The sequence below is a fragment of the Stenella coeruleoalba genome (genome assembly GCF_951394435.1).
Source record: "Stenella coeruleoalba genome assembly, chromosome: 3".
NCBI classification, from domain to species: domain Eukaryota; kingdom Metazoa; phylum Chordata; class Mammalia; order Artiodactyla; family Delphinidae; genus Stenella; species Stenella coeruleoalba.
The window spans coordinates 100517914-101047401 of NC_137148.1; the positions used below are offsets into that span (position 1 = coordinate 100517914).

General features: G+C 38.9%; 5 protein-coding genes and 1 long non-coding RNA gene across 7 annotated transcripts; 3 read left to right on the forward strand and 3 right to left on the reverse strand.

Annotated features, from left to right (window-relative positions):
* Positions 1-24215: 24215 nt before the first annotated feature.
* LOC307183871 lies at positions 24216-83337 on the forward strand. Its single transcript, XR_013827629.1, has 3 exons — positions 24216-24320; positions 27286-27421; positions 83107-83337. It is a non-coding gene; the product is annotated as an uncharacterized lncRNA (long non-coding RNA).
* A 125436-nt stretch (positions 83338-208773) lies between these two features.
* SNX2 (sorting nexin 2) lies at positions 208774-264395 on the forward strand. The gene is made up of 15 exons (XM_079916642.1): positions 208774-208975; positions 230739-230856; positions 235545-235708; positions 237077-237143; positions 237479-237522; positions 239216-239357; positions 243340-243418; positions 249104-249179; positions 250107-250220; positions 250477-250570; positions 251906-252111; positions 258580-258723; positions 259930-260010; positions 260135-260206; positions 261948-264395. Exons 1-15 carry the CDS (start codon positions 208868-208870, stop codon positions 261996-261998), a joined length of 1560 nt encoding a protein of 519 aa, XP_079772768.1. The 5' UTR covers positions 208774-208867; the 3' UTR covers positions 261999-264395.
* Positions 264396-288150: 23755 nt separating this feature from the next.
* SNX24 (sorting nexin 24) lies at positions 288151-451421 on the forward strand. Its single transcript, XM_079916027.1, has 7 exons — positions 288151-288707; positions 374262-374345; positions 388821-388925; positions 442437-442531; positions 443941-443973; positions 444497-444561; positions 449901-451421. Exons 1-7 carry the CDS (start codon positions 288648-288650, stop codon positions 449966-449968), a joined length of 510 nt encoding a protein of 169 aa, XP_079772153.1. The 5' UTR covers positions 288151-288647; the 3' UTR covers positions 449969-451421.
* On the reverse strand, positions 310092-313632 carry LOC307184150 (SNW domain-containing protein 1-like). The gene is given in 3 exon segments (XM_079917446.1): positions 310092-310482; positions 310484-311277; positions 311280-313632. Coding segments are annotated over 3 exon segments (1629 nt in total). The 5' UTR covers positions 312049-313632; the 3' UTR covers positions 310092-310416.
* On the reverse strand, positions 402180-404402 carry LOC307184211 (coiled-coil-helix-coiled-coil-helix domain-containing protein 2-like). The gene has a single exon (XM_079917534.1). The coding sequence runs from the start codon at positions 403482-403484 to the stop codon at positions 403023-403025; it is 462 nt and encodes a 153-aa protein (XP_079773660.1). The 5' UTR covers positions 403485-404402; the 3' UTR covers positions 402180-403022.
* A 6572-nt stretch (positions 451422-457993) lies between the features above and the next one.
* On the reverse strand, positions 457994-476002 carry PPIC (peptidylprolyl isomerase C). 2 transcript variants are annotated; one of them, XM_079916026.1, is made up of 6 exons: positions 475822-476002; positions 469376-469489; positions 468821-468914; positions 465780-465964; positions 463954-464123; positions 457994-459566 (listed from the first exon to the last, which is right to left on the reverse strand). In XM_079916026.1, the coding sequence occupies exons 1-5, from the start codon at positions 475936-475938 to the stop codon at positions 463995-463997; spliced, it is 639 nt and encodes a 212-aa protein (XP_079772152.1). In that variant the 5' UTR covers positions 475939-476002; the 3' UTR covers positions 457994-459566; positions 463954-463994. The 2 variants fall into 2 exon arrangements, with proteins under 2 accessions (XP_079772152.1, XP_079772151.1); XM_079916025.1 differs by lacking the exon at positions 457994-459566 and having other exon boundaries at positions 463519-464123.
* Between the last annotated feature and the right edge of the window lie 53486 nt (positions 476003-529488).

Below are 529488 nucleotides of genomic sequence, written 5' to 3' on the forward strand. Positions count from 1 at the left end.
AGGAAACAATCAACAGAGTGAAAATACAACCAGTGGAGTGGGAGATAATATTTGCAAACCATGTATTTGATAAGGGGTTAATATTCAATATATATAAGGAATTCCTACATCACAAAGGCAAGATAAATAAATTAATTAAAATTGATTAATTAATTAATTTTTTAAAAAGACAAACAAATCAAATAACCTAATTTAAAAATGGGCAAAGCGGGCTTCCCTGGTGGCACAGTGATTGAGAGCCCGCCTGCCAATTCAGGGGACGTGGGTTCGAGCCCTGGTCCAGGAAGATCCCACATGCCGCGGAGCAGCTAAGCCCATGTGCCACAGCTGCTGAGCCCGTGCTCTGGAGCCTGCGAGCCACAACTACTGAGCCCATGTACCACAGCTATGGAAGCCTGTGTGCCTAGAACCCATACTCCACAACAAGAGAAGCCACCGCAATGAGAGGCCTGTGCACCACAATGAACAGTAGCCCCTTCTTGCTGCAACTAAAGAAAACCCGCGAGCAGCAATGAAGACCCAGTGCAGCCAAAAATAAATAAAATAAATAAATTTTTAAAAAATGGGCAAAGAATTTTAACAGACATTTCTTGAAAGAAGATGCGCAGATAGCCAACACGTATATGAAAAAATGCTCAACATCAGTAATCATTAGTGAAATGCAAATCAAAACCACAATGAGATATCATCTCATGTCTGTTAGGATGTCCATTACCAAAAAAAAAGGAGGTGTTGACAAGAATGTGGAGAAATTGGAATCCTTGTACTCTGTTAATTGGAATGTAAAATGGTGCAGCTGCTATGGAAAACAATGTGGAGGCTCTTCAAAGAATTAAAAATAGAAGTACCATATGATCCAGCAAGCCCACTTTGGGGTATTTATCCAAAAAATTGAAACCAGAGTCTCAATAATATGTATGCACTCTCATGTTCATTGCATTATTATTCACAATAGTCAAGATGTGGAAACAACCTCAATGTCCATTGACCAATTAATGGATAAAGAAAATGTGAAATATACATACAATGGAATATCATTCAACCATAAAGAAGGAAGAAACACTGCCTTATATGACAACATGGATGAACCTTGAGAATATTATGCTAAGGGAAATAAACTAGTTACAGAAGGAAAAATACTGCATGATTCCATTTATATGAGGTAGATAAACTAGTCAAATTCACAGAAGCAGAAAGTGGAATGGTGGTTTCCAGGGGCTGAGGGAAGGGGAAATTGGGGAGTTGCTGTTCAATGGATATAAAGTTTTGGTTATACAAGATGAAAAAGCTCTAGAGATCTGCCATACAATATTGTGCTTACAGTTAACATTACTGCACTGTACACTTTTTAAATTGTTGAGGGTAGATCTCATGATATCTGTTCTTATCACAATAAAAACAAAGTAGACTGCAATATTGAGAACTGAACAACAATCAAATACTACATATCAAAACTTGTTAGATGCAGCTAATATGGAACCGAGGAGTTAATTTACAGTCTTAAATGCACTGATGAAAGAATATATTCTGGTAAAGGGTGGTTCATGGTAAAATTCTCATCATTTTCAGATAAATTAATTGCCTCTATAAAACAACTCAGAAAATAAATTTTATTTTATTTTTTAAACATATTTATTGGAGTATAATTGATTTACAATAGTGTTAGTTTCTGCTGTATAACAAAGTAAATCAGCTATACGTAAATATATATCCCCATATCTCCTCCCTCTTGCATCTCCCTCCCACCCTCCCAATCCCACCCCTCTAGGTGGACACAAAGCATCGAGCTATTCTCCCTGTGCTATGCGGCTGCTTCCCACTAGCTATCTATTTTACATTTGGTAGTGTATATGTCCATGCCACTCTCTCACTTCGTCCCAGCTTAACATTCCCCCTTCCTGTGTCTTCAATTCCACTCTCTACATCTGCATCTTTATTCCTCTCCTGCTCCTAGGTTCTTCAGAACCATTTTCTATTTTTTTAGATTCCATATATGCGTGTTAGCATGCGGTATTTGTTTTTCTCTTTCTGACTTACTTCACTCTGTATGACAGTCTCTAGGTCCATCCACCTCACTACAAATAACTCAATTTTGTTTCTTTTTATGGCTGAGTAATATTCCATTGTATGTATGTGCCACATCTTCTTTATCTATTCGTCTATCAATGGACACTTAGGTTGCTTCCATGTCCTGGCAACTGTAAATAGAGATGCAGTGAATATTATGGTACATGACTCTTTTTGAATTATGGTTTTCTCAGGGTATATGCCCAGTAATGGGATTGCTGGGTCATATAGTAGTTTATTTTTAGTTTTTTAAGGAACCTCCATACTGTTCTCCATAGTGGCTGTATCAATTTACCTTCCCACCAACAGTGCAAGAGGGCTCCCTTTTCTCCACACCCTCTCCAGCATTTATTGTTTGCAGATTTTTTGATAATGGCCATTCTGACCAGTGTGAGGTCATACCTCATTGTAGTTGTGATTTGCATTTCTCTAATGATTAGTGATGCTGAGCATCCTTTCATATGTTTGTTGGCAATCTGTATACCTTCTTTGAAGAAATGTCTATTTAGGTCTTCTGCACATTGTTGGATTGGGTTGTTTGATTTTTTAATATTGAACTGCATGAGCAGCCTGTGTATTTTGGAGATTAACCTTTGTCAGTTGCTTCATTTGCAAATATTTTCTCCCAGTCTGAGGGTTGTCTTTTCATCTGGTTTATGGTTTCCTTTGCTGTGCAAAAGCTTTCACATTTCATTAGGCCCCATTTGTTTATTTTTGCTTTTATTTCCAATGCTCTAGGAGGTGGGTCGAAAAGGATCTTGCTGTGATTTATGTCATAGAGTGTTATGCCTATGTTTTACTCTAAGAGTTTGGTAGTTTCTGGCCTTACATTTAGGTCTTTAATCCATTTTGAGTTTATTATTGTGTATGGTGTTAGGGAGTGTTCCAATTTCATTCTTTTACATGTAGCTGTCCAGTCTTCCCAGCACCATTTATTGAAGAGGCTGTCTTTTCTCCATTGTATATTCTTGCCTCCTTTATAAAATATAAGGTGACCATATGTGTGTGGGTTTATCTCCAGGCTCTCTATCCTGTTGCATTGATCTATATTTCTGTCCTTGTGCCAGTACCATACTGTCTTGATTACTGTAGCTTTCTAGTATGGTCTGAAGTCTGGGAGCCTGATTCCTCCAGCTCTGTTTTTCTTTCCCAAGATTGCTTTTGCTATTCGGGGTCTTTTGTGTTTCCATACAAATTGTGAAATTTTTTGTTCTGTGAAAAATTCCATTGGTAGTTTGATAGGGATTGCATTGAATCTGTAGATTGCTTTGGGTAGGATAGTCATTTTCACAATGTTGATTCTTCCAATCCAAGAACATGTCATATCTCCCCATCTGTTTGTATCATTGTTAATTTCTTTCATCAGTGTCTTCTAGTTTTCTGCATACAGGTCTTTTATCTCCTTAGGTAGGTTTATTCCTAGGTATTTTTATTCTTTTTGTTGCAATGGTAAATGGGAGTGTTTCCTTATTTTCTCTTTCAGCTTTATCATCATTAGTGTATAGGAATGAAAGAGATTTCTGTGCATTAAATTTATATCCTGCTACTTTACCAAAGTCATTGATTAGCTCTAGTAGTTTTCTGGTAACATCTTTGGGATTCTCTATGTATAGTATCATGTCATCTGCAAACAGTGACAGTTTTACTTCTTTTCCAATTTGGATTCCTTTTATTTCTTTTTCTTCTCTGATTGCTGTGGCTAAAACTTCCAAACCTATGTTGAATAACAGTGGTGAGAGTGGGCAACCTTATATTGTTTCTGATCTTAGAGGAAAAAGTTTTAGTTTTCTACCATTGAAAATGATGTTGGCTGTGGGTTTGTTATATATGAGCTTTACTATGTTGAGGTAAGTTCCTTCTATGCCTACTTTCTGGAGAGTTTTTATCATAAATCGGTGTTGAATTTTGTCAAAAGCCTTTTCTGCATCTATTGAGATGATCATATGGTTTTTCTCCTTTAATTTGTTAATATGGTTTATCACATTGATTGATTTGAGTATATTGAAGAATCCTTTTATTCCTGGGAGATACCCCACTTGATCATGGTGTATGATCCTTTTAATGTGCTGTTGGATTCTGTTTCCTAGTATTTTGTTGAGGAGTTTTGCATCTATGTTCATCAGTGATATTGGCCTGTAGATTTCTTTCTTTCTGACAACTTTGGTTTTGGTATCAGGGTGATGGTGGCCTTGTAGAATGAGTTTGGGAGTGTTCCACACTCTGCTATGTTTTGGAAGAGTTGAGAAGGATAGGTGTTAGCTCTTCTCTAAATGTTTGATAGAATTCAACTGTGAAGCCATCTGGTCCTGCTCTTTTGTTTGTTGGAAGATTTTTAATCACAGTCTCAATTTCAGTGCTTGTGACTGGTCTGTTTATATTTTCTGTTTCTTCCTGGTTCAGTCTCGGAAGGTTATTCTTTTCTAAGAATTTGTCCATTTCTTCCACGTTGTCCATTTTAATGGCATAGAATTGCTTCTAGTAATCTCGCATGATCCTTTGTATTTCTGCAGTGTCAGTTATTACTTCTCCTTTTTCATATCAAATTCTATTTATTTGAGTCTTCTCCCTTTTTTTCTTGACGAGTCTGACTAGTAGTTTGTCAATTTTGTTTATCTTTTCAAAGAACCAGCTTTTAGTTTTTTTGATCTTAGCTATTGTTTCCTTCAATTTTTTTCATTTATTTCTAATCTGATCTTTATGGTTTCTTTCCTTCTGCTAACTTTGGGGGTGTCTTTGTTCTTCTTTCTCTAATTGCTTTAGGTATCAAGTTAGGTTGTTTACTTGAGATTTTTTTTGTTTCTTGAGGTAGCATTTTATTGCTATAAACTTCCCTCTTTTTTTGTTTTTTTTGTTTTTTTGTGGTACGCGGGCCTCTCACTGTTGTGGCCTCTCCTGTTGCGGAGCACAGACTTCAGACACGCAGGCTCAGTGGCCATGTCTCACGGGCCCAGCCGCTCCATGGCATGTGGGATCTTCCCAGAATGGGGCACGAACCTGTGTCCCCTGCATCAGCAGGTGGACTCTCAACCACTGTGCCACCAGGGAAGCCCTAAACTTCCCTCTTAGAACTGCTTTTGCTGCATCCCATAGGTTTTGGGTTGTCAGGCATTCACTGTCATTTATTTCTAGGTATTTTTTGATTTCCTCTTTGATTTCTTCAGTGATCTCTTGGTTATTTAGTCATATATTGTTTAGCTTCCATGTGTTTGTACTTTTTAAAGTTTTTTCCTGTAATTGATATCTAGTCTCATACTGTTGTGCTCAGAAAAGATACTTGATACAGTTTCAATTTTCTTAACATTACCGACGCTTGATTTGTGACCCAAGATATGATCTATCCTGGACAGTGTTCCATGAGCATTTGAGAAGAATGTGTATTCTGTTGTTTTTGGATGCAATGTCCTATAAATATCAATTAACTCCATTTTGTTTAATGTATGATTTAAAGCTTGTGTTTCCTTATTGATTTTCATTTTGGATGATGTGTCCATTGCTGAAAGTGGGGTGATAAAGTCCCCTACTGTGATTGTGTTACTGTCGATTTTCCCTCTCTTGGCTGTTAGCATTTGCCTTATGTATTGAGGTGATCCTATGTTGGGTGCATAAATATTTACAATTGTTTTATCTTCTTCTTGGATTAATCCCTTGATCATTATGTAGTGTTCTTCTTTGTCTCCTGTAATAGTCTTTATTTTAAACTCTAATTTTTCTGATAGGAGAATTGCTACTCCAGCTTTCCTTTGATTTCCATTTGCATGGAATATCTTTTTCCATCCCCTCGCTTTCAGTCTGTATCTGTCCCTAGGCCTGAAGTGGGTTTTTTGTAGACAGCATCTATACAGGTCTTGTTTTTGTATTCATTCAGCCAGTCTATGTCTTTTGGTTGGAGCATTTAATCCATTTACATTTAAGGTAATTATCAACATGTATGCTCCTATTACTATTTTTTTAATTGTCTTGGGTTTGTTATTGTAGGTGTTTTCCTTCTCTTGTGTTTACTGACTAGAAAAGTTCCTTTATCTTCTGTTGTAAAGCTGGTTTGGTGGTACTGAATTCTCTTAGCTTTTTCTTGTCTGTAAAGGTTTTAATTTTTCTGCCGAATCTGACTGAAATCCTTGTTGGGTAGAGTAATCTTGGTTGTAGTTTTTTCTCTTTCATCAGTTTAAATATGTCCTGCCACTCCCTTCTGGCTTGCAGAGTTTCTGCTGAATGATCAGCTGTTAACTGTTTGGGGCTTCCCTTGTATGTTATTCATTGCTTTTCCCTCACTGCTTTTAATACTTTTTCTTTGTATTTAACTTTTTATAGTTTGATTAATATGTGTCTTGGCATGTTTCTCCTTGGATTTATCCTGTATGGGACTCTCTGCACTTCCTGGAGTTGATTGACTATTTCCATTCCCATATTAGGGAAGTTGTGAACTATAATCCTTCAAATATTTTCTCAGTCCCTTTCTTTTTCTCTTCTTCTTCTGGGACCCCTATTATTCAATCATTGGTGTGTTTAATGTTGTCCCAGAGGTCTTTGAGACTGTCCTCCATTCCTCTCATTCTTTTTTCTTTATTCTACTCTGCAGTAGTTATTTCCACTGTTTTATCTTACAGGTCACTTATCTGTTCTTCTGCCTCAGTTATGCTGCTATTGATTCCTCCTAGAGAACTTTTAATTTCTTTTATTATGTTAGTCATCATTGTTTGTTTGCTCTTTAGTTTTCTAGGTCCTTCTTAAACATTTCTTGTATTTTCTCTATTCTATTTCCAAGATTTTGGATCATGTTTTCTATCATTACTTTGAAATCTTTTTCAGGTAGATTGCTTATTTCCTCTTCATTTTTTTTCATCTGGTGGGTTTTTACCTTGCTCCTTCATCTGCTGTGTATTTCTTTGTCTTCTCATTTTGCATAACTTAATGTGTTTGGTGTCTCTTTTTTGCAGGCTGCAGTTTCTTAGTTGCCATTGTGTTTGGTGTCTGCCCCCAGTGGGTAAAGTTGGCTCAGTGGGTTGTGTAGTCTTCCTGGTGGAGGGGACTGGTGCCTGTATTCTGGTGGATGATGCCGGATCTTGTCTTTCTGGTGGGCAGGACTGCATCCGGTGGTGTGTTTTGAGGTGTCTGTGGACTTATTATATTTTAGGCAGCTTCTCTGCTAATGGGTGGGGTTGTGTTCCTGTCTTGCTAGTTGTTTGGCATAGTCTGTCCAGCACTGTAGCTTGCTGGTAATTGAGTGGAGCTGGGTTTTAGCATTGAGATGGAGATCTCTGAGAGAGCTTTCGCCGTTTGATATTATGTGGGGCCGGGAGGTCTCTGGTGGACCAATTTCCTGAACTCGGCTCTCCCACCTCAGAGGCTCAGTCCTGACAGCTGGCTGGAGCACCAAGACTCTCAACCATCTGGCTGGTCTTGCTAAAGCTGGGCCGCTTGCAGCAGCCTGACCAATGGAAGATTCAAATTGGAAATGTTGCCTTAGCACTGGGTGCTAGAGGAGATCTCCATCACTCCATACCAGAAGTAAAAAAGGATGGACAGCTCTCTCTATGTTCTAAAGACTTCTGACAAAGGCAAAAAATCAATTCAATTGGGAAAAGGAAAGTCTTTTCAACAAATAGCAGAGAAATAATTGGCTATTTATATGGAGAATATTGACTTTTACTTCTTATCCATGTTGCAAAGTTAAATTCTGTTCCTCCAGGGAAAATTTCAGGGCACTGCCCTCACCCCCAGTGATAGAGATGGCTTGGGAAACATTAGAACCACCTGAACACATCAGTTCCCTGCTGTAAAAGGCATCTGAATGTCTCCACCTCCTCTGAGAGCTCTAAGCTTGGGTTTTTATGAATCTGAAGTGGCTCCTCCACTGTCTCTTTCACTTTCTGCCAACTGAAGCAGAAGACTCTGAGCCTTTAGAACAGGGCATTAGTCTTCAGCATTGTCGAGGCCATCAAAAATGAGGAAAGTATGAGAAAGTATGAGAAATTGTCACAGCCAAGAGGAGCCTACGGAGACATGAAGATTAAATATAATGCTGTATCCTTGGCTTCCCATGGCTGCCCAGGTGTGCGTCCCCAGCAAGAATTGACTCCCGGGCCCGAGGTTTCCAGGTACCCAAGAAAATAAATTTTAACATTTAGAACCTACAGAATTCATCAAGATGGCTAGATACTGGAACAATGCACACACAAAAATCAATAGCTTTCCTGCAATTCAGTAATAATTCATTAGAAAATGCAATAGAAAAAAATAATTACATTCACCATGTCAACGACGACAAAAAAACCCCATAAAATATAGCTAACCAAAAAGTCTTCAAAGAAAAGAAAACATGTAAAACTTTACTGATGTCCTTAAAATGAGAGCTAAAATAAATGGAACAATAAACCATGTTGCAGGATAGGAAGACTAAATATTGTAAAGACATTAATGTCACTGAGGGAACTCATTTCTAACCCCAAAGTGATTACTAAAATCCCAAAGGATTTGTTAAAAAAAAGAAAAAAAGAAAAAAAAGAAAGGAAAACCACAAACCAAACTATACTTCTTTAACTACATATAAATGTATGTGAGCACATTAAAAACAAAAAATAGTAAAAGTCAAGGGAAAGAGGAAGAGGGAGGATGGGTAAGCAGCTCCTGCCTTCTCTGCAGCTCAGTAGCCAGGGGTGGAAGGAAGCCACAGATGAAACCCCAAGTCAGCCTTCCCTATGCACTGTCCCACCTTCTCAACTCTCCCCCCTCTCCGTGTGGCTGACACAGTCTTGTGTTACGACTGGGTGTCAGGCCAGTGCCTCTGAGGTGGGAGAGCCGAGTTCAGGACATTGGTCCAGCAGAGATCTCCCAGCGCCACGTAATATCAAACGGTGAAAGATCTCCCAGAGATCACCATCTCAACGCTAAGACCCAGATCCATTCAACAAGCAGCAAGCGCCAGTGCTGGACACCCTGAGCCAAACAACTAGCAAGACAGGAACACAACCCCACCCATTAGCAGAGAGGCTGCCTAAAATCATAATGTCACAGAAACCCCAAAACACACCACCAGATATGGTCCAGCCCACAAGAAAGACAAGATCCAGCCTCATCCACCAGAACACAGGCACTACTCCCCTCCACCAGGAAGACTACACAGCCCACTGAACCAACCTTAGCCACTGGGGGTAGACACCGAAAACAAAAAGAACTATGAACCTGCAGCCTGGGACAATAAGACCACAAACACAGTGTGTTAAGCAAAATGAGAAGACAGAGAAACACACAGCAGATGAAGGAGAGAGGTAAAAACCCACCAGACCAAACAAATGAAGAGGAAATAGGCAGTCTACCTGAAAAAGAATTCAGAATAATGATAGTAAAGATGATCCAAAGTCATGGCAGTAGAATGGAGAAAATACAAGAAATGTTTAACAAGGACGCAGAAGAACTAAAAAGCAAACAAACAATGATGAACAACATAATAAATGAAATTAAAAGTTCTCTAGAAGGAATCAATAGCAGCATAACTGAGGCATAAGTGACCTGGAAGATAAAATAGTGGAAATAACTACCACAGAGCAGAATAAAGAAAAAAGAATGAAAAGAACTGAGGACAGTTCCAGAGACTTCTGGGACAACATTAAACACACCAACATTCAAATAACAGGGGTCGCAGAAGAAGAAGAGAGAAAGAATGGGACTGAGAAAATATTTGAAGAGATTAGAGTTGACAGCTTCCCGAATATGGGAAAGGAAATAGTCAATCAATTCCAGGAAGTGCAGAGTCCTATGCAGGATAAATCCAAGGAGAAACACGCCAAGACGCGTATTAATCAAGGTATCAAAAGTTAAATACAAAGAAATAATATTAAAAGCAGCAAGGGAAAAGCAACGAATAACATACAAGGGAAGCCCCAAACAGTTAACAGCTGATCATTCAGCAGAAACTCTGCAAGCAAGAAGGGAGTGGCAGGACATATTTAAACTGAAGAAAGAGAAAAACCTACAACCAAGATTACTCTACCCAGCAAGGATCTCAGTCAAATTTGGCGGAAAAATTAAAACCTTTACAGACAAGCAAATCTAAGAGAATTCAGCACCACCAAACCAGCTTTACAACAAATCCTAAAGAAACTTCTCTAGGCAGGAAACATAAGAGAAGGAAAAGGCCTACATACAAACCTAAATCAATTAAGAAAATGGTAATAGGAGTATACATATCAATAACTACCTTAAATGTAAATGGATTAAATGCTCCAACCAAAAGACATAGACTGGCTGAATGGATACAAAAATAAGACCCGTATAGATGCTGTCTACAAAAGACCCACTTCAGAACTAGGGACAGATACAGACTGAAAGTGAGGGGATGGAAAAAGAAATTCCTTGCAAATGGAAATCAAAAGAAAGCTGGAGTGGCAATTCTCATATCAGGCAAAATAGACTTTAAAATAAAGACTATTACAAGAGACAAAGAAGGACACTACATAATGATCAAGGGATTAATCCAAGAAGAAGATAAAACAATTGTAAATATTTATGCACCCAACATAGGATCACCTCAATACATAAGGCAAATGCTAACAGCCAAAAGAGGGAAAATCGACAGTAACACAATCACAGTAGGGGACTTTATCACCCCACTTTCAGCAATGGACACATCATCCAAAATGAAAATAAATAAGGAAACACAAGCTTTAAATCATACATTAAACAAGATGGACTTGATTGATATTTATAGGACATTCCATCCAAAAACAACAGAATACACTTTCTTCTCAAGTGCACACGGAACATTCTCCAGTATAGATCATATCTTGGGTCACAAATCAAGCCTTGGTAAATTTAAGACAATTGAAATCATATCAAGTATCTTTTCCAGCCGAAACACTATGAGACTAGATATCAATTACAGGAAAAAAATCTGTAAAAAATACAAACACATGGAGGCTAAACAATACACTACTAAATAACCAAGCGATCTCTGAGGAAATCAAAAAATACCTAGAAACAAATGACAATGAAAACACGATGACCAGAAACCAATGGGATGCAACCAAAGCAGTTCTAAGAGAGAAGTTTATAGCAATACAATCCTACCTCAAGAAACAAGAAACAACCCAAATAAACAACCTAACCTTACACCTAAAGCAGTTAGAGAAAGAAGAACAAAAAAAAAAAAAACCCAAAGTTAGCAAAAGGAAAGATATCATAAAGACACAATCAGAAATAAATGAAAAAGAAATGAAGGAAACGATAGCACAGATCAGTAAAACTAAAAGTTGGTTCTTTGAGAAGATAAACAAAATTGATAAACCATTAGCCAGACTCATCAAGAAAAAAAGAGAGAAGACTCAAATCAATAGAATTAGAAATGAAAAAGGAGAAGTAAAAACTGACACTGCAGAAATACAAAGGATCATGAGAGATTACTACCAGCAACTATATGCCATTAAAATGGACAACGTGGAAGAAATGGACAAATTCTTAGAAAAGAACAACCTTCCGAAACTGAACCAGAAAGAAATTGAAAATATAAATCTAAGGCCAGACACTATCAAACTCTTAGAGGAAAACATAGGCATGACACTCTATGACATACATCACAGCAAGATCCTTTTTGACCCACCTCTTAGAGAAATGGAAATAAAAACAAAAATAAACAAATGGAACTTAATGAAACGTAAAAGCTTTTGCACAGCAAAGGAAACCATAAACAAGATGAGAAGACAGTCCTCAGAATGGGAGAAAATATTTGCAAATGAAGCAACTGACAAAGGATTAATCTCCAAAATATACAAGCAGCTCATGCAGCTCAATATCAAAAAAACAAACAACACAATCCAAAAATGGGCAGAAGACCTAAACAGACATTTCTCCAAAGAAGATATACAGCTTGCCAACAAACACATGAAAGAATGCTCGACATCATTCATCATTGGAGAAATACAAATCAAAACTACAATGAGATGTCACGTCACACCAGTCAGAATGGCCATCATCAGAACATCTACAAACAATAAATGCTGGAGAGGGTGTGGAGAAAAGGGTACCCTCTTTCACTGTTGGTGGGAATGTAAATTGATACAGCCACTATGGAGAACAGTATGGAGGTTCCTTAAAAAACTAAAAATAGAACTACCATACAACCTAACAATCCCACTAGTGGGCATATACCCTGAGAAAACCATAATTCAAAAATTATTATGTACCACAATGTTCATTGCAGCTCTATTTACAATAGCCAGGACATGGAAGCAACCTAAGTGTCCATCAACAGATGAATGGATAGAGAAGACGTGGCACATATATACAATGGAATATCATTCAGCCATAAAAAGAAATGAAATTGAGTTATTTGTAGTGAAGTGGATGGACCTAGAGACTGTCATACAGAGTCAAGTAAGTCAGAAAGAGAAAAATAAATACCTTATGCTAACACATATGTATGGAATCTAAAAAAGAAACAAATGGTTTCAAAGAACTTAGGGGCAGGACAGGAATAAAGACACAGATGTAAAGAATACACTTGAGGACACGGGGAGGAGGAAGGGTAAGCTGGGACAATGTGAGAGAGTGGCATGGACTTATATATACTACCAAATGTAAAATAGATAGCTAGTGGGAAGCAGCCACATAGCTCAGGGAGATCAGCTCAGTACTTTGTGACCACATAGAGGGGTGGGATAGGGAGGGTGGGAGGGAGATGCAAGAGGGACAGATATAGGGATATATGTATATGTATAGCTGATTCAATTTGTTATAAAACAGAAACTAACACACCATTGTAAAGCAATTATACTCCAATAAAGATGTTAAAAAAAAAGAAAGGAAAAAAAGTAAAAGTTATAAACTAAATGAGCAACAGTGGTTAATTCTGAGATGACTGGATGGGAGGAGAAAGTGAAGAAATTTAGATTTATCTAGTCTTTAAATACATAAATGTATTTCCATATTATAGTACAAAGTTATATTTATTTTACTTTAAAAAATAATAAAACATTGTCAACACTCCATGCTAAAGTGAAAGACAGAGGCAGGGCAGTTGGAGTCAGAGATGCCAAGATGCTACACAGCAGGCTTTGAAGATGGAGGAGGGGGCCATGAGCCAAGAAATCAGGAAGCCTCTAGAAGATTGAATAATCAAGGGAACAGATTCTCCCCCTAGAGTCTTCAGAAAGAATGGCATCCCGAGCTACAGGCTTGATCTTAGGCAAGTGAAACCATTTCAGAATTCTGCCTTCTTGAATTGTAAAATAACAAATTTGTGTCATTTTAAGCCATCAGATTTGTGTAATTTGTTAAAGCAGCAATAGGAAACTAGTATAAGTCCTTTGTAACTGCTGAGTTGCTTCTGAAACCTGCTCAGGCAGGTTTATGATGGCAGATTTTGTATTACATATGCCAGTATCACCTGAGGGTTAATTCCCGCTCTTTGGGGTTACTATAAGATAGTGTAAAAAAAAAAGCAAGCCCCAAGTATTTTATTCTGTTTGGGTTAAAATTGTATGTAAAACCATATTCCCCAAGCCACCACATATTTAATGAACAACTTTGGAAGACTTAACATATTTTAACAATGCAAAGCATTGGTCTAGTCATTAACCTATTTTGTAAATGTGAGACCAAAGGTTGGTAATTATTTATAAATCAACTACCATAAAAGCGTAAAGATCAAAAATTGTTAGCCAGGTGGGAAGAAAGTCCTGTTTAAGTTATTTCTAAACATTTTCTATATTTTGTCACCACAAATTTGGTCTTTAGTCTGCTGAAAAGGATGACAAGCTTTCCTGTGTTTTCTGCTTTTTTGAAATAGGAAGAGTTAATTTTATCTACTATGGATAGTAACCTTAAACTCAGGCCTTATGTTATCCTTTGAAGCATAAAATTATGTTAATGCACTACATGTTTGTAGGAAATTATATTTGTTTTAACGTGCTTCTAGTAGGAAATTGAGTTTAGTGAACTGAGCTTTAATAGGCTCTCCAGCACCATGATGATTATTTCACTCCACCTTCACTAATTTTATTGTACAAATCTACCAGTGTATAACTGACACAAACTCATTGTGTCTTTTTTTTACACATCATTAAAAAAAAAATCACACAAAATTTTGTGACTTATGACTCAAGTCAATTTGTTTTTGAAAAAAAATACAAAGCCTTTTCTTTAAAAATAGCACCTGTTTCTTTATTCACATGTAAATCATATCTATAGCCTACTATATGGCTCTGAGTGAGGACAAGCAGGGTGACTCTTACTGGGACAGGAGTGACCCCAGCCAGAAGCAAAGAAAAAGGGGGTATGTGTTTAAAATCTTGGAGATAAAACATTCAGTTTGTTTATTGCTCTGTATATCTGTAGCTCTTGGATATGCTTATTAAAAATATCAGATATTTTTAAGTTTGATAAAGCACACATTTGGCTAATTATCATTTTCAACCTTACCTTTATGGTAAATAATGATGAAAGTAATCCTTCAGAAATGCTGAAATCACAACTACAAAATGAAAAAGACTTCCAAAAAATTAGAATTAAAAGTTGACTTCAATTTTAATGAAAAATAACTATTTTAAAAGTTATGTGTTCATATATTGTACTTTTATAGGCAAACAATCACACACAGGCTATATGTATGCATACAGAACCCCCTTCTTCTTTGCTTTAAGTCACACTTTCCATGGCAGTTCTCAGCCTTTTTATTTTTTATTGTTTTTATTTTTTAACATCTTTTTTTTACATCTTTATTGGAGTATAATTGCTTTACAATGGTGTGTTAGTTTCTGCTTTATAACAAAGTGAATCAGTTATACATATACATATGTTCCCGTAGCTCTTCCCTCTTGCATCTCCCTCCCTCCTACCCTCCCTATCCCACCCCTCTAGCCTTTTTAAAAAATTTTCCTAGGAGGTCTACTTTCCCCTCCCTAAAGAGGGAAGCCCTGCAGGGGAAGAGAGTATAACATGTCAGATTCTTACGAGCTAGAAAGAGAAGTCTCAGCTGAGGAAATTGATTTGCTGATGAATTAATATAGTATCAGATTTCCCCACAAATTGCTGTGGGGCAGTTTGGCCTCATACCATCAGCCATCAGATGACCACTTCATGCTGCTCTTCTTTGCTGTGAACTGTTAACACATCAACCTTTTTGGACCGCCCTGTATCTATGAGAAGGAAATGTGGCTACCATGAGGTGAATAACCAGTACAAGATCTCAGGTTTGGAATTCTAGCTTCAACCCTATCCCTGTCTCATTATGTGAGTAGCTCACCAGTACTTATTCCCCAAATCACATTTAGCTCCTGTCTCCTTAATGCTACTTATACTTAAAATTAACAGAGGTGGGAGGTACGAGTCTATAGATCAAAGACATAGTTAGTTAATGGATATTCTAGGCCTAATTCCTCTGGCACCAAATTCCTATTGCTTATTTCATCAGCAAGGTCAAATGCTGCAGGTACGTAACAGTATAAGCCCAGTACTCTTCACTTAGGGAAATGATTCTGAAAATGTTAGTCCTTGTATGTGGTACCTAAATTAGAGACCAATAAGTATTTTCAGATTTTTGAGTTTCAAATAATTTCAAAGGAGGCTGAAACATAAATAATTTGACAAGTTTCTGAGGTCCTGATTTTCCTAATATCTACCCAGATGCCAATAAGTGTGCATGCAAATCCCAATCTAAACAAGAATAATGCTAAATGTTGTCATGAACTGAAACTTTCCAAACTACGACATACTGTGGCATCTGACCAATATGTTGTCACCAACTAATCTCTACAATTCTTTACTTTGAATCTTGGAAATTCTGCAACTAATTCTCACTCATTAATTTCTTGTTTTGGCTTAATAAAACTGTTACCAAGGACTTCTTGTTAAGTTTTATTTTCTAAGTCAGTGCTGTGCTTTCTTTTTTACACAATAAACATCTTCCTCTATTACTAGTAAGCTAAGCCTCTGAATTTTAATTATATTTGTCCTAATCTTACCCTATTAACACTGTGACTATATATAAATTTCCAAATTGGCCAGTAAAACAATAAATCTTACCCCTTTGAAAGTTACAAACCCTGTGAGAATCCGATAAAAGCCAAAGACCCTAGTCCTAGGAAAATACACACACACACACACACAAAGCTGCATTTATTATAGCCATATAACAGAATAGTTTAGAGTTTAGGCTTTGGAGAAGTTCATGCTTCATCCCTTACAAGCTGTAATGTTCTCATTTGCTAAATCAGGATCTTAAACTTATAAAAATCTGTATGGGCCTATGCACTGGTTAAATTTTTTATAAATAAGATCTTTTGCATTACATTTTGCCCCCCATACAAATATGTTTTAGAGTCAAAAATCCTCATAACTAAGACCTAATCCTGGAATGACATAGGAGGAAAGAGGTATTTTTATGTGTAAGTTGCTTGTGAATGTTTTACTAAATAATTTGTTCATGATTTTTCTATAATTCTTGTCTAATTTCTTTTATATAATTCTAGGCAAAATTTTAGAAACATCTATCAATCTAGTCTCTAGACACTGATTATCTCTAATGAGGGATGGAATTATCAAATGCCTAATTGAATGCACTCCCCGAACATTATGAAGATTGTTACCCATCCTTAGCTTGGGAAGTTAGCAATATGTCACCTTCTACATGACATATTATTAGGTTTTTCAAATACATTTATGCCATAGAGTTTCTTTATTTTGCTGCTGGACTTTTCCTGGTTCTTTGTCTGTATCTGTACATACACAGCTTTAAAATTCAGTATCAAAGCTTGGACAAATGTGAATTTTTGGTAATTTTCTTTTTAAACATAGTTTAGATCACAGTAACACAAATACGTTTCTAAGAACAAACTCATTAAAACTAAAACATTACCAAGTCTCAGCTAATGGCTGAGTTAAGGTGACTTCATTATTAAAAATGTCAGTCTTTACCCAAATAGTGTTGTCTATGGCAGTGATTTTCAACCTAGTAGGACCCCAACACACCTGAGGAACATGGTACATACCCAAATCACAGCAGTGCAGCTCATCTGGCTGGAAGATGGGGGAGAACAGAGGAGGAGAGCCAGAGTTGAGAACCACTACTCTAGGAAAATGATATTTTCTCATGGTCCATACCATGTTTTAAGAATGAACTGAAGGTATTGGCTAATCATGAAAGGAATTGCACTCTATCACCATGTAAAAAAAGAAATGAATCAGGGTATTGCCTCAGTTATTGTAGGCCATGATATACATGTGGTAGGGGGATAAAAGTGTTTCTTCCTTAAAAAAAGGTCTTTGGTTTACATATCAGAAAGCTTAGTTGATCATACTTCACCTAGGAATACATCATGTCTTTGTAATTATTAAGTGATGTATTAGTACATAGGGCTCTGTTTCCAAGTAGGACACATTTTACAGAGTTTAGAACTAATCTTAAGAAACAAACACCGGGGCTTCCCTGGTGGCGCAGTGGTTGAGAGTCCGCCTGCCGATGCAGGGAACACGGGTTTGTGCCCCAGTCCGGGAAGATCCCACATGCCGCAGAGCCTGCGCGTCCTGAGCCTGTGCTCCGCAACGGGAGAGGCCACAACGGTGAGAGGCCCGCGTACCAAAAGAAACAAACACCCTCTGAACTGAAGTTGGGATTAAGTCATCCATGTGTAGAAGAACCTTCCCAAGGAGATGATATGTAAACATGTACCTAGAAAAACTAGCTAGTCTTCCAATCCAATGCACTCTCCCAAACCAGGATATACCTTAATTAGTCAGTTATTTGGTAATATGTCAGGCATGAGGAGATTATAAATGGGAACTGGAGAGGAAGAATCGATCAGTGTTTTTTCTCCATCCTGGCTACTGGAAAGCTCAGGCTAAAATTTAAAACCCACCTCTGTCAAGCATACAGGATTTAACAGACCTGAATTTTCCATGCAAACATCAAGTCCTCCCCACCTTTTTATCTTTATTGGATCCCACTTTCTTATTCTTTTTAATTGAAGTATGGTTGATTTACAATATTTCAGGTTTACAGCAAAATGATTCAGTAATACATATATATGTATGTATATATTCTTTTTCAGATTCTTTTCCATTATAGGTTATTACAAGATATTGAATATAGTTCCTTGTGCTATACAGTAAGTCCTTGTTGTTTATTTTATATACAGTAGTGTGTATTTATTAATCCCAAACTCCTGATTTATCCCTCCCCCTGCCTTTCCCCTTTGATAAGCATACCACTTTCTTATTTAAAATGTTAAAAATCTTACAATAGTTTATTGTGTGTATTATTACAAACAATTTTAAATCACATATTAAAATTATAAACATTCCCACTATCTGGCTCTGAACAGGAGAGAGAGTTCTCCAAAGAGCAGACAAGAGTACGTCTGCAAATTGGCTCTCCAAGTACCTGACATTATTTACATTCTTGGAGACCTAACAATCCACACTCTCAAAGCTTGATTCCAACAGCATTAAGATCATGCAACTACCTACCTGGAGTCTATATTCCTAAGCAGCCTTTGGGCACTAATTCACATTTCTCCATGGGAGAGACTGTACTGACCAATACACATGAATATTCTGGTTTTCTTGGCCTAATTTTCTTTGTAAATTTTCAAGTTGGCATTCCAGTTTATTAATTGAGCTCTTCTGAGTTCAATTCACATGAGTCAGTCCTCCAAAACCTTACCAATTTTTGTTGATCTGGTAGAATTTTGTTGCTGATCATTGGCAGGTGATGAATGGCCCCTGAAGCCTTTGTTCTGCACCCAAAGCCCTGCCCCCCTCCCTGGGTTGGGGGGAGATCCCAGAGTAGCCAGAAAACCACTCTTTGGCTCCATTCCCCTTGAAGAGGACAACAACCTCATTACACTTTTACATTTGCTATTAATTCATTTTGAGATGCCACTGAACTTGAACGTTTCTCAGCATAAAACCTTCTACTATGCTGTTGGTGAGGTAGCTAGTGGGACTTACTTCAGACAACAAAAATACAAAGCAGCTGTGTTTAGGTCTGAAATCTGCTAAAGTTGCCCAATCTCTGGCATTTTCTTTCCTTTGCAAAAACCTTCTTTATTTTGAGATCTTCTGAATAATCCATCAGATGCCTTTGAGTAGGAGACTTGTCTGTTTATTTATTCCTTCATCTAACAAACATTTATTGATTCTATGTGTTAAATGCTGTCCTAGGTGTTAGTTCCTGCATTATGAAACAAAAACTCTAGTGAGGAATACAGATATTTTTAAGTACATAAATAAACGTTTCCTTATACATTGTGATAAAAGACATGAGAAAAAATAATTCGTTGCTAAAGTAGATAATAACAAGGGAGAGAACTCGTGTTAGATTTTAGAGCCAGAGCACACCCTCCTGCTCCCCAAGAGATGCCTTTTAACTGGGTGAACATATGTGCCCATTTGACTGGGACAGTCCTAGTCAGTGCCAGCTGTCCCAGCATAATTATTAATAGAGCCTCCTTTCCTGCTGAAAGTATCCTGGTTAAGATAATAAATTATATGGTCACACTAATTTTAAACAAAGTAGAAACTAGGTAAACTGCTAGACCTATAAGGGATAATGATTTCTAAGTACTTTGGAAAACATCCTGAGGTGAAGCTAAGCATTAGTAGTGTAATGGGCTGAGATGAACTTCGTTCCTGGCTTAATTCCAGGGGAAAACCACAGCTTCAAACATAATGTATTTAAGGGCATGAAATCAATGTTGAGTGAAGAGAAATGGAGAATGGGCTCTTCAGTAAATAAAACTTGAACCCTTTTCAACATTGTGAAGACAGAATTAGCAGAAGAGAAAACCCTAGGCCTTCGGCATAATGGAAACCTAGAAACATTTTTATATGAAAGCAGATAGCAGAATGTAATCATAAAACACATAAACTGAAGGAACCTTGGAAATCAGCTCATACAGATCCCCCATCTTAGAGAAAATGATGCCACAGGACATAAACGTGAACAGTGCACTTTGAGGCTGAGAATCACTGTATCATATAACGCAAAAAACAAAGGATGTGGACACAGGCCACCTATGTTATAGTCACAGTTCCTCAGGTTCATCACTTATTTTCTCTTTCCTCGGTTCCTTCAAAAGGAAACCCCAAATCAAAATACCCTCCCTACTATCTCCCAGGATTATTGTGAAGATTAAATAAAATCATATAAGCTGTAAAGAGCTTTGCAGATGTAGTTGTTGGTAATACATTCATTAGCTTAGCCCATGTTCTAAGCAAAAAGTTCTAATGTTACCACGAAGTTATAGCAAGAAGTTTCCATGCCCTTTTGAGTTGAATAAAGGGGATACTGATGAGGGTTTTATAGCTCTCATATTCCTCCCTTCTCTCATCCCTCAAAATTCACCAAATTAGATACAAATAAAACATAGTAATTAGGCAATTGACAAAAAATAGAGCTTTACACACACTGGTTTGGGTTGAGGAGGCCATATCTATAAAAAAATAATATGTACCATGGTTACACAAATGTCTTCCCTTTTCGGATTGGATTACTACAAACCTAAACAGGTTCGGCAACAATTGTTCTGAAACAACTAAACACATTTGAAACGAGGAATATAAAGCTGAGAGTGAAATCTGAGCTTTTAAAATGCGCGTGGTTATACAGGATAAATAGTCTAGCGTGAGTGCTGTGAAAGGCAGCACTAAAATGGGAAGAACTGGAGTCGTAAAAAGTTCTCCTACGCAAATGGGCCAGTGATTTTGTTTTCAAGCTGGACAACATATTCTTTTTTCTTTAGGAGTTCAAGATGCATCTTTTTTCTCTTTGAATAAGCTATCTTTTAAAAAAAATTTATTGGAGTATAGTTGATTTACAATGTTGTGTTAGATTCAGGTGTACAGCAAAGTGATTCAGTTATACATATAGATATATTCATTCTCTTTCAGATTCTTTTCTCATATAGGTTACCACAGAATATTGAGTAGAGTTCCCTGTGTTATACAGTAGGTCCTTGTTGGTTATCTATTTTGCATATAGTAGTGTGTGTATGTTAATCCCAAGCTCCTGATTTATCCCTTCCCCACCCACGTTTCTCCTTTGGTAACCATAAGTTTGTTTTCAATATCTATAAGTATGTTTCTGTTCTGTAAATAAGTTCATCTGTATCAGTTTTTTAATCAGATTCCACATATAAGTGGTATCATGATATTTGTCTTTCTCTGCCTGACTTACTTCACTTAGTATGATAATCTCTAGGTCCATCCATGTTGCATCAAATGGCATTATTTCTTTTTTTATGGCTGAGTAATGTACCATTGTGTATATATTCTTGAATATATACAAGAGATCTGTTAAAACTTTATAAGGAGTTAAGTGAATCTGGTGAACATATTGAATGAGTTCAGGTAAGCTAGGCCTCAGAGACAAAAATGCGTAAGGACAAATATGATAGAAGTTTACCTGTTGTTCATGGAAGAATCCAACCAAGTGCTCCTGGTTGGTGGGGGTTCTTCTGCACACAGTGGATGGTGGACCCTGTGGCTCTGCCCTCCCCTACATCCTCACCATCAGTTGCATCCAGCCAGCGAAAAGGCAAAACAGTCTGGAGGAAGCACAGCTTCTTACAAAGCCAAGGCCCAGACAGCACAGCTTCTCCTCTGATCTGACTGTCTAGAACTCAAACTCATGGCCACACCCAACTCCAAAAGAGTCTAGGAGGCGGGTTCCAATTGGGAAGAAAAGAAGAGCATGGATTTTGATAAACAGCTAGTGTTCTCTGCTATAGATAAGATTTCTAGTTACATCAGTTCTGTGCCAGGACCCACAGTGGAGTGGAAGTAAGACCAAGAAGGGAAATAGGACATGAAATGACCCACCTTCCATTTGCAGCTTTCCCCATCCTACATTGTGCCCCAAAGGATGCCCAGGTCCTTATAAAGCTGACAAAGTGTGAACAAGGGGCAGAGAGTTACTGCCCTGTGTCAAATTCTTTATGTCTAATATTTTACTAATAGTTAAAAGAGATTGGTTTAAGCCATGCTGGCCTCGTGGTAGCATTAGACAAAAGTCTTTGGCCAGAATATGGGCAGATCCCTTCCCTGTAACCTATATGGTACCCTGAAATCCTTAGGCTTCCTAGAATTTTTCATTTGACACCTTGGCAATGATTTGCAATTGCATAATTTTCAACCACAGAGAGTTTTAGGAACTCTAGACATTGAGACCTCTGGGACCCAAACCAATTTAAGTTATGCCCCTACTTTTCTCATCATTCTGGAAGGTGATCCCTGACTTAGCCACAAACTACTTTGAAAGTGGAGAAACCACTGGGAAAGAAGAAAGTAAGGCTTGGCTGTGGGGCTTGGTGTTTAAGTGAAAGGCAATACCTCAGGAAATTGTGAAACCACCCGTCGTTAAGTAGATGGTGTGAAGATGGAGAATATTATCTAAAAATACAAGACTCTGGCAGAAAAAGTTACTTTTCAGCTACCATTTGTGTCTCTGATTGTCTGCCTATTTTTCTCTTTCTCAAATGAGGCAGAAATTGGATTCCTAGATTTAATCTTTCCTAGCTAGATAATAACGGGTTTATTATTTCGATCAAATTATATTTTTAATGCAAGGGACAAAGATATTTTTGAGAGAATATAATGATGTACCACGGACTTTAAGCATAACAAGAAGGGAAATGAAGTCTGAGGGGTTTTAGGATAGAACATGGCAGGAGGTGAGGGGATATTAATGGGCTATAGCTGTTTTTGCTGGAGTCACTGACATGCCGTCTTAACCCTTCCCCTGCAGGGGGAATCAGACCCATAAATAGACCTTGCTCTATTGTTGAAATTGAAATTCTAGAACATGCTAAAATTCTAAAAACTCTACAACAATTTCTGGTTGGGAAGCACGGCTTGGAATTACAGCCACAGAGAGGTTGCTTAAAACTACATCCGTCCTGATTCAGACTGACTTGCCCATCCACTTGAAAAGGGGCTGATCTGAGAGGGAGTTCCCAAGAGCCCCCTGGAAGGGTTTGGGAGGGAGCAGGGGAGAGAGATGTGGCTGTACGGGGAGGGAGGGCAGACATGTGAGAGGTCAAGAGTTTGGGGAATGACAGATGACCTGAGAGGCTTGCAGGCAACTGAGGAAACAGAAATCAGAGGCAGAATGGATTCGGCCTTGATTCTGACAAAAATTAGAGCTTTACACACAGGCCTGAGAGAGTCCAGCTGAGGGCAGGCAGGAGCCCTGGTTTTGAGCTCACAGATAATTGAGGAGGGTCAGTAATAGTCAACAGCAGGGAGCAATTAACCAGTGGTATGCAAGTCCATGTGCCTGATGCACAGTGAGACCAAACAATTCCAAAACTTCGGAGTTTGAAGCAGAGAAAGGTTTATTGCATGGCCATGCAAGGAGAGGGGGGGCTCATGCCTTAGAATCCCCGAACTCCCCAAAAGCTTTCAGCAAAGCCCTTTTATAGGAAAGGTAAGGGAGGGGCGTGGTTAGTTGTTGCAAACTTCTGGGTGTCAGATCCATTTTGTTTTTCTTGAGTTCAGGTCACAATGTTCCTGTAAATCTCCACCAAACAAATGTTATTCTCTGTTCTGACACGAAAGGGCAAGGTCCCAAGGCTCCAGGTCCAGACTCTGGCTAAGAGGAGGGGGTCCCTGGGCTGGACCGTTAACCTGTCCGGGAGTGTTCGTCCAGCACCCAGCCTGGGTTCTCCCACCCCCAGGACCAGGTCCCCAGACCCCACCCAGCCGTCACCACTGAGGGAGCCAGGTGCCCGGGACCCAGCCGGCCCTCAGGCTCCTCAGGCCGCCCAAACGGGGCCGGGTCCCGAGGACTGCGACCCATGGAGACTGCCGCGGCCATTAGGTCTCGGAGGCGGCGATGGGGGAGAGGCTCACTGCCGCTTCAAGGCCTGCGCCGGGTCAGTGGGCAGCCGCGGCGAGGGCTCTGGAGCCCTGCGAGACACAGCCCCTCAGCCTGCGCCCGGCCCCCAAGCTCACGCACCAGCCCAAGGCGGAAGGGCCTGGAGGACCCCAGGCAGAAGGCAGAGATCCACCTGATCCTCCTCTCTCTGCTCTCTCTGCTGGGAGGACCACTATGAGCCTGACCACAGAGCGGAACCTCTAAGCATTGCGCTAAGGGTCTAGCAATTACGGCTGCGTGCTAAGGGAGGGCGCGCTCGCCCCGCCCCATTACACCAGGAGCGCGTAATTTTCCGTGAGGGTCGCCGCAGCTTCTGGCTGGGCCGGGTTGCACTTCCTCACGGTTCGCAGGTTAAAGAAAAATTATTCGTGGCACTTCTTAAAGAACGGTAAGGCTGACTTTAGTCGGGGGATTGTTGCCGTAGGTGTAGGGACCACTGCAATGGGGTGTTGCAGCAGGACAGAGATTAGGCTCCACTCTGAATACCACAAGGAAAAGTGGGGATTTATAGTCAAGGTGGGAGTGGGAGCCAGTGGATGGAAAATTACTCAGAAAACATCAGGGGTGAGGAGGGATTCTGGGCAAATTGACCTAGCAGAATTCTTGCTGAAGGTAGGCCAGGGTGATCAGACGTCACCTGGCGGGGGTGGGAGGGATGGGGATCAGGTTCAGAGATGCGGGGTGATCAGATATCGAAATGGTGAGGCTGCCTCGACTAATTTAGCAGGGTTCTTGCTAAAAGTGGACAATGCAGAGAGGAACATGGAAGTCCAAAATCGAGGCCTAGTTGAAAGAGCTCAGAAGAGCCTGATTAGAGTTTGGTCGAGGTGACAATCTTTGTCAGTAGAAACATCTTCAACAGCCTCAGAATGAGAGGGGACACTGGAAACTCAGAAACCCGCACGTTTTCTGGCTGAGAATATTGTCTGTAACTCTCTCTTTCTGTGAATTTGCCTCTAAATTCATTTTTCAAAATATTTGAAACTCTCTCAATATATGTGAAACGTTATTAGTTTGAACCATATAAACCTGTCAGTTTTGAAGTAAAAAGTCTGTCAAAATCAGCAGTTTCATATGATTCAACTTAATTCTGAAGGGAAGAATAGGTTCCTTGGGCACTTTGCATTTTCAATTCCAGGCAGTAAAGACTTCAGGGTTGGGAAACGCCCAGGGTGCACCTAAAAGCCTTAGGGTTCAGGTTGTCCTCAGAGAACCGAAGAATAACCCTGATGCCCAGGTCACTGAAATCCTCAGTAATTCTATGTTACCACGGATAATAGCACAATTTCCTGGTGTGATTAATTCAGTGACCTTGGCAGATTTTTAAACCCTGAGACAAGAACCCAAACTCTACCTGCTTCACTCAATAAATGACCTTGATGCCTCGTTCTCAGAGAATAGAAGTTATTGGGTAAGAATTTCCTCAAAGTCCACCCAGACATCAGGTATTTGTCTGCAGATGAATTCAGTTAGATTATCTACATGCCCTTGGGTATAGTGCTGAAGAATCAACTTGGAAACCTTCATTCTGATTCTTTTGTATTGAGCCACAATACAGATGCAGAGCAATTCACACATATATAATTGTTAGGTGCTTGTACCAGAGACTGACACCACCAACCCATCCTGCATACTGCCACCAGGGTGATCTTATTAAAATACAAATCTGAGGATGTCATGTTTATGATTGAAAGGGATCAAATGCCTTTACTTTGTTGAGGAATCCCAGTGCTCCCTACTTCTCCCGTGTTACCCCACATGCAGCCTCGCCTTCGCCATGCTCAGATACTTTGCTTCCTGGAGTGCATGGTGCATTTCATGCATTTGCATTTTCCACATGCTGATTCTTCAGCCTGTAAGTTTTCTTCCTGTCAAGACTTTACTTCTCTAAGTTTTCTCTACTGTAAGAAATATTTGAGTAAGTTGCCCTTTCTCAATGATCCTCTTAGCATACTCCTTTCCTTGTCTTTATCTCACTGTATGTTTAGTCTAAGTTTCTTAATCTCATTCACTCACCAGGCATTACATTAGATAGACACAATGAATTTTGAGTAGAAACTTCATGAAATAACGTGCTCAAAATATGAGTTAAGAATGAATAATTGCCTGCAGATTTACAACTTAGCTCCCTAGGTCCTAAAGATGTAAGAATATGTCTAATTTTGCATAGTTATACTTTATAATACTGAAAAGGTTCACAATTTAATCTTTTGTTAATTATTTTTGTGCACTGAGGCAATCCTTTTAAATAGTTTTGATAATAGCTAACAGTTACTGAGCCCATATTCTGAACCAGGTACCATGCTAAGTGCTATTTATACCCGGCTTAATTCTTGAAACTACACTTACAGTTCTCATTTTAAAGATGAGAAAACTGAGTAGAGATTCTCTTCAATTTATTTGATTGATAAATATGGATTTTACATATCCTGTTTTTAATTCTTTTCACCTGAATTCCAACTGAAGCACTAAAATGTAATATCGGAAATATATCACGTTTTTGATTAAAAATATAAATATCTTGAGCTAGTAATTCAATTTCTACTTTTTTTAAATTTAGTTATTTTTGGCTGCATGGGGTCTTCGGGCTTTCTCTAGTTGCGGAGAGCGGGGGCTATTCTTTGTTGCAGTGTGTGGGCATCTCTTTGCGGTGGCTTCTCTTGTGGAGCATGGGCTCTAGGCGCACGGGCTTTAGTAGTTGTGGTGCCTGGGCTCAGTAGTTGTGACTGGCGGGCCCCAGAGCGCAGGCTTAGTAGTTGTGACGCATGGGCTTAGTTCCTCCGCAGCATGTGGGATCTTCTCGGACCAGGGCTCGAACCCGTGTCCCCTGCATTGGTAGGTGGATTCTTAACCACTGTACCACCAGGGAAGTCCCTCAACTTCTACTTCTTTTTCTACTATTTCTATTTGCTTCAGTAAGCATCTGGTAAAACTTCTCCTAATTCCCTTTTGGAAGTTCCTTTTCCTTCAGTTTTATTTAGAGTTTCCAAGTTTAGAATCACTGAACAGCAATTGGATCTACAGTGCTATCCAGATCATTCAAAAGGTATATCCCTGCCCATGGATTTTCGATTGAAATAAAATAAGATGACATGAAGCACAGAGAAGATGAATGGCTTGAGCTGATGGGCAGCATTTGGAATTGGTTTTGTTTTCTTAGAGAACTACAGTGTCATTTTTCTTCGTCCTATCCTGTCTCTGCTGATTCTGTCTAGGGGATGTCTTTTAATGTGAAAAATTGAGTAATAGCTTCATAAGAAGTCCAGAGAAAATGCCTCCTGGATCCCAACTTATCCTCAATTCACATAACCTGCTCCCTCAGAGTAATGGGCTTTTTTTCTTTATTCAATTAGACCTCAATTATGACCCAGGAAATCAGCCTCCGGACTAAATGGGAGTAAATAGCGGGTAAGAAGCAAACAAGACACATCACGCTTTTGCCTGGGACTTCTTTGGGTCAGTGGTTTCGTCTTTAAGAGTTCTGGTGAGGTAAGTTCTAAGTTTTCAGACTGCTCACTTGAGCTATAAATCAGAAGCTTCTGGTATCTTGTTGCTAGGACTCGAAATCGAGCACAGGTGAGGTTATAGCACGCACGTAGGGGCACATACACACACCAACCAGGGCTAAAGGGAACTAAAACAGGAAATACTAATTCTTAAAACACAATTAAATCCAAGCGTTAATGATCCTTTTGCAGGCATGAAATGGCAGTGTGCATAAAGTAGAAGTACAAGATCAAAACAACAGCACCAAGCTCCCCTTCACTCTCTTGCCCACATCGTTTCCCCCCAGCGCAGAGACCAAACAATCAGCTCCAGCTGTCTCCACTCAGAGGGGGCTTCTGGCACAATCTAGCTGATGATCAGAGTTATGGGTGGAACTATATATCAACAAACATGTATATTCTCCCCTATGTATTCTGATTCCTGGTCTAGGAGAATCTGTGTTTTGAAAAAGCTCCACCTATAGTGCAACGTACTAGCAAAAAAAACCCCAAAAAGAACCTGCAGCAAATTCTCTCTTCCACTGACACGTACTCTTTCCATCAGAAAAAGATTACAGGACCCGGAGCAAGCCTAGAACTGGCACAAGTCTGTTTTACTGAGGATTCTCAGCAGAGTCTCTGACTTTCTGATTAGCCTTAGGAATTAAGGCAAGTGAGTAAATCAGGTTTCCCCAACCTGAAGCATCTATTTTCTTGCTCCTCAAAGGAGCATTGGCATCACCCGCATGATTGGTAGCACTCACCCATTACTGAATCAGAATCTGCATTTTTTTTTTTTTTTTTTTTTTTTTTTGCGGTAGGTGGGCCTCTCACTGCTGTGGCCTCTCCCTCCGCGAAACACAGGCTCCGGACGCGCAGACCCAGTGGCCATGGCTCACGGGCCCAGCCGCTCCGCGGCACGTGGGATCCCCCCAGACCAGGGCACGAACCCGCGTCCCCTGCATCGGCAGGCGGACTCCCAACCACTGCACCACCAGGGAAGCCCAGAATCTGCATTTTAACAACAGCCCCACAGTATTTGTAGGCGCATTAAAGGTTAGGAAGCTCTGCTCTCTCTCTCTCCATCTTTGATAGCTTCCAAGTCGATTCTTATAAGTTAGTCCTAGTCATATCCTTCTGGGCTAGTGTCTTTTCCTGAAAATCTGTACAGTTCTGAGTCCCTCCAGGACCCTGCCCAATTCTTCAATCAAAAAAGGATGGAGCCTCAACCTTAAAGCTGAGCTGTTGCTTGGGGCCCTGCTGCCTGCCTGCAAAAATTCCTCATGCCAACATGGACCCCCTCCAAACTATCTCCAAGAGGATTATTTATAGCTGGGCCTCACTAGCCTTGCAGCAGGAACACGCTGTTAAATGTGCAGAACATTCAGAGGACAGCTATTTGTTTAAAATGCCATCTGTTAGATGCTCTCCCTTTTATGAAATACAAGACATAATCTCAAGTCATTCAAGAAAGACATGAAAATCGTGCTTTGCAACTCATAGTCCAATGCTAAGTAGTAGTCAGTTTATACATATATACAGTTCAGGATATAGAGAAATATAGCACCAAACATTATTAATGTTGATACTAAGTTAAAATTCTAAATGAAAAACATATTTGGTTAACAATTTCCTGTAAGAATTTACTCAAATAGTACTACTTAATCTATGGAGGAGTGAAGTACATATCCTTGAAATACTGATAATGGGTAAATATTAAGAAATTGAGGGAATTCCCTGGCGGTCCAGTGGTTAGAACTCCACGCTTCCACTGCAGGGTGCCCAGGTTCGATCCCTGGTGGAAGAACTAAGATCCCACAAGCCACGCGGTGCAACCAGAAAAAAAAAAAAAAATTGAAATTTGAGGTGTTAAAATTTGTCTGATTATATCTCTTGATTACATAATCAGCTCGGTTTCAAGTTTAATGAAAACGGGTTATCCGCCTGTCAATCAAATATTAACTGAGAACTTACTATATTCTGTTTCTGTTTGCTCTATGCGGAATGACAAGTTTTCACTTAACATTTACTAAAAACCTACTATGTGTAGGATATTGTGTACTCATGATATAAAGATGAGTAAAACAGTGTCCCTGCCCTCGAAGAGTTTACGACCTGCAAGAGCAAGGCATGTAAACAAAAGGAATGTGATCAAGTTCTGTGGAGCATTTGTGGGCTACAGGAACGCTCTCAAGGAGGAGGGTCAGTTCTGTCTTGGGGAGGCCACAGGTTTATAAAGGCAATACTCAAAGGATCTTTCAGGCAGAAGGGTTAGAACAGCAAAGGAATGGAAGCATGACACTGCCTGTTACATTCAGAGACCGGTGGGAAGTTCAATATGCTTGCAGTTCAGTTTTTTTTTCAAAATGACAACATAAAATGTTTCAGAAATTCATCATAAAATAAAAAGTAATTTTATGTACCACTGTTATTGTACAAAACTAATGTTGTACACTGGATCAAACATACAAATATAATAGATTTCATATTTTGCTAACCCTTCCTTAGATCACTCTTCCTTTTTAAGAAAGAGTACACTTGGACATATATACACTACTAAATGTAAAATCGATAGCTAGTGGGAAGCAGCCACATAGCTCAGGGAGATCAGCTCAGTACTTTGTGACCACATAGAGGGGTGGGATAGGGAGGGTGGGAGGGAGATGCAAGAGGGAAGAGATATGGGGAGATATATATATATATATGTATAGGTGATTCACTTTGTTATAAAGCAGAAACTAACGCACCATTGTAAAGCAGTTATAATCCAATAAAGATGTTAAAAAAAGACTATATAAAGATCTTCAACAAATCAGTATAAAAAAGTAGACAACTCAATAGAAAAATGAATAAAAGACTTTAACAGTCACTTCACAGAAGATAATACACAAATATAAAAAAGTTATTGGTCAATAAAAAGAAAGAATACGCTTAACATCCTTTTTTTTTCAAAACAAGTTTTTATTGAAGTATAGTTGATTTACAGTGTTGTGTTAGTTTCAGGTGCACAGCAAAGTGATTTAGTTATATATGTATTCGTTTTCAGATTCTTTTCTGTTATAGGTTATTATAAGATATTGAGTATAGTTTCCTGTACTCTACAGTAGGTCCTTGTTGTTTCTGTTTTATACGTAGTAGTGTGTATCTGTTAATCCCAGACTCCTAATTTATCCCTCCCCCTCCTTGCTCATTCTTAATTAACTGTGAGATGTTTGAAAGCTAGACCTTGGTATAGACAGGCATGCAGACACACAACGTAAGGCTTTACTGGGCAGGATAACAATAGTGACTACTTTCGTAGATAGAATGCCAGATTTCAGTCAGACTAAGCTCTCAACAATTCTTTTTACTTTGCTTTTACTTATGTTTTATGGAAATGTCAATTACAAAATTGTAAGGTCTAGCTTGGAATTTCGTTTTGTGAGGTGAGGCAGGCAGATGGCACTGGAGCCGTGGACAGGGGCTAGACCACCCATGTTAATGTTTTGGGACTTCTTCCTTTGGGTGAAGGAGAAGCCATCAAATATTTTTGAGCAGGGAAAAGTATCAGTTCCTGGGTTAAGCCCATTACGTAAGTTGATTCTACTCTCAAAACAACTCTATGGGATAGTATTATACCCATTTCCAGTTGAACAAACAGGTTCAGTGTTTCACAGCTAACACTTGGCAGAGTATGGACGCAAACACAGATCTGTTTGACTCTACAGTCTGTGTTTCTCTATCAAATAAAATATCCCTGATATGGATAAATTAACAAGCTAAGGGTCTACCATACATAAAGCAAATGGAAAGTAAAAGCCTCACACTCCCTGATCTTGACAGTAAGAGCAAGAGAAATTGGAGGTGGTAGGTGGTGATGGGAGTCTTTACATGTTGGAACAATCAATTCCACATAGTGTGGTACTGAAGTTGGAAAGTGAGGGCAGTTGGAGAGAGACAGGAACTTTTCCTTGTCTTCTATGTATACTATAACAATATTATGGGATGTCTATACCCCCAGAGAACTCTGTGAGCTGGTTACTTCTGGCTTTTGATATGCTAAAGGGGAAACAAAGGAATCCGTAAAATACCATCCCAAGCCTAGTTTATATGGTTATTATTCCTACTATAAAATTCTATAGTACATGTCTGGATCTAAAGAATGTGTTATTTCTACAAGCTTTCTTTCTGTAACCAAATCTTAATTTTCCTCTAGGCAAATGGATTCCTCGGGTGGATTAGGGCAAAGTTAATGTGCTCACAGAGGCACCAGAGAAAGCCTATTAATAATAAAATATCGCCCGCAGTTACATATCATGTGCAGTGTGTCTTTAAGAAGGATTGTGGAAAATGTTGAGTCTCCAGAATGACATAAATTTGCTTACAAATGTGATTTTTATCCAAATTCCAGTTACCCCTTGCCTGGGATAGAGCTGCAAATTTAGGAGTATTTGCAAATACCATGTCTTCCCATTAAAATGAAAATACCTCCACAGTCATCATATACTCAGGCACACTTTCTTTATATAATACATGGTACTGCCCATTCACCTCAGCCCAACTTTTATATGTATCCTTACTCTGCAGATAATCTCATATTTCACAAGGCTATATGTACATATATACCCATTCAGTCTCCATCTAAGTCCATGTCCAAACCCAGCAAGAAATATTTTTAATCTATCTTGCTCATTGTCTTTATTTGATATTCAGATAAAGTAAATATGAACAATTCTAATGTGATTGGTATGTTTGAGCTTGAAATCACCGCTTTCTTCGTCTCATCAATGGATCTGAATGATTTTCACTCATGAGCTGTTAATGAAAATTTCTGGCCCGTTTATTCATAAGACTTTCTACTTAAACAGTCCCAAATCTGTACCTGTTTGATTTACTTAGGAACAAGAGCCCATACATTCATTTCCTGTTCTGCTGCCAAAGTTAACCTCCTGGAGTTTTTAAAACTGTGAGTCTCTACAGAGTGACAACACAAGGGCAGAACATAAAAAAGAAAGAAGGGTTCTGCTTCTCCTCCCCCATTATTAACTGTCGGCACCAAAGATAGTCCAGACTCGGGATTGATGTTGGCCCATGGGGATTTCTCATGTGTGTGTGTGTGCAAGGTGATAAGTGCAAAAAAAGTCCAGAGTTGGAAAGTGCACATTGAAATTAGGAAAAGGGGAAAAGAATATGCACCCAACAAAATGTGCAGTCATTAGGAGACGTGCCGTAACTTTCGCCCGTGCTGCCGGCTCTGGCTGAGCCTCAGTCTAGGTAAATAGCGCCCAGCACTGTGAAGCATTAGGTTTTTAGAAGTGAAGTTAAACTGATAAATTAGACCTCATTTATTGAACAGCAGTTAGAGCCGATTGCCTAGGGAGTCCTTTGACACCTTTGAAGACCGTGCTAACTTAATTGGTGATAGTTTGGGGGCTGAAGGAAACATTTAAGCCAGGAGCAGCAGGACACCGTGCCGCATGAAAATGGAGAAGACAAGCATTCTCCCTGACAAGGGGAGTCATCTATAGATTTTTGTGTCCATTGTTTTCGCTTATTTGTGTGTGTGCTTTACTCAGTCAATCAAATATAATTGACACCACTGGGTTCTGTTGTTTTGTAGATGACAGGAGCTAATGCAAGGGAAAAAAGCTGCAAGTAAACTTCCCCCTGAAAGGCTGTGAAAAGGTTTTTCCACAGGGCCCGTGACATTTTTTGCTCAATTGTATTAATTGATGTAGTGACAAGGCACTTGAAAAGATGATGGATACTGATCACTACACCCTTTTTTAAGGTTGGGCTGTATCTCGCTATTAGCATAAGCACTTGTTTGTACGAGGAGTGGAGAGCAGCCAGATAGAACAAAAGAAGAAATAAGGCAGCAGCTTACCCGCCATATGCACCTGAGAGGGGAGGGCATTGGTCGGTTACATAAGGGTACCAAGGCCACACTGGAGATGGGCATTTAGTTCAAAGACGTTGAACTTCACATCTACTCCCCTAGACCTGTGGTCTTTAAAGAGGTTCTGCCCCAGTTTTTTAATCATTTGCTCAGAGCTACAAATGATTTCTCAGAGTTTTCTTAATGTCCTAACTGCTTAAGCGCCAGGACAAAAGACTGAGGGAAGGCTACTGGTGCTGGGGCTAGGGTGATTCAGACTAGGGGAGCTAGAGGTTTGGGGATGCTCATTTCTCAGTCAGAGTCAGTGGCAGTGATGTGTTAGAGGAAGCCACACGGCTTAGCAAGACAGTGCCAGGGCTGAAATGACTTTGACTACTCATGGATAGAGCTATTCAAAGAAGACCTTGAATACTTAAAAGGGGAGGATAGAGGAAGGAGTCCATTTTTTGTCTGCTCAAGTCTCCCGACGCTTGCAAGAATAAAATCTGTGGTCACTTGAGGTATCCACAGTTGTGCCATAGCATCTTGAGTCTTCTTTGGATCATCTCTAATGTTTAAATCACCTTGAGTTGTTTGCATTTATCCTAAATTCACAGTGCAAATGTGTTTTCAATCACACTAAGAAAACTCCTTTAATTAAAAGCATTTAATGTCATTAGTTTATGAAGTTCACTCATCGAGTGCTGTCCATAATTTCTATTGTTTGGCATTTAAATTCTGAATTGCATCATTCAATATTAGGAAATGTTGAGGGAGGGCTGGAGTAAAGATTAAAGAAAAATGTCCATTATCCAAATCCTCCAGGGAAAAATCAGTAGCTAAATGCACAGTTCAAGGAAGGTGAAAGCCCAGACTTGATTTTGTTCCATAAATAGCTCAAGAAAGCACTTTATAAACCTCATCACAGAAGAATTTCCACAATACATCCTGAGCAAATAGTGAAACTCCATTTTCCAGAACAAATTCATCTACCCATACTATACTTTTCGGCATCAGTAGATAGTCATGGCAAGTATACAGGAGAAATCTTTAGAAGGTCTAGTCACTGGGTATCTCATGCTCTTAGAGAAAATCCTCAATTCATTCACTCAATACATATTTATTGAGCACCTGCTATGTTGCAGACAATGGAGATGTAACAATGAGAAAAAAAATGGCATCTCTGCCCTCCTGGGTTATTTAGTCTAATATGAGAGACAGGCATTAATCAGATGATAAACCCAAATAAATGTGGAATATAGCACATGCTCTGAATGAGAGATAAATGGGACTGTTAGGTTTATAACTAAAAGTTCAGGGAAGTCTTCACTAAGGAAGTAATGACTGAACTGAGATCTGAAAAACTGAGTTACTGACACACGAAGGGCAGGGAGGGCAGAGAGGAAAGGGAGAACAAGTCAGTCATCTATCTGCACATGGCAAGAGGGACTAATGCAGTTCTAGGAACTCCAATAAGCCAGAGTGGCTGATACACAGAGAGCAGCCCGGAGCATGGGAGGAGGTGAGCTCCAGGTGGGTTAGATGGGGCTACGACGACCTGCGACAAACAGCTTTAAAATCCAGATACCACGCAGGTATACTGTCCTCCTCCACCAAACTCACCTCCTTATTAACCTTTTGCCATTTTTATTTTTGAGATCTCAGACTAGTGGTAATAGGTTATCAAAATAGTGGCAAAAGTCTGGTGACTGCCTCTTGCACAGATTCCTAAAATCTCTTGCTGCAGTAAGAGGCAGAGCAAGTAAATAGGGTGAGAGGAGCTGGGTAGGCTCTCTGTGGCTATGAGAAGCCTGGATAGTCATGTATCAGCTCTTCCTATTTATGTCTGGAGTTAAATGAATGTTTGTTATTGGACAGCATTGACTCTCTGCACCAACTTCAACTTGGAGAAAGATTCAGATGATTTGACAATGAAGGAATTTGCTGGAGCAGTGGGATTATACTGCAGTAACACGGAGCCATCTTGGATTGTGTGCACAATACCATTAGAGAGCAAAATACTTTTTTTAAGTGATGTAAAAATTAGATTTTTTAAAAGTTCTTGCTACCACAGTCTTTCTAGAGAGGGTCCATTGGCAAAGGAACAAGCCTTGGCCATCACTCATTGCTGGCACCTTGGCTGTGGCAACAGCAGTGACAGAAAAGCAGATTCGGTGGACGGTCCAAGGACCTTGTAGAGAAGATGCTCGTTAGCACCAGCAGCCCCTTGCCCACTTTCACCTCTGAATTCTTACAGAAGAGCAAAACGTAAAGACATCAAAGTGTCTCTGACTTACAATTAGATACTGGAACAAAACTGAATATGAATTTAATCCTCATGGTAGAGATGCTTCTGGCACAAGGAACCATGTCTGCCCTTGAGAGAGAGCATGCTGAGCTGGGCCTGAGCTCCTACACACCCTCCAACTGGTGAGCACAGAACTGACACTTCACAAGTCCCCTTGATAAGACATTTTAAAAGACTCAATTATCAGAATCCAGCATCAACAGAGATTAAATCTACACTATACTTTTGGCAAAAAACCCCACATGGTTTTATATATGATTGGTCAAGTGTCCTTTGTTCCCCTATACACACACACACACACACACACCCCACCTTACACTCCACTAGGGTGTTCTCCTGAAGCCACCAATTACAGGGAAGGCCTGTCTTGTCCACTACCCACATTATGCTCTCATTCTCTTCTTCACACATTGACATGTGTTTTTCCTCTGCCTGGAATGGCTTCACCCATATCTTCCTGCTCAATTAGAGCCTGCATGGATGCTAAGGTCCACCCCAAATCCCTTTCTCTTTGGTATGTCCTTTTACTACCACAGCTGACTCTTTTCTCCTTTCTAGTCAGAATTGTGGTTTAGTGTGTTCATTTGACCTCCCCAACGAGATTGTAAGTATACACATGAATAGCAAATTGTTATCTATTGCTGTGTAACAAATCACCCCCAAATTTAGTGACTTAAACAACAACCATTTACCATTGTTCACAAGTCTGCAGGTCAGGGGAATGGTTCTGCTGATCTGAGCCAGGCTAGGCTGATCTCAGCTGGACTCAGAACAGTCTATTGTGGGATAGGCAGATGGATCTGATGATATTAGCCGGGCTCTCTCACATCTCTGTGGCCCTGGTTGGAACAACTGGCTGCTTGGTCTCTGGCATGAGGGCTGTCAAGCTCTAGCAAGGCTGGAGGGCTTATTCACCTGGTGAAGGCGGGAGTCCTAAGAGAACAAGGCCTGGGCGTGGCTTGGACCCTGTCACTTCTCCTTCATGCTGTTGGCCACATATGTGTACATACATGTATATAAAATGGACACAGATAATAAATAGGTATAACATCAAGGCAGTTATGTCAATTTCAACTTCCCTCAGGTATGGCTGTTGGGAAATGCTGTGAGTCCCCTTCTGTCTCTAGTTTTTACCCAGATCATCTGCCGTCCTCTTCTCTGTTTCAGGCCAGCCCATGATGTGCTGATTCTTGTTAAGTCACATCAAAATAGTCACTTCCTTATAACAACTAAAATTTCTATACCTTTCTATTTGTTATTAATCAACGTTCAGACTCTATTATGAAGTCTTCATCTAATTAGCCGTGACTCCTCACTACTGCTATAAAAATCACGCTAATCCATAAAGGGGGAGAAAAATCAGAATCGTGGCTCCTCTGAGGTTCTGCAGATATGCCTGTCCCAGGTCCCTGCACATGCCAAAAGCCATCCATTTATCAGTTTCCGCATAGCTTGTCACAAAATAATAAATATTTATGGTCTGGATGCTGTGCGAAGGTGCTCTACCCATCAGGGGTTGGTTCTTTACTTGCTGGGTACCCTGTCCCTCAAATACCCCTCTCCGCTTCCCCTCCTTCCAGCATCATGGCTGAAGTTGCCCACTTGTTGTTTCATTGGCTTTTGCTGCACACTCCTTAATTCCTGTGTACGTGCTGGCAGGAATTGTGTTTTATGCATCCCTTTTGTCCAGTGCTGTGAGATAATTTGGATTCTCAATAAGTTTATGATTCATCTACCACCAAATCTAAATCTTTGGCAAAGAAACAAGCTGGGAATCTCCTCTAAGCCAGGGAGAACCAACCAGTTTGAAATCATTATTTCAAAACAAATTTTGTAGGTGGAGGGGGCTGAGAGCCTGAGCTTTGGAGTCTAGTTTCTTCCCATTTTTCAGTTGTTGTAGACATCAGAAGTGCAATGTTGAGCAGCACGCATGCTCCCTGTCCACAAAGAGCTTATTCTAAAGGAGGGAAACAGATACATACAAAAAAGTCAACTAAAAATTCTATGGAGAACATCAAAGTGGGTGATGTGAGGGACACTGCCTGGAGGCCGTTCTAGGCTGTGTGTCAGAAAAGGCTTCACTAAGGACGTAACATTTAATCTGAGACCTGAATCGTGGAACCAGCTATGCAAAGAGCTGTGAAAAGCACATTTCATAAAGAAACAACCACTTTTGTGAAGGCGCTACTGTAGATACAGTTTCAGAGTGTTTGAGGAACAGCAGTAAAGCCAGGATTGCATGTACATGATGGCTGGTGCATCAGGTCAGGTAATCCAGGAAGTAGATCCAAGACCAAAGTAGAAATGCAAGAAATTTATTGGTAAAATGCCTGTGAAATATAGAGGGGAGAAGAAGCAGGTAAAGGCTGTGAGATCTCTAGGTCATGACAGCTGGGAACGGAGAGGCAGAAGGAAGGAGGATTAGGTACCAAGAGCCTCAGCTTACAGTGCAGCTCTGAGGAAGTTCCAGCCAGGCCACAGGGAGCCGGAATAAATATTGCTCATCGGAAGGGTTCCATTTTGGACAGAAATGTCCCAGCTCTAGTGCTCTGGCTGTGTTGAGTCATTAGCTGAGAGCAGCATGAGGAAAGCATGGCCTCAGCCTGACTGCTGTGGCAGCTGGAGACTCCTCCCAGAAGGTTCCCTCTGGGAGGGAGACCTGAGCAGCCCACCTCTATGGCTTACGCAGTGGCTTCAGAACTTCTTGTAAATGAGACTCAGGATGCCAATCTACTGGGAAGAGGGGACCTTAAATACACGTCATATATTACTTTACCTCAGTGTTTCCCAACTGAGGGCAGTTTTGCCCCCTGGGGGACATTTGGCAATGTCTGGAGACATTTTTGACAGTCATATCTTGGGGCGGTAGGGGCATCCAGCAAGCAGGGGCCAAATATGCTGCTAAATGTCCTCCAATGCACAGGACAGCCCTCTCCAATGAAGAATCACCTAGTTTAAAACACCAATAATGCTCAGGGTGAGGGCAACCTGCTTTATAACTAACTGAAAAAAATATCCACCACATTTGTAAAAGAATGCAAGGTGGTGAGCGCGGGGAAGCTGATACACGTGGGACACATTGTGGCACGTCGGAGAGCACTGTGAACTCCAAATTCCACCTTCAGATCCTGCTCATTTCCTACTTCAGTGTGTATAGTCTATGAAACAAATCACACACACGTATTGCAAAGACGGTATGAAGACAGGATGCCACATGCACCCAGGAGTCCTGCTTCATCTACCAGCTGTTGGTAACTAAGTAACAAATATCGTTCTCATGGCAGGGTTGAGGAATGATGATCTTTTTGGTCAGAAGAGAAGAAAGTGGCCCCAAACTGTACATTTTTAAGTAACACATGCAGTGTTCCTCATTGAGTTACCATTCTAATTGAAAACATAATTGCTTAACAAGTTTTAGTTATGGGTGGGGATAACAAAACCCCCCATTTCCTTTCCTATAAAGGAGCCCAAACAGTGTCTCCTTTATTCCGTTTCTCCAGGGTGAAACTGTAGCTATGAAAATGTACTCTGTTCAGTCCACTGACAGAACACACTCACGGCCAAGAGTGGAGTTTCTCAGAGAAGATATGAGAATGAGAGTCTTGGAAATAATTTCTTTGAAAATATGAAAGTAGCCCAGAACATGAGATCACTCTTGGCAGCCTAAAAAAAGGAATAAAATTGACTATTGTGCTCATAATGTGCAAAACCAGGATCAGCCTTCCAAGAGCTCAGCTGAAGGTTGCAGGAAGAAATCAGGTACAGAGAAATTTTCAAAAGAAAAAAGAAAGAAAAGGAAAGAAAAACCTGTTCAATCCCCTGCCTCTGGCCTGCACTGATGCCCACACTCTCCAGAAGGAACAGTGGATTAGACTGAGGCAAAGCAATTTCCCGGCCAGTAAATAGTTCTGGGGAAAGATGAGTTGGAAAGGATCAACTGAACTGAAGGTGGAGGTTGTCTGTGCATTTTCAAGTGTCTGTTTCACCCTTGTTCCACTTTATTGTAAATAATTATCAAGTGACAGGAAAGTTGTGTACAAGTATCTAAGAGAATGAATCAGGAGAGTCAGCAGAGTTACAAGATGACCCTTCTTGGTTTGTGAAATTGTTTGAGAAGCAGGTATGGCCTTATACTTCACATAGAAAGTAAAGGTTCAACTCAGCTATTATAATCGATAATAAAATTATAGAATGTCTCTCTCCTCTCTAGCTAATGTAGGCTTTACTTAACAAGAAAAAAAACAGAATCAGTTTCCAATAGGAACCTGGCTTCCATGCGTGGCAGAGATCCAGGGTACAGAGCCTCTTGGTTTGAGCTTCTTATATTATGTAAAGAAATTCACAGACAGGAGGGTATACATGGCGTCTGTAGGGGAGGTGGGGTAATCAGACCAAACTAAGGGTTTTTCAACCTATTTGTGTCACTTAAATCTTTAGAAGATTCAAGAAGAGGATTTGCCTTCTCTTTTTTAAGTTCATGGGAGAAACAGACCAATTTTGGAAGCCGGAAAATGTGGACACCATTGTGCTACTGACACCATAGCCTTGACAAGTTAAGCCCAACATCGCTGAGCCTCAGATTTCTGTGTACCTGCCTGTCTTACCTCACTTAACAGGAAATAAATTCAATAAAAGAGATAAAATCCCTTTGGCTCTTTGAAAAGCAAGATGCCATGGAAGGAAGACTTTTTAGATAATTTCCTCTACTGCGATGGGCTTAGGTCTGGGAGATAGAAGCAAACGCTGCCAGTCCCCCCATTGTGCATTCACTGGAATTCACTTCCCAAGGCTTCCCATTTTGACTGTTCCCGTTGATCAGAAAACGTAGAGTGCAAATGTGTGTTCTTAGATGCAGCAGAAATAAACATCCACAAGCTTCAGAAACACGCATGAGGAGGCTTCAGCTTGCATGATTCACTACAGCTTTTGACACTTTTCACAAATCAAGTTTGATTGGGTTTCTCATTGAAGCGATCTGACAGCCTAACCAGGAGGCCTCCTGGGGCTGTTCTTGTTTTGTTTTTTTTTTCCTTCCTCAGTAATAGATAAAAAACAAGCCCAGTCAGTTGGAAGTGGTCGTATCCAAACTTTGTTTTCTTTTTTATTTATTGTCATGCGTTTGCTTCTTTAACCCACTCTATTGATCTTGAATGGGAGGAAGAGGGGGTTGGATGGAAGACAAGCATTGCTCAGAGTCAGGCATCTGTGGTTTGGTCCTGAGGGAAAGAAATAAATAGTCCCAGCCTAGAAGAAAGGTTGGGGCGGGGAGGGGGAAGGAGAAAAAAAACAGAAGATTGACTGGCTTGCAAGGGATCCCAGTGGATTCCTGCTTACACCAGAGCATCATTTAAGCCTATGTTCTTCCATCTACCTTGTTTGCAGTAAATAGCTGCCCATTATATCAGGTCAGGCAAGTGCCGGGGCGTCACAGCTCAGTGGCCGTGATCTGCCCACAGAGCAGCAAGAAAGGTCCCCCAGAGAGCGCTTGTGTGTGTCAAGTTCTGGAGCTGTCAAGGTTCTAAGCGACAGCTTATCTTGAGGGTTTAAAACATGCAAGATGTCCCTGCTTGCTTCTCTCCTCCCCCACCCACCACTCTCGCTCTTCTTCCGTCCCCTACTCCATTACCCCCTCCTCCCCAGTACTTTTCCCTCTTGACAATCTGCTTGAAAGAAGACAGATGCTGGAACAGTTTTCCTTAAGTCGGCTCTAATTCCATAAGGTGCAATCCACCAAATGCAACTCTGTCCATCTTTTGAAAAAGCTAAGATCCTGAGGCAGCCCCATTTATTATTTGTCTTGACACTAACACAAATATTTTCAGATGGGTTAGAGTCTGTCACTTTACTATCCTTATGTTCTTTGCCCTCAATAAATAAGACACATTAAAGTTCTTAAAGGCAAACAAAGAACTGTATCCTGGGTACCATTTGTCCTGCAGTTGCCACGTTTAATTGAACATTTTATAGCACTCTAATGCCATGTCAGGTTCTTAATGCGACATGTGTTCCTCTCTTACATTATCAGCGGCTAAGAACATCACAGACTCTTCCTTGAATTCATGTGTATGAGAAGTAAGATTTATTCTGTGCACTTCACTGAATCATTTATGAGTTGCCTTATCTCACCCAGGCAATTTTATAACTCGTAAATGGCCCCTCTGGTCTGCTGTCTGAATTTTGTTTACTGTAAAATCCCAAAATAGTATGACTATTTTCAAGATAGCAAGCTAAATTTTGCTGCAATATAGAATTACCCTATATCTGTCCTTTACTTTGCCATTTATTTGTCCCAGATATAGGGCATGGAACCAAATGGGGGGCGGTACTAATGTCTCGAATTTTGGGGTATGTGGTCCTATGGTATAAAGGTAAGAGCCGATGTCTGTTAAATCTCAGAAAGTGTTTATAGTGTTAAGCAATTATCTCTACAGAATCTGCCCCAGTCAGAGCTGAACCGCGCAGAACCTCCAGCTGCTTACATTCTGACAAAAATCAGCCTTGCCTCAGGAAGAATCAATATCAAAAAAGTTAGTTAAACCAGTAAGGGATTAACTACGTTTTAAAAAGAGAAAAGAATACATGAATGGTAAAGGTGGGTAATAAAAGGAGAACTGTAGGACGTTGTGCTTGGTTGTGTCGTTTTCAATGAGGGAAAACCTCATGAAGTAGTTGGATGAGCACTGAGTCCTTAAACCAATGGTTTACTGAATCCTTGCAATGGACAAAATTCCCTGCTCCACACAGAGAGCTGTGAGTGGTCAGACAGACAGCATAACTCTATTCCAGCGCAGACAATGGACAAAATAATTTAAACATATTTCAGAGATGGCTTATACAGACAGTGCAGTTTTTAGCAGCCCATGGCCGTAGTGTAAGGAGACTAAGTACCCTAAATTCCCTAAGTAGTCTGGGTTTTTCCATGTATTCTGGCAATAAATGCAACTTAATGTTTATTTCTGATGTCTATTCATTTCAGAATGACCTCCTTCGCTTTTAGAAGCTCCATGTAATCTATAAAATGTATGAAATAGTCTTTGCTTTGAACCAAAAGCATGTCTTTAACTTTTCAAAAATTACCTTTAAAATTCAATTATAAACACAGCATTGGAAATGATTTTTTAATGTTTTTCATGGGAGGCAGTGCAGCACAGTGAATTGGATCTGGATTTCATAGCTGTCTCTTGTCATTTTCCTCTTGAGACTCAGTTTACTCATCTATAAAATGGAAATAATCAGATTGCTATTGTAAGCCAGTTATAAAGATTGCATATGAGGTGTCTAACCCAGTACCTAGAACATTCATAGGCACTAAATAGATGCCTACTGTTATTTTTGTTGTTTTCACTATTATTAGATTCATGTAAGTTTGATTTGTGAAACCCCAGAATAGACTGTGTATAAAATGTTGACAGACAATTTCTCACTGTCTTTTTCTTTAACATTCCATCATAGATCATGGTAGTAGCAGAATAAGGGTGGAGCAGTTGACTACATTCATTTATTATTTCCACCAATGTATATTGAGTGTCTACCATGTACAAGCATTTTGAGAAATGACAAGAGAGATGGCAAATACTCCAGCTAAATAGTCATGAGAGTTAGAGTTACAACTGAAAACTTCAGTCCTCAAGTTCATATGAAATCTCCTGATAGGTGTTCAAAGGGGTGGGGAAGTTCTGGATTCTATCCATCTTGGGAAATCCACTAAATCAGATAATTCAGACTTTTTGGTCCAAAAACTCACACCATTCCTGTAGATTTATCTAAATTTCTTTAAATTTCCACCAATACCATCTTTTTTAAAAATTGAAATATAGTTGATTTACAATGTGTGTTAGTTTCAGATATACAGCAAAGTGATTCAGTTGTGTGTGTGTATATATATACTTTTCCTTTATAGGTTATTAGGTTATTACAAGATATTGAGTATAGTTCCCTGTGCTCTACAGTAGGTCCTTGTTTTTCATCTGTTTTATATATAGTGTGTGTATCCGTTAATCCCAAACTCTTAATTTAGCCCTCTCCCCCTTTCCCTTTGGTAAGCATAAGTTTGTTTTCAATGTCTGTGTATAGTTCCCTGTGCTCTACAGTAGGTCCTTGTTTTTCATCTGTTTTATATATAGTGTGTGTATCCGTTAATCCCAAACTCTTAATTTAGCCCTCTCCCCCTTTCCCTTTGGTAAGCATAAGTTTGTTTTCAATGTCTGTGAGTCTGTTTCTGTTTCATAAATAAGTTCATGTGTATCATATTTTAGATTCCACATATAAGTGATATTGTATGATATTTGTCTATCTTTCTTACTTAGTATGATAATCTCTAGGTCCATCCATGTTGCTACAAACGGCATTGTTTCATTCTTTTTTATGGCTGAGTAATATTCCATTGTACGTACCATATATATATATATATATATATATATATATATATATAAAATACACACATCACATCTTCTTTATCCAGTCATCTGTCAATGGACACTTAAGTTGTTTCCATGTCTTGGCTATGGTAAATAGTTCTGCTATGAACATTGGGGTACATATATCTTTTCAAATTAGACTTTTCATCTTTTCTGGGTATATGCCCAAGAGTGAGATTGTTGGATCATATGATAACTCTATTTTTAGTTTTTTAAGGAACCTCCATATTGTTCTCCATAATGGCTGCATCAATTCACATTCCTACTAAAGGGGTGAGAGGGTTCCCTTTTCTCCACACCTTCTGCAGCATTTATTATTTGTAGACTTTTTGGTGATGGCCATTCTGACCAGTGTGAGGTGATGCCTCTTTGTAATTTTGATTTGCATTTCTCTAATAATTAGCGACGTTGAGTGTCTTTTCATGTGCCTGTTGGCCATCTGTATGTCTTCTTTGGAAAACTGTCTATTTAGGTCTTCTCATTTTTTGATTAGATTGTTTGTTTTCTTGATATTGAGTTGTATGAGCTGTTTGTATATTTTGGAAATTAAGCCCTTGTCAGTTGCATCATTTGCAAACATTTTTTCCCATTCTGTAGATTGTCTTTTCATTTTGTTGTTGGTTTTCTTTGCTAGGCAAAAGCTTATAAGTTTGATTAGATCCCCTTTGTTTATTTTTGCTTTTATTTTTTTTTCACCTTCACCAATACCATCTATATTTATTTATTTATTTATTTATTTATTTATTTAGCTGCATCGGGTCTTAGTTGCAGCATGCGGGATCTTTGTTGTGGCATGCAGGCTCTTTGTTGCAGCATGCAGGCTTCTCTCTAGTTGTGGCGTGCGGGCTCCAGAACGCACGGGCTCAGTAGTTGCTGCACCTGGGCTTAGTTGCCCCACGGCATGTGGGATCTTAGTTCCCTGACCAGGGATCAAACTCGCGTCCCCTACATCGGAAGGAGGATTCTTAACCACTGGACCACCAGGGAGGTGCTAATACCATTAATATAAAAATAATTTTATATTATTTTTAATTGAATTCATCATAAAGGAAGGCTGACAGACCCCTTCTTATCTCTCGATCCTTTCCAGTCATTGTAGCAACCCCTGTTATTAAAATATTTTTTATGGATTGGCAATTAATATCATGCCTATAATAAATCTTTCCATTTCCTCAAGATGTAAATGTGAGAAACATCAAAGAAATTCACTTATAAAAGCCTATTTTCGGGCTTCCCTCGTGGCGCAGTGGTTGAGAGTCCGCCGGCCGATGCAGGGGACACGGGTTCGTGCCCCGGTCTGGGAAGATCCCCACATGCCGCGGAGCGGCTGGGCCCGTGAGCCATGGCCACTGAGCCTGCGCGTCCGGAGCCTGTGCTCCGCAATGGGAGAGGCCACAACAGTGAGAGGCCCACGTACCTCAAAAAAAAAAAACAACAAAAAACCCTATTTTCATTCAGTTAAGGTAAGGAAAATTTATCATGGGTTGCTATTTGCCATGTTTCACATGGGCATAAATGAATTTGGTTTCAATCAAGGTATCAACTCTGTCCTAATAGTTTTGACTGGACTGAACATAAGCCTCTTGGCTTGAGAAGATGCAGTTCTACAAGTATGCTTAGGGAAAGAAGAATTTACAAAAATAAGTTAGATACCTAGACACATTTCATGTTTGGTTTTGAACATATTTAAGCAGGGTACATAGGAGGTAGGACGTTTATGATTTTAATGGGTGACTTTTGTCCCACTTTAACAGTCTGTTCTTACCTGAGAAAGAACAAGAGGAGATAGATACCCACCACCACTCTCCTGGGCACCTATTTGTTTCTCAAAGACTTCAGCTTGGTCACTCCACCCCAAGCTGCTGCGTAAGGGATCTTGAGGTGTGCTCAAGCATCTGGCTGTCTAGGGGCCTTGCCTTCTTTGTAATACGCTGGATTATTCACAGGCTAGCTGTATATCATTTCTCTAAAAGGCCTCCTCTCTTGGCTCACTTATTACAGGACGTAGCACCATGGAGAAGTTTAATTTTTCTTTTAGCCATAGGATCTGGGTAAAGTGTAAAAGTGAAGTTGTTCCAAAGGAAGTACAAAGCAGGTTACCTCAGTACCCCCGTATCCCAGGTGGCAAAGTGGGTTGCCAGCGGGAGAGAGCATATTGGTACAATCCCTTGTAAAATAATTTGGTGTTACTTTCTTATCATTCAATGTCTGCATGACTCAGGTATATACCCAATTCCACTCCCAGGTATACACCATGGAGACTTTGTTGCCTTTGTGCACCGAAAGAACTGTATAAGAAACACCTTCGCAGCACTATTTGTAATAACAAAAACTGAGAACTCTCCATGTGTCTGACAGGAGAATGAATAAATAAACTGCAGTATTTTCACACAATGGATTGTTGCAAAGCAATGAAACTAAATAAATCCTATCTTCATGCAACAGCAATATTAACAACATAATGGTGTATGAAAAAAACAAGTCAGAAAATTATATAATATATACATATACAGGTAAGATACTATTTTTTTATAAAGCTCAAAGCCATGGAAAAACAAAATCTAAGAAAGTATTTACCTCCAGGATGGTATAGGTGTAGGGAGGAGTACCTTAGTAGTAACAACAGTATAAGTAATTTTTGTGGTCTTCAGTTGAGTAGTAGGTATGCTAATAATAATTTTATTACTATGCCACATGATTTACATATATTCTTTTGTGTGTATGAAATATTCACATGATAAAAAATTCCATTAAAAAAAATCTTACCTAGGGAATTCCCTTGAGGTCCAGTGCTTAGGACTCCACACTTCCACTGCAGGGGGCATGGATTTGATCCCTAGTCAGGAAAGTAAGATCCCACATGCCATGTGGCATGGCCAAAATATTATAATTATAATAATAATAAAAAAAAAGAGAAAAAGCCATTCAAAAAACTTTTAAAATAAAAATTTTAAAATCTTACCTAAAACAAAATCTTAGTGGAGTTCAGACCAAACCATATATACATAGACCTCATCCTGAGAGATAATTTCTGAGCACCCAACAATGGAGGCATACATGAGTAGACGGGATGAGCATACAACACACAGTACTATTTCAGAGTTTATCTGCAATTCTTGCTTTAAATTTGCCCATGTTATTTATAGGCCTTTTTTCACATCTATTGTAGCTCATGAATGAACTTCTAAGGGTCACATTTACTAAGGAGGTTTTCATAATAATAACCCTACAGTTTAAATGCTGATAAATTCCCACAGTAGCTCTCTTTTGAAAACTCTTTGCTATTTTATTCTACTTCAAAATAGGATTCTATAACCTATTTTTATTTATCAGTGAGCTAGAAAGCTTGTAGAAATTATATGTGTTCAAGGTTTTGAACCCCAGAGAAAGGCACTATTCAATGTCATGAGGAATTATAATAATAAATTCATCTGCATTCCTCATATATGTAGTTGAAATGCATAAACATTAAAAAGTAAAAAATATAGAAAAAGAAATATGGGTTAACAATGGTTAATTATTTTGCAGCTGATATCATAATGGAAAATGTTTTATCCCTTTAGTCTGAAACATCGGAAATCGTTTTTATAACATTATGAAAAAAATGTCAAAATGAAAAGAAAATGTGAAAGTCAAAGTTCTGGAAAAGATCCTAAAGATTCTGATGGAGCCCTATTACTGCAACTATAGCTATTTTCACCCAGTGATTAGAAAATGCCATTATGAGAGAAATTATTGGTTGTAAAACCACCACAAAATATGTGGGCCTAATGGCAATTTCTCAAAGGTAAGCCAAAATGTTCCATGAGCTTCTCTTATTGATTGTTGTTCCCATGTGCACCTCTGGGAACAGAACAGCAAAGAAATGTTTTGATCAGAGAAAGAGTGACCTTTTCTATGGAAGCGTTTTAATGCTGTGATATGCTGAAATAACTAACTGAAAGGATAACAAAGGGGGAAAAAAACCTTATTATTCTGTAACCCATGGGGAAATGGGCATTTTTATACTTTTCTACAAAATCAGGGCTCTGGTAAAATTCTTGAGGCTAGCTCTGCAGTACTGTATTCTTGATTGGAGTAAAGCTTAATGTCATTACGTAAGCAATGGCTTCGTAACTCAAATAGCTGATTAGACCTATAGAAATGAATTAGGAAGAAGATGCCATCTACCTGAATGGTAGCAAATAAATGTTTCTCAGAGTTCTTCAAGTAGAGGTCTAATCAAAGTACTAAAGATTAGTACATCACAGAAGTGAAGAGCATGGGTTCTGGGTTGAAATCTCAGCTCTGCTGTTTCTAATCTTTATGACCTTGGGTAATAGTTGAAACTTTTTATACTTCAGTTTTCTCATCTGTAAAATAGGGGAAATAATGCTTCTTACCACATAGGCCTATTGTGAAGGTACACTATTTAATACACATAGAGCCCTTATGTCAGTGTTGGGCACACATAGTAAGTTCTGCTATTATTAATAATGCATACAAACATGTTGTATTTAGAAAAAGAGAGCCATGAAACTGTGTTTTTCATCAAAGTGCCAACTGCAAAGATACCTGTACACAAAGCTCCTATTCTATCATGGTCTGACAAACATATACAGGGTCAATAATTAAGAAAAACATAAAAGGAAGTTTGACTTTAGCATTTTAGTTTTATGGCCTTCTACTCCTCTGCTTTTACAATGCCGCTACCTTATTGTAAGAGGCTAGTATTTTCTGAAATCTCATAATAACATGTTCACTTTTCTATTCAACCAACATTCATTGAATATCTACTATGTGTAACACATGTTCGAGATACAGAAGACAATAGTGACTAAGATAATAAAATCCTTGCTCTTCTGGAACTTAATTCTAATGTGTATGATGGGGTGGGGAGAGGTGAAAATATGTAAATAAACAAAGAATATGGTCATAGTTCGTGACAAGTTTTAGGATGGAAATGACAGAACGAGGAGTAAGGGAGGGCAGGGTAGACACCAGTTCAGTTGGGATACATGGGTCTCTCTAAGTAAGTGCTATTCACACTGAAATCTGAAGGAGGACACAGCCATTCAAAGGCCTTGGGAAGCATCAAGTGCCAAGGCTCTGGGGCAAGAAATAGACGGTGCTCTGAGGAAACAGAAACATACAGTGGCAAGAATTGGCGCAAGATGAGGCTGGATAGAGAGGCAAGGACACTTCTCCCAGGCCCATGTAGTGCAGGGTCAAGAGTTTGTTGACTGAATTTTACTCTAAATGCAGTGAGAAGCCATTGGAGGGCTTTATGTAGGGAGGTGATGCAATATGAGTTATATTTTTTGTAAATATTATTTTGCTACTTTGTGAAGAATGAGTAAATAAGTATTGTTTTATGTCCGAATGTGTTTCAGTAGAAACATTACCTCTTCTAGGCATTTACATTTGTCTGAGCTCAAACACTTTCGAATGAAATTTCTGGCCTCAGACAGCAACTGCAGCCAGAGGTTTTGCCCCTGAAATCACTCCCTGGGAACAAAGGAAACTGAGTTCTTTTGGGTTCCTGGGTGGATGAAGTTTTCCTTCCTGTTATATGTCTGCTTGTCTGCTTCCCATAGAGAAAGATAGGGCAGTCTCCCAGCTCTGGTTCCTTAGGCTTATTCCTAGAAACGGCTGGGGGCACTGGAATATGGCCTGGAATGTTTTCTTCAGCTGCAGGCACCAAATGATGGGTCACAATGGCAATTGTGCCTAAAAATTAGTTCTTTTCTGAATGAGGAGGTGGTCCATTTAAATTGAACTTTAGAAAAATCACAAAGAGCAGTGAGAAGAGAGAGGGACACAGTGGCCTGCATAGCCAAGAGTGAAAATGATAATGATAGTAATAACCAAAGGTATTTGAGCACCTAATCAGTGGCAAGCGAAATTATGTATATTATTGCATCAAATACTCACAACAAACCTATGAAGTAAGTACTGTCACTACTATTTTATAAAGAAAGAAACCAGGGCTAAGAGATGTTAAGTAAGTTGGCCAAGGTCACACAGCTTTTAACAAGAAGAGCCAAGGGCCACACCCAGGCAGTCTGTCTACAAAGGCTATATTCTTTCTTTTTAAATTTATTTTATTAAAATATAGTTGCTTTACAATGTTGTGTTAGTTTTTGCTGTACAGCAGAGTGATTGAGTTAGCCATATATATGCATTCCTTTACATATTCTTTTCCATTATGGTTTATCACAGGATATTGAATATAGTTCTCTGTGCTACAGAGTAGGACTTTGTTGTTTATCCATTCTGTATATAATAGTTTGCATCTGCTAATCCCAAACTCCCAGTCCATCCCTCCCCCAACCCCCTCCCCCTTGGCAACCACAAGTCTCTTCTCTATGTCTGTGAGTTTGTTTCTGTTTTGTAGGTAGGTTCATTTGTGTCATATTCTAGGTTCCACATATAAGTGATATGTATAAATCATATGGTATTTGTCTTTCTCTTTCTGACTTACTTTGCTTAGTATGATAATCTCTAGTTGCATCCATGTTGCTGCAAATGGCAAAATTTCATTCTTTTTTTATGGCTGAATAATATTCCATGGTATATACGTACCACATCTTTTTTTTTTAACGTCTTTATTGGAGTGTAATTGCTTTACAGTGTTGTGTTAGTTGCTGCTGTATAACAAAGTGAATCAACTATACGTCTACATATATCCTCATATCCCTTCCCTCTTGCGTCTCCCTCCCACCCTCCCTATCCCACCCCTCTAAGTGGTCACAAAGCACCAAGCTGATCTCCCTGTGCTACGCACGTGGCTGCTTCCCACTAGCTATCTATTTTACATTTGGTAGTGTATATGTGTCAGTGCTACTCTCTCACTTCGTCCCAGTTTACCCTTCCTCCTCCCTGTGTCCTCAAGTGCATTCTCTACGTCTGCGTCTTTATTCCTGTCCTGCCCCTAGGTTCTTCAGAACCATTATTTTCTTTTAGATTCCATATATATGTGTTAGCATACGGTATTTGTTTTTCTCTTTCTGACTTGCTTCACTGTATGGCAGACTCTAGGTCCATCCACCTCACTACAAATAACTGTTTTGTTTCTTTTTATGTCTGAGTAATATTCCATTGTATATATGTGCCACATCTTCTTTATCCATTCATCTGCTAATGGACATTTAGGTTGTTTCCATGTCTTGGCTATTATGAATAGTGCTGCTATGAACATAGGGGTGCATGTATCTTTTTGAATTGTAGTTTTTTCTGGATATATGCCCACGAGAGGGATTGCTGAATCATATGGAAATTCTATTTTTAGTATTTTGAGGAACCTCCATACTGTTCTCCATAGTGGCTGCACCAACTTACATTCCCACAGTGTAGGAGGGTTCCCTCAAAGGCTGTATTCTCACTCACTCCAATTATTTTTAAAAATTGTAAAGATTTATATGTAATTATATGGCACTGTTATTAAGAAATAATGTTGAATGCTTTGTAGAAGTAGGAAACCAGAGGAAATATCAAAAGGATTAATAGTTTTAACTGTGAACTACATCTTATTCAACTTTGCGTCATCCTTTCCTACTGTCATACTTTTTGAATTTATTATCATTGAATTTATTGCCCATTTATTTATGATACACCAAAAATGCTTGTCCCAAAGACAAAGATGATTTTCCAGAGGAAGGATGCCTAAACTGAGTTTTAAGAAAGATTTAGGATTTAGCCAGGCAAAGTTGTTACAAATTTAAACTGTAGTGTCAGGACTAGTGCAAAATAGCATTCCTTTACAAAATGAAAACTTAAAAGTGGAAGGAATGGGCCTGTGGTCCATCACAATAACAAGGATCTGAACACAGTGGTCTCAGAGTCTAAGGAAGCACTCCTTATTTTATAGAAATAAATATGACTGTGTACTGGGGACTTTCCATTCTTTGGGAAAGTTGACTTCAATTCACTCTTAAAAAATATACAAATAAACAAGTGATAGATAATGTCCGTCAGTCTCATAGTCTGGGTAAGGTCTACTCTGTGTTGGTTCCTGAGACCCACATTTTTGAGAGCCACATTCTATTTGGCCCTACAGTGGAGCCATGATAAAAATCAAGTCTCTCCAGATTACAGAAGATCACTGTTTTTTAAAGTCTCAGCACATATTAATATAATAAATCTAGCCCGCCTAACAGATAAGATTACACACTGGCAAGATTCTTTTTTGTTGTCTTTATAATTGTTATTATTTACCAAAATGGCAGAATTGTTTTTAAAAGTTTCTCTTTCTGTAGATCTTTGGAGACATAAGAGATATGTCCCTTATGCTAAAAGAAATGCAGTTTTGCTCTGTCCTTAAAGAAAAAGTGTATACTATATTGATGCTAGATGTTTTCTAAAGCACGTATACACAGAATCAGTCTTTTGCACAGAGTTAAAAATCTCATTGCATCTGGATTTCTTAGGCAGCTACGAAGGGCTAGTACATGAGAGGGCAACTTTTGAAAAATTGTAAAAGTCTATGAGTTGTATTTTGAAATGCCAATACCAAGTGCCAAAAATACTTACTAAAACAATTACTGTGCCAAAAATACACACAAATTAAAGTTACAGAGTAACTCAGCAAGACACTTAAAGTAGAGTTTCCAGTGGCTCTTGGGTCTCAGATAACAGGCAGGCAGTTATGTGAGATTAGACATGTTTTCTTTTCTACGTTTCTTCTCCACATTGCTCTTTTATGAGTCAAGTAATACATATGTGAGGCTATAAAAAATTTGGTGATAATAAAAGGAGAAAATAAAGTGTGTGGGAATTATATTGGCTTGTCTTATACAAAAATGGTTCACAAGGCTAGCATTGGTAGAAGACATAAAATACCCCTTGGTATATCCCTCAGCTCCACATCAGTAAGCTGTCATGACTACTATTGCCACTTTAGCCACAGAAGATCAGTCTTCACTTGAGAGTTCACAGCCTTTCCTTGGAAGCACTCAACCTGCCTACATCTACCCCTACAAGTACCCCTACCCGAAGTAGCAGGAAGACAGTCAAGCCATCAATATTGACACTTAAAGTTGATGGCAGTTGATGAAAATCTCCCATACATAAAGCCCTGCCTCTGTTTTCAGCTTTGGGCTACAGGGAGACATCTAGGGAACTGTAAACATTCCTAGAAGAATTATGACATTTAACCATTTTGAGCTTGATTACCAACTCAAGATTTTAACCTCCAGTTTATTGAATGGTTTCAGAGCAGGCATCCTGTACCTGGGATCCATAGTCCATAGGAAATCAACAGATGATCTTAAGTGGGTCTGTGAACCCTGAGAACATAAAAATTTTGTGTGTGCATGCATACACACGCATATGCAATTTTCAGGAGATTCTCAAATGAATTTATGCTCAAAAATATTAAAGACCCATGGAGCTCTAGTTTCTGGCATGATTCATCTTGTTTGAGAATCCAGGAAGAACTTCAAGCAACCATCTAGCACGCTATGCGTGATGAGTTAATTGCATTCAAATAATTCTCAGAAGTTAATGTAAAAAGCTGAATCAACCCCAAGAGTAGCATAGAGATCCATACCTGAAATACAACAGCATATCAGGAATTGATGGGTTAATTTCTATGGCACTTCTGCCACTGTTAGAAATGAGGCAGGGAAAAAATGAACATCTGAATTTCACATCTGTCTTCCACCTACTCACGATGGGTAGAACATGGTGTGAAATGGTTACTCCCCAAATACCCCCCATTCTTCACAGACCCACCAGAGCCACCTTCTTAAAACAAATATCTGATAAAATAATATACTCTTCCTGAAACCTTGTAATCATGGCTCCCTAACGTCTATCGTGAGAAGTTCAAAACATGGTTCAAGGAGCCCCATGGTCTGTTCCTGCCATATCTTAAGCTTCAGCTCCCACCACTTCCACTCTTGCACCCAGTGCTCAGACCAGATCCAAATATTTGGTGCCTTGATGGTTCCATGCCCTGTGATCCTATACATAGCACAGCCCTCCTCAAAAATCCCTACATTTCACAAATGCCCTCTCATCCTTTAAGACATCCTTTATCTTTCCTCATAGAGTGACCCATTTTCTCCCTTGCCCCTCAACTTTTATCTGCCCCTATTTAGCTCTTATCACACTACACTCTATGTACATCTGCCTCCCCCTGTTAGACTGTAAGCTCCTTGAGTTCAGAAACTGTCTTATTCATCTGGTGGTCCCCATTGTCTGATAGCTGGTAAACAACAATAAATATTTGGTGAATTGAATATTCTGTGGATCTAGGCAAACAAGGGATCCAAGCCAAGGGGTCAAGTACCATAAGAATGAACTAGTGCTTCAAGGGAGTGCCATAGATCAGAATTTCAGTCTCTGATTCTGGAAGAAACTGTTTGCCTTCCATCCTCCTAACTGTACGATCCCCTAGCATGGGATGATAGCATGGGATAGAAAGGAGGCAGGACACTAGAGTGGGTATTTGCACTGTGAAGAGATGGCATCTTCCCAGTGATCTGCAGCTACAAAGCCTAGACTTCTATGAACTTTCTTTAGTGGATTGTAAGGACATGGGCCTTTTCTTACTGTCTGACTTACCCCTTGCCTTCCATTTCCCACCTTAGCAAGCATTGGTTTTGACTCCAACATAGGTTGAGGAAAGGAGAGATAGAAAAGGGAGGACAAAAGTTCTTTCTTGACTGTACCATTATGAAGTGGCTTCATATCCTCTGAATGTCTGCCTAGCACATATTTAAAGATGACCGTTACTCTCTCAAGCACTTTCATGTCTTCTTCTGAGGTCTCCATGGAGCGTCTGCTACTGCACTGCTGCTGCTCTGCCTTAGTCTCTGGTTTGTCCACATTCCACTCACTACAAACTACTGGGATCCCGTTGCATTTCCAGGCAGTCTTCTTAAACAAGATGTAAAGGAGCTTTAGTCCAGCTTTCTCTCCACCTGGCCCACATCTGGTCTGTAAGAGAGCTCAGGCATTATTGCTGCCTACTATTGGCAGGAGTGTGCCTGGGTCCTCGCTCTCTGCCCCCTCAGATGCTAAGGCACAGATTTTGCCCTTAGATTTCTCAAGCCTGTGTCTTTGCCTCACTCCAATGTGCCTTCTAACCCCTAGGAACACACTGAGCTCTCCAGGGGCTTCCTTAAGCCCCTTTCACCAAAATGAAGGTAAGAGGCAATCTCCACCCCTCCTCTTTGGAGTGAAACTAGGAGTCATAGCTTGGCTTTCCCAAATTCTCAATCTCTCTTTCCTCTTTATACCCTCCTAGGGAAGACAGCACCTATTGTATATTGGTATTTCAGTTATATGTTCCCACTTGACATCTTAAATCCTAAGAACCTTAGGGTTCCTGTGAGAAATGAATACGATAATCCAGGTAAAGCCCTTAACGCAGTATTGATTAAGCCCTTTCGGAGTCACTATGCTATTATCACAACTGATGTTCAGACTATTACTTTGAAATATAGATCTGTTTAAGCACCTGTCCTTTTCAGCTTTCTCTGTTACATATTTTCATTTCCCTCAGGGAAGTATACCTTTCCGATATACGTGAAAGAAGAACCTTTGCCAGCTTAAAAGGGACACAGTTCCATTTCAGACTTTCAACTGTCAATTCAGAAATGTGTTGACATTAAGGATCCTTTTCCCTCACGTTCATTGAGGTGAAATGAATCAAATTCCCATTTCCCATCCAAGATCCCATTGGCAGTGATGGTTCTACATTTCATATTTACCTGCCTCCTGAAAGGTCCAAAACTCTTTTTTTGACAGGAAAGTTCCATTTTTAAATGCTGATGTTAACATATGCTAGCACCCAAGCATTTTAGAGGAGGTGGCAATCATTTATATGTACAGTGAGACCTCATTCCGTCTGAACCCCCCCCCCCGAATTCAGAATTCAGCCTAAATCAATATTTGCATACAAGACGATATGTTTTAGTGGAAGGAAGAGGTAAGAGTTTGTGGCAATGTAGCAGAGAAGCCTCTCCACCAAAAGAACATAGAAATTCCACATAGAGTAGAATAGAAAACACTTTTTCATATATATCTGAGGTTGAATAAAAAGGGAAATCTAATGTGCTTGAAATGAAAAGCAAACACAGTGATTTTAACTGATACTGTGGAGGCCTAGGGAGGGTATAATCCTAGATGAGGACCTAGTGGGGCGTATGGCCTGTGGGCTCAGGGAGGATGATAGACTTTTAACCACCACTAAAGGCCCACAGGAATGGTATACAGTCCATGTAAAGCAGATAGCTGGTCATGAGATCCCCATCTGGGCAAATGTACGTGGAACATTGACTAGTTTTGACAATATGCTAGCCCATTAAACAGCTCTTAGTAAATTTCAAAGTATTTAAATCTTACAGAATATGTTGTCCGAATACAGCAGAATTAAGGTAGAAATCTATAACCAAAACAAAACCATGAAATTCCCATATTTTTCAATAATAAAAATAACTTCTAAGTTACCAGTGGGTCAAAAAGGAAAATTAGATGATTTTTTTTAATGAATGGTAATAAAATACTACATATCCAAGTGTGTAGATGCCACTAACCCATCACTTAGAGAGAAATTTGTAGCCTTTAATGTAGAATATTAAAAATATCAGAAATGAAGAAAAGGTAAAAATCAGATAGCTAAGAATCCATCTCAAGGAGTTAGGAAAAGAGGAGGGAATTAAACCCCCAAACAGGAACAGGAAATAGACTGACAGACAGACAGATAGATAAAACAAATATACAATAGACGGAATCCTCAAAGTCAGTTCTTTGAAAAGACAAAAAAATTGAAAAAAAAATTCTATAAAAGCTGTCAAGAAAAAAATTAAAGAAATAACAACCAATATCAAGGATGAAAAGAGAGACATTCAGATACTGCAGATATTTTAAAAATTATAAAATGTAATATGATGTGATGAGAATGACACTTCACTTCTCTAGTCTTCCTCCCCAAAACACAAAAACCCAGCTTAACCACAGGAGAACATTAGAAAATTCAAATTGAGGGATACTCTACAAAATACTGACCAGTACTCCTCAGAATAGTCAAGGTCGTCAAAAACAAAGTCTAAGAAAGTGGAATATGACAACTACAGGTAATGAGATACTCTGGATGAGATCCTAAAACAGATAAAAAGGTATTAGGGAAAAACTAATGAAATCCAAATAAGGTATGAAGTTTAGTTAATAATAATATATCAATATTGGTTTACTAGTTGTGACAAATGTATGATAATGATGTAAGACGTTAGGAATAGCGAGTCTGAGATATTATGGGAATTCTTTGTACTATCTTGCAACTTTTTTGTAAATTTAAAGCTATTCTAAAATTATTATTTAAGAAAAATTATAAGAGGATATTATGAACAATATAATACAAATAAATTATAAATTTTGATAAAATGGACAGATTCCTAGAAAAGCACAACTTATACAAACTGACATGAGGAAAAAGAGAATATAGGAATAGATGAATAGTCCTATAATTATTTAGTAGTTTAATTATAATTATTTGTAATTTAAAACCTTCTTACCAAAATCTTGAGCTGGAAAACTTCATTTGCTGATTTGTACCAAATATTTAAGAAAGAAATAATGCTATTCTTGCTCAAAACTCTTCCAGAGAACTAAAATAGAATGAATACTTTCTCATTTTCATTCTGTAAAACTTGACAAGAACATTACAAGAAAGGATAATTGTGGACCCATGTTACGAAAACCATAACCACAAAAATCTTAAAAAAGATTTAGCAAACTGAATCCAGTGATATATTAAAAAATTAATACAATAGAACACAACCAAGTTGAGTTTATTTCAGGAATGCAAAGTTGGTTTAAAATTTGAAAATCAATCTGTGCAATTTGTCACATTCATAGAATAAAGGAGACAAATAATTTAAGCATCTCAATAGATGCCCCTGTTTATGCTAAAAGTTATTAGCAAACTAGAAATAGGAGGGAGCTTACTTAATTTAACATACTTGTGAATATAAAAAATAAAAAGAAATCTGTAGATAAAATTTCAGCATTAGTAAGTTTGCAAGGTTACTGGATAAAAGATCAATATGTGAAATGCAATTTTATTCCTATAGACCTGGAACAAGCAGTTAGAAAATTTTTTCAAATTTTAAGATACCATATATAATAGCATCAAAAATTCCTATATACCTAGAAATAGATGTATTGAAAGATATAAAATCTTGCACACAGAAATCTATAAAATATTATTGATGGAAATTAAAGAAAACTTCTTAAGTCTAGTTGCAATTAATTTAATGTAGGATGTAAGGTAAAGATTTAATTGAGCTTTTTTCGAATGAGTGAAACAACTGTTTCAGCACATTAACTAAATATTCTTTGCTGATTTGAAATGTCACATTTCTCCCACCCTAAAATTTTATTTATTCTCGGGGCTGTTTCTGGACTTGTTTAGTCTAAACTTGTATTGATACTAAATGATTTAAATATGATAGATTTATAATATATTTCATTATCCAGTAAGACAGTTCTCTCATTGCTGCATTTTTTAATTCCTTGGCCATTTCTTTGTGCTTACTCTTTGCAATGAGCTTTAGAATTTCTTTGCTGCCTCTCCCTCAAAATAGAAAATTTACTGAAACTGCAAAAAAGAAAAAAATCAACAACAAAACCTATTGGTTAACCATAAAAGGGGAGAAATTGAGGCTTGTTTATGATATTGAATCTCCCCACCTAGTATAACTCCCCACATAGTATAACTCAGTATTTGTGGCAGCTCTGTGTGAGCCATGATAAAACATGAACTTGAAATTGCTAAATCTTTCTTTGTGGTAAGAATGTCTACTAATTCATGCAGGATTTTGTTTTAGAATGTCCTGTGTTCAAATCCCAGGTCCATCTGCTTGTAGTGATATAATCATGGAACATAGAATTCATCTCTCTGAGCTTCAATTTCCTCCTAGAAAAATCCTTTGTGTAGGGTTTCTCAGAGATGAAAGAGACTATATATAAAGTACTTAGCACATGGCATAGCACAGGGTTAACATTCAAATTATACTGGTTGTTGTTGCTATCATTGTCTGTAACACCTGGTTCAACTTCTTTTACATGAAGGCACTCAATAAATATTTGTCTAGTGAATGTATAATCATGTTTTGATCAGTGACATTTGAAATAAAGAATTTAAATTCTTTTTAATCCATTTGTGATCATACTGGAATTAACGCAGGAAGTGAACTGTGTACCTTTCTCAATAGCCTAAAGGAAATTGCAGGACCACTCAGCCTAATCTCCTTTCCCAGTTGATATTTCCAGGTACCTAAATAGGGTTCAGGGCAGATGATAATCAATTACCAGCTTGAAAAGGAGTGAACAAAGTCCCCTTACATTTTCGAAGAACAACCTTCCATAAAGAAAGCTAGAGGGAGAATATTTCTTATGGAGGCTATTTTGGAGAAAAATAATTTACTCGTTTCAAAGAATGACTAACAGGAGAAATTCATTTATTTTTGTCTAGATGCTAATAGTTAAGACTTACCTGGTAGCACACATATAGAAATCTCAGACACTTAAAAAATACATGAAGAAGATCTGAGGAGGTTCAAGTAACAGAAATGTGATCAGGAAAATGGGGCTTTGCTAGTGGAAATGCCCTCGTTCCTCAAAGCAGAGCACGCTTCTCGCATGGTGAGGGAACAGAGAGAATGCTATCTTCAGATCAGATGTGAGGCGGTAACAACAACAATAACAAAAAAACCCTCAGGTTCATTCTGTATTCAGGGTGGGCTCCTGTAGAACATTTGTTTCACAACCAAAAGTTGACAGAACAAATCCAAAACATTTCTGTGTACATGTTTACATGTGCAGCGATTGGCATCCGCAGTGGGTCTGAAGGTGTGCCTGAAGTCCCTTATGCTTTTTGTAACATTTTCAAATTCATTGCTGTCTTCCAGATGACAGGAAATGCAGGTCTGCCTTCCTCCTGGGAGATCTTTATTCACAGACAAGTCAAAAACCCTTGACAAAAGGCAACCAAGGGAACTTGTTGACCTTTTAGCTGTCTGGCTAACATCAGTGCAAGTATTGTTCCCTGATAAAACAAGAAATTCAATTTAAGGGGAAATTTAGAAGGCATTTGAGGCACTCTCATTTTATTTTACCTCTTGGGCTGTCTTTCAAACTGAGAACAAATGTAAATAAACAAGAGCTGCGCTCTTATTCCACGGATTCAATAACAGATATCTGGCCTCACAGCTTGATGTAAATGAGACATTGTCTCCTTATTTATCTTTCCTTTCAGCCATTTGTAGAATTTTTTTCACCCTTTCTCACACACACACACACACACACACACACACACACACACACACACACAAAATTATTAAGAAGTTAAGGCTTCACTTCTTTGGCTAGATCATTTGTTTTCTTTTTCCCATACATATCATTTGTTACATCTTGAAAAACTATGTTCTTTTATAAATGGGAAAAAAAAGAACAAATTACACCCCAGTAATGTACTCTCAAATATTTATTACTTGTGTGATGAATCCAAAGTGAAGAAACTCAAGTCAAAAGCTTGCCAATCTCTATTACATAGTGCCTTATTTAGCTTGCAGTCATTTTTTTTTAACAGACATTGTGTAATCAAAATATTTTTCTCCATTGGAGTTGATGAAACATTCATTCATCAAACAATTATTAGGTGTCAGGCACTGTGCTAGGAGTATAAAATCAAATAAGCCAGAGGTGCTGCCTTCGGGAAGGAAGAACCCCAAAGAGGGCTATGCGGGCCGGATCTAGAAGCTCACCAAAGTGCATGAATTGCTTTCATAGCTATAAAAGGACACCCCCACACACAAAGCACTCACAACGTATTCTATTTCTGCTTAATAGCATCTCATATTCCCATAATTTCTACAGAGGCCTCACATTTGAACTACTCCAGCTAAACTCAGCACTTTTGAGTAATGTAATAGTTCAATATGCTGTGGGGATGCCTTGGAAGAGGGTGGAAGAAAGAGAAGAAGAAAGGAGGCTTTTTTAGATCTATCCAGTCTTCCTTCATTAAAACAGGTTTAAGTGCTTGGGCAACATGGTACAGGAAAGCATAATAATGGGAAAGATTCTGTGAGCCTCTCAAAGTCTCTAGAATTATCAGTTACTTAGAGGTATATGCTAAGGGCGCTGCACTAAAAGATTTCTATGTCCTTCAGAGCAAAAATTGTCAGGGAGAAGGAGGTGGGAGACATACATGATCTTCTTTCCTTTACCATTGTGCTCTCCATTCCAACATGTTTTGTCTACGAGGATATAATCATTTATCATGGTTTCTAACAGCAACAAAGCAGTCGTAGAAGCACAGAGTGGTAAGAGCTAAGATAGAAAACAAAGACGTTTTTTGGTTTGGTCCTCCCAGTGAACCCAATTCTTTGAACTAGAAGATTCAAGCAAGGAGTGGGTACATCACCACCCAGTTTGGCTTCACTCCAACTCACCCACTAAGAATATAACTCCAGTCCAATGCATTAACCCAAAGACACGTAAGCTGGGAGTGACTCGGATGGAGAGCGTAGACCACATAGGAAAGCAGGCTTTTGTGAGCTTTGCCGCTGAATGAATCCTGAGGCCCTCCTGGGCAGCTGGAAGCCAGGCTCTCAGAGCCACCCTGCCCCACCACAAGATGCCGAAGGAGAAACAAGAGAAATTACCCATGCACTACTATTCGCACAGTTCAATCCTTGATTAAAATATCATTCCAAAAGACCATGGCCACCCTACTCTTCTTGCAAAATTCTACAATTTCTAATCATAATTCTCAAGAGTTCACAATACTGTGATTAGGATATTTGCACAGTGCTCCAGTCACATGGCTTCCAGCTCAGGTTTCCTACCACCCTGTTGTTCAGCCTACAGCCTGCAGCAGCACTTGTGGCATGACTTTGGCGTGGGCCAAACCATGATGCCAGATGGCAGGCAGAGAGAAGCCCCAGAACTGCTCTGGGGGCTTCACCAGGAGGGTCAACACGGGGGCCTTTCAATTTGTTTTTACCTTGACTCAGTAATTCAGTAAGAAATACTTTACATCACCGTTCACTATACACATACACACAAGCACACACAGAGTCATAAAACTGAAAAAAAATTTCACACACAAAAGAATTATATTTACAACATGCACTGTACACCACTTTTAATTTTTATTTTATTCTATTTGATTTTTCAGTTACTGGTTTTGACCCACTAAGTTGATTTTAAGACTCCATGGTTTACCACCTGTGGTTTAAAAATAGTCCTAATCTAACCACCCACCCATCTCCCAATACACATACCTTGCTTGCTTAGTAGTATTGAGGCTGCTGATGGATGCTAAGTCTATGGAATAAGTAAAACTGTGTGGCATGAACAATAAAATTCCTACCATGTGAGAGACTGTATATGCCTGTTTAGCAGTAGACCAGGATACTCAGTAGGATTTAAGATCCTTCTAATGGGAGAGCCCTACAGAAGTGTGAAGGGAATAGGCCATTACTCTCTAGCCCTACTGTCTACCCATAGATTGAAAGGAAGAGAATGAGCCTAAAACGCTTACTCTCTTTGCCTGTCTCTGGTTTTGCCCCCACCCTTTTTCACGTAGTGTGTGCGTGCGTGTATGCATGTGTGACTTAACCATATTTCCTCTTTGCAATAAAGCTCACATCCAAAGTCAAACCTTCCATCATGTGTGACACCAGTAACTAACGACCCTGTTGGGTGTGTCCACTGCATTAGACTTCAGCTACCAGCACTTACAGGGTCTGGCACTGTGTGAGGCCTGCTTACTCTGTGCTCCCACAGTACCTTGCGTGTTCTCTTTCCACTGCCTTCATCATAGTGGTGGTGATGGTTGCAGCAAAACTAGGTACTCTGTGAGGGAACAAAGGGCAGGAATCATGTCTCATTCATCTCCTGAATATAACTGAGAGCCTGAGATTTAGCAATTACTCAATAATTATTTATTGAGTAAATGGATAGAAGACTGGATAGATGGATGGACGGATGGACAGATGGAGAGGTGATATGAAAAAGCTCTTTTAATGTTCTTTACCTCAACCAAGCTAAGGATCTTTTGATAGCCTCTCATTGGGGAGAAATCTGCCTTTTAGAGAAACTGTTTTGTTTAATTTCAATTTTTTTTGGACTTTTTTGTGACTACTCCCTACTTGGAGAGTAGGGCAGGCCAGACTGCAGGTGTATACTCATTTGTTTAGCAAATATAACTGTACCCCCACCATATGCTTAGCCCTGTGATGGTAAAAATCTGTCCTGAGTCCTTAATATCTATTTGAAATGGATCAAAGAATGTCATGTGTGATCCATATGTGAGATCCACACCCAAGCACATTGTACAACTCACTGCTTAATCCACCCTGCATCTTATTCATCATCCAATTTCACCCGCCACCCACAGCAGAAGTTTTTTCATGGATCCTGTCTGTAGGCAAGGCAACGTTTGTTTGAAGAAATCACTATCACAATGGGATTCAAGTTTAAGGACAGGTCTTCCCCTCATCTTCTCCCATGACCCTTTCAACATGTCCCAGCCTCAGACAATTATAATTTCTAAACTTTAAGTAAGGAATTATAGTTTATAGAAGACAGTCATGTAGATAATCTCAATTAATCCTCATAACAATTCTGTGAGGTAAGAGGGATCCTATAGATTTAGAGTGACCCTGTCCTGCTTTTCTTTTCCTGGTCTTTCATTTTGGCAAAATACAGCTTTGTTCCTTGTACGGTTCCAGGGCTGGTTAGTATTAGCAGATCGCTGGATAACCTCAACATTGACCTGTGTCTGACATCAGCCAGAACTTATTCCTGACAGTGTTCTATAAAGTATGAGTGTTACTTTATATTCCCTTACCATCCACATGCCCCTGATCCTATTTTTGAATCTAGCCAATTGGTACTGATCATCTCTACTATAAAGTGCTAAAATGTGGTATTTAGCGAATAATGTTCAGAGCAATGATGCAATCCTTGTGGGGTTTTTATTCTTCTAGGCAAACATTAAAGAAAAGGAATATTCACACACATATTTTATTACGTATTTATTTCATAAGAGAGAGCAAGAGATTGAGAGAGACTGGTATAAAAGAGCCCCCTAAGAAAATGCAAAGGGGCAGGACGTGTGGGTAAAAGAACTAAAAACACAGAACTGTCAAATTCCACTGAGCCATCAAGGGAACCAGTTAAATGCTGGTGAATAGAACTCTTTCTTCCTATACATAATGTCCTGGTACTGACCCCATCCTGGCTGAAGTTTAATATACTCTGTATCTGCCAACTCTGGAGGCTATTTCTACCACTTCTGAACTATGAGTCCACTTTAGGTATAAACTTTAGACATAGTGATTTTGAATTGATTAAGACAGTGTCTGAGTATGTCAGGCCCTAAACGGACTTGTCATCACCCCCTGGGAGATGGACCCCCTTGCGTGATGCTAGGCTTTTGAGAGTCCTTGTGTGGAGATGGCACTACCATGCAGTGACCATCAGAGTAATTTATAGATAGGCTGTCAACCGGTAATGATCGAGTTTAACCAACTGCTTCACACTCAGTTCACAGCCTTGTAGCTAAAAGTGGAAATTGCCCTTTCAGGTTAGAGTGGCTGATTAGCACACTAGAAAAGGATAAAACAAGTAGCCATATGACTGGTTAAAAAAGGGTCAAATGTGCTCTCAGAACTCTTTATTTCTTTGGCTTCATAGACTTTTCAAAACTGCATTTTGCAGAGACAGTATGGAAAGGAGTAAAAATCGAGTCATCTATTCTTACTTGACGAGCTACTCTCCATTTCCCTAAATGTTGACGTCATAGGCTTTAGATCTTACTCCTGTGACGAAGAAGCTTTACTGTCTTCCTGACACTCTTAGGAATCACATGCAGACAAAACCCCGTCTGCTCTCTCTATAATGTAAAAAACAATCCAACCCACTGCATTGCCATCAGAAGGGGGCCTTGACATTTTTGTAAGACCCTGAGGTGGCTTGACCATGAAGTTGATGAAGCTTAAACTTTAGAACCTTAAGACCCTGGACTTAATTTTTTATTTATAATTCCTTAGTATTTTGTTAAAAGAAGGCACCCCAGGACTTCTCTGATGGTGCAGTGGTTAAGAATCCGCCTGCCAATGCAGGGGACACGGGTTCGAGCCCTGGTCCGGGAAGATCGCACATGCCGCAGAGCAAATAACTCATGTGCCACAACTACTGAGCCTGTGTGCTGCAACTACTGAAGCCCGTGCACCTAGAGCCCGTGCTCCACAACAAGAGAAGCCACCACAGGGAGACGCCCGCGCACCACAACGAAGGGTAGCCCCGGCTCACCGCCACTAGAGAAAGCCAGTGCACAGCAACAAAGACCCAACACAGCCAAAAATAAATAAACTTCAGGTTCCACAAAATCCAGACCCACCTGTGGCAAGAACAAAGTCACTGAGGCAAAGAAGTAGATATTCTTACCCCTAATAAGCTACAGAGGCCATAATTCATGTGCATCGTAAATATGAATTTACATGGAGGCTGAAATTGAGAGTGGATGCTTCTCAGAATTCCTGCTACATCTGTGATTCTATGGCCTGAAGCGCCATCCCTATTGATCCTTCTCTGTTGCAGATCAAGCCTGATGCAGAAACAATCTCTGGAAGAGGATAGCTAATGAAGGTAGCAGGGAAGATGGGTATTTCTCAAATTTTCATGAGGGATTCCAAAAGATATACTTCTTCCATTAGCACTGCCCTTTCCTTTGCTAACATCATGGTAAGCACAAGACAAATACTCAAACTGGCTGCTAAGATTCTAAGTGGTTTAAGAAAGCTGACCTTGGGGGGAATGTCTTCAATGTCATTTAACTTACATTCTTTTTTATTCAGTTGTGAAGTGCCCAGATGCCCAGGTTTTGTTTGTTTGTTTTAGCTTTGTTTTTGTTTCTTAAGAGAAAGTCAATTATCAATAGTAGCCTATTTGAAAACAGCATAATCAACGGCAGATTTTAAAAAAACAATGTGACTGTAAGTTCTTATCTGCCTTCAAGTACATAAAATAGGCAAGTAGTGCTTTGCTTTCCAAAGAGGTGTTCACTCTTAAAACACCTATGTTTTAAGGTGTTAAACATTTCACTCTATGAAATCCAAGGAGACTTTCAAATTATTTTAAAGACCCCTTGTGTGAAATTAACAATACATTTTTGAAACATGCCACTGTCACAGCTGCCCTCTGATGAGGTTTGGGTTCCAATCTGTGCCTCTCCAGCAGTCTGTGCGACCATTGCTGCCAGGTGGCATCGGCTTCCTCACAGCGTCCTCCTCCTGTCTGCCATGAGGGAATAAAACTGCATCTCCGGGCTTCCCTGGTGGCGCAGTGGTTGAAAGTCCGCCTGCCGATGCAGGGGACGCAGGTTCGTGCCCCGGTCTGGGAAGATCCCACATGCCGCGGAGCGGCTGGGCCCGTGAGCCATGGCTGCTGAGCCTGCGCGTCCGGAGCCTGTGCTCCGCAACGGGAGAGGCCACAACAGTGAGAGGCCCGCGTACTGCAAAAAACAAAACAAAAACAAAAACAACAACAACAAAAAAACTGCATCTCCCTGGGAAGCTTCCACTGGTGGCTCGGAAGAAATCTGTCTGCAGAGAAAAGATGTCAAGCGTACTTGGAAATTTGAATTATTGCTGTCGTCAGCACCTTGCTCCCCCTTAGTATTGAACCCTTGACACTGAAACAATTTGCTTATATGTAGTTATTGTAATTTGCCTGGGGCTTGCTGAAACATAGAGATTCATGGTTGTTTGTAGCTTTTTAAAAAGCAGAACATCTTTCTTTGTAAACTTAATGAGAAGAAAATTAGCAAACTGATAAGTAAGTTGCCTTAAAATGTTTCCAATTATCAATTTATTTTTTATTTTAAGAAAGTACCATCAGAGGTAACTATTCTAACTTAACAGGTTAAAGTTTAAAAATATATATATATATATATATATATATATATATATATCTCAGACATCTTTGCTGCTCCAAAGAAAAGTAGACAATCCTTGGTTTAAGGCTAAGCACATCCCCAAAGAAAGAAAAAAGAAAGAATTAGAAAGGAAAGAAAAATGCTGAGACCATCTGTAAACTTGGACCTGCATCTTTGTGCTTCAGGGACAGTTGTGACAATTGTCCTGATGAAAGGGAATTTATGGGTGTAAGTCAGTTGTGCCAATGTAGCTCTGGCATATAGCTGTGGGTGCAGTTGGTGAATGCAAAATCAGCCATTTGCAAGAAAACATTTTTTCACCTTCACAAGATCCTCAAAGGTTTTCCATCAGCCTTTCACTATGAAATAATCTGTGTCTGACTTATTCTTTCTTAGACCATTGGAAAGACTTTGAGGAGATCCTTGATCAATTTATATCCCAACATTGCATGATCTTAAGGAAGAAATTTTCAATCACTTCAAAAATTAGTTCCTCAGTAACTGACTTGCTTATACTATTATGGTAAGAATTGATAAAGTAGATTAAATAGGTAAGATTTCTACCTACAAAAGTGTGACTTGAATTCAACTTGCTCTCAACCCACAACATGTGGCCATTATGAAAATGCTAGCGAAATAGTTCTTTGGAAGAAAGTTTAAATAACCATGTCAGACGGTCATTTTTCTACCATTGGTTCTACTTCAATGCTCCCAAAACAGCATTATTTTATTTTTCTTATTAATTTAATTTATTTAACCTGAGACTTTTATAGGATGGAGAGGGAAATTTAACGTAAGTGCAGGATAATAGAGAATAATGAATTACGATTTCCAAGGCTATGCTTTCTTTTAGTTTTTGACATATAAGCATTTTTCAGCATATACAGTACACTTACTCATACAACTGAACTTTCTCCCCAGGGCTGGGGCTGAGGGGAGGAGTACAAAACTTGAGGAGACAGGCTCTCTCAGAGTCGAGTGAACACACTTCAGCTTTGCCCCCTGGGTGCCTTACTTGCCTCACCTTAGCCCTGGCCCTATTGGTCCCAGTCCCACAGGAGTAACAGCCAATCTGCTAAATTCACATTCATATAGCTGTTATTTTGTCCAGGCACAAGCGTCTGGTCATATTTGCTTCCTAACTCTCCATCCAAGTGAAAGAGAATAAATAACTGGCTTCAAATTCTAATTGCAGGCTAAGAATTATACCATTAATTTCTATTCTATATGGAAAGAAAACTCATCCTGTTTTATTAAGACAACTTTGTTCTTAATATTGTGTGGAAGATATCTTGGGTGCAAATTATTGCGTGATCCTGTTTTCCTAATGACTTGGGGAAATACATGGTTTATGTCAAAAGCTGAAACTTTGACCACAAGATTCATGATCAGTTTTTCCCATCACTGATTGTGATTGAAGCAAATTACAATACCATGTCTTCTTACAAATTCTTTCATTGATCCACATTTGTTTCTTGCTTTTAATGTTGAAACATACTTTTCAGATTCGTGTCTAGCATTGAATTACCTCAGGCAAGTGACGATTCTTCTGTACATTATTTGTGTTATCGAATAGTGATAAGTCTATGCAAAGCTAAGATCTTCTGCTGTAACAAGATGGTAGGTAATAACGAGAGCATTTAGAAAATATGACTTAATCCTAAAATATTGTGTTTGATTTTAATAATACATATCAAATTGTGGTTTGAAAATTTATTGGTGATATCATTGCAGAGTCCTAGAAAGGACCTCTGGCAATTGCTTGTGTAGTAAGTCATTGCTTTCCAAGCAAAGCATAAGGCCCAGTCAGTATCTTTATGAGTAAAGGATCTTGTGGAGAGAAATGTTTGGAAGTCTGTTTCTGAAGCATTTCAAAAAGACTAGGGGAACAATGGCTATCTTCCCATAGGAAGAATTTAGAATTGCACTTCACAAGAGTGGGCTTGACAGCGTGAAGCAAGGGTTTGTCCATCTCTGGTTTGGGGGATATAGCTGAGTGGCAGTCATCTGTCCTTATCTGCAGAATCCTGGCTAACCTTTCTCTTCACCACATTATATTCTTCCTTATCATGCGCAGTAAACGCCGCTAAGGTACTAGCACATGGCATTCATTGGGCATTGTGTTTATATATAGGTTTAAAGAAATTGTCAGTTACAGCCAGGATCCCAGGCTAAGGGGTGGGAGAAAAAGGGCCTCCCCAGCCAGTTGAAGCACCGTCTCCATTTTGGACTCTCAGCCCTCGAGTCAAGTAGAAGCTTCTGGAAGTTCCCCCAGCAGAAGCACATGCTCTCTGGAGACCGTGGGGGAGACCTAAACTGTGGAAAGCACTATCGATCAGAGAGAGGAACAAGCCCTGATAGCAAATCCAGTAGAAACCTCACCACCTTTTTTTTTCTGAAGACCTTTTCAAATCCTTCTCTAGTCACTGAGTAGAAAGCAGTAAATTAGAGCAGCAGGCTCAGAATTTGGAAGCCTCTGGTAAGTGGGGCAGGCTGAGTTATTGCTTTCTGTAACCCTCCCGCCTGCCCAGGAGTCATACATAATTGAGAAGGAGGTAAATAAGAATTAAATACCTTAAGTCTCTTTTTTTCCCTGTCCTTTGATTACACCACGATTTTATTTATGATTCCCCAAAGAGAAAGAAATTTCCCTTATGTGCCATTGCTTTTGTAAATTGTTCAAGAATCACAAAAATGAAATACTTCACAGCGGGTTTTTCTCTGTTGCCTCTTTCCTGCTGTACTGACCCCTTTAAAGTGATGCTTTACCTCGTCCACAGCCACCCTATCCCCACCTCCTCCGAATACAACTGCCTTCATTTCACTGTATCTTATTTACCAAAGAAGATCAAATACGTCTCAAGTCCACACTGAACCTGGTGCCATGTTCACTGGCCCTGGCCAGGTTTTTCATCATATGATATTGTTCTGTGTCTCTGGGGTAGTGTTTAAGGTAGACAGTTCACATTTTTTGTTTTGTATTTGTGTTAAGAATTGAGTGAGCAGCTACACTCAATTCTGTGAAGAGTGAACAGTGAATAGAGGAAATGCAAACAACTCAGGTTTGGTTTGGTTTCAAATATTATTTTCAGTAGCTTGGGTGGAGCGGGGGCACATAAGAAAATGTTTACCTGAATTATCTGTGCAGTCTCCCAAAGTTGCACATTTCTTTGCCCAAACAGATAGAATTTGATATATGAGCTCTCTGAATCTGGAAGTTTCTAGCAATTGGTTCTTTTCTTTAAACAAAATTTCAGGACTTTTTTTTGTATCACTTAGTCCCACCACCAGGAAATTTAAGAGGTTGGGGATACAGATTCTTTTTTCATGTCATCTTCCAGCTGGAGGGAATTCCTTTTAATAGAAAGGATTTGGAGTGTGAATAACAGGTTAAATGATGTCAAGGCACAGACCAACGTGATACCGTAATGATGAAACCTTCATATAATGATTCTTACCAGATTTTAAGGGCGGGTGGGGAGGGGTGAAATGCAGTGAGAAATAAAATCTGCCACACATGACAGGCAGGATTCTTTTTTGACTCAAGGTTACCAAATATTCTGACCTTCTACCCTTTGAGATTTTTCTACCACTCCAGCAGAGCAGAGAAAAACATGCTTGAGGAAGAAATAAAGCCCAAGATAGAGGACAAGTGACAGGGCAATGGCATGAAGGGGTATTTTATTCGAGGGAATGCAACTATAATAGGAACTCAGAGTCAGAAAAATTGAAAGTCTCTTTCCCACCCATTTATTGAATTCACTTTAAGCTCCACAGTCTGCCTGGAATGAAACCCTGGGATTTTTTCCCCCTTAGTAAATTTCAGTCATATGTGCCCTTGTACTGTGTGCACTGTATTTTTTCATAGATACTCTTTATTTTATATTATCTATTACTATGTACATTTTACATATGTATATTTCAGTGTACTATATTCATCGTATACCTATTCATATCATATATATAAAGAATGGTATGCCAAAATCATGTTCTATATGGGCAATTTAAGAGATTTCAAGAGTCCTTTTGGCTCTACTCAACTTTCACTTTATACACTGACTCTACAAATTAATCCCCATGTATGATCAGTGTAATAATTATGCTGTTTTGGTTAAGTTTCAGTGCCTAAGCTCAGACAAGTCATAGCTTCAGTAAATGAAAGACCCTGCATGTTCATTCATGCAAAGTCTGTCAGAGAGTTTTGAGGAATCACAGAAAATGGAAGAGATGCCAGAGGAGTAAGAAATAGAAAAATATACCAATTTTCAAAAGGAGGATAAAGATATATTCCAGAAATTAAAACTATAAAACTCATTTGACACTGATCTCTAGCAACAAAAAGCAATTTCAGGATATTTAAATAATTTGGAAGCATTTAGGAAATGATTACAATTAGCCAGCATGGTTGCACTAAGAATAATTATAACAAGGAAAGCTAATTTCTTTATTCTATCATATTCTTCCACTGCTTTTTAAGGAAAAGCCATAAAGATGGTATATCTTAATTTATTATATTCTAATGGGAAAAATGAAGAATACCATTAACTTATGAATTGCCGTCAAATGAGAGGGAGCTTTTAGTCAAGTCCTTCACTAATTTGCACTGAGTTTCGTCTTGTCCAATATTTTTCTTTAATATCTTGGATGAAAAGTGTAGAGCAATTATATCTTGTTTGTGAATTACAAAAAGCTAGACAGGAGAGCAATTTCAGAAAATTAGTATTACCAAAAAAATCCTCAGTAAACAACTTGAAGAGCAAAGCTTATAAAACTTTATTTACTAAGAAGAAATGTAAAGATCACCACTGAGTACAAATCTTAACTTTGCATGCACAGAATTAGGCAGATCTGTCTTAAGTACAGAGCTTGTGGAAAGAACTAGACTTTTTTGTTGATTGAAGGTGTAACATGAGCCAGTCGTGTGAAATATCTGCCAAGAAAACACCGGCAGTCTTTGGTTACATTTCCAGTCCCCAAGAAAATGGGAGGTTATCTTCCCACCAAGCTGCATACTAGTTGACCACACATGGAGTATTGTATTGACTTCAAGGGAACACATCTTAAATCTAATCCATCGTCAACATGACAGAATTTCAAATATTTGAAGACAGCTTTCAAGCTGCCTCCTCCAAGCTCAGTATTGCTCTTCTTAACAGAACAAGGTGTTGTGTCATCAGGACAATTCCTTGTTAATAATACCGCTCTCTGCACATTTGTCAACAACTCTTTGTAAATGCGTCACACGGGATTGGATGGGATGCCAGATGTAGAATGGCTAGCATAGAAGGGTGTAGGACCTTCACCTGCCCTGTGCAAGTTATTTTTGTATTTATCAAGTCTAAGATTATAGTGAAGCTACATCACACATTCATGTGACTTACAGTAATACTACTATACGTTTCAGCAAAAACAAATAAAAAGGAACATTGCCCACCCACTAAATATGCCTCTGAGTAAACATGAGATGAGAATGTGAATCTGGACACTCATGGGTCATAAATTTAATATTTCCTATAGTTAGGGCTAAATATGATTCAAGAGTTTACAGATGGGTGTTTTTCCTCACCCCTAGATACATTGCCACTCTTTATGGGAAATTTTAGATTTTCAAGGTATTTGACTCAGTGAAAATCTTGTCTTTTTTTGACTTTTGATAACCATGTAAGATGCAACTCTTCTGTATATCTTGTTTTTCTTGGCAGTAACCTCACATTTTTTAACTTATAGGCAATTTTTAACATCACCAAATGCTTGTTAAATCAATTCTACTCTATGTTATACTTCTAGAGTTGTTTTATTTTGTTTGAACCTAAGTATAGAATTTTATGTTTAATTCCTAGTATATTTCTTCCTATTTGACTCATCATTACAGATGATTGCTTTGTGGTATCAAATTGCTATTATACTCAGCCTTATGTCATCCAGTTTCCATGATAAGCCAAGGCCTGACCCCCCCCCCCTTTTGGTCACCATTAGAGATTCATTAAGACGTTTGCATGAACTATATTTCACTGATTCTACAAATGCACATTTTTCCACATTTTTACATCTTTAAAATTATGTCTTAAAATCAGTGAGATCGTCAAGAGACAAGGAAACAAGCCATAGACTAAGAGAAAATATTTGCAAAAGACACATCCAATAAAGGACTATTATCTAAAATATACAAAGAACTCTTGAAACTTAATAAGAAGAAAATGAATAATCCAATTAAAAGTGGGCCAGGGGGCTTCCCTGGTGGTGCAGTGGTTGAGAGTCCGCCTGCCGATGCAGGGGACATGGGTTCACGCCCCGGTCCGGGAAGATCCCACATGCCATGGAGCGGCTAGGCCCGTGAGCCATGGCCGCTGAGCCTGCGCTTCTGGAGCCTGTGCTCCACAACGGGAGAGGCCACAACAGCGAGAGGCCCGCGTACAGCAAAAAAAAAAAAAAAAAAAAAAGTGGGCCAAAACTTTAATAGACATCTCACCAAAGAAGACTCTGATGGCAAGTAAGCATATGAAAATATGTTCAATATTATATGTAATCAGGAAATTGAAAATTAAGACAATGAGATACCACTATGGAACTATTAGAATGGCCAAAATCCAGAACACTGACAACACCAAATGCTGGTGAGGATGTGGAGCAACAGGAACTCTCATTCATTGCTGGTGGGAATGCAAAATGACACAGTTACTTTGGAAGACAGTTTGGTGGTTTCTTACATAACTAAACATACTCTGACCATATGATCCAGTAATCAGTCTCCTTCAATTGAAAACTTATCCACACAAAAACCTGCAAACAGATGTTTATAGCAGCTTTATTCATGATTGCCAAAACTTAGAAGAAGCCAAGATACCCTTCAGTAGGTGAGTGGATAAACTGTGGTACATCCAATCAATGGAATATTATTCAGCAGTAAAAAGAAATGAGCTATCAAGCCATGAAAAGAATGGAGGAACCTTAAATGCATATTATTAAGTAAAAGAAGCCAGTCTGAAAAGGCTACATAGTGTGTGGCTCAAACTATATCATCTGGAAAACACAAAACTTTGGAGACAGTAAAAAAATTAGTGGTTGCCAGGGGTTGGGAGTAAAGAAGGATGAAAAGGTAGAGCACAGATTTTTAGGACAGTGAAACTACTCCGGATGATACTACAATAGTGGATACATGTCATTATACATTTGCTCAATCCCATAGAATGTACAACACCAAGCGAGAACCCTAATGTAAACTATAGACTTTGGGTGATAATAAAGTGTCAATGTAGGTTTATCTATTTTAACAAATGTACCATGCTAGTACGGGAGGTCAACAGTGAGGGAGGCTATGTATATGGGGGCGACTAGGGGTATATGGGGCCTCTGTACTTTCCATTCAATTTTGCTGTGAACCTAAACATTTTCTAAAATATAAGTTTACTAATAAAAAATCAAAATCAGTGCGATCTTAAAATACCTGTTGGCCAGGTGACAGCCCTGACATAGCGGTCATCACCTGTGCATACAGCAACATAGTCATTGCTGCTCATATTATCAGCACTTCAAATGAATTATGTGCAGTGTTGGGACTTTTCATATTAACTTTAAAATATCTTCAAAAATATACACTATGATTCAACTTGGAAACAAAAAGATATTATAGATGTGAACAGCACAGAAACAGAGCGGGGGGTGCATATTTGATGTTAGTGCAGCAAAGAATTGCCATTGCAGTAAATGACCCAAACTATATTTTCTCAAGAATATAGGACCTAGGAAAGGATAGTCACCACACATGCATGAAGTCATGCTGTATTTTATTCCTGAGATAAGCACACAAAGACTATCACATGGCAGTAATGTATGTAAGCGAAAATTTTAAAATCCCTGAGGCTAGAGCAAAGAAATTTTATGCACTGAGAAAAAGCTGTTGTGACAATGTCATATGACTTAAGTCATAAAAATACAAAAGCAAGTCTAGTCAAATAGGAAATGCTGAAAAAAAGCTGAGTATTCTTTAACATGCCTCAGAATTAGACTGTCAATGCTAAAGGAGTCTCTACAGAGACCTAGGAGCATAAATAAGTTTAAAAGCCCTTTCAGTAAGTGTAAAATAAAAATTCTAAGTGATTAGAAAGCACATAATAGTTTTAAAGGCAGCAATTTTTTTTAGTAGTATACAAAATAATGGTGAGTCTTATAATCAATAGCATCTCAAGTCAAAGAAATATGATTTTACCAACTTACAGACTTAATCTATACATTCATTGATGATAAAACTTCCATGGTCCCTTAGAAGAATTGACGAGTGAACTGGCTAGTAGGCATTTTCCCTTGATAGATGGGAGGGTCAATATAAAACACTGCACATGCAAGGTCTACACAGGACAATAAAAAGAGTTGTGCATGGTTGTAAACGGGTGAATACAATCAACAGAGCTGCCTAATTCAATTAAGTAATTCAGTGACTGAAACTTGATGCACCTGGATCAATTGGAGCAGAACAAGCATAACTACTCTTAAACATACTGTTCTGGTGAAACTTGTGTACCTGTGTCTGTACACTTTGAAACATTTGATCAGTTAAAAGAACCTAAAATCCTAATTTGGGAGGCAGGAAATTTTTTTTAAACCAAGTTTATAGTTACAGGACACCCTAGTCTAAAATAACTAGTCAAAAGTAACTAATCTAAGCACCTTCACTACTAGAATTGCCTCTTAATTGTTCTACCTGCATCCATTTTGGCTCCCATCAGCCTATTCTCCATGCTTTTCTAAGTGCAAATGCACAAACACTAACAAATTTTAACATCTGAGTCATTTCTTCTTGCTCTTAAGAAAAATTCAAAACTCCTTCCCATGGCTTGATCCGGATTCCCTCTCTAGCCACATCTTACTTCATGACTGTGCTTTTGGCACAAGAACACAATTTTTCAGTACCTTATTTGAGCCATGTTCCCACTCATCAATGAGTTCTCTGCTTGGCGTTCACTTACCATTTTCCCTCATTTGGTAAGCTCTCATTCATCCTTCGGCTGCCAACTCAGTTGTCACTCCCTGAGAGAAGCCCAGTCTCCCTGACTAGGTCAAGTTCACCTGTCTCACACACTTACAGTACCACGTCTCTCTATCTCATTGCAGTTAACATGGTTAAAAAGAAAATATTGTTATAACAAACGGCGGAGGAAATTTGTTTAATAAAAAGGGCTGAGAACATTCTAGAATTGAAGAAAGACATAGTCTGAGATTGAAGAAACATGGAAAATCCCAAGAAAAATATAAAAGCAAATTGATGCCTAGACACTCATAAATAAATTACAGAAAATCAAAACTAAAAGTGAAAATCTGTAAAGAGAAGACATTACTTAGAATGGCAATCACATTTAGAGAAGAATTCTAGTTAGCAGCAATAAAAGATAATAAAATAATATCTTCAGAGGCGAATGAAAATATTCTCAAATCAGAATTCTATAAATAGCCAAACTATTATTCAAGAATTTAAAAAAAATCATTTTCAAAGACCAAAAGATTATTTTACCTAGAGACTGCAATGGTTAATTTTATGTTTCAATTTGGCTAGGTCATGGTACCCAGATATTTGGTCACACATTATTCTAGATGTTTCCATGAAGCTATTTTTTAGATGATATTAACATTTAAACCAGTAGATTTTGAGTACAGCATATTACTCAACAAGATGTGGGTGAGCCTCATCTGATCAGTTGGTCTTAATAGAAAAAAACTGACCTCCCTGAAAGAGTAAGAGAGTTCTGCCAGTAGATAACCTTCCAATTCAAACTGCAACTCTTCCCTGGGTTTCCTCCACAATCTCATGATCTCATGAAACACTTCAATCTTTCTCTCCCTCCCTCCCCTCCCAATTCTCTTCCCCTTCTCTTTCCTTCCCCTTCCCTCCCCTCCCCTCCCTTCTCCTCTCTTTCCCTCCCTCTCTTCTGTTTCTGTGGAGAACCCTGACTAATACATAGAACTACACTAAAAAGTCATGTATTAAAAGTTATACTTTGATAAGGAAAAAAAATAACCCAGAAATAAGGGATGGATTACACTATTACAAGGACAATAAGGAGAGAAAACCAGAAAAACAGTAACATGCTGACAAATATAAATAAATATTGACTGTTTAAAAAGCAAGGACAGGGAGGGGCTTCCGGGAAGATGGCGGAAGAGTAAGACGCAGTGATCACCTTCCTCCCCACAGACACACCAGAAATACATCTACACGTGGAACAACTCCTACAGAACACCTACTGAACGCTGGCAGAAGACCTCAGACCTCCCAAACGGCAAGAAACCCCCCCACGTACCTGGGTAGGGCAAAAGAAAAAAGAATAAACAGAGACAAAAGGATAGGGACGGGACCTGCACCGGTGGGAGGGAGCTGTGAAGGAGGAAAGGCTTCCACACACCAGGAAGCCCCTTCGCGGGCGGTGGCTGCGGGTGGCGGAGGGGGAAGCTTCGGAGCCGCGGAGGAGAGCACAGCAACAGGGTGCGGGGAACAAAGCGGAGAGATTCCCGCACAGAGGATCGGTGCTGACCGGCACTCACCAGCCTGAGAGGCTTGTCTGCTCACCCGCCGGGGCGGGCGGGGCTGGGAGCTGAGGCTCGGGCTTCGGTTGGAGCACAGGGAGAGGACTGGGGTTGGTGGCGTGAACACAGCCTGCAGGGGGTTAGTGCGCCATGGCTAGCCGGGAGGGAGTCCGGGGAAAAGACTGGACCTGCCGAAGAGGCAAGAGACTTTTTCTTCCCTCTTTGTTTCCTGGTGCGCGAGGAGAGGGGATTAAGAGCGCTTCTTAAAGGAGCTCCAGAGACGGGCGCGAGCCGCGGCTAAAAGCGCAGACCCCAGAGACAGGCATGAGACGCTGAGGCTGCTGCTGCCACCACCAAGAAGCCTGTGTGCAAGCACAGGCCACTATCCACACCCCCCTTCCCGGGAGCCTGTGCAGCTCGCCACTGCCAGGGTCCCGGGATCCAGGGACAACTCCCCCCGGAGAACGCACGGCGCACCTCAGGCTGGTGCAACATCACGCTGGCCTCTGCCGCTGCAGGCTCGCAGAATAAATCCAAGGAGAAATGTGCTAAGACACATATTAATCAAACTGTCAAAAATTAAATACAAAGAAAACATATTAAAAGCAGCAAGGGAAAAACAACAAATAACACACAAGGGAATCCCCATACAGTTAACAGCTGATTGTTCAGCAGACACTCTGCAAGCCAGAAGGGACTGGCAGGACATATTTAAAGTGATGAAGGGGAAAAACCTGCAACCAAGATTACTCTACCCAGCAAGGATTTCATTCAGTTTGATTGAGAAATTAAAACCTTTACAGACAAGCAAAAGCTGAGAGAGTTCAGCACCACCAAACCAGCTCTACAACAACTGTTAAAGGAACTTCTTGAGGCAAGAAACACAAAAGAAGGAAAAGACCTAGAATAACGAACCCAAAACAATTAAGAAAATGGGAATAGGAACATACATATCGATAATTACCTTAAATGTAAATGGACTAAATGCTCCCACCAAAAGACACAGATTGGCTGAATGGATACAAAAACAAGACCCATATATTTGCTGTCTACAAGAGACCCACTTCAGACCTAGAGACACATACAGACTGAAACTAAGGGGATGGAAAAGGATATTTCATGCAAATGGAAACCAAAAGAAAGCTGGAGTAGCAATTCTCTTATCAGACAATATAGACTTTAAAATAAAGACTGTTAGAAGAGGCAAAGAAGGACACTACATAATGATCAAGGAATTGATCCAAGAAGAAGATATAACAATTGTAAATATTTATGCACCCAACATAGGAGCACCTCAATACATAAGGCAAATACTAACAGCCATAAAAGTGGAAATCGACAGTAACACATTCATAGTAGGGGACTTTAACACCCCACTTTCACCCATGGACAGATTATCCAAAATGAAAATAAATAAGGGAACACAAGCTTTAAATGATACATTAAACAAGATGGACTTAATTGATATTTATAGGACATTCCATCCAAAAACAACAGAATACACATTTTTCTCAAGTGCTCATGGAACATTCTCCAAGATATATCATATCTTGGGTCACAAATCAAGCCTTGGTAAATTTAAGAAAATTGAAATTGTATCAAGTATCTTTTCCAACCACAACGCTATGAGTCTAGAAATAAATTACAGGAAAAGATCTGTAAAAAATACAAACACATGGAGACTAAACAATACACTACTTAATAACGAAGTGATCACTGAAGAAATCAAAGAGGAAATTTAAAAATACCTAGAAACAAATGACAATGGAGACACAACGACCCAAAATCTATGGGATGCAGCAAAAGCAGTTCTAAGAGGGAAGTTTATAGCAATACAATCCTATCTCAAGAAACAGGAAACATCTCGAACAAACAACCTAACCTTGCACCTAAAGCAATTAGAGAAAGAAGAACAAAAATCCCCCAAAGTTAGCAGAAGGAAAGAAATCATAAAAATCATATCAGAAATAAATGAAAAAGAAATGAAAGAAACGATAGCAAAGATCAATAAAACTAAAAGGTGGTTCTTTGAGAAGATAAACAAAATTGATAAACCATTAGCCAGACTCATCAAGAAAAAAAGGGAGAAGACTCAAATCAATAGAATTAGAAATGAAAAAGGAGAAGTAACAACGGACACTGCAGAAATACAAAAGATCATGAGAGATTACTACAAGCAACTCTATGCCAATAAAATGGACAACCTGGAAGAAATGGACAAATTCTTAGAAATGCACAACCTGCCAAGACTGAATCAGGAAGAAATAGAAAATATGAACAGACCAATCACAAGCACTGAAATGGAAACTGATTAAAAATCTTCCAACAAACAAAAGCCCAGGACCAGATGGCTTCACAGGCGAATTCAATCAAACATTTAGAGAAGAACTAACACCTATCCTTCTCAAACTCTTCCAAAATATAGCAGATGGAGGAATACTCCCAAACTCATTCTACGAGGCCACCATCACCCTGATACAAAAACCACACAAAGATGTCACAAAAAAGAAAACAACAGGACAATATCACTGATGAACATAAATGCAAAAATCCTCAACAAAATACTAGCAGACAGAATCCAACAGCACATTAAAAGGATCATACACCATGATCAAGTGGGGTTTATTCCAGAAGTGCAAGGATTCTTCAATATACCCAAATCAATCAACGTGATACACCATATTAACAAATTGAAGGAGAAAAACCATTTGATCATCTCAATAGATGCAGAGAAAGCTTTCGACAGAATTCAACACCCATTTATGATAAAAACCCTGCAGAAAGTAGGCATAGAGGGAACTTTCCTCAACATAATGAAGGCCATATATGACAAACCCACAGCCAACATCATCCTCAATGGTGAAAAACTGAAACCATTTCCACTAAGATCAGGAACAAGACAAGGTTGCCCACTCTCACCACTCTTATTCAACATAGTTTTGGAAGTTTTAGCCACAGCAATCAGAGAAGAAAAGGAAATAAAAGGAATCCAAATCGGAAAAGAAGTAAAGCTGTCACTGTTTGCAGATGACATGATACTATACATAGAGAATCCTAAAGATGCTACCAGAAAACTATTAGAGCTAATCACTGAATTTGTTAAATTCGCAGGATACAAAATTAATGCACAGAAATGTCTTGCATTCCTATACACTAATGTTGAAAAATCTGAAAGTGAAATCAAGAAAACACTCCCATTTACCATTGCATCAGAAAGAATAAAATACCTAGGAATAAACCTACCTAAGGAGACAAAAGACCTGTATGCAGAAAATTATAAGACACTGATGAAAGAAATTAAAGATGATACAAACAGATGGAAAGATATACCATGTTCTTGGATTGGAAGAATCAACATTGTGAAAATGACTCTACTACCCAAAGCAATCTACAGATTCAGTGCAATCCCTATCAAACTACCAATGGCATTTTTCACAGAACTAGAACAAAAAATTTCACAATTTGTATGGAAACACAAAAGACCCCGAATAGCCAAATCAATCTTGAGAACGAAAAACGGAGCTGGAGGAATCAGGATCCCTGACTTCAGACTCTACTACAAAGCTACAGTAATCAAGACAGTATGGTACTGGCACAAAAACAGAAAGATAGATCAATAGAACAGGATAGAGAGCCCAGAGATAAACCCACACACATATGGTCACCTTATCTATGATAAAGGAGGCAGGAATGTACAGTGGAGAAAGGACAGCCTCTTCAATAAGTGGTGCTGGGAAAACTGGACAGGTACATGTAAAAGTATGAGATTAGATCACTCCGTAACACCGTACACAAAAATAAGCTAAAGATGGATTAAAGACCTAAATGTAAGGCCAGACACTATCAAACTCTTACAGGAAAACATAGGCAGGACACTCTATGACATAAATCACAGCAAGATCCTTTTTGACCCACCTCCTAAGAAATGGAAATAAAAACAAAAATAAACAAATGGGACCTAATGAAACTTCAAAGCTTTTGCACGGCAAAGGAAACCATAAACAAGACCAAAAGACAACCCTCAGAGTGAGAGAAAATATTTGCAAATGAAGCAACTGACAAATGATTAATCTCCAAAATTTATAAGCAGCCTATGCAGCTTAATAACAAAAAAACAAAGAACCCAATCCAAAAATGGGCAGAACACCTAAATAGACATTTCTCCAAAGAAGATATACAGACTGCCAACAAACTACAATGAGATGTCATTTCACACCAGTCAGAATGGCCATCATCAAAAAATCTAGAAACAATAAATGCTGGAGAGGGTGTGGAGAAAAGGGAACCCTCTTGCACTGTTGGTGGGAATGTTAATTATACAGCCACTGTGGAGAACAGTATGGAGGTTCCTTAAAAAACTACAAATAGAACTACCATATGATCCAGCAATCCCACTACTGGGCATATACCCTGAGAAAACCATAATTCAAAAAGAGTCATGTACCAAAATGTTCATTGAAGCTCTATTTACAATAGCCTGGAGATGGAAACAACCTAAGTTTCCATCATCGGATGAATGGATAAAGAAGATGTGGCACATATATACAATGGAATATTACTCAGCCATAAAAAGAAACGAAATTGAGCTATTTGTAATGAGGTGGATAGACCTAGAGTCTGTCATACAGAGTGAAGTAAGTCAGAAAGAGAGAGACAAATACCGTATGCTAACACATATATATTGAATTTAAGAAAAAAAAATGTCATGAAGAACCTAGGGGTAAGACAGGAATAAAGACACAGACCTACTAGAGAATGGACTTGAGGATATGGGGAGGGCGAAGGGTAAGCTGTGACATAGCGGGAGAGAGGCATGGACATATATACACTACCAAACGTAAGGTAGATAGCTAGTGGGAAGCAGCCACATAGCACAGGGAGATCAGCTCGGTGCTTTGTGACTGCCTGGAGGGGTGGGATATGGAGGGTGGGAGGGAGGGAGACGCAGGAGGGAAGAGATGTGGGAACATATGTATATATATAACTGATTCATTTTGTTGTAAAGCAGAAACCAGCACACCATTGTAAAGCAATTATACCCCAATAAAGATGTTTAAAAAAAAAGGAAGGACAATAAAATACTAGACATCAATACATAGAAAATATGAGGGACATAGAGTAAAAATGCTCTAAGTTTCTTGTATTAACAACCTTAGACTTATTAAGTATGCATTTAAAAATTGAGGGGTAGCCACTTAAAAGGACAAGTTTTGGATTACTTCTAAAAGATCAGATTAAAGAAAATTCACTTAAACCAAGACAAAAAAGAGAAGTAAAGCAAAGGAAAAAAAAAGAAAGGAAATTTGAAAACATTATCGTCATCATCATAAATATCAATAACCTCAATAAAAGTCACTAAATAAATTTGCTTATTAAGAGACAGAGACTCTCAGATTGAATGAAATACAAAATCCACATGGATAGGTCTTATATAATGTTGACTAAAAAGAGGAAGTTACAGAAAGAGAATTAATGTAAATTTTTAAAACTCAAAAAACAATTCTATATATAGTCTATAAATATATTCCTATGTACTAGAAGTACGAAAACATGAGCACACATCTACTTCAGGTTGCTACTCATGTCTAGGGGGGAGTGGAAATGGGATTTATTTTTGAGATATGTGCAAAAGAGAAAAACACTCTCTGTTTTGCAGTTTAGGTTCTTTCATGGTTATTACCTGCCATGTCAGGTGAGTCCCATCTGGATGACCGACTGTCCTATACCAAGGTTGAAAACCGATTCTACAGTGTCACCTGGAGTGTGTTAAGAAATGGGCTTTATTGCTTAAAGAGAAAACTCGTGTGGAAATCATGATCTGCAAGGGAAGACGCCACGTCTCCATCACTCTACCATCCTACAGAGATCGGTGAGTCTATGGGCAGTTGGAGGGACATTGCCCTTCTGTTTTTCTGCTTTTTTATAGGGTAAGGCAAGAAAGCTGCCTTATTCATTGGGGAGTACACTGGCTGCCTGGTGCCAGGAGGTCAGGATTTTGGATGTTAGCTGTTTACAGCGTTGTCTGGGAAAATTAGCTGCCCTTCACTTGAAGATCCTGGGGCCCACAGAAGTTTGCCAAACCGCTGCCTGGGTTAGAGACCACGAGAGCTGTGGGAAGCCGAGCTTGGGTGTAGACTCTCCAGCAAGGAGTTGGGGGTGCCAGTAGTCTCAGCTGGACTGTTGCCCAAACAACCTAGGGTGGGTTCCAAGATCATTTTCAAAAAACATAGATCAATGCACTATGGTATCTGTAATGTTTTATTTCTTTTTTAAAAAGGGGGCAGGGGGAGGAGTGGGGAATCTAAAACAAAGACCACAACATACTAACAGTTGTTCAGCCTCAGTGGTATGTACATAAATGCTTGTTTCACTCCCTTCTGCACTATATTTGAAAGACCCCCTTCCCGGGAAAGTGGGGGTGGGATGAATTGGGAGATTGGGATTGAATAGATACACTACTATGTATTATAAAATAGGTGACTAATGAGAACCTACTGTATAGCACAGGGAACTCTACTCGGTGCTCTGTGGTGACCTAAATGGGAAGGAAATCCAAAAAGACGGTATATAAGTATACGTATGGCTGATTCACTTTGCTGTACAGCAGAAACTGACACAACAGTGTAAAGCAACTATACTCCAATTAAAAAAATGTTTTAATAAAAATAAAATAAAAGCCCCCTTCCCCATCCTCCAATCCCACTGCTTCCCTAAATTGTAATAATCACTGCTAAGACTTTGGTGTTTTTCCAGATCGTATTTTTCTATGGGTTAAAATATGAAAACGTAAAATATAGAGTTTGTGTGTTTGGTGGAGGAGGATCGCTCTTGCTGTCATTTTGAGTTTTGATGTTAAGGCTTTTTGTTTGTTTCTACTTGCACTTCTGGAGATTCTGGATTGTTACATGTTGTGTTGGCTTTGTGCCCCTTTGTGACTATGATAGATTGGGAATTAGTCTCTCATAACATAAGTATAACAGAATAAAAACTCAAAGTCTAATTCACATATTGTAAAAAGATGACTAAGAAATTTTATCATAAGGGTTGTTGGATAATCTGTCCCTTCATTGTCATTATCATCCATTAGAAGTCAAACAGATCCTGAAAAGATTTTTTTTTCCTCCACGTAGAAAGTCGTTTTGATCAAACATGTGAAACTAGGTCTTGTGACCAGCTTGCTTCCTGTGCTTTGACTTTTACTTTAACCTTTACGAAAGGAGGTGAGCATGGTTTGAGTGTGTGCAGATGCACACGTGCGTGCTCTCTCTCCTGATGCTAATATCTCTTCATCTTCTGCTTCCTTTACTGAGCTAGAAAAAGGTTCCTTTCCTCCTTGGTTGAAGCACGAATTCACAATCTTTTTATTTGTCACTTTTTAGCCTGTTCTAGAATGTCTCCCTTTCTCTCCATTAAAGAGGGGTAAAATAAAATACCTCATTTTACACCTCTTAAAAGTAATTTTTATTTATACCACAACCCTTGAAGTTCACATTTTTTTCTGAAGGAAACTCCCCTGGCCACCCCCTTCCCTTCACAAGGCCACTGTTTGATCTAGTTACATTTTTATATGGAAAATATTTTCAGCAGCTCCGGTTGCTGATTTTACAAAGAATAAAAACAGAAATGGTCGCTACATTTGGCAGGAACACTTAGACCTGCGGAGTAAGCCACTGATATATTCCTGCTGCACAAATGATTTGTTTTGCTTTGTGAACTTGGACAAGCAACTCTTTCTTTTTCACAGCAAAATAGTCGGTAAAGGGGAAAAGACCAGCGCACCAGGAGGGAGCACATATTCTGTTCTTTAACCAACTTTTAAAAATATGTTTTACGTCAGTATCTAAATTACATTGCGCAGGCTGGTATTTTTTTATTTTTATTATTCAAACTCTTCTGAAGGTGGGTGTGAACTAATCCTTTTGTTTGTATCTCTGGGTTGGCTTTGATGAGTTAGATATTAAGTATGACTGGTCCAGGTGTCGCATATTGATGCAGGGCATAAGTGTCAGCATTTAGATGGAGAATAATTGGATTCATATCTGTGTTATGTTTTCAAATTGCTGGGTCAGTTCTGGGTCTCCTGCTGTAAATTCTTCACTGCAGGTCCAAGTAAAAGGAATGTGACAGATTTAATACCTAGAATAAGTTATTAACTGTAAAGATGCATAAAACAGTGGCACTGCTGAGCAGAGAACATTACACTGCTCATAATTCTATAAATGAAAATTAAAGTGTTTTTTATATCAGGGAAATATTTTTCTTCATTAACTCTCCTGCTTTCCTCAAGGAAAGTCTTTATGTCTGATCTCAAGTTGAACAAGCACTTTTTGGCCATTTAACTCATGGATGTTTAAATTCTAAGATCCAAGTGTGAGAGGATGAATTTGGTAAGAGAAGGGAGTTGTTTGGAATGTTTCACTTCCCAACGGTAGTCAAGTGGCTACCGTTGACTGCAACCATGATCTTTCCAGAGAACAACATATAGGCTGAATACCATTATAAAGACTCTGAAATATCACAATTTTTTGTCACAGTGTACTTGCCTTTCTGTCCTGGCCAAAAGGAGGGAGAATTGGATTCTAGCCCCACCAATTAATTAGAAAATTGTTAGACAGGAAGACAGGAAGGGGGAAAAAAAGAAGAGAAAGAGAAAGAAGCCAAGAATCCAGGAGGAAAAGAGATGGATGTTTTTCACCCCTCCCTGCAAGCACCAGCATTTTGAGCGATGACTGGTGCTGGTGGATAGCTTGGATTTTTCTGGGGCAGAATGTCAGCAGTGGCTAGTCGGTGCCTGTGGGACCACGCCACTCCCACCCTGAGAAAATTCTCCATTTCTGCAGCACCTTTTATCACACAAACCCAGGATGAGCGGGGAAATTCAACGCCACACCTAAATTCGCTCTGCCGTTCATTTTATTAAACATTGACTGAATACCCCCTATGGAAGAAGCCAGTCCTGGTTGATACAGAGTGTAGTATAAGTTACACAGGAGTTTCTCAAACTTCAGTCATTCAATACCACTTTATTTATTTAGCATACTTTTATGGAGACACCATTTTAAGCACTTTATGAATCTTAGCCCATTTAATCCACTTAACAGTCCAGAGCCCCCTTTTATGACAGATGTTGAAACTGAGGCTCAAAGAAATTGAGTAACTTGCCCCAGGTTACACCTTTACAAATTTTGCCATATCTACATCTCATTCATACATTATTTACCTACTTACTTTCTTTAAATTATTCACTTTTTTCCACTTAAATGAAAGTGTATTTAAGAAATCTTATCAGTGCATAAATGGGAAACAAACAATACTATGAGTCTAATGTGATAATTATGCTTCCAACTATATTTGAAGATAAATACGTATGCCACTTCACACTCATTAGTGTGGCTCTAATTTGTTTAAATGGAAAGTAACAAGTGTTGGCGAGGATATGGAGAAATTGGAAGTTTCATGTACTGCTAATAGGAATGTAAAATGGTGTCGCCATTGTGAAAAACAGTTTGGCGGCTCCTCAAAAAGTTAAGCGTAGAATTACCATAAGACCAACAATCCCACTGCTAGATATATTACCCAAAAGATTTGAAAACAGACACTCAAACAAATACTTGCACATGGATGTTCATAGCAGCATAATTGATAAAAGCCAAAAAGCAGAAACAACCCAAATGGCCATCAACTGTTGGATGGATAAACAAAATGTGGTACATCCACACAGTGGTATATTATTTGGCCACAAAAAGGGATCAGTTATTGGCACATAATACAAAATGTATGAACGCTGAAAACATTATGCAAACTGAATGAAGCCAGACACAAAAGGCCATGTAATGTATGATTGCATTCATAAGAAATATCCAAAATAGGTAAATCTATAGAGACAAAAATTAAATTTGTGGTTTTCAGGGGCTGGGCGAAGGGGAGAATGACAATTGGCTGCTTAATGCCTGTGGAATTTCTTTTTGGGATAATGAAGATGTTCTGGAATTAGATAGCAGCGATCAGAATACTTTGTGAATACACTAAAAATCGTGCATTTTAAAAGGGTGAACCTGATGATATATGAATTATATCTCAATAAAGCCACTATTTAAAAATAAATAGCAAAAATGGTAAAGGTGCTTCAGGGATACTGCAAATATTTTATTTATAAAGAACTACTTTTCTTTTCAAATAAGAATTTCTCTGATGCTTTTCCACTGAAACAAAACACAAAATAAATGGATGGTGAGGCTAGTAAAAAAGAATATTTAGATAGATATAGATATACACATACATACAATTGCATTTAAAAGCTGTATTTGTGTCCCGCCTAGAATAATTTCATATATACTATCAGAAGTAAAGGTACCAAATTTTGGGGAACATTGCTGAATATCATAGAGGGTAAGTTCAAGTGTCAGCAAGCTTGAGTTTGAATCCCAGATCTATAACTTACTATGTGAATTGAGAAAGTTTCTTAATGTCTCTAAACCTGTTTCTTCATCTGTAATATGGGGAAAATAATTGCTAGTAGTGAGGTGCCAGTATCAGGTAAGCCTGGGTTATTAACTTACGAGAACATTTCTTGAGCCCCTGCTCTATGCCAGTAAGGCAATATGCTAGAAGCATTATGTGTAATTTCATTAAATCCACACAGAAACCTCATGAGATCCAATTTAAACATAGAACCAAGAGGACAGCCTTCACTGTGGACAGTTCCACTAAGCACTATTGAAAACCTAATGCCTTCTAATCTCACACCAATGCAAGGTATTATGGATGCAGAATAATCACCTTCTTCAACTTCCTTAAATTCAGTCTATTATCTTATGGACCATACTTTGTTTTTAAGATTTTAAAACATCAATTTATTATATAAAAAAAAGAATATGTCATTATTCTGATCTCTCATAAAATCTGTAACAAAAAATTATTTACATTTTATTTATATTTTATATGTTACCAGTTGCTAGTATCTTGCATATACCCTCTAAAAGATTATGTCTTAGATTGGTGAAAGAATTTACCCAAAATTCTATAAAATTTACCCAGAAGAAAAGATAAATAAAGTACAGAAACCATTATTCAAATTCAAATTTTAATTGACACTGGGGTCTTGGTGTATCCTTCTGGCATCTGAGAAGCCCACGCATGTACAATAACATTCATTAACTAAAAATAAATTTCACATGTGCAGATTCAGTGACAGTAATAATAAACAAATGCCAAATCACTAAAATATATTACACCCTTGCACCAGCAATTGAAATGAGCTTGGAGTCTCTTAAAGTCCACGTGGCAATAAAAGTATGGCCCCCAAATGAATCAGAATGGTGCGCATGAAACCCTTTTTCTTTTAAAGAGTCTATATAACATGTCCTGAAAGTAATAATTCAAATACTAAACATACTATTACTTCTATCTCTTGGTCTCGTATTTGACTGAATTCTTAGGAACCTACCTCACAGGGAGATGACCACTCAACTTTGCAAGGCAGTCAAGGTTTCTAAAACAGGCTATGTTTATAAGAGAGGGTCAAAAAGAACTAAAACAACTCTTAGTGCATCTGAGTTAATCCCTAGTTTAGTTTTTCTGAAAGTTCCCGATCTGTCCTTAATTATTTCTATTCAACTCACCCTTTACACATACATAGTCAAGTAGGGAGAATTGGGCCCATGGGTTTTACATTTTCATTAAAAGCCAGAGGTAAAATACAACTGACTTGAATTGTGGGTGGCAGCTCACTTCATGATTTCTTCAGAGGAAATTTGAACACATGGAGCTGGGCCGTGCAGCAAGATCACTACTTGCTTTGCAAGTGGGTGCATGTAGGCATTTGGCAAGCATTCACCAAAACTTCTTTCATTGGCCCATAGCTGAATTATTGTCCTTTCTGCTACCTTTCAGTTACCAAAGTAAAAAGGTCAGTTTCTTTATACTTAAAAAATAGTGCAAATGCAAGTTCTGTTAACAGTAACTGCTTGTAACACACTTCCATTTCTATTAACCATGTTAGGGCCGTGTTACTTTCTATAGTTCCTACGTTCTGGGAGCTGGATAAATGCTCCCTGACAATGCTAAGCCGTAATACATGTATATCTATGAATATATGCAAAAGTATACAAAGTATCAAATTTTTAAAAATCTGTGTGTGTGTTTCCATGTAAGTCTTACTCTTCACAGTTACCTAAAATGTAAAGCTAGATATATGTATATATAAACACATACTAAATTAGAAAAGTATAAAAGTGTGTGTCTTATAATACACATACAGGGAAAAGACATTCTAGTTCAAACTTTAAATAATGGCTAAATACTTAGAAAATATCATCTGCTTACAACAATAAAATACTGAATACATTTATTATTCAACCCGCATAAGCACTCCTACATTTCATTAATGGTCTTAGATTTGTTTTCTGTTAATTAAATCAAGAAAGAATAATAACAACATAGGCTCCCTGGGAAAACATATCTGTAGTCATCTTTTTTTAATTAGAAATTTTAAAATTCTGTCTGAAAATAAAAAGAGAAAGAAAGCACATAAGTAAAGATAAAATGAACTGGGAAAGCTTGATGATGTATATGACAAATTAAAATTAAATAATAAATACATAAATAATTTAAAATCTATTGGGAAAAGATAAATATCTCAGTAGGAATGTGGGCAAAGGCCAGGAGCAGGCAAGTCACAAAAGAAAGAGTATAAATAGCCAATAAACATGTAAAAAGACATTCAACCTTAGTTGTAACTAAAATAAAGCTAATTTTCTTACCTAGAACAACCCCAAGTGTTTAGAAACTGATAACACCAAGGATTGGTGATTTGTCTCAATACAGGCACTCTAATTTTGTGGGCCAGGGGGTAAACTGGTTCTACCTTTTTGGAGAGCAATCAGCAATATTATCAAGATGTAAATGTGCTTACCCTCAGAAGCCACAATTCCAAGGAAATTCTTAAGGAAATAATTAAATGAAAGAGCAAAAAGTATGCATATACATATCATATAAATATCAACGTATACATATGTAGATGTATATTTCTACGAGTGTGTATATGTATGTTTGTATGCATGCAGTGGCATTGTATATAATGTCCCAATAATGCTGAAATAACCCAAATCTCCAAAAGGACAAGATCAATTAAATAATTTATTATGACCCTTTCTTACAGTGAAATAAACAACTATTTAAAAAATAATAATGTAGAATTATATTTATTAACAGGAAAACTCCAAGCGCTATTAAGTGAGTAACTAATCTTTGTTTTTTTTTGAGCTGCACTGGGTCTTCGTTGCTGCGCGCGGGCTTTCTCTAGTTGTGGCGAGCAGGGGTTATTTTTCGTTGAGGTGCACAGGCTTCTCACTGCAGTGGCTTCTCTTGCTGCAGAACGCAGGCTCCAGGCACGCAGGCTTTAGCAGTTGTGGCTTGCGGGCTCTAGAGCGCAGGCTCAGTAGTTACGGCGCACGGGCTTAGTTGCTCCTAGGCACATGGGATCTTTCCGGACCAGGGATCGAACCCAGTCCCCTGCATCGGCAGGCAGATTCTTAACCACTGTGCCACCAAGGAAGTCCAGTAACCAATTTTTAAAACAGTTTTCATCTTGTTTTTCTTTTTTTGCAAGAAATATACATAACAAAAAGTCTGAAGTTACACTAAAAAACCATTTTTATCTCTGAGCAGTGAAAATTTTTGTATAATTTTTTTCTATCTTTCTATATAGTTTAAATTTTTTGCAATGTATATATTATGCTTATTAGAAAAATAGCTAACTTTATCTTATTTACACGTTCTTCCTCAACTTAAGGAATAGCAAACAACATGACTGTACAAGTCAAACTGTCAATACTGAGCCTCCTGGTTATCACTTGTCACCTTAACCGTTCCCTTCTCTCTATTTAGAATCATCCAATTTCTAAATTGCAATTTCTAACTGTCCCTTGATCTGTGACCACAAGTAATCAACTGGAGTGATAGAAGAGTTGATTCTTTTCTTTTCCTAACACTTCTAGCACAGTTCTGGTACAAATACATATAATATTTACTCAATAAATATTGCTTCAATTGTACTTTCTCAAGGACCCTGGAAGCTTTTCAGTGCTGTACATGGTAATCTGATATCTATTTAAGGGCTAAATTGGATTATCTAAAGAATGAAACTATATTTCCCTGAGGTTTCTTCTAGATCGAACTAATTAGAGCTAAACTATAATATGTAGGAGGAAGGGATTTCTCTCATTTGAAAATAATAAAACAGAAGAGTCATCAAACTGATAGGACAGTTATTTTTCTACATTACTAAGCAATTATGAAGCGTGACAATGTGAATTTAGGGTGCATTTTATAAGAACCTCCTACTAGAGTTGGTATATGACTTGGGGGTTGAGTTCAGAGTACCCTTAAAGACCTTTTCTTGTTGTCCAGTGAGAGGCTATCACAGATCGGTAGGCGGGAGCCCACTCAGCAGGTAAGGTAGAAGGCAGTGTTTTTAGTTCACAGGAGTTGAGCAGAGCATGGCACATTCATCTTGTAGGCTTGTGCCCTAGGACCTTTTACAATAATAAATTCAAAAAATTGTATCATCCATTCATCACTATCCAAGTTTTAAAGTATAATTCAGGTCCTTAGAGATACTGGATTATATTGCAATTCTTTGCCACTGACTCATCTTTCACTAGAGAACTCACTACTTTGCTAAGTTTTTATATCCTTATCTGTAGTGCTAAGATAATATGTAATCCTTAAAGAGTTTAGTTTAGATTGCTAGACTGAAACTTAAATATTAAATAGTATGATGTCATTCGAGGATCTGTTGTATTTATTACTATGTTCTTTAGGTGGGGGAGGAGGAGTTCTTCATTTTCATTCAAAACTTTGTTTTTTTCTAATTTGAAAGTAATACATGCTGACTGAAGAAGAAATTGTGACAGTCCATAAAGGAATGCAAATGAAAATAGCTCAACTAACAACATTACTATTTTGGTACATTTCTTATAGCCAAGAGGTTAAGAATGTGAGCTGTGGAAACAGACTGCCTGGGTTCAAAACCCAGATCTACCATTTACTAGTTTTGTGACCTTGAGCAAGTGACTTAGCATCTCTGTGCTTCAGTTTCTCAAAGCAGGGGGAAGGCATAAGAGAGGGCACCTTAATAGGTGGTTGTGAGAAATAAATAGGTTAATGTATACGAAGTGCTTAGAACAATGCCTGGCACATCATCTCAGGTTAACAAACTTTAGCTATTATTTCCTTTTTTTAATTTATACTTTAAATACGTAGAATCTAAACGTGTGGAATCATACTGTTTTGTATTCTGCTTTTTCACTTAACCATGTACCTCGAACATCTTTTCCTTTTCCTTTTATTTCATGAATATCTTTCCATGTCAATTAATATGGAGCTATATAATCACTTTTAATCACTACATAGCATTCAATTGTATGGAATAATCAAATTATTTAACCAATCAAAGGAAACAATTCTAAAGGATCTATTCTACGATAATATAATCTCATGATAAAGGTCCAAATTAGGTTAATAAGCCAAAAAAAAAGTAAAATTGTAGCCTGCTAATAAATCTTTAAAGTTTTTTAAAGCTGGCTTTTAAAACTAATGTAAGAAAAATAAGGGGGAGGGGAGGCGGTAGCACATAATGATCACTTTTTTTAAAACCCACTAATATGCAATCCTTATAATGTTCTTTATTGTTTATCCTTGGGAAATAATCTTAAAGGCTATCAAAAAAATTTAGGTGAGTTTTGGTTGGTTTGACCACCTATAAGATCTTGCTTTCGATTGTTTCAGAAGGTAAACTATCAATTAACTCTGATTATCAACAATTATGAAAAATAACAAAGATTTTAATAAGAAGAAAGCCAAATCAGGAATGACCTCAGATATTTGTCTTATAAAATATAGAGACCATTTCAGTACATGTTTCTATAGAGAACTTTTTTGGTTATGGGACCCTATAAAGTTTATGGTCTTATAGAAATTTTTATTGCTGTTTTCTGTTTTATAATGTTTACAATGCTGATGTCGAAAAAAGAGTCATCTTATCTTCTTAGTCTTAACACCCAAGGTTTGATTTCACAGTCAGGTCAGACTTCTAAGTTTTTTGAGGTTTTTTTGGTTTTTTTAAATTGATTTTGGCTGCATTGGGTCTTCGTTGCTGCGCACGGGCTTTCTCTAGTTGCAGCGAGCGGGGGCTATTCTTCATTGTGGTACGTGGGCTTCTTGTTGTGGTGGCTCCTCTTGTTGCGGAGCATGGGCTCTAGGCACTCGGGCTTCAGTAGCTGTGGCACGCAGACTCAGTAGTTGTGGCTCGCAGGCTCTAGAGCACAGGCTCAGTAGTTGTGGTGCATGAGCTTAGTTGGTCCACAGCATGTTGGATCTTCCCGGACCAGGGCTCAAACCCGTGTCCTCTGCATTAGCAGGCAGATTCTTAACCACCACGCCACCAGGGAAGTCCCAGACTTCTAAGTTTTAAAGTCACCTTCTTGTAGTCTGGAGAGGATATATATGGCCAGCAATATCATTGTAGCAATCTTAAAGACCAATCCAAAAAACCCCCAATTCCAGAAATATTTCACATCCCTTTTTCATTAGTTCTTTCTGCATTTACCAGTCATTATAGATAGCAATGATGCAACTTACAGCATTATTAACCCACACTGGGGAGGGGATGATCAACCTTAAATAAATAAATAATTACTATTATTTCCGTTTTCTCCTGGCCCAATCCAAGTTCTTCAAAACCCCGAGTCTGTGCTAAATCTGAAATCTTTCTATATGTGAAGGTAACTTGACTTACCTGCAGGCTCGGTGTTTTGGACTTGGCCAGGTTCATTCACATTCTAGATGGATTACAATGGACATATATTTTCAAAGAAAGGACTTAGTTTGTGACCAGAGAATGTACAACCTGAGTTAAGAGACACTAAATGCTCAACTTGGGCCTCATTTTTTTTTCATATACTTACTTGAGGTTCCCAAACTATCCATGACTGAGAATCACTTGAGAAATTTTTAATGCAGGTACTCAGACCCAACCTCAAACCTACTGAATTAGAAACTTTAGGAACAGAGCCTAGGAATTTGTACATATAACACTTTTCCGAAGAAATACTAATGCAGACAGCAGACACCTGTCTCTGGACTGGAATATAGGAGCCTCTTTTCTAACTGCCTAGGTTTAACAATATATTCATTTAACCATATATTTCTAAAATCTTATTGTGGATATTTCTGTGGGCAATACCAAAGAAGTACCCTGTACTCAAGTGTACTGAGCTAGCATTTCCCAAAACACATTCCATGAGATGTCTAGAGATATTGCATGAAAACAGTGATTCATGGTCAAATAAATGTGATAAACTCTAGGTTAAACAGATTTAACATATTTCTTCTCTTCCAGATTTCTCAGGGCCTTTAATACGTTATGATTTTTCAAGAGGGAATCCAAACTTCTTTGTACGTGGAATTCTTTTTTCACAGAGCATATCTTAGAACTAGTGGTCCAAAGAATACAGTTTTGGAAATGCTGGCCTACATTATCAATATCTTATGGACAATAACCATGACTTTATACATTTTTAACCCCTCATACTACCTAAAACAATTTTAATAACACATATAGGGTTAGTTAGTTTAACAAATTCTCAGAATCTAAAGGGTAGATTTATCATCCAAGATGATTGAAATTGCAAATACCCACAGAGTAAATCTATCATGGACTGTATTACTTATTTGTATTCCTTGTCTACTTCTGGAGTGTTGGCTCATACTGGTGCCACCAGTAAAGCAACAGTTCACTTCTGAATTACCAATCCATTTGTCTCCTGCCAGTATTCAAAAATTAGGCTTCTTAAGTGCTAATATTTATGCTAAGGAGGAAGCTGTGTTGTGGAATAGTGTTGGAACTGTGTGTTGGAATAATGTTGGAACTGTGACAGCAGAAACACCATAGAAGACAAGGAACTTAGCATGCCTTGGAGGTGAGAATGGTATATACATACACCAACCGTTCTAATCAAAGCAGATCAGAGCTTATAGAGGAACATAAGGACGCCAAGAAAGAATATATTTCCTAGCCCAAGGAAAAGAGCTTATTAGTCCCATGACTAATTCTAGCATAAGTACCTTGTTGGGCATTATCTTGCAGGCAGTGATACAGGAAACCATTATACAGCATGAAAAAGTGAACTTGGCAAATAAAGGATAAGAGGAATATCAAAATAATTTCTATCATCAATTCTCCTTTTCTAGGGCTGAAGCAAAGTTGTTTAATATTTTAGTTTTCTTCATTCTAAATGACATGAAAATGCTTCCATTTAACTGGGGGAGGGACAGCTGGAGTAAAAATCAAATGACTAAGAACTTAGAACTTTTACACTTTATCTTTCAATATAGAGAAGAAAAGAAAAAAAGACGATATCTTAGAGTGGTTTGAAACCAAATTGTTTCTCATAGTCTGCATCACGCTTTGATGAACTGGGGGTGGTTTTCATGATGTCATCCACATGGTTTAAATAAACAGTGTACTAAGGTTAACAAGCTGCAATAATAAAAGAACTAGTGGGAGATTATAGTTGAGCTAATTTGATCAACTACTTTTACTTCCAGAAGTCTGTAGATGAGACAGAAGCCAGTATACACATTTTGGCAGATGAAAAATCAGTTTGGTCACCACATACCCGAATGGTAATGAACATTCTTTCAAACTTCATTTTTCATCCCCAAAAGAGGAGAATCCCACTAATGCCAGTCACTGCTGCTCAAAAGCAGCAAAAAAGATAACTGTAAATAATTTTTGGAGCCAGAAACTTGCATTCCGTTGGATAGACTGAGGCTAGTCTATTGGCTCCTCCATTGTACCCTTAAATGTTTAAGTTTTCCTCTCATTATTTTCCTGTTAAAAATTAATTGGAACTAGGAATAACTATCTAAAGGTTTTAGTTACCATATGCTATGCCCTCTTTAAAAGTTGGTATTTTCTAATTATTACTCAATTACATGAAGCTAGAAGACAGTTTCGTATACATGGAGCATGTGAGTGAGCTGAGCAGTGAGCTTTAGATATATGAGGTGGGTTTATCAGCTTTCTAACATGTTGAATACAAGGAAATAGATCTTTCTGGTATGTAAATAAAAGAAATGGATCATAAAAGAAAGAGAGCTATTTGAATTCCATAATTGCTCACTCTATACAAGACACTAGCTTGGTGTACAGGTTACAAAGTTGTATAAGTTATGGACTCTGACCTCATTATCTACCAGAGATGATGACACTTGCACCAAACTATAACACCAGGTAGATAAGCCACAGAAGAGGCATAAAAAGATCTGTAGAAAAGTCAAAAATGGCAAGACTTCATCTGGTGACAGGAGTCAAGAAAAAATTCCTGAAAGAGCTTTCGTTTGAGTTGTTCAGGTCAAGGTGCAGGTATTTGAACATAAGGAATAAATCATAGGTGGCATGGAGAGAGGAAATGAGTTCTGTCCAAGGAATACTGAGGCATTTCTTTTGGCTTGCTCAGAGAAATTTGTGTACGTAGAAGGGAAAAATAAGGGTAGAAAGGTAAGTTGGGATTATTTTTGAACAACTTTGAATTACATGAAATTTAAAGTTGGACAAAATAGTGTAAGGAGTTATTGAAAGTTTTTCTAAAGAATATATCAGAATAAAAAAATTAATCTAGAAACGGTATGTAGACACTATTGGAGTTGGGAGAGTTTAGGTATACGGAATCAGAAACATTTATTAAGATAAGTCTGGTTGAAAGGTAATGAGAATCTGCCCTGGATGGCAGTGGGAACTGAAATGAAAACACAGAGGTATTGTGCAAGCAGAATCTATAGGACTTAGGAATTCCCTGGCGGTCCAGTGGTTAGGACTCCACACTTTCACTGCCGAGGGCCCAGGTTCAATCCCTGGTCGGGGAACTAAGATGCCACAAGCCCCATGATGAGGCCAAAAAGAAAAATCTATAGGACTTGACCATTGCTTGTGTGTAGTAATGAGATTGGAGAATTGAAGAGATGGATTTCAACCAAAGATGGATAACAAATGTTGGTGCCAATATTAGTGATACAAAAAAATGAGAAAGTGGGGTTGGTTTGATGGGTTTAGTTAGGTACATTTAAAATTTGGACACTCCAACTCAAAAACTTATACAGCTTAGAAAGTTTAGTAGAAGGGAGATATATTGGGAGTTTAAGAATCAGCTGATGTAGAAAGGAGTGTGAGTCCCTTCCAGCAAGAATTTGGGGTTCTCATTCAACAAATATTTAATGAGCTCTTAATATGTGCCAGGCACTGTGCTGGGCATGATTAGGAAAACTTAACTATATAAAACAGAGGGTGGGCTTCCCTGGTGGCACAGGGAAGAGTCCTGCGATGCAGGGGAGTCCGCCTGCCGATGCAGGGGACACGGGTTCGTGCCCTGGTCCGTCCAGGAAGATCCCACATGCCGCGGAGCGGCTGGGCCCGTGAGCCATGGCCGCTGAGCCTGCGCGTCCAGAGCCTGTGCTCCACAACGGAAGAGGCCACAGCAGTGAGAGGCCCGCGTACCGCAAAAAAAAAAAAAAAACAAAAACCAAAAACAGAGGGCTTAAAGTGTTCAGAATCTAGTAGTTTCCCACTCTGGTTTTTATCACTTATTTGCTGTATAACCTAAAGCAATTAACATTTCTGCAATACTTTGCTTATTTATATCTTAGGAAGATTGCAATGTACATATTAAACCACTTAGTGGTGGTTGTAGATTTTTAGGAGTCAAATTGTTTAGGATCATGAGGGAGTTACTGGGAAATGCTGTTACGAACAGTCATGAGGGCTAACGGAGGCAAGAGATGAGGTAAAAGCCAAAATCCCTGTCAGAGTGGAGGAGCACGACACATAGGAAATGTTTTAGTGAAGCCCCTGAGGTTAGAACCAAAGCCAAACTTTCCACTAGTGCGTCACTTTCCAACAGCGTGAGCCAGCTGTGGTTCTGAAGCACTCCCACGCCAAGTTCAAGCACTGGATCCAGAAGCCCGAGGAATGATATATAAAATTTCTGAAGAGGGACTCTGTACAGTGGGAGACAGTAGAGGAGTGTGAAGATTGTAGGAGTCTTCTTACAGTGATGGTGTTTAGTCATTCGGTTGATACTTATTGAGCGCCTACTCTGTGCGCTTGGTGCTACTTGCTGAGTGAGCAAAATAGACATGGTCCTTGACATCATGAGGTTTGTAATCTAGGGAAGGAGACAAATATTAAATCTCTAGGCTGTGATAGGTGCTATAAAAAAGAAGTGCACAGTTCAGTGAACGCCTCTGATAGGAGGCCTTTCATTTAGATTGGGGAATCAAGATGGCTGCTCCAAGGGAATGACATTTGAACAAATGAGGGATAAAGCCAATAAAATCCTTTATTGGGGTGGGAGGTGGACCACTATTCAGACCTATTCCTATTCCTGACTAGTAGAACATCCAATTGTAGAATCCTGAAAGAATAAAAGAGCAAAAGTTTGAAAACACCAAAGTTGAACCCAGTGACTGCAGTACAGAGAGAACAGGAAATATATAAGGTCTAGCCATGCTTATCACGGAAGCACTATGCGGTAAAACCAGTGTCTACCATCAAAATTCATGTGACATGAGGCAACTTATTGAGTCTGTGCAAGCCTCAGCTTCCTCCTCTGTAAGAGAGAAATAGTAAAAGTACATATTCCTGTGGTTGTTATGAGAATTAAATAAACTAATCCATAAAATTCACAGCATCGTCTCTAGCACTACCCCTTAATAAATGTTAGCTATTGGAAAGGATTTTTTTATTGAGATATAATTCACATATCATAAAATTCACCCCTTTAAAGTGTGCGATTTAGTGGTTTCAGTATAGACATATAGTTGTGCAACCATCACCACTATCTAATTCCAGAACATTTTGTCTTCCCGCCAAGAAATCCCATGCCTATTAGGAGTCATTCTCCATTCTTCCTTTCCACAGTCCATGGCAACCACTGATCTACTTTCTGTCTCTACAGATTTGTGTATTCTGGACATTTCATATAAGCAGAATCATATAATATGTGGCCTTCTGTGTCTGACTTCTTTCACTTAACATAATGTTTTCAGATTTCATATATGTTATAGCATGTATCAGTACTTCTTTTCTTTTTATGGCCAAATAGTATTCCATTGTGTGGATATACCATATACATTTTGTTTATCCATTTATCAGTTAATAGACATTTGGATTGTTTATAGTTTTTGGCTTTTATGAATAATGCTGCTATAAGTATTAGTGTACAGGTTTTGTATGGACATGTTTCCAGTTCTCTTGAGTATATACCTAGGAGTAGAATTCCTGGAACAAATGTCAACTCTATGTTTAACTTTTTGGGGAACTGCCAAACTGTTTCCTAAAACCATTGCACCATTTTACATTTCCACCAGCAATGCATGAGGATTCCAATTTCCCCACATCCTCACAAACAATTATTATGTGTTTTTTTTTTGTTTTCTGGGTTTTTTTTTTTTTTTTTTTTTTTTTTTTTTGCAGTACACAGGCCTCTCACTGTTGTGGCCTCTCCCATTGTGGAGCACAGGCGTGGGATGCACAGGCTCAGCGACCATGGCTCACGAGCCCAGCCGCTCCACGGCATGTGGGATCCTCCCGGACCAGGGCACGAACCCACGTCCCCTGCATTGGCAGGCGGACTCTCAACCACTGCACCACCAGGGAAGCCCCTTTTTGGGTTTTTTTTAGTTTAGCCATCCTAGTGAGTATGAAGTGGTATCTCATTGTGGTTTTAATTTGCATTTCCATAATGATAATATTGAGCATCTTCTCATGTGTTTAGCCATTAGTGTACTTTCTTAGGAGAACTGTCTAATCACAGCACTGCCCATGGTTTAATTGGGTTATTCATCCTTTTGTTGTTGGGTTAGGTAAAGATTTTATTACAAGGTTTTATTCACTCCCATGGATCCTGGAAAAAAATCAGCTCTCTAAGATGGAGCAAGTCATTATTACTTGCTAGCTGCTACAGTAATAATTCTGAAGCAGAAGCTTCAGAATTAGCAGGCATGGAGGTTCTTTCATGGCTACGAAAAAAAAAAAAAAGCAGGGTAGACATGTTCTCCTTACTGTTACCTCCCCTTCTCTAAACCCTTGCCCTCCTCCCTCTCCATGTTGAAACTCTATCTTACCCCCTCTTTCCCACCCCTGAGCACTCCCATTTCTGTCTCATGTGACATCTTGAACCATTTCTATATACAAGTATAGTCCAGAGAGGCAGGAAATTAAAGGGTTGCCTGTCTCATGACCCCTTCCAAGCACAGGGCCTGGAAGATGGTAAGAGTAAGATCAAACACCTTTCCTTTTCTGACCTCTTGTACTTAAGTCTGAACCTTGTCATTGCTGAGGCTGGCAGAGGCAGCATGAAGGTGGAGGTGGGGACGAGCAGGAATCCAAGAACTAGTGACAGAAAGTGAATTCTTCTTCCTTAGGAACTCTGTGTCCTAAGGCAAGTTACTTACCTTCTCCAGAGTTTGGTTTTCCTCACCTGCAAAATAAGATGATATCTTGCAGATAATAAGTTTGGATTTCCTCTGTCTTACAAGAATTTTGTGAAGATAAAATGAGCTAATGTATGTAAAAATGCCTCGTAAAATGTTATATAAATGAAAATATTATTGCCTAGGAGTGAGAACTCAACTTCTGTATAGTGTCACAATTGTAGTTGAATAAGCTTTAGAAAAGTGAATATCTTTATACAACACTTCTGGGTAGCTTCTGCAACATATAATTTATATATGGAGTATAGTTTTTCATATGGGAGTTTTGTTTTGTAATTCCTAGTAGTTTGCAAAGGCTTTATTTGAAAATGAACTAATAAGTTAAAATCCCCTACATTCAACTTATTCACCCAGAAGCATGTTAAATAAGAACTTATTTCTCTACACAGATATTTTATCTCCAAACTAAATTAAATACCATTATATACTTTAAGTCAAAATCTGAACTAGGATTTTTATCTAATTTATGTTGAGCACTTATGAAGTTCCCAGTAGTATGATCAGCATTACTTCATTTAATCCTCAAACATTCAAATGGGAAAAAAAATTATTGTCCCCATTTTCAAGATAAGAAAACTGAGACTTCACAAAGTCATGATCACCCATAGTAAAAGACTAACCTGGAATTGGGAGTTTAGTCCATTTGGCCTCAGATCTCAGCCTTCGAACCCCCATGTTTGTGATATACCAAAGAGAAGAAGATTTCTGAAGAATTGGAGGGTGATTCTTCTGCATTCATTTGTTTTATTTATTTTCACATTTCATTAAAGGATTACTTTGGAGAGACTCCACAAAAGAAATCCAAAAAATTGGAGAAGATAATTGATTTATGGACAAAGGCTGATTGATTCCTATTTGAGCTTTAGTTAAGAAATGAGGGAAATTTTACTGAGTCAGAATTGTTAAAGATATGAATTACTAAAGGGAGTGGTAATGGGGTGGAGGTGGGGGGAATAAAGGGAGTTGCAATATCTACTTTTCTAAAGGGCTCCAAGCAGGTTAAATCTCATCTTCTAGAGACTCTACTAAATTCAATTAGGAAACTAGAGTCAAAGGAGTGAAAAAAGCTAGTTAAATGATAGCCGCCACAAGATATTATAGCTTATGAATGTTTATAAAGGAAAAATTCAAGTACCAAAGAGAAAAAAGAAAAACTAAAAATACCTTAAAAACCAATAATGTTACTAAAAGGACAAAAAAGGACTAAAAAAATGTATGAGTTAAACGTAAATAAACCCACATAAACACACATTCATATACCCACTTTTAATTATATATATTATATATAATTATAAATATATATAAATATATAATTATATATATGTAATTTTAATTAGTTCTCAGCAGTAAGGGTAGAAATTTTGTTGTAGAACTAATCAAATCAATCCAAACTAAGTTCTATAAATGTACTTGCATGTCACATTCACACCATACTAAATCCTACCTCTTACATCTTTTAAAAATTTTGATTTTGGGGCTTCCCCGGTGGCGCAGTGGTTGAGAGTCCGTCTGCCAGTGCAGGGGACACGGGTTCGTGACCCGGTCCGGGAGGATCCCACATGCCGCGGAACAGCTGGGCCCGTGAGGCAGGGCCGCTGAGCCTGCGCGTCCGGAGCCTGTGCTCCACAACGGGAGAGGCCACAACAGTGAGAGGCCCGCATACCGCAAAAAAAGAAAAAAAAAAAAATCTTGATTTTGTTCTTTTTACTTTATGTATGTCTCATCTTGTTGCCAATTAGAAACTTGCTGTTTTTAAATTATTCAGTTGGTTCGGCCTTTAAAAGAAAGGACATGAACTATACTTCTACAAAGTATAAAATTAAAATATTTATTGCTTTTAAATTACCAGTTTAAAATAAAGCCCAGCACTGAGGATTTTTAAATTAAAAGCTTCATTCTGTTTCTCTTACTTTTTGCATGTACAGTGCTGGACAGAACATAGATTCTAACGTGAACAATGAGTGAATAATGAAGGTAGAATTGAACCTCTAATGAGCAACATAATTCTTTTTCCAGAAGGTTAGACGACCAGTTTGCCTAGCAAGCTGTAGAAAGAATTTTTCGCAAATCCTGCCAACTCAATACTTCCTTTTTATCAAATGTAGTTTCTTATTTTCATTCCACTTGGAGAATTAAGTTTGAAATACTGTCTGGAGTATTCTGCCTCAAAGTGTGACATGCTACTTTGTTTGATGGATGTCAGGAGCCTATTAAATATCATCACAGAGTAATGTATTTACTATGGAAGCAGTTGAGTTATTCCAGCAGTCTCAACAAACCAAATGCTTCTGTGAATAACAGCTGAGTTCTATCAGTGCTTCAAACGGGCCTAGACTAACTTAGGATGTAAGTATACAAGTAACTCCTGACTAATTATCAATGGAGTTTGGTTCAAAGAGTAGCCAACATTTTCATAGATGGTTTTCACTGTACTAAGACATGCACTTTGGGACACATACATGTGCGTGCACACACACACACACACACACACAAATGTGCACATGCCTGAATCAGGGATAAATCCATTCTAAAATAGTCCATTTTAATCACCCTTCCAGATATTTAGCTGTGGAAAGCTGTATGATGCCAAATTTTACATGGACATATCATTCCCCAAATACATTTTTTTTAAACTGCAAGTTGTAGACTTTATTTGAACTCTAAGTCAAAGGAGCAAACTGGAAAACAAAATAATATTTATGAAGCAATTGGAAATTTGAGTACTAACTAGATTCTCTTTCTTTTTACATCTTTATTAGAGTATAATTGCTTTACAATGTTGTGTTAGTTACTGCTGTATAACAAAGTGAATCAGCTGTATGTATCCATATATCCCCATATCCCCTCCCTCTCGCATCTCCCTCCCACCCTCCCTATCCCACCCCTCTAGGTGGTCACAAAGCACCAAGCTGATCTCCCTGTGCTATGCGGCTGCTTCCCACTAGCTATCTATTTTACATTTGGTAGTGTATATATGTCTATGCTACTCTATCACTTCTTCCCAGATTCCCCTTCCCCCCACCCTGTGCCTTCAAGTCCATTCTCTACGTCTGCATCTATATCCCTGTCCTACCACTAGGTTCATCAGAACCATTTTTTATATATTCCATATGTATATGTGCTAGCACACGGTATTTGCTTTTCTCTTTCTAACTTACTTCACTCTGTATGACAGACTCTAGGTCCATCCACCTCACTACAAATAACTCAATTTCATTTCTTCTTATGGGTGAGTAATAGTCCATTGTATATATGGGCCACATCTTCTTTATCCATTCATCCATTGATGGACATTTAGGTTGCTTCCATGTCCTGGCCATTGTAAATAGTGCTGCAATGAACACTGTGGTGCATGTCTCTTTCTGAGTAATGGTTTTCTCAGGATATATGCCCAGTAGTGGTATTGCTGGGTCATGTGGTAGTTATATTTGTAGGTTTTTTTTGTATTGTTTTTTGCAGTGCGTGGGCCTCTCACTGTTGTGGCCTCTCTCATTGCGGAGCACAGGCTCCGGACGCACAGGCTCAGCGGCCATAGCCCACGGGCCTAGCCGCTCCGCGGGATGTGGGATCTTCCTGGACCAGGGCATGAACCTGTGTCCCCTGCATGGGCAGGTAGATTCTCAACCACTGCACCACCAGGGAAGCCCAGATTTTATTCTTTTTGTTACAATTGTAAATGGGAGTGTTTCCTTAATTTGTCTTTCAGATTTTTCATCGTTAGTGTATAGGAATGCCAGAGTTTTCTGTGCATTAATTTTGTATCCTGCTACTTTACCAAATTCATTGATTAGCTCTAGTACTTTTCTGCTAGCATCTTTAGGATTCTTTATGTATAGTATCATGCCATCTGCAAACAGCGACAGTTTTACTTCTTCTGTTCCAATTTGGATTCCTTTTATTTCTTTTTCTTCTCTGATTGCTATGGCTAAAATTTCCAAAACTATGTTGAATAATAGTGGTGAGAGTGGGCACCCTTGTCTTGTTCCCGAACTTAGAGGAAATGGTTTCAGTTTTTCACCATTGAGAATGATGTTGGCTGTGGGTTTGTCATATATGACCTTTATTATGTTGAGGTAGGTTCCCTCTATGCCCACTTTCTGTAGTGTTTTTATCAAAAATGTGTGTTGAATTTTGTCAAAAGCTTTTCCTGCACCTACTGAGATGATCATACGGTTTTTATCCTTCAGTTTGTTAATATGGTGTATCACATTGATTGATTTGGGTATATTGAAGAATCCTTACATTTCTGGGATAAACCCCACTTGATCATGGTGTATGATCCTTTTAATGTGCTGTTGGATTCTGTTTGCTAGTATTTTGTTGAGGATTTTTGCATCTACGTTCATCAGTGATATTGTCCTGTTGTTTTCTTTTTTATGACATCTTTGTCTGGTTTTGGTATCAGGGTGATGGTGGCCTCGTAGAATGAGTTTGGGAGTGTTTCTCCCTGTGCTATATTTTGGAAGAGTTTGAGAAGGATAGGTGTTTAGCTCTTCTCTAATTGTTTGATAGAATTCACCTGTGAAGCCATCTGCTCCTGGACTTTTGTTTGTTGGAAGATTTTTAATCACAATTTCAATTTCAGTGTTTGTGACTGGTCTGTTTATATTTTCTAATTTTTCCTGATTCAGTCTTGGAAGGTTATACTTTTCTAAGAATTTGTCCATTTCTTCAATAAAAAGGTTGTCCATTTTATTGGTATATAGTTGCTTGTAGTAGTCTCTCATGATCCTTTGTATTTCTATAGTGTTGGCTGTTACTTCTCCTTTTTTATTTCTAATTCTGTTGATTTGCGTTTTCTCCCTTTTTTTTTTTTTTTTGATGAGTTTGGCTAATGGTTTATCAGTTTTGTTTATCTTCTCAGAGAACCAGTTTTACTTTTATTGATGATTGCTATTGTTTCCTTCATTTCTTTTTCATTTATTTCTGATCTGATCTTTATGATTTCTTTTCTGCTAACTTTGGGATTTTCTTTGTTCTTCTTTTTCTAACTGTTTTAGGTGTAAGGTTAGGTCGTTTACTTGAGATTTTTCTTGTTTCTCAGGTAGGATTGTATTGCTATAAACTTCGCTCTTAGAACTAATTTTGCTGCATCCCATAGGTTTTGGGTTGTCTTGTTTTCATTGTCATTTGTTTCTAGGTATTTTATGATTTTGATTTTTGATTTCTTTGATTTCTTCAGTGATCTCTTGGTTATTTAGTAGCATATTGTTTAGCCTCCATGCATTTGTATTTTTTACAGCTTTTTCCTGTAACTGATATCTAGTCTCAGAGCATTGTGGTCGGAAAAGATACTTGATACAATTTCAATTTTCTTAAATTTACCGAGGTTTGATTTGTGACCCAAGATATGATCTATCCTGGAGAATGTTCCATGGGCATTTGAGAAGAAAGTGTATTCTGTTGTTTTTGGATGGAATGTTCTATAAATATCAATTAAGACCATCTGGTCTAATGTGTCATTTAAAGCTTGTGTTTCCTAATTTATTTTCATTTTGGATGATCTGTCCGTTGGTATAAGTGGGGTGTTATTGTGTTACTGTCAATTTCCCCTTTTATGGCTGTTAGCATTGGCCTTATGTATTGCAGTGCTCCTATGTTGGGTGCATAAATATTTACAATTGTTATATCTTCTTCTTGGATTGATCCCTCCATCCTTATGTAGTGTCCTTCTTTGTCTCTTGTAATAGTCTTTATTTTAAAGTCTATTTTGTCTGATATGAGTATTGCTACTCAAGCTTTCTTTTGATTTCCACTTGCATGCAATATCTTTTTCCATCCCCTCACTTTCACTCTGTATGTGTCCCTAGTTCTGAAGTGGGTCTCTTGTAGACAGCATACATACACGTCTTGTTTTTATATCCATTTAGCCAGTCTGTGTCTTTTGCTTGGGGCATTTAATCCATTTACATTTAGGGTAATTATCGATATGTATGTTCCTATTACCATTTTCTTAATTGTTTTGGGTTTCTTTTTGCATTCTTTTCCTTCTCTTATGTTTCCCACCTAGAGAAGTTCCTTTAGCATTTGTTGTAAAGCTGGTTTGGTGTGCTGAATTCTAACTTTTGCTTGTCTGTAAAGGCTTTAATTTCTCCATTGAATCTGAATGAGATCTTTGCTGGTAGAATAATCTTGGTTGTAGGTTTTTCCCTTTCTTCACTTTAAATATGTCCTGCCACTCCTGTCTGACTTTCAGAGTTTCTGCTGAAAGATCAGCTGTTAACCTTATGGGGATTCCCTTGCATGTTATTTATTGCTTTTCCCTTGGTGCTTTTAATATTTTTTCTTTGTATTCAATTTTTGATAGTTTGATTAATATGTGTCTTGGCATGTTTCTCCTTGGATTTATCCTGTATGGGACTCTCTGTGCTTCCTGGAGTTGATTGACTATTTCCTTTCCCATGTTAGGGAAGTTTCAAGTATAATCTCTTCAAATATTTTCTCAGACTCTTTCTTTTTCTATTCTTCTTCTGGGACCCCAATAATTCGAATGTTTGTTTGTTTAATGTTGTCCCAGAAGTCTCTGAGACTGTCCTCAATTATTTTCATTCTTTTTTCTTTATTCTGCTCTGTGGCAGAATTTCCACTATTCTATCTTCCAGGTCCCTTATCCATTCTTCTGCCTCAGTTATTCTGCTATTGAATCCTTCTTGAGTATTTTTAATTTCATTTATTGTGTTGTTCATCATTGTTTGTTTGCTCTTTAGTGCTTCTAAATCCTTGTTAAACATTTCTTGTATTTTCTGCATTCTATTTCCAAAATTTTGGATCATCTTTACTCTCATTACTCTGAATTCTTTTTCAGGTAGACTGCCTATTTCCTCTTCATTTGTTCGGTCTGGTGGGTTTTTACCTGCTGCGTAGTTCTCTGTCTTCCCTTTTTGTTTAACTTACTGTATTTGGGGTCTCCTTTTTGCAGCCTACAGGTTCGTAGTTCCTCTTATTTCTGATATCTGTCCCCAGCAGATGAAGTTGGTTCAATGGCTTGTGTACGCTTCCTGATGGTGGGACTGGTGCCTGTGTTCTGGTGGGTGGGACTAGATCTTGTCCCTCTGGTGGGCAGGGCCACATCTGGTGGCGTGTTTTGGGGTGTCTGTGAACTTAGTCTGAGTTTAGGCAGCCTCTCTGTCAATGGGTGGGGTTGTGCTCCTGTCTTGCTAGTTGTTTGGCATGGGGCATCTGGCAGTGGAGCTTGCTGATGGTTGGGTAGAGCTGGGTCTTAGTGTTGAGACAGAGATCTCTGGGAGAGCTCTTGCCAATTAATATTACATGGGGCCGGGTCATATTTGGTGGTCCAACGTCCTGGACTCGGCTCTCCCACCTCGGAGGCTGAGGCCAACACCTGGCCGGAGCACCAAGACCCGTTTTGGAAGTCTGAGGTCTTCTGCCAGCATTCAGTAGGTGTTCTGTAGGAGTTGTTCCATGTGTAGATGTATTTTTGATGTATTTGTGGGGAGGAAGGTGATCTCCATGTCTTACTCCTCTGCCACCTTGAAGGTCACCCCCTAGATTCTCAAGTTGGCTCCACAAGCTTCAGGTTTGTTTAGAAACTCCAGTCCCTCTTTTAGCGCTCCTCCACCCCAGCCTAATTGGCTCTGTAGTCTATGCATGGGAAGGCTCCAAATACATTTTTATAAAATAAAATTGATGCTATTGAAAGCATGGATTTAAATCTAGTACTTTGAGATAGTTTTGAAAAATAATCCGTAAATTATTTTAAGAAAATATTTATGTTACCTATGTGTTCTCTATAATTTGGTTTACTCTTCATTTGAGCAGGGGTGGGGGGAGAGTATGTTACTTCAAAAGTATTTGTTAAGCACATGTGCACATGAGCTCCTTGAATAAGGAGAATTTAAGTGCTTTTTGGTGGGAAAATATTATCCTCACTGCTCTTTTCTCTTTCCTCTCCAAGACATGACTCATAGCTATTATAGTTCTCAGTTTCCAATGTGCTCATTTGAAATAAATGATGCTAGAATTCAGAGAATCATTTAGAGCCACTCAAAGCATTTATTAAAAGGGTTAACAAACCAAAATTTGTCATAACAAACTTTAATCAGAAAAAAATGAAACAACAAATGTCTTTGAAGAGACAGGAAGACACAGAGACCTGGAAAATTTGGCTTTGCTGCCTGATCATTTGGCTTTGCTGCTTCATGAGGGAGTGGAAAGAGAACTAGGCTAGCAATCACAGGAGCTGGGTTCTGGTCCTGGCTTCACTACCTCTTAGCTCAGCAGACTTCAGACAGCCATTCATCCTTCCTAAGCCCCTATTTCTTCATTTGTTAAAAAGAAAAAGGGAGACAATAGTACCTGTTTTCCTTTCCTCTCTATGAATGGTAGTCCATAACCAGCAAACAATCCCCAATCCTGAATCTCTTCTCTCACTGCCCCTTTGCCACAGGCCTTAAATAAAGCCTCGATCTCCAATGAGGACATTTCTCTCAGAGTAGTCTTCCTCCAATCTTATATTTAAAAAAAAAAAAAACTTCTGTCTACTCCTATCTTTGCTCTTTTCATCAATTTTCCCCCTCTCTCACCATTATTCTCCCTCAGTCATCAAAGCTCTGGCCCTAGGCCACCATGTTGCTCTCCAACTCAAGTCTTCCCATCCTTCAGGTAACTTCAGGTGCTGTATTCAAGAGTCAGGCAGGGGCTTCCCTGGTGGCACAGTGGTTGAGAGTCCGCCTGCCGATGCAGGGGACGCGGGTTCGTGCCCCGGTCCGGGAAGAGCCCACATGCCGTGGAGTGGCTGGGCCCGTGAGCCATGGCTGCTGAGCCTGCGCGTCCAGAGCCTGTGCTCCGCAATGGGAGAGGCCACAACAGTGAGAGGCCCGAGTACCACAAAAATAAAAGATAAAAAATAAATTAAAAAAAAAGAGTCAGGCAGGGTGGAGTGGGGTGGGGTGGGGTGGGAGAGGGATACATTAGGGGTTTGGGATGGACATATGCACATTACTACACATAAAACAGATAACCAACAAGGACCTACTGTATAGCACAGGAAACTCTACTCAATATTTTGTAATAACCTATAAGGGAAAAGAACCTAAAAAAGATTTATAATTTTTATGTATGTAAGAAAAGTTATACATATATATATATGTATAATGGAATCACTGTGCTGTACACTTGAAACTAAACAACATTGTAAATCAACTATACTTCACTAATAAAAAAAGAGAAAAAAGAGTCCATTCAACATACTGTCCCCTTAGTTCCTTAATTTCCTCATCTGCAGTCACTTTCTCACAGGATTGCTTTATCATCACCCCTAGCTATCCCACCTCTACAATCTTTAATTCATATATCCCGCACTTTAAACACAAATTTCCATTCTCCCAGCACCTTTGTTCAACACCTCCACCAAACCTGCCTCCTGACCTCACTGGAGCCTCAAGCCTTCAAGATGCCTCTACTCTCTCCCAACCCACTAGTCCTTTCCTCTCTTCACTTTCCCCTACATCCAGCTTGGATTGCTTTCTTTATCATTTCAATAACTCTTGTAAAAACCTTTGCCAAATACCTTGTGCTTCCCTATTTTCATCTTACACATTTTGCAACATGCTCATCTTAGATACAACCAATAATCCAGTTTCTCCAGGCCTGCATCTGAGGAGCCACATCTTTTTTTTTTTTCAGAAAACCCCCAAACAGGGCAGATGGAAATGACTGAATTCATGACCACCAACCTCAAGAGGACCTTCAACCCTTCAGGGCAATTCTTTCATATTTCTTAGGCCATTTTTCTTTCCTACTCTCCACAAAGGCTATTTCATACTTCTCTGCTCTCAAGCCCACAACTTTCCTATTCTGAAAAGAGCCTCATCTCTTCCTTCAAAATAATTACAGAAGTTTTCACCAAGGACTCCCTGATCTACTTTTAACCAAAACATAAGAAGCTACCTATAGGAACCTGACCTCCAGTTACTATATGTAGGGCCTCGACCAGTAGCATCAGCATCATCTATGGAGTTTTAGAAATGCAAACTCTGGGAGGGAGAGGGAGAGAAATCTGTATTTTAACAAGCCTTCCAGATGATTCAGGTATAAGCCCAGAGTTGGACTACTACTGTAGCAGAACTATTCCTCATCCTCTTAAAGGCCAACAATCAAGCTAAGCTCTAGATCTCTTCCCCTCTTATGTTCTCAGGAATTTTTCACTGTCTAGAATCCCTTCTCTTTCCTGTATATTCAGCATCTCCCTCTCCATCTTTCTTACTGACATGAAACATGTTCAAATATTCTGTATGAGTGATCACTTTACTGGGGATGTTTTACCGTATTGGCACCTTCCCAAAACAGTTCATGCCCTTGACTTCAAAGACATTATATTCTTTTGGGTTTTTCCCTACCTCTCTGGCTAGTTATTCTCTTTCTCCTTTGCTGGCTCATCGCTTCTTCTCTGCCATTAAATGTTGGGAGTTTGCCTTTTCATTGTACACTAGCAATTTCACTAAGTAAATTTTTCTACTTTCATTGCTTTGAGTGCCATCTATATACAAATTTATATTAACACTTAATATAGACATTTGCCCAGTTCACAGCATTTCTTAAGCATCCTAAAGGCATTCCAAATTCCACATGCTCAAAATTCAACTCATGATCCCCCTCCACTAAAACTAGGCACTCCGTAGTACCCATCTTTCCAATTAAAAAGTACCATCTTTCTCTTTGTCATTTCAAATATTCAATCCATTATAAAAATTCATCAATTTTACCTCTTAAATGGCTTACAATATCTGTTTAATTTTCTTGGTATTCACCACAAATACTCTAGACCAAACTTCTGTCCTCTTCCTTGTGGACTACTGAAATGGTTTCCTAAACAGGTCCTTTTCTCTTGCTTCCCTCTAATCCCTCTCCTAAAACACTTGAATGGCTTCCTATTAATCCTAGGATAAAAACTGAAGTCCTTTACTTGAATTACAGACCCTGCACCATGTATCCCTCATATGTGTCTCCAACCTCACTCCTGTCACACTCCCCACAGCTCTCCACTTGATCATCACACTGGCCTTCTTTCAGTTCCTGCAAATCTCCATCCCACCCAGAGCCTGCACTGCCCAAACTGCTCATCCTTTCCCCTTTACCTAATTAACTCCCACCCTTCCTTCAAATCTCAATTCAAACATTGTTTTTTCTAAGAAATTTTCCTGAACCAGCCTGATAACGGTTCACATTATAACTTCATATTTATTTGTGTGATGATTCAATTAATGCCCATCTCTCCCATTATAGTCTAAGCTACATGGAAACAAAGGCAATATCTGGTTTGTTAAGCATGATATCCCCAGTACTTTGCACAGTTCCTGGCACATAGTAGACACTCAATAAAATATGTTGCATATATAGTTATAAGATAATTTAATGATAAAGTGCTTATTTTGTGTCAGAATTAATGATCCTATATATTTTTTGTTTGGTTGGGGGTTTTTTGGTTTTTTTAATTGATTTATTTTTTTACTGAAGTATAGTTGATTTACAATGTTTTGTTAGTTTCAGGTGTGCAGAAAAGTGACTCAGCTATCTATCTATACATATATATAGATATAACTTTTTCAGATTCTTTTCCCATATAAGTTATTACAAAATATTGAGTATAGTTCCTTGTGCTATACAGTAGGTCTTTGTTATTTATCTATTTTATATATAGCAGTGTGTATATGTAACTTCCAAATTCCTAATTTATCAGTCCCACACACCTTTCCCCTTTGGTAACTATAAGTTTGTTTTCTATGTCTGTGAGTCTGTTCCTGTTTTGTAAATAAGTTTATTTGTATCACTTTTTCTAGATTCCACATATAAATGATATGATATTTGTCTTTGTCTGTCTGACTTACTTTACTTAGTATGATAATCTCTAGGTCCATCCATGTTGCTGCAAATGACATTATTTCATTCTTTGTTATGCCTGTGCAATATTCCATTGTATAGCACATCTTCTTTATACATTCATTTGTTGACAGACGTTTAGGTTGCCTCCATGTCTTAGCTATTATAAATAGTGCTGCTATGAACTTTGGGTGCATGTATCTTTTATTTTTAATTTTCATTGGAGTAGAGGTGATTTACAATGTCGTGTTAGTTTCTGATGTACAGCAAAGTCAATCAGTTATACATATACATATACATATATCCACTCTTTTTTAGATTCTTTTCCCATATAGACCATAACAGTATTGAGTAGAATTCCCTGTACTATACAGTAGGTCCTTATTAAATATCGATTTTATATATGGTAGTGTGTATATGTCAATCCCAATCTCCCAATTTATCCCTCCCCCCCTTACCCCCGTAGCCATAAGTTTGTTTTCTACATCTGTAACTCCATTTCTGTTTTGTAGATAAGTTCATTTGTACCCTTTTTTTAGATTCCATATATAAGCAATATCATATGTTTGTCTTTGTCTAACTTACTTCACTTAGTATGACAATCTCTAGGTCCATCCATGTTGCTGCAAATGGCATTATTTCATTCTTTTTTATGGCTGAGTAATATCCCATAGTATATATATACCACATCTTCTTTATCCATTCCTCTGTTGATGGACATTTAGGTTGCATTCATGTCCTGGCTATTGTAAATAGTGCTGCAATTAACATTGGGGTGCATGTATCTTTTCGAATTATGGTTTTCTCCAGATATATGCTCAGGAGTGGGATTGCTGGATCATATGGTAGCTCTATTTTTATTTTTTTAAGGAACCTCCATACTGTTCTCCATATTGGCTGTACCAATTTACATTCCCACCAACAGTGTAGGAAGGTTCCCTTTTCTCCACACCCTCTCCATCATTTATTATTTGTAGGCTTTTTGATGCCATCTATTCTGACTGGTGTGAGGTAATACCTCATTGTAGTTCTGATTTGCATTTCTCTGATAATTAGTGATGTTGAGCATCTTTTCATGTACCTTTTGTCCATCTGTATGTCTTCTTTGGAGAAATGTCTATTTAGATCTTCTGACCATCTTTTATTGGATTGTTTGGTTTTTTTTGATATTGAGCTATATGAGCTGTTAAATTTTTTGAAGAAACCCAAGTCATCCTATAGCCTTAGATAAGACCCAAATGTTCATTCTAAAAAAGAGACGATTATTAGAAAGTAGACTCATCTACCTATGGATCACAGTCTTAATCAGAGGCCAATCTCACAAGGAGAAGGGGTCATCATTTGTTAAGTACAAGAAAGTAGAGGAGAGAAGCAAGCATAGCACTACACAGCTACTATAATATCCCACACTAATGCTGCTTAGATACTGTCCAAACAGAAAAGCTACATTCATGTCAGGCCTCAAAGCTTGGTTGTCACTGTGTGTGTACTGCTTCATGGCTCTTCTCTCTGGGCCAAGTATAGTCAAGGCTTTCCACCATGAAAATATTAGAGCATCACTCTTGCATCTTTCCCTCTCACCCTGAAAATGCTTTTATATATTTTATATAGCAGAGAGATCACAGGCATATGAGAAAACACAGTATGCGGGGGGGGGGGGATTCCTTAAGCTTAGAAAGGCAAATCATCAAATTGTGCCAATTACTTATTTCTGTAATACTTCAGTGTATGAACCACAATTTATACACCACTACCATTAAAAACTACAATATCTGTATGCAATTATAAAAATAATTAAACTATGGATTTACATAGAAACTAGTAGTGAGACAGGACCACTAACCTTAAGAAAGATCTATTTAGTCTACATGAACAATAAGTCAGAAATCTTTCTAACACTGTCAGGTAATCAGTATGTCACAGCTTTCCCCCATGAGGGGAGACAAAATCTAATGATCATTGACTCCATCTGAAAACAGCCAAAATCACATCAACAGATGGGTGACTCTCAATTAGCCATTTGTTAACCAATGTGGATGTCTTGGCAGCTCTCATGCAACTTCAACAAAATGAAGGAAGGAAGGCATGAACAAGGATGAAGGGATGAGTTCTCCTGGATCACATTTTTAATTTTTCATGACCGCTTATATTCCTGATAGAAAAACAATTTGATGGAAAAATAATAACAAGAGAAAAAGAGACTCTTAGCCAACACAAATGGGGGCCCTTTCTCCAAGACCTTTATGGGTTACTATGTTTCTCAGAAAAGTTAACTTTTTGACTTTAAATCTGCTAATATCAGAAATATTAAAGGAAGAGGATACAGCCCTGAGTAATGCTCTATAATTATTAAAATTATAAACAAATTATTAATTTATAATAAAATTTATTCAGTATTTTCCTTTTAATAGCATTGGTTTTCATGCCATTAGAAATTTACAAATGTTAATGTTCAAGGACACATCTCAAGGCTTAAAATAGAGAAAACTATCTCCAAGACAAAAGCTTACCACCTTTAGACCAAAATATATAAGAATCACCAAGATGCTTGTTAACAATGTAGATTCCAAGGCATGTCTCCATAAATTTCAATTTAATAGAACTGAGGTATGGACAAGGAATGTGAATTTTAGTAAGTACTCCAGATGATTTATCTGAAGAGTACACCTTAAAAAAAACTGTCATGGAAAAAGAAATTTAGTTTACTCTTATTCTTTAAATGTTAAAGAAAAGTAAAACCTTACCTCCTACAAATGCAGTGCAAGAGCAAGGTACAATATTTTAATATCCTCAGTTTTTCATATGACATATTACCAGGACATGCCAGTAGATTCTAGATCCAGTGTTTCTCAAACTTTACTGTTCATAATAATCCCCTGGGGATCTTGTTAAAAATGTTGATTCTGATTCATTAGGTCTGGCGCAGGGCCCGTGGTTCTGTGCTTCTAATAACCTCCCAGGTGATGATGTTGCCAGACTGCAGGTCACATGTTGAGTCGCAAGGTTCTAGACAGTGGTACTCAAACTTCAGCACGCATCAGAATTACCTAGTAAAAACACAAATGGCTATCCACACCCAAGTTTCTGATTCATGTGACCACAGAGACAGAGGTTGGACTGATGCAGCTGCAAGTCAAAGAATACTGGCAGCCACCAAAACTCCAAAACACACAAAAAGAAAGAAAGAAAAAATGTATTCTCCCCTAGATCCCACCCTGGAACCCAGCCCTACCAACACCTTGAGTCTGGAGTGGTGCTGGAGAATGTGCACTTTTAACAAATTCACAGGTGATAATGATACACTTTGTAAATTACTGTTCTAGGCCATAGTCTTGGGGAGGTATTATCCCTGAGAAACACCTTTCAGAACTTAGATTTTTCTCTTTTCTCAAACTCTTTAAAGAGTTCTGGCAATCAGCAAAACAAGGTATCTCCACAGATCCTAAAGAAGAGCACAATCACCGTCTCCTGTTATTTCCCTTCTCTGGTCTTTTGGGAAACAGAAAGGACATGAACAGTAAAGGAAAGTGCATGTCTTCAATTTAAAACAGATGAATAGAGACTCATTTTAGGCAGAGATAAGAAGAGTTTGTGTACTTGGAATTTATAGCTTATTTTTACCCTAGTACAAAGCTTTGAAATGATGTCACTTTCCTCTAAAATCTATAACCTAATGACCGTCAGACAAAAATCCCTCTAGGGAGGCACTTATAGGATGGGGGCGGGTGACTCTGGGCTGACAAGCTCTTTCCATCACCTTCATGAGACTCCTATTAGTTCTTTTAGCCAGAAAGTGCTTTCTGTGATGGAACGTGCCAGCATCCGTATGGGGCTCGAGCTAGTCACCACCATGATGTGGCTGAGCAATGAGTGAAGTGGTACAGCTACGCTCAGGCTTCCCTGAAGAACCCGAAATGTCCACATTTTTTTTGTTTTTTTAGTTAGAGAATTAAGGGTCTTATTAAAATGTGCTTTATCTTGTAGGGCTAACCTGTAGACATCACTAGTCTCCACCTTGGCTTGAATACATCCATGTAGTCAAAAAATAGCTTTGAGCATCTGCCGTGGGCCAAACACGGGTCTAGGCACTGGAGATGCTTGTCACAAGAGTGACAAGATCTCAGCTCACATGGAGCTTACACTGAAAGTGGGGAGGGAGCTAGTAAATAAATAAGAGAACAAGGCCACTTCAGAGAGTAGTAAATGATGTGGAAAAAATAAAACAGTTTGAGATGATTTTAAAAAGGACTGCTTCTTTACACTGCATGATTAGGGAAAGTTTCTGTGAAAAGGTAATTAGTAAGCTAAGATATGAGCAACAAGAAAAAGCCAACCATGGTGTTCATCAAATTACCTAGCCAAAGTCACTTACTATTTTAGTGTATTTTTAGGGCATAGGAGACAATTTTTGATGAGGGAGGAACAGGGAAAAATCAGTAAAGTCTAAAGAATTGGGTGCTGCTTTAGCAACAGGACTGGTGGGTGCGTGGGCTGCCATAGAGGCCTTGGGTTGCCAGAAACTACAGGAAGGCATGAGTTTTTCTGGATGGGTTATATTCTGAGCCACACCTCTCAACTATTTTTGAAATCGATGCATTAAAAATAGTCAAGCTCCAATCTGGTGAGGTTCTAACCCCAGCTGAGTCATTGCAGTGGTGAAATACTTAATTATTTTCAGGTTTGAGCAGCTGTGAGGGCCAGCCCCACAGGCACACACTTCAAAGACTTGGCAGTTGTTCTCAATCTTTCTATTTCTGAAGCAGCAAAGAGCAGCACTGAACTTTTGCCAGTCTGGACAATATGGTCAATCAAAGCTTACTGAAGACCCCGACTGGGCAGATCCATGTTTGAGGTTCTTCCGTGAATTCAGAAGAACAGGATACAGCATCCCAGCGTCCCAGCCCAAAGTGCACCCAGAAACCCATTCCCACCTCCTCCCCTGCAATGCCCCCCCAACTCCAGTTTCTTCCCATCTTTCATCTGGATAGATTCAACTTTAAAGGCAGGTAGAATTTTCTAGTCATTCAAGAATAATCATCGATTCACATCTTGCTGATTGGTTTGTCATTCTTAAAGTTTACTGTCAAAAGGTATGGCACGCAATGTTCTGAAGGGTTTCCATTCATAGGTGGAGAAAACAAGAAGGGCTTGGGTGGCAGTTGTCAGTACCAGCATTGGTCTTGGTTAAATATGTGAAGCATGGACATTTTCGATGAGATCCTCTTCCATCTGCGTTCCTCTCTTGTTCTTCCTTCTCTCCCACATGCTTCCCAGGGCTTGCTTCTGGGTAACCTGCTTTTATATTGGTTCTCCATTACACCATTCCCAAATTCTGAAAAATTTTTCATTCTCCTTTCTGCATCATAATCTACCTCTTTCCCATTCCTTCAAATCCCCGTTAGGCAACTGGTTAATCTGAAAAGTTGATTCTAGAACAGTGCTACTCAAAGTGTAAAGCCCCTACCAGCAGCAGCAGCATAACATGGGAATTTACTAGAATGTAAAATATCTGCCCATCTCCAACCTAATGGATTCTGGGGGAGGGAAGTAGTCATCTGTGTTTTAGATGCACTTTACATGATCCTTACATATACTTATAATTGAGAAACACTGTTATGGGGTATAAATAAGAGATTGTGGATTATTGTCACTTCCAGACGTCGTGTGTCTGCTTTTTAAAGAGGCACTGGGAGCCTTCTTCTAAAAGCATAGCTATGTGAAAACTGGGGAGATGTCCTATTGTGTACCACTAACCATCCTACCTACGTGGGATGGAGCCACTGGCTTCTACGGCCCTGAGAACCACACTGATGACAGAGAGGCTAGTTTCAAACAGGGACCTCAGAATGGACACTCAGAAGCCATCAGAACATCTTGTTTGAAGCTCCTGACAGGTAGCTTAGAATACCGTGGCACTCAGCCACAGCCCCAATGTTCGGAAGAGAAAGAAAAAGAGCTCCTAAAACATCCTCCCTCACGATGCTAATGGCCCACCTCTAATGACACATCATTTATTGAATGTGAAAGGAGGTCTGATATGGGCAAGGTGTGATGACCTGGCCATTTATTTTACTTACTGGTGTCACAGACATGTTTCTGTGGGCTCAGCAGGGTCAAAGAGCTTAAAACGTTATCTACAATAAGACAAACATGTAATTTTCCTCTTGCTTTATTCTTCTATTTTGCTCTTAATGATTAATTAAGAGACATTCCTCTACTTGAGAAATTTGAGATGAGGCTGTACCAACCATTAAGGTCATTCATAATAGCTAACATCTACAAAATTAAGCTTGCTTGGGAACCCATGGGCCAGAATTTCCAGCTGAGGAAGAATTTTTATTAAGCCTTATGTGCCCCCCGCCAAATCTTTTCTGTACAGTAACATCCTCCCAGGCATAAATTTTCCATCAGGATTCAGCCTTCTCTGTAAAGTCTTTTAGGATGATGTGTCTTCTGGCTGGCAGTGTTTGAAAGTCAAGCAAACAAGCCTTCCAGGGCTCACATTGAGTTAAGAAAACATTTTCTGCATGACATTTAGGGCCAAATTAGGGACCAAAGTCCTCATTCTTTTACTCAAGACTAGGTTTATGTCTCCACAGGCAATGTGAAATGGAGTGTGGAGAAATGATCTCATGAAATAAATTAATTTAGACAGGATGCCTGGTTTGCTCATACCCCACAGAGTGTGTGTGTGTGTGTGTGTGTGTGTGTGCACGTGCGCGTGCAAGTGCCCGCGCCTGTGCATGTGGGTTTAAGAGCAGGTTAGGGAAACAGTAACAATGAAGAGATGAAGGGAGAGCTCTACACAGCGGTAAGATCAGGCTTTTTCTCTAAGCTCCGCCACTTACCAGTCATGAGACCTTAGGCAAGACTTCCTGAGCCTCTGTTTCCTCGACTGTTATATGATTTTATGAGACCCATTTGACTATTTCCCTCAGGGTTGTGAGGAACAGAAGGGTAATTAACAACAGTATTCCATACTGATATATCAAGTTCAGTGTTACCATCATTCACTGTCCCTTCTAATATCTGCACAATTAGAGACACATTTTCTGGGGTACGTGTTCGCATGCCATGGCTTTGAACTTTCATTCTTTCCCACCTGGACCTTGGAGCCACACACTTACCAACACCAGATGAACTCGCTGTCCCAGTAATGATCCCAATCATAGCTGCCTCCAGAACAAGATATCAGAATAGGAAATTGAATCTGAGCTTCTCATATGGAAGGCCAGGGCATTAGTCATGGTGAGCACACTGGGGGTTTTTCATCTGTGTTTGACTGGTTAGGTTCAGTAAATCGCTTTCATTTTTCGTCAAGAGATTCCAAGTTTTATATATTTATTATCCCTCTCATTATTTCACAGCCAGCAGCGTATTTTACTTGTAGCAGTGCCTAACTTGGAATAATTTTGGAAACCACAGTGCTTATGAGGCATGGCTTACTGGGGCACCAGCAAGCAAACCTTGCTCTTTATTAACAGACTGGGTTAAATATTGCTTACATTTGCACCGTGGTGTGCCCTGCCATTTCACCTTCTTTTCCTGAACAACAGCTAGAGAACATGGGTATAATTCAACCTGGGCCTCCCCATCCCCCTATCTCCACCTTGTCACAGTTTCAAGGAAGCTGGTATAAATATAATTTATGTCACTCCCCGCATTCATACTGAAAGGTATTGACCATTGAGTGGCGATGGCAATACCGTTATTTTCACAGCAAATGGCTTCAGTGAAATATAGTACAGGGTTGCCTCTTCCTCCTTCAAGCCACAGTCTACTCTTAAAAAATTAGTGTCCATGGGTGGTTGTCAATATAGATCAACCTAAGGGGAAAAATATGTCCACTGAGAAGTTCTTTGGCCTGAGACTATAATGCACAAGGAACATGGTGATTACAGATGGATTTTTGCCTCTATATATGTTTTTGTTCTTTTCCCACACTGCCCCCTCTGTGAGTTCACTTGGCTCATATTTTACTAGTATGACCATAAAGGAGTGAGTTTAGGTCACCCAGTTTATTTAACAAAACACAATTTGAGTCTCTGCCTTCAGAAATCAAACGTCTATATGTTTCAGTTAGTGTTATTTTTATAAATTTATTGAGATTATTGAATTGACACATTTTTCGCTAGTAAGGAAGATTTGGGTCATTCTTGTGAGTTCCCATTCAGACAATAAGATGAGATGGGAGGAGGAGGAGAGAGGTAGTATTAGAATAAGAGGAAAAGAAAGAGGAGGAGGATAAGACGGAGGGTAACATCCATGCTTATTCACTTTGGAATCAGGAGAGTAATAGAGAGTCTTACAGCAGGAAGTATCTAGAATGTCATTAATCGTATCTCAGTCTGGCTCTTGTGCATGCAAAGGACCTTAACAAATCAGTCACACTATTCTCTTTCTTCAGCTCACCTCAGAAATTCATGACGATACCACTGTTTTAAAAACTTAGGAAAAGACAGTCCTATAACTTTCTGAGTTTAAACTGGGCTAAAAATGGGGTTGTTGAACTGCTTTATCCCAGCACCTAGCACAATGCCCAGAACACTCAAAAAATCATTTTGGAGTGATGAGTGAGTGAACAGAGAATGTTTTCCTTGGATCTGTACTAACTAGCTCAGGTACAGTATGGTAACGTGGTTATGAACCGAGACTATGAAGCCAGATTTGGTTTCAAATCCCAGCTCTGCCATTTCTTTGACCTTGAACTTTTTTGTATCTCAGTTTCCTTACCTGTAAAGTTAAGATATTAGGATCTACTTCATAGGATTGTAGTGAAGATAAATTGAGTAGACTCTTCTTAAAATAGTGCATGACATAGTGAATCTATTGAAGTGTTTGCAGGGCAGCCAGGTTGCATAACTCTATGGAACATTTTCCACACCACAGTCTACATGAATAGCACCCCCTAGAGTTGTGCAGTGTACAACCTTCAAAGTCACACAGTGGCCCTGACCCTTTGCTATTATTAATTATTATACTCTGCTTAGACTCATTTTCTCTTATTCCTTTTTTGCTCCAGTATCCAAAAGTTATGCAGAGAAATATGTGCATGTGTTATCTGAAGTGCAAAATAAGAAATACCTTTTGTACACATGTAAGAAAATTAAAGCATTTTCTGTACTATGTGCCTTTTTAAATATCTTCCTTCCCCAAGCATGTGGAAAAACCTTCCAAAAGAAGAGAATAAGGTCTATTCATTCAGGTAATAGCAATACACTTGGCCCAGGACCAAATCAGTTTCTTTAGGTTGAGAACATGCATACCTGCCAGCCTCAGCATTATTCTGTGATAGCCTGGAAGAAAGGAACAGTATTGAGAGAGGTCAAAAAGGGCTGCCCAGAAGTATGTCTAGTGGAATGTCTAGATCCCATCTCCAGAAACCAGGAACCGCTAACCACCTAACAGACCAAAGCAGAAAAACCTCCATTGTGCCAGTCCCCTCTGATGGACCATAATTTTTGCCTCATCAGAAACACGCAAAGACAACTGCCTTAAGAGCATGGAGAAACCAGTTCCCACCCCTTGAGTTCTAGCTGCTCCTTCCTTCTCAGTGTTCAAATCAGTGTCCTTATGTGGCTTACAAGGACAACTTCACAAACAGAAAGATAGTTTTCTAAAAAAAATAATAAATAAAGGGGAACATATGTATATGTATAACTGATTCACTTTGTTATAAAGCAGAAACTAACACACCATTGTAAAGCAATTATACCCCAATAAACATGTCTAAATAAATAAAGGACAAAAATTAACTTTAGAAACTCAGATTCTTTTCAGATGGAGAATTCCTTTCCTCCAAGAAACTTGCATTTAAAACTCAGTTAACAAAAATCCTCTCAGAAGCTGAAGTTTGTTTTTTAATATTTACCACAAGGTAATTAAATAGCCATTCACAGAAGTCCAGTGAGGAAATGAAGATGCGTTACCAAAAAGAGGAAGGATTTGCGCGCTTTTTTTTGCCATTCCTAGAGGTTAAAAGCAAAAGAATTGCTCCTCCCCCCAAGTTATTATATAAAGATGCCTGGATAAGTAAGGATTATAATCCCTAGAATTGCAAAGAAATAAAGGAGAATAGGAGTAGTTTCTTTCACGCTGTCGATTTCTCCTACCTCACCACCCTTTGGCCCAAACCTACTGAAATACGTGACAGAGGCCAACACTAAATTCTGGACTGATCTCAACTTGCCATTGTCTGAAGTTGAAAAATAAGAAAGGAAGAGACAAAGAGATGGAGGAAGGAAAGAAGGAAGGAAGGGAAAGTGGAAGGAAGGAAGGGAATGGAATTGGAGGTAAGACATTCAGTGTATTTGCTTTCTGCAGCAAATAATAGAAAATACCACAAGAGATGAGCCCTCCAGGGTGGATGTATCCAGGTCCAGCAGAAGCTTTCCATCTTCCCACTTCTCATCCTTGGCATATAGACCTTTATCCTCAGGATAATGAGGTGACCAAGCACCTGAAGAAATCTCATTCACATTTGAGGCAAAAGTAAGGCAAATAGGCCCAAAGCTTTCTAGTTGATGGTCTTTGTCTTTTTATTTGCAAAAGGAAGCCAGTCTTAGAATACTTCCCTCTATATCTCACTGGTAGAACTGTACCTGGTGATCACCACTGGATGAGACAGGTCTAGGGAATTTCAGATTTCCACTTCTGAGTTAGAGGAAAGCAAGGAAGATGATTGGGAATAGGTGTAGATTCGGCCAACCCAGCTCAGCAAAATGGACTGCAACAAATGCATTTAAAATGAAAGTAATTGAATTAAATTAGAAACCTTCCAGAATGTCCTGAACTGTTTTAGAGCAGCATCTGTGGTTGTAATGAGAACCTGACAATTAAATGCCAAGTCAAACAACACACTTGTTCATTCTTTATGCAGAGTAAGTATTATGGCTCTAAGAAATCTGGAGAAAAGGAGTATTTGCAATTCATTTGACTGGGGTATATTCCAACTTTTGTTATACTGTATGGCGTAGAGAGTAAGAACATGGACTTTGGAGCCAAAGAGGCTTAGGTTCAAATTCTGACTCTATCACTTATAAGCTGTATGACCTTGGATAAGTAATGGGTTAGTTTCTATAAAATCCTATTTGTTCGGGCTTCCCTGGTGGCGCAGTGGTTGAGAGTCCCTCTGCCGATGCAGGAGACACGGGTTCGTGCCCTGGTCCGGGAAGATCCCACATGCCGCGGAGCGGCTGGGCCCGCGAGCCATGGCCTCTGAGCCTGCGCATTCGGAGCCTGTGCTCCGCAACGGGAGAGGCCACGGCAGTGAGAGGCCCACGTACCGCAAAAAAAAAAAAAAAAAAAAAAAAAAAAAACCTATTTGTTCAGAGTAGTACTTAAATCCGATAATTATGTAAAACACCATGGCAGAACCTGCCAACTGTGCTCCACTTCTTTCTTGGTGGTAGAATTGTACTTGGGAAATACCTGCCCAGCCATTGACTACATTTCCCAGACCTTCTGGCAGCCAGGGGCAGCCAGCTGACTAAACCCCACCGAATAGAATTTAAGCAAAATGACACTTCTTAGACCATAAACATTGCACAACACAATCCGCCACACTGAATTTCCACTTCCTGCTGACTGGAATGGCCCCAGAGGGACTGTTGGAGACCACACAGACTACTGTGCGCCTGAGCCCCTGAGTGACTGGAACAACTAGTCCAGACTCTTACCTGAGAGAGAAATAAATTTCAACATTCCTTAAGCCACTAATTTATTGTTCAGTCTCATTATAGTAGCTTAACCTACCTTAACATTGATCCTGGCACACAGTAAGCCCTCAATAAATTGTAGCTACCCCTCAAATAATCAGGAAGAAGGAAATGTCATTGTGTATATTTTTTGCTTTTGCAATGAAATCACGGTATTAACACGAATAAGCAACTGAGTCCCTCTGTTTCCCTGTTCTAAAATCTATAAAGTTATCTTTTAACAGACTATTGCATGTTTATTAAATTAACCTTTTCAAAGACCATTGAGCACCTAAGGCTAAATTCTAATAGTTTAGTGAAAAATAATATAAGAGTGAGTGTTGATACAATTACCACGTTACTCTTACACAAGAATTCTTAAGCAAAGACTGTTGTTATTGAGGAAATAATAAGAATACACTAATCTAAGAAAGATGAAGGAATAAAACCCTTAGGGGAACTCTCTGATCATATAGTTTCAAATAAAACTCTAGTGATTCAGTCAGAGCCATATTGACTTTAAGAAAATAGTAACTTAAGTAATCGTAACTGAGTTCCATTCAAGTAAAAATATTTAACATGCTCAAGGTTCAAATATATATATATATATTTGTGTGTGTGTGTGTGTGTGTGTGTGTGTGTGTGTGGTACGCGGGCCTCTCACTGTTGTGGCCTCTCCCGTGTGGAGCACAGGATCTGGACGCGCAGGCTCAGCGACCATGGCTCACGGGCCCAGCCGCTGCACGGCATGTGGGATCCTCCTGGACCGGGGCACGAACCCGTGTCCCCTGCACTGGCAGGAGAACCCCCAACCACTGCGCCACCAGGGAAGCCCGGTTCAAATATTTTAAATCATAGAAATAAATTACCCAACTACACAATGATAGGAGAATTTGGGGTTTTGTACATCTTTCACTTGTTAGTTTTTTTAATTCCCGAAGACTTTCTTTTCAGTAAAAGAATTTATGTAAAGTATGCCTCCTCTCTTTTGACCTCTACTCTCACAACAAAGTAGGAGACCGCTTTATAGAAAGTGAGTCATTTATATATGCATACATATCCCTTTTTTCCTCATAATTTATAAATCTAAATTTAGCTCTCCTGGCTCTGGGGAGCATTGTAGAGCAATCCTGAAGGAACTAACTTACTTGAAACAGAGAGTCATGGATTCTTTTGATGTATAGCAATTAGACGGGGGCATTTGATTAAAAAGAAAAAATCGGTGTAGACAGTTACCTTCTTACAGAAATCAATATATAAGAGTATAGAATAAAGGACGCACCTAATAAGCAACTTATTGCCTCAAGTCCAATATGAATATACTTTTCTTTTTTAAAAAGAGAAGTTAATCACAGGTTCCCTATTTTAAAGTCTTTTTAAAAAATATTTTCATGTTTATTTTCCTTTTGGACACTTTTTTTTAGGCCGTGCTGCACAGTTTGCGGGAGTCACCCCCCCGCAATCAGGGATTGAACCCACACCCTCGGCAGTGAAAGCACAGAGCCCTAACCACTGGACTGTCAGGGAATTCCCCAAGGATTCCCTATTTTCAAGAAGTATATTAGTTCCCTAAGAAATGATCACCAAATGGTTTTTTTTCCCTTTGATCCCTAGATATCTATATTTTCTGCCTTTAATATTTAGGATTAATATCTAGATTCATAAATATGTGTTCTTTTAGTGTGACAGATTGCCTTAAACTTTGACGTTTTCATCTTACCCACACTTTTGAAGTGAATTTATAAACATGTATTTAAATTTTGGCTACATTTCGATACTTTCAATATTTAATTGAATATTAGATAAACTATGATATATTCACATACTTCTTTAGCATCTATTAAGTGCACAGCACTGGGGAAAGCACCCCTAGCCCCCTTTAAAAAGATAGAACTACAAGGTAGAGCAATGGGCAAGACCTTTGAAACCTCCTGGTTGACCATCCTCTATTTCTGAGGAGGGAAAAAAAGTTGGAAGCAATTTTTCCTATATCCAGGATCACAAACCCAAGTCACAAAAGCCTAGCTCTTCTCATTCCCAGTTCAATGCTCTTAGTGCCTCAAATATATCATTTATTCATTCAGCAAAAATGTTTATCAAATATCAACTATTTGCTATTTCAAGTGCCAAGCACTGAGGATAAAATGAGGTGGGAAGTTTTTAAATTGCTTTAACAGCTGTTCTCAAAATGCTTCTCAGAGAGAGAATGGTCTTGGTTTGTGAAAATGCCTTGATAGAGGCTGAGGGTAAAAAGTAATCTTTAGGAGACTTAGAATTGGCTGAGCCAAAGCTTCAGGAAGAAAAGCCTGTTGATGATGCTGTTCAGACTTGGCAGTCGTACGGAGGCACACAATGAATTGCAGTTTTCTTCATCACTGTAAACAAAATGGAAACAACCAAAATACCTATTAAAATTAGAATAGAACATGACTTTTTGATGGCTATGCCATAAAGTACTAAGGAACAGCTTATAATAATGAAGTCAATAATATGTACTAACAGGGAAAACTCTTCCAGACATATTACCAATTGAAAAAGCAAGCTATGGAATAGCTCAGCCATTTCATACCAGTTATGTTAAACATACTCCAAAATACTCTATACTTTGCAAAGGAAATATATATACAAAGAGCAGTTATCTGGAAGGATACACACTAAGCAGACAGCAATGCTCACATCATCTCCGTAGGAGACCTAGATTCCACATGCTAGTCAAAAACACTTGACCCATATCTTTAGAGTTTTAATTTTTACCAGGAGAATATATTTTTTTAACATCTTTATTGGAGTATAATTGCTTTACAATGGTGTGAGAATATATTCTTTTGTTGCTTATATAATCAAACTTTAACTATTTTAAAAATAATTTTAAAATGAAATGAACTGAAACACATATTTATGGATTTATGAATTCTTATTTATGGATCCTAAATTTAAATATTTTTTTAAAAAATCAAATTTAACTTGAAATATTTTAATAGCATTAAAGCAAAATATAAAGGATATTGACATACTAGTTGAATTTTAAGATCCATAATAGAATAAGCAAGAATATTTAATAAATAAGAATGGTTATTAAAAGAGATATTTGATACTCTTAAATTTTCTTAAAATACAGTTTCATAAAATTACTCTCATAGGTCTCACTTTCATATTTTATTAATTTATTAACATTTTTAAAAGAATATTTACAACCTAAAATGCTTTTGACCATGAAAAGGATTAGCTGTTGTGGACTAAATATTTATAGCGGCATGAGATAAGTAAGACCTTGTAAAATCTAGCCCCTTTTTAGCTTTAAGAAATAGCAGTAAACACAGGAAGGTGATCTAATATGCACCCCAGTGTGGATCAAGAAATTTTACTTAGTTTATATGTCTTGGGGAAAATATATTAAAGTACAATTTTAATGAGAATTTTCAAAGCTATTTGATTTCCTTCCTCTTGATAATCAAGACTAAAACTGCAAGTCCCTTCTTCCTGTATAACAAAAGTATTCTGATCCTGTGAGAGTTTGTGGTCACTTCAGCACCACCTCTCTAACTATGAGTTTTACCTATAATCTTATCTGTATGAGATTATCTTGACTCAGTCTTAAGAAAGTTGTATTTAAAATTCTGAGATAGTAACTTCTGTGAATTACCTGTCACTGTGGGAAACATGGGGAATGAAGGACTAGATCAAGGCTGTTGAGATTTTTTAACTTGTTTTTCCAGAAATATCAGATCTGAACTTAACAATTATCCACGTAAATAGAAGGGAACAGCCAAAAGTTATTTCTATTTTAATGTGGAAGGCATTAGATAATTTCTGAAGTAAATTTGCCTCCTTAATTATGTTTGTTTACATTGACTCTAAAATGAGTGTGGTTTGTATTCCTGAGCATGTATGGATTGATTTTCAGAGAAGGTGCTCAGAAGTAAGACAGGAATACACATGGTTTTAATAATGACTGTGGATACCCTACGAAGTACGTAATCCACACAAGGATAATAAAAGACCTTTTAGTTCACTCAATTATCTGGTTAGATAAATATAGACGAGCCAGGCTTCCCTTGTCCTTTTAGCACACTTTTGCGGGGCCTCCTTCCAGGTCCACAAGTATAGGCTCTAGGAATACATACTCATTGTTATTCCAGGTAAAATATTTTTTACAATCAGTGAATCATTAAACCCAGCGAAGGTCACTCACACTGTTAATATTTTCTTCAAGATATTCTTACACAAGACCCAGGAAAATAGGCAGACAAGAATTCAGTCTATGTGAGTAACAACAATTACGAATCCTCAGAACCAAAGCTCCCACTATCTCTGTCCTTCCTGCCTTCATTTTTATCCTTTCTTCTTCTTTCATCCAGGTCTGAAGTATTTCCCACAAGGACCCAGGGCAGATCCCAGTTCTCCTAGGACATGACATGTTGGTTTTTCAAGGGAAATGCCTTCTCCTGAAGTTTTTTAAGGTTCCCCACCCCCCTGAAAAAAAAGATAGAATAAAAACTAAAGACGTTGAGAGACCACCTTTCTCCTTTCAACTTTAATTCAACTTCAGATTATTCACAAAGGCTTAAAGTCAAATAGTGTTATATAAGTGTTATATACAGTTAAAGGTAGGAGTGTGGGTAGATGGCAATCATCTAATTCAGAACAGTCATTTGTAAATGGGAAATGGAAATGGAGTCCCACAGAGAATGAGTGATTTGTCTAAATGCACATTGTGAGTTGATGGCCAACTCTGATCACCTGGACCCAAGACCTTAAGACTTCCAGGGAAACCCTAACCAGAAAAATAAAATTAAGAACTATATTTAATATCTTATAATAACCTTAATGAAAAAGAATCTGAAAAAGCATATATATGTAAGTATATATATGTGTGTGTATGTGTGTATATATATATATATATATATAATATATATGTAAAACTGAATCACTTTGCTGTACACCAGAAACTAACACAACATTGTAAGTCAACTGTACTTCAATTAAAAATAAGTTAAATCTCCTTCAGAAAATATTATATACTTCAGTATGAACCCTAAGACAAGTAGCTTGAGAACTATGTCTAATTTGGGTTTTTCTGTAGTGCAACTAGAAGACTACCTGGGGTTGACAATATTTCAAAATTTCTTTCCTAATTATGAACATCTATTTATCTGGATGACCTAGTCTCGTATTTTTCCAGTATATTCAAACTGAGTGTGTGAATCTTTGCAAAAGTAGTATTTCTTGAGTTATTTTTCCGGGCCCTTTTAAAAGTCCCGCTGTGAAAACTATTCAAGCTAGAATATGCTAATAAGGAATGGAACTCTTTCTGCTGATAACATGGTTTCCGTTAGAGCATAGTCTACATTTGTAGTTGAAAACCTTATTAGTTGAGTTACTATTGTATGATCAAAAATACTTCACATTTGCAAAAAGAAGAAAAATATATTAGAATAAGGTCAGTTTGACAAAAGTGTGATATTTGCAAAGAGAGCCAAGGGTTATCCATCTAAAAGGCCAAGTTAAATAAGATACAATTAGACCTCATTTGGCCCCCTACCTCTCAGGATTAGTAAACTCACATTTCAGCTATCTTGGGGGAATGAGTTTCGCCTTAATTATCTTGTTTCCTTTGGCCCATCCACATTATTCAGACTCTTCTGACAGGCACTTTCAGCAAATATCACACTTCCTTGTGTCTTGCTGACCTTTTTTTCAAACTGGCTTTTCCTTTTCCTTCTTAAATGTTTTTGAAGAGATATCATATTTTATTTTGCTTAGAAAGATAAAATAAAGGATGAAAATGTATTCATCTACATGGCCATGAGAAGAAAACAGACATCAACAACGGAATTTTTAGAAAAACATACTCCCAACCAGTTCTGAAGATGCAGTCTTGTCTACAAGATGTACATGGCCACTAAACCTATGGTCTCCTGCTACACAGTGTGATCTCAAAGATGAAAAAATTCAGAGAAAAATATCTGAAATGCCAAAAATTAGCACAATGGAAAAATTTATACCAAAAATTTAAATTTCAAAGGTGCTGAATGTGAACTAACTTGAAGTGACATAACACATTACTACACTTCAAGAGGATCTGAAGTTACCAGAAGTCTCCAGCATTTCTACCCGTTACCTCCACATCAGTTTCCCACTCTGGATGCCTCTTACCATCTATTTTTTCTGCTCTCAAGTTGCCAAGACTCACATGAGAAAGGCATAAAGTGTGCTGACTACTACAGGTTCATTCTTTGTTAATACCTTCAGGGTGTAGAAACACATGGACTTTGACAAAAGACAGGCCCTCATCTCCACCCTATCTAGAGTCTCTTTCTGGTGGTCTTATTCCTTCTCACAGCCTGAAATGTCATCTCTTGGTGCCCTGTGTCACCACTACCTGTGCTGGACTGGGAAGCTCCCCAGATTTCACAACACCTGAATTTGTGTATAAGTTCCACCACTGACTAGCTGAATAACCATGAGCAAATTACTTGAATTCTCTGCTTCTCATTTTCCTCCTCAGTTAACTCAGGGTAATCATCTTTATCATGGAAAGCCACTGTGAGGAAAGGTATATAATGTCCATAGTATAGTGTCTGGTACATAACTGGGTCATAATCATAATACTTCACTGTGACTCAGCAATTTTTCCTTTCTTTCTGTTTGACTTTATTGCATTCCTCACAGGAGGTACTCTAGACAGCTTCCACAGCCCTAAGATTCCCAGCTCTCCGTCTCACTCTTGGCCACCTTGATGTCTATACAACAAGGAAATCAAAGCCATCCTGCCAATGGTTCATGGCCCCCTCTCCAGCCGTCCCAACACCCTACCGAGCTCAGAGTTTCTCAGTACTTCACTCAGACTTTCCTTCGGGCTGTCTCACAGAGAGAGGCACCTCCACCCCTTACCCAGGCATACTGCTTTACTGTGGTCTTGTCTCATACTTACTTTTTCTATCACCTCTTATTCCCTTTCTCTCTCATGTGTTAGGGATTGAATAAATGTTTATTAAAAGTAGGTTTTCTTCCTACTCCACCAGTTCCTTCTTCTCTCTCTACAGTTGTCCAGGTATCCTAATTCAAAAATTAAATTCCTGAACTCTGCTCTCTTCTTGAGATAGTCCTCCCTCTGATCTTTTACCAAGTCCTCACTGTAGCACCATTTAGGGACTCAGGAGCCAGGCTGCCTCTTCCACTTACTAACTGTGGGTTGTCCTTAGACAACCAACTTAACCTGTGTGAACCTCAGTTTCTTTATCTCTAAGTGGAGGGGAAATAGAGTTGTTTTGAAGATAAGTGAGTTAAACCATCTAAAGCTCTTAAAACAGTGCTTGGTACATAGTAGGTGCTCAATAAATATGAGGTGTTAAACTTCCTCACCAACCACATACACCCCTTGCCTTCCAGCCATGCTTCCTCCATCCCCAGACTACCAGAGGCTTGAAATTTATTTCTTAAAGGTACTAATGGCCTCCTCATCTCCAAATAAATATTATTTCTCATTTTGCCCCTCATTCTCCTTAAACTTTGTACAGTTTCACCCCACCCTCCTCTGGGATATCCCTTGTCTTGGGATAAGGGAGGAATTAACTGTATGCTTTTCCTATGACTCTCTCCTATTCAGGTATGAGACTTGAGAGTAGCTCTGCTCCCAGGGGGCAGAATGGAAGTGTGAGGAAGGAGGTAAAGACAGACACCCTAGGGTTTTTGTTTTTTTGTGGGTATTTTTGCCCTTCAGTCAAAAGTGTTGGTAGAAAGGCTGTGTGATTCTCCCCCTTCCTTGCCTGGATTGGGTTCTCAGAGTTGGGGAGAGGAGGAGATCTAAAGAGAAATGTAAGATGATTAGGTGCAGCAGCCCTTTGGAAGGAGACATGGAACAGGTCCCGCACCTGCAGCCATCAAGGCTAAATCTACAGGGAGCAATAGAGTACGAATGAAGCCACGGTAGGCTGACACAGCCCCCACCAAAGTTTCCTTTGGGCCCCTGAATGGCTCAATAAGACAACAGTGCTCAACATTCCCATTCCCCAGAGAGATGAGGAAGTACTAATGGAAGACCGTAAGATTCAAAGTGGTCTTATGGTCATGTTGAAAGGACTCAGCTGTGAAGGGCAGCATGGACCGTGGGACTGGAAACCCAGTGGGATCACAAACATCTCAGAGGACACTAGTGAGCTTGGAAGCTGGCAACTAAAACCTTGATCACAAGGCTAGGGCAAAACCCTACCAGGCCAGCCACACACCTCTCCCAGTGCTCCATAGACTACATGCCACACAGAGGAGAAAAGACAAGGAGTAACACAGCCTCCCTAGCACAGAAATTGTCCTGTAGTTCTTTGTTTACCTTAGTACTGTACACACAATCATCAACAAATTTGTGTTGAATTGAGTTAATGCATTTCCTTGCTTCCTTTTGTTTTAAATTAAAATGGCACAGAAATCATCCCCCCATCTTTTTTTTTTTTCACCTTCACCTTAAATGACACATTAAAAAACAATATTGGTTCTGGATAGATGAAGAAAGGCTATGAGAGGACAAATTTAAGCATCAGTACAGTACAGCTAAGAAACTAATTTGGTCTGGAATGTTCAATAAACCACTAGAGGGAGTGTGTAAAGGTGTGATTGAAATAGGATAAAAAGTGCACTATGATGTTTAACTGGCAACCATGAATGCATGGTTGCCAGAAACAATCCTCTCTCCTTTATTGAAAAAAAAATGTAAATACTTAAAGTTAGAGGGTGTGTAGAATATCTACATATTTATTTCAGATCACACAAAAGTGTAGTTCAGTCACTAGTTTATGTAGACACTGAATTTTTTAAAATATGAAATGTAGGAATTTATAGCCACTCTATGCTATTCAGCCTTAAATAGAAACTTAATATGAGTTAACTCCCAGTCCTAATGTTATATTTTAGAACCATTCAATTCAAAAATTATATATTAAATCTCATCTCTCATTTCAAAATTGCAGAAGGAACTTTAGTGATCATTTTACAGTTGAAGAAAAAGAGGTCCAGAGTAGTTATCAATTATCCAAGTTCACATACCTAGCTAGTGGATAAACTCATACTAAAAACTTTGAGTCTAAATGAATAGAACATTTTAACAGGAAGGAAAGTTACACAGCAGATTTCCTATGTAAGATCCCAAGTAACAAAGTTTTCTTAGAACTTAGTGCATCCAGAAAATTCAAAATAAAATAATAATTTTATTCCTTACCGCTCAAGCTAAAAGAGAATTGGAATTTTTAAAATGATAATATACAGTATTGGGAAAGATACAGGGACATGGTTTTTCTCATTTATCTTGGTAGAAGTATAAACTGGTAAAATTTTTTTGGAATATAATTTAACAGAAAGAATTTAAAATTTTGAAACATAGATTCACATAAAGATTTATATTCAGTCATGGTCATTGCCACATTTTATATAATAATGAAGTAATGGAAACTTTATAAATGTCTAACAATCAAGGAATAAATATATAATGTGCATCCAAAAGATGGCATTCTATACAACCATGAAAAGTCATTATTCTGAAAACTGTTTAGTAACATAGGGAAACACATTGAGTATAAAATATATTACTTATATAGAAATACAAGTGTGTGTGTGTGTGTGTGTGTGTGTGTGTGTGTGTGTAGAATGAAAGAGAATTATTTTTAGCAATATAACTCCAAGTAATTTTCTCTTTATAATTCTTAGTGTTCTGGGTCACTGTAAGCAAGACAATTACAAGTCTTTGATTCTCAGTTAGAGAAAGTGACAGGAACGACTGCCACCTGGCTACTTCCTACTCATCTCACTGAAATTTTTTTAAATTTATTTTATTAAAGTATAGTTGATTTAAAATGCGTTAATTTCTGCTGTACAGCACAGTGATTCAGTTTTATATATATATATATATGTATATATATATATATATATATATATATATATACACATTCTTGTTCACATTCTTTTCCATTATAGTTTATCACAGGATATTAAATATAGTTCCCTGTGCTGTTTTTTATCCATTCTATATGTAATAGTTTGTCAGTGGACATTTAGTTTGCTTCTATGTCCTGGCTATTGTAAACAGTGCTGCTATGAACATCAGGTACATGTATCTTTTCAAATTAGAGTTTTTGTCTTTTCTGGATATATGCCCAGGAGTGGAGTTGCTGGATCATATGGTTGGTCTATTTTTAGTTTTTAAGGAACCTCCATACTGTTTTCCATAGTAGCTGCACCAACTTACATTCCCACCAACAGTGTAGGAGGGTTTAAACTTGCTCTTGAAAAATTCTGTTGGTTTACCAGTGAAATCACTCTGCTTTGCTTGAAAATTACACTAATGCTTCAATGGTTTCATGTCACTGTATAAAAGTTTCATAACTGGCCTTGTACCAAAAATTAGGGGCATGTTGACTGCCAGTCCGATTACATCCAATGTTCAGATATTTAATTCTTTACTCCTGATTCATCTTTTCCTATTTCAGCTGCCTGTGTGAAATCTTCCAAGTGCTAATTCATTTGTCTCAGACCATGAGAGTCACGTTTTTTAGTGACATGAAGTTGGAGCCTTTGTGTTTGATCTATTGATGCATTCTTGTGAACTATATATTTTAAAATATATAATAATAGCAACTATAAAAGCAAATTTCACACATGGATGTTAAATTTCAAAATTTGGAAAAATGTATGTAAACAGAATTGTTCCATTTTTCCCTCTGAAACCACCTAGAGCTCTCCAGGAATAGCAAGGAGCTTCTAGGGAACAACAAAAAAAAAGAGTCCTTTTAGGAGGTATTCACTGAAATCATCAATGGTAATCTGCCTAGGATTCCACAAAAGAGATTGTGCACTGAGGAGACAGGTGGGGCAATCTTTAAACCCTTTCCAAATCTAAGATTCAGTTACAGGCAGAAAGCAAAGTAAGCTCTCTGTTGTAGCACAGGACTCTATAAAGTTTCCATGAATAACAAAAATTATCATAGAACTGATTGTAATCAAACCAGCAAAGCACCATCATTTCTATCTAATGGATCATGAAAAACGTATTGATCCAAAAATATTAATACTCCATGTATTAAAATAAAATCCTAACTGTATATAAAAAAGGAGCCCCAATGGCTAAGGCACCTGAATAATCTCTAACAAGAAACATATTGCCTTAATTATTAACCTCTAGCAATAAAAATATGAGAGGAGCCAATTGGTCTTTTTTCTCCAACAGCTTTATCTAGTTCTCTAAAGGATGGCTGAAATCATCTAAGTAATATAAAAACTGGTGAAATCCTAAAAGGAAATTAGCAAATTTTAAGGTCAATATAAATTTCTTTCTTTTGGACTCAGTATATTTTGGTTTGTTTCGCTTTAGATGCTCTCTTTATATTTCCAAGTTTAAGTTATGGCTGTGAATAATAAATAGAGCACAGAAAAAGTGTTCCGCACTAATTTTTTTCCTCAAACACCTAAGATACTCTATGTCCTAACATTGTAACTCTAACCTCTAATAATCCAGTCAAATTTTACTACAACATTTTTGGTTTTAAGAAATGTTAGAAACCAAGAAAGGGCAGAAAGAATCAGTGAATATAATGATAAATAATGGTGAGTAATGAATATAATGGTAGGAATATTTAACAAAACCTTCCCTTTGGTAACAGATTACCAACCAATAAAGCAAATTTACTTAGATAAAAACAAAATATCTGAATTTTTAAAGTCCATACTATAGTTTTGAGATAACATGAATTTTCTACCATATACAAATACTATTTACTTCTTAAATGGCTCTAAGCAGTGTTGAGGAAAGTGAGTGAAAAACCTCATGGATGAGTTCCCAAAGACCTACTGGCTGGATACATTTCACCAAATTTATGGGCATAATTTCCGTTTCTTGTAGAGTTCTTCCCTTAGACGAAGTATGTAGTTCCAGCTTCTTACCATGAATTAGAAAATAAGAACAGAGAAAATAGACATTTTTTTAAAATGTACATGTTCTATACTGTATGATCATATTGTTTAAAATGTGAAACAGTGATTATGTTGCTAATAACTGAATTTATAGACAAAAATTAGTTTTTCTCCCTCAAATTATTTTTGAAATACCTCTTTACCTTAAATGCTATAAGCATTTCCCTTCCGGAATTCACAGAGATTGAAAAAAGCATAAAGATACTAAATGCAAACTGAGTGAAACAATCATTTAATAAAATATGAATCCATAAATATCTGTGTCCCATGGCACAGCAACTCAAAATACATGAATGGAGAGCCCTATTTCTTATTTTTCTTTTCTTCAGAGAGATAATGTCATATCTTTTTTTTTAACATCTTTATTGGAGTATAATTGCTTTACAATGTTGTGTTAGTTGCTGGTGCATAACAAAGTGAATCAGCTATATGTATCCATATATCCCCATATCCCCTCCCTCTCACATCTCCCTCCCACCCTCCGTATCCCACCCTTCTAGGTAGTCACAAAGCACCAAGCTGATCTCCCTGTGCTATGCGGTTGCTTCCCACTATCTATTTATTTTACATTTGGTAGTGTACATATGTCCATGCCACTCTCTCACTTCGTCCCAGCTTACCCTTCCCCCTCCCTGTATCCTCAAGTCCATTCTCTACATCTGCGTCTTTATTCCTGTCCTGCCCCTAGGTTCTTCAGGACAATTTTTTATTTTTTAGATTCCATATATATGTGTTAGCATACTGTATTTGTCTTTCTCTTTCTGACTTACTTCACTCCGTATGACAGTCTCCAGGTCCATCCACCTCACTACAAATAACTAAATTTTCTTTCTTTTTATGGCTGAGTAATATTCCATTGTATATATGTGCCACATCTTTATCCATTTATCTGTTGATGAACACTTAGGTTGCTTCCATGTCCTGGCTATTGTAAATAGAACTGCAATGAACATTGTGGTATATGTCGCTTTTTGAATTATGGTTTTCTCAGGGTATATGCCCAGTAGTGGGATTGCTGGGTCGTATGGTAGTTCTATTGTTACTTTTTTAAGAAACCTCCATACTGTTCTCCATAGTGGCTGTATCAATTTATATTCCCACCAACAGTGAAAGAGTGTTCCCTTTTCTCCACACCCTCTCCAGCATTTATTGTTTGTAGATATTTTGATGATGGCCATTCTGACCCGTGTGAGGTGATACCTCATTGTAGTTTTGAGTTGCATTTCTCAAATGATTAGCGATGGTGAGCGTCGTTTCATGTGTTTGTTGGCAATCTGTATATCTTCTTTGGAGAAATGTCTATTTAGGTCTTCTGCCCATTTTTGGATTGGGATGTTTCTTTATTTGATATTGAGCTGCATGAGCTGCTTGTATATTTTGGAGATTAATCCTTTGCCAGGTGCTTCTTTAGCAAATATTTTCTCCCATTCTGAGGGTTGTCTCTTCGTCTTGTTTATGGTTTCCTTTGCTCTACAAAAGCTTTGAAGTTTCATTAGGTCCCATTTGTTTATTTTTGTTTTTATTTCCATTACTCCAGGAGGTGGGTCAAAAAGGATCTTGCTGTGATTTATGTCAAAGAGTGTTCTGCCTATGTTTTCCTCTAAGAGTTTGATAGTGTCTAGCCTTACATTTAGGTCTTTAATCCATTTTGGGTGTATTTTTGTGTACGGTGTTAGGGAGTGTTCTAATTTCATTCTTTTACATGTAGCTGTCCAGTTTTCCCAGCAGCACTTATTGAAGAGGCTGTCTTTTCTCCATTGTATATTCTTGCCTCCTTTGTCAAAGAAAAGGTGACCATATGTGCGTGGGTTTATCTCTGGCTTTCTATCCTGTTCCATTGATCTATATTTCTGTTTTTGTGCCAGTACCATTCTGTCTTGATTACTGTAGCTTTGTAGTAGAGTCTGAAATCTGGGAGCCTGATTCCTCCAGCTCCATTTTTCTTTCTCAAGATTGCTTTGGCTATTCGTGGCCTTTTGTGTTTCCATACAAATTGTGAAATTTTTTGTTCTAGTTCTATGAAAATGCCATTGGTAGTTTGATAGGGATTGCACTGAATCTGTAGATTGCTTTTAGTAGGATAGTCATTTTCACAATGTTGATTCTTCCAATCCAAGAACATGGTATATCTCTCCATCTGTTTGTATCATCTTTAATTTCTTTCATCAGTGTCTTATAGTTTTCTGCATACAGGTCTTTTGTCTCCTTAGGTAGGTTTATTCCTAGGTATTTTGTTGTTGTTGTTGCAACGGTAAATGGGAGTGTTTCCTTAATTTCTCTTTCATATTTTTCATCATTAGTGTATAGGAATGCAAGAGATTTCTTTTCATTAATTTTGTATCCTGCTACTGTACCAAATTCATTGATTAGCTGTAGTAGTTTTCTGGTAGCATCTTTAGGATTCTCTATGTGCAGTATCATGTCATCTGCAAACAGTGACAGTTTTACTTTTTCTTTTCGAATTTGGATTCCTTTTATTTCTTTTCCTTCTCTGATTGCTGTGGCTAAAATTTCCAAAACTATGTTGAATGATAGTCGTGAGAGTGGGCAACCTTGTCTTGTTCCTGATCTTAGTGTAAATGGTTTCAGTTTTTCACCATTGAGAACGTTGGCTGTGGGTTTGTCATATATGGCCTTTATTATGTTGAGGTAGGTTCCCTCTATGCCTACTTTCTGGAGGGTTTTTATCATAAATGGGTGTTGAATTTTGTTGAAAGCTTTTTCTGCATCTACTGAGATGATCGTATGGTTTTTCTCCTTCAGTTTGTTAATATGGTGTATCACATTGATTGATTTGCATATATTGAAGAATCCTTGCATTCCTGGGGTAAACCCCACCTGATAATGGTGTATGATCCTTTTAATGTGCTGTTGAATTTTGAATTCTGTCTGCTAATACTTTGTTGAGGATTTTTGCATCTATGTTCATCAGTGATATTGATCTGTAGTTTTCTTTTTTTGTGACATCCTTGTCTGGTTGTGGTATCAAGGTGATGGTGGTCTCATACAATGAGTTTGGGAGTGTTCCTCCCTCTGCTATATTTTGGAAGAGTTTGAGAGGGTTTGGGGTTAGCTCTTCTCTAAATGTTTGATAGAATTCGCCTGTGAAACCATCTGTTCCTGCGGAGAGCCCTATTTCTTGATAGAAGATGTTTTACCCCTACAAATGCAGTTTACTTAAGTCCCTAATTCTTTACTCACATTTTCAGGGTGACTTAATAGATGCCAAAGCTTCTGTTAAAATTAGGTCTATGACAAGCAACAATTGTGCATTTGTAATTTAAAATAACTGTTTTGAAGTTTGGTTTCTAATAGGTTAAAATTTTGCCATTTTCAGGCATTATGTAGACGTTGAAATAGTACTACCTATTGAATGCCAGTGAGGATGTATATTTGTTACATAGAACTTTTTTTACGTAGCTCCATAGAACTATTTTAGAAACATGAAGACAAACATGTACTCAAGGCCAAAATAATTCCAAAAGGCCTAAGAATCAGGCCAGAGACCTAATAGAAATTAATCAATTATGTTTTTTTGTTTATGGGGCTGAGTATACTTTATTGTTTGGTGGTTTTTTTGTTTTTGTTTTTAGTTTTCAAAGAAATCTGATCCTAGAAGTAGCAGAACACCTATGTGATTTGCCAGGAATATTTATGCTATTAAATGCATCAAAGAGTAAAAGCCAGATAGAATCTGTTAGAGATTTCCCAGGATTACCTGACGATTTGGGGATCATGGCATTCTAGAGCAATCACGAACTCTAAATTTTGTAAACAAAGTTTAAAGTGATATTTTTCTAGGTGTTGTGTAATCTTTGAACCTCACTTTACTCATCCCCAAAAGGGATATACTAAAGCCTCAAAAGATTAGAGATAATATATTTAAAATGCATAGCATGTGGTGGCCACTGTACTGTATATGAATGGGAAAAAGGACATAACAAAAGCTGCTGAGGGAGACATCAAAATTCTCATTCACAAACTGTTTTGAAGTCAGATCTTACGGTAATGAAAAAAAAAGTAAGTAAAAAATCATGTAAATTAGGATAATCCATTGGGGAGGAGGAGGAGAGGGGAAAATAGTCCAAGCCCTCTCTGACAAAATTTTAAATCTCTATTCTGTAGTGATCTGGAGGTTTGATCTTAAAGTCATATTTGCAGACCTCCAAGAGCGTAGATCCAGTATGGTGTTGTAGCCAAAAGTTAAATAAAACCCCAGGCCTTGTCAGGAAAGGATATTGGATACAGAAGAGTATCTCATCTCAGAACTGCCTTATATGGAATAATGCATAGAGTTCTGGTTGCTAAACTAAACTATAATATAGAGTCAAGAAAAATAAAAATCCAGAGAAGGATATATAAGAAGTTTGTGACATACAAGTTTTGATTAAAAAGTATACATATCAGAATGCTTTCGAAGTTCAACTCAATCACCTTTAATGGGAGGAAGTACCTAGGCAATGCCTATGATCACCTCTTAAGTCTTATTACCATTTTCTTCCTTTTTAAAAATGTTTATTTTGAAATAATTTTAGACTTAGGGAAAAAGTTGCAAAAGACTTCCAGTATACCCTCACCCAGATTCCCCAAATGTTAATATCTTACATAACCATAGTATAATTATAAAAACCAGAAAATTAACATTAATATTATACAATTAACTCATCTATGGTACTTATTCAAATTTCACCAGTTGTCTCACTAATACTTTTTTCTGGGACCCATCCAGTAGCTCACATTGCATTTAGATGTCATGTCCCATTTTCTCCTCCAATATGGACAGTTCTGTACTCTTTTCTTATCTTTCTTAACCTTGACATTTTTGAAGAGTATTGGCTAGTTTGTAGCATGTTTCTTAATTTTGGTTTGTCTGATATTTCTTCATGATGAAATTCAGGTTATGCAATTTTTGGCAAGAATAGCACAGAATTTATGTTGTGACCTTCTCAGAGCCCCTTATCAGGAGGAACTTGATGTAATAAGGTTCATTCCTGATGATGTTCACTTTGATCTCTTTGTTAAGGTCAGGTCTACCAAGTTCCCCCACTGCATTAATTCCTCACTGTAACTAATCAGTATTCCATGGAGAGATACTTCTGAGCCTCTGCAAATATCCTGTTTCTCATCAAACTTTCACCCACTAATTTTAGCATCCATTAATGATCCTTGCCTAAAATGGCTATTACTGAGGTGTCTGTCAAATGGTGATTCTCTATTTCCTTCAGTGCTTCTACATTCAGTCATTAGAATTGTACTATAAGGAAGAACTTATATTTGATTTTTTTTTTTTTAACTTTTTGGCCACACCACACGGCATGTGGGATCTTAGTTCCCTGACCAGGGATGGAACCCGCACCCCCTGCAGTGGAAGCACGGAGTCTCAACGGCTGGATGGCTAGGGAAGTCCCTATTTGATTATTTATATCAATATGGACTCATGAATATTTATTTTATCTTATGGGTTATAATTAATTACTTTAAATTTTTTTGCTCAACTGTTTCAGATTTGACCATTAAGTTACTCCTTCCAGTCGGTTCCTGTGTCTTCTTTTTTTTGCATTTTTAAAAATTTTTTTAAATTGAAGTATAGTTGATTTACAATATTCCTGTGTCCTTTTGACATGACTGCACATCACTTTCTGAGCACCTCCTTACTTTCTGGCACCACAAGATATTTCAAGCTGATCTTGTGCTTTTCCTGCTCCTGCCCTAGAATGAACCACTTCTCCAAATAACCATTCTCTGTACAGAAAGGGAGAGAGTTAAACAGAATATTTCTAACTGTAGAGTTAGTCCTGAGTTTTTCTTATGTTTAAGCTTCTTTCTGATTGTAATACTTGCAGATTGTGTTGATTAATTTTATGTGTCAACTTGCCTGGACTAAGGGCTGACCAAATAGCTGAAAAAACATTCTTCTGGGTGTGTCTGGGAGGATGTTTCTGGAAAAGATTAACATTTGAATCAGTAGACTAAGTAAAGAAGATCCCCCTCACCAATGTGGGTAGGCATCATCTAATTCATTGAGGGCCCCAGTAGAGGAAGAGTGAATTTGCTGCCTCTGCTTGAGCTGGGACATCAGTGCTTCTGGTTCTTGAGCCTTCAAACTTGGATGGAATTACACCATGGCTCTCCCGGTTCTCCAACTCACAGATGGCAGATTGTAGGACTTCTCCATCTTTATAATTATGTGAGCCAATTCCTTATTAAATATATATAATATGTATATACACACACACAAACACACACACACACAGGTGTGTGTATACGTATATAAAATATTGGTTCTATTTCTCTGGAGAACCCTTACTTTCTGGCAAGGATACCAAGATCCTTGCCAGAAAGTAAGTTATTTGAAAAAAAAAATTTTTTTAAGTCTTACAGGACCATTTTAAACTTTGGCTGAGGCAAACTTTGTTGCAATTTCCCCAGCTAACTTCTGGCCTCCTTGTTATTATATTTCCTCATACATCAAGAAATAAGGTTTCCTTGGAGACCAGCAGTTTCCATCTACCATTTCAACAAAATATTGAATTATGTGATTCTTGGTAGAGAGTAACAAAAGCTCTCTTTTTAAGGGATTATTTTCAACATTCAGAGAGTTCCAAAGGGTTAGCTAAATCTCTAGTCTGAGTATTTTGGAGGATAACATATTTCAGACCCAATGAAGAAAACTGAGGAGCCAACATAACTCATTACTGTAGGGTTACAGACTTCAGATTTTTAAAGAAATATGATTTAGATTCAAGTAATGTGGCAAAAATTGCTAGCTCTTTCCAACATCCATTCTACCCTTCTTTCTTAATTGGTGGAGCCCCAATATGTTAACTGGGCACATAGCCACCCAGAATAAAGCTATACTTTCTAAGCTCCTTTAAATTTAGGTGTGACAGTGTGACCAAGGTCTGGCCAATGGGTTATGAGTAAAAGTCACACTTACAGCTCCCTGGTTATATTCAAAAAGAAATGGGTCATGCTCTTCATGTCCCCTTTTTCTTCTTCCTGATGGCTGGGACATGTACATTCCAGCAAGAGCTAGAGAAGCCATCTTGGGCAAAAACATGAAAGTCATATGTTAAAGAAGTCACATATTAAAGTCAACATGATAGAAGGGACCTAGGCCTTAACGTCATAGAGATGCCATATTAGGTATGATCAGCTTACACAGGCTGCAACATGAGAAAGAAATAAACTTCTTCTTTCTTAAGCCACTGGTATTTGGTGACCTTTGTTTCAACAGTTAAACCTATATTTAACTAATATAGAGTTACTATCTAAAAGTGGTACTGCTATAACAAAAGATATATGTGATATTAACTTATCACTTGGGTATAAAGCAGTAAAAACTCAGATAATCCAGGGTGGAAAGTTGGTGACTCTTGTTATGCTGGGACAAATATTTGGTTAAACTGTGGCCTGCCATACTTTGGGAGATAAGCCACAAACTCTTAGAGCCTATACCTTTAAGAGAATTAGTTAGAAAAACTGAGAATCTTTCTGTGTATTGGCTACTCCTTGCCACATTAAGGAAAGTTTTAAAAAAGCGATGATGAAGTCAGAGATGGTTTCCCATCAGAAAGAAGAAATCAGTTTCATTAAAAGAGCCCTTCTCGGGACTTCCCTGGTGGCACAGGGGTTAAGAATCCGCCTGCCAATGCAGGGGACATGGGTTCAAGACCAAAACTGAGAATCTTTCTGTGTATTGGCTACTCCTTGCCACATTAAGGAAAGTTTTAAAAAAGAGATGATGAAGTCAGAGATGGTTTCCCATCAGAAAGAAGAAAAATCAGTTTCATTAAAAGAGCCCTTCTCGGGACTTCCCTGGTGGCACAGGGGTTAAGAATCCGCCTGCCAATGCAGGGGACATGGGTTCAAGACCTTGTCCGGGAAGATCCCACATGCCGCGGAGCAAGTAAGCCCGTGCACCACAACTACTGAGCCTGCGCTCTAGAGCCCATGAGCCACAACTACTGAAGCCTGCACGCCTAGAGCCCATGCTCTGCAACAAGAGAAGCCACCACAATGAGAAGCCCACGCATCACAATGAAGAGGAGCCCCTGTTCACCACAACTAGAGAAAGCCCATGCACAGCAACGAAGACCCAACATAGCCAAAAATTAAAAATAATTAATTTTTTAAAAGAGGCCTTCTCTGTTTTGTCTGAATTCTAAGTTGAGTAGAGTATGGTAAGTGGGCCCTCAAATGGTTGGAAAAGCTAACTCTTCTGTACCAAACACTGAAACAATAATAAGAGTTAGCTCTAAAGAACAGCTGTAAGAGGAAGTTAGAATGTGGTCCCCACCTTTCTTAAGCATAGGACTGCACACCCAAAACCAAGGCCCCCACAGCTACTTCTGAGCCCAGATTCATCCCTGTCTCCAGTGACTAGCCTGAACCACTGGGCTCGCCTACAGCTTGCCCCTCCATCTATGCACCTGCATGCTCTCAGCCAAACTTCCAACAGTGGCTTCCACTGCTGTGCACCTATGGTGATTCCCTGCAGCTGGTAGTGCACACCAACAGCTAGGTCTCCCATAGCTGTTTGTGAAAGAAACTACCAACCAAGAACACTTTACCTAGTAAAGTTTTCCTTCAGAAACGAAAGCAAGATAAAGATTTTCCCGGACAAATGAAAGTTGAGGGAATTCATCACCATTAGACCTGCCTTACAGGAAATGCAGAAAGGAGTTCTTCAAGCTGAAAGGAAAGGATGCTAAGTAATAACATGAAAACATATGAAAATATACAACACACTGGTAAAGGTAAGCATATAGTCAGATTCAAAATACTCTAATATTATAATATGGTGATGTGTTAACCACTTAAGTATAAAGGTTAAATAACAAACATTTTACAAATAACTATAGCTTCAATAATTTGTTAGCAGATGCACAATATAAAAATATGTAAATTGTGGCATCAGAAACATAACATGGTTGAGGGGTTGTTAGTAAAAATGTAGAGTTTGTGTATGTGATCATAGTTAAGTTGTTATCAGTTGAAAATAGACTTGTATCAGTAAGATGTTTCAAGTAAGCCTCATGTTAACCACAAAACAAAAACCTATACTAGATACACACAAGATAAAGAGAAAGAAACAAAGTATATCACTACAGAAAATTATAAATTCACAAAGGAAGATGGTGTGAAAAAAAGGAACAGAGGAACTAGTAAAAGGCCTGAAATTGACAAGATGGCCATAATAAGTCCATACCTACCAATAATTATTTTAAATGTAAATGGATTAAATTTTCCAATCAAAAGACATACAGTGGCAGAGTGAAAAAAAAAAAAAACCCAGCTATATGCTGCCTACAAGAGATTCACTTCAGCTTCAAGGACACACATTGGGGGAATTCCCTGGCAGTCCAGTGATTAGTACTTCATGCTTTCACTGCCAAGGGCGCAGGTTCTTTCCTTGGTCAGGGAACTAACATCCCACAAGCCAAGAAAAAAAGAAGGACAAACATTATGTCAAAGTGAAGGTATGGGGAGAGATATTCCCCACACATGGAAAACAAAAGAAAGCAGATGTAGCTATAACTATATCAGACAAAATAGAATTTAAGTCAAAAACTGTAACACAAGGCAAAGAAGGTCATTATATAATGATAAGAGGGTCAATTTATCAGGAGGATATAACAATTGTAAATATATATGCACCCAGCATCAGAACACTTAAATATATTAAGTAAATATTAACAGATCTGAAGGAATTAATAGACAGCAATACAGTAATTGTAAGGAAGTTCAATACTCTACTTTCAGTAATGGATAGATCATCCAGACAGAAAATCAATAAGGAAACATTGGACCTAAAGGATACTTTAGACCAAATTGACCAAACAGATCTAATAGAGATACATAGAACATTCCACCCAACAGCAGCTGAATGCACATTCTTCTAAAGCATACGTGGAACTTTCTCCAAAAATAGATCATACATTAGATCACAAAATAAGTCTTAGCAAATTTTAAAAGATTGAAATCATACCAAGCATCTCTTTTGACCACAATCAATAAGAGGAGAAAAACTGGAAAGTTTTCAAATATGAGGAAATTTAACAACACACTCCTGAGCAACAGACAAGTCAAAGATAAAATTAAATGGGAAATCAAAAAATATCTTGATACAAACAAAAATGAAAACATATGGGCTGAAGCAAAAGAAGTTCTATGAGGAGAGTTTATAGGCTCTGTTAAGAAAAAAAGAAAGATCTCAAATAAACAGCCTTTATACATCAAGGAACTAGTAAAACAAGAACAAACACAGCCCAAAGTTTGCAGAAGGGAGGAGATAAAGATCAGATCCGAAATAAATGAAATAGAGACCAGAAAAGATAGAAAATATCAGCAAAGCCAGGAGTTGATTTTTTGAAAAAGATAATAAAACTGACAAACCTTCAGCTAGACTTACCAAGAAAAAAAGAACAAGAACTCAAAATAAAATTATAAATGGAAAATGAAACATTGCAGCCGATACCATAGAAGTACAAAAGATCATAAGAGACTGCAATGAAGTATACATCAACAAATTGGACAACCTAGGGAAAAAATGGAAAAATTATTAGAAACATACACCCAATCTACCAAATCTGAATCATGAAGAAATAGAACATCTAAACAGACCAATAACAAGTAAGGAGATTGAATCAGTAATCAAAAACCTCCCAAAAAAGAAAAGTGCAGGACCAGATGGCTTCACTGGTGAATTCTACCAAACACTTAAAGAAGAATGAATGCCAATTCTTCTCAAACTCTCCCCCAAAATAGAAGAGGAGACAACATTCCCAAACTCATTTTACAAGGCCAGCATTACCCTGATACCAAAGCCAGCAAAGGACACTACAAGAAAAGAAAACTACAGGCCAATATCCCTGATAAATATAGATGCAAAAATTCTCTATAAAATACTAACATACCACATTCAACAGCATATTAAAAGGACCATACACCATGGTCAAGTAGGATTTATCCCTGGGATGCAAGGATGGCTCAACATACATAAATCAATAAATGTGATACACCTATTAATAGAATGAAAGACAAAACTTATCTGATCATCTCAATAGATGCAGAAAAAGCATTTGACAAAATCAACATCTTTTTGTGATAAAAGCTCTCAACAAATTGAGTATAGAAGAAACATACTTGGGAATTCCCTGGTGGTTCAGTGGTTAGGACTCTGCACTCTCACTGCCAGGGGCCTGGGTTTGATCCCTGGTTGGAGAACTAAGATCCTGCAAGCCACACGGTACAGCCAAGAAAAAAGAAGTAACATATTTCAACATAATAAAAGCTATATACGGCAAACCCACAGCTTACATCATACTTATTGTGAAAGATTGTAAGACTTTCCTCTAAGATCAGGAACAAAACATGGAGGACCACTTTCACCACTCTTATTCAACATAGTATTGGAAGTCCTAGCCAGATCAGTTAGGCACCAAAAAGAAATCATAGGCCTCCAAATCAGAAAAGAAGTAAAATTGTTTCTCTTTACTGATGATATGATCTTGTACATAGAAAATCCTAAAGATGTCACCAAAAAAATTGTTAGAACTAATAAATTCAGTAAAATTTCAGCATACAAAATCAGCATGCAAAAATCAGTTGAGTTTCTACACAGTAACAATGAACTATCTGAAAAATAGAGAAAACAACACTATTTACAATAGCATCAAAAACAATGAAATATGGGTAAATTTAACCAAAGAAGTGAAAGATCTATACACTGAAGACTATGAGACACTGATAAAAGAAATTAAAGAAGACATAAATAAGTGGAAAGCTATTCATGTTCATGGGTCAGAAGAGTTAATATTGTTAAAATGTCCATACTACCCAAAGCCATCTATAGATTGAATGCAATCCCTATCAAAATTCCAATGGCATTTTTCAATTCTCAAATTGTATGGAACAACAAAAGACCCCTAATATCTAAAACAATCTTGAGAAAGAATGAAGCTAGAAGCATCACACTTCCTTATATCACAAAGTAATAGTTGTCAAAACAGTATGGTAGGAGACCTTCAAGATGGAGGAGGAGTAAGATGTGGAGATCACCTTCCTCCACACAAATACATCAGAAATACATCTACATGTGGAACAACTCCTACAGAACACATACTGAATGCTGGCAGAAGACCTCAGATTTCCCCAAACCAAGAAACTCCCCACGTACCTGGGTAGGGCAAAAGAATAAAGAAAAGACAGAGACAAAAGAATAGGGACAGGACCTGTACCTCTGGGAGGGAGCTGTGAAGGAGGAAAAGTTTCCACACACTAGGAAGCCCCTTCACTGGCGGAAACAGGGGGTGGCCGGGGGAGAAGCTTCGGAAACATGGAGGAGAGCACAACAACCGGGGTGCAGATGGCAAAGTGGAGAGATCCACACACAGAGGGACGGTGATTACCAGCACTCAGCAGCCTGAGAAGCTTGTCTGCTCACCCACCAGGGCGGGTGGGGGCTGGGAGCTGAGGCTCTGGCTTGGAGGTCAGATCCCAGGGAGAGGACTGGGGTTGTCTGCATGAACACAGCCTGAAGGAGGCTAACGTGCCACAGCTAGCCAGGAGGGAGTCCGGGAAAAAGTCTAGAACTGCCTAAGAGGCAAGAGACCATTGTTTCAGGGTGCGCGAGGAGAGGGGGTCCAGAGCACTGCCTAAATGAGCTCCAGAGACCAGCGCGAGCCGTGGCTATCAGCACAGACACCAGAGGTGGGCATGAAATGCTAAGGCTGCTGCTACAGCCACCAAGAAGCCTGTGTGCAAGCACAGGTCACCATGCACACCTCCCTTCCTGAGAGCCTGTGCAGCCTGCCACTGTCAGGGTCCCATGATCCAGGGACAACTTCCCAGGGAGAACACATGGCATGTCTCAGGCTGTTGCAAAGTCATGCTGGCCTCTGCCAGCACAGGCTCGCCCCACATTCTGTACCCCTCCCTCCCCATGGCCTGAGTGAGCCAGAGCCCCCTAATCAGCTGCTACTTTAACCCCGTCCTCTCTGAACGAAGAACAGATACCTCCAGGCAACGTACACGCAGAGGCGGGGCCAAATCCAAAGCTGAGCCCCGGGAGCTGTGCTAACAGAGAAAGGGAAATCTCTCCCAGCAGTCTCAGGAGCAGCAGATTAAATCTCCACAATCAACTTGATGTTCCCTGAATCTCTGGAATACCTGAATAGACAACAGGTCATCCCAAAATTGAGGTGGTGGACTTTGGGAGCAACTGTGGTCTTGGGGTTTGCTTTCTGCATCTAATTTGTTTCTGGTTTTATGTTTATCGTAGTTGAGTATTTAGGGTTTATTATCACTGGTAGTTTTGTTTATTAATTTGTTTGTGCTCTTCCTTTATTTTTTTATATATAAATATATTTTTTTTCCTTTTTCTCTTCTTTTGACTGTGTATGTGTATGCTTCTTTGTGTGATTTTGTCTGTATAGCACTGCTTTTACCATTTGTCCTATGGGTTCTGTCTGTCTGTTTTTTGTTGTTGTTGTTTTGTTTTATTTTTCTGTGTAGGTTTCAGGTTTTGTTATCTTAGTGAATTTGTTTTTTGGTTTGGTTGCTCTCTTCTTTCTTCCTTTTATTACTTTTTAATTTTTTTATTTTTAATAATTTATTTTTATTTTCTCTTTTTTTCTTTATTTCTTTCTTGTTTTCTCCCTTTTATCCTGAGCTGTGTGGCTGACAGGACCTTGGTGCTCTGGCTAGGGGTAAACCCTGAGCCTCTGAGGTGGGAGAGCCAAGTTCAGGACATTGGTCCACCAGAGACCTCCTGGTTACAAATAATACCAAATGGCAAAAGCTCTCCCAGAGACCTCCATCTCAATGCTAAAACCCAGCTCCACTCAACGACCAGCAAGCTACAGTGCTGGACACCCTATGCCAAACAACTAGCAAGACAGGGACACAACCCCACCAATTAGCAGAGGGGCTGCCTAAAATCATAATAGGCTCACAGACACCTCAAACACACCACCAGATGTGGTCCTGCCCACCAGAAAGACAAGATCCAGCCTCATCCATCAGAACACAGGCACCAGTCCCCTCCACCAAGAAGCCTACACAACCCACTTAACAAACCTTAGCCAGTGGGGGCAAACACCAAAAATAATGGGAACTACAAACCTGCAGCCTGTGAAAGGAGGCCCCAAACACAGTAAGTTAAGCAAAATGAGAAGACAGAGAAATACTCAGCAGATGAAGGAGCAAGATAAAAACCCACCAGACCAAACAAATGAAGAGGAAATAGGCAGTCTACCTGAAAAAGAATTCAGAGTAATGATAGTAAAGATGATCCAAAATCTTCTAAATAGAATGGAGAAAATATAAGAAAGGTTTAACAAGGACCTAGAAGAACTAAAGAGCAAACAAACAATGATGAACAACACAATAAATGGAATTAAAAATTCTCTACATGGACTCAATAGCAGAGTAACTGAGGCAGAAGAACAGATAAGTGACCTGGAAGATAATATAGTGGAAATAACTACTGCAGAGCAGAATAAAGAAAAAAGAATGAAAAGAATTAAGGACAGTCTCAGGACGTCTGGGACAACATTAAAAGCACCAACATTCAAATTATAGGGGTCCCAGAAGAAGAAGAGAAAAAAAAGGGACCCAGAAAATATTTGAGGAGATTATAGTTGAAAACTTCCCTAACATGGGGAAGGAAATAGTCAATCAACTCCAGGAAGCACAGAGAGTCCCATCCAGGATAAATCCAAGGAGAAACACACTAAGACACATATTCATCAAGCTATCAAAAATTAAATACAAAGAAAAATTATTAAAAGCAGCAAGGGAAAAGCAACAAATAACATACAAGTGAATCCCCATAAGGTTAACAGCTGATATTTAAGCAGAAACTCTGCAAGCCAGAAGGGACTGGCAGGACATAATTAAAGTGATGAAAGGGAAGAACCTACAAACAAGATTACTCTACTCAGCAAGGATCTCATTCAGATTGGAGACAGAAATTACAACCTTTACAGACAAGCAAAAGCTAAGGGAATCCAGCACCACCAAACTAGCTTTACAACAAATGCTAAGGGAACTTTTCTAGGCACCAACAATAACAGACCCAAAACAATTAAGAAAATGGTAATATGAACACACATATCGATAATTACCTTAAACGTAAATGGATTAAATGCTCCAACCAAAAGACACAGACTGGCTGAATGGATACAAAAACAAGACCCGTATATATGCTGTCTACAAGAGACTCACTTCAGACCTAGGGACACATACAGACTGAAAGTGAAGAGATGGAAAAAAATATTCCATGCAAATGAAAATCTAAAGAAAGCTGGAGTAGCAATGCTCATATCAGACAAAATAGACTTTAAAATAAAGACTATTACAAGAGACAAAGAAGGACACTACATAATGATCAAGGGATCAATCCAAGGAGAAGATATAACAATTGTAAATATTTATGCACCCAACATAGGAGCACCTCAATACATAAGGCAAATGCTAACAGCCAAAAAAGGGGAAATCAACATTAACACAATCATAGTAAGGGACTTTAACACCCCACTTACACCAATGGACACATCATCCAAAATGAAAATAAATAAGGAAACACAAACCTTAAATAATACATTAAACAAGATGGACTTAATTGATATTTATAGGACTTTCCATCCAAAAACTACAGAATACACTTTCTTCTCAAGTGCACGTGGAACATTCTCAAGGATATATCATATCGTGGGTCACAAATCAAGCCTTGGTAAATTTAAGAAAATTGAAATCATATCAAGTATCATTTTGGACCACAATGCTATGAGACTAGATATCAATTACAGGAAAAAATTAGTAAAAAATACAAACACATGGAGGCTAAACAATACACTACTAAATAACCAAGAGATCACTGAAGAAATCAAAGAGGAAATCAAAAAATACCTAGAAACAAATGACAATGAAAACACGACAACCCAAAACCTATGGGATGCTGCAAAAGTAGTTCCAAGAGTGAAGTTAATAGCAATACAATCCTATCTCAAGAAACAGGAAACATCTCAAATAAACAACCTAACCTTACACTGAAAGCAATTAGAGAAATAAGAACAACAACAACAACAAAAAAAAAAAAAACCAAAGTTAGCAGAATGAAAGAAATCATAAGGATCAGATCAGAAATAGATGAAAAAAGAAATGAAGGGAACAATAGCAAAGATCAAGAAAACTAAAAGCTGCTTCTTTGAGAAGATAAACAATATTGATAAACCATTAGCCAGCCTCATCAAGAAAAAAAGGGAAAAGACTCAAAATCAACAGAATTTTAATTAAAAAAGAGAACTAACAACTGACATTGAAGCAATACAAAGGATTATGAGAGATTACTATGAGGAACTATATGCCAATAAAATGGACAACCTGGAAGAAATTGACAAATTCTTAGAAAAGCACAACCTTCCGAAACTGAACCAGGAAAAAAAAGAAAATATAAACAGACCAATCACAAGCACTGAAATGGAAACTGTGATTAAATATCTTCTAACAAACAAAAATCCACCAACAGATCATTTCACAGGTGAATTCTATCAAACATTTAGAGAAGAGCTAACACCTATCCTTCTCAAACTCTTCCAAAATATAGCAGAGGGAGGAATACTCCCAAACTCATTCTACAAGGCCACCATCACCCTGATACAAAAACCACACAAATATGTCACAAAAAAGAAAACTACAGGACAATATCTCTGTTGAACATAAATGCAAAAATCCTCAACAAAATACTAGCAGACAGAATTCAACAGCACATTAAAAGGATCATACACCATGATCAAGTGGGGTTTATTCCAGGAATGCAAGGATTCTTCAATATATGCAATTCAATCAACGTAATACACTATATTAACAAATTGAAGGAGAAAAACCATATGATCATCTCAATAGATGCAGAAAAAGCTTTTGACAAAATTCAACACCCACTTCTGATAAAAAACCTCCAGAAAGTAGGCATAGAGGGAACATACCTCAACATAATAAAGGCCATACATGACAAACCCACAGCCAACATCATTCTCAATGGTGAAAAACTGAACCATTTCCTCTAATATCAGGAACAAGACAAGGTTGCCCATTCTCACCACTATTATTCAACATAGTTTTGGAAGTTTTAGGCATAGCAATCAGAGAAGAAAAAGAAATAAAAGGAATGCAAATCAGAAAAGAAGAAGTAAAACTGTCACTGTTTGCAGATACATGATACTATGCATAGAGGAACCTAAAGATGCTACCAGCAAACTACTAGAGCTAATCAATGAATTCGTTAAATTAGCAGGATACAAAATTAATGCACAGAAATCTCTTGCAGTCCTGTACACTAATGATAAAAAGTGTGAAAGAGAAATTAAGGAACTAATCCCATTTACCATCGCAACAAAAAGAATAAAATACCTAGGCATAAACCTACCTGAGAAGACAGAAGACCTGTATGCAGAAAACTATAAAACACTGATGAAAGAAATTAAAGATGATACAAACAGATGGAGAGATATACCGTGCTCTTGGATTGGAAGAATCAACATTGTGAAAATGACTATCCTACCCAACGCAATCTACAGATTCAGTGCAATCCCCATCAAACTACCAATGGCATTTTTCACAGAACTAGAACTAAAAATTTCACAATTTGTATGTAAACACAAAAGACCCTGAATAGCCAAAGCAATCTTGAGAAAGAAAAATGGAGCTGGAGGAATCAGGCTCCCAGACTTCAGACTCTACTACAAAGCTACAGTAATCAAGACAGTATGGTACTGGCACAAAAACAGAAATATAGATCAATGGAACAGGATAGAAAGCCCAAGGATAAACCATGCATATATGGTCACCTTATTTTTGATAAAGGAGGCAAGAATATACAATGGAGAATAAACAGCCTCTTCAATAAGTGGTGCTGGGAAAACTGGACAGCTACATGTAAAAGAATGAAATTAGAACAGTCCCCAACACTATACACAAAAATAAACTCAAAATGATTAAAGACCTAAATGTAAGATGAGACACTATCAAACTCTTAGAAGAAAACATAGGCAAAGCACTCTTTGACATAAATCACAGCAAGATCCTTTTTGACCCACCTCTTAGAGAAATGGAAATAAAAACAAAAATAAACAAGTGGGACCTAATGAAACTTAAAAGCTTTTGCACAGCAAAGGAAACCATAAACAAGATGAAAAGACAACCCTCAGAATGGGAGAAAATATTTGCAAATGAAGCAACTGACAAAGGTTTAATCTCCCATATTTATAAGCAGCTCATGCAGCTCAATATCAAAAAAAGAAACAACCCAATCCAAAACTGGGCAGAAGACCTAAATAGACATTTCTCCAAAGAAGATATACAGATTGCCAACAAACACATGAAAGAATCCTCACCATCACTAATCATTAGAGAAATGCAACTCCAAACTACAATGAGGTATCACCTCACACCGGTCAGCATGGCCATCATCAAAAAATCTACACACTATAAATGCTGGAGAGGGTGTGGAGTAAAGGGAACCCTCTTGCACTGTTGGTGGGAATGTAAATTGATGCAGCCACTATGGAGAACAGTATGGAGCTTCCTTATAAAACTAAAAATAGAACTACCATATGACCCAGCAATCCCACTACTGGGCATATATCCTAAGAAAACCATAATTCAAAAAGAGTCATGTACCAAAATGTTCATTGCAGCTCTATTTACAATAGCCAGGACATGGAAGCAACCTAAGTGTCCATCAACAGATGAATGGATAAAGAAGATGTGGCACATATATAAATGGAATATTACTCAGCCATAAAAAGAAATGAAATTCAGTTATTTGTAGTGAGACCTAGAGTCTGTCATACAGAGTGAAGTAAGTCAGAAGAAGAAAAACAAATACTGTATGCTAACACATATATATGGAATCTAAAAAAAAGAAAAAGTGCTTCTGAAAAACCTAGGGACAGGACAGGAATAAGGACACAGATGTAGAGAATGGACTTGAGGACATGGGCAGTGGGAAGTGTAAGCTGGGACGAAGTGAGAGAGTGACATGGACATATATATACTACCAAATGTGAAATAGATAGCTAGTGGAAGCAGCTGCATAGCACAGGGAGATCAGCTCAGTGCTTTGTGACCACCTAGAGGGGTGGGATAGGGAGGGTGGGAGGGAGATGCAAGAGGGAGGAGATATGGGGATATATGTATATGTATAGCTGATTCACTTTGTTATAAAGCAGAAACTAACACACCATTGTAAAGCAATTATACTCCAATAAAGATGTTTAAAAAAAAAAAAAGAAAACAGTATGGTACTGGCATAGAAACATAGACCAATGGAAGAGAATCAAGAGCCCAGGAATAAACCCATGCATACATGGTTAACTAATATTTGATAAGGGAACCAATAAGAGTCAATGCGGAAAGGATAGTTTCTTCAATAAATGGTGTTAGGAAAACTGTATAACCACATGTAAGAGAATGAAACTGGAACCCAGTCTTACACCACTGACAGAAATTAACTCAAAGTAGATTAAGTACTTAAACATTAGACCTAAAACTATAAACTCCTACAAGAAAACATGTGGCGAAAGCTCCTTGACATTGGTCTTAGTACACAAGCAACAAAATCAACAACTCGGACTAATTCAAACAGAAAACTTCTGAACAACAAAAGAAACAGAATGAAAAGGCACCTATGGAATCAGAGTAAATATTTGCAAACCATCCATCTGATAAGGGGTTAATATCCAAAAATTATAAAGAACTCATGCCACTCAATAAAAAATTAAAAATGGGCAGAGGGCTTGAATAGACATTTTTCAAAAGAAGACATACAAATGGCCAACAAGTACATGAAACGGTGCTCAACATCACTAATCATCAAGGAAATGCAACTCATAACCACAATGAAATATCACCTCACACCTGTTAGAATCAAAAAAAAACAAGATATAACGAGTGCTGGGGAGGGTGTGGAGAAAAGGGAACTGTTGGTGGGAATGTAAATTGGTGCAGCCACTGTGGAAAACAGTATGGAGTTTCCTCAAAAAATTAAGAATAGCTACCATATGATCAGCTATCTCAATAAAGCTGAAATTAAAAAAGAAAAAAGAATTACTTGGGCAAACAACAAATTCTCCCTTTGAGGAGACAAAAAAAAATTCTGATGGAAGAGCATAGAGGTAGGAAAAAACCTACTTGGTAATGAGAAAAGTACTTACTAAGATTAGAGAAAATAGTGGGAAGCCCATGGCAAGGAAAGAGTCTCTAAAATGACTGGTGATTGGGAAAGGGGAAGGAAGAAAAGGAGAGCAAGGCTGTTCCTAAGAGGGAGTCGTGGTGGAAGCTCATTAAGAGAGCCAAGCCAGCTACATAATTGAAACCAGAACTGGTTGGGATAAAAGTAGAGGTTTAAAAAGTGAGATCATAAAACCAATCCCAAGTAGGCACAGTGTTTATACATAGAGATGGAATGTGTCCTAAGAGACTTCAGAGGTCTCTTGCCTGTTTTCTAAGCAGGACTTGAGCTATAATGCCCAGAAGGGAGACTTCAGGGCAACAAGTAAGCACATTCCCATTTCACAGTCCTCTTAGATGGGAAATTCCTGTGTGCTTTATATATGGGAAGCTTTCTTTTAAAATGCAACAATGTAAATGAAATTAGGATGAAAAGCAGCTATTAAAGCTCCTACAATAGAAACATTAAGTTCTACTTGATTAGGGAGTTTGTTTAAATAATGTGATTTGTACTTACCTTAAAAACACATGGGGCTTCCCTGGTGGCGCAGTGGTTGAGAGTCCACCTGCCGATGCAGAGGACAAGGGTTCGTGCCCCGGTCCGGGAGGATCCCACATGCCACAGAGCGGCTAGGCCTGTGAGCCATGGCCGCTGGCCCTGCGCGTCCGGAGCCTGTGCTCCGCAACAGGAGAGGCCACAGCAGTGAGAGGCCCGCGTACCGCAAAAAACAAACAAACAAAAAAAAACACATGAAGCAATATGGTCCCTTCATGGACTTACGGGCCTGTCATCTGTTCACAAACTGAACTAAAACTAGGTATTCACCATATTGGTAAATATTTCTTTCTTCTTATTCCCTTGAAACTCTTCACCTGCTGAGCAGAGTCCATTACTCATTTTAAACAATACTTATTGCCAATATCCTAAATGTAATATTATTTAAAAATGAAAAGAGGCAGTAATTAAAACAATGGTTATAAAATAAAATTGAATTATTTTATTATTTTCAGTTATTTTCTTAACTGAATTTTAAGAATATAAAATGGAGTAGTCTAGGTAAATTTTGTATATTGATTTCTAAAAATATTTTCTTACCAATGTATGCGTCTCAGTTTTAAGTTTCAGCGTCCTTTTCTCTATAGTAACTGGGGAATTAGCATAGTCAATTTACGTATTGCAATATGAATTTTGAAAATGATCACCATAATTAGGTCAGAAAGCCTGGCTTTGTGATTTGCTCACCAGAAATTAATTCTAAGACCACTTCCTCTCTATATGACCTTGCACAAGCCACTTAACTTCTCTGTTTTATCACTTTTAAAATGAGAATAAAAATATCATTTTTACCTACCCACAGAATTTGCGGAAGCAGAACTGAGAGAATATTTGTGAAACTGGACTATAAACTGTCAAGTACTTGTGAGCCCAGGGTTTCAGTTTAGGTAAAGCTGCTTCTAAGAGCTTGCGATCTCCAATTCTTTTCCTTGCTCAGTCCTATTCCAATAATGCCAGGCTCCCTTTTGCCTTCTGGGTTCTTACATTCTATCTCCCTCAACTCTGTGTGAAAAATGGGGATTCTATTATCTACCTTTTGGAATTAGTATAAAGACAACCTGGAAAGTCCCTCGTGCAGTGCTTAGCACATGGTAGACTCAAGAAACTCAACTAGAGATGGCCAGGAGCCTCAGAGACCATGTAATCCACTTACCTCTTTTGCACTTACCTCTTTTTGCGTTCACTTCTGGAAAGTGAAGTCCAGAGAAGTAAGGAAATTGCCCAGAGTTATACATTGAGCTGTGGATTTAGATTCGATCCCAGGTCTCTGGAGTCTCAGAGCTCTTTCCGCAGCAGAAAGCACCTGCAGACTGTGGCAGCGTAAAAACAAATGCATGACAAGGGGCAATCATCAAGGAACGTATCCTACTGGAGTCTTCCAGTGAAACTAGTATGAGGATAAATTAGAGAGGTGGGGGGGAAGAAGAGACATAAAATAATCTCCTTTACCCATGTATTCAGTGATATATTATAGGTCCCCTCCTGCCCAAGTCTTTTAATTAAGGGTTTTATTTTTTGGTAAAATATATTCTGATACATTCGCATAACAGAAAAGTATGCAACCACCAAAAAGAATGAGGTAGAACTGAATGGGAAAAATATTTACAAATGATATGACCAACAAGGGGTTAATATCCAAAATATATAAACAGCTCATACAACCCAACATCAAAGAAACAAACAACCCAATTAAAGGATGGGCAGAAGACCTGAATCGACATTTTTCCAAAGAAGACATGCAGATGACCAACAGGCACAAGTAAAGATGCTCAACATTGTAAATCATCAGAGAAATGCAAATCAAAACCACAATGAGGGCTTCCCTCGTGGCGCAGTGGTTGAGAGTCCGCCTGCCGATGCAGGCGTGCCCCGGTCCGGGAAGATCCCACATGCTGCGGAGCGGCTAGGCCCGTCAGCCATGGCCGCTGAGCCTGCGCATCTGGAGCCTGTGCTCCGCAACGGGAGAGGCCACAACAGTATAGGCCCACGTACCGCAAAAAAAAAACCACAATGAGGTATCACAAATAAAAATGTTGGCGAGAATGTGGACAAAAGGGAACCCTTGTACACTGTTGGTGGGCATATAAATTGATTCAGCCACTGTGGAATGGAGGTTCCTCAAAATACTAAAAATTGAACTACAACATTATCCAATAATTCCACTCCTGTATATATATCTGAAGAAAATGAAGACATTAATTTGAAAAGATACATGCACCCCAACGTTTATGGCAGCATTGTTTACAACAGCCAAGATATGGAAGCAACCTAAGCGTCCCTTAGCAGATGAATGGATAAAGAAGATGCAGTATATATAGCCAATAGAATACTACTCAGCCATAAAAAAAGAATGAAATTTTGTCATTTGCAACAATATGGGTAGACTTGGAGGGTATTATGCTTAATGAGATAAGTCAGACAGATACAAGTACTACATGATATCACTTATATGTGGAATCTAAAAAATAAAACAAGCTACTGAATATAACAAAAAAGAAACACATTTACAGATATAGAGAACAAACTAGTGGTTACCAGTGGGGAGAAAGAAGGAGGGAGAGGCAAGACAGGAATAAGGGATTAAGAGGCACAAACTACTAAAAATAACATAAATAAGCCTCAAGTATATATTGTACAGCACAGGGAATATAGGCAATGCCTTATTATAACTATAAATGGAGTGTAACCTTTAAAAATTATGAATATGTTGTACACCTGAAACTTATGAAATATTATACATCAACTATACCTCAATAAAAAAAGAAAAAGAAAGAAAAAAGAGCTAGATCAACAAGCACTAGCATAGAAAGCTGTGCCTAATATATTTAGGGAAAAAAGAAAACAGCTGCATAGTATCCACAATCCTGGTCCTATTTTTGTTTTATGTGTATATAAACATGGTAATAAGTCTGGAAGGACATCTTCCAGACCATTAGTAGTGGTTATCCTTCCACATTTTAAAGACTTTTCCCCTTTTATTTTATCTCTGTATTGTTTAAATTCTCAGGAGTATCTATGACTTTGATCATTAGGGAAAAATAAAGCTTTTATTTAAAATTTTAAAATGCTATTGAAACAAATTAATGATTAATTGCATAAAAGTTCAATTATCCATATTTACACTAAGCCAGAATGGAAATGAAATTAAAAAGTACAATGAAAGATTAGAGCTTTAAGAAAAATAGAAATATTCAGCCCCTTCCTTTCTTAAAGATGATTGCTATCTAATAGCATTTCCTTTATATGAGAGAAAATTAAACAACAGACGAAGCACATTTAATACTTCTAGTGGAACATCTTTTCCCCATATCTCTGATTTAACAAAAAAAAAGCAAAGCAGGCTATCTTGGAAGCAGATATGAAAACTCTCTCTGGCCCCAGATCTAAAAAGGAAATAAACCCAAATTATGCCCCACAGCACATGCACAGCTGCCCCGCAGTGTTTTCATCTACTGTTATTCTGTGTCTTAGTGCTAAGGCTCTTTAGCTCGTCTGGAAATCCCTTGAAATGGTCGTCCAAAGAGTGTACATAAGTGCATGCATACATTTTTCTGTGGAGAAGGACTGTAACCTTCACCAGTTTTGCAAAGTAATCTTTTTACATTTTTTTCACACCCACAAATATTAACCACAACATTTATCTATTCATACATATCCAAATATTCAACAGACATTGAGAGTTTTCCCTTCCATTTATTGTTATACATGTAGTAGGAATGTTATTACCCAAATTACATGGCTCATTTCTTACTCTCACAACAATACTGTAAGTAAAGATTAGCCCTGTTTTCCCAGTGAGGAATATGGAGACTAAAAGGTGATCACATTTTTTTATATTCCTGCCATTGAGAGTTGGGGGTCTATGCCCCTTCCCCTTGAATCTAGATGGGCACTCTGACTATGTTGACTAATTGAATATGATGGAAATGATACTGTGTCTTAAGAGAAAGCAGCTTCCATTTCTTGTCCTTTGGAATCATAGTCCTTATAAAGCCAGCCACCATGTTGTGAGGAAGCCAATGCCGCTCCATAGGGAAGCCCACATGGAGAGGAGCTGAGCTCCCAGTTGACACTCAGCACCAACCTGCCGGCCACATGAGTGAGCTGTCATGAAGTGGACCCTCCAGACCCAGTCCATCTGACCCAGCTAATGCTGTGTGGAGCAGAGATGGGCCATCATCTCCCTTGAGCCTGTAGTAAGCAGAATGATGGAGAAGTATTTACTTCCTAATCTTCAGAACTTACGAGTATGTTGTCTTACGTGGTAAAGAGGAATTAAGGTTGCAGATGGAATTCAGATTTCTAATCAGCTGACCTTAAACTAGAGAGATTCATCCTGGATTTTTTTAGGTGGGTCCAGTGTAATCACAAGGATCCTTGAAAGAGAGAAGCAGAGAAGGTCAGAGTGATTCACTGGGAGAATGACTTGACCTGCTGTTGCTGGCTTTGAAGATGGAGGAAGGGTCTTGAGCCAAGGAGGGCAGGCGGTCTCTAGAAGCTGGAAAAGGCAAAGAAACGGATTCCCTCTTAGGGATTCCAGAAGGGAATACAGCCCTGCAACACTTGATCTTAGCCTACTGAGAACTGTGTTGCATCTAACCTCCAGAACTGTGAGATAGTAAATTTGTGTTGTTTTAAGCCATCAAATGTGTGATAACTTGTTATGGCAGACATAGAAAACTAATACAGACCCCCTCCCAAACTGCACCTTTGTGAACAAAATAATGTTTAAATCTAAACATATAATTTCTTTAAAATGATGACTATTTTAACAGTTAATAGTGCATAAGAGAGCAACTAAAGACTCTTTAGTAGGCTATTGAACATTTTTATGGATGCCCAGGCCTTTTTTTTAACCTGTTTGAAGATGGTTTATAGATTTAATTTTCTATGTTTAAGTATCTTTTTTCAATGTGGCCATAAATGCCCTTTTAAATTAGTGACAGTAAAAATAGTTATCCTGGAGATAATTATATCTAGTGATTAGGTTTTACAATAAAGCTATTTTAATCAGTTTAAATAACACTCTTTACTGATCATTATAGTACCAGATAAGAAGAGTTAAGTTTTTCAGGTGGAGATGAGACGCAAGAGGGAAGAGATATGGGAACATATGTATATGTATAACTGATTCACTTTGTTATAAAGCAGAAACTAACACACCATTGTAAAAAAAAAAAAAAAAAAAGAAAGTCAATGGAAACACCCCATTCCAAGAACAGTTGGGGAAAACTATCATTATACAAAGATGTAAAATTCACTGGGTGACAGAGTGACTGGTCTTTGTTTCCCTAGAGGCTGCCCATCAAAATAGCTTCAGGAGCAAGTTAATAAGGACACATTTAAGTCACAGGAAGAACTTCCATTGTAACCCAAGAAGAACTTACAACTGTGATGATTTAAAATCATTCTATAAGTTAGGACTCTTTCCATTGCATATGATGGAAAATCCAACTCAAACTTAATTAAGAAAAGGAATTTGTTGGTTCATTTGTTTGCAGGCTCAGGGACTGTCTAGCTTCAGGGATAACTTGCTCCAACGGGTTATGCAATGTTCTGTATGCTCAGTTCATCTCCAAATGTTAATTCTGTCCTCCTCTGTGTTTTGGCTCCATCCTGAGGTTATCTCCCAGGATATAATGGAACAGGGGAAATGGTCCTTCCAATAAAATAAGGCTGAGCAGAGGGGAGAGGCCCTAGATAGGGCGGGAACATACATTGGGCAGCATTGTGTTCACTATGATAGTACTGGCATAACATGTTAGTAAGAGACATTTTGAATATTGTTTATATTTTTTTAAACATAGAATCATTTAGGCTCATAAGCATTTATGGTCTGATATACAAGTGTATAAAATATCAAGCCCAGCCATTTGGATACCTAATGAGATAATGATTTCAGTCCTCTGTAAGTCAGTTTATGTTCTTTCCAACCTTGTCTCCCACATCTGTCCAGGCAAACTTTGCTCCAGCCTCACAAATTGGCTCTTCCAGATTGCTTATCTCTATTCTGTGATCTTCCAGATTCCTACTACCTGGAATGTCCCTTCCCTCTTCATTCTTTGGATCTAAATTCTCCTTTTCCAAGGCTAATTCATAGCTATTTCTTCTGTGAAACAGTTGAGAAATAATGATCCTTTCTCCTAAATTTTCTCATAATTTTTATATTAAAATTTGCAATTTTACCACCAATTTCCACTCTCCAGACTATGGAAGATATCACTTTGATGGTGGCAGCTCTGTCTGCTGACCTTTAATGTGGCCCTAGATTTCTTTTCCATATAGTACTCCTGGAAGTCCTAAATAACCAATCCAAGTTTGTCATAAAATGAAACTAATTGGCTATTTTGATTGAACACTGGTTACTATATCGTCACTCTTTCACATTTGTAACTCTACCAACTCATATCTTATGAGCATAAAGCTTTGCCTCTAGAAAATATTCAATAAATGTTTGGGAAATAGAACTTAACTGAATCGAGGGCAAACCCTAAAAGCAAGTTGACAGCGGTAACTGGTCAAAGCTAATATGAGTTAAGAATACACACTTCTAACATGAACATTTAAAATGTGAGAACTCAGTCTCCTTTCCCCAAAAAGTGTGTTTTCACAAAATGTGAAATAAAATCTTACTATATAGAAAAGTTTTCCCGGAGGAAATGGTTGAAAACCATTTAAAGCAAAATACTGGCATTTAACTATTCCCAATCCTAAGAAATAAAATATTGTAATAGATTTGCTTATTTAGAAAATATAATATGTGGCAGGTGATGCTTTTAAAGAGTGGGGGAAATCCATTCTCATAACTAGAGCTTGCTGGGAATAATTTCTGGAGTTGTGGAAAGTTATTGTGTATATTTTTAGCCATAATTTTAGATGACCTTATAGCTTTGGGAAATGCACCATTTTATAGCCCAGAAGTGATTACATAAAATCGTATTAAAGTGATTACAATAAGAACTACATAGGCAGTAATGTTTGCTGCTTTGCAAAACACTTAGCCCAGGAGACTCTTTAAAGCTGAATGGAACAGAAAGTGCTGGTAGTCATATTAGACCTATTCATCCAGTAAACAACAGCACTCACTGGCAACTACAATCCAGCACTATTTTCTCTGAATCTCACATCTCATTCACCACTGAACATCAAAGCAGCCAGTTGCATCCTTGAAAAACAGAACAGATTGTTTAGCATCATTTCATAAATATCCCCTCACCTTACCCCCATGTCATTTTAATTTTAAATGTTCTAGTTTGAAGGCACTAATTTCTAATTCATTTAGGCCAACTATGAAGGAGATATAAAAACAACATAAATATTTAAAAAATTTAAATGTCTCTTAATTTAGCCTGCATAAAACTTCCAAGTTTTTAAGAATCTCAACTAATAAATACGGAAGAAATTATATGCAACCCTCAATAAAATAATAAATCTAGTCAGTGAACATCAATGACCATTAATACCATTAGGTGAAATATTCATGGAGAACTTTAAAATGGATAGGTCAGGTTGACAACACCTGAAACCATTGATCAATCTTAGCGTCATTAAAGGTATGTCAAGCAAACTGTGACACATTGGTGATTTTTTTTCTTCTATTACTGTATAACATATTACTGCAAAGCTTAGTGGCTTAAAACAACAGTAAACATTTATCATCTCACACAGTTTCTCTGATCGAGAATTCAGCAGTGGCTTAGCTGGGAAGTTCTAGCTCAAGCAATCTTGAGGTTGTAGTCAAGACATTAGCTAAGGTAACAGTCATCTGAGTGCCCGCCTGGGGCTGGAGGGTCCACTTCCATGATGCCTCACTCACATGGCTGTTGGCTGTTAGGGCCACTGGGGTGTGTGCATCTGCCTTAACATCTGGCTGCCCCCAGATTGATTGAGTCATCCAAAAGGAAGAGAAGAAGACTCTACAAAATCTTCTATGTCACATAGCATCACTTCTGCTGTGTCCCATTGGCTCACAAGTCAGTTCTTCTATTCAGTGTGGGAGAGAACTGACTACACAAGGACATTAATATGAAAAAGTAGGGGTCAATGGGGGCCATCTTTGTGGTCAGGTACCACAAATGCGAAGCAATCCTCTAAAGTATTCTTGCCGCCTCCCCTGTAAAACCATTCCAGAATCTAATCAAATATCTAGGTCTAACTACTAATTTATAGGAAATTAGGGAGGGGTGAGGAATGGACAGAGGAACAAATTAAACAACACAACAAGGGAACAATCAGTCAATTCCAGAATGTGGGACAATCTAAAGAACAAGATTTGATTTCTTCAGTCAATAAGTGGTGTAGGGGTAGAGTTACAGATTAAAAGAGATGAGATATCCTCTCACACCAGTCAGAATGGCCATCATCAAAAAATCTAGAAACAATAAATGCTGGAGGGGGTGTGGAGAAAAGGGAACACTCTTGCACTGTTGGTGGGAATGTAAATTGATACAGCCACTATGGAAAACAGTATGGAGGTTCCTTAAAAAACTAAAAATAGAACTACCATATGACCCACCAATCCCACTACTGGGCATATACCCTGAAAAAACCATAATTCAAAAAGAGTCATGTACCAAAATGTTCATTGCAGCTCTATTTACAATAACCAGGACATGAAAGCAACCTAAGTGTCCATCAACAGATGAATGGATAAAGAAGATGTGGCACATATATACGATGGAATATTACTCAGCCATAAAAATAAATGAAATTGAGTTATTTGTAGTGAGGTGGATGGACCTAGAGACTGTCATACAGAGTGAAGTAAGTCAGAAAGAGAAAAACAAATACCGTATGCTAACACATATATATGGAATCTAAGAAAAAAAAATGGTCATGAAGAACCTAGGGGCAAGACAGGAATAAAGACACAGACCTACTAGAGAATGGACTTGAGGATATGGGGAGGGGAAAGGGTAAGCTGTGACAAAGTGAGAGAGTGGCATGGACATATATACAGTACCAAACGTAAAACAGATAGCTAGTGGGAAGCAGCTGCATAGCACAGGGAGATCAGCTCGGTGCTTTGTGACCACCTAGAGAGGTGGGATAGGGAGGGTGGGAGAGAGGGAGATGCAAGAGGGAGGAGATATGGGAACATATGTATATGTATAACTGATTCACTTTGTTATAAAGCAGAAACTAACATACCATTGTAAAGCAATTATACTCCAATAAAGATGTTTAAAAAAAAGAGAGATTAGAGAGATGTTAACAACTAAATGATAATGATTCCAACATATCAATTGTAAAAAGACTTTTTCCACAGCTGTGAAAATTTCAAGGACTGGGTATTAGGTGATATTAAAGAATCGTTGTTAGGCACATTCAGTGGGACAATGGCATTGTGGGTGAGTATATGTATGCCCTTATTTCTTACAGTTACATGTTAAAGTATTTACAATTGAAATGCTATGGTATCTGGGATTTGTTTTTATTTTTTAATTTTTTTGTTTTGCTTTTTTAAATTTTTATTTTTATTGGACTATAGTTGATTTACAATGTTGTGTTAGTTTGTACAGTAAAGTGGTTCAGTTATACATATACATATATCTATTCTTTTTCAAATTCTTTTCTCATTTAAGTTAATACAGAATATTGAGCAGAGTTCCCTGTGCTATACAGTAGGTCCTTGTTGGTTATCTATTTTAAATATAGTAGTGTGCATAAATAATCGAACAAAAGTAACCAAAAGTTGGGGGGATAGATAAAGCAACATTGGTGAAAAAGTTGAAAATTGCTGATACTAACTGTTGGGGTTATGGGAAGGAAGGAAGGGAGGGAGGGAGGGAGGAAGGAAGGAAGGAAAAAGGTAGCAAGCTTCAGTCTCCATAACTGAAATAAAGTTAATCACATAGCCAACTATTCAGAACATAGAAAAACACTTCATTATGTATATAATGCTTTTGTTTGGGGAATTTCTTTAATTTCTTTCTATACCCTCTACTTAGGGATGTCACAGTGATTTCAAATGAAGAAGTCAAAACCTGCACCTCTAATGAAAAAAAAACACATTAATTGTGAAACTTAAAATTCTGTCAAACTGATCACTTGGGGTTATGTAGAACCATATAACCTGATTTAATTAAAACGTGATGTTCAATAAGGAATAATTAAGTAAAAGAACACATGTTTTCTTACCAAAGGGGCCATGTTTCCTAACCCATTAGTGAGCTCAAATATGTGTGTTCATGTAAGACCAATGGCTGGCTTCTTTCTAGGCTGCACCAAGGATTGCATCTGTCTCTTGATACTCCCAATATGGCCCCCAGCACCTTCTGTACTGACTGGCAGCTTGTCACATATGCAGACTTTCAGGCCCTACCCAATACCTACTGAATCAGAAACTATGTTTTAACAGGATTCCCAGGTGATTGATATGAACAGTATGTGTGTGTGTGTGTGTGTGTGTGTGTGTGTGTGTGTGTGTGTGTGTGTGTGTGTGTGTGTGTGTGTGTGTGTGTGTGTGTGTGTGTGTGTGTGTGTGTGTGTGTGTGTGTGTGTGTGTGTGTGTGTGTGTGTGTGTGTGTGTGTGTGTGTGTGTGTGTGTATCACACTCCGCAGCATGTGGGATCTTAGTTCCCTGCCCAGGGGTCAAACCTGTGCCCCCTGCAGTGGAAGCACAGAGTCTTCACCACAGGACTGCCAGGGAAATCCCTAAACAGTATATTTTGAGAACCACTGCTCTAGAATTCATGAGAATGCTTCAGATTCCTATTCTCATCTTTCACGTCAAATCTTACCACTGGATGTTTTCCTCTCCATATCTGACCTAGGCTTTCAGGATGTCAGATATAGCATCCTGGCACAGACCCTAGCACCTCAAAACTGTAAGTCCCTCAAGGGCAGGAAACGGGTCCAAAATCATGTCTATATCCACTTTAATTCTTGCCACATAGTAAGGACTCTAGTACTTTTTGGAAAATGAATAAAATGGATGGCTAAAAATCTGTCTTTTGATATCAAATGAAGGAAGTATGAAGCTTGACTCCTCCACTTACTAGCTGCACTAAAAAGGAATCACAATCCCTATCTCAAAGAATTATTTTGAAGATTAAATGAAATTAAGTGTACCTGGCATTATGTATGCATTCCATTATAAGGGCTCTGGGGCTTTTTAATGTATTAATAAAAATAGTACTGTATCTTTTCCATTTTTAAGTATTGTCCTCTGTCTTAGTCAGCTTGGGCTACCATAGAAAATGCTGTAGGCTAGGTGACTTAAACAACAGAAACTTATTTTCTCACAGTTCTGGAGGCCGGAAGTCCAAGATCTACATTCCAGCAGGGTTTGGTTTCTGGTGAAGACTCCTTTCCTGACTTGGGGACAGCCACCTTCTCACTGTGTCCTCACATGGTAGAGAGAGAGCTCTCTGGTATCTCTTCCTCCTTTTATGAGAATAAGAATCCCATCAGGTAAGGAATGCACACTTCTGACCTCATTTAACCTTAATTACCTCTAAAAGGCTCCCATCTCCAAATACAGTCACATTGAGGTTTAGCATTTCAACATACAAATTCTGGAGGGACATAGTTCAGTCCATAGCATCCCCAATACATGGCATTGCAGTATTCATAACAAATATTTTCCATGTTAGGTATATCTACCTTGATTATGGCAACATGATTTCTGTTTCTTTGGCTCTATAATGTTTTAATGTTTCCCTCATTCTAATTTTTGTGTTTACTTAGTGTTATTTGGATCTCTTCTCTAATAATTACTCTTTCTGCTAGGTTCCTCAGAGTTCTAATAACACAATTCAGCTATTTATGCTTCTTAAAACTTTAAATCTTGGATTAAGTAATAAGATGTCAGAAGTGCAAGTAATATTATACACATTTTCCTATCCTACATCAAGATAAAAAGTTTAAATATGTAATTAAGACATTCTAAAATTTTACTTTCATAAAGAATATACAAACTAGCATTCCTCCTTTAATTTTTGAATTCATCTCTGACTATTCTTCTGCTCCCTATTCTGATCTAAAAAAATCATAAAATTCTTTAAAAAGAGCTACTATCCATCTGTAACTGGCAACATTTATTTTTCAAATGGACAAGCTTTTCACCTAATCTCTAAATACTGATGTGCTCTATAACTGCTGTGATCATATGAAAACCATTCCCAGTTGAACTCTTAAATATTCCCCAAAACTGCATAGAAATAGATAAAACTCAGAGAAACACTTAATGAAAGATGGTTATTATTCAATAAACCTCTATTTCATGCATTGTGCTTGGCAAGAAAAGAAAGATAAGAAAAACAGGTTCTTCTCTCTGGGAGCTGGTTGGCTAGTAAGAAAGGCATACATATAAACAAAAATTAAATAAAATGTCATCCTTGATTCTTTAATGAAAATGTCTATAAGATACAAATGATTCGTGGTGTTTTAAGTATACATTGACTGTGGTTATAAATCAATATTAATGAAAGGAAAACTCCTCAAGAGCATTGTCAAGGTTTGCTATCTTTTTTTTTCCTATTTTACCACACATTTATTCAATACTTGAAGCAAAGCAGTGTGTGCTGATTATGGGATGTACAATGGTGAGTAACAGCAGTCTTATCTCTGAAGGATAAGGAGATAAAAAAGTGTGTCCAAATATTCACAACCCAAGGCACTGTGGGTTACCTGCCACAATGATGGTCTGAAAAAGAATGTGTAGGGGAAGAGAGCTTACCTGAATTCATCTCTAAGGGAAGCTTTCCTAGAGAAGGTAGACTTCATTTTTTTTAAATTGAAGTATAGCTGATTTACAACACTGTGTTACTTTCAGGTGTACAGCAAAATGATTCAGCTATACATATACCTATATACATAAATATATATATACATAAATATGTATATACATAAATATATATACATTCTTTTTCAGATTCTTTTCCCATATATGTTATTACAAGATATTGAATATAGTTCCCTGGACTATACAGTAGGTCCTTGTCATCTATTTTATATATGGTAATATGTATCTGCTAATGCCAAATTTCTAATTTATCCCTCCCCTCATTTCCTGTTTGGTAACCATAAGTTTGTTTTCTATGTCTATTTCTGTTTTATAAATAAGTTCATTTGTATTATTTTTTAGATTCCACATATAGGTGGTATCATATGCTATTCATCTTTCTGTTTCTGACTTACTTCATTTAGTATGGTAATCTCTAGGTCCATCCATGTTGCTGCAAATGTCAATATCTCATTCTTTTTATGGCTGAGTAATATTCCATTGTATATACATACCACATTTTCTTTATCCATTCATCTGTTGATGGACACTTAAGTTGCTTCCATGTCTTGGCTATTATAAATAGTGCTGCTGTGAACACCGGGGTGAATGTATCTTTTTGAATTTTCATCTTCTCTGGGTATATGCCCAGGAGTGGGATTGCTGGATCATATGGTAGTTCTATTTTTCATTTTTTAAGGAACCTCCGTACTGTTTTCCATAGTGGCTGCACCAGTTAACACTGCACCAGTTAACACTGCCACCAGCAATGTAGGAGGGTTCCCTAAGTTTTCTGTGTTCAATTCCTCGGCTCCTATTTTCTCTTATATACATGCTAACTAAGCTTTGATCCCCACGACTCCACTGAAATAATCCTTATCAAGGTCACCAGCTCCCTAGGTAATCTCAGTCTGCCCCATGGTTTAAATTCCACTATAACACCTCACAGATTTATTTCTCCAGCCTGGATCTCTCCTCATCTGAACTCTAGACCATCCACTTGAATGTGAAATAGATGTTTCAAAATTATCATATCTAAAACCAAATCCTCAATTTTCTCCCGCAAACCCTCTTCCCTGACCATTCCCCCATCTTCCTATTTACCTAGGTGCTCAGGCCCAAAACCCTAGTATTATCCTTAATTCTTCTCTTTACCTTACATTCTTCATTAAAAAATCACCAACAAGGGCTTCCCTGGTGGCGCAGTGGTTGAGAGTCCGCCTGCTGATGCAGGCGACACGGGTTCATGACCCGGTCCGCGAAGATCCCACATGCCGCGGAGCGCCTGGGCCCGTGAGCCATGGCCGCTGAGCCTGCGCGTCCGGAGCCTGTGCTCCGCAACGGGAGGGGCCACAACAGTAAGAGGCCCGCGTACCGCAAAAAAAAAAAAAAAAAATCACCAACAAATCCCGTTGACTCCACCTGCAAATAATATCCAAAATCCAATGTTTCTCATCACCACTAATGCTCCCCCTGCTCCAAATCATCATTATCTCTTGCCAGAATCCTGCAATAGCCTCTTAACTGGTCTCGCCGCTTCCCACTCTTTCTCCCTTACAGTTAATTCTCCCCACAGCTGCCAGAGGCATCCTGCTAAAATTTCAGGCAAATCAGGTCACTCTTCTGCTCCAAAAACCTCCAATAGCTCCCCATCTCCCTCAAAGTAAAAGCTAATGCATTCGGTGGCCTACAAGGCTCTACACAACCAAGTGTTGCCCCTCTCCCTCCCCTTTACCTCTCTGAACTCATCCCAGCTCCTCTCCCTACCCTTATTGTGATCCTGCCTCGCTGGCTTCCTTGCTGTTTCTCAGTCACACCAGTCACAGCTGCTCCTGCTTTAGGGCCTTTGCTTTGCTCCTCTCTCTGCATGAAAGTGCTCTTATGCCAAATACCAGTATGCACAGCTTGCTCCCTCACCTCTTTTAGATCTTTGCTAAGATACCAGCTTTTCAGTTAGGCCATCTGTTTCAGACAGGGTTCAATTAAATGAGCATAATCACTTGAAACTAGATAGATAGATGATAGATAGACACATGTAGGAGGGGGGAGAGAGAGAGATTGATTTCTTATAGGGATTTGACTTTATACAATTGTGGGAGCTTGTTAAGGGGTCTCTCTAAGGCTGTTTTCGTTGCATCTGGTGTTGGGGCTTGATGTCCACAGATCAGAGAATGGGAAGAAAAGATAGATATAAAACTGGAGAGAACAAGGACCAACTGGAATCCAACAGGACGCGTTGGAACCCATATCAGTTCTCACTGCCTCCAACCTGTTGATGTGGGTGTCCTACATGAGAAACTGGTCCCCTTCATCACAGAAGTAAACGCACACCTGGCCCAGGAGACAGAGAAGCTGAAGCAGAATGCAGTCCTGGCCACTGCCCCCTATTAATGAAGTGAGCCCCCAGATAAGCTGCAACACACGTGAGCAATAACACCTGTACAGACCTTTCAAGCATAAAAAAACAGTATGGTAGCTGTTTCACGTCTTCCCTCTGAATATTACACAGGAAACATACAGGGAAGGGGAAAATTCAGCCTAGCTGACTCACATTACAAAATTAGTACAAAATCACAATCTAGCCTTCAGCACTTACTGTCCTTCTCCTCTGCAATATTTTTCTCTACGGCACTAACATTCTATATATTTTACTTTACGTTTGGTTTACTGTCAGTCTTGCCCCACTTAAATGTGAGCTTCGTGAGGACAGGGATTTTGTTTGTTTGTTCGCTGTTCTCTGCCTACGGCCCAGAAGAGTGGCTGGCACGTAATAGGCCCTCTGAAATATTTGCTGACTAAATGAATTACGTAAGCATTCTGATGAACATTTTTAATAGAGCTCTAATTATGATTGTCTATCAGACGGTCACAGACAGATTTTTCTAACTGAGCAAATGAGAATTAGAGGTATAGATGATAAATTCACAACCTGTGGGCTATAACTTATTTCCATTCTCTATCCCTTAGGAACAAGGAACAAATTTATAGAAAATAGTGAAGGAGCAAAAAGATGCTTTTCAACATCTTTCAGGTAATATGAGGAATAGTGAAGATAAGAGTTTGTTAATGTAAAAAAGAATGCTTATCACCAGATTTCTCACGTTAAATTAGGCACTTGATAAATGTACTTGGCTGCTACTGATGACTTTCTGTAACATCTTGCCTTGTCTTCCACTCTTTTTTCAAAATGTGCACAGTAGATGGAGACCCGTGCTCAGACATGATCATGAGAAACAGAGATCAGTGCTTCATTTTCCCCTGCACATTTTACAAACGCCCCTCCTCAAGGAAAACTCCTCCATCACCCAATGGTAGCATGAATTGCTCCTTTTTATAGAATCCTATTATATTGGTTCACCTGCACCTGTTATCTCTTTATGAATCTCTGTCTGTATGTCTCACAAGCCCACTATAACAGTCAGGACCCCAATACTACACTGATGGCACACACACACGCTGGGATAATTCACAATGAACTTGTTACATGGGTCTGGGCACCGTATAGAGGAACCACAAGAGATAGCCTAGAAACCTGGGCTAGCTAAAGGGTGCTGTCACACCATAGGCTCACAGGGAGAAATGGTTACCAGAAGGAGAGAGAGTTATAAACAGGGAGCCTCTTTGGGAGGAGCTGAGACTTTCTGTTACAGCCAACCTAAGGTGACTTCACAGGGAGGTCACCAGGGTCATACCCTGACCTCTTCTCCTCCCTTCCTCTAATTTCTTGTCGGGACAACCCATTGGCTAACCCCAACCAGGAGCCAGGAATCACAGGAACTCACTGATGGAATCCCTACCAGTCAGCTTCCTGGGACAGACAGCATGTTGGAGAAGAGTGTGGAACGAACCTAGAATGGCACGTGGAAGCTATTCAGCTTTCACCCAGTGAAAGCGGGGACTGGGTCTCCTGCTTCTCTTTTTATCCCCCAGAGCACCTTTCACAAATCACTTGGTCTGTACATTGTATATGCACAACAGATACCGGTGGGGTCCACTAACCTATCTCAGAACAGTTGGGCAGAACTTCCATATCTGTAGAAGGGATCATAGTTTTATTTTAAAGACTGCAGTGAGTCCTGACATTACCTCTGAAGGATCAGAAACAGCCTGAAAGGCAAGAATCTTCCACTAAGAGGCATTTGTGACATGATCAGAAGCAGGATTGAAGAGTAAGGCCCTGAAACACCTTCAAAAATATTATTGGTTAAGTTAGTTGGTATGGTGACCTGGAGGTGCCAACACTGCTCTCTAGGTGGGAGTCATGGAAATGATGCAGAGAACTCTAAGAGCAATAAAAAACTCAGTTCCTTCCATAGCATGCCTTATGGTCTAATGCAAGAGGGTATGAATTCATGGACTGGGCTCACAATACAACATCAGTCACTGGAAAGCAACTCCCTCACACAAAGAGGTTTTTAACCAGAGTCTCGCAGGTTTATCTTATTACTTGTTCTATTACTCTTTTAGCCTTGTAACTTTATATGTATGATTTATGTGTCGTGTTTAAATCTTGGTCAGTGACAGATATAAAGGAAGATCAATAAGGGAAGGAGAAAGGTGCCTTAGAACATTGGAACTTAATTTTTTAAATGTCAAGCTAAGGAAATCAGAGAAGGCAACTAGGAACATGGTATATATCTTAACGACCAATTAATATTCTACATGCCTTTCATTAAATGGATACCTCTTTTAACTAGCTATATTGCTTTCACTCAGCAGCCTAATAACCCAGAAAGTAGTAAAACTAAATGCCTACCTTATTGATTAGCTGTCAAAAATAGTATAATATTTCACCTTTCTCATAAAATATGTGCTAAAAAATTTATTTGGACATTAATATACAAATTTACCTCTTGAGTGGGATGTGCTATGAATCCAAAATAATATGCTTCCTTTGGTCTTTTCAAAGGTAACATTCTTGTACAGAACTTCAGAAAATATATATATATATATATATATATATATATATATATATAGCAATTTTCATAAATAAGAATTTGTCTTTGTCTTTCACATATGTTCTTAGTTCTCTTTCTAGGGTTTTAAAATAGCATAATTTCTTTATGATCACATTAAATATCTTTAAAAAAGAAATAAATTGCATTAACAAGTATTAAGCAAAGCTCATTTTTTCATTCCTGGAGACATATGCTAAAAATAAAAAATACTGGGAAACAATCATGTTTTTCTCCCAGAGGGAAAGGGCCCTGTTTTACTTTCCTTTGGGTTCCCAAAGCTGAGGCTAATGCCTACCATATTATAAGTGTTTTATAAACGTTTTAACCAACTGTAAACCATATCTGCTAAATATATAGCTGTATACATCTACTGTCATTAAAACTCATGCTCTAAGAATTATCAAATGGCTGTAAGTGTACCACACACGACTTACTCCAAACTATTTGGAATTAATTAGAACACTTTCCACTTCTGGGAACAGAAGGCCTTGTCTTAATGGTCTGAACAATAGGAAAATTGGAAAACTTATTCTCATGTGATAGGAAGTCATGAGACAGGATGGGCTCAGGATTGGTAAAGTTAGCAGCCCAAATACATTTCCAAGGACCCTTATTCTTTCCATCTTTCTGTTTTGCCTTCTCAGCACATCAGCCTCATCCTTACACTAAGTCCCTCCACGGATCATTCTAGAAATGAATACAGTATTCAGAGACAGAAAAGAAGAGGAAAGAGAAAAGAAAAGACCTTTTTCTCCCCTGAGTCTCTTTTTAAGATCAAGAAAAAGTTTCCCAGAATCCACCCCTTACACACCTAGCAAGCTTCTCCTCAAATCTCATGGGCCAGAAGTGTGTGTGTGTGTGTGTGTGTGTTTTAAGGAGACTACAACATCTCAATTCTTTCAAGAATAATTTTCCTCCTACAGATTAATAGAGCAATCAAGAATATAGCTAAAACTTAGTTGTAAATAACATGTTTATTATAATTCAAAATTTAAGAAAACTATGATTTTACTTGTGCAGCAGACATTGTTGACTGCCTACCCAATAGCCATTCCCTTTTCTCCATTTTTATAAAAATCCTCATTTTGTCCAGATGTCCTTTTCTGAAGTAGTTAAGATATTGTAAAACAATATCTTAAAAACAAACACTTGTTCCTTTTTTTCTCAATAAATTTCTGTATTGTTAGCAGAGGTCTTCAAAATCATCTCACTGCTCTTGGTTCATACTAATATGTATTCACAATATTATTTTGTTTGCTTCACTGAAATGCAGGGTGTTTTTGTTCACACTGCTCTATAGACCTAGGATACAATTGTGAACAATACAGACCAAAATTCCTGTCCTCCGGAGCTTACATGCTGTTACTAGTGAGATACACCTCATATGAGAGGCATTTTAACATTAGGTAACTGTTTTAAAATAATTAACATTAGTTTTTGATACTCTTTTATAGAACAACCCAGTTTCTCAAAATTTATCTTGAAAAAAGTCAAACATGGGTACAAACACGTTTATTAAGTGAACGACTGAGTTCACAATAGTCTACAAAACAAGAAAATTGGAGGTAGCCTAAATGTCCAAAATCAGAGAACTTGTTAGGAAGGAATTATTGTGCATCTATAGAGGTAATCATTAAAAATAATTATGCTGTTTATTATTTAGAATAGTAGGTAGCCAGTAAACATAATTGTGTGGAATAATATTTATCTGTAAAAGTGTTCATGATAGAACACGAAATGAAAAAGTGAGCCACATAGCAGTATGGAAACTATAATAATGTTTTGTTACACATGAATATGAATAACACCAAAGTGTTAACAGTAATTTTCTCTGGGTGATATGATTTAGAGGGAGGTTTTCATTTTTGAATGTGCTCTGACTTGATAAATAAAAAGGGAGAAATTAGTTATCAGCGCTGATTTTAAAGTCTCCTGTAATAGCATCAACCGTTTATCAAGTGCCTCCCATGTGCTAGCCAATGTACTCAGAACTCCACATGTGTGCTCTCACTTAATGCTTTCAACAACTCTGTAAGTTAGGCATTGCTACTTTCTCCATTTTCTCCTCAGGCTGTAAAAGGGCTTGAAGGAAGTTAAATATCTTGGCTAAGACATACACTAGTAAGTGGTTCACCCTGAATTCAATTCAAAGTAGTCTAACTCAGAGTCCAGTCTTTTAACCATTGGTGTTCTTCTGTCTATGAATATAGGCAGTTAAAAGCAAGTTAAGGGACTTCCCCGGTGGCACAGTGGTTAAGAACCCACCTGCCAATGCAGGAGACACAGGTATGAGCCCTGGTCTGGGAAGAAACTCTAACATGCCATGGAGCAACTAAGCCCGTGCACCACAACTACTGAGCCTGCACTCTAGAGATGGCAAGCCACACTACTGAAGGCTTTGTGCCTACAGCCTGTGCTCCACAACAGGAGAAGCCACCACAGTGAGAAGCCCACGCACGGCAACAGAGAGTAGCCCCCGGTCGCTGCAACTAGAGAAAGCCCGCGTGCAGCAGCGAAGACCCAACACAGCCAAAATATTTTAATTAATTTAAAAAATCAAGTTGAATATGGCAGAAAATCAATGAATTAGATCACAAAACTTAGGGGGAAATAAAAAAGGATAAACAGAACTGTATCAAGAAGGCAGATTAACTGCAAGAAACTATTTCCTTCTCCAAAAGAATATCTTGGAAAAGAACAGAATAAGAACAGAATTGTATACACAAGAAGTAGTAGTATATTTTTATGAAAACTGGAAAACAAAATTAATTGCTAGCAGCGAAATATTTATGATTCCCTGTAAAAAGGAGAGCAGACAGTATACAATTCAAAGTATGTCCATCCTGAAATATGTACCAAAGAGGACTACTCAGAAACATGGGTGTGGATCTCAATCACACTAACCCCATAGGCAAAGAATAGGCAAAGAATATAAAATTAAAGGAGAAGCACTAGCTACTAGATAACCACCAGAGTAAGTGGCTGGAGACCAGCATTCTTCAAAATACGTTGAGGTATTTCCCCCCATTCCAGAGTAGCAGATACTCAGATGCAGGGCCCTGGGCCCCTGGGGATACCCAGGAGGACCTCCTCATCCAGAAGACAACTGCTGTTGCACCTGGATGTTTCCATTTCCTAACACTCTCTAACAAACCACCCCAAAATTTAACAGCTTAAGCATGATTCTTTGGTTTGACTGGGCTCAGTCAGGCGGTTCTCCTGATGATTTTGTTTGGAATCTGCAGTCAGATGGTAGCTGGGGCTGGAACATGCAAGATGATTCAGTCACATGTCTGGTGCCCAAGCAGGGATGTTTGCAAGACTGGGATCCCTCTCATTTATCACCCTTTACTGGTCATTCATGAGGTCCTGCTAGCTAATTCTCTTACAAAACTATACACAGCTTCAGTCAAGAACCAAGTCTGGTTTATCATAGGATACTGAATGTAGTTCTCTGTGCAATACAGTAAGGTCTTATTGTTTATCCATTCTCTATATAATAGTTTTCATCTGTTAACCCTAACCTCCCACCCCACCCCTCCCCCAACCCCCTCCCCCTTAGCAACCACAAGTCTGTTATCTATGTGAGTCTGTTCCTTTTTTGTAGATAGTTTCATTTATGTCATATTTTAGATTCCACGTGTAAGTGATATGATATGGTATTTGTCTTTCTCTTTCTGAATTACTTCACTTAGTATGATAATCTCTAGTTGCATCCATGTTGCTTAAAATGACATTATTTTGTTCTTTTTTGTAGCTGAGTAGTATTCCATTGTATATATGTACCACATCTTCTTTATCCATTCATCTGTTGATGGACACTTAATTTGCTTCCATGTTGTGGCTATTGTGAATTGCGCTGGTATGAACATAGGGGTGCATGTATCTTTTTGAATGAGAGTTTTTTCTGGGTATATGCCCAGGAGTGGGATTGCTAGATCATATGGCAATTCTATCTTTAGTTTTCTGAAGAACCTCCATACTGTTTTCCACAGGGGCTGTACCAACTTACATTCCCACCAATAGTGTAGAAGTGTTCCCTTTTCACCACATCCTCTCCAGCATTTGTTATTTGTAGAGTTTTTAATGATGGCCATTCTGATCAGTGTGAGGTAGTACCTCATTGTAGTTTTGATTTGCCTTTCTCTAATAATTAGCGATGTTGAGCATCTTTTCACGTGCCTATTGACCATTTGTATTTCTTCAACATCCTATGATAAACCATAATAGAAAAGAATATATTGAAAAAATGTATATATGTATATATATATATATATGTTTAACTGAATCATTTTGCTGTACAGCAGAAATTGATACAACATTGTAAATCAATTATACTACAATAAAAAAGGAAAAAAAAGGAGAAAAACCTTTTGTAAAAATTAAACTCCCTATACTATATCAAAATTAAACTGAAACAAACCAGGATTAAAAGTTTGCAGAAAGAAATATGCCAGACAGGGGATTTGTATTCTTAATATATAAAAAGACTTTACAAACAAACATGGAGAATATGAGCTAGTGACATAAATACACAACTCATACAAAATACATGTATATGGGAAAATTTTAACCCACTAGTAATTAAAGATAACAAATTAAAACAATAAGACTTTTTTTTCTGCCAAACAAAACACAAATATGTCTGGTTCTTTTTATTCTTTTATCCCCCAAATAGCTAGTACATTACCTCCAACCTAAAAGCTGCTTCAAAATAATAATAATAACAACAATGACAAACAAAAAACCTAAAAGCTGTTCCATAAAAATTTATTGGATTAATTAATTTAATACCTGAAACAGAACTGGTGTGTCTAAAAATTATAAAAAAGATAACCAGTTTTTCAGCGTATTATCCCCCTGTAGAGAAATCCTATCCATTGCTGCTTTATTTCTTCCTGTCTACTGCTGAGGTTAACTCTTTAATAACTGAAGATGAAGCACAATAAATTTATTTATGTGTTCTGCTAATTAACTTCTGTTCTACTGTAATGGTTTTATGAGGCGAAGGTTAAAACTATCCTAATAGAGAAAAGCGTTTTTTTGAGATTACTTGTGGTTTTCACTCAATGCAAGAAATCATGAAAAGACAAATGGGGTATATACACTGATAAGTAAAGCAGACGTGACCCTTCCACTCACACCATCTACCATAGTCTAGTTGGGAAGAAAGACCAGAGCTTATGCTCAGTGCTGTTACAGAATTGTACCAGACACCTCCTGTGCACCACTGCTCAGCCTCTTAGCCCCACCTCCTAATCCTGGCGCAGCTGTGGTGACCAGTGACAGTTCCACCAGCTTCCCGTTCAGCCTGTTAGGAACAGCACCTCACCTCAGTCTGTTCCAAGTATCTCTTGCTCCCTATTCTGGGGCTTCTTGGACACTGTCCCAGGGGTGCCCACAGAACCCACTTAGTGCTCACACATACACAATTGCATATGAGTGAGTCCTCTGCTCCCCAGCAGAGCCGCCCTCTGTAGACTGCATCACCTACACCCCATTGTCCTCTCGCTGCTAATGGGGCTTAGCCAATGAGGGGGCATTGGCAGGAGATCAGTGAGCAGGAGAAAAAGGTGGACTTTTCTTCCTTCACTCCTGCCCTGCTTCAGTAGAAAGTTCTGGAGGAGGCTTCGTCCCTTTACAGCTACAGCTCCTGTTGGGCGACTCCTCTTGCTTGGTTCCAGCGCCTACCAGGCCATTTCCTCCCCTGTTCCCTTTAAGCCTAGGGCAGTAATTACTTTCAATTGTGGCTGGTCCCTGAGTGCTTCAGCATTTCTTGTTGGTTCCGGTAGCCCTATCTTCACTTCTGTAAATGGCCCCTTCAATAAATTATCTTCAAAATCCCAGCTGGGCGTGCCTTCTGTTTCCTGCTAGAACCCTTCTGATACAATTATGCTTACTGAGAGTCTTACCTAAGAGCTAATTAGCTACCTCTTTTGTAAGAAAAGTACAGGCAAGAAGAACACAGGCAGTAAATCGGCGTAATTTAATAAATAATGAAGTCTATGCTGGAAAGCTGAAAGAAAGAAAACAGGATGAAGAAAGCATAGCAGAAGGAAAAGGTCTTGCTCTAACAAATACAAACCACAAGTTTGATAGGAAAATGAGAAAAAGACCATTCTTATTTGTAAAACTAAAGATACAATTACAAGGCTAGTGAAAATAAATCTAAATACAAGAAATGCACAACTTGTATTTATTGTTTTTGATATTTAACCAAATTAAGTTATCTTATCCATATAAACAGTTTCCAAATATGTTCATAGGAGGAGGTACAGGGGACCAGCAATGCTATTCACTCTAAAAAAATGTGTGTCAGCTATTCACATGTTTAAAATGATCATAAACAATGACTTTCAAGTCTCAATACTATTAGCGCAGGTCACTTGATTTACAAACACAGTGATAAATAAATGAGATTTTAGTAAACACTAACTGTGGGCCGGGTCCTGCCCTGACATGTTCATGTATATCATCTCCATTTATTTTCTTAAAAACTATACTGGAATATGTAGTTGTCAACTTGATTTATTTAGGAGCTTTCTTTCTCAGAATCCCCTTCTCTGTATTGTTCCAAGTTAAAGCTGAGCAAAGAAGAACCTCTTGGGAGGTTGTCAGATACAGTAACAGACAGATGCAGAGGCGCCTGGCGGGTCCCAGCTTGTCCTCGCTGTCCTCTGTGCCGTGTCCTGCTCAGCTGTCTGACCGTTGACCCTGCTGACCAGCTATGGACCCAGGCTCACCACAAAATGCGTGACTGTGGACTAATACTACGCATACCTTGGATGAGAAAACATTTTCCTTTCTTTTTTTTTTTTTTTTGGTTTTTTTTTTTTTGCGGTACATGGGCCTCTCCCATTGCGGAGCACAGGCTCCGGACGCGCAGGCTCAGCGGCCATGGCTCACGGGCGCAGCTGCTCCGCGGCATGTGGGATCTTCCTGGACCGGGGCACGAACCCGTGTCCCCTGCATCGGCAGGCGGACTCTCAACCACTGCGCCACCAGGAAAGCCCCACATTTTCCTTTCTTGTACCACCTTACTCAAGAATCACATTCCCCAGAGGTAAAGGTTGGGGATCCAGTCAGTCTAGCTTGGATTACTTGCCTGCCCATGAGGACAAGCACCTATATAGTTCCACCAAGGGTACTGCACATTGGGAAATGGGTAACTTCTCAAAAAGGAAATCAAGACTTGGGAAGGGAGAATGGACACTAAATGCCCCCCCCAAAATAACGAAGACATCTGTTGTCCACGCTGTGCGTATACCTAGGATGTTCTGACATTGACCGGCTAATAATAATAGATAATATTTATGCAGCACCTTCTCTGTGCCAATAACAAAGCCATTTACATGTACCGCCTTATTTAATCGTCACAGCAGTCGTAGGAGGTAGGTCATTTTCTTTCTGTTTTACAGTGAAGAAAACAGATAAAGTTAGCATTTTGTCAGCTTCGATTCTGTGAAATATAACCGGCCTGAGTTGGTACCAGTTAAAGTTGTTGACTCTAATTTCAGAATTACTAGATTTTCAACCCCAATTTTGCTGGAATTTTCGTTAATCCATCATACAGAGATCTCAGTACTGCTAATTTATGTTGTAATGACTAAAGGATCCTATAAATTTCATCCTCTTCACTTCATAGGGAAGTTCCAAGCATGCATAAGATATTCTGTTTTTTATTATTATTCAATTTATTAACATTAAATTTTAAAAACCTACTTTTGCCTTAAACTTTAATTATAATTTATAAATCCTATTATTCTATTTGGCAAATTTTAACAATCAGTTTTAAGGAAGCTTTTATAACTTAGTTAATCTGATGCTTTAAAATATTCTGTCACAGAAACGGGAAAAAAAAATTCTGACACTGAATTTATAAACGTATTATATTTTATTTTTCAGTATTACAATGGACTCACAAACAAACCTTCTCAAGAAGTCAAGTGATTCTTTTCTTCACAGCTTTATTAGATATGAGTCATACCACACAGTTCACCCATTTAAAGAGTACAATTTAAAGTGCATAACTCAGGGTATTCACAGAGTTGTGCAACCACCATCGCAGTCAGCCTTAGAACATTTGCATCACCCCGTAAAGAAACCCCACACTCCTTAAGTGATTCTTATAAAAGAATCAAATAAGTTACATTTATAAGTAAGATGAATCTTAAATTCTCTTAAATGTTCTAATTGTACTCTTTCTAAACTTAAATTTTAACTTAACATCACAAATGTAAAACTGTTATTCAATTACTCACTTTAAATTGGAATGATAGGGTCCTTCTAACAGGCCAAATTATCTAAAATGTTTTAAATATCTAAATATAGATTATTCCTTAACAAAAATATATTAACAAGGGCTTCCCTGGTGATGCAGTGGTTGGGAGTCCGCCTGCCGATGCAGGGGACACGGTTTCATGCCCCGGTCGGGGAAGATCCCACATGCCGCGGAGCGGCTAGCCCCGTGAGCCACGGCCGCTGAGCCTGCGCTCCGGAGCCTGTGCTCCGCAACGGGAGAGGCTGCAACAGTGAAAGGCCCGCATACCACAATATATATATATATATATATATATATATATTAACAATATGGATTATCTACTTCATCACTTCCATATTTAATTCCAAATTTTCCCCGAGATAAAAATACTCCTGCCCACTAAAGAAAAATTGTAGTATAGACATAATTTGCAATTTGCTCCTTAGAGCAAGTTTGGGGAAATATTTTCTCAGCTAGATGAAGTTGCATATCAATAAGAGATTTTGGCCAGGGTTTGAGAGCTAGAACAAGACACACTCAAAGCAACTTTTCTCATAACCTAGCAGACAAGCTAAGCCTACTGTCATAGACACTATATCAAGAGACTTGGGTATCGTTGCCTTAGTGGCAGCTGAAGGAAGGGAGTTCAGGATAACCTAAAAGAGAGAGGGACCCAAGCAATATGATGGCAGGCAGAGGCTGGAAAGAAAGTTGTTTGAGAAGAGATTGTTATATGTTGAAGACAGCTGAGAAGTTTTAGGACAAGAATGTCTAATACCCTGAACTGCAATTATCCTCTGTTGTCTCCCAGCCTTCAGTAGAAGTCTGATAGTCCTATATTTGAAACATAGAGGTAGGAGAACAACGAGCTAAGAGTAATGTAAGGAACCAGTAGTCTGTAGGAACAGACAGCAGTGGGAGTGGATGCAGAAGTGACCTGGGCATTCCTCTCTTCAGGAGGATTTATTAAGGTGTCTCCAGACTGCAGCAAATGGGATGGAAGCTTGGAAGTGTTCTTTGGTTATGAAAGAAAAGGGTGATTCCAGAAGGACAGAAGGTTAGGGAATTACCAGGCAGCAGAGGCTTGGGTTAAAGGAGGATGTAGTCACATGTTTTTTGGGTTTTTTTAACATCTTTATTGGAGTATAATTGCTTTATAATGGTGTGTTACTTTCTGCTTTATAACAGAGTGAATCAGTTATACATATACATATGTTCCCATATCTCTTCCCTCTTGTATCCCTCCAACCCTCCCTATCCCACCCCTCTAGGTGGTCACAAAACACCGAGCTGATCTCCCTGTGCTATGCGGCTGCTTCCCACTAGCTATCTATTTTACGTATTTACAATAGCCAGGACATGGAAACAACCCAAGTGTCCATCAACAGATGAATGGATAAAGAAGATGTGGCACATATATACAATGGAATATTACTCAGCCATAAAAAGAAAAGAAATTGAGTTATTTGCAGTGAGGTGGATGGACCTAGAGTCTGTCATACAGAGTGAAGTAAGTCAGAAAGAGAAAAACAAATACCGTATGCTAACACATATATATGGAATCTAAAAAACAATGGTTCAGAAGAACCTAGGGGTAAGACAGAAGTAAAGACACAGACCTACTAGAGAACGGACTTGAGGATATGGGGAGGGGGAAGGGTAAGCTGGGACAAAGTGAGAGAGTGGCATGGACATACAGTCACATGGTTTTCTAAGGAAAACTCTTCTCTGGAGAAGAGATGATGGGTTATTTCCTATCATTGTTCTAAGACCAAATCACAGACTATCTCATTTGTGCAGAGTTACAGAATTCTACAGTTACATTCAGCTACTCAGCACCTCTGCAGCCAGAGAGTACTTCCCAGATCCTCTTTTTCAACCAACGCTAATGGAAGAAGGTGTCAGCCTCTCATATTCTCATATCATGAGGAAGGAAATGAATCATGTGACTTCTGTGGCACCAAGTGCTCTTGAATTGTCTCAATACCTCCAAGAAGTTTGAATTTTGATCTTTCTAAGTAAGCAGAATGTTTTGTAATATTTTCGTTCGGGTTGTTTGTCTATCTTCATAACCCTCTGATTTGACTTTAAAGATGTTTAAATAGTCTTTTATGTGGGACTATGCTTATGTGTCTCCAAACAACTGATCTGTTTGAAGCGAGTCAAACCATGGGCTAATAGAAAACACACAACAGTTAAACTGACAACTTGCCTTCATGAACGCTCAAACACTGGGCCTTTTTTCCCACTCCTAATAACGATTCAATAGCCCTTTGTATCTAAATCAGTCCACCGGGGTTTGGCCCTTTGAGCTCCCAAGCGTATTATAAACAGAGTTTTGAGAGCTCGGTGTTACTGTACCTCCTTTCACTGTGTTTTATTAGCGAAGGGATGCAAGAGAGGAAGGGTGTGCCTTGGTTTGTGCCATCATGCCCGGCTGCTGCGCGCTCTTTCATTCAAGCCACTGTGGCCTGTCCTGGCTGTCCCAGGCCCATGTCTCCACCCAGAAAGGCCCCCATGCCCCCTCAGAGAAGTCAGTGAATGCTTTGGTGAGAGAAGTTGAAAAAATGAGAACGGCAGTTAAGGAACGCTTCCACTTAACGTCAGTAAACAGTTCAATTTACCACAACTGAACTTCGGCGACATTTTATAGCTTGCTCTGTGGGGGAAGTCCTGTTACTGAAAGACTTGACAGCCCACTGGATATGTGTGGTAGCTTCACAACTGCTTTGGGGATAGGAGGTGTGGGTAGACGATTACATGAAAAGGAACATATTTTTCTGCCTGGGAAAGAAGAAAAGTTCATGCAAGATTGAGCAGAGCTATAGTAATAAGTTTGCTTCTTTCTTTTGTCAAGGAACACAGTGTCAACTGAAAAAAAAATGCACAACATAAAAGTTGAGAATTACGTTTTATTTGGCAGACTTTCTGAGGACTGAAGCCTGGAAGGCAGCCTCTCAGCTAGCTCTGAGGGACTGCTCCAAAGAGGTAAGGGAGGAACCAGGATATAGAGGAGTTTTTGCAACAGAAACCAGGTAGTTGGAACATCAAAAGATTACTGTTCGTTAAAGAAAACCAGACATCTCGAGTTAATGAATTTAGTGCTTTTCTATCTATGGGGAGATGCAAGAGTCTGGGCTCATTGAAATCATTCCTTTAATAGGCACCTTAACTATCGGGGCCAGTGTCCTGCTTTTCTCCATCCTGAATCCCTCAGGGTGCACAGTTGGGGATGGCTGCAGTGGCTGCCGGCATGACGGCCCCAACATCTTTTGTTTACTGATGTGACAGGCGACCTTCTTCATCCACAACAGCATCCTTTGCACTGCCCCTTCCCATATGAAAAAGCCTTTCCCCGTGCAATGGAGAGATTCTTCTGGGCCTCAGAATAGACCATGTGAGCTGCACAGTGAAAACCAAAAATGTGGCATTCCTTGCAAAGAAAAGAGATTAATTTCAATATTGCATCTCAACTCTCCTGTAAAATATGCCAGGATTTTTTTTTCAACACAGTGGTATAGGATGATCCATTTCCTAGTTGAGATTATATTGAGGTTTTTTTTTTCCTCTATGTAATCGTGAAATGCACATGAAACCAAGTGAGTAAATAGGGTATTACAAGTTGAACTGTGTGCCATCCAAATCCATATGTTGAAGCCCTAACTCTCATCTCCTCAGAATGTGGCCTTGTGTGGAGATAGGATCCTTGCAGAGGTATTCAAGTTAAAGTGAGCTCATTAAGGTAGGCAGGCCGTAATTCAATATGACTGATGTCCTTATAAAAAGAGGAAATTTGGACACAGAGATACACATACAGAGAAAATGCCATGTGAACATGAAGATGGCCATCTACAAGCCAGGGAGAGAGGCCTGGAACAGAACTTTCCCTCACAGCCCTCAGAAAGAACAAACACTGCCAACACCTTGATATGAAACTTCTAGCCTCTAGAACTGAGACATTAGATGTTTGTTGTTTAAATCATCCAGTTTGTGGTACTTTGTTACAATAGTGCTGACAAATTAATACATAGGGCAAAGCAAGAAGCTCTCCTCCACCTCCAGCCACACCACACCATAATTTGGCTTTCTGCTCCAGAAGCACAAGCTCAGATGCCAGCAGTGCCAAAGCAAATAATCCAAAACAGTGAAATTAGCTGGATGGACTAACTGGGATTGCTAAAGGGGATTGAAGCAGACTGGAAATTACACAGGATCCAGCTATAGTCATTTGTTACCATGCATAAATATAGGCCTAGCTTTGCCAGAGAATCTGACTTTTTTAAGAGAAACCCAAAATGTAGACTTTTTAAATGTTGAAATCTCCATATTTTTAAATATTGACAACTAACTGAAAAGATTTCTATATTGTCCTGACCAACAATCTATGGGCCACATAAAATTTGTGCGAGGACCACTTCAGCCAAGAACCTAATGGAATTTTAAGGAGAGATTACACAGGATGCTCCCAGAGTCTGAGAGGAAAGAGTCAGAGACTTCATTTCAGCCAAGGACCCCATTTCAAAGCCTCTGTGCGTGTAACTGGGGCCGAGGAACAAGTTCTGACCAATGGAAATGTCGCTGCTATGCTGTTGCCAACTTGGGTCCTTGGACTCTTTAATCAATAGAAATTGATAAGAGGCCAGAAGAAAAATTCAAGCAAGTTTTTATTGGGACTTTATTGCTACAATACAAGGGAGCAAAAATAAGAAACAGGTGCTCTTGCTCGCTCTCTGAGGAGGGCGGCTGGTTCCTTACATGGGGTGAGGTTGGGGGGTGGCTTAGGGGGTCTGTCCACCCCCTTGGTGGTGCTGTATGCAGGATCATGTGCAGTACCCTCCAGGTACCTCAGGAATGGCAGTTGGTTTGTGGCCTTTTTGTATCTCATTGTTTATAATTGCACTGACTGAGCATGCGTGCAGTTATTTTTAGTCCCTTGCAGTTTCTTTGTATTCTGTTGCTTGAGGAGATATTAGTCCAGGTGCAAGTACTCCAGTAAAGGGTCCCAGGTCCCAGGTCCTAGCCTGTCTCAATGTCGAGATTGGCAAATATCTGGGATGCATCCCCTTCCAGAACAACTTTGGTGGTACAGACTGACAGACCTTGCCATTTTTTTTTTTTTTTTTTTTTTTTGCGGTACGCGGGCCTCTCACTGTCGTGGCCTCTCCCGTTGCAGAGCACAGGCTCTGGACGCGCAGGCTCAGCGGCCGTGGCTTACGGGCCCAGCCGCTCTGCGGCATGTGGGATCTTCCCGGACCGGGGCACGAACCCTTGTCCCCTGCATCGGCAGGTTGACCTTCAACCACTGTACCACTAGGGAAGCCCGACCTTGCCATTTTAAGAGATCAGATTTAATTTGACAAGGGTAAGGACCTGGAGTATGAAGAAAATTACAAGCTATTCACATATAGGATACTTCTCCCTGACCCTGACCATAGAAAAGAATGAGAAAAGAGACAGGGAGAGAAAGTTGCCTTGCATTAAGATAATCAGGGTGCACAGTTCCAACCTCCTCTCCACAATCTGGAGGAACAGGAAAAACATGACATAGGGTCAAATTCCCAACTTCATCTGTGAACGGCACACAGTAAGTAATGGGTGGTAGGTAGAAATTGTTCCTTACCTGAGAACATCTAGGAAGAATTTGCTACCCTTTCTTCATTCATTCCCTATAAAAGGTCCGCTCAGAAACACACAGTACATATACTGATGGCTAAATTGTCCATTTGTCTTTTGCCCACTCCTCTTTCTCACTAGAAATGGTATGGGATAATGGCTGCTAAGTGAAATTTGTACTTCCCTTTTTTACTCCAAAATTATACCATCAACATAATCATTATAAAACTTTGATTGAATAATCTTATCAGTCATAGTTATACTTCCAACATCTACTTGGTTACTGAATTTAATGAAGTAGTGACATTCTTTGGTCTTGCAACTTGAACTTTCGGCTCTTTCAAAATTCTCATTCTCACTTAGTTGTAAACCCCTGGGTCTTGTGACTCAGATGAATATATATTAACTTGCTTTTGCCTACTTATCTAGTAGCCTTTACTGCTAATGTGAGTTTATGACTATCATTTCTCCTTCTGTCACCCTTAAGGCTTTTGCTGACTACCCCCTCCATCCCCCCTCCCATCATTTCTTCTCCCCAAACCTCCCTGGACAAGCCTTTATCTCATTAAGCTGAGTATCCCAGTATCATGCTTACCATGATACTTTCCACATTTCTACATGTCAAAAATAAACCTTTTGTAAGGAAATAAACTCATTTAGTTAAGGACTGGCATATACACACATAGAAACATTGACCCTTTGTGTCAATATCTGGTAGTTGATTTTGATTTTTTTATTGTAACATTTAACAGACCTAATGGCATTAGAGGATTATATTGTTCAGGTCTTTTAACCATGTGACTGCTTATCTCACATGTTTACACTTGAGAGCTAGTAATTGTAAAGTCAAATAAGCAAGTAATGTAGATGCTGTCTACAGAAAGAATTCACCTTTCTTCTATAACAGAAGAACGCAGGCTGTTATAGAAGCAGAAGGTGAGTACATTTTTATTGTTGTAGACTTCAGTCACTCAGCCAGAAATATTTTTTTTTTGGTCATTTAAAGGTTAACTTGAACAGACTGCATTTTGCATAAATGTAAACATGTTCATCTTCATCTCTGAATCAACTCAAGGACATAGTTTTTCATACATCACTGCACTATTCTCAATACTTCTGAATAGATTCCCTGGTGAAAAATTGATCATAGGGCTTCTGTTTGTTGTGTGAACTTCACTGATCTAATGTGTATCATGTTTTTGTTCTTTTGAGTTTCTAGACTTATGCTCCAGGGATTATTTCCTAATGGGTATTTTTGCCAGCAAGTTAGGCACAGACTCATAATTCCTTTAGCAAAATGTCCTGCAGTGGTTTGGGAGTGGCTGTAGAGACCTCAAGGTAGGCAGATAATTGGGAAGCTAATGGAAGGGTAGGAGCAAAGGGTCTGATCTAGGATCAGATAAGAGGCACACCTTCAGGGGTTGCAGTCAGGGTGCTGGAAGGTCATAGAGAGCCAGGGAAGTCAGTGGAAAAATACACCCCATGAAAGAGGTAGGGAAGGGCCCAGTTTCCAGGAAATGGCTGAAAAGAATGACACAGAAACCTGGCTAGCAGAGGTTCGAGGTGAGTTTCCCCTTTGTGGAAAAGTAAGGGACAAACATAAGCTCTGGAGACCTGAGCATAAGGATGCCAAGCAATCCTTCTGCCATCTCTCTAGAAGTAATTAAGGGGGCCTGACAACAGGACTGATAGCCAAGAATAGCACAGCCATAGTACTCAGGGCTTCAAAACTTCAGAAAAAGCTAGAGCAATTTTTCATTCCTTATTAGCAAGGAAAAATCTAGTGTCTAATCCCCCTTGTTTACTGCAGAGGAACAGAGCAATCTGAAAATGACAGGTGTTAAAAAAACAAAATTTAACTGAGTACATTTGAAGATCTAATTGACTTTATTCAACTATTTATGAATCAGGTAGCATCCCATCTAGCAACCAGAAGCGTGCTCCAAGGAGTTATACAAAATGGAAGGTTATTATAAAGGCAAAAGTAGTGTGGGGCAAGGAAGTTATTAGCAAAAGAAAAGAAAGGATTATTTTGGGCCAGGACATATTTTGGTGGGGGGTGGGGAAGAATATGGTGGACCGGGTTTTATCATGCATATCGCCTCTTCTTCCTCTAGGGAATAAAGAGGACCCACAGAGCAGATTACCTTATAGGTGCTGACCAGAAAATTCCAGACTGGTTGATTAAGATTACCTTTCTGGTGAAATTCAAAACTGCAATAGGTTAGGTATTAAATAGGTTTGGTATCATGGTTTGGCACCAGTGACGCCATTTGATGCCTGTGGTTTTTCTCTTTAACACAGAGTACTTAGAGCAAACAACTAGGTTAAAGTTAGAAGTAGGAAAGAGAACTGGTACTTCTCATACTAGTGCTTACCTGAGTAAAAATGCATAGCATACCTTTCCACTCAGTAAGACTTTAACAAACATTCATTAAAAGTATGAAGTAATATTTTTAAATACTATACATGAATACAGCAATAAGAAAAGTCCTACACACCATCAGATGCTTCACTCACTGTAACTGTCCTAAATAACTGCTTACTTTAAATCCAGTTTAACTTCCAGGTTTGACACACTTTTTTATTTTTAAACAATGATTCCCAGGCAACTGATTATGTTTATTCACAAAGTTCCATTCAAGCTGCTGCCATTTTTTCCTTTGAACTTAACTCTGGCAGCGGAGATTTGACTGCTTTCCGCTTTCAGGTCACCAACCCCATGCTTCTTCTTATCTTACCTTATGGTCTAAGGGGGGGAAATATATATATATATACACACATATATGCGTGTATATACATATATTATATATTTATATATAATATATATTTACAGTCTACCTCTATCTGCATATACCATTTCTTCCTGTTAAAGTGGAAGGAACATTTCTCCCCCTACCTGAAATCAGACCTTCCCCTCTGTGCTGAGTTCCATCTACTTCCACCTGCTCAGATTTTAAGTAATCATGGTGGAGCCTTAGAGTGGAAAACTCCACAGGTGATAAATATTCATTTCTAGGAAACTATTGACATGGGAAAATGTTTACAATATATTCCTAAATGAAAAAAATCAGGTTACACAACAATACGAATAGTAGAACACCATTTTAAATTGGTAGATTGATAGGTAGGTGATAGATACGAATGAGAAAATGTGTATATTAGAAGTGATTATTCTTCAGTGGGTGAGTGGGGCTGGAGGTAGGGGCTTTGTATTTTCTAATATGTATGCACAGAGTTGAATTATGTTTGTAAATTAATGGGTTTTTTTAAGAAGATGTTGGGGTAGGAGTTTATTAATTAATTTATTTATTTTTGCTGTGTTGGGTCTTCGTTTCTGTGCAAGGGCTTTCTCTAGTTGTGGCAAGCAGGGGGCCACTCTTCATTGCGGTGCACGGGCCTCTCACTATCGCGGCCTCTCTTGTTGCGGAGCACAGGCTCCAGACGCGCAGGCTCAGAAGTTGTGGCTCACAGGCCTAGTTCCTCCGCGGCATGTGGGATCCTCCCAGACCAGGGCTTGAACCCATGTCCCCTGCATTAGCAGGCAGATTCTCAACGACTGCACCACCAGGGAAGCCCTGTAAATTAATTTTTTTAAGTTATTATTTTCAGGTAAGTCTAGAGGAAAATGTTACAAGGAAGTAGTACAGAGGTGAAATGCCATGAGATACGGTACATTTCCTAGAGAGGGCCAGCCAATTAATCTCTGAGCTTTCTAGAAGACAACACAGAGGACATTCAGTTAGTTACTGATTCATAAATTCATAAGATAAAAACAGGTCAGTATACTAGTATGTTATTAGTCCCATTTTTCAAGCACAGAAACAGAGATACTAATTGCTCAAAGTTCCATAGCCAATATGTGGCAAAAATCAGAATGAACACCTGCTATTCCATATCCAAACACATTCACCTCTTCATTATATATGACTGTTAAAAAGAAGATGAAGTGAGAACAGAAAACATGGAGGAGGTGTCATTTGAATTTGACCAGGATAACGAGCAGAATTTCAACTATGGGGGAAAGGAATAGAAAAGACGTTTGAAGCAGGAGTGAAAATGCAGCAGTAGAAAAGCAAGATCAGGAAACAAGAGGCTATTTGTTTAGAGTTATGGTTCTGGGTATCCAGCTTATGTGAAATGTAAACCTTCCTTACCCTGTGATTTAATATATTAAATATTTTTTATTAAAATCTGGTTCCGAATGTGATTCAACATCTATAAAATCATTTTCAATGCAAATAGCAGTCTTCACAGGAATTTTGTGAAGATGAAATATAACATATAAAATATTTAGCATTTACTTGATATAACATATGAAATATTTAGCATGAGTAAGCACTCAATAAAAATTTTAGTGGTTATTATTATTTTAATTATTATTAAGTCAATATAGATCCTTCCAGGCATTCTCTAAATGCATCATCTTAAAAACATGTTTGTTTGTTTTTTCATTTTCTTTTTTTTTAACACCTTTATTGGAGTATAATTGCTTTACAACGGTGTGTTAGTTTCTGCTTTATAACAAAGTGAATAAGCTATACATATATATATATCCCTATATCTCCTCCCTCTTGTATCTCTCTCCCAGGCTCCCTACCCCTCCCCTCTAAGTGGTCACAAAGCACTGAGCTGACCTCCCTGTGCTATGTGGCTGCTTCCCACTAGCTATCTATTTTACAATTGGTAGTATATATTAGTCCATCCCACTCTCTCACTTCATCCCAGCTTACTCTTCCCCCTCCCCATGTCCTCAGGTCCATTCTCTACATCTGCGTCTTTATTCCTGTCCTGCCCCTAGGTTCTTCAGAACCATTTGTTTTTTTTTTAGATTCCATATATATATATATGTTAACATACGGTATTTGTTTTTCTCTTTCTGACTTCACTCTGTATGACAGACTCTAGGACCATCCACCTCACTACAAATAATTCAATTTTGTTTCTCTTTCTGGCTGAGTAATATTCCATTGTATATATATGCCACATCTTCTTTACCCATTCATCTGTCAATGGACACTTAGGTTGCTTCCATGTCCTGGCTATTACAAATAGAGCTGCAATGAACATTGTGGTACATGTCTCTTTTTGAATTATGGTTTTCTCAGGGTATATGCCCAGTAATGGGATTGCTAGGTCATATGGTAGGTTCTATTTTTAGTTTTTTAAGGAACCTCCATACTGTTCTCCATAGTGGCTGTATCAACTTACGTTCCCACCAACAGTGCAAGAGGGTTCCCTTTTCTCCACACCCTCTCCAAAATTGATTGTAGATTTTTTGATGATGGCATTCTGACTGGTGTGAGGTGATACCTCATTGTAGTTTTGATTTGCATTTCTCTAATGATTAGTGATGGTGAGCATCCTTTCACGTTTGTTGGCAATTTGTATATCTTCTTTGGAGAAATGTCTATTTAGGTCTTCTGCCCATTTTTAGATTGGGTTGTTTATTTTTTTGATATTGAGCTGAATGAGCTGCTTGTAAATTTTGGATATTAATCCTTTGTCAGTTGCTTCATTTGCAAATATTTTCTCGCATTCTGAGGGTTGTCTTTTCGTCTTGCTTATGGTTTCCTTTGCTGTGCAAAAGCTTTTAAGTTTCATTAGATTCCATTTGTTTATTTTTGTTTTTATTTCCATTTCTCTAGGAGGTAGGTCAAAAAGGATCTTTCTGTGATTTATGTCATAGAGTGTTCTGCCTATGTTTTCCTCTAAGATTTTGATAGTGTCTGGCCTTACATTTAGGTCTTTAATCCATTTTGAGTTTATTTTTGTGTATGGTGTTAGGGAGTGTTCTAATTTCATTCTTTTACATGTAGCTGTCCAGTTTTCCCAGCACCACTTATTGAAGAGGCTGTCTTTTCTCCACTGTATGTTCTTACCTCCTTTATCAAAAATAAGGTGACCATAGGTACGTGGGTTTATCTCTGGGCTTTCTCGCCTGTTCCATTGATCTATATTCCTGTTTTAGTGCCAGTACCATACTGTCTTGATTACTGTAGCTTTGTAGTATAGTCTGAAGTCCGAGAGCCTGATTCCTCCAGCTGTTTTTCTTTCTCAAGATTGCTTTGGCTATTCGGGGTCTTTTGTCTTTCCATACAAACTGTGCAATTTTTTGTTCTAGTTCTGTGAAAAATGCCATTGATAGTTTGATAGAGATTGCATTTAATCTGTAGATTGCTTTGATTGGTGTAGTCATTTTCACAATGTTGAGTCTTCCAATCCAAGAACATGGTATATCTCTCCATCTGTTTGTATCAACTTTAATTTCTTTCATCAGTGTCTTATACTTTTCTGCATACAGGTCTTCTGTCTCCTTAGGTAGGTTTATTCCTAGATATTTTATTCTTTTTGTAGCAATCGTAAATGGGAGTGTTTCCTTAATTTCTATTTCAGATTTTTCATCATTAGTGTATAGGAATGCAAGAGATATCTGTGCATTAACTTTGTATCCTGCTACTTTACCAAATTCATTGATTAGCTCTAGTAGTTTTCTGGTAGATTCTTTAGGATTCTCTATGTATAGTGTCATGTCATCTGCAAACAGTGACAGCTTTACTTCTTCTTTTCCGATTTGGATTCCTTTTATTTCTTTTGCTTCTCTGATTGCTTTGGCTAAAACTTCCAAACCTATGTTGAATAATAGGGTGCGAATGGACAACCTTGTCTTGTTCCTGATCTTAGAGGAAATGGTTTTAGTTTTTCACCATTGAGAATGATGTTGGCTGTGGGTTTGTCATATATGGCCTTTATTATGTTGAGGTAAGTTCCCTCTATGCGTACTTTCTGGAGGATTTTTATCAAAAATCCGTGTTGAATTTTGTTGAAAGCTTTTTCTGCATCTATTGAGATGATCATATGATTTTTATCCTTCAATTTTTTAATATGGTGGATATTATCTTTCATCACTTTAATATGATGGATATTTAATATATAATCTTTCATCACTTTAATATGCTGGATATTATCTTTCATCACTTTAATTATGTCCCGCCACTCCCTTCTGGCTTGCAGAGTTTCTGCTGAAAGATCAGCTGTTAACCTTATGGGGATTCCGTTGTATGTTATTTGTTGTTTTTCCCTTGCTGCTTTTAATATATTTTCTTTGTATTTAATTTTTGATAGTTTGATTAATATGTGTCTTGGCATGTTTCTCCTTGGATTTATCCTGTATGGGACTCTCTGTGCTTCCTGGACTTGATTGACTATTTCCTTTCCCATATTAGGGAAGTTTTCAACTATAATCTCTTCAAATATTTTCTCAGTCCCTTTCTTTTTCTATTCTTCTTCTGGGACCCCTATAATTCGAATGTTGGTGCATTTAATGTTGTCCCAGAGGTCTCTAAGATTGTCCTCAATTCTTTTCATTCTTTTTTTTTATTCTACTCTGTGGTAGTTATTTCCACTATTTTATCTTCCAGGTTACTTATCCGTTTTTCTGCCTCAGTTATTCTGCTTTTGATTCCTTCTCGAGTATTCTTAATTTTATTTATCGCATTGTTCCTCATTGTTCGTTTGCTCTTTAGTTCTTCTAGGTCCTTGTTAAACGTTTCTTGTGTTTTCTCCATTCTATTTCCAAGACTTTGGATCATCTTTACTATCATTACTCTGAATTCTTTTTCAGGTAGACTGCCTATTTCCTATTCATTTTTTAGGTCTGGTGGGTTTTTACCTTGCTCCTTCATCTGTTATGTGTTTCTCTGTCTTTTCATTTTGCTTAACTTACTGTATTTGGGGTCTCCTTTTCACAGGCTGCAGGTTCGTTGTTCCCGTTTTTTTTGGTGTCTGTCCCCAGTGGCTAAGGTTGGTTCAGTGGGTTGTGTAGGCTTCCTGGTGGAGGGGACTGGTGCCTGTATTCTGGTGGATCAGGCTGGGTCTTGTCTTTCTGGTGGGCAGGACCACATCCAGTGGTGTGTTTTGGGGTGTCTGTGACCTTATTATGATTGTAGGCAGCCTCTCTGGTAATGGGTGGGGTTGTGTTCCTGTCTTGCTGGTTGTTTGGCATAGGGTGTCCAGCACTGTAGCTTGCTGGTTGTTGAGTGGAGCTGGGTCTTAGTGTTGAGACTGAGCTCTCTGGGAGAGCTTGCACTGTTTGATATTACGTGGACCGGGAGGTCTCTGGTCAACCAATGTCCTGAACTCAGCTCTCCCACCTCAGAGGCAAAAGCCTGACACCTGGCCGATGCACCAAGACCCTGTCAGCCACACGGCTCTCAGGAGACTCCACAGCAGCCTCTCCAACCTAATATTCTTTGCATCTTCCATCCATGTTAGGCCCACAGACAGCTGGCCTCATGGAGCTTCTTAATGCCCTTCTTAAAGAGGCACTCCTTAAATTACTTTCAGGCAAGTCTAAAAACATGTTTTTAAAAATCACTAAAGTATCATTTTTACTTTATTTCTTTATTTTGATTAATTAATTAATTAATTTCTTTATTTTTGGCTGCGTTGGGTCTTTGTTGCTGCGCGTGGACTTTCTCTAGTCGCATTGAGCAGGGGCTACTCTTCGTTGTGGTGTGCGGGCTTCTCATCACGGTGGCCTCTCTTGTTGCAGAGCATGGGCTATAGGTGCACGGGCTTCAGTAGTTGCAGCACTCGGGCTAAGTAGTTGTGGCTCGTGGGCTCTAGAGCTCAGGCTCAGTAGTTGTGGCCATAAGTCACAGGCTTAGTTGCTCCACGGCATGTGGGATCTTCCTGGACCAGGGTTCCCATGTCCCCTGCATTGGCAGGCGAATTCTTAACCACTGCGCCACCAGGGAAGTCCCTGGCCTTTGTTATTTAAACTGGAAAGTGACTGTAGAAATTTTAGATGACACTGGCTGAAGAACCAAATGAGAATCAAGTGGAAAAGGAGGCAAATCATGAGGGAGGCTGTTTGCTGCCCCTGCACATAAACTCAGGTCTCTATCCACAGCCTTAGGTTTTGAACATCATCAAAGAGCACTTATTTGATTAACACAATAAGAATCCCTAAGATGTATATTATGACAACACACTTAAATACCGAAAGATCTGATAAACATAAAACTACGTATCAGTTGGTTAAAGAACTAACTTTCTAGTTCCAGAAGCAGATCCAAAGGCTTTTATCCTCTAGATCAGTGGTTCTCAAAGTCTGATACTCCAACAATAGCACCAATATAATCGACAACTGTTTAGAAAAGCAAATTCTTGTCCCCACCTCAGATTCTTTGAATCAGAAATATTGAGGGTAAAGCCCAGAAATCTGTGTTTTGTTAAGCCCTCCAGGGGATTCTGGTACTCAGTGGAACTTGAGAATAACTGCTTTCCATAAGTCAACTTTTACACAAGGACATAGTCCCACAGAGTGTGGAAAAAGTATAAACAGATTGTTATCTCACCATGCTCTCATGACCAAATGAGGGAGAAAGAAAATGATCTTTAGTGATCTTTAGCCAAGAGTTAGTTTCTCTAGCCACTTAGGCAAGTGGAGGAGGTAAGTGGGTGGAGACATTCAGACAGCCAACAAGTCTTCAGGGGAATTGAGTCTGACTTTGCCCCAAAAAACGAGGTCAATTTAAATTAGCAAGTAACTGTGACACTGGCAGCATGAACTGGGTGTGTGCTCTGTTGCATTATGCTATCCCAAGAGATGGTCATTGTTCCCTCCCTCCCACTGTGCTGGCTGGCTGTAGTTCTCTTATTGACAGAGGCAGGAAACAGGGACAGGACTGCCCATCACATCAAGGGAAGCCAGGCATTCAGGGAAGGGGCTGCCAGGCAAAAGGGACTCTCCAAGCCTTTGAAAACATATATCCAAAAGTCAATCACACACTAAAATTTAGATAGAACTTTGGTACTTAAACAGCTGTATTTAATCCCATACCATCAGCCTATTTTATATCTAAAGTCTATGGCTTCAAATACTTTGAGAATCTGGCCTCAAAGATAGAAAGCCTCATTATAAATCGTATTTACCTGGAGGGTCTTGGCCCCATACCAAGAGATTATCCTAGGGAATTCTCACAAAAACAAACTGACAACTATAATTTTTAAAAATGTCCCCACAATCACATTTTCAGGGAGTTTTAAAAAATTGTTGGAAAAAAAATTATTAGTATAATCTCTACCAGTTAAAATATGGTTTCTCAGATCCTTTTCAGGGCCATTTTATATAACTTATTCATGAATCATTATATCACAACTATAGAGAAGATTTAGGTTTTTTATTTAATTAGAATATTCCTTTAAACATAGAGGACAAGGAAATGATATGTAAAGACTGCTCTTTCACTGGTAAAATGACAACTTTCATATAAAACACACTGAAGAATAAGATATTTTCACTGTGGACACTGAGTAATGAACAAAAATGTCCCAGTCTAACTCTGTGTAAATTACACACTGACTCTATGTATAATATTTTTTTCCATGATGCAAATATTTTCCACTTATACTCATTTGCCGAGATAAAACCACTTTTCAATTACTTCCTTAAAGTGGCACCACCTCCTTTATTTCTTCTAAGCCCTATGTTTACTTTCAACTAAAGATATTTTTAAAGTTTCAGGCATCACTGGAGATTATTTTAGAAAAGGGTTAGATATTGGCTTAAGGAAAATTTTTTTTATTTCATAAAAACTACCAAATGGATGGAATTTCTTCTGATTCTAGTTTACTGGCACACTGGTTTCCAAAAATACAGAGATATTATGGAAATATATGGAAATTGCTCTATTGATTGAAGGAGAAATATCTACTTTTTGTACGTACATTTTTCTAGTTCATGAGAACTTTTCTGACCAGGAGCTCACTCCAACAGCAGGAATTAAGTTTCTTGGTAAACTCAGAGCTCTTTTGAGGATTTACTTGTCTAATAATGGTGCTTTGATCGAGAAAATATAATTCCCATTCAAATGTCATCAGATTCACCGCTTTTAGGGATGATTTAAGTGTGATATAAAAACAATAATATTTGAGATTTCCTCATCAGTCTTAACTTTATATAGATCGTACACTGTCTTGAAATAACAACACACTGAGCTCTTCTGCGGTCTGATGAAAACTTTTCACTATCGCTCCCACCGTCTTTAATACTTCTTAATGTGAAAAGAGCAGTGTGCGCAGGAAGTGAAATGTGTGTCTCCATATCTTTGCCATCTCCAGGCCATCATTCTGCCTCATCTGCCTAGAATTTAAGGAATGAGACTTTTCTGTTTGGCTGTGTACATTATCTCATCTAATCTTTCCAAAAAACCATTAAGGAAGTTCCTATTTTTATTCTCCTGCTCTTACAGATGAGAGACTCGAAGCATAGAGATATTCAGAAACTCCAAAGCCTGCGTGCTTCACCACCACACAATATTAGCAAAGACAGAGAAGCCTCAACCAATTTGTATTCATGAAATGTACAAGAATCCCTCCCAAATTATGGGACCTACTGCACACATCCTTCTTTCCAAAGACTATGATTTTTCATAGTGTTTACTTTAAATAATAGTAGTCATGATAAAGAAGAGAAATCCTGCTTATCAGAGATGATCTGTAGTTGTATTATTTGGGATTAGGTTTGGCTGTATGTGACAGAAATTCCCAAACAATGATGGTTTAAACCAAATAGAAGTGTGTTTCTGTCTGATATAAAAGCCTGGAGGTAGGCCGCCCTGAGTTGATACAGCAGATTCTCAGAGCCAGGGACTAAGGCCCCCTCTAATTGATTGCTCTACCAGTCCCAAGTTTACTTTATGGTCCCAAATGGCTGTTGGAGTGCCAGCAATTACATTTAAATTCCAGCCTGCAGAAGGAGGAAGTGGGGGAAAGGGCACTTTTTTTTTTTAAAGATGTTGTATATATTACAACTGTTTACATTATATAGGATGGCCAGAACTTATATGGCCACCCTTGGCTGTAAGAGGAGGAAAAGTTCTCTTTATTCTGAGTTACCATGATGCCTGCTGAAACCTGAAGCTTATTATTAAGGAAGAATGGGGTATGGTTGGATTTGAATTTAGGGGATCAACTCACAGTCTCTGCCACAGAGGGGTGGGGGGGATTCATCCATGTTCGGAGGACAGCAGGGTGAACTGGGGACTGTGAAGAACAGGATAGCTTATGCCCATAGAGGTCTCGACCATATGTAGCCAGATTTTTTAAAGAGAATCCAGAAATCTGGATTTTTATGTGAAATCTCCTGAATTTTAAATCTTACCAGTTGATTAAAATATAAAAAACAGTGTGGGCCAAATAAAACCCATCTGTGTCAAGGCTGCAGGCTGAAAGTCTGCTTCCTTTGATCTAAAAGAATTGGCTTTGTTTCTTTTGTAGATTTATTTTTAATTAAACAACAAATATTGATTGAGGAGTACAATGTGGAAGGTACCACGTGAAGGACGATGAAAGACAAAAAGATATAATCTTTCATTGGCACAAGAAAATGTCTGATGTAGGAGACAAGGTTCATGACTAGAATTGGAAAAAAAAAAAAAGAGGTTGCAGTAACTCTTTTTTAGTTTTGTTTTATTTCGTCTTGGTTTTGGCCCAGTTTCTTTACCTGACCCCCAATGCTGTATCTTATTTCCTTAGATCTTTTCTCCACGTTTAATAGTTTCCGTCCCCATTTCAGCTCAACCAGGTAAATAACTCTGTCCCTCGAAGTCTGTATTCATAAATGCATCTCTTAGAAATATCAAATATTATCCTCCTTATTTTGTTGCCAATGTTTTATTGTACTGAAAAATTGCTTTAAGCCTTTCTTTATATGCTCTAGTTCTTGTAAAGTTAACCATATACACCTACATGACATAACTTATGTCTGAACTTGACTTCTTATCCTCAGAAGAACATATGATGGGACAAAAATTATTAATATGTAAGTGTCTACAACATTCACTACTGCTCCTCCCAGCAGTAGAGAGATGAGAGGCCTGGGTGAAGCCACCAAAGCCACTCAAGCAATTCTCTTGACTTGAGAGTTTTCCCCTGCCCTGGGGGACCTGGGACACCCAATCCTCCTGCTGTCCTCTGGCGCTGTCATAACTGGCAGACTGGTGCCAGGAACAGCTATATAATCTGCAGGGCCCAGTGCAAAATGAACTTGTTAAGAATTTCAAGACCAGTGACAGCAAAGCATTAAACTAAACATGAGGTGCTTCTGAGTGCAAGGTGCCGTGTTGGCTACATAGCTCTCATGGCCATGAAGCTGCATGACTGTGGTAGTGCACCTGTGGGCACTTGGAGCCAGGGAAGTGGGTGGCAGGTGTGTAGCAGGAAAACACGGCCCAGAAACATAGGGTGAGGGTTTTTTCAGGGGCATTTTGGGGTGAGAGAGGGTCGTTTACAGAATGAGAAAAGGGAGGGAGGGAAAAGGATAAAGGCTTTTTGTTTGTTTGGAGTGTTATGATTTGGATGTCTCCCTTTAGGGTGTTCAAGAAATAGAACTGAAAAAAAAAGAAAAAAAAGAAGAAATATAGGTGAAGAGGATGGACCTAGAGATTATCATACTAAGTAAAGTAAGTCAGACAAAGACAAATATCATGATATCACTTATATGTGAAATCTAAAATAATGATACAAATGAACTTATTTACAAACTAGAAATAGACTCACAGACATAGAAAAATTTATCGTTACCAAAGGGGAAAGGAGGGGAGGGATAAATTTGGAATTTGGGATTAACATATATACACTACTATATACAAAATAGATAAACAACAAGGACCAACTGTATAGCATAGGGAACTATATTCAATATCTTGTAATAACCTATAATGGAACAGAATCTGAAAAAGAATACATATATATGTATATACGTATAACTTTGCTGTGCACATGAAACATTGTAAATCAACTATACTTAAATTAAAAATTAATTATTTTTGAAAAGAAATAGAAGTGAAGAAACAATTTTGAAAGGATATTTTATTCCGTAGGACTCTGTGACATTCAAGGACTGAGATATAGGGGTCGTAACTATATAATCATTTTACAGCTAGTAGTAATGTCACTGTTTAGGGAATCACTGATACTTTCAGAGTAATGGTAGTTTGTTCGCATGTATGACCTGTGAGAAAGAAAACACTATGCTTGACTTCCTTCCTTCCTTCCTTCCTTCAACAAATGTGAAGTCTTTCATTATCTTTCAAAAAGAAGCTTAAATATCTTCACTTAACTATTGTTAAAATTAAGCAACCAAATGATTACTCTCCCAATATAATTGCAAAGAAGATCATAATGAATCTTATTTTATCATAGCTGCTACCCTGTATGTCACATCACTCACCAGAAGCTATGTTCAAGGACAAGGTCTCTCCAGGGTCTTCTCGACTTGTTCCCCTCACCTCACACATATCCTTCCATCTATGCCTGACTGCTGTCTTCACTCTCACTATGCCTCCTAGATGCCCAATTCCCATCCAAATATTCTTACATTGTGAATTTCTGCCCAGAAAGTTCCTTCAACCTCCTTGCCTTGACTAATATGTCACTTTTCACCAAAAATATAGCTCATACTGGGTCCTAAATATCACTTTAATACTATCACTTTTTAATCCCCTCGGAAAAGAATGTCTTCTTTGGAATACACGCCACCTGCTATCCCTCCTTGTCGTTGGAAAGCATCTATTTTTGGTCACTCCTCCCTGTTGAGGGGGCCCCAAAATTCTTAGCTGCCTTTTCCCTCCACCAAGCTCATCCTCAAAATATCTAGCCTTGAATCAATCCTATCATCCTCTTGCACTCCTACACCTCCAATTCCACACTACAGGAGAAAATCACACAAGTGTTGGGATTATTGCTGCCAGAAACATATGGCTTCTCTCTCAATAGGCTTCCAGTACCGTCTGCCAGTTCCTTACATGTCCCTGGTGAATGTCCTCGCTAAATCTTCAAAAGATCTACTGAAAATACTTCGAATTGCCACCTGTGCTGGTACTGACTGCTTTTCTCTTAGAAATTAACCTTTCCTGCCCCAATAAATAAATAAATAAACTATGAATTTAAATATATGTGTAAATATCTATGTACCTATATGTATATATAAATATATAGATATCTTGGGTGTGGACTTTTGCGTTTCCCGCGCCTATATTTATAAACAAGTCTGTAAATGCATCCGCCTGTGGTAAACTGACTGCACTCACGGCCCACATTAATGGCTTCCTTTTCATACACCCTTTGCCCTACAATTTTACAGCCCCTTCCCATTCTGATCCTGGGCTTGGTTATGTGACTTTCTTTTGTGAAAGCTTGAAAACGTACTTGTATGTGTCTACCTTCTTTTTTGGAACCCTGCCATAGCCTTGAAAGGAAGCCCAGTCTAGGAGAAGGAAAGCACATGGAGCAGAGCGAAACTGTCCTACCCCAAACCAGCCTTGTCTAGTCAGCCCCCAGTCAACCCCTCAGCTGACCACAGATACATGAACAAACCCTACAAGAAGATTTGCCAAATCCGGTCCAGCAGAACTACCCGGCCGACCTGCTGACTCATGAGAAATAAGAAATGGTGGTCATTTTCAATGACTAAGTTTGGGAACGGTTTGTTATGCACAATAGCTAGAACGGGCTCTAAATGGCCCTTTCTCTATTCACAAAGGAAGAAGTATACCTTCTCTTTTTTAAGACACATTCCTCTGCTTGCTCTTTATCCCATTCCTGCCTGTATGCTTTCAGACCTCATCCATTCTGATTATTTCTCTATGTTATATTCTCAACCTACTGTTCTCTGTTCACCTCTTTCCCTAATATATAAACATGTTTAAATCTAATTAAAACATGCAAAAAAAATAAACCTGTGTCTTCAGCAAGTTACTGACCTATTCTGTGTTGCTTCCATTTATATATTTTAAAAGAATAGTCTATACGTGTATATTTGTCTGGATCTGCCATAGAGACAGAACCAACAGGGTGTGTTACATATATAGAGAGAGATTTATTTTAAGGAATTGGCTCATGCAACTGTAAAGGCTTAGTGAGTCCAAAATCTGATGAGGTAGGCCAGCAGGCTGGAGACTCAGCAAAGGGTTGCAGCTCAAGTCCAAAGGCAGTAGTCTGCTAAAATTCCTTCCTGCTTGTGGGGAGGTCAGTCTTTGTTCTATTAAGGCCTTCAACTGATTGGATGAGGCCCACCCACATTATGGTGCGTGATCTGTGTTACTAAAATGCCACTGATCTACATGTTAATCTCATCCCAAAAACACTTTCACAGAAACATCCAGTATAATACTTGACCAAATATCTGGGCACCATGGTCCAGCCAAGGCAACACATAAAATTAACCATCACAACTTGTTGCATTCATTTTTTGTATTCATTAATCATTCACCTTTTCAGTTACCATCTTATTAACATACCCAAGGCAATGGATACTGCTAAACACTCTCTTCTTTGTTCTTTTGCTTCCTTTTGCTCTCTCTCCTACATTGCTTCCTATCTCTTTGTTGCTTTTTAGTTTTCTTTATGACACCTCTTCCTTTACCTGCTTTTTTAATGATCCTAAGGGTTGTGCTTCCCAGACTACCTGGGCCCTATCATATACTAGTGGCTTAAACTACCAAATCTGTATCTTCCACTTAGCCCTCTCTTTTGAGTTTCATATTCACTCATCTATTCATTGAAGGTGTTCATCGCATACTATCTTATTGAGCAATAAATACTATTGTGGTTTGTGGCAACCTCTAAAATGGCCCCCAAGATCCCTGCCTCCTGTTAGCCGCACCCCCGTTTTATCCCTCTCCTTGAGTGTGAGCTTCTAATGAACAGAATACAGCAAAAGTGATGAGATGCCACTTCTGAGATTAGGTTACGGAAGGACTCTGGCTTCTGTCTTCTTCACCCTCTCTGTCCTTTCTTGGCTCACTCTGTCTTTCTTAGAGTTCTTACTCTAGGGGAAGCAAGTGGCATGTTGTATGAAAAGCCTTATGGAGAAGGCTGTGTGCCAAGGAACTCAATCTCCAGGCAACAGCCAGCAAGGACCTGAGACCTGCCACCAGTCACGTGAGTGAGCATGGAAGCAGATCCTCTCCCAGGTGAGTCTTGCTTGAACTGACTGCAGCTCTGCTAGATACCTTTACTGCAGCCTTGTGAGAGACTCTGAGTCAGAGGCACTCAGCTAAGTTGCACCTGGATTTCTGACTCACCGAAATCATGAGAAAATAAATATTTGTGTTTTTAAGCTGCTAAGTTTGCTATAATTTGTTTTACAGTTATAGATCACTAGATGAGGGCTACGCAGGATCCAAAGTCAAATAAGAAATAGCCCTGGAATGCAACGATCCTGCAGGCTATCAGGGGTGATAGAAAAGTGGCCATGATCACAGTGCAATATAATAGGTGTTATAGAAACATACACAGTAAGTGATGGGAGCACAGAAAGAAGAGAATTTCCATCCTACTTGAAGGCTGAAGGATTCAACTGGCAGATTTTATTTTGTCATTGAATGAGCAGGCTAAGTCATTTGATGAAAATGAGGAGAAAAGGTGATGGGATACTTCATGATAAAAGAGAACCTTTACTGGAAAGAATAGTTGAAGGATTTGGAAAAGAAACAAATGGTGGTATCTAGGCAGTGGGGAGTTGCTGTTAGAAATCACGGACTTACAGGCTCTCCAGTTGAGGTTGGGGTTTACTTTTCAAATGCTCTTAGCAATATGGATATAAGATTAGAGAAGCTGATGACTGAATTTGGGATTTCAGAAAATATATAACAGAAAAGCAAAGGACCGAGGAAGAAAAAGAGGCAAGAAAAAGAGCAAGACAATTCTTAAAGTCCTGGTAGAATTTAGGTTGAATAGGGAAAGAAAGACAATCAAAGCTGCTAAGAGTTTGGGGAAATGAGGCTGAATCTGACCTCCCACCGATCAATAGGGCCAAGGGAGTCAATGCTAGGTTTGGCTCAAGCCTAGGTCATACACTCCATTCCTGAGCTGGAGGAGACTTCCAGGCTAGAGTAGGAAAGAATGGTTACCCAGAAGGAAATTCAGATATGCTACCATAAAAAGAGTGAATAGATGCTTTATAACAGAGACTGCTGGTTTCCTACAATAGTCTTCATTTTTTCCAGAGTAAGGGAACCCCTAGTTTTTAGGGGGTGGCATAATGATGGCATTTTCTAGTCTCCTGTAGCTAGGATGGCCACATAAGTAAGGACCTGATCAAAGGGATGTGGAGAGAAGTGGTGCGTGCACTTTCTGGACTATGCCCTTAAAGTAAAGGGGATGTCATTGCGTTTCCCTTTACTCCTTTTGTGCCTGCTGGAATGTGGTTTGTGGTGCTTAGCCAACGTGGACCATGAGGAAGAGATTACACCCTAGGGAGAAGAGGACCACAGAAGGAGCCTGCCATCCCTGGATGAGCTCATGGAGCCTTCATCTTCCCACATGAGGGATAATTACACTGCATTTTTCTAAAGCCACTTGGAATGTGGTTCTGTGTTACAAGCAGCTGGACCTGTATTTCAACTAATTTAAATGTCTAATAAAAAAGACATGCTGGGAATATAAATGACCATAACATAAGACAGAAAGTAGTAAGCAATAAACAGAGGCACAGGTAAAAAGGATACAGAGAAGAATCACCTCAAGACGCAATGTGAGCTTTCAAAAGAGATTAAAGTTTCTGATCAGTGACAGGCCACAGACTGTCCATAGGTGGTGGAATGCAGGCCAGGGAATGTGCCTCAACATCTGATTCCAGACGGGCTGACGGCAGTGGCAATGGTGATTGGAGCATGACAGTGACAACTGGCCCATGCATCCAACTCACCCAGGCAACATTTGATACCAAGCAATGACTTGGTATACTTACTTAAATTAGTTCTGGTTTGGGTTGATACTTCTTGACAATAATTATAGAAATTCAGAAATTTAGGGGTGGAAGAAATCCTAGCGACTAGAAAATCTTCTGCTCCAATACCCTTAAAAAAATAATAATTACAGTGACGCTAAGTAAGTCTGGCACATAGCCAGTAGAACCCAGGCCTTCTAACTCCCAGGTCAGTGAGGGCTGAGGGCTTCTATATATTTAATTTGTAAAGAATCCCTGTGAAGATTTCTTCTCCAGCAAAATTGTAACTTCAGGTTGCTACCTGCAATGCCTTTTATTTTTCCATGAACAAACCTTGCATTGGCATAGCAATCTTTAGCTTTCAGAATACTTTCACATTTTTTCTCATTTGATCCTGACAATAATCCTATGCGGTGAGGTGAGGTAATTGAAGCTGAAAGTCTTCAAGAGACCCTCCGACAATGAAGATCTATTAATCGGCAAAGGGAGTTGCGTATGATGCTCTTACTAATCATCCACTAATTTTCCTAATTGTCATTTTTCCAGCCTTTCTGACTCTTACTTTATTGAGGAAAAATATTGTGTGCTGCCTTGTGATGAAATTGGAGTAAACCTCAGACAACAAGTTATTCAGGGTGGTCTTTGTTATTTGGACCTGCATTGTCCAATAGGTAGCCTCTATCCACATGCGGACTATTTAGATTTAATTAAAATTAAGTACAATTTAAAACTCAGTTCTCAGTCACACTAGTCTCATTTCAAGTGCTCGGCCACCGGCTACTCTACTGGACGCTACTGATATAGAACATTTCCATCATGTCAGAAAGTTCTATGGGACAGCCTAGAGATCTAAGAGACACGTCTCTCTTCCACCAATACTCAATCTTGCCCTCTGTGCATAATCCAAGCCCAAAGACTGGTCCCCAAGCTCTCCCACTTCCTAAAGGAGATTTTAAAAGCGGTAACGACAACAGAAATCGTTTGGCCTAGTTCTGCTAAGAAAGGGACGTGGCAATAAAAGTCCAAGATTCTTCCACAAAAGTCAGTACAGCAAGTGGGCGGTGAAAAGGTGGCCGCGACCCAGACGTGGAGGTGGAAGGAGAGGCAAACGGGCGGGGCTGAACGCGGCGCGCGCCGGGCGGGCGCAGTCTCGAGGCCGGGGGCGGGGCCGCGCGCGGCGGGCCGGGGAGGAGGGGGAGCACAGCGGCCCGCGCGCCAGCCTAGCCGTGCGTGCTCACGTGACAGGTCCGCGAGGTCCCGCTCGCGCAGTAGTCTGGGCGAGCGAAGATGGCGGCCGAGAGGGAACCTCCTCCGCTGGGGGTCGGGAAACCCACCGACTTTGAGGAACTGGAGGACGGAGAGGACCTGTTCACCAGCACTGTCTCCACCTTAGAGGTGAGACCGCGTCGCCGTGGGTGCTGCGCTCCGTCGCTGCCGCGCGTCTCACCTTTCGGTGCCTTTGCCGTGCCCCGACTTGTCCCTCCCCACCCCCTGGGATTTGCAAGGACCTGGTTGGGGCGACACCTGTGACGCGGGCCCCACCTCGGGGACCTGTCATTGGGCTGGAGTTGGCCTGGGCGGCTAGGCCTGCTTAAGAGAGCAAACTGCGGGCCGGGGGGCCGACCTGAACCCCTGAGGGGCCGGGACCGGACAGAGCATCGCAGTGCCCTTTCCCCGTTCAGCCGGCCCTCGTCAGTGTCACTTGCACCTCTTCTTCCAGTGCAGAGAAGGTTTTGCCCTGGGTCCCCGCAAACCTCACCGCGCTGCCGGGCGACCTCCGCAGCCCCTTTTAAGAGGTGCTTGCTTTTCCCTTCCCAAGGAAGGGTGTGCCTCCGAAAGGGGAGAGCAGTGAAGAGAGTGCTCAGTGGCCGAGGCGCTGGAGGGAACGTGTGGATGCACTTTTCCCGGTCCTGGCCCTTCATGGACTGCTAGTTCCCCTTGAGGGAGGTACCTGTTTTGGACTGTTAAATAGGTAAATGCATTTGACCGGTCTTGCTTGTCTTCTTTAGTTCTTAAGCTTTTTAAGGAACATAGTGTTGATAAAATATACAGTTGAAGGGAGGGAATAGTTCAGGAAACTGCTGGGCGGTGGGGGAGGGTTTTTTTTTTTTTTAAGTTACCAGGGGAGAAATAAAAACAGATCCTCACTCCTTTTTCCTCTTTTCTCGCATGATCAGCGATCTCTGAAGCTAAGTCTTCCTGTTTTTGTCAAAGGAAACGCCCTCTATGAACTTAACTGTATTGGGCCTCCTGTATCCAGTTCATATTTGAATTGCTTTGCCTTTGATGAGCGCACACACACCTCATAGCCCAACTTTAAGTGTGTGTATGTGTATTAAAATATAAGCACATTTCCCAGAGAATTATCTTGGGCTGTACTTCTTTATAAACTGCTTTTCAGTAGGCTTTCCTAGCTTGTTGAACTCTGCAGCAAATCAATTGGAAATTACTGTAAAATATCCATTATTTGGCATTCACTTAGCTGAAACTGGAACTTCCGGCACCCGTTTTCGGTACTGACCACATTCTGCTAATTGTATATGCAGGTTCCTGCCCAAACCCCACCTGTCCTCAGGATTATATGCTGCTTGGGCCTAGGGATAGTGCCTTGATCATCTTTGTTTCCTCACAAAATCTTGACCATTGATTGTATTTAGCAAATGTTTGCTGAATTAATTGTCAAAACCAGCATCCCCTAAGAATTAGTAAAAATTATCTTGCACAGCAAATTACATTTTGGGGCCAATATCCTTGTAGTCCTTTATGTATACTCTACAGCTACCTTAACACGTACTGAAAGTTAGTGTCTATGCATAATCCTAAGACCTGTATTCCTTGTGAGAGCTACAAAGGTTTTCCACCAGCAAGGATCAGAATAAACTTAATTAACATAGTTTAAACTAGAATATTGTGAACACTAAGCATTCTGTTTAATTGAAGTCTTTTAAAGTTGAGTAAAAGGAACTATAACTTATATTTCCCATTTGGATGGGACTTTTTAATAAGGTATTTGACTTTTCAGTAGAAGTCTACAGAATTTTGAGTATGAATAAATTTATTTTGGTTACTGCATTATGAAAACTTTTAAAAAAGTTGGTTCTGATTGTTCATCTAAACCCCTTATTTCGTGAGACTCAGGGTATTAATTTTAAGGTAGTATAACTGTGAGACTTAAAAATTCAGAAATTTTTTTTTTGCTTTTCAAACTATTTGGGGAAGGATAGGTAGCAGCATTTATTAGTATACCAAAGCTGCTCTAAAGGAATGTTTTTTCAGTATGCCCCTTTTCTTTTGAATAGTGCTTCTCAAACTTCAGTGTGTAGGGGAAACCATAGGATTCTTGTTTAAAATGCAGATGCCTTTGCCTCACTAGAATCTGCATGTTTTATAAGTGTTCTAGATCATTATTTTTCAAACATTATATATAAGTTACCTAGAGGTCTTGTTAAAGCAAATTCTGATTCTGTAGGTCTCGGATAAGCCAAATTCTGCATTTTTAACAAACTCCTCATGACATTGCTTCTAGTCCCAAGGACAACAATGAGTTGCAAAGCCCCAGGTGATTCTGATACAGGTCATCTGCTTTGAATAGTTCTTACCTAAGCCGTAAATTTTAAGAAAGGCATAAAAATTAATGTCTTTCTATTTAAAAAAAAAGTAAGTCAGAGTTTTAAAAATATTATGCATGTAGAAACTTTTTCATTTGAGGGCATTTGGAGGAAAAAAATCAGTTGAAATCCATATAAGTGAAAATCAAATTATACACAGCTTCCATGTCATAATTGTTAAGCTTGTAATGACTATACAACTTAGTGTATATGTATGCTATGAGTATGTTTTTATCCCAATATTAAACTTTCCTTTCAAAATTAAGAACAGTCACATAAAGCTATGTTCAGTAGCTAAAGCATATTTAAAACCCCTACTGTATGTTTCTGTTGTGACTATGAAACAGAGTGGAGAAGGGCTGGCATGGGGGCAGGGAAGGGACTGAAAAGGGAAAATATCTGGCAAAAGCTTGTTCTTCTTTTGTACCTGAGAGGCTTTACATTGTTTAGGAATACCACTTTTACTGCCTTTTTTTTTTTTTTTTTTAATGATATAGTCCTAAGCTTAAAAGATGCTTGCCCTAAGGCAGCATGAAGTAGTAAGACAACACCTTAAAAAGGTCAGGAAATTTCTATTATATGCCTGTTCTTTTTTTTTTCTTTATTGGATTATAGTTGATTTACAGTGTTGTGTTAGTTTCACCTGTTCTTTTTTTAAACAGCTTTATTGAGTTATAATTCACGTACCATATAACTCACGCATTTAATATGTACAATTTTATGGGTTTTAGTATATTCACAGATACTACAACATTTTCATCACCTCAGAAAGAAACCTCGTACCCTCTCACCTCCGTCCCCATTCCCTAAACTCCTCTGCTCCCAACCTTAGGCAACTACAAATTCACTTTCTGTCTCTATAGACGTCCCTATTCTAGACTTTATATGAATGAAATCATGTAACATGTGGTCTTTTGTGACTGACTTCTTTCACTTGGCATAATGTTTTCAAAGTCTATACTTAATTCTTTTTTATGCCTGAGTAATAATCCATTGTATGGCTATACCACATTTTGTTTATCCATTTTGTCATTCATTGGACATTTGCATTGTTTCCCCATTTTGACTATTATAAATAATGCTGCAATAAACATTTGTGTACAAGTGGAATTGCTGGGTTATATGGTGACTCTACATTTAATCATTTGAAGAATTGCTGGAGTGGTTTCCCAAAATGGCCACACCATTTTACATTCCCACCAGCCATGTGTGAGGGAACCAGTTTTTCCACATCCTCACCAACACTTGTTATTATTCGACTTTTTTATTCTATCCATCATAATGCATGTGAAATGGTTTCTAAGTGTGGTTTTGATTATATTTTCTTGAAGACATCTTTGCATATGCTTGTTGGCCGTTTGTACATCTTTGGAGAAATGTCTGTTCAGAGCCTTTGCTCATTTTTCAGTTGGGTTATCTTTTTATTTTTTATTTTTATAAATTTATTTATTTATTTTACTTTTGGCTGCATTGGGTCTTCGTTGCTGTGTGCAGGCTTTCTCTAGTTGCAGCGAGCGGGGGCTACTCTGTTGTGGGACACAGGCTTCTCATTGCAGTGGCTTCTCTTGTTGCGGAGCATGGGCTCTAGGTGCACAGGCTTCAGTAGTTGTGGCGTGCGGGCTCAGTAGTTGTGGCGCAAGGGCTTAGTTGCTCTGTGGCATGTGGGATCTTCCTGGACCAGGGCTCGAACCGGTGTCCCCTGCATAGTCAGGCGGATTCTTAACCACTGCGCCACCAGGGAAGCCCTGTCTTTTTATTTATAAGAATTTTTTTGTATATCGTAGATACAAGTTCTTTACCAGATACATGATTTGCAAAAATTTTTTCCCACTCTGTAGATTGTCTTTTCATGTTCTTGACAGTGTTCTCTGAAGCACAAATGTTTTAAAAATTTGATGAAGTCCAGTTTATCTGTTTTTTATTTTGTTGGTCATGCTTTCAACATCATATATAAGAATCCCCTACCCAATCCGAGGTCATGAAGATTTATATCTGTTTTTTTTAAATTTATTAATTCATTCATATTAACAATAATCAACCTATTACGTGTCAGCATAAATCACATTTTTAACAGAAAATATATTTTCCAAAACAAGAGAAAATATGTGAGGAGTGGCATTGTTTTACATTAAGTTCTTTTTACATAAATTTACGTCACATTTTTTTATTCAAAAAGAAAGTCACAAAAATTATAATCATCCTCATCAGTTCACTCAGTCCCATGTAATTAATTTTTTTTCATCTTGATCTTTTGTTAGCACTTTTATGAATTCATCAGTTTTCCATTAGAATTCTGAAAATGCTTATTCATTCAGTTCAGCAGTATAGTCAGTTACCAGAAACCTGTAATTTTCAGAGTCTTTTCCATGAATTCCATGAATATCTGTTTTCTTCTAAGAGTTTTATAGTTTTGGCTCTTAACATTTAGGGGTTTGATTCGTTTTGAGTTAACTTTTGTATATGGTATGAGGTAAAGTCCAACTTCATTGTTTTGCATGTGGCAATCCAGTTGTCACAGCACCATTTGATGAAAAGACTGTTTCTCCATTGAATGGTCTTGGCATCCTTTCTGAAAATTGGTTGACTGTAGATGTTTACACCTGGTTCTTGTACTAACCTCAAATCTTAAGGTCAGCTGAAGTTAAGTTGAGAACCACAGTTTCACCAACACTGTCACATGATAGTTTATAGTGCATTTCAAATGAAATTTCCAGATGGGAGGTTCACAGGTCTTAGAATTCCTTTCCCACCATGTAACCCTATGCCATAATTGCTCAGAAGATACTGTACTTAGTTGACTTCAGTAAATACTTGAGTATTTACTCTCTACCATACTTTTTAGATGATAACAGGAGTGCAGATACTAGCAAGATAATGCAAATCTTTGAGGACAGAAAATCTCCAGTGGAGAGGAAAGATATACAGAAAGCTCTGATACAGACAGACTGTGACTATATGATCTGAAAACACTGAAAGTACCAGTGAAATGGGAGCGATTCTAACTCCTATCAGCATTCCTGACACATAGTAGATGAACAGTAGGTGTTTCTGTTGGCTAGGAAAAGCCATTGAGATGATAATATTTAAGAGAGACTTCGAAGGGTGGAATGAAATTTCAGTGTGGGAGAATGGCACGTGTCACTTAAGGTTCAGTCCATATTTTAGGGAACCATAAATAATTCTGAGTGGCTGAATATAGGATGTTACAGGTTAATGTGGTGAGATTGTGAACAGCTTTGAAATTTGTTTTGTAGGCACGTGAGAGCTCTGGAAGATTTTCAGGGCAGTAACATGATCACCTAGGAAGCTTAATGTGCTAGTGGTCTGAGGGATAAATTTGAGTGCGAGGTATCATTGGTAGGTTGATGAGCCAGAGGTTATTTTAAATCTGAGGTTAAAAGCCTCAAGAAGAAAAGTGCAAATAATAAAGGAGAGAAAGAAGTTGATGCAATAGCAGATTAAAAGATAGACATCTTAAGACTTACAATGTCTAGGGGAAGGAATTATAAGTTTATTTCATTTGGGAATAAGTTACACCAATGCAGATACTATCAGACAGCTAGAAATACTGGGTGGCTAGAGATACAGATTCAATACAATTTATTGAATGGTGACACTAAACCAAACTAGTTTAGTAGAAATCTAGTCCTTGCCCTTACGGAGTATATGAACCAACAGGAGTCAACATAATAAACAAACCTGTGTGAACAAGCATCTGCAATACCAGGTGATATATGTGTAATTGAAATATGCACATACATGGTACAGAAATAGTATAGAAAACTGGAGTGACTTAATTGCATAGAGATGATCTTTGAAACCCTGAAAAGTGGGTGACATTATCAAGAGAGCAAGTAGAGTAAGACTAAAGAGTCTTTGGATAAAGAACTGAAGTTAGTATCTATTGTTCTAACACAACAGGTAGTAACAGCATATATCTTGTTTTCCTAATTCTGTCTTCTTTGGGTTGGCATCCAACTTTAAATGTTTTAATTTTTTTGAAAATTTCATTATGAATTACCTATGTTTAAGAGGAAAGACATTTCGTGACCAGGTATTTAAAGGCAACAGCATGGAAAATACTAGAAAGAGATTTATGACGAGGTATAACTCTAATTGACTACTTTCCCTGGAAGCCATTAAATATAAGGGTTTTGGAATGAACTATTTTTAGTGCCTGTAAAAAATGTTATTCTATGTAGTTGCTTGAGGCAGAGGTGCTCAGTTTTTTTCAGTTTTTTCTTAAAACGAATAATTTTATTTATTTATTTTTTTTGCCATGCTGCACGGCTTGTGGGGTCTTAGTTTCCTGACCGGGGATTGAACCCAGGCCCTCAGCGGTGAAAGCTCAGAGTCCTAACCACTGGACTGCCAGGGAACTCCCCAGATTTGTCCTTAATGTTACTTTTCAAATGCCCACTTTCCTATAAAATTGAACTCTGGTGTTTTTTTCCTGTGATGATGGTTTTTAGTTGTGATAAAATTTACCTCAGTAAAGTTCACTACCACCTCAATCAAGATATAGGACACTTCCATCACCTCCTAAAAATTCTCTCATGTAGTTAACGCCTCCCACTCGCAGCCTCTGGCACCCACTGATCTGTTTTTTGCCTATAGTTTTGTCTTTTCCAGAATTTCATATAAATGGACTCATATAAATGGAATTATATTTTTTATAAATAAAACAGTATGAAATTTCCTGAATGTAGCTTCTTTAACTTAACCTAAAGTATCTAATATTTATTGATGTTGTTGCATGTATCAGTAATTCATTCCTTTTTGTTGCTGAATTTAGTATTCCATTGTATTGTGTATCACAGTTGTTTGTTGTTGAATGTTTATGTTGTTTACAGTTTCGGGCATTAATGACTAGAAACGACATAAACATCTTATGTACAGATTTTTTTTTTTTTTTTTTTTTTTTGTGATACGTGGGCCTCTCACTGTTGTGGCCTCTCCCGTTGCAGAGCACAGGCTCCAGACGCGCAGGCTCAGCGGCCATGGCTCACGGGCCCAGCCGCTCCATGGCATGTGGGATCTTCCCAGACCGGGGGATGAACCCATGTCCCCTACATCGGCAGGCGGACTCTCAACCACTGCGCCACCAGGGAAGCCTTACGTACAGATTTTTGTATGAATGATTTTCATTTCCTTTGGGAAAATACTTAGAAGTAGGATTGCTGGTTGTATGGTAAATACATGTTTAACTTTCTAAGAGACTGCCAAACTTTTTGCCAGAAAGGTTCAAGGGAGATAAAGCATAGGGAGATGAAGTTAATTACTTTTAGTCTTGCAAGTTAATGGCTCTAGTAATGATATAACTCAAGTTATAATAATAACTAGTAATATAACCCAAGACCATGTCCATTAGGACAGTGTTCTCCAAGTCTGAGAATTGATAATATATGGTTTCATTAAAATGAAAGCATGATGTTTCAAGACAAAAGTATGTTATGGTATTTCCTCCCATCATAAAAGTTATTTTAATATTGAAGTTTTAGGGACTTCCCTGGTGGCGCAGTGGTTAAGAATCCGCCTACCAATGCTGGGGACACAGGTTCGAGCCCTGGTCCAGGAACCACATGCCATGGAGCAACTAAGCCCACACACCACAACTACTGAGCCTGCACTCTAGAGCCTGCAAGACACAACTGCTGAGCTGGCATGCCACAACTGCTGAAGCTGCACGCCTAGAGCCTGTGCTCCGCAACAAGAGAAGCCACCACAATGGGAAGCCCACGCACTGCAACGAAGGGTAGCCCCCACTCACCATAACTAGAGAAAGCCTGCCTGCGACAACAAAGACCCATTGCAGCCAAAAATAAAATAAATAAATACATTTCTTTAAAAATATATATTGACACTTTATTCCTATTCAAAGAGTCACACTTTGTATGTATTATTGAGTGTTTGAATCCTGAAGGCTAGTCTGAAGGAAACTAAGTGCCTCTGGATTTGCCTGTTTTAGTCTCTGGTCAGGTTTTCATTCATTTTATCTCTGAAATATAAAAAAATTGTAAAAGATTCTAAGAAAGAAAGAGAAAGAAGAAAAAGATAACTGCCAGACTGTTTTCTTCCATGATGGAGAATTCAGTTGTTCCACATCCTTGTCAGCACTTGTTAGTGTCAGTTTTATTTCAGGCAGTGGCACGCTTGGGGCTGGCTTATACTGACTTGAAAGAACTGATGTTTAAATTTTCAGGAATTTTGTAAACTGTTTAGTAAACAGCCATTGTTAAAAATTAAATTATATAAACATAAATTATATTAAAAAAACAAAGGTAATGAATATATAAAACTTGTCGCTTCCTAATTACTATGTTTTACTAGTTTCTGTATTATGTCTGTTGTATCCGTATGGTGGAAAGTAACATATCTTCCTAGCTCCACATTCAGTCGGGAGAAATCAGCCACAGAGGGTATGTTTATGCCACAGAAATAAGCAAAAGCTAAAATTCAGGGTCTTCTCTCCCAAAGACCTGATTGCTAAACATATACCAGCATACCAGTGATTTTTAGCCAGTCTAAAAGGTATGTAGTGTTATCTAATTGTGGTTTTAATATACATTCCTTAACGGTTAATGAAGGTGTGTATCTTTTCACATACGTGTTCACTATCTGAAAATTGTCTTCTTTGGTGAAGTGTTCTTTTGTATCTTTTAGCCATTTTAAAATGGGTTTCCTTATTGAGTTTTGAGAATTCTTCATGTATTCTGAATACACATCCTTTGCCAGATGTGTGTTTTGAAGATATTTTTTCCCAATCTGTGCCTTGTTTTATCCTTTTTTAATTGATAGTACTTCATATGTTACATATGAAATCCTTGGCTAACATTAACACAAGGTCACAAAGGTTTTGCTTATGTTTTTTCTATAAGTTTTATAGTTTTAGCTTTTATATTTGGACTTCAGATTGATTTTGAGTTAATTTTCTTATGAGTTGAGGTTCATTTTTTTTTTTTTTTTTTTTTTTTTTTTTTTTTGCGGTACATGGGCCTCTCACTGTTGTGTCCTCTCCCGTTGCGGAGCACAGGCTCTGGACACGCAGGCTCAGCGGCCATGGCTCACGGATCTAGCCGCTCCACAGCATGTGGGTTCTTCGTGGACCGGGGCATGAACCCGTGTCCCCCGCATCGGCAGGCAGACTCTCAATCACTGTGCCACCAGGGAAGCCTGAGGTTCATGTTTTTGAATATAAATATCTTGTTGTTCAACCACCATTTACTGAAAGATAATCATTTTACAGTTTGTTTTATGGCTCAAAATATGGTCTTCTGTGGTAAATATTATGTGTGCACTTGAAAAGAATGTAGTTAGTCTGATATTGGGTGGAATGTTCTATAGATATTGTTAGTTGATAGTATTTTTCAGTACATGCAACAAACATCAGTGAATTTCAGATGTTTTATATTAAGTTAGAGAAGCTAGACTTTAAAAGTTTCTTCATTGGGTTGTCTTTGCATCTTTGTCAAAAATCAGTAGAGCATATATATTTCTGGACTCTGTTTCATTGATCTTTTGGCTATCTTTTTGCCAGTTCTGTGCTGTCTTGATTACCTTGATTAACTGAGTCTTGAAATCAGGTAGTGTGAATCCAGTGACTTTGTTCTTTTCAAAATAGTTTTGACTATTCTAGTTCTTTTGCCTATCCATATAATTTTAGAATCTATTTATTGATTTCTATCAAAAATTCCTGCTGAGATTTTAATTGAGATTGTAATGAATCCATTAATTAGTTTGGGGGAGAATTAACATATTAACAATATTGAGCCTTTAAGCCATAAGTATACTATTTCTCTCTTTTTTTTTTTCTTTTAGGTCTGTCTTGATCTTTTTCATCAGTGTTCATAGTTCTTAGCATACAGATCTAGTACATATTTTATTAGTTTTACCTATTTTATAGTTTTTTGGTGCCTTTATATCTTTCACGTTTGCTCATTGGTGGCATATTTACCCTGCTTTCTGCAACTGTTGCTAAACATTCTAGTTCTAGTGGGTTTTTTTATAGAACCTTTGGGATTTTCTATGTAAACAGTCATGTCTCTGATTAGAGTTTTATTTCTTTCCAATCTGTATGTCTTTCTTTTTCTTGTCTTAATGCACTAGTTAGAACCAATATTGTAATACTGAACAGAAATGGTGAGAGTGGGTATCTTTTCCCCTTTCGTGCTAATAGGAGGAAAATATTCATTTTTTTCTCCCTTAAATATGATTTTTTTTTGGTAGATGACCTTTATTGGGTTAAAGAAGTTTCCTTCTATTTCTAGTTTTCTGACTTTTGTATCTCTGACTGATGTTGATGTTGGTGAATGAGTTTTCTGCATCTAATAAGATGTTCATATAATTCTCTTTAGTTTATTGATAAACTGAATTATATTGATTGATTTTCAAATGTTGACTAAACCTTGAATTCCTGGCATAAACCCCACACAGTCATAATGTGTTTATACTTTTTATATATTGCTACATCCAGTTTGCTAGTGTTTTTCTGTTATTATGTCTGTGTTTGTGAGAGATATTTGTGTGTCATTTTCTTTTACTAGTTATGTCTGATTTTGGTATCAGAAATGCTTACCTCATTAAATGAGTTGGAGAGTGTTTCCTTCTCTTCTATATTCTTGAAGAGGTTGTGTGGAATTAGTCATATGTCTGCCTTAAGTGTTGACAGAACTTGCTAGTAAAATCATCTGAACATGTTTTGTTTGCTGGGCGATTTTTAACTTCAAATTCAGTGTATCTGATAGATACAGAAGTATTTCTTCTTGTTGAGCTTTGGTGGTATGTGACTTTCAAGGAATTTGTCTGTTCAGTGTAAGCTGTGAAATTCATGGGCATAGGTTTTTCATAATACTCCATTATCCTATTACCGTATCTGTGTAGTCTGGGTAATGCCCCTCCTTTTTCATTGCTTATATTGGTAATTTATGTCATCTCTTTGTTTGCTTATTTATTCATTCATTTTAATCATGCTAAAGGTTTGTCATTTTATTGGAATCTTTCCAAAGAATCCATTTTTGGTCTCTTGGTTTCTTGTTTATTTTTTGTTTTGTGTTTTAGTTTCATTAATTTCTTTCTGCTTGCTGTCTGTTTAGTTTGCTCTTCTGTTTTGTCAAGCTTTGATCATTGGTTTAAGACTTTTTTTTTTGAGTGCTAGTATTTAGCTATGTATTTCGCTGTAAGCACCGCTTTAGCTGCATCCCACAAATTTTGATACTGTGTTTTTGTTTTTATTCAATTTAAACTATTTTCTAGTCACAATTTTCCCTTGTGATTTCCTGTTTGACTTATAGGTTATTTAGAATGTGCTAATTTCCAAAATTTGAGGATTTTCCAGATAGTTTTCTGTTGCTGATACAGGTTTATTTTATTAGTGTCAGAGAATGTTTTATGACTCCAGTTCTTTTACATTTGTTAAGGTTTGTCTGATGGCCCAGAATGTGATCTGTTATGGTGAACAGTTTGTGTACACTTGAAAAACATGTATATAGTCTAATGTTATTGTTGAAGTGTTCTCTAAATGTTAAGTCAAGTTGATTGATAGTATTTTCCAGGTCTTCTCTATCTTCCCTTATTATCTATTTATTGTATCAATTACTGTAATTTAGTATTATTGTAATTTCTTGGTAAATTGATCCTTTTATCACATGATACCCCTCTTAATTGCTGGTAATACTCCTTATTCTTAAGTTTATTTTATCTGATGTTAATGTAACACTCCAGCTCTTCTTTGGTAGCATGACATGTTTTTTCCATTCTTTTACTTTTAACTTACCTATGTCTTTAAAGTAGGGTTTTATAGGCAGCATATTGTGCATTGTTATTTTTGTACACAATATGGTCACTTCTGTCTTTTAATTGGGGTGTTTAGAATATTTACATTTAATGTGATTATTGGTGTGATTGCATTAGATCTAGCATTTTATTTGATTACTGTTTTTCTCTTCTGTTTTTCCCTCTGAAAACAGAGGGAAATATATACCTAAACATTTACAGTCCAATTAGAGTTAATATTGTACTTTGACAAACAAAATTCAGAGCCTTACAACCATATAGGTCCATTTATCTTCCTTCTTTCATGTTGTATTTCTCATGTGTATTACATTTCCATTCATTGAAAACTTTACCATTGTTATAATTTTTGCTCTCATAGTTACACACATTTTAAATAACTTTTAAGAAAAGAAAAATGGTCTATTTTATTTCCACAGTTACCATTTCTTTGGTTCTTTTTTTTTAAACATTTTTATTTATGTATTTATTTGCCTGCATAGGGTCTTAGTTGTGTCATGTGGGCTCTTTGTTGTGGCATGCGAGCTTCTCTCTAGATGCAATGTGTGAGGTCCAGAGCGTGTGGGCTCAGTAATTGTAGCACGTGGGCTCTGTAGTTGTGGTACGCAGGCTCCAGAGCACAGACTCAGTTGTTGTGGCATGCTGGCTCTCTAGTTTTGGTGCATGGGCTCCAGAGCCTGGGCTCAGTAGTTGCAGCACATGGACTCTCTAGTTGTGGCACGTGGGCACAAAGGCTCTCTAGTTGTGGCATGCGGGGTCTAGAGCCCCCGGGTTTAGTTGCCCCACAGCATGTGGGATCTTAGTTCTCTGACCAGGGATTGAACCCATGTCCCCTGCATTGAAAGGTGGATTCTTAACCACGGGACCACCAGGGAAGTCCCACATTGCAGCCATTTTTAATAATGAGGCTGCATCTAGTTTTCTCTGAAGTTGTCCTGTTTGGAGTTTTCATTTTTTTGGATCTGTAAATTAATGTCTTGCACCAAATTTGGAGCGTGTTTAGGCATCATTTCTTTAAATATTGTTCTGCATTGCTCTTTTTCTAGGACTTCAGTAACATGAATGTTAGACCTTTTTATACTGTTTCACAGATCCTTGGGGTTCTGTTCATTTTCTTCATTTCTCTTTTCCTCTCTATTACTCAGATTGGAGATTTCCTAGTGATTTATCTTCAAGGTCACTAATTTTTTCTTTCAAGAACTGTAAAGGGTAAACTTTACCCTCCTGGTAAGGTAACAGATTAACTTGTTTTATGGTTGCTGGAAGTTGACGTGGTAAAGGACTTTCTTAAAGCATAGCAAGTATTGGGTTAGCCAAAAAGTGCCTTCGGTTTTTAAGTAAAAATAAAAGACACACTTTTCATTTTCACCAAGAACTTTATTGAGCAACGTATTCAACCTTTTGTTCCACTACCTTCTGCCATTTTCCAGGCAACTTCATAATTCCATCTTCCCAAAACTTTTTGTCTTTTTGAGCAAAGAATTGTTCTAGATGCTTTTTTTTTTTTTTTTTTTTTTTTTTGTGGTACGCGGGCATCTCACTGTTGTGGCCTCTCCCGTTGCGGAGCACAGACTCCGGACACACAGGCTCAGCAGCCATGCCTCATGGGCCCAGCCGCTCCATGGCATATGGGATCTTCCCAGACCGGGGCACGAACCCATGTGCCCTGCATCGGCAGGTGGACTCTCAACCACTGCGCCACCAGGGAAGCCCTGCCTATTTTTTACTTTTAGATCATTGTTTCTGTATTCTATCCAGAGCTTTTAGTGTTAATCAGTGGGAGAAAGAGGATTAGGTGGGCTTCTTTAGTCTTCGTTGCAATCCAAAGCACTAATTGTTTTGTTTTGTTTTTGTTTTTGTTTTTTTTGAAGAGATATTAGCAACCTTGAAACTTTTAATAAAAATAATCTCTAGAAAACTACTAAATGATGATACAGGGGAAGAAAAGAATATATATTTATTAAAAACACTGATGTCTCCTCATTGCCTGTCTCAGACAACTATAATTCTGATCACCCAGAAGCTGTTACTGTACCCTTCCACCATCACTTTCTTGTTTGATGGACCACTCTCTCCTTACTCCTTTCCATCCAGTGGAGAACAACTCTTCCTGAACTCACTAGGAAACTGAAGGAGACATGGAGAGGCAGGGGCAGAGATAAGTGAGTCCTGAGAGCCTTTAATGAGTGACTGCTCCATGACTGCTCTGTGAGCAGTGGAGCAGGGCACTCCATGCTGCTGATGGATGGGCACCAATAGAAAGTGCATGCCTCATAGTCTCCCCACAGTGGGGTGACTGCTGCCACCACAGCCATTACTGGAGTTGCTCACCCGTCCACACCATTCCCATCTTGTTCTCCACTCTCAGGCACTGAACTATGATATAAAAGAGTCCTTTTTGTTACATCAACATGCCAGTTTTTCATTCTCTGACTTTGATGTCAGAGAAAAATGAATATCCAAGATATTAGAGTAGTATAAACATTCAATTATGATAAGAATACGTTATAGGTTGTTAATAGTCTACATATATTATAACTATGGCCTGCATTACAATTTTTACTTTGAATAGACGTATCTATTTTAGAGAATTGAAGAGGGAAAACGTAGTTTCTTTTTGTTATTCAGATATTTAGCATTTCTGTTGCTTTTCCTTCATTCATTGTTTCCTCTTGTATCATTTTTCTCAAGCATAAAGAATTTCCTTTACTGTTTTTTTAGACCTGGTTTATTGATGGAGAATTATCTTGTTTGTGCTTCATCTGAAAACTGTTTTACCTTTATTCCTGAACGGTATTTTTGCTGTTTATAGATTTGTGGGTAGACAGTTCTTTCTTCCATCACTTTGAAAGTATTCTTAGACTGTTTTCTTAGTCTTTGTGATTTCTGATGAGAAATCTCTGGTCATTTTAATTGGTGTCCCCCTGTAAAAATGGTTTTTTTCTCTCACTACTTTCATTTGTTTCTCTAATACTTTTATTTTTAGCTGTGTGATGATGTGTGTAAACATAGTTTTCTCTGGTTTTATCCTCTTTGAGGTTTGCTCCTATAAATTTATGTCCTTCAACTTCAGGAATTTTCAACCATTTCTTCTGTAAATATTTGTGCAAAAATTTTTCATCTGTCCAGGAACTTCAGTGACATGAGTGTTAGACTTTTTGATATTATCTTACAGACTCCTGAGGCCTTGTTCATTTTTTTTTTAATATTTACTTTTTTATTTATTTGGCTGCATCGGGTCTTAGTTGCGGCATGCAGGATATTTTGTTGTGGTGCACGGGCTCAGTAGTTGCGGCACAAGGGCTCTCTACTTGTGGCACACAGGCTCTAGAGCACGTGGGCTTAGTTGCCCTGCAGCATGTGGGGTCTTAGTTCCCCAACCAGGGATCGAACCCGTGTCCCCTGCATTGGAAGGCGGATTCTTAACCACTGGACCACCAGGGAAGTCCCCCTTGTTCATTTTATTCAACTTTTGTTTCACTGTTATTCAGATTGGATACTTTATGTGGATTTATTTTCAAGTTCACTGACACTTTTTTCTGTCATCTTCAGTCTTTTATTGAACCCATCATGAGAACTTTTTTTTGTGTGTGTGTGTGTGTGGTACGCGGACCTCTCACCGCTGTGGCCCCTCCCATTGCGGAGCACAGGCTCTGGACACACAGGCTCAGCGGCCATGGCTTACGGGCCCAGCCGCTCCACGGCATGTGGCATCCTCCCAGACCGGGGCACAAACCGACGTCCCCCGCATCGGCAAGCAGACTCTCAACCACTGCGCCACCAGGGAGACTGAACTTTTTACTTTAGATACTTTTTTTCAGTTCTGAAATTTTCCTTTTTTTTTTGGTAGTTTCTGTTTCTTTGCTGTGAACATCTTTCTTTTCATTCACTTCATATGTATTTACCTTTATCTCATGGAGCATAGTTAGAAAAGCTTTTAAAAGTTTGTTTGATTAATACTTCGAACATCTGAGCTGTTTTGGGTTGGGATCTGTTGATTGTCTTTTCTCTTGAGATTTGGTCACAGATTCATTACACAGGCATTAAATTATAGCAGTGAGTTGAGACTGACTATTTTTAAAGTTGCGTTTAGTTTTTACAAATTTTGGTGTTTTGTTTTTTCAAAGTTATTATCAAGCAAGGTTAAGAAATGCAAAAAGAAATCGAATCAGGTGATTTTAGATTTAGAAATTGTGAAATAGTAAAATGTGTAGGTAAAAAAAAAAGACTGTTATAGCAATTTTAATATACTTCTCATTAAATAGACAAAAAAATGGTACTTAAGGAAATTTATGTAACCATAGACAAGTTAGTGTGCAGGCAGAACTACAATCCAGAGCTTTGATCTCCAGGAAATTTTGGTATTCAAAAATAAAATCTTTGTTCAAAATGAAGTTGAGGGTACAGGTATATTATATGTAGGTCCTTAATGCCTGTATCTTATTCAAAACAAGTACAGTTCTCCCTCAGTATCCACAGGGGATTGGTTCCAGGACATCCCACAGATACCAAAAATCCCTTTTATGGAAGTCTCTTATATAAAATGCCATAGTATTTGCATATAATCTATATACAATCTCTCCCATATATTTAAAATCATTTCTAGATTATTTATAATACCTATGTCAATGTAAATGTTTGTAAATAGTTGTAAGTACAAGGTAAATGCTGTGTAAGTGGTTGCTGGTGTGTGGCAAATTCCAGTTTTGCTTTTTGGAACTTTTTGGAATTTACTTTTTTAATATTTTTAATCTTCAGTTGGTTGAATCTGTTGGAACCCCAGAAACAGAGGGCCAACTGCTGAAAACATTTATTTTTAATGAGTAGTGTCAGGAAACCGGGTCACATGTGTAACTATTTCTCTTATATAATGGCATATTAAAAGCATCTTTCTGTGTCAGTAAATGCCACTCTGCTACTACATTGTTTGAAAAATAGACTACTTTTTAGAGCAGTTTTAAGTTCACAGCAAAACTGAATGGAAGGTATAGAGATTTCCCATATAATGCCCCTACACATGCATTTTCCTTCATTATCAACATCCTCCACCATAGTGGTACTTTTGCTACAATTGGTGAAGCCACTTTGACACATCATAATCACCCAAGATCCATAGTTTACATTAAGGTTCACTTAGTATTGTACATTCTCTGGGTTTGGACGAACGTATAATGATATATGTTCACTGTTACAATATCATACAGAGTAGTTTCACTGTCCTAAAAATCCTCTCTGCTCTGCCTGTTCATCCCTTCCTTCCCCCAACCCACTGACCTTTTTACTATCTCCATAGTTTTGCCTTTTCCACAGTGTCATATAGTTGTAATTATACAATATGTGGCTTTTTCAGACTGGCTTCTTTCACTTAGTAATATTTAAGTTTCTTCTGTATTTTTTCATGGTTAGAAAGCTCATTTCCTTTTAGTTTGAATAATATTCCATTGTCTGGATGTACTGTAGTTTATTTACCCATTCACCTACTGAAGAACATCTTCATTGCTTCCAAGTTTTTGCAATTATGAATAAAGCTGTTGTAAACATTATGTGCATGTTTTTGTATGGGTATAAGTTTTCAGCTCCTCTGGATGAATACTAAAGTTCACGGTTGCTGGAATGTATGATAAGAGTATGCTCATCTTATAAAAGTACTGCCAAATTGTCTTCCATAGTGGCTGTACCACTTTGCATTCCCACCAGCAGTGAATGAGAGTTCTTGTTGCCCCACATCCTCATCAGCATTTGGTGTTGTCAGTGTTCCAAATTTTGACTTTAATAGGTATATAGAATGTACCACTGTGAGGTATAACGGTGTCTCATTGTTGTTTTAATTTGCATTTCTCTAATGATATATGATGTGGGGCATGTTTTCATATGCTTATTTGCCATGCGTTTATCTTTGGTGAAGTATCTTGAAGGTTTTTGTCCTGTTTTTAAACCGAGTTGTTCATTTTCTAATTGTTTAATTTTAAGAGTTCTTTGTATATTTTGGATCACAGTGCTTTATCAGCTGTGTGTTTTGCAGATATTTTCTCCCAGTCTATAGCTTGTTTTTTCCATTTTCTTGACACTATCTTTTGCAGAGCAGAAGTTTTCATTTTAATTTTAGTGGAGTCTGTCTTATCAAGTCTTTCTTTCATGGATTGTGCCTCTGTTGTATCTAAAAACTCATTATGAAACCCAGGGTCATCTGGATTTTCTTCTATGTTATCTTCTAGAAACTTTATACTTTTGTGCTTTACGTTTAGGTCTGTGATCCATTCTGAGTTGATTTTTGTGAAGGGTGTAAGGTCTGTGTCTAGATTCTTTTTTCACATGTAGATTTCCAGTTGTTCCAACACTATTTGTTGAAGAGACTAATTTTTCTCCATTGTATTGCCTTTGATCATTTGTCAAAAAATCAACTGGCCATATTATGTGGATCTATATCTGGGCTCTCTATTCTGTCCCATTAATCTGTTCTTTTACCAGTACCACACTGTGTTGATTATTGTAGCCTATGGTAAGTCTTGAAGTCAGGTAGCTTCAGTCCTCCCATTTTGTTCTTCTCCTTCAGTAATGTCTCTTCTGGGTTTTTTGCTTCTCCGTGTAAACTTTAGCATCATTTTATCGATAGTCACAAAATAACTTGCCGGGATTTTGATTGGTATTGCATTGAATCTGTGGATCAAGTCAGGAAGAACTGACATCTTGACAATATTGAATCTTCCTATTCATGAATATAGAATATCTCTTCATTTATTTAATTCTTTAATTTTGTTCATTAGAGGTTTTTAGTTTTTCTCATATGGATATTGTATTGATACGTATTTTGTTAGATTTATTCCTAAGTATTTAGTTGTTTTGGGTGCTGATGTAAATGTTTTTTTTTTTAATTTCAAATTCTGTTTGTTTGTTGCTGGTATATAGAAGTGATTAACTTTTGTATGTTAACCTGTATCCTACAGCTTTGCTATAATTGCTTATTAGTTCTGGGAGCCTTTTTTGTCAGTTCTTCTGGATTTTCTACTTAGAGGATCGTGTCATCTGTGAACACAGTTTTATTTCTTCCCAATCTATATACCTTTTATTTCCTTGTTTTGTCTTACTGCATTAGCTTGGACTTGCAATATGATGTTGAAAAGCAGTAGTGACAGGGAGGATCCTTGCCTTGTTCCTGATCTTAGTGAGATAGCTCTGAGTTTCTCATTAAGTGTGATGTTAGCTCTAGGTTTTTTGTAGCTATTTCTCAAATTGAGGAGGTTCCCTTGTATTCCTAGTTTACTGAGAGCTTTTATCATGAATGGGTGTTGGAGCCACTCTGCTACATTTTTATGTAGCTGTGCTTTAGGGTATTTCAAACCTTTCAGTATTATAGGCAATCTGGTTGACAAACTTGTGGCCAATTCTTACACATATTTGTAATTATTTTCTTAGAATTCAGTTAATAGATAGTCATTGAGTGTTTGCGGCCAGGAACCTGATAAAAAGTAATAAGCAAAATAAGACATTCTTCTTTCCTTATAGAATTTGTAGTCTATAAACAGATAATAATTATAATATAGTATGGTAAGAGAAATTATGGCAAAAGAAATAGATATGCTGTGGAAGCATATATATCACTCACCTAACCAGACTCAGCTAGAGATGAGATTGAGGTGGTCAGGAACATCTTCTAGACGAAGCTTATAATAAAAGCTTATTTGTTTCCAAATTTCTTCAAGAAAAAATGCTAAGGTAAATAGAGGCATACCTTTGTGAGAGTTTGGTCTATAAGCATGAGCTATGAGCTCCTGAGAGAAAAAAAAACGCTTTTTAAAATTTTCCCATAAGGAATTTAAACTGTTTTTGAAAGCTCTTAAGAAATGTCCTCATGCTGAAGAGGATAGTTTACTCAAAAAGCTGATCAGAAAATCTTATGAATTAGGAGTGGCCTTAAAAGATTATTCATCCTTGGGGACTTCCCTGGCGGCGCAATGGATAAGACTCCACACTCCCAGTGCAGGGGCCCCAGATTTGATCCCTGGTCAGGGAACTAGATCCCACAGGCATGCTGCAACTAAGACCTGGTGCAACCAAATAAATAAGTAAATATTAAAAAAAAAAAGAAGAAGAGACATGTCTCAGTGTTCCCTGGACAGTGTTTAAAAAAGAAAAATTATCCTACAAAAAATTTACTAATCTTAAAACAAAGTTGATAATTTACCCTTACTAAAATTAAGAACTTCTATTCATCAATACCTACCATTAAGTAAGTGGAAAGGCATTAAGTACGGACTGGGAGAAAAATATTTGTGATACATATCTCACAAAGAATTTGTATCTAGAACATGTAAAGAATTACAAATCAATAGGAACAATAGAAAAAAATAGGGAAAATATTTGAAGAGACCCTTCCCGAAAGAAGATATCCAAGTGTCCGTTAATCATATGAAAAATTGCTCAGCATCATTATTCATCTGGGAAATGCAAATTCAAACCACAAAAGATACACTCTACACCCTCCATAATCGCTAAAACGAAAAAGATGGAATATAGTAAAGTGTTAACAAGGGTGTGGAGCAACTGAAATTTTCATATATTACCGGTGGGAGTATAAATAACCACTTTAGAAGAATGTTTAGTGATATCTTCTAAAGAACATTCACCTACCCTATGATCCAGGTATTTCACTACTAGGTACATACCAAACAGACATTTGTTCACTGTTTGCTAAAAGATATATGTACTAGAAAGTTTATACAGTGCTATTGGTAGTGGTATAAAACTGATAATGAAATTTGAAAACCCAAATGTCCATCAACAGTAGAATGGATCAATTATGATGTATTTACACAGTGAAATATTTACGGAAACGAAAATGAGTGTCCTATTATTACATATAATAATATAGAAGAATCTCATATATATAACATTAAGATAAAAAACCAAATACACAACAATATATTTTGTATGATTCCAGTTCCATGAAGAGTGAAAACAGGAAAAACAAATCCATGTTGGTAGAAGCCTGGGTGGAGAGAGGGTAAAGAATGGGAGGGAGCATGAGTGGAGCTTCTAGAGTTGATGATAATGTTCTCTTTCTTGATCTGGGTGCTGATTACACAGGGATGTTGGGTTTGTAAAAATATCTAGCTGTGCACTTTTGACGTATTCAACTTCCTTTTTGTTATTTTTTTTTAAAAAAATAGTATTGGTTTTAATTATTACTGTAAGAAAACTGTGATAAAACTAAAAGCTTTACAATCTTCATTCCATTTTGCTGACCTTTGTACTTTAAAAAGTACAAAAATAGTCCCTTAGCTTAGTTGAAATGTAAATATTTGGGGGAGGGCATATTTTTAGTTTGAAACTATAGAAATTTTAGAATAATTGTAGTCTCAATTTAACTACTGTTAAAGCTTCCTCTTACAGTAAAGTAAGTAGTTGGAACTTCTTACTCATGCAACATGTTTTCAAGATATGATATTTATTATTATGTCATAATATTATATACTATGTAAATCATTAAAATTTGTTTTTGTTAATTATAAGTCAACATGGCAAATTAGTGTATCTAACTGGGTGACTAGAGAAGATTTTATTTTTAAATCTTAAGTGACTTCTTGTTAAGAAAGGAGAAAGTGAGTAAAAGTATGTTTTTGATTCATTCTTACCCTCAAAGGAGGAACTATAAATAGCTGTTAGTCTTCTTTTCTTATCAAGAGAATATTCTATTTCTGTAGTGTATAGAGATATAACAGACAAACATAGCAATCCATTGTCAATTATTGTTTTTTTAACAGTCAAGTCCATCATCTCCAGATCCAGCTAGTCTTATTACAGAAGATATTAGTACGAACTCCAATGGTCCAAAACCTGCAGAAGTTGTGCTGGATGATGACAGAGAAGACCTTTTTGCAGGTAATTATAAGTACCTTTATTTAAAAAAAAAATAATTGTCAATTATAGCATATATTCTGTTAGAAAATATTCTCTAAAGCAGAACTGACATTTTGTGTAAAGTATTAATGGTAGCTCTTCTTGTTACCAACTGAGGAGGATAGGAAATTTCAGTTAATTTGCTTTGTGAAAAATAAAGACTGTTGAAAGAAGCACAAATGTGATCCTTTCTGGTTTTAAGCATTTGAAAATAAGTCACACTAATAATTTGATTATTTTGATCAGTACTTGGACTCAAACAAACGGTTGTGGCATTCATACTTTGAGAAATAGCAAGTGATTATATTTTCTTTTTACTTACAAGTTGTCACAAAGCAAAATTAAACTCTGGACTTAAAAACCACTTAATTTAGGGACTTCCCTAGTAGCGCAGTGGTTAAGAATCCGCCTGCCAATGCAGGGGACATGGGTTCGATCCCTGGTCCGGGAGGATCCCATATGCTGTGGAGCATCTAAGCCCGTGCACCACAACTACTGAGCCTGCGCTGTAGAGCCCGCAAGCCACAACTACTGAAGCCTGCATGCCTAGAGCCCGTGCTCTCCAACAAGAGAAGCCACCGCAATGAGAAGCCCGTGCACCGCAAGAGAGAGTAGCCCCCGCTCTCTACAAGTAGAGAAAGCCTGTGTGCAGCAATGAAGACCCAATGCAGCCAAAAATAAATAAAATTTTTTTAAATAAAAAAATAATTTAAAACAATCTCTTAATTTATAGTCTACATATATTTGAAATCTGTTTTAATAAAATGCTTCAGTATTTACCACATGTTCCATTTTGATTGAATTTTAGGTGAGTAAATTGATATTTCAGGAATTTATTTTTGATATGGGGGCAGGATTTGGTGTAGTCCATTCTACCTTTTAAAAAATTGGACTCTTTAAAACAGTTATCTGTTTTAAGATTAAAATTTAGGTACAAATTAATGTTTGGATATTAAAAAGCAAAATCTTCCTTAGAATTAGTGACACAAATAATTAAAATAGTAAATCTTTGTGTATTTAAGAGCTTAATTTACGTAAACTGGCTTTCATGAGTTAAAACTTAATAATACATCCTCAGCTTTTATAGTGGTTGAATATTCAAACCATCCTGTATTTTTTTTGGCTGCGCTGGGCCTTCATTGCCGCACGAGGGCTTTCTCTAGTTGTGGCGAGCGGGGGCTACTCCTTGTTGTGGTGCTGTGGCTTCTCTTCTTGTGGAGCATGGGCTCTAGGCGCATGGGCTTCAGTAGTTGCGGCACACGGGCCCTAGAGTGCACGGGCTTCAGTAGTTGCAGCACACAGCCTCAGTAGTTGTGGTGAGCAGGCTTAGTTGCTCCACAGCATGTGGGATCTTCCTGGACCAGGGATCGAACCCGTGTCCCCTGAATTGGCAGGTGGATTTTTAAACACTGTGCCACCAGGGAAGTCCTGGCAGGCAGATTCTTAAGCACTGCACCACCAGGGAAGTCCCCTACAAATATGTTTAAAGATACAATCCTCCATCACAGAGGTCCATATAATTTCCTGCTTGATATATGAAAAGTTTTCACTGCAGATAAATTCATGTATTTTATGAATTCACGTCAGAAAGTTAAAAATGTGATACCAAATTCCAATCATTTTCCTACCCCCACCCCCCTTTTTTTGTAGGTGCCTTACAACTTAGAGTATAATGACAGTTAACCAAAGTTGTAATACTCCTTTTTCTTTCCTTTCATGGACTTTTTTCCAGGCAGTCCTTAAAAGTTTTTTCATGGCATTTATGTTTTAATCTGAAAGATGACACAAGTTCTTTCTCTGCTAAGTAGGTGCTAATCTAAAATTGTGCCTATTCCTCTAATAGTAGAGGGTCATACATAGAACACTTAGATTATCCATTTTATTAAAGGATCTTTCACCTTTAAGTCTCAGAATTCTGTTAATGAGTGTGCTGAAACTAAAAACAGAACTGTGTGTGTGTGTTTGTGTAAGGAAAGAGGGTTTTCTTGTTTACAGTGTGCCCAGCTGATCAGTTTGCCACATGCGGATTATACAGTGATATTTGCCCACTAAGCTTGATTAGAAAAATCTTTTTTTGTGTTTTAGTCTACCTAGTGCAGCCTATACTAAATATAATGATACAAATATGGTCAATGTCAGTGTTTGTTTTGTTTGTCTTTGTTTTTAAGGAGGGACATGGACTAAGCAGTAAAAATAGTTATTTGTTTCTTTTGTTTCTTTTGTTTATGCTTTATCTTTCATCTTAAACTCAGCTGCATTTCATAATGACATCATTAGGTGTTCTAAGACATGTATCAGAGGAGAAACTATAAGTATTGCTCTAGTGATTTAGCCATTTGGTTTTAAAACCATAAGATTAGATGGTAATTGGTATGTATGCTCATGTATTTTGGGTAGCATTTCAAATACTATTATGTCAGAAGTGGTATTAGAAAAAGTTCAAGTGTGACTTTTGTTACTGTTACTAGCTTACTTACAGAGTGTTCACCAAATATGGGTGACTACAGAGCCCCTTTCCACCATTACTTACATCCTGCACTAAGCTACACTGAACATACTAGGAAGCTGTCCTAGAAGAATAAGGGAAGGTGAGCAAATTGCCAATATTGAAATTGTCCTAGACTTTTAGAATTGTTTCTGCCAGGGTATTTAGCTTATTTCACTTACACTTTTCAGCAAATGCTACCAAATCTAAGTTTAATGAGTATTCCTTTGTTTAAAAAATTCTCTGGTGTCTGTGGTATGAGTGAAATATTACTTAGCTGACATTGACATAATCAGTTTATACTTATCTGCAAAGTATCTCTTCCAAGGAAATGCTAATCTTTGTACTTACATATGGGGCATTTTATGGAATCTTTAGGTCTGGTTTTAATTAATTTTTGTTAATTTGTAGTAAGATCACTTTTACTAAAAAAATTTTCATGGGAAGAATTTAAAGCAAATTGTACATTGGTCTGCTGAAACTAAATTTCTATCCATTTTATTTTCTTTTTAAAAAAAATTTTTACTTATTTTTTTTATTGAGGTATAGTTGATGTACAATATTGTGTAAGTTTCAGGTTACAACATAGTGATTCACAATTTTTAAAGTTTATACTCCATTTATAGTTATAAAATATTGGCTGTATTCCTTGTGCTGTAAAATATACCCTTGTAGCTTATTTATTTTATGCATAGTAGTTTGTACCTCCTAATCCAAGAGGTAAGATACCACTTCAGGTAAATAACATGTTACTAGTGATATACTTTTTGAGGTATTAAAATGACTCACTATCATTACTACCTTCCCAAACCTCAAGGAATGTAGGAAACTCAGGTTAGAAACGGCTGATCTGATCCTGTTTCCTTTATACTCCTGCCTGCCTTTTCCTGGTAGCATTCTATAAACCAACAGATTATCATTTTGGCCCCTAATTGTAATTTTCACTTTTCTGGCTTTGCTTTTAGCTTATGCTGTTATGGTTGACTCCTGAACAGTATGAGTTTGAACTGCTCGGGTCCACTAATGTGCATTTTTTTAAATTAGCAGATACTACAGTACAGCTTAATCTGAGGTTGACTGAATCCAAGGATGTGGAACCTCGAATACAGAGGAGCCACATATATGGAGGGCCCAACTATACGTTATACTCAGATTTTTGACTGTGTGGAGGGTCGGCAGCCCTAACTCCTGCGTTGTTCAAGGGTCAACTGTATTTCATTTTCGTGGAATGCTTCCCTCATTTTTTCTCTAAACTCATTCAGATCTTCTCAATTCAGTTTCATAAAATATTCCTCATTTTCCCCAGCCTAAATTATTCTGTCCCACTTAACTCAAATTATAGCGTTTATTCTTTAGTTCATACAGCAATTAAATGTCTTGTAATTTTCTTTTTCTCTTGGCTGTTATTTTTCTTTTATTATTATTTAATATTCCACATGCTTATGTCTTGTTTTCCCAACTAGATTATAAACTCCCTGAGGGCAGGTATGATATTTTACATTTCTTTATGGTTCTCCATTGCATTTAGCACATGTTACATAGCTTGTAGACATTCAGTTTATCGATTTGATTTGTTTTTAAATATATTTAATTTTAGATTTTTCAAATGAACGAACACTTTAAATGAAAACCTAAGCACCTGTTTGTTTTGCGTCGTATTTGTGTATTCAGCTAATATCCAGTAATCTTTAGTGGTTAATTGCTTTAGATTACTAACATTGTGGACTTTCCATAACAAAGTTTTAATCCCAGTTGGGATAGTTCTGGGCAGTTTTCTGCCATGAAATTTGTGTTCATATGTATAAAAGAATAGTAATGTTAGCCTGAATACAAGATTTTGGAAGGTAAGTTACCACAAGTATTAGATATATTACAGATCCAAACACAAATGAATGTGGAATTATCCACGTCATTGCTTTCCTACTGGCTTTATCCCTACCACTAGTATAGACAGTTATGCTGACTTACTGGGATTTTTCCTAAAATCAACAAAGTCACTGTTGGTTTTAAAGTTTTGATAAACAATTAAGGAAGGATTCATAAATTATTTATAACAGTTATTTTAAAATAATATTTTGATATTGTGGATCATATAAAAATATTTTTCATAATTTATTGACTGCTCTGTAGACTATTGGGAGTTTGTTACCAGTGTCCTCAACTAACTTGTTTAATTTTTATCTAGAAGCTACAGAAGAAGTTTCTCTGGACAGTCCAGAAAGGGAACCTATACTCTCCTCAGAACCTTCTCCTGCAGTCACACCTGTGACCCCCACGACACTCATTGCTCCCAGAATTGAATCAAAGAGTATGTCTGCTCCTGTGATCTTTGACAGATCCAGGGAGGAGGTATGGAAAAATGTTTATATTCTAAGTTAATATGTAAATAATACATTTTTTGTCCCCCACCCAACATTTCTTTACTGTTAGTCATTTGTAATCAAAGCCTTTTAGTAATGTTTGGAAAAGAACACTGAACTAAAGAGGTCAGGTGATTTGGCTTCTAATTTTATCCCACCCCTTTTTCATCCAGTAACTTGGGCACATCACTGTCCTTCTCAAGTCAAGCAGTTTGTCATTTGTGATCTCATGATGGTAATGTGTGCCTCTCAGTGTTCCTCTCTTGGTCAAATAAGGTAATGTCTGAAAGTGCTTTGAAAACTTAATCACAATAAAGTGGTATCTTGAGTAATTTTATTTGATAAAAGTATAATAAATGTTAATGGTGATGTCGGCAGAGTAAGAGATGTGTTGTGAGTGGAGAGGAAGCATGAGGACCTTCTAAGGTGTAATGATGGTGTTTTTTCTTAATCTACATTCTGGTTACGAAGATGTGTTTACTTTGTAAAAATCATTGAGCTCTTTACCTAGGATTTATATACTTTATGTGTGTTACAGTTCAAATAAGTCTTACTTTTAAAAAATCTGTACAGGAGGGCAACTTTGAAAAAAATTATCATTAGAAAAACATCCCTTTATTTTTGGTAGCTTTAGACTATTAATATTGCTTTTAAAATTTGTAAGATTTAAGTTTCTGTGTTTTCTTCTTGAAAGTAACAAAAATTTCCCTCAGAACTGCTATTAATAAGGATTGCTTATTTACAATGGATGAAAAGTGCTTCTCTGTAGTCCCGTAGGTTTATCATTTTTCCTACTTCTTTTTTCAGTGAGCTTTATAGTGCTTTCATTGGCTTCAAGAAGAACATGTGTTTACTAGGTAATTGGTGAAATCATGGTGCTCAAGTTGCTTATAATTCCTGCAAGTATATAGGATTCTACTGGCAAAAGTAATGGCTACCTCCTGGTTTTTAAAGAGGAGAGATACAACCTTGAAAAATACTAATGTTAAAAAAAATCAAGGAATTAATTATTTTCATAATCTGAATCTGAAGATTGAGTATATAGAACAAAAACATTCCACAATATTCCTACAGAAGACTACAACGTTTTCTATATATCTGAGGAGTTGGAGGAAAACAAGATTTTCTGTTCCTTCTCCCAGTGATGCTTTTCCTGTTGTCTTTGTGTGTGTGTGTATCTTTTACATAGTCAGGAAATGTGAAAGCTTTTATTGTTTTTCATAAATGGAGTGCTGAGTGACTTTTCAAATTGATGTGACAGTGACCCTAATAAAAGATAGATGGTAAAAATTATAGTTATTAGTATTATGACAGTAATATAAAATGGAATCTTTAATAACAAAAAAAATTTTTCTAGATTGAAGAAGAAGCAAATGGAGATGTTTTTGATATAGAAATTGGTGTATCAGATCCAGAGAAAGTTGGTAAGTTAATATTTATTGTATTTTGTACTTGCTTCTTTTTGATAATTAGCTTGGTTGTTAATGTGCTATTTTTCTTAACTAAATGCATTATTACAATATTAAAATGGTGCTTTTATTTTTAAACTCGTGGCAGCTTGTTTTGTTTTTTTCCCCAGCTTTATTGAGGTATAATTGACAAATAAAAATTGTGTGTATTTAGGATGTACAGTGTGATGATTTAATATATGTTATAAAATGATTACTACAATCAAGTTAATGTATTACCTCATATAGTTACCTTGTGTGTGTGCATGTGGTTAAGCTTATGATTTTTAATAGTTTGACTTTTCTTGTAGGTGATGGCATGAATGCTTACATGGCTTATAGAGTAACAACAAAGGTAAGTCTTTTGCTCCTTTAAAAAAATATTGAGCCCTCACCATGTGTAGTATGAGGATACTACAGTGATTAAGGTGTAAGTGATCACTGTCTTTACAAAGGTTATCATCCAGTAAAAGTTGCATATAAATAGCTACAATGAGTTCTGAGTGGTTTGGTAGGTAAAGTATTCCGGGAGAGTATGCGGGAAGGGATCTAATCTAGGCAAAGGTAGGAGAAGTGATTTGGGTGGGAGAGGGACAAAGGGATTTGCTTGCGTAAAAGCCAGAAATCAAGAAAGCATTGTTCTTTCTAGGATCTGCAGGAAGTGATGCCAGATTAAATTGTTTGGCAGTAAGCCTTCCTATATTATGAACAGCCACATTAGGAATTCAGCCTTCATCCTTAGTATATATAATGGAGAGCCATTGAAGAGGTTCAAACAAGAATGTGGTACAATTGATCTTTGTTCTAGAAAGCTTTCTCTGACTCAGTATGGATTGGGAGGATCAAAGTAAAGGTCAGGATTTCGAGTTAAGAGGCGGTTGCAATCCTTAAAGGGATTGTAGGCCTTCAAATCTTAAAGAGAGAGGATCTGAAACAGTCCTAGCTGTGAGAAGCGATTCTTAATACTAAGGAATTAGTTCTAGGGATGAGTGAAATAAATGGCTTCTTGTGATGTATAGGAGGTAGAATCAGTAGAGCTTGGATGTAAGGAGTGAGGAAGGGGGGATGCCTAAGTGTGTGTGTTTTTTTTTTAATCTTTATTGGAGTATAATTGCTTTACAATGTTGTGTTAGTTTCTGTTGTACAACAAAGTGAATCAGCTGTAAGTATACATATATCCCCATATTCCCTCCCTCTTGAGCCTCCCTCCCATGCCTGGGTTTTTTTGTCCCCGTCCCCCCCCCACCGCGCGGTATGCGGACCTCTCACTGTCGTGGCCTCTCCCGTTGCGGAGCACAGGCTCCGGACGCGCAGGCTCAGCGGCCATGGCTCACGGGCCCAGCCGCTCCGGGCATGTGGGATCTTCCCGGACCGGGGCACAAACCCGTGTCCCCTGCATCGGCAGGCAGACTCCCAACCACTGCGCCACCAGGGAAGCCCCTGAGTTTTTGTCTAGAGGAACTTTGTGGTTGTTGGAGTGATCCTGGAGAAGAGGCAACACAAGGAGAGGAGCACAGTATGGAGTCAGATTTGTTAATTCATTGAACAGATACTTATTTATTAAATACCTTGGGGTCAGGCTCTTTTCCAAGGACTACAGTATAGTAGAAATGCCCTTCACTCATGGAACTTATGTTGGAGCAGGGAAAAATATGGTGAAATTGAGGTGGCAGTGAGATTTAAGTGGAGGTTTCCCTTGGGCTATGTATTATTGGACTGAAGCTCAGAGGAGATCTGGGCCAGAGGTAAAGATTTAAGAATCATTAGCATAAATACAGGTAGAGTCAATGAGATGAGTTAAGGGTAGAATAAAGCAAACATTTTCTGTCCTCTTAAGTTTCTGTAAAAAAAAAAAAAAAATTCTATGATTTGGGTGTTTTTCAGTTGTTAGAAATCTTTACATCACATTAGTTAGCTACTCTGCATTTTTTTCAGAGTAGATCAGTGTGTGTGATATGTATATATGCATGTTCACAATTATGTATTACATTAACTTCTAAAAAATTGTTTAGTATTCAAAATTTGAAATACCTCTTCTTCACTTGTAGACTTCTCTTTCCATGTTCAGTAAGAGTGAATTTTCAGTTAAAAGAAGATTTAGTGACTTTCTCGGTTTGCATAGCAAGTTAGCAAGCAAGTATTTACATGTTGGTTACATTGTGCCACCAGCTCCAGAAAAAAGTATAGTAGGTAAGTATGAATTTTTAAAAATTTATTGTTGTTACTCTTACTAGTTCAGTTTTAACTGTATAGATGTGTATATTCCATGATCATTCACTACCATGACATCTCAATATCTAGAAATACTGGATTTAAGTATTGTTTTTGATAGTCATTCATCAACTGAAGAATGTATAGCTAAGTTTTATTTTCTAACACTTGAGGATTTGATTTATATAATGTTGTTAAATATTTGACAAGGTGAAAGCAACTAAAAACCCTTTTAGAGTCATTAGAGTATCTTATTATTGAGTAACACTTAGAGAATATTCAATATTATTAGTATATTAACATTTTTCTAAGGGTTTGGAGGTGTTTTGTGCTTAGCTATACATTGTACAAAAAGATTTGATCTAGCCTTGCTCACACAGGAGCTATTTAAACTCATCTTAGTTTATTACGTACTTCAATTTAACATTTAAAAACATTTCTACTTTTACAGGTAATAAAGGCTTACTTAGTTAAGAATATGCAGAATATTACAAAAGAGGAGGAGAACCTCCATTTTCCCACCATTAAAAAACATCTGTCATGTCTTAAAATTTTGTAGTATATTTTCTAAGCTTTTCAGTCATAGGTTTTTATTTATCCTTTTTTTTATATACATGATTATTATTCTGAAAAGTATTCAAAATGAATTTTACTTATCTTTAAGTTATTGTTTTTACTTTTTTAAACATTTGATTTGAAAAGCAGTTTTATCCATATCTTTTATGATTTTTGAAACCTGATATATTTAAATGTATTTATTATATTCTTTCTCTTTTTTAATTTTTTTTTTTTATAAATTTTATTTATTTATTTATTTCTGACAGCTTTGGGTTTCTGTTGCTGTGCGTGGGCTTTCTCTAGTTGCAGCGAGCAGGGGTTACTCTTCATTGCAGTGCCTTGGCTTCTCATTGTGGTGGCTTCTAGTTGTAGAGCACAGGCTCTAGGCACTCGGGCTTCAGTAGTTGTGACATGTGGGCTCAGTAGTTGTGGCTTGTGGGCTCTAGAGCGCAGCCTCAGTAGTTGTGGCGCACAGGCTTAGTTGCTCTGCGGCATGTGGGATCTTCCCAGACCGGGGCTCGAACCCGTGTCCCCTGCATTGGCAGGCGGATTCTTAACCACTGCACCACCAGGGAAGTCCCTATTATATGAGAATTTTTAAATTGTATTTATTAATGCACTTAAAAATAATAAACTCGGGGCTTCCCTGGTGGCGCAGTGGTTGAGAGTCTGCCTGCCGATGCAGGGGACACGGGTTCGTGCCCCGGTCCGGGAAGATCCCACATGCCGCGGAGTGGCTGGGCCCGTGAGCCATGGCCACTGAGCCTGTGTGTCCAGAGCCTGTGCTCTGCAACGGGAGAGGCCACAACAGTGAGAGGCCCGTGTACTGCAAAAAATAATAATAATAATAATAAACTCATTACCTGTTAACAAATTAAAAAATTTTTGTGAAAAATAATTTTTATAAGACAAAAAAATTTATTGAGTGGCTTGCTTTTGTTTTTTACATTTTTGCAAAATCTCTTTAAATTGTGGTTTAATAGAAAATAGCTGTATTTTCGTATCTGTTTCTACACTCTACCTGTTGTGATACAACACATCATATAACTTTTGGAAAACTCCACTGAGCGCTCATGAAAGAATGGGAGCAAAAAAGACACAAATAGCAGCTTAGTATTATGAAGGTCGATTTTTGTATATATCCCCCATCAGCCCAAAGGGTCTCAGAAACCTTACGAATATGCTACCCATACTCTGAGAACTGCTAGTCTAGTTAATAATGTTATTTCTCTGTCCTCTAAACTGTTGCAGTGGTATCTTTTGGCCTCCCATTATCTATGTAGTGAGCTTGAGTTTCATTTATCATAAATTGTTATTAATATCCTTTTTTCTTTAAGTTGTACAGCTATTTTTATATATCAAAAGAGAAAAAAACAAAAAATAGTTTTTCTCATTTTGATGGCTAGATGCACTAGTTTAGGCCTTAAACATTGAGCCAGAAAAAAAAAATTTTTTAACTAAATTCTTATGCCCAAGTTTGTTGTGTTTCAAACTAATATTTTGCCCTAATAATCTTCAACCTTCCACAAATTATTGAATTAAAAGGAGATTGAAAGAATTTGAGGCAACCACATAAAATGCAGTTTAAAAAAAAGATATAAATAAAGAAATTAGCAGGAAAAATAATTGTAGTTAAATAAAAGATGAAGCCAAGTTAAACAGTTTCCTCTAAACGTGTGCATAAAGTCTGAACTTCAGTTATTGAAGGTGGGTAACAAGTTTTTCTGTGAAGTTCCTGGCAGAAAATCAAGTAGAGAAGCAGTCATTAAAAAAATTTCATATTGTCCATCAATTTTTAAAAATAAAAATGAATATATTGTCTAAAAAAAATTTTAAATATGAGAGGCCCTTTTAATTATATACCCAGTGGTTTTCAAGTAACAAACACAGTGGTGTAATAAGAATAGTAACTTCTCTTTCCTGGGAAGCTGTAACTGCCACTGAAGGAAGAGGGGTCTTTTCATTAGCATATAACTGTTACTGCTTTTATAGAACCTTAGTTGACTAAAAAGCACTATTTTTGTGAAGCTTTTAAAAAAGAGCAACAAAGAAGTTGAAAAGTATTAAGGAGTAACTGCTTACAGTTAGTTTTTATTTACCGCAGTGGCGCATAATGGTTACTTACCTCTAGGAAGTAGCATGAGCAGAAAATCACAGAATTTAAAAAAGCAAAATATTATATAGTGGTAAGGTTTTTTTTCACAAAACCAGAATATGTGAACTAACATCCCACACCTAGTAGTCCACTCAAGGTAGGTAATTTTAAGTGTTTGAATGAGTTTTCCTTTTCAAACTATTGTATTTCAGAGGAATTATGTTAAAACATTCATAGGTGATAATATCGTTTTTCACCAGGTGTACCAACCTGAATAAGAATTACATGGTTTTACATGATCTATTTTTAAATGGCTTTATTGAGATATAATTCACATGCCATACAATTCATCCATTTAAATTGTATAATTCATTATTAGCTTTTCATATATTCAGACTTGTGCATACCTCACCACAGTCAGTTTTAGAATATTTCTATTACCCCTTAGCCATCATCCTCTAATTTCCTCATCCACTCCCAGTCCTAGGCAATCACTAATTTACTTTCTTTCTCTATAGATTTTCCAATTCTGGACATTTCAAAAAACAGGGAACCATATAATACATGGTCCTTTGTGACAAGCTTCTGTCAACGTAGCATAATATTTTTAAGGTTCATCCATGTTGTACATATGTCATTACTTCATTTCTACAGAATCGAATTTTGAGAGTAAAAAGAACAGGGAAAGAAGAAAAATCTGCAATCTGATAGTAGTGTTAAAATTGAAATTGCTAATACAGAAATGATTAGCATGATTTTTATTCTCTAAATTTGAAGAGTTCTAAATATCTCTGTGAAAGAGCTCATTATTTCAAACTGTTATAAAACCAGCTATGATAAATAAACATGTTCTTAGAATCTGCAACAGAGGAAATACTTAGCATATTAATGGATTACACTTATTTTTATTTTTCTAGTCCCCAAAGTAAAGAACGTTAATTATTGCTCATATGAGATGAAGATATCAAATGTGCTTAAATTTACTAATTTGAACTCCGTTATGCATATTGAAATGCAAACACATTTTAACTTACCAAGAGTTTAATGTATGTCAGATAGAGTCCAAACAGTTATAGGTTAGAAAACTATAGACACAGCTCAACCTCTGCTTTAGCTGTACTCTTTTAAAACTTACCTTATAAGTGCTTGCCAAGTACAGATGTTAATTTCTCAAAACTATGATACTAGTTATAATTTTAGCTTTTTTGTCAAGTTCAAATTTAAAATATATTTTAAATTATGCAGAAATGATTATAAAAGAATGTTTCTCAGTAATAGAAAATCATGAGTCTTCCAATTTTTTCAAAGGCATGACCAAGGTCAAAGTGGGTAAAGAAGATTCATCATCCACAGAATTTGTAGAAAAACGAAGAGCAGCTCTTGAAAGGTAATTCTAATCAGCTGTGTTTTATTACTCTAATGTTTTTACTTCAGTAGTATAAGTCTAATTCCATTAAATGGCACAAGTATATTTTAAGTATTAAAATTCTCAAAGTACCACTTGATTACTCTTATTAAGTGCTATAAGCTTTTATTAAGAAAATTGATTCATTCAGAAGTACTGTATACTTGTTCCATTTTTATTCTCATTATAGTCTAACAAAGTAATACCTATTTTCATCTGAATTATTTCCTTTGAATTATTACTTCAAATAATACTGAAATGTTATTAAATACAATGAAAAATTAGGTTTGTGCTCCCTCCTTCAACTCTTTATAATTGATTTTGACTTGAGTGTACAGAAGTATTAGTCATTGCTCAAGTTGACTGTATAGTTAAAGGCTGATAGATATATATGCTGTGCCTTGCTTTAGACTTCTTGACCTGACACATTTCCTATGGCTTTGAAGACTTGTGTTCATTGTGGCCTACTAAACGGGAAATGGATGGGAGGAATCCCACTCCCAGAATCTTAACATTTCTTCCTTGCTATGCTGAAAATGTGAGAAAACAAGTTCAAAACTGTCTTAAAGCCCAATTTGTAGTACATAAGTTGGTAATTACCTGCACTTAATACATTTTCTAATTTCATAGTTTTTGTTTGTTATTTTAATTGAATGTGCTTATTTGTTCTCTGTCTTATTTTCTCTCTTGGCTTAAAATTAGTGGTTGGCATAGATAGGACAGATTTTAGGAAATAGTATATATATCTATAGGGTACAAATTATTTTGTAAAACTCTTTTTGAGGCAGTGTATTTCTGGGTTTTAGTAATAAATTGTTTCAATTTTAAGAAAATACCACAGTAAAGTCAGGTTTGAACAATTTGCAATAAGAAAAGCTAGTGTGCAGCTTAAAATCTTAAAGACTTAAAAGATGAGATTATGTCTATGAGACTCAGCAGTTACTCAGGAAAAGGATTTAAATTGCATTGAAAGAAGTTTAATTTAGGCATTAAAATTGATTCTCTTGTGAAAGAGGTCATAGAATGAGTGTTTTTAAGAGTAAAGGTAGATAATGTGCTGCCTTGATTTTGCTTAGTCCTTCCTGAAAGTATAACCATGACCTTTTGAGAAGGCTTTCCAGTCCTATTTTTCTGTGAGTAAATTTGAAATATTTTGGATGGCATTCTTGATAAGGAAGTTAATGAAGATTTATTGTACCAAGGGCATATAATTTGATTCTACATTCACCTTTCTTTTAACTTGAATGCATTGCATAGTACTTAAACCATATTTCATTCACTGTGTAACACTGAGGAGAGTTTTAAGGAAATATTGAAGCTTGACCTAGTGCATATGTGAAGATAGTTTCTTACTGATAAATGTTACTTGTTAAATACTACCTTAGTGGAATTTGCAGTAGTGGGGGGGGGAAAAAGGAAACAGTGTACTGTGAGTTCATTTTGTATTAGAAAAGATAACTAAAGAAAATATAGGTGTAAAGATACAGAAGGAAAGGAGGTGGAATGATTTTTCTCAAGTGATTTTTCTGTGGCATTTCTTAAAATTTAAACATTAGAATAGGCATATTTGTGGATATATAACCTAGTTGGATCTGGTGGGTCAAGGAAGTATTTCTTTGTTTACACTCTGGTATTCATTTACATATTTATTTGTTTGTACAACTTAGAGAATCCAGATAACTATCTTGAACAAAAGGATAAACATCTGGTATTGAAATATGGGAAGAGAAAGGGAGTGGTTAAGAACCCAAGTAATTTCCCTGTGCCACACTCAGTAAAGTAAGCAGAAATTACTTCTAAGGATCCCGAAGATCGCTCACTTGATTTTCTTAAGAGTGCTTCATATCTTACCTACAAGCATATTGAATTTATTTTATAGTAAGGATACACTTCTGTAAATATAAACTAAAAAATGTAAAGTAGCATTATACAGTGTGTAGGGTTTTAGAATCCTTTCTCTGTTGAAGCCTGCACTCAATTACACACTACACACTATCTGTGAGGCCTTGGACAAGTTATTTAACTTAAATTCATTGTTCCTTTTCTCTAAAGTGTAAGTGTATCATAACAAGCACCTGAAAACCCAACTGGCAAAGCCTAAACAGTTAGTGTCGGTTGATTAATCCATTCGTTCATATCAGGAAGTTTGGAGGTAGGCAGATGTTTAGTATTATCAGATCCATCAGGAAATCCTATTGCTTCCTTCTGATATCTGGACAACCATTTTTTCACCCGTCCACTACTAGTCCAAATGTCTGAATTAACTGCGGTAGACTCCTCATTGGTCTCCTTGTTTCCATCCCTGTACCTCTACTCTTTTTTCTAATATAGCAGCCAGGGTCATCCTTTTAAAACATGAGTCAGATCATCTTCCCACTCCTGTTCGTCCACCCACCCAGTTTCAGTCAATAAAAGCCAGAGTCCTCATAATGACCTATAAATTCTTACATGACTTGCACTGCTCACTCTGTTACCTACTTGATCTCCTATCCTCCTTGATCACTTTGCTCTAGGCCACACTCACCTTTTTGCTGCTCCTCGAAGATCCCAGGCATCTTCCCACCTTAGGGTTCTACCCCCTACCCTGCCCCCACTGCCTAGAAAGCTTTTGTTCCCAGGTATCTGTGTACCTAATTCCCTTGCCTCTTTCAGATTCAAACATTCAGATGTCACCTTGCCAGTGAAGCCTATTTTGATTATTGGTTTCATTCTGACCTATTCTGTTTACATCGCCATCAACCACACCTTACACACTTGATCCCATTTACTTGTCCTTTCTCCACTTGTCCTTTCATTTTTCCACAGCATTTGCCACCTTATCACATACTACATAATTTTTATGTTTATGATTTATTGTCCGTCTTCTGTTAACTAAAATTAAAGCTCCAGGGACTTCCCTGGTGGTCCAGTGGTAAAGAATCCACCTTATAATGCAGGGGACGTGAGTTCAATCCCTGGTCAGGGAACTGAGGTCCCACATGCCACAGGGCAACTAAGCCCACATGCCACAACTACTGAGCTCATGCGCCTCAACTAGAGAGAGCCCACATGCCACAAACTACAGAGCCCACGCGCTCTGGAACCCACAAGCCACAACTACCGAGCCCACGTGCCCTGCAGCCTGCGCGCCACAACTAGACAGAAGCCCACGCGTCGCAGGGAAGGATCCTGCATGCCTCAACAAAGAACCTGCGTGCCGCAACTAAGACCCGATGCAGCCAAAAATAAATTAAATAAATAGTAAATAAATCACTTAAAAAATAAATTAATTAAAGGTCTACTAGAGAAGGAATCCTGTTCTCTTGTTCACTGGTACATTCTGAGTACTCAGAACGGTAACTGATGTGTAGTAAATGCTCAATAAATGTTGAATGAACAAATGAATGTCATCAAAGACCCAGGCTCTTTCTACCTGTCTATTCTCTCATTCTTAGCACACATGTCTGAGTCTTAAGCGAGAGAAATATCTTTAACTCTGTTCCTCTCAAGCATTTTGTATAACCTGCTTTATTTTGTTTTGGTAAGTAAGTAGGAATTTGAAAGCCCTAAGTGATTCTAAATGTACCAATAACTTTTCCTTAGCACAATTCTCAAGAACAACTACTGACCACCTCTTGTTGAATCTGATACTTATTTTTCATCAGTTCCATTGCATCTTCCAACTTCTGTCTTCCTTCAGTGTCTCTGCTTCTCTCCATACCTCTTTTCGTGTACTTTTCTCACATTCTTTTCCTTTTTGTTCTGTATCCTTCCTTTATATATCTACAACCCTCTCTGACCTTAATTCTGAATTGATGACTATTTACAAATACTTTTTTTAATGGTTAATTGCTCTTTATTTTCATGTAACCCTTAAGAAGAAAAGTTTTACCATCTCTTTTTCTAGAATATCATTTTCCAAAATGGATTCCTCAGATTGCTAGTATGTGGTAGGGTGAAAAAAGGAAATCTGTTGTCAGTTGAGGTTTATAAATGTAGAGTGTAACAAAGTTAAACCAGGTTTTTTTCCTGCAGTACTTCTCACAGCATTTAATATGCTGCTGTTCATTATAGGTCTTAAAGAAAGGAATATGTATGTAATATATTTCAAACTTTCTTGATTGTAGAACCAGTCGTTTTCATGGAATATTGTATGAGACTAGTATTCTGCAGAACTCACTTTAAAAAGCTATTTTAGAATATAAATAGTATTAGGTATTTCCATTTAGGTAGAAATATTAGAATATTTCTTAAAGGTTTGGGTACTAGATGTTTTGTCTTCCTGCTTGTTCATTTTACAAACATCTGAGTGCTTGCTATTTATCAGCTGTTGTGTGCACTCAGATGAACAACTTACACAGACTGCTTTAAGCAGTGCACAGTCTAAGTAACTAAATAACTCACCTAGAGTAGTACTGGAGAACTTCAGTGTTAAAATTGTAAGTAAAATTCCAGTGGGAAAATACCAACATTTCTTAAACTTACAGGATTAGTGTTCTACTGCATCTCTTTTATACCTTTATAAAGTAAGCCTCAAATACTTTTTAAAACCACAGTGTAGATTGCATTGTACATATCTATTAAATGCTCTGTTTCTGTTATAATGACTTCTTGTGTGGGCTGTTGACTTAAAGTGAAGTTTAATATGGTGTGTATTTTATTTAAATATACAAAAACAGAAGTTAACATTTAAGCAGCGATTAGTCATTTTAACCATTATATATAGTGTTTGACTTTAGAAAAGATTATCCCTTTTTTTAGAAACTATTTTAGGCATACTTTATAATCTTGTAAAGAGATAGAAGTCATCACTGACTACATTTATGCTGCAGAAATAAAGGTATATTAACTGTTAGGTAAAATATTATAATTGAAATATTATTGCATGTTACTAATCTGGGGAAAGAGCAATTTTTTAAAAATGGGATTAGTTAAGTAATCAATGATCATCAAATAGTGAACCTTTTTTTTTAATGAAAGATTGGTAATTTATTATGAATGTCAGGGCTATACCTTTTCTAGTAAAGGAAAATTACTAAAGTTAGGCTAATAGTGATTTAATAATGATGTTTCTCTTTTTATTTTATGTGATGTCATATAAGGAAGACATTTATCAAAAATAGCAGAACCTTAAAAATAAAAATATTGAAGAAAATTTAGTCCTTGTCAAATAAGGACCAAAACTTACTTGATAATTAAAATCTGCTGCCAAGAAAAAAGAAATTGGTAGGCTGCTCTCCATTTTGGTAATGATGACAATTTTAAAAAAAAAAGTTTAACTGGACTACATAGTAATATATATATTACTAGAATATGTATAGTAATAACTGGAAATATAATGACCCACCGAAAGATAGCATTATTTGATGAATTTACCTATATACCCTTTTATAACTCTAATACTTCGCAGTGAGAAGTTTGATAAGTTATTTAACCTCTCCCCATTCCTACCCCCACCCCCACCATGTCTCTTTTTACATAATTATGAATTTTCAAAAGATGAACGAAAAGCTTTTTAATCATTAAATTGCTATAAGATTCTACATAATTAGAGTGAAGGCAAACTGATATGATAGGAGGCAAACAGAGGACATCTTTTTTTTTATTTTTTAATTTTTATTTTGTTGAAATAAGATTTAAAATAAGATGGTACTGATAAATAAAGGAGCATTTTATTCTTAAACCTAGGTATCTTCAAAGAACAGTAAAGCATCCGACTTTACTACAGGATCCTGATTTAAGGCAGTTCTTGGAAAGTTCAGAGGTATTATTTCTACTTTAAATTTTTATATGTAAATGTTCTCATTTATGATTATCAGTGTAATAATTTGTATAAGAATAGGTGTTCAGTAAACAGTTGCATTAATAGATGGAATAAAGCAAAGATTTTTTTTTGCTTAATGCTTTAATTAGCTTTAATTACTTTAAATTACTAACAAAATATCTTCTTTGCGTTGATAATTGTAGGATGATCATTCCCTTTCTTGAAAAATTAAAACCAGATTTAAAAGAATGGCTTATAAATAGTCTAATTCTGAATTCCCTAAGTTGTTGCTTAGGCATTGTGTTGAAATAAGTTTATTCAGACCTCATTTTAGAGATAGTTGAATAATGTGTGTTTGTGTGTCTACATTCTAATCGTCTTATTAAGGTTTTGAGGTGCAAATTTATGATTTGAAAGAGCTTTAATTATAACCATGCTGCTCTTTATATTTGGCACATTTTATCCTCTAATTGTTACCGTTTGAGATTTGTTTTTAAATTTACTTGAACCCCAGAATTGTTAAAAAATTCAAAATCACACAGTCCTAACTAAACATAAGGAGATTTTTCTCAAGACTTTCTTCTTTTTTCCTTATTAACAGTTTATTTCTGCTAGCAAACAGGTGGCCAGTGTTAAAGTGCTTGGCAATTTCTTAATATATTTTGACAGAGTGTTGTTCCATCTAAATGTAAACGTGCAGAAGAAAAACAAATGGAAAGTCTATTTTTTAAGTTTTCCTTTGAGAAGTAGTGTATTTGAGAAATTACATCTCACTATTGAAATGTATGAGAGTGAAGAAAATACAACCTCCTTTTTTTCTTTTTTCTTTTTTTTCGGGGCTGTGTGTGGGGGCAGTCCCTTCTGTGGCCAGTTAAACCTCCAGGCTTTTAACCGGTTTGTTTGCCCTTATTTGTCATTCAATTCCAGCTGCCTAGAGCAGTTAATACACAGGCTCTGAGTGGAGCAGGAATATTGAGGATGGTGAACAAGGCTGCCGACGCTGTCAACAAAATGACAATCAAGATGAATGAATCGGATGCCGTAAGAGCTGATTTTTTGACTTGAATAATGAGATGAATTAATGAGCCCAACAGTTGCATTTTAAAGCTGTACAAGTAGAAAATAGGATATTAATTTGCTTATTGAGTTTAGTTCTCAGCACATCAGTTGACCACCATGGTTATACATGGTTAATTTGTTGCTTTAAAACAAGGAATGTAGCTTGCTATTTATTGGTAACCTAATTTACAGTGGTTTGTTCTGGCTAAATTAGCTCCATTTTTCATTTTTTTCTTAGTGGTTCGAAGAAAAGCAGCAGCAATTTGAAAATCTGGATCAGCAACTTAGGAAACTTCATGCCAGTGTTGAAGCCTTGGTCTGTCATAGAAAAGGTTTGTTTGTCTTGTTATTTATATGTTTAACGCTGTAAGTTAATTCAGATATTTTATTTAAATTTTATTAAAAATGAACATTTTAAAGTTATGAATATTTTAAAGAGGATGTTTTCTGTTTCAACTTTGTTATTTAATGTTTTCTGTTCCATTTTATGTAACTTCTAGTTTAGAAGGAGAAAAATCTTGAACTTGTAAAAGTATATTTTGAATTTTGGATTAAAACTGATTAACTCTTTGTTAAACATGTTTAATGAATGAATGAAGGTGTCTTATTGATAACTCTTATATAATTAAGGAATGAAATTCAAAAATGAATGATGAAATTTTTCTTTAAAATGTTAGTTTTGTACCTATATTTCATAGAGAACTCTGGAGTATTTTCTTCATATTTCAAATACCATATTTAAAAACCTGGAGGGGGTGTTAAAAATTCATAGAAAATTTTAGTTGTAATTTTTTGATTCCATGGTGAAGTTTTTGGTTTTATTTTTGAAGAATACATGGCTTTTACAATCATCTTTCTAAAACAATAAATAATTTAGTATGTGCCATTCCCAGCAATACATTGCAAAAAATAATTACAGAAAATCTACTGGTACATTTATTATTGAAAGTAACTTATAACAGTTTTTGCTATTTGTATTCTTTCTCTTAGGGAACATTTTATGGTTCTTTAAGAGAACTTTACATAATGCAGAGCAACAGAGCAATCCAAGCAATATAATAGTTAGTCCTTGACATCTGTTTTTCTTTATTTGATGTATCTGAAATAATCACATGGAAAAATCTTTTCAGAAATTCTTAATATTTCACTACGCATTGTTGTTGCACACAAAGAAGAAAAGAATAAGATTTATGTGAATTGCATGTACAATTTTACTTTGCTTTCCTCCTGTGAGCTAAATAATATTCTTATCAAAAATTATAGACATTATTTTCAATAAATGTTTAAAGGCCAAATAATGTAGTATAAATCAATTGTGAGCGTTCCCAGTGCTTTCCATATGAAAAATATATTTTTTGTCTTTTTTAGGACTAGACAGAGAAACAGTGAGCACTTTAGGGGAGAAAGGGAAGGGAGATTATTATATTATTAAACATAGTTCATCCCCTGGGAATATAGGCAGTGGTTCTTTTAAATTTTCAGTAGAGCTCTGAGCAGTTAACATTTATCTGCCCAAGGCATTTTAATGACTGATTGTTGCATGTTAATTATTTTAAAATATTTGAGCAGTTTGTGAATAGATAAAATTTAGAACGACAGTAAAAAATCAATGCAATATTAAAAAATTTCACTAGTGAACACTAAAAGTGCATACTTTTTAATTTCAGAACTTTCAGCCAACACAGCTGCCTTTGCTAAAAGTGCTGCCATGTTAGGTAATTCTGAAGATCATACTGCACTGTCTAGAGCTTTGTCTCAGCTTGCAGAGGTTGAGGAGAAGATAGACCAGTTACATCAAGAACAAGCTTTTGCTGACTTTTATATGTTTTCAGAACTACTTAGTGACTACATTCGTCTTATTGCTGCAGTGAAAGTAAGCCTTATTTTGTAATCTTCCTTGAATTCTTCATACTTCAGTGTTTTGCTTATAAGAAGAATATGGTATCCTATTAGGCATGCATTTAAGTGTGTAAATTACATACTAGTAAGTATAAAATGGCTTCAAGATGATTATTCATAGCTTAATATTCTCTTCCCCTATGACTTAGTACAATAGGCAGAATTGATGTTTTTAAGAGATCTAAGGATGCCAAATAAAATAAAACCATTACACACTTACTTATGTATTTATATATAGAAGTTTGCAGCCAACTGATAGCATTTGTTTACTCCTTCTAGCATAAGCTGAAACTACCCAGTGGATTCTGTTATCATTAGTAAAGTTATAATAAGAAGCAGGAAAAAACCAGAACTGATTATTGCATGAATATGTTTAACGGTGGCTTTGGCATGAATTTGGACTATAAGCAGACATTCTGTGTATATGTCACCATCTAATTATAGACAAGATGGGACTAGATTAGATAAAAAATTGTGTTACCTAATGGTAATGTTTAAGGATGAACAGTCTTAAGTTTCTGAATAGTTAAGAAAGTAATCCCATTAACTAATGAAAATTAGTATTTTATAGATAACTCCAATATTCAGATAATGAAACTGAACTGACTTATTTTATGTTACATGTTTTGGAATATACTTTTTAAGATCTTACGGTGTCTTTGAATTACTGTTAGGAACGTTAGTTCTCATGGGGTCTGGGGTAACTGGAAGTTTACATTGGATTCAAACATCTAGAAAGTTAAATTAGTATTTATAATCAGAACATTGATGCATTGCATATTATAGACGATTCTGTTCTCAGGCTAATGATGACAGTTATTACTAGAGGGTTCTTAGCATTTCAGAGTGGTACTTTCTTAGGTTTAGGTTTGTCTACATTACCAATTTTGTTTGTATTTATTCTTAGGTGTTACTCTTTCAGTTTTTATTGGAGTGTAGTTGATTTACAATGTTGTGTTAGTTTCAGGTGAACAGCAAAGTGAATCCGTTATACATATACTTATATCCACTCTTTTCTTTTTTAGATTCTTTTCCCATATAGGCCATTACAGAGTATTGAGTAGAGTTCCCTGTACTATACAGCAGGTCTTACTACTTATCTACTTTATATACAGTAGTGTGTATATGTCAGTCCCAATCTCCCAGATTATCCCTCCACTCCCTTATCCCCTGGTAACTGTAAGTTTGTTTGCTACATCCATGACTCTACTGCTGTTTTGTAAATAAGTTCATTTGTACCCTTTTTTTTAGATTCCACGTATAAGCAATATCATATGATATTTGTCTTTCTGTGTCCTTCTCTACTGCTGTTTTGTAAATAAGTTCATTTGTACCCTTTTTTTTAGATTCCACGTATAAGCAATATCATATGATATTTGTCTTTCTGTGTCTTTCAATATCATATGATATCTTGTCTTACTTCACTCAGAATGACAATCTCTAGGTCCATCCATGTTGCTGCAAATAGCATTATTTTATGGCTGAGTAATATTCCACATCTTCTTTATCTGTTCCTCTGTTGATGGACATTTATGTTGTTAGATGTTACTCTTTATATTCCTGGCAGTTAATTTTTCTTTTCACCTATTTAAATATATTAATATAGATAGTTATCAGTTCATTTTATATAGGCAACTTGTGATATACAGAAATTCAGTTTACAGATAATGGTTCCTGTTTCTCACCTGCTCTCACCTCATTCCAGAGCTCCCACTAGCATGAGAGCTATTATTAAAAAGTATAACACCTGCAAAAAACCTGTGGGTTCAGAAAGGGACACTAGGCACTGTCTGTGAGAAGTAGTACCTGCTGAGAAGAGCTAACGTGGGACAAGACTCCCTGACAGGGTTGGCCTCCCTGTGTGTTGGATGCTTATCCCTCAAAAACAGCTTTTCTCATACTGCCTCTGCCTTCTTACTGTTTTTTTACATTCCATGAAATTACAGTTATATCAGTGTTTCCCGGAATGTTTTCTACATAACACTGACACCGAAAGATGTGCCACAGTCAGCTGAGTTTTGGAGATAATGTATGCAGTATCCCTGTCTTGCAGATTCAGAGTGCATTTAAAAAGCTCAGGACTGTCTAGCAGTAAAAAAAGACATTTAACTTTATTTAATCCAGAGGCTTCCAAATTCATATGAACAGGAATTCTTTTCCACTTAATATATTTTTACATATATGCAACACACTTTGGGAAATACTGAATTAGTGATTCATTGACTAAAAGGAGAGTTAAAGAGCTATGGTCAAGTTATACCTTAAGATGAATTAAGCTCTTTCAGATTGATTCTTTTTACTGAAACCTAGCCCAGGTCAACTTCATAAAGGAGTTGAGAAATTATGGAGTAAGATGACAAGGCATTTTTTATGGTCTTTATTTTTTGTTTGTTTTTTATTTTAAACTAATTCATTTGTATTTGAAAGAGTAATACATGCACAGAATAATTCTAACAGCCCTAAAAGGGAAAACTTCTTTTTACTAAAACCTCTAGTTTCTCTTCCCTTGGTGGAATTCTGTTAGATGTCTTTACAGAATTAGCTGTGCACATTTATGAAGCTAATTTTCTCTTTGTTTTTCTTTCCTTCTTTCTTTCTGTTTCTTTGTCTCAGCCCCCTTCTCCTTCCCTTCATCTCTTCCTTCCTTCTTCAAAAAGGCACATATTATATCATGATTCTTTGCCTGCTTTTTTTTAACCCACTCTATTTTAAAAAGGTCTCTTTATCAACTTACGTAAATATATGTTGCATTCTTTTAAATGGTTGTATCATATTCCATCATTTAGTATATAGATGGACCTTGTATTATTTGATGAGTCCAATATTAAATATTAAGTATTTTGATAATAATTCTTTGGGCATAAAATTCCTAGAAGTAGAATTACTTGGCCAAAGGGTATATGAAGTTTAAATTTCAATAAACGTTGCCATATTACTGTCTGAAGAGGTTATACCTCTTTATACTCTCACACCAATATATGTGTTGCTTCTTCTCCCACCCAGTGGTGGTTTTTTTGTGTGTGTGTAAGTTTTAATTTCTTTAGTTATTGTGAATTTAAGCATGTTTACAAATGATAAGCCATTTGCACTTCTACGAATTGTTTATGTTTATGCCCAGTTTTATTTTTTGTCTTACTGATTTCTAATACCTGTTTAATACTATTTAATACTTAGCTCTTTCTTTTATCCGTATTGAGAGTACTTTTTTAAATGATGGTAATTTTGAAACTAGGAGTATTAATTAGAATTTAGGGCCAAAGTAGGGGTACTGAGAACATGAGAAATTGGGGCCTTAAAGAAAGTGATGAAGTTCATCCACTCAGAATACTGCCCAGGCCTGGCCTTGTAGCCAGGGAACTCCTGTTTCCCTCTTTTGTATAGGCTCTGACATCTGGGACTCTATATTTTGGATAATACGGTTAGTTAGCTCACGTGTATTAAGTGGTAAACTCGTTAGATGCATTTTCATGTATTGGCCTTCTGTGAGCCACTAGAGGAGGGTCAGGGATTGAGGGTAATAGCTTTGAATGTTTTTAGCACTAGAATCTTCATAAGGAATTCTTACAGGGAATGCAGATCTATAAAATACATAAAATAATTTTTTTAAAAACCAGTAGATGGATTCCCCAAGGAGTTTAACATCTTCATCGTTTGGCTGTAAGTAATCAGCATCCTTTCAGGACTCCAGGAATCTAGGCAGCATACTTTCAGATTCACTGAATTAGAATATGGTATTAATTAAATTAAAATTGCAGCCTTAAATTTCCTGATTGGCCAGGAAAACTCCACAACTGCAACCTTGTCTAACCTAGATGAACTTGCATACAATTGCGTACCATAAATTGGCGGGGGGTGGGGGATGTCTAAAGTCAATCATCAGTGTAAATGTATCCCTCTTGTAGAAGAAGCTGGTTGTACCACAGTGGATTAGTATCTTGACATGCAGAGGCATACATTAAGTTATGATTTGATATTTGGGGATTGACATATATACACTAATATGTATAAAATAGATAAATAATGAGAACCTGCTGTATAGCTCAGGGAACTCCACTTCGCTGTACAGTAGAAACTAGCACAACATTGTAAAACAGCTATACCCCAATGGGAAAGAAAAAAAGATAGCATTTTTAGAAGATCAGGTATGGTTCTGATTCTTTTTTTCTTTTATATTCTGGTGTTACAAGGGTAGGAAACCAAGTGAAGAAAAAGTTAATTCTTACGGAGTTGAGATTAATTTTTTTATCTAAAATAACCTGACTTTAGTAGCTTTGCCTTTACCATAGCTCCTATATCTGTACCACAGTGAACATGTGATTTTTGGAATATTATGAGATAATAAACCGGGCAGAGACCAAATTAGTTTAAGTTGGTGTATCACTGAAAAGGCCAGTTGATATATACTAAGAACTTAAGCAAATATTGAAATTAAAGGGCATTTTGGTTCGCTGTTGCACTGTATTGGTACATATTTTAAATAATCAAATTGTTATTGAACAGAGGAATTTATAAATGAAGAGCTGATATGGCCGTGTTCCTTTAAAGGAAAACTAGGCCTAAAGTCTTAAATTGCTTTTAAAATTTGTGTATGTGTAGGGGGTGAGGCACAGGGATTGTTTGTTTGTTGTAAATAATAGTGACTTTTTGAATGTATTTGTGTTAGATGTATTACTTTTGTGATTTTGGCCCAAATTAATTTGGCTGAAGCAAAATCAGTTCATAATGAGAAATGTTTTAAGGAGAATGTAGTCTTTTAAACATAAAAAAAGCAAACAGAGAACAGTAAGACTACTGAGAGAAGAGAAATTATATGAGATGACAAATCTAGTAAAATGTATTTAAATGCCTATAGAGTGCGTTTAACTTACCAGTTTGCCTGGGATGTCTTGTCCTGGCTAATTAAAATGTGTACGGTCTTTAAGAACTCTGGATTTGGAGTTTTTAATATTCTTGCCCACATTTTCAAAATATGCTGTATGCTGTAAATACAGTCCGATTATGGTTTTTTTCTATTACTTAAGTTATTATTATTTGCACTTCTGGTAGAAATCTAAGAGTTAATCAACTACGTTTATATGTGTATGTTATCTAGAAGTAATCCATAATAGTACTTACTAATTATTAAACATCCTCTAGGTTAAGTCACCATGCATGCTATATACTTTTCATTTTATTCCTAGTCCATAAATCTAGATCTCATTTCACTGTTCTATATTTGGAAGAACTGTGGGTTATAGAAATTAAATGAATTTCCCCAAGATCATACAGTGACAAAACTAGTATTTGAATCCAAATTTGATTTGTTCCAAAGCCTACACCTTGAAAATACACTATCTACGTGCTTTCTTCTTCATCAGGTTCCTATAACAGCATGTATTAATTTACTGTTTCTTGATCCAAAAGCTCTCTATTTGGAATAAATGAAAATAACACTGTTTCACCCATGTTATTAATGCTTGCTTCATTTGTTCAATTAATAAATACTAAAAAAAGTGAATATATCCCCAACATCAAGCTAGAAAAGGGATTATTGTTGTATTCCAGTCTGTCCATCAGTTTTTTTTTAATGAAATTTCTAATTAGTGTCTTACATTCATATTTCATTTTTTTCCTCCATTCACTTGCTCTTGCTCTACCAAACCCCTTGAAAGAAGTCATGGAGTTGGTTGAATTGTTCTGTTACGATCTTTTTGTCTATTTCTTCATTTAATTCTGCATACTAGATACATATATCCATTTGCGCTTTTTACCTTGTATAGGACTATCTCTCCCCCCCGCCCCCGGCATTTTGTTATATCTTTACATTGTTTTGCCTTTTCTTTTATTTGCTATTGGTAATCTCTTCCACCACATTTTTACTTTACTTTCTGTTATCTTATGGCTTTTCACATTTCCTATTTTTAATTTTTTGGCATATTTCCAACACTTAAATCTGCTTTTGATATTTTAGTAGGAAAACTTTCAATTGTAAATATGACACCAGCATTTTCCTATTAAATCTTTCTTCAAAGCATAAAACTCTGTTAGGAATCTTATTATAAGCCACATTTTAAACCCTAAAGGTGGGACTTCCCTGGTGGTCCATTGGTTAAGACTCTGCACTCTCAGTGCAGGGGGCATGGGTTTGATCCCCCTGGTATGGGAACTAAGGAAAAGAAAAAAACCCTAAAGGCTAGTGAAATGGATTTTATATGTAGTTTTGTTTTTTGTTCTTTTATTCTGAGCTCTTACATTTCATCCAATTACCAGGTTTTTGTTTTTAAGCAAATGAATATGGACCTCTATTTTCTTTGATATTGGCGTGTTTATTTTCAATATCTCATTATATTAGAGTAGTATATAAGTACTTGGTTTTATTGTTTTTCGTACTATAGCACTTCTAGTATTTTGGAAGTATTTCAGTGTTAATTCCCAGTAGTAATATTATGTCATTCACTTATAGGGTGTATTTGACCATCGAATGAAGTGCTGGCAGAAATGGGAAGACGCTCAAATTACTTTGCTCAAAAAACGTGAAACTGAAGCAAAAATGATGGTTGCTAACAAACCAGATAAAATACAGCAAGCTAAAAATGAAATAAGAGAGGTGATTAATACAAAATGCTTTATTTATCTCTTTACCCAAATTTTCCATGACTCATTCATATATGCATAATTTTTCATAAATTTTTTTCTGAACCATTCAACACTTAGCTATTTTTTCATAATTTATGAACTGTTTTATAATTACTTTAACATTTTGATCATCATTAAAATCTCCAGATCCCTTTGTTACTTTCACATAATTATGGAATGGATAAAGAAACATACAAGGAAAAGATTTAAATTAACTTTGAATTAATGATCACACATTTCTTTTGAGATGGTTAATTTGATTTCAGATAATTACTTATTTTGTGTCTAAAACTGGTTTTAGAAATAGACTTGTCCCACATGTAGCTGTCCAGGCGACATTATCCCCATATATATGTATTATATATGGTATTTTAGTAAATTTGTATAAGTTTATTATAATTTATACACTTTTTTTGCCATGCTTCAATAAGGAAATTGAAGAGGTAGGACAACCTTTATATTACTTAAAGTAAATGTACCTGCTCTTTGAAGAGTATGTACCAGTGTTTTGGTTACATAGTGGGAAAATATCATTTCATTGCTTAAGTCTTCATTTATTTTATTTTAGCTGTTCCATTGGTCACTAACCACAACGTTCATTGTTTCTGTAGTGAATTTAATGTTTACCGACAGGTGTTCAGTAGACCATAATTGCACAATTTTTTTTTAATCTGTACATTTCACCATTACAAAAATGTTTTTTAAATGTTTGTCATATAATTTTTCTAATTAATTATTTCCATGGGCATATAAATTGTGATGAACATGTATTCTTGAAATTAGCCAGTAGTATTGATATATTTTGAAATAATTTAAAGGCATATAAAGAAATGAGAAAATTACACTCTAACACTGCTAAATTATTTGATGGTGAATTTTATACTCAAAATCTTTTCATCTAAATTAAGGTGTGGAGACTGTAGTTCATTAAGCACTAGAATATCCTAATCGTAAATCTGACAGTAAAATATTAATGGAAATTAAGCTGATGTGCATTTCCACTACTGAAAAGTTACATACAAGTTTGAATGATGCCAAACTGGGCTTTGCCGATATTGAGCTTTCAGGATTTTTAGGCACTGCATTATAAATCAAATGAGTGGTCATGACAGCTAGTTCTATAAATTTTTCCCAGGCAAGATTAAAAAATTTGTACCTTTTTGTTTGTTTTTGTCAGTGGGAGGCAAAAGTGCAACAAGGAGAAAGAGATTTTGAACAGATCTCTAAAACAATTCGAAAAGAAGTGGGAAGATTTGAGGCAAGTATAATAATTTCACACTTTTCTTAACAACTTGGTCACATTTTGCCACAATATCATGGTAAAATCAAGTTTGGTTTTGTACTAATGGACCTTTTTTTTCCCATGTATTGTACTTTAACAGAAACAACGCGTGAAAGATTTTAAAACTGTTATTATCAAGTACTTAGAATCATTAGTACAAACACAGCAACAGGTAAGGTAATTTTTTATAACTTAAAAACTTCTAGAATTTGTTTTTGATATGCTTTTTTATTTTAAAGGTGATAATCAGTGAAATGAGCTTTACTTGAGAAGTAATAAATGGAGTAGAGAAAACCAAAGACAGCAAAGGAAGAATGGTAGTAAAAGTAATTGGAAATTCTCGGGTCCTTTTTGCCCCTACTGCTAACCTCTAGGAAAGATACACTTTTCCCAGTTTTAGAATATGAGAAACACTCTGGACTACTTTTCCCTTTTTCTCAGTCGTCCCAGTTTTACTTCCCTATTGATCATAGCTGTGTGAGTACATTCTTGTAGTAAGTTCTTCTCTTCCATACCAGCTAGAACTTAAACTAAAAACTAAATTTTAAAGGTTTTTTAAAAAATGTTGTCTTGATTTTTCCTTTAGTTTGTGTGGGTTTGGTGTTGATTGTATACCGCAAGTGGCATTTGTCTCCTTAAATAGAGAAAACCATGGATTTTAATGTTATATTAAAGAAAAGTCTGTAACAAGATAATATCAGAGGTTTGTTCCTGTGTATTTTAATATAAATTTGAGTAATAGATCAAATTATTTAATATCTTGAATAGAAGGATTTCTTCCTCCAATTCTTTTTAAACTATATAATATCAATAGATTAAATTTTTAAATTAGGTGATAATATTATATCTTCAAATTATATTTGTTTTTTATTTTAAATACTTAGTTCATAAAGTCAGATTCTTTAAATATAAAAAGAAATCAGAGGCTTCCCTGGTGATGCAGTGGTTAAGAATCCACCTGCCAGTGCAGGGGGCGTGGGTTCGAGCCCTGGTCCGGAAAGATCCCACATGCTGCGGTAGCAACTGGGCCTGTGCACCACAGCTGCTGAGCCTGCGCTCTGGGGCCCGCGAGCCACAGCTGCTGAACCCTGTGCACCTAGAGCCCGTGCTCCGCAACAAGAGAAACCACGGCAATGAGAGGCCCACGCACTGCAACAAAGAGTGGCCCCACTCGCTGCAACTGGAGACGGCCCACGCACAGAGCAAAGACCCAACTCATCCAAAAATAAATTAAAAAAAAATTTTTTAAATGAATAAATAAAGCAACTATCTGTAAAAAAAAAAAAAAAAAAGGTTATATAAGCTTGTTTTTAAAGGAATTGTTTTAAACTTAATGTTAAACTTCATGTTAGTTTATATGTCAGTCTATTCTGTTCTATTCTGTTCTCTGGACTCTGGACTATCCAGGAAAGACTGGCAGCTAATTCCTTCCAGTCTCTTTTACATTTGCTTGGATATTTTCTTTTCTTCCTCCTTTTCTCATTGTTTTTGGCTAGCAATAACAAAATGTGAATATCCTCTGACTTAGGAGATGTTACCACTTTATATTGGAAAAGCTCATTGCAGTTTTATTATTTAAGGTAATCTTATTTAACTTATACTAACAAACTGTTCCTATATATACAATTCATAAAGAAATCTTTAAGTTTTTCAGTATTAAAGAATTTTTTTTCTTACATCAAAAACTAAAATTACCCAGGAGTAATTAATATTTTAAAATAATTTATATATGAATTATATTGACAGACTTAATATAAGGGAATTTAGATGATCCCTTTAAGAACCAGACTTTAGTAAATGTTAATCATTGTTAGCTATTTGTATAGATTTTTTTTAAATGCTTCACAGGATATATTATTATAAACGACAAAAAGATTATGAGAATGTCTTTTATTTTTTGTTATCATCCACAGCTGATAAAATACTGGGAGGCATTTCTACCTGAGGCCAAAGCCATTGCCTAGCAAGAAGGTTATTCCTGTTAAGAAGATCTTGGATGCTTGTTCCAGTTATGCAGAATTCCATAGTGAAATCATCTAAAACCATCTAAATAAACCACTATATATTTTATGAATTACATGTGGTTTTTTATAAATATATATTCTGACATTTTATTACAAGCTGCATGTCCTGACCCTCTTTGAATTAAGTGGACTGTGGCATGACGTTCTGCAATACTTTGCTGAATTGAACACTATTGTGTCTTAAATACTTGCACTAAAAAGTGCACTGCAAGGCCAGAAAATTTTACAATATTTTTTTCTTTACAATATGTTCTGTAGTGTGTTCGCCCTCTTTATGAAGTGAATTATCAGTGCATTGATTAATGTTCACTTATACATTCCTGTACGGAAATGATGATTTTGTGATTACAGTAATAAAATGATATTCCTTGTGAAGTATTAGTAACAGATTATTTGGGTATGTAAACATATTAGGGATCTTTTAAAAGCATTTTAATAGGAAGAAACTTTTTCTTTTAGATGTATATAGGTGATGCTATGATCACTAATTTTTTTAATTCACAAAAAAACTGAACTCTTTCATTATTAAATGATTCAAAGAAGGAAGGTTAAGTTTTTTTATCTCTTGGTTCAACTTTGGGGAGTGCTCTTGTCTTGAGTAAGGGAGTAAATAATTGTGTTTGCTTGTTTTTATCCATTCCTATTATAAGTGCCCAACTTAAGAATTAGGAAAAAGTAGATGTTTCTGTTACAGGTCCTGTGGATTTTGCTCATTTTCTATTATCTTCAAAGTCCAAGACTTTGCATATATTTAATTTATTCCTTGCCTTTCCTTTGTTTTTTGTTTTAAACTAAAAGTAGATCATCTGTGGTTATCATTGACAAAGAATAGTGCCATGCTAAAATACCCTGTGATTTGATGAATAACCAAGGATAGTGCAAAGGAAATTCGAAGTAAAATGAAATTTGTCTTTGGCAGCCATCTCACCTATTTCTGCATCCTGTTTAGATGGCAATTATGTAACCCTTAATGTTGATGAAAGTTTAGTTGTAACTGGGATCAGTTATTTCCATTTTTTAAAAAGTATTCTTAAAGATGCCCCTCTTCTCAGGCTTAACAACTGTATCTCCCTTCCAGAAGAGTAGAATGTTTTATGTGTAACTGAGTCCTTTCTAGCAGCGCACTGGATACAATTAATATATCAGAGTATCCTCAGGATATGTTTGCTTCCACTTATTTTAGTTGAAATTTTAGGCCTACTGTAGGTGTTGTTCGTATTTATGATCCTGGTACCCAGAAGAATGCTTGATACATAATAGGGAATAATAAAGACTTGATGAATTGAACAGAAAAAAAAAAATCCTGAGTGATGCAAAATAATGTTTGCTGTCTTGAGAAGAAGGAGAAATTGAAGCAGAAATAGTATAGTCTTCTGTTGTTGCTTCTGTTGGAGGTAACTTAGATACGTTTAAGAAATGAGTAATTCCTATTAATACGTATCAGATCCTATCTTGTTGTCCTGTTAATACTGAGCAAAAATATAGGCTTACTGGGAAGATGAGCTAGTATTAGGTACATAGGTTATGCTTACACATAGGATAATTTAGTTATTCAAGCCCAAATCATCCATTCTGCTGTGGTACATGTGTAATAACAGTCAGTACCTCCAAATAAAATAATAAATATTTTCAGACTTGATCAAGCTGAAGAGAGTAACAGACCTGAATCCATTCCAGATTTCATTCCCCTTAACAACCTTTACTAAAAGATAAAGAGGCTGTTGGAAATTTCAAGTATATTATATGAACTTCTGATACCTATGTACATTTTAACAGGATTTACTTTCTTCAACACTACACCTATCTCCACCCATCAACCTTCACATCTCTTATTCATCTTACTAGAATACTTTCATTCCAAATAAATAGAACAACAAGAGCATTAATAGTGCTGATAACATAATCTTTTAGTTATAAAGGTCTGAATTTTAATATTTTTTTTCTTTAACCGGATAAAAGTTAAAGAAGGACTAAGGCAGCATAGTACAGTGGAACAAGCTGAACTTGGAGTCAACATACTTGTGTTCAGTCTATCACTCAGTAGCTGTGTGACACATCTATAAAACAATATAAAACTGATTCCTGAAGTGCCTTTCTACTTTAAAATATGTTGTTTAAAATATCAAACTTCAGTATAAATATTCTATTAGAGAATCAAATCCTAATCAAAACCACCTTCTATTAATAAAGTAAAACAAGGCTAAAGCAAAATAAATGTGTGTAAAAATATGATTTCTAAAATGTAAAGTAAGTTTTTTTATTGTATTTTTTGATGAGGTTTTTTCAACTATTCATCTTGTTTTATACATATATATATTTATACTAGTGTCAAAATACCCTGGTTTCATTGTTGCTATTCTTTAAGCCTTTTTATTTTATTATTCAGATATAGCAAAGTTTTACAAATTCCTTGTACAAATTGTTTCATAAGTGGTTTTTAAATATAAAATAAATAAGCCTCTTAATAAATCAGGTTTCTTTAAAGGAAGGAAATCAGATGAGTAAAGAAGGAAGATGATTATATCCCTTTAAAAAATATTTCTTGATGTCTAAGAGAATTATAAAGACTCTTTTTTTTTTCCCTAAAGCATGTGACTAGTTATAAAGCTAAATGTCTACTTCACTTTCTTGTTATGGCTCCCTGCATGGGTAGTCATGTGATTAACAAGAGTCAGAACTGTATAGGATGAGCAAAATTCATCCTGTTTTAAAGGAAGGAAGGTCGAAGGTCGCTGGTAGGAGAGAAGATAACAGCTCGAAAAAGGAAGTGCAGTCACTAGCTTGAGATCTTTGGTTGCATTTCCATATCCACTAGCAGGAAATGTATATGTTACACTGTCTCTCTTTGTGATGGAGTCTCTTTCAAAGTATTGAAAAAAAGAATAGAATCACCATCACTTATCCAAAATCCGGAATCAAATAAGTTTCATTTCTAATCCTCATAGTGAAGGATGTAGTTTCAAGTAATAATGAAGGTAAATGGTTGGCCAGACACAGAAACAGCAAGAAGAGGGGAATTAAAAGAGTAGTATTAAAATTGTTGCTTACTCTGCCTTTGTAATCAAGGCCATGAAGAGATGTCATGGCGATCTGTGGATGTGGTCCTTAGAGTTTAGACCAATGGAAATATAACATGAGCCACATACGTAATATAAAATTTTTCTATAGCCAGATTTTAAAGAGTAAAAGAAACAGGTAAAATTAATTTTAATTTTTAACCCAGTAGCTCCAAAATATTTTAACATGTAATCCAATATATTAAAAATTACTGTGATATTTTAGTCTTTTTTGTACTAAGTCTTCAATATCCAGTGTGTATTTTACACTTTCATCATATATGTGTTCGGACTAGCCACATTTTAAGTGATCAGTTGTCACATGTGGCTACTGGCTATGATTTTGGACAGTGCAGATGTAGACAATGCCGTGGAACTGGAAATGGGGAGTGAATCCAACAACTGTTTGTTATTTACCATCCCAAATCCTGTGAAGAATTCAAAACTAAATAAAAGGGACTAGTAGGTGTTGCTCTCAAAAGCAAGTACAAAAAAAAAAAAAGCAAGTACAATTCAGGTGCAAGACTTTATAGCACAGTGCTCTGCAAGCAGTGGTCACTCAGTATCTACTGTGAACAAGTGGTAGCGCTTTATTGCCTGATGGAAACATAGAGATTATAGTACAACTTCCTTATTTTACAGATAAGCAAATTCAGAGCTTAAGTCATTATGATCTGATTTTTCCTCTTAAATCTGTTAATCGTCTGTGAACATTCTTCCTTGAAAATGTATGATAAACTTTTTGAGATTCCTCTTCTAATCATTAACATAGAATTCTAGGAAGTCCTTTGGTATACAGAGAATTTATTTCTTCAAACTGTTACTTCAGAAGTGGCTAAGAATAGAAGATTATACAAAACAGGAAAGTTATGGCTTGCTCTAATCTTTTAATGCACATGAAGAAATTAAAAATCCTCATCTTCCTTTCTCTTGTCACATAGTCTTTTTTTAATTCTCAAAAAATTGAGTATTTTAAAGTATTTTTCTTAATTAACTGGGTCAAATGGAAACTTTGTAATTAAGGACAATTAAGGTGAAGCTGCCCCCGTGTTAATAAACAGAAAACTATTTTTTTTAAGACCAGTTAATGGGATAAACTGCCTTAAGGGACTACTTTGAGAAAAAGTTCTATTTAAAATTTATATATATGTAACTGTTTAAAAAATCAGACAGAGTTTAACAAAACTGAACAATAAATTGCTACCTTATTGCTTCCATAGTCAAGTCTCGAGTTATCTTGATTTTAACCTGTATTTATTTCCTAGATCTTTATTTCAACTCTTCTCACTATATGTGTGTATAAGTGTGTGTGGATTTATGTGTGTACATAAATGTGCATGTTTATGCATGACAGGAGGCTTTTTAACCAACCTTATTTTCTAAATTTCAGTTAAAAATGTTTCTCAGCCTCTTGTAACTGGGACAAAGCAAAATGCTTATGTTTTCAGTTACGTTGCTTAGGTGTCATTTTTTTGCCAAGACCAACTTGAGTTGATTATGTTTCTGAAATCTGTTCCCTTTTCATTTCTACTTTTTCTCTCCACAAGATCTTGTGATCGTGATAAAGTCCAAATTATCCAGAATCTGGTTTCAAACCACTTTTCCTGTCTTGATCCTACCCCCTTGCCTAATCAGATGATGCCCCTGTCTTGTGAGCATGCTCTGTCCTTTTCTGGCTCAGTGCTGTTGATGTTACCTTGTCTGAGTTATCTTTTTCCCCTTTACCAGCAATTGGTTAAATCCTATCCAGTCTTTAAAGTCCACATCTTCCATATATCCTTTTTAGTCTCCTAACTAGAAGGAAGCAAGGAACCTGTGGGTTTCTCAGCTGGACTCTAGTACTTGGCACCATTCAGATTGGGCTTACCAATGTCTACCTTGCATTATAGCTGTCTTTCTGCTTTGAGGAGTCTGTATGCTTCTTGAGGAATGACTATGCCCTTGTTACTTCTTGTAAAACCTAGTATGGTACAGCCAAGAGAGTGTAATGGGGTGATTAAAAATACAGTTATGCATCTGCCTGACAGTTTGAACCCTGGCTCAAGGATCTACATCATTGACTTTGAGCAAGTTATTTTTCTCTAAAACTTAGTTTCCTTATTTGTAAAATGGAAAGTAATAATCGTACTGTTCAGGTGCTCCTTCAGGGGATTAAGCTGATTGATGTGAATTTCTCAGCAGTAGCATGTGCTTAATAAATATTAGCTATTATGCATCCAGTAAGTGTTTACTGAATACTTAGTCTGAACAGAGTACCTGCATTTTGATTATTTTACCAGCCTTTATGGCTTCTTCAAAGCAATGGGTGTATATTTGACTGGGATCTAGTTGGGCTTACCAGAAGGGATCCTTCTAAGAACAGTCTGCCCCTGAGACCTGCTCTTAGAGCCCTGAGGCTGAGGATCGGAGGTGGAGGGGAAGAATGCTTGCAGTCAAAATCCGTTTTTATTCAGCCAGCAAAAGTTTAGAACTGCCCCCCACTACAAAGATACTCTAGTTAAATGAGCCTTGTCAGAAACCTAGAGACCTTTAAAGAAGCTTGGGGACAAAGGAAAGAAGGGTGAGATAGAAATGTAGCAATTGCTTAGGGAAAGAAGTTTGTTTCCACACACAAACACATGTAAGAGGCTTGAATATGCTGCAGACTAAGGGAAGTAGTAATCAATGAAGAAAAAACATGGAGAATAAAAAGATCATGACAGCAATTGATGGAACAGCAGTCATACAGCCAACTGATGGTGAGGGCCTGACACTGCAGTGGAAGTAGGAAAAGATACTTTAGGGAGATGGAAATAAGAATGGACAAGTTTCATTCCTTCATTCAGTAGATATTTGTTCAGTCTCAACTGTGTCAGGCACTGAAGCAATGGATTGGGTATCAGGAAAGAACAATAATGCCCCGATTTCTGGCTTTGATGACTTAGGATACTGCTGCTTTGATTAACTGAGATAATATAGGAGGTACAGATTTGCAGAAAGTCATACAGGCATGTTGTAGTTTTAATTGAAGTATAGTTGATTTACAATGTGTTAGTTTCTGCTGTACAGCAAAGTGATTCAGTTATATATAGTCTTTTGTATTCTTTTCCATTATGGTTTATCACAGGATATATCACAGGAATATAGTTCCTTGTGCTATACAGTAGGACCTTGTTGTTTATCAATTCCGTATGTAATAGTTTGCATCTGCTAATCCCAGCCTCCCCCCATGTTGTTTTTGATGTACCTTTGGACATTCAAGATGAAAATATATGAAAACATAGGCAGGGCTAGGTATTGCACCATCAACTTAGAAATGTGAACATGCTTGATCCCTTAAAACCATGATTGTTAATGAATGCCTTCTCAGAGAACAAATAGAATGTGATCAGCCTACTGAGGACAAAATTCCATGTACAACTAACATCTAAGGGAAGAATGGAAGTGAAGAAGTCAGGTAGATGGAAGGAGCCTCAGGAAAAAAGTATGGATGTTTCTTCCTCCAAACAAAAAGGAAAGGAAAGAAAGATGTATTTGGAAACAATGCCTGAATGCTTTTATTTTCTTAGTGAAATAGGAAATTAAGCCATCATCAGGGAATGATATCAGCAAAAAAGCCAAAGAAGAGATTGGGGGCCAAAGAAAAATGGTAGATGTTTAGAAAACACAAAGAAAAATGGTAGATGTTTGAAAACAAATCGAGAAGGGTAAGAGGGCTATGGATGAGTACTGACTTTCAAATAAGTTTGGAAATCAGGAATTTAAATGAAGCCAAGGGATTTCCCTGGTGGTCCAAGGGGTAAGACACTGCGCCCCCAATGCAGGGGGTCCAGGTTGGATCCCTGGTTGGGGAACTAGATCCCGCATGCTGCAACTAAGAGTCCACATGCCACAACTAAGAAGTCTGCATGCCACAACTAAGAAGTCTGCATGCCACAACTAAAGATCCCATGTGCTGTAACTAAGACTTGGTGCCGCCAAAAATAAATAAATATTTTAAATAATAAAATGAAGCCAACCAAGGGACTTCTGTGGTGGTCCAGTGGTTAAGACTCCACACTCCCAATGCAGGGGCCCGGGTTCGATCCCTGATCAGGGAACTAGATCCCACATGCCACAACTAAAAAAGATCCCACATGCGGCAATGAAGATCCTGTGTGCCACAACTAAGACCCAGCACAGCCAAATAAATATTTTAAAATAAATAAAATGAAGCCAAACAAAGAAAGTATCATTTTTTTTCAGCCATGAAAAAGCAGGACTTAAAACAGATTGTTGGATTCATTCGAGATTAGGGATTGTTGGTGTGTGTGAGAAAAGTCAAGGGGGAAGGGATTTTGAAATAATTTAAATGACTAAAAGGAGATGAAGGCAAATGAGGTGACAGGCACAAATTGGGGAATGTAGATGTGGTGAGGTGAAAGAATCGTTTTTCTTGTAATGAGGAAATAAGAATGAAGAAAGTGGTCAAAGGAGGATACCTAAGTTTCAGAAATGACATTAATATTTAGTGTATTGCCACTTTTTTAAAAGAATAACTATCAATATGACAACTGCGTAGAGCTCTTTCGTAGTGCGATGAAGCTAATTTCTGCGGATTCCTTTAATTTACTTTTTGATTTGCTAAAGTATTGAAAGCTTTTTGCATATCAGCAGATAAAACTCGACTTTAATCTTCTGATTTTTAGATTAATGTTTATCTCATCAAATCACTACATGGACATAGTCTGAAAACTAAACTAGCATTGGAAAGGCTAATTAATAAAATACAGTGTTTCTGTGCCCCACAAACTGCAATTTCCCCAGTCCTTTTCCTCAAAGATAACCTCTTTCTACTCTTAGCTGTTTCTTCTGCCATTTAAATACTTCACATTTCTAAGTAAAATACATATCCTGCTATCATTTGAATCACCAATTTTAGACATCATCCACTTATCTTTTTTATGGGAAATGAGAGTTTATTTCTCTTAGTCTGCCATCCGTCTGCTTCATACACTCATCTCCCACTTCAATGCAGTCAAAATTTTTGGTTAAATCAGTAATCAATATTTGCATTTTTATGCCTTTACAAATATTGTTCACTGCTGAGAGTGATAGTATATTTAATTGTGATTTTCTTTTTTAAAAAATAAACTTTATTTTTAGAACAATATTAAATTTACAGAAAAATTGTGAAGGTAGTACATACAGAGTTACCATATACTCTATACCTGGTTTCCCTTATTATTAACAGTATAGTACATTTGTTATATAATTAATGAACCAATACGGTTACATTTTTATTAGCTAGAGTCCATAGTTAATTCAGATTTCCTTTGTTTTTGCCTAATGTCCTTTTTCTCTTCCAGGATTCCATCCAAAAGACCACATTACATTTAGTTGTCATGTCTCCTTCTGCTCCTCTTGGTTGTAACAGTTTCTCAGAGTTTCCTTTTTTTCAATGACTTTCCTATTTTTTTTCCCTGAGGTAGAACATGCCTTGATTTTTTTCATTTGGTTGGTGCTTGTTTTCTTTTTAATCTTGCTAATTTTTTCCATGTCTTCCTACAGTCTCTTAGTACATTTCCCACAAGATCACTCAGATCAGGTAATTTAACAATTCCAATTGCTTTCCTTAGGACTCTCTCTACTGAGGACTTCTGCTTTCTCTGAACTGGTGCTCTGGGTCTGTTGTGTCTCTGGATTTGCCTTGCTCTCAGCTGTGGAATTGACCTTACATTTCTCCTGGGATCCATTCCTTATATCCTGGGTTTCATGCCTTCCTCCTTCTTGGTTTATTCTCTTGTGTTGGAATAGTATATTCTCTAGTAGTTTCTTAGGTTAAAAAGAAGATATGGCAGAAAGCATTGTGAAAGTAGCCCTCAGAATGTCTGCCTCTTGAGTCAGTTTGCTCCGGTCTGGACTGGTTACGTTTTTATGCCTGTTGCACAGACAATCCTGAAGATTCCCTTTGCTTCTCCCCAGGGTTGTATTTCCTGTTCTGTATACCCCACATTTTCCTCCTTCTTGATTTATTCTTTCATTTTGGTAGATATACAGAGTAGGTTCCTGAAAATGATGCATAGAAACTATACTCAAGACTTAAATTATCAAGGATTAAGGAAAATTAACTCATTATATGTTTGAAATCATTTTCTCTAGAATTTTGAAGACATTGCTCCATTGTCTTGTACCTTCCAGTGTTGCTGTTGAGAATTCCAAAGCCATTCTGTTTTCTGATCTTTTGTATATGAATTGTCCCCTCACCACCACCCCTTTCCAGAATATAGGATCTCTTTTATCTCCAGTGTTCTAAATCTCATACGGATTTGCTATAGTATATATCTGTTTTCATCATGTGTGGGTGCTTTCAGTCTGCAAACACGATATTCAGTTCTGGACGTTTTCTTGAGTTATTTCACTCATGATTTCCTCCCTTCTATATTCTCTCTTCTCATTCTGGAAGACTCATTATTTGAATATTGGATGTCCTCGACTGATGATGTTATTGTTCTTTCTTATTTTGCATCTGTTATTTTGTTCTACTCTCTGAACTTCGTTCTACTCTCTGAGTGTACTCTTATTTTCTGATCCTATTATTAAGTAGCTTTCTGTTCTTGTTTCATAGATGCAATGTCTTCCTGTATCTCTCTGAGGATATTAGTGATAGTTTACTTTTTTAAAGTTTTTTACTCCTTGTTTCTGTTTTCTCAAAATTATTTTTATTTCTCTCCCATGTTAGATGCTTTGCTCAGCTATTTGTTACTCCTTGGATATCTTCTCAACATTAGCAGTGGGAACTGAAAGCTGATTGGAAGCTCTGTCAAACTAAAAAAAAATGTTTGTCCAGCTTTATTGAGGCCTAATTGACAAAAATTATATACATTAAAGGTGAATGTGATGGTTTTATGTAAATATACATTGTGAAATGATCACCACAATCAAACTAATTAGCATTTATTACCTCACATAGTTACCTTTTATTTTTTCATCTCCGCATCCCCATCCCCTCTGGTAACCATGAGTTTGTTCTCTGTACCTGTGAGTCTTTTATTGGATTGTTATATTTGTTCATTCGTTTTCTTTTTTAGATTCCACATATAAGTGATATCATACAGTGTTTGTCTTTCTCTGTCTTACTTTATTTTCACTTAGCATAATGCCCACCAGGGTCATACATGTTGTCACAAATGTCAAGATTTCATTCCTTTTTATGGCTGAGTATTATTGCATCGTATGTATGTATATGTATACATATATACACACATATATATACATATACGACATCTTTATTCATTAATCTATTGATAGACACTTAGGTTGCTTCCATATCTTGACTATTGTAATAATGCTACAATGAACATAGGAATGCATGTATCTTTTCAAATTAATGGGTTTTTTTAAATTTTTATTCAGATATATACCCCGATGTGGGATTGCTGGGTCATATGGCAGTTCTATTTTTCATTTTTTTAAAAATTTTTTTAATTGAGGTATAATTGACATATAAGATTGTATTAGTTTCACATCTACAATATAATGATTCTACATTTGTATATATTGTGAAATGATTATCACCATCAGTCACCATATATAGTTACAAAACTTTTTTTTCTTCCAATGAGAACTTTTAAGATCTATTCTCTAAGCAACTTTCAAATTTGCAATACAGTATTATTAACTATATTGTTAACAATTATACGTCTGCATAACATTTATTTTGTAACTGGAAGTTTGTACCTTTTGACTTCCCTAACCCATTTTGCCCGCATGTCCAGCAACCACTAATCTGTTTTCTGTATCTGTGAGCTTGGTTTTTGTTTGTTTGTTTGCTTTAGATTCCACATATAAGTGAGATTATATGGTATTTGTCTTTCTCTGTCTGACTTATTTCATAATGCCCTCGAGGTCCATCCATGTTGTCTCACTTGACAAGATTTCATTCTCTCTTTTTTTTTTTTTACATCTTTATTGGAGTATAATTGCTTTACAATGGTGTGTTAGTTTCTGCTTTATAACAAAGTGAATCAGCTATACATATACATATACATATATCCCCATATCTCTTCCCTCTTGCGTCTCCCTCCCTCCCTCCCTCCCTATTCCACCCATCCAGGCAGTCACAAAGCACCGAGCTGATCTCCCTGTGCTATGCGGCTGCTTCCCACTTGCTATCTACCTTACGTTTGGTAGTGTATATATGTCCATGCCTCTCTCTCGCTTTGTCACAGCTTACCCTTCCTCCTCCCCATATCCTGAAGTCCATTCTCTAGTAGGTCTGTGTCTTTATTCCTGTCTTACCCCTAGGTTCTTCATGACATTTTTTTTTCTTAAATTCCATATATGTGTGTTAGCATACAGTATTTGTCTTTCTCTTTCTGACTTATTTCACTCTGTATGACAGACTCTAGGTCTATCCACCTCATTACAAATAACTCAATTTCGTTTCTTTTTATGGCTGAGTAATATTCCATTGTATATATGTGCCACATCATCTTTATCCATTCATCTGATGATGGACACTTAGGTTGTTTCCATCTCTGGGCTATTGTAAATAGAGCTGCAATGAACATTTTGGTACATGACTCTTTTTGAATTATGGTTTTCTCAGGGTATATGCCCAGTAGTGGGATTGCTGGATCATATGGTAGTTCTATTTGTAGTTTTTTAAGGAACCTCCATACTGTTCTCCACAGTGGCTGTATCAATTTACATTTCCACCAACAGTGCAAGAAGGTTCCCTTTTCTCCACACCCTCTCCAGCATTTATAGTGTGTAGATTTTTTGATGATGGCCATGCTGACCGGTGTGAGGTGATACCTCATTGTAGTTTTGAGTTGCATTTCTCTAATGATTAGTGATGGTGAGGATTCTTTCATGTGTTTGTTGGCAATCTGTATATCTTCTTTGGAGAAATGTCTATTTAGGTCTTCTGCCCATTTTTGGCTTGGGTTGTTTGTTTTATTGATATTGAGCTGCATGAGCTGCTTGTATATTTTGGAGATAAATCGTTTGTCAGTTGCTTCATTTGCAAATGTTTTCTCCCATTCTGAGAGTTGTCTTTTCATCTTGTTTATGGTTTCCTTTGCTGTGCAAAAGCTTTTAAGTTTCATTGGGGCCCATTTGTTTGTTTTTATTTCCATTTCTCTAGGAGGTGGGTCAAAAAGGACCTTGCGGTGATGTATGTCATAGAGAGTTCTGCCTGTTTTCCTCTGAGACTTTTATAGTGTCTCATCTTACATTTAGGTCTTTAATCCATTTTGAGTTTATTTTTGTGTGTGGTGTTAGAGAGTGTTCTAATTTCATTCTTTTACATGTAGCTGTCCAGTTTTCCCAACACCACTTATTGAAGAGGCTGTCTTTTCTCCATTGTATATTCTTGCCTCCTTTATCAAAGATAAGGTGACCATAGGTACATGGGTTTATATCGGCTTTCTATCCTGTTCCATTGATCTATATTTCTGTTTTAGTGCCAGTACCATACTGTCTTGATTACTGTAGCTTTGTAGTAGAGTCTGAAGTCCAGGAGCCTGATTCCTCCAGCTCCGTTTTCTTTCTCAAGATTGCTTTGGCTATTCAGGGTCATTTGTGTTTCCATACAAATTGTAAAATTTTTTGTTCTAGTTCTGTGAAAAATGCCATTGATAGTTTGATAGGAATTGTACTGAATCTGTAGATTGCTGTGGGTAGTGTACTCATTTTCACATTGTTGATTCTTCCAATCCAAGAACATGGGATATCTCTCCATCTGTTTGTATCATCTTTAATTACTTTCATCAGTGTCTTATAGTTTTCTGCATACAGGTCTTTTGTCTCCTTAGGTAGGTATTTTATTCTTTTTGTTGCAATGGTAAATAGGAGTGTTTCCTTAATTTCTTTTTCAGGTTTTTCATCATTAGTGGATGGGAATGCAAGACATTTCTGTGCATTACTTTTGTATCCTGCTACTTTACCAGATTCATTGATTAGCTCTAGTAGTTTTCTGGTAGCGTCTTTAAGATTCTCTCTATGTATAGTATCATGTCATCTGCAAACAGTGATAGCTTTAATTCTTCTTTTCCGATTTGGATTCCTTTTATTTCTTTTTCTGCTCTGATTGTTGTGGCTAAAACTTCCAAAACTATGTTGAATAATAGTGGTGAGAGTGGACAACCTTACCTTGTTCCTGATTTTAAAGAAATGGGTTCAGTTTTTCACCATTGAAAACGATGTTGGTTGTGGGTTTGTCATATATGGCCTTTATTATGTTGAGGTAAGTTCCCTCTATGCCTACTTTCTGGAGGGTTTTTATCATAAATGGGTGTTGAATTTTGTCAAAAGCTTTTTCTGCATCTATTGAGATGATCATATGGTTTTTCTCCTTCAATTTGTTAATATGGTTTATCACATTGATTGATTTGCATATATTGAAGAATCCTTGCATTCCTGGGAGACACCCCACGTGATCATGGTGTATGATCCTTTTAATGTGCTGTTGGATTCTGTTTGCTAGTATTTTGTTCAGGATTTTTGCATCTATGGTCATCAGTGATATTGGCCTGTAGTTTCCTTTTTTGTGACATCTTTGGTTGTGATATCAGGGTGATGGTGGCCTCATAGAATGAGTTTGAGAGTATTCCTCCCTCTGCTATATTTTGGAAGATTTTGAGAAGGATAGGTGTTAGCTCTTCTCTAAATGTCTGATAGAATTTGCCTGTGAAGCCATCTGGTCCTGGGCTTTTGTCTTTGGAAGATTTTTAATCACAGTCTCATTTTCAGTGCTTGTGATTGGTCTGTTTATATTTTCTATTTCTTCCTGGTTCAGTCTCAGAAGGTTTTGCTTTTCTAAGAATTTGTCCATTTCTTCCAGGTTGTCCATTTTATTGGCATAGAGTTGCTTGTAGTAATCTCTCAAGATCTTTTGTATTTCTGCAGTGTCAGTTTTTACTTCTCCTTTTTCATTTCTAATTCTATTGATTTTAGTTTTCTCCCTTTTTTTCTTGATGAGTCTGGCTAATGGTTTATCAATTTTGTTTATCTTCTCAAATAACCAGCTTTTAGTTTTATTGATCTTTGCTATTGTTTCCTTCATTTCTTTTTCATTTATTTCTGATCTGCCCTTTATGATTTCTTTCCTTCTGCTAACTTTGGGTATTTTCTGTTCTTCTTTCTCTAATGGCTTTAGGTGTAAGGTTAGGTTGTTTATTTGAGATATTTCTTGTTTCTTCTGGTAGTATTGTATTGCTATAAACTTCCCTTTTAGAACTGCTTTTGCTGCATTCCATAGGTTTTGGGTCTTTGTGTTTTCTTTGTAATTGTTTCTAGGTATTTTTCGATTTCCTCTGATTTCCTTAGTGATCTCTTGGTTATTTAGTAGTGTATTGTTTAGCCTTCATGTGTTTGTAGTTTTTACAGTAATTGATATCTAGTCTCATAGTGTTGTGGTTGTAAAAGCTACTTGATATAATTTCAATTTTCTTAAATTTACCAAGGCTTGATTTGTGAACCAAGATATGATCTATCCTGGAGAATGTTCCATGGGCACTTGAGAAGAAAGTGTATTCTGTTGTTTATGGATGGAATATCCTATAAATATAAATTAAGTCCATCTTGTTTAATGTATCATTTAATTCTTATGTTTCCTTTTTTATTTTCATATTGGTTGATATGTCCATTGGTGAAAGTGGGGTGTTAAAGTCCCCTAATATGATTGTGTTACTGTCAGTTTTCCCTTTAATGGCTGTTAGCATTTGCCTTATGTATTGAGGTGCTCCTATGTTGGGTGCATATATATTTACAATTGTTATAGCTTCTTGGATTGACCCCTTGATCATTATGTAGTGTCCTTCTTTGTCTCTTGTAATAGGCTTAATTTAATAGTCTATTTTGTCTGATATGAGAATTGCTACTCCAGCTTTCTTTTGGTTTCCATTTACATGGAATATCTTTTCCCATTCCTTCACTTTCAGTCTGTATGTGTCCCTATGTCTGAAGTGGGTCTCTTGTAGACAACATATATACGGGTCTTGTTTTTGTATCCATTCAGCCAATCTACGTCTTTTGGTTGGAGAATTAAATCCATTTACATTTAAGGTAGTTATCGATATGCATGTTCCTATTACTATTTTCTTAATTGTTTTGGGTTTGTTATTGTAGGTCATTTCCTTCCCTGTGTTTCCTGCCTTGAGAAGTTCCTTTAGCATTTGTTGTAAAGCTGGTTTGGTGGTGCTGAATTCTCTTAGCTTTAGTTTGTCTGTAAAGGTTTTAATTTCTCTGTCAAATCTGAATGAGATCTTTGCTGGGTAGAGTAATCTTGGTTGTAGGTTTTTCCCTTTCATCACTTTAAATATGTCATGCCACTCCCTTCTGGCCTGCAGAGTTTCTGCTGAAAGATCAGCTGTTAACCTTTTGGGGATTCCCTTGTATGTTATTTTTTGTTTTTTCCTTGCTGCTTTTAATATTTTTTCTTTGCATTTAATTTTTGATAGTTTAATTAACATGTGTCTTGGTGTGTTTCTCCTTTGATTTATCCTGCATGGGACTCTCTGTGCTTCCTGGACTTGACTGTTTCCTTTCCCATATTAGAGAAGTTTTCAACTATAATCTCTTCAAATATTTTCTCAGCCCCTTTCTTTTTCTCTTCTTCTTCTGGGACCCCTATAATTCAAATGTTGGTGCATTTAATGTTGTCCCAGAGGTCTCTGAGACTGTCCTCATTTCTTTTCATTCTTTTTTCTTTATTCTGCTCTGTGATAGTTATTTCCACAATTTTATCTTCCAGGTCACTTATCCATTCTTCTGCCTCAGTTATTCTGCTATTGATTCCTTCTAGAGATTTTTAAATTTCATTTATTGCATTGTTCATCATTGTTTGTTTGCTCTTTAGTTCTTCTACGTCCTTATTAAACATTTCTTGTATTTTCTCCAGTCTATTTCCAAGATTTTGGATCATCTTTACTGTCATTACTCTGACTTCTTTTTCAGGTAGACTGCCTATTTCCTCTTCATTTGTTTGGTCTGGTGGGTTTTTACCTTACTCCTTCATCTGCTGTGTGTTTCTCTGTCTTCTCATTTTGCTTAACTTACTGTGTTTGAGGTCTCTTTCACAGGCTGCAGGTTCGTAGTTCCCATTGTTTTTGGCGTCTGCCCCCAGTGGCTAAGGTTGGTTCAGTGGGTTGTGTAGGCTTCCTGGTGGAGGGGAGTAGTGCCTGTGTTCTGTTGGATGAGGCTGGATCTTGTCTTTCTGGTGGGCAGAACTGCATCCGGTGGTGTGTTTTGGGGTGTCTGTGGACTTATTATGATTTTAGGCAGCCTCTCTGCTAATGGGTGGGGTTGTGTTCCTGTCTTGCTCATTGTTTGGCATAGGGTGTCCAGCACTGTAGCTTGCTGGTCATTGCATGGAGCTGGGTCTTAGCATTGAGATGGAGATCTCTAGGAGAGCTTTCGCTGTTTGATATTACCTGGAGTTGGGAGTTCTCTGGTGGACCAATATCCTGCACTCGGGTCTCCCGTCTCAGAGGCACAGGCCTGACACCCAGCTGGAGCCCCAACACCCTGTCAGCCACATGGCTTTCTCTTTTTTGTTCACATAGCTCCTGGGTTTCAGCTTTGGATTTGGCCCTGCCTCTGAATGTAGGTCACTTGAGGATGTCTGTTCTTCACTCAGACGGGATAGGGTTAAAGTAGCAGGTGCTTAGGGGTCTCTGGCCTACTCAGGCCATGGGGAGGGAGGGGTACAGTGTGCAGGGCAAGCCAGCGGCGGCAGAGGCCAGCATGACGTTGCAACAGCCTGAGGCGTGCCGTGTATTCTCCCGGGGAAGTTATCCCTGGATCACGGGACCCTGGCTGTGGCGGGCTGCACAGGCTCTCTGGAGGGGAGGTGTGGATAGTGACTTGTGCTTGCACAGAGGGTGCTTGATGGCTCCAGCAGCAGCCTTAGTGTCTCATGCCCATCTCTGATGTCCGTGCTCGTAGCCGTGGCTCATGCCCATCTCTGGAACTTGTTTAGGCAGTGCTCTGAATCCCCTCTTCTCGTGCACCCAGAAACAATGGTTTCTTGCCTCTTAGGCAGGTCCAGACTTTTTCCCGGACTCCCTCCCGGCTAGCTGTGGTGCTCTAGCCCCCTTCAGGCTGTGTTCACGCAGCCAACCCCAGTCCTCTCCCTGGGATCTGACCTCCAAGCCGGAACCTCAGCTCCCAGCCCCCACCCACTCCGGCGGGTGAGCAGACAGCCCTCTCCGGCTGGTGACTGCTGGTCAGTACTGATCCTCTGTGCGGGAATCCCTCCCCTTTGCCCTCTGTACCCCTGTTGCTGCGCTTTCCTCCGTGGCTCCGAAGCTTCCCCGCCACCACCCCTGTCTCCACCAGTGAAGGGGCTTCCTAGTATATGGAAACTTTTCCTCCTTCACAGCTCCCTCCCATAAGTGCGGGTCTCATCTCTAATCTTTTGTCTCTGTTTTTTCTTTTTTTTTGCCCTACGTGGGGAGTTTCTTGCCTTTTGGGAAGTCTGAGGTCTTCTGCCAGCGTTCAGTAGGTGTTCTGTAGGAGTTGTTCCACATGTAGATGTATTTCTGATGTATTTGTGGGGAGGAAGGTGATCTCCATGTCTTACTTCTCTGCCATCTTCAAGGTCTCTCCCCTTTTTTTTTCTTGTTGCAGTCTTTGTTTTAAAGTCTATTTTGTCTGATATAAGTATTGCTACCCCAGTTTTCTTTTGGTTTTCATTTGCATGGAATGCCTTTTTCCATCCCCTCACTTTCAGTCTGTATGTGTCTTTAGATCTGAAATGAGTCTCTTGTAGGCAGCATATATATGGATCTTGTTTTTGTATCCATTCAGCCACTCTACGTCTTTTGATTGGAGCACTTAGTCCATTTACATTTAAAATAATTATTGATAGCTATGTACTTATTGCAATTTTGTTAATTGTTTTCTGGTTGCTTTTTGTAGTTTTTTGTTCCTTTCTTCTTCTTTGACTCTCTTCCTTTGTGATTTGATGACTGTGTTTCATGTTTTGTTTTGATTTCTTTCTCTTTTTGTGTGTGTTATCTATTATACATTTTTGGTTTGTGGTTACCAGGAGGTTTATATATAAGCATATATATAATTATTTTAAGTTGATGATCTCTTAAGTTCCAACACATTCTACCAACCCTATATCTTTACCCTCCCCACCACAAATAATGTCTTTGTCATCTTTTTGTGTTGTGTATTCCTTAATTACTTATTATGGATATAGATGATTCTACTACTTTTGTCTTAAACTTCCTACTAGCTTTATAATCTTACCTTTACTGTACTATATGTTTGCCTTTGCCAACGAGATTTTCCTTTTGTAATTTTCATATTTCGTGTTGTGTTTCTTTTCTGCTTAGAGAAGTCCCTTTATCATTTCCTGTAAAGCTGGTTTGGTGGTGCTGAACTCTTTTAACTTTTGCCTGCCTGTAAAACTGTTTATCTCTTTTTCAAATCTGAATGTTAGCCTTGCTGGGTAGAGTATTCTTTGTTGTAGGTTTTTTCCTCTCACCACTTCAAATACATCATGCCATTCCCTTCTGGCCTGGAGAGTTTCTGCTGAAAAGTCAGGTGACAGTCTTATGGGAGTTCCCTTGTATATAACTAGTGGCTTTTCCCTTGCTGCTTCTAAGATTCTGTCTTTATCTTTAATCTTGCCATTTTAATTACAATGTGTGTTGGTGTTGTTCTGTTTGGGTTCATCTTGTTTTAGACTCTGTGTTTCTTGGACTTGGATGTCTGTTTCCTTTCCCAGGTTAGGGAATTTTTCAGCTATTATTTCTTTAAATAAATTTCTGCCCTTTTCTCTCTCTCTTCTCTTTCTGGGACCCCTATAATGTGAATGTTGGTATTCTTGATGTTTTCTAAGACTTCTCTTAAACTATCTTTACTTTTTTATTTTTTTTTATTTATTTATTTATTTATTTTTTGCGGTACGCAGGCCTCTCACTGTTGTGGCCTCTCCCGTTGCGGAGCACAGGCTCCGGACCCTCAGGCTCAGTGGCCATGGTTCACAGGCCCAGCCACTCCGCGGCATGTGGGATCTTCTCGGACCGGGGCACGAACCCATGTCCCCTGCATCGGCAGGCAGACTCTCAACCACTGCGCCACCAAGAAAGCCCATATCTTTACTTTTTTAAATCCTTTTTCTTGGCTTAAAAAAATAAATCTTGGGTGATTTCCACTACTCTGTCTTCCAGGTTGCCAGTCCATTCCTCTATATCATCTAATCTACTGTCAGTTTCCTTCTGTTGTATTTTTAATTTCAGTTATTATATTCTTCTGCTCTGTTTGGTTCTTCTTTATATGTTCTAATTCTTTGTTAACATTCTCAGTGTGTTCATCTATTTTTCTCCTGAGTTCATTGAGCATCTTTATGATCATCACATTGAACTCTTTTTTTTTTTTCAATTGGGGTATAGTTGCTTTACAATGTTGCTTTAGTTTCTGCTGTACAAGGAAGTGAATCAGCTATGTGTATACATATATCCCCTCCCTCCCACCCCCCCCCCACCCCCATCTTTATTGGATAGATTGCTTATCTCCATTTGGCTTAGTTCTTCTGGGGTTTCATCTTGTTGCTTCGTTTGGAACATATTCCTCTGTTGCCTCATTTTGTCTCATTCATTGCTTTTATTTCTATGTATTAGGCAAACTGATTACATTTTCCAATCTTGAAGAAGTGGCCTTATGTGGGAGACATCCTATGGGGCTCAGGAGTATACTCCTTTTTGGTCACTTGAGCTGTACACTCTAGAGGTGCCCCCTACGTGGGCTGTGTGGGCATTTCTCTTGTGGTGGGCTCACTACTAGGTGGGGCTGGCCCCCAACTTAGTTGGCTATCAGGTCCTGCCTCATATGGAGGCTGTCAGCCTGCTGATGGGTAGGGCTGGGTCCCAGTGGGGCTGACTGCTTAGGACTGGTGTTGACCTGCTTCTGGGTGCATAAGGCCCTGGTGCTGATAGGCTAGAGGGAGGACTCCAAAATGGTGCTTGCCAGCATCAGTCTCCTTGTGGAAGAATGAGCTCCCCAAAATGGATACTGCCAGTGTCTGTGTTCTCAGGGAGAGTATCAATTGCCTCCTACCTCTCCAGCAGGCCTTCCAAGATCAGCAGGTGTGTCTAACTAAGGCTCCTTTCAGATTACTGCCCCTGTACTGGGACTTGGAGTATGTGAGATTTTGCATGTGCCCTTTAAGCAGGGTCTCTGTTTCCCACAGCCCTCTGGCTCTCCTGTACACAAGCCCCATTGGCCTTCACAGCCACATGTTCTGGGGGCCTGTCTTCTCAGTTGCAGGAACTCTGGGCTGGGGAGCCCCATGTGGAGTTTGAACCCCTCACTCCTTGGGGAGAACCTCTTCAGTTGTGATTATCCTTTTGTTTGTGTTGTTGCCTACCCCAGGAATGTGGGTCTTGACTATACTGATCTCTACCCCTCCTACCAGGTCTTGTTGTGGTTCGTTCTTTATATCTTTAGCTGTGGAAAATCTTTTCTGCTAGTCTTCAGGTCATTCTCATCAATAGTTTCTGTGTAAATAGTTGAAGTTTTGGTGTGCCTGTGGGAGGAGCTGAGCTCAGGGTCTTCCTGCTCCACCATCTTGGCCACACCCAAGGCCTATCAAATTTGAACATCACTGAAGAGTAATCTCATTGGGCTGTTTGTAGGGAATTTCCAATGTTGGTATTTCTAGCTTTTTTTCTCTTGGGCTTGTCAGATTTCCCAGAGAATATCTTCATGTTTCTTGCCTGGAAGGTAAAGGTGTAGCTGCCAGCCTCTATAAGGTTTCAGCATTCAGCATTCAATATGTATATGATCATTTACTCCCAGACCCCAACTATTTTTTGATAAGAGTTTCCATGCCCTCAGCTGGGCAAGTCAACTTCTGATGCAAAGACTCTCTTTTTTACTCTCTCTTGAGGAAATATCCTCTGGAACTGTGCAAAGATGGAAGAGGGGATTAAGGGATTTTTCCCAATTCTCATCCTTCATTCAATCTTCCTTCTTTTAGCCAACTACCTCCTATTCTAGATGTATCTTCTGTTCCTCTCGCTGATCTTTTTGGGTATTGTCCTGTGTAAATCAGGTTGATTTTTAGCTTTCCCACTGCTGGCTTTAATTTGGCTTTTACTTGTTTGCTGAAAGTTACTTCTCATCTATCTGCTTTCTAGCTTATAAAAATCTTTTTGCTATTCTCTCTTCTCCTGCTTTTCCTATCTTTATGCGTCAAAAGAAAAAAAGAGAGAGAGAAATTCCTTGTTGCAGTTTTACTGGGGCTAGATGGAGTGAAATTATGTATGTTCAATTTGTTATCTTAACCCATAAATCCTAACATTAGTTTTTTTTTTAAGTGCAACATAATATTCATAGTGTAGGTACACCAAAATATTTTTACCCATAATATGGTAGAATTTGTTTCTCTGCTCATGGTTATGTGTTAGCTACCCTCCACAATAGTCCCGATTAATTCTTGCCTCCTGAGACTCAAACCATTGTATAGTGGCTTTCACACTAAATAGGCTAACCTTTGTAACCAGCAGGATATTGCAGAAATGATGGAGTGTGAATTCTTAGGGTAGGTGTACTTTCTGCCCTGAGCTTTTTTGGATATTTTTGCTTTGGAGGAAGCCTCGATGTCTCTATGGAGAGGTCCAAGTGGCCAGGAACTGAAGCTTCCTGCCAACAATCAACATTAACTTACCAGGCATGTGAGTGAACCACTTTGTGAGTGGATCCTGCAGTCCAGTAGAGTCTTAAGTTGTAGCCTTGGTGTACATCTCGTCTGCAACTTAAACTGCTCCCAGATTCCTGACCAACAGAAACTATATAATAAGTACATATTGCTTTAAGCAGCTAAAATTTGGGGGTAATTTTTTACTTGATAATAGAGAACTCATACAGATTTTTTTTCTTTTTTTTTTTTTGTCCACTTGCATGCTCTTGGGAATTGCGTGTTCACACTGTGTCCATTTTTGATTGTGCCATTAAGAAAATTATGTATTCTTTACATATAAAATATACATTAATGCTTTGTCATATGTGTTGCATTTATTTTTTCAGTTTATTGAATGTTTTTTAAACTTTACGGTCTTTGGTTTACATTAATTTTAAATCTTTATCTACTCTAATATAGTATAATCTTTCCCCTAATGTCTTTGACATTTGTTTTTTGTAATAAGACTTTGTCTGCTTTAAGGTTTTGTAGCTCTGTTTCTTCCTAGAGCTTTTTACTATACGTGGAATTCACTTTAAAAATGAATTTTACTTTTCTTTCAGATGGCGAGCCAGTTACCCATAAACTATTCATTACACCACTTATTTATACTATTTTTAACATTAATTAAAACTTTACTATTTAAATACTGATTAAAACTATTTAAACATTCAGCTATTTATTGAATAGCTTATTTTTTTACCCTCACAGCTTTGAAATACCATTGTTGTTTCATATTATGTTCCCATCTATTAAGGGATTTATTTCTGAGCTATTTGGTTCCCTTCATCATTTGTCTAATTTTGCTCCAGGATTATACTGGTTTAAATACTATGGCTTTATAGTATGTTTTAACATCCTGTAGATTAACTTATCCTCTCTTTTTTTTTTTTTGTTCAAACCTGCCCTGGCTATTCATTTTTCAGACGATCTTGTCACGTTTCTTAGCTGGTTGGGCATTTGATTGTATTAACTTTATAACTTGTTTTGGTGAAAACTTACCCAAGAAAATCAAAAAATATTGATCCTTCCCATTCAGAAACACGATAAAACTATTTTCAGATTTTCTTTTGTGTCCTTTAATGTTTTTTTAGTTTTCTTCATATGGGTCTTGCACATTTGTTAAGTTTATCTTTAGAAATTTTATAAGTTTTTAATGCGTCGTTAATGAAGTGTTTTGGTTTTCCCTGTTATTTTCTAATTGGTTAATGTTGTTGTGTAAGCAAGCTATTGAATATGAAATCTATTGATTTGTATATGATGATTTAATATCTGGCACCTTATGAAACTCTTTTATTAGTTCTAATAAGTTGTTAGTTGATTCTGTTCTATGTAGGTCATTTCATCTACAAGTAACCTTAGTTTTATAGCTTCCTATCCAATATCTATACCTCTTATTTATTTTACTTGTCTTATTGCATTGGCTAGGGCCTCCAGCAGAATGTCAAACAATACTTGTGATAAAGTTATTGACACTATTCTTATGCTTCCTTATATGATGTTGAATAGGATATTTGCTGTAGGGTTGTGGTAACCTTTATCAAGTTAAAGATGGTTCTTGTTATTTCCAGCCTGTTAAGAATTATTAGGAAGAGGTGTACTGATTTATTAATGTTGTTTCAAATTTTATTTTCATTTTAAAAAAATTTTTATTATTATTTTTTATTCAAACAGAAAGTCACAAAAATTATAATCATCCTCATCAGTTCACTCAGTCCCATGTAATTAATTTTTTTTTTCGTCTTGATCTTTTGTTAGCACTTTTATGAATTCATCAGTTTTCCATTAGAGTTCTGAAAATGCTTATTCATTCAGTTCAGCAGTATAGTCAGTTACCAGAAACCTGTATTTGTCAGAGTCTTTTCTATGAATTCCTTGAAGATGAAACCCTTTTATAGGAACATTTTTGCAAAAGCATCAGAGTACACCCAGAACTGTCTGTAAATGACAAAAGACTTAAAAATTAACACGGTTAAAGATTTGATGAAAGTTCATAGTAACGCAATTGACAATGAAATGTAGTTATTTCTGAGATATACATTTTAAAGTAATAACTAGAATTATGACTTATAACATTATACCAGAACATATAAGATTTTTAGAAATTTCATGTAAGGTCTGAAACATTTATATTAACATATTTCCATACAAATAACCCACAGAAAGTTTAGTATTAGTCAAAATTTATTTTCATACTCATTTATTTTGGTTCTTTTCTAATCTGACAATGTTGAGAAATACGGCAACAGATTTCCTAATGTTTAACTATCTTTATATTACTGGGATAAATCTTGTTTGGTCATGATATGTTAGTCTTATAACTGAATGTTGAATATGTAATATATTCTAGATAGATTTTGGTCAAGACTTCTAATATAAGTTGGTATTTAAAGCAGTTTATCATTAAGTTTGCTGAAATATACTTCTGCCCAATACTAGGTAAATGTGGTATTTTTAGTGTAGGGATTTCATACCCAGATTCCAGCAGAATTTTGTTATTTTTCTTATGTAATTTTCTGGCCTTTATTAACAGATACTAACTGTTCAACTTCTTACATGTGTACTTGCCATGTATTTTTATTAATGTTCTGAGAAGATATTTAGTTCACCTGTCACAGATTATAGAGCCATACTAAAAGATATGTAAGAACATCACAATAATACATTTGCCATGTTCTCTTACTTTAGTGCTATTCTCTTCTTCCCTTTAGAGTGGTTACCCACAGAACTTGATTAGAAATTTAGCTCTTCTAATTATTAGCTAGTAATTTCATAGCTATTTATCCTCTGAGCTTTAATTATGCCATATGAAATAACAAATTATAACAATTAGAGCTGCGCTGATAGACCCTCAAGAACACACCCACATTTTGAGAGCTTGTATATATTTTCAGCCAGGCAAAATTACTCAGCTATTAGTAGAAGACAGCAAAAAAGGAAGAAAAAAAAATGGATTCATTTGGACCACCTGTCACATCTTCTTGGACCCATACATTTCTGACTTTTAAGTCCAATGGGTAAATAGGTGAGCCAAGCCAGACAAAGATATATATGGCAGGCTACTAGCAGGCTGTTGTGGAAGGATCGTATAAAAAGCATATTAAAAGCTTGATCAGCAATCTGTAGCCCAAGGATTTTATGATTACATAATCCTGGTTTACATTACACACTGAGCCCTTAATAACCTGTTTCCACCAATCCTGAAATTGTTTGGGGGGGTCTTCTGCCACAGGAACACTACTTCTTAGTCCCTGAAAGCCCTACTGTACATAACACTTCCTCATGGGGTTGTTTTGAAGCTTAAATGAGACATGGAATGTAATAACATCTGGCATGGTACCTGCTGGTTTTGTAAAGATGAGTATTTAAATGCTTATATAAAGCTTTAACAAAAAATGTGCCTGGCAATATGCCAAGAAGAGGATAAAAAATAATTTTTTTAAAGTACTTTCTGTAGAATCTAGGGCTGAGGCAGATAAATACATGGCACAATACCGTGTGATAGTCACCAGAGGTTTAAGGGAACTTACAAGCCAGGCTCGGAACTGAGACAGCATGGAGCCCACAGAGCTGTTTGGTTACATCTGGAGGTGCTGGCCAGTGGAAGAAAAGAGAAAGCCTAGTCTGGTTATAGGGCACAGCCTATTCTGAGGCATGGCATTCTGACAGGCGGACACACCCTGGAGCTGCAAATGTGTGGTGAGAAGGTGGGGTCTTCACTTGAGGCTACTGTAGAGGGCTTTGCCGGGTCCACATCAGGCAAGTTCTTAAAGCAAAGGGCCTGATTATTCCTCTTTTGCATGACTAAGGTCTCATCATAAACTTCAGAGTTTCAAGTTGAAATGCCCCCTGGCCTCAAGGGCAAACTGACGTAGTCACAGCTGTTCACTTGCAGCCCAAGAAACTTGCTATACAAGTCACCTTCAAGTTTCTATTCTGCCCTGTGCTCTAACCTAAGGAAGAAACTCTCGGAGTTTGCAAATGTAATCTGATAACCAAATTTCCTCATTGGAACACTTCATCTTTTAGGTATTTTCAGGTTATTATGTTCTGGCCTGAGGGGCAGATTCCAGCCCTCACCTTTCTTTCTTCTTTCTTTCTTTCCCCCGTCCCCCCCTCACGTCTTCTATTTTTCTCTTATAGTTAAAAAGCCCTATACAGGCAGGATTTTAGAACTGGAGCATCGGAATGTGTGTCTCAGTGAGCAACCGACTTTAGGGCTCTGTATTATAGCATCATTCCCAAGTTCGATGGCTAACTCAGAAGGAGACGCTCACCCTGGAATCGAAGGGAAACAGTTAAGTCTTGGTAGAAGTAGTGCAGGGTTCGCTGCTGTTCGTGCCAGCCGAGTGTTAAGGCGAAAATTCAACCAACAAAAAGCAAAATGAAGAGGCTCCATGCTTTTCTACTCCTTGCTGTCTGACGATCTGTTAAGGGTGGTGTCTTGCAGATTGCAAGCCCAGCGCACGCTCGAACCTCAAGGGCAGGGAGCGTCGGGGTGCGGCCCTGTCCCCGGCGCGGTGGCGCGCACACCCCTTTTCTGCAGACTCACAGGTTTCCAGGCCCCGCCTCCTCCGGGCCCAGCTGATCTCTGCCGCCCTTTGGGCCTGAAACCCAGGAGCCCAGAGCCACACGCCCTCGGCTCCCGGCCCCCGGCTCCGGCCCCGGGCCCGCCCAGAGAGCGGCGGGCTACAGAGTCCCCACGCCCTCGGCTGCCGGCCCTCGGGCTCCCGCCCCTGGCCCGCTCCGCGCACTCTCTGGGTCCCGTGGGCTCCGGGAAGGGAGGTGGGGCGGCTGGGCCGGGGGCGGGGCGGCGGCCGCGGCCGTGAGCCCGCCCCGCGCTCGCGCTCCGCTTGGCCGGCTGGCGCGACCATGGAGGTCTACATCCCGTCTTTTCGCTACGAGGAGAGTGACCTGGAGCGGGGATACACGGTAGGCGCCGGCCGCGGCGGGACAGTGCCCCGCGAGCCAGGCCTGCGGCTGCTGAGTCCGAAAGGTTCCTCCGGCAGCCGCCGCCCCTGCGCGGGGTTGAGGGGTGGGGTCCCTTCGCTCCCCTCCCTTTCCCTCCCTCCCCGGGCCCACTGGGAAGGCTGCGCCCCGGCGCGGGTGTCAAGGAAACAGGAGCCCCCTCCCTGGCGCGGCGGCGGCGGCGGGCGCTCGGGGTGCCCCGGTTTGGTCCCTTCCCCCTCCCTGCCCGGCTCCCGGCCTCTGGCTAGGAGCGCCGGGAGTCGTATCCTCGGACGCGGCGCTCGCCATTCTCCCCGCCGCCAGCCCTCTGGAGCCCGGGATGGGCTGCGTTCGTTTCTGGCACAGCTGCTCCTCTGTCCAGACAGAAGTGTCTTTGCGGGCGGGTTGATGTTGGTTTCCAAGTTACGTAGGGATTCATTCAGATGGAAAATACGCTAATTAAAAAAAATCATTTGTAGAATTTATTAGCCAAAGCAAACACATGTGTTGCTTTTAGATGATTCCCCAAGTTTTGTTGTTTTTTCTCGTTATGCAGTGCCATGAAATGGCAAAAATCAGGTACTCACTGAGCACCTGTTCCATACCTAGGACTGTGGTCTCTGAAGAAGGAGAAACAGGATCCCTGCTTTCAAGAGTGGAGGAGTGGCAGGGAGGGCAGAGACCAGGGCCTGGAACCTTTGGGTAATAAGTTTAGTAAATGAACTGTAGGTAGTTGATTTCCCAGCGAACTTAGACATCTTCATCTAGGCAGTCATTGCTAGAGGGAGAAATGCCTCAGCCTGGGATAGACCTTGGAAAATTTTATTTCCATTTAAAGAACAGGTAGGCTTTGGGGAAAATTGCACAGGGCACTCTAAAGGATTGTTATTTTATTCACTTATTCACTTGTTATTTAATTCACCCACTTGCTAAACTCCAGTTACATTAGTTTGGCAGAGAAGTATTTTAATCTTTTCTCTAAAGATTATTGGGTTTTGGTGACAACTTATTTGGAACCTTGTGTTTTCATAGCGAGGATTAAATCACCCTCTCAAAGGAATTTTTAGAATTAAGAGTAGTGATGGAAAAAAAAAAAATCCAAGGAGTATGTGGGTTTCTAGAATTAAGTAGACTACTGGGTCCACGTATCACAAAACAAGTTCTCAAAGTGCCTTCCCTTGGGGGGAGGGGGGGACTTCAACCAAGGAAGAGCTGAGCTCCCTGGCTGTTATTTAGATAAATAAATGAGTTATGAAATTGATTAAATATACTGTATCTTCAAAAAAAGGGGGTGGAGGAATGAACTTAAATTTGAACCTATTCAAGTCTTTTTCCTTAAGCCTAAAACCTTGGTGGTCTTTCCTTCTTTCAGGTGTCTCACCTCTCCCATCAGCATCAACAGTCATGGAGGGCTTTCCATCTTTAGGGCATTCTTTTAGCACCTGGAGATAAACAGGCTGCTTGTCAGGGGCCTTGGTCTCAGTAATCCAAGCAAAAAGTTAATTACCTCCCCAAATAAGCACTTCGTTGGATCAGAATGGTTGGTTTTTTCTATTAGAGTGCCTGTGTTTTAACCCAAGTTTTCCTGTTTCTTTCTATTACTTGTGTTATGGCCAGCCATATGCCACACTCCAGGTTTTGAATTAAACTGATTTGGAAGGAGCCTTTTTCTTGGTAAACTTGGTAGGTAGAAGATTGCTTATGTGAGGAGAGTTTGTGTGCTTTTTGAAAATTTACTTAAAAAAAAATCCTAATTTATGTAGGTTGGTAACCATTTGTTAAGATACTTCTGCGAGTGATTTTTTTCCTTTGTGAAGCAGATACTTTCTACCCTTGGCCAGCAGTTTTGGAATTGTACAGCAGTTTATTCATTCAGCAAACATTAACTGAGTGCCTGCTATGTGTCTGTATTCCGGGTGCTGGGAAGGTAGCATCGAGTAATATTTCATCTTTTTAGAAAAACCCAGAATTTAAAAATATCTTCTCAGTTCCCTAAATAAGAAACTGGTAAAATAATGTATACTTTAGTGTAAAAAAGTACCTTTTTACTTTAGTGATTGTGTTTCAAATTTAGGAAATATTAAACTGCATTCTAACAAATTCAGTGACAGGAAATTTAAAGTACAGGATGATTTTTCCTCCTTCTTGTCCCATGCCCTTAGGGATAACGCATAGGGGTGCTTTCTTAGAGACTTTCCCCCCCTATGCTATGAAACCATGTTTGTTTCTTTTTTAGAATAAATAGCAGGATTTCACTATAACTGTCATTGTACAGCTTATGGATATCTTTCTGTGCCAATACGGATAGGTCTGTCTCCTTCTTACTGGTAGCGAAGGGATCTTCTGCAGAAGGAATGCACCGTAATTTGTTTACACAGATCTCTGTTGGTGGCCATTGACATTTGCTTCTAGTTTTTGGCAACTATGCCAAATGTTGAAATAAGATATCCCTGTACATGCTTTTTATGCCTACTACTAGGATTTCTGTAGAACATTAACTAGAAGTGGTACTTCTGGGCCTTCTAAGTTTTTATCAGTATTGCTCAATTGTTATTCGAAAAGCTTGTACGAAGTTATGCTTTATGTATGAAGTAATTTACCTTTAAAGAGTGAATGTTTGCCCTTTGAACATTTAAACATTTTCCGTGGGCCTGCACTGTGTTAGGTGGGGAATTGAAAGGTGGAAGGATGTTGTTGCTGTCCTTAGGGACTCTCAGCCCGTGCAGCAGGGGTCAGGTGGGGAAGGGTTAGAGTGCTCTGTTGTCAGCTGGAGTCCTGAGGAGGAACAGGGCGGTTCAGCCCTGCCTTAGGGTGGTGTGCTCTGGGTGGGGGTGGGGGGGAGGAGGGGTGCTCAGGAATGCTGACATTTGAAATCTGATGAGAATTTTGCTGGGATTGTGAATTACAGAAAGAGGAAGTGCAGGGCAAAATTTCATCTCAGGAAGAAGGCATGTTAAACTCCCAGATTCACCAAAAAACAAACCACACCAAACAAAAAAAGGGCCACTTCTAAATCATTTTAGTTTACAAAGAAGCAGGAAAGGATATTGTAACAAAATGCAGGTGAACCCTTCCCACCCTACCCCTATCCCCCATAGTGTATTTGTTTGATATCTGTTTCCCTGCTAGGCTGTAAGCTCCTTGAGGCTAGGACAGTGTCACTCTCCTTGTATCCTTGGAGATACAAGGATATCTGTATCCTTGTACAGGGCTTATCACATAGTGAAAATTCACTACATGCGTGCTGAATAAATAATGAATGAGTCTTCTAATAGGAGAAGAAAGTCAGAAGCACAGTGATCCTGAGGCGTGAAGCAGCTCAGTGAGTTGGACTGGGGTTGTGCAGTGATTCCCGACAGAGAGAGGTGTGGAGAGACCAGATGGCTAGCCTTGAGAGCTATAAAGGGGTGTGGACTTCAGCTTCAGACAGTGGGAAGTGGCTGGAGTTTTAAGGAAGGAAGTAACATGATTAGCTTTGCATTTAGAAAGATGACCCTGGAGCATTAATCACGTAGGAGATGCAAAATGACCAGAAAGGAGAGCATGAGAGCTGAACTAAGGCAACTGGGAAAGGAAAGGGGAGGACTTACAGGAACCTCCAGGGTCTGGTGACCAGATGTGAGGCAGCAGGGTGACTCCCGCGAGTACTGGGTGCCAGTGACCAAAAAAAGAACTGACATGTGGGCAGTTTCATTTGGGGGCCTGCTGAGTTTTTTGTGGCAGATGAGGCTATTTCATTTTGGAGTTCAGGATACATAGAGAGGTCTGGGTGAGGGGTGTGAGGCAGGAAGAGAAAGAACAGTATGTGCTTTATAAGAAGGAAAATGCTAGATATGGCTCACTGGCCTTGTCAGGTGAGGATGGAGAACAGTCCACTGGATATGAAAGGAAGCAGGTCCTGGGTGCCAGTATAGGTTAGTATTTATATTTTCCATTTTCAGATAACATGGTTGGTAAAAACAAAAGAAAACTAGGATTACCATTCATGTAACACCATAAAAGTGTGAAGGTATTAGATTTCATTTTCCATAGCTGTAAATATCGAGGCATTCAATTAGATAGATTTTCAAGTCCATTGTTTTTTTGGTTTTTTTTTTTTTTTGCGGTACGCGGGCCTCTCACTGCTGTGGCCTCTTCCGTTGTGGAGCACAGGCTCCGGACGCGCAGGCTCAGCGGCCATGGCTCACGGGCCCAGCCGCTCCGCGGCATGTGGGATCTTCCCGGACCAGGGCACGGAACCCGTGTCCCCTGCATCGGCAGGCGGACTCTCAACCACTGCACCACCACGGAAGCCCTTCAAGTCCATTTTAACTGTATGTGTGTGACTGAGTGTGTTGTGTTTATATAAATACATCTTTTTCTTGAGATCTGGACTCTTTCACTGATTTACTTTATATCATGCTTTTCAATAGATAAGGCAGCTCCATATATACATGATCATAATATTGAGATATATGCAGGGATAATTATCAGTTTAATATTTTCTGGATTAAAATACACAAATAGAACAATATAATGAACCACCATTTACCCATTACTCACCTTCAATATTTTACAGTACTTATTTCGTTCACCACCCTTCATTCTTCCATTAAAAAAAAAAAATTCTGGAGTATTTTAAAGCAAATCCAAAATAAAATTTCACCTGTAAATAGTTTACTGTGAATATCTGACAGGCAAAGACCTTTTAAAGAAACATAACCAAAATGTAAATACTACCACAAGGTTAGCAAAACCTTAATATCATCCCAATTCTTAGTTGTTTTTGTTGTTTTTAACATAACCGTAGTGCTCATATTGCCTTGGAATTAACAGTGGTCTGTGGGAAATATTATTATTGCCATTTTATATTTGTGAGAATGACACGTAAGATCAAGGGGGCCTGGCCACTTCCACTCTCTGTTTACTTTCATCCTCAGAGTCGCTTCCACCTGGTGACAAAATGGTAACATATTGCAGATTAAAAAAAAAAATCGTATTCTACAAAATCCAGAGGAAGAGAGGGTGTTTCTTCAGAGCAAGGGCACTTTTCTTCCTTCATATCTCGTTATCCCTAGTTAGTTCCTCAACCAATGCAGTTGCCAGAGGAATTCTGTGTGCTGATTGGCTGCCTTCACCATGATTCGTGTAATCACTGTGGCAAGGATAAGTTAACCAGACGGAGTGAAAATAGTTAGGGGGCATCCCTGGAGCTAGGAATGAGGTCAGTCCATTCCTGCCACCTAACCCTGTAGACACCTCAGCGGGAGAAGTTCAGAAGGATGGCAAGACCACAGTGCCCACAACGATTATCTTCCAGTCACCCTTTATAAGCATCTATGATGCAGGAGGCCTTTGTGTGACAAGGACATAGCTGGCACAGTGCCTCACACGTGGTAAACTCACAGCATAGGCAAACATTAAACGTGTGTTGAGTGATTAAGTCAAGCATGTGTAAGATATGTTCCTTACCCTTAAAGACAAGAAATACAGTTTGAAAATATTCTTGAACATTAACAAACAGAATGCTACATTCACTTGAAAATCAAAAATTTTACAAGAGGATTGAATTTTGCAGATACGGTGCTTAGAAATTGATCTATTCTTTTAAAATAAACTTTTGATTTTGAAATCATTTTAGATTTGCAGAAAAGTTGCAAAATTAGTACCAACTGTTCCGTATACCCCCTCACCCAGTTCCGCTGTTACCATCATCCATTACCATGGTAACGTCAAAATAAGGAAACCAGCATTGGTAACTTGTTATTAACTAAGCTCCAGACTTTTTGGATTTCACCAATTTTTCCACTAACGTGCTTTTTCTGTTCCAGGATCTCATCCAGGATACCACATTGTATTTAGTTTCATCTGCTTTGATGTGATACTAAGTAGTCCAAGTTGTAGTACACTGTCTCTCAAAAATGAGACAGGCATGTTATTAGATATGAACCTGTACAGATTAAATCAAATTTTGATTATTTCAGTTGCTTCCTTGGAAAGTTTTGCCACTTGGCAAAATCCTATTTATAATATTATACCAGTTTATGACAGAAGCTGACACAGCCTCACAATGAAAAGCACAGGCTGTGGATGGACTCATGCTGTCTGCCTCATCTTGCCTGCAGCATTTAGCCTGAAGCCAGACTTTGGGCAAGCTACTTAATCTTCCTGTGTCTTATTTTCCTCATCTGTAAAAGAGGATACTAGTACAGACATACCTCAGAGATATTTCGAGTTCAGTTCCAGACCACTGCTTATTGCAATAAAGCGAGTCACACAAATTTTTTGGTTTCCCAGAGCTATAAAAGTTATGTTTACACTATACTGTAGTCTATTAAGTGAGCAGTCTCATTATGTCTAAAAAACATTTACATTGCTTAATTAAAAAATACCTAGTGGGAAGCAGCCGCATGGCACAGGGATATTGGCTCGGTGCTCTGTGACAGCCTGGAGGGGTGGGATGGGGAGGGTGGGAGGGAGGGAGACGCAAGAGGGAAGAGATATGGGAACATATGTATGTGTATAACTGATTCACTTTGTTATAAAGCAGAAACTAACACACCATTGTAAAGTAATTATACCCCAATAAAGATGTTAAAAAAAAAAAAAAAAAAAATACCTTATTGGGGCTTCCCTGGTGGCACAGTGGTTGAGAGTCCGCCTGCCGATGCAGGGGACGCGGGTTCGTGTCCCAGTCCGGGAAGATCCCACGTGCCGCGGAGCGGCTGGGCCCGTGAGCCATGGCCGCTGGGCCTGCGCATCCGGAGCCTGTGCTCCGCAACGGGAGAGGCCACAACAGTGAGAGGCCCATGTACCGCAAAAAAACAAACAAACAAACAAAAAAAACCTTATTGCTAAAAGATGCAAACCATCATCAGAGCCTTCAGTGAGTTGTAATCTTTATACTGGCGGAGAGTCTTGCCTTGACGTTGATGTCTGCTGACTGATCAGGGTGATAGTTGCCGAAGGTTGTGGTGCTGTGTCTATTTCTTAAAATAAGACAACGGTGAAATTTGCTGCACTGATGGACTCTTCCTTTCATAAGTGGTTTCTCTGCAGCATGCAATGCTGTTTGATAGCATTTTACCCACAGAACTTCTTTCAAAATTGGAGTCAGTCCTCTCACACCCTGTTGCTGCTTTATCATCTCAGTTTATGTTATATTCTAAATCTGTTGTTGTCATTTCAACAATCTTCACCAGTAGATTCCATCTTAAGAAACCACTTTCTTTGCTCATAAGAAGCAACTCCTCATCCATTGACGTTTCATCATGAGATTGCAGCAATTCAGTTGCATCTTCAGGCTCCACTTCTAGTTCTAGTTCTCTTGCTGTTTCTAACGCATCTGCAGTGAACTCCTCCACTGAAGTCTTGGACCTCTCAAAGTCATCCATGAAGGGTTGGAATCAACTTCTTCCAAACATCTGGTAATGTTGATATTTTGACCTCTTCCCATGAATCATGAATGTCCTTAATGGCATGTAGAATGGTGAATCCGTTCCAGAAGGTTTTCAATTTACTTTGCCTTGATCCATCAGAGGAATCACTATCTGTGGCAGCTATAGCCTTCTGAAATGTATTTCTTAAGAAATAAGACTTGAATTTTGAAACTACTCCTTAATCCATGGCACAGGCTATGGACAGATGTTGTCTTAGCAGGCATGAAAACAATATGAATCTCGTTGTACATCTTCATCAGAGCTTTTGGGTGACTAGGTGCAGTGTCAATGACTAGTCATATTTTGAAAGGAATTTTTTTTTTCTGAGCAGTAGGTCTCAACAGTGGGCTTAAAATATTCAGTAAGCCATGTTGTCAACAGATGTGCTGTCATCTAGGCTTTGATATTCCATTTAGAGAGCACAGGCAGAGTAGATTTAGCATAATTCTTAAGGGCCCTAGGATTTTTGGAATGGTGAATGAGCACTGGCTTTAGCTTCAGTCACCAGCTGCATTAGCCCCTAACAAGAGAGTCAGCTTGTCCTTTGAAGCCAGGCATTGACTCCTCTAGCTATGAAAAGTCCTAGATGACATCTTCCAAGAAAAGGCTGTTGCATCTACATTGAAAAATCTGTTGTGTAGCGTAGCCACCTTCACTCATTATCTTAGCTAGATCTTCTGGATAACTTGCTGCAGATTTCTACGTCACCACTTGCTGCTTCACCTTGCACTTTGATGTTATGGAGATGGCTTCTTTCCTTAAACCTCATGAACCAAACTCTGCCAGCTTCAGACTTTTATTCTGCAGCTGCCTCACCTCTCTCAGCCTTCACAGAATTGAAGAGAGTTAGGGACTTGTTTGGATTAGGCTTTGGCTTAAGAGAAGGTTGTGGCTGGTTTGATCTTCTATCCAGACCACTAAATCTTTCTCCACATCAGCAATAAGACTGTTTCACTTTTTACCATTCATGTGTTCACTGCAGTAGCGCTTTTAATTTCCTTCAAGAACTTGTCCATTCACAACTTGGTTAACTGTTTGGTGCAAGAGGTCTAGCTTTTAGCTTATCTTGGCTTTCAGCATGCCTTCTTCACTAAGCTTAATCATTTCTAGTTTTTGATTTAAAGTGAGAGATGTGCGACTCTTCCTTTCATTTGAACACTTAGAGGCCAATGTAGTGTTATTAATTGGCCTAATTTCAATATTGTTGTGTCTCAGGGAATAGGGAGGCCCAAGGAGAAGGAGAGAGATGGTGAGTGGTCAGTTTGTGGAGCAGTCAGAACACACACAACGTCTATTGATTAAATTTGCTGTCTTATATGGACACAATTTCTGGTGCCCCAAAACAATTACGATAGTAACATCAAAGATCAGTAATCACAAGATCACCATAACAAACATAATAATAATGGAAAAGTTGGAAATATTGCAAGAATTACCAAAATGTTACAGAGACATGAAGTGAACAAATGCTGTTGGAAAAATGGTGCTAATAGACTTGTTCCACGTAGGGTTGCCACAAACCTTCAATTTGTAAGAAATGCAACATCTGCAAAGTGTAATAAAGTGAAGTGCAATAAAATGAGGTCTGCCTGTAACTACCTTATAGGATGGTTTAAGGATGAAGTGAGAGAATCCTTACAAAGTGCAAGGAATGGTGTCTCTAGTTATGTTCGTGATTTATTCGTATTATTTCAAGTGGGGACTGCCTTGAAGTTTACTTTTTCTTTTTTAAGTTCTGTAACGTGAATTAATAATGTAAACCAAAGTCCAGGATAAATATTTGTGCTATGTAAGATAAACTCTTTGCAGAGACTTTGAAGTACTACAGAAGCAACGATTACATTTAACCAACTTGTATTCTTATTACAACTTTCGTCAGTTCAATTCAGGTTTAGTTTTCTAGCCCTATTTACTACATATTTTTTTCCTTCCAGATCACAGAGACTAGTATGTTTATATAAATGATTGGGATGTATTATAGCGGGCATGGAGATACATATTTCCCACCTTCTCCATTCTCTTCCATCCCCCACTGCATCTCTCCACAAACAAGCAAACCATTGGGTTCATACCTTGTATTCTTATGCTAGTTTTCCAGGTACTCATTCAGGTTTTTAATGCAATTTCCTGTTATTTTGCTTTGTAGTTGTCTGTTCTGTTTTAAGTTTCAATTGTTGTCTTGCTCACCCTCCCTTTTAAAAGTAATCACTTATTATGGAAAATTTCAACATCTCCAGCACTGGAGGGAATAGTGACCTTTTTACTCAGCTTTTTTTTTTTTTTAATTTTTAAAAATTTATTTATTTTTGGCTGCATTGGGTCTTCGTTGATGCGCTGGCTTTCTCTAGTTGTGGCGAGCAGGGGCTACTCTTTGTTGCTGTACGCAGGCTTCTCACTGTGGTGGCTTCTCTTGCTTCAGAGCACGGGCTCTAGGTGCGCGGGCTTAGTAGCTGGGGCGAGTGGGCTCAGTAGTTGTGGGCTCTAGAGCACAGGCTCAGTAGTTGTGGCTCATGGGCTTAGTTGCTCCGAGGCATGTGGGATCTTCCCGGACCAGGGATCGAACCCGTGTCCCCTGAATTGGCAGGTGGATTCTTAACCACTGCGCCACCAGGGAAGCCCTTTACTCAGCTTTAAAAATGATAAACTCATGGCCAGTTTTGTCTCCTACTCTTTCCCACTGCTCCTTGCACAGCCTCCCCAAGATTTCATTTTGAAGGAAACCTCAGACCTGTCAGTGAATATTTTCAGTGTGTATGTGTAAAAAATAAAGATTCCCCTTTTAAAAAACAATCACTATCAGATTATTTAAAAATAAGCCATAATTCATCAATATTGTAAATATCAATCCATTTTTACATTTCCTTAATTTTCCCATTCATGTTCTTTTTTTTTAATGCAGCTTGTTTGAATTGGGATTGAAACTAGGTCTATAGAATGTGATTGCTTAATATATCTTTTTTAATCTATAGAATTTTCTTTTTTAATCTATAGAATTTCAATTGGGATTGAAACTAGGTCTATAGAATGTGATTGCTTAATATATCTTTTTTAATCTATAGAATTTTCTTTTTCTACCTCTCTCCCTTGCTTTTTTTTTTTAACAATTATTTTGTTGTATAAACTGTGACATTTGTCTCATAGAGTTTCCCACACTGGATTTTGCTGATTACATTCCTGTCATTACATCCTTGTCATGTGTAATATAAAAATATTAACACATTTTTCTGTTCCTTACGTGGTAAAAAGGTAGAGGCTTGGTCATTTTCAGATTTGATTTGTGATGCTAGCAGCCCTCAAAGAACATTGCCTATTAATATTATCAATATTAATCAATTAATTAGTATTAATTAATGTTAATTAATAAGGAATCTATTAATTCATTAGTGGTTGCTTAGCATTGATATACTAATTTTATCATTCTCTCTTCATTTATTGGCTTGAATACATGTATAAAGAAGGAACTTTGCCTCATAAATTAGTTACTCTGAAGCTTAGTTTTTATAGGAAAGGCAGGATAAATGCTTGATTCTTTCTCTTATTATTTATTTGTCAACATTATGGATTGGTTGCCTCCAAAGATCACAAACTAAAAGTGATCATAGAGGCTTTCTTTTAAAAATTAGCACTGTTATGAATTTATGTATATTAGCATGTTTTATGTAGTTCAGTCTACTGCCTTTGTCATTCTTATATACTTTTTGTCCCGTCTTTGGTCATTTTCAAGTTTGGCTTTTTCAAGTTAGGTGCTGTGTCTGGTTACCTTTAGTGGGAAATGAGTTAGAGACCATGATCTGGGCACGGGGTATATATAGTCGGCTTTCCGGATCTGTGGGTTTCACACCCATTCAACCAACCTAAACCTTTTCACAGTTCATGGAATCGGCAGATGCCAAGCACACGGATATGGAGAGCGGACTGTATTTACTGTACAGTGTCCTTTTTTGTAAAGGACTTGCACATCCACAGAGTTTGGGGCTCCTGGAACTCATCCCCCACAGATTCCAAGGGACGACCGCATTTGTGGAGGTCTCTAGATCTTTTCTGTGGTCAAGGAAGGAATTTATTTTCTTAGTTTCTTGTGTCTTCAACTGTGTCTCCTTTCTCCCACACTGAAAATCTCAGTACAGTTGTCCCTCGTTATCTGTGGCCCATTGATTGGTTCCAGGATCCGCTCTGCGTACCCAAATCCCAGGACGCTCAAGTCCCGTGATCGGCCCTCCACATCTGCGGGATCTGCATCTCTGATAACACCAACTAGCTACCCGGTCTCATTTTATTTTGTATTCATAGGGATTTTTTAAAAATTAGTTTTGTTTTGTACTTGTGTAAAGTATCTACTGCATCAGGTTTATCTGCGGAAATCTAACTTCTGTTTATGTCCTATTCACCATTTCCTTCCTCTGCCATTAATGGCCATTAAGAAAAAAAGTTATGGTTTATCCTTATATTACAAATATATATACACAAATACAAATATGCTTGTTCCTCTACTCCTTTTCTTAGATTAAACAGTAATACATTAAAACATTTTCTTCCACCTGCTTTTTTTTTACATAACAGTATATCCTGGCGATGACTACATGGGCAGACGCAGAGATGCTGCATTCTTTTCTATAGCTCTTTGCTCTCCATCGTTGGCTGCAGTCAATAGCCTTGTCCATATGTCTTTTTGTATTTTTGTCAGTGTATCTTTGAAATAGATTCCTAGCAGTGGGTTACGAGATCAAAAGGTAAATGCATATTTCATTTGGCCAGGCATTGTCAAATTCCCTTCCTTGAATGGTGCAATTTTGCACTCCCACAGCAGTTAATGAGAGTTCTGGTTTCCTCACAAACTTGCCAGTTGAGCATGTTGTCAGGCTTTTGGATTTTTGCCAATCTGATAGGTGAATGGTGGTATCTGAATGTAGATTCCATGTAGTTTGCTGGCTAAATTCTGATGACTGGATTGGGCATATTTGAAACATTCTGTGATCCCCTTCTAGTTGCCCCCCCCCCCTTTTTTGAAGGGAGTGTTGTGGGTATTTTAAATATGCTACTGTGCTCTTGTTGATTTTTATTAAAAACGCAGATTACTCAGGTTTTCACTTAAAAATTTTTATTCTAAGGAAGAACCAATATGTGGGTTGAGTCTCACCATCTGCCTTTTCTTAGTTCTTTGAGTTTAGATAAATTTAGGAATTTAGAAATTGCTTTAGAAACCGTGAGCTTCTCTCTCTTATACACCCTCCCCGTTCTCTTCACCTTGCCAGTGGAACTTAATCTTATTTTCAAAATTACACAAGCCCAGCAGAGCAACACTTCATTCTCGTGATTATTATGTGCCTCCTTTCTTGCAGGCATTGCACTGGTACTGTGGGTGCAGGGCAGCTGACATGAGAGCTTGTTCTGGAAGGATGAGTGGCAGTTTGCCAGTTTGAGAAAGGGAGGATGATGATTTCAGGTTCAAGGAAGGGCCTTGGGAAGGGTGAGAAGCCTGGGTAGTGGGTAGGTGGTGGGGTGGGACTGGAGTTTGAAGGTTGGGTTGAGTGGTTTAGTGGGACTGTAGATCCCCAGGTAGAATTTTGTCCTGGAAGCTCTACAAGTAATGAGAGTGTTTGTTTGTTTGTTTGTTTTTAAGAGGAGAGAAATATCAGAGGTACAAATGACCAAAAATATATGACAAGATAGTTAGTATCGCTAGTAATTAAGGAAGGGCAAAGTTGAAACCAAGTTTTTAAAAACTTTGATAGGCGAAGTGAAAAAGATTGATAAAAACCAGTACTGATGAAAATGGGGGTGAGGGGAGACGGTTCTTTACTGTCTGTTGCTGAGACTTTCCTACTGTTGGTGAGACTATAACTTGGAGAATCTGTTTTGGAGGTCAGTTTGACAATATTTATTAAATAAAATATTTATATAACCCTTTGACCCAGGCTTCCCACTTTTTGGTCTGTATCCATGAATGCACAAGGATATACATGTAAAGTTATTCGTTGTAGCGTTGTTGATAATACCAAGAGAAAATGGAAACAGATGACTCATTTGTTAAATAAATATTTAACAAATATTTACTGACTACCTACTGAGTGGCAGGCAGTAATCCACCTGTTTGGGATATAGCAATGAACAAAACAGGCAAAGGTCTCTCTTCAAGGAGAGTCAGTCGACAGTTTCTACCCTCAAGAAGCTTACATTTTAGTTGGATGGGTGGAGAAGGGCAGAAATAAACATGATAATTAAATTATATAATATCTCAGATAGTGATAAGTGCTGAGTAAAATAAACAAGGGAAGGGGGATAAAGAGTGCCGGGGGGAGCATCAGAGAAGCCCTCTCTGGGGAAGTGACATTGGAACAGAGCCCTGAAGGAGGTGAGGGGTGAGTCATGAGGTTATCTAGGGAACCTTGTCTAGGCAGCAGGAACAGTGTGTGCAAAGGGCATGAGATAGGAATGTGCCCAGTGTGTTTTAGATGTAGAAAGGAATCCAGTGAGGTTGGACTGGAGTCAGAGAATAGGGGGTAATAGGGGATGAGGTCATAGGTAGTGTGATGGGGGCAGATAATGTGAGGTAAGGTGGTGGTTTGGGCAGTGCATAGCCAGTAGATCTGGGAAGGAGGGATAAGGCTTATTCTGAGAGAAGGGAAGCAGAGGAATGATTTGATTCACCAAGTATGTATTGATTACTAACCACATGATCAGTGTAGTGGCACTCTTCTAGATGCTGAGGACACAGTAGCAGAGAAAACAGTTGGAAATCCCCGTCCTTACATGTTAGTTACATGAGTTAACTTTGAAAAGAATCAGTCTCATTTCAGTGTGGAAAATAAACTATAGGAGGGTCAGGTACAGGCTGGAAGCTCAGTTAGGAAGCTATTGTAGTAGCCTACATAAAAGATGATGATGGCTTAGAACAGTTCTGTAGGTGAAAGTGGTGGAAGATGGATGGATTCTGGACAGATTTTGATGATGGAGCTGACAGGATTCACTGATGGATTAGATATGGAGTGTGAGAAAAAATGAGGAACGGAATGACTCCAAGATATTTAGCTTGAGCAAATGGAGGAATGGTGGCACTGTTTACTGAAATGTGGATGAATTTGGGTAGAGCACATTTTGGGGGAAAGATCAGAAGTCCTGTTTTTTGACCTGCTTAATTTGAAATGTTTGACCAGATATCTGGGCATCTTGTGGGTCAGTCAAATTGACATATAAAATTAACCATTCCAAGTCCACCCCTTACCAACTTGGCACCCATGTGCATCTCCTTAAACCATACTTAATCTCCAAATAAAGATGACAGTAAGGTCATAATTCTGCCTCACATGATACAACTATCCTGTATACGACTAAAACACTCTAACCCCTTACCCAGAAGATGAGTTAAGGTCCTTGAGTCAGGACATCCTGAAACTTAAATACTATGATGTGAAGTTAACAATACTTAAATACTCCTGTAGAAAGTCAGTGCATCTTTTTTTTATTATTATTATTTTTATTTTTGCGGTACGCGGGCCTCTCACTGCTGTGGCCTCTCCCGTTGTGGAGCACAGGCTCCAGACGCGCAGGCTCAGCAGCCATGGCTCACGGGCCCAGCCGCTTCGCAGCATGTGGGATCTTCCCAGACCGGGGCACGAACCCGTGTCCCCTGCATCAGCAGGCGGACTCTCAACCACTGCGCCACTAGGGAAGCCCTCCTTTTTGTTTTTGTTCAGATGAATATAACATGAGAAAACGAGCTTTTATATTTTATTATCTGATATTTATTTTAAACTATGGTTTAGTTCTCCCCGAAGTTGGAAAGTTTTCAAATACATACTTATGGAAGGTTTTTGTACTTCCATTTTTAAAAAGTGAGCATAGTGCAGGGCATAAAAATTTATAGAAATGGTCTGTTTTCCTTGTTTATTATTAGTGAACAATTAGATCTCACTGTTAGTAAAAATTGATGGCTGCAGCTTCCAAACTATTGAACTTGTACTAATAAATGCAACAGTTGTTCATAATTTGGTGGTAAATGACCTTTAAATGTAGATGTTTACGGAGGCTGTCCTTGGGGAACAATTTAACTTCCAAATGACACCCATGAGTACTTGTTATCATTTAAATATGCTTCCTTTTGTCAATAGCAGAATAACAAATACTGGTTAGATTTCTAATGTTGATTCAGATACCAGGAAACCTGCTGAATAAATTAGTGTACATTTGATTTATATTGACCAAAATTTTTTACATTGCTGTGTTACAGGTCAAGGTGACATGCATTTAAATGCATTGTAGAGCAGAGGTCATGCTTGACTGACATGAATGCTTACACTGTTTTTAATTAACTTTTAAATATTATCCTAAAATTCCTTCTCAAGTACCAATTGTTAGGTAGAGGATTGAAATTAACTTAGGATATTAGTGGAGACCTTATTTTGAAAGTCAATAATCTTTCCCATAAAAATTATTGGAGTAAATTATTGCTACATTTTATCTTATAATTTGTAGGGAAATCAGATCTGTTTTTTCCATCATAGACTCTGAATTCATTGTCTGTGGGTTTTCCATTGCCAGTTTTGCAGAAAAAATCTGAGATAGCATTGAAAACATTTTTCGAAGTAATGAACAAAGTCTTACCTAGTATAGGAAGTACTTTATCAAGCAAATGCATTTTTTTTAGTGCTAGGAACTTTTTCACTGATGATGTTGTGTGTGCCTGGAGGGAGGATAGTTTTCACGGTGAAAATGTAGATTAATCTTGTCAGCCATTCATTAGTAGTCCAAAATAGTATATGTTTTAGGGAAGCTTTAATCAACACCTTACTTGCCCTTTGAGAGAATATCTTCACAGTGAATGCTGCTTCTTTTGCATATAAATATTGTTGGATAAAAAGCATTTTGCTTCACTGTAGAATTTTTTTCACTTATGTCCCAGGTAAGAAGGTTTACGTAATTCAAAAGTTTAGAACTGAAATGTGCAAAGGTTTTTATTCTCCTCAACCATGCAGATTTGTTATTAATCAAAAAGTGTGCATTGGGAATTTCAGGATAACCTTCTGAGTTTTGCTTCTCAAGGAAAGGCAGCACAAAGCTCTTCTCTTTTACAACTTCTCATGTCAACTTTTACAGCTACCCTCTAGAGCAAACAGGATAGCAGCTCTGCCCACCTCCAGTGAATGGCAGAGTCCTGGGATGTCAGGTTAGTTTCAGCCACACTGTAGCTTTCTGCTCAGGTTCCAATGCCCAGAACAGCATCAACCCCATATGGTCCACGAGGTCAAAAAAAGTGACAGTGTTGAAAATGCCAGTGAGTGAGAAAAGGAAGTGGAGGTAATAAAACTGAAAGTGGTGAGAGAATGGCCCATGTTGTATGTGTGTATGAGATGAATCATTCAATAGTAGGAACCATTCTGAAGGACTGAGGGGAGAGTCAGGCAGCATTTCCCATAAGTGGAAAGGCAGTTGTGACTGACAAATGGAAAGACTTTTAGGTGTCATCACCAGCCTCGGGAGAAGGCAGGGAGTCTGAGAAAAAGCCTAATCGTCGATGTGATGGTGCTGCTGATGGATGACCCCTTGGGATGCCATCCAAATGAGGGATTGAACTTCTAGTGCAAATAATTAGCTGCTAACGCTGTGGTGCTCAGCTCTTGCTGCACCTTGGAATCACCTGGAGATCTTTATAAACTAGACACGACTGGGTCCTACCCTCAGACAGTCTAATGGTTCTGGAGTATGGGTTGAGCACTGGAATTTTTTAAAAGTCTTTGGGTGATACGGATGAGCAGTAAAAGTTAAGAACTGCACTAAAAATATCCCCACGTGCTTGTGGAGATCATTAAGGGAAGTTACTTGCCCCAGCACATCTTCATAGGGTAAGTCAGTGGTTCTTAAGAGCACTTTCAGGCTCCATCCCCAGAGATTCTCAGGTGATTGGAGCCCAGGCTTTGGTAGGTTGAGCTCTTCAGGTGATTTTAATTTGTAGCTAAGCCTGCAAACTAAGGAGGTGGCTTACCCTGTTTTGAAAAAGATGCCCTGTAGAGTGTATATTTAGCATGAAGGAGATATGTCAGCTTTGTTTTAAAGCTTTGAAGGACTGATTTACATTCTGATTCAGCCAAAGTGCACCTAAGACTGAACACTTAAAACACTATTAGGTCTTTGGATCCATAAACAAACGAACTTAGAAAAAGCTTTCCTGATGTCAGCTAGTTTGAGGAACTTCTAAGGAGTGCCACTGGTAAGCTTTGGAGCCAGACAGACTTGTTACCACATTCTGGCTTGTAACTTCCCAGCAAGGCAACTTGTGCAAGTCATCACCCTCCCTCTGTTCCCTAAAGTGTTGACCTCAGTTTTCTCTCAAGGAACTCTCTGACTGGGGCAGCTGTTGTTATTTCTAATCCTTCTAATTAAATTTTTGCCAATAGAGGTTAATATTTCATCATCTATTTTACCTTTCTTTCATCTAGTGTTAAATTTGTTTTCACCTTTGAGTAGTTTCATATTTAATTCACTGCTTTAAATGAATTATTGTTTTTTATGTTCTTAGATTTTTATTTATTTTATTGAAGTATAGTTGATTTACAATGTTGTGTTAGTTTCAGGTGTTACAGCACAGTGATTCAGGTATATATAAATATATATATATATTTTTTTTCTTTTTCAGATTCTTTTCCCTTATAGATTATTACAAAATATTGAGTATATCTGTTTTATATATAGTAGTGTGTATATTTTAATCCCAAACTCCTAATTTATTCCCCTCCCCTTTCCCTCTTGGTAACCATGTTTGTTTTCTATGTCTGTGGATCTATTTCTGTTTTGTAAATAAGTTCATTTGTATCTTTTTAAATGAATTATTTTTAAAAAGCATTATAGCTGATTCACTTTGTTATACAGCAGAAACTAACACACCATTGTAAAGCAGTTATACTCCAATAAAGATGTAAAAAATTATACTGCAAAAAAAACTGTAAAAAAAATAATAAAAGCATTATCAAAAGACCCTTGCAATGCTTTCAGATTAGAGAATGACATCTAAAGTGTGCTTATCACCTCATATGTAAAAACAAATGAAGAATGTTGATTATGTGGTTAAACAACCCATTGTTGACAACTGCTATTTATTTATTGATCACTGAGTGCTTAGATGAAATTCCAGCCACTCTTCTTCACTGTAGACTCCTAATAGTGTTCTCAGGTAAAACTTTGAATTGTTTTCCTTCTTTCTCCTGATATAAGCAGGTCGTTTTAGAAGAAGGCAGACAACCAAACCTAAATCTGTAAGTGTTTTAGCATATGGCTCTGGCCTGGCAGTGGGGCTGGGCCAGTCCCCACCCAGACCCATTCTTGTGTGCTTTTATCTGAGCAGAAGTAGAACTTTTGACTTCTGACTCATCAGTGTTCAGGTTTAGGCAGGTTCAGATGACGGCAGTTTGAACGAATGTCACTATAACCTGGAGTTTTGTGTTAGAAGCTGTTTCTGCAGTCAGGGTTTGTTCCTTCAGTAAGTCCCGGTTTTAGAAAAGTTCTGTGGAGTTCATCTTTCTGTGACCTAGAGGATTCTAAATGCCTGGCTGTGGAGGCCGACAGTCTGCTTTATTGGAAGTTTAGCTCAGAGTTCACGTGATTAGGGTGAGTAAGTTCGTGTACTGGGTGCTGTGTAGGGCCCCAAGCAGGGCTGGCAGGGAGAGCCCGGCACAAGTACCAGGCGCAGGCCGGAGCCATGAGAGGTGGCAGTGGGTGAGGGCTGGGTGAAGGCATGGAGATGTGGAGTGTGAGGCACAATTTCATCAGCCCCAATATTTACTTACATTCATTTATTCAGCCAATGGTTCTTTTTTTTTTCTTGTGTTTGGCCACGTGGCTTGGGGGATCTTAGTTCCCAGACTAGGGATTGAACCCAGGCCCTCAGCAGTGAAAGCAGAGTCCTAACCACTGGACAGTCAGGGAATTACCCAACCAATGGTTCTTTTTTTCTTTTTTTTTTTTTAATACATTTGTTTATTTATTTTTGGCTGCATTGGGTCTTCATTGCTGCGCGCGGGCTTTCTCTAGTTGCAGCGAGCAGGGGCTACTCTTGGTTGCGGTGCACGGGCTTCTCATTACAGTGGCTTCTCTTGTTGTGGAGCACAAGCTCTAGGCATGCGGACTTCAGTAGTTGTGGCAGGCGGGCTCAGTAGTTGTGGCTCGCGGGCCCTAGAGTGCAGGCTCAGTAGTTGTGACACATGGGCTTAGTTGCTCTGTGGCATGTGGGGTCTTCCCAGACCAGGGCTCGAACCTGTGTCCCCTGCACTGGCAGGCAGATTCTTGACCACTGTGCCACCAGGGAAGTCCTCAACCAATGGTTCTTGAAGGCCTACAGTACACCAGGTGCTGTACTTGGCCCTAAGGTTGCCATCACTTTCAGCAGTTTCTTTCCAAGACCCTCAAGAAATCCCAGAACTCTCTTTCAGAAAGATTCTTCCTGTTTGTGAACACCATGTACACCTGAGCTATAGTTAAATCAACTAATCCTGTATTGCTCCATGGAGAGTTGAATGTATAAACACAGTTATGTTAACAAGCTTCAATATGAGCAAACTGTTAACTTCAGTTTTCTTATCTTTAAAACAGGTGAACGATGATAATACCTAACCATAAAGTCATTAACAATATTAAATGGCATGAGGCATGTGAACTGCCTGGCAAGGGTCTGCCTCAGATTACGTTTAGTGCAAAAAGAGCTACCGCTGTAATTAGGCCTCTCTCTGCCTTCACAACCTTGGCTCAGTCCTTCTCTGAAGGCCAGGTACCAAAACACAGTCTAGAAGCCTGTGTGAAAGACAGCTGGGGGCGTGGTCTCCCAACAAATTTCCTTGTTGCCTAACACATGGGGCAACCAGGGAGCATTAAATGGGTACGATGGTCCAAGGAGAGGGGAAAATTGATGTGCGTCCTTGGGTGCTGACAAGTGTCAGCGTGTTGTGCTTGTTCTGATACTGGCCCATGCGGCATTAGAGCCAGCCTTTGTGAATCAGGCAGATGCTTATGTTTATTTTGTAACCTTGACCTCCTTGAGAGAACTTTCTGTGAGAAGGGAAGTAGCAACACTGTTGAAGAGTGGACCTTGGATGACACCCAGCCACTTCCTAACCATGTTTTTAACAGTCCCCAGTTGTTTAAATGCTTTGAGCCTTGGTTCTCATAAATAGGCATACTAGGAATGCTTTATATCCATTAGGGATTGTTTTAATCAAGTGAAATAATAGGTGTAAAGCCCTTAACACGTGGTTGGTTCTGTAGTAGTTAGTGTTGGCATTTGTTTCTAAGAATTTAAATCTTTATGTTGGATTTCTATAGAGAGTTCCCTAAGTTAGGCTTGTGTGGGATTCCTGATTTGAGTACATTGGATACTGTGAACCCCTCTCCTGTTCCTTCACTTTACCACCAAAGCAAAACAAAAACAACAAAAATAATGCCTCTCAAGTAAACATTTCATAGAAATTCCAGTATGGCAAAGCGATTTGGGGTTCATGAAGTTGAATTAGAGTTTGACCTGTGTTTATTTTATTCATGAACTGTTTAGGATTTTCTCATGTCCGGTAGACACACTCTGTCAAAACCAATTAATGATAAAGTTTTGCCAAATGCAGAATACAGTGCCATGAAAAAAGTTTACTTAGAACTCCAGAGAGCTTGAATATTATGACTTTATTTATTATTTTTTTTATACACATCAATGTGTACATGTCAATCCCAATCGCCCAATTCATCCCACCACCACCCCCCACCCCCCTGCCGCTTTCCCCCCTTGGTGTCCATATGTTTGTTCTCTACATCTGTGTATGACTTCATTTTTTTTTTTTTTTTGTCTAAATGTTTTTATTGGAAACAGATAGTTGCACCAAGCAAGAGCGTACTTTCCCCACTCCAAATTAAAACAGCACAACAGGGGCAAACATTTGGCAGGACAGTTCCAATGTGTGAACATCCTTCTTTCTACGCACTGTGGTTGGGGTAACTTTATTTGTAAGCAGTCATTCTTAGACAAAATATTAACCCCAAAGTACTGATGTCACTCGAAAGGAAGTGGCCTTAATTTCATGTGTGGGGCAGTATGTTCTATAAATGCCAAAAGGTGGGAGAAGCACAAACACAACCCACTCTTTAAAAAAACTAAATCATTCAAAGTAGAATTTTTCCATCCCCCCACCCCTTCTCCTATAATAAAAAGTAGTGCTGGGCTCTGACACCCAGATTTAGTTTTTATCCTGGCCGTTTACAAAGTGTTCCCGCATATGACTTGCATCATTAGGGTTATGAATAATAGTTCATTCACTCTGCAGAAAATATCTACTCCTTTCTCCCTTCTTGCCTCCGTGCTCATGTTCCTTGGGGGCGGCTGCTATCTGAGGGTCTCTTAGAGCCACCGTGCTGCTTGGCTTCTTCCAAAAATTTGTCCAAACCAAAAGGATCCTCCTCAAACTGAACTGGTCCTTCTCGGCCTCTTTGTCTACTGTCTGAACCAGGAAACTTATCGGGAAGAAATCTGTCAGTCTTTATTCTGGCTTCTAGGTCAGCACCATACATGTCCTTGTCCAGATTTTTACTGGGTCTGTAAATATTTGGGGCCATATCTTTACCACCTCTCCAGGCTTGATCATAAACATTGTAAATTTCATCTTCTTCACCTGCAAACCCACTGTCCATACCCTTGGATTGGTTGAAGAGCCTTTGGTCATACTGAACTTCATTGGAAGTCCGAGGATTGGGCACACCCAGAGCAATGACTTCACTGATACCTCGATTTTCATTTCTCTGCAGTTTCGACCTCTTATCTGGAGCTGCCCTGGAAGGATTCCGGTCATGCTGTCTCTCTTTTCGCCTGTCATGCTGGATTTCATCCCTCTCACGTGCCTCCCCATCCTCTTTTTCCACATGGGTTTTGATCCCAGCTCTTCTCTCCCTGGCTTTCTGGGCCATTTCTCTAAGTTTCTCTTCATGTTTCTCCTTTCCTTTTTGAGCCATCTTTCTCTCTACTGGAGCACGCATTTCCACAGCTCCACGAGCCTTCCGATCAGTAATGTAGAGGGCTTCAGCCAGTTTTGCAAAATTTTCATAGATGTGAACTGTCTGCAGTCCTCTTCCATCAGCTGCCAGATGTTCATCTAATGGAATTGTATAACCTTTGCATTTTTCCAGTTTGAAATACAGGGAGGAATCTTCCACTCTTCTTCTTCCTTCACGGTCATCTTTCGGCTAGGAGAGTGCATGACAGGTGCAGGAGGAGAAGGTGGTCCCCGGGGAATCTTCTTATTACTCTTGAACCTTGGAGGCTCCATCGGATCTTTCTGCATTTCTACCATTCGAATAACTCTCTGTTTAGCTCCAGAGTTGAACGCCGCTCCTTGTTGAGATGGTGTGTATCGGATATACTGAGGAGCGGCCAGTTTATCAGCTGCTGCTCGGACTGGCATGTCTGCAGCAACCTTCTGCGATACGGATTTTTCTAAGGCTACCCTTGTCTTTTCTGTTATCTCTTTAATGGCTTCTTCATCAGGTCTTTGCAGGTCTGGGTCATCTGCATTCATGACTTCTTTGGGAACCAGGTCAGTGTACTTGCTATAAATGACCTTGTCTTTTGACTGTCCCTGTCGAGCAGTTGCATCATACTTAATTTTTCCTTCAGCATGCACCTGAGTGGCCAGTGCATTTGACATTTTTCTCTTTCGTCCCATATCCAGGGCATACTGGGCCACGTGGCTCTCTGGAAAAGCACCTCCACCTCCCAAATCCTCTAATAACCGAGGTATCCAGCCTTTCCGGTACCCGTATGGGGGAGGTTCTCTTCGGGAGGAGACCAGGGAGGTCTGTCGTGATCTCTGCGATCTTGCCTTTTCTTCAGCCTCAAGCTGGTCCTGAGATAGCTGAGTAGGTGCAGGCAAAAAGCTGGTGAGCGCCATCTCAGGACTTCATTTTTATGGGGGAAAAGTAGATGAGTCTTATGGATTGCCCGTGCAAATATGCACTTCTAAAGAAGTCTTCTTTTAATATTTTGCCATCATTTGCTTGAGGCATACGCAGTCTAGGGGGAGTGCAGCAGGGCGGAAAGTGTCTGGGCTTGAAGGTAAGCCAGACCTGGGTTCTCACCTGGACAGGTGTCCTAATGACTCAGCCTCTTCGTTTGTAAGGCTGGGGGAATGCTGGCACTGAGAGTTGTGAAGATAAACATGTAACTGAGATAACAAATGAAAAGCACATACTATGGTGTTGGACATACACTAAAAAATCGTTGCTGTTACTATCCTGGATCTAAAAAACAGGAGGAGAATGATAGATTTCTTTATTGCGGCAGCACGTGAGAAGCACACGTTTTACCTTTTCTCGTGTCTTCTCTACCTCTGGCCTGGACATCCCTGCTCTCCTGCTCAGTGCCACCTGCCCAGGGGTCCGAAGTCTCTTGGAGTCGACACTGCACAGGAGGAAGCTGTTTAGCCTGCCAGGTAGATTGCATGTCATAAGCCTTCTGTCTGGAGATTGTAATGAATCCGGCTGTGATTCTGGTGTGGTGAGAGGTGCAGTGTGCAGAGTTATTCTTGATGGGACCAAAGTGCCAGCAGCTCCAGTGACCAGGATTCCCCCTGAACCAGTTGGATCCGAAGGGCTCTGGTGTTGTTGCTGCCCAAGTGGTCCTGGTGGAGGGGCATCATGCTAGTACCTTTTGGAATGTTCCTGGGATTTGGAGGTCAGAGTTGGAAGCCATGCACCCGGTTCATTGGGGGTTGATTTAGGAAACCAAAAAGAGTTTTCCAGTATCGTTATTAAACCCTGGAGAGAAACTTGAAACAGAAACTCAGTACAAAGGATAGCCCATGGGAGAGTGAGTTTTGGTAATTGAAGGAAGTGTTTTGTAAGCTTGAATGTCCAGTAATGTGCAGAGTTAAAATATAGGAAACATTTTCATATTGAAAATGGGTACAGAACCAAAAGGTCCAGGACCTGGTTTATTAAATAATAATGGTGAAAAGTGATTTAAAATCTTGTGTGTGTGTTTTAACGTTAGATATGCAAAAGCTAGACTAAGTACTTCTTTTGTTTGATTTATCCAGTGTTTGCTTCCTTTGGCTGCCCTGGGTCTATGCAGGAGCGCCTCCTGGCATGATGGAGAACTGTCGAGTTGTGATCTTTCCTCCTGAATTTCTTGTGCACGATTTTATATTTAAACCTTTATAAACAGTTCCACTGATGTTCTTCAGGTGCTGTACAGATTGTTCTTAAATGAATGTGGGTAGGCCCTGGATTCTTAAGTTGACTACAGTACTGTCATTTTCAAAGTATATGTTTATTTTCCAGTTTTTTAGATTTGGAGAGTTTTTAAAAAACAACATTTGCTCTATGTTAGTAATGTATTCATTTTCATTGGCCATTTATCATAGTGTCAGTTTATAAAAATAAAGAACTATTAGTCTTTGAAAGCCCCTTAACATATTTTGAACTGATCAACTGCTTAGTTAATATATCTGTAACATTGTAAGATAGTTAATTTTCAGGGATAGTTCCATGAAGGATAGATGGAGATTATTAAAGATCACTGCCATTTAACCTCTTGTGCTCTTAGTCTTAGCATACAAAGGAAGGAAAGCATTTATGTTATAAAGTAGCATAATTAATCTGTGTAACTTAGTAAATCTAGTCTTCGAATCCCTGCTTGTTGCCAGCTACGGGCAATCGACAAAGATAATGCATGATTCCAGCCCTCAAGGAGTTTGCAGTTTAGTTCTACACAAATGACACAGCACCCATGAAGCAATAATGAATGGTTTATGGTAATAGGTAGAAAAATAACAAGTTGTATTGAATGGAGGTTTTGAGAATGACATCAGTGAGGAGTAAAGTACCGGGAAGACTTCCTACAAGAAATGGCTTCAGCTGTGTTTTGAAGCATAGGTAGGATCTAGATAAGCAGATGGAAAGGATAAGCCTTTTGTGAAGGAACCCCTACCCCCCAAAAGGTAAAAACATGTAAATGAACATTATGTGATGGGGGATGGGAAGAGAGCAGTGTCCAGTGTGCAGGAGGTAGTGGTAGGTGGAGGGTGAAGTATTCTGGGTACATGGGGCAGAGCCAGGTGGCAGAGGTCCCTGTGGAGGACTGCCTTTTCTCTGTTTCTCCTGGAGGGTGGCAGCCACGATCGTTGAAGTGTCAGAGTTCATTCCACTTGTGACGGGGATTGGGGAGAGGAGGGCACATTCTAGAAGGTGGCATGTCTGAGTTGCTTTGGGGGGGTGGTGGTGGAGAGGAGAGAATGCCTGTCACCAGCAGCAGGTAAGGATGGGATCGGAAACTTTGAAATCGGATAACTTTGTGCAGAGGTAAACAGGGCTGCAGAGCATATTTCTGAACAGCCAAGTGACATGAAAATGAGGACGTCATGTTGATTAAACTTACCTTGATGTACAGAATGTTTCCAAAGGGGGTTGATTGGAGGCAGCAATGAGACTATTGCCGTGGACCAGGCTAGGGTAGGGGGATGGAGAAGTGACAGGATGAAGGGACAGTGCCATAGGGTGGGTATGAGGGATTCCAGAACAGTGGACTTTAGAAACTGTCTAGAATTGGTAGCTAAAAAAGGTAAATAAAAAATTGGCATTGACATATATACACTACCAAACGTAAAATAGATAGCTAGTGGGAAGCAGCCGCATAGCACAGGGAGATCAGCTCCGTGCTTTGTGTCCACCTAGAGGGGTGGGGTAGGGAGGGTGGGAGGGAGATGCAAGAGGGAGGAGATATGGGGATATATGTATACATATAGCTGATTCACTTTGTTATACAGCAGCAACTAACACAATAATGTAAAGCAATTATACTCCAATAAAGATGTTAAAATTAAATAAATAAATAAAATAAAATTTAGTCCTCCACCTCTGATCTCTTCACTTGCCACTTTCTGCCCTACATGCCTGAACTGCTCCCCCATAGCTCAGTTGCTGGAGGCCCTGGGCTTCTCATGCCTCCGAATCTCATGTTCTTCTGCCTGCAGGAAACCTATCCTGCTCTCCCACCCCCAGTTGGTTAGCTTGTGTTTTCCGTTTCTGAACCAATTCCAGTTTCACTTCCTCCTAGTAGCCAATGACAAGATTTTCACCTTTGCCCAAGAGTTTGCTTCTTATTCCTTTGACTGTGTCTTCATGTTCACTGTTCAGATGATGCTTGAGACTCAGTGTGATTCTGGACAGGAGAGGCAAGGGGAGGGGTCTGTTACCTGAAAACTGGGTTTGCCTCTTGGTGGGTATTGAGCCAAAAGATACATCCAAACCAAGGATCGGGGAGAAGGAAGGATGAATATTTGCAGCAAGTAAAGAGAACACCAGGGATCTTTCCCAAAGCAGTGTCTCCTCTAACAGCAAAACTGGGGAAGCTTTAAGCTAAGGGTTCATGCACATTCATGAAGGGGCTGCAGCAGAGAATTCAGCATAGAATTGGGGCAAAGGTCGACAGAGTCCAACAGACAGGTCGACAGAGCTCGATACATAGGTTTTGTCCCTGTCTTCCAAGTGTCTGGTTGGTCATCAGTCCAGGTGAAGCACATGGGTAGGTGAGGCCCACTGTGTGGTTAGGGGCCCAGCAGCTGTTCTAGAGAGAACAGAGGGGTCAGGAGGAAGAGGTGAGGATGTGGACCTTTGAGGAGCCATTTCAGTGGGGGGGATGGAAGTCAGATTGCAGTGAATTAGGGAAGTTGGAGAGAGTGAGGAAAATGGAGTGTGGACCCTTTCAGGTGCTTTGACAGTGAAAGGAGGGAAAGAAAGCACAGCAGCAAGAAGAAAAGCAGGGTCAGGTAAAGGCTCTTTCTAAATCAGAACACTGGCAGTGAGTATTTTAAGGTCAAGGGGAGGGGACAGTGGTGTGAGAGCCTGAGGAATCTGAAGGGAGAAGGAGTGTAAGTGGAAAAGAGGCTTCTGCGAGGCAGACTTCTGTTCTTGGAGTTGCTTTTCTTGTCAGGTAACCGGCTTGTGCCAATGACTCAGCCATACAAACTTTGGGATTAAGGGGTGAGTTTAGAGCACATCATCTAATGGAAATATAAAGCGAGCCACATATTTCTAGGAGCCATATTTTAAAAAGTAAAAAGAAACAGGTGAAATGAATTGTAATATATTTTATTTAGCCCAATAAATCCAACATATTATTTAACTTGTCATCCATATAAAATGATGAATATTTTATATTTTTTGTAGTAGCTTTTTTTTTTTTTTTTTTTTGCGGTACGCGGGCCTCTCACTGTTGTGGCCTCTCCCGTTGTGGAGCACAGGCTCCGGACGTGCAGGCTCAGCGGCCATGGCTCATGGGCCCAGCTGCTCCACAGCATGTGGGATCTTCCCGGACCGGGGCATGAACCCGTGTCCGCTGCATCGGTAGGCGAACTCTCAACCACTGCGCCACCAGGGAAGCCCTGTAGTAGCTTTTTAAATTGGGTGTGTTTTACATGTAGAGGACACCTCCCTTCGGGCTAGCCTCATTTCAAATGCCCAATAGTGGCTTGTGGTGAGTGTTGCCATATTAGACAAGCCAGATTTGAAGAGTAGGAGGGGTCCAGTTTACAGCAAGTCATGTACTGAGGCAGGATCAAGGTATCCACTTTGGGGAGCTGAAATTTTATGTTTTAGATCCTTTAGCTACTGATGAGAATTTAATCTCACTATTCTTTGTCTCTACTGTCAACCTGAATACTCTCCAGGCTCTTGGTTTCTGCTTAGATGAGATATGTTGGGCTTGTGTTCCACCTGGCCTTAGGTAGATGGAATCGTGGAACTAGGAAGCCGTATTCAAGGCAGCTCAAGTCACTCTTTGGGCTCAGTTCCCAGTTGCTACCACTTAGTAGCTGTGACTCACTGAGCAAGTTACTTTACTTTTCCATGCCTCAGTTTCCTGATCTCTAAAATGGGGATAGTAATGACCAGTTTTTATTATATGAAATTCTATAGGCACGTCATAGTGTTGTTGCAAAAATTAAGTCTGGAGGGTTGACCTATACTCAAGGCTTAACAGATTTTAAAAGGGGATGTTTAGATTACTTTATTTGAGTCAGTGTTAATCATCATTATAGATTTTTTTTTAACTTTCCTGGAGACTAGAACTTTATGAAATGTTACTTGACATTGGAGTTTAAACAAAAAATCTTGTGTTTTTCTTTGGAAAAGTATGAAAGCATAAAGCTTCACATTTACTCAATTAAAATACATGGAGCAATAATCAATATATTATCCTTAGGAGCCACCTGAAGTTGGGTGATATGCTCTTTAAAATCTTCCACAAGTTGCTTTCTTCAATAGCAAACTTGGGTTTGGAGTCTCTGGTGTTTCTGAGCAGTGCACTGACATAAGACAGCTTGGTTCTAATTGCATGCATCCCATGTTGGGAAAACTTTTTCATTATGAATATCTGAATGAGAGCTGTTAGGATGGAGCTGGAGATGAGAGGGAGGGGAACAAGGGAAGTAGAAACCTTGTTAAGAGCCACTGCCCATGTGCCCTTTATCTGTCAGTCAATATCCCATTTTTCAAATGAGGTTTTGCAATAACCAGATAGCGAGAGCACATCCTTAAGTGAGGATTGCAGGAACCTGCCTGCCTGCTTTGTCCAGCTCACCCTTTCTAACTGAGCTCAAAGTTGACTTTTGCCTATAAAAGTGGAAAATGGGCCCGATAAAAATGTTTAGTCTGCAGGGCCTTGTTTTATTTATCATATCAGAAAAGAACAATGTTTTGTGTTGTGGTCAAAATAGAAGCCGACCTTGCTTGTTCACAAAAGCTCAAATCCTGGAGATAAGGGGGGCAAAATAATAGAGTACAATGGAAAGAGTAGAGTGTAATTATTTGTAGCTTGTCAAGTGAAGCCCTTTCAGGCCCCAAGTGATTCAAATCTGGGAACTCTGCACAATTCTGTAAACTAACCACAACCAGCATCAGAGAAATCTCCCCTGGCCCGCAGACAGCACTGAAATTGCATCAGTTTGTCATGCACTGAGCATGCCAGCCTCACACAATATCATTTGGTTGCAAATGGGCCTGCCCCCAAAGCCCTGAAATACATTCTGTGGTATCTGACTCTTGGCCTGCGATTTGTCATGTCCCTGCTGCTATCAGTGTACAGTAATTTTAATAGATTCTGATGGCTTCCCGGTAGAAACGCGGGATGCATCTGGTTTGGGCATAGGACACTGAAGAGATTCTTCTGGCTGTAAACAACAGGATTGCATGCAGAAAAAATTGGAGATGCATTTTATTTCATTAAAAGTTGGTTTTAGGTTACAAGCGTGTGTTTTCTGAATCATAAAATAAAAATCCCTGCACAGTTTAATAGCTGTAAAACATATTGCTTGTTTTTATCTTTAAAGTAGTTCACACTTTAGAAGTGTATTTCTGGCAGCAGTGTCACATTTTAGAAGTCACAGCTGTAAGTATGGAATGAGTCTAGTAAATGTAATAGTTTATTTAGCCCCTTGCTACTCGATATGTGGTCCACGGAGCAGCAGCCCTGGTGGGTGTTTGTTAGAAATGCAGACTCTCAGGACCCACCCCAGACCTACGGGAATCACTCTGCATTCTCACAAGATCCCCAGGAGATGCCACCTGCACAGGAAAGTTTGAGAAGCTGAGAAACTCAGGCTTAGAGCACAGGCTTCCGAGTCAGAGAGACAGAGCTGTATTCAGATTCCATCTTCTGACTTAGTGTGTTTGACTTGGGGTGATTTGTGCTAGGCTTCAGATTTCTCATCTACAGAGTGGGGCTTATATAACTACGTCATATGGTTATTTTGAGGATGACATTAAGTTATGAATACGTAGAAATATAAATATCTCTACCTATACCTCTATATGGTGCCTGACATGGAGGGAACATACAATAAATGAAAGATGGATAGCGGTGCCTCTGTGGACTTTTGCCTTAAGAGCGTGAAAAATCTGTCTAATTTTGAAATAACTCACCTGCAAATAATTTCCACAATAGAGGGATTATGAATTTTGTCGACAAACTGTGGCTGAGTGTGGCTGAACTTGGTCTCCCTCCTCTCCTCACATAATCCCCTGTCGGTTCGCCTTTGTCCTGTAGTGTCATCCTGTCATGATTTAGAGTATATGGCAGAGCCATGGACAGCGCTAGCTACCTGGAAAGGTGTCTAAAATGCACCTGCCGATTCCTGGAGGCTGGACTTAGTACCATCTCAGCATCTGCCAGGTCCTGGTTCTAGAGCCCGCCCCTCGGTGTCTGGCCTCCTGGCCCTGACCCTGGCCCAGTGTGGAAGAATCTCCTGCCCTCATCTGTAGGCCCTATGTTCTGGTCCCACTGTGGGTGCTCAGGGCTCTCTGTGTTCCCAAACCCTCCTGATTGTCACAGGCGGGGGCGGAGGGCGGCACTTTTTCCTAGTATGGACCTGTGGGGAAAAAATACAAAGACAAAAAGTAACAGCCCGATATAAAACAACTTTTTTTTTTTTCTTGGGAAACACTGTTTTTCCCTCCCTTCATCTCTTTTTCTTTTTTCCCCCTCCCAATCTCTCAATCTTCTGTCTGTAAATGTAAAATTTTCAGCTCACTGGCTTTTAAAATTATGAATAATAACATAAAACTTTAGTTAAATCACTCAAAAGTATAATTTATTTCCATATCTGGACCAGTTAAGGCAATGGGGATGGGAAGGATGAGGGAGAAATGGGAATGGGTGAGGAATTGGGGCCGGCTGGGCACAGAGACAGGGGGGTGGAGTGTAGGAATGGATGGGGCAGAGCAAAGGACAGGGGAGCAGAGAAGGAGAGATGGAGTACAGAGCAAGGAGTGTCGAGGCAAGAGGGGGAGTCAGCTGGGCTACCAATGTTTGGTCAGTGTCAGTTAACTGGCTCATCTGTGTTTCAGAAGGTAGGAGGTAACTGCCACTCAACACAATTTCCTCATCTTGGAACTGCCTGTAAAATCTTGCATGTTATGTGTATGTATGTTTCCAGGGAGGTCTGCAGATTTTCACATCTGTGACCCCAAGAAAGGCTGAGAAATCACTTATTCCAAATCACAATTCCAGACTACCTTCTTGCCAAAGATGAAACAGCTCTTTAAGTTGTATTTCTGTATATTTGATTTCCTTTTTCGTTAAACAGTCTTATTAATGTAATAGCATCTTTCTGTATTTGTTCATATATAGTTCGTATCTAGCTAAACCTCTTGATGTCTTGAAATGAACAGATGGCATATCTTCCTGAATATTGTATTTTTTTCTTTTCAAATTTTAAACTAATGTGATTAATTGGTTGCTTTAGAGATGGTTCACTTTTGTCATAACTCTCTGAACTTCTATTAATGTTTGCGCATTACGTTAAAGGGTTAATGCATCCAGTAGGCTTTCAGAACTGTCAGAAATGTATTACCCAAGATTGTCACATCACTGATTCTTATGTTAGAACTTTGCTTGGATAGACTGATAAATATTTTTGTGGTAATCTCATTGGTTGTATAGAGGAAGCAGACAGTGTCAGAGGGTTAATGATACTGTTTGCTTTATTCAGTTGAATATATGTGTCCATTTTAACTTATGAAATTAGAATTTGGAAGTCTCAGACATGAAACACATTTTCTAACTTTTCCTTGGGTTCCTATAGGAATAAGTTGGTCTGATATGAATTACGGATCATCTCTCTACTTACTATTGTTATATTGAATGACCCTCAGTTGTTTCTTTATCTGACAAAACATATGTCAGACAATCCATTTCTCTCAGTAAAGTCTGCGCTCAATAATTACAGCCCCAACTGCACTTGACTCATCTTAAACTTTAATAATGCAGAATAAGCAAGAGAGACTGTAAAGTATATCAGGTGAGGATTAAGAGAAAGGTTCTGACAGAAGAGTCGGCAGGTGAGATTGAACACAGACCCCTCAGCAGAGGTGCTCTCCACTCTTGGTACCCTCATAGCCCTACCCACCCCCCCACTCCTTGATACCTGTTATTCAATCAGACCAGCTTATTAAACAGAGAGAGGGCAGGTCATAGAGGTAATGGGGCCAGAGAGAATATACTTTAAACTTTATTTTGAAATAATTTCAAATGTACAAAAAAGTTGCAAGAATAGTACAAAGAATTCTCATTTCTTTCTAACCAGATTCATCAATTTTTTTTGTTTTGTTTTTGTTTTTTTGTTTTTGCGGTATGCGGGCCTCTCACTGTTGTGGCCTCTCCCATTGTGGAGCACAGGCTCCGGACACACAGGCTCAGTGGCCATGGCTCACGGGCCCAGCCGCTCTGCGGCATGTGGGATCTTTCCAGACCGGGGCACGAACCCGGGTCCCCTGCATCGGCAGGCGGACTCTCAACCACTGCACCACCAGGGAAGCCCAGATTCATCAATTTTTAAAGCTTTACCACTTTTGCTTTATCATTCTCTTCCCTACATCCCTCTTTTTATATATGTAATCTTTTTCTGAACCCTTTGAGAGTAGGTTGTGTATATTATACCTCTTTACTCCTCATTATTTCAATCTGTGTGTCCTAAAATAGGGATATTCTCTTAACGTAACCACAGTGAAATTGTCAAATCAGGAAATTTAACATTGACCCAGGATTATTTTGTAGTCTGTATCACAAATTTGTCAGTTGTCTCAATAATATCCTTTAGAGCATTTTTTTTTTCTCCTGGTACAGTATCCAGATAAGCATTACGTTTAGTTGTCCTGTCTTTTTAGTCCCCTTTAATCTGGAACTCTCTCTCAGTCTCTCTTTGTCTTCCATGACATTGTCATTTTTATAAAAGACAGGTCAAAATAGACTGTCCTTCAATTTAGCTTTGTCTGATGGCTCCTGCTGGGTAGACTCAGGTCACGGATTTGGAGCTGGAAATCTCCATTAATGTTACTATGTCCTTGTTAGGGTATCCTATCCAGAGGCACATGGTATTTGTTTGCCCCTAATTGGTGATGCTAGTTTTGAGCACTTGGTTAGGGTTTGTTGGTTTTCACTGTTGTCTATTTACTAGTTTTCCTTTTGTAATTAATAAGTAACATTTGGAGAGACATTTTACAATTATATAAATGTTCTCTTCCTTATCAAATGGTTCCTCCCTGATTCAGCATCCATTGATGATTCCTGCCTGAATAAGATTTTACTGTGTTGTTGGCAAAATGGAAATTTTCTAACGCCATCATTCCTTCTCTTATAAGGAAGAGGTTTCCCTTTAGAGAGGCTTTTAAAAGCGTGGACTTAGAGCCCTGTCTGGACCATTAAGTCCCCAATGTTATCCTTTCTTTGACTATAATTGATTATTTTTAAGGAAATGAGCCCTAGATATGCCATAAGTTTAATCATAATCTTTTCTTATACCTATTCAAAAACAATTATAGTTAAAACTTTCATCCCTTCAATAACTTCCTGCAAGAATTTTAAATAAAATTTAAATAATACAGAAGGGTGTGAAATAAAAGCTAAAAGCCTCTTTTCCTCCCTTTCTCTGATCTCTGATCGGTAATAGTTTGGTATATCCCCCTTCAGACAGAAGTGGAATGATAACATACTTATTATTTTGCAAATTGTTTTTCCAAATTGAGGATTTATGTATCAAATCTTTTTTTTTTTTTTTGCGGTACGCGGGCCTCTCACTGTTGTGGCCTCTCCCATTGCGGAGCACAGGCTCCGGACGCGCAGGCTCAGTGGCCATGGCTCACGGGCCCAGCCGCTCCGCAGCACGTGGGATCTTCCCGCACCGGGGAACGAACCTGTGTCCCCTGCATCGGCAGGCGGACTCTCAACCACTGCGCCAGCAGGGAAGCCCTACAATCTATTTTTTAAAAGTATAAGTTTTGCATTACCTCAGATTTTCATTTGTCTCCTCCCACACTTATTGGTATTTCAGCAATAATGCATCCTCTCCAAAAAGGCCTCTCATTATTCTGGAGAAATATTACTAGATCTTCAAGTCTTATTAAAAATTAAATCGGCTTTGGTCTGATTTATTTACATATAGACTGATTTTTTTTCAAACTCTTGTTATTATATTCAGCTATATTATTCTTTGAATATATTTTGGGGGCTGGCTAGGAAAGTTAATGTTTCTGTGAAGAAATGTGTTGTCAGTAGTAGATATTGACTTATGAGCAAACACATAAGAACAAAGTATGTATGTATGTTGGAGACCATCTAGTGACCAAAACGATGCTTCTGTCAGTGAAATAGGAATTGTAAGTTTAAGAATATGAGTGTTGTGAGGTCAAAGGCATATGTCTTTATAACATAGTTAGCACCTACAAACAATGGAGTAGTCCTTGTAGCAAACCTATTTCTTTTTATTTTTTTCCCCCAATGTTTAATTTTAAAAAAATATTGATAGCACAGTACAAAGAGTAGTTATATTCACTCAGATTCACCATCTGTTAACGTTTTGCCACCTTTGCTTTGTTCTCTCTCTCTGTCTCACACATACACAGACACACACACACACATATTTATTTTTTTATTTTGGGTGAATCCTTTGAAAATAATTTGCACACTTACTTTCACCCCTAAATTACAACATTTCACTCCTTTGACCCAGTGGTTAACAGGAATAATGATCTTTGGCCTGGTTAAGCTATTAAATTGATAGTTGCAAAATGATGATTTTTCTAATTCCATCATTCCTTCCACGTTTATTAACTGGCATTCTTCTGTGAAGAGGAGCTTCTCCCCTTCCTTGTTCTCCCCTCATATCTCTATAGACTCATGGATATTTTTTTTAAGTATAAGTTTTTTCTAGTGTTGTCATTATTCTTTTTAATGCCCAAATTATCCCAGATTTGTCCCATGGGATCTCATTCAATTTGACTCGTGTCCTTTTGATATGACCGCATTTGTCTGTGATCACTGTTTCTTTCTGTCCAACAAGATATGAAGGTTCACTGTGGACTTGCCTAATCTGAGACTTTTCCCATGGATGCCTGCTTCTTTTTAGTGGGGAATAGCATCTAGAAACTAAGATAGGGATGCTAAGTGTCCTATGGTTTATCATTGCCACCAGACCCTCTCAGTTGCTAGAACTATGAAATATATTACATATATACTTATTATAATAGGCATATATGTGTGTATATATCTGAATATATACTATATATCATACTCATGAGTATATACCCATTTTAAATTATGACTACATTTCATGTATCTCCTTTTTCTTCATGCATAAAAATTCCAGCATTTCAAGCCCCAAATTATTCTAACACGAAGCCTACCAAATAAAATTTAAGACCTTTATGCAATCCTTTTTGTATTAAAATATGTCCCATTATGTTTGTGTAGTTAGAATACTATGTTCAAAATTTACCTGCATTATTTACTCTATATTGTTATGTAAAAAAATTTAATGTACAGTTAGGTTATTTTCTCTATTTATATTCAATTTGTGGGTTTTTCCATCTTTTTTGTTTAAATTTATTAATATATAGAACAACTTATTTGGTTCGAAACTATATACAAAGGTATTTTTGGAAAAGTCTCACTCTCCTTGCCTTCTATGCACATGTCTATAGGTAACCAGTGTTATTAGGTTCTGGTTTATACTTCTTGTGTTTCTTTTCTGTACACACACACACACACACACACACTCTCTCTCTCTCTCTCTCTCTCTCTCTCTCAACCTAATATATCTCCATCTCTTATTATATCTTCATTCCTTATTTTCCCTTTCATAACAATTAACATACTATATGTAATCTTTCTTCCTTGATGTTTTTTTTCAGTCAGTATATCCTAGAAAGCGCTCTGTATGAGTTCATAAGAATCCTCCTCATTTGTAATGACTACATGGTACTTCATTGTGTGGCTAGTGTCCTATGGATGGGCATTTGGGTTTTCATTATTTTCTTCTTACAAATAATACTTTTGCAGCAATTTTTTAATGAGCAACTGCTATGGACACAGCATTCTTTTAGTTCTGCTTTGTGATATAGTGAAAAATAAGGTTTGTTTTCTGCCCTTGAAGTGTTATAGTCCAGTGGAGGGATGTTTTTAGAAGTGGGCTAGGAAGAGAAATGGCCCGGTATCTAGTAGTTTAATATAATCTAGATATTCTCAGTAATTTTTAGTTATCTGACTGCACATTCTCATAGAAACAACATGAGACAAATATGTGGGAGCACATATTATGCTGTTGTCTAGCTTCCAAGTAAAAATAAAAGGAAACCTTTTAAGGTAAGATAAATACTCTTCAGTAAATCAACATTAAGTAATTTTATTGAGCTACAAGTGCTAGGTTTCATGAAATCGTTTTAGTTTAGCCGCACTTTCTAAAAGTAAAATATAGTTAGGGAAATTTTTCTCTTATTGATATTATTCAGCCAAAATGGGAACTCTCTTATTTATTTTATCTTTTTTAAAAACCTTATATCTAACTTTCATTCCTGCATAGTAAAAACACATATGGTTGCACAAACCATTCATGGTTTGGGGGGACTTGTTGCCTTGGTTTTCAAAGAATTTGTTTGACTTTAAAATACTGTCTTTAGAATCACGTATTTAATCCAAATTCATGGATCCAAATTCCTTTTTAGTCTCATGCGGTAATTGCATGGTATTACAGAATATTTAATGTACATGTAGACAGGTAGTCTGAATATGTTGACATTGCTACATTCGTTGTAAATTACATGCAGTGAGTTACCCATATGTGATGATTACCATTTTGGTTGTTGGTTTGTGGTTGTACCTGGACTCTACATCTTGGCTCAGGGAACCTAGGAATCGAGCACATGGACATGGTTACAGTTTTCTAGTCGACTATGAGCAGTATTTGGCCTCTCTCTTTCTGAGTTCTCCTTCCTTATTGTGTAGATTTGTCCTACCCTTGTAACTGCCCATTGCCTCTTCCCACCTTGACATTCATTCTGCCATGGTCAAACCCTAAAACCTATAGGAATTAATTTTTAGAGAGAGTTTCAAATAAATATTCCCTATATTTAAAGGACAGTTTTGTAAATTTTGTTGTTTCAGAGATAGTTTCCATTTTATTTTAATTAGGCCAACACCCCCGCTTCCCAAACCTACGAAAAGCTTAGAGATATACAGTTTTTAACAGTTGTGGAAGAAATAGAGATCTTTTGTTTTTAAAATACTTTAAAAGAAAGTAATATATATCTGTAATAGAAAAGTTATAAGACAGAAAAGTTTAGAGGAGGAAATAAACCTAGGGGATGGGTCTAGCCATTAACTTGTTCATGATAAAGTTATTCCATTTGTATTAATTTTAGGTAAAACACATCTAATTTTAACATGATATCATCTCTAACTAATGTAATACATGATAGGCTGGTTTAAAGGTCACATAATTTACTGGTGGAGAAGAGAGTTCATTGTTGTTTGGATTTAAGCATCAGCCCCGCTGAGATAATTCACACCCTCTTGCATCCCACATCTTGGGCCAAGGGTGTAGGCACCCTGGTGTCCTCGTGACTTGACACAGAGCCTGGGCTGTGTTCTTTGTGTTAAAGACCCTCAGCTGGGGGATCAGCTGTCACCCCTGTCAGGGGAGACCTCTGCATAGTGTGTTCCATGAGTGCCAGCAGTTATGCCCTTTCCAGGTCAGTGCTCTGCTTCATCAGTTGTCCCTGCCACCTTCCCCATGTTTTTTCCAGCTAGCCAAAGAAAACCTCCTCTTCTCCTCATTTGAGCCAAGATAGGGCTGTTTTCAAAATAAATTTCACTTGGAAACAAAGGCAAAGACCAAATATACAAGCAAAAAAGTGCAGCAGGATAGAAGTGGATGAAGTTATGAAGCAGAGTTTTTTGAAATCTTAGGATAACGAGGTAGCAGATCTTTGGCACATGCGTTGTAATTTTCCTCCTCCTTTTCCATGGCAGACATTGCTAATCGATCCCAGTGCTCTTTTCTGTTGACTCAGCCTTGGAAACCTTAGCACTACAGTGTAGCCATCCGCAGTGATCTGAGTTGGTATGTGAGATGCATATCCTTTTCTTAAGATACATTCAGTCAACAAGTTGACTTCATAGTCAGAATTTACCAGGCACATATTCGTGGCATTCTGTCTGGTTCTGCCTGACTGATGCTATTTCAGTTGCGGCTGGCAAGGGCTCGTCTGCTCTCATACTTTGGTGGCCTCCATGGCAGCCAGCCACCATTCCTATCATCTTGGAAACCTCCTGTCCTGTACCAACCCTTCCGTTTCTATTTTAAAGTTAGACCACCTGTAGTTTACCAGATTTCTCATGGATGCTCTATTCACTTGCCCATATTTTTCCCACCTGCTTCGTCTAGAGTTTATTTCTCTCCCTATGGCCAGATTCAACATTAGCACATACACAATCGGAAAAAAAAAAAGTCTTATAAGTCTTGCCTTGTTTCTGTGATAGACCACAGCTTATTTATAATAGGACACAGTTTATTTATAATAGCCCACAGCTTGTTTATAAAGCAGCTAAGTCTCCCAACTACTATTTTCTTGGTTTATATAGTTTTTAAAAATTATCACGTTATGTGACTCCCTCAACCAAACATATTGACTTTATGAGGTCTGAGGTTTAACTCCAGCCACCAAAAATAAATGCTTATGGCTTTTGGAAAATGTGAACGGAACGCTTAAGTCTCCAGAACCCCGTGTGTGTCATTCTCACAGCACTCAGTAATTTAAAATTGAAAGCCAGAAATGTGGGCTTTCCTCTAGCTTATTTCTAACATTAGATCAATACAGAGTTTTAGAATATCGTACTTAACTGAAGTGTCATTTAACATGAGGGGCATGAACATATGTATTTCAGAGGTCTCTGCTTATGCATCAATTTCAGATCTGGTCTTCTTTGCCTCATCAGTAATGCCAGTAGGTGTCACTGTGTGCATTAAATGGAAATCAAAGCTGTCATTAAATGAATTTCTAAAATTAAGTGTCATTACAGTTTTTTTCAAAAAGAGAGCTCCTAAGGGTAAGCAAGAATATTGTTACCCTTTCCTATTTTTACTAAAAATAAATTACCTTCTTAGGCTATTTTAGAAAACATGATCCCATTGTTTCTTTTCCCATCCTATCTTACTATTTCTGCGAGCTCTTAGATACATATACAAATATGTTTGGGGTGCATTCACAAGAGGCAGAAGACAGTATACAACCTAGCATATTAAATGGAGAAGGTTGGTCATTTTGCACTCTCCTGATGTATGTCACTCTCCTGATATAGAACTTCACTGCTGTTTGTCGGAAGGGGTAGGATTTTGTCACTCCAAATATTTAGTTGTAACAACGTAAGAGTATTTTTTAAAAACCTCCTAACGTTGGGGCTTCCCTGGTGGCGCAGTGGTTGAGAGTCCGCCTGCCGATGCAGCGGACACGGGTTCGTGCCCCAGTCCGGGAAGATCCCACATGCCGCGGAGCAGCTGGGCCCGTGAGCCATGGCCGCTGGGCCTGCGCGTCCGGAGCCTGTGCTTCGCAACGGGAGAGGCCGCAACAGTGAGAGGCCCGCATACCGCAAAAAAAAAAAAAAAAGAAAAAGAAATCTCCTATCAAGAGGCAGTGAATAAATCTGTGTGGGTACAAGTACATACACATTTGCACCTGAAGATTTTTTTAAACAAGTAGTTTTAGATACTCTCCATATTTATTAGGCTGCTTTTCAGATTTCTAAATTTTTCTGTAACAGGAAAATCTGTTCACTGATCATGTTTATTATAATATTAGTAGGACTTAATTCTTTAAATATCTGAAACTTTCTGTGGGTTCACTCTTCCGCTGAGCCCTTCAAAAAAAGTGAAAGTATTTGACTTTTTGTCTTCTGTTGCTTTGGGGGGAAAATAAAATGCTCACTTATTCATTTACAAGGCTTTGATGTTAAGATCAGCAGTATCATAGAATCTTCTGTTCAGTTTAGTAATTACATGTCGAGACTATACAAATGTTCTGGAAAGCTCTGTGTGTGTGTGTATTGTGATCTGTTGGGTGAAATACTTATGTGATTTTTTTCTGTTCAGAAGAGAGTTGATATTACCTTCATATACAGTGACTTAGAGAAGGTTCACAGTAGTGTGCCTGTGTGAAACTTTAGGGCATAGATGTGCTCCTACAGAGTCTGTTAAATTGCCTTCAACCTTATTTTCCCTTATACACATCGTAAAAATGGAGGTGTATTCTATCTGATGGCAAGGGGAAAATTGGCTGCAAGACATAATACACATGCAATTGAAACGCTGTGGGGCGTACTCAGAATTCCTTTCTATTTATAACTTTCTAAATAATAATCAAAACCCAAGTTCCTACAGGCAGGGTGGTGTAGTGCAGCTAGCCATGTGCCTGGGGTCAGAGGGTCAGGCTCTGGCCAGTCCGTCAGCACTCCCAGTTGTGTATTTATGGGCAGAGCTCAGACCAGGGAAAGAAGGGGGCGGTCGTGGTGTGAAGGTTAACTATGGGTTTAGCTGAATCAATAACATTTTATTTCTTAAAGTGAAATCAAAGTCAATATGGAAAAATGTAAACATCTGTCAAATCTTGATGATCGTGGATGTGTCTGTTTACACTGTTTTCTGTCCAGAAACTTGGGGCTACTTGGTCAGCTTGGAGGCCTGGACATTAATAATTTCAAACCATCCTGCAGATCACTAATTTACAGCCAGGTTTGAGAACCGTTGGTCTACCGGGGTTTTTGTTAACAAGCAGGTGGACCAAATGTGGTGATGATCAGGGCAGTTTCCAAATCAGAGTCCAGGATTGGAGGCAAAGAACCTTGTAAGTGGTTCCCAGCCTTTGTGGATGTGTATGTGTTATTTGGTGGCTAGAGGCTTACTGTGTGTATGCATTATTGGTGGCGGCTGTCCTGGACATTGTTGAGAACTCTTTCTTGATGTGAAAACTTTGCTTTTTGCCACTCCTGTTGGCATAACTTTCACCACCTCCTGCCAACCTCCACCATGAGATCTCTGCTTCATCTGAAAGAGCCTGGTCTTCTCTGCTCTTTCCCTGCTGTAGTCATCAGCGTCCACCTGGAAGGGGTCATGATGACTTCGGAGCTAGCGTGGTACATCCCTTGCTGTTGGTAGGGTTCCGGCATCAGATGCTCCAAGGGGAGGGTTGGTGCTGGCTGTAGTGTCAGTAGCTTCAGTGGACTTATTTCTTCAACTATCGTGAAGTCAATGGAAATTTACTACTGCACCAGGAAAAAAGGTCTGGGCATATAGTCTATTAGTTATGCTCTGTTGAATAATATAAAATTCCTTCAACAGTTACTTGAGCTTCACTGTTTGCTGGGTGCTTCCTACCATGATGAAGGAATTCAGTGAGTTCTTAATCTTCAGGACAGCATATGCACTTGTGAGGATAATTCTCATAGCAGAGGAAGGGGAAACTTTTTAAAGAATGATTAACTCACAGGTAGAAAAAAAACAAGGGCCTTAGTAGAAGCGGTTTTTAAAATGTGAAATATAAAACCTTTTAAAAATTAGCAGGGAAAATGCAATTCTATGCATTAGAAAGTAATATGTTTAAATTTCGGTTCTATAAGGCCATGTGGAAATGGGTTTCGTGTGGTGTCAGTGTAACTGGAAGAAGATAAAATCTTACCTGTGAAGACCTGAGGAATAATTTTTTTCCTTTACTAATATAAGCATTTTTTTTTCCAGTGGGAAAAAGAATCTAGATATTTTAAAAAGACAAAGCATTGCTAGTATTTATTATGAGGAACTATTCCATATGACCTAAGTGTTGGAATTCTTGAAATATAGCTTGTTTTCTTTTCATTTAGCTAGTATTTATTATGTTCCTACTTTATGCCTTGTACTGTGGGTGACAGAAAGGAGAATGTAGAAGATATATAAAATATAAAAGTTTCTTTCCTTTTGGAAATAGCCTATTTGAAGAGATTATAGTTACAACAATGAAAACCAATATATGGTTAAGGACAAAGTACCAAGAGATAATAAGTGGTCTTAAAATTCGGGGAAGATCAGCCTGGTCCAGAGGGGCTGGTATGCAGTAGATATTTGGGCATTCCAGTCTCATTTACTGCCATGTCCTGGGCCTTGTTGCTCCTCTGATGTCTTTGTTCCCTACTGCACTCCAATGGAAGGTTTACCTGGCTTCCAGCTTTTTTGACTTTGTCTCCTGTCATTGCCCCATGGACGCCACAAATTTATCTTTCAGGATCTTGACCCTCCATCCTCTCCCTTAGAGTGTCTTGCGTACTTGTTCCTTTTCTATCTGACCCTGGCCTCTGGAGGTAAACACAGTGCCCTCCTCCGCTGTGGCCTATTTGGAATCACTCTGCCCTGTCTTACTTCTTACTGCGTGTCTACATCTCGATTTCCTGTAGGTACCTGAGTTCAAGATGCCCCAAACTGATTTTATTATCTCCATTCTTTCTCTCTTCCAAAGACAAACAATATTTTTTTGCCCTCTGTACCTTTGAGTCTGGGTACCACCATTGACCCAGGTTTCCAACGTAAAACATAAGGATAATCATTGTCTCTCCCTTGACTGGGCATTCAACGATTTACCAGAAGTATCTGTGGCCCTGGGTCCCTGCTCCTGGTCTCCTACACCTCCCCTGTGTTCTCAGTGGTGACAGTGCCACCTCACTCTTCTAGAGGAGGCTCTCCCTCACTGTGTCCTTCCACGCCTCTTTTGAGTTTGCCTTTCTGCTGCCTCTTGGCTCTCTACAGTCCAAAGCTCAGACTTATGGGTATGAAAAGGGGTAAGAAAAGCCCCTTCCTGATCTTGTCCCAATCTGCCTCTTAACCTCCTCTCAGCAGTGCCCTCTCTCCTAACCTCCCCTCCCCCAAGACTCAGCCAAGCTTCACCTCACACCAGTTTATTAATGTCGTGCAGATGTATCATATCAATTCTGGATCTCTGTCTTTGTCCTTGTTGTTCCCTAGTCCTAGGGCCGTGTCTGCCCTGTAGACAGAGAGCCCAGTCAACACCGAGCTCAGACATTTGCTTCTCTGCAGACCATTGCCTAACTGCCCCAGGTAGAGTTGTTTGTACTCTCCTCTTTGCCTGTATACTGTTTATGTCTCCTTTTTTTTTTAACGGAATGCGGGCCTCTCACTGTTGTGGCCTCTCCCGTTGCGGAGCACAGGCTCCGGATGCGCAGGCTCAGCAGCCATGGCTCATGGGCCCAGCCGGTCCACGGCATGTGGGATCTTCCCGCACCGGGGCACGAACCTGTGTCCCCTGCATCGGCAGGCGGACTCTCAACCACTGCGCCACCAGGGAAGCCCCTATGTCTCTTTTATACCAGTTTTTGCACTGTGTTATAATGATCAATGAGCAGGTGTGTCCCCCCCACTGGTCTATGAACTCTGACCTACAGATTATGTTTTATGCATCCACCTATGTCCCATGTACTGGGCACCTACACGGTGTTCAGTTCATCTTTGTTGGATGAAAGAAGGGCCACATTGAATGGATTTTTAAAACCTGAGAAGGTTGTGGCTATATAGTTAATGTTGAGTCTTGTTTCCTAATTATCCTTAAATTTTGGTTTACTGTAGTATATCTGCCCCATGCTCCTGTAATTTAAAGCACAAGTACTTTTTTTTTATAAATTTATTTATAGTTTTATTTATTTTTGGCTGCATTGGGTCTTCATTGCTGTGCGGGGTTTCTCTAGTTGCGGCGAGCGGGGGCTACTCTTCTTTGTGGTGCATGGGCTTCTCATTGCCGTGGCTTCTCTTGTGGAGCACAGGCTTTAGGCGTGCAGGCTTCAGTAGTTGTGGCACGCGGGCTCAGCAGTTGTGGCTCGCGGGCTCTAGAGCGCAGTATCAGTAGTTGTGGTGCACGGGCTTAGTTGCTCTGCGGCATGTGGGATCTTCCCAGACCAGGGCTTGAACCCGTGTCCCCTGCATTGGCAGGCGGACTCTTAACCACTGCACCACCAGGGAAGCCCTAAAGCACAAGTACTTTGTGAGTCTGTTTGAGAAGGGTATGTTTCTAAATTTTCCTACTTTTGGTAACCTGCTTTGTTCCATTTGTGGTGTGGTTCCATCTAGTGGACTACTGTTCTTGATTGAAATACTCCATTTACTGTACAGATGCATCTGGTTCTCTTCTTTTCCTAGTTATACAGTATTTTCCAATAACAACATTAAGAGATGTACAAAAATAATGCATATTAAAATAAAAACCATAAATTTATGAGTATTGTGTCTGGTTGTGGCACAGTAGGGACAGGCGACCTCATGTTTGGTTTTTGCAGCCCTTGTAGAGTCTTGAGTTATGTGGGTTTAGTTTAACATAGTTTTAAAACTAGAGCAAGAGAAGCTTGAGAATAATCAGTTCTTGAAGTCACCCAATGGAATGCTTAGTCTTTTTTTTTTTTTTTTTTTTTTGCGTTATGTGGGCCTCTCACTGTCGTGGCCTCTCTCGTTGCGGAGCACAGGCTCCGGACATGCTGGCTCAGCGGCCATGGCTTATGGGCCTAGCCGCTCTGCGGCATGTGGGATCTTCCTGGACCAGGGCACAAACCCGTGTCCCCTGCATCGGCAGGTGGACTCTCAACCACTGTGCCACCAGGGAAGCCCGGAATGCTTAGTCTTTAAAAAAAATTATAATATCTATTTCTTAATTATTTTAAGATCATTAAATGTCTAAGTGCCTTTTTTACAAATCCAAAATTATATGCTCCTAGGTTTAAAAAAGTGTCTTATAGTTACAGCTTTGTCTATATTTTATAAACTCTTAAATTATTAGTAATTTACATAGTCATCAGTAATTTGGCTTCATGTGTTTAATCCTGTTCAACATGCTGTTTAAAATGAACTTTGTGATCAAGGAAACACAGTTATGAATGCCTAATGTTTCTTTTTTTTTAAGGATCTTTTTTTTTTTTTAGATGTTGGGGGTAGGAGTTTATTAATTAATTAATTTATTTTTGCTGTGTTGGGTCTTCGTTTCTGTGCGAGGGCTTTCTCTAGTTGTGGCAACCGGGGGCCACTCCTCATCACGGTGCGCAGGCCTCTCACTATCACGGCCTCTCTTGTCGTGGAGCACAGGCTCCAGACGCGCAGGCCCAGTAGTTGTGACTCACGGGCCCAGCCGCTCCGCGGCATGTGGGATCCTCCCAGACCAGGGCTCGAACCCGTGTCCCCTGCATTAGCAGGCAGGTTCTCAACCACTGCGCCACCAGGGAAGCCCTGCCTAATGTTTCTTGATAATAAATCTGAGATTAGGTTTTCTTTTGATTTTGAGTTAAACTCCATGGAGTTTAACTGGAAAAAAATGCCACTGTGTTAGGCCATGGGCCATGTGGAAGAAGACAGCCTTGGTCTTCGGGCATCTGCCCACCCCTGAGCTGTCTCACCATCAGCTTCTGGGGCCCTGGCGAGGTTCTTAGCTCCAGGAGTTCTTTTAAGTGAAACATAGATATTGCAGTTCAGAAAAGTTCTTCGAAGTCCTTAATTTCCTCAGTGGAAGTATATGTTAAAATATAGTGTATATTTATAACCCACATTCCAGCCGTACAGTTGTGAAACAGGACTCCAGTAGGCATGTTTGATTTCAAGGGTTTTTTTGTGGGTAAGTATCCTGATTTCACTCGGAGGTTATCAGCAAGGGGTGAAGGGAGATGGGAGGCAGGAGACTGGGAGGTGGGAAGGGTGTGTGGGAGGGTTAGTTCCTGACAGTTGGGTTCATTCTGCCAGTGCACCTGAGAGATGCCACCACCCATGAGAAGAAGCCTGTGATTCTATGTCTTCACTGTATTGATTAGGGGTGGCCTGTCTCAGCCATTCATTCTAGAGGTTCAGCAAATACAGGTAATACTGGTTAACTGCATCCAGAAATCTTTATCGTAAAGCATTGCAGCTTGCCCCTGAGAACACTTATTTGAAGATCTGCCAACATTTTCCAAGCACTAGTTTGAGGTCCTTCTCACTTTCCAGCTCAGATATTACTCATGTCTGTAAGATAAAGTTTGTAATTTTGGTTTTCATATTCACAGACATTACTTAAGAATTTAAGTTTAAATGAATTTCACCTGACCGTTCACTAGCTTCCTTGGTTAAATTCCATCCCATCAGTTATGTTCTAGTCCATTGAGTTGTGGATGTCTCGGGTTTAATCATTCAACCACAATTAAGTACCTACTATATGTCAAGGTCTCAGGCACTAGACACAGAGTTAGAATAACAGCTAAGAGTCAGGGGGGAAGCTATGTATATTAAAACAAATACATATAGAACAATGAACCTCAAAAACATCGGGTGTATATAAAGAGCTTTAAGACCACAAAATCTGCATGTGGTGAGATGTTCCTCTGCATTCTTAGGGTGACCACAGAATTTATCATCCAAGCTAACATACTTTTGAAAGTAAAAGGCCAGTGTCGATCATTGTGCTGCGATACGGGCATTAAACCTGGGCTGTCTGGGGCTGGCAGGGTGCATGCTCGCTCTCTCCACTTACGACCTGCACTGGCTCGCTCTGGGTTCCACCATGCTGCCATGTCTATTTCCTGTCATCAGGCCCCTTACAAGATGATATATAACGGCTGTGGTGTGCCTTATTAATTGTAAGTACAGCAGAGTGAGTCTGATTTGAGTCAATTTTTTGCTTCCATTTAGGAAGCATTTAGTGCATGAAGCAAAAGTATTTGGAAAAAAACATGTGGTCTGTGGTTCACAAGCAGCACTGAGTTACAGATGCCCTAAGGCATACATTTGGTTCAGGTGATTAAAAAAGATTTTATTCTAGTGATCTCAAAATACAAAAAAATGAAGCAGAAACATTTTATATGTTGGGATTTTTGAAAAGCCAAAACTTACAGTATTTCTTGAAATACCTGACGTGTTTGAAATAAAGGCACTTAATACCTTTCTGCTTTTCTGTTACATGTTTTCGTTACGCAAGCCAGTGTTATAAGTAAAAAGTCAGAAGGTATGCCAAAAAAGGCCTTGTTCAGACCTACATAAATCTCCCCCACAAGGCCTGGGTAGTGCTGGCCGTTGCCTTCCGAAGGGAGAGTGATCTGTGTGCGTTCATTTCAGCCACTTCACCCCATGCTTGTAGCTGGCCTGGTGCTCTGCTGGGCCCTGAGGATGCCGGAGTTGCGGCGGGGGGGGGGGGAGTTTTGGGGGGAGATGAGGCCTCTGTCTTCAAGGAGCCTCAGATCTGAGAGTGAGGCCCACCATAAAGCAGGCAGCTGAGTCTGAGCAAAGTGTTACTGGAGCCCAGAGGAGAGCAGTGATCTTTGCCAGAAAGAAAGAATCAGAACCTGGGTGAGGTGGGCAAGGAGAGCTTTGCCAGCAAGGAAGCTGCAAAACTGAGTTCGAAAAGCCCCTTCTTTTTCAGATTTCATTTTTTCTTTGTTAATCTATGTACTTCTCGTTCCCCTTTATTCCATTTCTTTCTTTTCTTAAAACTTATTTATTTTATTTTTATTTTTTGGCTGTATTGGGTCTTCATTGCTGTGCGCAGGCTTTCACTAGTTGCGGTGAGCGGGGGCTACTCTTCGTTGCGGTGTGTGGGCTTCTCATTGCGGTGGCTTCTCTTGTTGTGGAGCGCGGGCTCTAGCCATGCGGGCTTCGGTAGTTGTGGCATGAGGGCTCAGTAGTTGCGGCTCGTGGGCTCTAGAGAGCAGGCTCAGTAGTTGTGGCACACGGGCTTAGTTGCTCCATGGCATGTGGGATCTTCCCAGACCAGGGCTCAATCCCATGTCCCCTGCATTGGCAGGCGGACTCTTAACCACTGCGCCACCAGGGAAGTCTCTCCATTTCTTTCTTTTCTTCATGAACCCTCTGCCTTGAGTGTCTTCTGTCCTCCATCCTTTTATTTTTAAACTGAAGTTGTTCACAAGGAGATGGGAAGAAAGGAGTAATAACATTTATTAACCAATATTAACTAATATTCTTAGTATTGTTTACTATGCTATGTAGTTTACACGCATAATCTCTTTTACTCCTCAGAGCAGTTGTCTAAGGTTTATATGTGGTCAGTATCTCCTTTTATAGGTGAGAGGAAAATGAGGCTTGCAGAGGTTAAATAATTTGATGGGGGCCATACAGGAGGTGGGAAGGATGGAATTCGAGCCCAGCCCCTGCTCATTCAGTGTACTGTGCCTATGTTCCCTGGGTTTAGATACAGGCCACCAGTGCTACAAGGCATGATTTCAGTGGTGCCTACACCTTCAGTAATGCTGATAGATAGGGAAGAGAGTCATTCCCATTCCCTTACCTTTTCATCCTACACCACTGGCCCCACCCCCTGTAAAATTTTTCCAAAACCTTTAACTTGGCTTTACTTTGCTAATCTCTTTTTCTAAGGACTGGAGAGCAGGCTTCAGGCTCAGAAGCTTCAGCAGGAAACATGATTTTAAAACAAGTGTTTCTTTTCATACTCACCTTAAAGTTCTTTTTAACTTTTATTGAAATAAAAAGGCTATTTAAAGAAAAATATTGAGACCAGATAGGATGCAGGTGTGGACAGGTTGTGAAGGTGCTGTGGGAATGCGTAATTTGGGAGAACTTGCCTGCCTCAAGGGAGGAATTAAAGACAGAAGATGAAAGCCAGACAACCCTCAGGGTAAAGTTTTCGCATTTTTTCATCCAGGAGTCAGGGAGGGCTGGTGATTCTGTTCCATTTGCTGCCTTTTCTTTCTCTTGTATGTTGGTGGCAAAATGTTTGGAGTCTCCTTGGCTTAATGATCCTTCTTTCAGACGTGTACTATTTATAACTTTATAGTCATCTCTCTGCCTACATTGGCAATGGAAATGGGAAGCTGTTGAAACTGTTATCTTTAAAACCAAAATGAATTTGCATATAAATTTATGCAGAGGGCCTTAATCTGGTGTTTTAGTTCTTAGAAATACCTAAATTTTTCCGTTTATAAGTAAATTTTCAGTGCATCTCAAGTTATCATTTTGTTTTATTTTGCTCTCCTGACAGTGTCATAAGAATCAAAGAAATGCCCATTTAAATTTCTTTACCCAGTGGTATAAAAGTTTTAAACTACATAGTTATGGCTCACTAAGTGGTAATTCTATTTTTCTTTTTTTCAAGGACTGCACAATTAGATTTTAGTAAGATTGAGATTTCAGTGTCTCTTGGTATATTTGTCAGGACAGACTCACAAGCAGTTTGCAAGCATCCATGAACAAATCAGGTTAGCAATACATTTAAACCAGTGCAGATAGATTATCCTCATCACCACGGAGACAAAGCAGTCAGGAGATGAGTTTGGTGCAGTAAGCACAAGTGGCATGATATAATGAAGTTGTATTCCATTAAGCTCTTGTGTACGGGGAGCAAAATGTCATCACCTGAATGTGGCTGCATTTCTGTGATACAACCTCATCTGTTCCGTCAACTAGTTTTGCTCTGATCAATAAGCAGTTTTCTGTGGCCTTTCACTGCTGTCAGATGTCATTGAGTGATGTAAATGCACGTCAGAAACTAGAAACTTGACAGCTCACCCAGAGTGGGAAGGGAGAGAGAAGAGGGAAATCGCTGCAAAAGACATGGTTGACAGCTGACATCTCCTTGGGGTAACTGATTGGATACTGTAGCAGCCAGCACTTTCCCCATATAAACACGAAGGAAAATGATCCCAGAACATGCAAAATACAGAACAGATGTCTTAAAATAATTTAAGGGAAAAAGTATTATTGTGAACTGTAGCATAATGATTGTGTAAATTGTTTAGGTAAAATACATCAAAAAAAATTAGTTGCTGTTCGTTTTTGACTAAGAACAATTTAGCCAAATGAAAATATAAGATTTCTAACCATTTTCTCCATCTCCCACTGCCAAAACTACAGTTAGGAAAGTTTCTGTCGGTGCAGAAAGAGATGTAGCCAAAAAGACATTTATTATAATAGTATCCATGTAAGGGAATATTATGTAGTGATAAAAGGGAAAGGACGGTCTTTATATCCTCATATGGGAAGGTGCCAGGGTCCATTGCTAAGTGAAAAAGCAGTGGGTAGAACAGTGTGTGATGTGCTGCCTTTTGTATAGAAGGAAAGGACATAAGGCTGACTCGGTTCAGACGTGAACATAGCAAGCCTGAAAGGACCTGTTCACAGCATTTGGTGCAGGGTGCGGGATGTGGGGTGTGACCTGGTCAAAGAGTGTCAGAGTTTCAAGGGAGGCTTTACTGTATATGTTTTCATATCTTTAAAAAAAAATTAAAAAAAAAAACAAAAAAAACCTTAAAACCATATGGATGTGTTACCTATTCAACTTGTTGAATTAGAAAGAGATGTTTCTTTATTTCACATATGAAATTGTCTTAAATGTGCAAAAAGAAATATAGTAGTTACCATATTTAACGAAGGACACATATTCCAAGAGCAGTCTGGTTAGACTCTTTATTACCAAAGCGAGTAAAAGGCATTCAGATGTATTAAATGAGGGTGATTAAATAGTAGTTCAAATAATTTTAGTAGCATTGACTAAAATTCAGGGACACTTAGGTCATGAAAATAAAAAAAACCTGTTATTTGTTGAGTGCTTACTATATGCCAGATGCCATGCAATGCACTTTATAAATGTTAACGTATTTAAATCCTCACAGAGAAGCTATTATTTCTATTTAACAGATGAAAAAGTTGATGCCCAGTGCGTTTAAATAACTGTAGACACACAGCCAGTAAAGCTGGAGTTTGAACCTGGGTTTTTGGTCTCCAAAGGTAAGTCCAGGGTCTGAGTAGCAGAGTGGAGAAAGCTGAAAGCAACATGGGCATGTGTAAATGTGAGGACAGTTGCCTTAGCCTGTCCATGTCGTCAGGAGTAGAGTGCAGTGTTAAGTATTGGGGGTGTCCTCTGTTGCCCAGGTTTCCCTGTTAAGATGCCTTCTGCACCATTTCCATGTCCTTCCAGGTCCTATTTCCGTCATAATCATGTGCTTACAATTAGTTAATCTGTAGCTCTTCTCTGAGTTCCAAGGGGGAGAGACTGTGTCTTTTACACTGCCCTGCTGTAGGCCAGCTCAGAGCCTGATCCATGAAAGTACTTAATAAATGCTGAGGGAATGACTTAAAGAGGAAGGCCCTGTAGTAGTGACTAGATTACATTACATTGGTGTGGTTATCTTGTGCAAACTACCTAATGGAATAATCCTTTCTAGTATATGCTTTTCGCTAATGAGGAATGCAGCTTTGAGGCCAGAGTGGATTGAGGGCTTGTAGGTTCAAGGCAGAAAGATATCAGTTTATTCTATAAATAGTGAACCATCACTTTACTATTAGGAGTAACAACTGTAAAGGGAGAAGATTAGGAAGTTAAAATCACCAGAGATAAAGTTTACTTTGACAATGGGAAATGTAACTAAAAGAATCCAGTAGGGCTTCCCTGGTGGCACGGTGGTTGGGAGTCCGCCTGCTGATGCATGGGACGCGGGTTCGTGCCCTGGTCTGGGAGGATCCCACGTGCCGTGGAGCCATGGCCACTGGGCCTGCGCGTCCATAGTCTGTGCTCTGCGACAGGAGAGGCCGCAGTGGTGAGAGGCCCGCGTACTGCCAAAAAAAAAAAAAAAAAAAGAATCCAGTAGAACAAAGTTGCATCAGAACTTCCACCTTACCACTGTGATGTTCAGCATTTGAGGAACTCTTTGCCTCGTGTCTGGGTGTCTTGAGACCTGCCCTCTCCTGAACTCATCCCCTGGGAAACAGCCCAGGCTGCTGCTCTGTTCGTGGCTACCACATCACCACTTTCTTTTACTTTTGAGGTTTTTTTCCTCTTCATTTCAGGACCAAGATTATAAGAATATGGCAAGGGGTTCAAAATAGGGCCATCCCCACTGCTCCTCCAAGGCCCAGCCTGAGGGAAGACAGGTTTTGATGGGTGAGTGAGGATAGGATAGGGGAAGGATACTAGGTGGGAAGTGGCCCTGCTGAGCATGGAGGCAGAGTGGGTGGTTCCTGGCCATCTCTCCCTTTGATCAGATCAGGTGGAGAGCAGGGTGGGGGGATGCTGCTAATGAATACATGGAAAACTCTACTTTGGATATTATCAGTCCCTTCCCCACCCATCCCCTTTTTAAGACTGGCTTTGGGTACCTTCCCTGTCCTCAAGTACTTCCCACAGTGCATGAATAGGCTACACATCCATGTGCCCTTGTCCTCTTCTCTCAGTCATGTGCTGGGTAGGAACCAGACCCTTGGTTGGTACTTCTTTCTTATACTTCAGAGTTGTGTCACCAGCCGAATCGTTACATAGTTTTGACGGAACCCAGAGTTGATCATTGTAACATGGAATCCCAGTCACAAATGGAAGCACTGTTTCATGCTGATGAAGAAGAACCTAGAGCTTGTAGATCATAACCCATATTTACCTGGGTCCCTATCATCAGATACTGAGCATGTAGAGTTAATCTGGGGACCTCAAAGTTTTCCCCCTGCAGTATCCTTTGTAGGACAAGTGAAATAGTCCTAATTCTCTTTCAAAATTCTGTTCACTTAGTGGTCATACCCCAATGGTGATTCTGGTATTCCTGTATCCTTTGACTTCTCTTTTCCATTTCACCTAAGCAGCCAACTGACTTCACTCTTTTTTTTTTTTTTTTTAAAAAAATCCTTATTGGAGTATCATTGCTTTACATTATTGTGTTAGTTGCTGCTGTATAACAAAGTGAATCAGCTATACATATACATATATCCCCATATCTCCTCCCTCTTGCGTCTCCCTCCCACCCTCCCTATCCCACCCCTCTAGGTGGTCACAAAGCACCAAGCTGATCTCCCTGTGCTATGCAGCTGCTTCCCACTAGCTAGCTATTTTACATTTGGTAGATTATATAAATCCATGGCCACTCTCTCACCTTGTCCCAGCTTACACTTCCCCCTCCCGTGTCCTCAAGTCCATTCTCTATGTCTGCGTCTTTATTCCTGTCCTGCCCCTAGGTTCTTCAGAACCATTGGGTTTTTTTTAGATTCCATATATATATGTGTTAGCATACAGTATTTGTTTTTCTCTTTCTGACTTACTTCACTCTGTATGACAGACTCTAGGTCCATCCACCTCACTACAAATAACTGAATTTCGTTTCTTTTTACGGCTGAGTAATATTCCATTGTATATATATGTAACACATCTTCTTTATCCATTCATCTGTCGATGAACACTTAAGTTGCTTCCATGTCCTGGCTATTGTAAATAGAGCTGCAATGAACATTGTGGTACATGACTCTTTTTGAATTATGGTTTTCTCAGCGTATATGCCCAGCAGTGGGATTCCTGGGTCGTAGGGTAGTTCTATTTTTAGTTTTTTAAGGAACCTCCATACTGTTCTCCATAGTGGCTGTATCAATTTACATTCCCACCAACAGTGCAAGAGGGTTCCCTTTTCTCCACACCCTCTCCAGCATTTATTGTTTGTAGATTTTTTTGATGATGGCCGTTCTTACTGGTGTAAGGTGATACCTCATTGTACTTTTGATTTGCATTTCTCTAATGATTAGTGATCCTGAGCATCCTTTCATGTGTTTGCTGGCCATCTGTATATCTTCTTTGGAGAAATGTCTATTTAGGTCTTCTGCCCATTTGTGGATTGGGTTGTTTGTTTTTTTGATATTGAGCTGAATGAGCTGCTTGTAAATTTTGGAAATTAATCCTTTGTCAGTTGCTTCATTTGCAAATATTTTCTCGCATTCTGAGGGTTGTCTTTTTCATCTTATTTATGGTTTCCTTTGCTGTGCAAAAGCTTTTAAGTTTCATTAGGTCTCATTTGTTTATTTTTGTTTTTATTTCCATTTCTCTAGGAGGTGGGTCAAAAAGGATCTTGCCGTGATTTATGTCATAGAGTGTTCTGCCTATGCTTTCCTCTAAGAGTTTGATAGTGTCTGGTCTTATGTTTAGGTCTTTAATCCATTTTGAGTTTATTTTTGTGTATGGTGTTAAGGAGTGTTCTAATTTCATTCTTTTACATGTAGCTGTCCAGGTTTCCCAGCACCACTTATTGAAGAGGCTGTCTTTTCTCCATTGTATATTCTTGCCTCCTTTATCAAAAATAAGGTGACCATATGTGCATGGGTTTATCTCTGGTCTTTCTATCCTGTTCCATTAATCTATATTTCTGTTTTTGTGCCACTACCATACTGTCTTGATCAAAGTAGCTTTGTAGTGTAGTCTGAAGTCTGGGAGCCTGATTCCTCCAGCTCCGTTTTACTTTCTCCAGATTGCTTTGGCTATTCGGGGTCTTTTGTGTTTCCATACAAATTGTGAAATTTTTTGTTCTAGTTCTGTGAAAAATGCCATTGGTAGTTTGATAGGGATTATATTGAATATGTAGGTTGCTTTGGGTAGTATAGTCATTTTCATAATGTTGATTCTTCCAGTTCAAGAACATGGTGTATCTCTCCATCTGTTTGTATCATCTTTAATTTCTTTCATCAGTGTTTTATAGTTTTCTGCATATAGGTCTTTTGCCTGCTTAGGTAGGTTTATTCCTAGATATTTTATTCATTTTGTTGCAGTGGTAAATGGGAGTAGTTCCTTAATTTCTCTTTCAGTTTTTTCATCATTAGTATAGGAATGCAAGACATTTCTGTGCATTAGTTTTGTATCCTGCTACTTTACCAAATTCATTGATTAGCTCTAGTAGTTTCCTGGTATCATCTTTAGGATTCTCTATGTATAGGATCATGTCATCTGCAAACAGTGACAGCTTTACTTCTTCTTTTCCAATTTGGATTCCTTTTATTTCCTTTTCTTCTCTGATTGCTGTGGCTAAAACTTCCAAAACTATGTTGAATAAGAGTGGTGAGAGTGGGCAACCTTGTCTTGTTCCTGATCTTAGTGGAAATGCTTTCAGTTTTTCACCATTGAGGACAATGTTGGCTGTGGGTTTGTCATATATGGCCTTTATTATGTTGAGGAAAGTTCCCTCTATGCCTACTTTCTAGAGGATTTTCATCATAAATGCGTGTTGAATTGTGTCGAAAGCTTTTCCTGCATCTATTGATGTGAGCTTACAGTTTTCCTCCTTCAGTTTGTTAATATGGTTTATCACATTGATTGATTTGCATACATTGAAGAATACTTGCATTCCTGGGATAAACCCCTCTTGATCATGGTGTATGATCCTTTAAATGTGCTGTTGGATTCTGTTTGCTAGTATTTTGTGGAGGATTTTTGTATCTATGTTCATCCATGATATTGGCCTGTAGTTTTCCTACTTTCTGACATCTTGTGTGGTTTTGGTATCAGGGTGATGGTGGCCTCATAGAATGAGTTTTGGAGTGTTCCTCCCTCTTCTATATTTTGGAAGAGTTTGAGAAGGATAGCTCTTCTCTAAATGTTTGGTAGAATTTGCCTGTGAAGCCATCTGGTCCTGGGCTTTTGTTTGTTGGAAGATTTTTAATCACAGTCTCAATTTCAGTTCTTGTGATTGGTCTGTTTATATTTTCTGTTTCTTTCTTGTTCAGTCTTGGAAGGTTGTGCTTTTCTAAGAATTTGTCCATTTCTTCCAGGTTGTACATTTTATTGGCATAGAGTTGCTTGTAGTAGTAATCTCTCATGATCCTTTGTATTTCTGCAGTGTCAGTTGTTACTTCTCCTTTTTCATTTCCAGTTTTATTGACTTTAGTCTTCTCCCTTTTTTTCTTGATGAGTCTGGCTAATGGTTTATCAATTTTGTTTATCTTCTCAAAAACTCAGCTTTTAGTTTTGTTGATCTTTGCTATTGTTTCCTTCATTTCTTTTTCATTTATTTCTGATTTGATCTTTATGATTTCTTTCCTTCTGCTAACTTTGGCGGGTTTTTTTCCTTCTGTCTCTAATGGCTTTAGGTGTAAGGTTAGGTTGGTTATTTGAGATGTTTCTTGTTTTTTGAGATAGGATTGTATTGCTATAAACTTTCCTCTTATGGCTGCTTTTGCTGCATCCCATAGGGTTTGGGTCATTGTGTTTTCATTGTCATTTGTTTCTAGGTATTTTTTTATTTCCCCTTTGATTTCTTCAGTGATCTCTTGGTTATTAAGTAGTGTATTGTTTAGCCTCCAAGTGTTTGTATTTTTTACAAATTTTTTCCTGTAATTGATATCTAGTCTCATAGTGTTGTGTTCGGAAAAGATACTTGATATGATTTTAATTATCTTAAATTTACCAAGGTTTGGTTTGCGACCCAAGATATGATCTATCTTGGAAGATGTTCCATGAGCGCTTGAGAAGAAAGTGTATTCTGCTGTTTTTGGATGGAAGGTCCTATAAATATCAATTAAGTCCATCTTGTTTAATGTATCATTTAAAGCTTGTGTTTCCTTATTTATTTTCATTTTGGATGATCTGTCCATTGGTGACAGTGGGGTGTTAAAATCCCCTACTATGATTGTGTTACTGTCGATTTCCCCTTTTTTGGCTGTTAACATTTGCCTTATGTATTGAGGTGCTCCTATGTTGGGTGCATAAATATTTACAATTGTTATATCTTCTTCTTGGATCGATCCCTTGATCATTATGTAGTGTCCTTCTTTGTCTCTTGTAATAGTCTTGATTTTGAAGTCTATTTTGTCTGATATGAGAATTGCTACTCCAGCTTTCTTTTGATTTCCATTTGCATGGAATATCTTTTTCCATCCCCTCCCTTTCAGTCTGTATGTGTCCCTAGGTCTTAAGTGGGTCTCTTGTAGACAGCATATATACGGGTCTTGTTTTTGTATCCATTCAGCCAGTCTGTGTCTTTTGGTTGGAGCATTTAATCCATTTACATTTAAGGTAGTTATCGATATGTTTGTTCCTGTTACCATTTTCTTAATTGATTTGGGTTTGTTACTGTAGGCCTTTTCCATCTCTTGTGTTTCCTGCCTAGAGAAATTCCTTTAGTATTTGTTATAAAGCTGGTGGCGGTGCTGAATTAGCTTTTGCTTGTCTGTAAGGGTTTTAATTTCTCTGTCAAATCTGAATGAGATCCTTGCTGGGTAGAGTAATCTTGGTTGTAGGTTTTTCCCTTTCATCACTTTAAATATGTCATGCCACTCCCTTCTGGTCTGCAGAGTTTCTGCTGAAAGATCAGCTGTTAACCTTATGGAGATTCCCTTGTATGTTATTTGTTGTTTTTCCCTTGCTGCTTTTAATATTTTTTTCTTTGTATTTAATTTTTATTAGTTTGATTAATATGTGTCTTGGCATGTTTCTCCTTGGATTTATCCTGCATGGGACTCTCTGTGCTTCCTGGACTTGACTATTTCCTTTCCCATATTAGAGAAGTTTTCAACTACAGTCTCTTCAAATATTTTCTCAGCCCCTTTCTTTTTCTCTTCTTCTGGGACCCCTATAATTCAAATGCTGGTGCATTTAATGTTGTCCCAGAGGTCTCTGAGACTGTCTTCAATTATTCTTTTTTCTTTATTCTGTTCTGTGGTAGTTTTTTCCACTATTTTATCTTCCAGGTCACTTATCCGTTCTTCTGCCTCAGTTATTCTGCTATTGATTCCTTCTAGAGAATTTTAAATTCCATTTATTGTGTTTTCATCATTGTGTATTTGCTCCTTAGTTCTTCTAGGTCCTTGTTAAACGTTTCTTGTATTTTCTTCATTCTATTTCCAAGATTTTGGATCATCTTTACTATCATTACTCTGCTTCTTTTTCATGTAGACTACCTATTTTCTCTTCATTTGTTTGGTCTGGTGGGTTTTTACCTTGCTCCTTCATCTGCTGTGTGTTTCTCTGTCTTCTCATTTTGCTTAACTTACTATTTTTGGGGGTTCCTTTTCGCAGGCTACAGGTTCGTAGTTCCCATTGTTTTTGGTGTCTGCCTCCCGTGGCTAAGGTTGGTTCAGTGGGTTGTGTAGGCTTGCTGGTGGAGGAGACTGGTGCCTGTGTTCTGGTGGATGAGGCTGGATCTTGTCTTTCAGATGGGCAGGACCACATCCGGTGGTGTGTTTTGGGGTATCTATGACCTTATTATGATGTTAGTCAGCCTCTGTGCTAATGGGTGGGCTTGTGTTCCTTTCTTGCTAGTTGTTTGGCATAGTGTGTCCAGCACTGTAGCTTGCTGGTCGTTGAGTGGAGCAGGGTCTTAGTGTTGAGATGGAGATCTCTGGGAGAGCTTTTGCCAGTTGATATTACGTGGTCCGGTAGGTCTCTGGTGGACCAATGTCCTGAACTCGGTTCTCCTATCTCAGAGGCACAGGCCTGACACCTGGTCAGAGCACCAAGCTCCTGTCAGCCACTCGGCCAGGTACGTGGGGAGTTTCTTGCCTTTTGGGATGTCTGATGTCTTCTCAGCATTCAGTAGGTGTTCTCTAGGCGTTGTTCCACATGTAGATGTATTTCTGATGTATTTGTGGTGAGGAAGGTGATCTCTACTTCTTACTCCTCCACCATCTTGCAGGTCTCTGACTTCACTTTTTTTTTTTTTTTAATTTTATTAATTTTATTTTTTGGCTGCATTCAGTCTTCGTTGCCGTAGGCAGGTTTTCTCTAGTTGTGGTGAGTGGGGGCTACTCTTCGTTGCCATGTGCAGACTTCTCATTGCAGTGGCTTCTCTTGTTGCGGATCACGGGCTCTAAGCACGCGGGCTTCAGTAGTTGCGGCACGTGGGCTCGGTAGTTACCACGCACGGGCTTAGTTCCTCCGCGGCATGTGAGATCTTCCTGGGCCAGGGCTTGGACCCGTGTCCCCTGCATTGGCAGGCGGATTCTTAACTGCTGCACCACCAGCGAAGCCCCGACTTCACTTTTGATCCAGCATTGATAGAGCCCTGAGGATGCCTTCTGCTTTTGCATTCTCCTTCAGCCAGCCTTTGTAGTGTTCCCATCCCCCCCACCTCTCCCCTCACTGCGCCCACACTCCCACCCCTACTTTTTCTTGATTGGTTTTGTTTCTTCTGGGACCACCTGCAAACTGCCTTCATTACTCAGGAGGGGGCTCCACACATTCCAGGTGAGGTGGAGGATGACCAGCCCTCTCTTTCCCTCCTTAGACGGGTGCCCACACACCTACAGTGGTTTTCTCTGTTGTCTTAACCAGCAGAGCAGCCTTCTCTTGGTCTTGCATGGATGAGGAAGGGAGAACAGCCTTTGATGAGAGGGCTCTTAAAAGATCCTAGTGACTTCACTTTTAAAAGGCCAACTATCCAACTTTTAAAGGCTGAGTTTTGTAATTTTTATGATTAAGTTCATTTTTAAATTGATATATTGTAATTATAAAATGCTTAAATGAAAACGTAACGAACAGAAAATTTTCAGTGTGAAACAGAACTTTGGAGAAGACTTAATAACTTCCTACTCAGTCTTCCCCATCCACTCCAAACTCTTTGGAATCCATAGTTTTGCAGTCAGCAGGATTCTTCTGCACATCTGATCAAGTCAGCTCCTGCTTCAATCACTGAGCAGCTCCTCATTGCTCATCTGGTAAAGGCCAGTCGATCTCTAGTGTTGCTTAAAGGACCCGGTGTGGTCTGGCCCCTCTCTACCTAAGGACTATTCTTTTTTTTTTTTTTTTGCGGTACGCGGGCCTCTCACTGTTGTGGCCTCTCCCGTTGCGGAGCACAGGCTCCGGACGCGCAGGCTCAGCGGCCATGGCTCACGGGCCCAGCCGCTCCCCGGCATGTGGGATCTTCCCTGACCGGGGCACGAACCCGTGTCCCCTGCATCGGCAGGCGGACTCTCAACCACTGCGCCACCAGGGAAGCCCCTAAGGACTATTCTTGATACTCCTTCCCCCCAGCCCCCCACTCCTCGAGCTCCAGTCTCACAGTCTGGCTGCTCAAGTGAATCTGCTTTAGTTAAGTAACCTTCCGCCTTGGCCCTGTCCACCTCCACTCTCACCTCTTTCTGAGGTGTCAGATCTCAGTTTCTGCACCACTTTCTCAGGGACTTAGCCCTGACTGGGATGTCCTATTTCAGGCTCTCAGTAGTCTGTCCTTTCCCACAGAGCATTTATAAGACTATACATTGTGCTGTTAGTTCACTGTATGCCCAGTGTCTAGCACATGTACACATGTAGACGTGATCAGTACATTTTCACTAAATAAATAAATAAAGTAACTAAAGCCGAAGTGAGAGTAAGTGACCTAGCCAGGAGAGCATGGCTACCTAGTATCAGAATTAAGACAAAACCCACAGCAGTTTTCACTGTGTCTGGTTTTTGTTTCTTTATTAGGAGTCTGTGTCCACACATGTGACTTGTCCATTCTGATTGCGTGAGGAAAATGTGCTCCTGACTCTGTTTCCAGGTATCTCTGCTTTTTGTTTCCGGCTCCTCTGTGTAATTGGATCCTTCTGGTACATTTTCTGTGGCCCCTCTTAAGGTTCATCACTGGAGCCCTGCTTTGTTCTCTTGGTGTTTTAAAGCTAGAAGTTGGACGTGTACCCACTTTTCTTAATTCTTTCAAGTGACTATTTCAGATTTGGTGTTTATAATTATTTGTGCTTTTGTGTTTTAGAAGCTTTTACTCTGAGTCTCGATCTTGGTGCTTCTTTGTAAAATGTTTTTCTTTGCGCAGTAGATCTGGGGTCTTTAACATTCTGCATCTCAGATTTTATGTTAGCTACTTCTCTGGCTTAATGACACCCCTGCCCTTATTGACTCACTTGAAAGACAGGGGCTGTTTGCTTAACAGTGGCATGTAGTCTGTTTTCCCAAAATACAATCACTGACCAGAAAGTGGGTTGAATAGTAATCCTTCTTCACATAAGGTGCCTGGAAACTGTCAGTTCAGCCTTATCTGGTGGGTGATTTGAGATGTGGGCTCGTCATGCTTGCATGGCAAACTCTTAAGTCATGATCCTTTTCCTCAGCTTTAGACTATACAGAAAATTTACTAGCTGGCCTTAATTTTGTTATTGAGATTGACAAAACTTCATTGTGATCCCTTTACTCATTTGCTCTGCAAATACTTAAAGACTGCATTTGCTCCCCCTGGGTAAACATCTTTCCTTGCTCCTCAAATGCCATAGGGAAAGACCTCTGGTCCTGCCTTGGCTTCTCCATGGAAAAGACTATCTCATGTGACAGTGATGTTCTTAAAATGTAGCATCCAGAGTGAAGGGTGATTCAGTATGGACGTAGTATACAGGTTTTCAACTTAGAATTAAAAGAATAAGTGTGTCGTTTGTTTGCCTGATGATTTCTGTTCTTCATTTTTTCCCTTGACTTCAAATTTGGTTCTTAGACCTTCATGAAGGAGGCTTTGAAGAAACCACTGCAGTGTGGTTTTGAGTTTGCAGATGTTCCTTCAGATAATGGTGGTAGCGATGTTACTGAATATAAATTTTAAGGCCTTGGTGTAAGGACCCTGTCCAGAATCCATTAGCACAGATTTCTAGAAGCCATGAAGGTAAGTTCTTCACATACCAACTAAATTCATATAAGGTAGAATTAGAGCTGTTGCTGTAGCTTTCTGGTAAATTGCAGGCACCATTTTGAATGGTGCTGACAAACCAAGGGACATCATTAAGAGAAATGAAGATTTTTCTGGGGAGTGAAAAAGTCACAGGGACAGGGCTCCTATGGCCTATTCACTAATTAATTTTGTGGAAAGGTTGCCCATGATCATATTCTGGAAAACAGACTGCTGATTAGCTATGAGACTTGAAAAGTCATTTACTTTTCTCATTTGCAGTCTTCTCGTGTGTAAAACAGTGATAGTAACCTGCTCCTTCTGCTTCTCGTGAGTTAATAAATAATATCACCGTACTGAGATAAGTATGCTCAGTGATCGCTACATGACTACTAAATGTTTCAGAGGCGCTTTGGTTTGGGGACAGTGACTCCATTCAGAGTTTGTTGTTTGCCCAAGGCCAGTGTTAAGTGACCGAATAATGAATGTTCCACTGTTTGCCTATAGATAGAAAGCCAGATTATATAGTTTGGATGACTGTCAAAGAAGCTGTATCCTCCATTCACATGTGAAGCTTATTCCTTAGGACACGTTGGAAAATTAATTTGGTGTATATCACTGGAATAACACTTTTACATATTGCTTTATATTATTAATATTAATTATATTGTCCTTCTTTACTAAATTTAAAGCTTTGGAAGCTCTGTGTGTGTGTAATACTGAGCCTAGCAGAGATGAAGAATTTAATAAATAGTTCTTAGAACTTTAGAGCTGAGAGAGCCCTTAGTAGCCGTCTAGTTTAACATTCTCACATATTTACAGATGGTGGGACAAAGGAGATCCAGGGGAGTTAAGTGGTTTACCAAAGTCACAGAGTCCTGGAGAAAGATCAGAATGTAGTCTTTCTGAAATGTCCTTTCCTACTCTTCCCAGCATAGATCATTGCCTTTGAATAAAATTTCAATGCAGGTTAAAACTTGTGTTTTAAGAGAGCATGCTTTATATACTGTTTTGAATATGTCTCTCCATATACAGATGCAAGGGCGTGTATATATCTAATCCATAGAAAAATTTTATTTTCTACTCTTAGTGCAATTACAGCTTTTTGCCACTTATTAAGACTTCAGAAGTACAAACCGGTAGCTCAGTAATTGCTTTCTTGAATCTGCCTTTAATAATTACATTTAGTAAAGCTGTACCGAAAATTAGAAAGGCAGAGACTAATGGAAAACTAGATTTTTCACTGAATTAGAAAGCAAGACAATCCATATATTGACAACACTTCAAGTTGAAACAGATCAGGAAAACTATTTTGGACTGTTTGTGCAAAGAGGCAAACCTGGGCCTGATGCGCAGTGGCACCCACATTTTATGGAAGCAGAGAAACTCTAAGAGATGCCATGTAAATTGGATGTTGAGAGGAGAGAGTCCAGGTCTGATTTTGATGTAAGTCATTTGAATCTTTTAAAGCCAGGAATTTCTCCTTGGTACTAACAAAGAAGTAAAAAATGAAGAATTGTGTTAATGAAGTAGGAATATCTTTGAATTAAAAAAAGCACAGAACTCAGTTGGAGGTCATATCTTGCACACAGAAGAAAACCTGAACAGGAAAGTAGTGGAGGGCTTGTTTTGACTTGCTTCTGTGGGGTTTGGTGTAGTGTTTTGACTTTGTGGCCAGAAAAATTAGTCATTTTAGTTATATTTATTTCAGAAAGCATATTAAAGAGATCCCAACAGTAGATTAACTCAGGTGGTTCAGATATTAGGAAAATACTTAAAATGAGATATAATGATGTTAACTAAAAAAGCAAAACAAAACTGGTACCTCTTCTTCACCTGTCAAATGGACAGTGTGCTTTTTGCACAGTAGCAGGAGAGGGGCCAGCCGAGTAGCCAGCTGATGGACTAGCTCCCCACTGGCACCAGACTGGCTACAAACTTCACACACATTGGGACCCAGTGAACCTTCTCATACTGTGGAGGCCCAAGGTTATAACAACTTTAGAAAAATGCCTTCAGAAGGACCTGATTTTATGTGTCACTTTATCATGGATATCCTAGCTGAATCTTTTTAACAGCGAACTATTGGCCTCGTCCGTCCCTTCCTGAGAGTGAGTGCAAGTGTTTGCTCACAACCTCTGACAGTGGGATGTTGTATGTTCCCCTCCAAGGCAAGGGGAAACATCTAGAAACTAGAGAGCTCAGGTAAATAGTTCTACACAGGTTCTGCTGCACTCAGTTGCAGGCTGAGGAAGAAAGAGGGGTGAGCATTTTGTAAAAGAAAAAGAAGAGGTGGGATGAGAAGACATGAGAAGTGAGCAGAGGGCATGTAGTCCAGTCTTTTTGAAAGACACTGTCCGCCCCAGATGAACCTGGGGCTTACATTTAATAAAGTCCTCTGATTTCACAGCCAGAAATTACACACAGGGACTTCTCTGGTGGTGCAGTGGATTAAGAATCCGCCTGCCAATGTAGGGGACTCCCACGGGTTTGAACCCTGGTCTGGGAAAATCCCGCATGCCACAGAGCAACTAAGCCCGTGCGCCACAACTACTGAACCTGCACTCCAGAGCCCGTGAGCCACAACTACAGAGCTCTCATGCCGCAACTACTAAAGCCCGCGCGTCTAGAGCCCACGCTCTTAAACAAGAGAAGCCACCACAATGAGAAGCCCGTGCACCACAACGAAGACCCAAAGCAACAAATAAATAAATAACTAAAATAATTAATTAATTAATTTAAAAAAGGAAATTACACACAGGGTAGAAGAGTAGGGGAGAGTGGGTAGAGTAAAGAGCAGAGTTGTCTGCCTTGAGAACTGAATTTGCTATTTGGTAAGAGAGAGAGAGTGTAAGACAACTAACTAAATAGAATCTGACCCTGAAGGTAGTGATTTTTTAACAGTAGGGGTTAGCATGCACCGTTAGTTGTGAATGAGTTAACATTTGTTTGCCCTGATCAGTGTGTAAAACAAAGCGCAAGAATATGTGCATATGGCACAGTCTCTGCCTTAGAGTGGATGTGGAGAGAAATATATGTGACAAAGCAATCCGCAATTGTACGATATACATAAGTAAAATAGTAAGATGTTAGAAAGCATCTGGTCAACCCCCGCATGTTATAGATGATGAGCAGGCATAATGCTGAGAAGTGATTTTTCTGTCTGTATGGCTAAGTGTCAAAGAGGGACCTGGAACCCAGGATATCTGATTCACAGCTTATTTTTCTCATTAGAGAATATTTTCACTCAAAACTTCAGAAAACGGTTTGAGGTATAAATCTTCAGTGCAGAAAAAAATTGGAGAAAAAAATCTTGACAAGTGAAAAGAAGAAAAAACATTCTCCATCCCTTCAAAGCATTTTGGTGTGTTTTTTTTTCTTCCAGCGTTTTTGGTACATACACATATACGTACACTCTTATGATAATATATTTCCTTAAACATGAAAATGTACTCTCTATAGCCTGCTCTTATTTTTAAAAATTTTAACAAGATTAACCATCTCATTTCATGTTAATACATCTTCTGGGACATTATGTGCTATGATTTATTAATCATTTTTCTACTAAATATTAGGTCGTTTACATTTTTATTATTATGAAAATACTTTTTCACTTTTAGAAGTCATATTTCAATTTCAGTTTGGTGCCACTGTGTTGAACAAATAATTCATATCCATTTATGTGCACATATTAGTTGAGAAATAATTATACATTTTTTGTTCTATGTCTATTCTTCATATGTATCTTTGCAGATTAATTTACTTTTGCAGTATATCCCATGAAACGTTGCATAATGAAATGAATATAACTCTTCTACTCTCAACTGTGTTTAAATTGGATATACTATTTATCTTTGAGGGCCAAGCAGCTCTTCTGTCTGGAAATGCTTTCATGGGTCCATATTACACTGATCTTGTACATTTTAGTTTGTAAAATTTAGGATGGACTTGGCAAAGCCATGGTGAGGAGTAGAGTGCTCAAACACTCACAGAGCAAATATTTGGAAAAGGAATGAACCAGTGGTGGCTGGAGGTATTAGTTCCCTATCTTGCGAACCATTTTTTTTTGGTCTGGGAAAGGACTTCAGTAGAGTTCCCTTCAAATCGGTGTGTTGTGCCCTGAAGGGGAATGCCTGGCACGAGGTTCACGGTTGCACTGGCTCTGCTTGTGCAGAAACACTGTGGAGAGAAAGAAGAAAATGATCATGTCCAGTTGATGGAGATAATTTAATTGTGAGTGTCCAGCACATTAAATCTAGAGATAAGGCTTAGAGAAGAAGCTTTATCCTTCCTGCCCTCAGGAGCAGTTTTAGAGTTTTCACATTTTGGCTGCTTTAGATTTAGCTCAGGCTCTTGGGAATGACGGGAATTAGCCTTAATGCATTTTCCGATTCTCTGTAGAGGCCACCTATATCACTAAGGGAAAGTGACCCATACAAACAACAGAATCTTGCAAAATGATTATGTTTTTACAAGTCAACACCTTTTCTTGAATCCATTGTTCTTTCTTTAAAGGAGTCAGGCAAATTAAGTGATTATGACATATCTTGTTACTAGGAGAATCTCTTTGTTTGGGAAAAAAGAAATCAATACAAGAAACTCTTGGAATGTCCTTTTTTTTTTTTTTTTTTTCCTCTTCAGCAGTTCCTAATATATGGGCTAGAAATGCTGATTCTACTTGAAGAATGACAGTGATACATGCTGAGGCCTGGCCTCTTTAGATTCCAGACTTCGCTCTGAGAGTCTTTGGCACTGGTGTGTGTTATATAGATTTAGAAAAGTTGGTACTTGGTTAAACACAGAAATTTAGTTGTAAATTTTTCATTAGGTAAACTTAGGTTTTAAACAATCATGTATCTGCATTTTTAAAAGTAGGTTAACGTAAATGTTTTTTTAATTTAAGTATAGTTGATTTACAATGTTTTGTTAGTTTCAGGTATCAGCACAGTGATTCAGTTATGTATATATATATTCTTTTTAGATTCTTTTCCATTATAGGTTAGTACAAGACACTGAATATAGTTCCTTGTGCTGTACAGTAGGTCCTTGTTGATTATTTTATATATAGTAGTGTATATATATTAATCCCAACCCCCTAATTTATTCCTCTACCCCCTTTCCCCTTTGATAACCATAAGTTTGTTTTCTATGTCTGTGAGCCTTTTTCTGTTTTGTAGATAAGTTCATTTGTATCTTTCTTTTTTTTTTTTGATTCCACATATAAGTGATAACATATTTGTCTCTCTTTGGCTGACTTAACTTCACTTGGTATGATAATCTCTAAGTCCATCCATGTTGCTACAAATGGCATTATTTCATTCTTTTTTTTATGGTTGAGTAATAGGTTAATTTAAATTTAGGATGATAAATAAAAGCTCTTACTAAGTTATGTTCTGTGATGCAACTTTATCATCTGCATATGCCATCTTCTCAGTGCTGCCCACTCTGACCATTCTATTTAAAATTACAACTTTCCCCCCAGCACTCCCAGTTCCTTTTACTTGGCTCTGTTTTTCCCCTCATACCAGGTAATCACTTTCTAAAACATACCGTATAATTTACTTATTTTTATTTTATTTTATTTATTTTATTTTATTTTTGCAGTACACGGGCCTCTCACTGTTGTGGCCTCTCCCGTTGCGGGGCACGGGCTCCGGACGCGCAGGCTCAGCGGCCATGGCTCACGGGCCCAGCCACTCCGCAGCACGTGGGATCCTCCCGGACCGGGGCACGAACTCGCGTCCCCTGCATTGGCAGGCAGACTGTCAGCCACTGCGCCACCAGGGAAGCCCCTACTTATTTTTTAAATATATCTATTGTTATCTGTCTCCCCCGCTAGAATGTAAATTTCATGAGGGCAATGCTCTTTGACACTTTACTTCACTGATAGATATCAGACACCTTGAATGGGAATTAGCACATAGCACATAGGAATTAGCACTTACTATGTGCTAGTAAAGAAATGTCATCATCATCATCTTTTTTTTACAGTGTAACAGTTTTAAACCAAACATATATTGGGAGAGTAAAATACTTGATAAATGCTATTTTTTTTTTAGGAAGAATTAAAATATGGAGTTTTGAAAGAAGGTTGAGAACTCTACAATCTTTAAGAGCTTCCTTTCTTTGCATAGGTGGGCATTTTAAAACTGTGGATGTGTGCCCTCTAACAGCTGTTGGTAGAATAGAACCGCTTCTTTCTCCTCAGCAGGAACAACAGGGTGCCTCTTCAGGATCCTTGATTGTAGAGCCTATAAAATGGTCTGCATTTTTTTAGGGCACAGAGTTTGATCCTCTCCACCTGCTCTCTGCCCATGTTTCAGGGCTGAGCAGCAGAGCTCTGAAACTGGCAGGCATATTGCAAACTGCCTGTGCCCAAGTAACCTTGCTCTGTGGGGTCCAGTGAGTACCATAAGTTCAATATTGAGAGAACACAGGAGGATCTTGAATCTCATCTCCTTGATGCCTATAGAAAGGAGCCTGACTCGTCATGGATGACCAGTAATTCTCCACCACCCAAGCTTACCTTTGCACCTTTTTGGGTCAAAAAAGTAATTATCTACCTATTTCTGTTTATCTATCTGCATATATATATTTATGTGTATATGTATGTATATCTGTATCGAGGGAATACTTTAACTTTTGAATTACATGATTTTTTTGGTGAGAATATGTTTTTTAGGAAATAAGCGTAGCGCATCATAGGACTTCATGGTGTGTTAGAGAAATGAAGGATGTTAATAGCCTCAAATTCCATTTAGATTTGGGAGAAACCCAGTAATATTCGGGAAGAGACTAGAATGTGTTGAGCACCAGTCATGTGCCAGGCTGGGTGCTAAGTGCTTTATATACCTTGTCTTATTTGTTTACTCTATCACCAGTCCTAAGAAATAGGTATTTTCATCCCCACTTTCCATATGAGGAAATGAAGGCTCCAAGTGGATAAGCGCTATCTGTGAGGAATCACAGCTAGGAAGTGCCGGATCTGGGTGTCGGGGGTGTCTGACTCTAGATTGGCATTCTTTCCACCATATCGTGTAGCTTCTCCCAAATGGTACTAATTATTAAGACTGATAGTTTCTTTTTAATAAAAGGGCTGTATTTCAAAGCTATTTTCATAGCTCTCAGGCCCTCATGAACAGTATTCTTTTGATCAGCTGCAACAAACTTTCTACAAGAAGCCATCTTATTCAGCACTGTCTGCCTCTGTCATGTCTAACTTACTGATCGTTCTAAGAAAAATAACTCATCTTACCCTTTTCACTATCAGACTGCTGAGCTGGACTGAGGTGTAGACATGTTCTTCCCAGTGTGTTGTCCTGCGCTTTATTACTCGCTCACTTCCCTTCCTCATTTATTTCCTGTATTCAGCCTGCTTTGTTGCCAGGTGCTCTTTAAGGCAGTGGGGCTACGACAGTGAACAAAACAGATGAGGTTCCTGTCCTTATGGAGCTTTTAACTTAGTGGGGGAACAGACAGTAAACCAACAAGCTGACCAGCCAGCCAATTTGTGTGTGTGTGTGTGTGTGTGTGTGTGTGTGTGTGTGTGTGTGTGTGTGTGTGTGTTAATGCCAGACCATGGTAAATGCAAAGAAGAAAAATAAAGCCAGGTCTGAGGGTAGAGAAGGGTGGGGGGCTAGAGGCACTGTTTTGGATGGAGTGCCTAGATAATACCTCTCTGAGAAGGTGACCTGGAACAGCAGTTGAACAAAATGAGGGGAAAGCTTTCTAGGTAGAAAAAAAAGCACTGCAAAACTTAGAGTTGGCCTTCCCAGAACAATGTTTTAAAATATAATAAAATCACATTCAACTATTTTTAACTACGACAAAAACAAAAACGAAAACCAAGAAAACGTAGAGTTGGGCAAGTGCTTGATACATTTGATGGTTAGTAAGGAGGCTGGTGCGGATAGACCAGGGTAAGTAAGAGGGGTGTGTTCGGAGCTGAAGAAAAGAAGGGGGCTCTGAAGCTGGCTGGTATAGGGCCTTGTGGGCTGGAGCAGGGACTGGAATTTTGTTCCAGGAGTGATGGAAATCCATCAGGAGTTCAGCAGGGGAGTCACATGACCTGATGCCTGAAAAGGGCCGCTGTGGCTGCTGTGAAACGCAGATTGTTACAGGACAGGAGTGGAGCAGGGAGACCAGCTGGGAGGTTGTAGAGAGAACTCTCGGGCCTGGATGAAAGAAGGACTGCAGATTCGCAGATAACACAAGTCTTGGCAAAAACACTGGCTCCTGATTTCGATGACAGCATCAATTTTCAGAAAAGTTACAACATCCTTGGATGATGGGTTGAAATGGACATGATCCTATTTAACAGGTCATTTGTTAGCCTGACCTCAGTTCTCACAGTCACTTGTTCCAGAACTCTTGGGAAAGACCTGGGGTTTTATTTGACCTCCAGGGCCCTGTGATCCAACAGTGAGATATGGCTTCCAAAAACCGTCAGAAGAATACGGGTCGAAGATACGGAATCTTAAACTAAGATGGAGGGAAGACAGGGTTCCTCTAAGTCTTAGTGGTCAGGCCTCATCAGGAATGCAGGGTTCTGAGTAGGCGCTGACAAAGGTGAGTGCAGAGGCTACCACGTGTGTGCATTGCAGGCTCAACTAGCTCTGGGATGGGGAGAAAAGTACCTTCTCCCTTGTAGAGATGGATGGGTGTGGTGAGTAGGTCACACTCCTGAGGAATCATCTCTTTCCCTCTCTATCCACCAAGTCTCCCTCCCCCATGCTGATAAAGAAACAGTTGTAACAATGACTAGATGTTAATAACGATATTAATAGATAACATTCTTGTTTGAATTCTTGCTAAATGCCAGACAATGTGGTAAATTATTGACACTGATAATCACATTTAATCCTGACAACAAACCTATTGGAAAGGTACCATTGTAAACTTCATGTTATAGCTGGGGAAACAGGTTTGTAAAGTTTAAATAACTTGCCCCAAATCATGGAGTGTTAGCCGAGCCCAGAGGAGAGCAATAGAAGACACAGGATTCAAACCCGGGCAGTTTGATTCAAGAGCCAGAACTCTTAGCCACTGTGTTATACTGCAAAGCTGCTGGGTGAAATAAAAATATAATTATTGTAATTTATGCATATTAGGGGCTAAACAGGGTTTTTTATGAGTTGAAATCTATCTTTTATACTGATTCTATGAGAAAATCTGTGCTGAGTTTTAAACTACCTCAACTGTGGATTTGGGAGATACAATCCATTCACTAATTGGGAAATGGCTATATATTCCCTCAAGTCCTGGCTTCTACAGTTTAGGGGGATCAGTGACGAACTATATTTTAACTGGAAGGTGGTCAGTAGTGCAAGACCTGAAGACCAGGTCTTCTGAAGGACAGCTGGAGGAGCTAGAGAAGTTTAATTTGGAAGGGGGAGACTTTTAAAAAGTAGCAAAGGTTTCTCATGCTAGAATGGAAAACCATGAGCCCTAATAGGATCTCAAGACCTCAAAGTAAACTTCTCTTCCTAGGTGATCAGATCCAGTCTTCTGAGTTTAGATCACATTCACACTTTGATGATTCCCAAATTTATATCTCTGGCCAAGACCTCTCCCTGAGCCCCAGACGTGTTAATTCGGTCTTACTGAACATCTCCGCTTAATGTCTATCTAACACGCATCTCAGCCTTAACGCGGCCAGTGCAGGGCTCCTGTTTGCCCCCAAAGACTGTCTTCCCAGCTCAGTTACTGGCATCACCATCCTTCTGGTTGCTCAGGCCCCAAACCTCACCATTATATTTGATTCCTCCTTTTTTTTCTTTTTTAAAGAAACTCCACATCCAGTTATCAGCCTGTCCTGTTGTTTCTACTTACACTCACCTCTCCCCACCACCGCTCAGACCTTCCCTCTAACTCTTCTCCCTCCTCATCACTCTAGGCATATAAACATATTAAGCATTTAATCTTCCACGTGCCCGGACCACCCTGCTCCCACAACCAGATATTCTCACTTCCTTCAGGTCTGTGGTAAAGGGAAGGATGGGCCTCCCAAAATGTTTACACCCTAATGCCCAGAACCTGTGAATATGTTTCCTTACATGCAAAAGGGACTTAATGGATGTGATGAAGGTTAAGGACCCTGAGATCACAGAGACAATTTAGATTATCTGGGTGGGGCCAATATAGTCCCATGAGTCTTCCACTTAAAAGTGGAAGAGGAAGCAGAAAAGTAGATCACAGAAATGTGACATGAGAAAGTCTTGATCTTCTGTTGCTGGCTTTGAAGATTGAGAAAGGAGACCATGAGCTGAGGAATACAGGTGCTTTCTAGAAGCTGGAAATTTTGCTCTTAGCTGATAGCCAGCAAGAAAATGGGGACCACAGTCCTACAACCACAAGGAGACAGAAACTGGTTTTCTCCCAGTGAACCACCAAAAGGAACCCAGCCATGCCAATACCTTGATATTAGCCCAGTGAGACTGGAAGTGGAGAAACCAGTCAAGTGCACTGGACTTCTGACCTATGGGACTGTGAGATAATGAATGGGTGTTGTGTTTGTTACAGCAGTAATAGAAAACTAATACAAGGTCTCTGCTCAAATACACCTTTATCAGTAAGAACTTCCCTGACCAGCCCATATACTAGTCATACACACACTCATCCAGCCCCTCTCTGTCCTTATTAACTCTGATTTATTTTTCTCCGTAGCACTTATCATCAGCTAGTGTGCATTTACTTGTGTGATTGTCTTTGTCATCCTTCTATTAAAATATAAGTACTCTTTGTTAGGGATCTCTGTTTGTATTGTTCGCTGTTTTATCTGCAGTGACTAGAACTGAGCCTGGCACGTCCTAGAATTAATCCTTGTTGAGCAGTTGATGGAGCTAGCCTTTTGTTTCCTCTCCAGCCTCTTGCAGAGATGCTCTTCTTACAAGCTGGCTGTACTGCACTCAGCTTCTTCCATCCTCTTACCTTCTGCTTCAGGACATTTGCACATGTGCTGCCTATAATGCTTGCCCCTCCTTTTTGCCTACTTTTACTGTAGATCTATTCAGAAACAGCTCCTGAGAGAAAGCTCTCCTGATCCCTGAGAGCAAATCCTGTCCTCTTATGCACTCATCTGTTTTTAAAGTAAGCGTTTCATATTGAGTATAGCTCAGATACCTTTTTATACTTTTCCTTTATAATAATACAAAGGCTAGGACTATGAGTCTGCTCACCGCTGTTTCTAGTGATAGAATTCTAGGGCTTAAGATTGTGGAGTTTGGAACCAGACTATCTGGGTTTATGAATCAGCTCCTAGCTCTGTGCCTTGAAGTTACGTAACTCACTCTGACTTGGCTTCCTCACATATGGAGTGGGGATAATAACAGTACCTACATTATAGGATCTTGTGTGGACTAAATCAGTTAATAAATGAAGTGCTTTGAGCACTGCACAGTCCATAGTAAGCACTCAAAAATGGTAGCTGCTGCTGCTGTTGTATAGAGCATAGCAGAGTGCTTGGCACATAGCAGATGCTCAATGAATGTATATGGAAATACAAAAATGAATTTCATAAGAACTTGATAGTTGTATTAAAAACGAATAATTATCATTTATTAGATTTACTCCAGTGCAACTTTAGAAGGCAGAAATTTGATTAAACTTTCTCCTAATTACAAGAATGATATATGCTCTGGTGAAAACTGTAGATTATAGAGAAAATTATAATAATTTGTAATTCTACCACTCAGACATCGTTTTGACCTATTTCCTTTGTTATCTTTTATGTGTATTTTATATAGGCAACAGCATAGTATGCATAAAGTATTTTATACTGCTCTTTCAATTAGTATTATATTACAAATGCTTTCTGAAAACATCTTGTATGTTCTTGATGATTATTGTCCCCTAAAAAAATTCCATTGGCGCACATAATACATATTTATATGACATAGTCAAGAGGAATACATTTGTTCAAAATTAGAGAGTGTGACTGTATTTTAAATAATACGATTGTGCCACTTAGATGATCTGTTTAAGGGGAAGGTATGGAAAACAGTGATGCCTGACGTTCCAGAAGGCTCTGGGATGGAGGCAGAATTTCACTTGACTGCTGAAGGGAGGATAGGAGGACTCCTTGGCAGAGGGAGGCTCCTGCGTGAACAGAAGCCCCCAGTGCCTAGAGTGGGGAAAATATAGGAAGGACTTGGCTGATTGGCTCCTGCAGGAGAGCTGTGGGAAATAAGATTGAATTGATGTGTTGGGGCTGGTTCTGGAGGATTTGGGAGGGAGGTGAGGCGTTGCTCCTCTTTGCAGAAGCCAAGAGCTTGTGATAAGGAGATGAAGCCTATAACTAAGTAGTTTGAGAGAAGAATGAAGGATTTTTTTTGCTCCTCTGTATGAAAGCTATTTCAACCACAAATCCATTCCTTAAGCAGCCTGTCAGGAAGGCTGTCCTCAAATGCCCATGGAAGCCCTTCTGTTCTTCCTGCTGGCATCTTTGTCAACCACTTCATAGTTATCAATTCTTCATTCCATGTCAGAGCATCTTACAAAGCACCAAGACATTTATTATCTGACAAACTAATACAGTAGACATCATTTTATCATTCTTATTTTATTAATGAAGATACTGTGGCTCAAAGATACTTAGAGATTTGCCCAAGTTAGTAAGTAGTACAGATAAAACTTATCTATTTTCCTTCTTTCAAAGCAGGTCATAAAATAGAATAATAAAGCTCATAGAGCATCTATCTTCCAGAATGCTTGTTTAACATAGTATGTGATTTATTGCTATAACAATTCAGGTAAGCAAAGAACTAGCAGCATTCACATTTTATAGAAAATCTAAGTCAAAGATTTTGACTAACAATGGTATTGAAACTAATGAAAAACTATGGTAACAAATCAACATGTATGACCTGATGTATTTGAGTGCATTGTTTCCCTCACCCTGAATTGATTGATTGGTTTTGTGTCATAGATATAGCTGAAGAGGAAAAGAAAAATGAAGACTTTTCATAATCAAGTAATCAGTTGGGGAGCTAAAATTAGTCAGTAGTAGGGTTTAGACTGAAAACCTGTAATTCTATAAATATCAATAAACTCAACAAAATATTTCCTTTATAACCAGAGAGATTTTGAAACAAAAATATTTAGCAGAGGTTATGTCATTTTTAGGCTATTTAAAAGTACTTCATATACATGGAAAAAATTTCAGCATAAACATGTAAAAGGAAACATTAAATGTCTAGTACCTTCCAGAACCAGAAGTTAGTTGAAAAGTTGCTTATTTGTTTTAAGCACTGTTACTCTAAGCAATATATCTGAATCTCTATTTCTTGGTGTCTTAGAAAATCTCTTATGTCCCTCCAGTTAGAAATATGAATTGAATTCACTCCACTCCTGTATGTCACTCCCCTCCACTCCATTTTCACTATGTATATGATTTTAATTTCATCATTAAAATTATAACTTTATATTTGTTACTCTGTAATTTGAACCACTTTCTTCATCCACCAATTTTTAAGCAGTGTCCTTTGACTGCCAATTATGTAAGATGAAAAGATTTGGACCCCATTTACTTCCTTTACACCCAGTTCCTCCCCCATTCATCTCCTATTTTCTGCTCGTTATGCCATTATTTTTTATACTGACAAAAAATATTTACAATCTGTTCTGTAAAAATAATTGTCTTCTGTGTTGTATAGATTGATTTTAAAAGCTGAGTTCAATAATTAATGTTCCCAAATGTTCCCAGTATTATAATTATATATGTGTGTGTACAGATATTTATATTTTCACTGTGTAATCAAGTTTTTGGAACTGTAAGGAAGGAAATGTAGCCGTATAAATTACTAAACCTGTACTGCTCAGTGGAGAATGTTTCAAGCGTTACTTCAAATGGACACTCTTATCCTCTAAACTGTACCAGGTCATGTTACATTTATTTTGCTTTATATTTGGAACTGTACCTTGTATACAGTTTTGTTTAGTTGGTTTTCTTGGAATTCTTAAGCACTTTTTTTTTTTTTCTTGGCGGAGAAAGGTGAATGCTTTGATTCTGTCACTAAAACCTTTTTAATGATATTAGGTGTTAATCATACCCATTTTCTTCTTGAAAGCATTCTTCTTGGAACCCTTTGGCTTCTTACTCTAATTTGAATACTTTTTAGGCTGCATAGCTGGCATTTTAGTATACCCCCCACACCCCCATATTGTCTGTAGATTAGGTCCACAGTTTCTTGGCTTCTTTTTTGAATTCCATTTTTAAAAAATCTTCAAAGAGAATTTCCTGAATGTGTACCTAGTACATAAAATACTCTCCCTCTTGCATGTTTGAAACGAGCACTTTCCTGGCTTCCTGGTAGAAAATTTGCCTGGATATGGAATTCTAGGTTAAAGGTCATTCACCATCAACCTTTGAAGGCACATGAAGCCAAAATTTGGAACCAGGTTTCCGACGGATTTCTGTGGATTCTTTTGTTACTCTATGAACCAGGCTACTTCGACTACAAGCCTTTCAGTTGTAGAGGAGAGCCTCAGGGCAGCCTGTGAGGAGGCCAGCTCCAAATGGCCATGAAACCACTGTGTGCTTTCTGCTGGAGTTGTCCTCAGCTTCTTAGAGTAGCAGCCACTTTATAACGTTGTCTTTCTTTGTACTCATTTACTCCTTCCCTGGATCAGAGTCTTTGATGATAACAAAAACAATGGCTGGCCTTTTATATTACTGTATTTTGAGTGCTTAATTTTGATTAATCTTTCCATTGGCAGTGCTATGTCTTCAGTAATTTTTTTCCGAAAGGCTGTGTGGGTTATTTGTTTTCTGAGTTTGCCCACAACTGAGATTGACTTTCTGTTGCCTTCACATGTGAATAATAATTTGCGCGATTATAAAATAATATTCTCATAAAATTCTACAGACATTGCTCTACTTTTTGAGGAGCAGGGAGGCATTTAGTGAAGCATAGAAGAAGTTTGGTCATCCTGATCTCTGTTCCTACTTTATTCCATCAGTATATTGGCAGCACTTTTTTTTCATTATTGTAATTTTAAAAGATCCAGAGTATTAGGTACATTATTTTCCCTGGGAGATGGTAAACCCTTTTGATCTTTCCAGCTTAGGAAACAGGTTTCTTTTGTCTTTGATGTTCGTTCTTGCTCTAATTTTGTTTTTGTTTTTATTATTTTTGTTCTTTTATCAGTGATTTTAATCATTTTGGGTCGTTTTTGGTATCATGAATTTTCTTTGCAAAGAAGAATCATATTAAAAAATGTATATGTACACACAAATTTAATCAGGCCCAACTCTTACACAGCTATTCTCTAGTGGCAATTATCTAGAGAATTATTCTTCTTCTTTAAGCAGTGGTTTATTTGAAGCAATATGTTTTTCTCTTAAAAACATTAAAAAATTTCTGAAATTTAGATGTTTTCAAAGATATGGAAAAAAAAGTGGTTGTCAGCTTCTCCACAACCGAAAATAGTATAATTAAATTAATAATATCTCACGGTTTGGCATCTTAGAACAGAGGAAGTTTGATTTAAGGCTGAGTAGGAGCAAATTAAAATTTTACACTAGTTTTATTGAATTTTAAATTTATTTAGTCATCAAATATCATAAAATTTTATGATTAGAGGGTCTCATCATCTTTCCCTTATTTAAAAAAAAAAAAAAAACTTTGTGTGATGTGAATTAATACCTTTGAGAGCTTGGCCCTCAGTAGACACACAGTAGATCACTCTTTTAGAGATACAACTTTTTATAGTATCTAAATAACAGCCTTTTAAATTTTATCTTTCTTGCTTATTCCGACTCAAGAAGGAGAATATGTTGATTTCAAGCCCAGAGTTAATATTTGGTACATCTTGCACTAACTGAACAAATACTAAACAAACAAGCAAACAAAAAAAATATATATATGAAAGGTCACTAAAACTTTATTTTTATATAGAATCCCCATGTGTATTTGGAAGTTATTTATTAGACATTTTTATTTAGGAAAAACTTTTTTTTTTTTTTTTGCTTTTGTTGAAAGTAAATAACTTAGTAAGGTATGAGCTTCTGAAGACAGAGGTCATTCAACCTGTAATATGGGTTAAGTCCATCTTTCATTTAAGTTTATTTTTTTTTTAGATACATTCCTGAAAAAAGTAGGTGTAAACCAAATTATGAAATATTTTATCATTGATTTACAGTTTATTTTCAGAAATGTTACTGAAAAGGAAAAAAAAATTGGCTCTAACATGTAATCAAAACCACACTTACAAATTGAAATCTTCTCTTTAAAGTCGTATTTATTTTACTTTTCAGTTTGAATCCTAAGGATTTAATGTTCTTAGGACTGTGGCTAGAATTTAGTCACAGGAACAATATAATTTCTGTTTTTTTAAACAAATCTAAATGAAAACCTTAATATGTTTATTTAGTTACACGAAGCTTCCTTAGCTTTATACTGGGGAATTTCTGGAAAAATCTGAGGGCAAGGATGTCTACAAGAGCAGAGGCCTAGACAGGTACATCAGGTCTCTGTGATTTTATGTGAGATAGTTGGAATGGACACCTATGCCGCTATAAACACTGGTCAAAATATACCCAATTAGTTCTCACTTCCTAATCATATTGTCAAAGTGACGAATAGCCAGTGTTGATCAGGATGGGCCAGGCGTTCCATATCCTATTGGTGGCAGGGGGACTTAGTACATTTGAGGGGATAAATTTGGCAAAATTTTTGGTAATTTATCTTATATATATATGTGTGTAAGTACATGTACAGGAAAAAGGATGAGATATCTCTCTCTATATATAGATACATTAATCATTAATATATGTAAATAAAATGTAAGTATATATAGAGACATATAAACATGTTTTATATATATTGATATATAAGTAAACATATATAAACATATTAAAAAGTATACAGTGCAAAATACTACAGTAACTTAATATCCATCTTAGGGTCCGAATTAAACAAAGTATGGTAACAATCGTACGTGGTAGTACTATGTAGCCAGTAAAGAATGAGGTATGTCAAAATGTGCTGATTAATGAAGATGTCTGATATGTATTAAATAAAGTAAAAAATAAAAGTAGTAGAAAAAATAAAGCAGTAGAACTATATACTATAGCTCTGGTTGTGTAAGAAAATAAAATAACTTCTATTACATGTACACATACAGAGCTTATATGAGTATAGACAATTTCTGAAAGGATATTTAAGATACCTCTTAAGTTGGCAAGGACCTATACAAGTCTCTTATGGAAGAAACATACTTTTCAGTTTATATCCTTTGGACTTTTTGAAAATTCTTTTGCATAAGCACATATTATTATTATTTTTTAATAGATCTTTATTGGAGTATAATTGCTTCACAATACCATGTTAGTTTCTGTTGCACAACAAAGCGAATCAGCCATATGCATACACGTCCCCATATCCCCTCCCTCTTGAGCCTCCCTCCCATCCTCGCTATCCCACCCCTCTAGGTCATCTCTGAGCCGATCTCTCTGTGCTATGCTGCTACTTCCCACCAGGCAAGTTTTACGTTCGGTAGTGTATATATCTCAATGCTATTCCCACTTCACCCCAGCTTCACCCTCCCACCCCCTGTCCTCAAGTGCATTCTCTATGCCTGCTTCTTTATTCCTGCCCTGCAACTAGGTTCATCAGTACCGTTTCTTTTTTTTTTAGATTCCATATATATGCGTTAGCATACGGTATTTGTTTTTCTCTTTCTGACTTACTTCATCCTGTATGACAGACTCTAGGTTCATCCACCTCACTATAAATAACTCAATTTTGTTTTTTTATGGCTGAGTAATATTCCATTGTATATATGTGCCACATCTCCTTTATCCATTCATCTGTCGATGGACGTTTAGGTTGCTTCCATGTCCTGGCTATTGTAAATAGTGCTGCAATGAACATTGTGGTGCATGTCTCTTTTTGAATTATGGTTTTCTCCGGGTATATGCCCAGTAGTAGGATTTCTGGGTCATATGGTAGTTCTATTTTTAGTTTTTTAAGGAACCTCCATACTGTTCTCCATAGTGGCTGTATCAGTTTACATTCCCACCAACAGTGCAAGAGGGTTCCCTTTTCACCACACCCTTTCCACCATTTATTGTTTCTAGCGTTTTTGATGATGGCTATTCTGACTGGCATGAGGTGATACCTCATTGTAGTTTTGATTTGCATTTCGCTAATAATTAGTAATGTTGAGCATCTTTTCATGTGCCTCTTGGCCATATGTATGTCTTCCTTGGTGAAATGTCTATTTAGGTCTTATGCCCATTTTTTAATTGGATTGTTTTTTTGATATTGAGCTCCATGAGCTGTTTGTATATTTTGGAGGCTAATCCTTTGTCTCTTGTTTCATTTGCAAATATTTTCTCCCATTCTGAGGGTTGTCTTTTTGTCTTGTTTATGGTTTTCTTTGCGGTGCAAAAGCTTTTAAGTTTAATTAGCAAAAGCCATACAAGCTGAGATTTGGAACCACAGTGTAAGGAGACTGAGGGGGTGGTATGGGTACAGATCCTGACAAGAAAAGGTAATATAAAAAGTATTTTTCTACTCTATAGAATTGTATGCTTTTTATATAGATCAGTGTTTGCTTGAGAGGAGCATGGGCTCCAAATAGTTAGGGGTAAGGAACTCATGCCAAGACCGCCACCACCCCTGTGCCCAGGGTGCTCTGTTCCTGCAAAGCCCCTCCAGAGGACAGAACCTTGGGAGGAGACTGGATGGAAGGCATTGTCCTCACTCCAGAACGTTTCTCCCACTTGCACGTGTTTCGTTTCCCCCAGTGAACAGGACTATGTAAGGGATTCTGTTTATTGGGAATCAGTATTGTGCAGTGATTAAGAAGCAGATTCAGGAACCAAATTGCTGAGTTCAAAATGTATCAGTAGCTACCATGGGCAAGATACTTAATCCATGCCTCAGTTTCCTCACCTGTAAAATGGAGATAATAGTACCTATCCCATGTGGGGTTGTTGTGACAATTAAATGAGTGATTTTCATGGTAAAGGAGCTTGGAGCAGTGCCTTTATATAAGTGTTATAAAAGTCTTTGTTGTTATTGTTGTTGTTGTTATTACTGGTGTTACCATTTGGGAAAAATTACCTAAATACTTTAAAAATAATAATTAAAAATTTAACTGGGGCTTCCCTGGTGGCACGGTGGTTGAGAGTCCGCCTGCCGATGCAGGGGACACGGGTTCGTGCCCCAGTCGGGAGGATCCCACATGCCGCGGAGCGGCTGGGCCCGTGAGCCATGGCCGCTGAGCCTGCGCGTCCGGAGCCTGTGCTCCGCAACGGGAGAGGCCACAGCAGTGAGAGGCCCGCGTACAGCAAAAAAAAAAAAAAAAAAAAAAAATTTAACTGACATTAAATTGTACATTGATTTTGTACATGCTACTTTACATAGAACATATTTACATAACTGAAGTATATATGCATTGACTCACTCTTATAGGGTTGGTTATTTATAGAAATATTTGAAAAGTTTACTCTCAAACTTATTTTTCTTCCTTTTCTATGTATTGTCTCTGTTTTCTGGCCGCTTTCTCAGATTTTTCTTTTTCTGAATGGTTTTAAACAATCTGATTCTGATTTGCCTTGGATTTTTGCTTTTTATTTTATGTTTCTTGAGCTTGGGTCCGTTGGTCTTCTTGGATCTGTGGGTTTATAGTTTCTATCAAATCGAGAAAATTTTGGTCAAGATTTCTTCAAATATATTTGTCTTTCTCCCCAGCCCCTCTCCCCCATCTCACCTCTACTGTGAGGACTCCAATTACACATGCATTTTGATGTTTAAAGTCATCCCATAGTTCACAGATGCTCTGTTGATTTACCTTTTAGTTTTTTCCTCCTCTATTTTGTTTTGTACAGTTTCTCTTGCCAGGTCTTTAAGTTTACTTACCTTTTCTTCTGTGTGTCTCACCCACTATTAATCCCATCCAGTGTTTGTTTTTTTTTAATCACAGACATTTTTTATCTCCTCAATAGGACCCAGACCTGTTGTCTAAGTCTTTTTTATAGCTTCCATATCTCCAGTTAACATAGTCAACCTTTCTTCTAGATTCTTTTTTTTTAAATTTATTTATTTTTGGCTGTGTCGGGTCTTAGTTGCTGCACACGGGCTCTCTCTAGTTGCCGCGAGTGGGGGCTCCTCTTCGTTGTGGTGCGCAGGTTTCTCATTGCGGTAGCTTCTCTTGTTACAGAGCACAGGCTCTAGGCATATGGGCTTCAGTAGTTGCAGCATGTGGGCTCAGTAGTTGTGACTTGAGCACAGGCTCAGTAGTTGTAGCGAACGGGGCTTAGTTGTTCTGCAGCATGTGGGATCCTCCCAGACCAGGGATTGAACCCATGTCCCCTGCACTGGCAGGCGGACTGTCAACCACTGTGTCACCAGTGAGGCCCTCTTCTAGGTTCTTGAACATAAGAAATTTTCTTATAACAAGTTTAATGCTTTTGTCTACTAATTTCATCATCTGTGTCATTTCTGGATTAGTTTCTATTGATTGTTTTTTCTTTTCATTATGAGTTGAATTTTCTTGCTTCTTTTTGCTTAGATGCTAGACTTTGTACATTTTATCTTGTTGGGTGCTGAATATTTTTATATTCCTAAAAATATTCTTGAGCTTTGCTCTGGCATGTGGTTACGTTACTCAGAAATAATTTGCTCTCTTCAGGTCTTGCTTTTAAGCTTTGTTGCTCTGGACTAAAAGAGCTTTTAGTCTACGTTACTTTAGCTCCACTCCTGAGACAAGACCCTTCTGAATTCTCTAAGGAACACTTCATGAATTAAGAGGTTTTCTACCCTGGCTTTTGGGAACAGGCACTGTGCCCAGGTGTCTAAGCTCTGAGCGCTGTTCTCTCTAATCTCTTCTTGTCCTTGGGTAGTTTCCCCAGTCTTACGTGCTGCTGAGGATTCAGCTGAATGCTGGAGGGAGACCTCTGACAGGTCTCAGGAGTTCCGTTTGTGTGCAACTCACTCCTCTCCAAAACTCTCCCCCGGGAACTTGAATCGCTATGGCTTTCCCTCACTCTCCCCTCCCTGTCCTTGACTCAGGGGGCCTCATGGCTCTGCCTGGGGTAACCTTAGGGCTCACTCTGCTTGTCTCCCATCTCTCACTGTCATTCATTTCCTCATGTCCAATGTCTTAAGAGTCACTTTCCTTACATACTTGTCCAGTTTTTTAGTTGTTTCAAGTGGGAGGGTCACTGCTCCCTGTTACTCTATCTTGGCCAGAAGTGGATATCACCCTGCTCTAGGCTCTACCTTAAATTAAAAAAAAAAAATTAAAAAAAGAATAAAAACAAATAGCCCTTGTCCACCCACTCCCGGTCTGAAATTCCAGAGGCAGCCACATTCAACTCTCGTTACACGTTCTCTTGGTGTCCCTCTGGATTTTGTACCTCTCACTGCCCCTCTGTTCAGAGAGGCCTCCTCTTACCACAGTCTAAAACAGCGCCCTTGTCTAGCTCTGTCTCATCACTCTGCTGTATTCTTCACTGCACTTTTTGTGTTTCGACTTTACCATATTTGTTTATATGTTTATGATTGGCCTTCCTCACTAGAAAGGATGTGTGCTCCATGAAGACACGAAGACTGGGCTCTTCTCTGTTTTCTTCTCTGCTGAATCCTCAGAGCCTAGAACAACTCCTGGGCACATTGTAGTCCCTTAGTAAATATCTGTTAAATAATTAAATGAATGAATGCCAGATACTGTGCTGCGTGTTTTCCAAACATCATCCTTTGCTGCCCCCACCTTAGAGGTAGATAACAAGTACTAGGAGCTTGCCAGGAAAGCCAAGAAAGAAGAGAGTTTTCCTGGCAGCCGGGAAAACACGTATCAGAAACTATTAAAAAAAAAAGTCTGGTATGGAATTTAGGAACATAAGATTTATTAAACTGACTCCATTTCTTGCTTCATTCATATTGTCATGGAAATTCTGATTAAGCAACTTCCTTTCCAAGGTGTTTTCCCAGAATTTAAAAGAAAAAAGTCTTAACAGTATTAGGTATATTGTGCATTTTTAAAATGGCAACATAATAAAAATATTAGAATTAAAATTTATCACATACTTTTCCCTATGTGTGCACGTGTGCGTATTTATAATACTTCCCCCCACCCCCGCACCCAAAGTGAATTTAGCGATTGTGAAAAGTAACTGTGGACCTTGGTAATGGAGCCGTCTGGTCGATAGAAGGGATGACATTCCATGAGACAGCTGCTGTGTAATGTGTCTTATCCGTGGCTTTCAGGAGGGGGCACCTGAGGGGCAACCTAGTAGGTTGAACCTTACTGAGTCTTCAACTTTCTCCTCCTTCTGTGGATTCTTCAGCAGACGTGCCAATTAAAGTGATGGTTTTTGTGATGAAGCCTCAAGTAACTGGACTCAAAACGTAACTTCATTTTGTTTCACATAGCTCAGCAGTTGGAAACTACTTTCATTGCTCCCACATTGTCCTGATTTAAATCTGGGACCTGACACTAAAAAGAGGGCTCTGTATGCTATTAAACAAGCCCCCAAGTTGAAGCTGTGTTTCTTTTGTTGGTGTTTCTCAGGGTGCTTTCCTCATTGTATTCCTGGCTTTGAATGGTCTTTGCAGAAGAATAATTTTCTTTAGTGAACTAGTAAACAAAATTTTTTTCTAAAAAATAATGTATGTATATCTGAGAGTTTGAAGCATATGCATATGTTTTTAGAAGAAAATATTTTCACTAATTCACCAAAGTATTTTTTAGGGGGATTTCTTGGGGGAAAAAAACAGTTGATTAAATTGATAGAAATTTACCACTTTAATAAAAGCAGGTTTCTTAAACTGAGTCATGGAACAGAAGATTTTGTTTCTAATTGGAAGGAGTGCAAAAATATGAACACATTTTATGTTTGATGATATAGTTTCTGGCTTTCCAAAAAAGTCACATTTACATATAAGGCAGAAATATAGAGCCATAGAGATCTATTTTCATAATGAAGGTGTGTGACCTCATATCTCATATTCTAACTTTAAGTAGCTCTTTTTAGGGCTAAAGTAAGCCTGCTTTTAACACTCTTCAGTGTCACATGACCTCAACTTTAGTTTCGTTTTCTTCAGAAGGGCAATTGAAATGGGAACCCAGGCTTACTAAGTCATGGAACAATTCCGCTTCATCTTGGTGATGACAAACTCTCGCTCAGCAAAGCAGGAGTCAAAGACAAACTCTAGGAAATAACAGAGCACCTTCTCTTCAGCTCCTGTCAAGCAGCCTTCCCCCACCCACTTTAACATCGTGTTCTCATGAGCATTTCATAATATTCCTCATCCCTTGTTCCCCGTCTTGACCCACTGACCTAAGAATCAAGAAAGTGTCATGTTAGTGCCTACTAATTAGTGCACCCAGAGAGCCTTTTCATCTGGCCTTTCAACCTCCTGGAGGTGGGAGCACAAGCTGTCACTCGTATCACGCAGGGAAAATGAACCTTTACTACATTTTCCCTGTTTTGCAAACAGCAGAATTAGCCAGCTGAGGCGAGATGAATATGCAGGTTAGGAAGAAATTAACCTAAAAGGCACTACTGTTTGCATTATTGTCTTAGAGATGACACAGCACTGCCCGCATTGAAATACCCATAACGCAATGCTGTGGGCCTGCGATTTTTGCCAGACTGTCGCTTTGGCATCGCACTTGTATTTCAATGCCATCATATGCATTTGGTGAAGTAATTTTAGGAGAGAAGTGTTCTCTGATTAAAAAGTTAAGGAGCATTTTAAGGCATTTAAGTTGCCACTGTTTTTAGACACGTTTGTGGGGATACTGCCGTTTGTTAGTGAGCATTTGGCTCCAGGGCTCATTAATCAGTGCTGTTGGGCCAGGGTCTCCTGAGCCTTCTGGGTTTTGGGAGATCAGCTACTGTAATTAAAGGGATGAAATATATCATGGTCACAAACTTACCACATCAGACAATTGAGGGTTTGGAACTGGTGGAATTAATCTTTTTTATTTTTTTCTTAGGTGTTTAAGATAGAAGTGCTAATGAATGGAAGAAAACATTTTGTTGAAAAAAGGTACAGCGAATTTCATGCCCTGCACAAAAAGGTAACTTCGCCCCCCCCCACCCTTTTCTCTATAAGGCAGATGGTGTAGCACTAAGCCTGCTTTCTGTGGTTCCTAAGAGCTTTAATAGTTCTTGGAACAGGTTGACTTCTTTTATCACGAAGTAAATTTCCATTTAAAATAAATTGTTCCGTCCTTTCAAGGTGTGCTTTCTGAGTAGGTGGGTTTTCTGTTAAGATCTTTTGCATAAATAGATGTGTGACAGCAAGCTGTTTATATTATACTGTGCTGGGTATTGTAGGCTCAGAAAGAATAAGACCCAGACCCTATTTTATCCATAAAATACACTTAATGTGTTTTACACAAAGGAAAAAAAAAAAAGAACATTTTACAGGAAGAAATTTGTTAAAATCAACTTATACTTACATATACATGGAAAAAAATATACATGTCACATGTATTCAAGGACTGTTTGGGGATCATGTAAAGGGGGATCATAGCTTCTTTTGAATTATAAAGGCCTCTCTACAAGCCTGGTGTTTCAGTTCTCAGATCTCTTTCATTAAAAGCCTTTGATAAAAGAAACAAGAAGGCAAAAGGAATAGCTGAGTTTTGGGAGACATAGTCAGTAAAGAATAGAAGAGGGAATAATTTTTATTTTCTAGCAAAATTTAATGTTTTGAAGGTTATAAATTAGTATTGAGGTGATGAAATTACCTTAATAACTAGAAATACCTCATGAAATTGCCTAGAAAATCACCACATATGAGTTAATGCAGTTTTACCATTTTTTCTTTTGTATACATATATATTCATATCTGTGTGTGTATATATATATATATATATACTTCCTATATATGAATATATATTTATACACACACATATATAAAATGTATGGCACGGTTCAGTTTCTTCACTTTTGTTACTTTGTTAGGTAAGAAGTTAGTGGAAAGATACTGAGTAAGTATGTTCAGAAAGAATCTATTCTTTTAACTTCCTTAAGGACCGCTTAAATTTTCTGGAAAATGTCAGTGCATAAATGATGTGATAGTGTGCTTATTACTCTGTATTAAAAGCTCTGTAGCTAAAATTAAAATTTCTTACTTTTTGGTAGTCAGGAGAATAGAGTATTGAGTAAAAACTTTCACAGGTTATATTGAGAAGTGAGTGAGCCTCTATCCCTCTGTTTTCTTTTGAAGAGGAGCTGTCAGTTATCTGTACACTTTTCCATTAGGATGGCAAGGGATAATTTACCTTGAATTTTTCAGTTAACATTGTGTTACATCCAGGTTTACTTCCAAAAGAAGCAACACAGGTGAAATACAGATTTAGGCTGGGTGTTGCCAGCTGACTTTACAAAAGCCCTACCCCTCAACCCGGAGCCTCAAAGAGAAACAAACATGGGGTTTGGGTCTCACGTCCTTCTCAAGAATTTCTGGCTTTGTTCACTTGTTTATCGAGGAAACAGATTCTAGAGAGATTTCTGCTGGGTACCTCATGAAATAAGTCTGTACAATGGGATTAAAACCAGAACTCCTCCCCTCCCCAGCCTCTGATGCCAGAGTCTGGACCAGGCAGCCTGTCACATGCAAGCCTCCTTCCTAACCTGCCAGGTCTCCATTACCCCGACACAGCCCAGCTGTCCCCACCAGATACTTGGGGACCAACTCCACACGAGGCACAGCTGGGTGACTGCCAATTAGGCCCGCCCTGAGCAAGAGGCTGCCCATGCTTCTTACGAGTGGAGGGTGACTCACTCTGCTCTCTTTTCCAGTACGATTTATTTTCTTCTGCAGAAGAGGACCCTTTCCCCAGTGATTACAGGCAGTTCTTAGATTCTCACAGTCAAAAAAGATTTCTAGATTTTCTAGGACTCTTCTCTCAACTTCTGCAATTCTGTTAATAATTTTAGCTATTCTTAAAATTATATCATCAAGTCTATTAGAATTAAGAGAGTAGAAATTCTCAGACCTCTCAATTTTGCATGTTTTTGGCAGCCTCATTAAAACATCCTTACAGGGACTTAGAGAAAAAAATAACATTGTGGGGCAGAGTTTTAGTTGGCAGACACTAAATCTTGTGTGTTATAGAGCAGAAAGGGGCTGCTAGAAGTCCCCTTTATTTGTCCCATTTGATAATTGTATTAGATTTGATGAAAAGGTAACTTATTATAAAAGACAATTAAGTACAAATAATGGCAGGGTGTAAAAATAAACATAAATCTGTAATCTTGACTGTAAAGTTGTGTGTTAAGGAGGATTGAAATGGGCAAAAAAATTAATCAGAATATACAAGCTTTAGTGATTACTGCTGCCACCTTGTACAACTTTATCCTTTTATTACAATTTTGGTACCCTAGTTTCCATTTTTGAATTTTGTGATGTGCTTTGAATGTTCTGTTTTTACATGAAATACCTTCCCTTTAAATTCAAGTTAAATCTATTCCTGTTTAATTTTTTTGAATATTCAGTTATTTCTGCAGTGGATGCCATTTGCTCTGTTGTCAGTGTCCTGTTTTCCCTTACACTTTACATTACACTTGTTAAAGTTTTTAGTCACTGTCCCCAAGTTAATTCTAAAATCATATAGGAACTATTAATAAGTGCTTTGTACCTTTAGAATAGTAGTTGCATGGCTCATCTCCATATACCACAAACACACAAAAATGCCTCCTGGCTTGTCAGGCTCATTTTGAGGCAGAAACTAAAACCATTACCCATTTGACAGTTCATCTGGTTGTTTGAAGTTCTTAATGATTACTACTTCTCCCAGACTTTTATAATTTTTGATATTAAAGTATGAAAACAATATTCTCATCCTCTACACTTTTCTTAGGATTCCTTTCTAATTTTTGGAAAAATTCAAGAGTTTTTTTTTCCCCTATATGCTTTATTTTCATCCCCTCAAGTAAGTTTAGTTTTTTAGATTATAAAGCTAAATCTTGCAGAAAGTTTGGGGACAGGAGAAATAACTCCTTGTTACCAACATATATTTCTGCTATGCTAATACAATTGCTGTTTTCCTTCTTTTCTTGCTTTTTTTTTTTTTTGCGTTACGTGGGCCTCTCACTGTTGTGGCCGCTCCCGTTGCGGAGCACAGGCTCCGGACGCGCAGGCTCAGCGGCCATGGCTCACGGGCCCAGCCGCTCCGCGGCATGTGGGATCCTCCTGGACCGGGACACAAACCCGCGTCCCCTGCATCGGCAGGCGGACTCTCAACCACTGCGCCGCCAGGGAAGCCCACTTGCATCTTTTAATGGAACAAATGCCGCTGTGCTAGTGGGGTTCCTTCATGGTGATAATTATGGTATAGAAGTTAAGTGTGGAAGCTCTGGCAGCAGAATGTTCCTGAGCCTGCCTTTACCTCTTAAGTCCGTGGAGCAAGTTGAGTGATCTTTCTGTGCCTCCGGTTCCCCCGTTTTAATATGGGAACAGTGAATGTGCTAACTTCACAAGACTGTTTTCCAGACTAAACGAAATGGTGTGCATTGCATGGTCAACTTCTAATGATTGATAGCCTTCATTACATATAACTTTTTTTTCCATTTTCAAGACTGTTTCCTTTAAGCTAGATTACAAAAGAAGCATTCTCTGTTAAAGAGTATAGATATTTTTACAGCTCCAGTTATATATTACCAAATTACTTTTTTCCAAAATGGTTGTAGCAGATTTGTAATGCAACCAGCAAGCACGAAAGTATCTCACCAGCTTTGCATACTACCCCCCCCAATGATATGTATTTAGCAGGCGATATATGTGGCCTTTTTGCTGTTTTCATTGGTATTTCTTAAGCTTATGATTGTAGCCCCTCTATTTGGAATTCTCTTTATGTGCTGTCCCATTTTTCTGCTAGGGTCTCTGTTTTGATCATTAGTTTGCATGGCCTATTAATAAAATACTAGCCGCTTGATGAAGCTGTTTTTCACCATGGACTTTTTAAATTTTGGCTATGATATTTATTTTAATTTGCAAAAGTTTTACCTTTTTATGGTCTCTAATATGTCAGTTTCACCCTTTCAGACTATGTGTAAGATTAGTTTTTCTTTCAGAGCTCTGGAAGTATTCGATTTCACTTTCTTTTAGTTTTTCTAGATTGGTACTTTTTGAAGTGTGAACTTTGGGTGACCTGAAGCCGAACAGTATTTATTAAATTGCAGATTCCTGGGCACCACCAGGCATGCTGAATCAGAATCTTTGTGATAGAGCCCAGTAATCTGCCTGTTAAATCAGCATCCCAGGTGATCTTAATGCCTGTTGAAGTTTGAGAATTCCTATTTGTGTTGTTATATTTTTAAAGGCATCTCTTAGACACAACCCTCCCTACCTCCCCCTGCATCACACACTGAAGCCACAAGGTGTGAGACCTTGGAAGTCTTTCCTACCTTTCTCTTATCTTTCACTTCCAGGGTGTCAGCAAGTCCTGTTGATTCATTCTTCCAAACTTCTGTAATAAGCACCATTTAATTTTTCATTTTGTACTCCTACCATCTCAATCTAGAGTCTTGCTACTTTATGTAAGTATTTCTTTAACTGTTTCTCATCCTTGTCTTCTTATTCATCCTCCGCTGCAGGCAATTTTCCTAGAGCACTATTTTCATCTTCATTTTATTGGTCAAAAACCTTGAAATGTGTCTGTATTATCTACCAAATCATGGACATTGACTTTTGAGACCAATAGTCTTAAACTGTGCATTAGTTTTCTATTACTGTTGTAACAAATCATCACAGACTTAGTGGCTTAAGACAACACACATTTGTAATCTTACTCTAAACGTGTCGGCAGGACTATGTTCCTTCTGGGGGGCTTTAGGAGAGAATCAGTTTCCTTGCCTTTTCCAGCTTCTAGAGGCTGCCACCTTTCTTGGCTCATCACCTTCTTTTGTCTTCAGAGCCAGCAACCACATCACTCCAACTTCTATTTCCATCGTCACATCTCCTGTCATCACATCTCTTCTCTCTGACTTGGTCACCTCTGCCTCCGCCTTGAGATTACATTGGGCCTACCTGGATAATCCAGGATAATCTTCCCATTTCAAGATACTTGATTTAATCACACCTGTAAGGCAGTGCGTTCACAGGTTCCAAGGCTGACGATGTTGACATCTTTGGGAGGACCATGATTTTGTCTACCACAAACCCCTTTACTGGCCAGCCTTAGTTTCTCACTGCTTCTCCCAAGAAAAAGTTAGTGGCAGCCAAGCCAGTCTTCCCTGTCACCCCAGTATATGAAAATCACTGCCTCTCTGTCTTTGCCATGCTGAATGTCCTTCCCTCTGTGTTCTCATCTATTCAAACAAAACTAAAACGTTTCAGGTTCTTCTTTCAAGTGATTTTCTTTTATTCCTTCATCTCTTTGTTCTTGGAACTCCTTTTCCATTTAGGAGGTTTCTACTTAAATTTAAAACGTCTGAGATAATTAAAACTCAGTTATCCCTAAGCTTTGTCTAACTAGAAGATATATTTTAAAAAACTGGGGACGATGTCCTTAACTAGACTTATCCTGGTGATCATTTTGTATTGTATAGAAATATCAAGTCACTGCCAGGAACTAACATAGTGTTGTAGGTCAATTACACTTCAAAAACAAACAAACTCATAGAAAAAGAGATCAAATTTGTGGTTACCAGAGTCGGGGGGGGGTAGAGGGAGGTGGAATTGAATAAAGGCAGTTAAAAGACACAAACTTACAGTTATAAGATAAATAAGTACTAGGGATATAATGTACAACATGATAAATATAATCAACACTGCCGTACATTATATATGAAAGTTAAGAGAGTAAATCCTAAGAGTTCTCATCACAAGGAAAAAGATTTTTTTCTTTTTCTTTAATTTTGTATCTATAGACGAGACAATGGATATTCATTAAACTTACTGCGGCAATCGTTTCATGATGTATGTAAGTAAAATCGTTACGCTGCACACCTTAAACTTACGCAGTGCTGTATGTCACTTATATCTCAATAAAACTAGAAGGAAATAAATAAATAAAGTAGGGACCATGTCTTATTTTTTGTACCTTCCTCACTGTCTGTTAGTGTTGGGCACTTATTAGGCGTTAAATAAGTATTTGGCAAATGGGCTATTTGGAGAATATTATGCATTTTTATGAATTGCTGGAGGAATGCTTTGGTCAGCAAGAACAGTTTCTACTGTGGGAGTTTAGTTCACTGTGAGTCTAACCCCAGGTTACACTTGCCCCTGTTTCGTAACTCTGCCAGTACAGGGTGGGAAAACACCACCACCATACTGAAACCAGAACAGACCCCCACCCTGTTCTTCTCTGGTCACTCTCAGCAGGGTATTTTCAAAAAAAAATAAAGTTATAGGCTGCTCTCCTCACGGCTCAGGCCCAGGCTGTGACAGGGTAAGAGCTTTCTCTGTGACCCCCTGCCCTGCACCACAGGCTGCGCCCTGCTACAGCCAGGTAACTTGCACCGTCATTGGGGGTCCTGGAAAGCAGCTTCCGTCCCGAGGCCCCAGTCCCCGGTGTGGAGAGGAAAGCCTTCCCTGCATGGCAGACTGCTGAGCCCAGTCTGCATTGCCTTCCCAGCTGTCAGTTCCAGCCCAGCCTTGTATTCACAAAAGTTTCAGGGAAATATGGTGCTGGTTCATTCCTAAATGAATGAGTTCTTGTGACTGCCTACTTTTGGCCTGAGTAGACTATTGCATTCTCATATTTAATTTAACGAAGTCCACATTTCAGAAAAACCAAAAAACTGCTGTATGGGGCTAAACCAGGGGTACAGCACCTCGTGAAGTGTCTCTAAAGGGAACCCTGAGGAGGTAGGGTGACAACATGGAATAAAAGATTGAATGCTCCCCCAAGTGTCCCCCACGTCTTTCCTTAACCTTTTTTCCCTTTTTCATCTTTTTATTCACGTGCTTGGGGAAAGTATTTCTGTTCCTTTCGGTGGACAATGGTTGCTATCACCAACGTATATGCAGCAGGTCTTTACGGAGTAAGTTCTGTGTCAGCTCCTCTAACAGTATGAGAAGGGAGGGGAGTGGTCATGCCAGGCAGAGGGGATTGTGTTTGTGGTATCGTGGAATCTGGTCACTATCTGTGGGGATCAGAAAGGCCGTTTGGCTGGACGCAGCCCGGACGCAGTTAATCATCGGATGGACTGGCAGAGGGGTATTTATCTTGTAAGCAGCTGAGCCCTCCTGGACACATACTGTCTTGGGTCTGTCTCTCCTCATCCAGAGCCCTTCATTACTCACCTACAAACGCTGTCACCGAGCCCAGCAGCTATGATGATCGGCTTCCTCAGTACTCCTGACATAAATAAAAAGGAAAAATCTTTTCAGTACTATATCTTCAAGAATTTTTATAAGAAGGAGAGAAGGACAGATAATGGAGTTGATTTTCTATTCTGAAATGTAAGAAATGTTGTGGTTCAGTAGTGTTAAAGAAGTTTCTTTTTGTTTAAAGTGAAACTTAATAAGTCTTTTACCTCCAAGTAATTAGCATTTTCTGGCTTTGTTCTTGTTTGAGAAATACCTCAAATAGTGTGGAGATGAGATATGTATTTATTCCCTTACAGATAATCATAAATTACTCCTCTCTCTCTCTCTCTCCCCTCCCCCAATACTGAATCAGTCTCATCAATAAATTAATATATTATAGTATTTCCCATTGAACGAAATAGAACTCATCTTTGACCCCATGCTTCCCTCCCATGTTCACCCCCTTGCTCTCCTCTCTCAGTATAATTCCTGGGAAGAGGAGCCTCTGCCTTCCCGCTTCCCGCTCTTCTTTACCCAGTGTCTTTGACTTTGCAGGATCGCTCTGCACAGTCTGATCATGCCCCTTCTAGAAACACTTCCCTGACTCAACTTACCATTTCACCGCCTCCTCACTGTTTGCCCTGCCTCTCTTCCCTGCCCCTCAGAGTTGGATGTCTCAGGCCGTGGACTTTGTATTAGTTTTCTCCTGCAGGGTAACAGATTGCCACAACTATAGCAGCTTTAACCACACAAATGTGTTACTTCAGTGTCCCCGTGGGTCAGGAGTCAGGGCACAGGTTAGCTGGCTTCTCTGCTCAGAGTCTCATCGGGCTGAAGTCAGGTGTTGCCAAGACTGTGATCTCATCTGAGGCTCGGGGTCCTCTTCACGTTGTCATGTCCTCATTTGGGTAGAATTCAGTTGCTTGCAGTCATAGGACTGAGGTCCACTGTTTTCTTGGTGACGGTTAGCCAGAGGTGGTTCTCCCCTCCTCGAGGCCACCCTCAGGTCCTAGCCATGTGGCTTTGTCATAACACACAGCTCACTTCTTCAAAGCCAGCAGTCCGCTGGGACTGGGTTTCATAAAGTGGGACCTGATCAAGGGATTGCCTGTCTCATTGTGTAATGTAACCCAGTCAAAGGAGTGACTATCTCACCACATTCACAGGTCCTATCCAGACCCAAGGGAAGGAATTTTATAGGCATGTGCACCACGAGGCAGCATCTTGAGAGCTTCTCAGGATTATGCCCCTCACAGACCTTTTCCTCCATCTGTACCGAACTCCCAATGTCGTGGCCTCTAGTTCCGTGGCTCTCAATACCACTTAGATATTCTCACTCCCAGTTTACAGGCTCATATACAACTGCCTGCAAATTATCTCCACTTGGTTGCCTGTTGGGCATCTCTGACTTGAAATCACCAAAACGGAACAATTGATTCCTCTGTGTCAGGATTATCTTTGGTTGGATATAATAGAAACTTGACTAGGTCCCTTAAACAAGTGAGAAATTAATAATTCTCACATTGCGGCTTCCCTGGTGGCGCAGTGGTTGAGAATCCGCCTGCTGATGCAGGGGACACGGGTTCGTGCCCCGGTCCGGGAAGATCCCACATGCCGTGGAGTGGCTGGGCACGTGAGCCATGGCCTCTGAGCCTGTGCGTCCGGAGCCTGTGTTCCACAACAGGAGAGGCCACAACAAGTGAGAGGCCCGCGTACCGCAAAAAATAAAAAATAAAACTAATTCTCACATTTACAAGAAAACTAAAAGCAGGCAGTCCAAGTTGATGTATCGATTCTGTAATATCTATGTTCCAGGCTCCTTTTATCTTTCCACTTCACCATCTTTACTTTAACATGTGACTTTCACCCTCTGGTTACAACATAGCTGCTGTCCCTCCAGGCATTGTTTCCACATTTCTGGCAGAAAGAAGAGCCAGTTTCTCTTTTTCAGGAAAACAGGAGCCCAACCCAGTGGACTTAAACTGCATTTCATTAACAACTCTGTCATATTATAAAGGAACCTGGGAAATCAAGATTTTTTTGCTTAGCATTTTGGCCCTCTGAATGACACTGGTGTTTTTTTGCTTGTTTTGTTTTATTTTACAAGAAGAAGAAGGGAGTGAATATTGGATAGGCAGCTTGCAGTATCAGCCGTATCCCCACTGTGGTATTCGATTTTGCTGCAGGTGACGCTAGAACTAAAATAATGGTGACCTTAACAGTGAGATACACGTTTATTTCTCTCTCACATAAATATCTAAGGCCGGTGTGGCAGTTTCATGGGCCTCAGGGACCCAGGCTTTCCTCTTGTGGTTTCCCTCTTCTCAACACAAGGCTTCCATCTCATGGTGGAAGGTGACTGCTCCAGGTCTAGCCGTTACATGGGCAAGTCAGCCGGCAGGAAGGAGGAAAGGAAAGAAGGAACAGTCCTTCCCTTTAAGAACACTTCCTGAAAGTTGCACAGACATGTCTGTTTACTTGCCTTTGTCCAGAATTCAGTCATACAGCCACACATAGCTTCCAGGGAGATTGGGAGATGTGTTCTTTATTCTGGGCAATCATGTACTTAGCTCAAAATTAGGAGTTCTGTTCTACAGAAGAGAGGGACGGTGGATTTGGGGAGATAAATAATGTTCTCTGCCACCTAGTCTAAACCTGGCATTCTACCACCTTTCATAAACAGGGCGCTGCCAGCTGAGGTCAAAGACCTGAAACAGTCAAAGTCTTGGGGTCATTCTATCACCTCCACTTTTCACCTACTCTGCAGCCTTCTGCTTCTCCCCGCCTCCACTGCCACGACCATAGTCCACGTCACCGTCGTCTTTTGCCTGGACTCCTACAGGAGCTGCTGACTGGTCTCCCTGCTTTGATTCCACCCCCTTACAGTCCATCTTGTTCATAGAATCTAGCACGAGCTCTTTGAAGTAAAAATTTTATCAGATCATTCCCTTGCTTAAGACATTCAGTTTGCTTCCCATGTAAAATGATAAGCAAATTCCCTCTGCGGCCTGCAAGGCCCTACAGTGTCTGATGCTGCACCTCTCTGAACCGTCTCCTCCTTGCTGAGTTTGGAACACCAGGCTCGGCCCTCCCTTTCCATTGCTGCCTCTGCTGCAGTGGCCCTTCTCCAGCTCCTAACCGTGGCTCCCTCCCAGCATGATTCAGGTGGTTCCTGAGACATTCTCACCTCACACAGTCATTTCCCCAGCTGCCCCCCAGCTCACACCCCCGTCTGTTACTCTCTGCCCTCACCCTGTTTTATTAACATGTTTATTGTTTTTTTTGTCCATTTCCCGGTATGCCAGCCCCATGAAGGCAGGAGTGTCCCTAACACATAGGAGGAGCTTGGTGTCCTCTGTTCCATGACCTTCCTCAGGGGCGCTTTGTTTACCCTAGAACTTATTTTTTCTGACAGACAAAAGAATAATGTACTTTAACGAATCCTAAATTTATCCATCTTCTCCATACTCTCTGCTACATGGAATCCACCTTCTTCCTGGAGGTTTTTGTTTTAACCTAGACTGATAGTTCTCTAGGCCTGCTGTGTTCAGCTGCCCTTGGGTTTCCCTTCCCCATGCTGATGGGGAAGAGCTATGAGTCCTGATCCTATTTTTCCTCTTTGTTGGTTTAATTTCTCAGTTTTCCGGAATTACATGCTCAAATTTGGGTAAAAGAAGGCACGGGAGGTAAACTTTCTCTCACACTTAATTGATGAGATTCTGGTTATAAAAATCCATGTCAAATTGGATCTTTGGAGCATTGATCTTCTAGCATCCATTGTTGCTGGTGACAAGTCAGTTGCCAATACAGTTCTGCTTCCTTTGTTTGCCAACTAATGTTTTTCCCTCTGTCTTCTCTCTGTCCTCAATATTCTGAAATCTCAACTGATAAATGTCAGTAAATGTGGATCCTTTTTTATACATTATGCTGGTACTCAATAGGTCCTTAATCTGAAGACATATATTAGGTCCTATAAAAATTGCTTTTCTTTGAAAATGTCTTCTATTCTTTATGAAAGGCTTATTACTTTCATATTAAATCTCCTAGATTAATCCGATATGTGTTTTATCTCTTCACCTACCCTTTCTCTCATTTTGTTTATTCTACACTTTGAGAGACTTCCATCATTTTATATTCTACCTCTTTTAACTTATTTCTCTGTCATGTTTTTTTAATTTCTGTCATCTCTTTCTTCTTCTCTGATGGTTTCTTTTTCATAGCAACCTGTTCTTGGGTTTTTTAAAAACCTGTTCTTGTTTTATAGAAGCAATATCTTCTCAAATCTCCCTGCGGATATTAAAGATCTCTTCTGTTATTTGATTTCTCTGTTTCCTTTGGGATTAGTTGTTCCATTTGTTTTTCTTGTCCTTTCTCTTTCATAGTGCTGGCTTTCCTATGAAAGTGATCTTTGACTGCCCATCCAGTTATTCTGGGTATTTGTCACTGGTCCCTCTGCTTTGGGTACATAAGTCTAGTACCTCTGTAGGGTGTGTCAACTTAAGGGCTTCATTATAGGGAATGAGGGTAGAGAGGCAGATATTAGGCTGGGGACCCCATGAAAACCAGAATGACTAGAATGGCAAATACCCTTCTTCAACCCAAACACTTCCTTCAGTTTCTTTAGGAACACTGACCCTTTTTTGCTGGGGGAGGGTGTGCATGCTTAGGGATGACACTGGGCTGCTAGTCATCTCTGTGGTCTTTGGCACAGGCTGGGGCATAGACTGATCCCTCTTCCCTTTCCCTCCTCCTCTTATGCCAGTCCTGAGCACAGAGCCTCTCAGGCTGCTGAGAAGATTGATGTCCAGACCCTCTGTAGTCCCTTCCTGAGGAGGTCTGGGCTGGGGCTTCCTCCGCTCCAGTGTTTTCTTTAGATCATGCTTCTGCTTTCCGTCTTTTTAGAAAGCTGTTAATCTCTTGCTTGGCGATTGCCCCTTCCTCCCTGCCCTGTTCTCTGTGTTGTTCTGAGGCCTATTCCCTTTGGCCTTTTTCTTTTTCTAATATCTACCAGGACTGAATTCAGGTATATGAAACAGGAAGTCCAAATACCAGTAACCTTAAAAAAAGAGGAAGGGGGCTATTTTTTTCCCCTTAAAAAGCAAGTCTGGAGGCGGGCAGTCTGGGGTGTTGTGGCAGCTCCAGGCAGTGTGCAGGCACCAAGTCCTTTTTTCTGCTTGCTCATCTGGACACCTGTCTTCCATCCTAAGAGTTTCCTCATGGTGGCAAATGGTCACAGCCGCTCCAGCCATCATAGTCGCATTCTAGGCAGGAAGGGGTGAAAGGGGAGTAGTATAGAAGGTGCCAGCTAGCTGAGTCTGTTCCACTTTAAAAGAGATTTTATGGAACGCTTTTCTCAGTGATTTCTGATTACCTTTGACCTCCGCTCTCTGCAAGGGGGTGTGGGAAATTTAGCTTTTTAAGCTGAATTTAGCTGAATGCAGTATTGTTTCCAATAATTTAGGCGTTTGGTGAGGAAGACAAGGAGGATAGATTTGGGCTTGCAGCTAATACTTTCACAGTGTTCTGTTCGTGGCGCTTCAGGTATGGAGGGAGAAGGCAAGCATGGGCTTAGCCTAATGTCTTGAGACAAGTGCTCATCTTTGAAATGCACAAAGACCCCTTTTGCATAGTGTACAACAAATTTCAGCTTACGTGGTTAATGAAGATATGCTTATGTATGAGAACTTTTTTTATTACAGTTTTAGGTGCTGGGGTTTAGCTGTGTGCATTTTCTTAGAGGTCATTATGCCATTTCTTTGCATGTGTAGCAAAGGAGCAGTCTCAGTTGAGTTTTCCAACTTTTTACTCAAAGCATTAAAAGTCTTTCCATCTTAGAGGCAGTGTGTTAGCTTCGTCTGTGTTGCCACTGTAACAAGTTAGCATAAACTTAGTGGCTTAAAACAACAGAAGTTTATTATCTTATACCTCTCAAGGTCAGAAATCCAAATTGAGTTTCACTGGGCTAAAGTTAAGGTATCAATGGGCTAGAGGAGACAATCCATTCCTTTCCCTTTTCTGGCTTCCATAGGTCAGCGGGGCTAATGACCCTTCCTCCATCACCTAAGCCAGTCATGTAGCATCTTCCAGTCTCTCGCTGACCCTGGTCCTCGTGCCTCCCTCCCGATAAATCAGGATCCTTACCATTACATTGAGCCCACCTGGATATCTATGGTAATCTCTCCTTGTAAGACACTTAATTTAATCAGATATATAAAGTACTTGGCCCTGTAAGGTAATATTCACAGATTTAGGATGCGGATGTGATAGGATGCACCTGTGACAGGCAGCGCTAACTCAACGTCCGATAGAATTTTCCTTTATCTATATAGTCCCTTAAGACTGCTGCCCAGGAAGGCTTAGCTGAGAACCGTCACTCAGTTTTCATGAACAAAATTTAGACCTAATGCTTAGGAATTTTGGAAGGATCAGTCTTTTCTTTTTAGAACTTTTTTTTAATAGAACTTTTAAGAAACTCTCTATACGATGTGGTCTAGTTCATATGGCATTTCCAGGGATGATGGTTATAAACAATTGCATTCTGTTTTCCTTTTTTATGTGAAAAATATGTAGAAAGACTTTTCATCAGAAAAGTACTTCTTCGGGCTTCCCTGGTGGCGCAGTGGTTGAGGATCCACCTGCCAGTGCAGGGGACGTGGGTTTGAGCCCTGGTCCGGGAAGATCCCACATGCCCAACTAAGCCCATGTGACAAAACTACTGAGCCTGTGCTCTACAGCCTGCGTGCCACAACTACTGAAGCCTGCACACCTAGAGCCTGTGCTCTGCAACAAGGGAAGCCACTGCAATGGGAAGCCCAGGCACCACAACAGAGAGTAGCCCCCACTCGCTGCAACAAGAGAAAGCCCAAGCCCAGCAACAAAAGACCCAAAGTAGCCAAAAATAAATAAATAAATAAATTTATAAAAAAATAGAAAAGTACTTCTTCCAACTAAAATTTTGTTGTATTAATTGTTTTTGGAAATTATAAACTTCTATACTTCCTTTATAGTTCATTTACTGAACTCTTAATTCTTCAGGAAAAATAATTCCCATCTGAAATGCCAGATGATGTATAACAATAACAACTACCAAAACACAGAACTCTTGTCCTGAAACCTGAACATTTAGGGCAGCTAAAGAAAGAATTTTTGATGAAATTTCAGTGTATATATATTTTCCTCTATATTTTTATTGGAGATAGCAGTGGTTCACTTCCTTTTATTGGCTTTTCCCTCAAATAATGTCGTTATAATTAAAACACATTTTCTATGTTTTTTTCTGTCTTTATAGCTTAAGAAATGTATTAAAACTCCAGAAATCCCTTCCAAACATGTTCGGAACTGGGTCCCAAAAGTCTTGGAACAACGACGACAAGGTTTGGAAACGTATTTACAGGTAAGATGTGTTTAGATCCTCAATTAATGTAGCTTAAAGAGTCATATATCTCAATATTTTTTTTCTCAGAACTTATGGGTAAGATACAGAATATATCAAGCAACCAAACATTCTGAGTGATAAGAAAGTTTAAAATTATAAATATGTTGTTGGTTGGTTCTTTTAGCTTTAGTTAAGTTCTATTTAAAATTGCTTATATGGATTCGGAAAGTGAAAAATTAGTATAAAAGTAAAAACCGATGCAGAGGGGTCTGTTCGTGTTTTTGTTCAGCCCTACAAATTATTCTGTTTTTTGTTTTCCCCTCCAAGATCTGCAGCTTCTTCATAGCATTCCCAGCCTTTAGGTGTTGGGTGTTGGGGAGATAATGAGAGAAACTGCATTTTCAGTGGGCCTGGCTAGTACACCTGTGGAATCAAATTGAGAATGAGTATATAAAAATTACTTCTGTTGAAGCGCCAGCTTCTTTGAAAATTAAAATGTATGTTTTTTAAAAGAATGCAGAGGATGCTCTTTTCTGTAGCTAAGAGGAGCAAACAGAACTACCTAAAAGTAAGATAAGACAAAGCAGTCTGTCTGCCAAGTGACAGAAAAAGCAAAAGGAAAGCGTGAGGTGGTGTCAGCTTCTCTGAGTTTTAAACAAAAAGGGCTAGTGGCCTCAGGTGAATATTCAGTGTAGTCATCATTAATCCAAAGAGTACTGCGTGAGGCAAGTGCTGAGAGAAGGGTTGGGGGGCTGTGGGAGCCTTGTGTTCACCAGGACACATGAGTCCACTTGAGGGGCTGACGCATGAGACTGACTGAGGTGAGCATGGCCAGGAGGGAAGGGGTGGGGAATCTTGGCTCTCAAAGAATGAAGAGCTGGACATCACCTCGGAGTTCTGAGTTTACCGCGATGATCTATCTAAGACATGTTGCATCAGAGAAGTCGGCAGCCATGACTGTGTTCATCCATTGCCATCTTCATCACCCCCTTAAGGATTAACCCTTGGTGGATTTTATTTGGGCGGGCAACTGTGGACTGTGTGAAGCCATACGCTGTGTCCTCTACAGAGCTTTTCTGGTTGGTCTTGCCTGAATGACTAGTAACTAGAAGCTGAGGAGAAGGTGTCACCACAGGCTTGTACTTAGCGATCAGTTCACAGGACTCTGTCCCAGTAGAAAGATGCCAAGAGTCCATCCCTGGTCTCCTGCAGTTTTCTTGGTCTTTACAGTATTCAAATAGGAAAGCTGACACGTGGAGGCTCTCTGAACCACAGAGGAGGGCTCTCTTCACTGCCTTTGTTCTTCTGCTTTGGGACGTGGTGGATGGATCCTTCACTGCCTCTCCCTGGCAGTGAGAGATTAAAGGAAGTGGAGGCCACAAAAGACAGGAAACTGTGTGGCCATGTGCCTTGAGACTCTGTATATGGAGCTATGAGACTTCCAGAGCCTCGGGCTGCACTGCACAGCAAAACCAAACCAAAAAACGAGACATTAGATGTTGTATGCAAAGGGTAAAAATGCACGTTCTCTATAATTAAATGGAATAGGTAAACAATGCGTTCTAATTTGTAAGCCAGATTTTCCACAGATATTGTATATCTTCAAGCTTTAGTTCTGAAGAAAGCTTTGCTCTTTTTCCTACCATTGTATTTGACACATGACTCCCATTACTACTCAGTGTAAACATTTTAAGTTGTTTGTACTTTGGATATAAATATGTGGTTAAAATCATCTGGCATAGAGAGGAGTTTACAGTGACACTCAAATTGAGCTTAGAATTTTCTATTCTCAGAAACAGAGCTTGAACGATGTGGTTGAAGGACTGAGAGGGCTTGTTTGCTCTTGTGCGTTTAATATTCAGTTTGTTGTCAGTTAAGTCCTGAAGGAGTTCAGGGGCACTTTTTCTCTTCTCCCTCTTCTCCCTCTTCCCCCTCTTCCCCCTGATTCTATTTGCATGCCCTGGGAGCCAAATGGAAGTTACAAAGATGAGTGTGGATGCTTGATCGACCACCAGTGAAATGAAAACCCTGGCTTAGGTGTCATTTCTTGATAGCGTTTGGTGTTTAAGTCTCTTTGGAAGTAAGACAGTTATCACTGTTCCTTCTACTCACCTTTGTAACTCCAGTTAGAATCCCACTCACCCTCAGCACCAGTCTGAACCCCTGAGTTTAAGTGCCACTAGCACTTCTCAGCAGGCACTATCGTGCAGCGAATGCATCTCAGCTTGAGGTACATAGGATGGCCCTGTTCAGGCCCGTAAACCTAAGAAAGTATTAATACCCTCAAGTCATAGCATCTTAAGCTCACAGGGAACTTAGACCTTATCTAGTCCAGCTTGTCTCCTGCCCTTCAATTAAGTTCATGATCATCCCTCTGCTCTCAGTTTACCACCCATAAAACAGGCAGATTAGCTCTTGGAAGGGCCAGAGAAAACTCTTCCTTTTGTTCAAGAAGCAACTAGTACACGCTAGACCATGGATGGATTCAACACACATTTCCTAAGTTAGCCCACACAGCTCTTTTATTTTAGAGTTGGAGAAACAAGTCCGGTGGAATTAAGAAATTTGCCTCACTTCCTAAGTACATTAGTTAAAGAGATGGGACTGGAATTTTAGTTTCTTAACTCCCAGTATAGGCTCTTTTTGTTATGCATTGTAGATTTTTTAAATCAGGAGAAAACTTTCAGCCTTGAGGTAGAGTTTTTCTTAAGGATATAATAATAAAAGTAAAGGAAAATATAATCATAAACCATCACAATTTAATTGGCTATCCCCAACTTCCTTGATCAATAGATTTTTTTTAAATCTTTGATTTGAATATTTAGAATCCTTTGAAAATTGTGAGTATACATCTGTTTTCTGTGTTAAGTCATCTGCATAGAAACAAAAATCTTAAGAATAAATTAATTTGGTTTTCCCAAACTGATTTGACCATCAGACATGGTTTATATAATAGTTTTATCTCCTGGTTTGAAGTGACTTTCCACCTTTCCTGAGACCCCACTGAAACAAAAGTATAAAAACTTAAAAAGGAGGGACTTCCCTGGTGGTGCAGTGATTAAGAATCCACCTGCCAATGCAGGGGACACGGGTTCGAGCCCTGGTCCGGGAGGATCCCACGTGCTGCGGAGCAACTAAGCCCGTGAGTCACAACTACTGAAGCCTGCACTCTAGAGCCCAGGAGCCACAACTACTGAGCCCACGTGCCTAGAGCCCATGCTCCACAACAAGCGAAGCCACCGTAATGAGGAGCCCACGTGCCGCAATGAAGAGTAGCCCCCGCTCACCACAACTAGAGAAAGCTCGTGCACAGCAACAAAGACCCGACACAGCCAAAAATAAATAAATTAAATAAATAAATTTATTTAAAAAAAGAAGTCATTTTTAAAAAAAACACACTTAAAAAGGAATAAACCCCAACAGTTAGGTGGTGGATGGGCAAGGAAAAGAGGGCCTCATCAAAGGAAGAAAACATTTTAACAGTTTCCTGGAAGATGGAATGTTCTGGGAGCATGTGAATAGATGCAACAAAGCAAAAAGCAGGGCCCAAGCTCAGCCATGAGAGCTGCGGTGGGTGCGGGAGATGGCCCGCCCACAGCTGTGCTGGAGACGGAGCTTCTGGACCTAGAGCTGGCAGGTGAGGCCGAGGCCGAGGTGAGCAGTGAAACTGAACACACGTGGGTCATTCAAGGTGTACACATGGGACGGGTGCTCAGACCACTTATTCTGTACAGAATACATACTGATGTTTATGACCACACCAAAAATTTGTAAGACTATTTTCTTGAAAATAAAACAATACAACAAAACACTAAACAGAATGGCTGAGGAAAGCTAAAGCTTCTGATGTGGATATTAGGGCCCCCAAGTTGACAACCCCCTCCCCATCCCCCTACCTCAAGGAAAAGCCCACCACGTCTTTCCCACACTCAGAAGGAAGCCTGTGACGAGCACGCCTACTGGCCTACTAGCAGAGGAAGCCCACCGAAGCTGCTTTCTGCAGTGAGATCTGATAACCAGGGATCAGCAGGCATTGAAGAAAAAGACCAAGATGAATGAAAGCACTGACTCTTCAGGAAGGAGATAATTCAGAACACAACATATATCTTACAAATTGATGTAATATATCTAGAGAACTTCTCAAAGGTATTACATCCAAAAGATGACACTAGGATACTATGAAAAAGGAACAATCGGAGAGCACATGAGAATTCTTAGAATTAGTTGTTTTCTCCAATTGAAAACATTTGGGAGTTGCTCTCTCTAGTTGGGAAACTGTTCCGTAGAGTACAGAGACAAAAGTTGCAACAGAAGACAAGAGACACAGAAGACCAATTCAAGTCTAATGTCCTCTTTCATTCTGGAGGCCCAGAGAGAAAGAAGAGGGGAAAATGCAAAAGTAGGGAAGAGAATAATCAAAAGAAAAATCACTTGAAAATTTCCCCAAACTGGAGGATATGGGACTTTACACAGACAAGATTCCACAAGGACAGAGCACAACGAATGAAGAAACCCTCTGATGCCAGACATAACCTGGCAACATTTCAGTACATCAGAGATGAAGCCCACAATCTTACAGAAAGAAAAAACAAATGGTCAGCAAGGTTGAGGTTTAGCTGTGGCTTCATTTATTTATTTGAGGCTGGTTTAATGGTCAGGTCCCTTGCCATTCTTCAGTAGTAGCTTTAAATGGCAAGCTCTTATAATTTTTAGACAAAGATTCTTCACGGAAATTTTGTGTACATCACTTGTGCTGTTTGTTGAAATAATGTGAAATTTATCTTTCTGAGAAAGGGACCCACATCTTATGTCACTAACTTAGGAAAAACAGTTATGTTTTCATCCTTTTCATAAGGAGTGAAAAATAATTAAAGGTACAGTGAGTTTTGGGAGCTGAACAGAAATAGCTCATAGCAACTCATGACTAAAGATAATCGAAGCTAATATTAATCCCTAAAAAAAGGTTCATTCAAAGAAAACATTGCCACAGCTGGAGTTAAGCTGTTTTGTTAGACAGTAGATGCAGAGTGCTGTCTTCAGAAGACCCTATTGACCTGACTAGCCTGCCCCTCATTCGTTATTTAAATTATACTATGCAGTATAATGTTCCGTTTGGTCAGAAGTCTGCACTGGATTAAACAGTATTGTATTTTTAACTTCTCCAGTAGTGCATGAAGCATCTGTTAAAATTGAACATGTGTGCTTGCAATATGTGTATTCTTGAATTCTTGAGTACAATGAACTGTATAAAATCAGATGAAGTTTTTAAAGCAAATCTCTTACATCATAACTTGGCTGCTTAATCTATAAGAAGAAAGGTATATTAAAAATTGCCACATGTTTTTATGATAACTGATATAGTTGGGCTTAGTTCAAACATCCATGTTTTGGTTTTGTTTTTAATAGATCTTTATTGGAGTATAATTGCTTTGCAATACTGTGTTAGTTTCTGTTGTACAACAAAGTGAATCAGCCATATGCATACATACATCCCCACATTCCCTCCCTCTTGAGCCTCCCTCCCACCCTCCCTATCCCACCCTTCTAGCTGGTCATAAAGCACCGAGCTGATCTCCCTGTGCTATGCTGTTGCTTCCCACTAGCTATCTATTTTACATTTGGTAGTGAATATATGTCCATGCCACTCTCTCACTTCATCCCAGCTTACCCTTCCCCCTCCCTGTGTCCTCAAGTCCATTCTCTATATCTATGTCTTTATTCCTGCCCTGCCATTAGGTTCATCAGTACCATTTTTTTTTTAAGATTCCATATATATGCATTAGCATACGGTATTTGTTTTTCTCTATCTGACTCACTTCACTCTGTATGACAGTCTTTAGGTCCATCCACCTCATTACAAATAACTCAATTTCATTTATTTTTATGGCTGAGTAATATTCCATTGTATATACGTGCCACATCTTCCTTATCCATTTATCTGTCGATGGACATTTAGGTTGCTTCCATGTCCTGGCTATTGTAAATAGTGCTGCAATTAACATTGTGGTGCATGTGTCTTTTTGAATTGTGGTTTTCTCAAGGTATATGCCCAGTAGTGGGATTGCTGGGTCATATGGTAGTTCTATTTTTAGTTTTTAAGGAACCTCCATACTGTTCTCCACAGTGGTTGTATCAATTTACATTCCCACCAACAGTGCAGGAGGGTTCCCTTTTCACCACACCCTTTCCACCATTTATTGTTTCTAGATTTTTTGATGATGGCCATTCTGACCAGTGTGAGGTAATAATACCTCATTGTAGTTTTGACTTGCATTTCTCTAATAATCAGTGATGTTGAGCATCTTTTCATGTGCCTCTTGGCCATCTGTATGTCTTCTTTGGTGAAATGTCCATTTAGGTCTTCCGCCCATTTTTTAATTGGGTTGTTTGTTTTTTTTATATTGAGCTCCATGAGCTGTTTATATTATTTTGGAGATTAATCCTTTGTCCGTTTTTCATTTGCAAATATTTTTGCCCATGCTGAGGGTTGTCTTTTCATCTTGCTTATGGTTTCCTTTGCTGTGCAAAAGCTTTTAAGTTTCATTAGGTCCCATTTGTTTATTTTTGTTTTTATTTTCATTACTCTTAAGAGGTGGGTCAAAAAAGATCTTGTTGTGGTTTCTGTCAAAGAGTATTTTCCTATCTTTTCCTCTTAGCATTTTATAGTGTCTGGTCTTACATTTAGGTCTTTAATCCACTTGGAGTTTATTTTTACGTATGCTGTTAGGTAGTGTACTAATTTCATTCTTTCACATGTAGCTGTCCAGTTTTCCCAGCACCACTTATTGAAGAGGCTGTGTTTTCTCCATCATATGTTCTTGCCTCCTTTGTCATAAATTAGGTGACCATATGTGCATGGGTTTATGTCTGGGCTTTCTATCCTGTATCATTGATCTATATTTCTGTTTTCCTGCCAGTACCATACTGTCTTGATTACTGTAGCTTTGTAGTATAGTTCGAAGTCAGGGAGCCTGATTCTTCCAGCTCCATTTTTCTTTCTCAAGAATTGCTTTGGCTCTTCGGGGTCTTTTGTGTTTCCATACGAATTGTAAAATTTTTTGTTCTAATTCTGTGAAGAATGCCATTGGTAGTTTGATAAGGATTGCATTAAATCTGTAGATTGCTTTGGGTAGTATAATCAGTTTCACAATATTGATTCTTCCAATCCAAGAACATGGTATATTTCTCCATCTGTTTATATCATCTTTGGTTTCTTTCATCAGTGTTTTATAGTTTTCTGAGTACAAGTCTTTCGCCTCCTTAGGTAGGTTTATTCCTACTATTTTATTCTTTTTGTTGTGATGGTAAATGGGATTGGTTCCTTAATTTCTCTTTCTGATTTTTCGTTGTTAGTGTATAGGAATGCCACAGATTTCTATGCATTAATTTTGTATCCTGCAAACCTTACCAAATTCATTGATTAGTTCTAGTAATTTCATGGTAGCATCTTGAGGATTTTCCGTGTATAGTATCATGTCATCTGCAAACAGTGACAGTTTTACTTCTTCTTTTCCAATTTGTATTCCTTTTATTTCTTTTTCATCTCTGATTGCCATGGCTAGGACTTCCAAAACTATGTTGAAAAAGAGTAATGAGAGTGTCTTGTCTTGTTCCTGATCTTAATGGAAATGCTTTCAGTTTTTCACCATTGAGTATGATGTTTGCTGTGGGTTTGTCATATATGGCCTTTATTATGTTGAGGTAGGTTCCCTCTATGCCCATTTTCTGGAGAGAGTTTATCATAAATGGGTGTTGAATTTTGTCTAAAGCTTTTTCTGTATCTATTGAGATGATCATATGGTTTTTATTCCTTAATTTGTTAATATTGTGTGTCACATTGATTGATTTGCGTATATTGGAGAATCCTTACATCCCTGGGATTAATCCCACTTGATCATGGTGTATGATCCTTTAATGTGTTTCTGGAATCTGTTTGCTAGTATTTTGTTGAGGGTTTTTGCATCTATGTTCTTCCGAGATATTGGTCTATAATTTTCTTTTTTTGTGATACCTTTTTCTGGTTTTGGTTTCAGGGTGATGGTGCCTTCGTGGAATGAATTTGGGAGTCTTCCTCCCTCTGCTATTCTTTGGAAGAGCTTGAGAAGGATAGGTGTTAGCTTTTCTCTAAATATTTGATAGAATTCACCTGTGAAGCCATCTGGTCCTGGACTTTTGTTTGTTGGAAGATATTTAATTATGGTTTCAGTTTCATTATTGGGATAGGTCTGTTTATATTTTCTAATTCTTCTTGGTTCAGTCTTAGAAAATTGTACCTTTCCAAGAATTTGTCCCTTTCTTCATGGTTGTCCATTTTATTGGCATATAGTTGTTTTTAATAGTTTCTTATAATTCTTTGTATTTCTGTGGTGTCAGTTGTGATTTCTCCTTTTTCATTTCTAATTTTATTTATTTGTGTCCTCTCCCTTTTTTCTAAGGGTTTATCAATTTTGTTTATGTTCTCAAAGAACCAGCTTTCAGGTTTTTTTGTTTTGTTTTGTTTTTTCACGGTACACGGGCCTCTCACTGTTGTGGCCTCTCCCGTTGCGGAGCACAGGCTCCGGACGCGCAGGCTCAGTGGACATGGCTCACGGGCCCAGCCGCTCCGCGGCATGTGGGATCCTCCCAGACCAGGGCACAAACTCATGTCCCCTGAATCGGCAGGTGGACTCTCAACACTGCGCCACCAGGGAAGCCCAGCTTTCAGTTTTATTGATCTTAGCCATTGTTTTTTCATTTCTATTTCATTTATTTCTGCTTGGATCTTTATGATTTCCTTCCTTCTACTGACTTTGGGTTTTCTTTGTTCTTCTTTCTCTAGTTGCTTTAGGTGTAGGGTTAGATTGTTTATTTGAGGTTTTTCTTGTTTCTTGAGGTGAGATTGAATTGCTGTAAACTTCCCTCTTAGAACTGCTTTTGCTGTGTCCCATAGGTTTTGGGTCATCATGTTTTCATTGTCATTTGTTTCTATGTATTTTTTTATTTCTTCTTTGTTTTTTTCAGTGATCTCTTGGTTATTTTTTAGTGCACTGTTTAGCCTCCATGTATTTGTGTTTTTTACAGTTTTTTTCCTGTAATTGATTTCCAGTCTCACAGTGTTGTGGTCAGAAAAGATGATTGATACAATTTCAATTTTCTTAAATTTTCCGAGGCTTGATTTGTGACCCAAGATGTGATCTGTCCTGGAGAATGTTCCATGTGCACTTGAGAAGAAAGTGTATTCTGCCACTTTTGAGTGGAATGTTCTATAAATATCAATTAAATCCCTCTGGTCCATTGTGTCATTTAAAGTTTGTGTTTCCTTATTTATTTTCTGTTTGGATGATCTGTCCATTGGTGTAAGTGGGGTGTTAAAGTCCCCTGCCATTATTGTGTTACTGTCGATTTCCCCTTTCATGGTTGTTAGCATTTGCCTCATGTATTGAGGTGCTCCTCTGTTGGGTGCATAAACATTTATAACAGTCTTTATTTTAAAGTCTATTTTATCTGATACAAGTATTGCTACTCCAGCTTTCTTTTGATTTCCATTTGCATGGAATATCTTTTTCCATCCCCTCACTTTCAGTCTGTATGTGTCCCTAGGTCTGAAATGGGTCTCTTGTAGACAGCATATATATGAGTCTTGTGTTTATATCCATTCAGCCAGTCTGTGTCTTTTGGTTGGGGCATTTAATCCATTTACATTCAAGGTTCTTATTGATATATATGTTCCTATTACCATTTTCTTAATTGTTTTGGGTTTGTTTTTGTGCGTCTTTTTTTTCTCTTGTGTTTCCTGCCTAGAGAAGTTTCTTTAGCATTTGTTGTAAAACTGGTTCAGTGGTGCTGAATTCTCTTACCTTTTGCTTGTCTGAAAAGCCTTTGATTTCTCTGTCGAATCTGAATGAGATCCTTGCTGGGTAGAGTAATCTTGGTTGTAGGTTTTTCCCTTTCATCACTTTAAGTATATCCTGCCACTCCCTTCTGGCCTGCAGAGTTTCTGCTGAAAAATCGTCTGATAACCTTATGGGGATTCCTTTGTATGTTATTTTTGATTTTTCCCTTGCTGCTTTTAATAGTTTTTTCTTTGAATTTAATTTTTATTAGTTTGATTAATATGTGTCTGGTGTGTTTTTCCTAGGGTTTATCTTATATGGACTCGGTGCTTCCTGGACTTGGGTGACTATTTCCTTTCCCATGTTAGGGAAGTTTTTAACTCTAATCTATTTAAATATTTTTTCAGACCCTTTCTTTTTCTCTTCTTCTTCTGGGACCCCTATAATTCGAATGTTGCTACATTTAGTGTTATCCCAGATATCTCTGAGATTGTCTTCAATTCTTTTCATTCTTTTTTCTTTATTCTGCTCCTTGGCAAGTATTTCCACCATTTTGTTTTCCAGCTCACTTATTCGTTCTTCTGCCTCAGTTATCCTGTTATTGATTCCTTCTAGTGTATTTTTCATTTCAGTTATTGTGTTGTTCATCACTGTTTGTTTTTTAGTTCTTCTATATCTTTGTTAAACATTTCTTGTACTTTCTCAATCCGTGCCTCCATTCTATTTCTGAGATTCTGGATCATCTTTACTATCATTACTCTGAATTCTTTTTCAAGTAGATTGCCTATTTCCTCTTCATTTATTTGGTCTTGTAGGTTTTTACCTTGCTCCTTTATCTGTGATGTATTTTTTCGCCGTATCTTTTTTTTTTTTGATGAGTGGGATTGTGTTCCTGTCTTACTGGTTGTCTGGCCTGAGGCTTCCAACACTGGAGTTTGTAGGCTGTTGGGTAGAGCTGGGTCTTGGTGCCGAGATGAGGACCTCCAGGAGCCCTCACTCTGACAGATATTCCCTGGGGTCTGAGGTTCTCTGTTAGTCCAGTGGTTCGGACTCAGAACTCCCACCTGAGGAGCTTTGACCCAACTCCCAGCTCGTGACCAAGTTCCCACAAGCCACACGGGGCCTAAGCAGGGGCAGGGTTTGGGTGGGCGTGCAGAGCCTATGCTTAGGACCCACAGGGCTGGAAAAGGCCCTGGGGGGTGTGGGGGTGGGGCTTAGGCTCAAAGGAACAGAAGGGGCCCAGGTATGCCTCCCGCCTCTGGTCTCAGAGGGTGGGAGACCCCACCTGGGAGCCCAGCAGGCTTCCTGGGCTCAAGTGGGCAGGTCAAACACCCTCCACTCCTCTCCTGCTCCTCAGTCCTGGAGGGCCCCTCCCGCCTGCCTATCTACTTTTACCCCAGCCTCCTTCCTATGCCCCCAGGACGAACATGGCCCAGAGGGGGGCTCTGAGAGCATAGGACCCAGCCCGAGAGCTGGGCAGACTTCCCTGGCCGATTGGGCAGGGGATACGCTGGGTGTGCTTCCCCCTGATCCAAGCCCCCAAGGGTCCCTCCAGGCATGGGAACCCCTTCTGCCTCTCAGCCACCCCTCAGGGGCGCTGGTCCTGTCTGGCCTCCACTTCTCCTCCCGCCTCAGTCCCCCCACATCCTACTGTTTCACTTGGGGTTTCCTTCTGTCTCCTTGGGCATTAAGGTCCCCCCCCAGCGTCCTGCAGGCGCCCTAGTTGTGGGGAGACATGAACTCTGAGTCTTTGCACACTGCCATCTTGACTCCTTCCTCTCCATGCTTTTTTATTAGTCCCTTTTTTTCTGAATTGTTTCTTTCCTTGCCTGCTTTTGGATTGGTGGCAGATTTTTTTTCCCTTTTTCTCTTTCCATTTTCCCCCTTGTTAGTATGTATCTGTTCTTTTCATGGTTACCTATTATCTTTAGTTTCCTCCTGAACATTACAAGGACCTTAGAATGTTTTAAGTCTGATCACCCTGGATGTAAGATTCTGGGTTGACAGTTCAGTTTTTTTTCAGCACTTGGAAAATATTGTGACACTTCATTTTGGCTCCTGTGGTTTCTGATAAAAAAATCCACTGTCGTATTAATTGTTTTTCCTCTATATGTAAGATGTTGTTTTAAACTGGCTGTTTTCATAGTCTGTGCCTACCTCAACCTCTGGCATGGTGAAGGCAAGGTATTTTGTTTATTTTGTTTACTGAAACAGTATTATTGTTCAAATACTGTCCATGCATTTAAACAGCTCTGGGCACAGAATAGTTACTTCATAAATGTTAGTTAAGGAAGAAATATGGAAAGATTTTGTGCTTGAAAAATAAAAATAAAATTCCAGTTTTCAAGATTTTATCTTTGTTATTGGTTTTCAGAAGTTTAATTATGATGTGTCTTGGTTTGCGTTTCTTTTAAGTTTTTCCTGTTTGGAGTTCTCCCAACTTCTTGAATCAGTAGGTTTATCTCTTTTGCTACATTTGGAAGCTTTTAGCCATTATTTCTTTGGGTATTTTTTTCAGCCCCTTCCTCTTTCTCCTTTCCTTCCAGTACTCCAATAATGGAAATGTTAGATTTTTTATTATAGTGTCACAAGGGCCTAAGCCTTTTTTAATTTATTTTTACTGTTTCTCTCCATTGGTCAGATTAGATAATTTCTGTTGTTCTATCTTCCAGTTCACTGATTCTCCTCTGTTCCTTCCATTCTGGCACTGAACCCTTTTACTGAGCCTTTTCTTTATGTTACTGTATTTTTCAACTCTAAAATCCTCATTTGATTCTTCTTTATAGCTTTTATTTTTTGCTGAGACTTTATATTTCTTTTCTTTTTTTTTTTTTTTTTTGGCCACACCACACAGCTTGTGGGCTCTCAGTTCGCTGACCAGGGATTGAACCCAAGCCATGGCAGTGAAAGTGCCAAATCCTAACCACTAGACCACCAGGGAACTGAGACTTTTTATTTCTTTGTTGAATTTTTCTATTTTTTCCTTTTGTTTCAAATATGTTTATGATTACTCTTGAAACATTTTTATCATGGCTGCCTTAAAACCATTATCAGATAATTTTAACATATCTCTGTCATCTCAATATTGGCATGATTGACTTTTTCATTCAGTTTGAGATCTTCCAGATTTTTGATATGATGAATGATTCTGATTGAATTCTAGACATTTTTGTATTGTGTTATGAGACTCTGGATCTTATTTAAACCTTCTGTTTTAGCTGGCTTTCTCTGACACTGCTCAGTCAAGGCAGGGGATTCCACCTTGTTTCAACCATGTGAAGATGGAAGACCAGGTTCCCTACCTAACATCACTGACAGCTGGGTTGGGAGGGGTGCTACTCATTACTGCTGTGAGGATGGGAGTTCCAGCTCCCCACATGGTCTCCACTGACCCTGTAGGTGGGGGCACATTACTGGCAGGTGGGGATGAAAGTCCTGGCTGCTTTCTTGGCTTTCTCTGACACCACACCAGTGCTGGGTTCTTCATTACCAGCCTCAGAAGGGTTGAAGTCTAGGCTTCCCACAGGACTTTGCTGGCGTGAGTAGAGGTGGGCCACAGTTTCTCCTGTGGTGTTTGGCTGGAATAGAGTGGTTTAGGGTTGGAGCGTTTTCTTTCTTGCTAGGCTACCTCTTTTATGGTCCTTTTGCTAAAGGAAACATGATTTTATTGGGGCCTTATTTGTCTGCATCTGTTGGTATTTCCTGGTTGTTAGCTTTTGCTTCTCCAAGTCAAGATATATGAGGCAAAATGAAAACCCAGGAAAGCTAAAGCTCACCACTGTGTCATTCCTCAGTCCTGGAAGGTCTCCTTTCTTCCTTCAACCTTTCATAATCTTTTTATGTTTGTTTTATATACAATGTGCAGTGGTTTAATTATATTGGGTTGGCCAAAAAGATGTCACGGAAAAACCCGAATGAACTTTTTGGCCAACCCAATACTTAGCAGGAAGAATGGGGAAAAGTATATCCACTCCACCTTATTGGAAGTAGAAGTCCATCCATTGATTTTTTTTTTTTTTTGGAAATAAAATCACTTTATTCTAATTAATTCACAAACAAAAGCATGTTTAAGAGGCCACACAAACATTCACCTAGCCCCAAACTCAGTATCATCTCAGGGAGCTTCTATATGGTGAGAATACCCTCTTCCACTGCAATCCTGAAGCACAAAAGCTACTAATGATTGAGGAGCGGTTAACTGGTGGCTTCACACTTTATATCTTCACTATCAATTATATTTTTAATGCTAAATCAACCTGGTCATGAGAGATGATTTTTCATACCTTCAACTGGAACTTCTTGATTAAGCTAACCCGTTCGCCAGTCTGCACTGTTTCGGCACCTCACTGAAACCTTCACAAAGCTTAAGGTCACCCTGGTTCTGGGCACACTCCAAAAACTGTTTCACCTCAAAAAGGCATGGGCCATTCTGCTGCTGCTGTGCCAGCTGGGTTCCCTGAGGCTCCTGGTAAGTGATGTCAGGCCTTGAGGGCTCAGCATTACTTCCTCCACTGAAGCCACCAGCGATGGCATGACCCAGAGTGTGGCCGATGGCAGAACCCACAGCCACGCCGGCTGCAGTGGTTGCCATCTGGGCCATCAGACCTGGCTGCCGAGGAGCAGCAGCAGGTGAGCCAACAGCAGATGGTGGAGCCACTGCTGGTGGCTGAGCTGCGGGCGCTGGCCTGGGTGCAGTTCTCATCTGAGGCGCCCGGCTGGCCGGAGGGGCTACGCGGGAAGTGTGGCTTCGGCTTCCACGAGGCATCTTAAACGCGGGACGAAGCAGGGTCTACAAACGCAACACTCCATCCATTGATTTTTGAATTTAATATTATGGTTTTTGTTTTTTTTGGGGTTTTTTTAATATTATGGTTTTTTGTTTCTGTGAGTTCTGTTTGCTTTATTTTTTTCCTAATCTGACTGGGTTTTAGGGTTTTTTCTTTTAATAGTCCTTCTATTTTTGCTCATATTTTAAAACCTCTATTTTATCTCTTTAGACACATTAACTCTCATTTTCTCAGGAAAAATGGTCATCACCACCTATCATTTGAATTCAATGGACCATGTTTAGTTTTATCTGATTATAAGATATTTTATGAATAGTTTACAGCAATTCATATTAAAAGAAAGACAACTTCATTAGAATTTTTATCAGAATTTCAACATAGCAAATCCAAATTCTTAGCCCATATTTTCCTGATTTTTAAAGGGCAGCATCCTTTGACAGTACACCTAACTGCTCATCAGCTTCTATGCATGAACATGAAACATAAACCATCTTGTAGATACTGATTCCAGATTTTAGATTCATCTCTAATAGGTTCTAGTGTATCATTGTTTCTGGTTCTTTTCTTTGGACATGCATTGTTAAAGTCCAAAACCTGAATGGTTAATAGTTTTGTTGAGGAGACAGTGGCTAATATCTTTGCTACATAATTGCAAAATATTTTCATTTTTAGATTTACAAATACCAACTAGAATGACTAAATCAATAAAATTAAAAAGAATTTCTGTATTATCTGTTTCCTTCTAGTCATTTTTGTATACCCTTTTGTCAAGTAAAGTAAAGCATTTGTCAAATAAATCTTGGTACAGAAACATCAGGATAAGTGAAAGAATACTGTTCACATTGTTTTAGTGAAATGAGGTGGTCCAGGTTCTTTATGCAAAGTATTGTATGGTAAAACAATTCTTATTCATAGTTAGAACTACCTCTCTGCCTTTTGAAAGTAATCTGTCACTTTTCTCTGATTCATTTAGAATCTTCTTTTTATCTTTGGTGTTATTTCATTTCACTGTAGAACTTTATTACTATAGTTATTCTGTATCTAGGTGTATTTTTTGTAGATATTTTTAATTAATATTTTTGAGGATTTTTTTGAGTCTGATAATGTAATAACTGATATCTTCATAGGTCTAAGTTCACTGCTGTTTCTGCTGGTTCTTGCTCATTGTGCTTTGTTTCTTCATAGTATATGTGTGTAGTTTTTAAATTTTTTGTGGGGTTTTTTTGTTTGTTTTTTTGGTTTTTATATTTTAGGCTGAGTATCTTTATCTTTGGGTTTATTTTTTTTCTTTTTTACTGACCAGGACTTAACTGAATTTACACATAGAGTTTTGTGGAGATTTTTTTGGGTCTTTTGTTTGTGTGTGTGTTTTTTGCTTTGCTGGTTACCTAGGAGCATTGTCTACTGAGACTTCATAGCTGAGGGGTTTTTTTTGACCGCCAGAAGGCATTAATTTAGATGCAAACTTGTGAAGGGGCCAAACTGTGGTTATAAGTTCTCAAAGGACATTTCTTCTCCTCCCCTTTACTCCACAGGACCATTCTTCACAGTGGATTTGTTTCTCATTCTCCCCTTCCCTGGGGAGAAAGCAGCTTTACATCTTTTAGATCCTCCACACCCCCCTACCTTGAGCAAACCTTAGGCTTTATCTTCATTTCCTTTGTCCATACACTCCCAAACCAGATGCTCAAAGTTACAGAGTTCACAGCGTGTCCACAGGACAGCGATATGTGATTTTAGGATGTTAATGATTCCTTTCCAGGATAATCTGAGCCTTAGTAAGTATTAAATGCTAAATTACTCTTCACAGTTAGCCAGGATCTACATTGGAGACTACATACTTTCCTATAACACATTCTTCAAACATACACAGAGAGGTTTGGAAAACAAGTTTAATTATTTTACTGACTATAAGATTTTATTTGACAGTGTTTGCTTCCCAAATCAAAATGGATTTTATATTCTGTTCATTTAGGGGTGAGATTGTGGTTATGCAGGAACCTCTGGTAGGGTCCACCTGTGGTGGAGAGTGACTAGTGGTACAGATAGTGCATTTCAACTCAGGCCAAGCTGGAACATGCACCTTTATAAAATGCAGCTGTTACACTTGTACACACGCGGTGTAGAATAGACCTTCAGTGTTCCCACAAGATAATCCCCAAAGAGGTTGCATCATGACCTAAACTTTTATTTTTTTAATTATATAGCCTGTATGTAGGCTTAATGTTATGGAGTTCACAGAATAATAGTCTCTTCAGTTTGCCTTTGACTCTTTTTAACCACCCCCCTGTGCCTCAGAAGACATTTTCTTGCATAGTAGGCTGCCTTCCGACTTCCACTGGGCATGTTTTCCAGCCCGTTATCTTTCATTTCCATGAGCTTCTTTACCGAAGACAAGATTCTGTGGTAACTTGGTCCTCTTCCCTATTATGCAGCAGAAACTGCTTCTAAAATGCTGGAATAGTGTTTTCCTTTGAAAAAAGTTGGGTTAACAGCTGCTTTGCTGTCTCATCACCTGTTGCTACATTGACAAGGCCTCAGTTACCTCCAGAATCAGGTGGTCATGAAGCCTCAGGCCAGCGTGTCCAATACTACTGTGGTGTCTTCTCAGAAGTGCTCTCTTTCACTTGATGAGCAGTTTCTGTACTAGTTGCCTTTAAACATTTTGTGAACCATATTTTCTTACTTCCACACTAGAGTATATTTGTGAACTTAATTTTCACAACTGTAAACCACTTATGAATTTGACATTTTACTCTTAAATTACTAAAAGGATCTGTTTTATGGCCAAAAGCCATTTTATGGCTTTATATATTTTCACCTTTTCTTCACTTCTTTAAAAAGTACCAGCAGTTAGTATTCTTTTGGGGGGCCTTTTATTCTTTTGGGGAGTCCTATATAGACCCCCAAAGTTTTTTGGTTTTTGTTTTGGAATCACTCCATGAGAATTGTAGGGTAGGCATAATTGAGCTGAGGACAACAGACTAAATTATACTGAACTGAGATTCTGTTTTTAATGTTTTCATTTTCCACTTACCAGAGAAGGAGCTTCCTCTTGTTCATGTCAGCAAAATTGCAAACCACCACTTATCAGACTGCTGGGATTGTGAGCAGTCAGGACTGCAAAGATTAAGTTTAGAACAGTCAGATTTATAATAATCTCTAAGTTAGTTTTACTTCTTAAAGGAGTTTTCTCATTATTATTATTCATGTAATCATAGATATCTATAAAGGTAAAAAAAATCTGTTATGTAAAATAATTCTTTCTTTTTCTCCACTTTTTATTTTTGTGGTTTTTAAGTCATACATCTGCATATCTGTTCCTAGCCATTCAACTCGGGCTGAGGACTAATTGAACATTTCTCTTTTAATCCAATGTTGGCACGGTAAAGGCCTTAAGGAAGCTGAGTAAACTCGGAGTACAGCAGAGAAGCCCTGTGCCAACTGATGGCCACCCTACCCCTTATAGCCCAGGTCCTTAGAATTTTGAGTTTAATTCACAGATTAAGAAATGATGTAATGGCAGCTTCGCTTCTTATAAATGACTCTCTTAAACTGCAACTGAAGAACAGGACCTTACGTATTTTTTAAAAATAAATAATGAGCTTTTATTATCCTCAACAACTGAAGAAAATCAAGCCTGAAATCTATGGCCTTAAGTAGCCCCACTATGGATGGTGGAAGACCTTATGTATTTTTTTGAAGGATGTACAGTTTGAATTTCATAAAACCCCTGTAGAAGCCTATAGAAGTAAGAGTATCTGTGAAAGTCCTGCTCGTAACATGAGACGAACTGTTCTTTGTTCTCGTTGAAGATTGTGAACAGTGTGTTAAATAATATTAATGGCTGGGACTGTCAGTACTTAACAGTACTTTCCTTGTACAAGTGATTTTATTGATTGATACAGACTCAATGTAACGGGAGCAGATTATTTTTACTGATTTTATCGAAACCTTAACCAAGTTTGTTAGTGCACCACTTATCTTTAAATAGATCTAGATGATGATGTAGATTAAGAAAAGCAGACCACCATCCATCTCTTTTTGATCTGTTAATAACTTAAATCCATCATGGCTAGCAAGTGTTTTCAGATTCTGTTGTGCATACATGTTTCTCTTGTCCTCGGTTAGAAATCCTATAACTTTGTTTCAGTGGTTGGTTTTTCATGCAGGAAAACCCTAACCACTTATCCAGAATTTGGCAGACAAGTTTGTCATCATAATTGGTGAAGTAATTGACAAAATGTGAAGGAAAAAAAAAAACTTTAGAAGTCTCTGTTATTAAATTTCATTTTTGTACGCAGTAAGCTAGAGATTTTTAGGTTTTATGGTAGTTATGTGAGAGTTTTTTGTGCTAAGTTGAAAACACTCTATGAAGCCTAATTACACTCTAATAACTTAGGACAATGTATGATATTTCTTCTCATTATACTATATTTTAAAGGTTTTGCATTTTAATTATAGAGAATTGTGCTGCTTAATTTCAAATGCCTTTTTTCCCCAGTGATTTGCCTGCTTCCCATTGATCTCAAAATAATATTTTGTTTAAAATAATTTTTAGTGCAGAAAAATGTAAGTTTCTGAAGCCATACATGTTATTTCTTTAAAGATCACAGTACACTTTCCTTTCAAAAAAATAAACCAGTATTTAAAATTTTCTGATGATGCATTCTTGCTCACCTTCCGTGGATAAGCCGGGTGGAAGCCTGTCCTACATAACTGTGGATAATGAGCCTTCACAGGTCAGATGGGTCAGTGGAGGTGAGATCAGTAATGGCAAATTGAGAAGTTTTAGGAGCCTCAGAAACGCTTATGATTTCATGGAGAGGAACCTGTGTGAAAGAAGGAGATGGAAAGAAAATACGTGTTCCAGTGCTCCGTGGCCCCAAAGCTTTGATCAGGCTTAAAACTTACAACTTTGGGAGTTATAAATCTATGAATTATCAGGTGTTGACCACCTGGTTTGGCAGTCTGTACTGATATAAAAAATACTCTCAGTAGTCATTAACTAAGGTTCAGTGCCCTAAACTAGAGCGCTGGGTTAATAAGATGAGTGTTTTGGGTTGAGTCTTCCTCTCGAGCCTGCTGTTCTTTGGCAGGGCTCAGGGCTGATGCTGTTTCTAGAAAAAGAATGGGTGAGAACACACAGACCTTTCCTCATTTCTGGGAGTCCAGCTCAAAGCCCCTTCTAGAAACAGGTATCCAATAGTTGGTGATGCCATTTCATGCATGTGGAGAGAAAGACAGACAACCTATTACTTTTTCTTCACATTCACACTTCTCTTAAAAAGTAGATGGTTTTATCTGACAAAAACTTAACACCTTGAGCTAGCATTATATTTATGTGACTATCAGTTTCTTTAAGGTATCTACAGTGGTCTTGAGTCTCTCTTTACTACTGCAGTTTTCTATTCAGAGAAGATTTTAGGAAGCCTGACATTCTTGAGATATTTTTGTATTTTATCAGATTTGTATATGATGGATTCATGAATTTTTAAAAGAACTGGCTTTTGTAGTGAGGTTCACTTTTAGTTTGATGACTGTAGTTTAATCAAAGGAAGATTATAATGTATCTATTCTATGGCCATTTATTTTCTGATCTTAGTCTATTTCTTCACAGACATCAAGAGTTCTCTCCTTGCAGGTTAATATATTTTTAATATTACAGTATTTTTTGTTATTGTTCTGATTTACACGTATGTTCATATTCAACAACTTTGAAAAACACAAAAGAATAAAAATAATTATCTGTAATTCTTCCACGTAGACCATTGGTTCTGAACCAGGGGCAATTTTACCTCACAGTGGACATCTGGTGATGCACAGAGACGTTTTTGGTTACCACAGCTGAGGATGCGGGTGCTGCTAGCATCTAGCGAGTAGTTCAGGGAAGCTAACCATCCTACAGTGCACAGGACAGCCCCAAGCAAACAGGCATTTGGCCCACAATGTTAACATTGGCAAGGATGAGAAGCCCTGATTTAGACATCTCAAAACTATAGTGTGCTTCCTTTGTCTTCTTCCTATGCATATTTTTAATCTTATATTTTAAAATACTTGTTACATCATCTATAATGCTTTATAAACTCTTTTAAAAATATATCACAAACATTTTTCATGTGTTAAATATTCCTCTAAGAGAAGGTTTTTTTTTTTAATGTTTTAACTTTTATTATGGAAATTTTCAGCATGTAAAGACCAGACAGAATAACGTAATAAACTCTCAAGTACTCATCACCCAGCATCATGGTTGATAATCAACCATTATCAGCTCAGGGGCAGTCTCATCTATATTTTATCCTACTCTCCCATGTTATTTTGAAAAAACTCCAAGATATCATATTTTCATCTATAAATATTTCAGTATGTATCTCTAATAGATAAAGATTCTTTTTAGAAACAATTTTAATAAAGGCTTCATAATATTTTACCCTATCCTGTGGATACATTATAATTTATTTAACCAAGAGTCTACTGTTGAGTTTTGGGATTATTTCTAGTTTCCCCCTAAAAAAAATTTTTTTTAATCTTCATATGACATATTTTCCTTGTTCTACAGGTGAAGTAGAAAGTGTGCAAACTAAGCAAGGCAAGAATGAGCACAAGACCCTTAATTTCATTAAGCACTGTGTAACTGGTAAAGATTAATGTACATATCTCTTGCTAATTCTTTCCAATTACTTAGTTCATATAAATTCCCAAGCCTGGTTAATTATGCTGAAGTCAGGTAGTAATTTTGAGCAGCGTTCCAACGACAAGGGAATTTTCCTGGTAAAACCTTGCCCTCTCACACAGACTCTCAGCAGATTAGGCCCTCAGCCTGGAGTCCATTCATTTTCTGCTCAGGCCTAATTGCTGCCGACTGGCTGCCACAGGTACCTGGATAGCCTGTGTTTAAGGAGGCAGGGACTTCTGAGAACAAATCAGGAAAGATTAATTGTTTGTTTTGTTCCCTCCCAAGAGAAATGTGGGTGCTTAATCAAGAAAAATAATTTCTTCTGTTGATTTAGCTTATTTGGAGAAAAGATAATCGTGTAAAGCTAGGTGCAAAATGATGCCTTTTATAAGAGGTATTGCCACTTACCTACACAAGAGACAAGGATACAGGGAAATAAACGTGAGACACTGATGAAATGGATGAGGATGGCTCACATTTCTCACAGTAAGTAATCTGGCTGTTGGGCTTTTATTTGTACCAGTAGTGCTAGCTAGTATTGTCATTTGTTTTGTCTGGGTCTTCGGAAATCTAATCAAGGAGACAATAGTGTAAAAAAAAAATCAACAACACTTTTCCAAATTGTTCTTAATTGCTCGAGTATAAAGTGAGCTAAATGCTGTGATGTTTCCAATTAAGGGACCTATTTTAAGCAAGCAGTATTAAATCTATCTTTCCCGATCTGATAAATAAGCAGTCAAAGAGCGGAGTAGATTAATTGAGAGCCCTTAGTTCCAGATTCCTTATAACAGGTAGTGTGAGCCAACATTTATTCATGATTTGGGGCAATTTTTGGCGTGGTAACTGTATCTTGTATCACTTGTATCTTCTGGTCAGTCGAAAAAGGAAATTGATTAAATGTTATATCATATTGCTTATGATTTTTTTGTACCCCAAACCACTTGCTTTCCAAAATCTCAAGTTATATGAAAAGGATTTTTGATATGTTCTAAATCAAAGTTTACCTTTGACTCTGGAAGGTGAAAGGGAGTGAATTACACGAGGAATGTGTATTGTCCCTCTGACAGGAAGGGATAGAGCTATAAACACAAGAGTGTCTACACTAGGCAAGAGTCGACACAATTTTTTCTGTAAAACAACAGCTAGTAACTATTTTAGACAATACACACTGTACAGGCTGTCACACCCTTCACCTCTGCCACTGTAGTGTGAAAGCTGCCGTAGATGATGTATAAAACAAGGACAGGGGCTGTGTTCCAATAAAACTTTATTTGTAAAAGCAGGCAGCAGGCCAGATTTGGCCCTCGGGCTATAGTTGACCCCTGGACTTAGAGGCTGGTAGCAGATTGGGGTGGATGGGTAACAGCAGAGGGCTGGAATGAAGAGCGTGGCCTGGCATCAGGTGGATGTGGGTTCAGAGTCCTGAATCTCTACTTGCTGCTGTGTAAGCTAGGGTAGTTAATTAAATTCTCTGAGCACTAGTCACCTTTTCTGTAAAGAGGGATGAAAAGATATACCTCATTAGAGGTATATCTTTATATATTAATTGTATATTAATATTATACAATTAATTGTATATTAATTGTATATTAATATTGTATATTAATATTAATTGTATATTAATATTAATTGTATATTAATATTAATTGTATATTAATTGTATATTAATACATGAGGCATTATCCAGTTCCTGAAATAGAATAGCATACAATAAAAAAATACCTATCATTTTTTTCCCTCAGATCCAGGTTATATGTGGCACATTTGTTTGTCTTCATTTTTCTGAAATCCCAGAATATTCCTGGGACTCCAAGGAGCCACAGGGATTAATGCCTAATCTTAATTATTTAGCCATGAAAATTAAATTAGAAAATATTCTTTCAGGAACCTATCTAACCAATTCAGCTAAAACCGTGACTAATTAAAAATGCTTTTGGAGGCCATACAAGGCAGAAATTTTGAAAATGATACAGAATGTTGTCACTAGGAAGTGTTGGTAAAATCTTTTATCCATTCACTCCCTTATTCATTACAGTAATTCATAAAATAAACACTTTTTCAAGACCTATTCAGGATCAGATACTCTGCATCATACTTTACATTTATTACTTCACAGTCCTCACCACTGTCCTTGCTCAGTAGCATCGTCTGGTATTTGAAGTCAGTCTGCTTAAATACGGACCGTTTTGTATAGGATGACATGTGTAAGCCTATTTGTAAAGTACCCCCGTTTTCCTCAGTAGACAAAATAGTAGCAACCAGCAGGCAATTTGGCTTGAACTTTTTAAAGAATCTGCTGGTCAAGGGAGAGATCTGAGGAGGGCTGGGGTGGGAGTCTTGTCCCTAGAGGAGCAATACATGTGGCATTCTCGGTAGCACGTCTCCAAGGTGGAGTGTACCTGATGATCCACTGGGATGCAGGAAGCAGTCATGCAACTTGCAATTATATTGATTTTTAAAAATCTGATAAAGAAGTAAGTTTAAGCTTTATTAATATTGCTGTACAGGGAATTACCTGGTGGTCCAGTGGTTAGGACTCAGCGCTTTCACTGCCTGGGCCCAGGTTCAATCCCTAGTTAGGGAACTAAGATCCTACGAGCCATGCAGCGCAGCCAAGAGGACAAAAAAAAGTGCTGTACAGACCGATACTGGCCCTCTTGTGAGTCCAAACATAAGTCAACCTGGGGTCCACAACCAGACGCCTGACTCTGGTGCCCTCGCTTGCTTGAACATTCTAGTCTGTTGCAGTTTGCAGTGCCCGATTAGGTGGATTTATGGGGTATATTACCTACTTTCAGCTAAGTCTCACAGAAGGCTCAAGTAGCTTAATAAGAGCCCTAGAAAGAAACCACAGATGGAAGACAAAGCTAGAAGATGCTAGCCCAGGTGCATGGCGAACAGCAGGAAAATGGCAGCACTGGCGCCAGTGCTGCTTCTGTTCCTGCAAGCTCTGCAGCCCTCCCTTAACCTGGCCCTTCAGACAGAAGGCCCTTGGAACACCAGGTGGGAAGGAAGGTGGCTTGTGAAAGAACACAAGCCTGGGAGGGAACATAATAAAATTGGATGTTTGAAAACTTTTCTATCATTGTGGGATTTTGTTGCCAGAATTAATGTGTATAACCTGAAATTCTCTCTAGCTCCCTTAAAACTTGGAAAGGGCATTTTCTAACCTGTTCAACATCTTTCACAAGAAGAGTTTCAGTGGGTCTTGGACCCAGATTTTTTCTAAATGCAACATTTTCCAGTTGTTCTGTAAGAACAACTGTGTGACACCAGGAAAGATTTCCTGGCCACATTTCATTGAAAAGTCTTAGTGTTATTGGAGAATGGAATTGGAAAGATTAGTATTAGGATTCAGTAAGTACAGCTGTTGGATCTATTTGTCTTTCTGAGATACTGTTTTCTACAATAGCAGTCATTAAAACCAAATATTATGAAATAGAATTTTCAGTCACTCTTGAACACAACGGAGAAAAATCACTGTGTTCCAACCTAAGAGAGCATAGTCAATCACGTTACTCTCATGTTGAAATACCATTATCTGGAATTTTTAATAAGAACAGAAATGTTCTTTGTATCATTAATAAATACAACAAAGGAAAATTTGTTTTAAATATTAGTTCATCTTTATATTACTTTAAAATTTCCCTTGTGTATGTTTTAAATAGTACATAATTAATACAGTAGTACCTTTACATCAGGTACAATTAAATAAGTATTTTTTAGGGTGAGACCTCAGCCCTTTATCATTTGAGACGTGTACGATAAAAAATGTTCGGGAGGCATTGCCCTAAGGCACTGCTCCATGTCACTGGAAGCCCCTGTTCCATTCATGCCAATGTGTTTTAAGTAAGTAAAATGTGTTTAGAACTTTTTTTTTTAATATTCTTCCTGTGGTACTTCCTTGTAGTGTATTAGATAAAGTGCTCTATTTCTAAAATTATTTATTTTAAAAGGCCGTTCTCAATGCAGAATTTGGCAAACTCCCATTTTGCTTGTGGGGTGTAGATGGTGGGTGGATTTCAGGCTGGATGAAGAGGCTCACCTCCACACACCGGAAGCCGAGGGAATTGTGGTTCTGATGGTTGGAATGAAGGTCTAAAGAAAGTCTGAAGCTTTTTAAAACATTCTGTGGCTTTGCCTTCTCTACTTTATCTTGTTCTGATTTACAGAATGAGTTTTTCCACAGGGGATGCCCTCTTCCTCGGTGGGTAATTGTGGCTTTTATCCCATTTCCTGTGTTCCCCACCCCTCGTAGTGATTCGAGAAGGCTAGTCGTTGCCTCTTGTCCCAGAGTGCCTTTTAGGCAGCAGGCACACCAATAAATTGAATTCTCCCCGTTGTCTCCCTCATCCACCTGGGTAGGAGGATAGGGTCACAACATCTGAACAGAGGATAGGATGTTGGAGCTCTGATCATCTGTCTCTGCTACGATTTCAAACCATTCGTGATAGGAGACTCCCCTCCTTCCTTACATTCCACGCGCACAACCCAATTCAGCAGCATCATACCCAGGATGCTCTTGAGCTTATTTCAGGTGTCACTGTTCTTTGCCTTGTCATCCCGCTGTTGGAGACTTTCTCCACAGAGCCTCTCATACTGTTTTGGAATAATTTGGGCCATTCTTAGGTTCCTTTATGAAATCACCTTTTCACTAAAAACAGTCCCAGGACTGTGTCCTGGAAGCTATTCGTGATCAGTCAGAGGAGTACTTAGCTTGTCATCCCCACTGCCATTTTCACTGTTTGTGCTTTGCTCCTCTTCTCCAAGATCGTCACGGTAGTTTCCTCAGGAGCTCTGGCTACTCTGCGTAGTTTCTGGGTAAATATTTCTTCTCAGCTTCGTCTCTAATCATGATACCCACCTACCAAGAAATTATTTCATGGCTCCTTGTCAGCTACTAAATTGTGATGTTCTTACGCCAGGAGTTCAGAATGGCAGCCTTACTCTGCACGGAGCTTCCGTGACAGCCACACTAGCCTACTAACTGCCCCTTGTCTTGGCTCTTGTGTTTACCGTACCCTGCACCTGGTACACCCCCTTTTCTCATCTCTGTTTACCAACACATCCCACAAAGCTCATTTCCAGTACCTCCTCTTTATGGGTCCTTTCTCAGTTCTCCACACCCAGATGTAATATTCTCAAACCCTAATGCACTTTAGTTGACCATTATCCCATCCCATTTTACTTTCTGTTACAGCTTTTAGGGTACTAATTTATTTCTCCACACCTGGTTACCAGTCCTGCATGCCACCCATCTGGCCTCCCCCAGCATCTCCTAACTGTAGCTCAGCCCACCCTGAATGCTACTTCAGGACTGCCAGATAGATAGTTTGGTTTTAATGGTACTTGATGTTATTCTAATTCTTCCTTTTGTTATTTTTGTCCCTCTCTGATAGTTTGGGATAGAATATTAGATTCAAATATAAGGAATACTGACTTTGATTATGCAGTATTTCATTGCATATACTCTCTGAGTTGATAGTGGTATTTTTGTATTATTTGTTATGTGCAACATTTAAAATTTGGCTACATGAAATTTAAAAATTCTCTTTAGCAAAAAGTCACCACAAATTCAAATCATAAGACAAACAGACTAAAAAACTGTACAATATATACAACAAAGGTCTAATTCCCACCATATGCGAAGTGCTTTTATAAGTCACTAGGGGGAAAACAATCAAATAGGAAAATGGGCAGAATTCATTCATTAAAAAATAATTACAAATGGTCAGTAAAAAAGAGAAAAATACTTTATTATTAATCAGAGAATAGTATATTAAAATGTGATAACATATTTACTTATAGATCTGCAAAGATCTATAAGTTAAACAAACATTTAAAACAAACATTTATACTGTTAAAACAAACACTTATACTCATTGTTGGTAAGGAGTAAACATTCTCACATACCTTTAAGGCATCTGCCAATTGTGGCAACATTTTGGAAAAACAACTTGGCAATTTCGTTTCTGAATTTATCCAACAATTATTCTTGCATAATTGGGCTATGCTGTATGTAAGGCATTTATTTCATTTCAATATAATTACAAAAGTTTCCCAATAAGAGTAGAATTGGTTAAAAGTATTAGAATATCCATACAGTGGAAGGCTATACAAAATACTCAATAGCAGTTCAAAAGAATACTGTAATTCTATATATACAGATAGGAAAAGATGTCCAGGATCTATGGACTGATACAGAAAGAAAGAAAGAGAGAAAGGGAGAAAGAGAGAAAGAGGGAGGGAGGGAGGAAGGGAGGAAGGGAGAAAGGGAGAAAGGAAGGAAGAGGGGAAGTTCTCCAGAGACAAAAAAATTTTCAAGTAATGCTTTGTCTTATGGTCAGTAACATTGACAATTTAGAGCTCTGTGAAGACCAGAATACCGGTAAATCTTGTAATCAGAGTTATAGAAAACAAGCAGATAAAAGACCTTATCTTTTTATGGTTGAAGTTTTTAAAAGCCTTTTTAAAGTATAAGAAATCTGTGTTATTTATTCTCATAACCACAATTTTTTATTGTTATTCTTCTTTTTGGCAAGACAAATCCCATGAGTTTAGTAATCCTGCAGTATTATCACCAGCCAAATAAGGAAATTTGCTGTAGAAGTGTAAGGATGACAGTCGCTTTTCCAGATTGATGCTATTTATTTTTCATTGGCACAGGAAAGGTTGCTGAGCATCTCCTGGTCAGTTTCTGCCAGCCCTTTACGCCGGTAATTGCATTGTTCCGTGTCTTTATCGAGGAATCCCTTGCCAGTAAATTTTTGGGAGGGACAAGTGTCAAGGATGAGAAGCCACAATGAAGTACCCGGGACTGAGCAAAGATTACACTACTCAGGTCGTTCTACAAAACTTGTCAGTTTGCTGCCCAAATAAATGCCTCGAGTGCGTGAAAAACGGAGCATAGTGACCCCAGGAAGAAAAATCAATTGCAATTCATATTTCATATGTCTGTAATTGCTTGTGAAAGCATGGCAGCGGTTTGTTTGCAGGGCAGCTCTTCCTCTCCTGTTGTTTCCTTTCTTTTCTCAGTTCTAATGGTCACGTCTTTCATGTGCTCAGATTTACAGTGAAGCAAAATTTGGGGCTTTTTTTTTTTTTCCACATCACCATTCTTATTACTGGTGCCCTGTACTGGATTTGATCCGTGCATTGAACTGTAGACAGACTAAGACCATGCACTAGAAATGGCTAGTTTGCTCTGTGATTCTTGAAGGTTTGGGTGTTTTCTTATTTGTTCATCCGTTTTGCTTTGAGGTGAGAAGGGGGGTTGTGGAAGGAATCATCTTTCATCAGGACAGTTATTCATTTATTAGGATTGTAAACAACAAAAGTGAATTTTGTGTGTGTGTGGAGGTGATCTTAAATGCTTTTTATTTTTTTAATCAAAAGAGGGGATTCATAATACCTGCTAATTTTGAAAATCACCCAATCCGTCAACCCTATCAACCCTCTTTTGCTCCAGTATCCCCACCGCAGTTCTTTCTCATGTGAAGCTACTTTTGGATTCGTAAACCTTCTGCGGACTGAGATGTCATAGGGATGGAGAAAATGCTGCTCACTTTATGGATTACTGTTAAGTCAACAAAACTTTGGCAGCATTGATTAACTTGACAGTGAGTACAGCAGTACATTTATCACTTATGGCTGTGCTGTAGAAAATCTAATAAGAGGCAAACAATTCCCTTTAGAGCAGTAACAGGTTCACTGTGGCTAACGGTGCATGCACTGGAAATTTCTGCCTTTAAATTATACCCTTGCCGCTGGTTGGGTCATTGACTCAAAGCTACTGCACTTCTGTAGTCATGCTGTTGTTATTAATTTTATCACAGTTATTTGATTTAAATACATATTTAAATTTTTATGTATATGTAGTGTTTTAAAAAAAGCTGAGTAGATGAATTAAATACAGTTCTAGAATGATGATCTTAAATAGCTAGAAATAGAGAGTTCTATTGTATGAAGCTAGGAATATCACAAGGAAATTACTTCCCACAGTCAATGCTGTGTAATTTAGCTTGTTTCATAAAGGAGAACTTTGAGAAAATTTTAGTCTCAGCTGAATACTTTGTAAAGAAAAGTACTTATGATAGTGTTTGATGTGAAATTACTACAAACATGTACTGATAGAAATTTGGTAGGATTTTTCTTTTTTTTCTTCATACTAAAGATATCCCATTAAGACTTTAAATTTTATTTTCTTTCCTTCTGTGTATTAAATAGCATTACTCATTTCCCCCATATATCATTAAGATCTTTAATGGTGCACTTAGGTAAATGTGAGAAAATAGGACAAAATATGTTTATTAGATACCACTAATTATATCTAATGACCGGAGAGGTGTGTATAAGTGTGATGAATTTAGTAGATCAGGGTAAGGAGCAAAAAGGTTAGGTTTTTAAACTTGTAATAGTATCTAGAAAACTAAAACTATTTGATTAATAGGTAACTGTTGTCACTTTTATAGTAATCTGAAAATATGCTAAAAAAAAACAAAAAAAACACCTTGTTGGGGAACTTCTTATTTCACAGGGCAAGGTTTTTCTTTCTATTAAACTGTATTTTAGACTTTCTAGAAAGGTACCTAATTTATCTTTTAAAAAAATTCTTGTGTTGTGCTTAAATTCACAATTCAGCTGAAGAGAGCTGGTCAGAATGGAAAAAAATCCATTTTTTTAGTGCTTTGTATTTTGCTAGAAAACAGTCTTGAATTGAGGGCTTTTTTACACAGTAGCATCTGTGAGATGATATAGTTTTCTTTGTTGGGAGAAAAGTATTCTGCCTGAATCAATTGTCAAGAGGTTTACTATAATAAGGCAGCTTGTGGTATGACTAAAAGAAACACTGTGCACAAGAAATTCCCACAGCAGTTTGTTTTTAGAAGAAAAACTGAGTTCACCTGAAACATGAATACATTGAAAACCAGGACTTAATAAGACAGAGCTTAGAAAGGGTTGCTGTCCGAAGGTCCATGTCAGGGATCTCATCCAATATCTGTCTGTGAGATTCTAAAAGGCATATAAACCAAAATGACTTTTTCTTGAGCTTTGAGAAGTACTGGCCTGAATCAGTAACATTCAAGCCTGTTGATGTTAGTGTTTGGATTTAATTCAGTGAGAATGTGTTCTCCTTTTTAACCTGCAGGGTAAACGTAAGGTACCCCCCTTCTAAAAACAGTCTTTTCTGCCACGTCGGCCACTCTGGATTTCACAGGTTACAACAGGAGTGCGCTCACACTTGCCCTGGGGAACAGAGGCCGGGTATTGATTAACTATCACGCTGGCATCAGAACTACTCTTAGGATTCCATTTTTTTGTTGTTTTGCATATTTTATTGATCAAAGTGGTAAATGAGCATCAAGCGTGCAAGAAGACGATGAATTGTTTACTTGCATAAAATAACCTTTCAATAAGGGAAGATGCATGGCTTACACTTTGGTTCTGTTCTGCGGCCCGAAGCAGATGGCATTCAGCTGCTATTGATTTGCTTCCATAGTTAAGGAGCAGCCTGCAGCCCTGCATGCCCACTGCATTGTGAGAAGGGGTGTAGGTTTGGGGACCAGAATGGCAGCCAAGAAGGACTGACTAACCTTCACGAAAATCCTAAGGAAAAAAAATCTTATTTCGAAACCATGAATATCTACTAAAATGGAAACTTGAATTAATGTAATCAGATGTGTGCTGATGCTTTTAAAGAAAGAACATTTGTGGTCATCACTTATGCAGATGTCTCCAATGAATAGCAAATAGAGTAATAATCACAGAATACTAATTTTAAACATATTTAAAGAAAGCTAGATAAAAATTTTCCTCCTACCTTTGGGATAGAATTATATAATCTTCAGATGTACATGTAATGTCCACTGCTGAGCCTTCTGGCCTTAACATAAATGTACACAAAAGTTGTGCTGACAGCCTCCTTATTTACAGGTTGTGTGATCTCCATTTATACAACAGTCCACCCATATCCTTTGTCAGCAATCACATTTGGTTTTAAAATGTCTTTCCATAATAGGTGGTTACAGATGTTGAATTTATAAATATTTTCCTTGAAGCTGTGTCCAACAATGATTTTACATCTCAAAAACGAAGGATAGGCTGACCTACCAATTGTGGCTTTTTTTTTTTCCCTTCCAGACTCATGAAATACTGAAAACCACTTGTCAAAAACAATATGAACAAATAGTAGATATATTTACATGACAAAACATGCATTTATTATTCAGTAATACACATATTAGTCAAGCTTAGCTAAATAACTTAATATTTTCTTGCAATTTATAATTTTAAATACGAGTAAAATATTCTTAACAAAAATTTATAATGAATCTGCTTGCCCGTAATAGCAGAACTTTGCAGACGTACTTTACTGGGTTCTTTCTCGCAAATAAACTGTTATTACAAATGATTGTTCTGAAAGCATTTTCATATGCTTTTCAATAACTGTTATTCTTTATAATGGAAACATTTTATTATAAGCTATGTTCCTTCTTTGTGGGGGAGAGGGGCAAGTTCACTTCTATTGGTCCTGAGTAAATGTTAGCTCTGTCTCTTCCCTCCTTCTACTCCTACCCTCATGATAAAGGTTTGGGAGGTAAATTTAACAAAAAGCAGTTGCCTTCACATTTCTTTTTCTTCTCTTCTTCTAATACCAGAAAACCCAACTAATTTCTCAAACCTTTCACACAAGAGACAAGCTTGGAGGGCAGAGGGCTTTAAGGTGAAAGAAGCCATGCTGGAAATGCTGGCGTGTTGAGTGGCGCTTGTGCCCTTATCGGTCACCACCACGTTTTACGTTCTCTATGTCGCTTCCGATGTCTGGTGTGATGCAGAGAATATCTACTCCGTGCTTCTTCTGTGAAATACGAGATCTCATTTCCAAGGTAGGGAGAGAAGACTAGTTGGCATCAGGGTTGTCAAACTCAAAAGAAAGTTGAAAAGAGAGAAGCCCTTCTCTTCCCTGCCCACTGTGTGGCAGGGAGCAGGGCATGTCTGGGAAAGAAGAGCCAAGCCAGGGCCTCTGATTTTGGCAGTGCTCACGCCTTGTCTCAAACAAACGAGAGCTGTGTTCGTGAAGCCAAAAGATAATCAGCAAGCTGAAGGTGTAGATGATGCCATAGGAGAGATACTAGAATGCTTCAAAACCAAGTTACCAGCACAACATTTGCGTGGCAATGTGTCCATGGTGAAAAAAACTTAAGCAAGATGATTAGGATCATCTTGCTTAAATCCTAATCCAAGGTTAGGATTGATGGGCTCAGTTAGTTAGGTGTAGTCACTGAAATCAACTTAAAATTCCTCATTTTGAACTTGTCCTGATTCAGGCAAGGCATGTAATCCGGGCCAATTTAATATGTTTTTAGCAGGTAATTACTATTTCTACCTGACATAAAATTGTGTATACAAAAAGTGGTATGTTTAATTAGTTTTTCATTAGAAAAAAAAAATCCCCCTATTCCATTCTCTTGGCAACATCTAACACCAAGTATCAGCCGTATTTAACAATCTTTTTGCTGACCCAGGAAAAACTTCGTCAGCATCTTACAGTATTTATTTAGCCAAATCAACTGACAGACTCTTGAAGGTCAACTACAGGAGAGTGAGAAGACAGAAGAGATACGCTTTTTAATAGCTTTACTGAGGTATAAACTACATACCATGAAATACCATAAGTGTACAATCATTTTTATTAAATTTATAGAGTTACAATAGCACAATCCAGTTTTGGAACATTTAGCACAGTCCAGTTTTAGAACATTTCTATCACCCCCAAAGTTTCCCTCACGCCCACAGAATCTACTTTTTTGCCTACACATTTTGAGCAACTCTTATCATAAACTTGAGAAAGCAAATACATGTTAACAATTGGTGGTACCTCCCTTTGCTTATTCATTAGCCTTTGAATCTCATTAGTGTGCTTCAGGTTTGGAAGGTGACTCATCCTTGCAATGTAGATCATCCTGAAAGGTGATAACTTCTTTTTTTTTTAACATCTTTATTGGAGTATAATTGCTTTACAATGGTGTGTTAGTTTCTGCTTTATAACAAAGTGAATCAGCTATACGTATACATATATCCCCATATCCCCTCCCTTTTGCATCTCCCTCCCTCCCACCCTCCCTGTCCCACCCCTCTATATGGTCACAAAGCACCGAGATGATCTCCCTGTGCTATGCGGCTGCTTCCCACTAGCTATCTATTTTACATTTGGTAGTGTATATATATCAATGCCACTCTCTCACTTTGTCCCAGCTTACCCTTCCCCCTCCCCGTGTCCTCAGGTCCACTCTCTACGTCTGCATCTTTATTCCTGTTCTGCTCCTAGGTTCTTCAGAACCTTTTTTTTTTTTTTTAGATTCCATATATATGTGTTAGCATACGGTATTTGTTTTTCTGACTTACTTCACTCTGTATGACAGACTCTAAGTCCATCCACCTCACTACAAGTAACTCAATTTCGTTTCTTTTTATGGCTGAGTACTATTCCATTGTATATATGTGCCACATCTTCTTTATCCATTCATCTGTTGATGGACACTTAGGTTGCTTCCAGATAACTGTATCTTAAAATGTGGCTTTTGGACCCCCAGACAGTCAAAAGAACAAAAAAAGAAGGTAGGAAGTGGGGAAAAGGAAAGGCAGGAAGGCAGTAATTTAACTCATTCTCTTTGGTGCACACATTTGTTTTCCAGGGAAGAATGGCTGGTAGATAATAGAAACCTCTTCTGTACTAACTTCATCCCTGACTCCCCGATAGGAGCGAATGCTACTGGAAAGAGAGGGGGAACTTACACTGTCAAGCAGCTGCTGCATTTCAAGCCCCTCCAGTGCTCCTACGTGTGATAGAATTGAACTGAAGGAGGTGTTGTGTAGATCCCACTGCTACTTATTCTCCTGCTGAAGACTGCAGTCTCCTTTCTTTTGAACAGTTCTTTTAGCACGTTTGATCGTATTCCATTTAGCATGTAAAAAGTAGTATTTTGCAGCAAATTAAACTGCTTTATGTATTACAAAACTTTACATTTATAGGCAACTTAATTATTTTGCTACTGGAAAAAAAGAACCTATGGGTCATCTAAAATGATAACTGATAACAAAAGCATTTCTCATGGAATGGATTTTGTAGTTATCAGAATACATAGCGTACTGTCAACCCCTGAGAAAAAGATGTCAATGTTCAATAGATATTTATTGAGCATCTACTGTGTGAGCTGCCTAGCACAGAGCAAATTATTTGCACCTAACCTTTGCCTTTGAGGAATTTGGTTTGGCCATTCAGTATCTAAACAAATAACTACAAAGTAGTATTTGTGTTTAGAAGAAGTGTATACAAAATACACAAATACTAAAGGGATCAATTTGTTTTGTTATGTGGATAGTTCAGAGAAGTTACTTAACTTTCAACAAGCATTTTAGAATAAAAACTGGCATTAACTTTGAAAGTAAGAATAACAAAAGTTAAATTTTTCCACAGGGGAGTTTCCTGTATTATCTACAATGGACAATACGTTAAGTATATACCTATTCATTAGGTATATCCATTTTGAAAACTATTAACTCTTTTTTTAAAGCACATTTAGTAATAGTAGTAGTAGTGCTAATAATGATACAAGATACCACTAGTTATTGATAAAATAAAATAAAATTTTGAATATTTACTTCCAAATCTTGCCTGTCAGCTTTACTAAGAAATTGAGGAAATCAGAATAAAAGAAGGTTCTATTTTCAGTAATATTTTCTTCTCAATGCTTAAAAGAATAACTATTCAATTAGTCCCAGAGGTGGAAGTAAATGAAATTCATGTCTACTCTTTTATTTATTTATTTATTTATTTATTTATTTATTTATTTATTTAATTTTGGCTGTGTTGGGTCTTCGTTGCTGCCCACGGGCTTTCCTTAGTTGCGGTGAGTGGGGGCTACCCTTCATTGCGGTGCGCGGGCTTCTCATCGTGGTGGCTTCTCTTGTTGCGGAGCACGGGGTCTAGGCGCGGGCTTCAGAAGTTGTGGCACACGGGCTTAGTTGCTCCGCGGCATGTCGGATCTTCCCAGGACCAGGACCCGTGTTCCCTGCGTTGGCAGGTAGATTCTTAACCACCGTGCCACCAGGGAAGCCCACATGTCTACTCTTAATAAGGGATTCAAGTGAACTTTCCTGACGTTGTTGTTTGCAAGTGCAGTAATTAGGTTGTATTTTGATTGTTCTTTAAATTCCATTCCTTTATTTTTTTTCTCTTAAATATTACTTAAATTTTGCATGTCTTATTGACTTCTGTGTAACTAAAGGGCATCTTATAGTTTTTCTTCTCTTTTGTTCTTTGCCTGCCTTAAGGCAATTAGAACCTGTGATTTTTAAGCACTGTTGAATGTTTGGCTCTACCCTATACCATATACATAAAATATAAATAATTTTCCTTAGATTCTGTTCATCTCAAAGTCAAATTCATTTGAGTCATTGATCAGAACAGACTTTCAGGCCAAGATCAGGAGTTAGCTTACAGCATTAGCATGACTGGTCACTCAGACTTCATCATGATCCTTCAAATACAAGCAGCAAAGTAATGCGCAGTTATTTTAAAACTATGATTGTATTGCTTCTATTTTTATTTATAGTGAAGTAGGTATACTTGAAAAGGTATACTTTGGGGTTTGCTAAAATTTCTTATTAATTGTGGTAGTCATTCATCAAATTAATAACAGAAGGCCACTGAAAAATCATTGAGATCCATTGGTTTGGTATAGCATCAGCATCAGTGTTTTTTCCAGAGTATCCCTCTTTGCATTAATTAGTGAAGAAATGCCTATTCTATCAAAACTGGGTTTACTGGTAGAAAGTTCGAACACAGATACAGATCCATCACCCTTCTCTCTGCAGCCTGTTCCCGCCTTACACGTATATGATCACGGCAGCAATCTGTTGAAAGTCTCAACTAGAAAGGGAGTATTTCCCCAATTAGTTTTTAAGCACTTAAACATTTCAGAGTGCATTCTAAGATCAGCTACCGTACCGCAAAAAAATTGCATTTTTTTTCATTTCTCCCCCCCAGTTTATCAGATTGATCCTTCTTTTATCTCTGCACAAATGACACCGCTAGTGGAGCTGGGAATATCTAAGCTTAAAGAAGCTCCTAAAAGATGAGAACATTAACCTCAAGTGCACTGACTTCCCGGAATGTCTTGCATTCTCCTGCTCAGTCTTGAAGTGAGCACCTGCTGTTTAAAGTAATTAGTTTCAAAGGGAATGTCAGATCAGTCCTCAGGAGTTTACTCTGACCCAAAAACCCTCGTAAGAAAATATCAGTGAGACAAAACAAGAAAAGTTATCACAGTTGGGACGCTCCCTCTCACTGTGTTATTCGTTATTCAGGGGCATGTTTTAAGAGTCCTATTTGCTGTCTCGCTCAGTTATTTTCTGGTTGCAAAATTGTGCTCAAGGCAGAATTGCTCTAGCAGGTAGCTGTTTTCCTCTTCTCAAAATGAAGACGTGGTGGGCTGAGTACAAAAAAAATTAGAAAACATTTGAAATTTTAACAGTAGTTTTTAGTATTTCTTATGATAATAAGATTTAAAAATTAAAGACAAATTAAGCTTGTTAATTTTCAACTTACATTTTCCCCTGAAAAAGTGTACTGAACAAGGCTATTTCCAGTTTCTCTTTTTATCCTTATTGATGTTCAGCATTATGAGCTGTAATAAAGAGGTTGAAAAGGGCCTCTTTTGAGTAGCAGGGTAAGTCTGACAACAAACGGCAGCATCATGATTCCATTTGGTTTATTCTCCCTAAGACTTAGGTGAGCAATTGCTTAATTTGCTGGTGATTTGTAAGCCACTAGTCTCATGACCCTCTTTGTTTATTTCCGTCTGTCATCCACCTTGGTTGAGTCTTGCTGATACATTCAGCCACACCCTGGCTGAGCTCCAGAGCTTAAGGGAGGGGCTGTGGGCCCCCTTCTTGCCAGAGGGTGAGAGGGGAGCAGCTGACCCTTGAAGGACCAGAAGGTTATTAAAGAAGGAACTGCAAGTACCCTTTAGGGAGACAGTGCAACTGCGAACCAGTACAAGGCCTGGATGCTCAACTCACCTACCTCAAGGGGCACACTCTCGACCTTAGAGGATCTGGGCTTGATGTTATTAACAGCTAGTCATTTAACATCACAAGATTAGTTTTCCCATAAAATGCTTTGATCTTATCTACCTCACAGGTGGTGATGAGAGTTAGGTGACCCAGTATATGTGGGGCCATTTGGCAATCCATAAAATATTATGCTGATACCAAATATTACTGTGTTTTTTTAAATTAATTAATTAATTTTTTTTTTTGGCTGCATTGGGTCTTCGTTGCTGCGCACGGGCTTCTCATTGCGGTGGCTTCTCTTGTTGCAGGGCACAGGCTCTAGGTGCACGGGCTTCAGTAGTTGTGGCTCACGGGCTTAGTTACTCTGTGGCATGTGGGGTCTTCCCGGACCAGGGCTCGAACCCATGTCCCCTGCATTGGCAGGCGGATTCTTAACCACTGCACCACCAGGGAAGCCCCAATATTACTGTTTTTCTTAGCAAATACCTTGCTTAATTTCCTGACTGTCTATAAATTCTTGCTACAACATTCTGTAGCAGCTGGGCCTCAACTACTTTTGGTAAAGTATTTGCTGGGGTGGTACTTGTTATCTCCCAAAGTATAACCTTCCATCAGAGACTTCAGTTACAAAGTTTCTCTTTATATTAAGCCAAAATTTGCCTCGTCAGTATTTGCCTGTGTTGGGTTCTGCCTCTGGAGTAACCCTCATGCATGCAAAACACTGTTTTGGATGCAGAGGTGAAGGGTGAATAAAGCAGGCTCAGTCCTGCCATCTTGGAGCTGGAGTTGAAGGGACAAAAACCAAGTAAACTTATAAATAAAATAATTGCAAGCGCTATAAGGGAGCAAGAAAAAGATCTGGGAATGAGAGCAAGTGCTTGAGTTTGAGTGATCAGGGAAGGCACCTCTGAGGCGACATTTAGACCAAGACCTAAGACTGAGGAAAGTTAACCATGTCGAATATGAGAAGAAGGCTAAGGGAACAGCAGATGCAGAGGCTGTGGGAAGGAGCATAGGCCCACCGGTGGCTCTGAAGACCGCTCCGGCTGTAGCTTTATGAGCGAGTGGGAGAGGAGCTCCAGGTGACGCTGATGATAGGCTGAATGTGGAAGGTGAAGGGAAGGAAGCTTTCAGCTTTGGCAGCTGGGTGGGTGGTGCTCTCATTTGCTGAGGTGAAGAAGGTGGTGGAGAAGGGGATGGCAGGTTTTTTGTGTTTTTTTTTAAGGAAACAGCAATTTCTGCTTTGCACATTTTGAATTGAAGATATCTTTAAGAAGCTCAAGTGGAGATGTTAAATAGGTATTTAGTTCTATGAGTCTGGAACCCAGAAGAAAGTTCCAGCCTGGAGATACGAATATGCATCTCATCAGCATAAAGGTTTTAAAATCCATGGCGGTTGGTACATTCAGATAAGACTGGGGAGAAAAGAGGGACTGGCTATGCCTTGAAAAATCCCAACATTTTGAGGTCAGGTGGAAAAGGAAGAGGTAACAAAGGAGAGTGAAAACAAGATAGGAGGAAACCGGAGGGTTGCAAAAGCAAAGAAAGGAATATTTCAGGAAGTGGGAGAGAGGTTGTTTGGCTGAATGCTGGCTACTCAGAAGTTGAGTATGTTAAGGACAAAAGTGGCCATTGAATTTAGCAACACAGAAGAGATCTGTGACCTTGACAGGCTGAAAATGGTGGAAACCAAAGCCATTTTTATAGAGGGTTGAGTAATGGATGAACTGGAGATAAGAAAAGGAAACAGCATCTGTAGAACATTCATGAGAACGTATGCCATGAAAAGAAGCAGAGAAGTAAGCTGTGTTCTCTGAGAGATTTTTTCGATTTGTTTATTTTGTTCTGTGAGATACTAGAGCATATTTGTAAGCTGATAGGAATGATTCAGCAGAGGTGATAGAAAGATGGATGGATGGATGGAAGGAAGGAAGGACGGAAGGAATTAGATAGTGAATAGGCAGAGGAGATAAGGGTTATAACTAAAGAAATACTTGAGAAAGTCAAGAGGTGGGCTGAGAGCCAGAGTATAACTAGAGGAATTGGCCTCTGAGAGAAGGAGTGGCACTTCCTCCACTATAGCAGAAGAAGGAAGAGAGGATGATGGAAGGGTAATGTAGATAGAGAGGGGTGAAGATGAGGGACATCAAGTCTGGTGGCTTCTGTATTCTCACTGAAGTGTGAAGACTGTTTCTCAGCTTAAGGGGAGGGTGAAGGAAGGGGTAAGGGAGATTCAAAGAGAAGAGGAGGAGGTATGAAATGGATGATGGTGGTTCCTGTAGAGCAGTGGTTCTCAAAGAGTGGTTCCTGGACCAGTAGCATCAGCATCACCTGGGAACCTGGGAATTTTTCAGAAATGCAATTTCTAAGGTCCCATACCAGACCTACTGGATCAGAAACTTGGGAGGTGGAACCCAGCAATCTGTGTTTTAACAAGCCCTCTAGGTGATTCTGCTGCTGGCTAAAGTTGGAGAACCATTGTTCTAGAGAAGAGTAGCAAGACAATATTTTGTAGATAAGACCTTGAATTTAATGTGAAACCAGTTTCTTTGTACTGTGTGGTTTTCTTGTGGTGTTTAACAGCTGGGGTTGAGGCATGGATAAGAGATGCCAGGATTCAGCCAGAACTGAGGGATTCTGAGCACACAGAGAGGGGGGCCTGATGGGGTTGGAGGCATTTCAGGGAACTGATTATGATGGTCAATCATGGAATCTGAAGCTGGACAAGGAGGACTGACAAGTCAAAGGGGGCTGATGGAAGTGAGAAATCTCCAGATCAATTGTTTGGACGTTTCACTGATAGGGGCGCAGCACCATTGCAAAGAAGGGCTCTGTATAGCACAGCTAGGTCATGTCTAACCTCATTGGTCCACAGAGATAGTGCTTTAAAGATCTGACTAAAGGAGTTCTGTGTAAAAATTCCATAAAACAGATATTTTGGCCTGCGTGCATGCATTAGTGTATGCATTAAGAGGCCAGGAAGTTACGAGATAGTTGGATCTTATGCAAAGCACAAGCTTTTTTTAAAAAATTAACAATGACACAAGTAAAACCATATAGGAAAATGTTTACTTTCTTTAAATCAGCTCTTTAAATTATTCAGCTTCTGTGATAGATTATTTTTGTTCATCTTAAATTACTGCTACTACTAAGAATCATAATAATAAATAATATTTATTAGGTACTTACAGTACAGTAGGCACTGTAGCAGTTTCTTTATAGGCATGAGTCTTATTTCATCACAACTACAACCTCTGAGGTAGAGAATATTATTGACCTTGTTGAAGCACGGAGGACCTAAGAAACTTACCTATGATTAATTTTAAACAATTTAAGTGAATAAATGTCCAAAAGTGCGTAAAATTCTTATAAACAGAAACAACCTATTTACCATTTCTCCGTAACTATAAGATAATAAGGTGTAGTGTTCACTTGATCAGTGGCCATCCCCAGGTGATGACACCCAGCTGAGCCTTGGGGAAACATACACGAAAAAGGTTTGCTGGCAGAAAATAGGAGCTTGCCTGTCAGGTGCTCCCTGGTGCCTCCCTGGATCCCTCCCTGGGGCATAGCTGGGCCAGGCTGGGGGTAAGCGTGGTTGAGTAGACCACTACCTGGGATGGTTGGTCTGGTAGACTAGTATGGTTAGTGTGTAGGCCTGACAAGCTGTCCAGGTTGTGCATTGGTCCCTCTGTTGTATTTGTACCCTTGTGTTTCTCCAGTATCTCTGCCTAACCCCAGTGATGTCTGGCTTCTCAGCAGGCTGTGTACCAGGGACAGCCATGGGCAGGGAGCAGAAGTGAATCCAAAAATGTTATCTTCAGAAGAGGCACATTTTCCAGCTTTTTCTTCTTCTTCTTTTTTAATAAATTAGTGTTTTACCCTCAAACTGCTAAGATCTTCAAAATATAAAACTTCTGCTTGAAAATGTATATAGTCATTTTAACTTGCTAGAGTATCAGCGTAAATCTTTGCTGTCTGCCTTTAATTGCTCTTAACAGAAAGCTGTTAAAAGATCATAAAATTTGTGATTAAAAAGTTAAAGTAGAATTGTATTTTCTTCCACCCGCCAATGCCAAATTATTCCCTCTGGGTCACTTTACAGTGATTTGGACAATCCTTTGTAAAATAAGTTTAATGAAACACTTTCCATTTCCGTAGGGGTACTGTCTGTGATTTGGTAGGATATTTTTCTGGATAATCAGCTTACATTTTTATTTATTTAGTCTCATTACCTATATGCTTGATTTCTTTACTATTGGTAATGTGTGTTCTTGGCACCTGCTGTGTTAGGCAGACAAGTTTTTCATGTATTTGTCCTTTTCTTGCTTTTTATAGACACTGCAATGTATGTGTGAATCTAATGGCTTTTTGATTTTTCGTAGACTATTCTTTATGTTGTGGACTTTTTTAAAGTAGTAAGTTAAAAATAAAAATATCAGGGTTGGTTCTTCCCTCCCTTCCTTCCCCCCTTCCCTCTCCCCTTCCTTCCCCGCTTCCTTCCCTCCTTCCTCCTTCCCTCCCTCCCTCCCTCCCTCTCTCCCTTCCTCCCTTCCTCCCTTACTCCCTTCATTCCTTCTTAAAGTATTCTACCCAGTACTAAAATAGTGAATTAAAAGTAAATAGCAGAGTTGGGTTTTTCCTTTTCTTCTCTCTATTTGTTAAAATATTCTACCCAGTACTCTGCTCTTTGGGCCAAAAATTGGACTTTATGATCTGAGGAGGCAAGAAGTCTGTATCGGCAGGGGTTTGTGTTCTACCACAGGTAACAGTCCAGATAAAAGGACTTAACTAAAAGTGGGGTTTCGCTTTCTCAGGCATATTATTTCCTCAAGCGTTACCGGTGGTGGGTAATTGTGGGGTTTGTTTCCGTAGCTCAAGATCGTCAGGGATTGGATCTCTTTGATTCTTTTGGCCTTTCCCTTATGATCACAAGGTAACATATGAACTCAGAAACTACACTCATGTTCCAGGAAAGAGGGGAGGGGAAAGGGGTGAATAGATGAGGAAAAAGATGAGGGCCAGCGGAGCCTGACTGTTCACTTTTAGGGAACTTTTTGGGTCTTTCCCATCCGGTGACCTCCACTGACATCTTAGTGGCCAGGTCTGCAACACGTGGCAGGGGAATCTGGGAAATGTGGGAGGGGTATTATTGTCATTGTTTTTTGTGATTCCTATTTGCTTTTTTTAGCTTGGCAATTTGCCAGAACCACCACCACCACCACCAAAACTTGGTGCTCCATTAATAAGGAAGAAGAGGAGCATGGATTTTGGGTAGGCAACCAACAGTCTGTGCTACAGCCTCCAGTGGCAGCAGGCAGGCAGAGAATTCAAGCTTAAGTGTAGAGTAGCTTTCCCTGCAGTCATTCTCTGCCTACTTCCTGGGAAACCTGGGAGCCTATCAGAGGAAGGCTGGTATAATCTGGAATCCCCCAGAAAAGGGTCCATGTTCACTGTTGAGTGTAAATCCCTAAATAGACATCGATAATTTAATTCCAAGTTATGGGAGGACTTATTTCAGCATCAGATTTGGGGGAAGGACCAGAGTAGGTGTGTTCTTCTTTCCATGGACTGAGAGCACAGGCTCCTGCTTGGACGTGATGCGGTGACTAGCAGCCAGGTGCATATAGACCCACTCTCTCTTCTTTCATGCTGTCGTATTCCATCTCCCTCGGTGTAGTCCTTTTGGGCTACTGTTAACCCACCTGTGTATTTTATGTGAACAATTTCATTAACTGCATTTTTTGTTGCAGCCAAGAGGTCAAGGACCTCTTCCCCACTTCCTTTATTATTTCCTATATAGACTTGTTTTTAACTTTAGACCTATGAACCATCTCCACAAGGGCCGCTTTTCATTTTTGGTACATTTCTCTGAGGACTTGCTACTGCATCTCAGAATAAGTCTCTGTCTCACTCTCTAGCTGCTTCCCACTAAGCGTTCCCACTGAGCACCATGCACTATGAACTTTCAAGTTCAGCCTCATTCAAGGTTCTTAAATTCATGTAAAACATTAGTTGCATAACTTTAGCATATAAACCGGAGACTCAATGCAGTGCTTATACCTGGACAAATATAAAATACTGTTGGTGGTCTTCATTCAAAATTTTAAAAAGATATTTGCCCGGTACACTATGTCTTAGCTATAGTGCAGTGAGAATGTGTATACCTCGGAAGGCCTAATTGATCTAAACTTCACCTCTTGAAACTCAGCTGTGCTGGAGCTGTGTCAAAGTGCACAGTACGTGAAGAAAGAGAATGCTAAATAAATCAGAGGAATAAAGTAGATAGTTGGGAGCATGTTTAAGGAACTTGAGAGAGCAAATTGTTTTCAAGCACTTTAAACACTTTAAAAACATCAATTCCTCAACACACTATAGGCTATGCTAATTGTAAATCTTTCATTAAAAACCAATCTCCAGAGGCTCTCTCCAGGCAGCATCTTACAAGCCTAGTTCTGATTTCTATTTCTTCTTTAAAGTAAAAAGATAGCACTTCCATAAGCATATTGTATAATTTGTATTTCAATCGGTGTCTTGCCATATTGTTTGAATAACTAAATCAGTTTTGGTTTGCTTTGTAAACCATGATTTTATTCAAATGTATTAGTCCCCTGATTTTAGTTTTGACTTATAGGTAAGTAGCTAGTTTATTATTGCTTTGAGAATTTTTTTTTCTCTATTTGAAGATCAAGAAAATGCCTCATAAATCTGGTGTTATCTATAATGTGTGATTGAGCCACATTGTTCTTCAACATATAGTTAAGTAATTTAAATGGATCAAAAGTATGTAAAATATGGCTTTAAAGCATTTTACCCAGTCAAAGAAGAATTGAACAGGTCAGAAGTTGCCAAATAGGTTTTGAAATGTTGTGAGGCCAGATAATTTTGGTCTTTGCTTTTGCTTTATCCTCAATTTTTTTTTTTTAACGTAGGACAGAAATTAATGGAATTTATTGTTCTTCTTCTTGGAGTCTTTATATACTTATAAGAATTAGTTGCGATGTTAAGCAAAAATTTAAATCCAAAGAAAATTAGAAATGTATTTTAAGGGAGCTAAATTTCAGTAGTTCCATTAAATTTATCTATGGGTTCCATTAAATTTACAAATACAGTAGAAAAATATATATTGGAAAAGATAAAGGATTCCAATAAAATTTACTAAGAAAAGAATTAAACTATGTAGCCCAGTGCTGTTGTGCATGCATAAACATCAGTAAATATTTATGGAATGAATGAATGACTCAGTGAATAGGTACATCTGTAGATTAGTAGTTTTAGAGCTAGGGAGACCTAGGTTCCAGTCCTGCCTGACCCCTTACCCTTTAAGAAACCTTGTACAGGTGATTTAGACTTTCTGAGCCCCAAATTCTTCATAGGTAGAATGTGAATAATGAAAGTATATCATTGTTTTGTGAAAATTAAATAAGATAAAGAGCCCAGCACAGACCAGGTGTTAAATAAATATTGTTGTTGTAAACTATATGAAAACTGCCTTATGTGGTAGGTTAAAATTGTTGAAAGTTAATATGACTCAGTCCAGTATTAATCATCACATCACATAAAATGATTCTTTTATTTCACACATAAAAAATGATAACTTAGCCCAACCTGAGGGTCTCAGGAATGTTTTCTAAGGGAGGTAACACTTGAGCTGAAACTTGAAGGAGAAGTAGGAGTTGGCCTGTTGAGAAGAGGTGGGAAGGGCATTTCTAATAATAGAGCTATACCCTAGTAAAAGGATAACCAAGGCTAAGGTAGACTATTTCAGTAGTGTTGTTTCGATAGATTGGGCCTTACTGGCTCTTATAAACTCTTTATGCACTGTAGTCAGAGTAATAGTCTATTGACCTAGGACTGTATATCCTTATCAAAAAATAGTTGAGCATAATACTTCAATATATGCATATTTAATAATGTTTTATACATGTACTGCTATAAATCCATTAAAAATTAGAAAAGATAGTTTTTTTATTTTTTGTTATTTTTTATTTTAAATCTTTTTCTTATATATTTTCAATCTTTTTTAACATTTGTTTCTCTGAATCACAATTAATTACCTTATTTAACTCTCCACATCTCTGTAACCCACTTTGGAGACCATTGGCCTATGAAAATCCATTGATATGGACAAAAGTTTTCCTAACAAAGTTTCTCAACCATGTTTCATGAGAGTTGAGGGTTTATAGTTTCTGTATCTGCATGCTCTCATGCCTCCAATCTAGAAAATTAATATATCATTTCACAAAGCTGACTACAGCTCATTCAGGGCTGTACTTCCTCAGAGCAGAAGCAAAACCACTTGTGGGAGTGGGGAGGGGCATTCCCTGAACCTGGCTTAGCCTTTCCCACAGATAAAGCCCTGCAGAAGATGAGCTCATGAACCTAAACTACAAAACAGAAGAAAATGAACAGCTATGAGTGAGAGACACAAAAACAGGATTAAATCCCAAGAAGTTCAAGTAAAAGGACAATTGAATGGAAACCCAAAATTAAAATGTCTAAAATAATTGAAAGCATAAGAAAAGATCATGAGCCTAAGAAAAGCAGAACAGGCAGATTTGAAAAGGAACCAAATATGAAATGAAAATCTAATGGTTAAAATTAACTCAGTAGATTAAGAAGCTGTTTAGAGACAGCCAAAGAGAGGCTATAATGCAGTCACTGGATCCGAGGAACACCACTGCTGTTTCAGTTGTAGTCAAAATACAAGTCATCCTTCACATGACGCAGAAGTCCTGCCCCATCTCTCCAGCTCAGGCTCTCCTACTTTATTGCTCAGCTTCATTGTTTCCTCAGGCACAGCCTCACTGGCCTTTCAGTTTTCCTAATGCCACGCTTCCACCTTCCACAAGTCTTTGAACACATTATGTTTTGAACAGTGTGCTGTGCTTTGCATCTGAAATACCCCACTCCCTTTATCCTATTAGCTCATTCAACTCCCAGCCCAAGGGTCACTTTCCCAGGGAAGCTTTGTTCGTACTTCACAGGTTAATAGGGTGCTTTTTTTTTTTACTGTTGCTTAAAGAAGGGATTTACTTCCCTTTAAGGTACTTATATCAGTTTGTAATCTCACATTCATCACTGTGATTATTTGAAAACCATCCATCTCCCCCACTAGATTGTAAGTCCTGGGAGGACAAGACCATGTTTGTTTGGTTCCCCATTGTGCCAGTGGTTGTACTTAGTACCTGGTAAACAAATGTCTTTTTTATGAATAGATATTCCAGAAACACAGAGGACATAAATTTTGATATTAAAATACTTGAAAAGATGGTTGGTTTTCTAGTTGCTATTGTTCCATGGTTAGTTTTATCTTTTTAGCCATATTATCAGAAATTAGATTTCTTCTGTCAAATCTTTCTGAAGCCAAATGACTTTGTTTCTTTGCACAGATTCTTTACCATTTTAAATGGGCCCTTGTCAGCAGCCTTCAGCTTTTAGTGCAAGTCCTCAGATTTCTTGCAAGATAGTCTGTAAAGCCCTGTGAAATGATAGCAGATATCTATTTGAATCTATGAATGGTGCAGTTTTCACCAGACACCGAGGAGACGTGTCTTGGGAAGGGTGGCACACACAAAGAAGGATGCGTGGTACACTGGGTTCTTCAGAGCACATCTGATTTTTATTTTTTAGGTGGTCATGAGCCTTCGTTAGATCCATTTACCAGCTGACTTTTTAAAAAAGTGTTCCTTTGGTAACCTTACTGTGGTTCATTTTGTGAAATTGTGAGCAAGTGCTGGGGAAGGGTAAGTGGAGGACTGAGGACAGCAAAGCCTCTGTGAGCTGGTAGGTTTTGTTCCCAGAGGACAGGGACACGGCAGCCCACTTACTGCCGTGAGGAGGTATTGATTTTTCTCCCTCCCTGTTCTTAGCTGCACCTCTGAAGCAGGTGTGGTGTGAAGCATCTTTCCTGGTGAAGAGAGGAAAAACTGTCATGAACTTTGTCACCTCAACCGTCGGGCATTTCAAACCAAACAAGGTGGAATAGGAAAAGAGCTTTCAGGACTCTTGGAAACCTCCCGACTTAGTTCAATACCCTGGCTTTTGTGACTGAGCGGTTCCTTGCGGTTGTTAAAAAACCTTGATAGACAATGGGAAGAAATGTGGTGGGTTTTTTTTTTTAATGTTTTGAAAAGAGAATAAAAGGATCAAATCAGTGAAAACAGCGCAGCTTTGTGCAGTGATCTTGGAAGGTTAGCAAAGTGGTCTTGTCCAAGTTTTCAGCAAGATGTTCCGTTCCTGTTATAATTGGCTGCTGGGTAGGTTTGGACCTAACTAGAATGCCAGCGTTCGATTTCACCGTGTCCTCGGTGGAGATATGTCACCGTTTATGCTCGCCTTAGTGACAATTTTCTAAAATGGAAACTCATGGGAAATCATTACAGTGTTTATATGTCTCCCTTTTCGGACGGTGTTATCCAGTGATATTTTACCAGTGTTTTCCACTGCATGATGGCATCTAGCGAAGGTTAAGGCAGAACAGGTCCCTCTGTAATTTTGTGACTACATTTTACTTACTGAAGAAGAAAAGATAACTGACAATTAAGTATTTGGGATGTCACAGAAAGAACATGTGCAACTAATCAATGATATCCTTTGGGAACATGATTTTATAAAGCTGATAATGTAGAAAAATCGGGATTTTGTGATTTCTGTTACATGATGATAATTGCACCTTTTCAATAAAAGAGACATTTCTCCTGGAGTAAACATTGAGCTGGAGGAGGATGCTGCTATCAATGCTATTGTTTTTCTGCTCCCTTTAGGCGATTTTTTGGTAAATATTTTCATAGAGAATTTTTTTCCATTCTTTTTTTAGAGTGATATTTCTGGTCTATAATAAGAAAAGTTATTTATTCTTCTGTAACTGAGTAACATGGTTGTAAGAATAATAATTATATTTTTTTTCTTACAAGGTACACTCAATTGCCCATTTTAATATTTATCAGAGTTGGATATAGTCTTAGCAAAGTCTATTACGTAATATATCACACACTCGTTACAGTTCTTTGATTTAGCCCCATTTCCTTTGTGCATCTTAATAACAACCTGATTTTCAGCCTGTGTACTTCCTAAGTGGTAAATTGGCTGGAAATGACTGTGGTTTTCTGTTAATTCTGTAGCATCTCCAGTCTGCATGTGTATGAAAGAGCAACTAAAAGATGTTCAGAACCCAGATATTTAGAAGCTCTTATGATTCCTACTCTTCCCATGCATGTGCCACTTTTCCTAGTTTTATGGCACAGGCTTCAGCTAGAGATAGATTCCTTCTCTGCTGGTTTGGACAGTAGTTTCTTCTTGTTCCAGCAGCTTTGGAAACTGCCACCCTCCTTAACAGAATGGTTAGTTAACTTAAAGACCACATTATCTCCTTGGTCCTCCACCACCTCATTCCATGCTTGGTACCCACTGTTGAGTGACTTCTTCATATGGACACTATTTTAATCTTTTAGCCATTTTCATTGCTTGCCTCTAGCTCTTCCTGAGTTTATTCTTATTTCCCTTTACTTGGGGATTAAATAATATTGCTTTCAGTGGAGTGAGAGGATTGCTCAGCTCATTTTACACCTTTGTGGAAGCAGGACTTTCTTGCTGACCTACCACTTGTGATCAACAGCACTTGTGACCTACTCTCCAGCTTGCATCTGGAGATTAATTAATTCTGCCTCTTACAGTATTTGACTCAGTACTTTAACCTGTAAGATTTAATGGGATTATTTGCAACTTTTTCTTCAACTTGTTATGCTCATTTTGAATTCTCATGTTTTACTGTGTAAATTAGCTACCCAGCCATGCATTCCAACTTGCATGCAGTGTCAGGACTCTACCATCAGAGTAATTAGTTAATCAGTTAGAAAGCACCAGGCCTGGGACCTATCACTGCCCAGTGGTTCAAAATGCCCATCTCATAACAGGTGTGGCATACTAGTGCTTCATCAGCTGTACTCTGTAGAAATAGAGTTTAAATCTTACTTTCCCTCCTTTTTTGCTAACTTTGGGAACCTTCAACACCACAGCTTATTGAATTCTAGAGTTATATTTAGAAGACGTAGAAGCCATAAATATGAACTGCTTTCTAAATCCGGTACAGCAGTAGATTTTGGACTTTAAGAAAAAAATCCTTCACCAGACACGGCCAGACAAATATTTTCAACCACAGCCTAAAGCTGAAAGCACTCATGAATTCTAATAGCAAGGCAGCACACACTCCAGCGGGGTTCTAATTGACAAAGAGGTAGAAAACTGAAACAAGAAGGCTAGCATGTCCTTTGGGGAGCTGGCATCCAGCATGGGCCCAGCAGTGCTTCAGGCTCCAGGCCAAATGAAAAGTGTGCCCAGCAGCGTTGCTGCCACATCAGAGCTACAAGCAGGCATCTTTGGCTGGGCTGTCAGGGGCCTATTGGACCCCCTACCACTGGCAGCACAATTATATATGTGTGTGTATTTTTCAGCAAGCAAGATTCTCAGCTTTCATCATTTTCAAAGGGATCCACGAATTGTAGAGGACTAAGAAGCTCTGTTTGTTAGATAGACAATAATCCAAACCTCCAAAACCAATAAAATAGATGGTTGAGAATTGATACAACAAAAAAATTCAAAGGAAACAGAATTAACATTTATTGAATGCTAATTGCATGCCAGAGACTCTTGGAGACATCACCTGATCCTCACAATGACCTTTAAGGTAGACAGAGGAGATACTCAAACCCAGGTCTTGCTCTAAAACTACATATTTCCACTACACCACTTGCCTCTGTAAAGAATGAAAATGACCATTCAATTTACCATTGAAGATAAATCAAAAATAAAGATAAGCAAGCTAAAACAACAGGGAAATATTATTTGATATTTAAAATGTTGTTTATATATATATATTTTATTATTATTATTATTATTTAATCACAAGCTTATCTAGTGAATAGGTCCGGTGATTTAGACCAGACCGGGGTCCCAAGCATGTGGGATGGCCCAGGGTGCAGCGTCAAGGAGTGGTTCTTCTTGAGTGGAAGCTTTTCAAGAAACTGAAGAGGATTTAAATGAAACAGTTGTGAGGCCCCACTTCACTGATGGGTCACTCATGGAACGTGGTCATGTGTTTCTGAACCAAAAGATTTGGTTGACCTAATACATTTTCTCTGTTGCATCTCTGTACTAACTAATGACAGTCATTTCACTTATACATATGTATTAAATTAGGTAAATTCTACTCTATTATACTCTGTCTCTGGGCTTAAGTATTAATTATTTTCTTACAAGCCTTCTTAGCACAGTTTAGGAGATATTCCCTCCGCATAGCCAAAAGCTTGACTAACACCCTCCCCCCGCCAGTGCTACTTTCTTACAACTGTAAATCCTGAAATCCACATTGGTCATTGTTTTATAGGAAATATTATTTGCGAATAACAATTTAACAAAAATGCTCACAAATTTTTGAAGTTTTCGATATTCTTTTTTTCTAGTATATCTGACCTAAAACAACATGATCATCTATTTGGAGTACTCTGGGGAGGTTGAGCAGGATTAATTCCTGTCCCGGTGTTGCAGTGTAAACAGCTTTTTGCCTGTCTTTTGTCATTAATGATCACGCTGTAGATGTAGTCAGTGCGTTGTAAGCCAATCTGTCAAGGCAAATAAACAATTCACCTTGTTAAAATTCCCTAAATCTTGCATTAATAAAACGAAAGTAACCCCCCCCACCACCACCGAACACTCAAGAGATGTCTTCCTCCATGCTGCAGTGATGGATGACATGTCTAAAGATCCTGGAAATTAAGTAGTTCAGGTCATTAAAAGTGTCCCACACTTGTTATTGATTTAATTTATTTTAAAAGATGGGGGTGGAGATAATGGTTACCCCCTCCGCTGTTTTTTTTAATCTGAAAGCTACCACTTGTTCACATAATTAAAACTATTGCCAGGGTGAACAGCTCTGTATTTGTTACAACATTAAGCTTTATTATTCAAATAGGTATTATCCTCTTGAATAGATATCTACAAGTACAAGCTGATAATCACTGCAACTTGTATTATGGCAAAAACAGTTCCTTCGAACTTCATATGTATCATGATTCCTAGAACCTTTGATTTTGGACACTGAAATAACGACCTTCTGGGCACCCCAAAAATATTCTCGGATAGATAAAAATTTAGATGAAAGCCAAATGGATTGAAGGAAAGAAACAGAAATAGTAATGGAAGAATGCCCCTGGATAGGGGAGGGGGTTTTTTTTCTCTCCATTTTATGAATTTTTCATTTTTCTACTTTATAATCAAGAAAAAAGTAAACATTTTAGAAAGATGGAGGGATGGATGGGAAGGCATTTAGAGAGTGCAGATTCTGTGTCACTGTATTCTAAGGCAAGTTTAACTTATGTGTGTGTTTACTTGTTTATCACTAATTTTCTCCACCAGCCCACATTCTACTGACCTGTAGTATTCACTGCCATATCCCAGTGCCTAACGTAATAGGTGCTCCGTAAATATTTGTTTAACGAATAAAGTATTACCCCAGATATCTTTATTTTCCTCTTTTTTATTTCTTAAACTTCAGTGGGTACAATGGCCATGTAAGGAATAGTAAGAGCCCCAGACAAGGCTGGATCTCCAGATTACCCTTCTCTAGGAACTGAACAGCAGGATGGTTGAGCACTAGTATAGTACAGAGGTCAGTGTGCTAGCACTGGTGATCTCTGTAGTAGCTTATTCCATTTATATGTCCTGAACTGAGTAACAGAATTCCAAAGCATGGTGAGAAATGGGCAGCTCCAGATGTAAATTATGGCTAAAAACAATACATTATATAGAATTATGTGTATACAAGAAACACACAATTTGACCTTTTTCACGTGTTGTGTATCTTTTGCATCACCTTGCATAGCTGTTCCTGATCAGCTGAGTGAATGACATTTCAGCATCAATTCTCATTGTTTTTTTTTTTGTTTTTTTTAAACATTTTTATTAGAGTATAATTGCTTTACAATGGTGTGTTAGTTTCTGCTTTATAACAAAGTGAATCAGTTATACGTACACATATATCCCCATATCTCTTCCCTCTTGCGTCTCCCTCCCTCCCACCCTCCCTATCCCACCCCTCTAGGTGGTCACAAAGCACCGGGCTGATCTCCCTGTGCTATGCGGCTGCTTCCCACTAGCTATCTATTTTACATTTGGTAGTGTATATATGCCCATCAATTCTTATTGTTTTTTAAATAATATGTACTTACTGGGGGAAAAAAAGCCGTGGTAAATTATAAAAATGACCCTTAAGAATAGTTACATTAATTTTAGAGATTACTGCACAACGTCTGATGCTTTTCCGGTGGTCTTTGTAAAAAAAAGGGCGGGGGGAGCAAATGTACAGTCATTGCTCTGGCAGACTCTTTCAAAACTAAATATATATGAAAATGCACTCTTACCGTTCTCTATTAGATCTCTCCTTGAAATTGCATAATTTGGATATCTGAGAACTGACATGGTTATGCCATTACGGCAGCCATTTAGCAGAGCTCCCTAAATGGAAGAACTCTATAGATTTTTTTTTTCAGCATATACACTGATTTACACTTAGTGGTGAAACTGTTACTGACCCTTTAAGTGGAGCTGTCCAAATAGCAATAAATGTCAGTTGATCCTATTGCTGAAACAGGTGTTAGCTGAAGGATCGTGACTAAATCTTCCAGTTAAAAAAGCCGTGTATAGTATTTCCTGAACAGTAGTGGTTTCTTGTAGATAGACACACACACACACACACACACACACACACACACACAATTTCAGATCACTTTATCACTAAATAAGGAAAACTTGATGTAACTCTCTTAGCAGTATTATTGATGTTCCCAGGTTTTTTAAATACTCATTCTGGATTAGTACCTCCATGAAGGCAGGAACTGTGTCTCCCTGGCGCCTGGCTGTCTTGCCGCCCGTCAGCATCTGAAGTATATATAGTAGATGCTCTATAATGGCTGCTTGGGTGAAAGAATAGATAAAATGGAGCATTTGCTGACACTGAATAACGTGTGTGTTGGCCTCAAATCTTGGTGGGTGAAATGGGTAATTTTGATTTTGGGTAATAATGCTGGTAAGAACTTTGATGGATGGTTATGACTTTTCAAAATAGTTTATTTGATTGATTGCCTAGCAGACTTCACTTTCTAATTGTTCTCTGCTTTCACAGGCTGTCATTTTAGAAAACGAAGAACTTCCCAAACTGTTTCTTGATTTCCTCAATGTGCGACATTTGCCCTCTCTACCAAAGGCAGAGAGCTGTGGGTAAGAGTTGTTTACCTATTGGACATGTATCTTAAGTTACTTTTCAATCACTTATTGGCCTAACAGATAACACAGGTGGTGCGGAGGGCCAACCTGGCCACACCCATTCTTTTGGCTTGGTACAGCACTCGCTCGCCCCCTGCTTGTAGTCAAAGGAATTGCTCCTGAGTCTTGTGGCCAGGTGACCAACACTCATTAATTCAGGTTTAAACTTGAAGAATTGACTTTTTAAATTATACTTTTATATGGAATGGTGTTACATGATGGGAGTTATAATTATATAGCTATATATATATAATTATATAGCTATATAATTATATAGCTTATTTAGAGACTAATGTTTATTTGTGAATACTTGTGCAAAGTCTGTATCCCCTTGGCACATTTATTCATATGATTTTTAAAGCTGTAAATGATCTTAGAAGTGATTTTATCCAACTCGCTTCATTTTAGAGTTGAGCAAACTGAGACACAGGAGTAAAGTGCCTTTCCTAAGGTCGCTTACCTTGGAGCTGGCAGAGCCCAGGCCTCTGGCGTAAGCTCTTTCCCCACTGTCCTGCTGCCTCTCCCTCAGGAACTTCTAAATGGGGGGGCTGCAGATCCTAACCCCTCTCTACCAAGAAACCAGACATCTGATATCAGCAGCAACTGGGAAAAGTTCTCCTAAAGCATTAACTCTGAAACAAGCCACTCGCCCAGCTCTGAGCACCTGTGTTGATCTGGCCTCCGAAGGCAGTCGGCAACATCTCTTACATGTTAAATCTATTTACAAAGAACCACGTCATCACAAACTCTCTGCAGATCCAAGTTGGGGAGAGGGTTCTAGCCATTTTCTTGCTGCCTCCAGACCTGCCTGAATGACTCACACTAACTACAAGATGTTCAAGCTAACCACACCCAGAGTTGTGTTAAAACCCAGCCATCCACTGGATGAGAGGCTAATACCCGTCACAGCTCCCTCACCAGCAGTGTTTACTCGGGGCCACTTTTCAGTCACCTCAGAACAAGAATCGTACACCGCACTCACCAAGTCATGTGTATGGTCAGTGCTTCCTGTTCCAGCTTGGTGCATTTGCTGGGAGGTTGGGCTTCATATGTAGTTGTGTATTTTTAAAGAAGAGATAGTGGGAATGAAATGAGTGAAATCTTTTCTCCATTATATAAGTCCAAAAGCAAAACCATAGGATTTCTGAGTCATCTCCAGGAAAACTGAAATTCAAGAATATTGCAGCCTTGGGGTTCCTTAGAATGAGGCATCAGCCACGCTGTGACTCTGTGAAAATACCTAAGTCTCTTTTCAAAATGTCTCCCAATTCAGAGCTCTAAGAATACTGGCTATTTCTTCCTTTGTTGACATAAATACTGACCCAACTTTTATGGTCTTCTTTTCTTTTTTTAAAAAAATTTAGATCTTTTGACGAGACAGAATCTGAAGAGTCAAGGTAAGAACAAACACCATTCAGTCAGGAGTTATACAAACCAAGAATAAGACTAAGGTTTTGTTAAACATTTACTTACCATCATCTAATTGTTTCAAGTCAAGGTTTTCTTGAAAACCTTTGCTAGAAAGTTGATTTTAAGATGATAAATATTTGATGGGAAGTTACAGAAGTAACCATTCTATTTAAGGCTAGAGGAATAAAGTCCTACATGATTTCATACAAGTAATAAGAATACATTTCATCAATAATCGTACTACAAGATTTAAAAAAAAAATCACTTTGCAGCAGTGATTTATGGTATAGATTGTATATCTGCTTCAAATTCCACAAAGACATGTTTAGAAGATGAGCGCACTGCTGGTTTGTTCCTCCAGCTCTGCTTGCTATTATTCACCCGTACCGTTAGATACATAAACCTTGAGGTGTCCCCGCACAGCAGTTTGATCCCCTCAAAGCTAGTTTGTAGTGTTTTCTGTTTACCATCGTCCCCTGATGCTGACATGCCTGTTCTTGACCTTTCCAGCAAACTGTCCCACCAGCCGGTGCTGCTGTTCCTCAGGGATCCATACGTCTTGCCTGCAGCCAGCGGTAATCAAACCTGTCATCTGCTAACAGCTCTTTACTGATCTGACCCTACACCACATAAACCACGTTTTTAATACAGGTCTAACAGAGTGACATTGGCCAGGGCTTAATAATCTGCCAATAAACCAGTGCTCTTGGTGTAAGAGACATTCAGAATTTTAATTGGGGCAGGCCTTTCAGGAGGAAATGTAATTTTTCTTTCTCTCTTGCCAGGCTGTTTCGAATTAGAGTAATAAGAGGGAAAGGGATTTATTGTCCTTAATTCTGGGGGTGGTGTTATTTTGGCTTCTGCTGGTTTTTATCTAGGGTTTGAATCCAAGGTTCCGGTCCTTTTTTAAAATGCTTCTTTCCAAAAGCTGTGTATATACGTTGCATGCGTATCTCCATTTCCATTTAGATTACAGCATCTTTGACAGACAGATACACATTTTTAAAGTTGTATCTTTAAGTATAATGAATTAATTTAAGCGTAAATGTAATTTGGTATTTTAGCCTGAGTCCTTTCTTTGTGCCTAGAAATTTAAATGATTCAAAGTCCCTCTCAAAGTGTTCTGATATGCAGCTCTTCATGAGTACATTCTCAGACATTAGCTCATTTAATTTCCTTAACAACCTCATGAAATAGGCAGGGCAGGTATCATCATTCGCTCCTGAGCAAACTGGGGCTCAGGGAGGTCCCTGATTTGCCCAGTCTCACAGGTCTGGTGGGTGGATCCCTTTTTGCCTAATCTCTCCTTCTGTGCTCTTTGCATATAGTGAATTTTCAGCCTTTGTTTCTGAGAGTAACTAAATAGCATAGCAGCTAAACAGCAATAGATAAATTATCTATGGACACCATTCCTACATTCTGACAATAAAACCTTATCACCAGCAAGAGAGAGGGGACTGTTCTCTGTGGCAGGGATGCTTGTGTGCTCAGATCACCCACTTAGCTATCAGCTTAAAGAAGGCCGACTGGGACACAGCCCCGCTCTGTTGAGGGACGTTCTAGAAGAAAGCTGCCTTTGCTATACAACCACACATGAATATGGTCTCGTAGTATTTTCTCTATAAAATCCCTTCAGTGAGGAATAATCCCCTTTCTTTAACATTTGCTTCCCATGTGTAAGAAATATAACTGGTGTGTTAGTTGATATTATGTTAACAAGATGTTACATTTAACAAATATTCATGATGTAACTTAGTCTAGATTAAGTGGGCAGTGGTCTTTTTATCTCAACCAAATGAACTTCCTTTTTTTTTTTTAATACAGCAGGTTCTTATTAGTCATCAATTTTATACACATCAGTGTATACATGTCAATCCCAATCTCCCAGTTCATCACACCACCACCTCCACCCACCGCCGCTTTCCCCCCTTGGTGTCCATACGTTTGTTCTCTACTTCTGTGTCTCAATTTCTGCTCTGCAAGCCGGTTCATCTGTACCATTTTTCTAGGTTCCACATATATGCGTTAATATATGATACTTGTTTTTCTCTTTCTGACTTACTTCACTCTGTATGGGGCAGTGTTTTATGAAGTATTCTTACTAGCTTTTAAAAATGGTTCCACAAGTACTTTCTCCAGGTATTGTTTCTGCTCAGATATTTTAAGCATTTGACTGAAATTCCTATAAAAGTGTAGAGAGTAGAACGATCACTGTGGACTGGAGTAGCCACGATGCTTCCTGGAAGAGGGAAGATATTTTATGATCCTTAAATCCAATTCATCCAGCTTCTTAAGCAGGATTTGCTGTGCACTTGGCTTGACCATGAAGAACGGGAGGAACTTTCCGGGAAAGAGCCTTAGGGGCGAATGTCTGGAGTTAGAAAGAATAAGAGGTATGGATCATTGGTAGAATAGTGATGTAGTTGAGCAACTTGCACAGAAAGGGGATTCCTCCTTGAGAGTCAATGTCAATCATGAATTTGATGTAAAGGACGGAACGAAGTATGAGAGAGCCAGCCACTACATCTCCTTTTGTGGAACTTTGCCTGAGCCCATGTCATAAATCAGATTCCTATTGTCTTAGAAATATTATATTAGTGATACATTATTGCAACTCTTTAGCATTTAATTGAAAGATAAATTTTACTTGCATCACATGTTCGTGTTCTAAGGCCTCTTAACTGTTCCAGGTACAGAATCTGGAAGTACCTTCACAGATACACTGACACCCATAAAAATCAGAGGAGTGTCTGTCTTTAAAATTCTGACAGTTAAACACTTTCTTCATATAAAATGCTAAAAATAAAACATTCTTCTCTTAGCATATGCTTTTTGGCCTTCATTTTGAGTTTTCTGGGGAATTCAAAATAACTTTGGCTCAGGTCCCCAGCAACTGCAGTGTGGCTAAACTCCGTGGACTTTTCTCAGTCCTCCTCCTTGACCTCTCATTAACTTTAGCCACTGGTGACCACTTTCCCCTCCTTCAGACACTATCTCCCCTTGGCTTTCCCACCTTCCTGCTTTTCTTCCAGGCTCTGGCAGCTCTCCTGAAGGCTGTCCTAGACCCTCTGCTCTTCTCATTTTACTTTCCTTGGAACAATCCCCTTGCTGTGGCCTTGATGGCCTTGAGTACACAGCTGCGTCACAACACTGTTTTTCCATCCCAACCCTATCTGCGAGCCCCAGACTCTCGCCGTGGTTGACGAGGCCCACCGTGGGCTGGCCCTGGCCCACGTGTCTGCCGAGACCCCCTCACACACTCTGGTCCAGCCACATTGCAGTTCTTTCTGGGCCTCAGATGCGCCGAACTCATTCCCCGCAGGGCACTTGCTGCTTCCTCCTCCTGGAACCCTCTTGTCCTCACACATTGTTGGCCCTCTCCTCTTTCAGGTGCATCTTCAGGGAGCCTTTGCTGGCTCTCCTTTCAAGTAGCCTCCAAGAGCCCCTCCACCCCCTTACTTTTTTTTTTAAGCTTCACAATAGATGTTTATAAAAATAAATGAAAACCAACAAAACCTTTCCCAAATCACATTCCTTCTCATCACCTCTCAAAGGGAAGCAAAGGCAAGGGCAGTTTTCTGAGTAATTTAAGCAGTGATGGACATTGTATCAAATGATACATGGAATGAAGCCAAAATCCAGTTTAGAGTGGAGCAAACTGTAACAGATGAGAAAAAAAGACCTCTGATTATCTCATCAGTTACTAGTTGGTGGACTCATTATAAAATATCTCTATTCCATTCACTTTTATCAGAGCGCCCTCTTTGCTTCCTTTAGAACAATGATCACAGATTGTGTTGCCTTCTCTCTCTCTCTCCTTCTGTCACCTTCACCCTCTAAATCTCCAGCATCTGGCATATGCTTAGCGCTTGCTGGACGGTGAGCACAGGGCCTGGGCATGCTCTGTTCCCTCTGTGGGATTGCTCTTCATCCAGACACCCTCACAGCTGGCTGCTACACCACTTCACTCAAATGGCATCTTCGCACAAAGGTCCTTCTTCACCTTCCCGTCCCCTATCACTCTCTGGCCCCGTGCCCTGCTTTACTTTTTCTCCTTGCCTTTAAACCACTGCTTGACCTATTAGAGTGCTGTAGAATTACCCAAAGTATTTCATGTTGTTTTCCTTTTTGTCCTTTTTGCTGAACTTACTGATTTGGATCAAAATGTTTACACTAAATAAGCTTATGATATCACTAACCTTAAGCAGACTCTTATATTTTGAGTGGTAAAGGATAAATGCATATATGCTGATGCGTGTAATATGTCTAATTTGGGCATTTTATTGAAAATTAATCAACAGCTTCATTTATGGCTATTGGTATCAATACACGTCTGCGTGTGAGAAATGTGTTTGGAATTAAAATTAACTTAGCTGAGTCATTGCTTTTGATTGGTATCTAAGTATGTAGGTGTAAGTCCACTGCAAACTTTTAAAGATATGTTTTATTAAAAATTATGTGACTTCATGTTGGGTAAAAGCAAACATTAAGAAATCAAGTGAGTGTGATCAACCAAAAGTAATTGAGTACTTGCGTATTGGAGATATTTTAAAAACACATTTTATTTGTTTATTCACTTGACTCCCTGACTAGCATGTAAGTTCCGTGGCAGGCACTGTTACTTAAATTCCCAGTAATTAGGCAGTACTTGGCATGTGATAATAGCTGGTACTTACGATGTACCAAGTTCAGGTCCAAGCACTTTGTTTCATTCATCAATTTTTACAACAGCCTGTTAAGTAGGTACTGTTACGAAATCCCTCACTACTACCATCCAATCCATCACCACTCTGAAATTGCTCCAGTCGCTCTTTGAATGGCAGCCACAGTCATCTTTTCAAAACAACTCATTGCTGTCTCACTCTGCTTGAAATCCCTCAGTAGCTTCTCACTGCTTTTCGGATAAAGCCAGAATTCCTGTCCATTCTTACCAGGCTTGAATTGCCCCCCTGCCCTTACAGCCACTCCACTTGCTACACTAGCCTCAGGCTCCTGCCTGCCACAGACTTTCCACCTGGTCAGCGCCCTCTCCTGAGCCCTCTCCTCCAAGAGCCTGATGAGGTCCAATCCCCTTGTAAGTGGTTTTATGTAGTAGGTACTCTGTAGAGGTTGAATTAATCAGTGAACATATTACTTGGAAGCTCAAAGTATTGGGCCACTTAATTTCCATATATAATCACTATATTTATTTAAATCCTAGATATAATTATGTGCAGACTAAAGTTTATAAATGAAAATTCTGAACCGTGTGATAGATCGGTTCTCCTGTTCAACTTATCTGTTCATATTTTACCTGCTGTGATGACTAAACTGAGATACAACATAACATACACCTCTGAATTTCCTTTGCATTTCCTATAAAAATGTAGCTGATTTTTCAAGTTTGACAAGTGTGGCTTTTGTCAGGAATCTGCCCTTTTACGTTAGGAAGGCAGGCCCCTGTCCTCCTGCTCTCTAGAAGCTAGTATAATAGAACAAGCATACTCAAGACCACTTGGACTAAACGCCACTGTAAACCACGGCGGAAAAACTGCAGCAAAGTATTCCCAGTAGAAATCTTGGAATTCCTTCAAGTATATTGAGATTTTGTTAGAAATTGAATTGCCAGTGTAATCCATCTTCCTTGGGAGAAAACATTCAGATAAAGAGCTGGGGCCTAGCAGCATTAACCATTAGAACATCCCTTAAATCAATAAGCTACAAATCTGCCCATGTATTCCTGCAGCGCCTGGTGGTACACTCACGTGGCTCGAGGCCGAAGCAGCATGACTGATGGCACGTCCGAAACAAGGGCAAACTGTATGGTGATGCAGATCCCCGAGTTATGCCTAGGCCTTACCTTGTTTCGTTCTAGGAGGTGCACGTGTGTTTTATTGATGTCCATAAGAAAAGCAGTTTTACTTTTGTTTTTCAGATTTTCCAAATGTGGTTATTGAAGGAGTTCTCCATGGGATATTTTACCCTCATCTACAGCCCAGGTAGAAATCCTCCATGGCTAGAAGAAGCTGAAGCAAGTTTCGAAGTCGTAGTCAAGGAAATCGATACCTACCAAATTAACCTAAACTCTATGACATGATGGCTCTCGCTAGTGGTAAAATTCACAGCGGCAGCTTAATTCAGAGCAGGGACATTTCCATTAGAATGGTGCTTTTAAAAATAGAAACCGAACCAGGGCGGTGCTGAGGTTAAGGCCAAGTGTTTAAGAAGTAGAATGTAGCTGCCAATTTAGAAACCCAGGAAAAGAAAGCTAAAGATCTTTGGGAGCTCCGAGCGTAGCAAAACAGTTACTCTCTGCTTCAGTCACACCGTTTGCTAATTGGAAATCTTATCCCGAATCATGGTGAGACTGATCAACTTTGGTAGCTGTTTTGTTCAGATTTTATGACACACTAATCTTTTCATCATGAGATTTTTCTCAGCCAGTGATGGGTAACATTCTGAAGTGCTGGCACCAGGAGAGCATCACAGAAACACACTGTGCCAAATGTGAGGAAGGAACTAAACTGGGAATGAAATTATACTGACAATATTAGGGCATTTTTAAAATCATGGCATTTTAATTTACATTACAGTGGGGCTGCGTCATATCCGGGGGTTAGCTTCTAATGTCGGCACGTAAGATAAAATGGGGTCCCAAGATTATCCTTGAAAGCCCTGTAGAATGGTACCATATTGGAAGTCTCCATCCACGGCAGCCAGTTTTTCCTCCAGTGTTGGAAGAGGTAACTGTTTCTTCCGTTGAAGACCAATTGAAGTTGTTGGTGTTTAGGGGCTATTTTGTAGGAAAAAACACATAACTTTAAACACTAGAATAATACTTAGCCTTGCAAGATGCTTGCCCTCTAAGAGACAGATATGAACTTACAGTGACTGAGGGAACACCAGACTGACAACACTCATCTTGGTTTGCTTGAGGGCATCCATTCATTGAATAGGTGGTATATAATTGCCAGATTGATTGTTATTTTCCTTATTCCTTATCATTTCCTTTTCACTGATCTCATGTACTGAATTAAATGTGTTTATGATATAACTCCACTGTACATCTTACAGGCATTCACATTTTGAGTAGTAAAGGATAAAAGCATATATGCAGCCTGTATATATGTGCCACATTTGGACATGTCCTTGAAAACCAGTTAATAGCTAGCCTATTTATGGTTATTAGTTAATAAGCTTCTGTGTGGGAGAAAAATATTTAGATATAAAACTAATAATTAAATCATGGTTTTTGATTAGGATCTAAATATACAGGTTTAAAGCTTGCTGCAGACTCTTAGAGATTTATTTATGATAGATGTGTTACTACATGCTGGAAATAAGCAAGAACTAAATAATCAAGTGTCATCAACCAAAAATGACTGAATAGTCAAGTGTTGGAGATATTTTTTAAATGTTTTTGTTATTAGCTATTTTGAGTTAAATAAAAATGAAGAACAAGAAGTGTTTGGATATGTCTTGTACTGCCAGGATTTTATTGGAAACATAAATTGTGTCTTGTCTCTTTACACACACACACACACACACACACACACACACACACACACACACACCTTCTCACATATTCATATAGACATTTACTTCTAATCTGACAAGGTAACTGTTAAATTACCTCATCTATTAAGCCAATAGGTACTCATTAAGTAGTTGATTTACCAAGATAGTGAGGGTTTTTTAAAAAAATAAAGCCCAAGCATCTTTGGTAGCACACTATCAAGAACTTTGGTGGCACTACTACTCTTTTTTGAGAATTGAATTTTTTTTTTTTAGTGATGACTTTCTAATTTTTATTTAAATGTTTAATATTCCATTTCAATTCCATTGCAGGAAATAGAAACCACAGTAGGTATTTTAAGCAGAATGGAATAATAAGAAGCAGTGCTTACAGAATCTTTTGGAAGGATGAGGGGAATGAACTCCTGGTGGGTCTCTAGGCATGACTTCCAGAATGCTCCAGCAATTTCCAATACCCGCCTGCCAGGGGAGCTACAGCCTCTGTCTTTAGCAGGAATTCAGGGAGCTGGGAGGCTGCTACTGAACGTATTGAAGTCAAAAACAGCACATGTAGCTTCGATCCAGGGATCAGCACGTAGGATCAGGAGGTAACTTACTACCATAACTACCTCATGGCAGCACCCAGGCAGCTGGTGACTGGGCACTAGAACAAAGTGTTCAGCTGTCACCACCTATACCACAGTTGCCTCTCAACGCCCATGACTTTGCTTGTCAGCAACCGCAGCCTAAAGCAGCAGGAAGATGGCATTCACCCACTTCCATCTTTTACAGCTCATGAAAGCACATGCAATTGGCAGAACCTTATTCTTGATCCCCAGCTTCAAGGGAGTCTGGGAAGGAGTTGGAACTTTCTGGTGTCAGCACCTCAGAAATGCACATTGGAAAGAGGATGGAATATATTTCCACAGTCAAAATTTTAATAAAAACATATGAAAGGATATATAAAAAGAAAAGTCTTCTCCCATCCTGTCTCCTAGATTCCCAGTTCCCCTCCCAGAGACAACCACTGTTCTTGGTTTACATGTATACTTCCAGAGAGATTTCATCCACATGCAAGCAAATAATGTATATTTACTGTACATATATTCCGTTTCCCCTTTTTTTATGAAACATGGATATTTCAAAGCATGGATTCATAGCCAATAAAGAAGTAGAGTAGAGGGAAGGAAACAGAATAAAGAAGAGGAAAAGAAATCCTCTTAACCACTTAAGCCAGGATATGGGGACAGCCCTCACACTCCCTTATCCCCCGGTTCTTGGATTTGATGGTTTGCCTGGGGCTGATATCAGAATGTCCCCCAGTTGCTGTTGTATGCAGAGTCTTTCTCAGGCCTAACCTCCATCACCTGGCAAATTTGCATATGGCAGCCCCGGTGTCCATTCTCCTGGTATCCTCCTCCTCTCCCCAATTTCAAACAGCGGACCATGTATACAGATGGCACCAATAACACTGTGACTATCCCCACATGGTAAATTCTTCAGTCATTTCACTTTGAAAAGTATAGAAATCTCACAATCACAGTTTAGAAATAACAAATGGCTTTCATCTCATTTGTCAACTCTGGTCAATTGATAATGGCTCATAAAGCACTCAGGTAAGGATTCTGACACACCGATTTGAGTGGATACTATCCAAAGAAAGCAGAAAATAACAAGTGTTGACAAGGATGTGAAGACCTTGAAACCTTTATACATTGCTTTTTGGAAGTAAAATAGTGCAGCCTCTGTGGAAAATGGTATGGCAGTTCTTAAAAAAATTAAACATAAAATTACCACATGATTTAGCAATTCCACTTCTGGATATATACCCAAAAGAAGTGAAAGCAGGGACTCGAGCAGTTATTTCTACACCCAAGCTTTTGCCAGCATTATTCACAACCAAAAGGTGGAAGCAACCCAAGTGTCCACTGATGGATAAATGGCTAAAATGTGGTCTATACATACAGTGGATTATTCAGCCTTAAAAAGGAAGGAAACTCTGACACCTGCTACAACATGGATAAATCTTGAAGACATTATGCCAAGTGAAATAAGCCAGTCACAAAAGGATGACTACTGTATGATTCCACTTATTTGAGGTACCTGAAATAGTCAAACTCATGGAAACAGAAAATAGAGTGGTGGTTGCCAGGGGCTTGGGGGAGGGGAAAATGGGGAATTAGCGTTCAGTGGGTTTCAGCTGGGGAAGATGAGAAAGTTCTGAAGATGGACGGTGATGGTTGCACAACAGTGTGAGCGTACTTAATGCCTCTGAACTAGACACGTAAAAAATGGTAAATTTTATGTCGTGTAATTTTACTACAATTTTTTTAAAAAGCTTTTTTAAGAAAAGGATTTTGAGTGAATACAGGCTCAGTGAGTAAGAGTATAGCAACCAATTAGTGATATTTGTCTAGGGTGCAGGAGGAGTTTGGGCAGACATACCAGGTGCTATTCTTGTATCCCTGACAACCTCTGAGATTCTAAACCAATAGTTCTAAACCAGAGATGTGCATCAGAATCACCTAAAACTCTGAATCAATAAATCTGGGCTGGGGTCTGTCCTTGGGTACTAAGAGAAAATCCTCAGTTGATTCTGATACACACATAGGTTAGGAACCACTGTTTGAGGGATGTGAGAGATGGTTTATGAACTCCCCTTCTTTGGTGGTTATTGGCTTTCCTACCTCCTGCAGAATCTACTATGAAAAGAACAGCAGCTCAACTCTCAGAGTATTGCATGTGGCCATGGGGAGGAGGGACTTGTCTTAGTCCATTCTGGCTGCTGTAACAAAAATACCATAGACTGGGTGGCTTACAAACAACAAACATTTATTCCTCACAGTTCTGGAGTCTGGGAATTGCAAGATCAGGGCACTGGCACATTTGGTGTCTGGTAAGGGGCTCTCTTTTTCACTGTGTCCTCACATGGCGGGAAAGGCACCAGGGATCTCTATGGGGCCTCTGTCATAAGGGCACTAATCCCTAATCACCTCCCAAAGGCTCCACCCCCAAACATCATCACATAGGAGATTAGTTTTCACCATATGAATTAGGAGGGGGTGGGGGGAGCAGACACAAACAGTCTATAGCAGGACTCTTTGAAGAAGCAGCAAGGATGACAGACAAGTTTGGGTAGTGGTTTCAATAGACACCCTATGTGAATATGTATTCATTTACTCATCCACTCATTCAGTGAAATGCATTTGAGATTTCTTGCTGCACTAAGGCATGGTGTTAGTTATCTAAAAATAGAGGGCTTCCCTGGTGGTGCAGTGGTTAAGAATCTGCCTGCCAATGCAGGGGACACGGGTTCGAGCCCTGGTCTGGGAAGATCCCACATGCCGCAGAGCAACTAAGCCCGTGCGCCACAACTACTGAGCCTGTGCTCTAGAGCCCGCGAGCCACAACTACTGAAGCCCGCATGCCACTACTACTGAAGCCTGTGCACCTAGAGCCCATGCTCTGCAACAGGAGAAGCCACAGCAATGAGAAGCCCTCACTGCAACAAAGAGTAGCCCCCACTTGCCGCAACTAGAGAAAGCCCATGCGCAGCAACGAAGACCCCATGCAGCCAAAAATAATTAATAAATTTATTTTTTTTAATAAATAAAGAATATAGACAAAATCCTTGTTTTCTGGAATTTTTGGCCATTTACTAGGGAATGTCTTTCCATTTAACTGAATTGGATGTAGAGTTCAGTGATTAGGACTATCTTCTCCAGTCTCTACTCAGCTTCAAAGCAATCACTTTCATCTTGGCTTTGTTTTGGTTTTCATCCTTGATGATAATTATAGATTTTGAATTCAGCAGCAGAAACCCAGGGAAGTAGCAGACACTAACTCAAAACAGAAAATACTGCAACATTTATGTTTTCTGTCCATACAGATGCAGAGTGACGGTCTGGATTGGTGATGAGGGTGAAGAGGTATTTATTTTTGTGTGAGGGGGAGGAGGGTACATTGAAATGTTAAGCCTTTGAAGTACATGTAATTGACTGTAGAAAATTTTGTTTTATATTCTCAGAGTATAGTTGTAAATCTGACCCATACAATGTGAAACACTTTCTGCCTTCTTCTACTCTAACATCAGCCATGGCGCCATCAACAGTGTCTCCAGCCCTGATATTCTCTTCACTTAGATGCTGTTACGTAGTGAGCTCCTCTGGGCGCCACATGTGGTGAGACTAAGGCCATTATAACTGGACAAAGCTTTTACAAACCTTTATAGAAGAAGAAAGCAAAGATCGGGAGTGACTAATAAGTAGCTAACATGATAAAGCACTAATTTGGGCTAAGTTCTATCCACAGATTATCCCATTGAAGCCTCACAACATCTTTCTGAGGTATGTATTCTTATTTTTTCCCCTCTACAGTGAAAAAAATGAAAGTAGAAAGGCAAGATAGCTTGACTAAGGCCACCAGTTAGTAAAGGGGATCAGGATTTGCACTGTTGATCCACACAGTTCAGGCTAAGCTAATCCGCCCCACCCCCGCCCCCGTCAGCCTCACGTTAGAACTGTTTGTATTTATGTGCATTTTTGAACAACACGTGAATACTCAGGTCGGAAAGAACTAGTATTGGGACAATTGCTCATCTTTTTACACTACATTATAAATCAGAGTGCTGTCCCATCTCCCTTGATTAAACCAAGCTCTGTGCTCTCAGCTGCAGCCTCCTCCCAGGTCTCTCTGCTTCCACTTGTACTCTAGTCCATCCTCCACATGAGAGCCAGAGCCATCTTTTTAACATGTCCGTCAAATCATGTCACTGTTGCTCAAAATTATCCAGTGGCTTCCATCCCCACTTAAAATCTAAACTCCTGCCACCCTCTCCCAAGTTCCTCGCCCTCCTCTTCCTGGTATTTATCTCACTGGCGACATTGGTCTTTCTCTTCCCAGGACTTGCCAAATTTGGTTCTCACTTAAGCCCTTTGAACCTGCGGGTCTCTGCCTGAAATACCCTTCTCACCTCTCATCAGAAGACTGGCCCACTCTCACATCAACTTAGATGTCCCCTCGTCCAAGAGCCCCTCCACGTCACCCAATCTTATGTGGCACCCCAACTCTCGCTCTGCCCCATTATTCTATCATAGCACAATTGTATTCTGTCATAGCAGTTACCACCCTCTGTAGTATTCTGTTGATTTGTTTAAGGTCTTTCTCCCCCTCCAAAGAGCATGAGCTCCCTGAGGGCAGGGGCAGCTAACGACTTGTTTACCCTGTTTCTCAGTGGGGGTGGGGAGGTGCGGGAGTAGATCCCAGAATCGCTGCTGAAGGAGTGGGTGGCCTGCAGCCTGTGTTCCCATCAGCCAGCTCAGAGCTGGCTACACACTTCACAGCAGGGCCTTCAGAAACGTTTGCGGAGTGAACGACCTTGCAATCAGGGTTTACTAACATCTTCCCAGATTTGCGTAATGATTCGTTACCTCCTGATTGTTCTAAAACAGTGGTTTTCTAAAGTTTGCTCACCAGTTTGATACACAGAATGGTGATGGTTTGAATGATTTCTTAAACGTCTATCCTTTACAAATGAGTTACTAAGCTAATCCAGTGGTTTAAAAAACATGGTTTTGTGACATCTCAGGGCAGTGGTTTTCAAAGTTGGAACCTTGGACCAAGGTGATGGTTCAGCATCACCCAAGAACTTGTTAGAAGTACACATTCTCAGGCTCTGCCCCAGACACTCGGAGAATGGGACCCAGAAATCTAACAAGCCTTCCAGGTGATTCTGATGCACAATAAAGTTTGAGAACCGCAACCCTTCATGTTGCACATTTTAAAAATATTTTAACTTTTTTAATTAAAAAACACCCTCACTACTTCTAGGAGGAGCGGGCACAAAATCAAACAATGCCAGATGGTTACTGCAGAAGGCTGATAATACCTTTAAGACACCAGCCCATCAGAAGCTCAACAAAACCGATAAGGTATTTTAAATGAAGTAAAAGATAAGAGGTATCTTACCCATAGAAATTATCTTCTTTTGCATAAGCTTTTATATCTGGTATCATGGTAATTTTTTTTCATCACAGAAGGCATCATGGTGTCATTCTAAATCATTGCTATCTTTAAATGTGAATCTGAGTAAACTAGAATCCTTGACTTCATGGAAGTTACAGAATAATGTGATATTAGATGGGTAAATATGCCCCCAAGTGTCATTATAAAATGTGTTACATGCTATAAAGGAAAAATAAGGAGGTTTACTTATGTGCAGGGAAGATACGTAACTTAGGTTTGGGCAGGTCAAGAACCTTCTCTGAGGTAGTGACACTGAAGTAGAGACAAAGGATGTTGGAGGAATTAACTGGCAAGAATGGGAGAAGGGAGAGGGTGTCACAGAGACATCAGAAGGTTCCAAAGCCCAACCAAGGAGAGAGCTTCAGTCAGGGTCCCCAAGGAAACGGGTGAGTGTAGAGGATAGTGGAGGGCTGGGGCTGGATCCCACAGGGCCCTCCTTGGGACATGGCATTCAAGGCTTATAGCCTATGTGCAATGGGAAACAATTCACTGGTTTTACACAGGAGGGATTTGATCTATTATTATTTTATTTTATTTAGCTTTATTGAGATATAATTGACAAATAATGATTTATTTTATTTGTTTATACCCATTTATGTTTCTTTACCAGGCATGAAATTTATATTTCGTTACCAGGCATGAAATTTTGAAAAACATGAATTAAAAAAAAATCCTCCAAAGAGCTCCCAGTGCCTGCAGCTGCATAGAAGCAGACTAGGTGCAACACTGACTGACCAGCAGAAGGAAGCTAAGCTAGATTTTTCTCATTGTGGTGATAGATTTATGCTGCTGAACTATTTCTAACTTCGTGCCTTGCTCACGAGAGTCAGGAATACGCTCCGTAGCCAGGAACAAAGCCAAGCACAGAGAGCAAACCTGTGACTTTGACCACAAAGGGCATCATGTTATTACCTAACTGGGTTTACACGTGGTGGAGCCATGTGACTGTGCAGTTTTCTCACTGAACCACATAAATTGCCCAACAAATGAGGATTCAAGTGTAAAGGTTTCCAAGGTGGATACCATGACTTCCGCAGTACTTAAGACTCGAGAGAGAGTGGTTTCTCATCACTTCTCAGGTCAAATCCACACTGCTCAGCTCAGGGCTGGGCCTCACCGACTGCCAGCAGCTTGGCACGCTCATGACCAAGGTGTGTCACCCAAGCCAGCTGCCACTCACCACGGACACTGCCACTGAAGGCTCACCACCACTTGGGGCTTTTCTTCTACTGTTTGACACCCACATCATTTTTGCCAGTCTACTTCTATCATGCCCTTCTAACCTCAACTCAGAAAATAAAGAGGAAAAGTTAATTTTTTTTGAAAAAGGTAACAGTCTTTGAAAAAGGGTAGAAAGAGTCAAAAGACAAATGCCAATGTTTAACAATATTTCTAGTCCTGAGAGAGTTTAAATACCTCATAGTATAATTGTAGGTGGGTTATTTTTGGTTACCGATTCTGAACATACTTATTGAGCATCAGTTATGTGTGAAACACTGTCTCAGGGGGAGATGAGTATGATCTAATCCTTGGCCGAGAGCAAATTCCAGTCCAAGGAGGAGACAGGAGACACCCAGGAAGCAAGCAGTTAGAACACGGTGTGAGGAAGTTTCCAGTGAAGGCTCGTCGAGGGAGGGATCCCAGGTACTGAGTCCTGAAGAATGGCAGGGAACAGATAGGGTGGCGGGGGCTCAGTAGGCAGAGAGAGCAGCTTGTACAGGCTTGGAGGCAATTCAGAAGTCCTTAGGTCTTTATAAGAGAGGTGTACTTCCAGGACAGCAGGGATAAATCAAGTCTTGACTTTCTCTGCTCCAGGCTGACCAGTTCTTACTCCTCTCCTCAAGACAGTCTGTCCCAGTGTAGGTCTTGGTGTCCAGAAGAGGCACAGGCAGGAGACCTGTGTTTTGTGTCCAGGTTGGAAGAAAAAGGTTCAGGTTTTCAAACTGAGATATCTATGCAAATGACAGGACATAATATTTACCACCTAGGACAGATGGTGACCGTAGTTTTAATAGCACTTTAAAGGCCCAGTGTGCTTCAGGAAGAAAGTCCTTCACAGCCTCTGAAAAAGTAATGGATGTGGAAACTTACATGACTCCTAATAAAACTTTAGAAGTAGGCAATAGAAGATATATTGGCATGTTGAGTCCCTTCCAAATCCTCCAAATTTGTGACTCCCAAGCATTGTAATGAAACTAGTGATGGGCTTACAATTCCATTTATGGATTTTGTAATGCATTTTGTTTTGACTCTTACTATGTGTCAGATGGACTTCTTTTTCCCCCCAGATGGGACTTCTGTGACTAGTCACTCTAATTCTGCATCAGTGCCAGTTGTTTTTCCATCACTCTAGAATATCAGTAACACTAGCGAATCTCCAAGCAGGTGATGTTGTATCACACCTAACACTTAGACTTGGCCAAAATCAAGTCCATGAGATGAACTGCAGACAAGTAAAAGCCGTTATGTACTTAACAGCACCAAAATTTTCCATTACAAATACTGTTTTTACTTTTTCTTAAAAAAAAAAAAAGTGCTTTGAGGGGCTTTGAATTTCTAAGCCTTCGAGATCAAAGATTTCTTCAGCTGCCTGAATTATAGGAATTTTGAAAAACAAAAACAAATCCTTTTCCTGCTATAAAATCCTTGCCATATTTTTGTCTTTATGTAATTCAAAACAGCTGAACTAAAAAATGAGGTTGATGAGTTCTAAAGACTCATCGGAAATGGAGCAGTCAATCATTTTGCAAGTGTCATTCTAATTAATCTGACCCAAGAATAAATTTTACTAAATTCTTATCTGATATTCCAGAAAATTGCTAAATAGCACTTGGAATTAAACAACTTGTGGCTAAGGATACCAAAATGTTTAAATTGTTTATTAAAGTGATTCAAGACTGAATTATAATAATGTGGGCATGGCGGTGGTAGCAGCCAGTGTAATTTTCCTGTGATTCCACACACACCCTTGGCTACGTTTGTGTCCTTTTAGCAGCATGATTGGCTAAATAGCGAGCTGTTTATTTCAAAAGCCTTTGCAGAAAACATAGACCTTGTTATAAAGCAATAGTTTATATGTAGTTATCAGTTTGCTGATGTTTTTAGTATACAGCCTGACCCTCAGGATAAACTGCTTTTAGCAGGGGGGGTGACGTTCGCTCATAGATCATCTGGGATAACAGACACCCTGACAGTTTGCTACCTGTGCACTAGTGGTCTCAGAATTTCAGCACTTCCAAAATGAACCAATTTTTGCTTTATCACAAGAGAGATCTCATTATGTTCATACTCATGAAAAAGCTAGATGGCAAATATGGTAGAAAGTACATGTCCTTATGCATGGGGGCGTAGCGGTGGCTTATGTGCTTTCTGACATTTGAGACTTAAGGCACTTTATATGTACGAGGACATTTGTTTCCAATTTCCTCCTGTGTTACCTTTAAAAAAAATTTTAATAAGTTTTTCCCCAAGTATTGTATTATAAAGAAATACACTCTAGAGAAAAATTCGAAGACAAAAAGTAAAGAAAATATAAACATGAGTTTTAAAAATCCCACCATTTGCATTTGTTTTTATGTCAATCTACATTTTGTTGCTTTTGCTTTATGAGAATGTATTTACATAATTGAGATCGTGCTGCATACAGAATTTCTACTTTTTTCTTTATAACACGGTACTCTGAGTTTTGTAGCATCAGTCTTAATGAATGCATACTACTCCTTTATAACCATTTTGGGACATTCAAGTTGCTTCCAGTATTTTGCAATCATAAACAATTCTGCAGTTCACATCTTTATACGTAAAACTTTTCCAATATTGCTGTATTAGACAAAGACTTTAGGCTGTAAGTCACAAGAAATCAATTCACCCTGGCTTAAGCAAAAGAGGAACTGTATTAGCTTGCGTAATTAAAAAGCTAGGGGTAGAGATTGGCTTCAGGCATGGCTAGACTTAGGGGCTCAGCAGTGTCTTCAGGAATCCATCTTCCATCTCCTGGACCAGCTTCCCTTTGTGCTGATTTCATTCTCACGCCTGCTCCTTTACCTCTTCCCATAAGAAACAGCAGCTCTGTCCTAGCATTTCTCCCAGCAGAACTCCCACAGTTGAAGCTCACTAATATGACTGGGGTCAAACATGTAACTCTGAGCCTGTCACTGGGGCCAGGACAAGGGAATGTTCCAACTGGCCTATAGGACCCCCTGCTCCCTTTCCCACCTCTCCCATCTGACTCCTCCACTGCCCTCACTCTGCACACCTGGACCCTTTGCTGTTTCTTGAGCCCACCAGTCTGCCCTTCATCCGGGGCCACTACTCTTGTCCCCTCTTCTGCCTTGCTCACTCTTCCCCCAATGTCCCCATGGTTTGCTGCCCTCTCACTTCCTTCAGGCCCTACTCAGGGACTGCCGTGATCCCCTCTTCACTCTCTAGTCTCTCTCCCTGTTTCTCTTTGTGGACTTATGACTACCTGATGTTCTGTTATATATTCACGTGGTATATGTGCGAATTATTTGTCTCCTTCCATGGGAACCACGAGGCCTGGCAGTTTCGTTTGCAGCTCTCTCCAGCATCTAGTATTTATCAAGTGAGTTAATGAATGAGTTTGCCAGGCCAGGCATGTACCCATCTGTAGGGTCAGCCCACCCTAAGGATAAGAGGTGTCTGAAAGGATGGTGTGATTCCTCAAAGAAAACAGGTGGCCATCTCCGGACCAAGGGGGACGGGTTGCCAGACCGTCCACAGCATTGTCACGCTTTCAAGTTCAGATCACCGTCTACAGCAAAGTCCCAGGAGTGGGATTCCAAAGGATACGAATGTTTTGAGTTTCCTGGTATGTACTTCAACCCCCTATAAAACTCCTCCTCGTAGTAGACAAAATAGTCTTACATGCAGATCATATCATGCCCCCCCACAACTTAAACCCGATAGCTCCCCACTGTACTGGGAATAAAAGAAGAGCTCTGCCCTGGCACCCCAGGCCCCAAATGCTCCATTATCAGCCTTACTCTCTGACCTCTCAGGCTGCAGCACACTGGCTTTCTCTTCTGCCCTGGAATCCACACATTCCACCTCAGGACCCTCGTGTTATCTCTCCCCTCTCTGCCTGGAAGGCCTGGATCACAGGTCTGGCCTGACAGCCGCCTCTTCTCTCTCCTCAGAGCTCAGCTCAAATGTCCCCCCATGAGACCACCCAAACAGCGCCCCTCTCCCTCGCCCGCACCTGGGCCTTTCCAGCAAACCTGGTGTTTTCTTTACAGTGTCAACACCCTTTTATTTGTTACCTCATTTATTCTGTCTTCATCACTAGAATGTAAGTTCCATGATGCCTTTTTCTCGCTGTCCACTGCTGTATTCCCCAAACTCAAAAACTGGTACCTGGCATATCAAAGGCCTTTAATGAAGTTTTTTGGAAAAAAATAACAAAATGCTCTTCAGGAGGACTGTAGCAATTAACACCCCTATCAGCAGTAAGAATGCTCATTTCACCTCATCTCTCATTGAAGCGGTTTTCTTAGAATACAGCTCAAGAGATGTAATTTTGGGGAGAAGCAATGGGGCCGTTTAACAACGACCACTCCCATTTGAACAGAGATCAGGCACATTCTGGTACAGCCAGGTATGTTACAACAAGGCCCCACCAATAAGATTTTACTTTCCCATCTAGTTTAAGTACAGCCCGAATCTTCATCCCCACTATGTAAGTGAAGAAAGACTCCTTTTTGTTGCAACTGGACTCAAGGGAAATTTCTAAACATGTTACACAGAGTAAAAATTAGTGAATAATCAGCTCAAGTATTTGGGATATGGACAGGCATCCTTTCTGTGCACTCCCATCCCAAATGATCCAGCTGTGCTAATATTTTGACTTATAGAACCTTCGCTAATCTTTCATTATTAACATTAAAATGCATATATTTTGTATATTTTGTTTTAAAGCACTTCAGGTTAAAAGAAAGTCTTGCAAAAATAATTGATCTACATAAAAAGTATTTAATATAGAGAATACCAAAGCACCTTTCATTAGGTAGAAGTCCCTGTGACATATATCAGATAATACTAATCAAATCTCCCTTTACCTGAAAAGAATTTCTGTTTGAATACAAAGTAATAAACTTCTTGTTCCCATCTTTTTTCAGACAAATCTTCAGCATCACTGAATCTGGGGGTCACAATGAATCCAGCAAAGAAATGACTGTGTTCTTCAAAAGAAAATAGCCAATACAAAGTTTTCTAATTTAAAAACAGCACCATTGGAGGAAAGGGATATGTCTTTTAAGTGCAAAGTCCCTCAACAAGTGATTTACCAAAATTCATGCTAACTAAACTTTGAGTGGTTGCTTTCTATAACCTTCCTGTGATCTGGGGTAGAAAACAGAATAAAGTTAAAAAACAAAGCAAAACAGTAACTTTTAAGAATCAACACACAGACACACACACACACACACACACACCCCTGGCAGAGTGTGTTCTTCTTTGTTTTCTGCCCATTGTATCACCAGTCAGCGACCTCTACCACAAAGGGCGTTTTCACATCTATCTTGCCACTGTTGATGATGGAGCAGTTGGTGAGTGGACGGTCATGCCCATCAGTTGCCTGCAGTTCTATGGAGTGGACCACTGTCTGGTGAGAGAAAAGTAGACCCATGGATCACTTCTGACCAGCAACTGTGGTGATCAAGAGGTAAAATCAATGTGAAGTCTGAAAGCCCTAGTGGGAAATAAGTTGTTTTTGCTTTTTCTATAATTACAAAAACCATGCAAGATAACTATGGAAAATTTAGTCAGGAAATTTATATATAACAGAATAAAATTTACCCACTAGCTTGCTAATCAGAGAGCATATTTGTGAATTTCCTCTCTTCTTTTTATTAGCATTTTATATTCTAAAAAAATTAGATATTTTTGCAAACATCTAGTGCTAATAAAAAAAAGTATTTCTAGTCACTTGTTACAACCCAACTTAAGAGTTAACGTGGAATTTGAGACAGTTTCAGCTCCACTCTATAAGAGGTCTAGGCATAAGAAAATGAGCCAGAAAGCAGTTTAGTAGTGGAGCTAGTTTTGGGTTTGTCCATTTTAAAGCCGACCCCAGCCAGTAATCTACAGGTTGAGTCTGATACTAATGTAACCCCAACCCCACAGTCGTGTAAAAGGCCCCTTTCTCTACTCCGGAAGGCTTCACAAGCTCATGGACTAATTTATGTCACATACTGGGCCAGGACTAGGCAAGTGGACTTCTGATGAGTTTCCCAAACAGCGTTGAGACAAAAACAGCAACAAAGTCTCTGAGCGCTTTGGACATGGTGTCAGCTAATCCAGTCTCTGGCTGACTTAGGTTAATTTAAGATAAACGACCAGCATTCTTCTAATAATATCAATAATATATATTTCTAAATAGATTGTGTGTGTGGGTTCATATGTGCACACGTGTACCTAAAGCAGCAGCTACACATCCGAACTACCTGTGGCACTTTAAAAACTGCTTATTTCATGGTTAAAATGGAAATTTCTATGTTGTGTACATGTTACCACAATTTTTTAACACGCTTATTCGCGGGCCCACCTCTGGAGGCTCAGGAGTTTTAAAAATAAACCACATGGGGCTCAGGGCTTTTAAAAATATTTTATTTTGAATTGTGGTAAGAAACACATAACATAAAATTTGCCGTCTTATCCATTTCTAAGTGTACAGTTCATTAGTTTAAGCATATTCACACTATTGTGCAACTAAACTTCAGAACTTTTTCATCTTATGAAACTGAAGATCTATAGAGATACCCACTGAAACGAGCTCCCGATTTCCTCATCCCCCCAGCCCCTGGCAACCACCATCCTGCTTTATGTTCCCATGTATTTGACTACATTAGATACCTCATTTGAATGGACTCATACAGCCTTTTTGTGACTGGCTTGTTTTCTTTAACATTCCAAAGGTTTATTCATGTTGTAGCATGTGACAGGATCTCCTTCCTTTTTAAGGCTGAATAATATTTCATTGTATGTACATGTGGGATTTTATCTGGTTACTTTAAAAAGAGTTTCCACTTATTTCAAGTGTGAGATGAATTAAGTACTCAACTTCTCCCTGTCAAGTCCCCAGCTTCTGCCCCAATGCTCCTAACAATTAAAAATACCACACCATATATAATTTATTCACCTTTGAAAAGGCCAGTCAGCATGTAATTATGGCTCTCTAACAAGCACGTTTGGAGATTAAATCACTAAGAGTACTCTCATTATAAATCTTTGAATGAGAAAAAATAATACATCAAGTTACCATTCCATCAATGACTTTTCCAAATACCACATGTTTGCCATCCAACCAGGTGGGCTTGGTCAAGGTGATAAAGAACTGAGAGCCATTGGTGTCAGGCCCAGCATTGGCCATGCTGACCCACCCAATGCCATAATGCTTCAGTTTGAAGTTCTCATCTGGAAATGTCTCACCATAAATGCTTATACCTGAGTGAGACAAAACAAAAAGGGGAGAGACAACAGATGTTCTATGAAAGTAAATTCTTCAAAGGGGAATATAAGGTTTGAGTAGATTGGTTAATAGAACCCTGTAGGAGGTGGGGATGGGGAAAAGATGGTCAAATATAAGGAGAAATAAAGCAGAGGATAAAATTAACGGGGACTTCCCTGGAGGTCCAGTAGTTAAGATCCCATGCTTCCACTGCAGGGGGCATGGGTTAGATCCCTGGCTGGGGAACTAGGATCCTGCATGCCACGCAGCACAGCCAAAAAAATTTAAAAAAAAAAAATTAGCTCCTTAAGGAAACAGGGCATCAGGGACCAAAACAAATAAACAAAAGCCTTAAGTATGACACAAGATGGAAGGATGCCCTCTGGCCTCAAACCAAGACCCAAACCCTGAACAAGCAAGTCAGTGATTTCACTCTGAAACGAGAAGGAACTGAAGGGCAGGATGACATTGTGAAGCCCAATGGAAAGGTGGATAAGCGAACCTAGTGGCTCCACCTCTGTCCTGAGGTGCAGGTCACTTGCCCTGGATCACTCCTACCTCTGCAGCCAACCAGAGTACAATACGCACTTAATATACACCCTTAGTAAATTCTCACAACAATCCTGTAGAATAGGTTTTCTCATTCCCATTTTGAATGGGAAACAGAGGTTATCAAACTTGAAAACAGCAGAGTAGAACTTGACCTTCTGGCTCTAACTCTGGTTCCCTAAGCATGAAGAGCCTCAGCACTGAGAACAGCGCAAGCCTGGAAGTCATTAGGCTTGATGACTTCAGGGCTCATCAGGATACAGAGGATCACAGCAACTGAGAGCACCCAGGGAGCCAACCTTGGACGGAAGAACCAAAGGCAGGCATGGGGGCTGGAGATCAAGCACAGCAGCAGGGAGAGCAGAACACATTTTTCCTATAAAACAACAGTACAGACCATGAAAAGTATCTGCTCCATCCCCTAACACCCTGAGTGACTGTCACACCCACCTCCTCCGCTGCAGGGCTCCTTATCCATTGGTGGCCAGCCTTAAAGTCCTGGCTCAGTTAGCTCTTGTGTCATCTCCTTTCTTACTATGCAGTACTTGTGAAGGACCAGGCAAAAATTCTACTTCCTTAAGACTTGGGTCTCACATAAGGTGTTTTTCTTCATTTATATACAACCAAAACTTCTTCACAGCTAATGTAGTTAACTTTTAAAACACAATATCTACAAAGTGTTGCAGTAGAGGAATTAGTAAGGACATTCTGTGAATCCTAATTATTTTCCTTCTTAAGGTTTACATCTTGCAATATATGGCTTTTGAATGAATAACTAGATATTTTAACAACTTCACTCCTTTGTAATTGTCTTATTTTATACTTATCTGAGTAATTAATACAATATTTAATAATTTAAGGAAACCTGACTTTTTTTTTTTTTTTTTTTTTGTAGACTAGATCAAATATAATTCATCTTACCCAGAAAAAAAAAAATCCTGGCTCAGTTAGAAGGACCAGAAGTGGATACCAAAGGCAAGCCATTTATAGCTGGTTGGTAAGTGACATATGAGGTGGGCTGGTAGCAAAGTTTAAATGATCCAAAAGGTCCTATCTACAAATCTCATGTGAACCCATACACACACACAGAGCAGGGAAAGCAGAGAGAGAGAGGGACACAGAAAAGAGGACACAGTAGAACTCCATCACCATTCTTGCTGGGCCCCAGGCAGGGCGGTGGGGTGCCAGTCCTGAGGGAACCCGTACTGGAGCTGCAGGCTTTTCCACTGAGACCCAGCTCTGCAGCAGCTGGGGTTGCTACCCTGAGCATCCTCACCAACCCCATGAAACCAAGTAACCTGAACATGTTCCTGTGCTCCATTCTACATTCCCATACCTGGCAGCATTTCTGCAGGGACTAAAAGTAATCCTCCTGAAGTGTCTGGCAAATCCAAACATTTAATGGCAGCCATTTTGTTATTTAAAAAATTGCAATAAACATAAAATGAACAATAGTGCTTGAAAATGGCTTGTTTCTTGAAAAAGTTAGCAATTTAATATCCACCAAAACCAGTATTTGCTGAATTAAAAATCTTAAACCTGAAGTAAATTTAAATTCTGTGTGGTTATATACTGTGTGTGTGTTCAGGAATTCACTACATTTCTGGGGAAAAATAGTCCAGGGAGCTGGGTAGCTGGAATCCTCAATGAGAAACAATAAGCTCAGAGATACTTAAACTCTGTAAATTGAATTATTTGTACTTTATAGAATTCTAACTTTGTTGATAAAAATTAATGTATACTGTAATTTTGACAAGTTGTCTATTACTTAATTTTTTTATTGTTGAAAAAGCTGACAATTAAAATGAAAGAATTTTGAAAGAAGGAGGTACATTCACCTATAATCCTGCCACCTAAATACCAGCCTCGTCATTCTGGCGTGATGTCCCCAGACCCCCTCCACCAACGTGCACATCTGCAGCTGGCTGCCACCCCAGGGTACAGTTTTTCAGTCTACGTTTCCTTGCTATGACAGACATCTTTCTGTATTGCTACATACCAGAAGTCTAGGATTTTAAGCACTGCAAAACAGCCTACTAAATGAATATACCTCCACTATGGAAAGATAATGAACACCAAAGCAATACTGTTACAAATTAGGAGGCCTCACTCATTCACACCTACCAAGATTTTGTCAGATACGGCACCCCCACCCCAACTCAATCCTTCTTGAAAAATTAGTCTGGTTGTCTTTATGACTTTGTTCCTTAAATCTGGGAATTCAATATGCTGGGTAAATACATCATCTTAATCTTAGGTTTCACCTGGGTAAGCAGGAAAGGAAAAATGTTAGACAACATTACCGCCAGTGCCATCTCCACTGGTGAAGTCTCCTCCTTGAATCATGAAATCTTTGATGACGCGATGAAATTTGCTTCCTCTATATCCATATCCTTTCTAAAGAGATTATGTCAATTGAATACACAAGTAGATACAACCCATACTGTAAGATAAACCCCAGTGTTTATCTGGAAATGACAAAATGAGAAAATTACACAAAATATCTACAGAACTAGATTAGGTGCCTGCAATAATTTACTGATAGAAATTTATCATTAGCTGACTGAAAAGTAAACACATAAACTATAGAGGTAAAGTATTAACCTGCACAAGTAAAAAGAGAGAAGTCTGCATTTTCACTTGATGACTGTTTCCTGTCAGTTTCTAGAACCCTGAGGAAACTGAAGGCTTGAAGAATAGCGATTTTCTAGGAAAATAAAGTAAAATATTGTTAGATGTCTCAAGTTCATCTCATCTACTAATTTAATACTTATTTTCCCAGAATACATCTTTACGTTTGGCTTAAAAGAAGGAAGATCTACTTCTGCCCAGTTAAAGGGAATAAAACTGAGACATACCTCTCCTGTTGCCAGAGCGATAAAATTTTCCACAGTCTTGGGCACAACTTTTCCAAAGAGGCCAATCACAATTCTGCCAACATCTTTATCTCCAATCCTCACATCAAAGAAGACCTGCGTGTGGTTGAAAGGCAGAGAAGGTTATAATGTGAAAAAGCCACAATACAAGGTAAGGGAACATGATAATCTGAGAACTGATCCCCATGCAAGGGCCCTGCCCACCAGTATTTTATAAAGGAGCACGAAGGAGCTATTTTATGAAGGAGCATGATATAAAGTAAAGGAGCTCTGAAACCATCTTGTGGGTACATTTCACTCACAAATATTCATTCACCAAACAGTTACGGAGCACCACCTCTAGGCCAGGCACTGTACTAGAAACTGGGTTTAAAGTTGGACTCAATACTGTCAGAGTCAGCCAGTAATGTCTTCAAGAATTCCTCTCCCCTCCACAACCCAGACCAGCACTGCTCTGGCCTCCCGTTTCCTAGATCTGCGGACACGGGTTAGAGTGGAGACTGTTGGTCTCCTGAGAGGTAATGCTCTCCAGTCTTGGCAGGAGGAAAAAAAATGGTGAGGAGAGAAACAGTCTAACCATCCAGATTTATTTTTTCATAACTTCGAGCAGCGCTAAATTCCCAATGAGTTCTCAGTAGACATCTGCTGTCAAGGGGACCATGAAAGATTATCACAACACACAACACTCCTCCAGAAGGCCTGCCACTCACGTCCAGACACACTAAGGCACCAGGGCCACAGCTGCACCCAAAATACAACAAACATTACACTCAGGTCCTGACAGAACCATTTACCCTGTAAACTCAGACACCAAATTCAGTCATCATGTCCCCAAAGCTGCACATGTACAACGTGTCCTTACTCTGTCACAACAGTTTAGAACAGAAAAGAGCAAGCACACATCCAGAAATGAGTCACTTTTTTTTTGCAGATAAACTTTAAAAGCTCTCTTGGACTTTTTTTTTAACTGTTTCATCTGAAATGAAATTACATACATCTTGCTTCACAAATCACTGTGTTGAGATGATTCTGAGATAGAATGCTTGAAAAGGCCATGGAGTCAAAGGGCATTCTATTAGCGAGTTTAGATTATACGAACCAATGTACTGTTTGAATGGGTAAAAAAGACATTCAAGAGATGGCTTTAAAAAATATAAGAAGGGTTGTCAAAGACAAAAGATGTCGTACAGTTTAGAAAAATCACGAAGTAAAGACTGTCAAGCTGTAGTTCAAGACAAGAGCTTCTGTCAATACGTCAGGACGTCTTTCACAGGATGATGTGGTATTTTGCAATTTTACATGGCCAAAGCAGCAAAGACTGTATTATTATTTATATGGTAAAACTTCATAGAATGCACAGAAGACGGTGCCCTTGAGAATGGGCAGTGCAGTGGAGTAGGACAATTCAGGAAGCTGCATTAACACCCACAGGAGCCCAGCATGCAGAGCTGGGGTCAAAGAGAAGCAGGTTCTCCAAAGGGATTTCTGAACCAAGGAGTAAATTCAATAACAGGCAATAACGAAGCAGCACTGGGACAAGAATTGGGTATGTAATCGTAAAGAAGCACCCTATAAGACACTAGAAAAGCCTATCAGACTTTTAAAATAAAGAAGAGGAAATAAAGCCTGTGAACACTTCAACAGCAAAGAGAATCAAATATGGGAGGGCAGCATAAGAAGATGAAGCAAAAGTGTCTGTCACCCAGCATCACTCTTCAGTAAAAATCTTATTTTCTTACACGCAGCCTAGCACACATATTAATATGATTTTTTTTCCAAACCACAGCATCCTTCAACTTCATGCGTGATGGCAAGAAAATATAGCAGAGTTTCCCTAACTCTAATGGAAATGATGAAATCAAATCTTATTGTCAACAAGTACTTGTCAAAGATCCATGCAGAAGGCAGCGTGAGGGTACAAGCTACTGGAGGGAGTCCCTGTCCTAAGGGAGCTTATGTAAACAGGCCAAGTAAACGAACAACCATAGCACAAGGCCCCAGGTTACAAATGCCCCAAGAACACTGTACACCCCCTGTTCTGGAGGAATGTTAAGGCTGAAGGAAGGCATCCTGGCAAAGGTGTGATGGGAGGCAGGCCTGGAAGGAGGGGAGCAGCCTCCAGGGACAAGGATGGGCAGTTCTTTCTGGGACCAAAGCACTGAGTCAGGAAAAGTGATCCATGTGCAGAGAAGCAACACAGCCCTTCTGACCGCAGCCGGCTGGGAAGGGAGACTCTCACCAGTTCCAGAGGCAAAGGAAGGATGCCAGCTAAGAGATCCAGCTTTTGTTAGGCAACACTAGGAGCATGAAAGACAAAATTTCAATTTGAGGCTGCGTTCACTTGGACTGAGATTTATGATGAATATGGCTCTGTCTAGGCAGGGAACCCTTAAGGGGTAGAAACGGTGTTTTTAGATTCCCAGTGCTCTGCAGTGTCAGCTCACGCAGGTACTCAAAAAATCCTAAATAGTTCAATGCCAGTTGATACTAAATGAGGACCAGGGCGCACACACACCTAGACAGAGGGTGAAGGTGGGCCCAGGGTGGCTGCCAGGCAAACCCTCTCACCCTGATATCGTCTGTGACTTTGCTGCGTGTCCTTGGGAACAGGCCCCGTGCTAGACAAGGGGTGGGGCTGCAAAGTCCCTACCCTCCTGGAGCTTACCGTCCCACAGAAGAGAAAGCATATAGATACTCGCTATACTATAATGGGAAGTCAGGTTTCACGAGAAGATATGTACAGATAAAATGTCACGGTTAGAGTGATGATTATCTATGGAGATCTGGGCAGGCTTCCTGGAAAAGGTGGCACTTGAATTCCATGTTGCACTTCAGGAGCTGGCCCCTCAGTCACTCCTTTTTTCCCTTGAGGCTGCCCTTGAAAGTCATTTGAAAATTACGGGGGGACTTCCCTGGTGGTGCAGTGGTTAAGAATCCTCCAACACAGGGGACATGGGTTCGAGCCCTAGTCCGGGAAGATCCCACATGCCGCAGAGCAACTAAGTCCGTGCGTCACTAAGCCTGTGCTCTAGAGCCTGCGAGCCACGACTACTGAGCCCATGTGCCACAACTATGGAAGCCCACGTGCCCAGAGTCTGTGCTCCACAACAAGAGAAGCCACTGCAATGAGAAGCCCGCACACTGTAACAAAGAGTAGCCCCTGCTCACTGCAGCTAGAGAAAGCCCACGCGCAGCGACGAAGACCCAATGCAGCCAAAAATAAATAAGTAAAAAAAAATTTTTTTTTTTTTATTACAGGGCACTGGAGGTGGGGAGAGACAGGGGAAGAGGCAAGAGGCACTCACATAGCCTGGCCCAAACCCTGTAGGGTTAATCCTGCTTCCATTTCCAAAGTAACTGGGGAAGACACCAAGGACACGAGCTGTGAGGTCCAGGAAACTGTCCTCAAACCAGCTCCAGCACTAACTGGCCATGGGACCTTGGGCAGCTCTGAGCTCCTGTTCGTCATCTGTACCCAGATGATGATTCCTCTCAGGGCTGCACTGCCACAGGAGGATTAATAACATAACACAAATAACACTAACAATTGACCTCTTTAATCAGGAACTTCAATCAGGGCTAAGCATTTTACATGCTTTATCACATCTAATATGCAAAACCCTGCAGGTAGGTATTATTTCTCTTTCCACTTCCAGAGGAAATAGAAATGGAACAGAGGAGGAGCCTCAGACATTAGGTAACTTGTTGTTACCCCAGCTGAAGCCTCTTGGCCACTCCAAGAGCTGCGGGAAGTGCCAGCAAAGTGTGACATGAGTGCAGCTGGAAAGATGGCAGCAGTATTTTCTGCAGTCTCGGTGTCTGACCCTGCACAGAGCCCATGGCATCTGCTGGAAAGTGCAGGGCTGCAAACACTAATTCGGTGGATTTTGAGACCAGCGAGCTGGAGCCCAAACCCGAGGCTCCACGGATGGCCAGGAGGCTGAGGTGTCCAGCTGGCAGCAGGATTCATGGACAAGGTGAGTGCCATTAAAGGGCCCTGGGGGGAATAGCACTTCACACCTCTCATTTACAGATTCCTGTTTTTAAACAAAATCAGAGGAAAAGGTAAAGACTGCTGGGGAAAACAATAAACTAGAGTGATGGCCAAGTAATCTACTTTTCCACACTCAGAGAAATCATTTTTTAATGTTTCTACTTTCCAATAGATTAGTTGTTTTAAAATGTCCACTGAAAAAGTAATTCAACAGAGTTGAAAAGGTGGAAGGACATGCCTACACAGTTTTTAGAACGTAATGACAAATGGGGTGGGAAAAAAGGAGATAGATTGAGTGACTGTTCCAAAAGTAGAGTCCTGAAAACTCCCTCAGTGACAGCACCCTGGACTTGGGGCTAAGATGCCCCAACTCTTCCCCTCTTGCAGCCACCAGCTTCCTCCCCTCTCCTCGAGGTTCCCAACCGCAGCTCCACACTCCCAGAGACTGTGATTACTGATTACTTGCTCTGGGGTAGTCTCTGCACTGGTAGGTCTAAAAGCTTCCCAGGTAAGCCTGTTCCCAAATACTATAGGTGACGTTCTCACAGTAACAAATTATTCGTTGCATATCTGAAATTCACATCTCACTGGGCATCCTGTATTTCATCTGACAGTCCTACTCCCTTTCTCCCACCCTTATCTAAACAGTCAGCAAGTCCTGTTAGTTACACTTCAAAAGTCGATTTCTAGTCCCTCCCTGGCTCCCCATTTCCACCATTACCCCCCCTAATCCAAGCCACCACCATCCAGATTCTGACCTGGAGCCCTGAAGACCTCCCAGTTCACTCTCCACTGAACAACCACAGTAATTGTTTAAAAGCATATATGAGATCATGTCAATCCCATGCTTAAAACCATTCAGCAGCTATAACTGCACTTAGAATAAGACCTCAAATTATGAGAATAATTGCCTTAAAACCCATACTCCGAACTGTGGCCCGGAAGGCACTACCTGATCTTGCTGCTGCTCACCCAGAACCTCATCTCAAGCCACTCCCCCTCTCATCCCTGGGCTGAAGCCACACCATCCTTTCTCCATCCTCTGAACATACTTTTCTGTCTGGAGGCCTTGCATATGCAGTTCCCTTTGCCTCCTAAGTCTTTGCCAGGCTTTTTTTTTTTTCTTACCCTTCAGGTATTTTTAAATGTCACCCAATCTATTTCCGGGTTTATTTCCTTCATCATTTCAACTTCATGAATTTTATGTTTAAGGCTTATCCCATGAGACCCAAATAGTATCTGCAGATTGGAAGAACACCCCCCCCACTTCCCCCCCTTCAGCTATGTGGCTTTGTATAAGCCGTTTCCCAAAGCTAGATAAGCCCCAAAGATCAAGGGGCTGGGAGGAGAATCAGTGCTCAAAGCCAGCAAGCTCAGTTTATCACCGCACGTACTCCGCAGCACGGCCTTTCTGTTCACTCTTAGGCTACGTCAGATGTTGGGCGGAACCTCCCCCGCCCCTTGTCCTCCCCCATCCTCGGGTGGGGTGTGTGGTAGAGGATTTAAGCATCCAACAGTATCATTTCTACTGGCAGACACCGGACCGATTGTTAAGACCACCTGCAGCTGTCCCTCCTTCCAGATTCCAAGACACCCCTGCCACTGGGTTTTCTAGAAGTGGTCATCAAGGGCCCCAAATCATCCGCTCCCTCCCTCCCTCTATCTCTCCCTGCACCCTCCCATTATCCTTTAACCTTGGCTAAATATGGTGGGGAAGGACCTGAAGCTGTAAAGACACAGTCTATGGCAGATGTCCCCCCACCCCACCCCCCAATCGTGATCAAAAGGCTGGCCTCAGTTATACTGGAGCCGCCTGTGCCTTGCTAGCACCGTCCCCAAGCCCTGGGGTCCACCCACCAGCCGCCAGAGTCTGAAAAGCGCACCTCTCCCTCCCCGGGGAGGACGGTCGTTCCTAAATACTGGAAAAGGAGGATAGCCCTTGGTTTCAGCAAGGCCACGTAACGCCTGCCCCGACCCCACCGCGACAGGGGCTGGACCTGGGATCTGCCAGGTCAGGTGACACCCGCAGCGGGCGGCCCAGCTGCAACCCCTCCGCTCGCAACGCGTCTCCTCCGCCAGTCCCCGTCCCTCCCGCATTCTTCCTGCTTCTATTCCCTAGTCCCCGCCAAGGCGAAGGAAGTACTCGGCGGTCTCCTTCCTGAAGAAAGGGCCCGCCGGTTCCGGAAGCTTCTCCCAACTCCCAGGCAAAGTTCAGACAGCCGGCGGCGGGGGCCCAGCGCCCCCACAGTCTCCCGGGAGAGCGCGGGCCCCCGCGCGCGGGCAGCCTCCTGCCACCTAGCCCCCCGGCCGCCTCCCGTCCTCTGCGCCCGGGAAGCCCCCTCCTCGCCGCCCCTGACCCTGAGGTTCCAGTCCCCAAAGCTCTCCCATCCCCTCGGCCAGCACGAGGAGAAACTGCTGCCCGCCGCCCAGTCACCTTGGCCGTCACCGAGGGGCCTCGCTTGCGGACGCCTGACGCTCCCGCAGGAGGTACGAGAGCGCTGAGCCCCACGCAAAGCACCAGAGGTAGCAGCAGCCGGGGACCCGGGCCCATCGTGAGGGGTGGCAGCGGGGGCAGCGCCTCGGGCGCAACCGCAGGCTCCGGTACCGCTGGTGGAACTCTCGGCCGGCTGCGCCTGCGCGCTCCCGGTTCGGGGCGGGGGGGGGGGGCGGGGGTGATGGGGATGGGGCAGTCTGGGCAGGCCCGGAACCGAGGGCGCCTCCTCCCAAGTTCAGCCCAGCGACCCGAGCTAAGGACTCGCGAGTGGCGCGCCACGGAGGGCGCAGCCGAATCCAGCCACCCAGAGGCTGCTCTGGGCTCCGGGATCCGGAGCGAGCCAGCGCTGCTCGGGTGCTGCGGGCTCGGCCCGGACCCGGGAGCTGAGGGGTGTGCGCTGGGGTATCGCCAGGAACTTACAGCGTAGACGCGTATTAAACCTGATGGAAAGTCGAGGACTCTCCGGGCTCCGGGTCCTCCTGGCAACTTACGCGCCTTAGGGCTGGGGACTCTGCGGACGGGTCCCGGTCTGTGACCGCAGCTGCCCTTGGAGCAGCCTCCGCCGCGCCTGCCAGGTTCCAATGTTCCATCAGAGGCTTTAGCTAAGTTTTGGACGCCTCTCAGAACTCTGGGACCCCGGATGTTTCGACTCGATTACACATGATGAATGACCTCTCATTGAGATGTTTCAAGTTGGGGATATAATTTTTACAAACTTAAGAATTATGTTTAGGAAAGTTATTTAATGACATGGGGAAATGCTCATATTTTTAAATGGAAAGCTCAGTTTGCAAAATCACGTAGAAATTCGGATGTCAACTGTGAAAATAAATGTATAAAGGCATTTTAAAAATGGAAAGAAATGTACCAAAACATTTACAGTAGCTATGGTGATAGAAAAATGGATTTTTGTTTTCTTTGTAATTTTCTGATATCCCAGATGTTCTACATTGAGCATGTATTTTATAATCAGGACAATGTTGTTTTAAAACTCAATGCTTTTTGCATTAGAACTTCAAAGAACTTTTTTTATTTTAGTGTAATAGCGCCAAAATTAACTGCAAATTAATAATAGTATTCTCTTGGTTTTCTTAGGGGCTAGTGCCATGACTTTCGAGACAAGATTTTACTTAGGTAAGCAGATAGGATTCCTATATATAACTAAGTGTAGATCTCAAATTACCCTGGAACCTTCCAGTGTATACAAAGAGTAACCACCACTTTTGAGGGCTGGACAGAACACTTCTGAACTATTTTGATGTTTCAGCCCAGTGAAGGATCTAATGCCTTTCCTTATCACCTTCACCCCACATAAAGAGGGAGTCCCCCTTTCGTAGCAAGCTAAGGGTATCACAGGGCTTATGCCTATATTTATTCCTTTTGATTCAGATCTAGTACAATGTCTGGTGTATAGTGATTTCTCAATAAATATTTGTTCAGTGAGTGAATGTGTCTACTTTTTAAAAATTTTATTGGGAAGATTAATACAAATAAAGAAAAGTGCACAAAATGTAAATGTACAAATCAATGAATTATCACAAAGCAGATGCAGCTAGAACCCCACCCATCTAAAGAAATGAAATATTCACCAGCTCTCTAGAAACTCCTCTTGTACCCACTCGCAACTACTAACACTTTTTTCTCCCTAAATTAACCACAATCCTGACTTCTTCCAATATGATTTAGTTTTGTTTTAACTTTGTGTGAATGGAATCTTATGTATTCTTTTGCTCAAATTTGTTTGTGAAATTCATCCACGTTTTTGGGTGTAGCTATTTTGGTTCACAGCACAAGCTAGGGGTCGAATTTTTTTTTCCATATGAATTCCACTTGTCTCAGCATAATTTATTGAAAAGTGTTTTCTTTACTTACTGCTCTGTAATGCTACTTCTGTCATGGAACAAGTGTCCCTACATGCATGGGTCTGTTTGTGGGCCCTCTTTTCTGTCCCATTGGCATGTTTGTCTATCTTTGTGCCAATACCACATTGTCTTAATGAAAATAGCCTTATTGTAAGTCTTCAATTTTACTAGTACAAGTCTCAGCACTTTGTACAACAGATTTTTGGCTATTCTTGATGCTTTCTGTGTTCATATAAACTTGAGTTCATATCAGCTTGTCAGTTTCCAAATCCCACTGGGATTTTGATTGGAATTGCATTGCATGTATACATCATTTTGGAAAGACTTGGCATATTTGTAACATTGAGTCTTCCAGTTCATGAATGTGTCATATTCCTGTATTTATTTAGATCTTCTTTAATTTCTCTCAGTAAGATTTCATAATGTCTTACACATGTTAGATTGATTTCAAGGTGTTTGGTTTTTGGTTTTGTTTTGTTTTTTTGCTATTATAAATTATATCTTTTTAAACATTTATTTTTGTTTTTTGGTATTACATCATAGTAAAATAAATTTTGTTTACTAATCTTGAATAGACCAGTTTGTTAAACTTATTAATTCTAATATTTTATCTGTGAATTATTTAGGATTTTCTACAGAGACAACTATATTATTCATGAATAATGACAGTTTTACTTCTTCCTTTCTAATCTTTATACCTTTTATTTCTTTTTCTTGCCTTATTGCACGGCCAGGACCTTCAGTACAAAAAGAAGTGACAATAGGGTGAGTCCTTGTTTTTTGGATTAAATTTTGCCCCCAAAAGTGTACGTTGAAGTCCTAAACCCCAGTATATGTGAATGTGATCCTATTTCCAAATAGGGTTTTTTGCAGATGTAATCAAGTTAAGATGAGATTGTACTGGAGTAGGTTGGCCCTACTGCAATACGACTGGTGTCCTTGTAAAAAGAGGAGTGACAAAGACACACACAGAGGAAGACACCATGTGAAGACCCTAGGAAACTAATAATAAACTTGTCCGTCCTAATGCCAGAAGGAAAGCTTTCAATATTTTATCATTAAGTCTGATATTTGCTGAATGTTCTTTTGGGTGGGGATACTCTTTTTTGACTTAAGAAAATTCCTTTCTTAGTCCTAGTTTGTTAAGAGGTTTTATCATGAATTAAATCAACATCATGTATTGAAATCAACCAAAATAATCAGGTGATATTCCCTTAATCTGTAAATGTGGTGAATTGCATTGATTTTTAAATCTTAACCTATCCTTGCTTTCTGGAATACGCCCAACATGTATTGACCTTTTTTTCTATTGATATATATATATATATATATATATATATAAAACAAACTTAACAAGAACTGAAAAAAGGCATTACTTCTGAAATGAAGTTCAGGAAAACAAAAACAGTAAATAAATTGATTCTGGCTTTCCAGTTCAGACCAAGCAAATCACCAACATTCCAATTTTATGTTAATGGGTAAGTTTGTTATTCTTAAGTTCAGGATATTTGCATCTATATTCACAAATCAGACCAACTTTAAAATTTCTTTTTTGGAATTTCCTGTCAGTACTTTTTTTTTTTAATCAGGGTTATTCTAGCACCTTAACATGAATCGGCAAATGGTAGGTATTTTTCCTGTTCTCTGAAAAGACTTGTGAAAGATTGCCCTTATTTCTTCCTTGAATGTTTCTTACAAGCCATCTGTGCCCAGAGTTTTCTTTATTGTAAAGTTTTAAATTATAGGTTTAATTTTTTTAATGGTTGAAGGATTATTTAAATTTTCTATTCGTCTGTCAGTTTTTACATTTATATTTTGAGGAATTTGCTTCATTTATATTTTAAAATTTACTTACATAAAGTTATTTAATGTATCTTTTTATAATTTTGTAGGTCTGCAGAACTTATAGTCAGATCTTCTTTTTTCATTCCTGACATTGGCTATTTATTTTTCTTTTTTCTTCAACAGCTCCATCAATGGAGCTGATGATTATGTTTGGTTTGATTTTATTTCATTAGTTTATGTTCTTAACTTTATTTCCTTCCTTCTCTTTCTTTGAGTTTAATTTCCTATTATTTTCTATGTCCTTGAAGTAGACTCTTTTTTTTGCAGTTAGCAGTATGCGTTTATATTTCCTCCATGTCATTTAATGGCTTAATAACTCATTTGTTTTTATTGCTGAATAACACTCCATGGTATGGTGTACCACTGTTTATGCATTCACCTACTGCTTCCAAGTTATGGAATTATGAATAAAGATGCTATTAACTCTGTGCACAGGTTTTTGTGTAGGTATAAGTTTTCAACTCCTTTGGGTAAATACCTCTTAGAGTGATACCTGGATCATATGGTAAGAGTATGTTTCATTTTGTAAGAAACTGCCAAACTGTCTTCCATAGTGGCTGTACCATTATGCATTTCCACCAGCAATAAGTGAGTGTTCCTGTTCTTCCACATCCTTGTCAGCATTTGGTGTTGTCAGTGTTTTGGATTTTAGCCATTCTAATAGGTGTGTGTGTCAAGGGCAAGTATTTTAGCTCTCACTGTTGTGTAAGCCAAATTCTTCTTTTTATTAATCCATGAATAACAACATTCCTGAGAAGAAAGAATCCTGAAAACTAAGACACAAAGAACTTAGGTTATTTTTTTCAATTTATTTAAACTAAAAATAAAACCAAAAAAATAGATACCCATTTCTCCCATCCCTAACTGCCACCTCTGACAGTCACCATCTCTTCTCTGTATGAGCTTAGTTGTTTTTGTTTGTTTGTTTGCTTGCTTTTTTTTTTAAGATACCACCTATAAGAGATCATATAGTACTTGTCTTTGTCTGACTTACTTTCCTCAATTCATCAATTTTTTTAGCCTTTCTTCTTTTATTGCTCTATGTGCAATTAAAATGATAAAATTCCCCATAAGAAGCACAACTTTAGATGCTTTCCACATCTGAGGTTTTGATATGTAGTATTTTCATTATCATTCAGTTAAAAGTATTTTCTAATTTACACTTTAGAAAAAAGCCATGTTACTTAGAAGTGTAGTACTTTATTTCCACAACATAACATTTTAAAAATCTTTTTGTTAGTGATTTCTAGCTTAGTTGTATTGTGGTGAGAAAATATACTTTTTATTATCTCATTCTTTTAAAACATATGGAGAGTTGGTTTATGACATTGGATCTAGTCGATTTTGTGGGGGAAACTGTTTCCCATGTATTAAGTGCATTCTGTCCTTGCTGGACTCAATATTCTATGTATTAGATCAAGTTTGTCAATCCTGCATTTCATCTCTATCCTTACTGACTTTTTATCTGCGTGTTATAAGGGTTATAAAAGTTACCATAGGAGTACATTAAAATCTCTCATTATGACTGCAGATAGTCTATTTCTCCTCATAGATCTGTAAATTTTTCTTTATGTGTTTTAGGCAACTTTATTGAGTGCAAAAAAATCCAATATTATTTTTCAATAAATTGAATTTTTTTGTAATTATGAAGTGTTGCTCTTTCTAGTAATGTTTTTTGCCTTAAAGTCTGATAGTGCTATAACTCACCATCTTTCTTTTGGCTACAGAATGCCTGCTTTATCTTTTCCTATGATTCTACTTTCAATCTATCTGTCCTTATAGCTTAATATATTTCTTGTAAATAGCATAAATTGTTTTTCTAATGAAGTTTGGTCATCTTTATCTTACGTAGAATACGTAGCCTGTTTACACTTAATGTATTTACTTAACATGTTTGTATTTAAATCTAATGTCTTCATATTTTATTTCTGTTGGTACCCTATTTTATGTTCCTCTTTCTCTCTCTTCTTGGCTTACTCTGAGCTGATGGAACAGACGTTAGTATTCTCTATTCCTCCTCTACTAGGCTGACATTTACTCATCCTTTTAATACTGTTTCGGTAGTTTTACTAGAGATGACAACATGCAGTCTTGATTTTTCAAAGCCTAGTGTTACCTGTTAGTCTTACTCTCTTTCTGGATAATGTAAACCCTCAGGACACTTTACTTCCATTTGCCTTCTCTGCAATTGTATGCAGGTCTTGTCATGTATTGTATTTTTACCCCCACAACACATAAAAATCAGTATTGCCTGATAAAATCTTACACGTTTAGATTTATCCGCACATTTACATTATCTTTGCTCTTCATTACTTCCTGTATATCTAACTTTATACACTGACCATTTTTCTCCTGCTTGAACAACTCCATTTGGTATTTCCTGAAGTGCTAGTCTGCTGATGAGAAGTTATTTTATTTTTATCTGGAAATGTTATTCCTGAAGGATATTTTTGTTCGGTATAAAATTATTTCCTTTCAGCAGTTTGCATATGCCATTTCTTTTGACTTCTAGTTTCCATTATCTCTACTGAGAAATCTGCTATTACTCCTTTGGAAGTAATCTATCTTTTCAAAATCTGGATGATTTTAATATTTTTCTCTCTATATTCGATTTTTAAAGCAGTTATACTAGAATTTGCTTAAGCGTAGATTTCTTTTTATTTATCCTGCTTGGCATGCATAAGCCTTCTTAATTCTGTGACTTGATGTCTCTTACCAGCTTTAGAAAACTCTGAGTCATTAACTATGCAAAAGTCACTTACAATCAGTGTTACTACAAAATACAGTTACTTTCATTTGTGTGCATTCTTTATGGTCTCTTTCACATGTTTCAAGAGCACTTGTGTGATATAATCATAGTGTAAATTGTATAATTAAAATTACTGATAAAATGTAAGATTAATATAAAATGTATACATTATGTATTGCATGTATGGATTATAAAAGGGATTAGCCAGTCTGTTGGCAGTTATCTTTTGTAGTGGCAAAATAAACAGTGGAGGTATATATTTATAGCTTGCCACTTTTGTTGTAGTTTTGATTCATCACAAAGAAAGAATGCTTTCGAGTGTGAAATTTCACAATCATCTAACTTAAAGAGTGCTTACTAATGATTTATGAGTACTAGAGACTACAGTTTTATCATATTTAGGTTTTTTTCTAGTATATCATAAGGAAGTTTTACATTTCTGCTGCTTTTAACATAAATGTGGCTCTCAAAGCTACCTTTCAGTGTCATTCAACCCTTTATGTTTTGTCCACTGTGTTAACTTTTTTCCTCATTTGTAAATAATGCCTTAGTTGAGTCAAATATTACCTTCCCTCAAACTACAATGAAACTTTGCTAAATTAAATTCATGTTTAGCAAATAAATGCCTAAGGCTTTTGTTGACTATAGCATTTGAATGGTGAGTTTTTGCCTGGAAAATTTCTTTCAAGTGTTAAGATGAGGGTGCAGTCACCTTAGATCACAGAGAGGCACTGGGGTCTGGCTAGGACTCAGTATTGGAATGAAATTACGGGGGCTCTCTCCATCTTTAATGTGCATAGCACGTTTTTTTCTAGAGCTACATATTTACTCAAAGGTTCTCCCTTAGTGGACTGCCCATGCCAAACTTCAGTGAAAAAGTCTTAAAGGAGTAAAAAAGTAATCTTGCCTTTATTTGCTAACCAGGATGCCCCATTCGCACCCTCCCAGACCTCCTTCGCCAACCAGAAGAGAAGCAGTAGCACTGACTTTTGTTGACACTTACACATGCTAGGAACTGGGGTACAAAAATGAAGATTCGAAGATGCATGTTTCCTGCTCTCAAGGATCTTCAAAGGTAGGATGAGTATATGAAATGGGTTTAAACTATGTAAAGTGACTTTTCTTTCATGCCAATCAATGTCCCTGAGAGTATGAGGTGGAGATTCAACCCACTGAGCAAGACTGCAGAAGGGAAATCTCACCTTCATTGAGTTCCTGCTATGTGCAAGACACTTGCTTACAATATCCCCTTTAACCGTGTGAGCTAAGGTTGTTAGGAACAGATAAGACTGAGGAATTGAAGTTCATCTGAAACTCTAATATGCCTGTTTCTATGAATTTCGAGTGTGAAATTTCACAATTATCTAACTTAAAGTCAGTGGTCAAAAAGGGTTACTTTAGGGAACATAGAAGCATAGTTGGGTTTGAGTATGATGACTGGGAAGGGAGGAGAAGTGGAGAGCCAGTGAATATGATTCTTGCAACTTAAAGTGAAATAGATTGATTAAACACTGATTATATTCCAAAAATTAGGGAAAATCTATTTACTTGAGAGAACTAAAGTTGAATGCTATGAAACCCTAATGATTCCTACTTCATCCTGCATTGACCTGAGTGCTGGATGTGTCTACCTCGACAGGCAACGTTTTAAAAAATTCTTTGGAGGCAATCTGTTATTTAATTGATCTGCATATTTATGTTCGCTCCTATTCACTGTTATTTACTATTCACCAAGGCTGCCAACTTTTACAGTCTTGGTATAAATGTTTGTTCCTAAACCTTTGCAGATAGATGTGTCTTATGTAACAGTTATGGAGTCCATTAACATGAAGCACTAAAGCACAAAAAAGAAATGAAAGAGATTTATAAGCATATGAAATGCCCTCACCAGAGACAGTTGAAATAATAAATCCAAAGTCAAAGGAAAATTTGTGAAGTTACTACAAGCAGATTTATCTACTTCAAAACATGTTTTGTGGGACTGAATCATACCATCTATTATGCTTAATTTAAAAGGTAAAATATACAAATTGACTCTCATTTATTGGTTTAACGATACCTCACTGTATTAAAGGAAACCTTACTATTGTAGAAGAGAGAAATCTCACTTTAAATACTTCTCTGTCATTTGCATTCTTGGGGATAGAAATTGCCTTAATGATTTTTCTTTAAAAATTGGAAATTTGGGAAAGCTTAAAATATTTGTATTTTTAAGTGACGTTAAAAGACTTCCAGCACTACTGTTTCACAAAAATACCCAGTTATGAGCCCAAGCGCTGGTAGCAACAGTAGTCTAGAGGGCAACTTTTCCTTGGCTGTAACTTGAGATATAATTAGTATCTTCAGAAACAACATCATCCCCCCCACCAAAAAAGAAAGTTGACAAAGTAAAATGGTGGCATCTATTTCCTCGTTAAAACATCAGATTGACAAAGTCCATGTACTACTCTGTTTCAAAAAGTTCCAGCTCTTTTAAACACTGGCATTCTTATCATTTTGTGCGTTCAGTGCTGGTCACTGGCTAACAGTGTCTGCATGGATTTCTCCTTGAATATCTTTCTTCCATCAACTGATAAGCCAGTCTCTCCTAGGATTTCTGGTCAAGAGCACTGCTCAAAAAAGAAAGCTGGTAGTACATATTTGAAATTGTTGCAGACAACATTCCTTCTCTTCTTGTTCAGTTTGTTTGTTTCTATTTGAAGGTAAGTCTAAAGGCTACTTACTGAGCTTTCAGGTTGAGATGGCCCCGGCACCAGAGTGGGAGTTTAATATGCTTTCCTTGGAGAAGAAAGACACTGACATTGTAAATCTAGCCTGTATTTGCTGTCGTGGGGCTAATCCCTGGCCATAAAATTAGAGTCAAATATAAAATAAACGGCAAGCCACTGTTTTCACATCAATCTATACAAACAAGCTAATGTATTATTTTGGGAGTGAAAACAAAATTCTTAATTGCTCCCTAAACATGTGGTAAAATTCCTGTATGTACAAATTTATTTTTACAATAAAAATGTTAAAATTCAAGAAAAGAGAAGGAAAAAATCATCAAAGTCCTAATCTCCCCAAATAAATACCTTTAATGCTTTGTTGTTTTTCCTTTCAGCCTTTTGGTTATTCTGCTCATCCAACTTTGCATTTTATTTTTTCATTGAGTTCAATTAATAGAATGGTCTCTGGGATGTCTTTTATGATGATCTGTAAGTTATGAGTTTAAAACACGTTTTTGGAAGACATGAGATGGTTTACAGAAATGAAAAACTGTTAAATATTGTCTCTCCTGCCACAACAAAAACGTTGTTCAAAAGAAAAGATTTTTGAATCTTGTAACCACGGCACAGTCATTTTCAAAAGTACCAACTGAAAATCGAATTTGAAAAGAAAGTGGGAAGAAGGAAAAAGAATCCCCAGCCCAGGCAGGCACAGGTGTGGAGAGTCATGCATTTCTCAGGTAAGCCCTGTGCGCTCACCTGCTCTCGGGATGATACCAGCTCCTTGCAAACAAATCTCAGCACTCCCTCTGTGCTGCTGCCCCCGACCAGGCCCAGCTTTAATCCAGCGCCTCTCAACTGGACAGATAAGAATGGTGATGGCTGGGGAAGGGAAACAACTCTGTGCAGGGCTGGCTCTGTCACCAGCAGCCTGAAGGGGAGCGGCCCCTCAGGGCTGCCAGGAGGGCACTTCCCTGCAGCGGTGGCCACACTCAGTCTGTTCTCAAGCATAAGCCAGGTGAAAGTTTTGAAATAAGGGAGAAGGTAGGATTTTTACCTCTCTTTCTACGAAGGGCCCATCATAAACTCATTTGAATGATCTGAAAAGCCCCTAAGATTTCATTCAATGAGGGAGCATGCCAGAGACACTTGAAAACTATGACATTTTCAGTAACAGGAGCCAATAGAGTCCTTTGAGGCTTAATGTAGGTCCTGGAATTCTAGACTCTTGGGGCTTGGAGGGGCTTTTTTTTTTTTTTTTTTTGCGGTACGCGGGCCTCTCACTGTTGTGGCCTCTCCTGTTGCGGAGCACAGGCTCCGGACGTGCAGGCTCAGCGGCCATGGCTTATGGGCCCAGCCACTCCGTGGCATGTGGGATCTTCCCGGACCGGGGCACGAACCCGTGTCCCCTGCACCGGCAGGCGGACTCTCAACCACTGTGCCACCAGGGAAGCCCTGGAGGGGCCTTTTGAAGGTAATATTTCTGTTATGAGTGGATTACTTTTAAGCTACAATTTAAAAAACCTAAGGAGCTTATTCATTTCATCATGAAGTGGTTACTGAAAAGTTCTGCCTTCAACTACAGTAGTGCAAAAATCGTTTTTCAATTTTTCTGAATTTCAAGAAAAACAGCGGGAAATTATTAATCACAATGATGGTTGTGTTTGCCTTGTTAAGAAGATTGGTATTGAACTTGGAATTTCTGTATCATCACTGAATCCTTAATTATTGTGTCAGTTCTGAATTTACCTCCTGTGTGTGATGGATTGTTTAGTGACAACAGATCCTGTCCCCCTGCCCCTCCCCCACGCCCACATCCCAGGAGGCACTCCGTTTTTTAGTGTGACTTTGGGGCTCATCTCATCCAGAGGTAGTGTCCATTTCTCCACTCTCTTGAATTTGGACTGGCCTTGTTTGCTTTGACCAATAGAATGTGGTGAAAGTGAGGTGGCTTGAGTTCCTACATGGCCTTGCAGTGCTGCCCGCACTGTCCGGAGCACTGGGAGAGATGGGTCTCTGTCAACCTGAGGCAGTGAACCTAGCCTACAGGAGACTGAGAGACCGATGGAGCAGAATCAGGCAACCACAGCCAGTACCAGTGACCAGACACATGAGGGAGGCCAACTTAGACTGCCCGCCCAGCCAACCAGCCAGCTGCATGCAGCTGTGTGGGTGAACAAAAACAAGACCAGCAGAGGAATTGCCCAGCCAACTCACAGAAGAATGAGAGATAATAAATTGTTGTTTGAAGGCACTAAGTTTTGGGGGTGATTTGTTACACAGTACTAGATAACTGATACAACCCATCAAACCTTTTAATCTGTAATTATGATATAGGAGCTCATTTGCTTAAGGGAATCCTTTGTAATTCCTCTGCAATTTTCTGTTGTTCCTCAGGTAGAGAGACAGGCTCCCTGTGTAAGGAAAACTATTCACTTTCTTCCTCTTCTTTTTTTTTTACTATTTTAAAAATTGAAGTATAGTTCATTTACAATGTTGTTTTAGTTTCAGGTGTACAGCAAAGTGATTCAGATATATGTATATATATTATTTTTCAGATTCTTTTCCATTATAGGTTATTATAAGATATTGAATATAGTTCCCTGTACTATACAGTAGGTCCTTGTTGTTTATCATTTTATATATAGTAGTGGGTAAGTCCAAACTCTTAATTTGTCTTTCTTAATAAAAGAATACTCCGATCTTCCAAGGTTAGTAATAGAGAGAGAATGTCAGGTAGGAAGGGCTACTCCTCCCCTTCTCTCTCATCACTGTCACCACCTTAGCATGGATACAGACCCATTACCAGGGAAAGCTGGACCTAGACACACACAAACACACACATGTGCACACACATACACATGCACGACACACATATATACGTATATAAAACCGAAGGTCACACAGCTGATAAGGGTGGATCTTGCATTCAAGCCCAGCAGACTGGCTCCGGAGTCTGTACTGTTAACGACTGTACTCCACTGTCGCAGAGAGTCATGTATGGTGTCTCCTAGATGTGGCTATCTTAGGAGCCCCTCAGGTACCAAGCCATTCTAGCAGATTCCCTGCTGCATTAACTCCTTATCTATCTCCCAGCCTGCCTCCCTGGCCAGACACTGTTTTCCCTCCACCATCCAGGAACATCCTCCTGTCTAGACTCCCAGAACCCAGGCCCAAAGATGGGAACTCCTTCATCCCAGATGAGTAATGTGGGGAGTTCCCATTCCCTTTAGGGTGGGGTGGATATTGCAGATGCCTCACTCAACACCCTTTCTAACTTCCCTCTAGTGTTCTTTCTTGTTCTGGGAGGCTGGAATGCTAAAACTACATTCCCCAAGACTCCCTTGTAGGTAGTCTCAGCATGTGACCAGTCTTTCACCAAGAAGACACACTGCTTAGGATTAGGAGACAGAGATGACCAGTGTGAGTACTGGCTCTGCAAAGAGAGATCAAATCTGACAAGTGTCATGAGTGAGGCACCTGGACTTCCTGGTTCAGCTTCACTGGAGGTTTTGGAGTCCATCCCTGGTGTCCAGGGTGTGGCAAATGGCAGTGGCAGGGAAGTTTCACGAACAGTCCAGTGCAGTGGTTGGCCATTTCTCGCGGCTGCTTTGAAACTCGCTAACAACCAAGCCCAGTTCTCTAGCCTCTCCAGAAATTCTATAAAATACCTAATACCTGGTTCAAATAGCAACTGTTGGGTCAGGGATAGGCTGAGCCAGCAACAAAAAGTCGACCCACAGATACCTCAGGTCCTACCAAAAATGAAGGAAAGAATCCACATCTGGAGAGCAAGGTCAAGTTGGTTGAAGAAGGAAAGAAGCCAGGATACCAGGTCCAAATCGAGCTATCTAGACAGCATTTAACTGAGTCAGGAACCCTGGCCTCCTACCACAGGCTTGCCATATACTCATTTTAGTGGCACAATATATAGGACATGTCTTAAATATAATCGGTGACCTTTTCCTCCTGTGGCATGAGGAAATGAGGAATGATATCTCCTACCCAGATATCAGAGAGGTTTTTAGAGATTATTCTTTGGATCTCTCACCTTAAGAATGAAATAACTTTCACTCTGAATAAGCTAATGTCAGATCAAGAATTCGTTTTGGTTTAAGATATAAAATAAATCAAAGGTAATTTGTTTCAGTCAGCCAGTATATCATTAAAAAATGTTTCCATTCCAAGTGTTACTTTATAAGTAAGATAAAGTAGAGCCAATGGGAAGAAACAAAAGCAAACCAAAGTCAAGTTATTGCTTCTGATGAGGTAAACCCTGTCGGGAGGAATTGTCAAGGACCAGCTTTTCTCTGATTGACAGGTGGGGGTGGGATTTGGGGAGGGGAGGGAACCTTATGGGGTGAAGGAGTGTACTGCTGCAAAACACAGCTTGTTTGTCTAGGTGTAGCACTGAACCACAACTCAATCCCCATGGCATCCACCTTGGGAGAAGCCCAGGCACTTGACCAGCAGTGAGGGATCTTTTTACATCATGCCTGGCATTGGCTGCATCTCCCTGAAGGGAGAATGCCCAGACTTTGAGAATGTCATTCCTTAGGGCTTCCCCTTTATCCTCTTTGCCCATAACAGTGCAACAAATATGCTTTAAAAAAATAATATATTTGACTGAAGATTTTTCATAAACTCTTTCCTCTTGCCCACATTCTTCTAGCTAATTCTGAGATGCCATTTGCAATGCCCAGTGGCCCAGGTATCTGACACTGACTCTTTTAACAGGTCTCTTTGTGAAACTTAGAGGAGGGAGGCCTAAGAGGAAGTGCAGGGTGTTACAGATGACAGTCGTTTGGCACTTTCCACATTTTAATTCCTGCTTCTTTAGTGAAAAAGTCATTGCTTTGAGGGACCATCTCCTTTCAGTTGTTCACACGAGGAGCCATACATGTTAACTGCATGGCTGTAGATTGCAGTAGATTTCAGCTGTCCTACAGGAATCTATAGATTACTGTGCATCTAAAATATAATATAGACTTAGGTTGTTTATGTAAAATATAAAAGGGGGACTGATCAGGGTTTGTTTATATCAAACACTCAATAAAATGTCATTGATTATTTTCAACTTTTATTACTGCATATATCAATGTCAGGGTTTTTTCCTGGAACCGTCTCTCCCGTTATTTGTTTGATTGCCCTTTAAGGGGGATTTAGTCTACATTTATCCTTTTCCACCTAGTCGTTTCTGTTTTCTGTGTTGGAAGTTGAAACGTATAATATCACGTACCGTAAATTAAAGTTTTTCTGTTCTCACCTCGTTTTTTAAACATTCCTTTCCTTTAAAATTCGGTGCCTCTGGTTATTACCTCATGGTTTCATCTGATATGGCTACTTCAGCTGATTAGAGTGGTTATTTATATTAAAAGTATCATAGTTATCTTTATCATATAATCTTGAATTATATACTTTACAAGATTTGTACAATGTTTTTAATGGAGTAGAAAAAATCACAATAGAGCTTCCTAGATGATATAACAGATTGAACACATTTGCTTAATTTTGCTGAAACCCTATGAAAACTACAGTAAAGTGATTTAAAATAAAAGACAAACTCCTCAGGGCCAGGTGGATGCAACAGGAGATAACAACAACAATTTTGCAAATTGGAAAGCAGATGTACACCAGGCATCTTTAAAAATGCAGGAAACTAAATTCTAAACCTGGACTGGAGAAAGCGGAGAACAACCTGATTTCTATGCACACTCGGTCCCCAGAAGGCAGTGCAAGGACTTCTGGAAGAGCCGGCTCCCTCCCAGCCCCACAATGCACTGGAGGTTTCTTCCCTGCAGAGGGGAAACTGAGGCTATCTGGATTGGCGGGTGCCAGGCAGTGCTAAGGGCAGGGCTACCATATCAAAACAGGGAAATGAAGCAAATGTTTGCGCTCTGAATGATGATTCCTTTCAGCTTTTTTTCATATTTAACTCTCAGAATACAGGAAGCCAGATGTTGACCTTCTAGACAGGAGAAAGAGAAAAGTATTCCAGCTGGAAACTGCCCAGCCCTAAGGGAAAGACCTAAACCTACCGACATCCAAAGTTCCCCAACAAATGACCTCAGCCAGATCATTTTACAGTGAAGTGCAATATGGATAAGCCCAAACCAAACATCTCAAAACTTCCAATCAGCTTTCTGGTTCCCCATATTAAACGTAAGTAGACAGTCAAGGATTGTCACATATCTGCGGGATGTCATGAACCTTGAAGGTAGAAGCTAAAATGAACCAACAGGGAAAAAGGCAATTTGGAGAAATTGGAAGCAATGCAGAGAAAAGGAAACAACAACAAAAGAACACTAAAAAGATCATTAATATTCTCAGAGAGCTGAGAAGACACTGCATTTAGGAAACAAATGCTATTAGTCAAAAACAAACAAACAACAAACAAAAACCCCTGAAAACCCAAGCACTTTCAAAGAACAAAAACCAGTTTTTAGCAATTAAAAGCATAATAGCAGAAATGGTATTAGGGATGGAATTAGAAATGTTGAAGAGAAAGTTGAATACATTTTCTGGAAAATAAAAAAAGACAAAGAAGGGGAAGAAAGCATCAAAAAGAAGTTCAAAAACATTTCCCAGAATTGAAGAACATGAATCTTGACTGAATGGGCCCACTAGATGTCCAGCATCACAAATCACAGTGATCCACATCAAAGGACGTCATGCAAAAATTTCAAAATAGGAGTAAGATTCTACAAGTTTCAACAAAGGAAAAACAAGTCGTATGCGAAGGATCAGGGATCAGAATTATTTCAAACTTCTCACCTACATCACTGGAAGCTAAAAGACAATGGAGGAATGACTCCAAACTCTGCAGGAAAATTACTTCCAGCCTGGAATGCATTGTCAGCCAAAATATCAACCAAGCGTAGAATAAAGACATTTTCAGACATGAAAGTTCGAAAGAATTTTACCTCCCATGCACTGTTTCTCAGGAAGCTCCTGGAGACTGTGTTCCACCAAAGCAAGGGAGTAAATAAGCCAAGAAAGAGGAAGATATGGTACACGGTGCTCGGAGCTGGATCACAGGAGCTGGTGACAGGAGTCCTCAGGATAAATGGAAACAGGAGGACATCAGCACACCAGGTGAGTAGTGAAAACAGTCCTGACTGGAGCAGCGTGACTCAAGAAATAGAAGTGGTCCTTTATGCTTTCCTTTTTTCCTCATGAGCCTGTTAGAGGCTCTGTCGCATCGAGACAAGGGAGTACATCAAGCATGAGACCAGGAGACCCGGTCTCTAGACTTGGAGATCGGCAAAGGCAGGTCAAGGATGACAGCCAAGGGAGAATGGAGAGCTCCAGGCGGGAGGTCTAAAGACAAAAACCAAAACCAAATCTATAGATAGATAGATAGATAGATTATAGCTATAAATATGTCAGTAAAATGTTTTAAAAGGCTTTTGGAAGATGTCAAAGGAATGAATAAGAAACTAAGCGAAGAAAGTAAGCAAATGAAAAATAAAGGCAGTTATTAATTTCAGGAGAAACAAAGATTATACAACGTTGAATATATTTAAACAAAAATTGTACTATAATGACACAGAGTGGATGTGAGCTGTGAAACAGTTGGATGGTGGTGTAAGAAAACTAAACCCTCCACAACCATAAGAGAAAGTCAGGTGATAATGTTTAAAACAAGGGAAGCAAAGATAGCATAATTTTATATTTAGTATTACTACATAGTATTTAGGAGTGAAGTGTCATGATGCTTCCAACTTTTTAAATAATTTATCTAAAGTGTATGTATAGTTTTATATGTATATATTTATTTGACATTTCTTTCATAATGAAAAATTAGGGATAAAAGTCTGTGATATAGAAAATGATGATGTATAAACACTGAAAGCAACAGATCAGAGAGGAGCTCCCTGAATACGGAGACTAGGGTTGTGGTGAGAGGCGGGTCAGGGGCTGATGTTTTTTGGTGAGAAGGCTTTTAGTTGTTACTTTTTGACTCTCTAAGCTCTGAGCCTGCTTCACTTAGAAAAAATTAAAAATTTATTTAGAAAGGAAAGGAAAGAAGGACTCACAGTCCAATTACATTCTACCCCTACTAGTTTCATGACCATGGGCAAGTCCTTATCCATAGAAGACCATGGGGTTCTGAACTATCGTATGAAAAATGTTCAACTACACCCTCTACTTCAAGTCAAAACTGCTGATTCTTTTATCAGACACAAGCTTATTTGTTTATTTAAACTTTGTCTTTCTTCATTACTTTAAATTTTGTATGTCTAAAGGTCTAAAACTTTTTCCAGATTATCAAATTTCGTCGAATAGAAAAATAATTCTTAATAAACATTACAAAAAGGATTTAGCTGTCACAAAAATGTGCAGTTAGACTTGAGTTTATCCTCTTCACTGTCAACAAGAAACCTGGTCTTCCTAGATTCCTGGTCTCTGACATGGAAAAAAATATGGAGCATGTGTAACAAAAATAGCTCAAATGTAGAATCACTTGGGGAATAATTTGGACTTACATAGTTAAACGAAAAATCTCCAAAGTCATATTTGCCAGAATTACATCCAAGAACAACGTTTTATTTAGCAACTAACTGAGATGAATAGCAGCTTCAGTAGCTCTAAGCAAAGGCTCTATTCATCAAATTTAAGGACACAGGCAAAGGAAATTGATTCATTTCTGGACCTGATTGAGTTTCCACAGTTAGATGCATTGGAGGGAGACAGGGCCTGAATGCTTCAATTCTGTGGTCATTGCCTGCATGTAATCTGGTCTGGAACACCCCACCCTTGTGTCCTCAAGTCCAGCCAGGCTCCCCCCATGGAAGAGGCTCTTATCTCCGTGCCACTTTTAGAATAATCAATGAGATCTTTAATAACTATCTGAGATCTTTCAACGGAAGTACAGCTTTCTCTCAGGAGATGCCGGTGTGCCTGAAACAGCAGAAGCATGAAATATTGGAATACCTCGTGAAAGGGAGGGCCTTGCGCTTAGTCGGTGCTCTATCAATGCTTGTTAAATCAATTGAAGGTCTCATGTTAAACTTATTATGTTTGACACAGTTGTAAGACTTATTTTCACCTCCTCCCTATCATCCTGAGAGGCTGCTTGGGAGCCAGAAGAGCTTACTGCGGTGGCATGTTATCACTGCCACTTCCATAGTTCTTTTGAGTATTTGAGTCATACTGGCTCAGTGTCTCAGCTTACGTCTGGAGGGTAAAGCTCTGTGAAGGGAGATTCAAAAAGGCTAAGGATAGTTATATTTACTTATTATAATAGTAATGAAAATGTTAAGCTTTTTGGAAATCAACTTGCTGACTCATGCTAGTCAGCGATCTCTCTTGATACATACATGTCTCAAATTAATTAGAAATGAGAAAATGAACTATTCAGGTATGTAACTGAGTATAAAACCTCAAAGTATGGAGTTTATGAGGTGTCCTTGGTTACTTGCAACTACAATGGAAGTTACTCAGAAGCATGTGTTGGTTACTTGGTTACTCAGAAGCATGTGTTTTGAATCTGGCCCTCAACTCAAGAATTTATGATGAGCTTACAGAATTTGGGGAGCTGAAGTGTTTGCTGCTGGGCACTCCAAGTGTGTTTAGCAACAAAACTAAACCAGTTTCACCACAATAAGAACACACGTGCTGGCTAGACTGAGCTGTTGTAATTTTTCTTGAAACTCATAACAACTACATATGTCTAGTTCATGTGAGAGGATTTTATTGCAAATTACTAAATAGTGGATAATGAATAATTTTACCACAGGCTTTTATTACTAGATGTCCAGAATCTCACATTGGCATGAAATGACTATGGCATTCTAAAGCAAAATAGATATATAGATATATATGGATAGATAGATTTTTTTTTTTTTTTTTTTTTTTTTTTTTTGCGGTACGCGGGCCTCTCACTGTTGTGGCCTCTCCCGTTGCGGAGCACAGGCTCCGGACGTGCAGGCTCAGCGGCCATGGTTCACGGGCCCAGCCGCTCCGCGGCATGTGGGATCTTCCCGGACCGGGGCATGAACCCGTGTCCCCTGCATCGGCAGGCGGACTCTCAACCACTGCGCCACCAGGGAAGCCCTAGAGTTATATTTATATAGTCCAGATTATTTGTGAAATCCTATAAACCCTCAACTCTCTTGTATTTTATCCTTTAAAATGTTTCAAGAAATTATCAGCTAGTATACTTTGAGGAGATAGTGTAGAGATATAAAATCAGAGAAAAGAGACTATTTACTAGCCTCATAAATATGTTATAAAAATCCTAATGATTTCATCATACTTCCTTTGTTTATTACCACATTCTTTCCAAATTCCTATGGGACTGCTTATGGTATGAGAGAAAGAAAGAAAAAGAGAGGAAGAGAGAGATCTTTTGATCTCTGGGTAGTATTTCCTGACTCCTTTAGCATGCGGATGATTTTATGTTATTTTGTATTGTTAAGTCAAATTTCCCATTTTCCTTATCTGAACTAGACTGAAGCCAGATTGAAATTTGGGAGGGTATTTTTCACTAAGAGGGAAATTAAACGTTAAGCCATTGCAACCATAAATCCTGTTCACGTTTCCTTCAACTAAAGATGTTTTTACTCCTCCAGCCCATATTTTTATCATTACTCTGTTGAATATATTGTGAAAATCTGCTCCACAGAAGATAGATATACCACAAGTAACCATGTATCATTTGTGCCTGTTGGGCATTTAAAATACTCACATCTCTGTCTCCTGTCCATGAAGAATTTGTGAGATGTATTTTATCTTCCTCCCCGTGGGTCAATTATCTAATGAGACTTGATACCCTAAACAAAATTTTAAGATGTTGCCTACTTATTGGGATAAGAATTATCTATTTTAATTCTTTGCTTGCAAAATATGAAATAATTAAAAATAGAACTTTGTGAGTACATTTATAGCAACGTGGATCTTACAAAAGTATGAAAGGAAGCTTTCAGTTTTCTTACTGAGTGTACGTTTTAAGGACTGTTACCTCAGTAACAATTATAGCTAGCATTTTATCACTGTTACATGATATAAATATGTAATAAACAATACCTGATTTTGTTTCTACAATAACCCTGTGAAATAGATGGTACAAACGTTATCAGCCTTATTTTACAGATAAATAAGCCTCAGGAAACTGAGGCAAGAGGAATTTTAAGTTACTTGCCCATAGTGAAATGGCTAATAAGTACTAAAAGCAGAACTCAATCTCTGGTCCTCTTCCTCCTAGTTCCGTATTTCTTTTTCCCTTCATAAAAAAATGAGGTGAAATTCACGTAACATGAAATTAACTATTTTAATGTATGTGATTAAATAACATTTAGTCCATTCGCAATACTGTGCCATTATTACCTCTTTCTAGTTTCAAAACATTTTCATCACCCCAAAAGGAAACTCTGTACCCATTAAGCTGGCAACCACCAGCCCCTGGCAACCACTAACTAATACAGTTTCCGTCTCTATAGATTTACCTGAACTGGATATTTCATATAAATGAAATTATATAATATGTGACCTTTTGTGTCTGGCTTCTTTCACTTAGTATAATGTGTTTGAGGTTCATCCACATTGTACTTCATTTCTTTTTATGGATGAGTAATAGTCCATGCTTTGCATGCACTACAATTTCTTTACTCATGGATGGGTGTTTGAATTGTTTCCACTTTTTGGTTTTTGTTAGCAGTGGTGCTGAGAACATCTGGACATCTGTTCAAATAATGCTAATTATTGTTAATGAATATTTGGATTGTTTCCATTTTGGGGCCATTATGAATAATGCTGCTATGAACATTCATGTTCAGGTTTTTGTGTGAGCATATGTTTGAATTCTCTTGTGTACATACCTAGGAGTGGAAATGCTGGGTCGTATGATAATTCTATATTCAACTTTTTGAGGAACTGCCAAACTGTGTTCCACAGCAGCTGTACCATTTTATATTCCCACCAGAAATGTATGAAGGTTCTAATTTATCCACATCCTCACTGACACTTTTTATTTTCTGGTTTTGTTTTTTATTTAATAATAGCCATCCTAGTGAGTGTGACGTGGTATCTCATTGTAGTTTTGACTTGCATTTCCCTAATGACTAATAATGTTGAACATCTTTTCATATGCTTATTGGTCCTTTACATATCTTCTTTGGAGAAATCTGTTGAGTCCTTTGCCCACTTTTAATTTGGGTTGCTTTTGTATTTAAAACTAATAATAACTCATTCTTTTCCCCCCAAAATTCCACTTTTGCTCCCTTGGAAAATTTACCTTCCTGCTCCATTAGTGTGTCTTTACGCAGGGAAAATATAGTTAACGTGTTCTTGAGATATTTTCGTGTGTGTGTATGTGATCGGGGTCATTCCTACCTATGAATAAGATATAAAGTTCTCCACAGGTGATGGAGTTGATAACCTAACATGAAGACTGAGACCATCCATTTGTCAGTCACCATGGTGCTGTCCTCAGACTGGGGTGCCCTTCAGAGGGTGAACCAGGGTGGATGGCAGATCTGGGAACATGGGCTTCTATTTAACTTGGATCAGGAAAAGGAGAAGTTGCCTGGTTTGCTGCCCTGTGTCAGGGGATAATGGGACGCCTGCTCTGGAGTGAAAGGTCAGGATGGGGTGGCAGTGGGGTTGAAGGGAGAAAGCCAGACATTCTTCATATGTGGCTGGACCTCTTGGCTGCTACAAGGGTGTTTTCACGGTCAGACAGTTGCCCGAGGGAGTCATGATACTTTTTATGCTGTTTGTATTTTGTGTGCCTTTTTGTCTGTCTTGGTACTGAGTGCAGCTCTTTGTAGCAGTGCCAGCCTGTCTCAGGTATGCTAAGGAGAACATGGGCAGAGGCTCTGGGCAGATTTGGGCCAATGTTTCGAAGGGGAAGCAGCTCAAAGAGCCAAGTGAGGCAGTGGCTGCCGTAGAAATAAGGGTGAGAAGACACCAGAGGGAGGGAGAGGCTTGGGAGCCAGACTTCTGGCAGGTTTTCTCTGGGGCCCCACCCTGACACTCCTCAGTGTTTACCCCTCACAAGAGCCTCTGTTCTTCTGCAAATGTGACTGGATAATACTTTGAGATATTAATTTACAGACTTTTCTCATATTTCCCCCTTTTACCTCCCCCCTTTTAATCAAATGGTCGACTCTGCTCCCTAATCTCAGGAGAAGGAGGTGACTGGCCAAAAAGCAGAAGCACACTATAAGTTACTTTTTGTATGTGCTCTGAAAGTCCAAGTAGTTAGGGGAGCAGAGGAGATTCCGGGTTTGAACTAAATGGTTGGGTGAGGGAGGGGCTTTCCTTTTACCCCCAGACTTGAAGAAAGATCCTCCTGGGCTGGCGTGGGGATGAGGAGAGCTAAGGTGGGTACATGGGCACGAACACAGAGAGGAGTATGGGTCCCAGAGCAGAAGGGCCCATCCCCTGCTTTCCAGGAGAGCCTGGGAGGCCCCAAGGAGGGAACAATCGTGTTGGATGTGCTAGGCTGAATAACGCTCCCCCCCACAAATGTCCACATTCTAATCCCAGTACCTGTGAATATGTTATCTTACATAGCAAAAAGGGACATTGCAGGTAAGATTAAGTTAAGGATCTTGAGACGGGGAAAATTATCCTGGTGGGTGCAATGTAATCACAAGATCCTTACGAGAGGGAGGCAGGTGAGCAGAATCAGTGAAGATGTTGTGATGATCTTGCACTGCCAGCTTGGAAGAGGGAGGTAAAGGCTGCAAGTCGAGGAGTGCCCATGGCCTTCAGAGGTTGGCTAAAGCGAGAAAACGGATTCTCCCCTAGAGGAAGAACCAACCCTGCTGACACCTTGATTTTGCTCATCAGACCCATTTTGGACTTCTGACCTCCAGAACTGTAAGGTAATACTTTCTCATTGTTTTAAGCCAGAGTTTGCGGTCACTTGTTGCAGCAGCACTTGGGAACTAACAGTGGGGATGGAGGCAGGGATGACGGAAGGCCATGCCCTGCATCTCCTGTACCCCAAGTGGGCCCAGCAACAGCAGGACACCGGAAGTAGAGGTTAAGGAGCCACACGCAGGCGCAAGAAAAGCCCCAGCTGACTGTGTGGACTGGGCACCAAGGGCCCAGTGGGCTCCCAACCCAGTGCCCTGGTGTGACAGGAGCACCCCAGAACTTCCTGTCGTAGTCCTAGGGAAGGCTGGAAGCTCCCTCCAAGTGATATTAAATTTCTGTCACCCAGCCTAAGTGAGCACTTAAAATATAAATGAAGGAAGTGATTATTCTTGCCCTGAGCTTGGTAGCTGAAATTCCAACTCTCTATGTAAGGTTCATTCTCACAACCCAATGAGGTAAGTATGCCTCATTATCAATTTAATTTGCTCCTGAAAATGTGCCAGATAGAGGAATTTTGGAATGAGTGAGACTATGTTTTATTTTCTTAAATCTAAAAAAATAATTCCAGCCTTACCCAAAAATGCAATTAGTTTGCTCCAGATATCACAGAACATCTTAAACATCTAGATAACAATCCGTCAAGGATTTCTGCCTCATATAAAGCCTAAAGAACACCAATCGTCTAAATATTAAACACATCAGTGGGTGTTTTGTGTTTGATACACAATACTGTCCAGTATTCCATACCGACTCTATTTTCATTCTACACTGAAATGAACTGTAATGAAAATAAGCAAAACACATATATGTTAAAGATACAAAATGAATGCAAATATCACGAAATGCAACCCTCTAGGCGAATGGCTGAGATATGACTGTGGCTCAGGTGTGCAACTTTACTTTTTCTCCATGAGAATTCCTCAAAACTTGGGTGATCATATAATTCAGGGTCAAGTTTTTGTGAGTAAAAGAACCGTTAATAACTATGTTGGGTTAATAGCTGAAACGGGAACTATCTGGGGCAAAGTGAGATATATAGCCATTCTACTTAAAGCAGTTTTGCGATTTGGAGAGTGAATTTTGCAAGTTTTATGGGAAATATTTGGATAGTAAGAGTTCAGTGTTTTCTTAGGCCTGTTTTTCAGACAAGAGAAGCTAGTACTCAAAGACTGTAGGCGCTTGCCCAAAGTGCCGCAGTAATTTCACCCGTTGTGTAGGAATTCAAACCCAGGTCTGTGTGCTTCACACTGTGGTTTTTGTGAGTGGGTTCAAAGACTTTAGACTTGGACCTCTTTTCTGAGGCCCCAGAGAACTTGTTCCACCCACAAAACAGGCATGGAGGGCCCAGGGAACTCCTTCCCATCCCTAACTCACAACCTCTGGTGCGGGCGGGAGGCACTTGGAATGGTCCTTCATCTTAAGTGCCTGGGTGTACTTCAGGGGCTTCCCTGCAGCAGAGGAGATGGGACACAGTCATCCCACTGTCATTCATTCATTCTTTTTAAAACATTTTTTTATTGAAGTACAGTTGATTTACAATGTTTCAGGTGTACAGCAAAGCGATTCACTATATATATATATACATATGTATTCTTTTTCAGTCTCTTTTCCATTATAGGTCACTACAACATATTGAATAGAGTTCCCTGTGCTATATAGTAGGACCTTGTTATTTATCTATTTTATATTTATCTATTTTATATATAGTAGTGTGTATCTTGTTAATCTTGTTAATGCCAAATTCCTAATTTATCCCTCCCCCCACTTTCCCCTTTGGTCACTTTGGTCACCATAAGTTTGTTTTCAATGTCTGTGAGTCTATTTCTGCTTTATAACTAAGTTCATTTGTATCTTTTTTTTAGATTCCACATATAAATGATATCAAATGGTATTTGTTTTCATCTGTCTGACTTATTCACTTAGTGTGATAATCTCTAGGTCCATCCATGTTGCTGCAAATGGCATTATTTCATTCTTTTTCATGCTGAGTAATATTACATTTTATATATGTACCACATCTTCTTTATCCATTCATCTGTCAATGGATATTTAAGTTGCTTCCATGTCTTGGCTATTGTAAATAGTGCTGCAAAGGATATTGGGGTGCATGTATCTTTTCTTTTTTTTTTAACATCTTTATTGGAGTATAATTGCTTTACAATGGTGTGTTAGTTCTGCTGTATAACAAAGTGAATCAGCTATATGTATACATACATCCCTATATCCCCTCCCTCTTGCTTCTCCCTCCCACCCTCCCTATCCCACCCCTCTAGGTGGTCACAAAACACTGAGCTGATCTCCCTGTGCTATGTGGCTGCTTCCCACTAGCTATCTATTTTACATTTGGTAGTGTATATATGTCCGTGCCACTCTCTCACTTTGTCCCAGCTTACCCTTCCCCCTCCCCATGTCGCCAAGTCCATTCTCTACATCTGCGTCTTTATTCCTGTCCTGACCCTAGGTTCTTCAGAACCTTTTTTTAAGATTCCATATATATGTGTTAGCATACGGTATTTGTTTTTCTCTTTCTGTGGGGTGCATGTATCTTTTCGAATTAGAGTTTTCTCTGGATATATGCCCAGGAGTGGGATTGCAGGATTGTATGATAGCTCTATTTTTAGTTTTGTAAGGTACCTCCATACTGTTTTCCATAGTGGCTGCACCAATTTACGTTCCCCCCAACAGTGTAGGAAGGTTCCCTTTTCTCCATGCCCTCTCATTCATTCTTTCAACTGATACCTATTGCTTTTAACCATGGTCCTTTTCATGACCCCTGTATTAGTTTCCTCAGGTTGCTCTGACAAAGTACCACAAACTGGATGGCTTAAAACAATAGAAATGTATTCTTTCATGGTTCAGGGCCCAGAAATCTGAAATCAAGGTTTCAGCAGGGGCATGCTCCCTTCAAAGGCTCTAGGGGAGAATGCTTCCTGCTTCTTCCAGCTTCTGGTGGCTCCTGGTGTCTCTTGACTTCTGGCAGCATAACTCCAGTCTCTGGTTCCATCTTCCCATGGCCGTCTTTCTGTGTGTCATTGTCTCCACATGGCCTTCTTATAGGGACACCAGTCATTGGATTTAGGACCCACTCTAATCCAATATGACCTTATCTTAACTTAAATACTTACATCTGCAAAGACCTCCTTTACAAATAAGATCACATTGTGAGCTTTCAAGTGGACATGAATTTCGTGGGACACTATTCAACCCAGCACAACTCCCCCTTTGACTTCTCACAGAATCACCACTTCTGTGCTCTTGCCAAGGCATGATCAAGAGTTAAACATCACTGGAATATCCATATGGGAAGAGTCTTGAGTGCCACAGTCTGGTGGTAAAAGATGGGGTGGGGGGCAGGGCTAGGGGCCTTGTCTTGAAGCCATGTTTGCACAGCTCTTTTTATGAGATTGGAGAAAAGTTCATTTCCTTTTCAATGAATAGGGGTTAAAGGGTGGGAAGTTCTCATGGAAATTTGGGAGCCTTAGAACTATCCAGAGACACTTCTTGCCATCACCGCTATCAGAGGAGGTCTTTAGAACGAAGAATTTTTCTCCACCTTATTTTTTAAAAAATCAATCTTTAAACCAATTGGTTGAGTTGAATGGATATTACTTGAGCGATTTGATTTTTAGAGTTAAGGAATTTGAAAAATTATTCTTCCTATATTTTGCCCTCACCTTGTTTGTGTCAGATCCTGAACTGTGGAGTCTTGTCTTAAACATATTCCTTCCTTTAAAAAATTTTTTACATTTTCTTAAATGGGGTATATTCTTGTCACATCTAGCTATCACTATGTCATGGGCCAAATGCCTTATACATCACTTAGTTTTCCTGACTTGCCTCAATACCTTTGTGCAACGTACACATTGTCACTAGGACTGTGTACATCTTGCCCCTATTCATCTTGGCATCCCCTGGATTTCACAGTGTGCCTGGTGCAGAGATGGTATGCAACCACATGTTTGTTGAAGGAAGGACGTCTACATGTGACAGAGAGACAAATTTTACCACCTCTAATTGGATGTACTAATCTACTTTAGAGCGTTTCCCTCTTCTCTCTGGCTGCCACATGGAATTACACAGTCGTTCCTGTTACTGTCTTGTAGCCTCTGCTGGTACCTCTGCTAATATGTTAGCCTGTGATTCATCCCTCCATCTAATAGCTATTGCTGCTCTGTGGACCTTATAACAAAGAGCATGTGAGCTGCCAGTTAATCATAATCTGAATCTTCTGGAATCCAGGTACATATTCAGATGTACAGCACCTCATAAATGTGTAAAGGAGCTGCCTTGACACACGCCAGATGAGATTACTGCTCAGATTCCATGCAGGACAGGCACACCGCCCTGATGTCTTGTAAAATCGCCCTGGTTTTTATAGAAAGAAAATAGTCTAATGAAGTTCACGCTCCATGAAGAGTACAGATGTGCTCCATGAAGAGAAATTATGGGTAATTTGTGAACCAATTCTAGGACAAAATATGGATCATTAAAACCGGCTTGCCTCAATCGAAGCTTTCAATACTCACAACTTTGGACTTTTCAGGCAGGCACACTTCAACCATTTCAAATCCTAGTTTTGGTGGGTAATTGTTCCTAGAAAACTGTCTCCTAACTTAGCTAGTTGTCTAGAGAATACTAACAATTATTTTTTTTTCTTAAATCTCTCTCCTTTTGCCCACCGTTAATTTTGGTGATAAAGGGATATCCTGAACCTTATATAATGTATAGTGCATTTCAATCCAGACAGAGAGGTGAAGATGAAGTATTTCAGTCCATAGAAAATCAAATAAGTTATCTAACTTCCTTCCTTTCATTTTCCTCATGGTAAGTAAGATGGTGACATTGAAGTGGTGGGGTTCACTTTTGGTCTTTCATCTGCCTAGCTTCTCTCCTTGATCCTGTGAGACTTTATGAGGATTCAAACACCAAATGATGATGTCTTCTGTCATTGCTACCCCTTACCTTTCTGCCACAGTTTACAAAATCTGTATGGAATGATATTGCTAAGGCTTTGGAACGTAGCTGATCACTTAACCTAAGTGGACAAACTCTCCACTCAGTTTTGATCTCATTTCAGTGGTACAGATGCAGTCACTTGCACTGGGTCACTTGAGGTCCTGCATGTGGCCCTCGACACTGTGTAGCCATCCTGTGATTACCCAGTGGCACCCTCCTGTTCCCACCTGGTGGTGGGCTGAGTGGTGCCTGAGTTCAGAGCTGCTCGCTGGGGACATGACAGGGCATAATGGGAGATGAAGCTCTGGGACGCCTGCACCTCACAACATTGCACATCCATTCAAAATTCAGCAAGTGTTTCTTGAGAGCAGGAACTGTTCTTGGCTCTGAGTAAGAATAGGAAACAAAACAGGTAGAGATTCTGGCCCTCAAGAAGCTTACATTCAATTATGGGAGACAGACACTAAGCAAGATAAATAAATTAAACACACTCTATCCAAAATAAAGATACACCCCATGGAGAAAAATGGAGCAAGGAAGGAAGAAATCAAGGCAGGCCTCACTGCGAAGGTGACATTTTCATAAAGGCCTGAAAGGGAAGAAGTGTTGTACCATGAGGCTATCTAGGGAAAAAAGCATTCCAGGCAGGGGAAAGAGCAAGTGCAAAGGCCCTGATTTGGGAGCACGCCTGTTTGAATAACAGTGAAGAGGCTGGTGTGGCCAGAGGACAGGTGACAAGGAGGAGAGGAGAAGGGGATGAGGTCTTTCAAAGACTTCAGCAGGCATTTAGGATTTCCCAAGGAAAGTCTTATTTCCAGAATTTAAAAAGAAGAGTTGTAAGGTATCTGATGGAAAGGAGAGTAGATGTGACTTTGTCTTTGATGAGATCAAGGTTCCTTTTCTTAGCTCAAGAGCAAGAATGTTAGAAGAAGAAGGAGAGGGGTCAAGGGTAAGAGGGAAGTGGAGAGAGGCAAGAGAGGAAAAGGAGGAAGCTTGTCCAGCCCAACCTGGCCTTTCCCCCAAACCTGACCCCAGATCTCTGTGTCTGGATCTGTGCAGGACATTTAGAAACCTCAGACAACTGACCTGTCCAGGGTGGAACTCAGCAGCTTCTCTGAGACACATCTGTCTGCCCTGCTTGCAGACTTACCTTTCACAGCTCAACATCTAGCAAGACAGCAGGACTGAGTTACATTTTCCTGACCCTAATAGAGAGAAAGAGAGAGGGATTATAGGGAAGTTTATTTATCCAACATTTGTTCATTGAACAAACGTCTGTTGAAGTCCTACTATGTGCCAGCCACTGCTACATGGGATCAGACACTCTTACTCTTTTGTCCAAGGAACTTAGATGCCCAACATAAGTACAGGACACACTCTTTAGGTGGTGGGGCTGCATCTTTTCATCTGAAGGCAAAATAAGCACAAGAAATGCTCCAACAGCCTCTGTGCACCCAAAAGACCCCAGGCAGGGAATAATTCTGAATATGTGTGTTGGTACTTCAGGTGTAAAAGAAGGAAACTCACTCAGAATGCCGTAAAGAGCCCAGCCCCACTAAAACTGTGCTGTCCTTCAAGAAACAACCCAACTTTAGAGAAGTGATCACATTGTGCCTTCAACGGCTGGCATCTTTCTATTCCTCACTTCTCTACTTTGCTGCTGTGGAAGGACTTAGCTTCTTTCTCTCTTCTTCCAAAGAACCTGCTCTTGGAGACCCAAGATTCTATTTGAAATTCACACTACCCAAGAGAAATGATCTGATTGGTCAGTCAATCCCCCTCTAACGCAGAATGTGCCTCTGGGCAGAGACTGTGATGAGGCTACCTTAGTCATGTATAAATAGCTGTGATGGCGTCAGTCTTCCATTCCTGGTCAAATTAGCAGTGGCCAGTGTACTGGTTTCAGATGATAACACCTCTATGTTACATCTACTTCTTAAGGGGAAGTGATTGAAATGGCAGATACAATGAAGTTTCCCAGAAGGCCCCTAACTTAATTTCCCCACCCTGGCATGCTGTTCTTTCAGAGAAGTGAGAGGAGTTCTCTGTTCTTTGTCCCCACTTTTTTCTTTCCTCATTAGACCTCCATCTACCCTGGCCTACCATATTCCTCACTCCACCCCAGTACCATAACATTCAACTGTCCAGGGTTTCTCTCCTGAGTGTGTATATTTGCTCAGTTTTGACTCAGAAATCTGTGAATTTGGTGTGTTTAATAAATGAAAATTTATCCCATTGTTCCAGGAGCTGATGGAGCTTATGTTAATTCCAAACTCTATATTTCATGTGGAATTCATGAAAGCCACAGAGTTCAAAATTCATTTGTTCTTTCAGATTATTTGGGTCTTTGCTAGGACTGGTCAAGTTTCTGCTTCTTTCCTCTGGGTTGATTAGATCACGTAATGTTTTATACTTAGATTTCTCCACACCATTATTACACTCAACGGACTTCATTTAGAATGTCGTGGTGTCACTCTGGTGTGAGATATGAGTGCATTCTGCCAGTCCACAGACGTGTGCTGGCATTCCCTATTAAAAAGAAAATGGACCGCACACTTCTTGCTGTGCTTATGAGGTCTTAATGGGAATTATTAGACCAGAGGGAAGATGTGATCATTTTATCGGTCATTCTATTTGAAGGAAGGAATCGCTTAATTTTCCTTCCTTCATTGGAAGAACTGTTTACGAAGGTATAGTTCATTGAGTCCAGAGGGCTGTGTGAGGGCCATGTGGGAATCTCAGACAAAGACCCTCTTCTTCAGGAAGGATATAGGAGTATAAACAGATACTAATGGGGAAATAATTCAGTTTGTACTTACTCTTGCCTGGCATTATAATAGTGAGCTCTGTATGCCTAGGGCACCAGACAGCACTCTCCTGACACAGGGAAAGGAGCTGGACTCAAACTCTCTCTCCAGATGTTCCAGCCCCATCTTCTACCCCTGCCATGGGCTTTGAACATCATGAGTCACTTACTGGCTTTGACCTTTCTGGTTTTGTCTCTGACAAGCCTCCACATGGTGGGGCCTTGGGGATAATTCCTTCATTCACTTGTACATGTATTTATGTGTACCCTTGTTCATTCGTTCATTCACTCACTAAGGCACTCATTTGACAATGATTCAACAGTATTTTTAAAAAATTGTTTTAATATTTTTTAATTTTATGTATTTATTTTTCGCCATGTCAGGTCTTAGTTGCGACATGCTGGATCTTCGTTGTGGGTTCTTTTGTTGTAGCACACGGGCATAGTTGCCCCGCAGCATGTGGGATCTTAGTTCCCCAACCAGGGATCGAACCCCTGTCCCCTCATTGGAAGGCAGATTCTTTACCACTGGACCCCCAGGGAAGTCCCAATTTAACCGTATTTGATGAGAGCCTCTATGTGCCTTGCAGCATATCAGGTACTAAGCAGTATATCCCTATTCTCCAGAAAGTTATTGTCTTATTTGAGAGACGAATCTAGCATATAATTTAGAGTTTAGTACAATACATTGAGTTCAGAGTATCAGTACCAAAAATACGACCCAGACAGTAAGAGCTGGGGGAGTTCCTGGGAAGGTGAGTATGAGCAGTGGAGGCTACCTGGATAAAGTAGGACTTGAGCAGGACCCTAAAATAAGGGCATTTGGCAGGTATGGAATAAGGAGAAGGAAACTCAAAGCAGAAAACACAGAATAAGCTAAGGCAGAAAGTCATAAATGACAGTGGTGCTTATGGGGGAGAGTGGAGAGACCACTCTGGCCAGAGAAAAGGGGCCATGTCTGAAGTTATAGGAGGTGAATGTCAAATTAGATCAGGGCCAGACTGATGAAAGAATTTGAATGAAAGAAACAGCACATTTGGACTTTATTCAGTGCAGGTCTGAGAGCCATTGGCACTCTTGAATATAAATGTGATGCTGTTGCAACAAACTTAAAATAGTTTAGGATTTCACTATTACCCAATAGTCAGTTGGTGTGCCTGGGAGTGCAGGGTGGAGGTGAACTCTGATAAAGATGACCTCCTTGATAGGCAATGGGAAGGGGACAGGAAAAAAGAACAAGGAGGGTTAATGTCTAATTTTCCTAACCTTGTGTGATACACTGAAGAACTTTCTGATATACATTTACATGGGTAAACTTGAATCAAACAGGGTTTACCAGTGAGAGAAAGCCTTGTGTGCAGTGGCTCATTTAGAAAGGAGTATGTACTGGCTCATATGACTAAACTGTAGGATGGGCTAAGGATGTGGCTCAGGGCAAAGAGGGAGGATTTTATTTATAACTCCAGTAATTTTACATGAAGTTGAAGACAATCACTTTTATTTGTTTTTTGATTAATGTCCCAATAATTCACGTATTTAACCAATTATGTTTCTCTTAAACATTTAGCATCAGTTACATATCCAAATTCCCACAATTTTAAACAAGAACATACTTACTATATACAGATATAATAATGCAATAATAAACACTTATATAGCACTTACTATATACCAGGCACTGTTGTAAGCACTTTATATATATTGTTCATATAATCCTCAAAACAACCTTATCAGATAGGTTATTGTCAACTCAATTTTTGAAATGAAAAAAGTGGATGCCCATTGTGTTTATACATTTAACAAGTTATATAGATTGGATTCCAACCTTGTCATCCAGACTTCAGAGTTCATGTTCTTAACCATTACACTTCTACTACCTCTCCATATAAAATGTTAGCATCATTATTTAACAATATTCTGGTGATATTAAACAATGTAACTACATATGAGAAAGAAATTACAAATGTGAAACATTGAAAATCAGGAGGTAAAGTAATTATTTGTAGATACTGTGATTCTACACCTGGAAAACAATGAGAGAAGCAATAGAAAAACTACTGCAAATAATAAGAGAATTCAGTCTATCAACGTTATAAAATGAAATATAAAATTTAGTCATATTCATATGTAAAAACCACCTAGATAGAAGATATAATTTAACAAAAACCCCATTTGCAATAGTAAGAAGAAAGCTAAAACTCTTCAAGATAAACCAAACAAAATTTATGCAAGATGCACCTAAAGAAAACTTTAAAACACTTAAGGACACAGAAAAAGACATGAAGAAATAGAAAGGCATACCATGTTCTTGGATAGGTTGTTTCAATATCATAAAGGTGTCAATTCAAGTATCTTAATTTAAGGATTAACTGGAACTTAGTAAAATTTCAAAAGCTAACTTTATAGTTCATGTAGGGAAACTATGTATAAATAAGCAAATATAGCTAGGATAATTTTTCAAAGGAAGAATAATGAGCCTTGCCAGATGTGAAAATTTGTTATAAAGCTATGATAGCTAAGACAACATGATATGACAAGTCAGACATGAATGTGGAACAGAATGTAAAGCCTAGCAATGGACAAAAATAAATCAAGGATTCAGGATATGATAAAGCCCACATTTGATTATTTGGTAAATGGTGTTAGGATGACTACATAGCTATGTGAAGAAAAATAAAGTTATATCGCCACCATATAATTTGTACCAAAATAAATTCTAGATGTACTAAATATTTAAATGTGGGAAATGAAAACATAAAAATACTAAAAGAAAAAATGGGAGAATTTTTAGTACTCTCAGAGTAAGGAAGGCTTTTACAATGCAAAAACCATAAGAGCACCACTACAGATCTCATAGGAATAAAAATGATTAGAAGAGAATACTGTGTACAACTATATGCCAAAAAATTGCATTAACTAGATGAAACTGGACAATTCCTAGAAAGACACAAACTACCAAAACTGACTTGAGAAGCAACAGAAAATCTCAATAGACCTATAACAAGTGAAAAGGTTGAATTGGTAATTTTAAAACTTCCCACAAATAATCCCAGGCCCAGATAGCTTTACTGATGAATTCTGTCAAACATTCAAAGAAGAAATAATATTAATCCATTACAGACTCTTCCAAAAATAGGAGGAATACTTCTTCACTCATATCAAAATTTGACAAACATTACAAGAAAAGAAAACTACAAATGAATATCCCTTTAGAATATAGATGTAAAAATCCTCAACAAAATACTAGCAAACAAAATTCAGCAATATGTGAAAAGGATTATCACCATGACAAATCTGGATTTATCACACTGTTAAGATTGGTTTAACATCTAAAATCAATCAATGTAACACACTGTATTAATAGAAGAAAGAACAAAATTGCATGTTCATCTCAATGAACCAGAAAAAGAATTGACAAAATCCAATACCTTTTCATGGTAAACAAACAAACAATCAAACAAAACCTGAGAAACTTGGAAAAGAAAGGAACTTAATCTAACTGATAAAGGTCATCTATGAAAAATTCACAGCTAACCTAGTGAAAGACTGATTGCTTTCCCCCTAAAATCAGAAAAAAGTCAAGGATGTTCACTCTCACTGCTTCTATTCAATATTGTACTGGAGGTTCTAGCCAAGTCAGCTAGACAAGAGAAAGAAATATAAGGCATCCAGACTGGAAGGTAAGAAGTAAAACTGTCTCTATTAGCAGATGACATGATCTATTATAAAAGATCCTAAGGAGGGCTTCCCTGGTGGTGCAGTGGTTGAGAGTCCGCCTGCCGATGCAGGGGACACGGGTTCGTGCCCCAGTCCGGGAAGATCCCACATGCCGTGGAGCGGCTGGGCCCGTGAGCCATGGCCACTGAGCCTGCATGTCCGGAGCCTGTGCTCTGCAATGGGAGAGGCCACAACAGTGGGAGGCCTGCGTACCGCAAAAAAAAAAAAAAAAAAAAAAACCCAAGGAATCATAATAACTATTAGAGCTAATAATAATAAAAAAAAAAAACTATTAGAATTAACTAAGCTCAGCAAGGTGGCAGGATACCAGATCAACATAAAAAATCAACACAGCGATGAATAATGCAAAAGTGAAATTAAGAAAACAACTCCACTTGTAATTACACCAAAAAGAATAAAATACTTAGAAATAAATTTAACAAAAGAAGTGCAAGACTTGTAACTGAAAACTATAAGACGTTGAAAAAAATTAAAGACAAATAAATGGCAAAAGATCTCATGTTCCTACATCGGATGACTTAATATTGTTAAATTACAATAGTCCCTAAATTGATCTACAGATTCGATGCAGTCCTTATCAAAATTTCAGGTGGCTTTTTTGCAGGATTTGACAAGCTGATTTTAAAACACATATGGAAATTCAAGAGGCCCAGAATAGCAAAGAAAATAAAAACCTTGAAAAAGAATAGCAAAGTTTGAAGACTCACACTTCCTTACTTCAAAACTTAAAACACAGCTGCAGTAATTAAGACAGTGTAATACAAGCATAAGGATAGGTATATAATTCAGTGGAATAAAACTGAGAGTACAGAAATAAACATTTATGGTCAGTTGATTTTCCACAAGGATGCCAAGACCATTCAATGGTGAAAGAATAGTCTTTTCAACATATAGTGCTCAGAAACTGGATTTCTACATACAAAAGAATTAAGTTGGACCCCCCTACCTCACATCAAATACAGAATAATTCAAAATAGATCAGAGACTTAAATGTAAGAGCTAACTAGAAAACTCTTAGAAGAAAAAAATGAGAGTAAATCTTTGTGACCTTGATCGCAAAAGGACACCAAAAGCCCAGTGACAAAAGAATAAATTGATAAATTGGACCTCATCAAAGTCACCAACTTTTTGCTTCAAAGGTTACCATCAAGAGATTGAAAAGCCAACCCACAGCATGAGAGAAAATATTTGTACACTATGTATCTGATAGCGACTTGTATCCAGAATACACAAAGAATTCTTAGAATGCAACAGTAAAAACATAAATAACCTAAATTGAAAATGGGCAAAGGACTTAAAAAGCCATATCTCCAAAGAAGATATACAAGTGGCCCATAAACTCATAAAAAGTTTCTTAACATCATAAGCTGTCTGGGAAATGCAAACCAAAACCACAACAAGAAATCCATACCAAAAAGAATGGGTTTCTTTTGGGGTGATGAAGACGTTCTGGAATTAGATAGTGATGGTTGTTGCACAACTCTGTGAATATACTATGAACTGTTGAATTGTTCACTGTAAAAAGATGAATTTCATGATTTGTAAATTATTTTTCAATAAAGCAGTTATTTAAAAAAAGTCATAAGAGAAAATGTTGATTAATTTAGTTATGTAAATCATTTAGATTAATCTGCATTACAAAAACTACCATAACAAATTTAAATAGCACATAATATTCTGGAGAAAAGATAGGAACAACTCATATCCCAGAATAGGGCTAATCTCCTTAAAATAATAGGAGGCTTTGTAAAAAAAAACCCAAAAACCCACAATCTGAAGTGGAAAATAGGCAAAGGATATGAATAGAGATTTTTTATTAAAAAATTAAAACTCAAAAAGATACAAAAAGATGTTAATTTTCAATAATAAGTGATATATTACAACCTCATTGAGAAACCAATTACACCCATCAAATTGGCAAAAATCAATAATTTTGATAACACTGTTGATGAGATTCTAGGAATACGTTGCTAGTAAAAATGTTTGAAGGGCAATTTGGCTATATATATCAAGATTGCAAATGCACATACCCTTTGATCCAGCAATTCCACTATTCGAAATGAATTCAGTGGAAGCTGACCAACTCTCTGCCCCCATCCCCGCCCCAGCCAAAAGGAAATGGGGTCCTTTTACTTGTAGACTTTGCCAGTTTTAATGGTGTGAATACTTCCACCATGGTCAATTTCAAGCTATTCTCCTGACGTCAATCAGCTTTACAAATTCCTGAAATTTTAATAATTGGCTCTTGCAAGCCCAGATGAGCCTGCCCCAGCATATCACTGAATATTCACTAGAATTTGCAAAAGGATATATGTATGAAATTGCACCATTATGTATAATGACATAAGAGTTGAAACATTTTAAGTAGCCAACAATAAAGAACTGCTTAAATTAATGATTAGATAATAAAGTTGTTTAAAAAATTGAGAAAGCTCTTTATTTACAGATATGGAACGTCTCTAAGCTATATTTTAAGTTAAAAAAGCTAAGGTGCATAACAGTGCATATCATATAACACTTGAGGAAAGGGGGGGATATATATGCGTGGAATATCTCTGAAAGGGTATGTAAGAAACGAGAATCATTGATTTCCTCAGGGGGAGGAGAAATGGGGGTGATTCACACGCATATACTGAGCAGCACTGTGCTGAAAACTCTAGGGAGTTCTTTCTCTGGAGTTCTTCCTCTATTTAGCTCTCTCTTGAGTCCCCTGTTCTGCAAACTTTAGCTGCCTTGGACTCCCCAGAATCTTGGCTCTATATTCTCAATTCAGGGAGTCTGCTGGTCTCCATGTGGTTTCCTCCTCCTTGTGCTGTGCCCTGGAAGCTGCCTCACGGCAGTAGACTGAAGCAATCAAAGAGTTCATCTCATTTGCTTTTGACCTCTTGGGAATCACTGTCCTTCATGGCCTGATGTTAATATTTTGACAGTGATTGTTTTATATATTTTGTTCAGTTTCTCTGTTCTTTTGGACAGGAGGGTAAATCCATTCCCTGTTATCCCATTTTGACTGGAAATGGAAGTGAAATACAATTTTTAGAAAAAAATAGAATACCTTCATGACCTCAGGAAAGGGGAAGATTTCTTAAACATTGAACATTGCTCACACAAAATTAAGATTTTATTTTAAAATTAAGACCCCATAAAGAGAGTGAATATATAAGTCACAGAAGAGGAGAAGATATCTGCAATGCATATAATTGACAAACAACTCATAAATAGACTATATGAGATGAAAAAAAGAAAACCCCTCTGCAGATTAAGATTTAAAAAATATAACCCAAGATAAAATAGTGCAAAAGCCATTGATAGACACCACACAAAAGAGAAACTCTAAATAGCCAATGACCATATACAGTGGTGTTCAACTCATTAGTAATCAGGGAAATGCAAACTCATATCAAAATGTCAAACATTGCCACCAGGTAGACAAACATTTTAAAAACCAACAACTCCAAGTGTTCATAAAGTGTGGTATGCCAAGAACTCTCTACCTTTGACTGTGGGAGTACAAATTAATGTAACTATTTTGGAAAACAGTTTGGTACTTTCTAGTAAAGTTTAAAATATACAAACCCTATGACCCAGCAAATTCACTTATGGGTCTATACCATACAGAACCTCATGCATACATGTAAAAGCATACAGGTTCAAGAATGTTCATAGGGACATAATAACCAAATAATGAAGACAATTCAAATGTTCATCAGCAGTAAAATGGATAAAGTAAGGTATATTCTTACAATATGCAATGTTAAAAATGGATGTGCTGTGTCATACAATGTGGATAAAACTTACAAATATAATTTTGACCAAAGGAGTAAAATTCTAAAGAAAGCATTCATTATAATTCTATTCATCAAGTTCAAAAACAGGTGAAATGAAGTATATTATTTAGAGATGCACTCCTAAGTAGTAAAACTATAAAAAAAAAAAAAACACTAAACGTTTCCCTTAAAAAAATAACTCATATCAGGGCCGAGTCAAGAGGTCAGTGAGGGAAGACACTGAGTTAGCATTTCCCCACAACTAGGGCACCTGCCGGCCGCTGATGGGGGACCTTGACACCCAAGGAGACGAGAGGAACCCCCAAGTGAACCAATGGGGGTTGGGCCGAAGCTCCTGCCGTGGGAGCTCCATGGTGGAACCACTGGACTAACAGAGAACCTCAGACTCCAGGGAATATTCATCGGAGTGAGATCTCATGGAGTTCCTCACCTCAGCACCAAGACCCAGCTCTACCCAACAGCCTACAAACTCCAGTGTTGGAAGCCTCAGGTCAGACAACCAGTAAGACAGGAACACAATCCTACTCATCAAAAAAAAAAAAAAAAGGAAAAAATATGTCACAGATGAAGGAGCAAGGTAAAAACCTACAGACCAAATAAATGAAGAGGAAATAGGCAATCTACCTGAAAAAGAATTCAGAGTAATGATAGTAAAGATGATCCAGAATCTTGGAAACAGAATGGAGGCATGGATTGAGAAAGTACAAGAAATGTTTAACAAAGATCTAGAAGAACTAAAGAACAAACAAACAGACATGAACAACACAATAACTGAAATGAAAAATACACTAGAAGGAATCAATAACAGAATAACTGAGGCAGAAGAATGAACAAGTGAGCTAGAAGACAAAATGGTGGAAATAATTGCTGAGGAGCAGAATAAAGAAAAAAGAATGAAAAGAATTGAAGACAATCTCAGAGACTTCTGGGATAACACTAAATGCACCAAAATTCGAAGTATAAAGGTCCCAGAAGAAGAAGAGAAAAAGAAAGGGTGTGAGAAAATATTTGAAGAGATTGTAGTCGAAAACTTCCCTAACATGGGAAAGGAAATAGTCACCGAAGTCCAGGAAGTACACAGAGTCCAAACAGGATAAACCCTAGGAAAAACACACCAGACACATATTAATCAAACTAACAAAAATTAAATTCAAAGAAAAAATATTAAAAGCAGCAAGGGAAAAACAACAAATAACATACAAAGGAATCCCCATAATGTTATCAGCCGATTTTTCAGCAGAAACACTGCAGGCCAGAAGGGACTGGCAGGATATACTTAAAACCTATGGCCAAGATTACTCTACCCAGCAAGGATCTCATTCAGGTTTGACAGAGAAATCAAAAGCTTTTCAGACAAGCAAAAGCTAAGAGAATTCAGCACCACTGAACCAGCTTTACAACAAATGCTAAAGAAAGTTCCCTAGCTGTGACACACAAGAGAAGAAAAAGACCCACAAAAACAAACCCAAAACAATTAAGAAAATGGTAATAGGAACATACATATCGATAATAACCTTGAATGTAAGTGGATTAAATGCCCCAACCAAAAGACACAGACTGGCTGAATGGGTACAAAAACAAGACACATATATATGCTGTCTACAAGAGACCCATTTCAGACTTAGGGACATATACAGAATGAAGGTGAAGGGATGGAAAAAGATATTCCATGCAAATGGAAATCAAAAGAAAGCTGGAATAGCAATACTCGTATCCAATAAAATAGACTTTAAAGACTATTACAAGAGACAAAGAAGGACACTACATAATGATCAAAGGATCAATCCAAGAAGAATATATAACAATTGTAAATGTTTATGCACCCAACATAGGAGCACCTCAATACATAAGGCAACTGCTAACAACCATGAAAGGAGAAATCGACAGTAACACAATAATAGTAGGGGGCTTTAACACACCACTTACATCAATGGACAGATCATCCTAACAGAAAATAAATAAGGAAACACAAGCTTTAAATGACACAATAGACCAGATAGATTTAATTGATATTTATAGAATATTCCACCCAAAAGTGGCAGAATACACTTTCTTCTCAAGTGCACATGGAACATTCTCCAGGACAGATCACATCTTGGGTCACAAAGCAAGCCTTGGAAAATTTAAGAAAATTGAAATTGTATAAAGCATCTTTTCTGACCACAATGCTCTGAGATTGGAAGTCAATTACAGGAAAAAAACTGTAAAAAACACAAATACATGGAGACTAAATAGTGTGCTACTAAATAACAAAGAGATCACTGAAGAAATCAAAGAAGAAATTAAAAAATACATATGAAACAAATGACAACAAAAACATGACAACCCAAAATCTATGGGATGCAGCAAAAGCAGCTCCAAGAGGGAAGTTTATAGCAATTCAATCTCACCTCAAGAAACAAGAAAAATCTCAAATAAACAATCTAACCCTACACTTAAAACAACTAGAGAAAGAAGAACAAAGAAAACCCAAAGTCAGTAGAAGGAAAGAAATCATAAAAAGCAGAGCAGAAATAAATGAAATAGAAACGAAGATAACAACTGCAAATATCAATAAAACTAAAAGCTGGTTCTTTGAGAAGATAAACAAAATTGCTAAACCCTTAGCTAGACTCATTAAGAAAAAAGGGAGAGGATGCAAATTAATAAAATTAGAAATGAAAAAGGAGAGATCACAACTGACACCGCAGAAATACTAAGTATTATAAGAGACTACTAAAAACAACTATATGCCAATAAAATGGACAGCCATGAAGAAATGGACAAATTCTTGGAAAGGTACAATTTTCCAAGACTGAACCAGGAAGAATTAGAAAATATAAACAGACTTATCACAAGTAATGAAGTTGGAACCATAATTAAAAATCTTCCAACAAACAGAAGTCCAAGACCAGAAGGCTTCACAGGTTAATTCTATCAAACATTTAGAGAAGAGCTAACACTGATCCTTCTCAAACTCTTCCAAAAAATTGGAGAGGGAGAAACACTCCCAAATTCATTCTATGAAGCCACCATCACCCTGATACCAAAACCAGAAAAGAATCACAAAAAAAGAAAATTACAGACAAATATCACGGATGAATATAGATGCAAAAATCCTGAACAAAATAATAGCAAACAGACTCCAACAACACACTAAAAGGATCATACACCATGATCAAGTGGGATTTATCCCAGGGATGCAAGGATTCTTCAATATAGGCAAATCAATCAATCTGATACACCACATTAACAAATTAAGGAATAAAAACAATACAATCGTCTCAGTAGATGCAGAAAAAGCTTTTGACAAAATTCAACACCCATTTATGATAAAAACTCTCCAGAAAATGGGCATAGAGGGAAACTACCTCAACATAATAAAGGCCATATATGACAAATTCACAACAAACATCATACTCAATGGTGAAAAACTGAAAGCATTTCCACTAAGATCAGGAACAAGACAAGGATGTCCACTCTCACCACTCTTTTTCAACATAGTTTTGGAAGTCCTAGCCACAGCAATCAGAGAAGAAAAAGAAATAAAAGGAATACAAATTGGAAAAGAAGTAAAACTGTCACTGTTTGCAGATGACATGATACTATACATAGAAAATCCTAAAGATGCCACCAGAAAACTGCTAGATCTAATCAGTGAATTTGGTAAGGTTGCAAGATACAAAATTAATGCACAGAAATCTCTGGCATTCCTATACATCAACAATGAAAAATCAGAAAGAGAAATTAAGGAACCAATCCCATTTACCATCACAACAAAATGAATAAAATACCTAGGAATAAACCTGCCTAATGAGGCGAAAGACTTGTACTCAGAAAAGTATAAAACACTGATGAAAGAAATCAAAGATGACATAAACAGATGGAGAAATATACCATGTTCCTGGATTGGAAGAATCAATATTGTGAAAATGACTATACTATCCAAAGCAATCTACAGATTCAATGCAATCCCTATCAAACTACCAGTGGCATTCTTCACAGAATTAGAACAAAACATTTTACAATTTGTATGGAAACATAAAATACCCCGAATAGCCAAAGTAATCTTGAGAAAGAAAAAGAGTTGGCGGAGTCAGGCTTCCTGACTTCAAACTATACCACAAAGCTACAGTAATCAAGACAGTATGGTACTGGCAGGAAAACAGAAATGTAGATCAATGGTACAGGATAGAATGCCCAGAGATAGACCCACCCACATATGGTCACCTAATTTACGACAAAGGAGGCAAGAACATACAATGGAGAAAGGACAGCCTCTTCAATAAGTGGTGCTGGGACAACGGGACAGCTACATGTAAAAGAATGAAATTAGAACACTCCCTAACACCACACACAAAAATAAATTCAAAAATACCTAAATGTGGGCTTCCCTGGTGGCACTGTGGTTGAGAGTCCGCCTGCTGATGCAGGGGACACGGGTTCGTGCCCCGGTCCGGGAAGATCCCACATGCTGCGGAGCGGCTAGGCCCGTGAGCCATGGCTGCTGAGCCTGCGTGTCCAGAGCCTGTGCTCTGCAACGGGAGAGGCCACAACAGTGAGAGGCCCGTGTACCGCAAAAAAAAAAAAAGGAAAAGAAAAAGAAAAAGCTTTTGCACAGCAAAGGAAACATAAACAAGACAAAAAGACGACCCTCAGAATGGGAGAAAATATTTGCAAATGAAACAACAGACAAAGGATTAATCTCCAAAATATACAAACAGCTCATGGAGCTTAACATCAAAAAAACAAATAATCCAATTTAAAAATGGGTGGAAGACCTAAATAGACATTTCACCAAGACATCACTAATTATTAGACAAATGCAAATCAAAACTACAATGAGGTATTGATTCACACCGGTCAGAATGGCTATTATCAGGAAATCTAGCAACAATAAATGCTGAACAGGGTGTGGTGAAAAGGGAATCCTCCTGCACTGTTGGTGGGAACGTAAATTGATACAACCACTATGGAAAACAGTATGGAGGTCCCTTAAAAGACTAAAAATAGAACTACCATATGACCCAGCAATCCCACTACTGGGCATATACCCTGAGAAAACCATAATTCAAAAAGAGTCATGTACCACAATGTTCACTGCAGCACTATTTACAATAGCCAGGACATGGTACCAACCTAAATGTCCATCGACAGATGAATGGATAAAGAAGATGTGGCACATATATACAATGGAATATTACTCAGCCATAAAAAGAAACGAAATTGAGTTATTTGCAGTGAGGTGGATGGACCTAGAGTCTGTCATACAGAGTGAAGTAAGTCAGAAAGAAAAAAACAAATACTGTATTCTAACACATATATATGGAATCTAAGGAAAAAAATGGTACTGATGAATCTAGTTGCAGGGCAGGAATAAAGATGTAGACATAGAGAATGGACTTGAGGACACGGGGGGGAGGGGGAAGCTGGGTAGAAGTGAGAGTAGCATCGACATATATACACTACAGGATGTAAAATAGCTAGTGGGAAGCAGCCACATAGCACAGGGAGATCAGTTTGGTGCTTTGTGATGACCTAGAGGGGTGGGATGGGAGGATGGGAGGGAGGCTCAAGAGGGAGGGGATACGGGGACATATGTATACATATGGCTGATTCACTTTGTTGTACAACAGAAACTAACACAGTATCATGAAGCAATTATACTCCATTAAAGATCTATTAAAAAAAAGTAACTCATATCAAAGTGAACATTACATGAAATAATACATGAAAAACACTTAGTCCACGAATGGGCACACAGTCTATGCTCAATAAATTTTAGCTGAAAGTATTTATCTTTATCCTGAAACCCAGTCCTTTTCCTGGCAAACAGCATGTACTTGGGTTGTGGGTCTGAGGTGGTAAGTTAACCAGTTAACTCCAAGATGAGTGTCCTAATGATCAAGAAAGTGACCAGCTACTTAGCCTACTTCTTATGGACTCTAAATGGCATATATTTCTCCTGAGGCATTTCTTTTTGTGTGAAATATGTATGTTCTCAATCATAATTATTGATTTCATATCCAGCTTTTTCTTACAGTCAAAGAGAGGATATATTCAGCCAAAGCAAATTAATGTGCATTTAAAAGATCAGCCCAAACAGAATAAATATCTTGAAAGTGACTGGAATCAAGTTGCAGGAGAAAGGATGTGGTATATGGTGAAGATGGCACTGACTGTCCTGACACACAGTCTCTATAGATAGGGCTGTGATTCAAAAACATTTAGAGGTAAAAATATAATTAGCCTTGGTTTTTAGCAGGAGTTGAATAAGCAAACTGGTGGCATGATTTTGGAACTGCCAGCTGTCCTTGGAGCCAACCATCTCCAAACTATGGAAGTGGGAAGACAAGAAGACAAGGAACTGAACAATTAACCATCTCTGTCTACATGCTGTGTGTCCATTGCCAAGCCATACGTGTTAGCTGGAGTTACCTCCATGATACCAAAATGTAGTGGACATAAATCTTAAAAAAATTTTAAAAAGACAATGTACGTTATAAGATATATAGAGAGTGCTATGTTCTAACTATTTTTTCAAGGACTAGCACATTGAATGCTCAGGATAACACTAGGGATTTACAGATGAGGTCTGTGGGGTGCATAAAAATGTTAAGTAACTTATCTAAGGTCATACAGCTGCTAATTTAAGTATGGAACTAGGTTTGAATTTAAATGCTCTGATTTAGTGTTATATCCACTAACTATACTGTCTGTCTGACTCTACTGCCTATGTTGACAGGATACATCTTTCTAAAGCATAGAAACTGTGAGCTTAGCACCTAGTTAGCAAGAATAATTAATAAAAATAGGGAGCCACCAGGTGGTGTCCTGATTAATAAAACCTTTTGGTATTACATGGATGATTTGGAGGTTTGTGTATTGATTTTTGCATTTGGCTGCATGTAAAGTGTTTTTCGTCTTGCTCAAAGAGAAGTTTAGGAATAGATAGTCCCAGGCTAGGATTGTAGCTCAGTGATTCCACAAGGGCTCCTTCTATATTCTGGCTCTTCTGTCTTTAGCCTGTAACTTTCTTCTTGAGCATTGTAAGATAATTTTTACCTCCACTCATTATGTTTGTGTTCCAGGATGGAAGAAATAGGAAGAGGCAAAAGACAAAAGTCACAAATCTAAAGGGCATGGCAGCTGAGGCTATATCTTCTTAAAAAATTCCTTAGAAGTTTCACTCAAGGACTTCTACTTGTATTTCTCTGGCTACTTCTAAATCAATCCTAGAAAGTGAGTAGGGAGAAGAGAGTTGCGAATGGGAGCTGAGTCAGGCAACTGTTGTGTGTTACAGAATGACTTGCTCTTGGAGCCATAATTGTCAGTTAAGGCTCTGCTCCTAGGAGACAATCATGGTGGCTTTGGTAGGGAAGGCTAAGGACTGCTGCCCATTGTCCAATGAATGAATAGAGATTTGCTATGAGCAGCCTAGGGCTTGCCAATGGTAATACTCCTTACCAAAAGGGACCTGAAAGTATTAGCAGGCAGAACCTTCCTAGTGGAGAGGACATCTGCTATTGACTTGTCAGCATTCACTCCCCCTTTTCTAGGAGTAGCACCCTGGTTTTCCTTCAGAAAGCTATTCCTGCCTAACTTCAGTCTATGTGGTTTGGTCAGGGCCAATGTCCAGGCCTGGGCAGTCAACATACTGCACTTCTTTGATTACAATGATTAGTTCAGGGGTAGTTGGGCGACTCAAATTAGCCTGTTAAGACTCAACCCCAGAATTTTTGTTGAAACAATTGGGAAATATGTGATCTTCTCCCTTGGATTGCTGTTTAGAAGAATAAGGTAAGTTTGGAGCTTCTGGGGGTAACCACATGGCTGCCTGAGATTCAAGTTAGAACAGAGGAAGGCAGACCAAGAAATGAAGAGAAAGACTGAGACTTCATGCGGCTGTTTGAACCTCTGAATCTATTTATAGCTGAAATCCCGTAACCTGGTTTTTCATAAGTCATCGAATTGTTCCTTTATAAAGCTGTTATCAGTTAATTTAATTTCTGTCACCTGAAGTTGAAAGAGTCCTCAGTAATATAGTCAGATACGTCAGCCCTGATTCTTCTTAATGTCCCTCTCAGACTCGGGACAAATCACAGTGGTTCTCTTTCTTCGTACTCACATATACAGTCACTCAGAGACTCACACCAACTTGATCCGCTCTCCTTTTTATCAGGGAGAAGGGAGTGGAGGGGCCTGTGTTGCCCACTTTCACAACTCTGTATCTGGAAATGAGAAGACAGATGGTACCAATAATCAAATCACAAATAAAATGGCATCTACGCAAATGAAATGAAACATTGCAAAATGTGCACGTGCTTCTGATCCATTTTTACCAAGAACAAATCATTTTGAAAACGCTTGACCTTTTCCTACAAAGCATTTTGGGCGGTAGCCTTGTAAAGCAACCCATGGAAATCTGTAAGGGAATGTGACCAATAGAAAATCTTGAAGGTGGCAGAATCGTAGTGATGGATGTATGGAAGAAGTTTTCTGGAATGTTTGGCTGGCTCCAAGACAAACATTTATTTTGAGGAAACAATTGTGAGAAATGCTGCTGTTTGAAAACATTTGCATACAGAGCAAACATTTGATTTTGAAATCTATACTTAAAGTATTAAGTATTAATGGTACTTAAACTATTAAGTACTATTAAATTTTAATCTATACTTAAACTATTAGGTTGCTGCCAAATACAATACTTGTCCGCCTAAACATACGTTTCAATGAAAAATGCTTACCAGTGTAGACAGACAAGAAGGAAATGTCTGAAACATGGTCAAACTTAACAGTAGTTTAAAAAGCCGGGGCTTCCCTGGTGGCGCAGTGGTTGAGAGTCCGCCTCCCGATGCAGCGGACACGGGTTCGTGCCCCGGTCCGGGAAGATCCCACGTGCTGCGGAGCGGCTGGGCCCGTGAGCCATGGCCACTGAGCCTGCGCGTCCGGAGCCTGTGCTCCGCAACGGGAGGGGCCGCGACGGTGAGAGGCCCGCGTACCACAAAAAAAAAAAAAAAAAAACAACAACAACAAAAAAAAAAAAGCCGAAGTGTTAATTACTGAATTTTTAGAACGTTAATTTTCCGATCAAGGTTTCAGTGTCATTTGTCAATTGCTGTATTATAAAAATGAACTAAGAATGTATAGCCTTTTTTAAAAAGTTCGATTTAAGAATCCAGCAGTCTTGTCAATGAAAAAAAAATGATTGTTTTTTCTTTGAGACTCAAGAATCTTGTCGTTTTTCTGTAGTTCCTTTTTTTTCTTCTAAAGAGGGATTAACCATAGTAAGGATCCTTGGAAAACATATCTGCTTATTCTAAAACACTTTCCTATACAGTTTTTACTTCAGAAGGATCTAGATCACTCTCTTATATATATATGATAAATATATATATGATGTATATGATATGATAAATATATACATGATATATATATGATAAATGTATATTATATATGTATTTTTGCATAGTTCTTTACAGTTTAAAAAGAGCAGTTCAGAGAATCATAGCTTGTATCTTCCAGAGTCAGGAAATGGCATTGTCAAGCTTACCAAATCATGATCCAGTGAAATTTCTGCTGTGTTGATGGCTTTATCTTGGACCCCTCAACTGTTTTTGTTATCTTAATTGTGAGTTGATTTCAGACTTGAACTTGAGCATATTGGGTCAGGACACTTCTCATAAAAACTTCTTTCTGAATCTATGGAATATGACTGCAGGATCCCCCAAGGAAATGGAGTTCTGGCCCTTGGAGACGGGGCAGCCAGCCAGCCAATCATTATTCTCATGAATGGAGGAAAAAGTCACCTGGCCTCCCAGTTTATCTGTACAGACAGTTTATTTGCTCAGGCAGCTCCCCTGTACTAGAATGCCTCTTCTCAGTTCCTCTCTACCTGCCTGAATGCAGAAAAATTTTATGGCCCATCTCGTCTGTGAAGCTCTGCTTGATCATCTCCTCACCTAAAGTGATGCCTTCCTCTTCTGAAATATTATGCCACTCACTGGCCCCAGGTCCTAGGAACTAGAGAGGGGAAGTTGAGTCTCTGAAAGATTTCCCCAGTATAAGATCATTGAGGACAGGGGCACTGCAATTTACATTCTTTTGGGTTTCCCCGCAGTAACCTCCATAGTGTCTTTATTTATTTTGATTTAAAGACAAGTTTTCCGGTTCCAAAAAGGAAACTGAGAATAGGTGTTTGTTGTTCTTGTTCTTGTTGTTTTAACTGAGAGGCTCTTACACAGAGAACATAGACTCACCAGAAATAATACAATAAAAACAAGACTTTGTGTCATCCTCTGACACACTAACTCAGAGGAGGGAAAGGGCAGGCACCAATCCAGGCAGTAGAGTGTAGGCTGGAGGGGCAGATGGGCTTCCAGGGTTCCCAGTAAGAGCCTCTGTGGGAGTATGGGTCTTGTTTCCTCAGGCTGCCTTGCGGGGAAGGCCTCAGGGCTCCCTCACTTATGAGGCTACCTGTAGGCCATCCTGGCTCTTAGAGACTATGGAGCACTCAGGGGAACTCAACATGCACTAGGACCCACCAACCCTCAGGATGTGAATCAACTATAGCATATGTTCCTAATTTCAAACAGATGCACTGCAATATGCTTGCCTCATCCTGATTATAACTTAAGGCCTACAGGCTTCAACTAAGTTAGGCGACAAACTGGTGACCAAAGGAAGACTGTGTTAGAACCAGGTCGCATTTGCTAGAAGAGTTTCAAAGGAGATTGTCCCAAAGATCCCCTACCAAGAGTCACTTGCACACGGTAGGTGCTCGTTAGATATTATGTATAGCTGTTAATTTGTAGGTAGGTAACTTCGATTGGGCTTGTCTATTCTTACAGATTCTTGGAAAAATGGAAGAGTGAATTTTGGGGGGAAGGATGGATGTGATGGAGATAACGAAGGGAACATATGAGTTTCTGAAGGGCCAGTTCCCCTTGTCTAATTATTACTCTTTTCCTTTACTTATTAAGACTTAAAGAAAAAAGAGCAGTTGTTTTACACTCAATGGCTATTCATTAAATCTTTATGGGATTGAACTGCCCCAGTATGTTTTAAATGCACCGAGGCCTTTGTAAATAATAATAGCTGATTTCCCTGCAAAAAGAAAGGATATATTTAGAGGCTTTTCTGGGAGAATGAACTGGCCCCGGGGAATTGTAATGGACTGTTGAGCCTTTCACCTCGAGGTCAGTAGGTCAAATCCAAATCAGGCCTGGGGTGGCTGAGAAGCATTGTTTGAGTGACAGCTGTCCGGTGACCAGGGTGAGAGGAGCTGGAGGGTTGGGCTGCATTTCAAGTGCAATGAACAGGTGCTGTCTGCGGTGATCTTGGTGGAGCTTGAGAGACTGTGGTCAGAAATAGGCTGAGCTTGGTCTCTTGGCCCCAGAGGCCATCTTCGACTTGGCAAAGTGAGGAGCTTGCCTTTCCAGTACTGTTGTGACAGGAGGAAAGCTGAGGAGACTACACGTACAAAACAGCCAAGGCCTCAGAAGAACAGCGAGGCTCATGAAGCATCATCAGAGGAAGGGCTGACTTCTCCCGGCTAAGCTCTAAAGTGCTTCCCCGCCTGTTTCTTATTTCTCACGCTCTTGCTTTCCGAAAGTAGCTGGCCCTGTTTTCTAAAACTGAGTAAGGACAAACGAGTGAAGATGCAAAAGGATCAATGGGAAGATGGCAGTGATTCAAGTAAATGGTGTGGGTTTTCTTGTTTTCAGTTTCTCAAATACATTTTACATACCACTCGCCTTAGGCTCATGGCGTCTGGGAGGTGGGGTAGAAAACGGGTGGTGGAGAGGGAGGGCAGAATTTGGTAGTTGCTTGAGAAAGAGCTTAGAGTGGAAAGCTACATTAGTCCCATCCTTTTGTTTGGCCATGGAAGAAACTGAGGCTCAGATAGTTTGCAACAGATCACTGTGTAAAGTTTAAGTCACCAGCAGCACAGGTGACTTAAGCTGATGTAAACAGCGAACAGATGTATTTGAAAGGATATTGAGTAGCTCACAGCATCTTGTGGGAACCACGTGGGAACAGGTACCACCGGAAGCCAAGGGTGGCCAGAGGCTGAGGATGCAGGAGCCTTCCCCAGTGCCTTGGGGGTTCTTCAGGGGAAGCCCCTTTCACTGTATTCACCCCTGAGCCACAGGTTAGGGCAGGGACTGTCTCCAGTCCAGGCACAAAACTGGCATTCTTTTGCTTTAAGTCTCTACCCAAATTTCACCTTATGAGAGAAGCCTTCTCTCACCACTATATTTAAAATAGTGACACACTCCACCTGCTGCTCTCATCTTTGCTCTCCATAGCACTTACTACCTACCATCTGACAATTACTTGTTTATTGTTTACTCTCTGTCTCTATGCCCCACAGTGTAAGCTTCATGGGGATCTGGACATTTCTGGTTTGGTTTGGTTCTGCTTTAAAGCCCCTACAGCCCCTTTCTGAAGAGATAGAGTGGCCACCAGAAGCTGCTTGTCCCTTTAGGATGGCAGCCTCCTTGAGATCCCAGGTCTGGGCAAGTGGCAAAGCTCCTCCGTTGGGAACGTCATAGGGATGGGGAGTAGGGTAATCTTTTTTCAGGGGTTTCCCCCTTTTGCCTGCATTCCCAAGTTCTCAGGTGGCTCTCCCCGATCCTAAAGAATGGAGGAGTGGAGCTGTCAGAACAAGCGTGAATGAACAGATGCGGAAATAGGGAAAGGAGTACTGGAGGCAGAGCCCTGTGCTCTTTGGCTGCCACGTTTTCAGCCACGTTTTTAATGGCAGGCTAGAGGGATCTGTCCACTAATCTGGCTAAACAAAGATTCTTCCTGTGTCCAACCACCCTTTTCATTTTCCTTTTTCTCCTCCCCTTCTTTCACCTGCAGTCCCCCCCCCCCACCCCGTCCCATCGCATCCATTTCCCAGGAAAATAAATCTCTGGGAGGAGATCAGGAGAGTGGATCTCAGAGAACGCTTCTGAATAAACGTCTATATTAATGAATTATTAACTCAGCCACCCATGACCTTAAACCTAGAAGAGGGAGCGCCGAGGGCAGAGAGGAGAGCTGCTGAATTCTTTATTGGAGTCCTGTCAAAGGCAACCGACCATTTGTTCCCCTCCTCCATCAGGAAAAAATAATTAATATGAAAGGCAAACTTTAAAAATGTATGTCAAACGAAATCAGATAGAGAGTCTCCCAGACAGAAGCCTCTTCTTTCTTTCCTGCCCCTTCTGGCCTCTCCCTCTCTGCCCTGCCCCCCACTCCCACCCACCACTTCCCCTCCGAGCTAAGGGTACAGTGCTTCCTAAGGATAATTTTCTGGAAAAAAAAATTGCTCGAGAAAATGATGAATTTGGGTAGTTAATTTATCGATCCTGGCTCCTCTTCCCACATGTTTTATTTTAGAGGTCATTAATCAATGAAGAAAAACACCACCGTGTCCCCCCGTTTGCATTTAATACACTCTCGCTCCTTATTTATTCCTCTGGAACAAATTCCCAGCAAATATTCACCCATCGATTTGGGAGCGATGGATTTTTAGAAAGATTGGATCGCTTCCTAAGTGGTCGAAGTGATTTGTTTCATTGGTCTTCTAAATAATGAAGAGGAGGGGCACGGATTTGAGGGGGCGCAGGTCGGCGGGCTCACTTTCTGAAAATTTCCGAGTCATGGCAGTGTGGTTGTGACCAAGCCGTCCGGGATCAGCTGGGTGAGCGGAAAGCGGCCTGGGGCGCCGGCTGTCCCGCCTAGGCAGCGGTGGTGCGCCCCGGGGTGGACTGCGCGGACCTCTGCCCCAACCTAGCCCCGCCGGCCTCCTGCAAATCGCGGTCGGAGCAAAGGCCCCGCCCCGCCCTGTGAGCCTGCAGGTAGGCTCTGGGGATGCTCGGACCCCCGCGACACTGCCCTTGAGAGCTTTTCGTGCGCTCCTGGATTCCCGGGCCCTCTGAGCGCCCCCTCTAACGTTAACCCACCTCCTGTATGCGAGTCCTCTAAGGCCTTTGGGCCCTGGGGTCCCGTCGCCTCCAGACCCGCGTACCCTGGGGCCGCTGGGGGCGGACGGTGGTCCTCGAACCTGGCGGGTCAGGGAGACCGCACACGGGCATAGAGGGAGAGGTGGGCTCCGCTACAGTTCTGCTTCTCCCCTTGGCAAAGCGAGCCAAATCCCTGCCATGTGTCTCTGTACCCCTCTGGCGTCAGTTCTTCCGGACTAGGGTGGGCAGGAAAATGCACTTCGTGCCTCACTGACCTGGGTTTGAATCTGCCTCCATTACTCATTAATGGCGTGACCTCATGCAACATACCTAACTTTCTGAGCCTCAGTGTCCCCATCTGTAATATGGGGGTTAATGATAATGCTTTCTCCGCATGGTTGCTGGGCGGACTTGAAGCTTGTACCCGCACCTGGCCTGTCGAAAGCTCTCACAAACGGTCAGCTAGTTTTGTTAGGAAGGGAACTCCCGGGCTTCCCAGAGTGTGGGCGGCAAGAGGCCTCGGGAGCAGTTGCTGCAGCTAGCATCTCAAAATTCCGAGATTTTCAAGTGTGTTTGGGGGTCAGTTCAGGGAGGAGTTCTTCGGAACGGCCAGTTCTGGGGACCGAGCACTTGCAAGTAGCAGGTTTGCGCAAAAACAAGAAGGCAGTGGGGCCGCTGCCGCAGTGTCCGGTCTCCGAGCCTCGGTGCTGTCTTTCCGGGAGAACAGAGAAAGAGTGTGAGAAAGAGAGTATGCCTCTTCTCCTGTGGCCCGACAGCTACTCTTCGGCAGCTCTGCGAGCAGCTTAATTGAAGGGGGCCTAGAACTTCACCCTGTCCTCCCATGGAGTTGTTCAAAGCCCGAGGAGACTGCGTAGTTAGCCTCGGGGTCCAAAGCACCGTGGGTTTTCCCTCGCGGTGTTTGCCTTAAACTTGGGTACTATCAATCTATCCAGGGATGACTGATGACCTTGTCACAGCGACGCCAGTCAAAATATTTTCGGTCCAGCTCTGTTCCAACCAGCACCGCGAAGCATCCTGAGTGAGACCCGGACAAAGTCTAAACAGCGCGTTTCCCAGGCTCAGACGAAATGAGCAGTGGGAAGACAAAAAGAAACAAGCAGAAATCAGGAAAGAATGGCTATTAATTGTTCGGAGTGGTAGGTGCTAAATGAATTGGTTTGTTTGGGGAAAGACAAATGTTATTTCTTCTCTTTGAGGTGTGGACAGAACTCCGGCGTTGGGAAAGCGCCCGAGCCGGTCAATTTCACACAGCGGGTCGGTGCCCTCCGCCCACCGACTTCTGTGAACGCCTTGAAGAACTCGGAGCGGGTGTCTAATTCCTTGATGTGAGACCACGCCTGGAAGGGCTGCCACGGTCCAAGGCGCCA

What these genes read in the sequence shown, in the direction of transcription:
- SNX2 (XM_079916642.1), top strand. Translation starts at nt 208,868, where the DNA reads ATGGCGGCCGAGAGGGAACCTCCTCCGCTGGGGGTCGGGAAACCCACC. An exon ending in CTTATAGAGTAACAACAAAG is followed by an intron (nt 237,523 to 239,215) that starts GTAAGTCTTTTG and finishes CTTCACTTGTAG; the next exon opens with ACTTCTCTTTCCATGTTCAG. An exon ending in AGATGAATGAATCGGATGCC is followed by an intron (nt 250,221 to 250,476) that starts GTAAGAGCTGAT and finishes TTTTTTTCTTAG; the next exon opens with TGGTTCGAAGAAAAGCAGCA.
- SNX24 (XM_079916027.1), top strand. Translation starts at nt 288,648, where the DNA reads ATGGAGGTCTACATCCCGTCTTTTCGCTACGAGGAGAGTGACCTGGAG. An exon ending in ACCTGGAGCGGGGATACACG is followed by an intron (nt 288,708 to 374,261) that starts GTAGGCGCCGGC and finishes TTTTTTTCTTAG; the next exon opens with GTGTTTAAGATAGAAGTGCT. An exon ending in ACAGAATCTGAAGAGTCAAG is followed by an intron (nt 443,974 to 444,496) that starts GTAAGAACAAAC and finishes TGACCTTTCCAG; the next exon opens with CAAACTGTCCCACCAGCCGG.
- LOC307184211 (XM_079917534.1), bottom strand. Translation starts at nt 403,484, where the DNA reads ATGCCTCGTGGAAGCCGAAGCCACACTTCCCGCGTAGCCCCTCCGGCC.
- PPIC (XM_079916026.1), bottom strand. Translation starts at nt 475,938, where the DNA reads ATGGGCCCGGGTCCCCGGCTGCTGCTACCTCTGGTGCTTTGCGTGGGG. An exon ending in TCGCTCTGGCAACAGGAGAG is followed by an intron (nt 468,915 to 469,375) that starts GTATGTCTCAGT and finishes TAATCTCTTTAG; the next exon opens with AAAGGATATGGATATAGAGG. An exon ending in GAAAAGTCATTGATGGAATG is followed by an intron (nt 464,124 to 465,779) that starts GTAACTTGATGT and finishes TTCTCTCACCAG; the next exon opens with ACAGTGGTCCACTCCATAGA.